The sequence below is a fragment of the Pelobates fuscus genome, chromosome 10 (assembly GCF_036172605.1).
Source record: "Pelobates fuscus isolate aPelFus1 chromosome 10, aPelFus1.pri, whole genome shotgun sequence".
In the NCBI taxonomy this organism is placed as follows: domain Eukaryota; kingdom Metazoa; phylum Chordata; class Amphibia; order Anura; family Pelobatidae; genus Pelobates; species Pelobates fuscus.
The window spans coordinates 45,281,756-45,858,471 of record NC_086326.1 but is presented as its reverse complement, the minus strand read 5'-3'; the positions used below and the strand labels follow the sequence as shown (position 1 = coordinate 45,858,471).

Genomic DNA, 576,716 nt, shown 5'->3' with positions numbered 1-576,716 from the left:
AATCCCCTGGTTGTAGATTTCTTTATTGATGAGAACCCCCAAAATATCTCTCCAGCATTTTTCTTCACATCAGGGTTAGGCAACATTCGGCAGTCCTGATGTTCTGAACTACCACATCTCCCATGATGCTTGTACAGCCATAATGCTAGCAAACCATCAGGGGAGATGTAGTTCACAACATCTGGAGTGCCAAAGGTTGCCTACCCCAACTTTACATTTTAATGAGCTAACCAAACCAGGAAGTAAAAAGACCAGTTGTCTGACTGACAGCCAGGGGGTAGAAACAAGTTCACTCGTTACACAGAAAGCAAGTCTGCTGTAAGTTTAGGGGTCCGGAGTGTACCTTTAAGAAAGAAAAAATATCAATTAACTCTGTATCTGCTGGAAGATCACTGCTGTCAAGAAGCCTTTTTCATATTTGGATGACAAAAATATTACGACCAACTTCATAAAGTGAGCTACAAAGCTGCAATACTTGACAGCCAGGCAGCATTGGATAGTCTGTAAGGGCCAGTTCAAGATAATAAAGTCCAACTCTTTTTAAAAAGAAAAAAAGAAAAAGTAACCAACTTCATCTGACTTTATTCAGCCTGACTTTCCTTTAAAAATTGGTTTCGATGTCAGTGTTGTGTGGATAGAGACTAATATTGTCGGGGTGTGCAATACTTTATATACAAACAGCATTCACAGCATTGTCTATAGCAAACTTCTAAATTGTTACTGTTCATGGACAATTACCTCGACACATCTTGAGGTGGGCTCAAGTGTTGACATGTTTTTAAGTTTGAATAAAATAGCCCTTTCATTACATGTTTAGTGCATGAGGAGGTGTTCTGGCGTAAAGTAAACCGGTCATTTATCATAGGTTTTATAGGAACGTGTTAAGTGAATACTCTTACCTTTTCCAGCACCCCTAATTAATCATAATTTGTATTTTGTGTCTGCAGCACCCATTCCTGGCTCCCACCTTCTCCGTGCCCCCTTCATGCATTTGATCCTGTTTGGGGAAATAAATATGCACTGCAGTTGGCCAGTGGCTATGACACAAGTATGCACTGTAGTTACTGTAGTATTGATTGCCAGTGGAGAAGGATCAGTCGAGGTGAGATTTGTGTGTATGGTGAGATAAGGTAAGTACACCTCTTTTTAAAAAATTCATTTAGGAGGGTGGGGGAGAGTTAATTGAACCACCTATGAAAGCACTCTAGTATTTGTATTGTTATTGCTAGAGTGTTACTTTAAATGGTTTGACTGTAGTGATGTACCGAACTGTCCGCCGGCGGACAGTTCCCGGCGAAATTAGCTTGTTCACGTTCGCCGCGGCGGGCGGACACATGCGCAGTTCGATCCGCCCCCTATTCGTCATCATTGGGCAAACTTTGACCCTGTGCCTCTCGGTCAGCAGACACATTACAGCCAATCAGCAGCACTCCCTCCCTTCCACACCCTCCAACCTCCCTCCCAGCATCCATTTTCGATTCATTCGGAAGATGCATGCTTAGTGAGAGGAGGGAAAGTTTAGCTGCTGCTGATTACATAGGGAAATTGATAGCTAGGCTAGGGTATTCAGTGTCCACTACAATCCTGAAGGACTCATCTGATCTCTGCTGTAAGGACAGCACCCCAAAAAGCCCTTTTTAGGGCTAGAACATCAGGCTGCTTTTTTTTTATTTTTTTTTCCTGTGTAATGTAATTGCAGGTGCCTGCCTGCCAGCCTGTGTGTCAGGCTCACAGCATATACTGTGCCCACTTGCCCAGTGCCACCACTCATATCTGTTTTAACAATCGGTTAAGCTTTACATTTGAAATAAATATTTTTTTTTCACTGTAATAGAAGAGCAGTTGCCTGCCTGCCAGCTTCTGTGTGAGGTTGGATGCCTTGCCCATTTGCACAGTCAGTGCCACCACTCATATCTGTTTTAACAATCGGTTAAGCTTTAGATTTAAAATAAATAATTTTTTTTCACTGTAATAGAAGAGCAGTTAGTTGTCTGCAAGCATCTGGGTGTCAGTCCTACTTCAGCGTGTGCCCTGCACAACCCTGCCAGCGTGCTTTGACAGTTGCCAATCATATCTGCTGTCTCTTTAGCGTGCTTTTACAAAGAAAAAAGGTTTCCAGTGTAAGCTAATAGCAGCCAGTCAGTGTCCTTCAAGCGGCTCTGTCAGGCCTTCCATCAGCGTGTGCCCTGCACAACCCTGCCAGCGTGCTTTGACAGTTGCCAATCATATCTGGTGTCTCTTTAGCGGGCTTTTACAAAGAAAAAAGGTTTCCAGTGTAAGCTAATAGCAGCCAGTCAGTGTCCTTCAAGCGGCTCTGTCAGGCCTTCCATCAGCGTGTGCCCTGCACAACCCTGCCAGCGTGCTTTGACAGTTGCCAATCATATCTGCTGTCTCTTTAGCGTGCTTTTACAAAGAAAAAAGGTTTCCAGTGTAAGCTAATAGCAGCCAGTCAGTGTCCTTCAAGCGGCTCTGTCAGGCCTTCCTTCAGCGTGTGCCCTGCACAACCCTGCCAGCGTACTTTGACAGTTGCCAATCATATCTGGTGTCTCTATAGCGTGCTTTTACAAAGAAAAAAGGTTTCCAGTGTAAGCTAATAGCAGCCAGTCAGTGTCCTTCAAGCGGCTCTGTCAGGCCTTCCTTCAGCGTGTGCCCTGCACAACCCTGCCAGCGTGCTTTGACAGTTGCCACTCATATCTGGTGTCTCTATAGCGTGCTTTTAAAACCAAAACTTTGTTTCCACTGTAATAGAAGAGCAGTTGCCTGCCTGCCAGCTTCTGTGTGAGTTTCACAGTGGATACTGTGCCCTCTTGCCCAGTGCCACCACTCATATCTGTTTTTACAATAGCTTAAGCTTTAGATTTAAAATAAATAATTTTTTTCACTGTAATAGAAGAGCAGTTAGTTGTCTGCAAGCGTCTGGGTGTCAGGCCTACTTCAGCGTGTGCTCTGCAGACCTGTGCCAGTGTGCTTTGACAGTTGCCACTCATATCTTGTGTCTCTATAGCGTGCTTTTACAACCAAAATTTGTTTTTCACTGTTATAGATTGAATAGCAGTTACTTGTCTTCAAGCGGGTGTCTCAGGCCTACTTCAGCGTGTGCTCTGCAGCACTGTTCCAGTGCACATTGCCAATCATATCTGGTGTCTCTATAGCGTGCTTTTAAAAACAAAATTTGTTTTTCACTGTTATAGATTGAATAGCAGTTACTTGTCTTCAAGCGGGTGTCTCAGGCCTACTTCAGCGTGTGCTCTGCAGACCTGTGCCAGTGTGCTTTGACAGTTGCCACTCATATCTTGTGTCTCTATAGCGTGTCTCTTGCCTTTCTTTTAACCAATTCGTTCCTTCCATATGGTTTCAAAAGATCTCTGGCATCATTACTTTCAACGCAAATAACGTCATCATAGTTAGTCTCCTCATTATTCACCGGGAAGAGAGTGTTTGCACTGACTACCCACAGCATGCTCTTGCCATTGCCTACTCCACCTTCAACGACAGGGTGCAAGTCCCAAGGAGAAGGATCATTCACTTTATTATCTGTCTTTATTTCACAAGTAGTGCCTGGAACATCCTCATGGGTCACAAGATGTAAATCTGGACTAATGTCAACCCCAGGGTCTGGAAAATCTAAAGAGTCCTGTATTGTTATTTGTCGTCACTACCTTCCCGCGTCTGGAAGATTTCTTGCACAGGGCGCCCAAAGGCCTAAGGCTGGCCCTGTGCATGGGTCAGTGGCTCTGCACCAGACTTCCCTCCAATTGATCAAAGTTAAAGGATTTCAAGTGGACTGATTACAATCACAGGGCCTCTAAAGAGTCCTGTATTGTTATTTGTCGTCACTACCTTCCCGCGTCGGGAAGATTTCTTGCACAGGGCGCCCAAAGGCCTAAGGCTGGCCCTGCGCATGGGTCAGTGGCTCTGCACCAGACTTCCCTCCAATTGATCAAAGTTAAAGGATTTCAAGTGGACTGATTACAATCACAGGGCCTCTAAAGAGTACTGTATTGTTATTTGTCATCACTACCTTCCCGCGTCGGGAAGATTTCTTGCACAGGGCGCCCAAAGGCCTAAGGCTGGCCCTGTGCATGGGTCAGTGGCTCTGCACCAGACTTCCCTCCAATTGATCAAAGTTAAAGGATTTCAAGTGGACTGATTACAATCACAGGGCCTCTAAAGAGTCCTGTATTGTTATTTGTCGTCACTACCTTCCCGCGTCGGGAGTGGGTCATTTGCGCCCCTGCTGCCTTCCTTGCATGTGGTAGCTGTTTGTCAGGGATTTGTCAATCCATATCTGCCAAGTGACCCTATGTAGGAGGAACAGTCTCTATTCTGCTCTGTGTCAGTGTGTATCAGGGATCATTAGGACAGGTGTCAATCCATATCTGCCAAGTGACCCTATGTAGGAGGAACAGTCTCTATTCTGCTCTGTGTCAGTGTGTATCAGGGATCATTAGGACAGGTGTCAATCCATATCTGCCAAGTGACCCTATGTAGGAGGAACAGCCCCTATTCTGCTCTGTGTCAGTGTGTATCAGGGATCATTAGGACAGGTGTCAATCCATATCTGCCAAGTGACCCTATGTAGGAGGAACAGTCCCTATTCTGCTCTGTGTCAGTGTGTATCAGGGATCATAAGGACAGGTGTCAATCCATATCTGCCAAGTGACCCTATGTAGGGGGGACAGTCTCTATTCTGCTCTGTGTCAGTGTGTATCAGGGCTGGGCTTTGAGGACAGGTGTCAATGTTAGGTGATGTCTGCCCTTTATGGATTAAAAGCAGACTCTGCATCAACTGTGCAATTTTCCATGGGAGTTTTGCCATGGATCCCCATCTGGCATGCCACAGTCCAGGTGTTAGTCCCCTTGAAACAACTTTTCCATCACTATTGTGGCCAGAAAGAGTCCCTGTTGTTTTTAAAATTCGCCTGCCCATTGAAGTCAATGGCGGTTCTCGCGGTTCGCCGGTTCGCGAACATTTGCGGAAGTTCGCGTTCGCCGTTCGCGAACCGAAAATTCCGGGTTCGCGACAACACTATTTGACTGCTTACTCTAGATTCTAGAATGATGCCAGCCCACTCCTCGTACCATAACCACTACATCAATCCGTTGTAGGTTTGGTGCTTGGGTGGTTTCTTTCAGGTGCTTTCTGGTTTATAAAATGCTCTCCCATGCCTAGTTAGATAAAATTATCATATTTAAAAATATAGATATGAAGTTTTTTTGATATATTTTAATTAATTTTATGCAGCAGCAAATATGACTGTTTCCCATACTCAGTGGTCTTATTTATGTCATGAAACTGCTTTTAGATCTGAGTCAAGGCATGGATACTGTTCTTATCCAGACTCCAAATCTAAATCCTTTTGACCTTCACATACAGAGACATCAAATCCAACACACTTAATAATTGCTATCATTAGAAAACTAATTAGAATGATCTAGTTCAAATTGGAAAAAAAAATTACAACGTATTCCTTTGAGTTTGCTACTCTACTTTGTAAGAGAACATATTGCATTGAAATAGCACTATACACAGGACAATTAGAGGAAAGCGGTCATTAGTGAGATATCCCTACAACAGTTTAACATTTTTGTTTTTAGAATTTTAAGAAGTTATTTCAAAGTGTATCATAGTTTTCATATATGGCAGTGTCTGACTATTGTATAGATCTGTTGCTTATGCGATGTCTATGAAGGAGTGAGGAGTTAGGTTAGGACCTTAGCAGCACTCAACTTGCAGGGCAAACATCTACCCCCAAAGACCGAGACTCAGGCTTCTCATGGCTGCTTTGCCAGACCCTGCATATTGGACAAGTGCAAATGGACATGATCCATAGATTTAATGGAATTAGGACTTAAAGGAAGTGTATGGGAACCATAAAATCATTATTGAAATGGCTTGTTATGGTGCCCAATGGTCCTTGGCGCTTTTTTATACAAAGGTGTTTAACCATTCACGTACAGGATAACACCAAAGGTTGCTCAGGGTCTCCCTGTCCCCAACAGCCTCCGGTTTCTCCATTTCAGTTTGAGAAAGCATGGAGTGCCACCGAGCATGGGCACCTCTGATTGACTTAGAGCAGTCAACTGAATTGGAGAAACTGAATGATGCTGGGGGGGGGGGGGGGGCAAGTGGGGGGGAGGAAGGGTGCCAGAGAGCAACCTTTTGGGTTAAACCGTTTGTTTGTTTATTTAGATGAAGTTGTTATGGTGCCCCAACTGTTCCTTTAACCAACCTTTGGGGTTAGTCAGCGGGTTCTGAAAATGCTATGGAGTGTGAAGTGGAATTATTCATGCCATTTGTAATGAGAAATATGTGCATAATTTAGGCTGAGAGTTATTTGCTAGATTCCAAATTGCAGGAAGTTGAAATCTAAATGTGACTATAGCTAAGTTGAAGAAATGTTTTCTAGAACAGCTATTGTTCTGAACTTTTCCAAAGTGATTTTTTTTCTCTACAATTCGAAAATTGGTGAATAACCCTGTGTATGAAAGTATTTGCTTTGTGCGTCACTAAGCACACTCTTGATACATGCTTCAGCACTGCTATAAAAAGTAATATCTATTTAAGGGATATTTTCAGCCTGGGAAGCAAACTCGGAGTAAACAGAAAGGCTAACTTGCTATTTTAAAAGTTAACATTGCTAAACTGTAATCTAAGGGACAAGGAAAGTCGCTCCTGGAGTTCTGAGACAAATGAATGCAAATATAAGCAGGGTTATGTACTAAAGTGAGAACTGTCAAGGCTTCAAAATTATTCCAAGTGCATTTGAAATTTAAGTCCAAAATAGTCAAACTGGAAATTTGTTTCTAAGTCATCCATGTATCCGTTTTAGCTACTTTGGCCTTGAATTTGAAGTTTACTTTGAATTACAGAAAATCCTCACTTTATTGTAAAACCCTGTCAGTATTCAAGCCAAGATCAGATAAGTAGAGTCATCTCAGGTGTTGCAGGAGGGATCCAGCAAGATACTAACACCCAAAATAGTTATATAATAAAATGTATAGGGAAATTAAAAAAAATAGCTCACTTAAAGATCGTTGATCTAAGAAAAATAACAAAAAAAAAAAAATTTAGTGGATATATCCTCAAAGAAAATGTACATGTAATTTACTTTGCATATTTTCTTTGGATGTATAGCTATTAAACTGTTTTAATTTTCAACAATTCCAGGATCCAGCTGGTTTTCCCATGAGGTCACCTGTTTATGGATGGCTGAGTTTTGTCAATAAAGGTAAGGTAGCTGATTGTTGAGGAATGGATTGGAGTGATGTATTGACATGGATGAAAGAGAATAATTTTAAGATAGGAAAGATATGATGGGAGTGATGGGTTACAGTAAACAGGAGCAGAAGATTTCTTTCTGTCACTAGCCTAAACTACCGTGTTTCCCCGAAAATAGGACCTACCCCGAAAATAAGCCCTAGCCGAATTTTCGGGGTGGGCTGCAATATAAGCCCTACCCCGAAAATAAGACCTAGGCATTTTACCTTTGGCGGGACTTCCTTCTTCTATGAGGAGGGGGAGGAGCGTTGCGGGCCGCGGCATCGCGCAGCGTGATGACGACGTGCGCAGCGCCGTCAGTCTGCCTTCACGGATCTTCAGCGGAAGGATCCATTCCGGGCGGTGAGGCACCCAGTGGTCGGACTCTTTGAACTGTGAGTAGATACCGGTATTTTATGCCTGGGACTTAATTAATTAAAGGGGGGGGGGGTGAATTAATTAAAGGGGGGGTGAATTAATTAAAGGGGGGTGAATTAATTAAAGAGAGGGTGGATTAATTAAAGGGGTGGTGGATTAATTAAAGGGGGGTGGATTAATTAGAGGGGGTGTGTGGATTAATTAGAGGGGGGTGTGGATTAATTAGAGGGGGGTGGATTAATTAGAGGGGGTGTGTGGATTAATTAGAGGGGGGTGTGGATTAATTAGAGGGGGGTGTGGATTAATTAGATGGGGTGGAATAATTAGAGGGGTGGATTAATTAAAGGGGGGTGGATTAATTAAAGGGAGGGTGGATTAATTAAAGGGAGGGTGGATTAATTAAAGGGGTGGTGGATTAATTAAAGGGGTGGTGGATTAATTAGAGGGGGTGTATTAATTAGAGGGAGGGTGAATTAATTAAAGGGGGGTGGATTAATTAAAGGGGGGTGGATTAATTAAAGGGGTGGTGGATTAATTAAAGGGGGTGGATTAATTAAAGGGAGGGTGGATTAATTAAAGGGGGGTGGATTAATTAAAGGGGTGGTGGATTAATTAGAGGGTGTGTGGATTAATTAAAGGGGGTGGATTAATTAAAGGGGGTGGATTAATTAGAGGGGGTGGATTTATTAAAGAGGGGGGTGGATTAATTAAAGGGGGGGTGCATTAATTAGAGGGGGCAGATTTATTAAAGGGGGGTGGATTAATTAAAGGGGGGGGTGGATTAATTAAAGGGGGGGTTCAATGTACATACCGGAACCGTAAATAAATAAGCCCTACCCTGAAAATAAGCCCTAGTGTGTTTTGTGTGACTAAAATTAATATAAGACCCGGTCTTATTTTCGGAGAAACACGGTATACCCCTAACGTACAGGGGAATTTAAAGGGTGGTGGCCCCAGGAGAGCCTCAAAGACAGGAACAGAGCTCCAGGCTCAGTCAGGGGCCCTAGAGGGTCATTTATGCCGCCTTGTGGTAATGCAAATATATGTGTGTGAGAGAGAATCCTGATTGCAAGCTTAAAGTCCTTAAAATGTATTAAATAAATATCCACTTATAGCACTTACATCACCAGGCAGTCAATTAGCCATTTCAGTGATCATTATACACTGTAACTGCACACAGCGCCACCATGGAACGGAAAGAAGGCGAAACGAGTTGCACAGCATCCTTAAAAAATTTAATTTAAAAAAAGGTGAAAAGTCCTAAAACACATTGCATAGTACCTGTATTAGATGGAGAGCCTCTATATATTGCACAGCAACAGTACAGGATGGAAAGAGTGTGAGACACATTGTAATGGGCCCCTAAAGACTGAAAGCATAGTGAAACAAATTGTACAACACTAGTATAGGACTGAAAGACCTAAACACATTGCACGACACCACTGAAGCTTGGAAAGGTGTAAATCGTATTGCACAGAATTTATTCAGGATAAAAACGCAAAATATATTGCCGAGAATAACTGCAGAATGGAAAGGCTGTAATACGTCACATCAATGCATGCTTGTAGTTCCCTGAAACACTTTCCTCAGCACCACTAACAGATCGAAGAGTTCTGAAACGCTTTGTACCACAAAGATACCTTCTTAAAGGTACATCACAAACACTTAAAGCACTTTTGCTTGCTAAAGTGCTTTATGTGTAAAAAGTGTGTCCTCTTTTTTTTTCATTAGGCAAAAAGTGCCGAGTTCAATATAAATTAACACTTTTGTAAATTAACCTTGTTACACCCCCCATGGCTGTTAATCAGGTAACTTGTCCTGTTACTGTTTGGTTAGCTCAGTTGAGCTAAACGGAAGTGCCAAGTAATTGCCCAGAGCGCCTGCTTTGCAAATACATTTCATTGAGCTGCATTAGAAAACCTGTGATTGGACACACACAGAAAGTCTGACCTGGGGAAAAGGGGAGGGCTGTGGAGTGTCCCTTTAAATCTATATGTATATTTAATTTGAAATTATTTTAGAATAAATCATTGTGGATATACCCTAGTTTTTATTGTGCAAGAGAATTGCCATAAAATATAGCTGCTGTACAATTATTTATAGTTCACACTGAATGTAGTATAAATGTTAGAGTTATCGCCATTCATTTTATATGTCCTAATATAGACATAGTACTGACTGGAATCCTAAAAGATTGTTCCAAACATGCAGTCATTTGGCAAACATTGTATTCTCATCAGAGATTTTGCCTCACACGAGCATCCTGAAGAAAGCTGACTACATCATTTTTCACAGCAGAGACATCTTCACAGCGGTCACATTTCATATTCTACTTTACATCACAACATGAAAATACTTTTGAAATTGATCGAAAGATCTTTTAATAAACCGGGAAAAGAGGAACAGTGAAGTTCTTCTCTTTATTTTACACTTAGAGATAATAATAATATGCGCGCAAAGAACATGTGTTATATATGGAATTCCACAGGGGAACACATTCGAATGATCCCCACAGTGTTGTACCGTTTGTAGATGAACATTTTGATTTCCCACACTCTCTTGGTGTAATAAGTTTTAGTATTTTTAAGTCTACTACTTCTTAACTAAAAAAAAAAAAAACATGCTGTGACATATTACATATTCATATCTCATGAATGGACACACATGGTGTCACATTACCTTGCTCATAACATTAAGTATTATCTTTGTACCAGAGCAGGACCACATTGGTTCACCAGACAGCCAGATATGTCCTGATGGGTTCCTTTAGTTTGGATCTAGCTGCAGTCAGTAAAACTTTTTTCTTTGTTAAAGGAACTCTATAGGGTCAGGAACACAAACATGTATCCCTGACCCTACAGTGTTACAACCACCATCTAGAACCCCCTGGTGCTCCTTTACCCCCCTAAATATAGTAAATTCTTACTTATATTAAAGTCTGCAGCTGCTGGCTCTGCCCCTGTCTGCCTCTGACCTGCCTCCTGTCTGCTGACATCATCAGAAGTAGTGGTCTAAGCCAATTACAATGCTTCCCCATATGATTGGCTGAGACTGTCAAGGAGGCAGATCAGCAATTGAAGCAATGCATCTCTATGAGGAAAGTTTAGTGTCTGCATGCAGAGGGTGGAGACACTGAGTGTCAGTGCTGCTCACTGTGCAGCACTGCCCCAGGAAGCGCCTCTAGCAGCCATCTGAGGAGTGTCCAGTGGAGGTATCCATAGGCTGTAATGTAAACACTGTATTTTTCTCTGAAAAGACAGTGTTTACTGCAAAAAGCCTGAAGGTAATGATTCTAGTCACCAGAACAAATTCAATAAGCTGTAGTTGTTCTGGTGACTATAGTGTCCCTTTATTAAAGGAAATTGATGTGGAGTGGAGTCACGCCTCCCACTAGTTATTCATCATTGTTACAAAATTATTAAAGACTTTTAAGGTGACCAGATGTCCTGTGTTCTTAGTTTAAGAACAGGAAATTTCTACAGAAATACAGATCACACTTTAAACATCCTCTTACACATTGTATGATAGACAAATGGCAATAGATTTGGCATCGATGGGTAAGCCAAAAGAAAAAGATAAATTACTCAAAGCAGGACTGCCCCTTCAACTTCCAGGGATTGACTGCTGTAGAACCTAGGGGTAGTCTACTTGAAGACTTTGTTTATCTGTCAGCAACATACCGTAATCACCAGAAGTAATGCTGCCATGGATGAAAGAAAAGTCTTTATTGACTCACCTAAACAAATAATATAAAGGGAATTTACTTATTGCATTTATAAATGGAACATACCCCAATCTAGCAATAGCTTCATAGGATCATTTGACACCATGGCAGGGCATATTGTGCAGCCTATAATCCATCTGCTTAATCTTCATTCTTATTTAAAGTTTCAAACATATCTCTGTGGGGTGTCTGTAGTAAACCACAGCAAAGACTATATCCAGCGCTTCCATCACAATAGTTTTTTTTCTGTGATGCATATACAGCTTTTGTATCAGTGGTGTAATTAAGGTATGGAAGGCATGGCACATGTCCTGGGAGTCACTTGAAGGGGGAGCCACTGAGCAGTGCTGGGCAGGCAGTTTGTTTTATACTTTTAGCCGTGTCATGCGTGATTGATAGGTCTACTTTGGTGGGGGGGGGGGGGGGGGGGAGGGGAGTTTAACCCCTTAAGGACACATGACGTGTGTGACATGTCATGATTCCCTTTTATTCCCGAAGTTTGGTCCTTAAGGGGTTAAGCCAGCAGCATATAGGTTTGCACCTCCAGCAGGTGCAGACCACAGTAATGGCTCATTTGCAGTCCGGACCTCTGTAGTAAGTCAGAGCGCAGCCCCGGATGTTCGAAGTTGCATTCTGCATCCGTTAGTAGTGCAAATATCAAGCTCCCCTGCTGGACCATCAAACTCTGGACCCCTGCTAGACTACCAGGTAGAGTATGACACCCTGTTGGACCACCAGGAATCATAGCTCCTCATCTTTGAGGAAAGCCACGCAGGAGGGGCTATGCAGAACACAACCACACACATTACATAGCCACCACACATCCATCACATACAGCCAGCACACACACATTACATACAGCTTTCTCACTCCACAAACACATCACATAATGCCGCACATACAAAGTCCAACCGCAACTGTCACAAAGTCCAAACCAACACGCAGAGTCTAGTTAGCAGTAATAAGTTAGAACTGGAATAAAAATATTACCAGGTCTTAGAGTGGCTGGACTTAACATAATAAATAGAGAAAATAAAGTCAAATACAAGTTTAGGTCTGGGTAACAGAGAGACAGCAAAATTGAAAAGAAGCCAAAGACAGGTATACAGTAAATCAATCAGACAGGTAAACAGGATAGTAAAAGGTTACAGAGAAACTCAGGGTCAAGAACAAAGCCAAGGTCAAAACCAGAAATATCACAATGTTATAAGGAACACACTAAAGGGTACTGAGAACAGAAACTACAATAGGGCACAGCAAATAGGGTCAAATAAGCTTAATCCGTTGTGGGGAGACTGCTTGCAGCCCAGACAGTCTACCCGCGGCGGACTAGGACCCCTGGGGCCATGTGATCGCTCAACAATAGGTGTCCATGTGTCTGCCTGCAGGGGGACTGCCTGTGCTGACAAGCAGTCTACCTGCTAGTGTAAAATAATTAAAAAAATAAAAGTTAATGTTAATAAAAAAATAATTATATATGTGTATATATATATATATATATATATATATATATAATATATGACTATATATCATATATATAATGTCATACTAAGTGTATTTTTATATTACTATGTACATATATTAATATAAAAATACACTTATAATTAAATTACACACGTATATATATATATAATATATAATAACTATATATATTGTATATAAATATTATTATAAAATACAAATAATAAGTAATTTAAATTAAATAAAAACGTAAAAATAATAATAAAAAAATATATATCTATATGAAATTTTATTCTAACTGTATTTTGATAGTAATATATATATATTTATATCAAAATACACTTAGAATGAAATTGTATATATATCTATGTATATATAAATATATAAAATAATACAAAATATATATGTGTCCATATACAAAATTACATAAATAATTATATAAATATACACGTAGACTTCAAATATATAAATATGCATATATATTTAAATTCTACGTGCGTATTTATGTAATATTTTTACATAATTAAGTAATTTTATTGATTGCAATTTGAGGGACCTGCCTGCCAACCCAGGCCAAAAGTCCAGAGAATTAAATTTTCTAGCACTATATTTTACCCTGTGACTTTCTATGACACCCTAAAACCTGTACATGGGGGGTACTGTTTTACTTGGGAGACTTCGCTGAACACAAATATTAGTGATTCAAAACAGTAAAACATATCACATCGATTATATTGTCAGTGAAAGTGACTTTTTTTTGCATTTTTCACACACAAACAGCACTTTTACTGATTATATAATTGTTGTGATACGTTTTCCTGTTTTGAAACACTAATATTTGTGTTCAGCAGAGTCTCCCGAGTATAACAGTACCCCCCATGTACAGGTTTTATAGCGTTTTTGAAAGTTACAGGGTCAAATATATGGGTCAAATATTTTTACATTGAAAAAGGCCAGGTTGGTTACGTTGCTTTTAAGAGCGTATGGTAGCCCAGGAATGAGAATTACCCCCATGATGGCATACCATTTGCAAAAGAAGACAACCCAAAGTATTGCAAATGGGGTATGTCCAGTCTTTTTTAGTAGCCACTTAGACACAAACACTGGCCAAAATTAGCGTTCAATTTAGTTTTTATTACTTTTTTCACACACAAACAAATATGCTAACTTTGGCCAGTGTTTTCGACTAAGTGGCTACTAAAAAAGACTGGACATACCCCATATTGAATACCCTGGGCTGTCTACTTTAAAAAAAATATGTACATGTGGGGTGTTATTCAGAGATTTATGACAGATAATAGTGTTACAATGTCACTATTGATCAATTTTAAAAATGTTTTGAAACCGCAATATCCTACTTGTACCTATAGCCCTATAACTTGCAAAAAAAAAGCAAAAAAGCACATAAACACTGGGTATTTTTAAACTCAGGACAACATTTTTAATCTATTTAGCATTTTTTTTATTCGCTTTTGTAGATGAGTAAAAGATTTTTCAAGGAAAAGTCAAAAAATCTGTATGTTTTTCAATTTTTCATCATATTTTTTTATTTTTTTGTAATTAAATTACATGAGATTATATAAATAATGGTATGTAAAGAAAGCCCCCTTTGTCCCGAAAGAAACAATATATAATTTGTATGGGAACAGTAAATGAGAGAGCGGAAAATTACAGCTAAACACAAACACCACAAAAGTGTAAAAAGAGGCCTGGTCGCAAATGTACAACATCGCAAAAACAGTCCAGTCCTTAAGGGGTTAAATACTATATGGTGCTTTGTGATTGCTCCACATTTTGTGATTTGGGGTTGCACGTCATGCCTGTGATCCCAAAATGTATGTGAATGGGGGTGCTGGATTGACGTGGACCAATTAGAACCAGAAGTGATGTGATGCCCCCATTGCCCCATTAAGAACATGCTCGGGCTGAAAGCAGTGTTCAAAATTTTCAGAGTTTCCATCACTACACAACACATGCAAGCAGTCTGTTTTAGTAATTACTAGTGTTGAAGAGTATTGATTTGTATGTAACCTTTTGGGTAGTCTGCTCAAAATCTTTCTCTCTGGCTGCAGGGCCGTCTTTAAGGAGGGGCAAAAGGGGCAGCTGCCCTGGGCCCAGTTACTCCTGGGGGCCCTAAGGCAGCTGCCCCATGGGCCCCCTGCAGCACCTGAGGTAATCAGGGGCCACAGCCCTTTAATACTGTTCTGGACCTGGCCCCTGTAATATGGGGGTGGCTGAATACATACTCACAGCTAGCCCCCTCACACACTGCCCTGTGATCCCTTTTCTTCTCCTTGGCATGCTGGGAGGAAGTAAGGTCAGATCCTCCCAGTAAGAACAGATCACTTCCTCCTCAGTGCCGCTGGGGAGGGGGCACACACCACATGGAGGACGCAAGCATTGTGGGGGAGAGGGACTGAGAAAGCTGATGGCAGGCTCCCATCAGCCTGGGCCAGCAAGCTCCCACTGGACCCCAGGGAAGCCACCTTTCTGTACCCAAAAGGTAAGGAGACAGGAGGGTGGCTAAATATTTTTAGGTTTTTTTGTTATGCTAATTTATGACACAGGGAATAAGTACATGTTAAAAATCCTAGAAGAACCTGGCAGTTCCCCATTAAATATAAATGTAAAAAGTATTTATTTTAACATATTATTGCATCAAGTGTTATCAAAGGCTGTACACCATTTTCAAATGTCACTTTTGCCAAATTCTGGACCAGGGTATGTAAGAACAGAGTTGAGACATTATATTGGCCAAGGTTGCTGGGAGTTGCTGTCCAAGAGCTGCTAGAAGGCAGAGATTAAAATATGTAAATGTACACATATATGTGTGTGTATCTGGCTGTGTTTATGTCCTTGTGCGTATCTGGCTGTGTTTGTGTCAGTGTGTGTATCTGGCTGTGTTTGTCTGTGTGTCAGTGTTTCTGTGTGTATGTATACCTGTGTATGTGTACTTGTGTGTCAGTGTGTATGTGTTCCTGTGTGTGTGTTTGTGTGTATGTATGTGTCGGTGTGTGTAAGTGTGCATCTGAGTGTGTGGTAATGCATACATCCCAGCATTTTAATGCCAACACAAATACACTCCTATATTCCATCTCTAGCACTGTACACATATCACCCCTGCATTTATACCTTTATGTATGTGTGTATCTGAGTGTGTGTGTATCTCTGTGTGTGGATGTGTCAGTGTGTGTGTGTATCAAAGTGCTTGTATCTGTTTGTCAAAGGGTGTGTATCTGAGTGTGTGTGTGTGTGTATGTATGTGCCAGTATGTGTCAAGGTGTGAGCATGTGTCAGTGTGCTTATGTGTGTATCTGCGTGTTAATGTGTATGTGTATATATGTTATAGAAATCACACAACATGCAAACAGACCCCTGCAAACACAAACATTACATACAAGCACACCAGTTTGCTGAAACACCAATACTACACACAAATGTACATATGCATTTAAAACACAATACTACATCCAAACACCCCCTGCATTCAAACGCAAACACTACACACAAGTACACCACTGCATTCCAATGGTAACAGTACATACAAATACACCCCTACATGCACACATACACTCTATACAATAACATGCTGACATTCAATTGCACAAACACTGCTCAAAAATACAACCCTGCAAGGATGGTAGATCCCCAGCTGGCATAGCATCGCAGGAGTTGTATGACAGATGGGGATCTATCTTTTCTTTACTCTTGTGCTACAGGGCAGGCCTGAATATTTTTTTTGCACCAAGGCACTCTCTACATTAGTTTCGCCTCTAGGTTGGGGTGGAGGGAGTGATTGCATGCACAGGGGCTCAAGCAAATGCTTGCCCAGGGTCCAATCAATATTAAAGACGGCCCTGATGTACACATATATGTGTGTGTATCTGGCTGTGTTTATGTCCTTGTGCGTATCTGGCTGTGTTTGTGTCAGTGTGTGTATCTGGCTGTGTTTATCTGTGTGTCAGTGTTTCTGTGTGTATGTATACCTGTGTATGTGTACTTGTGTGTCAGTGTGTATGTGTTCCTGTGTGTGTGTTTGTGTGTATGTATGTGTCGGTGTGTGTAAGTGTGCATCTGAGTGTGTGGTAATGCATACATCCCAGCATTTTAATGCCAACACAAATACACTCCTATATTCCATCTCTAGCACTGTACACATATCACCCCTGCATTTATACCTTTATGTATGTGTGTATCTGAGTGTGTGTGTATCTCTGTGTGTGGATGTGTCAGTGTGTGTGTGTATCAAAGTGCTTGTATCTGTTTGTCAAAGGGTGTGTATCTGAGTGTGTGTGTGTGTGTATGTATGTGCCAGTATGTGTCAAGGTGTGAGCATGTGTCAGTGTGCTTATGTGTGTATCTGCGTGTTAATGTGTATGTGTATATATGTTATAGAAATCACACAACATGCAAACAGACCCCTGCAAACACAAACATTACATACAAGCACACCAGTTTGCTGAAACACCAATACTACACACAAATGTACATATGCATTTAAAACACAACACTACATCCAAACACCCCCTGCATTCAAACGCAAACACTACACACAAGTACACCACTGCATTCCAAAGGTAACAGTACATACAAATACACCCCTACATGCACACATACACTCTATACAATAACATGCTGACATTCAATTGCACAAACACTGCTCAAAAATACAACCCTGCAAGGATGGTAGATCCCCAGCTGGCATAGCATCGCAGGAGTTGTATGACAGATGGGGATCTATCTTTTCTTTACTCTTGTGCTACAGGGCAGGCCTGAATATTTTTTTTGCACCAAGGCACTCTCTACATTAGTTTCGCCTCTAGGTTGGGGTGGAGGGAGTGATTGCATGCACAGGGGCTCAAGCAAATGCTTGCCCAGGGTCCAATCAATATTAAAGACGGCCCTGTCTGGCTGTACTCATCTCGAAGGTAACACTCTAACTCTTTATTACAAGACATCCCAAAGAAGTGTAATAACATGTTTTCTGATCACCTTCGGATCAGAGAACCAACCTTAATGGCTATGAGATACTGGCAGGTTCATTTACTATATGATAATTGCCTGGAATTTGAAGTTCGAATTTAAGATCAAAATTCAGAAAAATCATTGACTTGAACAATTTTTCTTATTAAGTTATTTTGGAATTCACTTTAAATTCTCTGAAAGTCTCACTGTAGTAAATTATCCATTAAAAGAGCCTGTTTTGAACTAGCCACAAGGCGCATGAATCCGTCACCATCACCTCCCAACTCACAAGCCCTAATTCCACCCATAGAAGAGACTGGGTGCCCTAGATCCCAACTGATTAAAAACTGAGTAGGTTCAGCTAGGTGATATATGTCTAACTGTACTGTCTATACAACATACCTGCTATTTACAAAATGGTTGTACTATTTGCCAATACTCGCAAAAAAAAAAGAATAAAAAAAAAAAGAGCCTGTTTTGTTTATTCCTTGATACTCTCTTACAGCTTATGCTCACCATGCTACAAAAAAGGTAAGAAATTCCAAGCTCTTTAAGGAATATTGGTTGAATAAGAATATTAATTTGAAAATCTTTCATTTGCTTAAACCTAAAAATTAGCTGAAAATGTTAATAAGCAGATACACCTAAACCTTCTTCTATCCTATTCACTTACCATAGAATTGACTAAATTGATCCCGAGCAGCCACTATGCACATTCATACTTACACTACAGTACAATTTAATGGGAAATTGGGCAATCATAAAGCCTTTGAATCATAATATCTGACTTCATTAAGAGCTTGTCTTTTCATGATACAGTCCCTTTAACCATGCCTTACATAAAGCAGCATTATAAAATATATATACTTTCTGCAGTGATTACGAAATATATTAGTATGCATTAGAAGATGGTAATTCAGTGTAATAATATATACAGCATATGCTTAAGGCAAAAACATTTTAAGGCACAGCATGTTGCATTAGTGTTCTCCCTTTGGGATATGTTCTAGAACAGCAGAGCTGTATATATATATATATATATATATATATATATATATATATAAAACCCAACTAGATAGATTGTAAATGGTTAGTTTCTGTACAGCTATGCATGATTATACGTTCTGAATGTACATTCTGTTTCTATTCAGATCTTCATTAATACACTGCTGCTCTTCCCCATTAACCATCTTCGAACATCTTCGAACATGACTGTTTAAATTCACCAGAAGGGACAGATCTCTGACATATACTTAGCTAAACACTCACCGTGGGCCCCCAGCTCCCTATACTTGCAGAGGGGGCCCAGCAGACTGCAAGTGTACTTACAAGCTCTTCCCTCTCTGTAACTCCCGCGAACGCGGCGTGTTACCATGGTAACCCATGGCAACGCTCTGACGGCCGCGGGTCTCGCGGGAGTTACAGAGAGGGTAGAGCTTGTAAGTACACTTGCAGTCCGCTGGGCCCCCTCTCCAAGTATAGGGAGCTGGGGGCCCACGGCTTCACCTGCACTGCACATATATATAGCGATCATTGCTATATATATGTGCAGAGAGTAATTGTGGGGCCCTGGACTGCCAAAGCATTCCGGGCCCCCCAGGACCGCCGGGCCCATGACAACCGTTATGGTTGTCACCCCCTGATGGCTGCTTTGGCAAAGAAGATCGTGCAGGGCTGGACTGAATGACAGCTTAAGTTAGGGGAAGAGAGGCTTGGGGGAACCTTCCTGTAGTGTAGTGTAGTGTATTAACTGGGGGAGGGAAGGCAGTGTATTAGAGTGGTGGGAGGTTTGTGTATTAGGAGGGAGATGAGGCAGTGTATTCAATCGGGGGGAGGGAGGCGAGCAGTGAATTAGAGTTGGGGAGCAGTGTGTTAAATTTAGGTAAAGAGGAGGGGCAGTGTATTAGAGTGGTGGGAGGGGCAGTATATTAAATTGGGGGAGGGAGGTGGGGCAATATATTAGAGTGAGGGTAGGTGTATTAAATTGGGAAGAAGGAGGGGTGCAGTGTATTAGAGTGAAGGGGTAGTATATTAAATTGGGGTAAGGAGGGGGCAGAGTATTAGAGTGAAGGGGTAGTATATTAAATTGGGGTAAGGAGGGGCAGAGTATTAGAGTGGAGGGAGTTGGCAGTGTATTAAATTGGGGGGAGGGAGGGAGCAGTGTATTAGAGTGGTTGGAGGAAGGGGGCTGTGTATTAGAGTTGTGGGAGTGGGGGCAGTGTATTAAAATGGGGACAGGGCCACATGAGGCTGCGTGTTAAATTGGGGGGGCATAGTAAGTAAGTTGAAGTGAAACGTTTGAGTAAATTGTATATATGTACCCAGAATTACATATTGTTTGCATGAGAATGATACAAGTAATTTTAGTTTGTGTTGGTCTCTCTTATTTCTTTTTCTTTTTATTGCGTCACACGTGAACTTAAACCTTGTTTATTTGGGCCGTGCTAGCCTTTGAGTTTGACATGCTTGGTCATTATCCCCTCTAACACAGCTGCACAGACCCACACCTAATCCCTTAGCCCTTCTCTTATCTCAGAATTGGGTCAAGCAATACAAACACCAACTTAGCTATCAGAACTCATGCCTAGGCTACTCAACAGTGTCACCCACCATAACTTGGTTAATGTACAACTCATTGCAATCTGTATCTTGTGTATCTCTTATGTATATTTTATTTACAGTTCCAAATACATGAAAAGTGTAAATGTTTTCCTTTTACAATTGAAATCAAGACATGAAGAATTATGTGGAAAAAAACAATATGTTGCTGCTAATACAATTTTATAACAAGACACAGAGGATCATATTGCATATCCCTTTCTTTACTGTCCACCAATAGCAGCAAAGAATACAAAACAGAATGAAAAATAATGAACATACAGTAACATAGGCCCATCCCTGCTCAGGTTCCAGAATAATAGGCAGCACTTCCCTTCCATTTCCCTCTTTCTTTGCTGCTCCAATACAAAGATAAGTACATGTCGCATTTTTCTCTGATTACTCATTGATTCTTTGCTATTGATATTATTTATTATTATTAATTGTTATTTATTATTTGGTTTTACACTGTATTGTTTTATCTGTTGATTTATTGTTCATTACTTGTTATTTACTATTAGAGATTTTTTTCTCTGTTTATATTGTTTTTGCTATGCTTGTTTTATGCTACACATATGTATGTTACATGTGAGCCCGGGGTCCAGACCTCCCTTGTGGTTTTTAGTGATTGTACTCCTCTCACTTGACTTTGCCTTTGTATTTTTTCTTATCTCCTTTCAGTTTCTTATCTCCGTTTCTTCTACCTCTCCCTGTCCTTTTGGTGCCCTTTTGCGCCCATTTTCTCCATTCTGTTCAGCTGTTTTTTTGTGAATGAACCAAGCCCGTTCAGCTAAATTCTTCACGAACACATGCCGTTCGTTAGTTTTACCGGCACTTAGCATCTTTCACCTGTTTGCCGCGTTCGACTAATTCGACTATACGAACGGTTCACTCGTTCGTCTGTTTTTTTTTTCCATATATTCGTCTATCTATTCACACAAATTAGTTTCTTTTACAGAACGTTCGGTTCTTTAACTTGACGAATTCACAGAATTTTGCTGTGAATCTCGCAATATTATCGGCGGCCATTTTCTGACTTCCTGTCTCCCTTCCTACCTCGTGTGTACGTGTGCCACTGGTCTTGGCCCTGGTGAGATCTCTCTTATACCTGTTGCTTTCAGTTTGGGTGACTAACCCATACTACTCTGCTAACTTTAATACTAGGGATTAGGTCCTGTTTTTTGCCATTATGCCTAAACCCAGGCTGCCTTCCAGCTCCCCACCCTCTGGGGAGATTGATGCCCCATTTACTCTGGGAGAGACCCCTGTCACCTCAGACACTCCACCCACTCTGGTAGACAGGCCCATCCATCCTGAAGGGGCGCAATTTTTAGCGCTACAGCGCTCGTTGACAGATGCCATAATGGCAGCCATGTGGTCCATGTCATCTATCCTCTCCCATACTATATCCCAAGCCCTATTCCCTCGGACGCGCAGTTTCGGGTTCCACGCCGCCGCTGTCGCGTCCTGCTGTCGACCCCTCGGGAGGGGCACCCAGAAAGGCTACCCATAAGCCCAAACACCCCTCTCCCTCTGCCTCCAGAACTTCTATGACTGGCGCACCTACGGTCGCCCCAAAAAGCATGTCTCATCCACACAAAAAATTATTACGCGCAGTAAGTTTCAAAACACTTTATAGGTTGTAAAGAACTGAAAATTGTCATTTGTTGTGTTTGCAGCATATTTACTGAAATCAAAAGCTATTTCAATCAAACTTATAACAACATTTTAACTTTTTAAACATTTTAACAGGTCACGTTACATTTTAACATAGGACCCATTATTTGATAACAGCTTCACAAGTCTTGCATCCATTGAACTTGTGAGTTTTTTGACAGTTTCTGCTTGAATTTGTTTGCAAGATGTCAGAATAGCCTCCCGGAGCTGCTGTTTGGATGTAAACTGCCTCCCACCCTCATAGATCTTTTGCTTGAGGATGCTCCAAAGGTTCTCAATGGAGGATGGAGGCCAAACCATGACTTTCTCTCCTTTTCTCCCCATAGCAGCCATTGATGCAGAGGTATTCTTTGCACCATGACATGGTGCATTGTCATGCATGAAGATGATTTTATTACGGAAAGCATAGTTCTTCCTTCTGTACCAGGGAAGAAAGTGGTCAGTCAGAAACTCCACATACTTTGCAGAAGTCATCTTTACACCTTCGGGGACCCTAAAGGGGCCGACCAGCTCTCTTCCCATGATTCCATCCCAAAACATGACTCCAGCACCGCCTTGCTGACGTTGCAGCCATTTTGGAACAGGGTGGTCGTCCGCCAACCATCCACTACTCAATCCATCTGGACCATCCAGGGTTGCACGGCACTCATCAGAGAACAGGACTGTTTGAAAATGAGTCTTCATGTATTTTTCTGCCCAATGCAGCCATTTCTGCTTGTGAGCATAGGTTAGTGGTGCTTGAATAGAAGGTGTATGCACAGTTGCAAGACTCTGGAGGACTCTACACCTTGATGTCCGTGGGACTCCAGAGGCACCAGCAGCTTCAAATATCTGTTTGCTGCAATGTAATGGTATTTTAGCAGCTGCTCTCTTGATCCGATGCATGGATCTGGGAGAAATCTTCCTCAATGTGCCTTTATCTGCACGAACCCGTCTGTGCTCTGAATCAGCCACAAATCTCTTAATAGTGTGATGATCACGCTTAAGTTTTCCTGAAATATCTAATGTTTTCATACCTCGTCCAAGGCATTGAACTAGTTCACTCTTTTCGGCAGCAGAGAGATCTTTTTTTTCCCCCTATATTGCATGAAAATGGTGCTCTGCTTAATAATGTAGAACACCCTCCTTTAGTAGTTTTTCCTTAAATTGGGCTCACCTGGCAATCTAATTATCACAGGTGACCGAGATTGTTTTCAGTGATAAAAAGGGCCCTGAGACACAATGCCATCCATGAGTTAAACTGAAATACAAAATATTTAATCTTTGTGACACTTAAATAGAATTTGCATAATAATTTGGAACAGGGTGTAGATGCCGCAGATCTGGGCTTTGACCTCCTTCCCTCTGCTCAGGCAGAGACGTCCGGAGGTGATTTAAGGGACTAGGCACCCCGCGGCTGCGGGGTCCGCCCTCATGCATCCGTTGAGCCGGATGACCTACACCATCCGAGGTCGGCAGAGTGGCTCCCGGCTGACCATGTTGCTAAGTACCTAGAAAATTGGGTACGGCGCCCTCTTTGCAAAGTTGCACATAACAAATTGAGGGCAGAGTGTCCCAGGCCTGTGGTGGCAAATAAAGTGTGGTAGACCTGAGGTAGACCCCAAAATGATTCAGTTCCTCACTAAACTGGGCTGGAACCCCTGTAAAGGGCTAGACTCGGCCCTGAAGCAACAACATATCCCCATAAGTTTGTATTTTTGGGCAATCAAAGTGAATTGGAAGTGAATTTCAAATTTAGACAACAAAGGTCAAATAGCAAAAAAATCCACACAGTCAGTTATTTTTTTTTTGTAGATTTTTCATATAATTCTATTTCATTGTAAATTTGGTTTGAATTCCTGACAATCCACTATAAAATTTGAATTATTTACACCGTTCTCTCTCTCTTCTCAACCAGCATGCTTTTTATATACATTTATCGTATGATCTGTGCATATAAACTCACTTTGCCCTACCATCTATACATTCTAATTATGGATAACTGAATTTAGACTTCAGTAAGTGGACAACAAGACATAATACTCCACATATGTATCCTGCAAATCTGAAACAAACGTCATGGATAATGTTGAAGATTTTATTTAATATTACTTTATGTGTTATTTAAAATTATCTGGGATAACTTCCTATCTGTTGTTAAATTTGGTGTCTCTTGTTAAACTCCCATAATGCTCTGCTGCAAAATGGTAAAGGATGGTCATTTATCCAAATGACTCCCAGAACTGAGTATTAACATTTTTACTTTCATGTATTTTGCATTATATACTCTAGGAATGATTACCAGTCTGTAGAGAAATTAATTTCACTGCTACAAGCCATTGGTCACTGATTTAATGTCTGCAAGGGAAATGTTCTCGAAACTGTCTGCTCACACCCGCCGTTCAAACAATAAAGGAAAGTTCAATCGGTCATATCATTCCTACAGTGGGGAACTACCATTTCACTCTTAGCACTACAGTAATATTCTAGAACTGTATTAAAAATGTGTGTTAGCACTTTTTAAATACTTTTATTTTAGCGATATTAGTAATGTCTTCAGGGTTCTTACAAATATCTATAAACAAGATATTTGACCATTTGTATTGATCTATTTTGTCACCCTTGCTGTATGTGAGAAACATTAAATTTTTGCTTGTATACTAACAGTTCAGACACTGTGTAAAATACAACAAGATAAAGGAAAATATATTATGTCTAAAGCTTTTCATTCCACAAAAATGTTTATAAGTGAGAACAAATAAATAGAAAATTTAATTGTGTAAATTTACATAATTTAAATTCTTAATTTAATATGAAAAGCAGATTGCTTTTTATACAAACTTGAAAATTAAAATTAGGATAATTTAGCACATACATATATAGTAAAAGTGCTATTTTATTACATATTTATGTGGTAGTCCATTGCTTCAAATAAGTGTTGTGTTAATATTTTTGTAATCAAAAAGGGCTCAGTAGTGAAGGGGTTAAAGACGTGGACATAGCCTACACTCGTTCTAAGAAACACCTCAGGATTTATAGACTAATAAAAATTGACTTTTTACATGCAATATTTATAGTGTGTTATGGTTTGTATTTATGTTTTCCATAATAAATTGACAGGTGTCAGGAATATGGAGTTATAGTAGTTAAACATATTTTATGTTTAAGTTAGCCAAACTTTTGACACTACTGAATTTCACATCTTGTACATTTTATATCTTCAAGGCGATGAGAAAAGAATTTGTGTAGGCGGGGGCTGCTTTTTTTTTTCTTTCTTTATCTCCTGTACTGAAAAAAACCAAAAAAACATTTTGTTTCCTCTGCACAGACCTGCCTTTCTGTCATTTTTAATATGTGCATTCTTGTGTGCATTTTGTTTAAACCTCTTTTCCTTATTTGTGTTCCAGTTTTATAATCTACAGCAGCAAACCAACCTTTGATATGGACAGAAATGTGAAGCTTTTACTATATTTGTCTGAATGAATTTGAAAACTTGGGAACGAGGGTCAAAGTTTACATATTTGTACACACTGCAGTTGATGCATCATTTTTTCCATTAGACGGAAGGAGGAGTCTCTTTTTTTTTTTTTTTAACTCTTGAAAAAAAATACTTCCTTACTGAAACAGTCTGATACGATCATCTGTTTTACAAGTCAGTGTCAAAATAGTGTCTTTACAAAACCAGAAATACTGTATAGTAAAAATATAGACGTGATGAAAGGTTTGTCTTCAAAGGAACATATCAGTGTCTTACAAGATCTACAGATTTATTTACTAAAGTTAGAATTCAAGGTGAATCCAAAGTGAAATTCACATTTAAGGCCAGAGTAGTTATATATTATAGTAGACCCACCACCTAAAATTATCTCTTGATCAACAAATTATGTGAATATATTGTACGCATCTGAAGCACAATTAAACCTCACTGAACTCATTCTATATAGTTTGACAGTACCTATCATTGGTATAGGCTGACATAAATAAATTAACTTTTAGGCTCAGTGCGCATTTTACTAATCTGTGTTTCTAGTAACTACATTTTTATTTGCCTCCTAACATTCTGGGAAGGGTTAAAGTAATCCTGAAAATAACTATCGTTATTTCTGGACTATAGGTTCATTTTGTAGCGGTACTTACCTTATCCGGGGGCCGGCCGAGGTCCTCTGTTCCCGGCGCGCGCGGTCCTGCACGCGCATGCGGCTCGCCTGTAGTTCAGAAGAAGGCGGGCACTGACCATGAGACGCAGTCACGTGCCCCGCCTAGCTCTAAGAGCGCGCCGCACGTATCGGGCGCGCTCTTAAAGGGACAGTGGGAGCCGAAAAGTAAAACGGTCTCCCATTGGCCCCTGTCATTCCACATTCCCTATTCACTCACGTTTTGGGGGCGTGAATATGACAGGGGCCAATCAAATTGAATACTAGGGTATTTAGACTTACCTCTCCCTTAACTCCCTGCCCTATCGTGGTTTCTGATTCAGTTGCCTTTAGCGCTTGTATCATTCATTTGTGTTTTTGTCATGCTTGACCTTGGCTTTGTATTTGACTCAGTTTTTTTCCTTATCCCTGTTTTGTCTTGTTTGCCGGCTTACTCATTCCTGTGTACCAGACCTTGGCTAGTTCTTGTTTTCGCTGTCTCTCTGTTCCATTGACCTCGGCTCGTTCCTGACGCTTTCACTTCTCTGTTCTACGTCGAGTCCGGCCATTCTAAGGTCCGGTAAGACGCATCTGCTTTATCTTGTCTATTGTTGGACTAAATCTTGCGTGTTGGGGTACACTACCGTGACACATTTTTGGCAGTGTGATCACACTCCATTCCCCTTTGCTCAAGAAAAGCTATGTTAAGTAAAGATAACTCGCCTCATTTCCAGCACAGAGAGTCCTCTGCTGCATCCTCTAGCTCTGCCTCCGTCACTTGCGATGTCGTCCAATCCAATGATTCTTATAGAAAAGCAATGGATTTGTGAACATGTGTGTCAGAAAGCTGCGCTGCTACAATTAAAGGGAAACTCCAGTGCCAGGAAAACAATCAGTTTTCCTGGCACTGCAGGTCCCCTCTTCGTCCCACCACCCATCCCCGGTAGCTGAAGGGGGGTGAAAACCCCTTCAGGTCACTTACCTGAGACCCCGCCGATGTCCCTCGGTGGTGGTTTCTGCTCGCCGCCGCTCCTACCAGTGATTACGTCAGCCAGTGGGCGAGACTGATCCGCGCACGCGCATTAGAGCTCTCCGTAGGAAAGCATTGAAAATGCTTTTCAATGCTTTCCTATTGGGAAATGAGCGATGCTGGAGGTCCTCACACAGCGTGAGGACGTCCAGCAACGCTCTAGCACAGTTTTCCAGTATAATCCAGGAAGTGCCCTCTAGTGGCTGTGGAGGTGGAGTTAACCCTGCAAGGTAATTATTGCAGTTTATAAAAAAACTGCAATAATTACACTTGCAGGGTTAAGAGTAGTGGCAGTTGGCACCCAGACCACTCCAAGAAGTAGAAGTGGTCTGGGTGCCTACAGTGTCCCTTTAAATGCTGTTACCAGCAGTATTTGATTTCAGGACCAAGCTGCACTCAGTTCTGGAGAAGAAAGCTCATCTAATGGCTGTCAGGAAGACAAAAATTGCAATGTTTAGCATTGCAGGAGTAAAAAAGACAGGACCACGACACCCAGACCACTTCATTCAGATAACGTGGTCTGAGTGACTTTAGTGTTTTTTTAAAATCTCTAAATGCCAAATTTGCTTACACATGCAAGATATGTAATATGTCTTCAGTTTCAACTCAAAAAGGACCGCATAGGGTATAGAGAGGAAAGATGACACTAAACAAAATATCCACTGCCAAACGCATTTTGTGGCTGATTTTTATTTATTGCTTCTGTGCTCCTCCTTGTAGCTGTGCTATAACTAGCATTCAATAAAGTGAAATTATTTTACTGTTTTACTGCATCCAGTAGATATTTTGTTAGGAAGCATCTTTACCCTCTGAAAAAGTCTGATATTTTTGATCTACAGAGTGGGGGTCTTCTCAATCCTAGGCATAACTGGTCCAATTCTGGGTAGGATTAAAATTACACTTGACTTGGCTCAATATTGTCTCTGTCCCTCTTTTCATTCCACTTATTGTGTAGCATTCAGTGGGAGGAAAGGGACTGGAGACATGTATTAAGATGTTTTAGCTTCATGGAACACAACTTCTGTTATAGTACAAATGCCTTATCCATGCATGGCGCTACTCTAGCAGGGACCTAATAATTCAGAAAATTACCGAGTTTTTCTAAACCCTCGACCTCTGCAAACACTGACAAACAACAGAGCAATAAAGAGATATCAGTGTGACAGAGGTACAGGTTTCTTGCCCCTTCTATTAGACCCAATGAATACAGGTGTACATATCTGCCAAGCTTAGTAGACATCTGGAATCAGTCAAAGGATAAAATGATTATAGTTATAGCACTATTTGTATGCAGGCGATTGTTGGGATTATGAGACAGTACAAGTATACACTAGTGGTCGATGGCTTGGTGCCAAGACTACACCCTTCCTATAAGTGGGTTTAGGCCAACCAAAGTATTATTTAATCTCTGGTTTAGCAAAGGTGAACTAATCATAAGGACATCCTCAAGTCACCTACTGGTTTTGCAGCCTTCACCAACGCACTGCAATATTTACACATACTGCTTATACTTCTCTTATATACAAATAGCTGGTTATTATAGGACTGTGGGAATGGAGCACCTTATGCTGTATTGCATTGTGAACAATGATTTTGTGCTTCATTTAACACTGGACTTCTCTCTGAAATCAGCCTGGGAATTGTGGTCCTCAGTATTGTAACGTGCATACAATATAAGCACATTAATGTTTTTTGCATTTTTCTATTTTTTTTTTCTTCTTTCTTATTTTTTTTTATTTTGTGCTTTTTTGTTTTTCATGCTTTCTACGGTGAATACACATAGTGTGTATCATACTACAATTAAGGAACTGTGTACCGGCTGTTACTAATAACTGTTGATGTAAGAATTATTTTGCAAACACTCAGTTGGGTTCTTCAGAAGTCTTACAAATATTTAATATATCGAGTGAATAGTATCTATCAGTCTTTTTTGAATATTTCTTTGGGATATTTTTGTTTAACTTTTCTCTGTTTGATGACTTTTGTTTATTTTACTTTGGGAGGAAATCAGTCAGAGAGGATGGCACCAGCTAATGGCTTCAATAGAATAAATAATAGTGTGATTGTATATTACTTGATGTATTGTATGGGAATTTGATTTAGTGGTGTATTATTACTGCTAGTGATCTTGACTTTCAAACTGTATTGTTCTTTGTGCCTGACAAAAAATAAAATTTTTTATACTTAATAAATATTTTTGCATAGTATTAGGTAAGAACAGTATCCATATTTTGGTGTAGGGACCTTCAAATACATCTTGAAGAACTATGCTGTCTACAAATATGACCACAGGAGTTCCTGTAGTTGTGCCATCCTCAAATACTTAGTACGGCATATATCCACATGTCATATATCTTTTTTTGTATTCACAACTATCTTGATTTCTACGGGACAGCCCTGATTTGTGGATCCTGTCCCACTTTTCTGACTTTGTTCCATTGTGTACAATTTTTGGGGACAGTCCCCGAAAAATGTAGCTTTTGATGCTCTTGGGCTGCACTCAAGAAAATAGGACTCTGCAATGAGCACTGATATAGTGCTCTCTCCATGGCCCATCTTCAGTCGGCTGGCATTCTTTATTGGCATGTATTCACTCCAGGCTGACCTCCCAGTAATTCGGGTAGATCCACACACTTTAATCCTCCTTTTCAATTCCCTATTTACTCTGTTCCCACAAGCTCCTTCTTATTGGGATACCAAGGTGGTGGTGGAAATGGGGGGGAGTGGTATGTTTTAACTTTCTGGAGGTTGATAAGCAAAACAGATATTGCACTCAGACTGTAAAACCTCAGGGGTTCCCAACCCAGTCCTTAAGTACCACCTACAAGTCCAGGATTTACAGATTACCCTGTTGTCACACAACTAGGTAATCCCTAAATCCTGAACTGTTAGGGGAAACTTGACGACTGGGTTGGGAACCCCTGCTCTAGACCATAATCTTGATTGAGCAGGATCCTCATCAACCTATTGTTCCTGTAACATTTTGTAATTTTCTCATTTATGGTTAAATCTCCCCGTTTCATAATATTGTAAAGGGCTGTGGAATATGTTGGCACTATATAATAATATATATAATTATATAATAATAATAATAATTAGACACACTGAATCTGAGGCTGGAATAACCAATATTATGGAGGACAAGCTTGCTTTAAAATAAGTAACTTTTTATGCACATGCTTATACAGTTAACCCTATATTTACCAGCTCTCTTTGCAGATTTAAACTGGCACAATCTGATATTGTAGTGTTATTTACATTTGTAGATCTCCCCAGGAAATGACAAGTGCCTTGGAGCTTGTAAAATAACAGCTGCTTCTGGTGTAGATCATTTTCTTTAAATAGCTACAAACGATGGGGCCCAGTATGCCGTTTGCTATTTTAAGCATTTGAAAAGAAAAAATTTACTCTGCACAATATGAGAAAAAAAATGAAGAAGGATACAACATTGAATGGAGAAGAAACAAAACTTATGAAATGTGAGTGCCATATTTAAAGTAATGAAATACGTAGCAGGGTTAATCACTGAAGTGTGAATTTCAGGAATTAAAATTTCTTTTTTTTTTTTTTTTAATTCTTTCTTTTATTGAGGCATATGTGAAGGGGTACAAAAGAAAGAGAGGGAAATGCAATAACAGTTTACAGTTGGGGGTAGGTACATTTGATACCGGAGAAACTGACGGAAGCCAAGCACAGAGAGATGGACACAGGTTTCTTCAGGAAGGAAGAGATTCTTTATTGGATCACCGATCGGGACTCAGAGGGACTAGCGTCACCAAAATACAGCAAAGTCTGAGTACTGAATACATAGAGTACATTCCTTATATAGCACTGTAGCTCCTCCCACAATTAACTACACCCACACATACCCTTAACCTATTTAATAAATAGAGTCTAAACTCATCCATCCGGTCTAACCACGTGGCTCATCTGATACAAAGGAGAGGGACGCGTAATTCCAGTTCTTACATTCCTGCACCTGGTCAGTACAGTGATAACAGTATCTTAGCTACGTGTAATTAACTAACTGATACTACAAACACATATACATACATATGCCTTGTGGCAATCTTAGCCTGCTAAACTTGTATTTTACTGGAATTACATCACATTCCCCCCTTTGATGCCTCTGATATTTCACAATTACTTGAGGCATCACTTAACCTTGGTTTGCATATACCTCAGGTTACCATGAACCAGACCAGACTTATCTTATGATGTGAATCTTTTAACACTCATCTTCCTGCATTGGTTCTCCTTGATCTAGAGCCTTATACTTATATATCGCCATTATCTGTGCAGCAGCCTTCCTCTCTGCTATACTTCCTATCAGGCTTTGCACAGACCTAACTACTAAGGGTATAAGACACGGTAGGAGTAGACACAACAGTAAAATCAGTAGGACTCCACCTACCACTGCCTTAAGCCCTCCAAACCACTCATACCAGCTACCAAACCAACTACTTGGATTGTACCCTTTCCATACCTGAGTAGGCACATGCACTAGTTTAACCATATGGCTAGTAAGCTCAGCTATTGCTTGCCCTTCGTCATCTATTTGAAGACAGCAATTGCTCAGGTTAAACTTCCCACATACACCTCCCTCTACTGCCAAAAGGTAATCCAAGGCTAATCTATTTTGGTACACTGCTGTCCTCATCCTGGTATTATGCTTCGCTAGAAGATTGAGTGCTTGTGAGGTCTCATTAGTAATAATCTCAACCACCGCCTGTAATCTTATAATACGGTTGAGCATATAAATTGGGGTTCTATAACCAAAGGTACCATCTTCTGCCCACGTGGCTGGCCCATAATAATCTATGATACGCTGGGGAGGCCATTCATTATCTTCCCAGGTGCCTATCTCTAAGGGTCCCCTTTTCTTCCTATGATTCACATCATACACTTTAACACCTAAAGTCTCACCTGTTTCAATCGGTAACAAGAAGAAGGATGGTTTGAGCATACCCAACACACATGCCCCTTCCCAGTCCTGTGGCAACTCCGAATAGGCTTTCTTACCACAGATCCAGTACAAATTTGCTGGGGCTCTCCAGGTAGATGTGATGGATAAATCAAACCACACATCCTTTAAACTGGCATATCTAGCAAACGGGTTAGATGGTTCTGAGACATTTGAAGCCGACCACCAAGTTGTATTTTTAGTATCATCATCATAAGCTTTTTGCCCTAGACAAGTTAATTCTCCTACAGAAGTATTATACATTATTCCTTTCCTTGCTATGCAAACATAACCTATGATGGAGGTCTTTAATCTCCACTCAGATTTACCTCTAACACTCAAATGATAATCGGCTTGTGTAGATATTAGTTGGTCAACTGCCTCAGAACCGGACATTACCTCCTTTGCTTCCCAAGGCCATTGGTCTCCCATGTTAGTACCTCCACACACATAGCAGTTGGTAACATTAAGACTACCGGCAATACTTTCAGCTAGGTCAATGAACAGGTTTTTAGCGTTATGGGGGATCTTATTATCTATACTCATCTCTTCATAAAAGGAATGGTATACTTGATGAGTCTGGGAGGATACCGTATCAGTCTCTATTCCTATAAACAATAATGTCCCAGGATCTAAACCCGTCCCGTATATCTGAAACCCAAATAAATTTCCATACTTATCTAGGAACTTGTCGGGGTTATTAATAAGTATATGGACTGGGTTGCATTCCATAGACTTACAATAAGGGCTAGTCGGCAACTTAGTCACTATCATGTCTTTATCTACTGTCTGTTCCCAAGTCGCCCACCCCACACAAGACCAATATGGACAAAAGTTATAGTCTTTATTTGGGCATCTAGGACTCACATATTTATTTTTACTACTGGGACAAATATATTTATCATTAGACCCATACGTCCTCTCCCATCTAAGATCCCCACATACATTCCACGGTTTTCTACCACTTGATATCGCCTTACATGCATCAAATAGCAGAACACCCGAAGAATGTACGGATTCTAACACCGTCTTATTAATTAGGGTCCCCTGAGGATCTCCATTCCTGAGAGTCAACCAAATTGTACGAGGTTGATACTCTGGACTGAAGCACTTAGGTTCTCCTACTCCTAAATGGCACACACTATAGTCTATATTTAGGTATCTACATCTTGATACCTCTCCTTTACATTCGTATTGTGAATGCCAAATTAGGGTTTGGGAAATATGGTTACCTGTTCTCGTAGTCTTAATGCATACCTCACAGCTAGGAGTGTCGGTACCTCTACCTTCCTGAATATAAAAACACATATAAATAAACACAATCAAAAGCACATCTTTCGCCGTCATCCTCAGTCTTCGTCCGTGCGATGGAACCTCAGCTTCCAGGATGTGAGGGCTGCAGGGAATGGAGTTCTGCTCGTCTTCACAGGTGTCCCTTCGAGACTTTCCTGGCTTATACACTATGTGTTGGTAAGCGGACAGGCTTTATTATGGCCTTCTCACTCACACCTGTAACAATAAAATTTGTAATCCACAATAATTCCTCGTTACTCCGACTGAGTAGTGCGTTTCAACCGGATCTTGCAGGGATTCTCTGGATCTGCTGTAATTTGCCAAGAATCGACTGCTGCTGGTTTAACCCTGGAGTGATGTATCCACGGAGTTACTTCGGCTACTTTTATCGCTGTAGGGGTAGACAAAAGAACAACATAAGGACCTCTCCACTTGGGCCCTAACGGTACATTATTCCACTCTTTAATCCACACTTGGTCTCCTGGATGATAACTATGAACAGGGGGATAAATATTCACAGGTAATCTATCTTGTACCCATTTCTGTACCTCCTCCATAGTCTTACCCAACTCTACAACCTGCTGCCGGGTAATTCCTTCTCCCAACTGACTCAAGTCCCCCCTTAAGTTACCAAGTACGGGAGGTGGTCGCCCATACATGATTTCAAAAGGAGAGAGGCCCATCCTTCTGGTAGGGGTACTGCGGATTCGCAATAAAGCTATGGGTAAGAGAACGTTCCACTTAAGTTGGGTTTCCTGACACATTTTAGCCAACTGGTTCTTTATAGTTCTATTCATTCTCTCTACCTTACCAGAACTCTGGGGTCTATATGCAGTATGAAGCCTCCACTTTATACCAAGCATATGAGTCAGTTGTTGTAGGCACTGATGAACAAAAGCTGGACCATTGTCCGATCCTATAGAACAGGGTAGTCCATATCGGGGTATTATTTCTCGTAGCAGGAATCTTACAACTTCTCCTGCTTTCTCTGTACGAGTAGGACATGCTTCTACCCAGCCTGAATAGGTGCACACAATTACCAACAGGTAACGATGTCCACCCGATTTAGGCATTACTGTAAAGTCTATTTGTAGATCGGACATGGGGAGTCCCCCCATAAACTGGACTCCTGGTGGCTTTACTGGTCCTTGTCTTGCATTATTCTTAGCACACGTTACACATCTGCGTACAATGGCCTGAGTCAAGTTGGACAATCTTGGTATGTAGAAATGTTTCCTGAGAGATTCTTCAGTACTGTCTCTCCCAGAATGTGTCCCGTTGTGATAATTTTGGACAATTTCTACCGCTAGTGATGCTGGTATGACTATTCTTCCATCTTCTAGCTGATACCACTTGTTCTCCAAATACTTTCCCGGTTCAGTCTTTAACCACTCCTCTTCTTGAGCTGTATAAACTGGAGTCCATTGGGACAGTGGAGTTGGTATAAGAGCAGCTATATGCCCCACATACTCCTGTCTTCCTGATTCAGCAGCACGCTTAGCTGCACTATCTGCCATCCGATTTCCCTTGGTTACATCACCATCTCCTCTCAGATGCGCTCGACAATGTATGATACCGACTTCTTTCGGCTCCCACACTGCTTCCAATAGTTGTAGGATTTCAGCTGCGTACTTGATTTCTTTGCCTTCTGAATTCAGTAGTCCTCTTTCTTTATACAAAGCTCCGTGGGCATGAGTGGTTAAAAACGCATACTTAGAGTCCGTATAGATATTTACTCTTAAACCTTCAGCCAATTGTAACGCTCGTGTTAGTGCTATTAATTCTGCCTTTTGTGCTGATGTTCCTTTCGCCAGTGGCCGAGCTTCTATCACCTTGTCTATTGTTGTCACTGCATATCCTGCATAGCGGATCCCTTCTTTCACATAACTACTGCCGTCGGTGTAATATTGAACATCGGGGTTCTGGATGGGAAAATCACGAAGATCTGGTCTACTTGAAAATACTTCATCCATTACTTCCAAACAATCATGTTGACTTTCAGTAGGTTGCGGCAAAAGGGTAGCTGGATTTAAGGTGTTTACAGTCTCTAAATGCACTCTTGGGTTTTCACACAACATTGCTTGATACTTGGTCATACGGCTGTTACTAAACCAATGATTTCCTTTGTAATCCAACAACGTCTGTACTGCATGTGGGACTCGTACATAAAGTTCTTGACCCAGAGTGAGTTTATCGGCTTCAGCTACTAGCAGGGCGGCTGCAGCTACGGCTCTTAGACAAGGTGGAAGTCCGCTGGCCACTGCATCCAGTTGCTTAGACATGTAGGCAACAGGTCTTTGCCATGATCCCAAGTACTGTGTCAATACTCCCACAGCCATTCTTCTTTGCTCGTGTACATATAAGTAGAATGGTCGTGTGTGATCAGGTAGACCTAATGCTGGGGCACTCATCAAAGCCTTCTTCACATCTTCAAATGCCGTTTGCTGTTCTTGGGTCCATAAGAAGGGGTCGTGCTCTGTACCTTTGATGGCTGCGTACAGAGGTTTTGCCAGTATCGCATAGCTGGGAATCCATATCCTACAGAAGCCTGCTGCCCCCAAGAATTCTCGCACTTGTCTTCTATTCTTGGGTATTGGTATTTGGCAGACAGCTTCTTTTCTCTCTGGCCCCATAATCCTTTGACCTTCAGAGATATGGAATCCCAGATACTTGACAGTTGGCAAACACAACTGAGCCTTCTTCCTGGACACCTTGTATCCTGCCTTCCAGAGAATATGTAGTAGATCGTGCGTTGCTTGCTGACATTTTTCTTTTGTAACTGCTGCTATCAACAAGTCATCTACATATTGTAACAATACACATTCTCCTGGGATAGACTCGAAATCCAGTAGATCTTGACTTAGAGCTGAACCAAATAGGGTAGGTGAATTTTTAAACCCTTGGGGCAGTCTTGTCCAAGTCATTTGGCGTTTTGAGCCCGTTACAGCGTTCTCCCATTGGAAAGCGAAAATACATTGGCTTTCTGCGGCAATTCGGAGGCAAAAGAAGGCATCTTTGAGATCTAAGACTGTGAAGTAAGTAGCCCCGCCCGGAATTAAAGCAAGCAGGTTATATGGATTGGGTACAACTGGATGTATGCTAACAACCGCATCATTGACTGCTCTTAAGTCCTGTACAGGTCGATACTCATCTGTACCGGGCTTTTGAACAGGCAGCAATGGGGTGTTCCAGGGGGAAGTACAGAATTTTAGGATACCATACCGTATGAACTTATCCAGATAGGATTGGATGTTCTTCTTAGCCTTCTGCGGAATGTGATATTGTCTTAGGCTCACTGGATAAACCCCATGTTTCAGTTCAATTTTTATTGGTGGAATATTGCGGGCCAGTCCTGGTGGGTTGTTCTCTGCCCAAACTCCTGGTATGTTAAACAATGTCTCATCACTCCTAGGGTTTTGGCTAGTCAACACTGTATAAAGTCGCCACTCTTCTTCCTTTGGTACGGATAAAGTCATAATACCTGAAGGTCCATTAAACTTTAAGGATGTTGTTCCATTTGGTAGGAACGTAATCTGCGCTTGTAATTTTGATAGCATATCACGTCCCAGCAATTGGACTGGACATTCAGGCATATAAAGGAATTGGTGTTTTACTACGTGGCCTCCCAATGTACAGAGTCGACTTTTAAGAACCGGTTTTTCAGCACTTCTTCCAGTTGCTCCTATCACAGTAATAGTCCTTCCAGATGGAGGAGCAACTAGATTAGTCACCACTGAATGTTCAGCACCAGTGTCGATCATGAACGCACTCCTTTTCCCCCCTATTGATACATCGACCATAGGCTCCGCTCGACCAAGGGGGATGGAGCCCGGTCGGTATCAATAGTCCTCCATGACAGTGTCAGCCAATCCTACAAAGTCCCTACCTTCTCTATCGCGGGACCTTTGCGATGCTGGAATATACCTGTCTTCCCTAACACTTCCTCTGTTCCCATTACTCCCTCTATAACCATTACTCCCTCCGGGGCCTCCTCTACCTCTCGCTCTACCTCTAAAGTTTCCGTAGCCTGCCCTGGGTTGGTCTCTCTCGTACTGCTCTCTTTGCGGACATTCGTTCCTCCAATGCCCTTCTTCCTTGCAATACGCGCATTGATCCCTACTCAAAGGCTCCCTACTCCATCTATTATTGCCTCTATCTGGGCCCCGTTTATCTACGCCTGCGATCGCTACCGCTAGCATATCAGCCTTTTTACGCATCTTGCGCTCTTCCTCTTTCTTACTTTCTGTATCCCTGTTCATATAGACCTTATTTGCTACCTCCATTAGTTGGGTGATGGACATACCTGCAAACCCTTCTAACTTTTGTAGCTTGCGCTTAATATCTCCGTATGCTTGGCTGACAAAGGCGGAGTTAACCATTCGGGAATTGTCTGCGTCTTCCGGATTAAAGGGGGCATACAAGCGGTATGCCTCCAATAATCGGTCATAAAAGACACTGGGCGCTTCATCGCTTTTCTGGATCACCTCAACTGTCTTCGACATGTTAATGGCTTTCTTTCCTCCGGCTTTCATGCCAGCAATTATAGCGTCTCTATAGGCTCTGAGTTGAACCATATCAGCACCATTTACGTTCCAATCGGGATCGGTGTTGGGATAGTGTGTCGCGGCCCATGCTGCTGGATTGGCTTGGTTCAAAGCACGGGCTCTATCCTCTAATGCTTTAATGGCTGCTTGATTTATTCTTGTCCTTTCCTCATTGTTAAATAAAGTCATTAGTAACTGCTGGCAATCAGCCCATGTCGGATTATGCGTCTGTACTATTGAGGTGAACAGATCAGTCATAGCTTGTGGTTTCTCAGTATACGAGGAATTATGGGTCTTCCAGTTTAAAAGATCGGTTGTGGTAAATGGGACATATACGAAGACTGGGTCAGCGTGTGCCATTTGACCTGCGGCATCGATATAAGCTGACCCGGGATTCAGACGAAGAGGCATCTGATAGTGCTTTAATTGTTGGGCACCAGTCAACTGTCGGGTTTGGATGGGGCTACGTAGAGAGGCGTCAGTCATGGGTTCCGGTCGGGGAGAGATAGGGTATGGGGATGTGGGAGGTCGGTTTTGGGAAAAGGTCGTAAATAAAACACTTCGAGCCGAGCTAGATGAAGCTTGACCGGAAGTCTGAAGTGGCGCCAAATCAGGATATTCGTTTCTAATGGGGGTGGATTCTGGTTCCGGAAGGGGAGATTTAGTACGAGGGGGGGTGGATCCTGTACTGGAGGAGGAAGCGGAAGTGGATGAGGGTAATGAGGGGAGGGGTGCAGGACTTCCTGCGTTTGCGTCACTTCTTCTTAACGGAAAGTAAGGGGGCGGCAAAGGGATCTCGGACTCAGGGGGCGTGTCCAAAATGGGCCTAACACCAGTCCTAGTGGACGAGCAAGTCCTAGCTACCATGAGGCGACACTGCTCCTCGTGGCATGTCTGGAGCCATTTTGGCGAGTCATTTACGGCCTGTCTCCAACAGTCAATATAAGGAAACTGGCCGTAAAGTTCAGGCCTACCCGATACAGCCACGTGTAAGCGCTGTACCAGAGTTGGATCCAAACTGCCACGTGGCGGCCATGCCGCAACCAAAGTAGGACACTCCCTAGTACACAAAGTGACCAAACGTACAGGAGACATCTTTACCCCAAAATCACAAACTTTGAATCCCTTTTTAAAATTCTTAACCATACATCCTAAGGGATCCGGAATCGTTGACTGCGACGCACCCATACTTAACAATGGAACGTCGTCGACAACGAATACTATACACGCGTACTATTCAACAGTCACACCCGTTTCCTCTGGCAACAGCACCACGTGGTACGGTTACCAAGTGAAACGTACACAATAACAATAAACACTCAGGGAATTCCCGTACACACACAGCTGTTACACCAGTCACTATATAATCAATATTATGCCCTTTGGCGTAACTATACAGTCACCCACGCTATAATTCTCTATACACGAATTACCCGTCTATAACACACCCCAGTAACATCGTCTTTTACAAATAGCGGTTACAGTACGGTTAGCATAGGTCAAAGCACAAGTTAAGGTCACAATACAATTATTAGTGGTTATGGTGTTAAACATGCAATGGACGACAATGATTAGTACTTATTATATAATGTCAGTAAATATACAGGGTTATGGTACCGTGCACTATAATACAGCAACACACTATTAACACTCTCGCTAGACGGCTGAGCTCGCGCTATCTAACAAGATATACACTTTACTAAAACAATCGTTAACACATTTACAATTCCCAACTAAACTATTGGCCAGTACCTTGAATGGACTACCTAAAACTATATACACCCGTTTTGGTTAGCCACACTGCCCAATCACCACATATATAGCGAGCTAGAGAACCGAATTTACACAGGCGCCTCTTAGTCGCACTATCAAAAGTCTAGTGGGTTCCAAATTTACACGCCTTCCCACTTAGCCCAGATAGGATGAGAACTAGCGAACCGAATTTACACAGGCGCCGCTTAGTCTCCCGGTCCCTCCGACCTAGCGAACGTAATATACACCCTAGAACGCTAGTCTAGACAAGACACCGGTGTCCGGCTAGGGCTATTTACACCAGGACCCCGCCTGACTAACCAAATCAAACGGTCTGACTAAAGAGCGTTCGATCGAGCGGTGCGCCTTCGCTCCTTCCCTCCGACAGAGGGGGCAGATACACAGATTCAAAACCCCTTTGGGCCTACCGCACAATCGGTATACCCCTAGTGGGTCCTGCCGTCTAAAACAGCAGTTGTCTTACCTCCTCGTTCCTGAACCTGAGTTCACACTCATCGACGGGGACACCCCAGCACTTCTCACGTAGAGGCCGATGATCTCCTGGACAACAGACCAGTGGCGCCGAGACGAAGGGAGGTCCACGCAGAAGTTCAGGGGTGCAGCCGTAGAGAACGTGGGCAAAGATAGACCGTCTCACGCCTCTGCCTCTCAGCTACCGTTGAACGATGAGCTTCCCGGCCAATGCACCAAATGATACCGGAGAAACTGACGGAAGCCAAGCACAGAGAGATGGACACAGGTTTCTTCAGGAAGGAAGAGATTCTTTATTGGATCACCGATCGGGACTCAGAGGGACTAGCGTCACCAAAATACAGCAAAGTCTGAGTACTGAATACATAGAGTACATTCCTTATATAGCACTGTAGCTCCTCCCACAATTAACTACACCCACACATACCCTTAACCTATTTAATAAATAGAGTCTAAACTCATCCATCCGGTCTAACCACGTGGCTCATCTGATACAAAGGAGAGGGACGCGTAATTCCAGTTCTTACATTCCTGCACCTGGTCAGTACAGTGATAACAGTATCTTAGCTACGTGTAATTAACTAACTGATACTACAAACACATATACATACATATGCCTTGTGGCAATCTTAGCCTGCTAAACTTGTATTTTACTGGAATTACATCACACATTCAGCTTTAAGAGATTACATTTTCCTGAGAAGTGATGCCTCTTTTTTTTTTTTCATGTCATATAACAAAAACTTGACATAACCATATGCAATGCCTGTCTAGCTAAACTATGAAAAGAGAATCATTAGGCTATGCAATATTTTAGTCACGTATTAGGTAGATAAATTGTCAGGCTGTAGTTTCAAGGTGAGGGCAAGCTAGGTAACTATCTGATTATACTTCAGTAGCAAAAACACAGTTATGTGCAGTCAGTCGATTGTGTAGGTATTAGGTTAGACTGACTTGGAGTTGCAAAGGGTGTATAGGCTATAAGTAATAGTGAAGCATGAGTAGGTCAGGTACAATAGGCATATTATTAATACAATTGCTGAGTGTGAGTTAAATGTCGAGGGACATATTAGCCTTGACATAGCCGTGCTTAGTAATGTATTAATCTGTGTGACAGATGGTACTATGCCTGGCTTTGAGTCTCAGTCCTTTTGGGGGGTCAGCCGATGCCTTGTTGGGGCTGTGTATGTGCCTCATGTGGTGGTCGGTGCAGCTGGTGCGGTCTCCTCGGTGTGAAGGCGCTGACATCCCCTGGGCCATGTGGAGTTGCTGAAGGCACTGAGTGTAGCTCCAGCCAAGCTGTGTGTCGGGTAAGGTTCGCCTGTCTTGGGCTGGGGTAGCATTGTATGTACCTTCCTGAGGCAGTCACCTCCCCTGATTCAGCTCCCCTCCGCTTCACTTGCCTTGTCTGGGGAGGTCTTGTGCTCAGCTTCGGTTTCCCCCTCCGTGTCACTGCTTTGCATGGGGGGTGAAAGTACTTGACCCTCCACCTCCGTCCAGCTTCTGATTTTTTGGGCCTTGTAACTCGACTCTGCCCCCTCCGATTCGGGTTAGTGTCACCCTTGTGAGAGATCTGTCGTTGGGGTTGCGCTGCTGTTTGTCTCCGTCTGGCCTCCTGTGAGGTGCGCTGTGGTGAAGCCTGGGGTGGGTCTTCAGACTCTGAGGCTCTCATGCGGGCTTCCAGGGAGTCCCAGAAATTAGCGAAGATGCTGTTCAGCCTCATCTCCGTTTCCCGCCATGCGTCGGAGGTGTGAGAGGCATCCACCATATTAAAGACCGCTGGGTCGGTTGGTTTCGGGCTCCACGGAGCCGGTACTGGCCCATCGCTTTGCCAGGGAGTCGGCTGGGGGTAGACTGGGATAACCCCCACCGGTCCAGAGGGGGGGGAACGAGGGCATGCAGACAGATTCCCGGCGTGGCATTGCAGCTGGGGAGCGGCCGTCTCCCCTGCGCCCGCCATGCTTGTAGGCCCAATTGTGAGTTGTGCTCGGTTCGTCGCTGGAGAGGTATCTTTCTCTTCCCCTCGGTGTCTGCTCTCGAGTGGTAGCATTAAATTCACGATTAAGTGCCTGTGGGTCTGTGAAATTAGCGTGAAGTGCCGAGTTTAGCAGGAGCTGCTGTGGTGAGCGTCCTCACAGCTCTGCGGTCAGGCCCCGCCCCCCCAGGAATTCAAATTTCAAGTGAAAAACCACAATTGCAGATTTAGAAAAGGTTTCCAATTTAACACCTTAATGTAAAATTAACAATGAATTCCTGACAATTCGCATTGTAGTAAATCATGTTGGTAACATATTTATAAAAATATCCATAAAATATCTTTTAACTTTTAAATTCTGCTATCCTATTAGCAGTGCTGACCACTAATTAAGAAATAATTAACCTAATAAATAATCATTTAGAAACATTGCGTCCAGAAACACCAAGAGGAGCGTATAATAAGACAGTGGACGCTCCGAAACCCACACATACAAAGTTTTTGTTGCAATTAATGAAAAAAAAAACAACAACAAAAACATAAAATCAATTGGTATGGTAAGAAGGGCTTCTGATTATTCAGTTTTATAATAGAAACAATGTGTGTGTGTCATGATTAGTTTAGTTTAGTTAATTTCCCCCTTCCTTCCTCTTTATTAATGGCAAGAGATACTGCTCATAGGGTAGAAGAACAGAAGAACGGGCAGCACTCCAGGATACACGTGGTAACTGTTACTTTTGTTATATAAATTTCTCTGCCAGAAGCCACTGGTCAATGATATAATCTGTCCAAGTTTGATAAAAATGTAAGCTCACCTCCTGCTTCCAAACAGTAATGGAAGTTACAAAGGGGCATATCATTCCTAAGGTCAGGTAGGGAAGGAGAGAATCTACTACCATTTTACTGTTAGCATTACATTAGTATTCCAGAGAGTGATGAAGATTGTTGTAGCAGTTGTTTTTTTTTTGTTTTTTTTTTTTAGTTTTTCACCCAGATTGTACTTCGTTTAATGTTTCCATCGGTCCTAAAAAAGATACAATTACATAATACACATACAACAAATGACATGTTACTAATAAAACATTTTTTTTCTTAGGTGTGCTTTTAATCTACAAGTTTTACTTCTCTAGCTAACATAAAACAGGTTTTCAGTTGGTTGGTATTTTCTTTTAAAAATAAACCAAGGCCTGTGATCCCCTCCCACCCAAAAAAAATATATATAAAACAAAAAAAATAAAAATAGTTACATAATTTTTTTCTTACAAAAAAAAACACAAAAAACAACAAATTAAAAAAAAAATCTTAATGGCTTTTCTGTGATTTAAGAACAATTTGGTGTTTATTATATGAAATTGAATTACCACAGCCTGTATATTTTAAATTTTATGAATTCTAAATTTGTTTAAGGGACCTTGTGGCAATTCATGCCAATATGAAAAGGGCAAAGGGCTGTTTTGACGGTATTTAGATTTAAATAAAAAATTATTCCTATTTCTTGCCTATTATTGGAAGGCTTCAGCTAGTTGCATCCATAATTGGACATCTTTACACTCAAGTGCAGACTGTATTAAAAGAAGATATTCACTACGTAGAATATGGCCTCAATCTTACAGCAGCCATGTCTAACTATTGGATTGTGTAAAATTAAAAAACTCTGCTATGGTGTATTATCCCCCAAATGGGTTACATCATATACCATATCACAGAGGCACAAAACCCCAATTAATAAGATAATACAGGTCATGCCAGACCCTCAACATGCATAGCATCATGGGTGGTATGTTGAGAGTACATTAACAGGTGAAGATACCAATGTTTATACGGCAGACATCTTTGGTGGATGTTTGGGACTATATTCTAGAGTGACTGAAAATAACAAATTGGACGGTTCTTCTTTAAAAGACATCAATTAAAAGGCAGACTGAAAGCCCCGGATTTCTGTACAATATAAAAGTAATGTAATATATGCAAGTTAACATGCATTTATAACACAGAATAGCCATCTAAAAGGCGCGGATAAGAAAACAAAAATAAAACAAACATTGAAGAAGACACCCCAAAAAGAAACATAAAATAAAACTAAGTTATCTTGTCCCTAAACGGTTTACAAATAAAACAAACACACACAAAACCCTACATGTGATGAATAAGTTTGCGCACGTTCAGCACAACTAAAAGTGCAATATTATAAATAATGAAACGTTGCAGGTATTTTTGGCATTCCATTTGCTTTTGTTGTAACAGTTTTTTTTTTTTTTTTATAATTCTTTATTTTTGTAGTGCGGGTGTGTACAGAGTTACTTCAAGCGCCACAACAGCGTGTATCAACGTATAACAACATATATAAGAGTTTAACTGTGGCATGCATAATCGCACAATTTTTCTTTTTTGTTTTAATACAATCGCTAGGTTTATCAAGCTAAGAAGTTGCACATACTTTCGATAAATAACAAGCCAGTAACTTATAATTAGTGGTGTATGTAGCATGTATAAACACAAGATACAGCATGGTTTAAAGAATAAATGAGAAGCGTTATTTGCTGGGCGATATAGTTAAAAACATATGCAAGGTGTGTGCATAGTATTGTCATCGCTTAGTATTGGTAGTTTGCCCGGTAAGGTGAAGTAACAAGCTTATGTTAGTGTCATGTATACCCTGTGTGCATAAGATATTGGCTATTTCAGTCAAATCTGGCTACTAGTGATCCGAACGTGATCTAGTCTGGGAGGTATAACTAACTTGCATACATCCAGTTTGGTAACTCAGATAACCAGCTAGGTATGGAGGTATGAGTAATTATTGACACATTAGGTTGACTTGCTAAGAAACTATGGCGGGCTAATAATCCACTGGGTCATGCAGTTAACATCTCCTCCTCCTCGCTAGCATGGAGAGGTGGCCTAAACAGTGAGTTGTAGAGTACAACATTAAAGTATAAGGGAAAAACATCAAATAAAAAAAAAAAAAGAAACCACAGAAAAAACTATAACATTTGCAAATAGCCGTGTGGGGCTTCTATAGGGTCTAGAGTCCCGGTCAGCCTACTCCCGCAAGAGGTATATCACAGTCCCACTCTGGTGCCTCTGCGAGTTCTTGTCTTGGTCGCGGCTTTTGTGCAGGGGGTGCCCCATGATGTGGTTGTGGGACGTCGCTGGGCTTACCCGGCACTGCCGCCACTTTGGGCCCTGTGCCTCGCCTTCTCGTTTCGGTTGGTCGCGTGGAGGTGTATTGCCGGTCACTCACCAACGCTGCCGCAAGGCAGTTTTTGTCGCTGTCAGCTCTGCTAGGTCCTTCGTGTCGGGTTGCGCCTTGCGGTGCGACCGGTGCTGGAACCGCTTGTTGATAGGCAGGTCTGGGACTCCTGCGGCATTTTGTATCCGAGGTTGCTCTGGGGATTTGAGGTAGGTGTCTGCCTAGGCGGCGCCGGATTGCCGGACGTATCCATGCCGCCAGTCCTCTTAGCGCCACGTGTAGGGACCGTCCTCTAATGTGGAGCTTGGTCTGCATATGAGTGCAGAGACGGTCGAGGAATTCCCCGATCTGTTCAGGTGGCTTGGTGAGGGTGCAGTTTGGCGCCGATCGTGCCGGAGCCGCCATCTTGGCTGGACCCCTGAGGCCCTGTTTCGTATGCGAGTTGTGTGTTCTCATAGTTTCAGTTTGCCTGGGTCAGGTAAATAAGGACCGTGCCAGTCGCTTGATGTAGCCGGGATATCCCACACCGGCCAGAGGGGGGGAAACGGGGTCTTGAGGACTGTAGCGTTGTCCCGCTGGTCTGCTGGCGCTGAGGTCGGCCGCCTCTCTCGCGCTTGCATGCGTTGGTAGGCCGCAATTTTCAGCCTGCTCCAGGTCGCCTCTCCAAGTGTATCGGCCCGGTAATTTGAATCGCGGGGATCACCCCACTACTCCACTGCTGTGTGTTAGAGGATTCAGGATGATAATTTTAGTGAATTATAGTTAAATGATGCTTATTTGCCGGTTTTCCTCTCGGAGCTCTGGTTCAGTGCGACCAGCGTTGTAGCAGATTTAAATACTTTTATTGTAGAAATATTTGCTGTAACTATAGTTACTTTGTGGAACTATGTTCAAATGCAGATAGTCTTTTCATTTTCTATTGCCATTTGTACTATGCTGTACTGCTAGTAAGGCCTCCTTACAAATACCTGTAAGCACAGTAAGTATTTGACCATTTTTATTCATCTATTTTTGCCACACCTTCAGTACGTAAGAAAAATGCACTTTTGCTTTTAAACTAACATTTCAGACTGTGTGAATTATTGCAAAATCAAGGACAAATATATTTAAATCTGTTCATTTCCCAATTATTTGTATAAAGACTGGACAAATATGTGAACAATAAAAATTGTGTAAATTTACATAATTAATTTTTTTGTTGGCAACACAATCTATACAACAAATGGCTGTGTTATGACCAGAGCCAGATCTTTGATTAAGCAGAGCATGCACCTATCTATAGACACCTGTCACATAGGGGGTGACTTTTTTCAGTACCTACAATGTGCATTTTTTAAGCTTAAGCAGGTTGGTAAGTACCCAGAGCCTTGGCCAGTGTCCTCTTTTGTCCAATCAGACTCTTATGTTTGGTAGCAGAGTTGCAGGAACAGTTATAAAGGTTATAAAATTCAGAGCCTTCCCATCTCCTCCAGTGTGGGTCTGGACAGGAAGTGAAGTGATCACTTACCATCTGCCCACTAAAAACTCCAAATTTCCCAGATCTCAATCTATGTTGCAACAACAAATCTGATCCATGGAGGCCCCACCTCGCAACGTGCAGGACTTAAAGGATCTGCTGTTAATGTCTTGGTGACAGATGCCACAGCACATGTTCAGAGGTCTTGTGGAGTCCATGCCTTGACACATCAAAACTGTTGGTAACACAAAGGGAACCTACATGATATTAGGCAGGTAGTTTTATTGTTGTGGCTGATGAGTATAATATTTACTATCACAAAGTACACACAAAGGAGTTTAATAGCAATACTGTTTGGAAAAAAAAATGCAATTAATAATTCAATATATTGAAAAGTGGTCAATACATAGCATGGTAATAAATGTGAATTGCCAACAGGGATGCCTAAAACGGCCATGTGGGACAACTGTGGTAATGAATCGGTAGTAATGAATATGTTTACCACGGTCAGTATCCGCATTCCACTCAGAAGCATACATTTGCTGCTTGAGATGTCTTTCATTAAGAGTATAACGGTATGGAACATTTGGTGTGCAGGCAGGTTGGAGATCATACAAAGTCTGGCACCAAGATGTTCCTGAACTACAACTCCCATGATTCTCTGGCCATCTATTACATTCAAAGAATTCTGTGAGTTGTACACTTGGGTGGGGACTGAGGTTGAGATCTGTAATTAATAGTAAATTGTCTTCCAGTAATAACGAATATTTATCTCATTCAAGTTTGGAAAACACCTTCTTCCTCTGATCATACTGTAAAATGTTAAAACAAGGCATGTAGACTTCATTGGACTAATGGATAGCACAGATCTGTATAATGTCTTCTTGAGAAAGTGGGATGCCTCTCGCACTAACAAACAGTTTTCATGTACTCGCAGATCATAATTCAAACAGTTAAGTTCTATGGTTGGCAACTGCAATTTCGTTTTCACATGAGAAATGTGCTTATTATTTCTGATTGGACTCAGTGATTACAATTCCAACTGAAGTATTTCAAAGTTGTGGGTTTAATTCCCAGCATTGTCATATTAACCTATCATTTTTCCAAGGTTGATACAATGAGTTCCGTTAAGGTCCCAATTAAGGGAATAACATTGAGATCTCAAAGTGTACTTGGAAAGTAGTATAAATTACATTTACCATTTCTGGTTAAACAAATTGATCCTAGGAGTTCCTAGAAAGTATGCACACACACACACACAACCTAAAAAATGTATAAACTAATAAATACATAGGCAACATTGATGTATTTAGAACATGGTTCCCAAACCAGTCCTTACCCAGCAACTGTTCTGAGTTTATGTATGTACTGTTGCTGTGTGATGGGGGCTGGTTAGGAAACCAATGGCTCAGAACAAGGACTGAAATTCCCCAATAGACCAGGCTCAAATTATTTACCCAAAGCCACAACTGATTGACAAAACTGTCAAAATTGTAGCAAAGTAAAATCTGAATGGGAAAATATAGTCTGAACTAGCTGGAAAAAAAATCCAACTTAGCTATAGTCACAACTTATTTTTTATTCCATTTTGGCGTTCCTATTTTAATTCACTACAATTCAGAGTTCAGAGAATACATTCATGATCTTTTGCCTTTTAAGGTATCCCCCTTTTACAGTACTTAAGCATTTAGAGGTTCATTCACCAAACACCGAATTAAAGTGAACTGAAATTTTTTTCCCCAAATTTAGGCTGAAATAGCCAAGCTATGCCTACAGCCAGACTACATAATTTTTCAGCACTCAGCACTACTTACCTACCCCTGGGTACCTGCGTTGCTGCTTTGCTATGGCATCTGCCACACTTCGCAACTCCTTTGTCCAGTCTGCTCCACCTCTGTACTCCCGTTTGACGCGATGGCTGTCACCAAGTGGACTCTGCACCAGCGAGCAGAGAAGCAGGGAGAGACAGTGGGCAGGGTGGTGTAGGCAGTCCAGGGACAATGATGCAAACCAAGATGACACTGTGTCCATGAACCATTTATATAGACCAACAGTGCTCCACCTACAGGGGGAGGTTGTTGCTCATGTGATTCTGTCAACCTATTTAATTATGTTTTTCTCAACAATGAGCTAGATGACGTCATAGAAATTGGATTTTAATACTGCTTAGTAAATCTTGGCAATGAGCTATTTATGTTTTACTATATTGTGGAGCTGGATATTCTCCAGTCACTCAGGTAGAGAAAAATAGCTGCTCTTCCTGGATCACTTTTGTTATGACTTTGAATATGTTCTTCCATAAAAATAGACAATAATAGACATTAATCTCAAGTTTCATGTAATTGTATGTAGGGCGGATAAAAAAGCTATTTCTGGAAGCAGTTACGTCTCGCTGCTGTAATTATATTGAGGACTTGAAACCGTTAGCTTGATGTCTGAATTTCAAAAGTATAAAAGACTAAACACTAACCATATGGTATAGAATTGTATGTGTGTTAGGTTTGCGTCTAGATTTATGGATTTCTGACATGTTGGGAAAAAAAAAAATCACACATGCAACAAAAATTACAAAGAATGCACTTCTGATACTTATTTTCCATATTTTCACTCAGTTTGGACGATGTGTTATATGATTTATAAGCACTTAGCATCAGAACTTTTATTATGTTTTATCATCATTGCTACATTCATTCCGTACAGAGCATATAATGCGTAAAACTGTACAAATGTGTCATACAGTGGGGACAGTTAACCTCTGCCATGCCAAATACATGTCCAAAGGGTGCATTATAATCACAGATGATCATTAAAACATGTTCAGCATTGCAGCAATGCTTTCTTATAGGGTTTTGCTTGACACTGGACATCCTCACTGGACATCCTCATGCAGAGCATGAGCAGTGACCAAAGTATTGAATGATCTAATCGCTGCTAAATCTTGAGGTCACTATTCTATCCTAATTCTCCTTGAGCTTTCTGCTGCTTTTGACACTGTTGATCATCAATATTTTCTTCTCATCTTCCGTAATCTCAGTCTACATGATACTGCTCTCTCCTGGTGCTCCTCTTACCTTTCCCAGAACCCTGATGCAGCTTATAAGGATCCCAGGTACTAGGAGCTTGGAATTAAGCAGACCTCCCAGGAGCTCAAACCTACCTATCCCCCCCCCCCCCTAATACACAAGTATGTCGTATCTAGATCCCTATGCTCTGCCGAAGACTTACGTCTATCCTCTGTCCGTACTCCCACCTCTGATGTTCGCCTTCAAGACTTCTCTAGGGCTGAACCGTTCCAGTGAAACTCCCTTCCCTTCTCCGTTAGACTTTCACCCAGCCTTCATTCCTTAAAAAAATCATTGAAAATGCACTTCTTCAGGAGAACGTATCAATTAAACCATTACCAGCTTTCCCTCCCAGCACCCCGATTCCTCTCCTGCAACTGTCAAAAAAAAAAAACACTAAGTCATCAGTAAATACTATCCTAGCAACCTACTCCTCTACCCTAACCATACCTTTTGTGTCAATATACCCCACTCCCTCTAGCATTTAAGCTCATTGAGTGTCCAACTTGTCTGGTTACAATTACGTGTCTTTTAGTCCATTCATTGTACAGCGCTATGGAATTTGTAGGTGCTTTTTTAAATAATAATAATAATAATAGATGACATCCAATTCAGTTTAATTTAACCCATAATGTTACTCCTATCTCTTACTACCATGACTTTGACATTTTTCTTTGTAACAAGTATACTGTCTTAATTATGTAAAGATAATAGACAGGAGGTGATCAGTGCTTAAGTGTCAGGGATGACGGTACAGAAACCAGAACCCCTGAGTGCCTGATGATAAGTGGGGGTCTTCAGCGTGGAAGGTACAGGGTAACCACACACCCTCTGGTGTTGAGCACCAGCGTTTGCGCGGCCACATACCAGAACCCTGATGCAGCTTATAGGGATCCCAGGAACTAGGAGCTTGGAATTAAGCAGACCTCCCAGGAGCTGAATAGGGAGGCTCTGCAGCAGGAGTGTATCCAGTACAGAAACAAGGCAAGACTAGAACAGGCACCAAACATGAACACAAGACAGAACTAGTAGAACCCAGAACCAGAGAAGGATAGGAAGCTAAACACAGAACATGTACACAAGACATGAGGGAAACATGAACATAACATGGGCAAGACTGGACAGGACTGTACATGGACTGGGTATACAAACTAAAACAAGACAAGATATAATAGGCAAAACAAGAGGAGACATAACTAAGCACTATATATGAAAAGTATGGGGATTTAGTTACATCATATGATCATTGCATAAGCCTGCCACGACGCCAATGTACCCCATATTTGGCAGGTCCTACACTTCCTAATGTTCGCTAAAAGAACCATACTAAACCACAATAGCACTTGGCTGCAAGAAAGGGCAGAGACTTGAAACACTGCTGCAGGTCCAGACTGAAACAAAAGGAAAATGGAAAACAAACGGGTGTGGCAACATAAAAAAAACATAAATTAATCCAGGAGACTGGGAATTACAGGGACGGAATAATGAAATGAACCCAGAAAACCCAGCATAAGGAAAACCAGACATGGAATAGAAAACCAGAAAAATCAAGAAAAACTAGGCAAGGATTGTAAAAAGAGTACTGGATACCAGAAGCCATCACCAGACTGATCCGCAGAACAAGGCATGATGTGACATTAAGATTATATATACATAAGATATAGATGATGTTCTTGGTATATGAATCTATAGGTACAAAGCAAGAAACAGATTAGTGCACACTCACACTTTTTAGAGCTATCTCAGCTCTATTGTGTTCACTTTTGCCTATTTGTACTCCCTTCACAAACATATACTGTACTGCACCATAATCTGTTTCCTGCTTTGTACTTATAGATTCATATACTAAGAATATCATCTGTATCATACGTATAATCTTAAGCGCTGAGCACCTCCTGCCTGTGATCTTTACTATCTACTTCAAATGGGTGGAGAGAATCCTTTGTTGGTGATTTTCTGCTAATTATAGATATCAAGCACTTATACTCACCACTTTTTCCATATCCTGTCTTAATTATGTGTTTTAAAGAGTCAGGCTAATCACTTAACAACCTTGTATCATTGCAAAGTTTATATTACAGAGAGTGCAATGCAATGGCACTGGGGCTCACCAGAGTTTAGAGGCTTACTCTTGATCGTCCATCATGGGAGGGAGAGCAGTGAGGGCTTTACTAGAGGAGAACTGAGATGAGAGCACAACCAGGTTTCTTTGTACTACCAGGCAAAGTTTTGCTGTGCTTTGTATACTTGGGCCCTGTCCCTTCCCACTGGAGAATTTATACTGCCTTCCTCATGGGCTGATGGAAAAAGCCTGCTCTAAGTATGGACAGAGCCCTCCGCATGGTGGCTGAGTGAGTCAGTCTTTCTGTCAGAAAAAAAGAGAAGGGCGAATAGGGCTTGATGCCTGATTGACAAGGGTGCTAAAGGCAATTTGCAACCTTAATTTATCAAATTAATTTCATATGTCTGAAAAATTTCAAACATGTGGTGTGTCTGTGAACAGCATGAGGTGTTTGTGAAATGCATGGCATGTGTCTGTAAACTTCATGGAGATTGTCAGTGTATGTCATGGAGGGTGTCTGTGTACTTCATGCAAAATATGAACCTGGTTGTGTCTAAACCGATAGCCGCCGAAATATGTCACTAACTGTTTACCTCTTAGGGGAACATTTCTAATTTGTGCTATAAAAATTCCTGTACATATAATGCTGCAAAAACAGAGTAACTCTTAAAATAAAAGGCAACATGATTATGGACAAACTCACTATAGTCATCTAAAACACATCATGCACATTATACAAGGTGTGGGGTGCATTACATGATAGTAGGGAGCAGGCTAGAGCGATATATAGATCACTGCTTATGTTTTAATTGACGCTGACTTCAACCTCATTTTTTGCCTTTTACTATTCTGCATTTGCTCACTGTTTTGTCCTGCGTAATTCAAGAAATGTTTGGTCTATGTGAAATAAATCTTAATGACCGACTTAATTAAAGATTTACATAAAAAAAATAAAATGTTTAAAAATCAAGCACTTCGACACTGCCTATGCGATGGGTAGAAGTGCCGGTGGATATACTAATCATCCCATTAAAAATCTACATGTAGAAGACCAGACCCCACAGACCTAAATGAGAGGTCCCTGATTGGTGGAGCCTCTTCCTGGTCTGGGAGGGATTTTATGAAGCTGCATGTGACTTCCTTCTGCTGTAGAAATTGAGATTCGTTCGAGTTAGACATTTTTTTTTTTACTGTTTTGAACATTTAACTTCTTTTTTTTTTTTTTATAAGGGATAATTTTTTTACCACTGTTTCTCTTTACTCTTGCGTTTGTCCTTTTACTCCTCTGACTCTGCAGAGTCCAAAAGATGTAATAGATAACTTGTCATTAAAACAAATTTGTCTAATCCACTCTTTAAAATGACGTATTCTAACCTAAGCCAACCCTTCTCTGATGACTATTCAAGTAATTATATAATTGCTGCTGATTTTCCATATTACCACTTATTTCACTAATTATATTCTGTCCAAATCGTAATCCCTTTGTAATCCTTTACCTTGCAACCAATATATCATCATATTCAAACAGCGTGTGTTTCACCAGTATTTACCCTCCTAACTAATCTGCGATCTCTTGTGCAGCTTTTCCTTCCTAACTGCTCAAGCAACTTATATATGACCTTATCATTGCTCGTGTTTCTTCAGATTCACCACTTGACCCATTACACAGCTACTTTTGATCTAAAAGCATAAAGTACTTACTCCTCTGACCATTAAATACTTATATTTGGGTTAAAGTGCTACTACTCTCTCGTCTCTCCCTTGATTTCTACATTAAAGATGACTTTCAAATACTTTTTTTCAAATAATTTCAGTGGCAGAAACTCAAATGTAAGATTTTACACTTAAAAATAAGTCTCAATTTCTGCAGGATTTTGCAAACATATCATTTGCAAATCTTGCTAATTAGAGGACTCTTTTTTTTCCACCAATTACCAGAATCATGTTTCCTTTGTGACACAACGTTGGAGCTGCATCAGGGATCATATATGGCAGACCCAACAAGGCTTTTTTCATTCTGGACTTCTCCTCTATGGGACAATTAATGAGTACAACCAGATCGGTGTTTTTGTAGACAAATATCACTTTTTGGGGCATCAGGAAACTTGCAGAATGTTATTTATTAATATTATATTTCAGGGCAGTAGTTCTGAGATGTTGCACATCAACACAAAGAAGTGATATTTGTTCAAATAAACACAACAGATCTCACAATATTTTTTCCCATAGTATCTCATATTGTCATATTAGATTGTCTTCTTGATCAAATTTTTTTTACAAAAAAACTAATGAATGGACAAATCATATGACTGATGATTATCAATACTTGATGCATTCAATTAAGATATCAATTCAGTATTGTTTTTTTTCCAATTTGACAATTTTTATTTTTCACTTTCAAAGCAAACTTGGGATACAGAAGGAAGAAAAGGGGGGGGGGGAGGAAACATCTCAGATCTTGGTTTACATGTCTTCCAGTTTTACATAATACGTTACAACATGCAAGGGTACATAGTTACACTTTTTTATAACTTCACAAGGCCTAGCTTTTCACTTTTTTTTTTTTTTTTTTGTATTTGCCTCGCTCCCTTGCTCCCTTATTGAGCCCTGCGCATACGCCTATCTGTTAACCAGCCCTGTCTATGGACTCCCTCATGTATCCTCCTTGTACTAGCTGAAGATTCACTCTTGTTCTAGATTGACGTTTCCAGGGGAGGGGGGGGGGGGAAGGTAGTAATATGCCCGCTCTCCCTACCGGTTGCTTACTGTTCTTTCCTTATTTGTGTAACCTCTCTTCGCCACCTTGATTCGTCTAGTCTGACACTTGCCTGATCTCATTCTTCCCCACTGGGTCCAGTTCCCTGGATTCCCCTTAGTCTCGTGGGGTCTCATACTCCTGGCCTGATAAATTCCTCGAGTCAGGCTGGTTCTATATATTTGTTAGTCTCTGTCCCTAATCTCCCATTACGCTTTTATACCTTCCCACCTGGTGTTAGCATCCTCAAACTTTCCTGCGTTACCCTGATTTCTCCTGGCCGTGAGTTCATATTGGAGGTTGGTGGAAATTTGTCTGGTTAGGGCCAGTTTTGACGGGGCCGTTTCTGTCTTCCATTCTCTGGCTATGAGCGTCAGTGTCGCTATTAGCGTGTGGAAGACCAGAATTGCATCGTCTCCCCTGACTTTGTCTATGTTCATGAATAGTAAACACATTTCTGGTGTGATCCTGAAGTTGCCCTCTATTATTAAGCTTAGTATGTCTTCTACCATCTCCCAATAAGGTCGGAGTACCCCACAAGACCACCATATATGGTACATAGTACCGTCTGCCTCACCGCACCTCCAGCACTTGGTTGATGTTCCCGGATATATTCTCGCCAGTCTCACTGGTACCATGTACCACCTGTAATATATCTTACGCATTAGCTCTAGGTGTGACGTGCATGTAGTCTTTCCCTTATGGGCCATGGTCGCGCGTTCCCACTGGGTTGCATCAAAATGCTTCCCAATGTCCGCCTGCCAGGCATCACTGAATCTGTCCCTCCCCTACATTAAGGAGTGTATAGCATAGGGAGATCAAGCCCTTTCTCTGCTTTGATTTCAAACAGGTCCTCTCAAACTCTGTGAGTGTAGTCTCCCCCTCTCTTGTGGACGTTTGGGTCCCTAGCATGGATTTTATCTGGAGGTATGGGAATATCAATTTAGGGACCAAATTGAATTTTCCCTGGATGGTAGGGAATGGTAGTATCTTTTGTACTTCTAATATATCTCTTACATGCGTGCAGCCTCTGTTAGTCCACTCTCTATGGTCAAATGTGTTATTAGCTACTTGTAGGCATGATAAGGGCGTTGCCGGTGACCACGGTGACATAGATAGCAGTGATTTGTGTGTTTTGTCCCATGTCGTCACCAGTGTTTTCGTGGTTGGTAAGATGTTAGGTTGGTTGGGTCGCAGCGGTTTGGGTACCCACAACAGTCTGCGGAGGTCTGTCCCCTGGAGCCAGTGGTCTTCTATCTCCAGCCATTGTGGAGTGTGTGATGTGGATTGTATCCCTAACACTGGGGCCAGTAATGTCGCCTGGTAATAGAGTTTGATGTTCGGTAGAGCTAGACCCCCTTGGTGAATGGGTCGATACAGGTATTTAGCAGCTATTCTCACTCTTTTGTGCGCCCACACGAATTTGGTGAGCATCGACTGTGTTTTGTTTAGGAATGAGGTTGGTAGGTCTATTTGCAGTGTTCGAAATAAGTATTGTAGTTTAGGGAGGATGGACATTTTAAATGCTGCCATCCGGCCCAGCCAGGAGAGATATTTACCTCCCCATAAGGACAGACTGGCCTCCACCTCTTTTTGTAGGGCTTCATAATTGGCCTTGAATAGTCCACCTATTGTCTTTGTTAACTTAATTCCCAGGAAGGAGACGCAGTCCACCCTCCAGTCCATCACAAACTTCTCCCGCAACACCTGTAATACGTCGTGAGGTATCCCAATTCCCATGGCCTGGGTTTTAGTCACGTTCAATTTGTAATATGAGCTGTCCCCGTATTCCTTTATTGCCATCAGTAGGTGCGGCATTGAGATCAGTGGTTGCGTCAGGGTCAGGAGCACGTCGTCAGCAAAGAGATTTGCTTTGTATTCCCTGTCCCCAATGCGTACCCCGTGTATGGAGTCATGTTGCCTAATCCTTGATGCCAGCGGCTCTAGGGCCAGAACGTACAGCAACGGGGACAGGGGACATCCCTGTCTCGTGCCATTGGAGATACTTAATGGGTTCGATAGGAATCCCGCGTTAAGTACCTGGGCTGTCGGGGCACTGTACAGCGCTTTGACCGCTGCTCTAAATTCTCCCGGTATTCCAAATTTTGTCATGACTGCCTCTAGGAATTTCCAGTGCAAGCGGTCGAATGCCTTTTCGGCGTCTAGGGAGATGACCACCCCACCCTCTTTATGTATTCTGGGTAAGCTATGCAGTATATTCAGCACTTTGCGCGTGTTATCCGCTCCCTGTCTCCCTGCCACAAACCCCACTTGATCCGAGTGGATCAAGTGTGGGAGAAGAGTGCCTAGTCTCAGCGCGAATAGCTTGGCGAAAATTTTCGCGTCTGTGTTGAGCAGGGATATAGGTCTAAAATTTTGCGGGATGGTGGGTGGCTTCCCTGGCTTCTGTAACGTTATGATGTGGGCCAGTAGCGTATCCTGTGGTAGCTTTTGCGCGGCTGTCGCCTCCGTGAATGTGTGCACCAGGTGTGGCGTCAGTATATGGTGGAATTGTTTGTAGTAGGTGTTATCTAGCCCGTCCGGGCCTGGGGCTTTGCCTTTCGGCAGTTTTCTTATTATGGTGTGGATTTCTTCCTCGGTGATGGGTCTAATGAGATCAGTCGCCTGTTGGGTCGTGAGTTTTGGGAGGTCCATTGTGTCTAGGTACTCATTTATGTGTTCCGTCGTGGGCTGAAATGTGGTATCATGTTTACGTATGTTGTATAAGTCGGCATAGTAGTCGGCAAATTCATTGCATATGTCTGTAGGTATCATTTTCTTCTCTCCCGTACGGGAGACAAGAAAAGCAATTTTTTGGTTTGCCCTACGTTCTTGCAGTCTCCTAGCTAGCAGTCTGCCGGCCTTGTTCCCTTGCGTGTACAGATTCATTTTCAGCCTCTGGAGCATATAGCCTGTCTGTTCTATTGCCTTTTGGTGTAGCTGGTTTGTAATGGTGGCGATTTGTACTTTGAGCTCCGCAGAGGGGGAGATTTGATTCTGTGTGTTTAATTGGTACAGTTCTCTCTTCCAATGTGTGATCTGGGCTGAGGATGTCCTGCGTAAGTATGACGCCCTCCTAATAAAGATTCCCCTGACTACGGATTTGTGTGCCGCCCATAATGTGCTCTGGGATATGTCTGGGGTAGCATTCTCCGTAAAATAATTAGTCAACGCTGTCTCTACCTCTTTCCTAAATGTCGGGTCAGTCAGTAAGGAGGCATTCAGCCTCCACGGGCTGCGGTGCTTATAGTCAAATTGATCCTTTACTGATAGCGTGACTGGTGCGTGGTCTGACCAGGTAATCTGTCCAATGTCACAGTCCGTGATTTGGTTAATTCCCTGTCCATGAATGAGAAATCCGTCTATCCTCGAGTACGTGTTATGTACTCGGGAGAAGTGTGTATACGCCCGTTCCGAGGTGTGGTACAGTCGCCAGGTATCATAGTAGTGGTGCAGTGAGAGGAGTTTCTGTAGCTTTTTACACTGTCTGTGGAGTATTTTATACCTTGGACTGTGTCGTGAGGTGTTAGTGTCTAATTTCGGGTCCCAAACGTGATTGAAGTCTCCACAGATAATTGACACCCCTTCTTGTATCGAGTCTAGCTTCTGTAGTATGTGTCGTAGGAACGTGCCTTGTAATGTGTTAGGGGAGTATAAATTGGTGATTGTATAGGTCGTATTGTTAATGACGCATTTCAGTATTATATACCTCCCATTGGTGTCCACCTCTGCGGAGAGCATGGTAAATGCTACCTGCTTAGAGATCAGTATAGACGTCCCTTTGGATTTTGTGGGGGACGTTGCGTGGTATTGGTGCGGGAAGTCAGAAATTGTCGGTGGGATGTAATTGTCCGTCCTGTAATGAGTCTCTTGGAGACAGATAACGTCCGCATCTGTGCTCCTGAGTTCTCTATACAGCTGGTGTCTCTTAACCGGTAGGTTTAACCCTCTTACATTTAGAGAAAATATTTTCATGGGGGTTTATACCCAGTGGATTTGGTAAGGGTCGTAGTGGATGTTAAGAACCAGTGTGGGGGGTTCGCTCGTCCCAGCAGCTTCAAGTCGAGCGACCTTCCCCTAGTTGAGGGCAGTATTTGGGCATATCTCCCTCTCTGGGTTAGACCGGGGTGGGGTGGGGGACACAATGATAACCGGGAAAACATATAATACAAATACAAGTACAAATACAAGATACTCTGGTGTGCCATTTTCGGCTTAGGTACTCCTGGTACCTGTGGGGGCAGAAGTGTTCACTTCCTCCCTGTGGGGTGCCGTCTCCACGTCTACCCACTATTTAGTTTGTCAAGTGTTCTGTTTGGTTTGGCGCATAGCCGGGCAGTAGTGCCCTTTGTAGGGTGTAAGTAGGAATTGCATAATACATGTATAGTCGAAGTTGGTGTTAAATATATAGGGGGGTATGTGTATTTTTTTTTTTTTTTTTTTTTTTTTTTTTTTTCATTTTTTTTTTTTTTTTTTTTTGCGTGTTTTAAAATGCCCTTAGAGGCCTACCTTGTAACTCTGTGGCATAACCTTTAACAATGCTACTTAACAATTAACAATTATTCGATTATACGATACCCTCGGCAGATTCCATGGTCTAATTGTCAGGACCAGTCTCTTAAGATACCCTTATGATCTCTCGCAGATCTGTTGTAGTCGCCACATTGCTTTTTATGTCAGTCTCTTGGACTTTCTCCAGTCCTTGGAGGCATTGTGCTGTCGCTGTGGGCTTCGTTGTCGATTTGGTTCGGATAATCCCCATCTTTGTAGTTGTAGGGCTCCTTCTTCTGGCGTGGTGATAGCTGACACTTTTCCTCCTCTGGACACCAATAGTTTCACCGGGTATCCCCAGCGGTATGGCAACTTGTGGAGCCGGAGCTGTTCTGTGATTTCTTTAAATTCTCTCCTTCTTCTCAGCGTGAATGTTGATATGTCCGCAAACACCAACAGCCCACTGTACGGGTCTGGAAGCGACTTCTTTGCGCGGCTTGCCTGTAGTACTATGTCTTTCACGTGGTAGTAGTGCATTCTGATGAGAATATCTCGAGGGGTGTCTTGGGGTAGAAAGCTGGGCTTGGCAGTTCGATGGTACCTGTCCATGAGCAGCAGGTCTATTGGCACGTCTGGCGCCAGCGTTTTCAGCAGGCTTGTCAAGTAGGCCGCAAGGTCTGTGGGTCCCACTTCCTCACTCACCCCACGAATCCGCAGGTTATTGCGGCGTGCTCTGTCCTCAATGTCTGCTAGTTTAGTCTCATATTGCAGCATTCTATTGTGCAGCCCTGCCATCTCCTCCTCCATTCCCCTATGTGCCTCATTCAGCTCTGCCACTTTAAGTTCAGTCCCAGCAGTTCTCACCTCCAGTTCTTTTAAGTCCTTGTGTAGTTCCCCAATTGCGGATTTGAAGCTGTTTTCCAGCCTTGCAGACATCTGTTCCAGCATTGCCCGCATCATCTCTTGTGTGAGAGGGGCATCCGCCTCCATTACAGCATGCTGCTGTTCTCCAGCCTCCTCGGCGCCATCTTGGGCTTCCCCCTGCAGCGTGGCCTGTCTCCCTTGGTGTGTACGGGAGGTAAAGAAGGTACTCCGGTCGGCTTTTTCCGCCTTGCCCTTCCCCTTAGCTTGTGACATGATCGTTGGGGTATATGGGGCCCCGTTTTTCAGTGGCTATTTGCCAAATTTCTCCTTTGTGGGTGCCGTCGGAGCGGAGCGCTCAGCACATGCGTCCGCTCAGTACCGCCGCCAGGCCACGCCCCCCAATTCAGTATTGTTAATGGCATACTCCAAGTACCATAACCACAACAGCCCACTGTAGTGCTTATAGTGGCAGAAATGCCCTGGTGCAGTCCCAGAATAAGTAGACAAACTATTTGTGAATGGTTTGATAACTTACTTAGGGTTTGGTCACAGTCTCTTCCCGAGCAGTTACCTTCTATGTCATAAGCCCTGCTATACAAGACCAACTCATTGAGTGAGTGTGTCAGGTCAGCTAATGTGCTAAGCACTGCACCTGCGATCCTTGCTCAATGCCAGGGGCTTCCCGCAACAGAAGACTAGCTGATCGGTAGACCCCCGTTAATTTGAAAAACTATTTGCAAACAGTTCAACTATATACCCTGGCAGGACGCTAGGTCACTACAGTTCCAAATTATAGTAATACTAATGACTTTTAAAATGAAGATGTTACCATTGATTTATTCTCATTGAAAATCCAGGTGTATCTTGAACTCTCACCAGGAGTTATCAAGCAGGATAGCTCTTATTATTAATTCAACCACAGCAATGATCTCTATGGAATCTCCAGAATTATTTAGTTTTTTCCTCTCGCAGCTCATGGATTCTACATACTGCCACATGGCGCTTTTCATGTACCTACTGGCATGTGGTACATATAGATGTCTGAGGAAATATGGGCAAGTGGTAAACCCTAGCAAGCAAGGAAATTATGTCAGAACACTTGATTATGATTTTACAAACATGGGACTCGTAGTATCCTGGCAGGCTTGCACCATAACCACTTCAATACATGGTGTTTCTAGTGTCATGTTAAAATTGAGCAGTTTATATTACAGACTTTTGCAAACGGCGTGGTTTTCTAAACTGATTAAGTATTAGATTGCACAGAAAAATACTTTTACAGAGAACAATATTGTTGCCTCATTAGTTTTAAAGTTTAACACCGCCACCACATACTGTTTCATGTTACGTTACTTTTTTAACATTGTCTGGTTCTCCTGCATATATATCTTAAAGATCTACAGCCCATCTCAAGAAAAAGTTCAACAAAGTTTGCTCCAGAGAGTGTAGTGTGTCATAAATCTTGTTGGTTTCTTATTTGTAAGTAATGTTCAGGAATTTTCATAAATATCAGACCATAAGTCTGAGGCTCCAGCTGGCTTCTTGGCTTTTAAGCACAGCATTACATCAGTATTCTCCCTGGGCCTCCTAAATTTGTCTACGGCTTCAAAGCCACCTTTCTGTTTTATGAGGAGACTGGGGTTCCAGAGCAGGTGCTGTATTGTTTAACGTTTCATTTTCTGAGAGAGTAAACATTGGGTATATCTCTGGCATTCCAATAAGTGTATAGAACATTTTATATTTTAACCTGTTCATGCTGAAACTTATATCCAAGAGGACATCATTACAAGATATTATAGATCTAAAAAAAAAAAAAAACCACACGTTCTGCTGACTATGTTTTGATTAAAACATATTTGCTAATTAAAGAGAACATAATATACAGTGACTGGATATAATAATATAAAATGTAAAATATGCATATATATTACTGTAGTGATGCAGGAGCTCTATACAATTAAATTATTTATAAAGCGCCATATTACACAGGGCTGTACAATAGAGAGACATACAGAACAGTAGGTGGAAAGTGCCCTGCCCAAATGAGCTTAACATCTAAAGCAGGGGTGTCCAAAAGGTAGCTCTCGAGATTACAAATTGTTGTATAACTACCACTTCCATGATGCTTTGCCTTTATTTAGAATGACAAAGCATCATGGGAGTTGTAGTTCTACAACAGGTTGCCATTTTAAAACATCTGGGGATCTACCTTTGGGCACCACTGATCTAAAGGGATGAGAGAGAAACACACAAAGGGAAGTAATGAAAACAAGTGATCTGTATGCAGCTGAGGATGGGAAATGTCTGAGATGAGGGAGCACGGTAGATGGAAGACAACAGAGGGGGGTAATAAGGGATAAGGTGTGTTAAGCGGTGAGCTGATTTTAAGGGAGTATTTGATTGAATGCAGAAATGGGAAGAGTCGGATATTCCGCAGGAGGGTCTTCCATTAGAAGGGAGCAGATCTGGAAAAGTCCTGCAGGTGAGAGTCTAGGGTAAAGTGCGAGAACATGACAGTAACAGGTTTTCGACAGAGTGAAGAGGCCAGACTGGAGAAAATCTACTAATGAGGGGGTTTGTGTAAGTAGAGTAGCAGTTATGAAGAGCTTTGTAAGTAAGCACAAGAACTTTGATTCAAATCTTAAATGAAACAGGAAGCCCGTGTAGAGACTGACAGAGCTGTGATGTGCAAGAGTTGCTGGATGTAAAGTAGATGAGTCTGGCAGAAGCGTTCATTATGGACTGTAAAGGGGACATCGGGGCACCGTTCAGTCCAACAAGCAGAGGATTACAATAATCAAGGCAGGAAACAACGACAGCATCTAGAATCTGCTTCTGAATGTTCATAAGAAGATGTAGCTTTGGTTGCTCTGCATAGCATTTATACATTTTACAGTTTTTGGCATAATTAAGCAAAAGTATTTTTTCATACCCGAAACAAATTGAATAATTGTGTCATTCTGCATGTTAACTCTTCTCTTCTGTTCTTTCTCCTCCATTCTAAAACACTTCCTTCTTGCTGATTACTTAATGTTCCCTTTCTGATCATCTCATCCTGCAGTACACTGTGCAATAACACAATTATTGTAGATGCTATCAGAAAGCACATACAGAGTACAGACTGTAATGCAAAAGGCAAAACGCATCATCAGGATGAACGAATAAACAAAGGCCGCATGGAAGAATATTGTTCGGTGCGTATTCGTTCTTTCGTTCAGTCAGGTTCCCATTCGGAATACGGACAAATATGCAAAAGCTGATTTTTGTCCAAAAACAAATTAGTCCAAAAACAAATCATTACAAAAACAAATGCCCAAGTATACAAAGCACAGCAAAACTTTCTGGATGTTGTAGTTTATTTAACAACATTTAAAATTTTACTTTCTTAAGTTTATTTTAATAAGTAAACATAAGTCACAAAAAACACCCTGCTTTGAGAACTGAGGCTGCACACAGAGAACTCGTCAGTCCTTCCAACTACAACTTAACCATTGCAGCACTAACTTAATCATGTCCAATACATTAGACTTTATAGACCATAATGAGACCCCGCTAAGTTATTTCATGGAGTTGGCAAAACTAAAGTCTTATTATATATAATGTAATGTATGAGGATTTGCACAAAAAGAAAAAACTAAATATCTGTTTTATTATTTTGGAGGTTTTTATTTGCATATTTTAACTCATCTATTATATTTTTATCTATCTATTAAAAAAAGACTGAGTTAATATGTGTTGATTCGCTAAATAAGAAGTTGATAACAATGTTGCAAACTGTAAGCCTGCACAACTAATTTGGAAAAAAATTGTCTTTCAGAATCTTCCAACTAGGCGAATTAGCCTAAAATTAGCAAAACCATTGGGTAACTCACAGTTCCATGAATAGCTCAATCTTTTTCTTCAAGTTCATAATGAGTGAGAAATGAACAGTGAGGAAATTAACAGAATGAAACAAATAGGATATGTGCTTCACTGTGAACAGAAATGTGAGTACGGTAATTTTAGGATAATTATTTTAATAAGGTTTTGCCAATTAATTTTCAAGCATTATATATACTTATCTCCAGCAGCGTATAGACTGCACGTAAAGTATATAAAAACATGTATCACATTAATATTACTGCAGCTTATTGCGATATTTTGCTCTACTGTTGATTACATAACTGTGCATAATATGAAAATGTAGGCCACGACAGCTGCTAAAATTTGAGGAATATCACATTTAATAGATAGATGTAAACATTTACTTTAATGGAATTGAAAAGCTAATATATCACATGGGATTTATTCACCAAACACCCAATTCCGAGGTTGCTCTAATCATTATCCTGTGAACTCCCCATACAAATGCTTGGAATTCTGGGATTTGTAGACTACAACCTGTTGCTTAAAGCACCTCTCTCTTGGGTTTCTATTTTTATGGTCCCCCTCCCAGTGTCTTTTTTTGGCACCCGATCCCCAAAAAATAATGATCTTGATTATTTGTTCCTACTTTGCTTATTAGTCTCCGGGGAGGAAAATGTGAATTGTACTACATATAATAACATTCTAGAGGATTCATTGCTTCCAATTTTATGGCAACAGTTTTCTCAAGGCCATTTCCTGTTTCAGTATGACAATTCTCAGAGAGGCCTTGATTTAATAAGCTTTCCAAATTATTCAATTCTGTTGAAAGAGTTTCCAAGTGATTTATCTATAGATGTCACCATTAACCCCTTAAGGACCAAACTTCTGGAATAAAAGGGAATCATGACATGTCACACATGTCATTTGTCCTTAAGGGGTTAAAGTCTATGGGAAATTTTGTAGATGAATCCAACAGTATTTAATCATTTAGAAAATATATTAAATTGAGGCCAAAGTGAGGACCATGCAGAAAGGTTTTTGAACACTTTTAGTGTGATTTGGAATGCCAAATCTAATTTGCCTAACCTCAAAGACTATATGTGTTGAGTTCAGGGCCGGCGCTACCATAAGGCGGCACAAGCCGCCGCCTTAGGGCGCACGGACCCGAGGGGCGCAAAAATGTCCAAGTGACCGGCGGGAGCACGGAGAACTCCGCTCCCGCCGGTCAATTTCTGCAGCAATCTGCTCAGCTGGCTGGGAAACGTGCAGCCACTGAGGGAGGGGGGCGGAGCACCGAGGAGCGACCGCGGCGAATCTCGTCCTGACCTACAGGCTGCTGGGATATGTGACATCATATCCCGGCGGCCAACTGCTGTGGAGAGAGGAGGAACGCTACAACAGTGCAGCGGGACCTCTGTTTGGCAACTATAAGAAACAGTAAGTCTGTGTGTGTGTATGTGTTAGAGCCAGTGTGTGTGTGTAAGAGTTAGTGTGTGTGTGTATGTGTGTGTAAGAGTTAGTGTGTGTGTGTGTATGTGTGTGTAAGAGTTAGTGTGTAAGAGTTAGTGTGTGTGTGTGTATGTGTGTGTAAGAGTTAGTGTGTGTGTGTGTATGTGTGTGTGTATGTGTAAGAGTTAGTGTGTGTGTGTGTGTGTGTGTATGTGTAAGAGTTAGTGTGTGTGTGTGTGTGTGTATGTGTAAGAGTTAGTGTGTGTGTGTGTATGTGTAAGAGTTAGTGTGTGTGTGTGTATGTGTAAGAGTTAGTGTGTGTGTGTGTATGTGTAAGAGTTAGAGTGTGTGTGTGTGTATGTGTAAGAGTTAGTGTGTGTGTGTTAGTGTGTGTGTCTAAGAGTTAGTGTGTGTGTGTTAGTGTGTGTGTCTAAGAGTTAGTGTGTGTGTTAGAGCCAGTGTGTGTGTGTGTGTGTGTGTAAGAGTTAGTGTGTGTGTAAGAGACTGTGTGTGTGTTACAGCCAGTGAGTGTGTATTAGCAGTGTGTGTAAGAGACTGTTTGTTTGTTTGTGTGTGTCTGTTAGAGCCAGTGAGTGTGTATTAGCAGTGCAAGTGCTGTGTGTGTGTATAAGCAGTGTGTGTGTGTGTGTGTGTGTGAGCAGTATGTGTGTAATGGTCAGTGTGTGTGTGTGTGTGTGTGTGTGTGTGTGTGTATGAGCAAGTGAGTGTGTGACGCAAGGGGGTAAAGAAAAGTGGGATGAAGACACAAAACACATAAAAAAGAATGCCAAACAGGGGATACAATATACAAAAAGGGAAAACAAGAGAAAAAGGTGGTAAGATGCACAAAGGAGGCAAAGGAATGGGTAAGAGGGGCAAAAGTGGGAATATTAGACAGACAGGTGAAGATAAATTTTGGGGGCAGCAAAATTTGTCTTCGCCTGTGTAGACAGAAGTCCTTGCACCGGCCCTGGTTGAGTTAAAACAAGTTCCTGCACCCATGCAGTAATTAACTAGTATACAGTACAGGAAGCAGCAATTAACTAGTATACAGTACAGGAAGCAGCAATTAACTAGTATACAGTACAGGAAGAATGGAAACTGTCAGACAAATATCAGAAGGGGTCCAACTGCATATCAATTATTCTGGAATTAAATATTTGACAATCATTTGTCTGCATACTTTTGTCTTTACCATATATCCTAGCTCAAAGTGATATAACTTCATGTAACACAGCCGACTCTTCAAATGTCTAAAATAAACAATGGATTGGTGAATATTTCACATGGAGTAGCACAACATGAGCTGACATTATTTCACACTAAAAAAAATAAACTAGCGGAATAATGAATATACCTGATTTTGTAAGATTTTAAACATTCATATTTCTGAACAGCAGTGATTCTCGCCTTTCTCTCGGCGGGCAGAAGAATGACGAATGTACTTGTCCTATTATTTATTTATATGTTGTTATTTTGAGCATGCGGTGAAATTTGAAGATAAAACTGAATAATACATTTTCTAGGAAAATATAATCTAAATGCTGGTCAAACACCCTCTAATCCACCAGAATACTGGAGTAATGCCTTGAGGAACGTAGGCACTTGTCCAGGGCCCTCCTTAAAAGATATAAGATAAAATACCCAAGGGAGCAGTAAATAGGGGGATATTTAGGGTAAAAGAAAGCGGCACAATAACTATACTCAAACATGCTATTAAAGAGGGGGCCTAATTTTAGCAGAACGCCCAAGGAGCCACACATTCCATCTAAAATCCCTGAGGATACCACCACAATAGCTGAAACACCTTGATCCTTGTGACTCGTGGACAATCACAAAAAAACAACTCGCAACCACTATCCTTACTCTGAAAACGGAGTTCTTTGCTACTTCAGCATATTCAGATAGCCATTAGTGATGTCCCGAACAGTTCGATGGCGAATAGTTCCTGGCGAACATAGCTTGTTCGCCACGGACGGCGAACATATGCGATGTTCGGACGGCCCCCTATTCGTCATCATTGAGTAAACTTTGACCCTGTACCTCACAGTCAGCAGACACATTCCAGCCAATCAGCAGCAGACCCTCCCTCCAGGCCCTCCCACCTCCTAGACAGCATACAATTTAGATTACCGTATATACTCGAGTATAAGCCGAGTTTTTCAGCCCATTTTTTGGGCTGAAAAACCCCAACTCGGCTTATACTCGAGTCAAGGTCTGTATTATGGCAATTTGCATTGCCATAATACAGACTGGGGGGAGAGGGGGGCTGGCAGAGCTGTAACTTACCTGTCCTGCAGCTCCTGTCAGCTCTCTCCTCCTCTGTGCCGTCCGGTCAGCACCTCGGTCAGCTCCCAGTGTAAATCTCGCGAGAGCCGCGGCTCTCGCGAGATTTACACTGGGAGCTGACAGAAGAGCAGAACGGACGGCGCAGAGGAGGAGAGAGCTGACAGGAGCTGCAGAACAGGTAAGTACAGCTCTGCCAGCCCTCCTCTCCCCCCCACTGAACTGCCACTGGACCACCAGGGAAGGAGAGCCCCCCTCCCTGCCATATATCAAGCAGGGAGGGGGGACGAAAAAAAAAATAATATAAATAAAATACGAAATAATAATACAAAATTAATAATAATAAAAAAAATTACTAATAACAAAAAAAAGGGGGATAAGGACCACTATGGGAGGGGGGGGGGGGTATAAGGACCACTATGGGAGGGGGGGGGGGGTATAAGGACCACTATGGGAGGGGGGGGGTATAAGGACCGCTATGGGAGGGAGGGGGGGTATAAGGACCACTATGGGAGGGAGGGGGGGGATAAGGACCACTATGGGAGGGAGGGGGGGGATAAGGACCACTATGGGAGGGAGGGGGGGGGATAAGGACCACTATGGGAGGGAGGGGGGGATAAGGACCACTATGGGAGGGAGGGGGTGGGATAAGGACCACTATGGGAGGGAGGGGGTGGGATAAGGAATACTATGGGAGGGAGGGGGGGGATAAGGACCACTATTGGAGGGAGGGGGGGTATAAGGACCACTATGGGAGGGAGGGAGTGGGATAAGGACCACTATGGGAGGGAGGGGGGGTATAAGGACCACTATGGGAGGGAGGGGGGGTATATGGACCACTATGGGAGGGATGGGGGGGGATAAGGAACACTATGGGAGGGAGAAGGGGGATAAGGACCACTATGAGAGGGAGGGGGTGGGATAAGGACCACTATGGGAGGGGAGGGGGAAGTAAGGACCACTAGGGGAGGGGAGGGTAAGGACCACTAGGGGAGGGGTGAGTCAGGACCACTGGGGGGGGGTGAAGGAACACGGGGGTGGGGAGGTAAGGACCACTGAGGGAGGAGGAGGGGAAGTCAGGACATATGGGGGGGGAGGGGGCGGCAAAATTTTTTTTGCCTACGGCGGCAAATATCCTTGCACCGGCCCTGCACACACTGCATTCACACACTGCATTCATACACACACACACTGCATTCATGCACACACACACTGCATTCATGCACACACACACTGCACTCATACACACACGCTGCACTCATACACACACGCTGCACTCATACACACACGCTGCACTCATACACTCACACTGCATTCATACACACACACATACGCACACACTGCATTCATTATACACACACTGTAAATAAATATTCAATTAATATATTTTTTTTAGGATCTAATTTTATTTAGAAATGTACCAGTAGCTGCTGCATTTCCCACCCTAGTCTTATACTCGAGTCAATAAATTTTCCCAGTTTTTTGGGATAAAATTAGGGGCCTCGGCTTATATTCGGGTCGGCTTATACTCGAGTATATACGGTAATTCTGAAGCTGCATTCATTTTTTTTTGTGTGTGTTTATTATACATTATCCTCCATAGACAGTAACCTGTGTTTATTATACATTATCCCTCTCATAGCCAGTAACCTGTGTTTATTATACATTATCCCCCACAGCCCGTAACCTGCGTTTATTATACATTATCCTCCCATAGCCAGTAACCTGTGTTTATTATACATTATCCCCCATAGCCAGTAACCTGTGTTTATTATACATTATCCTCCCATAGCCAGTAACTTGTGTTTATTATACATTATCCCCCCATAGCCAGTAACCTGTGCTTATTATACATTATCCCCCCATAGCCAGTAACCTGTGTTTATTATACATTATCCCTCCCATAGCCAGTAACCTGTGTTTATTATACATTATCCCTCCCATAGCCAGTAACCTGTTTATTATACATTATCTCCCCACAACCAGTAACCTGTGTTTATTATACATTATCCCCCCACAACCAGTAACCTGTGTTTATTATACATTATCCCCCATAGCCAGTAACCTGTGTTTATTATACATTATCCCCCCACAACCAGTAACCTGTGTTTATTATACATTATCCCCCATAGCCAGTAACCTGTGTTTATTATACATTATCCCCCCATAGCCAGTAACCTGTGTTTATTATACATTATCCCTCCCATAGCCAGTAACCTGTGTTTATTATACATTATCCCTCCCATAGCCAGTAACCTGTGTTTATTATACATTATCCCCCCATAGCCAGTAACCTGTGTTTATTATACATTATCCCCCACAACTAGTAACCTGTGTTTATTATACATTATCCCCCTATAGCCAGTAATCTGTGCTTATTATACATTATCCCCCATAGCCAGTAACCTGTGTTTATTATACATTATCCCCCACAACTAGTAACCTGTGTTTATTATACATTATCCCCCCATAGCCAGTAACCTGTGCTTATTATACATTATCCCCCATAGCCAGTAACCTGTGTTTATTATACATTATCCTCCCATAGCCAGTAACCTGTGTTTATTATACATTATCCTCCCATAGCCAGTAACCTGTGTTTATTATACATTATCCCCCATAGCCATTAACCTGTGCTTATTATACATTAACTCCCCCATAGCCAGTAACCTGTGTTTATTATACATTATCTCCCAACAACCAGTAACCTGTGTTTATTATACATTATCCCCCCACAACCAGTAACCTGTGTTTATTATACATTATCCCCCCATAGCCAGTAACCTGTGTTTATTATACATTATCCCCCCATAGCCAGTAACCTGTGTTTATTATACATTATCCCTCCCATAGCCAGTAACCTGTGTTTATTATACATTATCCCCCCCATAGCCAGTAACCTGTGTTTATTATACATTATCTCCCCACAACCAGTAACCTGTGTTTATTATACATTATCCCCCCACAACCAGTAACCTGTGTTTATTATACATTATCCCCCATAGCCAGTAACCTGTGTTTATTATACATTATCCCCCCATAGCCAGTAACCTGTGTTTATTATACATTATCCCTCCCATAGCCAGTAACCTGTGTTTATTATACATTATCCCTCCCATAGCAGTAACCTGTGTTTATTATATATTATCCCTCCCATAGCCAGTAACCTGTGTTTATTATACATTCTCCCCCATAGCCAGTAACCTGTGTTTATTATACATTATCCCCCACAACTAGTAACCTGTGTTTATTATACATTATCCCCCCATAGCCAGTAACCTGTGCTTATTATACATTATCCCCCATTGCCAGTAACCTGTGTTTATGATACATTATCCTCCCAAAGCCACTAACCTGTGTTTATTATACATTATCCCCCCATAGCCAGTAACCTGTGTTTATTATACATTATCCCCCCATAGCCAGTAACCTGTGTTTATTATACATTACACCCCATAGCCAGTAACCTGTGTTTATTATACATTATCCCCCATAGCCAGTAACCTGTGTTTATTATACATTATCATCCCATAGCCAGTAACCTGTGCTTATTATACATTATCCTCCCATAGCCAGTAACCTGTGTTTATTATACATTATCCTCCCATAGCCAGTAACCTGTGTTTATTATACATTATCCCCCCCCATAGCCAGTAACCTGTGTTTATTATACATTATCCTCCCATAGCCAGTAACCTGTGCTTATTATACATTATCCCTCCCATAGCCAGTAACCTGTGTTTATTATACATTCTCCCCCATAGCCAGTAACCTGTGTTTATTATACATTATCCCCCACAACTAGTAACCTGTGTTTATTATACATTATCCCCCCATAGCCAGTAACCTGTGCTTATTATACATTATCCCCCATTGCCAGTAACCTGTGTTTATGATACATTATCCTCCCAAAGCCACTAACCTGTGTTTATTATACATTATCCCCCCATAGCCAGTAACCTGTGTTTATTATACATTACACCCCATAGCCAGTAACCTGTGTTTATTATACATTACACCCCATAGCCAGTAACCTGTGTTTATTATACATTATCCCCCATAGCCAGTAACCTGTGTTTATTATACATTATCATCCCATAGCCAGTAACCTGTGCTTATTATACATTATCCTCCCATAGCCAGTAACCTGTGTTTATTATACATTATCCTCCCATAGCCAGTAACCTGTGTTTATTATACATTATCCTCCCATAGCCAGTAACCTGTGCTTATTATACATTATCCCTCCCATAGCCAGTAACCTGTGTTTATTATACATTATCCCCCCCCCATAGCCAGTAACCTGTGTTTATTATACATTATCCTCCCATAGCCAGTAACCTGTGCTTATTATACATTATCTTCCCATAGCCAGTAACCTGTGTTTATTATACAGTATCCCCCATAGTCATTTATCGTTGGACCTAGGCAGCATGAAGTCTTAGGCCGGCCCAGAGAGTGAGTGAGTGAGTGAATAATATAATATATATGTTCAGAAACATATTAGTAATATATGTAAATCGGGTTCATGCAAAGAGGGTGAAAAGGTATTAAAGAAAAACACACTTATTGCATCAAATTTACAAGCCAAACTTTTAAAAGCTTTCCTCATTATATCGGTATATATCGGTTGTAGACCGAGGATTTCCATCTGCCCAATCTTTTAATAATATGCACTGGAGTGTCAGTGTTGAAGGAGACCGAAGCTGCCCTTATTCTAAATGAAAGACCCGAGACATGGATACAACCCAATCTTAGGAGTAGTGTTCTGAGGTAGAAGATGAATTTAGCCGTAGTCAGAGGGATCAGTGAGAGTAGTGGTGAAACGTGTGTGGCATGACTGAGTGTGGGTAAGTAAGAGTCAAGTATTTTAACTGGGCACTAGTTCTAGGTGGGATAAAGTGGTATAGCGGATGGATGAGTAGTTTGGTTTGTTTTAGAGGTTTGTAGAGAAAGTATATAGTGATCATGATTTTTAGCAATATTCAAAATTTTTAAGGTGGTCTCAAACAAACATAAAATGCTATATAAAATTTGTGGGAATATCGAATAGTCGTGTACAGTAAATCAGAGAGGGCTCAGAATATCGAACCATCGATCGGTAACCTGGATGAAGTAGGGGGTCTATCTGTTTTATTAAATACGCGGTAATATGCTTTTAATGGGATAGGACATTAGGAAAGGTGTGTGATTGGGATAAGTGGTTGTGGCTGTATTTACCTTATCCTGGGACCGACCTGGCTCCTAAGCTTGAGCCGCACGTGGCTGGATCACTCCTGCTTCCACACGAGCCGCATGCGGCTTGATCTCCTCTTCTGACTTAGCCGCGTGCACTGACCGCAGTGATCGGTTACGTGGCCCACCTGGCACTAGGAGCACGGCTCGAGTCACGAGCTCGCTCTTATAGGGGCAGTGGGAGCCAAAAGTTGATTCAGGCTCCCATTGGCCCACGTCATTCCAGCACCCCCACACACGAACGTTTTGGGGGCGTAGGCATGACGTGGGCCAATCGCTGGTGTAACAGTAGTGTACATTAAAAAAAACTAGAAATTTGACTGTGAAATAATAGCAGTCAGTTTCCTTCACACGTGTGCGTTTCAGGGCCTGCCAGGGCACAGTGTCACATCAGTGCAACTCAAATCTGGTGTAACAGTAGTGTTCATTTAAAAAAAAAAAATACAGGGGGCTTGTTGTCACCTTTCGGGGACCCTTGGTGTTGTACGTGGCTGGGTGGAGGAAGAGACCTTCAATGACATCAGTGAGGACAAGGAACAGGACATGGCTAGCTTGGTATCCAACCTTGTGCAAATGGGGAGTTTGCGGTTGTGCAAATGGACTGTTTGCGGTTGTTTGCGGTGCGTTAAACGGGGAGTTTGGTCTGTCACTGTGAAGCGGGCGTAACCCTTCCACTACCTGATCGATACAACATCATACCTGATGTTTTAAAGCACGTTATTCCAAACAATTTAGGAATGTTAGGTGATTTATACCCTTTATGGATTAAAACCAGACTCTGCATCAACTATGTAATTTTCCATGGGAGTTTTGCCATGGATCCCCCTCCGGCATGCCACAGTCCAGGTGTTAGTCCCCTTGAAACAACTTTTCCATCACTATTGTGGCCAGAAAGAGTCCCTGTGGGTTTTAAAATTTGCCTGACTATTGAAGTCTATGGCGGTTCGCCCGGTTCGTCCGTTCGCGAACATTTGCGGTAGTTCTCGTTCGCCGTTTGCGAACGGAAAATTTTATGTTCGCGACATAACTCATAGCCATATATTATAGTGAGATGAGAGCTTATTTGGGGGGTTCATATTGGTAAAATCCATATTTAATGTTACCTTTCCTAGTACTTAGCACAAACCATTGAAAGACTTAATGATATCTAGAAATGTGTATGCATCAACCTAACATTACTTGCCCAGTCTATTTAATTAAAATAGCATTGAAACAGTAGAAACAGATTAAGATTGAGACAAATTGTATATACAAATTAATATCTTAACTATAATAAGCAATCTAAACTAAACATATACCGTATATACTCGAGTATAAGCCGACCCGAATATAAGCCGAGGCCCCTAATTTTATCCCAAAAAACTGGGAAAACTTATTGACTCGAGTATAAGACTAGGGTGGGAAATGCAGCAGCTACTGGTAAATTTCTAAATAAAATTAGATCCTAAAAAAAATATATTAATTGAATATTTATTTACAGTGTGTGTATAATGAATGCAGTGTGTGCGTATGTGTGTGTGTATGAGTGCAGCGTGTGTGTATGAGTGCAGCGTGTGTGTATGAGTGCAGCGTGTGTGTGCATGAATGCAGCGTGTGTGTGCATGAATGCAGCGTGTGTGTGTATGAATGCAGTGTGTGAATGCAGTGTGTGCAGGGCCGGTGCAAGGATATTTGCCGCCGTAGGCAAAAAAAAATTTGCCGCCCCCTCCCCCCCCATATGTCCTGACTTCCCCTCCTCCTCCCTTAGTGGTCCTTACCTCCCCACCCCCGTGTTCCTTCACCCCCCCCCAGTGGTCCTGACTCACCCCTCCCCTAGTGGTCCTTACCCTCCCCTCCCCTAGTGGTCCTTACTTCCCCCTCCCTCCCATAGTGGTCCTTATCCCACCCCTCCCTCCCATAGTGGTCCTTATCCCCCCCTCCCTCCAATAGTGGTCCTTATCCCCCCCCTCCCTCCAATAGTGGTCCTTATCCCCCCCCCCTCCCTCCCATAGTGGTCCTTATCCCCCCCTCCCTCCCATAGTGGTCCTTATACCCCCCTCCCTCCCATAGTGGTCCTTATACCCCCCTCCCTCCCATAGTGGTCCTTATACCCCCCCTCCCTCCCATAGCGGTCCTTATACCCCCCTCCCTCCCATAGTGGTCCTTATCCCCCTTCTCCCTCCCATAGTGTTCCTTATCCCCCCCCCATCCCTCCCATAGTGGTCCATATACCCCCCCTCCCTCCCATAGTGGTCCTTATACCCCCCCTTCCCTCCCATAGTGGTCCTTATCCCACCCCTCCCTCCCATAGTGGTCCTTATCCCCCCCCTCCCTCCAATAGTGGTCCTTATCCCCCCCTCCCTCCCATAGTGGTCCTTATCCCCCCCTCCCTTCAATAGTGGTCCTTATCCCCCCCCTCCCTCCCATAGTGGTCCTTATCCCCCCTCCCTCCCATAGTTGTCCTTATCCCCCCTCCCTCCCATAGTGGTCCTTATACCCCCCTCCCTCCCATAGTGGTCCTTATCCCCCCCTCCCTTCAATAGTGGTCCTTATACCCCCCTCCCTCCCATAGTGGTCCTTATCCCCCTTCTCCCTCCCATAGTGTTCCTTATCCCCCCCCCATCCCTCCCATAGTGGTCCATATACCCCCCCTCCCTCCCATAGTGGTCCTTATACCCCCCCTTCCCTCCCATAGTGGTCCTTATCCCACCCCTCCCTCCCATAGTGGTCCTTATCCCCCCCCTCCCTCCAATAGTGGTCCTTATCCCCCCCCTCCCTCCCATAGTGGTCCTTATCCCCCCCTCCCTTCAATAGTGGTCCTTATCCCCCCCCTCCCTCCCATAGTGGTCCTTATCCCCCCTCCCTCCCATAGTTGTCCTTATCCCCCCTCCCTCCCATAGTGGTCCTTATACCCCCCTCCCTCCCATAGTGGTCCTTATCCCCCCCTCCCTTCAATAGTGGTCCTTATACCCCCCTCCCTCCAATAGTGGTCCTTATCCCCCCTCCCTCCCATAGTGGTCCTTATACCCCTTTTTTTTTTGTATTATTAATTTTTTATTAGTATTATTATTTTTTTATTATTTCTTTTTATTTATATATATTTTTTTTCGTACCCCCTCCCTGCTTGATATATGGCAGGGAGGGGGGCTCTCCTTCCCTGGTGGTCCAGTGGCAGTTCAGTGGGGGGGGAGAGGGGGGCTGGCAGAGCTGTAACTTACCTGTTCTGCAGCTCCTGTCAGCTCTCTCCTCCTCTGCGCCGTCCGTTCTGCTCTTCTGTCAGCTTACACTGGAAGTCTCGCGAGAGCCGCGGCTCTCGCGAGACTTCCAGTGTGAGCTGACAGAAGAGCAGAACGGACGGCGCAGAGGAGGAGAGAGCTGACAGGAGCTGCAGAACAGGTAAGTTACAGCTCTGCCAGCCCCCCTCTCCCCCAGTCTGTATTATGGCAATGCAAATTGCCATAATACAGACCTTGACTCGAGTATAAGCCGAGTTGGGGTTTTTCAGCCCAAAAAATGGGCTGAAAAACTCGGCTTATACTCGAGTATATACGGTACTTCAAATTGGCCAGCCATTACTGCATGGCCACTAGACACTTCGAAAAATTTGGAAGTAGCCTTTTTTATCTGTGTCTATAAAGTACCATTGGGCTTTTAGAAGATATGTATAAAAAAGTGTCATTGCTGTTAATAGAGGCCTTGATTTAATAAGCTTTCCAAATGATTCAATACTGTTAGAAATACTTTCCTAATTATTTATCTAAAAAATGTCCGGTAGACTTAAATGGCGATTATGTAGATAATTCATTTGGAACGTTTTTCTTTCTTCTTTTTTTTTTTTATTACTTTTTATTATTTTCAAATAACATGGGGATACAGAAGGAAAAAAGTGAAGGGGAATCAAATAAACATACATTTGTAATAGTACAATTCATAAATAAAAACAAACAAACAAACAATAAATTAAAGTTCCCTTACTATTTTAGTACATTCAACCACTGAGTCACTCATTGGTTTAAAGTTAGTCGTTATGTCCTTCTTGTAGGACTATTTAGATAAAGGAATATATTGACGGATTGTGGAACGTTTTTCTAACAGTATTGAATCATTTGGAAAGCTTATTAAAATTGAGGCCCACATGCTTTATGTCTAGGATTGAGAATTTCCAATTGACAAACATTATAACTAGCATATAAGTATAAAATTCACATTCAGTTCTAACTGGGAGAAGTGTATGCGAATACAAACAGTACACTATCACATCATGGTCCAATTAAAGAAACACTAGAAACATACGAAGCAATTCAGCTTGTTTAAGGGGTGTAGAGTGTGCCCGCTTTTTATAATTTCGTAAAAGTGCTGATTTTAGACTATTTACCTGTTTCGATAGAAGTCAGCACTTTTATAAATGGATTTTGTTACACCTCCCAGGGTATAAATCAGACAGTCAGAAAATGTTATGGTAGTTTAGCTTCATGGAGCTGAAGTCAAAGGCAGGCACTTGCACATACAGCTCATTGAGAAGCCTGATTGGACAGCTGCAGACATGTGAAGCCTCTGATTGGTCATTCTTCAGCACACAAGAAAATGTGTGCTCGGCAAGAAAAAGGGGAGGGGTTACAGTAGCTCCAGATACTAGATGTGCAGCAATTGCAAGCTAATATTCCATATACCCCTAGGAAAACCACAAAGAAAAACATGAAAAATGATTACATGCCTGATTTAATTTAAGGTATATTTATTAAATTGTTATTTATTAATATTAGATTTGGATTGTATGTTTATCTGCTCCACACAACTGACGTGTTATTCAGGATAAGTGAATCGCAACATGCATTTTAATGAAGAATCTGACATTATTAAATATGGAAGTAAACAGTTTGCCATCACAACAATAAATCTCACAATGAGATCATGTAAGATTTATAGCCAGACAACCAAACTGCAGGATGTGTGCCAATTTCATTGAAGCAGATATATTGCCACTTTGACTCTTTCAGTATACGTTTATGCAATTCAGTTGTCAACTGCACGCAGTTCAGTATTTAGTAGATAACTATCAAAAAAAATTATAATATTCCAGCAAACATCCCCCCAGTGTTCTAATTTTGTATCTAACTCTCACAGCCATTATGACCTAGTACAGCTAGTCCTGATTGTTCACATTATGACTATAGTATCCTGATGTATCTCAAATTGACTTAATACTCTGGGGCTCCCACGAATAATTAGCCCAACTACACAGCTTGTAAAAGAAAAGAAAAAGAAAATTTATGAGCAAGTCAAACTCTCTCTGTCTCTTTCACTCTTTGTCTGTCTGTCTCTCTCTCTCATATATATATATTTTAATATTAAGATTTGCTTTGCTTCTATTTTTGTATTATTCACCTGTTTCTGTCACGTAATGAACTAGTAAAAGCTGCAGAAAATGAATAACGTATAAGTATTAGTGGGAAGTGCTGATGTTGTATAACCTCTGAGCTGTGTTATATTCACGATATGCTTTGTGCTATAACCCACACAGTGTTCTTTAAATAACCCCCTACATCTGTCATGCATTACCAGCTGACTGCCCTGCATTGTTGAGCAAGTGTGCTAACTTTTCAATCAATAAAGATAATTGAAACACTGTCAAGACTTCGGTCCTTCCTGGGTCAGATGATCAGTCAGACAGTGTTTAGATTATTTTCATGCAATAGCACCGTATGGAGAGAATATATAACAATAGAAAAAATATCCCACTAGGTGCTATCACTTACGGGTACCAAAATAAACACAAATACTACCAAAAAGAGAATGCACACTAGGACCATGAAGAAAGTTATGCAAATATTTAATAAACCAACAATTTAAATATGCATATAGCAAAGAATACAGAGTGACAATATATAGGCATTAAAAATAAAACAGTAACAATTTACCAAAGTTCTCACAAGCCTAACCTGGCCGGAACACGAGTCCCCAATACCCCCAACGTTTTGTCACCAACTGGATGCCTAAACACCATTGTTAAAGGCAGCCAGTTGGTGCCGAAACGTTGGGGTATTGGGTACTCGTGTTCTGGCCAGGTTAGGCTTGTGAGAACTTTGGTAAATTGTTACTGTTTTATTTCTGATGCCTGTATATTGTCACTCTGTATTCTTTGCTATATGCATATTTAACCAATTGTTGGTTCACTAAATATTTGCATAACTTTCTTCATGGTCCTAGTGTGCATTCTCTTTTTGGTAGTATTTAGATTATTCTCATGCTCATACTATCTTTATTCTCTTCATAAGTAAGAAGTATTCTAAGCTGAATAATACCGTAAATTAATGTTACTTCCAATACATTAGCCAACATTTACAAATAACTGTTTTCGAGGTCTTCATCAGTTGGCCGACGAAGATAGTGTAGCGGTACTTACCCTTTCCAGGGGCCGGCCGGGGTCCTCTGTTCGAGCCGCGCACGGTCCTGCTGCAGCACGAGCCGCACGCGGCTCATCCGAAGGCAGGAACAGGAAGGCGGTGTCACGTCTACATTAATTGATAAGGAACACAACTGCAGATTTCTTAGGACTTCGGTATTTTATTAGGACACTTAGAAGGTACTGAGACTTCAGTTCCAGAATTACAGGTACTGTATCTTTAAATAATAAACGGTTGCATTCAGTTTGCAGTGAGTAGGTTCTGAATCAAATAGAGTCTGTTATATTAGTTAACAGGTTAAATGGAAAGCAGTTATAAGAGATTGTTCAATTCGAAGTTATCAGTAGCAAGACAGGTGCGGCTGAACTTGAATATTAATATGAATTGAGGAACGCTGTAACTGGATTGTTTGATAACTTGATAGCAGACTTTGGTAAAAGAAATAAAGGCTTAAGAGATGGTAACTCTTAACACAGAGGCTATATGTTACTTAGCTTCCAGAAGTAGGAAAACAGGTTCCCAAGCTCTCCTCCGAGGAGTTTGTTTCCTGAGAGAGGTTGAAGAGAGTTCAGGCACTAGTCGAGGACGAGGAGAGATGAAGGGGATGTGAATAGTCTTCCAGTCCGGTCCGGTAACATATGGTGCTCGCAGAGAAGTCTTGAGCCGGTTAGTAAGTGCGGTACGCATTTCAATAATCCAGCGTCTATCAGCTGGTGCGGTCGCATTAAGTAGGAAGACCGCGTCAAAAGGGGGTGTGGCTAAGCTTCGTTAAACCCGGAAGTACGAGGAGATACCGGGAGGGTTTAAGGCATGACAGTACCCTCTCTGTAATGAGCAACCTCAGGGTGCTATTTTAACATGGTTTAGAAGGGTAGCGTTTGTGAAAAGCGGAAATTAATTTGTCAGCATGGATCCCAGAGGAGTTTTCCCAAGTATCTTCATCAATTCCATATCCCTTCCATCTAATGAGGTATTGCAAAGAGCCACGATGAATCCTTGAATCCAGAATTTTCTGAATCTCGTATTCTTCTTCATGCTGGACTAAAACAGGATCAGGAGAAGTAGTTACATCTCTACGGAAAGGGTCAGGATGATGAGGTTTAAGCAAGGACACATGAAAAACAGGATGGAGTTTCAAAGTAGGTGGAAGCTTCAATTTAACAACATTACGGTTGATAATCGATATTATTGGAAAAGGACCAAGAAAAAGGGAACTTAACTTCTTAGATGGTCGGTTTGTAGAAATGTTTTTTGAGGAAAGCCAGACAAGATCACCAATCTCATAGGTGGGAGGAGGTTGTCTTTTAGTATCAAAAAACTTCTTTTGATTGGATGAGGCCAATTCCAGATTTTCATGTAATTTTTCAAATAGGGAGGACATGTGAGAGATTTGATTCGAAACGGAGGGGTTAGACGAAGGAATTGTCTGAGCAGGAAACGAGGAGGGATGAAATCCATAGTTGGAGAAAAATTGAGTCATTTTGCTACTAGTATGATAGGAGTTGTTGTATGCGAATTCTGCCATGGGCAACCATGTTATCCAATCATCTTGTAAGTGAGAACAATAACATTGTAGATATTGCTCTAAGCATTGGTTGACTCTTTCAGTTTGTCCATCAGTTTGGGGATGATATGCGGATGACAGTTTACGTTGGATATGAAGAGAAGCACATAATGCGTTCCAGAATTTGGAGGTAAACTGAGTCCCTCGGTCTGAAATGATTTCGTCAGGCAGTCCATGAAGTTTTACAATATTGTCAAGAAATAATTTTGAGAGTTCAGAGGATGAGGGTAACTTCTTTAAAGGGATATAATGGGACATTTTCGTGAAGCGGTCCACTACCACTAAAATGGTGGTATGATGTTGAGAAGGGGGAAGTTCCACCAAGAAGTCCATAGAAATGGATTGCCAAGGCCTTTCAGGAATCGGTAGGTTCAATAATTGACCAAATGGTTGATGATGTTCATGTTTGGATCTTTGGCAGGTTGAACAAGTTTTAACATATGATTCAATGGTTTTGTCTTGGCGAGGCCACCAATAGTATCTCTTGGACAATTCAAGGGTCTTTTTTATACCTGGATGACCTGCCAGAGGGGAATCATGAATAAATTTGAGTATTTTATTTCTGAAAGCGGGAGGTACGTAAATTCGGTCCTTGAAATAGTAGAGACCGTCTTTCTTTGATAGTTTAACTGATGTAGGAAGTTCAAGGGCATCTTCACTGAGGTCTTTTATGTCGTCTAGAAGGGAAGATAAGATCCCAACGACTGTATGAGGAGGAGGTTCCAATTCAGTGTCTGTATGGATTCTGGAAAGGGCATCTGCCTTTTTATTCCTAGACCCAGGTCTGAAAACAATTTGAAAATTGAACCGGGAAAAAAAAAGATTCCATCGTACTTGTCTGGCAGAAAGAGTCTTGTTAGAGTGAAGATATTCAAGATTTTTATGGTCAGTGTAAACAATTAGGGGTTCTGTGCACCCTCAAGAAGGTGTCTCCAAGTTTCTAGGGCTGCTTTGATACTTAATAATTCTTTTTCTCCTATAGGATAATTTTTTTCGGCAGGAGATAATGAACGTGAGAAGAAAGCGACTGGATGAAGAGGTTCTTGAGGAGTTTTATGTTAAGAGAGGACAACTCCAATTGCAGTTTCCGAAGCATCCGTTTCAAGGACATAAAGACATGTGGAGTTTGGAAGTTGAAGAACAGGAGCTGTTGTAAACCTTCTTTTTAATTCATCGAAGGCATCTTGAGCTTTCTCGTTCCAATTGAAAGGATGTTTTTTACTGTTAAGTTGATTGAGTGGATGAGCTACCTCCGAGTAGTTTTTAATAAATTTTCTGTAGAAGTTGGCGAACCCCAGAAACCGTTGCAATTCCTTTACTGTAGAGGGAACGGGCCAATTGAGGATACAATCGATTTTAGAATTATCCATGCTTATTGAATGAGGGGAAATAACGTAACCTAGAAAGGTTATTTCATTGACGTTAAAGAGACATTTTTCTGGTTTAGCAAATAATTTGTGAGTTCTGAGTCTGGATAATACCCATCTTACGTGTTTTCTGTGTTCCTCGGGAGTGTTGGAGTATATGAGAATGTCATCTAAATAAATGATAACACAGACGTCCAAAAGATCTCTAAAGATGTAATTTATAAAATGTTGAAAGGTTGCAGGGGCGTTGCAGAGGCCAAAAGGCATCACCAGATACTCGTAGAGGCCGTATCTTGTTCGGAAACCAGTTTTCCATTCATCGTTAGCCTTTATTCTGATGAGGTTATATGCCCCGCGAAGGTCAAGCTTAGTGTAGATGGTAGCAGTTTTTAATTGTTCAATCAGTTCATTGATCAGGGGAAGAGGGTAACGATTTTTAACTGTAATTTTGTTTAAAGCTCTGTAATCTATGATGGGACGTATAGTGCGGGCCTTATTTCTCACAAAAAATATACTTGAGGCAGCAGGTGAGCTGGAGGGTCTAATGAACCCCTTCCGGAGGTTTTCATTCAGGTATTCTTTGAGAATTTGTAATTCAGAATCAGAGAGAGGGTAGATGTGCCCGAAAGGTATGGGGGCACCAGGTATGAGATCTATAGGACAGTCGTAGGAACGATGAGGTGGGAGCGTTTCAGCTTCCTTTTTACTGAAGACATCCGAGAAGTCCGAATAACAAGAGTGTATAGCTGGTTCTTTAGTGGTCTGAATGATTGGAATATGTTGTAAGCATGTTTCCTTACAATAATCGGAGTTAAAGGTGAGAGAAAAGGGAGACCAAGAGATTTGAGGGTTGTGGTTCCTTAACCAGTTGATCCCTATTATAACAGGATAAAGAGGTGATGGTATAACATCAAATATAAGATTTTCAGTATGAGTATGATTGGTGGTTACTTTTAGAGGGATGGTTTCATGAAGTTTCGGCCCCGAGGAGATGAGGGAGCCGTCGATCACTCTAACAGGAACAGAAGTGCTTTTACGAACACATGGAATTTTATTCTTTGTTACAAAGGCTGAATCGATGAACACCCCATTTGCTCCGGAATCGATGATGGCCTCGGTCATAATTCTTTCTTTGTCCCACTGTAGTATGAGAATTATAGGGGAGAACTGAGTAGTTGTTATAGAGGGGAGTGCATTTTGGATGGAAGAAGCATGGGCCTGCCTACCGCCCTTTGTCCGTTTCAACAAGGGGCAATCAGGGACCAAGTGATCTTGAGAGGCACAATACATGCAGAGGTTTAATATACGTCTTCGGTTTTTCTCTTCAGGAGTGAGAGGACTTCTTATTACCCCTATTTCCATAGGTTCGGTTGGTAAGGATGGTTTTTCAGAAGTTTTCAAAGGACTGAATGATTTGTTCCCTAATGAACTTGAGAGAGCTTTTTCGGCCTTTCTTTCTCTAAGTCTTCTGTCAATGCTGATTGATAGTTGAATCAGAGCGTTCAAAGTAGTAGGGAGTTCGGTTCTGGATAGTTCATCCTTTACAGCTTCAGATAAGCCAATTCGAAACTGGTTGCGCAATGTGATGTCATTCCATTGCGTTTCAATTGCCCATCTTTTAAATTCAGCAATGTAATCTTCAATGGGTCTATGTTTTTGCTGTAATGTTCTAATTGTTAAATCAGCTGTAGATTGTTTGTTAGGATCTTCATAGAGAAGAGACATGGCTTCAAACAATTCATCCAGTGAGTCTAAAAAGGAATGGGCCCAGGACATAGGTTCACCTCTCAGAAAGGAGATAACTGAACAAACCTTAGATCTTTCTGTGGGATAAGATCTGGGTTTTAAAGCAATCAATAATTTGCAGGCATTAAGGAACTCCCTATATTTGGAACGATCACCAGAGAACTTTTCGGAGTTACATACAGCAGGATCGCTAGCTGAGTGCAGAACAGTATGAGGAGTATGTGTTTGTAAGTCTCTGACATAAGTGAGAATTCTTTCATTTGTAACCTGCAGGTCTTGCACACCTTGGGTGAGTGTATCGACTCTTTGATTCAGCATATTTATTTTAGAATCGAAATCTGCTGGATCCATTACAAAGGCTGGATTATTCTGTCACGTCTACATTAATTGATAAGGAACACAACTGCAGATTTCTTAGGACTTCGGTATTTTATTAGGACACTTAGAAGGTACTGAGACTTCAGTTCCAGAATTACAGGTACTGTATCTTTAAATAATAAACGGTTGCATTCAGTTTGCAGTGAGTAGGTTCTGAATCAAATAGAGTCTGTTATATTAGTTAACAGGTTAAATGGAAAGCAGTTATAAGAGATTGTTCAATTCGAAGTTATCAGTAGCAAGACAGGTGCGGCTGAACTTGAATATTAATATGAATTGAGGAACGCTGTAACTGGATTGTTTGATAACTTGATAGCAGACTTTGGTAAAAGAAATAAAGGCTTAAGAGATGGTAACTCTTAACACAGAGGCTATATGTTACTTAGCTTCCAGAAGTAGGAAAACAGGTTCCCAAGCTCTCCTCCGAGGAGTTTGTTTCCTGAGAGAGGTTGAAGAGAGTTCAGGCACTAGTCGAGGACGAGGAGAGATGAAGGGGATGTGAATAGTCTTCCAGTCCGGTCCGGTAACATATGGTGCTCGCAGAGAAGTCTTGAGCCGGTTAGTAAGTGCGGTACGCATTTCAATAATCCAGCGTCTATCAGCTGGTGCGGTCGCATTAAGTAGGAAGACCGCGTCAAAAGGGGGTGTGGCTAAGCTCCGTTAAACCCGGAAGTACGAGGAGATACCGGGAGGGTTTAAGGCATGACAGGCGGGCAGTGACCGCGAGAAGTGGTCACGTGTCCCGCCTGACTCTAAGAGCGCGCCACGGGTCTCGGGCGCGCTCTTAAAGGGACAGTGGGAGCCTAAATTGGAAAAGGCCTCCCATTGGTCCCTGTCATGCCACACTCCCCATACACTTACCTATTGGGGGCATGGAGATGACAGGGACCAATCCAAATAGTTGTTTAGGTATTTATACTCACCTTTTTCCCTTGGTTCCTTGCCCTATCGTGGTTTCTGTTTCAGTTCCCTTTAGCACTTGTTGTATTCAGTTGTGTTCTTTCGTACTTGACCTTGGCTTTGTTTTCTGACTACGTTATCTCTTTATCCTTATCTGTTCTGTTTGCCGGCTTGCTGTTTTCTGTGTACCAGACCCCGGCTAGTCCTAGTTTACGCTGTCTCTTTGTACCCTTGACCTCGGATCGCTCCTGACTCTGTACTTCTCCTATATACGTCGAGTCCGGCCACTCTAAGGTCCGGTAGACGTATCTCCCCTCTGTGTTGTCTTCTGTTTAGCTGAATCCTGCGTGTTGGGGTATATTTTCGTTACAGATAGACACTTAATTCGGAGCTCCGTCCGACCAACAGGCTTCCCATCACTAATCCTGCAGGCACACAGCTGATGCACATGGGAAAGCAGCATACCCTCATCGCGGGCTAAGCTAATCCCCAGGAGGCATCCCATCTGTCAGTTACCCTATCCCTGCGGCAATACCTGCAAACCCTGCAGGAGCATGTACTGTAAATCAAACCACTGGAGGCCTACCACGCTGCAGAGACCTTCATCGGAAGTTCACCCTCATTGGGCCAAAACCTGGACTCCACTGCAGAGACCATGGATTGGGTGGCCCTGATCAAACTCTTATTAACTAATGCAGACCTGAAGGAGATGACTGCATACCCAAAAGGCCTCGATCTAATATAACAAATGTATACCTACATTCTTTGTTATATTTTAGCTTTCTTCTTTTGTTTTCTATGAAAGTATTCCTAGAAGACTCACTGGAATCTCAAATAAAATATCATCATTCTAATCTCACAATATATCCTTTGTGAGATTAGAATGATAATATTGTATCCAATATCTGGCATTTCTTTTATAACACCTTCAGACACAAATCTCCAAAATAAGATCTGCTACGTAATACTTAAACACTACTAAAGGCTTATTCCCCAAAATGGCAGTTGAGTGGTTTTTACAAGTTTCATGCATTGGAAACTGTACCTAATAGAACACTCAAAGCATATAGCGTATCTTCCAATTGTCCTTATCTCTATTTGGGCCCAAATCCCTCTGTGTCTCTTTTCTATGCTAATGTCTCTGTTTTCCAAGAGCTAAATATTGTTGGCGTGTCTGAGTGTATAGCACAGCTCCACAGCACCATACTCACAGTAATGTGTCTTTAAACCTCAATAAATGTGTTTAGAAATCAGCCTGTTCATATAAGATGCATTGTTCATGTTCTACAGTACATTTTAGTAGTAGGAATTGCTTTTAATAAGTAATCTAAAATTTTGCATAACAGCCCTGCCCGTGGCCACACCCCTAAAATGAAAATGTCCCTCTTCGTCCATTTGAAATGTTGGGAGGTGTGCGTATAATGACTTGCTTTTTTCTATTATTTTGATACTTATTTTATACTCCTTTGTATAACTTGTTATTTTGTATAAAAAAAATAAAAAGATGATAAAGTCAAAAAGCAAAACCAAATTGCAAAAATGAAGTCTAACTTACCTAAACTATGATTATGGGGGAGCTGGAGAGTTTTTCCAAATCAGCTATTTTTGTCTACATGGATTGTAAATTTAATTTTCAATTCTTCAGAATTCAATCTTTATAGCATAAACCCCTGCTTAGTGTACAAAATGGATGCTGTATTCTGTAAATCCAGAATAATAAAGAAATCTGTTTTCATCTATTGGTGGTCCGCTGCAGTCTCTGAAATAGTAATTATCCAAACAGAGTTGAAGACCACAATGTTTGACATTTCTCCTTTTAGTTTATTTTTCTTTGCATTTTGAATATAACTGCGAGCTTCTCTATAAATAACCGTTCAGTTTGAGACGTGCAGTCTAGTCTCTCATCTGCTCCAGGAAATACAGGATGAAGCACAGGGCTGCGGGAGAGGTTACCAATTTAAAAATAAACAAATAATGACATTACCCAAACAACTTGCCATAATTCTTGATAAAAGTGAAATATTTCACTAAACAAGCTCAGAATAACTCAACAAAAACATCTTTGCCAACGATTTAAAATCTGTTTCTAAATTATTAGTGATCAAATTATAAGGGCTTATTTACTAAACCCACAACTGTAGTGGACTGAAAACTGAATTGGAACACTTAAGCAACAATAGAAAATTTGGAAATCTGAATCTGAATTAACTTTGAAGCCAGGCAATTCACAGAATGAAATTAATTTTTATGAACTTAATAAAAATCTTTGCAATCCTAACATGTTCTCTTATTGTTATCGTACACACAATTTTCTACATACTTGTGTCACAACTCAACACTGTTTGCAATCTACATATTTATATATTTTTAAAGTTTCCCTTGCCCAATCTGGACGAAAACATTTTATGACCCATTTTAATAAATTCTATTGTCACAACAGTAGCTATTATATTCCCTTACACTCCAGCAGTTACAATGTAACAGCTAAGATGACATATATATTATTTATATGTCTATTTCATTTATTTATAGTGTAGTACACCACCGAGAAATACACACAGATTTATCTTGCTTTGCAACGTGACCTAGAAATGTTTTTTCCCATTAACAATGCAACATTGAACATATTATTATATTTTATATATTATACACATAGCTGAGACAGATTGAATTATATTTTTGTATTTCAATTCATTTACTGTTTTGCTTTAAAAAGGGACAACTCAAGATACATAATTTTTTTTTACTAGGCTATACTATGCAAGGAAGAATGACTCTTGTATCTATTTATAATTTGCTCCCTTCTGGGTATGCACAGTCGCAAGCGTACAGTTATAGTCTCAAAACTGATCAAGTTCAACATGTCCCCAAAGAAATCTATGGAAGTTATGCATGCATACGTTCACACAGAATTATTCTTGGAAATTTAAAGGAACACTATGCAGTAGTGTCAGGAATACAAACACTATAGTCCAGTAGTGGTTGTTTAAGTGACCACCGGCCCTCCAATCTTATTGATATTAAGATTACTGACCTTTTCTCTCTCGCCACGCCAATCTGACCTTTTCTCTCTCGCCACGCCAATCTCACCACAGCCGGGCAGCCTCCATGGCTGATATCACCAGTCTTGATGATGTCAGCCAATCCGATTCTTTCCCACAGGGAGGCTATTGCACATGTGCGTCAAAATTTTGTGCTGTGCCAATCAACATATTCTCGTATAGATGCAGTGACTTCATGCAGTGCTAAGGCTGCAGGGACATGCTATAGGCACCAGTAGCACTACATTAGGTTGTAGTGGTCCTGGTGACTCTAGTGTCCCTTTAAAGGGTTACCCCAACCACCATGACCAATTCTGCTTTCAGAATTGGTTATGGTGGAAGTGTTTCTGCTTGAAATGCTGCACATACAGAAAAATCACCTTCTGACTTGGGTGGCCCAGAACTATGTGAGTTCTGTGCAGAAGTTGTGTTTGTCATCAGCGGGCACTGCAAGGGGAAGCTTCAAAGTTCCCTCTCTCTCCCACTCCCTCCCATGCCTCCAAACCTCCCTCTCCTAAAAACATTGTTTTTTGTAAAAAAAAAAAAAGTATGTATATTAAATTGAAGCCTTACCTTTCCTCTCCAGCTCAGAGCACGCATATACACTCTGAACCTAGAAAAAACTGTCCAATAAATGTTACTCATAAAGAATTGTTTGATTAGACCTTGGATGATGCGGCGTGATGTGAGGGGGATGATGGGGGCAAGGAAATGAGTGAGGAGTAACTTACCCAGAGCTGGATTCAAAGTACTAAGTATAAAGATTACTACTATTATTATTATTATTATTATTATTATTAATAAAAAAATTAACTATTAGTATTAAACAAAGGGATGAAGGGTGGTTAATAGTACCCAACAGAGCATAATAAAGTTTAAACATTATATGGACAAAAGGGTTATAGTGACCCCTGTAAAATATTTCAGACCCTTCATTGCAATGGAAATCACTGGAGGAAAATAAAATGAGAGAAAATAGACTTTTTAAATAAATGCATATTCTATACTTATGTAATGGATCGTTAGTGTGGTACAATAATTGATCACAGCTTTTCTTATAACCTTCCTTTTTTTTAATATTTCAAAATAATGTCAAGAAGATTAATGGTGTAAATTATTTCAGCCAGGGCCTCTAATGTTAATTATTGCTAAAAGGATTCTAATGAGGACACAGGAAGGACCTAACACTGCTACCAAGCAATTAATAACGCTTTTGAAATTGGTGATATTCCTGAGTTCTATTATTGTGAATAAAAGCTAAATTTCCTGTACAGGGCAGTAACCTATCCACACAAGACACTTGAGCTTCCTTTGCTGAAATCACAAAATGATGGATAAAACACCCAAGATATGACTTTAGCTAAGATTGAGATTTATATTTCCAAATCAGCTATTTGCCTATCTATCTGTTTGACCAGCTTCTGTCTGTCCATCTGTCTGCGTTTGTGTAACTCCACCTCCAGTAGCTTCTATTGGCCAGCCCTGAACAAGAGTTTATTTATTGGCTGACAGTGTTGAGCTTACACCCTCAGCCAGTAAATAAATCGCAGGATCAGCATCCAGCTTCTCCAGTAAAGTAATGACGGCCCAGCCACTCAAGGTAAATCCAGTGAGCAGATTTATTGAAGCAGATAAAAAGCAAAGTTTCGGCCCACAACAGGGCCTTTGTCAAGCAGTCTGCTGCAGTCTGGCATAAACAGGATGCAGCTAAGCTGTAATTCCGTGAGCCTCAGCAGCCAGATGGACTCAGGTAAGTGGCAAATCATTGTAAAATGCTTTGCCAACTTACCAAAGAACAGCCCCAAGATTGGCCTGACTTCATAATCCGGGCTACAGTGGCTATGATACTTTAAATTATAATTTTGTTCCATTGTAATATCCTATAAATCCAACAAACTGCAATCATATACCAAACTAAGCTTCTATGAAATAGGAAGTTAAACCGCGCAATTTGAGGCTATTTGTAGCTCAAAATAGATTTTTTTTCTTGCGATTGTGTCTGTACTAAAAGTAACATCTTTCCACTGATACTCATAACTACATTTCCAAGAAACAGCAAAGATGCAATTTTCAACCACGACACAGCTCACAATACTCGGTAAAAATGATTACAAAAAAATAAAATATAAACTTTTGCTGCCTTTAGGATATGAGCGAATTGCCTGTGGTGTTTTCCACTTATATTGAATTTTTTTCTGTGGCTAGTACTGAATTAAGTTTTATGTAGCCCAGGTTTCGTAAGTACTGTTTTGTATTAGGACAGAAGTAACGTGAAGCAAAGGTATGAATATATTTAAAAGTGTGTAAATCACTTTATAATAAGTCTAGAAAAACACTTTTGTGTTTGCAGTAGATCACAGTTTCGAAGACACTGAGGGTTATTTTACTAAATGTTAAATTGACATGAATTCAAAGTGAATTATGTTAGGCTAAAATAGGAAACTAAAAACAAAGCTGACTTGGAGAATTATTTTTCCAGCATAGTACATAGCACTCTTTGTGTGCACCAGATGTTGTCAGACAGGATGAACACTTTCCTTGTGTTAGTTTGGAACCATCCATGCCTTCACCCTTAAAACTGAAGCATGCTTTAACGCACTCCATCCATCTGTTGAATAAGGGGAGAGTTTGGGGATTCTATACCGGTTTCACGTTTAGGACCAAATCCACACATACAGGGCACTCATTGTTTCTGAGTGTGCCATACAGATTGGTCAGCAAAACAGACATAAATTGTTTGCTGCCATAATATTTCGTTATTGGACACTTTAAGTGCCTCGGATTACCTCAACAACCATGACCATCGTGAGTTTCTTTAAAGGGACACTATAGGCATCGAGACCACTTCAGCTCATTGAAGTGGTCTGGGTGCAGTGTCACGGACCCCTTAACCCTACAAAAATAATTATTGCAGTTTTTAATAAACCTTAGTTAACCTTGTTTTCCTGACACTCTACTATCCTTAGGTCCCCCCCACCCTCAGGGTCCCACTCCCTGTGGGCTGAAGGGGTTAAAACCCCTGCAGCCACTTACCTTAATCCAGTGCCGGACTGCCTCGGCGCTGGTGACCTCCCCTCCCCCACCGACGTCAGCTCCCGAGTGTAGCGGAATGCGCATGCACGGCAAGAGCCGCGCGCACATTCAAACAGTCCATAGGAAAGCATTTCTCAATTTTCATATCCAGCGTTGCAGAAGCGCCTCTAGCAGCTGTCAGGAAGACAGCCACTAGAGGTTGGATTAACCCTGCAATGTAAACATAGCAGTTTCTCTGAAACTGCTATGTTTACATCTGAAGAGTTAAAACTTGGGGGACCTGGTACCCAGATCACTTCAGACAGCCAGTAGAGGGACTTCAGGGTCAGGACATGTATCAGGAAATCCAGCATCACCCAAAACCCCATAGGAAAACATTATACAATGCTTTTCTATGGGGGATGTCCTAATGCGAGTGCGGTCTTTGACATCGGCTGACATTGGCACTGGAATCATGTAAGTGGCAGAAGGGGTTTTAAACTTTTTTGAAAGTTACATTGTTTTCCACCAGATCTTTAAATGATCATGTCAGTTTTTCTTTTTCTTCTTTTTTTTTTTTTTTACAGTATCTGTTTTTTATTATTATTTTTTTCAGCAGACATTAAGTTCGACAGTGGGGTACAGAAAGAAAAAGGGGAAATAATAAGAGAAATACCACACACAGGTAGGGGGGAGAAACATGCTCAAACAATACAGTGTCCACATCATGGAGATCACATTACATTACATGGATGAGTATGGCAGCCACAAGCATGGTTCACGGTATACATTAACTTTCATGAGTCAACAGTTAGTTTCCTTTTCCAATCTCAGTTGGTATCACATTATAACAGTTAGCTCATGTACTTTGCACCCTGCGTGAGGGCCTTGCTCCGCTCCTTTAAGAGCCTTTAGCACTTGTAAGTCACTTTAGTATATACCGTCCATAGTGGTGTGCAGTATATGGTTGTCGCTGTGGCAAAGCATTTATTGGGAGATTGTGGTTATGTCCTGTAGTGTGTCGTATTCGGGAGTCTAACCTACGCTCGTGTGTCAGCTGCTCCGAGCGTATTGTAACCAGCGAGTCTGATCCCTTTGTGTGAGCTGCGTGACTAAATAGTCGTCTCCTGGGGGGAGGAGGTACCATGTCAGTTTTTCAAGGAAACAGTTTGGGGCAAGCTATAATCCATAGATGTTGTCGTATCGATAAAAAGTTTTAGACTTAAAGACTGAACCACGTGATTTGCTTTGAACACAATCACAATCCAAAAATCTGGCAAACCATTTATGATAGTAATGTCAAAGTTTAAAATCATAATAGACTGAAAATTGGGCTTTATTTCAGGTAGCGTGAATAACGAGATCTTGAGATCAAAACTCGAAGGGAAAGTTAACAACCAAAATGGATCCATCTTGGAAAGATCTGACGAGCCTGTTTGATACCTTTTAACGTGCCATGGTGATGACAATAGATGTTTCTTTAACCTGTTGTGTTCCAAACTGAATTTAATATGCGTGTATGTTTCATTAAGCAAGTTCAAATCATGCACTTTGGTGGATAGCATATACAGAACAGTTGCAATGATTGTTGACTACATTGGCGAATATGTATTTTGCCACTTTTGCCTCTCCTTACAGTCTTCCCCTCCCCATTGACTAATTCCCTGCCCAATGGCTAATGATTTCTAGCTACAAAGGCAAAGATATCTGCTATGTGAATTGTTAATTTAATTGAAACATGCACTTTACTTATATAAAGAATAATCGTATGTTTTAGATCTAGCTATTTCTTTAAAGGATCACTATAGTGTCAGGAAAACAAACTTGTTTTCCTGACACGATATCATCCTTAGGAACTCCCCACCCTCAGGGCCCCCTCCCTTGGAGCTTAAAACCCCTTCAGCCACTTACCTTTATCCAGCGCCGGGCTCCCTCGGCACTGGTGACCTCTCCTCCCCCACCGACATCAGCTCCCGCACGCATTCAAACAGTCCATAGGAAAGCATTTCTCAATGCTTTCCTGAGGATGTTCTGCACGCTGGATGCGATTTTCCCATGAAGAAGAAGACAGGAAGACAGTCACTAGAGGCTGGATTAACCCTGCAATGTAAACATAGAAGTTACATATAATGGTTAAAACCTGGGGGACCTGGCACCCAGACCACTTCATTGAGCTGAAGTGGTCTGGGTGACTATAGTGTCCCTTTAAACTAAAGTTGTTTTGGTGACTATAGTGTCCCTTTAATTCTGTTCCTCTTACATTTACTCATAAGCTATGGATGTAATGTTATGGATAGGGGTCCACCCATATGTTAAAGTGACACTATAGTCACCTAGACCCCTTCAGCTCAATGAAGTGGTCTGGGTGCCAGGTCCATCAGGTTTTAACCCTTCAGATGCAAAGAGAAACTGCTATGTTTACATTTGGGGTTAATCCAGCCTCTAGTGGCTGTCTTCCGGACATGCTTTCCTATGGACACTTTGAATGTGCGTGCGGCACTTGCCGCGCATGCACATTCGGCTCCACTGACGTCGGGCGGGGGAGCTGACGTTGGCGGGGGAGGAGAGGCACCAGCGCCGAGGGAGCCCAGCGCTGGTATAAGGTAAGCTGCTGAAGGGGTTCTAACCCCTTCAGCACCACGGGAGGGGGACCCTGAGGGTGGGGGCACCCTCAGGGCACTATAGTTTCAGGAAAACCGCTTTGTTTTCCTGACACTATAGTGATCCTTTAACCTTTAACTGACGTGCAGGCGCACTCATAATATTATTAACCCCTTCTCACCTGCAGTGTGCGCGAGGAGCAGAACATTACTTGGTAACTCGGGTAAATGGGTGATCTGGAAACATATTTATCCCTATCCCCACCACAGGAGTGGCAGGACAGCCACAAGTGTATAATTTGTACCTCCTAAGATTGGGAGATTCACAGGTAGGAATCTCTGAGTGAAGCAACAATGGTTGTGTCATTGATACACCATTATTATTATTATTTTAATATTTCTATAGCGCCATCAGATTCCGTAGCGCTGTAAAGTGGGGTTGTATCATCATTGCTGATGGAATGGGGTGAGCTATCAAGATGATGTACATGAACACCAAGCTGACATGCTACAGTGTTGGTCAGACTCCTTCTAAGATGACCAAGCACAAAGTGTGTTTGATGTGTTCTTGTATGGACAGAAATATACCTTATATTGATTTTGCCCAGCACAAGCTCATTTAATGGCACTTGTGGATTTTCACTGTGGGTGTCCTCAGAAGCAATAAAGTTTAAACATTGGATGACTATTTGCAGGAAGTGTTTAGGAAGGCTGTGTAAGTCACATGCAGGAAGATGTGCCTAGGACTGCATAAACAAAGTGATGTAACTCCTAAATGGCAGAGAATTGAGCAGTAAAACTGCAGGGGCATGATCTATACACCAAAACTGCTTCATCCCATTGTACAGCACTACAGAATCTGATGGTGCTATATAAATAATAAAATACTAAAAAAAAAAATAATAATAATTAGGCTAAAGTTGTTTTGGTGACTATTGTGTCCCTTTAAAATGTATTTTAAGCTACTGTTTATGTGGGTAATATCTAGAGTCCCTGACTCTAACTATGCCACAGAGGTAAGTGACTTTGTATGTAATTTATATTGGGTTTTTTGTTTTTTTTAGCACAGAATCACAGATTCATTCCAAACTAGATGACCACTTTCAGTGCAATTCCCTGAACTGTTTTATTGAAAACCAAGGGGTTTTATTTACTAAAATCAAAATGTAGTGAGTGGAAATCCAAACATGAAAATATAGGCTAAAATAGCAGAGCTGTGACTATAGCTAAGTAGGACATATTTTAGTGTCAATGTTATATATATTTTGACATTAGAATTTTCAAGTCACTAGAATTTGAGGGGCTTTAGTTAAAATCTAAAATCACTATTTTTGGTAAAATTGTTAATTTACTTTTCATTTTACTATAATTCTGTGTTTAGCAAGTAAACCCCCATTGTAAATGGCATAAAAACAATTATGGGTTACATTTTGGAATTTCTACAAAATTATGCAATTGCAATACTAGAAAGGTGCCCCCCCGCCAATATATTATCATTATTAATATTCACTGGAGAGGGGGAGGGGGAGGGCATTGTAGCAGCCATTCATTTGATGGCCCTCCTCTCCAGCAGCTAGCTGAGGAGGGAGGGATGGCCGCTTTAAGAGAGGCGGTGCTGGTGTTGTACTGTTCCGTCACAGAGGCAGGTCCTCCCCTCCTCCTGCCCCCGGTGCCTGTGGCCGGGTCTGTGCCGCTGCAGGAGGAGCTGAGCGAGCAGGACACTGAGTGTGCGGAGGATCCGGGCCGTGCTGCCCCCCCCCCAGCCCCCTCCCGAATCACGCCTCTGATCCTGTGTGCCCTCCTCCCCCCTCCCTCATCCTCCTGGACAGGGAAACTTGCTCAGCTCCAGGATTATCCACAAGGCAGAGGGAACTTTCCCAGGGCTGACAGGACATGGCTGCATCTGCTCCGGAGAGCCAGGGGATCTAACATAACTGCATTGGGGAGACCCCTGTACCAGTTCCTCTATGACCCATCATTAACCTTAGGGGGCTCCTGATCCCCCCATGCCCTTATTTTAACAGTCTGATATTTTATTCTGTGTGAGCTGGGACCTGAGCTCGTACTGATCCTCTAACATTTTATTTTATACAAAGATTCTATATCTCTCTGCATTCTGTCCATTGGAACGTTATGGCGATGAAAGTGAGTGCCCCTGGCACAGGAATCCTGCTGGTGACAGCCAATGTGGGGACCCTGTTTGATGATGTGAGTACACACATGGAACTCTAGACTGATACTTTGTATTGATGCTCTCTCACTGGCTGGGCTCATGATAGGAAGTACACACACACTGCCCCCTCTCGCAGGTTGTTAACACACTGTGTGTTTCTGTGGATGGTAGATCTGTGCATTCACACTGTATTTTGCAGGGATATCTGTGCCCAGCTGGGGGGCTTTTTGGGTGCAGGTGTTAAACAACAAAGTGGAGTGTGAGTAGATGTCAGACTCCTGCAGTAGTGGAGAGGGAGTTGCTAGAAATATGTAAAACATTTTAAATTTTACTTCAAATTATGTCCTTTTTGTTCTCTCTGGCCAGTGGTGTTCAGGCCCCGGGGTGTCTGTTTCTCAGGATGTCTGTTTCTCTCTCTCCTTTTTACTATTGCTTTCCTCTATTTTAGCTCTCTGCCTTTCTGATAACTGCCCTGCCCCCTCTCCCAACAGCAATTGCATTTACATGTTCCCTTTTCTCAGAAAAGTGGGGTTTAAACACATCTGTGACCCTTTCCCAGATTCTTTGATTCATGTTCTCTGTGACAAAAAACTTTCCAAGTCCTCTTCCATTCTCTCTCTCTCCCTCCTTCCATTTATCAGGTACCAAGATCCTGTTACCCGCACTTTGTAAAAAAAAAGTGTTGTGTTTTCCAGATAATTGGTTTTAATAGACTTGTACCTTCGCTAGCCCACTAGTGCTGTTTGCCTCTACAGAGATGTACAGTGATCTACAAATCTGTAGTCATTCTGTAACAGGATTCAAGTTGTAGGTCGAGATATTTTGAGAAATTATTGATAATACCATCTAGATGGTGTTCTTAACTCCCTTATTCCGTGGTCCCTTTTTGGCAATCTGGTAAACTTTTTTTTTTTTTTTAATCTCTTATTATTTATTTATTTATAAAATATTTTACCAGGAAAGATACATTGAGATTTCTCTCATTTTCAAGTATGTCCTGGGTTATTGGTTGTGGGTCTAACAACTACCTTCTTTTTGATGTAGGGATAAGTGTAAACAAGTATCCACAGCTTTATTGATAATATGGTATGAATATTTTTTTTAAGTTATTCGCTACGCATTGTACAGCGCTGTGGAATTTGTTGGCTTTTATAATTATAATATATATAATATAAGTGTGAATTGCCAGGAATTCAAAGTGAATTTAAACTTGTAGGCTAAAATCATCAAACTGAAAATATATAGTTGGAATAGAGAATGTTTGTTTATAAATCGTTCTCCACTACCTAAAATTTATTTTAAATTCTTTGAATTTGCCAATTAACACTTTTTAGTGAATATTGGTGTGTGTTTTTGTGATGAACCAACAAATACTCTGTCGCACGTTTCCTATATTCATAACTAAAGGAAATGCTAGATTTCAGATTAAAAGTTAGGACAGGCCCATTTTATTACCATTGTTTTTTTTTTATTTTTTTATTATCTATGCTTTTCTATTGAGACAAAAAACAGTGTCGATTAAACTTTCACCATTGTGTTCTGTTCTAGAAAGCAAAACTGGGTGTCAGTGTTCATGATAAAATGGGATACAGTGTTAGGGATTTAAAAAACAAGTACCAAAAATGTACACACACTTTCAAAGCTATACTGCATTTACATCAGAAATGTACGCTCGGAGTTTTGAGTTCCTTTATGGTTCTGGGTAAAGGTAATTTCTGGTACAAAGTTCTAAACTAGAGCAGTTGCCGTGGCAATTTGTCTCGTTATGGAGACAGGCAATTTTCCTACTTTTTGTTGTAACATGTGATAAAACTACTAAATGCAGTAGAACTGTAGGTGGTTGGCTGGGAAACAAAAATGCATTTTAATTTTTATTTTTTTTTTGGATTTAGAAATGGAGTTTGTAACAGTTCAAAAATATATGTTCCAACATGTTTAATGTCAAGTCTAACTTATGAGCTATTGTTTTAATGTTTCTTTATCCTTTCAAGGCATTGGGTGAACGTTTCTGGCATACAGGCATTTGAGGATAACATTTGAACATGGGTAGCACGTGCGTAACCACAGCGCTGTTGGTGGCATTTTGTGACTGCCAAGTTGTTGCATACGTTCAAATCCATACAAAGCTTTAATTAACTTGTCTTGGTCTTGTCTATTAAAACACGTCCATTACTCCAACTGATATGACTTGAGTAAGACAGGGGGTGGTTGACAGTGCTGCTTCCATTTTAGTAGTGAGTTGGGGTGCAACTAAAATTAATTTAGAACCAGAACAATGTATCTTATGTACTCTGACTGATCTCAAAGCCCATTTATTGTAGTTTAAATGCATTATTGCTAGGGAGCTCTGTTAAACACTCAGACACATCAGAAAAGAGGAACAGATACAGAGGTTTATGGGCCCAAAATAGGGACTGTCCCTCCTGAACAGGGACACTTGGGAGATGTCATATCATACATCTGTGATGTAGCTCCTAGCTAGTTAGTTAAACCATATATAATAACAAAATGACTAGCCACAGAATTCCAGGATGACTATTAAGCCTATGCAAGTTTCTTTTATACCCATTTACACTAGTTACAATGTACAGCATATCGGTGCTGAAATCCTTACTGTAACTTCTAAGAATGAGCTCCACATTGGAGCTTTTATTAGCCGTGCCGGTTATTCTCAGCTTTCCACAGAAGTGTTAGTTATCTGCCATTGTAAATAGTACTTTTATAGTTACCACTGAGAGTACTGTGTGCTCAAGTGAACATATGGCCAGTTTACTGTTGATATTTTTCGGCAGACGTATTTGGTGATCATTTGTTCTTATTAAGTGTTCTTGCATAGCAAGACCACTTAATGTTATCTCACATATATATTATTATTCTTATTATAGCCAAATTTACCACCCTAACTCCTCCCACAGTTTTTACACTACATAGACAAAAATATACCAAAACGTGCGGATTGTTCCCGATTGGTATGCTATTACTTTGTGGAACGTTTCGCCGAATGGTTCACGGAATATCGTCGTTCTTGTGGCGAAATTGGTCCCATAGGAATGAATGGCAAAATGTTCAAAGCTAGAGTGGGAGCTGGCAAAAGCTGAAAAATCAGGACATGATTTCTAAACTGCCACCACTCCCTCATTTTCAAGCCCACCTACACAGATCTTATATCAAAACGTTCAGCTATCCCTGCTGCCACTAGAAATGTCCACGGCTAAGCCATAGTCCTGATAGTTTTCACGATATGACCATTTGTTTGCAACTCATGCTGTCCATTGACATTCATTGAAACTCCACTCCAGACAGCTTAAATTTGAAGGGCAATTTCTAAACTGCGACTGTGCCTTCATTGTTAAGATTTCAGAGACATACTACATACAAGACTATGTCTCGGTCTTGTGATTCTAACAATATAAAGCTCTTCGCTGTAGGATGTATAGTTTTTAAAATACGACCGTTTGAAGATGGCAACCGCAAAAATACTCTGACCTGTGCCAGGCTGCAGCAGCAAGTGATGTCATAGACAGGTCCTTTTGTACACCTGCTAATGGTTTTATAAATGTATGTTTTAATGTAACTATGAAGCACTTTGGGCAACAACGTTCTATATAAATAAATAATAACAGTTACTCCGCCCACTCCAGTTGTAGACTACTGTTGGAGGCAAGAACACATCACACAATTTCCCCAGAAATTGTAGCTTTTCTAGTATCAAATATGTAATTATTATACACTTATTTTTGCACTGTTTAAAAATACTAATAAAATATAATATGGGGCTTTGCATGTATTAATCTTCTCAATTGGTATAATAATTGATGTTTGGTGTAATTTGTCTTCTAGTATAAATGTTATATTTTATTGTTATGTTCGCCCTAGTGGACGTTGATATTTTGTTGAGGTACAGAAACCCCTCCCCCCTCCCCCCCCTCTTTTTTTTTTTGAAGATTGCTCTACTTATTGGACTTTGCCCATAGATTTTATATTAGAAATTATTTCCCATAATCCTTTTTGGAGGGCTGCTTAATCAGTGAAGATTAAGCTGCCCTCTGTTGCAAGATAGTGAAGAAGGAATGTGAATGGCATGCAGAGGCAAAAATGGAAACATATGAGCAGATGGTCCTTCCTAGTGAAGTGTGGGTCAATGTATTTTAACGGTTTGTGTGTTTTTTTCATAAGTCTGTTTTAACAGTAGTTATATAGAGCAAAATTTAGATTTATTTATTTATTTATTTTTGGCTATACTATTTTGATTATCCTAATCTCTTTACCCATAGTCGGACCCACAGTGCAGCACATAATTTAGTTAGAATAGCATATCAGACTTGTTCAGTTATTCGCAAAAGTGTCATTTAACCCTTGGGTTAAATATTCCGAAACAGAGGTCAATAGGGTAACCTCTTCTAAGAGTCTACAGTAAATTGGTAGATTTTAAAGCAAAGCTCGAGCATTTAATGAGCAGTATTAGTGAGTGCATATTTTAGGATTTATTACATAATCTAACTTAAACCAATAATGGCTATTGGTCCATAATGACTGAGACACACAATGAGTGATTATGTACCTCGTATGCAGTTTATTGCGTGACTTGATATATGCAAGTTGTCGGGTGACATATATATGTAGTTGTAACAAAAATGGATGACAACTAATGCTATTACTATTTTAATTTTGTACATTTTGATTTTATTTAAAAGTTTTTTGTTTTTTATTTTGGCATCAATATTCTCTGGAGTGTGTGTGTGGTGTGGTGTGGTGTGTTTTTTTTTTTTTTTTTTGCTACATTTTCATGTATTAAACCTAAAATGTAATTGGGAACTAGATATAGTAGCTTGTTTGTTTTTATTTTTTAGTTGTAAACTTGCATAGCCGTATTTTAACACAACTTCTTTTGAAGAAGATGAAATGTTTGCATAGATTTTATAAGCTTTGCCTGCAAGTTGGAGCATTCAAGTTTTAATGGCGTAGTAATGGTTTGTATCAGGGCATCTAGTTTGATTAGTTTATAACTTGAGGCCTTGAACCCATCCTTTCAATCAATAATGGATTAATGATGTCATGGAGCTGTCCAGTGCCACAACATATGAGTAACTAGGCGGGGATAACGGATTTTATAGAGTATACTGCAAGCTTTATATTCTGTACGTTTACATTAAAGGGACACTCCAGGCACCCAGACCACTTCTGCTCATTGGAGTGGTCTGGGTGCCAACTCCCACTACCCTTAACCCTGCAAGTGTAATTATTGCAGTTTTTCATAAACTGCAATAATTACCTTGCAGGGTTAACTCCACCTCTAGTGGCTGTCTGCTAGACAGCCACTAGAGGTCACTTCCTGGTCCATAGCACAGGAAACCTGTGCTAGAGCGTCGCTGGACGTCCTCACGCTGTGTGAGGACCTCCAGCGTTGCTCAAAACCCCATAGGAAAGCATTGAAATTATTTTTCAATGCTTTCCTATGGGGAGACGTAATGCGCATGCGTGGCATTGCCACGCATGCGCATTAGGTCTCATCGGCCGGTGGGCGGGATCAGTCTCGCCCACCGGCCGACGCAATTGACAGGAGGAGCGTCGCGGAGGAGGAGACAGCGGCGAGGGACATCACCGCTGCCTCAGGTAAGTGACTAAAGGGGTTTTCACCCCTTCAGTAAACGGGGATTGGGGGGTGGGAAGGAGAGGGACCCTCCAGTGACAGGAAAACAGATCGTTTTCCTGGCACTGGAGTTTCCCTTTAATAGAATATCTTTTGACAGTTTTTCCATTGACTTACACTTGTTACTAATACCCCCGCCTTCTTTCAAATGTTAATAATTACAAGCTCTTTTAGTTTTCAAAAAGTTATTGCCACCTCTCTGGGCCGTGTCGTTTTTAATGCTTCAATATTTAAAGCATTGGTTAGTCTCACAATCTGGTGCCATTGCCTATGGTAAAGACTGCTGTGCTTTCCTTGAATTTATTCCCTACCCATCTTCAGAGGCTGCCTGGTTGAATCCATCCAGTGTCCATACCTCTGTGGCAGGTGTGAGCGAGTGACTTCTCTGGAAGCTCATAATGGAGTTCTGGTGAAGCAAATTGAAACATGGAGGCAGATTGACCATCATGAAAGACGTCTGCTGCTCACGGAACAGAGTTTAGTGGGGGGCTCTAGTGGAGTGGAAGGAGATAAGACCAGGGCCGACCCTGGGGGAGGAGGGTAGGTGCAGACCGCCCAGGTACTCAGTAGACAGGCCGGGTGTGCCATGCTAGGCTCTGCCCTGCAGGTAGATCCCATCCCTCTGCCTGGCACTGGCTGTGCAGGGGTAGTGCATAACAAGAGGGGGCAGTGTCTACATGCAGGGGTGGATCCTAGCACTGCACACCCTGCTTATCTACTGTGCAGTTGGACGGTCTGCACCCACCAGGATCGACCATGTATAAGACAACTGAGGAATAGGCATGTAGCTAGGCTGGGAAGAGGAAAGGTTAGGCTAGTCCTGATTTTCTGCATCCTTGTTTGAGTGAAAATGTTGGGAGCATCAGCTCTGGAGTAGCTGTAGTGGAAGAAGCTCTTTCTTCTTGATTGGGACTAAAAATTGAAGAAAGGTTAGACAGGTTGTGGTGGAAGGGGACTCTATACTTTTAAGAGAGTAGACAGTGGTAATTTGCCACTCTGACTGTCTATTGGGCAATTAGCTGTCGTGTCTGGCATGTTGCTGACTGTGGTAGTAGATTATTGGGAGGGGCGCCTGGGGATGACCTGGCTGTCATGGTCCCTATTGGTACCAATGACAAAATCAAAGGAAAGTGCTGGGTCCTTAAGAATGAGTTCAGGAAATTAGGAAGTAAATTGAATAAAAGCACCTCCAAAATAGTATTTTCAGAGCTATTACCTGCGTTGCACGAAGTAGAAATAAAGTGGGAGATTAGGGGGTCAATGTGTGGCTAAAGTCAGTGTAGGAAGGAGGGTTTGGGCTTTTTAATGCACTGGACTGATATTGTTCAATCTTTATAGCCGTGATGGAATGCACCTAAATGGAAGAAGGTCTGCTGTGCTGGTGACAGGGTGACTTCAAGGTTGGAGTAGATTTGAAACTAGTGGGAGGGGACAGGGAGGAAACACAGAAATCCACAAAATGTAGATATGACCAGAAGATGGGCTTTAGGTCACTACCAAAAGGGGGTGGAGATGGGAGGAATGGCAAGATCAGAACAGAGAAGGTATCTAATAGTAATAAAAAAAAAAAGTACAAGAGACTCATGATATGAAATGTATACTTGCTAAGGCAAAGAGCCTTAATCTCAAAATAAGGGAGCTAGAGGCAATAGCATACACTAAACAATACAACATAATAGGAATAACGGAAACATGGTGGGGTGAGACATGATTGGGCTGTTAACTTACCGTATTTATTCGAGTATAACGCGCAAAATTTTGTACCGATTTTTTTTTTTTTTTTTTTTTTTTGTAAATCTTTATTTTTCGGTGCAGTATTAGGGGTACAAACATAGTACAGTGTGCCACAACAGCGTATACAAGTAATTTCACAGTTTCCATAGCATTCTACTGTTGGGGTCTAGTTGTCTTGTGCACCTTTTTCTAATATATCCGTCTGTGTGGTTATATCGAGTTTGCCGTCTCTACCAGTGATGGATTCGTGTTCTATGTCAGTCGCGCTTCAGGTTGGCGCCTGAGTGGTGTTATATCCCTGGTAGAGGGAGAGCTCTATAAGGCCACCCGTCTCTCTATGAGTGGTGTTGTGTGCGCTTAGATTCTACTGTGGGAGAGTGTCGGGTGGTGTGGGCCGTGATAGTCTGTGTCTTGCTAGGGTACAGTCAGGGTTGACTGTTTGGTGTTGGTGGTCTGCCCCTTTTATGTCAGTCTAGTGATATTATGTGTGATACGTCTTCGTGTAACCTACCCTTTGTCCCCAGGGTAGTGGGGGGGGGGGGGGTGTAAGCGTCCTGGTGCTGGCCGCCCGTCTTATTACTGCTAGGTGTCTGGCCCGTCTATGTGAGGCACCGTCTGGGGTTAGTCGGCTTAACATTTCTCTGCACGTTTAACTAGAAAAATCTTTAGTGTTAATGAGGGAGAAGAAAAACAAACAAACAAAGAAAAAAGCATAACGAAAAAACACAATTATACGTTTTCCACCGCTGTCGGCAGAGGATGAGAGCAAAAATGTCCTGCCAGGCATTACACTGAGGTAACGTTTTTACGGCAAGTATCGTCCCGGTGTAGGTATCTAGTCCGGTCTTCGGGCTCAGGTGGAAGATTGGAGGCCTCTGTGCCTGAGAGTGCACGGTGGGTCCCTTGATTGGCTGCGCTCTGTGGTGGGAGGCCCAGTGCTGTGAGTAAGGCTGGGATGTCCGCTGGGTCTGTGGCTTTGAATGAGTTCTCCTCCTTGGTAATCCACAGGGACCTTGGTGTTGCCCATCTGTAAGTGAGGCCTGCTGTCTGTAGGATCTTCGTCAGGGGCTGCATAGATTTCCTCCACAGCAATGTGGCTCTGCATAGATCTTGGAAGAATGATATATGGCTATTTTCAAATTTGTAAGGAGTTTGTCCCTTCAATGCTGTTAACAGGGTGATCTTGTCAGTCATTGTTTGACATCGGAGTATTATGTCGCGTGGTGCTGCAGCTGGAGCTTGTGGTGGTTTTGCTATTCGGTATACCCCGTCAAAGGTAAAGCGTTTGGCTTGTGTTGCTGTCAGGAGGGAGGCAGCCAGTCGCCGCACGTAGTGCAGTAGTTCTTCCAGGGGGATGGATTCTGGTACTCCCCGTATTTTAATGTTTTTTCGTCTTCCCCTGTCGTCTAGTATGTTCATCTGCTTGTTTGGGTCGTTTGTATAAGTTGGACCTGGTCTGTCAGAGCCTTTAGGTCGTTTTTGAGGTCAAATATTTCCCTTTCATTATCATGGGTGCGCGCCTTAACGGCCTGTACCTCGGTAGTGAGTACCCCTAAGTCCGCTTCCCACATGCTCCTGAGGTTGCGCTGTAGGCTAGTGAGCATCTCCTGAATGTCCTGCTTGGAGGCCGGGGTTAGTACCTCTTGTGTGAGTTGCTGTTCGCCTTCAGACCGTGTTGGGCTCTGTCGTGAGGCCCGACCGCCTGATCCCGTGGGTGAGGGGTCTGGCAAGGGTGAGTGTTCCCGGGAGCTTGCCGCCATGACTGTTGCCGGGTTTTGCAGCATCTGGCTGATGTCGCGCTGGGTCCCGCGGTTGCCCGCCGGCGTTTTGTTGGATCTCCTACCCATCTCTGCAACTGGGTAGGGTTCAGGCTGGGCTAGCAGCAGTGCTGCCGTGTCCGTGTCGCTCCACTGTGTGAGGCCGCCTAAAGTAACTAGAGGCTGGCTGCTCACGTGGTAGGCCTTGGTGCTGCGGTTGCGGTATTTCCTGCTTTGGGGCTGAAAAAAAGGCATCAGCCGCTTCGGGTTTGTGAGCTGATGGCGATGCAGGCGTTGGTTTGTTCGTGTGAGGTAGGATGCCGCTGATATTTGGTCGATGATTTTGTCGCTGGTCGGAGCTGCTGAAAATGGCGACCGCTCCGTTGCGCTGCTAGGCTCCGCCCCTTGTACCGATTTTTAATCTAAAATTAGGGGTGCGCGTTATACTCGAATTAGAGTGGGTGCTCCGATAATACCTCCCAGGACCGCCGGGCTCATTACAAGCCCGGCGGTCCTGGGGTGGCGGGCAGCAAGCGTTTACTCACCTCCCTGCAGCTCTTCCAGCTCCCCAGTGTAAATCTCGCGAGACCCGCGGCCAGCTCTGACGGCAGTGGCGTACATACCGGGGTCGCAGGGGTCGCGGCTGCGACCGGGCCCGGCCCACCAGGGGGCCCGGCCGCCCTGCGACCCGGTATGTATGTCACTGGGCCAGCCTCTTGTCCTGGGGGGCCCAGGAGCCGGCCACCTCCGGGCCCCCCGAGGCTGGCCCTGCTGTCATCCGGCTGGCCGGTACTGCGGACGCGCGAGAGAGCACTGTCTCCTAGGTGCTTCCTCTTCAGCTCCCTCGCGCATCGCACTGATACCGGAGCCGGAAGATGACGTCATCTTCCGGCTCCGGCATCAGTATGCGGCGCGCGAGGGAGCTGAAGAGGAAGCACTCAGGAGACAGTGCTCCCTCGCGCGCCCGCCAGCCTGCCTGCCCACCGGGTGACCGGCCCCCCAGGAGCCCAGCAGCACCACTGGACCCCAGGGAATCCCCTCAGCTCTCCCACAGGTAAGGAGGCTGGGGGGATTTAAACAAAAAATGTGTTTGTGAGTGTTAGTGTTAGTGAGTATGTGTTAGAGTGTGAGTGTGTGTGTTTGTGAGTGTGTGTGTGTTTGTGAGTGTGAGTGTATGTTAGTGTTAGTGAGTGTGTGTTAGTGTGTGTTTGTGAGTGTGAGTGTATGTTAGTGTTAGTGAGTATGTGTTAGAGTTAGTGAGTGTGTGTTAGGGTGTGAGTGTGAGTGTATGTTAGTGTTAGTGAGTGTGTGTGTATGTTTGTGAGTGTGTGTTTGTGAGTGTGTGTTTGTGAGTGTGTGTTTGTGAGTGTGAGTGTATGTTAGTGAGTGTATGTTAGTGAGTGTATGTTAGTGAGTGTATGTTAGTGAGTGTATGTTAGTGAGTGTATGTTAGTGAGTGTATGTTAGTGAGTGTATGTTAGTGAGTGTATGTTAGTGAGTGTATGTTAGTGAGTGTATGTTAGTGAGTGTATGTTAGTGAGTGTATGTTAGTGAGTGTATGTTAGTGAGTGTATGTTAGTGAGTGTATGTTAGTGAGTGTATGTTAGTGAGTGTATGTTAGTGAGTGTATGTTAGTGAGTGTATGTTAGTGAGTGTATGTGAGTGAGTGTATGTGAGTGAGTGTATGTGAGTGAGTGTATGTGAGTGAGTGTATGTGAGTGAGTGTATGTGAGTGAGTGTATGTGAGTGAGTGTATGTGAGTGTGAGTGTGTGTTAGTGTGAGTGTGTGTTAGTGTGAGTGTGTGTTAGTGTGAGTGTGTGTTAGTGTGAGTGAGTGTTAGTGTGAGTGAGTGTTAGTGTGAGTGAGTGTTAGTGTGTGTGAGTGTGTGTTAGTGTGTGTGAGTGTGTGTTAGTGTGTGTGAGTGTGTGTGAGTGTGTGTGAGTGTGTGTGAGTGTGTGTGAGTGAGTGTGTGCTAGTGTGTGTTTGTGAGTGTATGCTAGTGTGTGTTTGTGAGTGTATGCTAGTGTGTGTGAGTGTATGTTAGTGTGTGTGTGTTAGTCTTAGAGTGTGTGTGTGAGTGTATGTTAGTGTGTGTGTGTGTGTGTTAGAGTGTGTGTTAGTGTGTGTGTCTGTTACTGAGTATGTTTGTGTGCATCTGTTAGTGAGTGTGTATGTATGTCTGTCCCTGAGTGTGTGTCTGTCAGTAAATGTGTGCGTCTGTTCATGAGAGTGTGTGTGTCTTAAGCACTTACTTACCTTTCTCCAGCGCCGGACTCCCTTGGCGCTGGGAATCTCTCCGCCTCTCAGCTCCGAATACGCATGCGTGGCAAGAGCCACGCGCGCATTCAAACCGCCCATAGGAAAGCATTATTCAATGCTTTCCTATGGACGTTCAGCGTCTTCTCACTGTGATTTTCACAGTGAGAATCGCAGAAAATCCTCTAGCGGCTGTCAATGAGACAGCCACTAGAGGCTGGATTAACCCTCAGTGAAACATAGCCGTTTCTCTGAAACGGCTATGTTTTCAGCTGCAGGGTTAAAACTAGAGACCTGGCACCCAGACCACTTCATTGAGCTGATGTGATCTGGGTGTCTGTAGTGGTCCTTAAAGTGTATGTGTTTATGCATGCACTGGCATACATACCGCGGTCACACAGGTCGCAGCCCTGCGACCCGGTGCCCGCCGCCATGTGTTGCGGGCCCCTGCCCGCGCAGCGTAAGCGCGCGCGGGGGGGCCCACGGATCAGTTTTCGCACCGGGGCCCCATGGGTTGTGTGTACGCCACTGTCTGACGGCCGCGGGTCTCGCGAGATTTACACTGGGGAGCTGGAGGAGCTGCAGGGAGGTGAGTAAACGCTTGCTGCCCGGCGGTCCTGGTAAGTATTATCGGAGCGTATTAAATGGTTTATTTTCCTTGCATTCAGGCTTTTTCTATGATCCCTTTTTTAAGCAGGCATATTGCTTATAGCAGTGTTAAGCATCTCTATTTCTTCGAATAATATTGTAGATAATGTTGTACAGGAAAATACTGGGAATGTAAAAACAAGTAGGTGACTTAGGTTTAACTGGGACAAAAATAGTATTTATTTATTTCTAATTTCTATAGTATTTTTATTATTTAGGACCTCTCCACAAAGTTTTTACTTCAAACAGCCCAATACATATAAAATGATCAGCTCTCCAAAAGATTAATTGACTAAGCACCCCCTCCCTCTTCTGCTGGGCTAATATTTATTCGCGTATAACGAGCAACCCTAACTTTAGATTAAAAATCGGTACAAAATTTTATACCGATTTTTTTATTTATTTATTTATTTTTATTATTTTTTTTTAATCGAAAATTAGGGGTGCGCGTTATACACGTGTGCGCGTTATACTCGAATAAATACGGTAAATGGTTTTACATTATTTAGGAAGTATAGGAAAAAAATTTAGGAGAGGCATGGTGTGTGTGTGTGTGTGTGTGTGTGTTTATATATACATTTTATTTTTCAACCATAGGTTACAGACAAATATATATATATTTTTTTTTTGTGTGAAAAAAACAGAGGATAAGTGGAATACCTTAAAACAACTACTATAAATGTACACTTCTCAGTATGTACCCTTGAGTAATAAATCTAAAAGAAACAAATTGAAACTAATGTGACTTAGTGGGAAGGTAAACCAAGAAATTTAACATAAGAAAAGGGCATATTAAATCTGACAAATCTATCAGAGGCATCCTATATATGATATAAGAAATACACTAATGCGTGCAAAAAGGCTTAACTAGAAAATGAGAAAGTAATGGCCAAAGATTACAAAACCAACCCCCAATTTAAAAAATTAAAATAAAATGTAAGTGCATAAATACAATTTTAACCCCTTAAGGACACATGACGTGTGTGACACGTCATGATTCCCTTTTATTCCAGAAGTTTGGTCCTTAAGGGGTTAAACAAGTTGACGTGTGTCCCATGAATCCCTCATTTCTATTTAGCAAAAGAGGTTGTTAAATGCAAATTGTTTTTCTTCACACCATGGAGTCTCCATTTCCATAAAATATTTTGGAGCAAATTAGCAAAAGCAATTGTTAATAGAAAGCTAATACAGTCTCCTTGAAACAGCGGATCATGGGGAAACAAAGTACCAATTTCTTGAAGTTTACCAGGGAATCTTAGAGTGTTAAATGCATTGCAGCAAAACCAGAAAATATGACCGGGCCAAAACGATAGTCCGAGATTGCTGTATCGTATCTCTCATGCAGAAGGGCCTGCTGGCATTTCAGTTTTGGACTGCTCCTTATGGGTGAGATTAGTCTGATATGCAAATGGTATAGGTTCTCTTTGTAATGGCTCAAGTGAGCAAAAACATTTAAGATCCGAGCGGAGACCAAACGAAGGGCAAGATACTGAGTTTCTCTAAACTAAAGACTGTTCTCATATTCTCTGGTTTTATTGCAATGTTGGAGTGTAGTTTGATAAGCTGATACAACTGCTCTTCCCTCAGTCATGGCTGCTTGTTCTCACATTACTTGATATAATTCTCTAAGTGTAAAGGGATGCAATGAATGGGCTATCTGCATGATGTACCTGAGAGATCATAATCTCTTTGCACACTGTAGGCTATATTCAAGGCTAGGCTAAGGAGGGGAAAAAAATAAAAAACTTTTTTATTTTTTTTTTTCATTTTTTCATTTTATTTTTATTGCAGGTTCACTCTTTGTGTTATATTGTGACTTTTTTTTCAAACCCAAATGTCTCTGTGCATCCTGCCACTGCCAAAAGAGCCATAAGTTTGAATTAATGGGTAGGGTGGGTGGATGAGGTGGTTTATTTATCGGCGTATAACACGCACTTTTTCTCCCTGAAAATAGGGGGAAAATGATGTGTGCGTGTTATACGCCGATACACCATATTTACTTACCTGTCTTGAAGCGTGTGCCGGCTTCACAGCGCGCACTGCGGTACTGGAACTTCAATTTCAGGTTCCGGTTTCCGGCGGGACTGAAAGGAAGTGTGCACACTTCCTTTCAGTCCCGCCGGAAACCGGAACCTGAAATTGAAGTTCCAGTACCGCGGTGCGCGCTGTGAAGCCGGCCCACGCTTCAAGACAGGTAAGTAAATATGGGACAAGGGGAGGGAAAGTGCACTAGGGGACACCATGGGAGGGGGTGGAGAATACTATGGGAGGGGGTGGAGAATACTATGGGATGAGGGGGAGTGGAGAATACTATGGGATGAGGGGGAGTGGAGAATACTATGGGATGAGGGGGAGTGGAGAATACTATGGGATGAGGGGGAGTGGAGAATACTATGGGATGAGGGGGAGTGGAGAATACTATGGGATGAGGGGGAGTGGAGAATACTATGGGATGAGGGGGAGTGGAGAATACTATGGGATGAGGGGGAGTGGAGAATACTATGGGATGAGGGGGAGTGGAGAATACTATGGGATGAGGGGGAGTGGAGAATACTATGGGATGAGGGGGAGTGGAGAATACTATGGGATGAGGGGGAGTGGAGAATACTATGGGATGAGGGGGAGTGGAGAATACTATGGGATGAGGGGGAGTGGAGAATACTATGGGATGAGGGGGAGTGGAGAATACTATGGGATGAGGGGGAGTGGAGAATACTATGGGATGAGGGGGAGTGGAGAATACTATGGGATGAGGGGGAGTGGAGAATACTATGGGATGAGGGGGAGTGGAGAATACTATGGGATGAGGGGGAGTGGAGAATACTATGGGATGAGGGGGGGTGGAGAATACTATGGGAGGGGGTGGAGAATACTATGGAAAGGGGGGGGGGGGAATTTCCTGGAATTTCCTTCTTAAAATGAGGTGCGCGTTATACGCCGATAAATAAGTTTCTTCCCCTCTCTCTCTCTGCCGGGCCATTGGATGGGAAATTTATTTTGTTTTTTTCTTGTGATTTATGCTTGGAGGAAATAGAGTAGGGAGTTTCAGCCACATTTTCCATTTTATTTTGTTCAGTAATGCCTTAAAGCAAAATAACTGTAAGAGCCATGCAGTTACCCTGAGTGTATGTCTTATTTATGTATTCCTTCTGGAGTAAGACTCGTTGGGAAGCCAATATTTGATAAAGAGATTAAGTATCGTACAGGTATTGGGATGGTTCCTAAAACTTGGCGTACCCTGTATAATGAAAGCTCATTGAAGTAGTCTGGGTGCAGTTTCCCAGGTCCCTTAACTTTGTAAAGGCAATTATTGTAGTTTTTTTTTTTTTTTTAATAAACTGCAATAATTTCCTTTTTGAGGGCTGCCTCCACCTCTAGCTGCTGTCTACCAGACAGCCACTAGAAGGACTTCCGGGTCGTTGGGCGAATTTCGGTCGCCTAACTGGCCCTGGACGTCCACACGCTATGCATGAGGGTATCCAGCATCCCCCAAAACCTTGAATGCTCTCATATGGGGAAAGTCCTCATGCGAGGGCGGCCATTGCTGCGCATGGCAATAGGTCTCCCCGCCAGCTGTTTTTCCCAAAGTGCATTGAAATATTGCAGTCTTATTACATACTTGTAACCTCCCTCTCTTATAAAGAGTTTAGAGAGCTTAATTGATTATGCTTGACATATAACTGTGCTCAGACGGAGCCTGTCTAATCATCTGCTCATATTCTTTACTGCTGTAGAAGTGTCTCTAGGGTGTCAATACCGTGTAAATGTGTTTATTTTGTTACCTGAATAGTTTTATTACACTCACAATCTACTCAGTTTAAATAATATTGTATTTTTGGCTAAAATGATGTATCCTTCCAAATTGTAATCTTTGGGCAACACAATTTTTGTTCAGGATTCTCTGTACCTATGTTGCTGGGTTGGTGTGTGTTTGTTTGTTTGTTGATGGTGCTGATGTTTGTTGTGTGTGTTTTTGTTTTTGGTTTTTTTTTGGGGGGGGGGGGGGGGGTTTCTAGTCGTGTATTTGAATGGATGTGCCTTTTTTCCCTCCTATCTATTTCTATCTATTTCTTCTAATTTGATCCACACATGCCTCCCTATTTTATGAGTGAATTGCCCCTTAACTTTTTGATAAAACTGCCTTGAAGACTTTCCAATCCAACAACCCCTGACCACATTTTGCTTTTGTCATTGTGTTCAGTTAATGTTGAACTAAAATTGTTCTCATATTTGTATATATTACAAAATACTTTCGTAAGAGTGCAGTTTCTATTTATTCTTCCTAAGAAGTCTCTCTATCTTCCTTGTTCCTTCCAGTGTAGATTATATTGCAGGAACGTTATAACTGCCAATGCTTGTTTTCCGTTGGCATAGGGGCAGCTTCGGCGTAATTTATTACACATATTGATACACCCAGTGGATTCATTGGAAAGTACGACTCGAAAGAACATGCTAATATTTAATGACCGCTTATTAATGTCTATGAATAAATTTGCACTTCTACGTATTCTAAAATGTTGTGTCCTTGAATGAATGATTGATTGTCTTTCTGTTTGTATTCTAGGACATGATTATAGTTTTTATTTCGATACTCCGTTTATAGTCTATAAATTTGCAACTCTCTGAACACTGTTGTTTTGAGATCAACAGAATCTCATGCCTCCCAAATGTCCTTATTAAATAGGCACAGTCCCTATTTTGGACCCAAACCAATCTTTCCCACAAATTCTATATTGTTTGTGTGTTTAACAGAGCTGCAGAGAAATACTCCACTCTACCGTGTCTTTAACCCCTTAAGGACACATGACATGTGTGACAAGTCATGATTGCCTTTTATTCCAGAAGTTTGGTCCTTAAGGGGTTAAACTGCAATACATGTGTTTAGAGCAGGGAAGTCCAAAAAGGTAGATCCACAGATGTTTTCATACTACAACTTCCTAGATGCTTTGTCATTCTAAAGGCACGCAAAGCATCATGGGAGTTGTAGTTCTGCAACATCTGTTGATCTACCTTTTTGGCTCCCCTGGTTTAGAGATCAACCTCTGTTCTTGTAATAAATTATTTTTATTAGTAAGTCACCTAAAATGTTTAGATCAATCACACCCCTAAAGTTAAAGTCTCCTCCCTCTTTGGCCATTTGAAATGTTTGGAGGTATGGAATCTTCTACCTCATTTTTATAGATAAGCTGCAAGCACAGTTTATTCTGGTTTTACAATGCTAATGAGGTTTTAAGAAATGTATTCTCTTTTTCACTTAGCTGCCATCTATTTTGTATTTTTGTTCGTAGTCTGTAGTGGCTATTCCCAGTCCCTATGTCCTGCAGCTTCAGCATTTTGATCTGGTAGAAATCTGACTTAAAGCGGCACTGTCACACTGAACTTACCTTTCCCCTTTTTTTTCTGTTTCCTTTTCTCTCCCTCTCTCAGAATCTGTTCTTCTTCTTTTCTTCCTATCTGATCTAGTTTTCTTTAAAACACAAGACAAAATAGGGACTACTTTGTCTTATGTACTTTTCCTACGCCTGACATTCTCTGACAGAAGGAGGAGCTTAAGTTAGCTCTATTTCCTGGGTCAAAAGTTTTTCCACAATACTCACCCTGCTCCCTGACACAGGCAATGGAGCAGACGTAAGCTCCTCCTTGTGTCAGGCTTGGAAAAATACAGACACAGTCCCTATTTTGTCTTGTGTTTTAAATAAAACTAGATCAGATAGGAAGAAAAGTACAGATTCTGAGTGAGGAAGAGAAGAAAAATTAAGTTTGGCATGTTAGTGCCACTTTAAGTTCGATTTCTACCAGATCAAAATGCTGCAGGACTCAGAGACTCGGTGTAGCCACTACGGACTACCAACAAAATAGATGGCAGGTAAGTGAAAAGGAGAATAATCTCATCATACCTCATACTATTGTTTTAAATCACATGGTCATTAAAATGTCAATATTGCTATATATTCTGTTTAGTTTTAACAATCCTAATTTGGGATTTTTGCATATATACAATTAAGCCATTTGGATGGAGAGCTGTGGATTTGTATTTATTCATTTTAGTGTTTTGTAAGTGCATAGCAAATTTAATATTCTGTAAGGTTTTAAAATGACTTCATAATATTCCTACAGTCTCCTAGTGGAATGCTGAAATTTTGCGGCTCCTAAAAGAAAAGGCACTGGGGAATGTATACCACTTTAAATGATCCCTTTTTGCTTGACAACGCTTGGAGAGTTGCATTCCCCCCCCCCCCCCCCTTCGCATCAAACAATGGTATATCAAACTACCACCCCTGCTGCATCTGTAGTACAGCTGTGTGAGAACATTGGTCTAAAAGGCTTTTGTGAAGTTCTGTGACGCGGATGCTGTTGATTCAACATATCTGTAAATCGGGGTGGCCAACCACAGCCCATAGTTTGAACGAAGACTCCCATGATGCTTAACCTGCACGGCCACAGTCTTCTAATAGATTATGGTTCATGGAAATGTTGCTGAGCAATTGATGAAGTGTTGCTAATTATACATTTTATGTGTGAAACAAAAGACTTGTTCACCCTAATGACATTTTAAATAAATTGAATAGTACATTTTTGAATCTATCGACTGATCGCTCATCCTACGCTATTAGGATGTGTATCTATTGTTCCATTGTCACCCAGTGTAGCCATCCTTACCAATTATATCGCCTTTTCACAGTTCTAATGTTGGATAGATGAAAGGTACACGGAAGGTTTATCTGCCGAGTACAACTTACTGTATGAGGGCAAGATAGTGCAAACTGCTCTGTATGCAGATATTTAGTAGTGCATTGTATCTATCACACATTGTCTCTAATGTGAAATTCAGGCAGCATGACAAAAAGTTAAATAACTTGTGTAGCAAGAGCTTTTCCCCCCAAAAATAAAGAAATCTGATTTTATTTTTTAACTAGATTTTCAAATGCCTCTTTCCCAAATGAACAGTTAAAGTTCTCTTCCAAGACAGACTTATTTCCATATGTTAATGAATTTGTTTATTTTTTTTCTTTCTTGTGAGAATGCTTCAGCCATTTTCAGCTTGTACTATTTTAGATCCAATAATTTAATGGATTGTTCAGCGGTTGTGGCTGCGGCTGGGAGTCATGGATTGGAAAAACGTCTAAGGCTCAGAAGAGGGGGAGGGGTTATTTACCCTGCCAGCTGTCAGGTGGTTGCTATGGCAATGGCATCTGGAAACACTGCTAATTTTTTTTCCTTGGGGGCGGGAGGGGGGGCACATGTTTATGGACCATTATTTTCCCTTCAATAGTTAACCTAACTGATATCACTTAATTACAACAAATGTTCTATATCTAATTTACTTAATTTAAATCACTGATTTAGTGCTAAATTCTATAATGACAGATAAAAAGATCTGACTAGCAGATTGCATTTTAACAGAGATGTCAATCCGCAAACTGCTATTTAACAAAAGGGATAGGTACCTAGACCATTTAGTATAATTGGAGGGGTTTTGATCATAGTCATAGTCTTTTTACTAAAAAGCCGTTTTAGTCGTATTTTAGTCATCTGACGTCATTGTTTTAGTTGACTAAATCTCCAGTGGATTTTGGTCAACGCAAGTTAAATCTAATGGGTTTAGGTATATTTACCCCTTCCACAGCCCCTTTGTGCAGTGTTCATTTTGGCGCCAAATTTCAATTTAGTTTTAGTCCTAGTCTTTTGACTAAAATGCCATTTTAGTTTTACTCGTATTTTAGTCAGCTTAGTTGTTTTAGTTGACAAAATGAACACTGGTTTCAAGGAGTTTAACTCCGTGAAATGATGCTGGACGTCCTCATACAAAGCGTTGTGCAAAAACCCCATAGGAAATCATTGATTCAGTGCTTTCCTATAGGGAAGGCCTAAGTGTGCATGGCGCTTGCTGCGCATTGGTTACCCCCTCACGAGGAAGTCTGAGGAGACAGAGCCAGCACTGAGAGACTTCGGAACTAGAATCGAGTAAGTGTTTTGATATAGAGTTCCATTAAAGACTTAAATTAAGCATTTATAATCCGATTCTGTCCATTATTGGAAAAGTTTATAATCCTTATATCTGATTATGTAAAAATATGCATAAAACTTGCTTCGCTGCTGACCTTAATCTAAAACTCTGAATGTACTGGATTTTTATTATTTTTTTTAACACACTGACGGAGTTTGATTTTGTGGTTAGAGGTAAATTCCCCCCTGGCACCGCCCTTGGTATTACATAATAATTTCCCCATAATTTCAATGAGTATTGCAGTTCATTTATTTGGGGTGAGCTTATCTATTATCCTAGAACTCATCTTAAGGAACCCGAGTTAAAATGTATGTTTTCAGTTGCAGGATTCTGGTGGCTGTTGTTTTAGAAAATATGAATTCATGGTGTAGTGCAGGGTGATGCAGCCTTTGACACTCCAGATGCTGTGAACTGTGTCACCCTGAAGCTTTGCCAGCACTATAGCTGTGAGAGTATTATGGGAGATATACTCCAGAAAATGTGGAGCGCCAAAGTTGCCTGCCCCTCGTGTAATGAATACATGAGGCAGCCATCATGTTGTGTTTGTAAGGAGTGTGCACATTTCACATGCTAATTCAGTATGGTTTGCACTGGGGACCATTGATTGGTTGATTTTTTTTTTTTTTTATAGATTTTTTTTTTTTCCCAGCCACTTCCTTGTGGTTGCCAAGTTATAGGACAACGTCTGTGGGGGGAGGGAGGGGGGGAATATCAACTTGTGTAGTGAATTTTTAGCTTTTGTACGTTAAATGAAACAAAAGAGGTTAATGAAGCGGTTTGAGAATCTAATGTTGGCTTAAGTCCAGGGAGGCATAGGTTACTTGGGGCATCGTCAAAATAAACCGCCCTACCCTTAATAAATATTCAATTTTCATAGTACTAACAGCATAGATTACATTTTTTTTTTTTTTTATCATGCCTTCTCTTTAAAAACGATACATTTTAAAACCAGCATCTAGTCCCAGGAAATTGTACGTCATCTTACTAAGGGAGTTTGCAGACGATAATTGATTAGAACGCAAACTTTTCTTGTTTGGCTTTCTTATTTATTTACATTTCCCATACCCTATTGCAAGTTTAAAGAATAAACAATCGCTTCATTTAAGAAGCCAAATAAAATAACGCATGCTGAAGGCTCCATTGAAAACTCACAGATGTATTCAGAACAATCAATTCAAAACTGAAATTTTGTATCTGATTATTATGATCATAAATTATATAATAATTACTGGGCAACTTAAAAAAAAAAAAAAAAAAACGACAAACAAAATAAGCCATTTACTGCCTTGTAATCCAGGACAGACAGACTACTAACTCCTGCTACGAAGACCTCCTCACTTATATTCAAATGTTTCTTGAGGGCACATGGTGTATGTACACAATTCTAATGATTCTCCAGCACAATGAGAGCATTGAACCCTATTCTTGTCATTGAGAAGAATCGGTTGCACACAGAACATTCGGCAACAGTATTCTTTACACGGTGATGTAAAAATGTTTCAGTTATTAATCTATTTTGCCAGAGGCCTCTGATAGTTGTTAGTCTGACAACCACTAGAGGTGTGGAAATTGCAGAATGTAAACTGTACAGATAATCCGCTATGGCACCGTTTCCAATTGCAAGGCTAAAGGGGCAGCATCAGTGATGCCTAAACTTTCCCTTTAAGTTAGTTGTTCGTGTCTGAAAGAGGCTAACGCCTGTAGCACTGCACTGATCTTAACTGTGTTTAAAATAAATGTCAAAAATGGTTAACATTTTAAATGGTACTTAGGAATTTTTGAGCAGTTTTGGAATTGACTAAAGGTTGGCAAAAGGGGTTTCTTGTAGGATAATTTGGAAATTCTAAAACGTATCTGTACCTTTTTTTTAATTTTTTTTTTTTATTTCTGAATGCCATTTCCCACATCACACAGGGATATCTTGTACATTAATGTGATACACGGATTGTATTTGCTAGGTTGATTTATAGCAGGATTGCCTAAAAGGTGCATGCCTTTAGAATGGCAAAGCATCATGGAAGCTGTAGTTTTTAAAACATCTGGGAATCTACCTTTTGGGCACCCCTGATTTATAGCCTGGAAACAGAGTGAGAATGCTCTAGGTAGGGTAAGGATATCAAAGTAAAGTCCTCTAAAAAAAATAAAAAATAGTATTTTTATTTTTCCCCCAACTCGTGGCTTACTCTATCTGCGGATATTGAGAGTTGGAGTACAGCAACAGCTTTTGGAGATTACCTAGTTGTACAATATGGTCATTGTGACAATATAGAACTTATGTTATTAAAAGTATATATTCCTAAGCATGAACTCTGTTTGCAAATGTCATATTCCTGTCTATCATTGACCTGTAATGAGATTTTGTTTTCATGCATGTTTTGCATTTTCTTTTTGTGATGTAGCTTTGAATGAGTTGAAATTTTTATTTTGTGGTTTGTAATATGTATGAAACAGAGGGGAAAATGCTGACCAGTTTATATCAAAGGCCTTTAGATAAATAACATCGCAGTAGATTTCCGATACAGAAAAAATTTACAGTGTTCATAAAACTAACCACTCAGATTTGTGCCTTAGAAATGCTTCTGGGTGTAATCAGTGCATGTATTTACATTTGCAGGAAGAGAAAAGGGCAAAGCCTTAAAGCCAGGGGATGCTGTACAAATTGTGTTTATGTTTATTGTGCATTGAGGGTCCCTGTCTCCTTGCACTCATGTGCTTATAAATTATATGATTTGTGATGTTTTTATTTATTTTTATTTTTTATTATTAATTTTTCTATTTTTATGCAAAGACTATTTGTATCACGTGCACACACTGCACAGTTGCAGCTCCCCTCATTGGCTCTGAAAGAGAACCCTAGCTTTGGCTATGCTTGTACTGTTGTCTGCTCAGTTGAGGTCTGGGTACTCTGCGAAGTCCCTTTCTCAAATCTGTGACCAGAACTGAAAATAAATGGATAATACTGGTGCAATTCTTGGATCAGTTTATAGAGCTGTCAACTGGAATAAAAAGAACAATTACTGGCCTCCTGAACTACATATCCATTAAACCATTGTTGAACAAAGCAATACAAACTGTGGCTAAGATGAGACCAGATTTGTGGCACTTCTTCCCTGCCTGGACAATGCCACAAACAGGGCCGGACTGGCCCACCGGGATACCGGGAATTTTCACGGTGGGCCGCAGGACCTGGGGCCGGCAGGAAGCCCTAATGTTTTATTTAAATACCGTAATTTTTCCCTCGGACTGTAACAGCTTCTGTCAGTCCGAGGGAATTCAGGAGGCAGGTGCTGGGGGCTGGTGCCAGACGCAGGGAGCACTGAGTCTCCCTTCCCAGCACCTTTCTTAGCACTTACCGGCCCAGCATGGTACCTCCGCCCCCACGTTGTAGCTCCGCCCCCGCATGGAAGCCCCGCCTCCTGCACACAAGCAGTGGACCTTGCTGCAGGAACAGGCATAAGAGTGTGGCCTCCCAGAGAATACTCCAGTGCCAGGTAAGGATTAAATACTGTGAGTGTGTCTGTCTGTAGTGAGTGTTGGTAGTAAGTGTGTGTGTAGTGAGTGTCAGTAAGCCGAGGGAGGGGGGTATTAATGGAGTGAAGGGGGGGTATTAATGGAGTGAAGGGGGGGTATTAATGGAGTGAAGGGGGGGTATTAATGGAGTGAAGGGGGGGTATTAATGGTGTGAGGGGGGGTATTAATGGTGTGAGGGGGGGGTATTAATGGTGTGAGGGGGGGTATTAATGGTGTGAGGGGGGGTATTAATGGTGTGAGGGGGGTATTAATGGTGTGAGGGGGGGTATTAATGGTGTGAAGGGGGGTATTAATGGAGTAAGGGGGGTAGTATTAATGGTGTGAAGGGGGGGTATTGATGGTGTAAGGGGGGTAGTATTAATGGTGTGAAGGGGGGTATTGATGGTGTGAAGGGGGGTATTGATGGAGTGAAGGGGGGTATTGATGGAGTGAAGGGGGGTATTGATGGAGTGAAGGGGGGGTATTGATGGAGTGAAGGGGGGTATTGATGGAGTGAAGGGGGGGTATTGATGGAGTGAAGGGGGGGTATTGATGGAGTGAAGGGGGGGTATTGATGGAGTGAAGGGGGGGGTATTGATGGAGTGAAGGGGGGGTATTGATGGAGTGAAGGGGGGTATTGATGGAGTGAAGGGGGGGTATTGATGGAGTGAAGGGGGGGTATTGATGGAGTGAAGGGGGGGTATTGATGGAGTGAAGGGGGGGTATTGATGGAGTGAAGGGGGGTATTGATGGAGTGAAGGGGGGTATTGTTGGAGTGAAGGGGGGGTATTGATGGAGTGAAGGGGGGGTATTGATGGAGTGAAGGGGGGGTATTGATGGAGTGAAGGGGGGGTATTGATGGAGTGAAGGGGGGGTATTGATGGAGTGAAGGGGGGGTATTGATGGAGTGAAGGGGGGGTATTGATGGAGTGAAGGGGGGGTATTGATGGAGTGAAGGGGGGGTATTGATGGAGTGAAGGGGGGGTATTGATGGAGTGAAGGGGGGGTATTGATGGAGTGAAGGGGGGGTATTGATGGTGTGAGGGGGGGGGTATTGATGGTGTGAGGGGGGGGTATTGATGGTGTGAGGGGGGGGGTATTGATGGTGTGAGGGGGGGGGTATTGATGGTGTGAGGGGGGGTATTGATGGTGTGAGGGGGGGTATTGATGGTGTGAGGGGGGGTATTGATGGTGTGAGGGGGGGTATTGATGGAGCGAAGGGGGGTATTACTGGTGTGAGGGGGTATTGATGGAGTGAAGAGGGGTATTGGTGGAGTGAGGGGGGGTGATAATGTTGGGAGGTAGGGAGGGGGTGCTGGTAAGGAATTAAATAGCTTTTTATAGCTCCCTGGTGGTCTGGTGGCCATAATATCCGGTCTGCAGCTCCACAGACCTGCAGACCATGTATCTTGCGAGATCCAGTCAGAGCGTTGCCATGGTAACCCACGGCAACGCTCTGATTGGCCAGGTCTCGTGAGGCACATGGTCTGCAGCTCTGCACATTGTGGAGTTGCAGACCTGTGTCTGCGATTGGCGCTCTCTGGCCATGCAGACTGGAGGGGCTCACAACCAGCGGCATACAGAGCAAGCCACCGGGGCCACTGCTGGTGTCGGGTCCTCGGTCACTGACCGAGGACCTAACACAGTCTGCCCTAAGGTGATTTAGGTGGCTGCGAGGCCCCAGGCAGCGCAAGGCCTTAGGCAGCTGCCTAAATCGCCTAGAGAGCCGCCTCTGACCACAGTCTAGCACCCGGTATTAAAACAGTGATTATATTAAAGCAGGAGTGCAAGGCAAGATTGAACGGTGTGTGTGTGTATATATATATATATATATATATATATATATTTACACACACATACAGTGGCGTACACACAACCCATGGGTCCCCGGTTCAAAACTGATCCATGGGGCCCCCCTCTAACTCCCTCCCCCGACAGGCGCACACACACACACACATACACATACAGAGACACACACAAAGACAGACCGATACATACAGACACATACATATAAACAGACAGGCACACATACATACAAACAGACAGGCACACACTTACACAAGATACATACATAAAAACAGACACACACACACACACACACATGAAAAACAGACACACACACACACAGACAGACACACACACATACATACAGACAGGCACCCATACATAAATACAGACAGACACATACATACATACATACATACATACATACATACATACATACATACATACATACATACATACACACATAATATTTAAGTCACCCTCCTGTTTCCTACCTTTTAAGTGCAGGAGGGTGACTTTCCCTGGGTTCCTACTCTGACTCCCTCTGCTTCCTCCCGTGCGGGCTCTCAGTGATAGCTGGGATGAGTGACGGGGAGTCACTTCCTCCCAGCTTGTGATCTCAAAACGATGCAGCGCTGACCGGGCCCCCTGAAAATCCATACCCATCATAAGTTGCCCATCGGATGGCCCATGCTATAAGGGCCACTCGATGGGCACCTTAAAATGCGGCCGCGGCGGTTTGCCGCGCGGGCTGGGGCCGCAAATGATGATGGCGGGCACCTGGTAGCGGGGGTCTGCAGAGCGGCCTGGCCCCCTGGAGTGACAGGCCCGGTCACAGCTGCGACCCCTGCGACCGCTATATGTACGCCAGTGTACACATACACATTACGTGGCACAAGAACTTATGGGGCTGGCATACATTTTTTTTTCAGGGCTGCTTTGAATTCCAGTCCGGCCCTGGCCACAAATAGCGTATGAATGACAATAAACTGAAATTGATATTATACCTCTGCCTTAGCAATGTGGCGACAAGGAGGACGCAGACTGTGTACCTCGGGGACCCCTGATTTTGGTCAATCTACTCATATTTCCCAAGAAAAAGAGAGCGGTGTCTGCAGCCTAAGGGCACCATAATAACTCCATCAGCATGTAGCTGTTATGGTCATCTTTAAATGCATTTGCTTTACAATACATTTATACACTTATGTTTTCATCAGCACATTAAAACTTATTATAATTATTTTTAAATTACTTATTTTTTCCTTTACTTTACAGAAAGCATATAACATGTTGGGTACTAAGGCTTACAACTCTCATTAAGCTCAACCTGACTCTGCTCACGTGAACATGTATTAGTTTGATCGTCTTTTTAAAGGAGTATAGACAACATTTAAGGAGAACTGTAACATCAACACTATTTGTTAATGCAATGGTTCTTAAATCAAGTTTTGGAAGGAAATAGATTCTTTGTTTAAATGATGTATATGTAAAAATGAGAAACTCATTCCTACATTTAATATATGACCAGATCCTACAGCAATATACATACATCTAGGGTCAGACAGTATTTGATAGCGGACAGTCCGTCTAATTTATGGGGGGGACCTAATAACTCTATAGTGCCAGGAAAATGAGTTTGTTTTACTGGCACTGTAGGATCCCTTTAAGTATATTTGAGAAAATTTGGACTGCTTAATATTGTTTTGGAGTGAGAATGTGTTCTCAAACACAAACTATTGACAAGCCACCCCTAATATTTATTTTTATTTTTTATCTTTTTCCATCCTGTTGCTCTCCAAATAGCACCGTTGGTAAATATTATGATGATCTATTCATAATGTGTTATATAAATAACAAATTTCATACAAACATCTGCCTTCCCGAACCGGACAGCTATGGCTATGATGTTGCCATTTCCATGTGGACACTGACATTTTAAAATAAAATGCAGTGGTGCTGCAATAGTGTCAGATAAAATAAATGCTGTAGTTTGCTCTTGGGTGGTCACAGTATTTCATTCTGGAGCAGGCGTGATCAGCTATAGGACATATTTAATTTTTATTTATTTATTTTTTCATTTTTTTATTTCCTTCTCTTGTTGAGCAGTACAGTGCTAAAGGAGTTAAAATCTAAATTGCACATTGCATCCAGAGGCACACTTCAAACTGACCTATATAGTGTATTTTTTATTATTGGCCCTTTTAAGATCTCTGCTGTGCATAGGTACATAGGAGGCAGATCTAGCATTGCTTGAGATTTTAAATCTCGAATAGTCACGTTTTGTGACTAATACAAATTACACATATTATTATAATGGTAGTCTGTTCAGAGTGTTTTTAATCTTGAATTTGCATGCCTCTTGTCATTATTACTATCTAATTGCTAGCAACGTTTCAGAACATATTGTGACCGTAATGTCATCAGCGACCTCCTTTCATGCAAACTGAGTAAATGCCAGAGATGACAACCTACTAACTGAATGACACTTCACGCCTCCCAAGTTAAAGGAACACTATAGGGTCAGGAACACATAGTGTTTAACCCACCATTTAGGTGGCTTGCTCCCTTAAAAGCAATTAAATCTCACCTTATTTCTAGCCCCGCATGGGTCCACCGATGCTAGCTACGCCCCCATGGTGAAAGCATTGGATTGCCTGAAATCACCAAGGGGGCGGTGCCAAACGCCATATTGGCCCATCAGCATCTCCTCATATAGATGCATTAAATCGGTGCATCTCTATGAGAAAAATTTTGCGTCCCCATGTCGAGCATGGAGATGCTGAACGGCAGAGCTGCGTACTGTGCAGCACCGAGCCAGGAAGCACCTTTAGTGGCCACTTGGAGGTGTGCTTAGGGGCAATGTAAACACTGCCTTTTCTCCGAAAAGGCAGTGTTTGCATAAAAATTCCTAAAGGCAATGATTATACTCACCAGAACAACTACATTAAGCTGTAGTTGTTCTGGTGACTACGGTGTCCCTTTAGTAACTTGCAGAGAAACTTAAAGGAATTGTGAAAAATTAAAATGATTTTTAATGTGAATTTTTCAAAATGGCAATGTACCTAAATAGATGTTTGGTTAGCTGAGGGAAAAATAGTTTAGTGCTAAGCTTGACAAATCTGCAGCCTCAGGTCACCACTGTGATCCAAACTTTGGACCTGCTGCTTAGACGCTGTGAAATATCACCCTGTCATTGGCTGGTTAAAGGACCATTATAGTGCCAGGAAAACATACTCTTTTTCCTGGCACTAGAGTGCCCTGAGGGTGCCCCCACCCTCAGGGTCCCCCTCCCGCCCGGCTCTGGAAAGGGGAAAAGGGGTAAAACTTACCCTTTTCCAGCGCTGGGCGGGGAGCTCTCTGCCTCCGATCCTCCTCCGTTCCGCCCCGTCGGCTGAATGCGCACGCTCGGCAAGAGCTGCGCGCGCATTCAGCCGGTCGCATAGGAAAGCATTTACAATGCTTTCCTATGGACGCTTGCGTGCTCTCACTGTGATTTTCACAGTGAGAATCACGCAAGCGCCTCTAGCGGCTGTCAATGAAACAGCCACTAGAGGCTTTGGGGGAAGGCTTAACCCATGTATAAACATAGCAGTTTCTCTGAAACTATGTTTATAAAAAAAAAAATGGGTTAACCCTAGCTGGACCTGGCACCCAGACCACTTCATTAAGCTGAAGTGGTCTGGGTGCCTAGAGTGGTCCTTTAAGGAGATATTAAAGGGACACTATAGGCACCCAGGCCACTTCATTAAAGTGGTCTAGGTACAGTGTGCCTATTGCACTTAGTGCTGCAATTTCTAGAGAAACTGTAATGTTTACATTGCAACACTAAGTCTCCCTTTTAGTGGCTGTCTACAAGACAGCCACTGGAGGTGCTTCCTGGATGTTAACGGACTTTTGGTACGGTAACCGATGCTGGATGCCCACCGTCTACTTTTCCCCCATATGGAGCATTTATTCAGTGATTTCCTACAGGGAGGGCCTAATGCCTGAGCAGCACTTACTGCGCATTAGTGCCACCACATCAGTAACATTGGAGGAGGCAGAGCTGCGACCTAGCACTGAGGGATATCGGGGCACATGGGAGGGAGGGGGAGGCAGTGGGAGCTGTAGTGCCAGGAATACAGCTATGTATTCCTGACCCTATAATATCCCTTTAAGATCTCTTTATTCCCTCTTCGGGACGGAAGAACCTATATAGATCCATAGTCGGGTATACTGTAGCACGTGGAATACAATTTGTATTTCTAACACTGCAGTGTTCACTTTTCATCATTAGATGGATGTTTGTGCACTATTTTCTGCTTTTATCTATATGTATCTTACAGGATCTGCTGCTTTAACAAACAGATTATGTTTTAGAATTTTTTCAATAGATTTTTTTTTTTCTTTCATAGATGGTAACGATATCCCTACAATTATTATTCCCTGTAATGAACTGGCAATAGTGCATGGTTCACCTCCTATGCAGTTTGGATATAGCATGCATGTCCCTGTGCTGCACTATATGCTAATCTATTGACACGCCTTGTTCCATTTTAGATCTAAATTCTATCTCTTTAACTGTCCGTCAGTAGTCACTAGAGAGCCATGGGGGTAGCTGTAAAAAAACTTGACTAATACGCAAATCTCGTTCGCTTAGGATCTAAAACCCAATGAAGCAGAAAGCACTACTTCAATATAATTCAAAGAAGGGTTTTACTTTTAATGTATTAATGCTTTTTTAAATGGCATGTAAAGTACCCATTCTTAACATCATGGAAGGATTATAACAAAAGAAATCTGTTCAGTTTAGCTGCAAGTACTGAGCAAAAGGAATATTTACATCTGCAATTTGTAGATTACATCATGGCAGCCGAAACAAAAGAAATGGTTCTCTACCTTTTCCATGTGCAGACTTTTAACTTGCGTAGCTACTCTACATATTGCGTGTGTGGTCTTGTTGGTATAGAATATAAAAATACAATCTCAAAATTCAAAGTTTCCAAGTACAAAAACCACAAAAAATGTTTGTGGAGCGTCAAAAATATGTACCAGAAACTTTAAATAATTGGATGGCTGTTGATTATTGTTATAAGGACTCTGCAGGCACCAACACTACTTTAATGCATTTGACAGATTTTGATCTCATTGATATGCCGTAATTAGTTTTGCCTGCTCAAATCTATATAGTTTTTGCATAAAATATATGCTGCACCATAAACCTGCTTCTTTAACTACAACCCCTTATTCCAGAAAAATACCTCCTTACTTGAAAAAATAGTACCGTGTATATAAGACGATCTCGTGTATAAGACGAGTGCAGTTTTTTGACCAACAATTGTGAAATATGCTATGACTCGTGGATAAGTCGATGGTACGACTTTCGATTGGAATTGTTCCCCTTCTGTTCGTCTCCCGAACACAGGCAGCGGTACATGGTCGTCAACGGCATGGATCTCCTGAGTCTGCTACGCAAGATGGTGAACCCCGCTGAAACTTGTACCCCTGCCCGTTCGACTTCCCGACCAGCTAGGAGAATGGCGTTTGGAAGTCGAACGACGTTCAGGAGTCAACATTGCCCCGCATTCAATGTACAAAACTCTTATCGAAACTAGCACTGACCCGTGGATAAGTTGACTCTGCGTTTTAAGGACTAAAATTTCTCCACTTATACACGAGTATAAACGGTAATAAAAATTGTAGTTCAGCTTTAAAGGGACGCTATAGTCACCAAAACAACTTTAGCTTAATGAAGCAGTTTTGGTGTATAGATCATGCTACTGCAGTTACTCTGCTCAATTCTCTGCATTTAAAAGTTAAATCACTTTTGTTTATACAGCCCTAGTCAAACCTCCCGGCATGTGACTTGCACAGCCTTCCTAAACACTTGCTGTAAAAAATTATCTAATGTTTATACATCCTTTATTACACATTCTGTTCGATTTTAGAAAGTATATCCTGCTATGTTAATAGCTTGCTAGACCCTGTATGTAATTAAAGTTAAATTTACAGAGTAGGGGATAAAAACTATTAAAGTAAGTTAACACCTGATTGAAAATGAAATTTTTTTTTTCATGGAGGCTTTATCAGTCACAGCCAGGGGAGGTGTGAATAGGGCTGCAAAAACAGAAACAAAACGTATTTAACTCTAAAACGGCAGAAAACTAATCTGATATATTAAAATGGCAAAATAGTGTCCCTTCAAACAACACTGTCTGAAAAAAGTGGATGTAATTCGATGAGTAGGATGCAGATCCCTAGTTGATGCAGATCCTGCAGCTGATATAATGAATGGTAATTCTGCAACAGTTCAGAATCTACCTTTTGGCCACCCCTGTATCTCAGTGATTAGTCCACCAGAGCTGTTACCCTGCTAACGGGTGGGCTTTGTGCCTCGGTCCTTTATGTGATAAACATTCCCACTTCGGAGATTGTTAGCAGTATTCCTTCAAGGTAGAGAGACAGTCATAGGACAGTACTGCAAATGTATATGAATAAATCTTACATTGTACCACTGTAAACTGTCTGCTTAGGTTAGCATTTAGCACTGTAGGCTAAGGTAATGCAGAGTTCAGCAGCGGTCTGAAGATTGGGAGCTGCCAAACGCTATCAATGTCTGGCTCCTTCTACATGGTAATTCTACTTTGTGTTTTTCACTACATTTTTGTACCCTACTCACTATCTAGTTTCCTGTTTGGTGTGAAATGGAAAGGCAAGTGTGTTTAGAGCTTTTTAGTTTGTATATGTGTATTTTTTTTTTTCTTCATTTTTGTTTTTTTTATTCTTAATAAAAATTAATAAAATAATTTTAAAGGGGCACTATAATCCCCAGAACAACTACAACCTAATCTATTTGTTCTGGTGTGTACTGCCTGTCCCTGCAGACCTTTGGATCAACTGCAAAAAAACAAATGTGAGGAAGGCTGGACTTGATGGACACATGTCTTTTCAGCCTATGTAACTTTTTAATGTAAACACTGGCTTTTCAGAGAAAAGGTAGTGTTTACATTGGTGCCTAGTAACACCTCTAGTGGCACCTCTCCATGGATGCACTGAATGTTCCTCATAGTTATGATCTCTGAGGATATGCTGATCGGTGCAGGCCAGCATTTTGCAGCGCATGCACAATACCCTCCCAATGCTTTCCTATGGTAAAGAATCTGATTGGCTGAGATCTCAGCCAAAGAGAGGGACCATGTGCTGGGCAAGCGAAAAGGAGACCTATGTGGTGCTGGGAAAAAAGTGAGTAAAATCACATTTTACTTCCCTGACAGGGGAGGGATCGGAAACCTAAACAACGCTTTCACAGCTATAGTGATGAGGAATACATGTTTGTATTCTTGTCACTGTAGTGTTACTTAAAGGGACACTCCAGGCACCCAGACCACTTCAGCTCATTGGAGTGGTCTGGGTGCCAACTCCCACTACCCTTAACCCTGCAAGTGTAATTATTGCAGTTTTTTTAAAACTGCAATATTTACCTTGCAGGGTTAAGTCCTCCCCTAGTGGCTGTCTATTAGACAGCCACTAGAGGACACTTCCTGCTTCATAGCACAGGTTTTCTGTGCTAGAGCGTCGCTGGACGTCCTCACGCTGTGTGAGGACCTCCAGCGTCGCTCTATTCCCCATAGGGAAGCATTGAAATTCATTTTCAATGCTTTCCTATGGGGTGCGCTAATGCGCATGCGCGGCATTGCATGAATTGTAACGTTACATACAGTTGGGCATACAGGGGGAAGTGTTAAATCAGTGTGACGTGCCTACTGCGGTACTTCTTAAAATGTGAGCTACAGGTTTATAATTCCACGTAATAGCTGCCCTTAGATTGTAACAGCAGGAAATAAATTATAGGCTTCAGCAGCTGGATTGGCAAATGTCCCTTTACCCTGGTCACAATAGATTGTATGGATTGGTGGGTGAATTAATGCCAGTGTTTCTGTAACTGTGGCAGCACATGCCAGCAGCTATATCCCTCTTGCTGCCAGCTCTCTCTGGATTTTGACTTTCAGACTCGTGTCAAGGCTCAGGAGAGAAGGCATTTCTCTCCATCACAAAATGACAGAATAAGGGAGAGGGACCTGGCTGCTGATCAAGCAGGTAGCATACTGGAGAAGCTACTCTGATTCTACGAGAATTTAAGTCTGATTAGCAAATTACCCTGACATTTCCTACAATTAACTGACACATAATCATCTGAAAGATACCGTGCAACCTTTTTGGACTGAGTTTTTAGATTGTGATTGGGTGTTTCTCGGGACGGCATTACCTGCGGCCCACTGGTCACCTTGAGGCGGGGTAGGCAGCTGATTCCTCACTTTGTGGTGATCCTACTATTCTCTGCCTCCCCCCCCCCCTTTCCTCTGGGTTGGTAGGGGCTAATCTGGTCTACATTGCTAAATGCAGTGTCTGTCTCACGGGTTCCGATACATTTCATTGGAATCTCTAGTCTGCACAATACTTACCTGACAGATCCAAGATGGCTGATTCTCCGGTTCCTACTATGATTATCAAGAAGTTAGATGTTATTTGTTCAGCTTTTTGGCAGCGAATAGCAGCTAGAGAATACCTACTATGACACGGAACGCAACACCTCTATGACCCTGCTCACCTATTCAGATACTGGAGAAGATCACACGGTTCCCATTGACTACAAGATTGGTGAAAGTAAGCGCTAGTCTAGAGGGGACGACTTTCTTCAGGCAACAGGCACGAAGAGGATATCTCCCCCCAAATGGCTCCCACTCCATGATGGTCCAGAAAAGCCGGCGGAAATGCAGTGAAACCTCAATGGACAGACTGCATGTGACTCTGTATATGGGACCGTTTTTGATGCCAGGAGCACTCCGACTGGGAGGCAAGGGGCCAATGCCTGTGATTAGGCCTTGAGGCTGACTGTTGCTTTTTTGAGACGCTTGGAAGCACTGGGCCAATTGACTGGGAGGCTGGAAGTGCTTACCAACTCTCATTAAAATACCTATTGACAAAGAGTCTGATAGTCTCTCTGGACATTCTCAATAATGCCTCTTGCATGTGTTGTGCTTTATTTCCATTATAATTTTTATTCTCTACGAGTTTATTTTTTTCTTATATTACACCTGTGCAAATACAAGCTTATGTAATAACTAGTCCGCAATTTATCCTCATGGCTAATTGACAAAGGTTAGAATGGTCTTGCTTTCTTTTTCTATTTTTTGTTGCAAAATGAGGGATTACTTCTCTGTATGCATACATACTGCTCATAATTGCTCTGACATCTTGAGTATTTTCTAATTTGTCTGTCGAGCATTTACCTCTATAAAAAGAGATTGTGGGAGACCAAAGCTAAATGGTATTCTGTCTATCAGGCTGACGGCATCCCTTAGGGTCTTCTTTTAAAACTTGCCAGGAGGAAATCAACAAAGTGAAAAGAGCAATGTGCAGAACAGATGCATGTTGCTGCTGTCCGTCAATGTATACATGACATAAAAGGATTTTCCTGTCGTATGATATGGAATGATCTATTTTCATTTGTCACATTTTTAATAAAGGATTTGCTTTGATACTCGACTCCTTCCCCACCCCCCAACAATTATGTTTATTGTATTCCAAAAACTATTATACTAAACTAAACCAGCGTATTAAATAGCTGTGTAACATGCATCATTTAAATGTGAAAACCAAAATCCTGTATCTAAACACATGACATAACAACCGATTTAGGTAACCAGACTCCTCCCACCACTCTTCGGTTATAGAATTGGCAGACCTTTAGTGACTTTTTTTTTGCACCATGGGCCTCAGCTTTCAGAGACCCTGCATTGTGAATATACGTGGTCTTCTGCTTCATGACTGAGATTCTGCTATTCCTAAATGCTTCCACTTTCCAATAAATACCACTTACAGCTGACCATGGAATATGTAACAGGTATGACATTTAATTAACTGACTTACAGCAAAGGTGGCATCCTATCACAGTACCACGCTTGAATTCACTGAACTCTTCAGAACGATCCATTTGTGTCACAAATGTTTGTATATGCAGACTGCATGGCTAGGAGCTTGATTTTATACACCTCTGGCAATTGTCTGATTGAAACACCGGAATTCAAAAATTACGAGGTTTGTCCTAATACTTTTGTTCAGCGCTGCTTTGTGGGTGTTGCTGGCCGTCCTCCACTCAGTGTCTCCCTTTACACACTAGTCACTGCTAGAGGTGCCGGCAAGGGAGTTTCCATAGCAACCAGAGCACATGTGCCGTGGTTGCTATGGGTGGAGAGCATAGAGATGTGTAAAAGTTGTTTGAGGCATGACAGGTGCCCTTTAAATTTAGGCCCCCCTCTTTAGAAACATAAATTTAAAAGAGTACTCTACACATATTGAGTAGTTGAGCTTATTGAAGTGCATTTTGTTTGAGGATATGCTCCTTTTAATGTCAGTGTATTAGATTGCTGATTTCTATTTGAAGCCTGCACTTTTTAATTAATTGCAGAAACCCCTGCCTGGCTATCAGACAGACAAGGAGGTTATCTTTCCAGTTCTGTTTGTTTCAAATTGTTTCAGGCTTCTCTCCTAAGTCACAGTGAGCCTGTGCACACACACCCATCCACAGGACTCATTTTACTTCTGCATCCCTGGCATGCCTGCCCCCACTCCCCCTGGTTTGCTGCACGCTCAAGCTTGCAACTCAAAATCAAACCTCAACTTGAAGCCTCTGGTCACTTCAATGGTACAGATGCCTGGGGAAAGAAGTTAGGGCCTGCAAAGGGTGGAGACAAGATCTACAGCTTTAGCAAGCTGTTTTCATTTTTTGGGGAGTGGCAGGAGGGGGGGTTACCAAGTAGTGTTTTTGTTTTGTTCTTTTGGAAGTGGAGTGTACCTTTAAGAAAACATTGGACAGCAGCAACTCTTATTCAGTCCAGTGGATCTTATAGAGAAGCATTGGGAATCAACAGAGGATTTGTGGCAATCTGCACGCTATTCGGCCGGTAGAATACTTTTCATACAGAAGCCTTATCAGCATCGTCATGCTAGATGTAATGATATAATGACATTAAAGTACCAGAGGTCTTACTAAGGAAATGCTTCTAGTGGCTGTCTTTGTCTTGACCACTAAAGGGTGTATCTTAATGACCACTAAAGGATGTAAACATTGTCATTTACCAAACGGCAACGTTTCAATTTGTCAGAATTCAGAGGTTCCTGGCACGAGAACTGCTACATTAAGTTGTAATGTGTTTGGTCGTTAGTGTCCCTTTAACGCTGGGCACCTGTGGTTTAAGATACTTTCTTAAGCCTTTTAATGTTTGTATTCTAGCACCTTGCTTCTTATTTATTAAAATCTAAGCTTGTTTGGACTTTGAACACACTTCACACAGACATACTTCATTTTAATGTACTGTGAACTATTGTGTAGTAATTCAGCTATTCCCAAGACACACAAAGCCACCTTTTCATCTTTGTATTTCTGTTAACACTCTTGTATGAAAAGCCTATTTCTAGATAAATGTACTGAATGTAGGTCAACAAACAGAGGCCAGGGTTTGACAGACTTAACCACTGAAGTGCTAGAGAGGTTAACAAAGCATTATGTGAATTGTAGATCTGTGTATCGGAGGGCAAGATTCACATTAGACTAGAGGGACTTCTGGGTGTTTAGGTGACTTTTGGTCACGCCGCTATGCATGAGGACCTAAAGCATTACCCAAAACCCCATAGGAAAGCATTATACAATGCTTTCCTATGGGGGAAGTACTACTGTGAGCGCGGCTGATGTCGGTGGGGGAGTAGCAAAAGCGGAGGCTGAATCCCTCAGCACATGAGTCGGGTAAGTGACAGAAGGCATTTTTTAACCTCTTCTGAACCATGGGGATGGGCACAAGGGAGGGGAGCACTGTAGAGCTCTAGAGCTAGAAAAACTTTTTGTTTTCCTGGCACTATTGTTTCCCTTTAAGGGGTCTTAAACATGGCCACTGCCACAGAGTTTGGATTTGTCAAGTGATGCACTGATTAATGGACTATGGATCAGGAAATAACACACAGTCTGGACTAGAAGTCCTATTTTAACTTCAATAATGATGCAGACTGCTTTCATTTTAATCGGCATGAAAATACACCTGGATTCTTAAAGGGGAAACTGCTCTATTGGTAAAAATTATCCTATAACAAATGAATAACTACACAGAATTCATATCAAATAGACTTTTGTTTCTTCTTTCAATCTGAATACAGTTTAAAATAATGTTTCACATTCGGTAAAGTAGATGACACTAGACCAGGGGTAGTCAACCTTTTAATACCTACCGCCCATTTTTGTATCTTTGTTGATGGTAACATTTCCTTACCGCCAACCTGTGCCATAGTAAGTAATTTTAAAGTGCAAGTGCATTTTTGTTTTGTTTTTTTAGATAGGAGGGTCTTAAATGTATCTATTTCCCCCCCCTTTTTTCTATGTGTGTTTGTGAAGTGGTGTGTGTGTGTGTGTAAGGGGGCATTGTGTGTGTGTGTGTGTGTGTGTGAAGGGGCTTTGTGTGTGAAGGGTGCTGTGTGTGCAAGGGGGCAGTCTCTGTGTGTGTGTGTGAATGGGTGTAGTGTGTGTGTGTGTGTGTAGGTGGGTGAGATGTGAAAATCTAGCTTAATGTCCCTGGTGGTCCAGTGGTGGCATGTTCACTTTAGCCTGCAGCTCCTCTGGCTTCTGGCTGACTCTTCTGTCCTCCTCCGAGCACAATACTGTATCGTTACCACAGTAATGCGCGGCCATGCTCAGACCAGCCTGCTCGCGGGAGGAACACAGAGCCACCCAGGCCCTTCCCTCTTTGCTGGAACTAACTATCGGCAGGCCGAGATCTTTGATCTCCTCACCAGCCCGAGACGGCTAACAGCAAGGCTGACTCTGCATGGGCCCGGCAGGGGAGATGAAAGGATCTTCCCTGCCGACCTTGGTCCATGGCCATCGAGGCCCACTGGGCATTTTCTGCAGGACCCACCACCGCCCACCTGAAATCCCAAACCGCCCACTAGTGGGCAGTAGGGACCAGATACACTATCCATGCACTAGACCATTAGGTTTAAGCCTTCTTCAGGAAGAATTCCATAGGACAGACAATCCTGAAAATAGATATGGGAAGTATTTTCAGATCAGTAAATGCAATAATGCTAGCACGGACTTGCAAATGATGATGATGAATTATTTACACAGCCCTCCTCAAACACTTCATGTTAGATTATCAGTTAGCGTGAACTGTAAAGACCTCTTGGCTCCTGCCTGTGGTTTCTAAAGAGGCAATTACAGCGAAGCCTCTGAATGATCATTTAAAGAAAAGCAAATATAGACTTTTTTTTTTCTCCATTATAATTTTAAATGGGGTCTGTCAACTTGATACAAAAAGTATAATTCTGTAAATTTCCTGTAGATTGGTATACGCACAATAATATCTTGTGAAAGAGTGTTTGTTAATGAAATTATATGGCGACAATGTTTTATAAACTCATGGAACATAATAGCGTAAGCAGAAATTGATTGTGTTTTGTCAATGACGCCTGTGGAGCTTTATATAGCGCCTGGAGAGTGAAAGAAGAATTTAGTAATTAATCAGATGTATTCAAAGGAATTCGATAGTTGGCATAAAACATTTTTATGAAAAGCAGAGACAATTTATTATTCATGATGTGCCGGCAAATGTTATAGTACAATACAAGGCGTAAAAAAAAAAAAATGTGCAAGCAAGTTCCTTTTTCTCTCATTACTGATTCTGGCAATGATAGAGATGTTTTATAAGTCAGAGTCCAAGAGTGGCTGAGGGCTGTAGTGGTTGGGTACAGATATGAGTTCTAAGATCATACACTTTAATTGATATTAGAACTATTATTTTGTAATGATTGATCAGCTGGGCAGCATTATTTAATGAAGACTATATAAAGGTAATCAAAACATGCGCTAAACTAGTAATGGCGAGCTGCAGTAATTAAGGTGGGAAAAATTGGCTTATGAAGAGGGAAAGTGGTTGTTTCATATGTTGACGACCAATACAAACTATGTTAGGATGTAAGTGGTAGAGTTAGAAGACTGGCTATATTATTCTAGCAGACCGCTACTAGGGGCACTTCCGGGTGGTTAGGTGACTATTGGTTGCCTAACTCATGATTGTTATGTACAAAGTTTTGATTACTAATAATAAAACTTTTATGGTAACTTCAAAAGGATTTTTATGGAGCAAGAAGGCACTCTAGATCCCTTTGTCCCTGCCGTACTAACTCCCTCCCCCTCCTTCCCTCATACGTGACAGATAAGGTCCTAATTAGCCTTGTATGTTCCTGTATGGTGTGTGGTTGGAGTAACCCTTTAACTTGGTAAGTGTCTGCATAAACCTAAGCATGCTGAAGTAGTTTTGGTGAAAGGAGCAGATCTGGCACATGTTCAACATGAATTACTGCCAGTTCTCAGATATTCCGGTTTTCAGTGATATCACGGGGGGTGCGGACCACACCCGGGTAACACCTTCCGGAGAGTGACACCACCAGGGAGAAACTTACTCTACTTATGTAATCCTTTCATTGTGTCACACGCGGGCGCAGTGGCAGCCACAGCTCAGCAGACCCCATGAGGATCCAGCACATCACGTCAGGGAGGACAGGCACCATGACAGGCAACCCTGCGGAGGAGGTAAAAGCAGAATGTGGCATGCACATCGTGTAGCATACTGCGAAGTGTGCGTAGCTACATTCTGGTGGTCTTTTCTTCCTCATGAGTGGTGCTAGCCACCTCCTTCCTGCCTCACCCTTTCTCTTTCCTTATGTGCCCAAGAGTGAGGAGTCATTATGAGAAAAATGCTACTGGCTGCTGCACATTGTTACAGTAGGTTTGTAGCATTATTATTAAAGTGCACACTTTTTAAACATTTTATTAATACTTTCCTCTGGGACTGGCGTTAACTTCAGTGTGTGTGTTTCTGTCTGTATCTCTGTCTCTATATGAGTGTGTGCATTTGTTTGTGTTTGTATTACTGTATGTGTTCTTTACATCTGTTTATGTGAGTGCATGAATGTTTGTTTATATGACTCTTTGAAGGATTTGTTCTGAAAATCAAAAATCTGTTTTGTCACTGAAAATTACATGTATTTAAAAAAAATTATAATTGGTGTGCAAAATAAGTCACAGATTAAAAAAAACAAAACAAATGACTCTACTCAATTAACTTTTTTTTTTAAAAATTCAGAACACACAGCCCCCACACACAATCACACTCTTCCTTCACACGCACAGCCACCATACACGTTCACATTCAGCCAACCACACATTTATCACACCCATCAACCCCCAAAGCCGAACACACACCTCTCGAAATACCACAGTTAAAACACAGAGGAGGTCCGTAATACATTAATGTACTCAGCACATCGGGTGACTCCAACCCTAGTGACACCACTTCTGGGTTAAAATGTTTTAACACATGGTAGAAAGATCCTTGTGGACTCTGGGCAACTTTTTTGTCGAAAGTAAGTTGTTTGATGCCCAGAGTGGTCCTTTTTAAGATCTCCTGAATAGAGTCCCCTGTCAACACTAATTACTATGATCACACATTTCTGAGTTCAAGAACCAAATCCGTTTAGAATATGGAGTATGTTGAAAACTGTGCCCCAAGAACTACGTGTCCATAATGCACAAGAAACCCTGAGCTTTTCCAACTATTCAAACATTGTAAGAAATGCCTGTACAAACCACATAACAATGCTACTTTTGAATGCAATTTTATTTATTTATAATAATAATAATAAAAAAACAAAACAAAACTATGCTCAAAGTCATTTGAAATTCTGAGGTCTCTCCAAGTGCATTCAGGAGAAATAGCCCTTTAAGGTTCATTTACAAAATGCTGCCCTATGAATTCCTGAGCGCACTACCGCGCATGCGCGCGGTGTGCGCGGCCGGGAGCTGAGCTGACTCTCAGCTCGCTGTCTTTGCCCGCCCCCTCCCCTCTGCTGACAGGCAGGAGAGAGAAGGTGCGCACACAGTACCTTCTCTCATACATCTGACATGTACATGGCCTTTTTAGGGCCAAGCATGATAGGAAGTCCCTCTGGTGGCCGCCTGAGTGATGGCCACTGGAGGTATTCCTATCAATCAATGTAAACACTGTATTTTCTCTGAAAATACAGTGTTTACATTAAATTGCCTGCAGGGAGCTATAGATCTCACCTGAACAACTACATTAAGCTGTAGTTGTTCAGGTGACTATAGTGTCCCTTTTAACCAGTTTGAACTCCATTAAATTGAGATCTGGTGGGGAAATGTCAAACTGGGAGAGGGAGACCCAAAGCTTGTTTAGATTGCATTCTAGTCTCTAAACATCTAGATTTTCAAAATATTCAGATTAGCAGATTAAAAAGGTGCCAACGTATCTTGCTGCTGTGTACTAATGGCAGATACAACATGCAAGTAGTTGGCGATATTCCTACTTTTAAACATTATGAGGAAGGGGAGAGTTTTGAGCCAGCTTACTTACTGTACAATGGAAGGGCATGTACGAACCAGATTAAATTTACGTAGGAAAATCACAGTAATGATAGATACCTTTTTTTTTTTTCCTATGTGTTAATTAATAATAAAAATAAAGATCCAAATTAAAAAAATTGGCAAGTAGAATTTTTAAAGGAACACTCTACATATTTCTAACGTTTGTATATTTAGCTACATTGTTGCATCCCCCCTCCCCCCGATAATGGGGGGGAAACCCCCCCCAAAAAACACTATATATATATATATATATATATATATATATATATATATAATATTTTTTTTTTCATGTATTATTGTGATTGGCGGGGGGGGGGGAATAGTAATCAGTTTACCTAAACAGGTTAGGCAGTATTTACGTTTTATGTATATTATGCCCATAAATTCTGAAGTGGCAGCGTCGAGCTCACTTTCTCTACATAGTAATATAGCCTGGGGTATATAATCGTTAAAGTTATTTTATTTAAGAGGACATTTTACTAATAGTTTAAATGATGGAAACACGAGGCAAAATAATGCTGTATAGATAAAGTAGCTGCCCTAAGGGTATTTTTTCTATTTATTTTAGATCAATAATTATATGCTCCTCTTAATCGCTTACTTTGGATTTTGAACTGGAGATATTACATTTTAATTTGTATTTATCAAACTGGATTGAGTTGAGAAAAAACATCTACAGTTTAGCTATTGTAAATCTTGATTGGACATATCTTGTTCAATTCCTGGTTAAGTGAAGAGTCCACTGTGCCCTCGTTATGACCACATTCTATTAGTGCTTAAAATATGTGGCGTATAGGAGGTTTATTTCAGAAAATAAAGGAAGTAATGCGAAATAGGGATCTTGGGAATGTGGCTACTGTGCCTTTAACTCCCATGTTATTATTAACTTAGAACTGATAGCTACACTGTAGCAATATACGCCCAACTTAAAGGTCACTTTATAAGATGTATACTGAATATTGACCTTGCCTCCCTGTGTTCATCTCTCCTATCAAATACTGTCATACAGAGACTTTGTTTACTAGGTGCACTTTGTTCTTCTCTGCAAAGAGCACTTTATAACTAAGTCACAATTCTAAATGTTGCTCTGTGTGTGTTTTTAAAGTAACATCAAGGATAGTCTGTTCAACACTGCCAAGTGTTGATGGGGGAGCGGGGTAGTTATGGTGCTTGAACTGTACTTTTTTTTTTTTTGTATGAAAGCATAAATACAATGAATCTGATTTTGGGGCATTCTCCTCATCCTGCTCTCTAGTAATCAGTGCAAAGTAAGGGTTTTCACCTACTCTGCACAATGTCAAGTAATTTTAAAATGTCCATATAGATTCCATTGGCCTCTGTACAGTTTTATATAAAATAGTAGCTTTTACAATGACAAGTTACAGAAAGTGTAAGTCTAGCCAGTGTTTAAAAACAAAATGGAATCCTTAGCAGTGAGAAGTATTTTCATATACCTGTTGTTTCAGAAGTAACCACTGGTGGTGCTGTATTTGAGGCAACAAGCAATGGTTACATTCCTCTTTTGTCTGAATATTTTTGTTCCTTAAGTATTTTTGTGTATACAGTATAAACCAAATGGTATGAGAACATTAAACATTTGAAATAAATGTTTGTAGAACGTTTTAAGAGAGACTTACCATATAATTTTCAACATTTTGGTCCTGCTTCTATTTTTAAGTTTCTTGTTTAGAATTCTTTTTTTTTCAGGGAGGTTCATAGTGGTGCTGCAACATTAGACTATTTAAAATTGTCTTACCAAACGTGGACTATAACGGAATTCCAACCAAGCCAGTTACCCTTTGAACTATTGTCGTAAACTATTGATGTGTTATAAGTAAAATAAATATTTTATTGTTATCCAAAGCGCCAAAAAAATATTTATCTACAAAACTATGGAGACTTCCCAAAAACCATTTGACGTTTAAAAGTGGTTTGTTGTTGTGCCTAAAACGTGTTCTGATATTTTTTGTTTATTAAACGTGGTTTCTCTTGCAAACTGCCTGCAAGCTATTTCTGTTTTTTTGTTTTGTTTTTTTTAAAGTATGAACATGTGTATATCCTATCTATCTATCTATCTATCTATCTATCTATCTATCTATCTATCTATCTATCTATCTATCTATCTATCTATCTATCTATCTATCTATCTATCTATCTATCTATCTATCTATCTATCTATCTATCTATCTATCTATCTATCTATCTATCTATCTATCTATCTATCTATCTATCTCTTATTATTATTTGTTGTTTATCTATCTTTTTTATATTTCCATTATCCTGTAGTATAAACTGCATAGCTTGCAGCCAAACGTTGTTAAAGGGTTACTATAGTCACCATAACAACTACAGCTTCTTAAAGTTGTTCTGGGGAGTATAGTGAGTCTCTGCAGGCTTTGTAATGTGGGGCCAGAATGAAGGATCCCCGCGCGGCACTGGAAAAGGTGAATAAATCACCTTTCTAACCTTGGACAAGGGGGGCTGACCAACTAAATAGTGGTTTTAGAACTATTGTGTCAGGAATACATAAAAACATTTTCCTATTGAATTCGGATGCTTTTTGAGATTTCTTTTTTCCCGATAGAACCCTAGATATTGACAACTTATCAAGTTTTGCCAGACAATTGTTTATTACACCGCAATGTGCAAGGGTAACTGTAATCATATGCAACGTGTTGCATTAAAATAAGTTGTGGAAACAGGCAATGTCCCTTTAGTCAGCATTTGATATATCATGTTAAGATTTTTAGGCACAAACTAGAGTGACTGCTTACCAACTGAAAGAGTGGGATAGAAAAAAAACACTCACTCAAAAGTGAATGGGATTCAGTCTCACTCTAGAAGATAAATCTAAAGTAAACGTAACAAAGAAAATGGTAATAACCTTTTATTAAACTAAAATTAAGCAAACAGAAAAAATAATAACTATCCCTTACGTAGATAGTGAGTGGTATACTAAAGTGCCTGAATTATAAAAGCAGCTCAACACAAAAAGTGGAATACCCTAATCCACAGTAAGGTGCAAAATACAAAAAGAGAGGTATAAACAATATACCAACGAGTGGAGCGCTATAATAAAAATAAATAATGTGGGGGTATACTCACCCCTCCAATACAGTGACAAAATATATCCAAATGTACATACAAAATAAAACAGCAAAAAAAGAAAATATAGTGCAGATGGTTTACAGAAATTAAAATGAATAATAGTAGCAATTGGCTTAAACCACTCACGTGGATTGGAGCCTATAAACTATTGGCTCCGTAAATAGCTCCTTTTTGCTTTTAAGGCAGCAACACACCCCTTTGTCCCAAACGATGTTCTCCCGGGGATATAGAGCAAACAGAGAGAAAGAAACCACATAGGTAGGATTGTACGGAGAATAAATATAATGTGATAAGGTGGTAATGGTTATGCTCACCTTAAACAGAGCCTTAAATTCCTGGCTCTGAGGTTTGTTGGCAGTATGCCAATTTAACTGGGATAGCATTCCCCACAAGAAATTCCTGGAGGCTAGAAAGGACTTTATGGACTAATATAAATCAATATAAAAAGTAACGATTTATTGTAAAAATAAAAGATAAGAACAATGCTAGAATTTTCAAAAGCATATAAACAAAATGAAAAAAGTCCAAGTGTAAAAGTCCAAAATCTAGCTAAACGCGTTTCACTCTTGTATGAGCTTCCTCAATAGCTGTAAAGTAGCCTCAGGAATCTTCTGCTTTATAAGTGTTCAAAAATTCATATGGATCCTCCCTTTGGGGTCACTAGATGTGTAATTATCCAATCATAAGATCAGAATTTTTAATATGGTTCATATGTTCTAATCACCTGTAGAAAAAAAAGCTCACATTGGCTGAATTGCCTGTCCATCAAATGAAGAGCTTGATTAGCTTGGTGGTTGGATGGGGCTATCATAAAAGGCACCCAATCAGGGCAGTGGTTGGCGGAAGTGACGTTTTAGAAAGAAACATCCGCCACTTCCGCCCTCCATCGCCGCCCAGAACAACCTAATTGATTAGAATCAGCGATCTGGGATATCACTATTTGAGGGGAAATACCATAGGCTTCAACTTAGCTTAGTGGGACAGCTTCTTAGAGTTGTTCCCATATAAGGGTCTGGGAGCCGGCCAGGGGGAGTGGGCTCCAGTGACGTCACAGAACGTCGTGCGCCACCTAGGAGGTCCCCATAAAATTAAGCAAAGAAAATATATATAATAGGTATAAAGCTTACCCTGGATAGAAACACCATATAAAGTTGTGTTAGTGAAAATCACATAAAGGTGAGGAATTAAAAACCTGGGGATATGTTCCTTAATCTCATAGAAAATGAGATATATATATATATATATATATATATATATATATATATATATATATATATATATATATATATATATATATATATATATTGTATGTGCACATACATATAAAGTCCGCTAAAATAAATAGTAGTAAGGCCTCTAAAGAGGACCAAGTAAGACTATAGAGTGTCTGTTTTACATCTTGTTGCTTTGGCAAGGCCTTCATATAGTTGGTATTTCAATTGTTCCTTTTTTTTTTTGGAACTTCTGACATAACATCAGTTTCCATTTATACAGAACCGATGGGTTGTGTCTTCTACTATTGTGCCATTGAAGCATTTAGGAACGACGGCACTACTTAATTCAGAATGTTCATGTCTAGTGAACAAGCCTGTCGACACATTTCATGTTTTACTTGGGGCAAATCGGCAAATATCTTGTGGGGACTAGCACTGGAGAAATGTCCTACAAGTAAAACATGCAACTGATCATTTCATTGAATCCTAGATTTATGGGATGAGTAAATTAACTTGTGCCTAATGATGTCTGTCCTGTCTGTGCGTCTAGTAAACAAACGTAAATCTGAACCAGATATTAGCAATGGCTTTCAAATGTGGCTAAAACTCTGTTTCAAATGTGGCATTTGCCCTACTTGTCCTGACGGAGGCCTGTTTATTATATTTTTGTGACGTTTATACCACGTGATTAGATATTTTACTACTTTTGCAAAGGCAACTGACCCCCAGAATCTTCATGTGACCGCGTTATTGAAGTCCCAAGTGAAAGCCTGGCAATTCAATTTTGTCAACATTTTAGGAAAAAATATTAAATTAAAGAAATTCTCAGTCTGCAATTTTCCAGCTCCGATACTTTGCCCTCATATGAATTGTGAGTTAGGGAATAACCCTGTCGGCTACACAATGGCAGCAAACTTTGCTGAAAAATCGGTTAGTGCAAATGGGCTAAAAAGCCCCTGCTCTGGAAAAATGGGGTTAATTACTAAATAACCTTTTGATCATTTAAGATGTATTTTTCATTCTTCAATCTGTTGGGCTGTTTTAAAGATTTCCAGTTCAGGCTGTGCTGCTTTAATCTTTAATTCTGCTAAGAAGCTTATTGCTGCTTGATAATTCGGCAGACGCTTGGCAATGCTCCAGTGAATGATGTGAGAGTGTTTTAATCTGTTCCCATGTAAAGGTTTTTCAGAATTTTGTATATTCCTCTCCCATATAAACAAACATCCAAGAATAGACTTTTTGAGTCTGGAAAAGCAGCAGCTCCATTAGGAAAGTAACCGTATGTACATGACAATCTGCAAGTGCAGCCTGGGAACATGTGCATAACCCCCATCTAACGTCATTTAAGGAAAAGCAATCTATGGATAGAACGTTGGAATGAAGCATATGGAATGCATGCATTTTTATTTTTTTTATTTCTTTGCTTCCCCTTCATGGTCAACTCATTCTCATTATTATTTTATTGGTCCCTATTAATTTATATTAATATATTATACTAATTATACTTTATTTTTAATATTCACAAAAAAATTGGGGGGGGGGGGGGGGGAAATCAAAATTCTGGAATAAAAGTGCAATTATCTTCTAAATATCAGTCAAGGAACAGGTTCTAAGGTTACTATGCAAAACCTCAAAACAAATACCGGTATACAGCACAAACCCAAGATATGTAATTTTCAAGGAAAAGTGATCTGGAGCTGATATTTAGGATTATAAAGTAGTCCATACATACTAGCAAAAATTGCAGTCAATACAATTAATCACTCTAAATGACTAAAATAATAAAATGATTCCTGTGGATAAAGTAACCAGGACATGTATCCCAATCAAGTCCTTTAACCAAAACAAATATCCATAAATATATGTAGAATACGATGAACTCCGAGGCGCAGTCCTATCGGTCAGTAATTGTAGCAGGTTGTCATGTTATCAATAAAATGCTGTAGCAAATTATAGACAGTGTTGCTATCCGTGCTGGAGTACAATATTCTGCAGTGGATAGTAAAACAGGCTGGGAATATTGTATATGAGGACATCTAATCGGTCCAGTGTAAGGAATTCCGATGATCCAAGGTATATAAAAGGAAGATCAATAGTACACTCAATCAAATTAACTTTTTCCATCCGATTAAAACAAATAAATACAGGATCTTAAAAATGAAGTCACCCTTCATGAAATGTAGCTCCTATAAATTCATCCATCTTTACTTTTTCTCCGTTAATCCCTGAAAGCAGTACACAGCTAACCGCTCTTAGCCAATGACTGATTGATTCAATGTATCTTTATAAGGAGATGCTGATAGGCGCATACGCAATATCCTCCCAGTGCTTTCTTATCGGATGATCTCCGCCATCGAGGCAGGGCCATCTGAGGTGAGACCAGCTCTACGATGGAGAAAAGGGAATTTAAAACACCTTTTCAGCTCAGTCGGAGCGGTGTTGAGGAACTAAGCTGTCATATCAGGATTATACTGTCTGGAATACATATTTTTCTTTTAACCTCTGTATGTATGTGCCGCATTTGAAAGTGGAAATCTACATATAAACTCCTGTCAGCATGACTATTTTAAATCATTGAAGTGGTCACAGTGCATGGAGCAATCCTTTAAGGTTTTCAGACAAATGCATTGTTGGTTGATGGTGGTCATTGAATGGTCACTCACAGGCAGGTTTCAAGCATTACACTAAAAATGTGTTTTCACCTGCCTACGTATCATATTAGACATTTGGATGGGAAGATTGGGAGTTAAGGGCAGGATGTGTCGAAACTAGCAATTTCACTTTAAAAGGATTTCCACTTACAAAGAGCGCAAGTAGCAGGCTATGTGACAGCTTGTGATTTGTGGATAATGGCTGGTGACAAAATGTTTTAAAAGAAAAAAAGCTAAAATCCGGTGATTTATCAGGATTATGAGTCCGTATTAATGCAAACACAATCTCTTTACGTGAATATCAGATGTAAGTAGCTTGCTGTAGCTATGGACATACCCTGACGCATGCAGCCTGATGTCTTTGTATCTGTTGGCGGATTGCAGTTTGTGAACAGTTTTCCAGTAAATCTCAGAAAGTCAAAGGTGTTTCTCTAGATGGGTAGTATGACAGGGGTGTGCTGATCAACCCTCAGTGCTTTAAATATTTTTTAATTCTTCCAGTTACAATTATAATTCTCTGTCCACCATGGGTTGAGACTTACTAAATGGTGATTTGACAATTGTCTTGAGCAAAATTAGACCATATAACAAAACTGGGTTATCTGCATAGCTACATCACGTTTCACTGCAACTCACTGATTGGTGATTAAATGCTTTTGATGGAATTGTAGAGATTAGTTCAACTGATTTGCATGTAAGTCAAGATACATTTTGGTGTCACAAAAACCTATTTACATACTATGAAAGATTTATCTGGGACTCTAGGTAATGGAGTATGGCAAGATAATCTGAGAAATGTTTGTGCCGTAGCGGAATATCTAAGCCGCAACAAATCTTTTCGTTTTAAAAATGAAAGCTTATAACTGCTTTTTTTAATAGTAATTCAAATTTTATGTGGTGTTAACCCCTGACACTGAAGTGTACTAAAACCAAGTCTCTCGTGTCCTTTCCAAGTACACCTCAAATAAATGCGAGGGGGGGAGGGGAGGGGTGTACATATTTATCATCCTACTAATTTTTGTTTTGCACATTTTAACATTTGTATCCAATTTCAAACAATGCAAGAAAGTTCCCTTTAACTTTATTAAAGGGACACTATAGCATTAGGAATACAAACTTGTGTATAGTGCCCCTGTACCTAGTCATATACAGCTCCCGTCCCTTTTCCATTAAAATTAATAAAATAATGCTTTTACTTATTTTAAATTTAATGTCTATATTACAGAACTGGAGACCTTCTCCAAGTCAACTGTGTGTTAAGTTTAGCTCCTCTGACCGTAAATTTTAAATTCACATTGAATTTACTTTGAATTCTCAGTTTAGTAAATAACCCTGTAAGTAATTACCATGGTCTTTCTGCCCATACTGTTTATTTCAGAATATTATGTCCTGGTCTGCACTTGCTTTCATGGTAACAGAGAACATGAGACATAGCCGTGACCTTTCTCCACTATCAGTGTGTTCTATAACCCAATACAAATCTGAAGCAGAATAGTCTCATCAACCCCTCCCCCCCCCATTTCTTTTTATTTTATGTAGAATTGCTACTCTATTTTTCCAATTATTTTGAGGAACTCTTTCTCTTTCATTTAGCAGAAGCAGTGTTTGGGAGATTACAATGAATGCCTGGACAGTACTACTAAAAGCACTGTATACATTTGGCTGCATCCACTCTTGGTTTAATTAACAATAAAAATTGAATAAATACGTTTAAAATAATAAAAAAAAATCTGTATAAACTACAGAAGAAATTAGATTCGCTTGGTACCGAGGGTGCCTGTTTATTCCTTTTTTTTTTTTCTTTAAATAATAGGGGTAGGTGAATCCTGGATGTTTCAGTTGACTATTATGCTGTGCTATATTGTGCGGGATCGCTGCAAAAGTTGTAAAGTTCTGTGGGTTTGTTTTTTAGAGGTGAGTAAGTTGTTATTCACCAATACTTGAACTGAAGTCAATACCGTCCATCAGCCAAAATTTCCAAAGCTAAAATAGATGAAACCCCTTCTTAGCCCTATAGTTCGGCTTATATTTGTTTTTGGTGTTTCTCAACAGTTAGAATTATATATGAACAGGAGCTCTTCCTTCAGTAAATATGAAAATGTTGCTCTGCACTTTAAAAGTGAATGCTTTGCATGCAATGTACACAATATATTTTCCAGAGACCGAGCAGATGTATGCAGAATGAAGGCCTTGATTTAATTCATTTGTATCTGCATCGTCAGATATTCCAATCTCATAGAAGAAGAAAACCACATTTTAAAATTATGTATCTATTGAAGTCACCATTAAAGTCTATGGCAATTTTGTAGATTAAGTTTTTTTTTTTTGTAACAAACTAAATTAAGGCCTAAATTGGTTTCACTTCGTTAATTTGTAATTTTTGAAAAACAAGTCTCTCTAAATAACTAGTATAATTTGGAAATTGAAGCATGATAAGGTAAATTAGATTTACCATTCAGACATGCTATGTTTAGTAGGTCTGGATAGTAGAGGGAGGGATTGTGGTCAAAGCTGTGCAATGGCTGCACCAGTGATGGATGTGGTGTCACTAGCGACATGTCTACTGGTAAAGGGGATGTATCATCCAGGCTGCTTTAACTTTTTTTTTTTTTTATCCGTTTATTTATATGTGTTTGCATATTCATCAAAAGCGAAATATGCTTTAACTTCAGATATATGGGCTACCTTATGGGGTTGCCAGTCACATCTGCCCACATGCTGAATTTCTGGTGTGTTGGCTGAAATGTCTTGTTTTATCCCAAATGCAGTTGAGCACTTAAGTCTTGCACTCAGGAGGATTGGTGGAAAGCTCCAGAAGTCTACTGTGTGTGGTAGACCCACTCTAGTGGGTGATTGGGAATACTGTTTGCATGTTAATGTCACAAGAACAACAATGGTATGACATGAGTGCTATTTATTTCTTCCCCCTCCTATTTTCCCCACATCATTATTTGTAAACTTGGGACTATAGGGCATCCCCGGAGGCTTTGCAGTTTGAGTGATTTTTAATTTAATGTTCGGCTGAAAAAGAGCAGAGCACTACCTCTATACGGTATCATGCCTCATTATTATTATTAATTATTATTATTTATTTATTAAAATATATATATATATATATATATATATAAATTTACATAGATGCATTGGTTTTACTAAAATATTGTTCTAAAATTCAAACCATTTTTATTGTCATATTACCCAAATTAAATTTTGAATTGGGAGACAGTTTAAACTCCATTATACATTTCCCTCCAGATATTTGTGTGAGTTAGATATAATTGATTCTGCTTTGACGCCCCCCACCACCCTCAGTCTCCCATAAACTTATAGCCACATACCTCAAGTGAATTAGATGGTACCGGCATTGTTTAATTTTGCCCACCACTATCATTTCTACTTACCGCTAATTTAAGGTGAAACCTAGATATCCATACAATTAAATATTAATTATGGTAGTAGGCAAATTTGTTTGTAAGCAATTTATCATAGAAGTGCCTTTGTTTTAACCCCTTAAGGACACATGACATGTCTGACACGTCATGATTCCATTTTATTCCAGAAGTTTGGTCCTTAAGGGGTTAAACTAATAAGCTTATTTTGATCATTCTATTTACTTCTATTGTGTTTGTGCAATTCGGTCTTTGGCAAATTCGGTTGACATTCTGATAAAACTTCAGGCTGATCTTAATCTATAGCAGGTTATAAAATGTGAAAATTGAAACATAAAGCCACTTCTTCCAACAATCCGTAACAATCAGACTGACAATAATTATCCTTATTTATTTACTTCCTTTTCTCTTGAAGTGGATTTGAAACTTATATGCAAGAGAGCCTTCTCAGCCAAGCATATGTTTGTGTTCTATAAGCAGACATATGTTTATTGAATTTGGTGTTATTACTAACCTTCTCTGTGCTTTCAAAGGTCACTACTTATTAAGTTTAATCTCCATCTTCCTTTTTCCTCCTTGTAAGTTATTCTGTGGTCTGACGTACCTCTCTAACAGTCTGCCAGAATAATACTAACTAATGTTTTGCATTGGCATTCGGAAAGCTATACCAGACCCACTATTTCTTAAAAATCCTGTGATCTGTAAAAGATATAGTAGAATACACCAATTAAATGAAGTGAGTGTTTGAGTCTCAGAGAAGGTCACGGAGACCGGTAGATGATCTGATATAACAGGATCTTGTATCTCGCTCTGTCTTACTTGAAGAAATAACGATGTAGGAAACATCATACATGCTTTATTAGTAACGACATTTTGTCAATAAGGACAAAAGATACAACAAAGCTAGTCAAAAATTATAGTTATTATCAGCCTCTTTCTCTTTCAATATACCAAACAAAATACAAATGGGGTTTCAGCTTATCCTAGATAAGAAAGTGAATGCAAATAATTGTGATGTCTTGTAATATCAAAATATATTGCACACTTCCTGGTTGCCCTCACAAAATGTTTATAGTGCCTCAAAGCCTCTCAGAGGTCTGCCCGGTAGGCTAGTAGGATGCCTCCTTTCATGCAAGGTTGCTGTAGGAATACTAAAATTTTTATTTCAATCCATTAAATGGCTGCAGTAGGTCCTACGCGTTTCGTCCAACAATACGGGACTTCCTCAGGGACCGCCAACCATAAAAACCGTAAACGCTCAAGTGTGAAAGATCAAAATGCATTCAGATTTTTGGCACTTGTAAGCTTTTATTGTTGCTGGTCCCTGAGGAAGTCCAGTATTGTTGGACAGAATGCGTAGGACCTACTGCAGCCTTTTTATTAATTGGAATAAGCGTTTTAATATCTCCACCCTGGTGTCCTTGATTTTTTTTTTTTGTGTGTATATAATTTCTTTTTATTTTTTTTACATTACTCTTACCTCATACACCCTCAATCTCTAATATCTCTCTGTCTCTTTCAGAAGAGCGAGTATACAGAGCAATAGCCTATCGCCAGGGCAACATAACGTCTGCTTTCTGCCCTGGGATCAATAGTTGATACAAGAAGTCAGTTTGTTGCTGACTCTGATTAGAGGTGGAGAGTGAGGGTATTGGATTGGAACCTCACAAAGATGAAATTTGTATATGCGTTGAATGTCATGGCTACTAATTAGTCCTGAAATTCAGTGTCTGTAATTCTGTTATGTGGGAAAACAACTCGAAGTGTGATCAAACATGATATGTCAATTTAAAATTGTTAAAAGGTGTATGTGTGTGTGTGTGTGTATGTATATGTATATGTATATGTGTATATATATATATATAATACACAATACACAAGATCCAGCGCACTCTCTCTAGGAGAGTGCGCTGGATCTTGTGCATTGTTTATTGTATAATATGGCCCCCAGCAGCACCCCATTTAAGCATGTTCAGGTGAGTGCAACCATCCCCCATGTTTCATTTATTTATATATATATATATATATATATATATATATTTACACATACAAAAAGTCCTGCACTCCAGCCTGTAACGAATAAGTTGTACTTTGCCCAGTGCTCAGCCACACTGTAGTATAAAACTCCAAATCCAGGCAGCACTCAAGGGTATTAAAAAATGAATAAATAAATAAATAGGTATTCAAAAAATTACACAGAAAAAACAAATCATGACAACGTTTCAGTTCCCATAGGAACTTTCATCAAGACATGCTCAATTATTTTTGAATAACCTGCAGTGCTGGCTGGATTTGGAATTTTATACTACAGTCTTATCCCGAAAACTATGCACTAGGGCTTATTTTTGGGGGATGTCTTATTTTAGGGGAAAAAAGGGTAGCAAGCATGTGCTAGAAAGCAGGTCTACGTTTGGGGAAATCTTCTGAACATAAACCAGGACTTATTTTCTCGGTAGGGCTTGTATTACAAGCATCTCCCGAAAATAAACTAGGGCTTATTTTTAGAGGATGTCTTATTTTTGAGGAAACTGGATACTATAGTGATCTCTTATGACATTGTCATTTGGCTACATTCATCTTGTTATTGTAATACACATTGTCTAGGCCAGGCATAGGCAACCTTCGGCACTGCAGATGTTTTGGACTACAACTCCCATGATACTTTGCCATCATTATGGGTGTAAGAGCTTTGTGGGAGATGTAGTCCACAACATCTGGAGTGCCAAAGGTTGCCTACCCCTGGTCTAGGCTATCTTTTATGTAATCTCTCCGTATGCAGTTTGTTCAGTGCTCACGGGGGAGGGCCTTGGCGCGGCAGCACTGCTTATAACTAACGCTCCCCCATCAGGCAAGATACATGGGTAAGTAGTATTATTTTGTTGTGATATGGGACCAGTCACTAATTTCCAAGTTGTCAAATAAAAAATCTCAGACGCTTAATGTGATACGTAAAAGGAACACTATAGAGTAAGGAACACAAACCTGTATTCCTGACGCTGCAGGGCAAAACCCACCATTAAGGTGCATGAAAAACCTTATTTCCAGCCCTGTGTGGTCTGCCGCACTGTCCCCGCCACATTGGTGACATCAGAATTGCTGATTTAGAAAACTCTTTTTGCCAATCCAAAGCATTGGATTGCCTAAAATCGGCAAGGGGGCAGATGCATCTCTATGAGAGAAATTCAGAGCCCCCATGGGGACACTGATCGGCAGAGCTGCCTACTGTGCAGCCCTGAGCCAGGAAGCACCTCCAGTGGCCACTTGGAGGTGTCCCTAGGGGCAATGTAAACACTGCCTTTTCTCTGAAAAGGCAGTGTTTGCATGAAAATGCCATGAAAATGCCTGAAGGCAATGATTATACTCTCCACAAGCTGTAGTTGTTCTGATGACTATAGTGTCCCTTTAAGCAGCTTTAATGGATACCGCAACGTTTCAACCTGTACCCAGGTCTTTGTCAAAGACCTGGGTACTGGTCAAAATGTTGCGGTAACGTATCACAGTGAGTGCCTGAGATTTTTTTCCTTGACACATGTTCTATGGGGTATGCTGACCCATACTCTGCTAGCATCCTGTGTTAATTATGATTTAGCGCAGCCCTCTTTTCTCTTTTGGTACCAATTTCCAAGGTGTGACAAGTTTGCGTTCTTGTAATGGTTGAATGAAAACTGTCGGCTTTTCACAAAACAGCAATGCAGACAGCAATTTCACAAACAGCAATGCAGCTGGACTCCTAATTTAGAACTACAAAGAAGATGGTTATAATTTCTCTTCCAGCTATATAGATGTATCTTCTGTTAGTCTGCAAGGGTTACGCCTCCATTTGCCACCAGGAATGATAGGGTAGAGTTCATGGGAGAGGGGGCTTCATTTTATCGTGAGGAGTGATATTTAATTTATGGTAAAAAGCATGCGTGAAAAATGATGGAAAAAAAATCATAGGGGCAGGGAGCATGGAGTCAATGATTGCTTAGAAAAACAAAGCACGCTTAGCTATCCTCTACTTTCTTTAAAGTTGTCCTATCACATGTTTGCATGGTGGTGCCAGGGTTGAGGGGCACCACCATTTACCTGTTGCTCCTGCCAGATGATGCTGAATCACTGATGTACTATTGCACAGGTGTCGGGATACAAAACTGTGGTTTGTGGAAGATCCTTTAAGACCATGGGATCTTTCATAGACTTTCTTCAAATTACAAATGTATTTGTTTTTCATGTCACAAAAAATTGCATTTTGTTTACATCAGATGTTGTGAAAGATGGCTGGGTAGCCCTGTAATCTGTAGAATTCATAAGAAGGTGTATTAGATTAAGCAATTGGGTAATAAACAATTCTGCAGTTGGGCAGTAAAGCAGAATATGCATTATACAAATTGCATGGCAACCCTTTTCATGCGTTTTCATAAATATGAGAAACCTATGTGCCCCTGTAAACATGGTGGATCTGGTTACCCTGTGTTTGGGCCTCTTCAAAATATACGCTTGTGCATGGGACAAAGTAGTCCCTACATTTTTATATTGTTGAATTAAATTCCACTGCCATCTAGGTTTTCCATTAACAGTAAATCTTTATAAAATCTTTAGTGACCGTGCTGCTATAAAACAAAACAAAAAAAATCATACCATGAGTACCATGCCCAGCAGAATACGGAGTGTTTTTATTTTTTTGTTTTGTTTTTTTGTTTGAAGAGATTTAACTTTGTAGCAGTGATTATGCTTTGTGTAAACAATGGATATTAGAAAAATAATTCTCATGTAGAAAGATGTAATGCTTGGTCTTTTTGAGAATGTACTGGCGGTACAGTGCTTGTGTTGAACAGCCTCTATATCAAACTTCAATCATTTAAAAAGAGATGCCTTGGATGCGGATATCCCTTCGGATGAATGCGAACAGCCGAAACGCGTTAAGTGTTTTACTAGATTGGACTCTTTTATTTGGGACTTTTACTTACCTGTGTTTTTATCCTGTTATTGGAAGAATAAAAGTGTTTTTACCTCTGAAAATTCTGCGTCTTGGAGGATTTAATACTTAAAGGAGAAAAGAAGTTCCCAGGAAAGGTCCAGCTTTACGTATTCAAGGTATCAAGTTTGAGCCAGCTAACAAGTGGCTCTGTCTATGTGAGTGTATTGGACACCTCTTTTAAATATTATATCAGGCTATACTACTCTATGTTTTGTCTATCTTGATTTTTTACAGATCATTGAACTACAGAGTGGGTAGTATTTCCTCATTTTGTGTGCTCTCACCTATTTGGTTTTGTTTTATTATTCACTTGTTTGTGGTTAGTGTGGCCCACAAAGGTGATAGTAGCACCTACATTTATTTAGGGATTTATTCAATCAATTTGTTATTGTATTTTATTCTATATCAGTGGTACCAATCCTTTTTGGACCAAAGCACGCTTCAGCGAGAAAACACTTAAAGAAAGACTCCACTATCCAAATGGGTAGAAAATAAATCACTATCTAGTAGATATATCCTTAATGAATACAAGCATGATTTTTTGTTTTTTTTCATGCATGTATTCATTGGGGGTATATATTAAGAGTTTGCAAATGCTGCATCTCTTATAAACTGCAGCCTTAGAAAGCTCTCCTCCTTTTCCCTGGAAATGACCTTCAGTCTCTTCAAAAGTAACCAATTCTAGGCTGATCATTAGGAAGCCTCTGAGTTGGTACCCACAAGCATGCACGCTGACTCCAGTGTGCACGCATGTCTGATCCGATGTCTGTGAAGGACGAGGCAGGCCCGCTCAAGTAGAGTGTGCCTGTGACTTCTATTAGCTCAGGGAGCTAATGGAAGGAGGCAACAAACTTTCCTGGCTGACGGCCAAGGGAATGTTCCCTAGTTAATTTATAAAAGTACCCTTTTCTCCTAGAAATCGGCACTTTTTTATCAACTGGAATTAAACTAGTTCCTGTTGTTTGAACACTATATACGCAATTGAAGTCGAACTAGAGCGGTATGCAATGTACGTCTAGCTGAATTGACTTACAGGTATTAATAATTACCACATGGATATCACAACTTTAATGCTGACACTTATTAAAAGAAATGCGCAAAGTCTTCACTTAACCAATTGCAACCCTAAAATCCGTCTGGTTTGGGCAAATTTGAGATGGCTTGTGGCACACCAATATGATGTATCACACTGGTTGAAAACCACTGCTTTTTATCATTCACAGAGCAAAACAATGTCAATGACCACGGTGAGAGAGATGCCAACTACAGTACAAGAAAATGGAGTGTCATAGATGCATTAACAGGCCTCTCCGTTCCGCTTTCGGTGGGTTAGTCAAGATTTTCAGGGTCCTGTCCAGGGCCGGACTAGGAATGCAAAGCAGCAAAAAATTTATGCCAGTCCTATAAGTCATTGTGCCATGGTAGTGTTTGAATGTATATGTATGTATGTATGTGTGTGTGTGTGTGTGTATATATATATCTATCTCTCTATCTCTCTATTATATATCTATTATATACACAAACACTACCATGGCACAATTACTTATAGGGCTGGCATACATTTTTTCCCATAGAATGAGGGGGGGGGAAAAAAGGGATAAAAAACAATATATATATATATATTTTTTTTTTCATAAACACATATACCGTATAAGCCGACCCGAATATAAGCCGAGGCCCCTAATTTTACCCCAATAAACTGGGAAAACTTATTGACTCGAGTATAAGACTAGGGTGGGAAATGCAGCAGCTACTGGTAAATTTCTAAATAAAATTAGATCCTAAAAAAATTATATTAATTGAATATGTATTTACAGTGTGTGTGTATATAATGAATGCAGTGTGTGTGTGTGTGTGATGCAGAGCCTTGGTGGGGGGGTGGGCATTTTTATTATTTTTTAATTATTATTTTAAATTAATATTTTAATATTTTTTATTGTTGGTTTTATTTTATTTTTAAATATTATTTTATTATTATTTATATATTTTTTTTTTTTTCGTCCCCCCCCCCCCTCCCTGCTTGATACATGGCAGTGAGGGGGGCTTTCACTCCCTGGTGGTCCAGTGGCATTGGCAGTTCAGTGGAGGGGGCTGGCAGAGTGCATTGACTTACCTCTCCTGCAGCTTTTGTCAGCTCCCTTCTCCTCCGCGCCGGTCGGTCAGCTCCCTCTGCAAGTCCCAGTGTAAGTCTCGCGGCCGCGCTATGACCCTGCGGCTCTCGCAAGACTTACACTGGGAGCTGACAGGTGAGCGGACCGGTCCGGCGCGGAGGAGAAGGGAGCTGACAGGAGCTGCATGAGAGGTCAGTAACAGCTTCCTGCCAGCCCCCCTCCTACACAGCCCCCAGTAAATTGCCATAATACAGACATTGAATCGAGTATAAGTTGAGTTGGAAAATGTGCTGAAAAACTCGACTTATACTCAAGTATATACGGTATATATTTTCTGTGTTTATGAATTAGAATTACTCAATCTGGGGTAGCAAGACGTGGCCATATTTTGAATGTTTTATATAGATATATATATGTTTTATGTAGATATATATATATATATATATATATATATATATAAATAAAAGGTGAGAATCAGGAGCACTCGCTTGGATTTTTCAACAGTGAATAAAGTGTTTAATCACAACTTCAGCATCAACGTTTCGACCCTTCAGGGTCTTTATCAAGATCTTGATAAAGACCCTGAAGGGTCGAAACGTTGATGCTGAAGTTGTGATTAAACACTTTATTCACTGTTGAAAAATCCAAGCGAGTGCTCCTGATTCTCACCTTTTATCTATTGGCCTGGAGGCACCCTGGTAATATACATTGTATATACTTTCTTTTGGGGTTGAGTGCCAGAGTCTGGTATATATATATATATATATATATATATATATATATATATATATCTATATATCTATATCTATAATCTCCAAAAAGATATATATAACGTTAGATGTGCATTAGACAGAATTTTTTTTTCCAATAAGGGAGGAGTGCCAAGCTATCTTGTTTTTGAGATAGAAATATATGTATATGCTTTATTTTTGGCATGTACCTTTTTTAATTAAAAATATTAGTAATTCAAAAAAAAAAAAGTGAAAAAATGTAATTATACAGTAAGCATACTCACATGCAGGCACAGACAATCTCATTGACACAAGCACACATGTTCACTGGTACACAGTATCACAGACAGGCAATATCACTGACACACACAAGATCATTGACAAATACAGACAAGCTTACAGGTATACACAAACTTAGTACAGACAAACTCTCTGACACACACACAAGCTTACTATAGACAAGCTCACTGACACTCACATACATGCTCACTAACACACACATGCTCACTGCAGACATGCACATTGACACTCACATACATGCTCACTGACACACGCATGCATGCTTACTACAGACATGCTCACTGACACACACACACACACACACACAATATCACTCTCACTCACTAGCTGCAGTGTATTTGAAGCCTACCTGGCATTGCAGGCTGCTCCTGTGGAAGTCCTGGAAGGTGAAGATTCCATTTCCTTTCCTCTTCCTGCCCTGAGGTCAGCAGCTTGAGATTGGGGGCAGGGCTTGTGATTGGGGCGGAGCTTGAGTGCCAGAAAGCTCCCTCACTGGTTGCTCCCTCCGGCTGCCGCATTGGCCGCACCGGCCCCAAGCTCCTCCCTCCATAATTCCATCGGACTCTCACAGTATGAGGGGAAAATTACCAAATGGTATTAGTAATCGGTATTAGGACACTCTCCCTGGCCCCAAGTGTTGCGGCCCAACGGGAAATTTCCCGGTATCCTGGTGGTCCAGTCCGGCCCTGCCTGTCCCTCTCTAAAAGTGTCCCTGGGTAGCACATCCTGAGCCCATCATTAGATATGCTGTCTCTGCTAAATTCATGCAGAGAGCACTTCAGCAGTACTCCCTGCATAGACCTGAAGGCCGTGAGCTAGACAGACAGACAGGCTGTCAGTGTGAGTGGGTCTGCTCCTATTTCTTTTCAAGTCTGATGATCAGAGGCTCTAACAAAAAATGAAAATAGTGTCTACTTCAGGTAAAATGGCATTTTGCTGCACTTTTGTTTGACAATTGTATTGACCAAGATATGGTTGCATTAAGACTTGCAACCATATCGTTGCATTAAGACTTGGAAAAATTCCTCCAATTTACCTTCTTGATCCCGTAGTGTATTACTTACAACATTGAAAAGCTCTGTGGCTATTTCCATAGGGATCCACATTTCTAAGACCATGCAGAGATTTCACATTTTTGCAGAGTTCCCCTTGAAATGATAAATATGTAAGCAAGATAATTTAAGGGACACTCTAAGCACCAAATAAAATCACGACTCTGCTCTTGCCACCCTTGGCATCACCATTTTTGTATTTTCATACATTCACCCCACAGGACAGCTGACTTAAGCAGGGTCTTCAAAGTATATTTGAACATGCATAATGTATTTACCTTGAAGTATGTTCTAATATACTAGTGACTATGGCAGGTTTCAGCTGCAAAAGCAGGAAGGAATTCTCACCTGGCCTTATTTAGCTTTTAAATGAACACTCTGGGATCCAGCATATTGTAAATGCATTGGATGCATGATATATTTTTCTCCTCATTAAAAAATGTCAGTGACTAGTTATGAACTGGGTATATGTTGTGATTTCAGCTCACACTGATTGCTTTTTTACGAAGGGGAGCACGTACTCTGTCCTTCTAATGAGGAAGTTGCTTTTGAAAAGAGAGGAATGGCTAAGGTTATGGTTTATGCTACAAAAATCTTTAAATATATTTATTTTTTATTGAATTTTTTACGTTTGCCCCAAAAAAATATTTAAAAAAAAAATACAATAAGGAGGAATAAGTTTCCTAGTTTAACAGTATAGCAGTATAGCATAAGAATTAGGCAGCCAAACACAAGTCATGTGAGTAGGACATTTTGGTGAAAATTGAGCAAAGGCCATTCACAGAGTGGATAAAGTGATTGGGATTGATAGACTGATAGGGATTTTTGTAATCATGTCCTGATTGTAAAATCTACAATAAAATGTGGCCCATCTACGTTTTGAACAACCGGTTGCATTTCTTTCATTGTTTAATGTCAAAATATTGCCCAATAAATCTACAGGAACAATGAAATTCTTCTTCAGAGTTACTGAATGCAAACAAAGGATCATAAACTAAGCCTGCAAATTGAAATGGTGGTGGAATGATCTATACATGCTGACCAACCTATAAAGTTGTCACAAACTTTGTCAGCACTCTTTTTATTAAATCCGCAACTGAGCTATTAATCTTTTTGGATTCTTCCCTTTTTATGCACATCTAGTTTTGACATTCTGTTTGAGTAGGGATTTGTTAAAGGGAAACTCCAGTGCCAGGAAAACAATCCGTTTTCCTGGCACTGCAGGTCCCCTCTCCCTCCCATCCCAGGTTGCTGAAGGGGTGAAAACCCTTTCAGGTCACTTACCTGAGACCCCGCCGCCGCTCCTCCCAGTGATTACGTCGCCTGGTGGGCGAGACTGATCCCGCCCACCGGCCGGGGAGACCTAATGCGCATGCGTGGCAATGCGATTAGAGCTCCCCATAGGAAAGCATTGAAAATGCTTTTCAGTGCTTTCCTATGGGGAATTGAGCGACGCTGGAGGTCCTCACACAGCGTGAGGACGTCCAGCGACGCTCTAGTACAGGTTTTCTGTGCTATAGAGCAGGAAGTGGAGTTAACCCTGCAAGGTAATTATTGCACTTTATAAAAAAACTGCAATAATTACACTTGCAGGGTTAAGGGTACTGGGAGTTGGCACCCAGACCACTCCAATGGGCAGAAGTGGTCTGGGTGCCTGGAGTGTCCCTTTAAACTGTGCTTACGGGATTTCTTTTTAGACCTGACTGTGTTCCATCTTATAACTGTTCTTTCCATCACAAATGATCTCTCAGTCCTTGTTTTTATTTTTTATTTTTCATTTCTTTTATTTTGTACAGTTAAATGTAATATATTATCGCTGTTTTACCTTACACTACTTAAAGGGTAAACTCTCTAAGCATATTGGTAACAGCCCCTGGATGTTGGGATAAGGTAACATCCCCAGGACGTACTTGAAAATCAAACAAATCTGAATGTACCTTTCCTGGTTAAATACGTTGTTGTTGTTATTATTATATTAACTTCTTCAGCTTATTGTATTGTTATGGCACAAGGAGCATTAGGGCTCAGTCCAAATCTCTGCAGCAACAGAAAGTGCAGGCCTTGGATGTTCGCGGACCCTCAGCATTTGTCAAACCACTTCATAATAAACTGAAAATTGGTATATACTATACTGTTATGCAGAGTAGAATGTCCCTTTAAATTGTTGCAGGCCATCCCTAATCTGAAATAGATGTGTTGTATTACCTGCAGACTTCTGTAATCACTGACTTGCAAAAAAAAATATTGTCCATCTCTCAACTTAAACCTTTTGAGTGTTAGAATGGGAGTACCAAGCACTTTATTCTCTCCATACCACTCTGAAAGATAGTAATTCTAAAGTGAATCTGTCATTAATGTTGGATAATGACCATGTCTGCTTAGTATTTTCTATAAAATGTTACATGTACAATTGTCTTATACTTGCCAGTAGTTTCAGATCAGATTGGGACAAGTCTCCCATCTCCTCTGTTTTTTCTTTATGTACACTAGAGGAGTGCCTTCCTTGAAAGTGCATCAAAACACTACAGCACTCAACACCATTTATCAGTAGAGCCATGAATACTTAGGTCTGCTCTTGTTGCAATGTGTGCATTTGGCCTATAAAATTGTAATTCTATGTCAAGCATAGATGTCTATACTGTGTTAATGTTTATATCTTCTGTAGTGTTGTACATTGAATGTGCATTTTAATCTCTCATTATATGCAATGCGATCACATATTATGCATTTCTGTGCAACACTGGGCACGGGAATAATTGCACGCTCCATAACCATGTGTGCCTCCCAGGACATTCATAAAGTCTTAATATATTTGCTAGAAAAAGGATTAGCGCATTTCTACTAAAATGTCATCACTGGTAACATGCTTTTTAAGAACGGGATCCTCTACGTAACTTGACCACTATAGGGTATGTAGTGGCTATAGTGCTTGAATGCTATGGGTGAGTTTCCTACAGTTTGCCAAAAAAAAAAAAATAACTTTGTGGCTGCCTAAACCCACAGTTGGTGTCTTCATAATGGAGAAACTTCAAATCCTCCAACTATTTGCACATTGTGAACGATTTGATCTAAATTTTGAAAATCTGGTTTTCAATTCAACGCCAATTAATATGGATCATTTATATAGGTAACAAGAAATAAACCTTGTTAATTACAAACCCATCTTAATGATCAATGTGTGTAGATTGTTAGACAGTTTGGTGCATGTCCAGATTTTGTATGTATGGTTTGACATTGATTGGTAAAGGTCAGTTGCATCGGTGAGTCACTAATTACGTTATGTTCCAGTTAAATGCCATTGATCTGTTTTTGTTTTCCATGCATCACTTGTGTTCCTTTCTCATTGATGCAAAGATTAGCCCTGACTTATGGCCATTGTGCTAAGGAAGAGTTAGAGAGATCACCAAATCAGCTCTTTGGAAATCAATATTAAGAGGCCCACCCCCCTTTATCTTTCTACATTGTTTGTCAACTTTTCATAAAGCAAACAAATTAAGCATCTCTAATATTTAGCACTGAGTTTACCAACCGTAGTGATTGAATGCATGTCTCAAAGTCTGTGAGCACAAATGGCAATATTGTACATTTTTGTTGTTGTTTTCTTCTTGGCATAGAGCCCTGTAGACTACTGCCAAAGCCATAATAACCAAGAAAAATATGGCTTTTGAGAATAGAGCAGTTAAGATGTGTGCGCCGTTATAACTTAATTTTTTGTCCTCCAAACTATGGCTATAATCAAAGAGGAGAGAGCTTTTATTTGTTTGTTTTTTATTAAATATTACATAGTTGATTTCTTTAAATAACCTTCATTGTGTTAGACTTGCTTTATAATAACAAATTATGAACGGCAGCGCTGGGATGTAGCTCTTGAATTTTTTTTCATGTACATTTGCTGCTTAGATCAGGGATGAGCAGAGAATGTTGCAAGCCAACAGCTCCCACAATGCTTTGCCAGCCTTTGCTTTTAATAGCTCAACCAATTCCTACATGATATCTACATAGGTGGATGAAATCCCTGAGAAATTCAAAATATCTTCAAATGTGGCGGGCACTGTATATGGACGTGACTGTGGAGGTTCCCTATAGACCTGTTTGTAACTGATGGGCCCAAAATAACTTGCCCTGTAATGTGAAAATGAGCACATGTATATGTGTGTAAATACATTTTGCTTGTGGTGATAAAAGTACTAAAATGTGATCCCTTATCTTTGGAAGTTCCAAATACTGCATTAGTCAAGCTCAAGTTATATTCTGAATCCCCCACAGAAAGTTCCCAGTACACTAGTGGGTCCTTAAACTATGCAACAATGTGCCAGCTTTATGATATAACATTACCTTCATATTCGCCTACATACACATAGTGTACCCACCTGAGTTAGTCCCCTGCTAGTAGTCTGGAAATATTGCAATATAATTGAGTTGTCTATTTTGCATGATATTGTGTATTGTTCAGCAAGCGTCACATGCTAGGTTTCTGTAGGGAATTGTTGTGTTCTCATATTCGGGTTATACTGTTTTGTTTACCCTTTTTCCTATTTCCACACATTTTTATTTAGAGTAAGATATGCCTTTAAAAATAAGCTATTTTAGGGCTAGTTATTGCTTTTTGTGCAAAACACTCTGATCCTATTAAATGATCTAATTTATTTCAAGCTAGCCACAGTCCATCAAATATTACTACTGGGAAATGCTTTAGGATTTTCTAATTACAAATCCCTCCAAAGAACAGCTTGCAGTGATGTGGGGGAAATTACATTTGGGCTTTTCTTAAATAATCTAAGCTGGACCTAGACTGTCAAGCAGTATCTTTAATAGTATTAAATTACCGGTAATACACAGATGAAATATTTTAAGGAATTGGTTGGCCTAGTTTGAAGTCTAATTCTAATAGTCTAGTTTGGGCCTAAAACATACAATTCTCATACTGTTATTTTTGATACAACTCTGTGAGGTTTCTCCTGTTTTAATTTAAACCTCATCGGATTCTTGTAGGAACACTCCAATCACCTAGGTTCGCAAAAGTGTACCCAACAGTTTGTTCTTTAGTTTTCTCTTTTAGGGACCCAAATTGTAAAATTAGCAAAATGACCCATTCTTAATTTCAAATTACATATATTATGCACATACCTGAATTGAGCAGAACTTAATTATACTATTTCTTACATCAAAGTGATGTCTATTTCATTGGTGAAAGCAAAGCCTCAAACGTAAACTCGTATTATGGCCAGTTGCCTTGGCCTGGACGGTGCTTGTTATTGCCATTTAGTGATCACATTTTGTCTGACCCACTAAAGAGCTTCTGTGATTGAATGTTAACATAATATGATGTCATTATGCTTTCCACATGACGTGGTGCTGCTTTACATCACTTCTGCTTAGTTGTCTGTTTGCACACCTGGGTCCGCCTCCCTTTCCCCAACCTACAATCGATAAGCACATGTTGGTTGATTGAGTGTGATTAAAAAAAATTGAAAAAAATTCTCACCCCTCCTGGGTGGTATGTTTATTCCTCATTCTCGGGTCCTCTACTAGAGGCCTGGGAGTTTGAGGGTTCTGCTCAGTATCTTAGCTGTTCCTAGAACTGCACTCTTCTGGACAGCGATCTCAGATGTCCCACCTAGAATCTGTTGAAGCCACTACCCCAACTTGGGAGTCACAGCCCTGAGTGCTCCTATCACAACTGGGACTACTACTGCCTTCACTTTCCACATCCTTTCTAGTTCTTCTTTCAGTCCTTGGTATTTCTCCTCCTTCTCATGTTCCTTCTTCCTGATGTTCTAGTCACTGGGTATTGCCACAGCCACCACGACTGCAGTCTTCCGTTCCTTGTCTAGCACCACAGTGTCTTGGTTGGCCAGCACTTGCTTGTCTGTCTGGATCTTGAAGTCCCACATGATTTTAGCTCTGTCATTCTCAACTACCCTTTGTGCTATCTCCAATCTGGATTTAGGCAGGTCCAATCCATATTCTGTGCAGATGTTCCGGTAAACAATCCCAACAACTTGGTCATGTCTCTCCTTGTATGCACCTTGGATCTTGCCTGGTGTGGTAGACTCCAGCTTCTATTGATCTGGTTCTGAGTGCCTGTTCCTGTGCTGCTAGGATTAGTGCCTCAGTGCGGTCTTTCAGTCCTGCCTTTTCCAACCACTTTTCCAACCACTGGTAGGATTTTGTCATGTGAGCCCAAATCCACTATCTACCAGTGGTACACCCCACGGAGAGGTTTGTCTTGCCAAGGAACCTCCTCTTTTTCTGCGTCCTCTATCTGTTGGAGTCTCAGGCATTCCCTTAGCAGTTCATCTTTGGGAGCCATCTTTGTGATGTACTTGTGGATGCTCTGTGTTTCATCCAGGACCGTGGCCTTGACACTCATCCGGCCCTGACCTCCTTCCTTCTGGCAGTGTACAGTCTCTGGGTGCTGGATTTCTGATGGAATCCTCCATTCCTGGACAAGAACCTAGACCTGCTTGAGATAGATATAGATCTCACTGTATTTTCAGGCTCTATAAAGGCTCAATGCGTGAGCCGAAACTAATAGCCTTAATAAGACTGCCTTTTGGCTAAACTAATTTGTTAAATAGGAAAGACAGCCTAGGCACACAGTGTTGTAGTGATTGTAGCAAATAAACGCAGCCAGAAGTCACTTACGGCAGAGTGCTATCTGCACCATAAATATTTTAATGACACAAAGGTGTTATGGTGCTTAGACACTATAAGTTGTAGAGCATGTAAATGCATGCATTTTTCTGTGTCTGAAATAATGCACAATGTTTACAGTAATATGCTATCCACACATTCTAGTCTGCTAGATCTATCATGACTGGTTACACTGTATTCTCTCCATAGCCCTAGATAAATAGTACGACACTTTACCTGCAGGGTGTAACATTTTTGTTCCACTTGTAAGTACCTGCCAACAATGGTATATTCATACAGATTTTTGTGATGGCATGTTTCCATTGTATGTTGCCAGAGGCTGTTTTGTAGCTTCTGAATACTGCTACTGCAGTATTTACAGGTAAACACAGAAACTTGATTTTTTTTTTTCCTTGTCTGTTATTGAGAGGTTAATTGCCTTTACAAAATCTAAATTTTGCCAGCCACCGCTATATTCCGCTGGGTTAAAGAGTTATTACAACCATCATGAACACTACAAGCCACTATAGGGCTTATTATGCCTGGTCTACCATGTGTTATACGATATTATGGCAAACTGTTTTGCAATGGTTTGCCCTCTTACCTGGGTCATACCAGGTAGTTGCCGTGTCTTCTCGGCCGGTCGGCTAATTACATCCAAGTTCTGCAGACCTTCTGAAGCTACATACCGATCCTGCCACTCACTCATTGCATTTTGCTACAGTCCTATTTTATTCAACCTCAACCTCTTGGCCAAGTTTACCTCTGAGTCAGTCATTTGACCCCAATTTTATATATTTTAAATAAAATAAATAAATAAAAAAAATTCATATTAATTTAAGCGCACTTTTGAGTCATGATTTTAATGTGGGTTCTGGAACAGTGGAATAAACAAAATCTAAAGTAATCTGAAAAATGCTTGCTGTACAAAGAAAGCAAGATAACTCATTTTTGCTTTTTCATTCAGAAAGCAATTGCAGGGATGGCTGTAAGATAGAACATATAGTTGCTTGTTAAGCTGCAATTCGCTTGTTGCCATAAGGTTTAAAAAGCATAATGGGAGTTGTAGTTCAACAAAAACACAAGGAATCTACTGCTTTTTTTTTTTTCAGCTAGCTAGCTTTTTTTACATTTATTTTTGTCCTCCTTTCTGTGTTTATATTCTTCTATTGCAAGGTTGCTGTCATTTTTCTCTTTGAATATACTGTAAGGAATAAGACTATCTTGGGAAAAACAAAATGTCAGCTACGTTCCTGTGTGTTTGTAGTTCCCATCGGAAAGCCAGACTCATTCCTTTGATGTCCTTTAATTTGCAGCTGGTCTGACAGCAGGTGACAGACTTTTAGCAACACCTCAGTTCTCTGTGGTTCAGAGCGCGTGTTGGAGTGGCATTTATACTCCATGTCCCCAGAAGGTCAGTGCTATCTCAGACGTCAGTGTCCCACTGCCCTGGTGTTTATGTTAAATGGAAGGAGACATTGGGGAGGGGGGATAAGGAAATTCTAGCAGTTTTTATCAATTTAGTGATCAGACTAGAGACAATTCCGTAAGATTGTACACAAGGAGTGAGCTTCAGAAAATGTTTAACAAGTTAAAAGTATATAATTAATGTTTAACTTTGCGTGCAATGAAGATTATAAAATATGCTAGAAATATCCAAATCACGATGTCAAATGCACATCTAGTTAAATATATCCTTTGTCTATCACGTCTCCCTAGGGTTTAGATATGTCAGATGCCATTGTCAGGAATGGCGGCATCTGTTGTAGTGCTTGGAGCTATAACTTGAGGGAGGGAGTGAGGGGCTTTATTGGGTGACTGCACCTAATATACATTCCATCTGCTCTGTATTTGATGTACCCTAGGCTCTGTACTATTTTATACAACATGTTGGATTCTAAACCTTCATAAAGTACTGATTGTAACATGCGTGCATCATCATATGAAGCAAGTGTCCATTCCCAATGTCCTTGTATGAGAAGGACTGTCCTTCTTTAGGACCTAAATGTCTCTTCACATTCAATAAGTTCAGGTTGTTTGTGTATGAGTGTATTGCAGAACTTCACAGAAATGTGACGTGAACAACAGCAGATATGTTTAGAAATTGGGTAAACAAAATCTGTAAATGTATACATTTACTAGTTACTTGTTTTAGCAGTCATTGAAAACTTTCTGAAGTAAGTCTCAAGCCACCCCTCCCCTCCCCAAATGCAAGTGCTTATTTGAAATAGTTTCTAGATATGCATGATACTTATAGGGCAACGAACAAAACCTGCAACGTCGTTTTCTTGTATTGATGTGAATTTTATTTCACCACCCATCCAAAGTAGACCTGGCAACATTTAACCTTTTTAAATCATATGTAGGTACTACAGACTGAAGCTGTGACAAATCAGCCAGGGTCAATCTAGTTACAAGTCACTGGTTAGTTTATGGCATGTGTTTTTACCTTTCTGTACCAAAGCAACCTGAAGTGATTATGTTGCCAGCACAATTACAAACAGTTCGACGCTTGCCTATTTCGGTCCTTTAAGTCTGCATTAACATAAACATTATTGAGTGTGTGCAACTTGCAACAGTATTCATTGCTGAGAAATTTTGCTTACTAATGTGTCGGCACCAAGGGACTGTTGGCACAATGCAAGGTTACTTGCTTTCCCCTTTGTTTTAAAGGGTTACTCCAACCACCATGACCACTTCAGTGATTTGAAGTACTGTATATACTAGAGTATAGTCGAGTTTTTCAGCACATTTTTTATGCTGAAAAAGCCCCACTCGAATTATACCTGAGTCAAGGTCTGTATTATGGCAACTTACATTGCCATAATACAGACCAGGACCGCCGACTCATTACCTGTTGGGGACTGGCAGCGAGCTGTTACTTACCTTTGTAGCAGCTCCGGTCAGCTCCCTGTCAACTCCGTGCAGCTCCCCCTGTCGGCTCCCAGTGTAAGTCTCGCGAGACCCGCGGCCGTCAGAGCGTTGCCACGGTTTACCGGAGCTGCTACAAAGTTAAGTAACAGCTGGCTCCCGGCCCCCCCTGCACAGCCCATCCACTAGACCACCAGGGATTAAGATAGCCCCCCTTTCTGGCCAGGCAACAAGCAGGGAGGTGGGACGAAATAAAGTATTCAATAATAAAATAATAATAAAAAAAAAAAATTACATTAAAATTAAAATATTCAAATTATTTTTTTTTTTTTACAAATTTATAAAAATGCCCCCCCCCCACCCAGTTCACTCACACACACACACACACACACTGCATTCACACAGACAGAGTGTGTGTGTGTATATAATGCAGAGTGTGTGTTTGTATGAGTGTGTGTGTATATAATTATAAAAATCACAGAATTTTATAGCCCCAAGTTTTACCCTCGACTTATCCACGAGGCATAGCATATTTCACAATTGTTGGTCACAAAACTGCACTCGACTTATACACAAGATCTACTTATACACTGTTGTAGTTTGATAGGGGGTTCCACATACTAGTCTGCCTCTGTTGGTAAAGAAGTGGATGCTTAACACTGAAGCTGGTGTTCATTATACCATGTCAGCTACTCTTTTACTCCATCTATAAAGGGAGTTTCATAGGTTGTTATAATAAGGAATATTTTTGAAATGCTTTGATAGGATAATATTGGCGTCAAACAAACGTGGCGTCCTTAGCTGTACAAGGCAAGATGTTCCTGGCAATTTTGACATGTGTTTATTTAAAAGAGAGGATGAATGTTATCGTTGAACTGGATATATTTCTGGTGCTTGTAAAGAAACTGCAGCCCCTGGCCAGCGTACATTAATAACACATGCTGTTTATGTACAGAATAAAACAAAGGCTTGAAATTATGAAGGAAGTTTTATGAGCTTATATTTATGTTTAAAATATATATATATATATATATATATATATATTTGTATATCTTGTGAATGTTCTGCATTTTTAAAGTTCTAATGGAAAGTTATGTTTAAATGGGCATTCCATGCTAAAACTGACCCATTCTTTTATAACACGGTAAAAAAAAACAAATGCACTTAAATATATGCAAAAACAATTATTCAGAATTCTACACGATTAATAAAGCTCCAGTTGTATGTTCTTTCTTTTGATTCAAATCCCTACAGGTTAAATCGTCAGCCTAGATCTTTGTCCTCTCCAGGTAGTATCTCAGCCAATCAGGAGTCTCTTAGTCTGTAGTATTGAGTTTGAACTGTTGGATGTGTTTTTTAAATCCTAGTATGTGCAAATAGGGCAGTAAGTTTAAAATCATTGGCAGAGATTAGGTATTTGACAGTCTGTAGTCTTATACATGTGATGACTCACTCACTATAAAGCTGTCAAACTGCTGGTTTACACTGTGTAAAAAAAGAAACCGATTAATTCTGGACAGCCTCAGTTCTGTTCTCGGGTACATGAAAGAAGGTAGTATTTCATTGGGCTGGGTTTAGGCTGAATAGACAGTGTTAAATTGCTGAATGCAACCATCGGGGCAGGTTCATAGATGTTACAGTAATGTAATATAAGGCCTACCTTATATTTAGAAGCTTTTCCCCCAAAAGGGCACTAAATTAATTGACAACAAAACCCTGGCTTCAGCTCTAGCTATTGTTTTATTAGATATAATTGTATTGTGGACTTTTTTCCATTTTCTTTTCCTAGCTCTATAAAAAAAAAATAAAAAAAAAAAATATATATATCCCTCCTGATTTTCCTGTTTACATGCCGACACAATATTTAATATTTGCTTGTTTTAGTCTTTACTGTAATTTCAAATGTAACCAAAACAAATGGTTACATTTTTACCCAGCTTTTTAAAACTAATGAATGATGACATTCCCCTTTTTTTTGTTTCTACCCTCCAGTGTTTTGCTTGTTATTTCTGTCCTATATCTGCTACGATAACGTTTTGGCAGCAATGTTTTAAAAACGATGCTTCTTGCAACATCTCTATAGCGTATATATAATTTTTTTATTTTTTTAAAAAAAAATTTCATTTTCTTTTCTTAAATGTACATTACAGTTTTCAAGGCGTATTCCGTAAAACTTGGCAGCAGAACAGTTCTCACATTGAGCCTTGTTAGGATATTTTTGCTGTGGGTGTGTATGGTAAATGTCAACTGCTTGGCCTCTTCCAGAGTTATTTAAATTGGTCAGAGATCAAGTTTGATGTTTAACTTTAAAAATTGCGTTCATTTCATGCGTAGAAACTGAAATCTCATACGTACAGTTTTAGTGGATTTAATCAGAGTTTATTCTATTTTTCTGACCTTTTGTCTCGTGCCTGGCTCCAATACATGAGTTCAATAATTAATTTATTTCCCCCCCCCCCCCCCTTCATATTTTCTGCTCTATTTTAGTTGTTGTTTTGGAGGAGAGCGCGTGGCCTACATATCTAAGATCTTGTATTACACAGTCCATTGCGTTAGAGTATTTACTTTTTTTTCAAACCAAGTGGTTTTGAATAAGCCAGTTTGCTTGCTTAAGCTGTCCATCCATCTATTTTTTTTAATTTATTTTTTTTGTAGAGGAACGTTTTAGGTGGCCCTCTTTTTTTTTTTTTATTTGAAGTGCATATAGATAAAGCAGTTACAAATGCGTTCGTCATGCCCCAAGAGCATATATTCACGCTTTAACAATTAACGATTTACCAAGACATGGCATGACAGCATAATGCACAATTTTATAGTATGCTATAGAGACCATTTTTGAATACACGTGTTGTAAATAATGAGATGAACATGCAAGAAACGTTGTAATATGCAAGTTAGTTAGCATTAGTTAAAATAAAATAAAATCTACACATTTTAGTCTTCCTGTAGGGCAGGGTGTCTTTAAGTCAAATCGTCTAAGCCTGGAAGAACAGTAGGCAACTTCTTGTAAGAAAAAGTACAGTATGTATACAGAGGCTTAGCTAGTTATTGGCGAATTGTGTGAGTGATTTTCATGGGGTGAAATTAGACTTAGTGACCATTCCGGTCAGTGATTCCTGTGGGGTGAAAATAAACACTTTGGTGGTATGCGTTAGCAATACAGGTGGAGTCATTATCGGCCCATTGATAGGGCTTGTTAGCGTCTCTTGTGGGTTAAAGCTCAACAGAACAAAAAGGGGAAAAAACAACATGGGGGTTTGGTAACTGGAGAGCTTGTGTTGTCCCAGTTAGTCCTCTGTGACCTTCTGTGGTCTTGTGGAACTCCGGAGCCATGGTGAGAATGTGGGTCGTGTGGGCAAGAGAGTCTCTTTATGGGGGGTCCTCCCGCCCCTTCGGGTGTGCGTCTCCTGTAGTTCTGTTTCCGCGCTTCGTATTGGGATTCACCGTGTTCTGGACCCCTGTTGTGGGCTGCTCCGGGGGGGTCGATGCTTGTATATTGAGTCTGTTTAGAAACTCTGTATGGTCTTCAGTGACCGACAGGGTGTGTATTGCATCCCCCTGCGATACCACCAGTGTTCCTGACTGCCCCCAGCGGTATTTGACGCCGTGGTCTCGGAGGGCCCGGGTGATTGGCGCGAACTTGCGCCATTCGAGAAGGACTGTGAAAGGTAGGTCATCGTAAATCAAGATCCTATTGTTGGCGATCACCAGGTTTGGGTTTTGTCTAGATCACGCCATGACAGCTGTTTTCACTGCAATGTCTCTTGAGACCACTATGATGTCGCGGGGTGTGTCCGCGGGTGCTGTCGGGGCTTTCCTGACCCTGAAGGCCGACACTAGTGGTGGCCGTTCGCCTTCTGTCAGGACTCCCAGTGCTTGCAGGACTTCAGTGGCAAACTCGAGCAGGGCTTCTTGGCCTATTGTTTCCGGGGCCCCTCGGATTCTGACATTTTTCCGTCGGTGGCGCGTTTCTAGGGAGGTCACCGTGCGCGTAAGGTGTTGCACTTGGTGGTTGAGGGCAGTGACCCGGGAGTCTGTGTCATCAATCTTTTTCCCCCTCTCTTCTCCTCGGGCCTCGATTGCACCCATGCGGCGGTTCAGGCCTCCTATTTCCTCTTGGACCCCTGCGAGGTCCGCTTTCCACACCGCTCTCAGGTCCCTCAGGAGATTCTTTATGTCCCCCTTAGTGGATGGGGACTGGTCGGAGTCTGCTCTCTGGTGCACTCCGCTGTGGGTCCGGTGTGTTTGAGCTGCCTCATCCTCCCATGAAAGCTCTGAGTCACTCGAGCCGCGTTGCTCCGCAGGTGCCATGTCTGATCGGGCTTGTTGTGGCGGCCTACAGAAGGACAGCCTAATGTCAGTGTGTTTCTGACCCTTCGTTTGGGCCGTTTTTCGATGTTTTCTGCCCATCTCTCTCTGAGGGGTGTTCAGAGTGTCTAGGAGGTAAATATTTGAGCCCTGTTGCGGTATTAAAAGTCAAATTTTAAGTCTCTGGAGCGGGAGCTCTGCAAGTATGCGACCGCTCAGTAGCTCAGCTAGCCACGCCCCTTCAGGCGGCCCCCTTTTTAACTCTTTCCCCTATTCTTCAGCTCAGGGAATGATGGAAGTTTGGCTGATAACCTGCTCCTCTGTTCAATGTTAATACTCTGTTTCCTTAATCCCACATCCTCTGCTCATAGGTGAAGGACGGAAGGAGGGCCCGTTTGCAATAATACTGCATTCACTTTATCCTTCCTTTTTAATAATTTATTGCACTCTTCTGTAACTGAAGGAGGGAAAGAATATAAATAACAAAGATTTGGAAGAAATAATTCAGATAAAAATTTCCATGCGCAATTCTAGAATAGTTTATAAATTGTTTTGGCAGATTCCAGAAATGAAGGCCTTTTTACCCATAAACATTAGCATTTTCATTATTTCCTGCACCAAAAGTTTTATTTGGTTTAATGTTTTACTTTTACGTGAATCTAATTTGAAAAACGACCATTTGCCATTGTTGTCCCAAATGTTATAAATCTGAATGTAGCAGATATACCCATTGATGTAAGACTTGCCTACATTCTTGTAAGTAGGCTGGCTCAATCGGACTGATACATTAAAATATATATAAATCTCCTTCATGTATAAATGTGTCTGTGAGCCAATGAAACTAAGACTTGCATGATACCATGCCTACTTGCATGGTTTTGACACACTGAGTAGTGTGTTGTCGTGAGAAGAGACCCACGTGTATGTGTTTTCTAGTGCTGATCACAGACCATTTACAATAATTTGTTACTTGTATCCATCCAACATTAATACTCATCCTCCATAATTTAACTGTCCTTCTACGCAGACCCAGGCTATGCTTTCATTGGATATGGAATACTTCTCGACTGAGACAAAAACACAGAGTGTATAATTTAATGGTTTCTGCTAGAATAGAGAAAAGTGTTTAATATGACCACCTCCTGTCCGTTGTCCGCACTCGTACGGCCAACTCGCGCTTGCAGGACTCACGGGCGGCTCCCTTCCTATGGAATAGCCTGCCTACCGCCATCAGACTCTCCCCTAGTCTTGCATCTTTTAAGAAGTGCCTTAAAACCCATCTCTTTAGGAAAGCTTATGGCCTCCAAGACTAACCCTTACCTCACATACCTGTCTCTTGCCCTCTCCTAAAGGGCAGCCCACCTTATTTGATTGTAAATTCCTGTCCTAATGTGTTTTACACCCCACCTCCTATAGAATGTAAGCTCGTTTGAGCAGGGTCCTCTTCAACCTATTGTTCCTGTAAGTTTATTTGTAATTGTCCTATTTATAGTTAAATCCCCCTCTCATAATATTGTAAAGCGCTACGGAATCTGTTGGCGCTATATAAATGGCAATAATAAATAAATAAAATAAATAAATATGTGAAATGTTAAACAAAAATGGCATTTGTATACGTGCCTATGTTCTAGGTTGGATACCTCGCAGCGTCTATTCATTTTTTCAACCCGCTGAGATCAATAAATTGAGTACCATCCAGTAAATTAATAAAATGGGTTCCACTAGAGAGATTTTAGTGGGAAATAGAAAACATTCACACTTTAAAACTATTTCTTGTGGTTTTGAGTACTTACTTTATGAAGACCTTGGTATAAAAATTATTCTGTCCGAAATGTTGACTAACTTCAACAATGACTTATAGAAAACGGTACATGCAGTGATAACACCACAAATAAATCAGTAAATGAATAAAAAAGAAGAGTAGCAGCTACACACCCACTCTAGCGACTTGATGAGTTATATACTCAGAAATGGAAAATAGGGTGTGTGCGCTTAAGATTATAAAACTAGATAAATAGTATAAAAATTGTCAAAAATAATTTATTAATTAAGTAAAAAATAAATCAGCAAAGGACTAATTCCGATCACCACTGTTATACCTTAACCGGACAATTAAATACAAAAATCTCATAAAACAGAATAACAAAAAAATAAATAAATAAAAAAAGGCAAAAAATGTATCCACAAACTAACTGCACTGAATGGCCAAAAAGATGGAATAACCTCAATATAAAGAATATATATATAGAGGTCTGATCACTAAATGAAGGTAGGGTGGATACAAATAATATACCAATAAACACAATAATAATAATAAATAGGAAAAAAAATAAATAATATATATCTGTCCTCGGTGTGGGCCCCCACCTGAGGTAGATATAACCAGAAGATGAATAAATGAGATATATAAAAATAAAAGACAAGTGACAAGAAACAATAATACTGAGTGAAATAATATAAAATGAAAAAAACCAGTAATTGTCCAGAAGTCCTCCCTGGGTGGGCAGAATAAAGGTGATGTTGGGCGGATCAAAGAGCAACCAGATGAACCCTCGTTATGGGAACTCCAACTCTCTCACACTGCGGTCGGGATCTTCAAAAAAGACCACAGTGGAGGTGAAGCCGTGAAGATGGACAAAGTAGGTGCAGAGTGGTACAGCAACCGCCCAGACAGCAACCAGCAGATAGAAACCGCGGTCGGTATTTTCAAAAAAGACCGCGGTATTCAGCCAAAGATGAAGACAGGACGTCAAACCCAGGGGAAGTGGAAAGAAAGGAACAGCCAGCAGCCCACAGATCAACGCGTTTCGTCCCAAACTGTGGGACTTTATCAAGATCAGTACTTGTGCCTAGATCACCACCCAGGGTTTAAATACCTGCTCAAGATAAAGCCAGCAGGTGAACCCCGGAGTGGATAATTATCAGTAATCAAGCTACATCAGTGAAACCTGTTAAACATAGAACAGGTGCTAATGATACATAGACTAAACTGACAGTTTAACACACAGGTAAACAGTTTAACAAATTAGTTCCACACAATCTGATTTAACATTAGCATATAAACAAAAATTTTTAGCGAATTATTTCCACACAATCTGATTTAATATTAACATATAAAGCTCCATTAGAACTATACACATAATATAAAATAAATTTATAATAAATTCTATTAGACAGCAAAAATCTAGGTCAGGGGAAAAAAACCTCTCCATACAAAGAGAATGCAGTGCAGATGCCCCCTATATTATTGTTACATCTCAATAATATAGCTATATAATTTTCCTCAATGAACCAACTAGATATAGAAAAGTGACCTCAAACTAAAAAAGTTCTATCTCCTCGTTTAGGCCATTGGGTGTGAGGGAGTCTAACCTAAAAATCCATAAGGACTCAGCCCTGATCAGGTGTCTTTTCCTAATAGCAAAATCCCTAGTGGGAGGTATAAACTCTATTCCCATCACTTTAATAGATGCCGGGTCACTATTATGAAACAACTCAAAATGTCGAGCAACCGAAGATCTCCTATCTTTGTTCAATATAGCCAGTCTATGCTCTCTAAATCTAGATTTCAGGGGTCTGGTGGTCTGTCCCACATAATGCTGATTAGAGAGATTTTAGTGGGAAATAGAAAACATTCACACTTTAAAACTATTTCTTGTGGTTTTGAGTACTTACTTTATGAAGACCTTGGTATAAAAATTATTCTGTCCGAAATGTTGACTAACTTCAACAATGACGGCTAACATTGACATTGCGGATAACCTTTCCCGTGATGCCTAGGGTCCCTAGTATTTGGTTATATTTAATTGGGAATGGATTCTATAAAGTTTATTTAATGCCAAGATTAGAAGTCATTGGCCTATTGATAACTAGCAGTAAAAACTGATTTTTTGGGGGGTTCTCTGGGTGCTATGACTTATGGTTCTTGAACATTACATAGTTACATAGTTACATAGCTGAAAAGAGACTTGCGTCCATCAAGTTTAGCCTTCCTGTCACGTTCACAGTAAATGATGTGGAACACAACTGCAGATTTCTTAGGACTTTGATCTTTTATTAAGACACTTAGATGGAACTGAGACTTCAGTTCCAGAATTACTGTTACTCTTGCTTTAAATAATATACGGTTTGTTTCATTTAGCATTGACAAGGTTCAGAATTCATTAGAGTCCGTTATTCTTGTTAACAGTTCAAATTATAAGAGATTATATACATTGGAATTATCAGTAGCAAGACTGGTGCAGCAAAACTTAAATAGTACTTGTTTTGAGGGATGCTGTAGCAGGATTGCTGGACAACTTGATAGCAGACTTTAGTATGAAGAAATAAGATTATCTGTAGCAAGACAGGTACAGCTGAACTTGAATAACACTTGATTTGAGGAAAGCTGTAGCAGGCTTGCTGGACAACTTGATAGCAGACTTTAGTATGAAGAAATAAGATTATCTGTAGCAAGACAGGTACAGCTGAACTTGAATAATACTTGATTTGAGGAAAGCTGTAGCAGGCTTGCTGGAGAACTTGAAAGCAGACTTTAGTAAGTTGAAATAAAGCTTTCGCATTGTTAGCTCTTAACTCAGAGACTGTAAGTTACTTAACTTTTAGAAGTAGAGGGATTGTGTCCCCAGCTCTCCTCTGAGGCGGTTGCTTCAGTGAATGGTTGTAGAGAGAGCAGGCACCTGTCGGTGATGAGGAGAGATCTTGGGGACTTGAATATTCCTCCAGTCCGGTCCAGTAGCGAGTGGTCGTCTCAGCGAGGTATCTGAGCCGGTGAATTTAGTGCGGTACGCGTTTCAATAATCCAGCGTCTATCAGCTGGTGCGGTCGCATTACATAGCAGACCGCGGCAATGGGGGTGTGGCTAAGCTCCGTCAAACCCGGAAGCATGAGGAGACATCGGGAGGCTTAAGGCCTGACACTTCCTCACATATGTTTTTTGCTGTTGATCCAAAAGAAGGCAAAAAACCCCAGTTTGAAGCACTTCCAATTTTGCAACAAGCTAGGAAAAAAATTCCTTCTTGACCCCAGAATGGCAGTCAGATTTATCCTTGGATCAAGCAGTTATTACCCTACATTGAAAGATTATATCCTTGAATATTCTGTTTTTGCAAGTATGCATCTAGTAGCTGTTTGAACATCTGTATGGACTCTGATAAAACCACTTCTTCAGGCAGAGAATTCCACATCCTGATTGTTCTTACAGTAAAAAAACCTTTCCTTTGCTTTAGACGAAATCTTCTTTCTTCTAGTCTAAACGCATGACCTCGTGTCCTATGTATAGTCCGGTTTGTGAATAGATTTTGGTTTGTATTGGCCCCGAATATATTTGTATAATGTTATCATATCCTCTCTCAGGCGACCTTTTTTTAAACTAAATAGGTTTAAATTTGTTAGCCTTTCTTCATAGCTGATATGTTCCATTCCTTTTATTAATTTTGTAGCCCGCCTCTGCACTTTTTCTAGTGCCATAATATCCTTCTTTAGAACAGGTGCCCAAAATTGCACAGCATATTCAATGTGTGGTCTTACCAGTGATTTATAAAGAGGCAAAATGATATTCTCGTCCCTTGAATGAATGCCCTTTTTCATGCATGACAATACCCTACTGGCCTTGACCACTGCTGATTGACATTGCACATTGTTGCATAGTTTGTTGTCTATAACAATTCCCAAGTCCTTTTCGTGTGTTGTTATCCCTAATTCGCTTCCATTAAGGGTATACGTTGCTTGTGTATTCTTTACGCCGAAGTGCATAACTTTGCATTTTTCAACATTAAATTCCATCTGCCATTTGAGTGCCCAGTCCTCCAGTCTATCTAAATCCCTCTGCAGCAAAGTAATATCTTGCTCACATTGTATTATTTTACAAAGTTTTGTGTCATCTGCAAACACTGAAACATGACTTTCAATGCTGTCTTCAAGATCATTTATAAACATGTTAAATAGAAGAGGTCCCAGAACAGACCCCTGAGGGACACCACTTGCCACCTCTGTCCAGCTTGAAAATTTACCATTAACGACAACTCTTTGTACTCTGTTTTTAAGCCAATGTTCTACCCAAGAACAAGCATTTTCATCTAGACCGATTTCCTTGAGTTTGAACACTAATCTTCTGTGTGGAACTGTATCAAATACCCTGGCAAAATCCAAATAGATCACATCCACTGCAACACCCCGATCTATACTTCTACTTACTTCTTCGTAGAATGCAATCAAGTTAGTTTGACACGACCTGTGCTTCATAAAACCGTGCTGATTTTTGCTGATAACCATGTTCTTCTCAAGGAATTCTTGAAGATTATCCCTTAAAGGGACACTATAGTCACCTGAACAACTTTAGCTTAATGAAGCAGTTTTGGTGTATAGAACATGCCCCTGCAGCCTCACTGCTCAATCCTCTGCCATTTAGGAGTTAAATCCATTTGTTTATGAACCCTAGTCACACCTCCCTGCATGTGACTTGCACAGCCTTCCATAAACACTTCCTGTAAAGAGAGCCCTATTTAGGCTTTCTTTATTGCAAGTTCTGTTTAATTAAGCTTTTTTTATCCCCTGCTATGTTAATAGCTTGCTAGACCCTGCAAGAGCCTCCTGTATGTGATTAAAGTTCAATTTATAGATTGAGATATAATTATTCAAGGTAAATTACATCTGTTTGAAACTGATACCAGTTTTTTTTCATGCAGGCTCTGTCAATCTGTCAGGGTACCTGTGGTCTCTACCTCCGAAAGAGGTAGAGACTTAGCCGTTCCTCCATCCAGACGGTCTGATGGCTTCCTTCCTCGCGGTCTATCCGGTCATGTTAAGCCGGCCGCGAGGGAGTGACTGCCTTTTACAGCATCACGACCGGAAGTCGACGGCAGGACGCTACCCGGAACGACCTGTCAGTCAATTGCTGCAGGACCAATCAGGACGCCTCGGAGGCGTGGTTACTTTCCTGAACAGGGTATTTAATGGAGCATCTTTCTTTAGCTCATTGCCCTGTCGTGGTCCTAGCTTGTTCTAGTCACTCAGTGCTTGTATTCTGCTTATTCTTTTTGGTTTTGACCCGGCTCGTTTATCCTACTCTGCTTACCTCTGTACCCTTGATTCGGCTTGTCTCTCGCTCACCTGTCTTCTGTTACCCTCGACCTCGGCTTGTCTTTGACTATTCTCTACAGTACTACTTACGTTAGTCCGGCCATTCTAAGGTCCGGTATACGTATCTGGCTACTGTTTGTACGCTGCGTGTTGGATCCCTGTCCCGATCCTGACATTACGACAGGGCCAATGGATCCTGCAAGTACAAACAGTCAGCTTGCTTCTCCTGATCCTAGGTTTGAAGCCATGGATCACAGAATGGATCAGATGGCGCTTGCGCTACAGGCACTTTTATCTCGTGCTAATAACCCACCAGAGGAGATACATAATACCCCTATTTCTCCTGTCAGTTCAGGTCTAGAGGTAGCCACAGTGGGTGCTTCTTCTCGCATTACCCCCCCAGTACAGTATGGTGGGGCTCCTGAGAAGTGTCGTGGTTTTTTAAATCAAATTAGTATCCACTTTGAATTGCAACCTCGCTCCTATCCTACAGATAGGGCAAAAGTAGGATTTATTATCACCCTACTCATTGAGAAAGCTCTGAGATGGGCCAACCCACTATGGGAGAACGATAATCCATTAGTTTATAACTATAACGCATTTGTAGCTGCTTTTCGAAGAACATTTGACCCTCCAGGTAGAAAGGTTAATGCAGCCAGATTACTGTTGCGCCTGAGACAGGAGAACCGAACACTTGTGGATTATGCACCAGAGTTCAGGTCTCTGGCGTCAGAAGTAAAGTGGAATGAGCAGGTATATATGGATGTATTTTTGAATGGCCTATCTGATGTAATCCTTGATGAGGTTGCTACTAGAGAACTCCCTGAGAATTTAGAAGACTTAATTTCGTTCATCTCTCGTATAGATGAACGTTTAAGAGAGAGACAGAACACTCGAGAGAGGAATCGGAGACCTTCTTTTATGTTAGTCCCCGCTTTTCCAAGTCCTGACTCCACAGTATCTTTGCTTCCTGAACCTATGCAGATAGGGTATACCCGCCTCTCTGAGGAGGAAAGACAGTACAGGAGAAGAGAGGGTTTGTGTATGTATTGTGGAGCCAAAGGTCATTTACTCTCGAACTGTTCTAACCGTCCGGGAAACGCTCGCACCTAAGTCTCTCTAGAGGACAGGCCTTGGGTGTTTCTATTTTGTCCTCTACTCCTAATTATAAAGATCACAGGCTTCTGCTACCAGTTTCCTTAACTTGGGAGAAGGAAGTAGTCAGGGCTATGGCTTTGATAGATTCCGGTGCTGCTGAGAATTTTATAGACCGAGCCTTTGCTATTAAAAACAATTTCCCATCCCAGCTAAGGGAGACACCCTTGGCCGTTGAGGCCATAGATGGTAGACCACTACTAGATCCTGTTATCTTTCGTGAGACCGTACCCATTAATTTAAATGTTGGTATCCTACAGGTGGAGAAGTTATCTCTTTTGCTCATTTCCTCCCCTTCCGTTCCCATAGTTCTGGGGTACCCATGGTTGAAGAAACATAACCCTATTATCGATTGGGAGTTAGGAGAGATACTCTCGTGGGGCCAGGGCTGCCAGGAAAGGTGTTTAGGCAAGGTTTCTCCATTAGCTAACATTAACATACCGGAGAATCCTACTCAGTCCACAGAAGGACAGATACCAGACCTTTACCTAGACTTAAAGGCAGTATTTGACAAGAAGAATGCCGATTCTTTACTGCCCCACAGGTCATTTGATTGTAAAATTAAGCTTCTACCCGGGACTATGCCTCCGAGGGGTCATGTATATCCTTTGTCTGTTCAGGAAAACTCGGTTCTAGAGGAGTATATTCCGGAGAATTTAGAAAAGGGATTCATTAGGAGGTCTTCTTCTCCGGCCGGGGCTGGGTTCTTTTTCATTAAGAAAAAGGATGGCACGCTGAGACCTTGTATCGATTACCGAGGCTTGAATAAAATAACTGTCAGAAATGCCTATCCCATTCCACTGATTACAGAGTTATTTGATCGTCTTAAGGGCTCCAAAATCTTCACTAAGTTAGATCTCCGAGGGGCATACAACTTGGTGAGAATCCAGCATGGTCATGAGTGGATGACTGCATTCAATACCCGGTATGGTCACTACGAATACACGGTGATGCCATTTGGACTTTGCAATGCTCCTGCAGTATTTCAATATTTGATTAATGAGGTACTTAGGGAGTTTCAACATGATTGTGTTATTGTTTACCTGGACGACATACTAATACACTCTAAGGAGATTGAAACTCACCATAGACAGGTCAGAAAGGTATTACACAAACTTCTGCAACATGGTCTATACTGCAAATTGGAGAAGTGCAGGTTTGATCAGTCTCAGACAGACTTTCTTGGGTATGTGATTTCTGGGGAAGGTTTTAAAATGGATCCTGAAAAGCTCCAATCCATTTTAGACTGGCCTTTGCCCAAAGGACTCAAGGCTATTCAAAGGTTTATTGGTTTTTCCAACTACTATAGGCGCTTCATTAAGGGATACTCCTCTATCATTGCGCCTATTACCAATATGACCAAACAAGGGGCCGTTACTAAGATCTGGTCTAAGGAAGCTCTCGTTGCTTTCAAGACTCTCAAGGAACTTTTTGCCTCGGCTCCCATTCTAGTCCATCCTGATACGACTCTGCCTTTCTTGCTCGAGGTCGATGCCTCTGAGACAGGTGTTGGGGCTGTTCTGTCTCAAAGGTTAGGGGTGGATAAACCATTACACCCTTGTGGTTTCTTCTCTAAAACATTATCTGGGCCTGAGAGCAGATATGACATCGGGGAGAGGGAACTCTTAGCGGTCATTAAGGCTTTAAAGGAGTGGAGACATTTATTGGAAGGGACACTACACCCTGTTACTATTTTAACGGATCATAAGAACTTGTCTTATATTGGGGAGGCTAAGCGCTTATCCGCCAGACAGGCTCGCTGGTCATTGTTTCTCACTCACTTTAATTATGTACTCACTTATGCCTCGTTTCCACTGAGCGGATCGGTTCGGGTTGGTACAGTTTGGAAGGTTTAGAATGGACCAGCCCATTCTGGTGAGCGTTTCCACTGCAAGTCAGACCTTCAGGGCCATGCAGGGTTTAGAAAAAATGCTCTTCCTGTCCACCAATCAATGGATTGTATAGTAGTTCCGCCCTAACCGAACCGTTCCATTTTCTATGGCCTACATCTGAAGCAGGACCCTGAATGGTGCGGTACGGTTCGCTTGTATGGACTACTTTCATAATGGAAACACCCAAAATAGCGAACCGTACCGAACTGAACCGAACCGATCCGCTCAGTGGAAACGAGGCATTATAGACCTGGTTCTAAGAACTCCAAGGCTGATGCTCTGTCTCGTCAATATGAACCATCCACTATAACTGAACCAGTCCTGTCCTCCATAGTTCCTAAGGGGAATATCATCGCAAACCCGAATCTCAGGATTCACTCTCCATTGCTTTCCGAGATCATGAAGTTTCAGCATTTGGCACCTAAACAGACTCCTGGGGATCGACACTTCGTTCCTGCCGCTCTCCAACTGGAGGTGCTACGCTGTCTCCATAACAGCAAAGTGGCTGGGCATCCTGGCATCCGCAAGACATATGCCCTGGTCTCTAAAGATTTTTGGTGGCCTGACTTACGTAAAGATATTAAAGAATTCATCGGGGCATGTGAGGTTTGTACCAAGACCAAGCTACCTCATTCGCTTCCATGCGGATTTCTGCACCCTTTAGAAGTTCCTGAGAAGCCTTGGTCCTGCCTGGCTATGGACTTCATTGTTGATTTGCCTATCTCTAAAAAGCAGACTGTCATCCTCACTGTGGTGGACAGATTTACTAAAATGGCTCACTTCATTCCCTTACCTAAACTACCATCTTCGCCCGAATTAGCGGAGATATTCGCTAAGGAGATTTTCCGTTTGCATGGGATACCTTCCCAAATTGTCTCTTGACAGAGGCTCCCAATTTGTTTCCCGCTTTTGGAAATCTTTCTGCTCCCAACTAGGCATCAAATTGAATTTCTCCTCTGCTTATCATCCTCAGTCCAATGGAGCTGCTGAACGCACTAACCAAAAAGTTGAACAATATTTACGTTGTTTCGTTTCGGAACACCAGGACGATTGGGTCGGTTTGATTCCTTGGGCGGAGTTTGCACATAACAATCTCATTTGTGATTCTACGCATTCTAGCCCTTTTTTCTTGAATTATGGCTTTCATCCCTCCATCCTTCCTTCGGAGTCTTCTTCTCAAGGGGTACCGTCGGTGGATGTTCATGTGGCCAATTTAAGGAAGTTGTGGGATCAAACTCGACAAATCCTGCTGCACAATTCTATGCTGGTTAAAAAACATGCTGACAAACGTAGAAGGGCAGCACCGGTGTTTGTTCCAGGCGATAGAGTATGGTTAAGTACCAGAAACATTCGGTTAAAAGTGCCGTCCATGAAGTTTGCTCCTCGATATATTGGACCTTACAGGGTTCTCTCTCAAATTAACCCAGTTGCGTATCGTTTAGCGTTGCCTAATGCCTTACGCATCCCTAATTCATTTCATGTTTCTTTACTAAAGCCTCTAATATGTAACAGGTTCTCCTCCGCAATCGCCCCTCCTCGCTCAGTTCAGGTGGAGGGTCAGGAGGAGTATGAGGTCAATTCCATCGTTGATTCTCGAATCTCCCGAGGGAGATTGCAATATCTGGTCGATTGGAAAGGTTATGGTCCTGAGGAGAGAAGTTGGGTACCTCAGGAGGAGGTGCATGCTCCCCGTCTCCGCAGGGCGTTTCACTCTCGCTTCCCTTCTCGCCCTGGTACCTTCCGCCCGGTGGGCGTATCTGAGAGGGGGGTACTGTCAGGGTACCTGTGGTCTCTACCTCCGAAAGAGGTAGAGACTTAGCCGTTCCTCCATCCAGACGGTCTGATGGCTTCCTTCCTCGCAGTCTATCCGGTCATGTTAAGCCGGCCGCGAGGGAGTGACTGCCTTTTACAGCATCACGACCGGAAGTCGACGGCAGGACGCTACCCGGAACGACCTGTCAGTCAATTGCTGCAGGACCAATCAGGACGCCTCGGAGGCGTGGTTACTTTCCTGAACAGGGTATTTAATGGAGCATCTTTCTTTAGCTCATTGCCCTGTCGTGGTTCTAGCTTGTTCTAGTCACTCAGTGCTTGTATTCTGCTTATTCTTTTTGGTTTTGACCCGGCTCGTTTATCCTACTCTGCTTACCTCTGTACCCTTGATTCGGCTTGTCTCTCGCTCACCTGTCTTCTGTTACCCTCGACCTCGGCTTGTCTTTGACTATTCTCTACAGTACTACTTACGTTAGTCCGGCCATTCTAAGGTCCGGTATACGTATCTGGCTACTGTTTGTACGCTGCGTGTTGGATCCCTGTCCCGATCCTGACACAATCATAGCCAGGGGAGGTGTGGCTAGGGCTGCATAAACAGAAACAAAGTGATTTAACTCCTAAATGACAGTGAATTGAGCAGTGAAATTGCAGGGGAATGATCTATACACTAAAACTGCTTTATTTAGCTAAAGTAATTAAGTGACTATAGTGTTCCTTTAATAACCTTTCAAATATTTTACCAGCCACAGAAGTTAAGCTCACAGGTCTATAATTTTCAGGCAAGGATTTTGAACCCTTTTTGAATATAGGAACCACATCTGCCTTCCTCCAATCCTCCGGAACACTTCCTGAAAGAAAAGAATCTTGAAAGATTAAAAACAGAGGTTCACTTATTTCTACACTTAGTTCCTTAAGTACACGTGGATGGATACCGTCAGGCCCTGGAGCTTTGTTTATATTAACTTCCTTTAGTTGCTGCAGCACCTTGTCTTGAGATAACCAATTACAATTATTCTGCAAGTTTTTAGTAGCAATCATTTGCACATCTATTGCCATGGGTTCTTCCTTAATATATACAGAGGAGAAATTGTTATTTAAAATTCCTGCCCTTTCCTGGTCTTCATTGACTAACACCCCCGTTTCAGTTTTTAGTGTACCTACACTTTCATTTTTGGGTTTTTTAGAATTTATGTACTTAAAAAATGCTTTGGGGTTGGTTTTGCTCTCTTTAGCAATCATTTTTTCATTTTGAAGTTCAGCAAGTCTAATTGCCTTTTTGCACGCATTATTTGCTTCCTTATATCTTTTATAAGATGCATCTGATTTGTCCGATTTAAATACTTTAAATGCCCTTTTCTTATTTTTAATCTCTTGTTTTACTTTTCTACTAAGCCACATTGGTTTTAATTTGTTTCTTTTATATTTATTTCCCAATGGTACATACTGAGAAATGTACCTTTCTAATATTTGTTGGAAGATGATCCATTTATCCTCAGTGTTCTTTTCACTAAAGAGTTTATGCCAGTCAATATATTGTAAAGCTTCCCTTAACTTATTGAAATTGGCCTTTTAAAAATGATATGTTTTGGTATACCCCATGTGCTTTTGTTTTTTTGAGTTTATTTCAAAGGACACTATATTGTGATAACTATTTCCCAAGTGCTCACCTACTTGAATGTTGGTCAAAAAATCAACACTGTTTGTTAAAACCAGGTCCAGACAAGCGTCCATTCTAGTTGGTGCTTGTACTAGTTGTGACATGAAGGTGTCATTTAACAAGTTTAAAAACCTAATTCCCTTTGCTGAGCTACTACTCCCTCTGTCCCAATTTATGTCCGGGTAATTAAAATCTCCAATAATTAAAGTGTTACCCAGATTTGCAGCTTTCTCAATTTGCTCAAACAGCTGTTGTTCCTCGTCAATATTAACATTAGGTGGTTTATAACATATCCCAACCAATAGTTGGTTTCCCTTCTTTTCCCCCAAGCAGATATTTACCCATAAAGCTTCCATATTTTCCTCATCGCATTCCATTTGCTTAAGATTGGTAAAATGGTTTCCATGGATCTCAGTAATTGTATATCTTTGAATCTCTAGTGTAGTCTATAGAGTAACTGAAGTGCAGATGAGACATTACTTAACATTCCTCCATTGCCTTGTTATTAGTCACTATAGATGGGCCCCAATGTAAGGTATTGTGTGAACTTCTCTAAAAAGTGGGGGAGAAGAATGTTCTCTGTACTCGGAAATAACATTTATAGCTTATTAAGTTGAGATACATGGTATTTCTAATAATCTTTCCTACAGTGTATTATAAAGATGTCAAGATTATGACAATGGAGAGCTAAACCAGAAAATAAATTAACATGAACAGAAAGGTGAACCAGCAAATAAATGAATGTGACCAGGGCCTTTTTCAGCCCTGGATAAAATTCCTAAAATATTTTTTTTCTTTTGCATTCAATGTAAAACATGGATGCATAAAAGTTTCCCGAGAAATACTGGTGATGTCACAACTTATTTAACAAGTCGATGATATTACCCACCACATGATTCCATTCAAATCCCCTGTGAAGTATTGGTGACATTACTGCTTGTTATCAGACAAGTCTGTGACATCACAAAGCATGTTAAGTAGTCCAAGGTGGTGTGGTGCTGTCTTTTTATGAAAGCAAAGCATTTCAGCAGTGGTGGTGAGTTGACCTCATTTATATTCTCTATTAGTGGCTGGTTTAAGCATTTACCAGATCTTTAGCCTTTTTCTATATGATAGACCATGTACCATGTATTCTGCAATGTCTCATACCCGTTAATTTTTCTTTGAAGCATTTTTCATGTATTATGAATTTTTGCTTTTTCGTGTATTTATGAAGAAAAGTTTACAATTTTAAATCTCTTTAGTTTGGGAAAAACAATGCCTCAGAGTGGATATGATGGCATTATTCACATATATTCAGGGCCAATGCAAACCATTGTCTATAAACAGTACTGCACATAAGACATGAGGTCACACATTTAGACTTTAAGAATGGAAATTTAGTCTAAGGCAAAGGAAACAGTAAAAACTACAAGGATGTGGAATTCTCTGCTTAAAGAGGTGTTTTTATCAGAGTCTATACAGATGTTTAAATGGCACTCTATCAAATGAAAAACACAATATTCAGGGATATCAGTTTTCATTAGGGTGGTAATAGCTTCTTAATCCAAGAAGATATCTGACTGCCATCTTGGGGTCCAGCAGCATTTTCCCCCTAGTTTGTTGCAAAATTGAAGCACTTCAGACTGGGTTTTATTGCCTTATTTTGCATCAACAGCAAAAACAAATGTGAGAAAGGCTGAACTTGATGAATGCATGTCTCTTTTCAGCTATGTAACTGTGAATCAATGTGTGTTAAATGTATCATTGAAGGTTGTTGGCCAATGGGGAATGGTGCTTATTAATCCACCTAAAGTTCACTCATTTAGCGAGAATGTAATACAGTGCGTGCTTGGATCTATAGTATGAAGATGTATTGCACAGGAAGACTGTCCTATAGTGTGCTATCTTCTCCACGATTTTCCCATTATTTCAGCACTTGCAGTTTAGTATGCTCTGACCTTCTGTGATTCATTTTGTTTTAGAAATGCAACATTTACTTGGCTTTTTTCCTTACTTGGTATAAGCTTTTTTTAGGGATTTGTGCGCACAACTTTCCCTACGTTTTAACTGCAGTACAATCCAAACAGTTTGTAGAAGGGGCTGGTATTGTTATTAAGCCTAAATATAGATATTCTACTACTTGAAAGAATTCTTGGACAAAGCTCCCAAGATGCTTATAGTACAGCTGCTTCCCCGGTCTGTTTCAGCAGTTGTTTCCACAGCCAGCCCAAGATAATGGGTCTGCAGGAAAATGTCAATGTTCAGATGTGGTTATCTTAATTCCCTTACATTTGATTGCAATGCCCTTATCCTATTAGCACAACAATTGGAAGAAGAAGAAAAAAAAAACATGATGGAAGGAAGGAAAATTCATGGCAACTTTAATAAAAAAAATACCTTTTATGCAAGTGGCATATTGCCACTAAAATTGGTTGACACAATGTTCCAAACTAAATGTCTTTGCAATTGCAAGACAGAGATGTCTGAATTCGAAAGGTGGATGTCTGTGGTTTAAAGTGCGACTTAGTCTATAAAGTTTTGAAGGAGTTGGGTTATCTGAAATGTATGGGGAAATAAAAGTAACTGTATTTTAAGGTGGCTTTCAGGGAGATTTTTTGATCTGAGTTGGTTTTGACTCACCTTGATTCGTTCTTCAGTGAATACAAACTTAGTAGCCCTTTTCAATTTTAGTCTATTACTAAATATACACAACTGGAAATCAGACCAGATTACCTGCATAAGTGGTTATTCAGCACAAATGCCTACATTCCTGCCTATTCTATTTGTGATATATATATATATTGATAATATTATTTTTTTTAAGTCTTAGACAGCTAACCTGACTCCTATTTAAATGACACTTCAATTCTTTACAATAAAGATTTTCTTTGATACAAATGTGAAGTCTCACAAGGAGAATCATTGTTTTATCTGCTCATGTGCTAAGATAGCACATTGCAGGTGTAGGGTTAAAAATTGCAACACCCGATGAAACACAGCCAGCCAATTGTATGTTACTCAACCAGAGCGTTACGACTGAGCAATGCACCTGGGGTGTCACCCATTACCTAGCTGTGAGCTAATAAGTCAGAGTATTAAGAGTTTTTGCATTACCTTCTTTCAAAACTCTGACTGTGCCAAATTGTTTTTTACTATATTGGTGGTATGGTTTAAAAGGGAAAAAAATAAATAATAATAATAATAATACTACAAAATAAATAAATATATATATACACACACTATGTATGATGTTAAGGGTTACTTCAGGCATCATACCCACTACTGCCTCGGTTTGACCTCTTCTCTGGTCCTACCTGGCGCCGAGAGTCATCTCTTGCTAGCTGTGATGGTATCTGACTAATGCAGAGCTGGTAAAGCCAGATGCCAATCCTGCTGCCATTCATTGGCTCAGCGCATCAGCCAATGAATGCAACTCTGTGCATAGAAATATGCACAAAATTGACATTGGCTAGCCTGGAGCTCTCTTTCTGGTCTGGCGAGGGACGTCCTAATGACACTGCTGCACACAAAGTTACGTCTTCGGCAGCAGAGGGGTTATATTCCATATCTGCATAGTTTCATAACAAAATGTTGAACTTACAGACTCCATGCACCATAATCACTTCAAATCTCAGAAATGGTAATGGTGCTTGGAGTAACTCTTTTAAATGTACAAAACCACACAGTGTGCCTACATCTTGGGTTTTCTTTCATTCACTGTTTAAAAAACAAAAAAACAAAAAAAAACTACTTTTTGTTCATGCTAAACAGCATAAACACTTCTCAACAACTTACAGTGGCCAGAAGAGAACAAGGCAATACGTGCTACCACTGAACTGGATTGTGATATCTGTTGCTACTTCTTTAATGCATATTTAAAAGAAAACAGAGTATCACATGGAATGCAAGTTAACAGCATAGGAACATAAGGTTCCTCCAACAGGTAGAAGAACTCGTGCACTCAATCAGAGCAACTATAATTCAAGCAGCACTGCCAATATATCAATTTAGACCGGTACTAATCTATTGCTGGCTCTTATGACATTTATCCACTATCTAGGTCTTCCTTCCTCTGGCACTCTGCTGTTAGTTCCAGTATTACTTTATATATTAAATAGTGAGTTATTAATAAATGTCATGATTATTAAAATAATCTCATATATATTTGTATACCAGTCATTTTCCCCACTTAGTGTTACATTCAAAGAACATACCAAGTGTTAAACTATCCTTTCAGATAAAATCCACTTCTGACATTTTGAAAACCTGCGTCTCAAACTTTGCTTTATACCACAAGTATGATTAAGAAGATAAAACGACCTACCCACCTTTTTATTTATAACTGCGTCAGAGTAAGCTTTAAGACTTGTGTTAGAACACTAGTTTATTCTATTGCCTGATGTTTAAAAAATAAATAAAATAATAATAATAATAATAATTAACATTTAATGTAAAAATTTACATTTTCCAAATATAATATTGTTGGCAAATGTATCTATGAGTTAAATGATTAAATGCTGTAAATATTTGCTAATTATGCTCATTGTTTGTTTTTATTTTGGGGAGGTGTGTGTGTGGGTTTTTTTTTTTTTTTTTTCTAGATGCTCTTATATTTTCTTTACTTTTTCTATCTTTTTTTTTATTTACATGTTTTTGCTAGTTAATAGGAAAAAGTATGTAAACTGAAACAAACCTTCTAAATTTTTCTTGTAAAACTTCCTTTCATATGTTTGGCCTCGGTTACTTTGTGTAATATGAATAATTGCTCATTGTTCTGGCGGGCATTGTTTGACATTCATGCCAGTAAATTAACTGAATTATTAATATGTGTACCCATTCCAGGTTGGTTCTGAAAACACTGTTTGTGAGCAATATACTAATTTAGTGACCCTTTTCAGTCTCAAATCATTTATCATAGCAAGTTAATAGTGTGAACATACAATCCAAAACTAGCAATATACTTTTAATGAAACAGCACTCTATAGTAGCTAGCTAGTACAATTTAAAATGCACCAGTATTACAGAAATGTTATGCTAACTCTTGCAAAAAAAGAAAATATTTAAATTTTTCACCCTTCTCACTGTGAATTATTTTTTATTTTTTTTAACAATAGTTTTAAAATGCGGCCTATCATTTAGAGTATTTTATAGGAGTAAAACCTTTCAAGCACTGCATGTGTAGATGATTTAACAAAATGTAAAGGTGTGCTTACTTTCCTGAACCTATCCCTCGCTGGCGCTGCCATCTTGGTCGCGCTGCTGCTGCTCCTCAGCTCTTGATGCATGCGCGAAGGTAGTCCCTACTTTGTCTCTGTATTTCTCTAGACTGGGTTGGAATTTCAGTGATATTCACATTGAATATTTCAGAAAGATTACAAATAGAACTGGGGAGCTTTTCCATCATGGCCATTTTCTGTCTGCAATTCAGCTTTACCACATACCTTAATACATATCCATGAACAGCATAAAGTCAGTGCTGGAATTGAATTTATTTTTAACAAAGCCAAACCCTTGTCGGCATTCGTAAATTTATTGAGATGGTGTTTCCTTTAACCTCACGGATATGAATAAGTCCAAATGTGATCTAGGCTTTGTGAATTTCCTCATACATCTCCCGCTATGTGGAAAATAAATAATAACTCAAACATTGTATATGAATTTTCCACTAATAAACCTATTGTAATTCTATTTATAGCTCCGCTGCTTGCCAGAGGCATTTTTCTGCTCAATGTCTACTCTCTGTTTATATAGAAGCCTTGTTGGAAGAATAGGACTGGCTGTCTTTCTAATGAAGGGAAATTGCTTTTTTAAGGATAAGAGTCATGCAAGAGACAGGATTTCCTGAGGATACCACTTGCAGATTCCGTCCCTTACATTGAACTTGATGGCATGCAAGCCACTCTACAGTGGACAAAATTCTTCGACCTAAAACAGGCATTTTATTCTATCTTTTCTATTATTCTTTCTCACTGTGCTCTCCTTACAAAGGTTCAGATTGTTTTGCAACTATAGTTTAACTGTTATGTCACGCTGTTCTTTCATTAAGGATTATTTTTTAATTTGCTAAATAGCAACAGTGTACAACTTTATTTTTATTTAAACTCCCGAAAAAAAAAGCAATCTGAAAATAATTTGGTTAAAATTAACATATAATTATTTTTAAACCTACTCAAATTGCTCGATTGCAGGGTTATCAAGTAAAGTGAAAAATGTCTGAGGTTCAAAGCGAATTTCAAATTTAAGGCCAATATCTAAAAGTTATATCCAGAGAGCTCATTTCAGCCATAAACTTTTGCATTATCTTGGCAGATGATGATGACACATACTAACAATGTGACAGCACAACTAGTAGACATGAATACCTTCTGCTCCTGCACAGGAAGAATAATTACAATGTGTGTGCATGTTTGTTGGATTATTTTATTTATTTATTTTTCTTGTATGACTTTTGATGTGTCTGTGTTCTGATGAGTTATTGGTTTTCGGTTCAGACCACAGCTGCCACTCAGAAGTGATGTGACCCCGACATTTTAATAATAATAATTTTGTACCATTTACAACCTTCGACTAACAGCTGTATCATGACTTATATCAGTCAGTACGGTAGCAGAATTAAAAAAAAATATGTAAAAAAATGTTAAACTTGCGGAGGCAGCCAACACCCAATGATGTTCATCTACAAAATCAGATGCAGCTCTGCTCACTGAGAAACAGATGGAAGTTATTGTGCAAAAATGATTATGATTATTTTTGCCATTTATATAGCGCCAAATAATTCCGCAGCGCTTTACAATATTATGAAGGGGGTGGGAGGAAGGGTGAACTTACAATAAATTATAAAATTACACAGGAACAATAGTTAGATGAGGGCCCTGCTCAAACGAGCTTACAGTATACTCTAGAGCAGGGATAGGCAACCTTCGGCACTCCAGATGTTGTGGACTACATCCCCCATTATGCTCTTACAACCATAATGCTGGCAAAGCATCATGGGAGGTGTAGTCCAAAACATCTGCAGTGCCGAAGGTTGCCTATACCTGCTCTAGAGGATGAATCGATTTCTACTAATATGGGAAAATACCTAAATCACTGTGTACATTTAATATATTATTCATACATATAGATAATTCACTCATTAAGTAAATGTTATTTTGTTTGTGGCAATCTGATGAAAGCTTAATTTCTGTGAGTGCTATATTCAGGCTGGATTATTGCATGCAAAGTCATTTTGGATCCACTTAGTCAATGTGTTTTTTGTGGGTTTGTTTTTTCAAACCGTAAAAAAAATCTGTAATCTTGATGTAAGCAGGTAATGGGGAAATGGGTTTTAGGCCAAAGTATTCGGTATTAGGCATTAAAGTATTGGGAACACACAAATCTGAAGACTGAAAATCAAATGGACTATGTGTGTCTTGAGATCTCTGAGATAGTATTCATTTTGCCAGGCCTCTAATGGGCACACTTAGCTGGTCATTATTTGGTATGATGCAGAGAAGTTCATTTTCTGCATTAGCAACATTAATATATCCCATATTTGAACAGCATCCATTTGTCATATTTTCTATTTAAAAGTATCCGTAATATGCAGTTTTATCAAATGTATACTAAAGCAGAAATGTACCAGTTATTCAATTTTTCGGACCAATTTTCCAGTATAGTGAACACCATTTTCATACAATGTAATTTGTCAGCAACTATCAGCTTCTATGTGACCGCAATATCAATTCTATTTCAATAAGATCAAAAGTGTGGAGTCTAACTATTTAAACTTTCTGCTAGCCTGCAAATAGCGAATCGTTGCTTATTAATAAACTCCTATATGGCCTTGCTGTTTTGAACATTACTTGGATTGCTCAATCGCTTTAGGCTCTCTGCAGTTAAAGGACCACTCTAGTGCCAGGAAAGCATACTCGTTTTCCTGGCACTAGAGTGCCCTGAGGGTGCCCCCACCCTCAGGGACCCCCTCCCGCCCGGCTCTGGAAAGCGGAAAAGGGTTAAATCTTACCTTTTTCCAGCGCTGGTCGGAGAGCTCTCCTCCTGCTCTCCTCCTCCGATCCGCCTCTTCTCCTCCCCGTCGGCTGAATGCGCACGCGCGGCAAGAGCTGCGCGCGCATTCAGCCGGTCACATAGGAAAGCATTCATAATGCTTTCCTATGGACGCTTGCGTGCTCTCACTGTGATTTTCACAGTGAGAATCACGCAAGCGCCTCTAGCGGCTGTCAGTGAGACAGCCACTAGAGGACATAGGGGGAAGGCTTAACCCATTCATAAACATAGCAGTTTCTCTGAAACTGCTATGTTTATGAAAAAATGGGTTAACCCTAGAAGGACCTGGCACCCAGACCACCTCATTAAGCTGAAGTGGTCTGGGTGCCTAGAGTGGTCCTTTAAGATTAGATGTTTTTTGTTGTTTGTAGAAAATGCAAATATATCTTCTAATTTATCTATTTTTTAATGTCTCTTCTCTCTCCTTATTTCATATCAAAGAACTTTAGTGGGCATCCCCCATAACCAGACAGCCTGTTAGGTTTTTGCCATGTAAGATATAAGAACCACCTGGTATTATATTTATATTCTCTTTGGAACCTCTTATTGGAGCTTTTAGAATCCTGATCCTATGTCAGAATGATGTGTTGCTGTGATGATGTGTTGTGTGTGTTTTTATATATATATATATATATATATATATATATATATATATATATATATATATATATATATAAAAATATTGGAAACCGTAGCTGTCTCTTTATTGCTCCTTTCCAATTGGTTTTGCAAATGTACAGACGGAAACCCTCACCAAGTCACTTAAAGGATTATTAAATATATATAATACGTAATGATCCAGGTCATTAAAAAGCTTTGTCTAACATATATCACGTGTCGGACGGTAGGGAAGCATGTTTTGTGTGTATTAAAACTTGAGTGGGTCAATGATTACAGTATTACTAACTCTGCATAGTAGAAAATTTGGTCATGCCAACGAGACAACTTGATGTCTTCTGATGTCGTAAAAGAACTAATATAAATGTTATTGAAAGGAACACACTTTAATTGGTCCCCTCAAGATATCGCTTATAATCAGGGCTTTTGTAAAATGCTGAAAAGCTTTATTTTTGAGACTTCACATGTGTGTTACCATGTTCATGGTTATGCCAAATAGCTTGAGGCATACAATTTATAGATTATTGATTATGGTGCAAATCTAAGCTTGCAGGTCTATAAATAGAGAAGTAGCTGGATATCATTTGGTTTAAATGTACAATGTATATGTATAATTTGTATAAATACAAATGCAATTAACTTTAGATGAGCTTGAGAAATAAGCAGAGCATACAGAGTAATCCTTAAAGGGAGGGGAGTTGTAGTGCGCATTGGGAGATGTGAATGGCAATGTGGGGGAGGTATGTCGTTTTTGCACTAGACTGTAAGCTCACATGCTCAATGCGGAATCTGCAACATCTGTACCAGCTGCTCTGGACTACATATCCTGCGGTGTGTTTTTTAGAGAAGCTCTTCATGCACCATAGCCACTGCAGGATGCTATAGTGTATATGGTGCCAGAAGACCATGTGGGGTTGGTAGTCAATCTATATGAGAGTGGTTTGACAAGTTACCTGGGGTAAGTTTGACGGCTTAACCCCTTAAGGACCAAACTTCTGGAATCAAAGGGAATCATGACATGTCACACATGTCATGTGTCCTTAAGGGGTTAAAGGACCACTATAGTGCCAGGAAAACAAACTTGTTTTCCTGGCACTATAGGGTCTCCAGGTCCCCCCTGCCCTTTGGGTTCCCCTCCCACCGGGCTCTAGGGTAAGGAAGGGGTTAAACACATACCTTTTCTCCACCACTGGGCTCCCTCGGCGGTGGGGACTCTCCGCCTCCTTTACCCGTCATCGACTGAATGCGCATGCGCGGCATGAGCCGCACGCGCATTCAGCCAGTCCACAGGAAAGCATTCTCAATGCTTTCCTATGAATGCTGGCGTCTTCTCACTGCGAAAATCACAGTGAGAAGCGCGGAAGTGCCTCTAGCGGCTGTCAATGAGACAACCACTAGAGGCTGTATTTACAGTAGAAAGGGTTAATACTAGATGGACCTGGCACCCAGACCACTTCATTAAGCCTTTAACTTGGGATTGATGCCAGGGCATTCCCGACACCATAACCACTACAGAAAATAATAGTGATTATGAAGCTTGCAAGTGCTCATTTAATATCATTCTGGTTGTAGTGGAATTTGTAATCCACAGTGGAAGGAGTGCTGGAGGTTGTCTGTCTCATGCACTATACCATAATATTATCACCATGTTCAGTTGGGCTGACATAGAAACATAGAATGTGACGGCAGATAAGAACCATTCGGCCCATCTAGTCTGCCCAATTTTTCGAAATACTTTTAATTAGTTCCTGGCCTTATCTTAAAAGGACACTATAGTCACCAGAACAACAACAGCTTATTGAATTTGTCCTGGTGAGTAGAGTCTTTTCAGAGAAAATGCAGTGTTTACATTACAGCCTAGTGATAACTTCACTGGCCACTCCTCACATAGCTGTTAGATATCCTTCCTGGGTCATGGCTGCCCTAAAATGCATCCAAACATTCAGTATCTCCTCCTTCTGCATGCAGACACTGAACTTTCCTCATAGAGTTGAATTGAATCAATTAATCTCTGAGGAGATGCTGATTGGCCAGGGCTGTGTTTAAATTGTGCTGGGTCTGCCCATGATCTGCCTCTTTGTCAGTCCCAGCCAATTCTATGGGGAAGCACTGTAATTGGATTAGGCTACCACTTCTGATGATATCAGCAGGCAATGGGTAGGTCAAAAGGAAACCGGGACAAAGTAAGCCACTCCAGACTTGAATACAAGTAAGATTTTACTATATTTATGGAGGCACGAGGGGACCAGGGTGGCTAGATGGTGGTATTAACCTTATAGGGTCAGGAATACATGTTTGTGTTCCTCACCCTATAGTGCTCCTTTAAGTCTAGGATAGCCTTATGCCTATCCCACGCATGCTTAAACTCCCTCACTGTGTTAACCTCTCTACCACTTCAGCTGGAAGGCTATTCCATGCATCCACTACCCTCTAATGACATGTGTTAGCTGTCAAACACTCTGCATTCTCTGTATTCAACGTGCTTTCCTTTCTCTGAAACATTTTATAGGTTGTCAGTTAATTTGTGGATGGCCTATAACTCCTGATTAGCAAGCTCGTATAATTAAAGGATTACTTATCATCTACAAGGAAGTAAATGACAGAAAATTAGTGCTGTAATCTTACACCACATCACTCATTTACAAAGCAGATTGCTCTTGTCTTCCAATCCTGTATACACGTTTATTGCAGTGCCACGAATTGATTAGAAAGAAATAAGGGAAGGGGGAAAAAAAAGATTGTGCTTGTCTCATGCTGCACAGCGTTTCTGATTACTACCCTTTCAAATCTACATTTTGGTTGTTATGTATGTGAGTAAATCATTAAAGTCTGGATTTTATCATAGTATTAGATGAGTAAAAGTTGTTCTTCACATTCTTCTTGTGCATTACATGGTTTCCTTATATCTAGACTAACCTGTATCAGTCACGACATCCATGATTTGGAACCCCTGCCCCAATAACCTCAGATTTGTTTGTTTTTGTTTTTTTGCTTTTTGTGAAGTGCCTCCAAAAGGTGTATCTCATAACTGCAGTGAATTCCTACGCATGCAAGAAATATCACTTCTGCAGCAATCTGTGAACAAAAGTGTGTACAGGATGACCGTGTCCTGAAAGTAGCCGTGTATGGCTGCGATCAGTTTATTCAACCGCAGTTCCACTCTTTAGATCCGAGGAGTGTCACCGTAACACACTTTTTCCCATACATGAAATACATCTTACTCTTACCTCTCGTATCACTTTACCCCACTTCCTCTAGAATGTAAACTCCTCTGAGCACTGCCCTCAACCCCCTCTGTTCCTGTGCGTCCAGCTCGTTTTGTTAAAAATAAATGTCTGGTAGTCCAACTATTGTACAGCACTGTGGAATTTGTTGTAGCTTTAGAAATAATATATTACTAATATGTGTGATATGCACAGGACTGAATAAACTCCTTTTATAAAGCTAAGTAATGAACCAAATCACAAGTTTTAGCTGCTATGTATGTGAACTACAGGGAGTGCAGAATTATTAGGCAGGTTGTATTTTTGAGGATTAATTTTATTATTGAACAACAACCATGTTCTCAATGAACCCAAAAAACTCATTAATATCAAAGCTGAATATTTTTGGAAGTAGTTTTTAGTTTGTTTTTTGTTTTAGCTATTTTAGGGGGATATCTGTGTGTGCAGGTGACTATTACTGTGCATAATTATTAGGCAACTTAACAAAAAACAAATATATACCCATTTCAATTATTTATTTTTACCAGTGAAACCAATATAACATCTCAACATTCACAAATATACATTTCTGACATTCAAAAACAAAACAAAAACAAATCAGTGACCAATATAGCCACCTTTCTTTGCAAGGACACTCAAAAGCCTGCCATCCATGGATTCTGTCAGTGTTTTGATCTGTTCACCATCAACATTGCGTGCAGAAGCAACCACAGCCTCCCAGACACTGTTCAGAGAGGTGTACTGTTTTCCCTCCTTGTAAATCTCACATTTGATGATGGACCACAGGTTCTCAATGGGGTTCAGATCAGGTGAACAAGGAGGCCATGTCATTAGATTTTCTTCTTTTATACCCTTTCTTGCCAGCCACGCTGTGGAGTACTTGGACGCGTGTGATGGAGCATTGTCCTGCATGAAAATCATGTTTTTCTTGAAGGATGAAGACTTCTTCCTGTACCACTGCTTGAAGAAGGTGTCTTCCAGAAACTGGCAGTAGGACTGGGAGTTAAGCTTGACTCCATCCTCAACCCGAAAAGGCCCCACAAGCTCATCTTTGATGATACCAGCCCAAACCAGTACTCCACCTCCACTTTGCTGGCGTCTGAGTCGGCCTGGAGCTCTCTGCCCTTTACCAATCCAGCCACGGGCCCATCCATCTGGCCCATCAAGACTCAATCTCATTTCATCAGTCCATAAAACCTTAGAAAAATCAGTCTTGACGTTTCAGCTTGTGTGTCTTGTTCAGTGGTGGTCGTCTTTCAGCCTTTCTTACCTTGGCCATGTCTCTGAGTATTGCACACCTTGTGCTTTTGGGCACTCCAGTGATGTTGCAGCTCTGAAATATGGCCAAACTGGTGGCAAGTGGCATCTTGGCAGCTGCACGCTTGACTTTTCTCAGTTCATGGGCAGTTATTTTGCGCCTTGGTTTTTCCACACGCTTCTTGCGACCCTGTTGACTATTTTGAATGAAACGCTTGATTGTTCGATGATCACGCTTCAGAAGCTTTGCAATTTTAAGAGTGCTGCATCCCTCTGCAAGATATCTCACTATTTTTTACTTTTCTGAGCCTGTCAAGTCCTTCTTTTGACTCATTTTGCCAAAGGAAAGGAAGTTGCCTAATAATTATGCACACCTGATATAGGGTGTTGATGTCATTAGACCACACCCCTTCTCATTACAGAGATGCACATCACCTAATATGCTTAATTGGTAGTAGGCTTTCGAGCCTATACAGCTTGGAGTAAGACAACATGCGTAAAGAGGATGATGTGGTCAAAATACTCATTTGCCTAATAATTCTGCACTCCCTGTACAGTTGTGGGCAGGTTATTGACTATTTCAATGCATGGAGGATTAATTTTGTCTACAAGCTTTTTTTTTTTTTAAAGTGGTTATGGTGTCAGCAGTGCCCGGACAACCTTTCCCCAGTATAAGTAGCTATACCATTTAAGTATGTCTCTGAGGAAGTAGGGCTACCCCCTACGAAACGAAACGGCTACAGCCAGCCAGGGTATTGCTGTAAGAACACATACATCACCTCGGATCCCAGGCGTCCTATCGACATCATCTGGCGAGCAGTGCTGATCCCCCGAAGTGAGGCTCGAGGTGAAACGCACTGTGGTACGCACGCCGTCCTCACCGGCGATCAGAATTTTGATGATAGGATCACGAATAACATCTATATCTGTGCCTGGGAAAAAGGTTGTTTTGCATTTTTTACCCTCAATTGACTGGTACTTATATGGTGGACTTACTTTTAACTATATTTTTAATTATTTTGGAATAAATTGATTTTTTACACTCTCATTTGGTTTTTAGCGATATTTGTATTGCTTATAGCAACCAGTTCACTGTACTGGTTTTGCTTGATTACAGATATATGGTATTCATTTGATGTTAGCCAATATAATTTAAGAATATTTAAGCATTTGTATGCTTTCTGGCTACTGCATCTTTTATTCTTATGAAAGTATAACATCTGGCAAGAGGTATATTTGCCCTGGGGTATTTATTTTCTGGGGTTAAGGATACCTATGCCATACAGATTTGTTATTACTATTTATTAACATTTACGTGTATTTTATATCCATTGGAACATCATTAATTTTACACAAATGTATTTTATTAGAAAGCTCCTGGATATCTGTCGTTACTTTTATAGTACACACACTCTATGTATACCATTTAAGTTTGACAACTAATCTGGGTTCCTTCAATGCAGTCCAAATGACCTGCATGGAGCCTCCGTTAGGCCATTTATCTGTACCATATGAAATATTTGTGAATTGGCTTTTTTAGGGGTTCATTCCAGCAATATTTCTGTGACTTTAAAAATGGTGCTAATTGTCTTCATTTAACATAGGCACTGAATGTCTAACACTGTAGATAGTGACAATTAGAGTTACAATTTGACTGAAGCATTTTTAAGCTCTAGGCACCCTGTTATTGCACTATTGCATGTAGGCTCTTCTACCAAGCCATAATGTAACATCTGCTCTGTGTTTGTTTTATATTTCATTTTGTGAAACCTAAGTGTTTGCTGACCTCATCTGTCAAGGAAATACATCTGGTATTGCAAGTAAGAAGATATATCCATAACTTATATTAAAAGATACATTTACACAGCAAAACGATTAGATTATTTCTTTTCAGATTAAACATTTCCGAAGTTTGGATTAAAAAATAAATATGTGTAATCTGAAAAACACAGACTGTAAATCCATCTCAATAGTGTATTTGTGCTAGAAATGAACTGAAAAATGTATTCTCAGATATAGTTATCTATACATATTAACACTTTGTCCACTGAGTGAATACAGATAGTGTAAAAAAAAAAAGTCATGTTGTGTAAGAGAAATGTTCATCATTCAATAGGTTACATCACAGTCTGGTCAACATTAATTTAATTTTATCCAATCATAAATAGGAAATGTGATTTCTTTGTATGTATGCTGTATCTTCATTATAATTAAAAGGGACAAATGGAGATTGACATCCCTGGGGAATTGCTCCACATTCTGTAATGAAGAGCATTTGCATAGCATTGCAATCACAATATTGTGTTTAATAGATTAGTTTAAATGCCTCTTACACAAAGACAATGGGGAAATTCTAGGAACCGGCTCTATTAACTGAAGGAAATCAATTTCTTTGTTGCAGAAAATGGCTTACTCATGTTTAGGCATTTAGCATTATCCGTTACTTCCCAGATAGTTAACTCTTCGGGGTAGGTAAGGGAATTCTATGTAACTTTCAGTCTCTCAAATGGTTAATTTCAAATTCCAAAACTTTTTACTTTTATTTAACTTTTCATTTGAAAGCAAGTGTATAAAATGTGTTATGGAAGTTGGTTAAAAGTATCAAATAAAATGATCTAGTGCTATTGTAAAATCATCTGCATGTAGTTTGTTTGTTTTTGTTTTTAATTTTGTTTTCATCTTTTGTATGTTTGTTTCTTTTTGTTTTTCTTAGTGAAGATGTAAAACTGAAACCCAACTAGTAAAATTTATACTAAAATTGCTGATTTGGACATACTCTCCAACTCCGCTATAGTTACAGTTTGGCTATTTTAAATTCTGCAATTTGGGATATTATTTTAGTTATTTTTTGGCATCAACTGAATAAGCCTCAGAAAAAGTCACAAGTAAAATAATATACAATAATATATAATACATGTACCGGTTTATTGTATTTATTTTTGGGGGGTCTTGAGAACTTTTCCTGCAGTATTCATAGAGCACACCATTTATATCTACAAAATGTGCTACAGTGAAAATAAAGTACCTTGAAACTCAATATAAAACTTTTAAGATGCTTTTTGAAAGTTAATTTACACCCGAATTTACTTTCTAATGTCCCTGTATCTTCCTGGGGGTGACACGATATTCAGGAAAGAGTGGGTACTTTTGAATATTTATTATTCTAACTAAAATAATCTGTTGTTTTTTTTTTTGTTTTTTTTTTAGAAGATTGTGGGGGATGAAGGGTACCAAACTATAAATATTCCACTGTTTGTTTGTTTTTTCTGAGATGGGCACCTTTTAAACCATTAAACTAGAATATTTAATAAAGTGGAAATGTACCATTAACTTCTTGTCCATACCAAGTAGAAACAAAAAGTGAAAAATAACCCACCCTGCAACTAATAAACACGACAAATATAAACTGAATATGTGTTTAACCACATGTTTAAGGTGTTTATTCCTATAGACATTACATAAACATGCTTTGGATGTTATTCTGCTACATATTACTGACCGTAAAAAGTGTTTGATCGGCGAACCCACCAGGCTGGACTTGTTACTATACTTTTATATACATTTGCTAAAAATGTCTTCAGACTTCAGTTACTTGGTTGCTACATACAGAATCTCTGGTAACGTCCGTTTCAACAACTCCGTACCTATAAATGCACTAAAATCGCTTGGCAAGATCTTGTATGAGATAATTGCAAAAATGATTTACTATAGTACATGGGGAATTGGATATATTGGCTAAAATATTGTATACAATTAGAGAATTTATTCACATGCTTTCGAGAGGGCAATTAAATATTAGGCATGGCTAGTAGTGTAGGAGTTGAGATTACAAGCATAGCATATTCTATTAAAAACTAAAAGAATCACGGTAATCCTATTTACCTAGCTTCTTATTAACTATATGAAGATTTTATGTGCAGTTTTACGGCCTTTTTACCCATTTTATTATTGTTTATTTTATCCCATAAATGGCTAGATGTTCCTTTACATGCAGTTTTTGTTACTTAGTATTATTGTAACCACTTAGTTGGTTTGAATGTTTTCTTCCTCTCCCCTAAATAGAAAAAAGTTACTTCCTATTTGGTCCTCAGTTCTGTACACTCTATATACTGTGTGCACTGGGTGTCAGTAAAGTCACCTGGGTGTGCTATCTCATTTTAATGTTAAGCATATCTATCACACAGGACAGTGTGGCTTGCAAATAATTACACGTTTATGCAGAAACAGAATAGTGAAACACTTTATACAAAGATTTACTCCTAATACTATAGTGTCCCTCTGCCCCATGCGTCCCCCAGTCCTTCCCCCGACCAGTTAAAGGGTTAAAAAAACAACAACTTTTAACTTAACCTTATGACAGCGTCGAGGTCCCACTGCTCTGGATCTGCTTCTCTATTACCGTCACTGCAATCCAGGAACCTAATCCGCACGCACATTAGGCCTTCCCCTTAGGAAATCATTGAGTCAGTGCTTTCCTATGGTATTTTTTTGCTCTGTGTCTTCATGCAAAGCGCAAGGATGTTCATTGTTGTTTCACGGTGTCAAACTATGTGAAACTGCAGGAAGCGCCTCTAGTGGATGTCTGGTAGACTGCCATTAGAGACACTCTTAACATTTCAATTTAAACATTGCAGTTTCTCTAAAAGGAACAGGGACAATGTACCCAGACACTTCAATTAGATGCAGCACCAACATATTCCACTGTGCAACTGGGAAAAAGACAGTACAATAAAAAACGACCAATACAAAAAGTAAAGAGGGCCCTGCCCGTGCACGGAAATGTAGACACTATCAGTACATTCAGGTCTACAACATAAAAAGGTAGACTTGTAGACAAATTACTTTTCTCAAAGAAACACTAGCATCTGTGGGTATCTGGCATAGGTTTGGCTGGTATTTCAATTGTTTCCAGAACTCAGGACCAGATTAACATAGGGGTGAATGGAGCTCCAGCTCCATTCCCACGTTGTGAAATCGGTCCAAGCAGACCATCACTATGGTTCAGAGATATGCACTCTTCTGCATGCTGTCTGCACCAGGAGGGAAGAGCTCCCAGCTGATGTCACCCTGACCTGGCAGAGTCTGACAATCTGGAGAAATGCAACCTCTATGGGTCTGTGTTTGGGAGGGAAGGGGGAAGGGATAGGGGGTGAAACCAAACAGTGTTTGGATTTGTAAAGGCTTATCCGTGTGTTTCCTGATCTTTTTTCTGGGTTTGTAACGTTGTTTTTAATTTGTATACCTCTGCATTTTGTAATCTGTGCCTTTGTGTGTTTTGCTGTTTGTGTAGCCATGCTTTGCTTGTATCTTTCTGCATGTTTTGATCTATCTTTATGCTGTTCTATGTGTTTGACTGCTATATGCCAGTCACCCCCTGTGCCCCAGAAGCTCTCTGCACTGAGCTAGGTCCATCGGTGCAGGGAGGTGCTCATTAGCTGGGAGCACTCTGCTGACACTTTCGGCCAATTAGCCAGCCCTGCACAACAGTGGTTAGCTTAGTTGAGCTAACAATCTCCATGCAAGAGCTTCTAACACCACGGGAGAAGACACCAAGTGCAATCCAACTAAATTTTCAAACAATTCTCACCAGTTTGTCAACAGGCAATCCTGGCACTTTTACAGGCCACTGCAGGTTTTATAATACTTGGAGTGTTCCTTTAAAAAGTTAAACTCCGTACTGGTACTTGGTGTTCCTGATTTAATGTCAGCTATTCTTTGTTATAATTTGTTATATTTACGCGTTGGGCTTTCAGTTTACGCAATGTCAGATTAGCAGCTTGGAAAATATCATTGCTGCCAAATTAACACCGACTTAATCTGATGCTGGATGAATGAATGACGATTCGTCACATCCGTTCTGTTTACCCAGACAAATTTTGAGACAAATAACGAGAATATGAAATGTCCTCATTCTAGTATCACAAGCAGCGGAGGTGTGCTTTGGGTGCCAGGAATATGATTTTTTTTTTTTTTTGTTTTGTTTTTTTTGTTTTGTTAAACAACTTGACCAAGGTTAGACAAAAGTTGTGGGACTGAACCCATAGCTTCCTAGTACAGGCACTATAACCGGTAGTGTGGTTATGGCCTCGGATTAATCTTTTATATGATTGATTGCAGTTATTTTTCTACATGTAAGCTGTAGATATTGGCACACACACAGGGCTGGTTCTTGAAAGTAAAATCTGTGGGTCCATAGATTTTGTGTACCGGTATTTATTTGTATTTATACACATTGTTTATAAATAAATGATATTCTGCATTTCTAACAAACTGCTGGTGTTTGAAACCATTGTGATATCTGATGAGTGGGAGGGGGACCATTTCTGCATTTTATTGCCACACAGAGGGTTAAAGGTGAGCACATCTTGCCGTTTCCTTCGTGTTCTGTGACTTGCATTTCAATGCTGTTTGAAAATAGAAGCAGAACTGCAGTCTTGGAAACCAATATGCCACACACAGGAATTGAAAGATCACATACAGTATTCTGTTGGTTATGCGCACGGAAACACAGTGTCTGTCACTCCAAATGCACTGTGATGACTGCCATGATGCATATACAGAGAGACAATGTATATTTCTATGTACGGAGCTGCAGAATGATTGTTTAGTTTATAGCTAACATATGGCTGTGATATCACTAATAAGCCTCATAGAAAGTTACATTTAGGGTGGGTATATTGTGTTTACGATAGGCACAGGAAAATAAACTTTTAGTTAAATGAGCAACATCTATGTATGAGGCAGGTATAAACATATATTAAAGGAACACTATAGGCACCCAGACCACTTCAGCTCAATGAAGTGGTCGGGTGCTAGCTACCTCTAGTTTTAACCCTGCAGCTGAAAACATAGCAGTTTCAGAGAAACTGCTATGTTTCACTGAGGGTTAATCCAGCCTCTAGTGGCTGTCTCATTGACAGCCGCTAGAGGCGCTTCCGCGATTCTCACTGTAAAAATCAGTGAGAAGACGCTGGACGTCCTTAGGAAAGCAAGGAGTAATGCTTTCATATTGGCTGTTTGAATGCGCGAGCGGCTCTTGCCGCGCATGCGCATTCGATGCTGATGTCGGCAGAGGGAGAGTTCCCCAGCACAGAGGTAGCCCGATGCTGGAGAAAGGTATGTGGCTGAAGGGGTTCAAACCCCTTCAGCCCAGCAGGAGGTGGGCAATGATGGTGGGGGGGACCTAATGACCCTTTAGTGCCAGGAAAACATTTTTTTTTTTTCCTGGCACTATAGTGCTCCTTTAAGACTTTAAAAATGGTCATCCCCAGAATTTTTACATATTGTCTTTATTTTTATCCCTATATTAAAAAATGTATTTGTGATTTGTGAAAAAATACACTTAAAAATACATTCCTCTGGCTCCCTTTCAATCATTGTTATAAGCTCTACACCTAGTAGTCCGCATAGAGAGAGCATACAGAGAGAGAAACATAAACCAATGTTTCTATTGCTTGTCTTCTTTTGAAATGTTTTATCTGGATTTCCTTTGTGTTCATTGGATTGTGATGTAATTTGATAAATCTTTTGTTTAAATCTAAATGAAAATGGAGGATCGTTTAAACACAAGGTATGGGTGGTTTTTCAATATTTTATCCAGTGGTGTGTATTCAAGAGATGCAAAGGTTCCCCATTAAATGACAGAGCTGTATTTTATTCATTGCAGAGGAATTATTTTGGGCATAGCTTTAATAATTAAAGGCTTGAAGCAAAGTTTATAAAAATGAAACCCCTCCCTCAAGCTACTTTAATTTGATTCTACCCACCTTTCGGAGTAAGACTCTATACAAATTTTGTGTAGATTTTCCTCTTCAAAGTTGTGTGTTTATAATTTTATTTATAGACCTTAAACCCTACGGGACACTTCTCAAAGGGATAGTTTAGGTATCTTAAGGCACCATAACAAATTCATCTAAATTAAGCTGCTATGGTGCCACGAGGCCCCCAGTGCATTCTTACATTCATGGGTTAAATAAGTTTCAAATGGTTTAACCCAGAAGTTGTCTCCAGTGCCGGTCCCTGCTATCCTCACCTGACGGTATCTGGCTATAGCAATTTCACTTACAGGAAGTGCGGTGTGCTGCCAGGCAGAGATGCTGTGTATTGGCTGAGAGTGGTCAACTCTCAAGGTACATTTCTTTCTAAGCCATTTTTTGAGATATCTTACAAATTATTGATAAAAAGATTTTAAAAAAAGCAAAATCCTTTAATCTCAGAGTAATATAGTGTTTACATTCTTTCGTTTCCCCTAATCGTCAGAAAATCATAATTCTATTGATTCAGTCAAGAGATTTGACAGCAGAGGTTCCAGGGGAGATCTGAAAAGCCCCAAAGTGTTGTGAGCTGCCTATTGCTTGTACATGTTTAACATACATGATTTGTTTCTTTACTAAAGTTATAAGTGTTTAATTTTAAATTTAAGACAAAAATAACTACATAAGTTCTGAGTTAGTTATGCTTTGGATACTTTTGCCTTAAATGTAAAATTCACTTTTAATTGTTGGCAATTTTCACTTCAGTGAATAACTTTAGCACCCAATATTTCCAGATGGAAGAGGTTTGGCAGGCATCGTTAACATACTCTACATCATGGGAGGTTGTATTTAACATTATTTTGATGCATGGGGAATTGCGTGCAAATGATGTGTACTACATTATTATCCGTAGGTTGCCAGTGGAACAGCATAAAATGCTATACAATCATGCACTCACACTTTTGGGAGCTTTCTTCTGGTGTCCCTAGAAATCAGGAATGGAACTCCAAATATATGGTCCCACCACATTTGGGTCACCTAGGATATATGGTTTCACCTATTGATTGGACGTCATTTTACCTACATAAACATGAGGAGAGGGCTAATTAGACTAAACTGCAGATTTTAAAGAATTTTTATTTTGTGTAACTGTAGTGCAAGTATGTTCGTTGTGCTGTTAATGTGTGTCTGTTTGCAAGACCACAGCACAATGCATCAATACGGTACTTGTGTTTACTGCAGAAGATGTTTAAATTACAGTTGTTTAGCTTTTCTTCACAAAATATTTATACAGTCAAGAACCCTTATTCAGACTCTTTGCAGATATTTCTTTGTTTATTTTTTAAATAAACAACCCAAAAAAGGTGCTTAGGCAGCCCTTTGAAAACACTGACTTGATGTTGAGAAATATTCTTTATCCAGAGGTGAAGTTGCAGAGAACTCATCCATATTTCTTATCCACATTGTATTAATAGTCAAAGCAAGAAACCAACCCTGGAAATATAGTAAGTGAGCATTCTTTGTAGGATGTGTAGATTAGTATTTCTTCTCTATTTGGTTTTTCTTGTGTTGTTTGGTTAGCTAGTAGTGGGAATGATGGTTACCCTGCCTACTCAGGTGACTAAAGGGGATTCTTCCTGAGACTACCTTTAAGATAAAGGTGGGTACCATGTATTCAGAAGACTACAGTGAGTGGTATGCATCATTAATTTGGAATATTTTTTTTTTGTCTTGCCCTTCCAAGTAGCAAATATTTGACCCAGACTGCCTTCAGTTCTTAGATTCCAAAAAATAAATAAAAATAAAAGTATATTAATAAATAGTGATGTCCCAAACGGTTCGCTGGTGAATAGTTCCTGGCGAACATAGCTTGTTCACGTTCGCCACGGATGGCGACCATATGCGATGTTCGGTCCTCCCCCTATTCGTCATCATTGAGTAAACTTTGACCCTGTACCTCACAGTCAGCAGACACATTCCAGCCAATCAGCAGCAGACCCTCCCTCCCAGACCCTTCCACCTCCTAGACAGCATACAATTTAGATTTTTTTTTTTTTGTGTGTTTGTGTTTTATACATTATCCTCCATAGCCAGTAACCTGTGTTTATTATACTTTATCCTCCCATAGCCAGTAACCTGTGTTTATTATACATTATCCTCCCCATAGCCAGTAACCTGTGTTTATTATACATTATCCTCCCATAGCCAGTAACCTGTGTTTATTATACATTATCCCCCCATAGCCAGTAACCTGTGTTTATTATACATTATCCCCCCATAGCCAGTAACCTGTGTTTATTATACATTATCCCCCCATAGCCAGTAACCTGTGTTTATTATACATTATCCTCCCATAGCCAGTAACCTGTGTTTATTATACATTATCCTCCCATAGCCAGTAACCTGTGTTTATTATACATTATCATCCCCCCCCCCCCCCCCATAGCCAGTAACCTGTGTTTATTATAAATTATCCCCCATAGTCATTTATCGTTGGACCTAGGCAGCATGATGTCTTAGGCCGGCCCAGAGAGTGAGTGAGTGAATAATATAAAATATATGTTCAGAAACATATTAGTAATATATGCAAAGAGGGTGAAAAGGTATTAAAGAAAAACACACTTATTGCATCAAATTTACAAAGCCAAACTTTTAAAAGCTTTCCTCATTTCTTTCTCGGGATGAGGAATATATCGGTTGTAGACTGAGGATTTCCATCTGCCCAATCTTTTAATAATATGCACTGGAGTGTCAGTGTTGAAGGAGACCGAAGCTGCCCCTATTCTAAATGAAAGACACGAGACATGGATACAACCCAATCTTAGGAGTAGTGTTCTGATGTAGAAGATGAATTTAGCCGTAGTCAGAGGGATTCAGTGAGAGTAGTGGTGAAATGTGTGTGGCATGACTGAGTGTGGGTAAGTAAGAGTCAAGTATTTTAACTGGGCACTAGTTCTAGGTGGGATAAAGTGGTATAGCGGATGGATGAGTAGTTTGGTTCGTTTTAGAGGTTTGTAGAGAAAGTATATAGTGATCATGATTTTTAGCGATATCCAATATTTTTAAGGTGGTCTCAAACAAACATAAAATGCTATATAAAATTTGTGGGAATATCGAATAGTCGTGTACAGTAAATCAGAGAGGGCTCAGAATATTGAACCATCGATCGGTAACCTGGATGAAGTAGGGGGGGTCTATCTGTTTTATTAAATACGCGGTAATATGCTTTTAATGGGATAGGACGTTATGAAAGGTGTGTGATTGGGATAAGTGGTTGTGGCTGTATTTACCTTATCCTGGGACCGACCTGGCTCCTAAGCTTGAGCCGCGCTTGGCTGGATCACTCCTTCCTCCACACGAGCCGCATGCGGCTTGATCTCCTCTTCTGAGTTAGCCGCGTGCACTGACCGCAGTGATCGGTCACGTGGCCCGCCTGGCACTAGGAGTACGGCTCGAATCACAAGCTTGCTCTTAAAGGGGCAGTGGGAGCCAAAAGTTGATTCAGGCTCCCATTGGCCCACGTCATTCCAGCACCCCCACACACGAATGTTTTGTGGGCACAATAGCTTGTATTTTAAAAAAAAAAAAAAAAAAAACATTTTTGACTGTAATATAACAGCAGTCAGTTTCCTTCACACGTGTGCGTTTCAGGGCCTGCCAGGGTACAGTGTCACACCAGTGCAACTCATATCTGGTGTAACGGTAGTGTACATTTAAAAAAAAAAAAAAAAATACAGGGGGCTTGTTGTCACCTTTCGGGGACCCTTGGTGTTGTACGTGGCTGGGTGGAGGAAGAGACCTTCAATGACATCAGTGAGGACAAGGAACGGGACATGGCTAGCTTGGTATCCAACCTTGTGCAAATGGGGAGTTTGCGGTTGTGCAAATGGACTGTTTGCGGTTGTTTGTGGTGCGTTAAACGGGGAGTTTGGTCTGTCACTGTGAAGCGGGCGTACCCCTTACACTACCTGATCGATACAACATCATACCTGATGTTTTAAAGCACGTTATTCCAAACAATTTAGGAATGTTAGGTGATTTATGCCCTTTATGGATTAAAACCAGACTCTGCATCAACTATGTAATTTTCCATGGGAGTTTTGCCATGGATCCCCCTCCGGCATGCCACAGTCCAGGTGTTAGTCCCCTTGAAACAACTTTTCCATCACTATTGTGGCCAGAAAGAGTCCCTGTGGGTTTTAAAATTCGCCTGCCTATTGAAGTCTATGGCGGTTCGCCCGTTCGCAAACATTTGCGGAAGTTTGTGTTCGCCGTTCGCGAACGGAAAATTTTATGTTCGCGACATCACTATTAATAAATTAAAGGATTATCATTAAAGATGGGTGGGTGTGCACTGGGAGCGTCACTCCTAGAAGTTGCTCAGTAAGCCTCGAGTTGCACAAACACCTTTCAGCCTCCCAATTGGTAAACACCAGACTGAATGGTCCCTCCAATACAAGTTATGTCATAGTGGCAGCTCTGGTATCAGGGTTATTCACTAAGCTGTGAATTGTCTTGAATTCCTATTTTAGGCCACATTCACCAAGTCAAATGTGTTTCCCTTTTGAAGTTTTTTAGCCTAAAATTAGCCATTTCAGAAAATGCAGTTTTAATTTGTATCCTTTTGTGTGTTCCTGATAAATGGCAGGCTAATGTTTCTGCTTGAATGTGATTATTCTAAGGATACGTTAAATTATCCGTATTGCTGTATACTGTCATTATGGAATAAATTAAATGTCTTCTTTGTAGAAACCTTTGTGCCTTAAGACTTGGAATCCGTCTTTCCAGATAGAATACGGTTAGCACAGCATCTAATGTGCAGGTCGCGTGCCAGACCTTCTCCTCCCGCATTACTGAGCATTCCGTGACATTTTATTTCAGACCTGTCGGCATCCTATGATTAATTCAGTGTATTAGTAAATGAAAATTAGCTGAGGATTTGTGCATGGGGCTAATCCACAAACTATTAACTGCCTGGAAAAAAACTCTGGATTGTAATATGTGATCAAATGTGCCTTCTTGTGCTCTCCTCAACAGTTTAGGAAAACCTTGAGATAATGGCTGCAGGATTTACCTTGAGATAAAGGCTGCAGGATTTTAGTTACCGCTTCACAACCATGCATTATCACGTCAAGCAAAATAACAGCTAAGCCCCAGAAACTGCTAAATTAAGAAAGCCTTTTTGGCCCAAAAGATTGCATTTACAATATGTTTTATTTAAACCTAGTACAAGAGCAATTACTGTCTTGTTGTACATTTTAGCCATTATATAGATTTAGGCATATAGATATCTCGACATACATGGATATAACGTTTATGGTTTATGACCCTATCCCCTCCTTCACAAATATTGCACAAGAAATATCTCCATATTTTCTGAAAGGGAAGTAATTGTCAGAATGCCATGTCAACATTATTAATTACAAGAATAAAGCATTTGTTTATTGTATTTTATCCCACAATGTCTCTATTATTCAAGAGTGTTTCCTACACGTGTGGATTAATGAGCTTGCTGCCTTATGGATTTTTCCAGTATCTGCCAGTAAGGTGTGATGTTACGCCTTGTTGTATGTTACTTCTGTCTTTCCTACTTATTATATTTAGTTGATACATATTATCTGTTCTCTTTCCTTAACTTTGGCTAATTCTAAAGGAACACTGCAGGCACAAACCACTTGCTGTAGAATTGGTAGCATATGTTTCTTTTCTAATTTGCTTAGAGCTATTTACTTTTTATCTTAGGATCTACTCATTCATATATAATTTTGGGTTCACTTAATTTATACACTCATATTGAGATGTCATCACGTGACATTGTGACATGCTTGATAAGTAACTATTTCTGCACCTTAAATACCCCTGGATGGGACATTACTCTTTATTTATCCTTGATAAAGGTAACAGTCGGTTACAGATCTATTGGAGGACCAGTCTCAACACCTTGCTTGCATTTGACCATTGAAATTGTGCGTAGATCATAGTTACATAGCTGAAAAGACACAGGCCTTTCTCACATCTGTTTATTGATCCAAAAACATCAATTGTGTGCTTTAATTTATTCTTATGTGTTGTTGTGTATTTTCTACAGCTTGTATGGTTCCACATTGTCATTCTCTGAAGTTCTGCCTGTGCATAACACTCAGAATGACAGGCGGATGCGTATTAGGGACTTTAACTTGTGGCTTGGTGAATGGTGTCGGGAGCAAGGATTTGGCTTTATTGCTCATGGTAGCTCTGTTTGGAATGGAAATAAACTGTACAAAAAAGATGGTTTGCATCTTTCTCAAAAGGGAACAAATGTTCTCAGTGAGCAGTTCAGAGGTTTTGCTAGGATGTATTTAAACTAGGAGGGGGGGGCAAAAGGGTGATAAAACATCAATCCAATTGTCCCCCAAAACAAGGACAGAAGGTGCCTGTAGCAAGTGTGTTAAAAAATGATAAGCTTAGAGTCATGTCTACAAATGCTCGCAGTTTAGGGAATAAGATCCATGAACTTGTGGCAATAATGGCAACTGATAGTGTAGATTTAGTCGCTGTTACTGAGACATGGTATAATGAGAAAAATGACTGGGACATAGCAATACCAGGGTACTCTTTATATAGAAAAGACAGGGAAGGCAAGAAAGGGGGAGGGGTGGCCCTGTATGTAAAGAATAGCATAAAATCTAGCCTAATAAAGGTTAGTGAGGCGAACATAGAGTCAGTTTGGGTTACGTTAGAATTTGGTAATCACACAGTAACTCGTGTAGGTGTGATTTATAGGCCCCCAGGACAAATTGAAGAGTTAGATAATCTACTAGTTGAAGAAATAGCTAAAATGACAATGAAGGGGGAAGTTATCATCATGGGTGACTTTAATCTTCCTGATATAAATTGGAAAACAAAAATAGCTACTTGTGCCAGGAGCACACATATTCTAAACTCCCTACTGGGATTGTCTCTAAAACAAGTCGTTGAGGAGCCAACTCGTAAAGAGGCCATACTAGATTTAGTGTTAACAAATGGAGATTTGGTATCAGATATTACTGTAGGTGAAAGTTTAGGATCCAGTGATCATCAGTCAGTGTGGTTTAATATAAGAACAGTGACTGAGTCACACCACACAAAAACAAAAGTTTTAGACTTTAGAAAAACAGACTTTTCCAAAATTAGAATATGTGTAAAGGAGTCATTATCAGACTGGAGCAATTTAAATGGAGTCCAAAAGAAATGGGATTATCTAAAAGTTGCACTACTGAAGGCAACAGAAAATTGCATTAGGCTTGTCAGTAAAAGCAAAAAATTCAAGAAACCACTGTGGTACTCCACAGATGTAGCCAAAATAGTAAAAAACAAAAAGTTAGCATTTAGTAATTATAAAAAAACCCAGAGTGAGGAAGACAGAATGACCTATAAGATTAGGCAGAAAGAGGCTAAGCAAGTTATAAGAGCTTCCAAATCACACACAGAAGAGAAAATAGCACAGTCAGTAAAAAAGGGGGACAAAACCTTTTTTAGATACATAAATGAGAAAAGAAAAGTAAAACAAGGATTAGTTAGATTAAAAACAAAAGAAGGAAGGTATGTAGATGAGGATAAAGGTCTAGCTGACTGCCTCAATGAATATTTTTGTTCGGTATTTACAGATGAAAATGAAGGAAAGGGACCTCAGTTAAGAAAAAGGATAAATGAGTCATTTATTACACGTGAGTTTACAGAGGAAGAGGTTCTATTTCAACTGTCAAAAGTAAAGACAAATAAGTCAATGGGACCTGATGAAATACACCCAAAGCTATTAAAAGAGCTTAGTGGTGTACTAGCAAAACCATTAACAGATTTATTTAACCAATCATTGATAACAGGAGTAGTCCCAGAAGATTGGAAGTTAGCGAATGTTGTGCCCATTCACAAGAAAGGTAATAGGGAGGAGTCGGGCAACTATAGGCCAGTAAGCCTAACTTCAGTAGTGGGGAAAGTGATGGAAACCATGTTAAAGGATAGGATTGTTGAACATCAAAAAACACATGGATTTCAAGATCAGAGACAACATGGGTTTACTTCAGGGAGATCATGCCAAACTAATCTTATTGATTTTTTTGATTGGGTAACTAAAATTATAGATCAGGGTGGTGCAGTAGACATTGCTTACCTTGATTTCAGTAAGGCTTTTGACACTGTTGCACATAGAAGGCTTATCAACAAACTACAATCTTTGAGTTTGGATTCCAATATTGTTGAATGGGTAAGGCAGTGGCTGAGTGACAGGCAACAGAGGGTTGTAGTCAATGGAGTATATTCGAAGCTTGGGCTTGTCACCAGTGGGGTACCTCAGGGATCTGTACTTGGACCCATTCTCTTTAATATTTTTATTAGTGATATTGCAGAAGGTCTTGATGGTAAGGTGTGTCTTTTTGCGGATGATACTAAGATATGTAACAGGGTTGATGTTCCAGGAGGGATAAGCCAAATGGAAAATGATTTAGGTAGACTAGAAAAATGGTCAGAGTTGTGGCAACTGACATTTAATGTGGATAAGTGCAAGATAATGCATCTTGGACGTAAAAACCCAAGGGCAGAGTACAGAATATTTGATAGAGTCCTAACCTCAACATCTGAGGAAAGGGATTTAGGGGTGATTATTTCTGATGACTTAAAGGTAGGCAGACAATGTAATAGAGCAGCAGGAAATGCTAGCAGAATGCTTGGTTGTATAGGGAGAGGTATTAGCAGTAGAAAGAGGGAAGTGCTCATGCCATTGTACAGAACACTGGTGAGACCTCACTTGGAGTACTGTACACAGTACTGGAGACCCTATCTTCAGAAGGATATTGATACCTTAGAGAGAGTTCAAAGAAGGGCTACTAAACTGGTTCATGGATTGCAGGATAAAACTTACCAGGAAAGGTTAAAGGATCTTAACATGTATAGCATGGAGGAAAGACGAGACAGGGGGGATATGATAGAAACATTTAAATACATAAAGGGAATCAACACAGTAAAGGAGGAGACTATATTTAAAAGAAGAAAAACTACCACAAGAGGACATAGTCTTAAATTAGAGGGACAAAGGTTTAAAAATAATATCAGGAAGTATTACTTTACTGAGAGGGTAGTGGATGCATGGAATAGCCTTCCAGCTGAAGTGGTAGAGGTTAACACAGTAAAGGAGTTTAAGCATGCGTGGGATAGGCATAAGGCTATCCTAACTATAAGATAAGGCCAGGGACTAATGAAAGTATTTAGAAAACTGGGCAGACTAGATGGGCCGAATGGTTCTTATCTGCCGTCACATTCTATGTTTCTATGTTTCTATTATGTGTTCTTAGCTTGCACCCCTTGCAGGATACGCTGTGTTTTCCAGCATCTTTGGTGTGTTGCATGCTTCCGTTGTATCAACTTTTTTTTGTTTCCATGTAATATGGCTTGCTCTCCTATTGGTGTGGTGTTTTCAGAAAAAAAATATTAGTAATACCATAGCACTCAACTCCCCTTGAACTAGAATGTCTGTTTAATAATAGGTGACCACTATTTTATTTTAACCGATCAAGCAGATACATCATGAATTCTAGGCTTTGCTTATTTGAACTCTGCTTTTCTGAATAAGAAATGTCACTTAATTTAGGAGCTTTCCTCTGCCTGGGAATCCTCAGCGACCTCATACATATTATGCTGAACAGTGATTTAGTTTTTTCCGTCTTTGTAGCAGGAAAGAAACTCCTTGCACTGCTACCAGAGGCACAGCAGTAATTCATGGTTTGGTTTCTTAATTCCCTACACTTTAATCTGCCCAGAAGGCTACAAGAACAATGTTGCAGAGTTTATGAGCCAGTTATCCCCTTAGCTGCCGAGGGCTGACACATTTCGCAATTCTTATTTTACTACTGTTCTCCAGCAAGAGGATGTTGGGGTTAATATAAAAGAATAGAAAAAAACACGTTAATGGTTTAATTTGGAACTGGCAGGTCAGTGTGACTTTTTTTTGGCAAACTTAATTATGAATACGAATTACCTGAAGTGTACAATGCTCTCATTTAAGAATCAAATGTTAGGAATCAACATTACACACAGTAGGTTACTCGAAGACAAATGGAGCCAAGAATTATGTGAGTTGTTGCGTAACAGCATGTTGTCCACTTTCTTAAAGGACCACTATAGTGCCAGGAAAACATACTCGTTTTCCTGGCACTATAGTGCCCTGAGGGTGCCCCCACCCTCAGGGACCCCCTCCCGCCGGGCTGGATGGAGAGGAAGGGGTTAAACTTACCTCTTTCTCCAGCGCCGGGCGGGGAGCTCTCCGCCTCCTCTACTTCTCTTCGTCAGAATGCGCATGCGCGGCAAGAGCCGCGCGCGCATTCAGCCAGTCTCATAGGAAAGCATTTACAATGATGTCTTCTCATTGTGATTTTCACAGTGAGAAGTTCGCAAGCGCCTCTAGCGGCTGTCAATGAGGCAGCCACTAGAGGCTGGATTAACCCTAAAGTAAACATAGCAGTTTCTCTGAAACTGCTATGTTTATATATAAAAAAAAAAGGGGTTAACCCTAGCTGGACCAGGCACCCAGACCACTTCATTAAGCTGAAGTGGTCTGGGTGCCTATAGTGGTCCTTTAACACCCCTGTTCTAGATACAATATAACTGAACGCATTTCAACCATTAGGCTTTATCTAATGTAGCAAGTTCACTTTAAAACTTGTCTCCATTGTTGCAAACTATCTGTGGGCAGTGCAGCTATCTGCAGGTGACTTTGTGTAATAATTCATCTTGTTTTATGAATATCCAGATTAGCTTCGTGTTTTTAGAATGTTATTAGATTTTCCTATTGTCCAAACTACTTTTATTTCTTCTTTGTAATTTCTATTGTCTCATAATTATACAAATTTGATGGAAACAGAAGTGCCATGGGTTACCCTTTATACTTTCTTACACCAACCTTTTTTGTGATTTGTCGTGGAAACCAAGTAGTGGTTGGAAGTAGTGACCCCTGTTTGTATAATCTACTATGGTTAGTATATTGATGACATGTAAGTAACACTTCTATGTTATTAATGTATGTTTTGTCCAACCTGGATGACAGGATAGATTAAATTGACACTGAAAATGTGAACTTGTTCTTCATTGTCAATGTGGCCAATATTGGTGGTCCCTCAGTGTTGGACAGATGGCCAGTTATCAAAGTGTGGTACAGGGGACTATAGGCAAAATAACCACTACAGTGAGAGAGAGAAGGTACTGATAAAACCTGCATCCATTTATAAAGGGTGGAGTAACAGCACAGAACTGAAGCAAACGGTTCCTGTAAAGGTGGTCTATGGTTTGTGCGCCTGTTTGGTTCCCGAACAGGATAAAAGGGCATGAACCAAGCCAGGTAAACAGTCTTTTACAGGTTTGCCTGCAGGGCCCATAGTCCTACATGTAAAGAAATTAAGAATATGTGGGGAAATGTCTGTGACATTGTTTTCTTATCGGTAACTTTATTATTTGGAAAATTATTATTTTTTAAAAGCCCAACCAAAATGTTAATTTTTATAATAACTCCTTCACACTGGCACTTATGTATACTCGACTGCCAGGCTATACAACCATACTCAGCAATCGTGTATAAATGATTAGCAAATTATGCCATATCTACAGTCACTGCTCACAAAGCAGCGGCATAGGGAGCTGCGACAATGCAAGCCTCTGAAGATGAATACATAGATTACATCTCTGTATCCAAAGCTTCAAGCTCAACACTTCAATATAGGTACTGCTCCTTATGCACACACAAGGCAACCCCTAATTTTTTTTTCATGGTGTTGGTGGGGGTGGGGCCTCGTGTTTGAGTTTCGCCTAAGGCTTCGCAAAGTCTAGAGCCGCCCCTGGTGCTAGGAAAACAGATTTGTATTCCTAGCACTATAGTATTTATTTAATACCTTGTCCATAGGGACAGTGTGGTTTTTATGGACCCTAGGTGTCCAGGATAATCCAAATGTACCTGTATTTAATCATTCATGTAGTAGAATCATGCCTTTTCTGAATTGTACTCAGCTTCAATATGAAAATGTTAACCCGCACTGAAATAGCTGCTTTCAAATTACCCAAGGAAAAAAGTTGCCAATCATTACTTTATTTCTGTGAAGCCACTTCACTGAGCATAACATCTAATGGCAGCTTTGATCACAAATTGTTTCTGCACCTTTTATATATACTTTGCTAAAATGACTGCTATGAGGGACTTAAAGGGACACTATAGCTCAATGGAGTTGTCTGGGTGCAATGTCCCACCAGTACTGAATCCCATGATCTCACTACAGTCACTGTACAGTAGTCCTGTTAGATGGCGAATGCCTATTATACATAACAGTAGGCTGGGCTTACACTGCCTGGGGAACAATTTATCTATCCAATATCTTGGTAAAAATTTAACTGTTCATCCAGGGGACATCTGCCTGGGTTGTGGTAACCTGAATATCCAGTATACCTTTTCCAGCTATAGAATCTGTCTCTCAGTCAGCGAGCAACAGGTTCTTAGTAAAGATTCAATACAGACAGGCAACGCCTTGGGACTACTGTTTCTGAGACACCTCTAGTCTGACATACATTGCCAAAAAAGAGTTCAACTTTTTAATTTTATGTATCGTATATTTACCTTGTAAACCAACAGAACCAGCAGGAACGTTCCATTACTTTCTGTAGCTATAGCTTAATTTTTAGACCTGTGCTCCTCCTTTCTGTTAGAGACCTATTTATACATACCTTCTGTTACCTTTTAACAACCCAGCATTCAAGGACCATCCTTAACAAAATCCATCCCAAGAGACACAAACTGAGAAAAACCTCATCTTCTGTTTGATATTCAATGCGGCAAGGCAGAATAACTATACATGCTGTGTTTAAAAGACACGTAGAATTTAAAGAATCTAAATATCCCAGCGGAGACGATATTCTTCAGATGACTTCATGTTGTTTCTTTAGTAATTCATGCTTGTACTGCTGCTGTATATAGTGACAGTGGCAGCTCAGAGACAAAAGAATAATCTACAAAATGAAATTTCAAGTCTACGTCTTGGCCCCAGGCTCGTAAATATGCGCTGTGCTCCACATATATAGAATTTTCAGGAGTATTATTCTTAGAAATTTTTTTTTTTTGTTTTTAAATCTAGACTCTTCACTGAGGATATTTACAATGGCAGGGCATACATAGACTGTAAAACTTTGTACATAGCCATGCACACACTGAGAAACCAAGGTGGGACAAAGGGGCAATTTGTCTTATAGTTTATATGTGATTCTTGTGAAAGGTGTCTAGAGGGTGTAAAGGAATACTAGAGGGACAGAATTTGGCAATATGAGAATGATGAAACAAAAAGAGGGATATAGTAGGAATTTGAAGGCATAATGTGGGGGAGTTGCTACAAGAAGCACAAATGGAGGAATTTACAGTATTGTACCTGTGAGAGCCAGCTACGGGTGTCCCGAAAACTATCTGAAAGTGCCCCTCCAAAGACCAGGCTTTTTTAAAGCTTTTTTATTTTTTTTTATTTTTTTATGTCAACCCCTGCTTTAAGCATTGAGAAAGGAAGGAAGTTGTACACTTAAAAAAACATTCTTGATTATTCCAGGGCTCGACAAATCCCGGGCGCCAGGTCACCATTGTGACTAGAAATTTTGCCCTAGCGCCTGGGATTTAAAGCCCTTTAGCTAAAGGCAGGATAGGGGAACAATGGAGCCGGCTGGTTGCCCTGAGGAGCGTGGACAGCCGGCTCAGGGAGCGTGCGGACGGCCTGGCGAGCTTCACTGTGGTTGGCTGGACCAGCGTGTGAGGAAGCAGTGATCTTGCGTCATTCCGGCTCCCGGCATCACTACAGAGAGCAGAGTGGAGCCGCTTGAAGATCACTTCTCCCTCACACGCAGGATGAGCGAGCAGCCCCACGGGACCCCAGGGAAAGTCCACTCAGCTCTCCCAAATGTAGGGAGGCTGGGTGGATTCTAATTAAAAAGGAAAATGTGTGTGTTTGTCTCTCTCTCTCTCTCTCTCTCTCTCTCTCTCTGTCAGTATGTGTGTCTCTCCCTCTGTCAGCATGTGTGTGTGTCTCTGTCCTATAGGAAAGCATTGGGAGGATATTGCACATGTTTTCTATATGTAACATTCAGCACCTCCATGCAGAGCGTGGAGACGCTGAACAAAGGTGCTGCGCAGCACTGACACAGGACTCTCTAGTGGTGTCTAAGGGACTGTCAATAGAGGTGTTACTCTTCAGTAATGTAAGCACTGCCTTTTCTTTACATTGGAAAGGCTACAGGGACAGGCTACAGGCACCATAACAACAACATGTGACTATAGTTCATCTTTCTTTTCTTTTAAGAATTGTATATTTCTCGTAAATTAAACTTCGCTAGTTGTAAAAAGAAAAAACTGGCTCCTAACTTTTTTTTAGCTGGCTCCTAGATTCCAAACAATTATGTAAAGCCCGGGATTATTCAATAACTTGATTTGAAAACAATTTGGCAGATTTATTGAATCGGTAAAATGTGGATGCCTAGAAACTGGGAGAAAACTGAAGTGCTTTGATGATGCATACTACTAAATTATAGATCACATACATATTTAATTAAATATAGATAAATAATGGAATAATAATGCACCTATAGTTTAAGCAATCTAGAGTTATGGTCTTAACATGGGAATTCCAAGGTAGCTTGGTTTATCCGCACAGTGATATGGTGAAATGTAAGCAAATCAGGCTTTAAAGCGGCACTGTCATGCCGAATCCCGTTTTTTTTTTAACCCCCCTCCCGCCTCCACTACATCCAATCGACCCCCTAGTCACCCCCAAATGCCCCTAAGCCCCCCACATTACCTCTTTTTAATTCTTTATCTTCTGCCCCGATCTTTATTCAGGGCGCCGCCATCTTTGTGTGGGTAGGTGAAGTCCCTGTGGGACACGTCATCTACCCACACTAGACAGACTGTGAGATTCCCGCACATGCCCAGTGAAACACCTGGACATGCGAACGGGAATTTCACCTATTCATTCATTCATCAGACAGACGAATGAATGAATAGAAAAAATCAGACGAACAAACTAACACTGTGTATCAGTGTTAGTTTGTTCGTTCAGTTTATTACAAGGAGGGAGCTACCGGCGTGCAGCTCCCTCCTTGTAATATGTAAAGACAGAAGCGGCAGGGAGCAGTGCTCCTCGCCACTTCCTAAGCCCCCCATGTCCCCCCTCACTCTATGGGGGTCAATATGACCCCCATAATAGGACAAGGGAGATTAAAATCTCCCCAATGCCCCTACTCGCTATACCGCGAGTAGGGGCATGTCCACTAAACAGTGAGCAGCCTGTGGCTGCTCACTGTAAAAAAAAAAAAAAAATGGTAATAAGGGGGGGACCTACTGTCCCCCCCCCCCGGCCCCCACCCCTGCGCGGTGGGTGGGGGCCCTAACAATAAGGGGGGGGGGACCTTCTGTCCTCCCCCCCGGCCCCCACCCCTGAGCGGTGGGTGGGGGCCCTAATAAAAACAATAAGGGGGGGGGACCTATTGTCCTCCCCCCTGGCCCCCACCCCTGCGCGGTGGGTGGGGGCCCTAATAAAACAATAAGGGGGGGGGACCTATTGTCCTCCCCCCCTGGCCCCCACCCCTGCGCGGTGGGTGGGGGCCCTAATAAAACAATAAGGGGGGGGACCTACTGTCCCCCCCCCTGGCCCCCACCCCTGCGCGGTGGGTGGGGGCCCTAATAAAAACAATAAGGGGGGGGGACCTATTGTCCTCCCCCCCTGGCCCCCACCCCTGAGCGGTGGGTGGGGGCCCTAATAAAACAATAAGGGGGGGGGACCTACTGTCCTCCCCCCCGGCCCCCACCCCTGCGCGGTGGGTGGGGGCCCTAACAATAAGGGGGGGGGACCTTCTGTCCTCCCCCCCGGCCCCCACCCCTGAGCGGTGGGTGGGGGCCCTAATAAAAACAATAAGGGGGGGGACCTATTGTCCTCCCCCCCTGGCCCCCACCCCTGCTTGGTGGGTTGGGGCCCTAATAAAACAATAAGGGGGGGGGACCTATTGTCCTCCCCCCCTGGCCCCCACCCCTGAGCGGTGGGTGGGGGCCCTAATAAAACAATAAGGGGGGGGGACCTACTGTCCTCCCCCCCTGGCCCCCACCCCTGCGCGGTGGGTGGGGGCCCTAATAAAACAATAAGGGGGGGGGACCTACTGTCCTCCCCCCCTGGCCCCCACCCTTGCGCGGTGGGTGGGGGCCCTAAATGGACCCCCCCCCCCCATCAAGGTGACTAGGGGTCCCAAGCCCCTAGTCACCCCCCACCCAAAACATTCTATCCCCTACCTACCCCCCTCACCCTAAAAATAGTGAGGGGGGAATAAAATAACTAACCTGTAAAAAAAAAACAAAAAAACTTACCATTTGACGTCTTCTTTTTTCTAAATTCTTCTTACTTCAGCCCCCCAAAAGGCCAAATAAAAATCCATAAACCCGTCGCACTTTAAAAAAAAAAAAAAAAAAAAAAACCGAGCGCAAACAAAAATTAATCCATCTTCACCCATGGAGGGCACGCCGCGTACTGAGCTCCGCAGGGCGGGTCAAGGCTTATAAAGCCTTGCCCCGCCCTGCAATTAGGCTTAGAACACAATGATTGGTTGGTTTAAACCAATCAGAGTGCTCTGTGTCATTTTACACAGCGTGGGAAAATTCAAAAGAACTTTCCCACGCTGTGTAAAATGACAGATCACTGTGATTGGATGGTTTTCAAGCCATCCAATCACAGTGCTCTGTGTCATTTTACAAGCGTGGGAAAATTCCAAAGAACTTTCCCACGCTTGTAAAATGACACAGAGCACTGTGATTGGATGGTTTGAAATCCATCCAATCACAGTGCTCTGTGTCATTTTACAAGCGTGGGAAAGTTCTTTGGAATTTTCCCACGCTTGTAAAATGACACAGAGCACTGTGATTGGCTTAAACCAACCAATCATTGTGTTCTAAGCCTAATTGCAGGGCGGGGCAAGGCTTTATAAGCCTTGACCCGCCCTGCGGAGCTCAGTACACGGCGTGCCCTCCATGGGTGAAGATGGATTAATTTTTGTTTGCGCTCGGTTTTTTTTGTTTTTTTTTTAAAAGTGCGACGGGTTTATGGATTTTTATTTGGCCTTTTGGGGGGCTGAAGTAAGAAGAATTTAGAAAAAAGAAGACGTCAAATGGTAAGTTTAATTTTTTTTTTTTTTACAGGTTAGTTATTTTATTCCCCCCTCACTATTTTTAGGGTGAGGGGGGTAGGTAGGGGATAGAATGTTTTGGGTGGGGGGTGACTAGGGGCTTGGGACCCCTAGTCACCTTGATGGGGGGGGGGTTCATTTAGGGCCCCCACCCACCGCGCAGGGGTGGGGGCTAGGGGGGGAGGACAGTAGGTCCCCCCCCCTTATTGTTTTATTAGGGCCCCCACCCACCGCTCAGGGGTGGGGGCCGGGGGGGAGGACAGTAGGTCCCCCCCCCCTTATTGTTTTTATTAGGGCCCCCACCCACCGCGCAGGGGTGGGGGCCAGGGGGGGAGGACAATAGGTCCCCCCCCCTTATTGTTTTTATTAGGGCCCCCACCCACCGCTCAGGGGTGGGGGCCGGGGGGGAGGACAATAGGTCCCCCCCCTTATTGTTTTATTAGGGCCCCCACCCACCGCTCAGGGGTGGGGGCCGGGGGGGGGGGACAGTAGGTCCCCCCCCCTTATTGTTTTATTAGGGCCCCCACCCACCGCTCAGGGGTGGGGGCCGGGGGGGAGGACAGTAGGTCCCCCCCCCTTATTGTTTTATTAGGGCCCCCACCCACCGCTCAGGGGTGGGGGCCGGGGGGGGAGGACAGTAGGTCCCCCCCCCCTTATTGTTTTATTAAGGCCCCCACCCACCGCGCAGGGGTGGGGGCCGGGGGGGAGGACAGTAGGTCCCCCCCCCTTATTGTTTTATTAGGGCCCCCACCCACCGCGCAGGGGTGGGGGCCGGGGGGGGGGCAGTAGGTCCCCCCCCCCTTATTGTTTTATTAGGGCCCCCACCCACCGCGCAGGGGTGGGGGCCGGGGGGGGGGCAGTAGGTCCCCCCCCCCAATCTTTAACCCCGCGCAGGGGAGGGGGGGTGTTTATTGTTTTTTGTTTTTTACAGTGAGCAGCCACAGGCTGCTCACTGCTTACTAGACATGCCCCTACTCGCGGTATAGCGAGTAGGGGCATATTATTTACTAATACTAAGTAATCTTTACTTAGTATTAGTAAAGTTGGCTGAAAGACCAATTCAGGTCTTTCAGCCTTTTAGTAGATAGCTCCCTGATACCGTGGGAATTAGGGAGTTATCTACTAAGCGGCTGCAAGATGCAGCCGCGGCAATGAATAGGATCGGAGTTTCATTCATTAGAATGAAATTCCGATACAAACAAAGTACCGAATTGCATCCTAACACCAATGGAGAATTCTGTTAGGATGCAATTCGGCAGTTTTGCCGGCGTTCTGTCTAAGTGACAGGACGTTTGGCAATACTGACAGGAAGCATTGTGGGAACAGGGAGGAAAGCTAGGGATCATGGGAAAATTGCTCTGACCAGCGGAAATGAAGCACACTTTGCTCCTCCGCTGGTCAGAGCTGGTCAAGCGGAGGAATCCCATAAGACAAAGAGTCCCTACTTTGTCTTATGGTTTTAAAGAAAACTAAAGGAGACAGGAAGAAAAGAATAACAGATCCCGAGAGAGGGGGAGAAGAGGAAGAGATTGAGGAAAGGTAAGTTCGGCATGACAGTGCCGCTTTAATAAGACTGACCTTTGAGCAAGTAGTTGTATTCATGTAAGAGTCTACATTCATCTAACAGTGTCTATACATTTGTTGCACTTATCAAAAAAACAAGTGAGCATCCAAAGTCAAGCACCGTAGAGGCACTCTCTGGACCCCTAAAGCACTTTAGCTTGCTGAAATACTTTGTGTGCCCTCTGGTTACACACCTTGGCATTCAAGCCCACAACTGGCCCTGTTACTTCCTGGTTTGTTTAGCTCAGAGGAGTTAAACTCAAGAGGCAGCAATTACTCAGAGCACCTGCCTTGCAAATACTTCTCAATGAGCTGCATTGGGAAGTCTGTGATTGGACAGCCACAGAAAGTCTGGGCAGAGAAAGATTGGGAGGGCTTACAAAGGCAACAAGCTGCAAGCTGTTTTTAGATATAGCCCCAATAAATAAAGGCATAATGAAATGCATGCTTGTTCCCATTTGAGGTGTATCTACTAAACAGTGCTTTTTATTTTTTTTGTTTTTGCCCTTTGAGCAAGCTTGTGAGCACAGGGTATGGGTGGGTGTTTAGTTATGTGTGGATTTATATTGTATGTATGTTTAGTATTTACAAGCGCTTTATACATACAAACATATGACGTGTCAAAATGTCATAAGGATGGTATTCTTGGTTCATTTTACTCTTACTAAATAACAATACAATTCTTACTTACATTTTTATTTTGCTTTTGTTGTTTCAGACAGAAAACTTACAGAAGAACTGGCTCCGGGAGTTTTACCAGGTAAGCCCGTTTCCATAGACTGCAAAGTTTAATGAAAATAAAAAAAGTAAACAAATTGTGTGTTATTGTTAAAATTGTATATCTCAACCTAGAATGTGTAAGTGCAAACATGTTAAATGGGCATTATTTATCACATCTAGACACTTAATGCAGTTTATACTGGAAATTATCTACACAATTTAACTAAAGCTGATGCTGGCAAAGCATTGAGGAACATGTAGTATAATACCTGAGAATTTTCCTTTGGTCACCCGTGCCCTAATTTCTATCTAGTACTACTTGAAATACAAAATAAAATATTCCCACCACCAGTATAATTTTTCATTACCGGTACTTAACTTTATCATGTCAGGTGGGTGTTCGTGGCAGCTTCCCCAGGGGGCTTTGCCTCTGCCCCCCCAAAAACACTACTAAATAAAATGATATAAATATTTTTGAAATACAGCTATATACCTATAAGACAAATATAATGGTACAATAGTACAGTGTCATTTAATAGACTTTATGTACAATTGATGAATGGGAATGGGTTAGAAGTAAAAAACTATATTGAATGTTTGTTTGTGTACGGTGAAGTATTAAGACATCTCTCTTCTAAAAGTGGCCTACTTCAATCCATAAAACCAGTCCCAATTACAATACATCATCCACAGAATTTTTACAGTTGGTACTTTGCAGTCAGGCAAGTAATGGGCTCAGATTTGTGGATTTTTAAGCCTTTTTTCTTCATCACATCTTAGTTGCCAGGAAAGCTCTAGTAAGGCAATAATTTGATTAAAAAGACTTACTGGAAAGGTTGCACTCCATGACGGAGTCATATTGAAAGTCACCAAACGCTGTAAGTAATGCCATTCTACTGTCATAATTTGTTCTTTTAATTGGCATGTTGGCAATAGCTGTAAATTGTTGTTCTACCCCTCAGCATAGGTGAAACAACAAAACTAGCTAGAAAGAGAATCCACATCACTTAGCTCAAATTCATTGAAACAAATACTCTTCAGCAATAGGTTGTGTTAATATATAAATCATATTCATAGCTTTATAGGAGGCAGTCTCTCTTAAGGATAGTACAATAGTTAAGATTATTGCTTTTTAAGAGAATTGTTGTTAATGTTAATAAAATGTAGAGTTTGCTTATGGTTTGTAATTATATTTTTTTGTCCCAAGGCTATAATTAATTTAGCATTAATCCTGGTATTATGCTATTAGTTTATGTAATCTTGCTTGTTTGTTCGACTATAAACGGGTGCATTCTGTCTTTTTCTTCAGTTTACTTAAGACGTACACGTTCACCCCCTGGCCACACATTTTTTTTTAATGATATTTCTTCATTAATTATTTTGAATATTTTTTATCCATGAAGGATCTCTTTGTCTAAAAAGAACTATTTCACTTTTGCAATGTCGTGCAGCAGAGATCCGAAATGAATGCTAAAATGCCCAAAAAGTACTGGAAAATAATTTGAACAAGTTACACTTTTATCGTAAATAGGGCAAACCACAAATAAACCACAGACCGCATCTCTTTCCATCTTAACTAAAGAGTTCTGTTTTTCTTTTCTTTTTTTTTTTTGACAGTTGTGCCACTGTTATTAATATAAGCGAGTAACTGCAATGGCCGGATTATTCTGCAGAAACCGGAACAAATTTGGAGAGTGGCAGTTTCTTGACCCCCTTTTTAATGCTCTCTCAGTTCTAGGTGTTTGATCTAAATAAGATGCTAATAGAATGATAAAGATTTTACGATATTTCAGACTGTACCCATGTGTGTACTTCCCTCAAGCTGCTTGTATAGTATGTTGTTTGCTGTCCTTAAGTGAGGTTTGATGTTGTTCCTCCTTTTGAATCATCAAATAATTTGCCTCTACACAGCTGTTTTATTTGATAAGTTTACCCAGATGGCTCAACTATTGCTAATGAAAGGCGTCTCCTAAAACCACACAGAGGATATAATGTTTCTGAAGAAAACTACCCATTGTGAAGTAGGTGTGTTATTATTTAATGATTCTTACTAAAAAAAAAAGGACTATTTGAGTCTATAGTTTTCAGCCTAGTTGTGAAATGACAGCAACTTGCTATTTAGTGGAAATACATATTAGTCAGCGTGCTTAGTCAGTGGCTTTTCAGACCTTTTGTTAAAGCATTTAGACTTTTGTTTAATGAACCCCCAACTATCATGAATCTAGGAGAGAAATCTGGATTCAGTGTAATTATTCTTTCCTAGGGATGGGGTATAATCAACTCTCCTTAAGGATTCCCTCTCCTTCATTGATGCACTTCTGAATGCCCTGTGGAGTATGTACCAATCATCTCTTCTTTGTGATGTAATATCTGCAAAAACAAAGACAAACTGTCCTGTTTTAGCCAATCCTAGTCCTCATTCTGAGCTCTGAGAACGAGTTACCAAAATAGTAAAAGAGGCACTCCTGTGGAGGACCATTATCAAAGGATATCTGTATAATATACATGGAAGAGTGGCAAACTAATCCAGTACAATCACATGTCGTAGCTAAAGGCCAATTTCTTGTAAAATATAATTTACTGAAATCTGAGAATAAACTTCATGGTGTCCTTACAAAGAAATCAAGCAATGTCTGCTATCACAGACCTCGTAGGAACCAGCACTTCTCATATTATTTTTGCGTTAAGTGCGATCTTAGTCACAGAAGTTTTAGAGCAATTTAATTTGAAGGAATTTCAGTATTTCCTCTTTTACATTCCCAATAACTATTTTACTTGAAATGTATTACAAATAGATTTGTGGTGTGTTTTTTTTCTAAATTACCGTGGCTTCTCATTTTTTGTTTTCTAAAAAGATTGTGATGAGACCTTTTTCACTAAATAGGTCATATACTGACCTTATACCTTACTATATTTTTCCTTCAGTGCTCTAGATAAAAGTCAAACATAGACATACTTTATCTTAATGATTGGCTCTTCTGGGGTTAATGATATCATGGAACCTCCTGAATCCTTAATTTGGGCTCTTCTAACTCTTGCCATTCTCTTCTTTCAGTCCTGTGTATCAGAACAGAGTTAGTACCAGCATCCATAAGCAAGCTTCTCCATTTGAGAATGTACTAGACTCCTGGGGTTAGCAGCATAATTTATATTTTATACAGTCCTGTTGTTTGTTTTTGGAAGGGGGCGGAAGTTTATTTTCATTTCATTGTACTGTACAATGTATTTCTTCTTTACTCAATTTTTCCAGTTGAAAATTTGAACTCTGAACATAATTGTGGGACATAAGTACCAAGCGTGCCCGGTGTGCTACATCCTTGCTGGTATTGCTGATACTTAAGTGTCACTTGGAACCAGAGTTTCTTTCATGTCAGATGGGGTTAATCTCGTGTCCATTTTGCTGATTAGATGTTTCCAGTATGCAGATTAAGCCTTGGCTTGGGGGCCTTGTGCCCAATGATATATAATGTGATGTCACAGTTATTTTTATAGCACCGGTAAAAGACCATGTCCCTGAAGGGGTTATTAAGATCATGGAAAGCACAGACTACTGTTTAAACTCTTTAACCCTTGCCAGGCATATCCCCCAAATTGTTTTGGTAATACACAGCTGTTGAGCTCAATGGGCTAATAAAATTGCTAAAAGCCCAGAAAACAGATTTTATAAAGCTGTGAACCCGGGCTCTGCAAAAAAAAAAAAAAGGTGAAAGGGTTAAGTATGTTTAGGTAGCATTATATTCATGTACATAAGATTAATATAACGTCTCTTAACCATTATCCCATGAAACCCCGTTACAGACAGCTCTGCGTGAAGTGAAATGTGCCAACATCCGTTTGTGCTGTGTTGACTGATCGTTTTAATAGGCAGATGGTAAACAAGGGTGTTCAGTTGGGAAAACTTTGTAGATATTTTCATCAACGTCATTTAATATTATTCATAATGGACAGCTGTCCTCACACATATGTGAATTGCACTGTCTCAAAAAAATAAATAAAAAAAAAACAGAAAAAGAAACACAACAATTAGAAACCACTTTAGATGTTTATTGCGAACTGTGTCTACATTAACAGAAAAGAAAATACAAATACCGTTGGCGTTTTAGAACACAAATTTTTCATACTAATGTAGAAGACTGTTTCCTTACACTTCCTACTATGATTCATCTTGATGTTTTGGCACATCATCAAGTAAATCTATACTGTCGTGGGAGGCATATGGGATCTCTCAATGCTTCCTTTGAGAGTTCACACAGCTGCTGCACTCAAGTCAAGACAATGATTGGCTGACCGGTCTAAGCTGCTTCCTGGTCTAGTGTGTAAGCTTATTTGAGCAGGGTCCTCTACAACCTTTTGTTCCTGTAGGTTTTTGTAATTGCCTCATTTATTGTTAATTCTCCCCATTTTATAATATTGTACAGTGCTACGGAATATGTTGGCGCTATATAAATGCAAATAATAATAATAGTGAGAAATTACTGTTGCTGCGGCAAAACTTGAGTATTTGCTGAAGGAAGTATAGGAGCTTCAAAGGCTGGCATCTATATTATTGTTATTCGTTTGTTTTCTTTTTTATGCATTCTCCTAATAATGCAATTAAATGGGGGGAGGGACAGAAGCTGTCACGGTATAAAAGAGGAATGTTGCGGGATAGAAAGGATAAAAAAAAAAAAAAAGACAAGGATGACATTATTAGAAACATACATACGTAGTTATCTGGAAGATTACTTCCTAATTGAAATGAGCGTGGGATGTCATAAAAGGAAGATTACACAGCTACTACAGTTTCTGTGCTAGCAGCTACTTTACTCGTGTACAAATGTTTTTTGTTGTAAAGAAAAAATGTTTTTAGCTACATACATATCTATTTAGATGTATGGATTCTAAATACTTAGCATGTCTGCGTGTGTATGTGTGCATATTTTTGTATGTGTAATATATATTGCAACCCTTTATTTTTTTGGTGAGACAGTCCTGATTTCTGGGTCCTGTCAATTCTGCTTCAATTCGTTTAGTCCCCAGGTGGCATAGTGCGAGCGCATCATTAGGCGGGCCCTCACTGTGCAGTGGGCAATAGGACCCTGTAGGGAGCTTCTCAGCAGCCCGTTATGGGTGTTGTCCCTGGTGATGCCCCCTCAGTACACTACTCCATCCCATGCCTAATCTTCCCCTCTCGATTGTTGGGAGGTATTGGGAGGTAACAACACCACCTCTCATTTTCTGTTCACCCTAAAATAGTTGTCATTTATTTTGGTTAATATCAAACGGTGCTGCTGAATATGTTGGCACTAAATTAATATTTATTATATACACAATGTCCCAAAAGAACACTAAAGCATTGGGTGTACAAACCTGTATTCCTAATACTTTAGTATTCCTGTTCCTAGTTATATAGGTCTACCTCGTGTGTGCCATAAAAATAATAAAATGACTAGCAGCGGCCCTAAAATATACCAAAACTGGCAAAGCACCGGGACCACGTGGCTTTTCTACTGGATATTATAGGAAATTCGCCGGAAGGCTCCTGCCGTGGCTCACAAAAGCCCTAAACGCCGTGGCAGATGGTGGAAGCTTTGAACCGGAATCCCTATTCGCGACCATAACCGTACTACTCAAACCAGGAAAGGACCCAACGAACTGCGGCAGCTATCGACCAATATCCCTCCTGAACGACGACACAAAATTATTCACGAAGAAACTCACGACTAGGCTGCAGCCTCTCCTCCCGTCCCTGATCCATATGGACCAGACTGGCTTCATACCCGTATGCGAGGCGAGGGATAGCACTCTGCGACTCTTTTCCATCCAGCATCAAGCGAGGAAAATGGGGGAGTGCCTTCTGCTGCTATCAACCGATGCAAAGAAGGCGTTTGACCGAGTCGATTGGCAGTATATGATGACCACGTTGAGGGAGATGGGATTGGGACAAAAGCTCTTAACATGGATATCCGCCATATACAGCAAACCGAGGGCAGCGGTGAAGGTCAACGGGGCTCAGACAGCCGACTTTGAGATTAGAAGCAGAACGCGACAGGGGTGTCCACTCTCACCACTGTTGTTCGCTCTGTCTCTAGAACCACTCCTGCAGGCGATTCGCCTGAATCCAGACATTCAGGGATATGAAGGACAGGGAGCGACCCATAAAGTTGCGGCTTATGCAGATGATTTGCTTTTTTTCATCAAACAACCCCGACTAACTCTACCAAACCTTCTCGCGGAGTTTGAACGCTTTGGTGCAATGTCCGGGTTCAAGCTCAACCTGACTAAATGTGAGGTACTGAACCTAACGATGCCCACTGACGAATATATGGCACTGGAATCACAATTAGAGTTCCGATGGTGTTACGGCATGAAATACCTAGACATATGGGTGCCCACGGACCCCAGACAACTGTACGAGCATAACTCCCAACCTCTACTACAAACGATAACAGCAGACTCAGCTAGATGGGCTCTCTCTCCCATAACTTGACATGGGCGCATAGCGGTGCTCAAAATGAATGTGCTCCCTAGAGTCCTATACCTCCTGCAGACCATACCCCTCACACCACCAGCAACATTTTTCTCCTCCCTGAAAACAGCAGTCATACGCTACACATGGCAAGGCGAAAGATCCCGACTAAGGCACGACATACTCTGCCTCCCCACACCCAATGGGGGACTGGCACTGCTGGACTTTAAAAAATACCACCAAGCCACGGTGCTACAGCGCATTCTTGACTGGCATTCGGAACCCCCACACAAGCAATGGGTAGCATTGGATAAAGCAACTAATGAAAAGACATTAGAACCGATGGTCTGGGGGGGATGGGTGGGACAGGGACCAAGAGACTGAGAGGTGGGCGAGAGACACAAATGTTACACGGATGGAAATCGCTAAGGGAACAGTCGCACATCTCGCCAACACCCAGCCCCCTTCTCCCGGTGATGCACAATAGCAAAATAGGCAGAGGACTGCCAGCTTGGGCGTGGAGCTTCCTGGGTGATGGAGACTATATTCACATACGCAGGGCCTTAAGGAATGGCAGATTACGGGATCTGGATTCGCTTTTGGAGGGTAGACCACGGAGCGCGCTTACTACTCTTCGGTATAGGCAACTGAAACAATACTATACTACACTCACACATAAAGAACGATTGCATAGGGAGATAATGTGGTTCGAAGAGCTCTGTGAACAGGGCTCTGGGCTGGATCATGCAGTATCAGCGCTATACCAACATATAGTTATGAATGACCGAACAGACACGAACACATTCCGAAGGCAGTGGGAGGAATCACTCGGTAGAACATTCACAACACCACAATGGGACAAAGCGCTCCTGTGGCAACACAAGAGCTCAATGAACACTCACTACCAGGAGGTTAATTATAAATTGATATCTTGATAAAAAGATGGAGGTTCCGACGAAGAAGGAGTGGATCAGGCGAGTGAAGGACATTCAGGGTGCAGAAGCGCTCAATGCCTCACTGACGGGTAGGGAAACCAAACATGTGGAAGCATGGCTACCGTGGTTTACATATGTTTCCCGATACTTACGGAATAGGGGGAACTGCGAGGGTGGGGGCGATGCGTTGGCCCCGGCCCCCTCTTCGCATTGACCATATACCGTCCCCTCCTAACCCTGCCTTTCCTCCTCAGCTTCTTATCTTCTTCTCCTCCCTTCCATACTTGCCCCCCCTCCCTTCACACTCATACCCTGACTAGGAAGGATTGAGGAAAACCTGACACAACGAAGGGAAGCTTACCTCTCACCAAACACGCATCACATCATATATCTGATGCGACACATATACAACCCACCCATCAGAACCCTCACACCACCAGAGGACACATAACATACACACACATAACACACCAACTGTAGAACACAGAAGGGAAGATACCTACAAGCCCTGACACACCACCTTTAACCACTCTCGATGCCACTTACACAACTCTTAAAACAACCACAATAGCTGCTTCCCCATGAGACCGAATAAAAGGGAACACGCACCGAAACAGAACATAACACATTAACGGGGACGACAAAACGCTAAGCATAAGCAGCACAGGCTCTGAGCCTAAAGCATAACCAACGAATTGAGAAGGATCACAAATTGAGAATGATCACGAGACTCGGAGATGGATGCTCTGTACCCCTTGCAGGTACGGAGTGAGAGGCTCCGTACCCTCCATGGAAAAGGCTCTGTTACTAAGCCAAAAGACTCAAGGAACCAACTCAAAGCTCTGATCCTCACACCACTCAAGAACCTTAAAATGATGCAGATAGTATTTTCATATTGATGATATGAAGGAGACCTGCGTGTCCAAAAATGCAAACCTTCGTGCCATATGTATCGACTGTAAGAAAAACTTCTCAATAAAAACAGATTTACAAAAAAAATAAAAATTAAATGAAGTGTTACTTTTTTCCCGCACAGAGACTCCCTCAACACTGCTTACCTCTTCTCCTACGAAATCATGGAGGGAGGACGGCCTCCTCACTGATAATCCAATACAATGCTTTTCTTCAGGCAGTGTAGCAGTAGCACCTCCAATGGCTGTCAATGTAACAGCCACTGGAGGTGTCTTTTAAGGAACACTATAGTGTCAGGAATATAAACGTGTATTCCTGATACTATACTCTTGAAGTAACTTTGTGAAAAGTTTATTGAAGTCACCTTTTCTCCCACACCGTGCCAGTCTTGCCGTGTCTGGCTCTGTCTCCATAACTGAGATAATCAATCTTGATGATCTCAGCCAATCCAATGCTTTACCATAGGAAAAGAATTGGAAGGCTATTGCACATGCATTGCAAAATGCTGCACTGGGCCTATCAGCATTTCCTCATAGAGATGCATTGAATCAACAATGAATCAATGCACCTTTACGGGGAAGGTTCATAGTCTCCAAGCAAAGCGTGGAGACGCTGAATGCCAGTGCTGCGCACTGTGCAGCACTTGACTAGAAAGCACCTCTAGTGGTCGTCTAAGTGACTGCTCCAGCAATGTAAATGCTGCCTTTTCTCTAACAAAGGCAGCGTTGACATTGAAAAGCCTGTAGGGACAGGATACAGATACCAGAACCACTACATAAAGCTTAAATCTTCAAGGTAAGCATTGCTGTTTCTGGAAAACGGCAATGTTTTAACATGAATGGTTAAATTGACAGGACCACTGCACCCAGGCCACTTCATTGAGGTTAAGTGACAATCCTTTAAAGAACTTACGCCTAAATTACTAATCTTGATAACGCGCTTTAACATCTGAAAACAATCCCAAGTGTTGAAACTGTGTCTGTAAAAGTGACATGTTTAAACTATGCACAAAGCGCTTTAGTATAGTAGGAATATGGCTGACTCATTCTCTTCTACTTATGCAGTGCTTCCCCCAGTGTTAGTTTAAGGAGCCCCAAATCTTTTATATGGTTTTTATACTTTATTTTCCAGACTGTTTCTTGGCTGCCAGTTTAAAAGTATATGTGCGTGGGCTGAGCAGTACATTGCAAATATTTTACATTTTAATATTTCATGGATGTGTATAGTTATCTTCTGGTAGCGAAAGGGTTAGCGATACACCCTGTCTCAAAACGTAAAATATGCGGTTATTTTTTTTCTTCTCGACTGTTAAACCAGGAGCCAGTTCTGCTTGCAACATCATGGAAACTCGTGGCATCCTGTGTATTGAACAGTATTATTTAGGAAGTGCTTTAAACACATAATGTTTGTAAATGGTCAAAACGTAATTTAATGACTCTGCTTCTAATATTATATAACAGAGACTCATTGTATTTGTAGTGAAGTAAGAATCATACAGTAATTATAGTACAAATCAGTGTCATCTAGATTTCAACCAAAATTACATTGCTAATACAGTGTGCGATTACCACTGTAGCAATAAGGGATAATCTTCACTTTGTGTTCAAAATATTGGAAAGGGTTGAAAACAAAACTTAGGCATCGTACCAGTGGAATTCTCGAACCATTACTTTTTGGATGCCCATTTTAATCTACTTAGTGGGACACTATAGGCACCAGACCACTTCAGCTCATTGAAGCAGCTTTTGTGTATAAATCTTGGTTCACAATTCACTGCCATTTAGGAGTTAGATCACTTTTGTTTCTTTTATGCAGCCCTAGCCACACCTCCCCTGGCTGTGACGGACACCGACTGCATGAAAAAAAATGGGTTTTATTTTCAATCAGATCTAACTTACTTTAACCCCTTAAGGACCAAACTTCTGGAATAAAAGGGAATCATGACTTGTCACACATGTCATGTGTCCTTAAGGGGTTAAAAGTTTTTATCTCCTGCTCTGTAAACTGAACTTCAATTACATACATGTGACTTCTGCAGGATATAATAAGCTATTAACAGAGCAGGAGGTAAGAAATTCTAAATTAAAAATAATTTGTAATAAAGGAAGTATAAACAATAAGTGACTCTTTACAGGAAGTGTTTAGGAAGGTTGTGTAAGTCACATTCAGAGAGGTGTGACTAGGGCTGTATAAACAATGTGATTTAACTTGTAAATGGCAGAGAATTACGGTAAGCAGTTATAATGCAGGTGCGTGTTCTATACACCAAAACTACTTCATTAAGCAAAAGTTGTTTTGGGGACTATAGTGTCCCTTTGAGACTCTCAATCCATTGCTTGTTTCTTTTACATAGAAACATAGAATGTGACGGCAGATAAGAACCATTCGGCCCATCTAGTCTGCCCAATTTTCTAAATACTTTCATTAGTCTCTGGCCTTATGCCTATCCCACGCATGCTTAAACTCCTTTACTGTGTTAACCTCTACCACTTCAGCTGGAAGGCTATTCCATGCATCCACTACCCTCTCAGTAAAGTAATACTTACTGATATTATTTTTAAACCTTTGTCCCTCTAATTTAAGACACTGTCCTCTTGTTGTGGTAGTTGTTCTTCTTTTAAATATAGTCTCTTCCTTTACTGTGTTGATTCCCTTTATGTATTTAAATGTTTCTATCATATCCCCCCTGTCTCGTCTTTCCTCCAAGCTATACATGTTAAGATCCTTTAACCTTTCCTGGTAAGTTTTATCCTGCAATCCATGAACCAGTTTAGTAGCCCTTCTCTGAACTCTCTCTAAGGCAGTGATGGCGAACCTATGGCACGCGTGCCACAGGTGGCACGCCGGGCCCTCTCTGTGGGCACGCGGCCATAGGGTTGCCATCACTGCAGAGTAGGCACCTGCCTGCCCAAAACGGCAGGTGCGTACTCTGCTTCCGTGTCGGGAGGACCAGAAGCAGGGGGGAGGGAACGAGGAAGCAGCTCTCCTGTCCTCCCTCGAGCTGTGTGGAGCGTTGCCGCGCGTTACCATGGCAACGCTCCACAGAGCATCGCGCGGGAGGACAGGAGAGCTGCAGGACCTGTCCTGCATACCACCACCGGCCCACCAGGGATGGTTGTGTTCCCCCCCCCCCCTCCCCTTCACCAAAGGTAACAAGAAGGGAAGGGGGGATACTGATTATAAATATAAATATTTAATATGTTAAAAAAAATATAATGCATCTGCAACTCCTCACCCCTACCCCCAGCACCCCTACCCCCTACACACAGCACCCCTATCCACAGCACCCCTATCCACAGCACCCCTATCCACAGCACCCCTACCCACAGCACCCCTACCCCTCCTACACACAGCACCCCTACCCCTCCTACACACAGCACCCCTACCCCTCCTACACACAGCACCCCTACCCCTCCTACACACAGCACCCCTACCCCTCCTACACACAGCACCCCTACCCCTCCTACACACAGCACCCCTACCCCTCCTACACACAGCACCCCTACCCCTCCTACACACAGCACCCCTACCCCTCCTACACACAGCACCCCTACCCCCCCTACACACAGCACCCCTATCCCCCTACACACAGCACCCCTACCCCCTACACACAGCACCCCTACCCCCTACACACAGCACCCCTATCCCCTACACACAGCACCCCTACCCACAGCACCCCTACCCCTCCTACACACAGCACCCCTACCCCGCCCACACACAGCACCCCTACCCCGCCCACACACAGCACCCAACCCTGCCCACACACAGCACCCCTACCCCCCCAAACACACACAGCACCCCTACCACCCCCCCAAACACACACAGCACCCCTACCACCCCCCCAAACACACACAGCACCCCTACCCCCCCAAACACACGCAGCACCCCTACCCCCCCCAAACACACACAGCACCCCTACCCCCCAAACACACACAGCACCCTTTCCCCCCACACACACAGCACCCTTTCCCCCCACACACACAGCACCCTTTCCCCCCACACACACAGCACCCTTTCCCCCCACACACACAGCACCCTTTCCCCCCACACACACAGCACCCTTTCCCCCCACACACACAGCACCCTTTCCCCCACACACACAGCACCCTTTCCCCCCACACACACAGCACCCTTTCCCCCCCCACACACAGCACCCTTTCCCCCCACACACAGCACCCTTTCCCCCCACACACAGCACCCTTTCTCCCCCACACACACAGCACCCTTCCCCCCCCACACACACAGCATTACACACACACATACACTGCACCCCTCAATTCAGTATATGTGTGTGTGTGTGTTCAGCAGTCTTTATGTATTCAGCAGTGTGTGTGTGTGTATTCAGCAGTGTGTGTGTGTGTATTCAGCAGTGTGTGTGTGTGTGTATTCAGCAGTGTGTGTGTGTGTATTCAGCAGACTGCGTGCGTGTATTCAGCAGACTGTGTACTCAGCAGTGTGCGTGTATTTAGCGGACTGTGTGTGTATTTAGCAGTCTGTCTGTGTCTCGGTGTGTGTATGTATTGCATTTGTTGGAGATACTAATAAATATAAGCTTAATTTATATCATTATTTAAAATTTGTATAATTTAACTCTGTTGTGTTCTTCTTTTAAAACAAAAGTTGTTAACTGTACGAGTAGTTTTTTCTAAACGTAAACCTCAGTATTCAGGTTTAATTGCCATGTTGGCACTTTGAAGGAAAAAAAGTTGGCATGTATTGCGGTTTGGGCACTCGGGCTCAAAAAGGTTCGCCATCACTGCTCTAAGGTATCAATATCTTTCTGAAGATACGGTCTCCAGTACTGCGTACAATACTCCAAGTGAGGTCTCACCAGTGTTCTGTACAATGTCATGAGCACTTCCCTCTTTCTACTGCTAATACCTCTCCCTATACAACCAAGAAGTCTCCTAGCATTTCCTGCTGCTCTATTACATTGTCTAAGAAATACAAAAATAAGTGGAGCACTAAAATACCTGTACAATTGTAGATACGGTGTGTATAGATAATACTGTATTATAGCCTGTAAACAACAGACAACCACATCATAGTGCAGACAAATATGTAACACAGGAAAAATAGAGAACAATGCGCATATAAAATGTACACTCACAAATATAGAGCCACAAGGTCACCTGGCTCTAGTGATAAACGCCTTGACTTCAACTTCCAAATAGGAGATAAAGATGCAAATGGGTCAGTTTTCCATAAATCAGGAAGAATTTTATTGAACAAAATAAACTCAAATAAATCTTGACAAATAAAAAACAAAGATTCAAATGCATCAAAATAATATATGTAAAATAGTCTATAAATAAACATATATTATTTTGATTCATTTGAATCTTTGTTTTTTATTTGTCAAGATTTATTTGAGTTTATTTTGTTCAATAAAATTCTTCCTGATTTATGGAAAACTGACCCATTTGCATCTTTATCTCCTATTTGGAAGTTGAAGACAACAGGAGGATACAAGAAGAGGGCAGTGGATCCCCTTTAAAGATCCCAAGGCGTTTATCACTAGAGCCAGGTGACCCTGTGGCTCTATATTTGTGAGTGTACATTTTATATGCGCATTGTTCTCTATTTTTCCTGTGTTACATATTTGTCTGCACTATGATGTGGTTGTCTGTTGTTTACAGGCTATAATACAGTATTATCTATACACACCGTATCTACAATTGTACAGGTATTTTAGTGCTCCACTTATTTTTGTATTTCTTTGTTTGTGATTTGTGAAGGTTAAGGGAATCCTTCACTTAAGTGTAGAGCCTAATTTTACCTTTCTGGTGGAGTGTGCACTTGTTTTGTTTATATATACTATTACATTGTCTGCCTACCTTTAAGTCATCAGAAATAATCATCCCTAAATCCCTTTCCTCAGATGTTGAGGTTATGACTCTATCAAATATTCTGTACTCTGCCCTTGGGTTTTTACGTCCAAGATGCATTATCTTGCACTTATCCACATTAAATGTCAGTTGCCACAACTCTGACCATTTTTCTAGTTTACCTAAATCATTAGCCATTTGGCTTATCCCTCCTGGAACATCAACCCTGTTACATATCTTAGTATCATCAGCAAAAAGACATACCTTACCATCAAGACCTTCTGCAATATCACTAATAAAAATATTAAAGAGAATGGGTCCAAGTACAGATCCCTGAGGTACCCCATTGGTGACAAGCCCATGCTTCGAATATACTCCATTGACTACAACCCTCTGTTGCCTGTCACTCAGCCACTGCCTCGCCCATTCAACAATATTGGAATCCAAACTTAAAGATTGCAGTTTGATATCCTTCTATGTGCAACAGTGTCAAAAGCCTTACTGAAATCTAGGTAAGCAATGTCTACTGCACCACCCTGATCTATAATTTTAGTTACCCAATCAAAAAAATTAATAAGATTAGTTTGGCATGATCTCCCTGAAGTAAACCCATGTTGTCTCTGATCTTGAAATCCATGTGTTTTTAGATGTTCAACAATCCTATCCTTTGAATGGTTTCCATCACTTTCCCCACTACTGAAGTAAGGCTTACTGGCCTATAGTTGCCCGACTCCTCCCTATTACCTTTCTTGTGAATGGGCACAACATTCGCCAACTTCCAATCTTCTGGGACTACTCCTGTTATCAATGATTGGTTAAATAAATCTGTTAATGGTTTTGCTAGTACACCACTAAGCTCTTTTAATAGCTTTGGGTGTATTCCATCTGGTCCCATTGACTTATTTGTCTTTACTTTTGACAGTTGAAATAGAACCTCTTCCTCTGTAAACTCACGTGTAATAACTCATTTATCCTTTTTCTTAACTGAGGTACCTTTCCTTCATTTTCATCTGTAAATACCGAACAAAAATATTCATTGAGGCAGTCAGCTAGACCTTTATCCTCATCTACATACCTTCCTTCTTTTGTTTTTAATCTAACTAATCCTCGTTTTACTTTTCTTTTCTCATTTATGTATCTAAAAAAGGTTTTGTCCCCCTTTTTTACTGACTGTGCTATTTTCTCTTCTGTGTGTGATTTAGAAGCTCTTATAACTTGCTTAGCCTCTTTCTGCCTAATTTTATAGATTAGGTATGGGCAACCTTCGGCACTCCAGATGTTTTGGACTACACCTCCCATGATGCTTTACCAGCATTATGGGTGTAAGAGCATTATGGGGGATGTAGTCCACAACATCTGGACTGCCGAAGGTTGCCTATCCCTGTTATAGATCATTCTGTCTTCCTCACTCTGGTTTTTTTTTATAATTACTAAATGCTAACTTTTTGTTTTTTACTATTTTGGCCACATTTGCGGAGTACCACAGTGGTTTCTTGAATTTTTTGCTTTTACTGACAAGCCTAATGCAATTTTCTGTTGCCTTCAGTAGTGCAACTTTTAAATAATCCCTTTGCTCTTGAACGCCATTTAAATTGCTCCAGTCTGATAATGACTCCTTTACACATATTCTAATTTTAGAAAAGTCTGTTTTTCTAAAGTCTAAAACTTTTGTTTTTGTGTGGTGTGACTCAGTCACTGTTCTTATATGAAACCACACTGATTGATGATCACTGGATACTAAACTTTCACCTATATAAATCACTGGTAAGACCACACATTGAATATGCTGTGCAATTTTGGGCACCTGTTCTAAAGAAGGATATTATGGCACTAGAAAAAGTGCAGAGGCGGGCTACAAAATTAATAAAAGGAATGGAACATATCAGCTATGAAGAAAGGTTAACAAATTAAAACCTATTTAGTTTAGAAAAACGTCGCTTGAGAGGGGATATGATAACATTATACAAATATATTCGAGGCCAATACAAACCATTGTGTGGCAATCTATTCACAAACCGGACTTTACATAGGACACGAGGTCATGCGTTTAGACTAGAAGGAAGAAGATTTCGTCTAAGGCAAAGGAAAGGTTTTTTTACTGTAAGAACAATCAGCCTGAAGAAGTGGTTTTATCAGATGTTCAAACACTACTAGATGCATACTTGCAAAAACAGAATATTCAAGGATATAATCTTTCAATGTAGGGTAATAACTGCTTGATCCAAGGATAAATCTGCCTGCCATTCTGGGGTCAAGAAGGAATTTTTTTCCTAGCATGTTGCAAAATTGGAAGTGCTTCAAACTGTTTTTTTGCCTTCTTTTGGATCAACAGCAAAAAACATATGTGAGGAAGGCTGGACTTGATGGACGCAAGTCTCTTTTCAGCTATGTAACTATGTAACTATGTAACCTACAGTAATATCGGATACCAAATCTCCATTTGTTAACACTAAATCTAGTATGGCCTCTTTATGAGTTGACTCCTCAACGACTTGTTTTAGAGACAATCCCAGTAGGGAGTTTAGAATATGTGTGCAGCTATTTTTTTTTTTTTTTTCAATTCACATCAGGAAGATTAAAGTCACCCATGATGATAACTTGCCCCTGCATTGTCATTTTAGCTATTTCCTCAACTAGTAGATTATCTAACTCTTCAATTTGTCCTTGGGGCCTATAAATCACACCTACACGAATTACTGTGTGATTACCAAATTGTAACGTAACCCAAACAGACTCTATATTCACCTCACTAACTTTTATTAGGCTAGATTTTATGCTATCCTTCACTTACAGGGCCACCCCCCCCCCCCCCTTTCCTGCCTTCCCTGTCTTTTCTATATAAAGAGTACCCTGGTATTGCTATGTCCCAATCATTTTTCTCATTATACCATGTCTCAGTAACAGCGACTAAATCTACACTATCAGTTGCCATTATTGCCACAAGTTCACAAGCTTATTCCCAAAACTGCGAGCATTTGTAGACATGACTCTAAGCTTATCATTTTTTAACACACTTGCTACAGGCACCTTCTGTCCTTGTTTTGGGGGACAATTGGATTGATGTTTTATCACCCTTTTGCCCCCCTCCTAGTTTAAATACATCCTAGCAAAACCTCTGAACTGCTCACTGAGAACATTTGTTCCCTTTTGAGAAAGATGCAAAGCATCTTTTTTGTACAGTTTATTTCCATTCCAAACAGAGCTACCATGAGAAATAAAGCCAAATCCTTGCTCCCGACACCATTCACCAAGCCACAAGTTAAAGTCCCTAATACGCATCCGCCTGTCGTTCTGAGTGTTATGCACAGGCAGAACTTCAGAGAGTGACAGTGTGGAAGCAACCTGCCGTATGTCATTGACAAAAACACTAAAAACTTTTTTGTCTTTATAGACGCACATCCATCCCATTCCCATACAAAGTTAGGTCTTAAACAGAAGACCTTTTGTATATTTCAATGGTAGGACTAACTTCAGCATTGCTATATTTATTAAAACATAAATAAATCTGTAGAACAGTATACATTCTTTGAGATGAAAGTGTATTGTGGATCAGGTATTTAGCTAAATACAGACATAATTGTTCTATGCCTGTTCACACAATTCCATCATTGCCGGTTTTAAACTCTGAATGAACATAATGTCAGAATATTGTATGGATAGAGTTTCACTGTTTGTTATTTTTACTTGTCGGAGGCTTGTTACTGTCCAAGGGCATGTTCTCAATATGTCTTATATCTTTCTTATAAACGCATCCTGCCGTTGGGAGAAGCTGAAGGAAATCCATCCTTTTTTTTGTGATTGTGCGGGGTGCCGCATGCTCTGTTTATATGCTGTTCTGTTTATTGATTGGTAGCCTTCGTGCTAGATCGATCTCTGTCTATTCTCTATGGTAATAGAGCAAAGTTTGTGTCCTGAATAATGAACAGGGGATTCATTTGTCATCTTGAAAAATGTGCAGTCAATTTATTTCAGGGCATTTTATATATCACTGTGTGTGGGTCTCTCTCTCTGTCTCTGTCTCTCTCTGTCTCTCATGGGCACAAGTGGTCTGGGTGCCTGGAGTGTATTTTTATGTCACGTAGCCCCGCAAGGATTTTTGGCTACACAGGTGAACATGCATTTTCCCACTCCCATTTTCCAAATGCATATTCACCTGTATTTCCCCCGCAAGGATTTTTTTTTTTTTGAATTTTTTATTTTTGTTGTGCATAAGCAATTAACATCCGCTTATGAGGTACCCCAAAGGCAATCCTCTAGCGTTTCATATACAGGTTCTACATTGGGTTACATGAGAGACATGCACATTTTTATCATTTAAGTCACGAGTATCTGCGCAATTTTAACTCCTAACAGGTTAATAGTCACAGGCTTAACAGTGTTTCACAAGAGTAATAAAGCATAGTGGGGTATGCAGCTTGAGAGTGGGGTCGCGTGTGATGACAGACTGGCACCGTCCGTGTAAGCCCAAGGTAAGTCCCGTTTTGTCCCTCAGGATGGGGGCTGACAGGGTAGAGTAGGAACTCAGCTCCAGCAGCGTTTGCAGCGTGTGTAGTTTTGCGGCTCCCCGCTTTGCGGCTGTGGCTTGAGAGGGTGACGAGCTGTGCCTTCCACTGATTCCCTGGTCGGGTGAGTGGCTTGTGTGGCGTACTGGACTAGTGATTTCGCTCTCATGTATGTGGGGGTAACTATGTGGCTTGCCGGTATGGGTCTCCGCCCAGATGCCCCAAGCTCGCTTGTGTGCTGTGTGTTGCTCCCACTCACGTGCCATGCTGAGAGGCTGCAGCTTTCCCTTTGTCCTGGGTCCGGTGCGGTCTCTGTGCCTGTGTTCAGACGGCTGTTGTGGCTCAATATCACAGGAGCCGTTATGCAGGTGCTCTGAGCCGCCGCCATCTTGGGATTGGGCCTCGCGTGTCCAGCGCCCTGAAGTCTGTTTGCAGGTCGGCTTGAGTGCGCCCCAGTGTGGACCGGGATGACCCCCCCGGCCCAGAGGGGGGGGGAACAGGAGCCGGCCGGCATTCTACATTCCAGCGTGGGGCAGTATAGTAGGGAGACAGGGCAGCGGCCGTCCACCCCGCTCCCCCTAGAGTAGGCCGCGGCCTCCGAAGTCCCGTGCTTCCCGTGGGGGATCCGAAACTCCCGATCTCGGGGTCCGCTACCCTCCCCACCACTGTGTGAGTAGTCCCCTGCTGTTTGCTCGTTTGGATGGTTGCCTGATATGGCTCAGAGGTCTGATTTCTCGGGAGCCCATCCGCCATGCGACCGGTCAGCATGGCGGTCCGGCCCCGCCCCCCCCCCCCCCGCAAGGATTTTTGGCTGCAAGGTGAACATGCATTTTCCCACTCCCCTTTTCCAAATGCCTTTCCTGTATGTTTCTGCACACCCATGTGGGACATGTCATGATTCCCTTTTATTCCAGAAGTTTGGTCCTTAAGGGGTTAATGTATTACCCCCTTCAGTGCATCCTATCCCCCATTTTCCCCTTGTGTGTGTCTTACAACCTCTGTTTTGTGTCTTACTCCTCTCTAGCCCATTTTTGTTTCTCTTACTTCCCCAAGACCCTTTGTGTCTCTTACTCCAGTCTTTTTGTGTGACTATTTCGCTCTCCAGCCCCTTTTGTGTGTCTATTACATCCCCCTGCCTCTTTGTGTGTGTCTTTCTCCCTTTACCCAGCTCCGTTTGTTTTTCTCTCCCCCATTCCCATCCCTTTGTGGTTTGTTACCCTGTCTCACATCCTGGAGTGCTAAATTACCAATTACCTCCATGTAGCATGGCCGCATGGACCGCGGTAGAGGATCTTCTTTATCCTCTACCCGGTCTCACGGGAAGCCATTTGTTGTTCTCAGTAAGGGGTTTCTTGTCAGACAGAGTAGAGGATACCAAAGCTCCTCTACGGCAGTCTACTTGGCCACACTTCATGGTAGTGAATGAGGGGAGCACTGTTCTTTGTGCTCCCCTCCAGTCACTCACCTGAACCTTGTGCCCCCCCCCCCCCCCCCCCCGGTGCGCCATAACTACAGCTTGCTTTGTTCCTTGTTTAGGAGCCATAGGGGTTATATTGCTTGAAGTGTTTCTTTAAGACTCCTTTTGGGAGTTTGGAGTAGGTAATCCTGCTTCTAATGCATCTTGGTGGCTTAAAATGGTTACAACAGCTGTATTTAGTGAGTGTTAGCAGATGTTTTGAGGACGTACTGAACTGCTAGTTTTTTTTGGCTTGGACATCTTTGAAAATGCAAGAACACCTAACGTCTTCTTTCCAAATTCTACATATTTGTCCTGTTCTGTGTTAACACTGCTTATTTTTGTTATAGCCTAGCCTAGCTTTCAGTAAACAGTCTAGTAAAATGTGGATTATGTCATTTTGTCAGTGTTACAAATAGTTACTGGAGGCGTTGGTCCCTTGGCCAGTAGTTTGATCCATTGCCGTAAAAGGTTTTGAGCAATGACATCTGAGTTTAAATTAGTTTTTGTTTCCAAATGGCTGGTGATTTGTCAGGAAGCTTACAATGCCATTTTAGCTCTCTGGTGTAATTTTAAATGCTTCCCAAAATAATATGGCATCAAATATGCTTTATTGTTCCAGTGCATCCTCAAACAATAATTAGCTGTAGGAAAAAAAATATGGAGCATGTTAATTTTAGAAAGTGGTGAGAACGCCTTAACAATCAGACCACTTTTTATCAGACCACTTTTTTATGGTTGTATGATCCGGTATGTCATCATAACAATGTATATACTGTTATGTGCCATTTTTTTCTATTTACTAATGCAGTATGAGTGTATATGGTTTATATTTTCTAAAAGAAATCTGAAGACAAATTCTCCAGTTCCACTCTAGTCACAGCTTGATACACACCGATCAGCCACAACATTAAAAACACCTTATAGTTTAAATAAATCTATTCGGTAAATAAGCCTATACAGCTAGATGGGCAACAGAATAAAAATAAACTTAAGAAGATTGAAAATAACTTTATTAAAGGTATATGAACAAATAGACATTTGGAAATATCTGCGTATACACGAAAAAGGTGAATAAAATGTTGACTGACAAACGTGAGTGGTAAATGTAGGTGGCTGTAGGCTAAATGAAAAAGGCAAAACCCAGAAACCAGCAGAAGTCTTAAAAAACAAATTATTAGATAACAAGGTTAAAGCCCTAAATGGTTTACCCTCCTAGCCACTCACTGAACTAAAGAAGGGGAAAAGCGATGGAGAACAAAAAACACAGATATAGGTTTCCAGCTAATACAAAGGTGAGCTATATTCAGTTTGAGTGTGAAATAATCCCATTACTCTTAAGGGTATACAGAGGAAAAGACCCCAAAAAGTGCCTATATCATGCGGCCCACAATGAATATCTTTGTGGCCCAGCAAAGCTATTCATTGCTTCGGTCACCTGGAAGTGGGCGGAGATTAAATAAAGCAGACGGAGATTAATTGAAGCAGGTGGAGGCGGTCCACCAGCGAATGGAGGCGGGCAGAGGCGATCCAGGAGAGAATAGAGGCAAGCTGAGGCGATCCAGGAGAGAATAGAGGCAAGCTGAGGCGATCCAGGAGAGAATAGAGGCAGGCTGAGGCGGTCCAGGAGAGAATGGAGGCGGGCGGAGGCGATCCAGGAGAGAATAGAGGCAAGGTGAGGTGGTCCAGGAGAGAATGGAGGCAAGCTGAGACGGTCCAGGAGAGAGTGGAGGCGCGCAGAGGTGCGCAACGTCACGTCCTGATGTGACATCTACAGGCTCCGCCTTCAAGGAATTTTGACTGTCACACATAGATGCAGGACACCAGATAAACAAGGTGAGTAAAGTCTGAGTTTGGATGCTAATCTTGTGTTGTTTTTTTTTTTTTTAAACAGGGTATTACGTTTTGTACAGGGGGGTTGGGGTTTTGTAAAGGGGGGGGGGATTGGGGGTGCTAGGGTTTTGTAGAAATTGGATGGGTGGGCAGCAGATTGTAAATGTGCCGGAGGGAGGGGGGGGGGGGGGGGTTTATCAGTCACCACCACCACTTTCAAGCCCAACAGCCCAATAAGGCTCCATACAGGCTCGATTAGACGCCGTTAGAGTATTTAATGAAGATTGAAAGGGACCAATAAATAAATATGCTTTAATTATTAAATAAGATATATATGGAACATGGGGGGCGGTGGTTGCACTCACCTGAACATGCTTAAATGGGGTGCTGCTGGGGGCCATATTATACAATACACAAGATCCAGCGCACTCTCCTATCTACTAAACAGCAACTTCAATGTTGACAGATTTTATTAGTTTTTAAAAGGTGTTGTTTAAAAACACCTTATCTAGGCAAAAAATAATGGGGATTTAGTTACATTATATGATCATACATTGCATAAGCCTGCCACAACGTCAATGTACCCCATATTTGGCAGGTCCTACTCTCACAGTTTAATGTCTGCTCTTATGAGATTAACCCACTTACTTGGGGAACAAATTCCATCTGAGGCTCTCTGCAGTACAAGACTAAATAGGGACCTGAGATGATGAGGCACCTGTGACAGGGAGGGGTGCAAAATCAAGGAGTTGGCTAGACTCCCAAATATATATATATGGAACATGGGGGGGTGGTTGCACTCACCTGAACATGCTTATATGGGGTGCTGCTGGGGGCCATATTATACAATAAACAATACACAAGATCCAGCGCACTCTCCTATCTACTAAACAGCAACTTCAATGTTGACAGATTTTATTAGTTTTTAAAAGGTTTTGTTTAAAAACACCTTATCTAGGCAAAAAATTATGGGTATTTAGTTACATTATATGATCATACATTGCATAAGCCTGCCACAACGTCAATGTACCCCATATTTGGCAGGTCCTATATATATTGGGGATGTTGGGGGTCGGCAGTCATGAAACAACAATGTTGTTCTATGAAAATGTAAGGGTTTTTTTTTTTGTAGGGCCCACATAACCTTAAACCTTGTTTATTTGGGCCATGTTAGCCTTTGAGTTTGACATGCTTGGTCTATATGATTACTTCAGTGCACCTACATACCAGAGAGAGACAGGGGGAAAAAAAAAAACGAAAAATGTCTAAAGCATCTGCTATAGGGCTTTGCCTTCTTTCATTTAGCCCCGGCAACCTCCATTTACCACTCACGTTTGTCAGTCAACACTTTATTCATCTTTTTTTGTGTATATGCAGATATTCCAAAATGTCTACTTATTTATATACCTTTCTAATAGTTATTTTCAATTTCTGCAGTGTGTCGTCCCCCCCCCCCCCCCCCCCCCCGAAGTCACATGGGCCATGCGCGGCCCAACCATAGACTTCTCAGAGAGAAGCTTGTGATTGGACCAGTTGTTGGCTTGGAGAGGGGGAGGGTTTAAATATACCGTAAGCTGCTGGCAATCGAGTCCCTAAAATAGAAAATCTTCCTCTGTCCTGCGGATAAGGGGGGAGATGCACAATTCAGTTACTTGAAGTGCCAGGACAGTCTATAATTAGGCTCATCGTTAATAGCACAATAGCTAACATCTGGTTGCTCTTAGTATCTTAAGTTACCTTATAATTGCCCGTTTCCCGCAATAGTAAATAAATGGAGTTCTTACAGCAGTACCTTTATAATAATCCCTTGCTTGTATAACAATGACTTCAGCATAATCAACCCCCGAAGTGATCAAATCCTTATAAACAGAAGCTAAAACTAGTCATTAAGAATTGATTGAATGGATCTCAATTTTACTGCATTTGGCTGCTGCTTGGGGTGAACTAGTTAAGGAAATCCAGTAATTACGCTCAACAGTTAGACATTTTACATAAAAGGCCATGAGTTTTTCTATGGGCCATTGCTGAAAGCCATATCGAAACTAACAATTGAGCATAATTCTGCTTTTTGTTTAAGTAACCATGTTTAAAAGTATTCTTTTGTATAAGCAGCCATTGTTCGCATTGTCTGAGAGACTTGACATCTTTTTCCAGTCAATGTTATTGTACATGGCTAGAAAATAACATCTGTATGCTGGCTTAAACTACTTTTCTGTGACTGTTCACTAATAAATCAATTAAAGAATTCTACATTTCAGATTGATTCATAGCCGAATGCAAAAGTTTAGAACTAATATTATTCGTTGTACGTTTAATAAAAAACTAATTTTAACGGAAGAAACGAGTACCAAGAAAGGTCCAAATCAGCCCAGAGGTTAAACCACAGCAATAGTTGGGCGCCGTTATCAAGCTCCTTCATGTGCTGAAACGTTGCTGCTTTTATCCAGCACTTATAAATTTGCTTTGCTGGTTTGATCCTGTGTGCTTGCTAATTTCTTCTTTAGTATAACTGTGAAGTTGGCTGCTAAGACTGTGGAGCCCAGGCATATCCAGTGCACATGTTTAGCATGTCTCCAATAAAAAAAATAAAAAAAAATTGAATATTGTTTTTCAACTATAAAAACCTTTTTCAATTTCGTTGGGAGAGAAAATGGAATATTGATATTTGTTGTCACTTGTTTGGGAAAAGATGAGACTTTGGGGGGAGAGAGAATCTAATGGTGAAATCTTGTTTATTAGATATATGTAAGAATGCTGACAATCCATATATGCTGTTGCTTCTTTTAGTGTGTGTGTGTGTGTGTGTGTGTGTTTTATTTATTTTTAAGGATGAGCAGATGAGCCTTATTACACTTCCTTCAATGGCAATATTTATCCAATGCTATATTTTGGTTCCTAAAGCATTCACCCTGCAGGAACTAGGTTTTGGGGTTTGTATGGGTTTGGGGTTTTCCCCCTCCTTAATACATTGTAACATTTATTTTATTGTCTTAAACTTCGTATCAATATAATAATTAGTTTTCAGGTGGGCTATTTCAATCTAAAAAATTCAAATTCACATCACAATGCTATCAAAAGCATAGTAACAGATGTGTTCCATTTTGAAAATTATAGCTTATATCTGTCACTGTCGGTAGAGTTCCAAACTACAGCCTTGTCAGTGAGTGAGACTGTTGTGCATGTAGACACGTTTCACTTTGCTTTCTGTTCAGTCTTAACTCTTCACGTGTAGTAGGCAATGTAGATTTGGTTTTCATTTCTTTTTTAACTGGACTTTATATATTTTTGTATAAACCTGTCCATTATAAATAGATATTTCTCTTCATGCAAATCTTGCCCAGTTATGTTGAAAATAAGTTGTGGGTGGTCTGTTTGAGAGCCAAGGTATTGGGCCTAAGTGTGCACATGAGACCTCCGTTATTCTGTGTCATTACTGATGTCAAACAAATGCCATCCAGACAAATTGTATTTGCTGCACTTTATAACATGGCCTGTTTCAAGATTCGCTAATACCTAGTCCTCTCTGAAGTGTTTTATACTTGATGTACTTGAAGCAGAGTATTTATTTCCCTTCTGGAATTAGTCTTGTGGATCTGTTTGACACTGCATGAAGCATGAATACATGCTGGCTGTCATATTCTTTCAAAAAAATAGTTAATTCTAGGTACAGTTCCAGCAATCAGCATAATATAGAGTATTTAGATGACGACCGTAAAAGAGCTATAAAAGCATCAATTGAAAATAATCAATTGAGATTTACAAGCAGAGCGACATTACACATATAGAGTGAAATACTTAAATAACACCTGCCATGTTTCTACTTTTGTATTGAAATGTAAGTAGGTCAGTCCAATGAACAACCTGAAGGGTTACAAAAGGTAAATGGTAAACTTCCAGAAACTAAAACAAAAACAATAAACTGTTTAGGTAACCAAAAACAGAAAAATACCAAATTTTGGATGTAAACAAAGGCTTTTTTCATGGAACACGTATCGTGTTAAAGGACCACTATAGTGCCAGGAAAACATACGCGTTTTCCTGGCACTATAGTGCCCTGAGGGTGCCCCCACCCTCAGGGCCCCCTCCCGCCGGGCTCTAGGGGGTGGAAGGGGTTAAACTTACCTCTTTCTCCAGTGCCGGGCGGGGAACTCTCCTCCTCCTCTCCTCCTCCATAGCGACGTCATCGGCTGAATGCGCATTCAGCCTGTCCATAGGAAAGCATTCTCAATGCTTTCCTATGAACGCTGGCGTCTTCTCACTGTGATTTTCACAGTGAGAAGCGCGGAAGCCCTCTAGCGGCTGTCAATGAGACAGCCACTAGAGGCTGGATTAACCTTATTATAAACATAGCAGCTTCTCTGAAACTACTATGTTTATAGAAAAAAGGGTTAATCCTAGCTGGACCTGGCACCCAGACCACTTCATTAAGCTGAAGTGGTCTGGGTGCCTATAGTGGTCCTTTAACAACTTACAGCTGTTCTGAAGCAATAGAAATAGATGAAGCTGTACAGGTGTCCCAGCTTTTGTTCATTTCTTACAAACCTTCCGTATAGAAGCAATGTTGGAACATATACGTTGTTACTACACCCTCTTAAGCATTTTTTTTGGACAGGATTGTTGTGCATGATGTAATTTATTGCAAAATAATGCCAGTGTATAAAGTTTTACACTATGAAAAGGCACTTTAGAACGCAATGCTGAATGGCAGAGTTTTCACTTGCAGGAATTTATACTATGAAACGCTGCATATAAGTAGTTTAAGCCCTCCTCTGCTGGATGTGTAATTCCACCCCGGCAGCATTAGAGGGTAGTCATTAGCCAGACGAGAACTAGAGTTTCGGACAGGCTAATGTTAATTCTGTGCTTATTTCTATGCATAGAATTACATTCATTGTCTGAGAGTGGCTATATATTATATTCTCAGCCAATCAATGGCCAGTGCATTCAGGTTCTGTCTTCTGCAGCTCAGTAGAAGCTGGATATCATCACTGACCATAGGACCCTTGGAACCCAACGGAGACTCAGGAGAGAGGTCAGATGGTCTGAGGCTCTTTTGCTGTATCTAAAAGTGGCGATTTGCAGAGAGTGCATAGCACCCTGAGACAAAAAGAAAACCTAATTTTTTTAGTGCCATGCAATACCATCTGGTATTTGCATAGTTAGTCATGGATGGGTTCATCCTACAGCAATATAATGATCCAAAACAAATCTTGAGGCTATGTCAGAAACATCTTGGAAGACAATTACAAGATGGTAGGCTTTGTCTCCATCATCAAGCTGATTTGAGGTGAACTTGACAAAAAGGTGAAAGCAAAGCAGCCTACAAGAACTACTCAGAAATTAGTTGTACTTTCAGTCCAATTATTACAATTTAATATAATAAACACAAAACAAAAAAGGGGGCAGCACTTGCGGGTCCTAACACAATATTGATTGAATGCATCACATCAATATAACAAATCAACTTTTTGAACGTGTGTGTATTATATTTACACCTACACGCACGCACACAATCTAACAAATAGTAAATGTGCAGATATGTAACATTACTTATTATTTATGTTAAAGGGCAGATTTATGTCCAACACAGGAATCCCTCACAATGGTCAAAGCTTACAACATCACTTAAAACATTATAAACCCATGTACAGTCCTTGGATCTCACCTTCACTCTATTCAAAAATCTAATTATTTACATGGGTATCTTTGTTTTCTGTGTTTCTTCAGCCTGCTTTAGCTACATCAATAATAACAGCATAATAACCCATTGGAGCATGCAATGGGTTGCAGCTAGGTGACATCTGCCTTCGCTAAAATATAAATGCATGGCTTATATTTAAAATGAAATAACTGCTTGAATAAATTTTTTTTTAAAAAACAAAACATTAAAACATAGATCCTGCTGGCACTTCAGCTGTTTCTTGGTCCATATCCCCGAACCGTTGCTCATAGTGGGTCTTCTGAGAATGATTATTGTGTCAAGTCGTGGACCTACATGGATGACACATTACATTTTGTTCCAACTTTCAATTTCAAGTACTGCAATATTTTTTCCTATCGTAGTTCTTCTCGGACTGTCTTAACATGGCTTACTACCTATGCCTTGTTCCTTCCCAAACGTTTCCTTCTATGTGCATGCTGTGCTGGTGATGAAAAATAATATATAAAAAAAAAATACTAACAAGAACAACACCACTACTTTATTACTTTTAACTGGGAGGCCATAAATCTTGTTTTCTGTAAAAGTAAAGCATTTGGGGGAAATTAAGTTTAATTATCATTCAAATAATATAGAAAGGAAGAGCAGTTGAAAGCAAGTAATTGCACTGTTCATCTGAACAATTTATACTCTGCCAAACGGCATCTTTTCCAAAATATGTAATTACCGTGCAATTTAATTTCTATATATAAAACGTCTTAAATACAGTTTTGGAATAAATGTGGATATTTTTGTCCTGTATTTTTATTTATTTTTTTCATCTCTGGTTTTGAATCACAGCTGTGTCTGTTTAATTCACCCCTGGTAGCTCTGTGTTTGCACAAACTATTCTTGGGCTGGTTGACCTAATGTCAAGCAGAAAGAAAGAGTGGAAACACTAACTTAAAAAAAGACAAAAAATATTATTTAAAATGCCACCATGAAATAATGTGGTGGAAAAAGAAATTAGCGTTATTTAGTCGAAGACAATTTGGTTTATACAGTATTTGTTTTTCTCTCAATTACTTGTTTGCTTGTGACTGTTGTATATTTTCTCTTGGCAAAAACAAACAAACCACTAACTCTCATCCTATAGCTATTTCCTATGCAAACATAGCTTGGCCACTAGTTTAGAGATCTCTCCAATGTTACCCCGTGCCACCATGCAAAATGGACTAAAGACCACCCATAAAAGCACAGAGAATCCTGACCCGGGGGCTACATGGCTGTATCCGGGGGCTACATGGCTGTATCCGGGGGCTACATGGCTGTACCCAGGGGGCTACATGGCTAACTGCAATAATTTAAAAGTATGCTGATGTCCTAGATTTGTATTTCTTTTATTTATTTTTTAGCACGTCTTTGTTGACTGAGTTATTGAGAGAGTAAATAAAAAAATCAATGTAACACTGTAAGAATTTTTCTCAGTATTATACGGTTTACAACAGGAAAATGCAGACCTTGTTTTTTTTTTTGTTTTTTTTTAAACTGCATAAAAGAGACAGAAACTGTTTGTAGTGAAGACCGTAGTTATATAGAGCTTGACAAATCGCAGGAGTCACAATTCTTCGGATTTATATATTGGACTTGACTTGACTAGGGAATTTCAAATTTGAAGCCAAATTTAAATAAATAAACTCAAACACATTTGTAGCTTGTCTCATTATTTTATATTATTTTTCTTGAGGTTTTAGTGGGGTTACAGAGGTTGTATACTAAATAATTCACATTTGCATTCAAATTTGTGCAGACAAAACAAAAAAAAAAGAGACAGGAGGGTGAGGGGATACAATAAAACTGTTCACTTCAAGGTGGGTGAACCTTACCTCCTCTAACCCCTCTCCAAGGTAACTACGTTCAAATACCAACGTGTATACCCACTCGCTTAAAGGCATGGGGCACAGAGTATTTAATTTTTATTGTTAATAGGAACTAAAACATAAAACATAAATAAATGAACATGCAAATATTGTGATTTCTGAAGTTGCTTCCCATTTTATGGTTATTGAAAATGTTGACATACATACGCAAATATTAGTGAAACACCAATTAAATATTTATACAAATATTACTGACCCAGTAGTGTTGGGGAAAATCTTAAGAGTGGCTGCTTTTGAGATGTGTCTTAGTATGATATAGGATACACTATATCCAGAATGGAACCTTTAGTCAGATGCGTATAGCAACTGTTTTAAAATGTAAAAAGTGTTGCTACCTGTGTAATGTGTAAATAGACCAGTGAAAACTATGTATGAATGATGTCTAGTAGCTGACAGCTCTGTGACCATCAACCGCTACAATATCTAACTGTACTTAGTTGTGATCAAAACACTTGTCTTGTCCACTTGTCTGAGATCATTGCCAGATGTGAAACAGAGCTCTTTAACTCTCTATGGGCAAGGTTTCAAACAGGCTTCAAGCACCAGGCTGACTTCAAATCAGTGAAGTGGCCATGGTGCCTGGAGTTACCTTTTAATAAGGATAAACAGCATTTCTCCATTCAAAGTGTTGCATTTTCAGTATTGACATCAACTAGTTATATATAGGCTTACAGATCGGATTGCTCACCTCTTAAACTACTGGCTTGCATCTGGTCTTATAGCTATAGTACAGATTATTGCCTTTAATATGATGAAGACTAGTGTCTCCACTAGTGGCAGTGTCGTCCCTCCCCCCCTCCCCTCTCGAAAAATGAGTGTTTCAGAAGATAGAGATATACTGGAACAAAGTATTGACTACTTTGACTGTATATTTCCTACACCTGGCACTTCTAGACCCTGAGGGAGGGAAGTTACCAGTGGCGTAGTTACTGCGGTCGCAGGAGTCGCCGCTGCAACCGGGCCCGTCAGGCCATGTGTTGCGGCCCCAGACGCGCGGTATAATTACTGCTGTTAGGGCCACCTGATGGAAATGAATATCATCAACAGAGTGGGCCCGGTAACAGCACGGCCAGGCCCCCTCTGATGATGTCAGATGCTGGGAGAAAGTGACTGCCCTGGTCACTCGGGAGAGGCAGTCTGAGTAGGAACTCTGTCTCCCATCAACCTGAGCCACTGGACCCCAGGGAAGTCACCCTCCTGCACCTAAAAGGTAGGTGACTAAAATATTTTGCGTGTGTGTGTCTACGTATGTGTGTCTGTGTGCAGTGGCGTACACGCAATCCATGGGTCCCCGGTGCAAAACTGATCCATGGTGCCCCCCCAACCCCATGGATCAGTTTTTCACCGGGGCCCCATGGATTATGTGTACACCACTGGAAGCTACCATTGTCAATCCCCCACCAGTGATGGTTGCAGAGAATTGGCTTTATCTATGGTAAGTCTCTTGGGATCCTCCATAGACTTCAATGCCGAACTCTTGCGCATGCTCAAGATTTCGGCAGTGACATTGGCTTCATGCTGTAGCTGAAGAGGACCTGCCGGGAGAAGGTGGCGCTGCCTGAGAGGGACAGGTTCGGGTAAGTAGAGCTCACCTTTGCCTGCCCCCCCCTCCCCCTACCCCATCTCCCGGCCATCAGACCCTCAGCAGCGATGTCACCATCAGGGGTCCTTGCAAAGTCCCTAGACAGTGACGGTGCTACTTTAAATTGTAAATCATTCTTCAGATGATAAGGTGATTGCATAAATTTAGGCATTAATTTTTAAGATGTTTACCGCAAAACCAAATCTGTTCCATGAATGTCTAATGCTTTTCTGCAGCCGGCGTTAAAGGTCTTGAGAGTAATTTTGAGTCATTTCTGAGCTCAGTGTGTAACCTAAGAAAGGTTTCCGGTCTCAGATCAGTTATTGCAATTTCTCCATGCCTCATTAGTATTGAATTCCATCTAAAATGATGCTTAAGATTGTTTACCTTGCAATTACCGAAAAACTTGTAAACCCCAGCCGAAATAATAACTATAATATTAGTGTATTGAAGTGTTTTCCAGGAAACAGCCTTTGATAATACAGTTCTAAAATGTATTTGTGGCTCAGGAATGTTGAGTGACTTGTTTAGATTTCAGGAGAATAGCTCAGCAATTTCTACTTTGTTTTATGGCTGTCAAAGAAATATGATTTATGCCAGGCTTCCCCAAACTACGGCCCTCCAGATGTTGCTGAACTACAACTCTTCTATTAATTAAATAGGCTGAGAGTCATGGGAGTTGTAGTTCAGCAACATCTGGAGGGCCGGAGTTTGGGGAAGCCTGATTTATGCTTTATACTTCTGGGCATTTATTCATTAAAAATCACTGGATTGCGTTGCATTTAAAGCTGATATACATAATTAGTCAAGATTAAAATTTATCAAAGTTGGAACATTTCCAACTGTGTTATGGTGTAACTTTTTTGTAATTCATGGAAACAAATTCGCAAATATCAGTGTTGCGAAAATCTCCAAATAAAAATATTTTCTTATCTAAACTTACCACATGAGAAATTCTTTGGTCAGATAAATGGTTCTTTTGACCAGAGAGGACTAAATTGTGGTTGCCTCCAATGGTAAATGCATGGAAAAAGTATTCACTTGTGTATATATTAAGACAAAAATAATACAAAATGAGTCTTTACTATGTGTAATTTTTTATAACTTTAATTTTCAATAATTGTAAAAATATATATATTTTTTTCCTCGCCAATACCTTAATGAATTACAGAGGTAATGTTTTTTTTGCTTTTTGTTGAAGCCACGTCAAACTAAATCTTATGGAAATATAATAATGCATGAATGTAAACCGCTCGAGTTCAGGTTCTCTCATCGCAAACTATGAACGTGCCTGTGCAAACTGTGACTGCTTATTTATGTAATGCATGTGCAGTTGAACACTGACAAGAAAATATAACGGTAATCAGACGAGTCTTTAGTTTCTGCCTAGGGCATCACACATTAGAGTGGACTTCTAGCATCAGAGATGTTTGGAAACTGGTGCAGCTGACCCTACCTTTAAAAAAAAAAAAAAAAAAACTTACAAATTAAAAGTAAATGTACCTTTAATGTAGCAACAAGATAGACTTCACTTGACAGCTGCTCTGCTTTTACAAAGTTACATAGCTGAAAAGAGACGTTTGTTTTTGCTGTTGATCCAAAAGAAGGCAAAAAAAACCCAGTTTGAAGCAATTTTGCAACAAACTAGGAAAAAAAATCCTTCTTGACCCCAGAATGGCAGGCAGATTAATCATTGGATCAAGCAGCTATTACCCTATATTGAAAAACTATATCCTTGAATATTCTGTTTTTGCAAGTATGCATCTTGTTGCTGTTTGAACATCTGTATGGACTCTGATAAAATCACTTCTTCAGGCAGAGAATTCCACATCCTTATTGTTCTTACAGTAAAAAAAACCTTTCCTTTGTCTTAGACGAAATCTTCTTTCTTCCAGTCTAAACGCATGATCTCGTGTCCTATGTAAAGTCTGGTTTGTGAATAGATTTCCACACAATGGTTTGTATTGGCCCCGAATATATTTGTATAATGTTATCATATCCCCTCTCAGGCGACGTTTTTCTAAACTAAATAGGTTTAAATTTGTTAACCTTTCTTCATAGCTGATATGTTCCATTCCTTTTATCAATTTTGTAGCCCGCCTCTGCACTTTTTCTAGTACCATAATATCCTTCTCTAGAACAGGTGCCCAAAATCGCACAGCATATTCAATATTTATAAAGAGGCAAAATGATATTCTCATCCCGAGAATGAATGCCCTGTTTTATGCATGACAATACCTTACTGGCCTTAGCCACTGCTGATTGACATTGCACATTGTTGTATAGTTTTTTGTCTATAACAATTCCCAAATTCTTTTCGTGTGTTGTTATCCCGAATTCGCTTCCATTAAGGGTATACATTGCTAGTGCATTCTTTGCGCCAAAGTGCATAACTTTGCATTTTTCAACATTAAATTTCATCTGCCATTTGAGTGCCCAGTCCCCCAGTCTATCTAAATCCCTCTGCAACAAAGTAATATCTTTTGATCAGATCATCATGCTTGATGATCTTGGTCCTATCCAGTAGGGAAGATTTTTGGACCTACAGTTAGCCTTGTTCTGCTAACCTGATAACTCTTATAGAGAAGCATTGAACACTATACTTCTCCATCAGAAGCTTTAACAGCATTTACAAACATCATGCTGTGTGTTATGACTACAAACGGGAATAGCCTTTAATTTATTTTTTTTCTTTATTAGAAATTGTACATTGACCTTATGTTAAGATAGTCATTTTGGTGTTTAATGTCCCTTTTTAAACATTAAAAAAAAAAAAAAAAAAAAAAATAGATATAAAGATAAATTATGAAAATACGATCTTCCTTACAACCAATTCTATTTTCTTAAATGTTATGGTATTTTGCTATGTTTTATGCATAAAGGGGGGATATAAATTTTGTATTGTATCACCCCTCCCCCAAATTAAAAGTGTACCTGTCATTGGTACCTTATCTATGCTATATTGAAAGAATAGAAATACATCATCTATGCATCTATTGTCCTAGTACATATTCCAGTTGTTTAAAAATATGATCCATCAATACCTATTCATTTCTTCACTACCACTTTTTTTTAATTTATTTTTTTTGCTTTATTTGGATCACAAAGTGACATTTAAAGTCACACTTACCTTTATTTATACTCCAGATATTGTTAACCAGCTTGTACAGGGAGGAGTGTTTCTGTCAAAAACTAATTTCACATATTTAATGTCTGCAATTGGCCTGAAAATAGCAGCCTCTCCCCTTTCTCCCAAACCGTAAAGAAAGCTTAAAATATCATGCCATTCCTGCAATCAGGTGCAGTGGTGGATTGAATGAGTTTTCCAGTATTCTTTTATGACTCCTAGTATTACATTACCATTACAGAGATTGCTATAAATATATGATTTCACTGTATGTGGATGTCATGCTCAAATATAGATTTTATTTTTTTACATTAAGCGGGATATCTGACCATTTTTATTTATTTTTATCACACCTAATGTAAGTGAGAAAAACGAAATTCTTTTGTTTTTACACACATTTTTTAGATCCTTTATGAAATATTGCAAGTTAAAGGATATTGCATGTTGTCTAAAGCTTTTCACTTTCCATTTTATTGTTATAAAGGTTGAATGAAAAATATATTTTTAATAACTAGTGTAAGTTTGCATGATTGAAATGTTTATTGTTGTGTGAAACAAAACAGTTTTTTTGTTTGTGTTTTTTTGTTTTTGTTATCACACATATATGCTCCATGTCATGCCAAAGCATGAGTTGGCATTTGATATATGTTAGGAGTTGTTTTTGTACATGTTGGGATTACATTTATTGTAGGCTTTGATCTAACAACACCAGGCCTAAGCCATACAACTACTAGATAACCATCACCAGAGCTGGACATAGGGCATCGTAAAAGGTATTGGTGCATATGTTCTGACTTTGGGTTATTCCAAGGACAACATAATTTAAGAAAATATGGAGTGGGCAATAAACTGTCAGGCCAAACCCCACACAGGGGTCTGGCTACTTAGACACACCTAATTTTAGATATATAATGAGGATGTTGGACTATCCAGGGGAGTGTTTTCTTTTTTCAACAACTACTTAGAGACCTGTAACATCTGAATCTCCCATAAGAATTATATATAGAAGGGGTAAATATATGTAAGGATTTCTTGTGTTTTATCCTACATTATTTTATAAACTGTTTTGCAATTTGTTATCTGTGTTTCTGTATGTCGGGTATTTCTGTATTTTTGTACACAGCACTGTGAATCTTTTTTGTCAGTTTAAATGTTTACTCAATCAGCTTGTGTCTTTGTTCTCTATGAGCTCACTCTTCTGAGGAAAGCTCAGGTAAACGTGTTACTAAAAAGGATTAATTATGGGGGGCAGGGCCTGACCGCCGACGGGATCAGACGTGCCTGTCTGAGCTCCCGCTTCAGGGCCTGTAAATCGGAGCCAAAATCTGAGCCAAAAGCAACCATAATCCCTTACTGGTACCCACGGTGACCTCCAGCTGCTGGGGCATAAGGAGGTACCCCTCTCGACCCTGACTGGCACCCAAAGTAACTCGACGGGGCCCGAAGTGCACTGGAGCTTGAGCCGGGAAGGGACTGCCGCTCTCCCGGTTCTCCGGCCGGCGTCTCGCTCACCGCCCCCCCCCCCCCTTTTGGACCGGGGGGGTTATCCCGGTCTCCATGGGCTGCTACTGCTGTGCTGATCTGGGCCCGACACCCACCCTGCCGCAGAAAAGCTCACCGGGCAGTGCCCCTCAAAATGGCCGCCGCATGTCAGCCATGTGCGCAACGCGCCAGCACAAACAAGCAGAACGCGGGAGAGACTATCCAACACCAACCGACCATCATGACAGCCTGCCCCAGGAATCGGCCGGCTGACAATAAAGTGCAGACTCCGGAACAACCCATCATAAACCAGCAGAGAACTAAGGGGACAATCCATTTAACACAGACTCACTGCTGCACTGCTCAGATTGCATCTCACCTGAAAGAGGTACCTGGCATAAAAGCCATCGGCACGGAGAAGCAGTCACTATAGCCAGACCCAGCATACCCGGACATCTTATTACCCCCCTATCAGAGGAGCCCTGTACCTCATTTGTGAGGGCACATTATTTCATCCTCCGGGAGCAGAACTTCTCCTTTGCCCGTGGCAATGACAAGCCACCGGAACACTGCACCCTGCGGACACTTAATAGCTCCAGCTGGATCCCAAGCCGAGACATCAGATGAACGGGGACAGGCAATTAAGCGCAACCAGAGGGCCTACCCCACTTAGACCTCAGATACATATCTGCACACACAGACCCACTGACGCACCACAACACAGAAGAGACACACACCAAGCACACACAGGCACTCACGCGATAACACATCGCTGCACCTGAACTGATCGCACCTCACTGTATGACACCCAGGTGCTGTTTATAATTCGACACCCTGCCGACTGAGGCTGCGATATCACGCACGACACAGGCTGATACCCATGGCCCCTTAAATCCCGGGACCAAACATTAGCCAACCTATATTTACACAGAGAGGCATTATAGCCCCAAATATAACACAGACACCAAGCGTAACGCAAGTAACACAAGTGGAGCGAAATGTAAACTCACGGTTTTACCTATTGTATGCTATGGCTAGTTAGACCTACTGACACTGTACAAAATGCATGTCTCTCTCTCTAGCATAGTAAAACATAGTTAAGCATAATTATATTAATGTCGAGATACTAAAGCGATGACACTCATTATTTTCAATCATAAGCTACTGTACCTAAGTGATGAAGTGACCCACTATGAGTAACCTTTATAAAAAATGTGCAAGTTATATCGATGTCCTGAAAGTGATTATATGCTTTGTAAACTCTCTGGCTTGTTACCTGCTTTTGGGGCGGAACAACCATGTATGTAACACTACGCACAGTAAAAATAAAGAATTAAAAAAAAAAAAAAAGGATTAATTATATATGTCTGATCAGTAAAGTAAGGTTGTGATCCTATAATTCTACTGTGTGTGGGGACACCCGGATATAGAGTCTTGTGGTGGCAGTAAAGTGTGTACTAGGGTTTTAGTGTTGAAGGGATTGCAGGGGTTAATTTAGTGGTTGCTGGGACTAGCAGCAGGTAAACAGGGGTCTGGTGTCATTAACCCTTTCACTTTCATACTCTCCCCACTGTCTCGGCTGGGCCAATAGCCCACATTTGTGACACTTTAAAGTGCACCTCATATTTCAAAGTAATGTTATACTGAGATTTTTTTCAAACAGTTGCTTGGTAGTGAAGGAGTTAATCCGTAAAAATAAGGGGCTGTACGGTATGGCAAAGGAATATGTAGTTGCTGTGTTTAATTCCTTCAGCCAGTGTGTGCGCATGCAGGGCCAATCAAATTGGAGAGGGTGTTATAAAGGCAACAGCATGGTAGCAATGCTGGAAACAAGGTAAGTAACTGCTTGAAGCTGAAATACAAATGGAATATATAGTTTATGTCTATAATAAATTACATATTCATTGCTTAGTTAATGTGAAAATGGCACAGCAGGTACTCTTTAATTCTAACACTATAATACATATTTTCATTCAAATCATTTTCAAGGATTTAATTTTTCATAGTTACTGAGGGACACTGAACTTTTTATATATATATGTACTATTTTATTTTTTTTCTTAAACATGTTTTGGCAAGAGCATGACCATAATTTATTATGAGATTTATTTATAAACTGTTCTGTAATTATATCTGAGAGCTCGTGCAGCCTCTGGGCTGGGATCCTGGCAGTTTGCATTGGCACCTTTTTATTTCTCCATCCAGGCCTCCAAAGATACTTAAGAAACAATATAATAAGTATTATGCAATAATGTGGGGGTAAACGAAAGGATTGTATAAAATAAAATGAATCTGCGTGGAGGTAGCTGAAGTGGAAACTGAACCCGTAATCTAAACAAAAGAGATGAGTTTGTTGTGTTTATTTGAATGCATTTTGTTAAAGCAATCCTCTATACCCAAGCAATGTTCTATAGCATGTGAAAGCTTGATGGGATGCCTCTTTTCGTCCAGGTGAATTTTGTCTTCAGATGTTCTATAAAGCCAGACTTAAAAATGTTTAACTATTTATTTAGAGTCAACCCTCCCCTACTTGTAACATTAATTTGTGTTCACGACAAAGGTGCCTACAGTGTAGAGAAGATTTGATCACACTGCCATTATTATTATTATTATTTATTATTTTAAGACCATTCTAATATTAAATTACTAAACACCCAAATCAGGCGATCTTTATTCTTGGATGACAAAAGTACAAAAACACGCTCATAGATATTGCTTCCTAGTGTTACCCATCAGTGACTGTGTATTTCTGTATTGGTGGAATATAAACATGAGTAGATGTTAATTAGTTTATGCTTACACTGATAGATGGACGAAGGTGGGAATTGTTAGCAATTCAAAGTGAGTGTCAAATGTTCGGTCACAGCGGCTATACTGAAGAAAAAAAAAATCACCAAGTCGTTTCTTTTCTGTTTTGGCCTTAATTAATTTTGAATTCTTCACAGTTCACATTTTTGATCATTAACCTTGGACAAATCCAATAATAATACAAGGTAAAAGGGAATTCACAGTTAAAGGGACACCATAGGCACCCAGGCCACTTCATGTCATTGATGTGATCTGGTGGCAGTGTCCCTGTCCCATGAACCCTGCAAGTAAATGAGAAAACAAAAACGTTCCGTTTTAGAGAAACTGCAGTGTTTTCATTGCGGTGTTAAGATTGCCTCTAGGGGTTGTCTACCACTCGGCAGAGGGGGGCAGAGGAAGACTATAGTGTTAGGAATATAGCTTTGTATTCCTAGCACTATAGTGTTCTTTAAATTTTACCTGATTGAAAGGCAGGTATTGTGTTGATGGCAGGTTTTATCAGGAATTCAAGCAGAACGCTTAGAGGAACTCCAAGCACCAAAACCATAACAAAACGTTGTTGTGGTTATGAAGCCAGGAGTGCCCTGGTGCCCCCCATTGTAATTAGTCAAACTGTTTTGGAATGTTTTAAAGTCCACCACGCACCACTCCGCAGCCAAGATAAATGAAACCTTATCCTCCTTGTGTTGTGATCCCCAAAGTTGACTTTATTTAGGTTTATTTCAGAGCCAGATTTGGCACATTATGATGAAAGGGCCAGTTTGGACACCATAACAACTTCACATAACTTTATATAAATTAAGTTGTTGTGGTGCCAGGAGGTCCCTGGTGCTGGCTCACCTTTAGGTGCTAATCTGTTCACAAGCAGTCAGCTGATGCTCACAGTCAGTAGCTCCCCATTCATGAAAAGGTGAAGTTGTAATGGTGCCTGAGTGTTCCTTATGGCGAGTATAATAAATGCTTTGTCTAGCTCTGTGATTATGTTTTTGTTTTCGTTTGTGTATGTAGTTTTTTTCAGTCTACCTGCTGTTAAGCTGAACATTGATTTGTTTTGTTTTATTTTACCAGTACATGTTGCTAAGTTGGTTTGAGCTGAATAAACTGCTATGCTAACAATCTCAAACACAATGTCATTAATCCTTTTTGATCAGTGTTTGTTTTACATTCCTCAGAATACTCTTTGCAATTATCTTTTGTGCGATTTATACAAATCTTCTTTTATATCTTTTAAATTGTAAGCTCCTTTGAGCAGGGCCCTCTTGTTTATATGAGTAATATTTTTCTGTTTAATTGAATTGTATGTTTTGTCTCCCTATTGTGAAACACTGTAGAAAATATTTTTACTTTGATTATAAAGGTTAATACCACATTGCAAAGACGGTTTAATACTATGCATCTCTCTCAGTAAACAAACTGACAAAAACGTTAAGATACTACAATACAAATTGTGATGGCAGTTTCCCTGAAGGCAATCTTGGCTTTTGTAATTTCCACTTTAATGATACTTTTTGGCAGGTGAGCTAAATGTTTCGTATACTAAAGTTACTTAAACATTTCCTTTTTTGTTAATTTGATTACTGGCTCAGTCAATATCTTTTTGTGTGATTCCTTTGTTCCCTAAATAGACAGCCAGTAATTTGGATAAATTAAATATTCCTTACTCGAATCCTAATCCATCCTATTTTTTTTATTTGTTTTTTAAATGATGATGAACATAACAAAAAAAGTGTAGAAAATAAATATTAATATAATATTTTGAATGCCTTTTTTTGTCCTGGTAATTGCTGACCCTAACAAATAAACAAAAGAAAGGGAAACAAACTGAAAACTGTTACCGTTTTTGGCCCATACATGACTGCTTTATCTTTAATGTCCAGCTCTCATATGATCAAACAATGCTGATAATATCTGCTAAGATCACTAAAGGGTTCAGTCATGTATTTTCTCTCTACTGAGAAAGGCCCACAGTAAATCTAGGAGACCTTTAAAGCAGGCATCTCAAAACTGGTCACCAAAAGATAGTTCTGAAGTTCTTTGTCCCCCCAACTCTAGTTAAGTGTTCTTGCATAGCAAGACCACTTACTGTTACCTCACATATATATTATTATTCTTATTATAGCCAAATTTACCACCCTAACTCCTCCCACAGTTTTTACACTACATAGACAGTAATATACCGAAACATGCGGATTGTTCCCGATTGGTGTGCTATTACTTTGTGGAACGTTTCGCCGAATGGCTCACGGAATATCGTCGTTCTTGTGGCCAAATTGGTCCCATAGGAATGAATGGCAAAATTTTCAAAACTAGAGTGGGAGCTGGCAAAAGCGGAAAAATCAGGACATGATTTCTAAACTGCCACCTCATTTTCAAGTCCACCTACACAAATCTTATATCAAAACGTTCAGCTATCCCTGCTGCCACTAAACATGTCCACGGCTAAGCCATAGTCCTGATAGTTTTCACGATATGACCATTTGTTTGCAACTCAAGCCGTCCATTGACATTCATTGAAACTCCACTCTAGCCACCTAAAATTTCAAGGGCAATATCTAAACTGTGCCTGTGCCTTCATTTTTTTATATTTCAGGGACATACTATCCATCAAAATGTAGGTCTGGGTCTTGTGATTCTCACAATATAAAGCTCTTCGCTGTTTGAAGATGGCAACCACCAAAATACTCTGACCTGTGCCAGGCTGCAGCAGCATGTGATGTCATAGACAGGGCCTTTTGTACACCTGCTAATGTTTTTATAAATGTATGTTTTAATGTAACTGTGAAGCAGTTTGGGCAACAACGTTACAATTAAATGTGCTATATAAACTGGTGGAGGCAAGAACACTTCACACAATTTCCCCAGAAATTGTAGCTTTTCTAGTGTTTCTGCTGCCATTGAGTATTGCTCTGGTGAGCGATTCTTGCACTTAAAAATAACATTCTGTTCTGACATAATGCTATCATGGAGGGCAGGCCAGTCTTTTAGGATAGGGGCAGGTGGTAGGAGGAATTACAGCGGATAACCGAGAAGGTAAGTATTAAAGGACCACTATAGGCACCCAGACAACTTCAGCTTAATGAAGTGGTCTGGGTGCCTGGTCCATCTAGGGTTAACCCTTTTTTCTATAAACATAGCAGTTTCAGAGAAACTGCTATGTTTATAATAGGGTTAATCCAGCCTCTAGTGGTGCTCAGTATGATATCCCTGGCTGGGTGGGAGCATTCCACTTGCTTAGTATGATATTCCTGGCTGGATGGTAGCATTTATTGTGCGCAGTATGATATCCCTGGCTGGATGGGAGCTTTCCATATGCTCAGTATGATATCCCTGGCTGGATGTGAGCATTTCATGTGCTCAGTATGATATCCCTGGCTGGATGGGAGCATTCCATGTGTTCAGTATAATATACCTGGCTGGATGGGAGCATTCCTAGTGATATCCCTGGCTGGCATTCCATGTGCTCAGTATGATTTCCCTGGCTAGATGTGAGCATTCCATGTGCTTAGTATGATATCCCTGGCTAACCCCTCCATCCACCTGCCCCCCCCCCTTCTCCAACTACCCCTCCCTAATCCTCCCCCTTTTCCAACTGCCCCTCCCTAATCCTGCCCCCTAGCCCCCATAAAACAATTAATATATCTTTTTATACTTTCAGTTCTGAAGACACCAGCAGTGCTCTGGGCTCAGGGCTGAAAGTATGTGAGGCGCCGCTCTGCAGTTCTAGGAGCTCATCCTAGCGTTGCCGTGACTCCGCCTCCGCGTGACCTCATGGAACGCACGTACACAGAGGGCAGGGAAGGTTGAGAGGAGGAGCGAGAAAGTCCTTCCCTATGCGGCAATGCCACTCGCGTAGGGAATGATCAGATCGGGACTTGGGAGGCAATATTTTTAGCATATTGTGGGCCGGGGCAACTGCCCCTTTTGCCCTGCGTAAAAGACGGCCCTGACTGGGAGGGATTTTTCCACTACTTGTCCCCCCCGCATGATTTCCTGGGGGGGATGCGTCCCCTCCATCCAACCCAATTCATATGCCCGTGTGTACACCCAATGAAAAAATACAGCAATAAATGCATGACTGTTTTTGTTCAGGGTACATCTACTAAATTATGAAGAATTAAAGTACACGTTTTTCACTTGAGCATTCCTTTAAAGCAGTGGTTCCAAAACAGATTTATGTATGTCCTTCTTCTATACCAATGGAGATACTTACAAAACCTGGGCTGTTGCAGGGTCATGAGGACTAATTTGGGAAACACTGCTTTTAAGTAATACTGTGGTCATGTGGTAACTGCTATTTGCTGAATGTGCATTTTCTATTATACAGAGCTGTGATCACATCCTCCAATCACAGAGCAAGATATAGTGTAACAATGGTTATAACAATCACTGCTTTGTATGACAGAGTGCGGACTAAAATGATTCACCGATACCCTTACAAATAACAGGTAAGAGATTGGTAGCCAATAGTAAGCCGTGCAATGCAGGGACCAGAGGTAAAACAGGAAGTGCTGGGAGTGGAGCCTTCTTCATAGATACAGTTACCACACAAAATGTGAAAATATTACTACTACTTGACTTCTCTTTTGTTATGTAACAAAGCTTACCTAGCAAGAAAACACGGTTGTTTTGTTTTTTTTTTGCTTTTTTTTTTTTTTTTAACAAATTTTTATTGAGAAAGTATATACCGGTAGTATAAAAGGAAAACAAGAAATACACGTATCAAATCTTGGTATCTCAACATCTTAGCAATATTCACATAATTTACTTAAAGGGACACTGTAGGCACCAAAACCGCTTTAGCTTAATGAAGCAGTTTTGGTGTATAGATTATGCCCCTGCAGTCTCACTGACAAATTCACTGCCATTATCTCCTGCTCTGTTAATAGCTCTATAGACCTTGCAGGAGGAAGGGAGGGAGGGAGGGAGAGAGAGAGAGTTCAATTAACCCCTTCCCGCCGTTACGACGTGCTATGCCGTCACGGATTAAGTGGGCTTTAAAGCCGTTGTGACGGCATAGCACGCCGTAACGGCTTTAAGCCCTGGAGCGCCCGGGTTACTTACCTTCCCGGTGCTCCGCTTCGGGAGGACTGCCTCACAGCCCAGGCAGCCCTCCCACGCCAAATCAGGCCCCCGGGGGCCATGTGATCGCTCTCAAAGAGCGATCACATGGCCCCCTATAGCTGGCTGTGGATCTGCCAGCAGGGGGACTGTCTAAAATATTAGACAGTCCCCCTGCTGGTGGGAAGTATAAAAAAAATATATTAAACATGTTTAAAAATAAATCAAATGTATTTATATATGTATAATATATGTATATATATTATATATATAATATATATGTATATTATATATATTTAACGTCATACATAGTGTATTTTAATACTAATATAAGTACATATATTAGTATTAAAATACACTTAGAATGACGTTACATATATATAATATACATATATTATATATATATATAATAGATATATACACATATATTATATATATAAATGCGTATAATTACAATAATAAATAAATAAATAATAAAATTAATAAATAAAATATTCAAACAAAATTTAATATAAATTATATATACATATGTAATTTCATTCTAACTGTATTTTGTTATTAATATATATATATATTGGTAACAAAATACACTTAGAATGACATTCTATATATATCTATCTATATATAAAATCCAAATAACCGCAAATATATATATATATATATATATATATAGATAAATACATATAATTACATAAAATATTACATTAGTATACACGTAGAATTTAAATACCTATAAATGCATATGTATTAAAATTCTATGTGTATATTTAAGTAATCTTTTAACATAATTAGGTGATTTGATTAATTAAAATTTGATTGACATGCCTGACAACACAGGGAGAAAGTGCAGAGAATTTAATTCGCAAGCACTATATTTGATCCTGTAACTATCCAAAACAACATAAAACCTGTACATGGGGGGTACTGTTTTACTCGGGAGACTTCGCTGAACTCAAATATTAGTGTTTCAAATTGGTAAATTGTATTACAACGATGATATTTTAAGTAAAAGTGAAGTTTTTTGCATTTTTTTACAAACGAACGGCACTTTTATGGACTATATTATTGTTGTAATATGTTTTACTGTTTTAAAACACTAATATTTGTGTTTAGTGAAGTCTCCCGAGAATAACAGTACCCCCCATGTACAGGTTTCATGGTGTTTTGGAAAGTTAGAGAGTCACATATAAGGCTTGCATTTCATTTTTTTTACATTGAAATTTGCCAGATTGGTTATGTTGCCTTTGAGAGCGTATGGTAGCCCAGGAATAAGAATTACCCCCATGATGGCATACCATTTGCAAAAGTAGACAACCCAAGGTATTGCAAGTGGGGTATGTCCAGTCTTTCTTAGTAGCCACTTAGTCACAAACACAAACTTCACAAAACAAACAGTCACAAAAACTTTCAATACCTTTGGTTGTCTACTTTTTAAAATGGTATGCCATTATGGGAGTAATTCTCATTGCTGGGCTACCACACCGTCTCAAAGGTAACATTGCCAATCTGGCAAATTTCTATTTGAAAATGGAACATTCTATATTTGACCCTGTAACTTTCCAAAACACCATACAACCTGTTAATGGGGGATACTGTTGTACTCGTGAGACATCGCTGATTACAAATATGTGCATTTTTGTATTAACAGTATTATGGCATTCACAGCTAAAATGTCAGACGGAAATACAAATTGTAAAAAAAAATCTTATTTTCTCACATTTTTTTTAAATTTTATTCATAATGAATTATGTTCCATATATGAATAGTTAATGGTAAATTAAAGCCCTGTTTCTCCTGAACAAAATGATATATAATAAGTGTGGGTGCATATAATTTGAAAGAGGGGAACTACGGTTGAACAGACATGTAGCGCAAATTCTAGTTTTTGTTTACGTTTTGTTTTGATCAGAACGTGCACTATTGACTGCGTCCTGAAGGGGTTAATAGAACAGGACATAAAAAATTCTAAACCAAGTGATCATCTTAATGAAAATGAAACCATTTATTTCATGTAGGCTGTGTGAATCACAACTAGGGGCGGTGTGGTTATGGCCGCATAAACTGAAACTAAAGTGATTTAACTCCTAAATGGCAGATAATTGAGCAGTGAGACTGCAGAGGCATGATTTATACACCAAAACGGCTTTATTAAACTCAAGTTGTTTGGGGGATGAACGTGTGCCTTTAACTAGATATTTAGAGTTTACATTACATTACATTTCTGTCATCTTATGTTTTTTGTCGTTTTTTTTGTTGATAAAATAGCATAGTTGTAATTTATATATCTGTTTACAGACACTCCTCACTTACCGACCGGGTTCTGTTCCTACGACAATGGTCGTAAAACGAATTGGTCGGTAAGTGAGGAATTAAGGGAAATGTCCCTGAACATAGACGAACGCAACAGAGCTGGGAATCCCTCTAATCTAATTGAGACCAAAAGAAAATTAGCCTCTAATATGAAAAAGGAAATACGCTGGTAGCAGAGAAAAAGAGGGGGTAACCCCTAAACTGTGAGCAAGAAATTGAAAAAATAAAGGAAAACAAAGAAAAAGTCTACCGACAATGTATTCCTTAATTTAAAAGTATTTTAAAACGTAACTTTTAATCAATATCAAGAGTAAAATATATGCAAAAATAACAAAATAATAATAAATAAAAACAAAATGGAAGATACAGTCCTCTCTATTCAAGGCAAATAGACAACCGGAATATAGTACAAGGAACCTAGAGGTGATCAAAGTACAATACTTTCCTATTTGTTAGCAGCTTATAGAGTATGGAGAAAAGAGGAATAATGTCCCAAAAAGTCTATCTCCTTTAAAGAGTCTAATGTGCCTTCGAGGGCACCCCTTAAGAAATCCTACTCTATTATCCCGCCTCCCGCTGCAGCTCCTATAGTCAGGGATTCAATCTGTAACCAAAATGATACAAAGTAACTCGAGGACTGTGCGACCATGTTTAAAGGAAGCTACCATCCCGCATTGACATCTACCTATAAACAGATTGGTAATACATGTTCACACCAAGTTTGTGTTGTCAGCTATCTCTAGTTAAATTAATAGTAGATGTTAACACCAAAAGTTTAACAAGGGAGCTTCCTGAGTTAAACTTTTTAAGGGATTCCCTGCTTTGGTGCGCATGTCTGTGTTCAGGGACATTTCCCCGAACATAGACCAACGCACAAGAGCAGGGAATCTCTCTAATCTATGCTCGGGGAAATATTCCCGAACATAGAAAAACTGAGCAGAATTTCTATCTAATTATTTACAGTTCACTTAATAACCCTGAGCGAGATTGTGGTTCGGTGGCAATCGATTTTTTTAGTTACAGGTGACTATCAAATATCAATGTGAAAACTGAAATATTCAACAAGTAGGTTTTTCCAGCCAAGATATTTTGGCCTAACTTTTTAACCCCTTAAGGACCAAACTTCTGGAATAAAAGGGAATCATGACATGTCACACATGTCATGTGTCCTTAAGGGGTTAAGTACATTGTTAAACCAAAGACACACCTCTTCACCCCAGCCATTACTAATAATTCCTAACCTCATCCCAATAAAAACAGTAAAATAACAGGGTTATTCAGTAAAGTGAGAATTCAAAGTTAATTCCAAATTTATAGTGGGGGAAGTCAGGTGGGGGGCGATAGATGATGCCCCATAGTATTCAAACTCCAGGTCAGTTGAGCAAATATGACTGCGAGGATTAGCAGTACTTAACTCTAACAGACCTTCCTAGGACAGACTCTCTTTAACACATTACTCCACAATTAGTGTAATTAGGTGGAAAGCAAGCTAGCTAAATGGATTAAATTATACCTTCCCTGCAGGTATGATTAACCTGTAAACTATTTATATAGAGAGAAAGTTCTCTTGTGTTTTCACGGTCAATTAAATGTTAAAGGATAAAAACCTGATGTAGCAAATTCTTCAAAATATTAGTTATAAAAATAAACTTCACACAGTCTATAGAATGTTTATTAAAATGAATTAGACTTAAAAGGTAAATATAGTTTTTTCCCCACAACATATAAAAATATAGAAAAAAATGCAGTTTTAATAAATGTTGGAAATATTTTGTATTTATTTTTTTATATATTTTTTTCTGCTCTGCAAGTTTCCCTGTTAAGCTACATCAATGCATATAGTAAATGCAGAGTAAGCTAGTGGTTTATATACTGAACTGTGAGCTAAGGCACATTGAAAACTGAATTTGTTACATTTATTGTTGCATCTTCTTTATTACATTTACATCTTCACCTTTGTTCATGTGTTTTTATGCTATATTGTTTTACTTGTACCTTGTCATATCTTAAAATTTATTAAAAGTATCACAAAAATTCACTGTTAAGTAAAGAACCAAGAAAAAAAGTACACCCAAACTAGCCCAGCTAGTATCTTGTTTAAAGGTTATGTTTATTCATTTAGGTTGCTTTCAGTGATTGCACAACGTCATGCCTTTTTTGATGAGTTTTAAATTAACAACTTTTCCGAGATTATTGAATAAATCTGTTTAAACTGGTACCAGCATGTCTCTTCCAGCATATATAGACCCACAGTGTCTAATCACAGCATTGGAAATATGTGTGAATTACATATTGTATTGTCATAGAAACATAAAATGTGACAGCAGATGAGAACTGTTTGGCCCATCTAGTCTGCACAATTTTCTTAAGGCCAGAGACTAAGAGTATTATCTTAAAGCTAGGATAGCCTTATGCCTATCCCACGCATGCTTAAACTCCCACCTGTTATGGGAATGCTCAACTGACCTCTAGGCATCATAAGCATCTGCAGTGCGTATAGTGTCCCAAAAATTATCCAAATATAACCAAAAATTATTTTTAAACAGAAACATTACTATTTTTATTTTTTCGTTCAAATGTCCCATTCGAATTCACTGAAGCATTGCTCTGCAGCCTGCCTCAATTAGAAATGTCCCTAAACCATAGAGGTTCCTGTTTACCTGTGTCTAAGCGTGTATAAAGTAGTGCGGCAGTGCTCGCCTTCATGTAGTCTCTCTCATTCCGTGTACCTGTTATATTAACCTTTGCAAAAGCCACAGATTTATCTGACTGGCAAAACGTTGTCACAAAGAGTGACATTTCTTTTCAGTCGCTGTATGACTGTCTACTGTATGTGGCTGCTTAATACGTAATTAATAATAGTAACAATGTGCACACTGTAATTGTCATGTTTTTGTTTTCAGACTGTGCACTCCCAAAAGCCGCAGTTCCTGTCTTTGCACTGTCAGGAGGTTGGTGGGAAGAATTATGAAGCTTCCATGTCTCATGTTGACAAATTTGTCAAGTAAGTACTCTGTCTATCACTGTCTGAAGCTCACACCGACTCTCATGGCTATTTAATAAAGTGAGAATTGTTGTAGATTCAAAATTAAGTTTACATATTAAGCCAAAATAGCCAAATTATTTTTCATTTAATCTACTTTGGCCTAAAATTTTGCATTTGCACTTGACTGAATTCTCAATTCACCACAAACCCGTTGTTTGGTATAAATATTTTTGCCGCCATTCTCCGTTACCTGTTTAGCCAGGCATATTTGTCTATAGACATATTTAATAATTGTAGATTATGCTAGCTAGTGTACCTATAATCTTAATTTTATAAATGACAGGAGGCGAATATTTGCTTAAGTCTCTCTTTACTAGAACTACACAGCAGCAAAAAACAGAGAGTTAACCCCTTAAGGACACATGACATGTGTGACATGTCATGATTCCCTTTTATTCCAGAAGTTTGGTCTTTAAGGGGTTAAACAACCAATCAGAAAATAGTAAGGAGACCATATAACTCCTTTCCCAACATTCCATTTCCTCTTTTGAGCTGCGACAACAAACACAGTCAGGAAAAACATAACACAATATTACAATAACGGTCCATCTTGACAGAAATAGCGGTTCACGTAGAAACTCTTCAACCGAAACGAAGACCTGAACTTGACCTCATTTTGAGAACTTTACACTGAAACAAGAGAAACAGAGTCGAAAAATGCGATTAGCCAATGAAATGTACGTATAAAGTCATGTAGCCACCCAACACAATTTTGTAGGAAACAAACCACCAAGTCTATCGGCCCGCCCGAGGAATTGAAAATACCGAAATAAATAATCACTAGAGAAAACTGACCAGTTGTATAATTCTTTATTCAAATTCAACATACAAGGACAAAAGGAAAAACAAGGGTCGGGAAACAAAAGGGGGGGAAATATTCGCCTCCTGTCATTAATAAAATTAAAATTATAGGTACACTAAAGCTAGCATAATCTACAATTTTATAACATGACAGGAGGCTTCATATTTGCTGTTTCAACGCTCATTCAGAAGAGCCAACGATGCATGTTCCGCCGGTCTGAAATAGAATATCCGGAAGGTGTCCTCTCAAGACCAGTCTGCTCAACGTAGAATATCGGATAGGGAAGCTCCCACTATCAGTGCACCTGATGCTGCCGCACCCCTAACCGAGTGAGCACCGAATGAGGACTCCACGCCGGCCAACGATGGTAGCCATCGGATCCAGCGAGCCAGGGTAACGGTCGAAACCGGTTTGTGTGGGCGTACGTAGGAACCCGTGCCAACAACCCGTGCCAAGACCCTGAGGGGGATCATATCCTGGCATAGAATTCGTCGAATCTCTTTCCAAATAGCCGTGATCTTCGTCTGAGGGAGCCGTAGGACTCACTGAATCGCATCTATCTCGAAACCCAGAAATTGAACCACTTGTGTTGGCGTCAGGGCCGACTTCTCCTGGTTGACCACAAACCCCAGGGATTCGAAGGAGGAGATCGCGAAGGCCGTCTGAGATTTCATCCTGGAGGCGTCCTCGCAGAAAAGAAGCAAATCATCCAGGTATATCAGGCATCGAATGCCTCTGGAGCGCAGGCATGCGGTCACCGGTTTCAATAGCTTGGTGAAACACCACGGAGCCGAGCTGAGGCCGAATGGGAGGCAGGTGAATTGACATGGCCTCCCTTTCCAAACGAATCGTAGAAATAGACGATAGTCGGGCGCCACCGGAACGGACAGGTATGCGTCCTTTAGGTCCAGTCGAGTGAACCAATCCCCTTGATGTAAGAGGTCCCGTAGGAGATGGATGCCTTCCATCTTGAAGTGGCGATAAGAAACAAATGTGTTCAGACTTCTCAGGTTTATAACCGGGCGGAATTCTCCTGTCTTTTTCTTGACTAAAAAATTGAGCTGAAGAAACCTCCTTCGTCCGGAGCCCACTGAACTGCCCCTTTGTCGAAGAGGGCCTGTTGCTGCTGTGTAGTTCTAGTAAAGAGAGATGTAAGCAAATATGAAGCCTCCTGGCATGTTATAAAATCCAGTTTATAGGATGTCTTTGGTTGCATTGAGATCATACACCAAGATTTGTTTGTGCCGGCAGCACTTTCCACAAGTCAGTAGACACATTAGATTGCAGCGTATAATAGGTTAAATCATTTTGTAGTTTTTTTCTTTGAGGTTTGTTCAGCAAAGGCTATATGGGTCCCAGAAAGTGCTGTTTTAAATGTAATCATTTTATCTCCTTTGGATACTTTTGTACTGTATTGATGTGACTTGTGTAACAGCACCCTCTACTGGATGTATTCTATAACACCACAAAATGTTTACTACTGAAAAACTTGTATTACTTTTGTTTTCTATATCTATTAAAATCAAATGTGTTTCTTTGTCCTTTTCCATTGAAAGTGTGAAAATTAGCTGGTCCCATAAATTTGTGATTCAATCTACATAGGCATTGTAAGTCTTTCTACTGAAATGACAAATGCAAGCAAAATGTACAAATGCTTCAGGCCAGGTACTTGTTAAATAGGGACGTTACCATGGTAAACATAAAATCACTCATGTGATTGGATGTTTTAAATGGATTGGGGGCTTATTTGTTTAATGGTGGTAAATTGACACATATAATACAAGGTTTCGGCAATTAAAGCAAGTTTAAAAAATGTCCTACCTTTGATATTTTAAATTTGAGAAAGTTACACATCAATCTGATGCTGCTATTAAAGTGTTACACATCATTCTATTCCGCCATTGTTCACCACCCAATGTGATTGTCTTTTATTTATTATTCAAAATCCAATACCTGAATTGGATATCTATTGTTCAAAAAAATATGTATAAAAAAAAACAAAAGGTAAAAGTGATAAAGTTTAGGGTGACTTGTATTATGTGCCCTCCCGTGCTAAAGTCTCCACTACTGGCTAAAGTGCGGTGGAGGAGTCTAGCAGTTTGTTCTGTGCATACGTGTATGGGGGAGAGAGGGGTTTAAAGACCCAGTGCACTACACACGGCTTGTAATGGTCAGGAAATGTGAATGCAGACTGTGTTTGTATAATCCATATAGCTTCAGCCAAAGATTGGATGGACAAAGAGTGTGGTTTTTGTTTTGTTTTTGTTTTTGGATAGGGAGGTTACGTATTGCTATTAAAATGTATGTTTGTGATTAAATTACTACTTATACAAAGGTCATAACTGACTATAGCTTATGGGTAGGTTGAGTTTTTCAGATATAATTCAAACTCCTTACCATTTACACCTTCGTCCCCCTTGTTTGTTTCATGATGGTGGTCGGTCGACCAAGGTATCAGGTGTGAGACCCCCAGTTACTGAGGTGACCCTAATACTCTTGCAGCTAGACAACCCTTTTGTCCGTTAAGTAAAAATTAATTCCTGTAGAGTAGAAATTCACGGCTGGTGATTGTGCTATGGATCCTTTAGCTTGCTGTGGCAAGTAACTTTTAAGACTGTCTAGAAGCGTAAGACTTGACATTTTGAGCCCGTCTTTTATTACTTTTTGCCAACCCACCATTTTGCTATTAAAGGTGGGTAACATAATTTTACTGTTCTGCGGAATACCTTGGTATATTACCTCTCATTCATTGATCTCCGGTATATTAATCTACGTATAATGTGCCACTAGCCAAATGTGATATCTTCATGTTGCTATACCATCATCACATTTTAAAATCTCAATCCTTTATATAATGTGCCACTAGCCAAATGTAACCTCTTCATGTTGCGATTCCATCATCACATTTTAAAATCTCCCCGTTGATTCTTTCATGACCTGGCAGCTGCTTTATTTGGTTTATAATGCGTATTGTTTCTGTGTATTGGCTGAGAAAACATTATTAAAGAAGAATTAAAAAGAAAAAAACAAGTTTCAAATTCTGCTTGGAGTGTCACTTAAAGGAGCACTATAGGGTCAGGAACACAAACGTGTATTCCTGACCCTATAGTGTTAAAACCACTATCTAGCCCCCTTGGCCCCCTTTGCCTCCCTAAAAATAGTAAAATCTTACTTGTATTCAAGTCTGAAGCTGCTGCCTCTGCCTGTGAACTTCCTCTGACATCTGAATCGGTGGCCTGATCCAAGCACAATGCTTCCCCATAGGATTGGCTGAGACTGACAAGGAGGCAGATCAGGGGCAGAGCCAGCACAATTCAAACACAGCCCTGGCCAATTAGCATCTCCTCGTAGAGATGAATTGAATTGAATCCATGAGGAAAGTTCAGTGTCTGCATGCAGAGGGAGGAGATACTGAATGTTTGGATGCATTTTAGGCAGCCATGACCTAGGAAGGATCTCTAACAGCCATCTGAGGAGTGGCCAGTGACGTTATCACTAGGCTGTAATGTAAACACTGCATTTTCTCTGAAAAGACAGTGTTTACAGCAAAAAGCCTGAAGGTAATGATTCTACTCACCAGAACAAATTCAATAAGCTGTAGTTGTTCTGGTGACTATAGTGTCCCTTTAAATGCTGTTTCTGCATTGAAATAGTTGCATGTGAAGATTTTCATATAGCACTGCAATTTGGAAGTGTAAGAGAAATATTGTGTTCTGTACCACGTACCAAAAATCATGCACATTAGACCTGAAATTAATTTAAAATTTCTAATAAATATCCAATTCCATACTTGCGTACAAACACTGTGTATGATGCTACAAGCCTTTCTTAAAGAAATCCAAATATGAACGCATATTTTTTACACATGTACCTATTTTGGAATAATAATTTTTTATTCATAAACCTACTATTTTACATCTCAACTGCCATAAAAGGCACACACAGGGATTTTTATATGCATTGACATGCTTTCCCATCATCCCCTGTTTAATCAACTACAGACACTCCTCACTTACCGATCGGGTTCTGTTCTTACGACTCGGTCATAAAACTAATTGGTTGGTAAGTGAGAATGCGCTACAGAGCTACAGAGCATGCGCACCAGTGCAGGTCTAGGTTCGGGGAAATTTCGCTGAACATAGACAAGCGCAGAAGAGCAGGGAATCCTTCTAATCTATGTTTGGGGAATGTTGCCCGAACAAAGATTAGATGGATTCCCTGCTCTTCTGCGCTTGTCTATGTTTAGGGAAATTTACCCGAACGTAGACATGCACCAGAGCAGGGAATCCCGTTAATCTATGTTCGGGGAGAATTCTCCGAACATAGAAAAACGCAATCTAATCTGTGTTTGGGGAAAATTCCCCAAAAATAGACCAGCTCTCTAAAGTGGGGAATCCCTTGAATCCTCAGGCTAAAGAGATGGTCGTAAGTGAGAGCCGTCGTAAAACAGGTAGGTCGCAAAGTGAGGACCACCTGTATAGGTCTTCGTAATCTGCTTTAAATAAACAGTATTGCATTCATAATTGCATGTTCGAATAAATGAATCACTAAATTAACTATTTAATATTTAGAGTGGAAAAAGAAATGCACAACAAAACAGGAAAGGCGGCCTATAGAAGTAAATATTAAAACATAACCTTTATTATTATTTTTTTATGATTACAAAATCAGGGAATAATGAAGGTACCAACGTAATCAGTAACACCCTAATTGAATGTGTTTTTATAAAGGTTTGCTTTGAACAATGTGAAAAAAAAAGATAAGCATTAAACAAAACTACACTGAGCCAAAAAGTTAACATTTTGAAGTCTTGCAATCCATTCAATGCTTTTGTGACTCTCTTCAAAGTAAAGCATGTAAATTAATAGATGATATCCGGTAGTTACGTTATGTAAAGGAAGGCACAATCTAAATGTATATGTCGTAAAACAATAAAATTAATGAATATTCAGAAATCAATCAGTCAGTGTTTATATTGTAACCAGATAATTTTGGATGTAGACAGTCTGTAACCGTATCTGCGACAAATGTAGCAAAACAGTCTGATCTTATTGCATTTAGAGATTCATGGAATATTATTATGGCATGATTGCTTAGTGTTATCTAGGTTCCCAGTAACACTGAACGCACAATGCAACAACAATAGTGTCTTCAGATAAAGAAAAATATCAACACAGACCACAAACCATTGGCCTGGTGATAACCGCTTCCCCACTTGTTCAGAGAAAGTAGCTGAATGGTGATTCCACTCAATCAAATCATTCTAGAAACTATAGTGCTCACTGTCTGTAACCTTTATTTCACACAATGAATATCTCAAATCAGGTGATGCAGCTGCTATCTACAGCTCCTACATACCTATGTCCAAACTATCCTGGACATACCAACTGTGTGAAGAAAAAGTGATTAGAAAGATAGAGGGTTCGCCAAAACTCTGGCATTCCAATTAACTTCATTCTGAATCCCGAATAGTTCTTCCTTACGCGTTTCATGAAGATGCTTTACTTCATCAGAGGCTCCTAATGCAACAATTGATATACCCTCCTAGATATCCTTATTCATTTAGGGCAATATTGTACATTCATAAAAAAAGGCATTTTTAATGAGTAATGTTACATTTCATATACCATTAAAAATCTGTGCACATTTAATAATTGTGAGTTGCAGTCCCCCAGAAAAAAGAAACTGCTTGTACCCTATTTACATATAGTTACATAGTTACATAGCTGAAAAGAGACTTGCGTCCATCAAGTTCAACCTTCCTCACATATGTTGTTGCTGTTGATCCAAAAGAAGGCAAAAAAACCTCATCTGAAGCGCTTCCAATTTTTCCACAATCCAGGAAAAAATTCCTTCTTGACCCCAAAATAGCAGTCAGATGTCTCCTTGGATTAAGCAGCTATTACCCCACTAATTAGAAATTATATCCCTGTATGTTATGTTTCTGTAAGTATTTATCCAATTGCAGTTTAAACATCTGTAGTGACTCTGACAAAACCACCTCTTCAGGCAGAGAATTCCATGTCCTTATTGCTCTTACTGTAAAAAAAAACATTTTCTTTGCCTTAGATGAAATCTGTTATAGATTATTATTATTTTATTATTTATAAAGCATTATCAGATTCCATAGCACTGTACAATGGGTGGACTAACAGACATGTAATTGAAACCAGACAACTGGACATACAGGAACAGAGAGGTGGAGGGCCCTGCTCAATGAGCTTACATTCTAGAGGGAGTGGGGTATAGTGACACAAAGGGTAAAAGTAGGGGTACGAAGTAGGTTGTTAGAAAAGTATTCACTGAGGGCTTAGTAGTTAATTTTTGACAGTTGCAGGAGAGGAGTCTTGGAGCGTCGGGGATAAAAACCTGCTCACAGTTTAATTGATATCTTTTCTTGAAGAAGTGAGTTTTCAATGATTTTTTGAATGAGTGGAGACTGGGTGAAATTCTTACGGAGAAGGGAAGGGAGTTCCACAGAAGAGGTGCGGCCCTGGAAAAGTCTTGGAGGCGAGTGTCGAGGTGGGAGTATGGACAGAGGATAAAAAGGTCTTTGGCAGAACGTAGGGGCCTTGACGGGACATACTTGTGTATTAGGGATGATAGGTAGGTTGGAACAGCATTATGTAGGAACTTGTAAGCAGCACCAGAATTTTAAATTGAGCCATATGTGGCGGAACCAACCTCGCCACTGTGCACTGGAGAAGACTGCTTGCCAGCCTCTTGCCCTGTGATTATGGTCCTTGGGAGGTTTGGCCCTTGAAATAGCAGATTTGGGTATAATAGATTTTTGTTGTTCTGCTGCTGGCCCTTTAACTCCCAGAGAAAGGTTTTGTATTTTTAAATTGGCACTTCGAATGCCGTCGAAGTGGCCGCCATTCGAAAAACAAATACGTGGCGGCGGCGGCCATCTTGGTTCATTCCATGCGGTCAGCGGTATGTGTAGCCAAATTCATGGAACTGAAATCGGCTACACAGTTCCGCGAACACCGCTGAGCCTTACCTTCTCCCACGGTGATTTTGCAGCCGCTCATTCGAATGGGACGTAGTCATTTTTTCAGCCTGAAATAGACCGACCGCACAGCCCAAATCTATGGAACTGTTTTGGGCATGAAAATGTGCTTGTGGTCGGTCCTAAAGGACTTCCATATAACTTTTTAACCCCTAAACCGATTGTCTTGATTTTTGAGTATGTGTTTATCTCTCGCATGCTGATTATGAAAATGTATGTTTATGTGTATGTTTTTTATGTATGTTTGTGACATGTATATTTTAGAAGTTATCCATATTGTGTAAAAACTGTATTCCTCTGCCTGTGATAATGAGATTACCAATTGTGTTCAGTAATCATATCACAGGCAGAGGGGAGGATTTTGTGTGGGAGTGTCTGTGTGTATTGTACGGATTGATTGGTTGTTCTGTAATACCCTATGGGCTGTACTGTGGTTGTGGATTGGGAATAAAAGAGACTGTATGTGCCAGGACAGTCAGATTCTGCTTAACCCTCAAAACGAAGTGTTGTCTCGTAATTGGGGGAATTGGATTGTATGCTGACTGCCAGGAGTGTAACCCTTTTGCATGGTTTTCCTGTTCAGATATTTCCAGGGTTCATGTGTTTTCAGGTCGGGAGATTGGTGCTTACAGTAACTGCTTGTCTATCTGGAAGGGGATTATCGCCTAAACGGTTTTTAACCTCTGGTGAGCAAAACGGTCCATTACACCCTATATCTAACTGGAAGAAAAAGGGACTGACATAGCTGAGAGGCATGGGAGGTGAGAGCAGACAGGAAAATGAGCCTTGCCGCCGCATTCATTATAGATTGCAATGGTGCATTTTGGCAACACGTAAGACCACTGAGAAGAGTATTGCAGTAGTCCAGGCGAGAGAGAACAAGAGCATGGACCAGCACCTTAGCCGCATCCGGGGTTAAATAGGGTTGGATGCGCGCTATTTTTTTAAGATGGAAGCTACAGAATTTGGTGATTGATTAGACATGAGGGGTGAAGGAGAGGTTGGAGTCAAAAAGAGCACCCAGGCAGCGAGCCTGCGAGGTAGAGGTGATGGTAGCGCCGTTGACTTGGAGGGAGACAGACACAGGAGAAGTAACACTTGAGGGAGGAAAGACCAGAAGTTCTGTTTTGGACAGGTTGAGTTTAAGGAAGTGAGCATGGGCGTAGGAACCCCAAAAAATCTGGGGGGGATAGCATTTTTACTCGCCGGGTATATTCTTATTCCGTAAACTAGGAGTTGTTTATCCCATTGTACAGCGCTACAGAATTTGCAGTCGCTATATAAATGATTAAATAATAACATTAAAGGGTCACTACAAGGAAGGGGTTTTACTTACCCGGATACAGCGCCGGGATCCTCCTGATTAGAACCACCCCTACCCTTCCCATGAATATTAGAACCACCCCTACCCCTTCCATGCACAAAAGAACCCCACCTACCCCTTCCACGCATATTAACCCCCTACCCCTTCCATGCACAAAAGAACCCCACCTACCCCTTCCACGCATATTAACCCCCTACCCCTTCCATGCATATTAGTACCCCCCTAACCACTTCCATGCATATTAGTACCCCCTAACCCCTTCCATGCATATTAGAACCCACCCTACCTCTTCCATTCATATTAGTACTCCCCTAACCGCTTCCAATAATTTTTCTACCTCCCCCTCCTCCCATCCATATTAGTAGCCCCCTAAACCCTTCCAATTATTTTTCTACCTACCCCTCTCCCCCTATCCTTATTAGTAGCCCCCCTAACCCTTTCCAATTATTTTTCTGCCATGTTAACTAACGCCAGTGCTGGAGTGCCGCCGTGTTTACATTAAAAGGCCTGCAGGGACAGGCTATAGACACCAGAACCACTACATTAAGCTGCAGTGCTTCTGGGGACTATAGGGTTTCTTTAATGTGAGGTAAATTAGAGATTAGTGCCACGAATAATATGCTATATTGCCTACTTACAACCAGATGAGGATGATGATGGGCTCTAGCTGCAGTCTGGCTCCACTGGTCTGGTGTAGAGCAGGCTCTCTGGAGGCTGTTTGTAACTGGCCCCAAAAATCAATGTTCTGTGAGAACGGGAAGCAGCTCCATTTTTTGGGGGCCTTTTACACAGCTCAAGGTCTGGGTCTCAGGGTCCACCTTCAGGTTCCACCAATGAGTTTGTTCACAGGGGGTGGAGTGTGTAGGGGATGTCCTGATATGTGTGTAAGTAATGCATTGTGTGAATCTGTGTTTGTATGTGTAAGGGCTGCAAGGTGTGATTCTGTGTATGTACGGGATGCAGTGTGTGCGTCTGTAAGGGGTGCATTGAGTGTGTGTAAGGAATGCATTGTGTGTTTCTGTGTGTGTAAGGATTGCATGATTGTGTGATTGTGTGTGTGTGTGCACGGGGTGCATTGTGTGTTCTGTGTGTGTAAGGGTGGCATGATTGTGTGATGGATGTCACTCTTTCTCCCCCCCTCCCTCCCTCCTTCTCCCCCCTCCCTCCCTCCTTCTCCCCCCTCCCTCCCTCGTCCCTCCCTCCTTCTCCCCCTCCCTCCCTCGTCCCTCCCTCCTTCTCCCCCCTCCCTCCCTCCTTCTCCCCTCCTCCCTCCCTCCTTCTCCCCCCTCCCTCCCCCCTCCCTCCCTCCCCCCTCCCTCCCTCCTTCTCCCCCCTCCCTCCCTCCTTCTCCCCCCCTCCTTCTCCCCCTCCCTCCCTCCCTCCTTCTCCCCCTCCCCCTGTTTCTTTCTCCCCCCTCCCTGTTTTTCTCCCCCCTCCCTCCCTGTTTCTTTACCCCCCTGTTTCTTTATACCCCCTCCCTGTTTCTTTATCCCCCCTCCCTCCCTGTTTCTTTATCCCCCCTCCCTCCCTGTTTCTTTATCCCCCCCTCCCTCCCTGTTCCTTTACCCCCTCCCTCCCTGTTCCTTTATCCCCCCTCCCTCCCTGTTTCTTTATCCCCCCCTCCCTCCCTGTTTCTTTATCCCCCCCTCCCTCCCTGTTTCTTTATCCCCCCTCCCTCCCTGTTTCTTTATCCCCCCTCCCTCCCTGTTTCTTTATCCCACCCCCTCCCTCCCTGTTTCTTTATCCCCCCTCCCTCCCTGTTTCTTTATCCCACCCCCTCCCTCCCTGTTTCTTTATCCCCCCCTCCCTCCCTGTTTCTTTATCCCACCCCCTCCCTCCCTGTTTCTTTATCCCCCCTCCCCTCTCTGTTTCTTTATCCCCCCTCCCTCCATGTTTATTTATCCCCCCCTCCCTCCATGTTTCTTTATCCCCCCTCCCTCCATGTTTCTTTATCCCCCCTCCCTCCCTCTTTCTTTATCCCCCCTCTCTCTTTCTTTATCCCCCCTCCCTCTTTCTTTATCCCCCCTCCCTGTTTCTTTATCCCCCCCTCCCTCCATGTTTCTTTTTTCCCCCTCCCTCCATGTTTCTTTATCCCCCCTCCCTCCCTCTTTCTTTATCCCCCCTCCCTCCCTCCCTCCCTCTTTCTTTATCCCCCCCTCCCTCTTTCTTTATCCCCCCCCCTCCCTCCCTGTTTCTTTCTTCCCCCTCCCCTACCTGTGTTGTAGCGTGGCCGAGCTCTGTACTGTCCGCGGGTACAGGGAGCTTTTGTTTCCTGTACCCGGCGGACTAACAGGAAGTGCACACTCAGTGTTCACTTCCTTTTAGTCCGGCCGGGTACAGGAGACAGATGCTCCCTGTACCGGCGGACTATACAGGGCTCGGCTACGCTACATTGAGGGAGTGACAGGAGGGAGCGCTGAGCGCTTCCCTCCTGTCAGCCCCTCTCCTCTGGCTGCGCCCGGGCGGTGCGCCCTCATGGACGCACCAGCCCGGGCAGAGCTGCAGCCGCCTGGGGCTCTCTGCAGAGCGCTCGGGCGGCTGCAGCAAAAGGGGGGCCGGCGGAGCTGGGGGGGGATTTCCCCATTACCTGTCCCCCCCGCATGATTTGCTGGGGGGGATGCGTCCCCCCCATCCCCCCTGGTTCCTACGCCCATGGAAGTGAGCAGCCATCCATTTGGAAATTGAAGAGAGGCAGTCCGAGACACAAGTCCAGATGGGTGGAGAGAGATCAGGAGAGGACAGGTAGATTTGCCTGTCATCCACATAGAAATGATAATGGAAGCCAAAGGAGCTGATGAGTTTACCAGTGTAGCTAGAGAACAGTAGGGGACCAAGGACAGAACCATGGGGGACGCTGACAGAATGGTTGGGGGGGGGGGGAGAGGCAGAGTCAGAGAAAGAAACACTGAAAGAGCGCTGGGAGAGGTAGGAGGAGCACTAGGAGAGAGCAGTATCCCGTAGACCAAAATTACGGAGAATATGGAGAAGCTGTTGATGATCTGAGCTATGTCCTGGATTGCAGTAGGGAGCATTTAAAACTCAGACTTGCATAAGGCACTGCTTCAGCTGGAGATGATCTGAGCTATGTCCTGGATTGCAATAGGGAGCTTTTAAAACTCAGACTTGCATAAGGCACTGCTTGAAACATAGCTTCATGGACACATGGGGAGATGAGGAAATGAGACACATGAAAGTGCTAGGGGGGAGAGAATGAGACACATGATGGGACTGGGGGTGAGGGAATGAGATACATGATTGGGCTCGGGGTGAGGGAATGAGACACATGGAAGGGGCTGGGGGGAGGGAATGAGACACATGTGGGGGCTAGGGGAGAGGGAAGGAGACATGTGGGGGCTAGGGGAGAGGGAATGAGACATGGAGGGGCCGGGGGAGAGGGAATAAGACACATGGAGGGGGTAGGGGAGAGGCAATAAGACACATGTGGGGGATAGGGGAGAGGGAATGAGACACATGGAGGGGCTGGGGGAGAGTGAATGAGACACATGGAGGGGCTGGGGGAGAGTGAATGAGACACATGGAGGGGATGGGGTGAGGGAATGAGACACATGGTAGAGCTGGGGGATGAGTGAGACACATAGGCACACTGGGTGGAGAGAATAAAACACATGGAAGGGTTGCGGGTGAGAGATTGTGGAGACACGTTGAGGGGCTAGGGGGAGAGATTGTGGAGACACATGAAGGGCCTGGGGGGAGCATGAGCATCATGGGGGGATGAGACACATGGAGGGGCTGCTGGGGTGCATGAGACATGGGGAGATGAGGCACATGGGGGGAGCATAAGACACATAGAGGGGTTAGGGGATAACAAGCACATGAGGGATGAGAAACATTGGAGGGCTGGTGGAGAATGAGATACATGGAGGGGCTGGAGGGAAATGAGACACAATAGGGAATAGAAACATGTGGGGGCTGAGGGAAGAGAAAGAGACACATAGAGTGGCTGGGGAAGGATGAGACAAAAGGGGGGATTGGGGAAAGGATGAGACACATGGAGGGACTAGAGGGGGAATGAGACACAAGGAGAGATTGTTGGGCACCGGTGCAAAAATTGTCATGCCCCCCTATGTGTCTCATTTTCCACTTCAGCCCCTCCATGTGTCTCATTCCCCTCTCAGCTCCTCCCTTCCCTTCTGTACCTGCTCATCATCCCCATTCCCTTCTGTACCTGTAGCGTGGCTAAACAGATCGCAGTAGCTGGTCTGACAGGAAGTGCTTGTGGCTCTCAGTGAGCACTTCCTGTCAGACTGCGGTCCACTCAGTCACACTACAAACAATGATTGAAAGGAGGGGGAGCACTGTGCAACTCTGCGACGGTGACCCCCCAGGCCAGTGCGACAGTGCACTGGCCCTGAAGTTATGTGGACCACCACGAAATTTCCAGGTATCCCGGTGGGCCAGTCCGATCCTTTGCATCAGCAGGAGTCGATAGGGCAGCCGGGCTGCTGGAAGTGAAAGGCCTGGTCATAGCTGCGACCACTGGTGTACATACCATGGTCGCAGCTGCGACCGGGCCTGTCACTCCAGGGGGCCCGGCCACCCTGCGACCCGCTACTCGCCATTATCTTTTGCGGCCCCTGCCCGCGCGACAAACCGCCGGGGCTGCCGTCCAAGGGGTCCATCGGGTGGCCCATGCTGTCAGGGCCACCCGATGGATATGGATTGTAAGGGGGCCCGGTCAGCGCTGGGCGCTTTAACAGCGCGACCGGGCCCCCTGTGATTACATCACACCGAGCTAGGAGGAAGTGACCGCACGTCACTCCTCCCAGCTAACACTGAGAGCCGCACCAGGGAGTCAGAGTGGGAACTCTGACTCCCATCCACCTGAGCCACCACTGGACCCCAGTCACCCTCCTGCACCTAAAAGGTAAGAAACAGGAGGGTGACTTAAATATTGTGTGTGTGTGTATGTATGTCTGTCTGTGTGTGTCTGCCTGTATGTATGTATGTGTGTCTGTCTGTATGTGTGTCTGTCTGTGTATGTATGTATGTGTGTCTGCCTGTATGTATGTATGTATGTGTGTCGTGTGTGTGTATATGAGTGTCTGTGTGTCTACATATGTATGTGTCTGTCTGTGTGCCTGTCTGTGTGTGTCTGTATGTATATATGTGTGCCTGTCTGTTTGTATGTATGTATGTGTGTGTGTCAGTGTGTGTTTGTCTACGTTTGTATGTATGTATGTGTGTGTGTCAGGGGAGGGGGGAGAATAGGGGAGGGGAGCCCATGGATCAGTTTCGCACCGGGGCCCCATGGATTGTGTGTACGCCACTGGCTGCGACCATGATAGTTCCGCCACTGTTACTTGTTCCATAGCTGTAGAATAGGCATCATTACCTTGCCAGCCCGTCCTGACTGACCTGCAACTCAGAACAATCTCCCCACAGCAATGTAGAGGAAAGAACAAAGTGGGGCGTTCATTCCTTAAATGACGGCTGTCCCCTGCTCCCCTCCTGTGGTAGATGCAGACAGGACAACAGCGTAGGTAGGGAACCTTTCCCAGCTTCTTGCCGCATGTGAGAAGATCTAGGCCGTAGGCTCTTCCCAGATCAAAGAAATAAAAGATCATTAGACATCTTAGGAGGTGACGATGCATCATATGCCATCTTGCCATTATATTTTTCTGCACTCACTTCCTGCTCCTGTGAACACGTGGAGCTGCAGCCATTCCCAAAAAAGCAGAACACAGTCTACTAAATGTATCCAGAAAATCCAGTCACCTGTGGAAACATTGTAACAAGCTCGAAACCACAGTGTTTACATTAAAATCCCTGCAGGCACAGGCTGTAGACACCAGAACAGCTACATTAAACTATAGTTGTTCTGGTAACTATAATATCCATTTAATTAGTAAACCTCCGCCACTACATTCTGCTCTATCCACAACACATTGATGGAGATTGAAAATAGCAGAAAATAAACAATCAGTGTTCAATTCATCCGTATTCATATTTGCATGATTTATTAGTAAAAATGTTTACTTTTTCCATAGAATTGCTATCAATGCAGTATTGCACACATAGGAGGAAGATCCACATTGAATAAAGGTTTACCTAGGGCAGCACAGTTACAAGGATAGGGCCTCTCTCTACATTGAACACCCTGCCTGCTAATAGCGAGGAGAATTTAAAACATTAACAGGATGTTGATAAAAAGGCATTTAAACACTAACAATGAAGTTACATTTGAAGTAAATGGTTGAGTTTTAATGGGTGGTGGGTCCCATGCTTATTTTTTTAGGACTTGTTGCCTGTGTTACGTTGGCAAAGCATGTGTGAACATATGAGTATGGGGAATTGGGGGCAAGTCACAAAAAATCCATCTGATGACATCCCTAAAACATAGGATTTCATCCTGCACTAGCTCTCATTCTGAATCTTTTGAAATTTTGTTTTTCTCTCTCAGAGATCTTCTTTCAAGTGATGCTATGAAGGAGTACAACAGAGCACGAGTTTACCTGGATGAAAACTACAAATCCCAGGAAAACTTTACGGTAGGTACATCGTTAATCCCCTCGATTCGAATTTACTAACGCCTGTACATTTAGAAATGTAGGGCGCTTTACAGCTGTTAGAAAACGTTTAAAGCAGTTTAATGGTTTGTAAGAACTTTTACGAACATGTCTGCGTTGAAATGACCTGATATATTCAAAGCACTCTAAGTATACAAATACTTTTGGGGATGATAAAGGCCGACTGCTATTCTCAAATAAATGTGTTGCCCAAGAGGCTAAATCTGGCAAACATCGTGGTTTGACTCTAGATTGGCAAAACTTAATTTGATCAGAAGTGAGCAAGTACGTGTAAAAAAAAAATTTGCTAATACTTTTACAGTGTGTAAAGTAAAGAAATGAATTGTAGTGTTGCTTATAAGGTTTGGAGAATAATCTCAGAATACTTCTACTAAACTAGGCTTTGAAAACAGACTTTATCCTTTGCTCACTGTATTTACATAGTCTTAGTCAGGCTTTTGGCCTTTCGTTGGATAGACTGATCTGTATTTAGAAGCTAAAACTACTGCAAGTCTTAGACTTGCAAGTAAAAGAAACCATTTCATTCCAGTAAGGATGATTACCATCCATAAATTTTATCGCGGGTCCTTCTAGCTGCACATTTGGGCCTCTGTCTTTAATTTTTATTTTATTAGCTCTTGGCAGGCTTCCATTAATAATAATAGTATTTTTTGTTCCCATGCTCTACAAATGAAATCCATAATTTACGAGTGATATTTGTTATGCTCCAAATTAGATCTGTATCATCAAGAAGAGCCTCAGTTTTCCCATTTCTTTGATGGACAATTCAGGGATTTGCACTTCTTTGCTTATTACCTTAAATATATATTTAAACTAGAAGGACATTTTAAAAAGTAATGCAAACTGCTTTAGTTTTGGGTACTTTATTTTAATGTGTCAACCCATTTTTCATGGTTGGAATGGTGATAATTCACTTCTCATCGTTTGATTGTAAACTATTGCACGGAGTTTGTTAACATCAAATATTCTTGTTTTCTTTTGGGTTTTTTTCTGTAAGTGAATTAATGATGGGAAAAATACAATTCCGATGGTATTCCATGAAAATTTGTGTTTGTTTTGGTAATAAATAAGAATAGATCTTTTTTTTTTTTAACTTTTTGGAATTTGTTATTTTTACCAAGTGTTGTTGACTGTACACGTTGACTTAATCTCAATCTATTTACCATTATTTACCATTATTTTTGAGGTTCAGCAAACAACAAATGATAAACACACGGAAAAAAACGCAGACAACAGTATTATGTCAATAGTGGGGCTCAGTTCTAAGGAAACCGCTGATCCCATTAAAACAATGCAAAATGTATGTAGAATTGTCAAAAGGCCTCAGCTGTCAATCTCGCCAATTGACTTAAGTCCTTAAGTAATTATTACTCATTCGATTTGTGAAATAGCTATCTCGTCTTTCACCATGAAAATTTCTCAAAGAAACCTACTCTGTTCATAGTACTGCATTATAAATTATTGTTGTCCAAATCTGTATAAAATTCGCTTAATTATGAATCCATAAAAAATACAAAAATAATGGGAATTGCTCCTCAGAGTGACAAACAACACCTCAGCTCCTCACTTAATTATGAAACTTCTTTTCCTATGAAGATTAAATGGACCACATGTACAAGACAGTCACTTAGTCTGTATTTGCATCCATTAAAGGAACACTATGATATAGATTCCTTGTGGCTGTTTAGGCCTGCGGGAGAAAAAATAAGTTTTTTTTTTTTTTTTAAATTCTTTATTTTATTTGTGCAAATAAGTAACAGGCAGGTTTGTTCTGCCACAACAGCTGAGGCAAACCAGATGATACATAGAAAGGTATAACACTATGGCATGAAGGGCATTGCACATTTTTAGGGTTAACTGAACAAGATAGACATATAATACAGCTTGACAGCGTAATCTGCACGGTCGTTGCTTGGATCCGTTAGTGATTATACATGTATGGCTGACAGCGTTAAATTACACAGCTTTGCTATCGACTTTGTTGTCGTCTCTTAAAGTAAGTGAAGGCACTATATGTGATATTGTGTTACTATAGAGCTTAATACAATTTTTAACAATTTTTAACAATTAACAATTAACATTATATTTGCACCATAAGTGTAGCTGTCAACATGGCAACTCTCAGGTTTAAATGTCGCTAGACAAGCCACCTATATATAAAAGGTGTGATGAGACATCCTTGTGATAATCTGCGATCTTTGCATTAAATAACAAATTGTTATATCATTAAAGAAAGAACAAAGAAAAAAAAAAAAAAACGGTATGGTAGCAGGCTGATTAAGCATTATGTTAATTTCAATTTGAATTACAGGCTAGGCAGAGCATGTTTGGATTATCTATTGAGCGAGTGATACTAGGCTATACAAATCCTAGGCATTTAAATAGAATTACAGTGCTAAACCAAATAATAAGATGATTGTCGCTTGTGTACCGCTGGGTTTTCTGCTGCCTGGGTTAGAGTCCCTGTCAGACTTAGCTGAGTTGGCAGCCAGCTCATGTAGTCTGAATATCAGCTGATACCTTGGCAGGGTACCCAACTTCCACATGTGTACTGCCCATAGGCTAACATGGTGATTTAGCAAGAACTAAAGAGTTGAGATAGAGTCCTGAATACTAGCAGTGACCAGGTAATAGTGGCAGAGCGGTGGCCTACTAGATATTATTGTGATCACTTCCTAAGTTACGTAGCGTCTTGTTTACATTGCACAGTTTAAGCTACCTACTATTTTCTGACTTTGTTCCTTTTAAGTAATTAAGCAATAGGGTACCCCAGTGGTTATCGCTTGAGTTTATGTTAGGTGTGTGAGAGATAACGAGCTTTAAAGGTAACTATCAGACCAGTTAGGCTAGGAATTACGTTGGATGAGATCATAGAAGGTCTGAAAAGGGGTACGGTTTGTTCTGCGCGGTGCTCAAAACGATAGTTAGGTAACTACATTATAAACCCATATACATATATACATAACTTTAACAGAGATAGATAACATAGTGAGGCTTCCCTACCGTTTACGAGTGTAGGCTAGTCAGTCGCACATTTCAAACATTGTGTTATCACTTTAGTTGCGTTGTGCTATTCAATGTGGGTGGTTAGGGAACCATAGCTTGCAGGTCCACCAGCTGTCGTGTAAGATCTGTCGTGGGTCGATCGGGGATAAGCGCTGTGCCAAACATTGTGGTGTGTGAGGGGGGACCGTACCTGTCGTAGCTGACGGCACCCTGGGGCTGGTGTGTGCGCTCTGTCCTCCCTTGGTCAGTACCCAATTGGTGGCCTGGTGTGAATGTGTGTGTGGTTAGGTGTGGCGTGATGTGTGGCAGTGTGTATTTTTGTGTTCCCCGTCAGCTCCTGGATTGGTGCTCGTCAGTGTCTGGTCGTTTGTGAGGTGGGTGTGCGTGGGTGAGTTATTGCTGTATTGCTGGACCTCGTTGGTAGGTGTTAGGGAGGTAGTAAAGCCGTTATACGGCCCGTCATCTGAAAACGGGTCTGGGAGGGTCAGGGCCCCGTAGTGCCCTAAGGGGGGGGGGGGGGAGGCATTCTGTTAAACAGACATATACATTACAAGTCCAAGGAGAAATCGGTGTTTCTCATAGGTGTCCCAGGGTTGTCTGCTGGGGTGTCATCCATGCGGTTTCTGAGGAGAATATAGTCCACGGTGAGTCACGAGTGTTAGGTAGTGACAGCAGCATAAGACACAGGGGTTGAGCCTCTCGGGATAAACGGGTTGATTTTCGTCAGATCCCAATTATGGTCCGATGTGGTCAGGTGAGGAAGTCCTTCTTGGGCGAGGGAGTCCTGTGGGATGCCCAGAGTCCGCAGAAGGTCCGGTGCATCCTGGATGTCGTGGATCAGGTGGAAGTCCTTTCCTCGTTGTACGCTGAGAGTCCTGGGATTCCGCCAGTTGTAGCTGATTCCATTTTGGCGGAGCAGGGAGGTGAGTGGCCGAAGCGACCTGCGCCAGGCCAAGGTGCCGTTAGACAGATCGGCAAAGAAGGTTAGTCCCCTGTTGTCGAACTGTAGTGGGGTTTTGCCCCGTAGGGCCGTGAGGATCACAGATTTATCTCTCCCAGTGCGAAACGTGACTATGGTGTCTTTTGTGGCTGAAGACGGTGCCCTGGGGGGTTTAGGGATCCGAAATATGTCCGCAGGGGTGATGGCTTCGGGCTGTCCATGCGGCAATATGGCTGCTATCATGCGCCGAATAACGTGCGGTAGTTCGGACTCCGATATTTCGTCCGGTAGCCCTCTAACTTTCAAGTTTTGCCTTCTTCTGGTGTCCTCCTGTGCCGCGAATCGGCGTTCATAGAGCCGGTTCTGCCCTTGTAAGTCCTGTACTGCCTTTTGTAAGGATGACAGGTCCTGCTGGTGGCTCTGTGAGGAAGTTTCCAGCGTGTTGATGCGGCCTGTCAGGCCCTGTATTTCTCCCCTGAGGGCATGTACATCAGCCAGTATATTCTTTTGAAGATCAGCCAGTAGGGCTTTCATCACCCCTGTGGTCACCAATTCAGTGTCGGTAGTCGTCCCTTGGGGTCTGGCCCGTTGTGGCATGACTGGAGCTGGTAGGTAGTCGTCCTCTGCGTCTCCGGATAGATCATCAGAAAAATCAGAGCAGCCGCCATGAAGGGCCGCCATATTGGGTTCTGTCGGGCCTCGTGCTTGCCTCCACATATCTCCGATCGTCAGCCCAGAGGTAGGTTTTGCCGGCCCCGGCTTTTTATTTTTCTTTCCCATATTGCTCTTGGGGGTTCCAGCAATCTTTTGGGGGGTTAGTGGGTAATTCTTAATTAGTTTAGGCAGTTTTCCGTCGTGTTGTATCAGGAGCTCTAGTTATCTGCGACCGCTCTCCTCGGCAGTTCGGCTCCGCCCCCCAAAAATAAGTTGTTTTAGTTACCTAAATAAGTTGTTTTACAATATTGTGTATGTGTGTGTGTGTATATATATATAATTTTGTAACATGCCCAAAACACCTACTTTTCCTGCAGCGGTTGCTGCTGTGATGGGATCTCTGTGCTCTTTCTGCACAGATCTCTTGCACGCCAGTAGTGATGCCAATATCAGAAATGCACTGCAGGGCATGCAAGGGAGCTGTGCAGGAGGAGCACAGTATGTAAAGGGCTCCCTACGTACTTCGCCACCCAGCAGCCCGACTTTCAACTGCAACTGGCCCAAATTACTAGCTGTTCCGGATTTCAAACACCCTTCCCCTACAGTGTCTTTTTTTTTCTCTTTAATTCTTTATTTCAAAGACGACCTTTACACAATGCATCGTCATCCCATGTAACAGAGTATTATAGAGTGTCCTTTTAAAGAATGTGTAATCATTATTCACAGCAATTTTGACAAAAGAAGACAAAAGTACCATTTTGTTGTTGTACTTTGCAAAGATTTTACCCTATCTACATTTAAAAGAGTTAAATAAAAAAAAAATTATCTTAAATAAAATGGAACTCTAAGCACCCTAGAATTGTAGTGGTTATGTTGTCAGCATGTCGTTAGTGCTATCCACTGGCTTCATGTCAGACTGTGACGCAGTGTCTCCTTTGGTGTATCGCTCTTGTGTGTATATTGTATAAGTTCCACATTAGCCATATCGGTTATGTCTATATTTGGATGACACTCATTGGCTGAGCATGTCAGCCTATGCTCTCATCCAATCAGTGCCCTCCACATTTCAACGTAATTGATATTGCCAACGTTGACTATAGCTTCCTGTCTCTCTAACAAGCAGGCTGTAATGGCCATAGTGCTTACATTGCCCCATTAAGTAAGCGGTATGTGTGGCAAAAAGCCAGTAACTCAGAATCTCACAGTTTGTATAAAACAGCAATATACAGGATTACTTTATCACTCTTTTCCATTTGCACTGGATTTTGTGGTCTGTTCGCTTAAACAATTTGTCCTTGACGCATTGCATTTATCTCTGTTGTATTTATCCAATGGTTTACACCAATGTTTCCCCTCCTTTAGTGTATATAACTGTAATATTTTGGGATAAGTTTGAATAGTTTTTCAACACATGGCCTGGTCTTGCTATTAATTCCCTACAATGATTTGCTGCTGTACTAACATTATGCAGGTCAAACACATTTACATGTGCTGAGCTTTTAAAGACATCTACTGCCCTGCTTAATGTTCCAAAAATTATCATTTTATAGTTTTCTGACACATTAACATTGATCTTACATGATCTGGGCCCATTGTCATTTTTCTTTTCTTTCAATATGTTCGATGTCATTCTTTGAAAAAAACTATGGGGCACATCAATTGAAGCAATTGTTTTACTCCGTTGGCATTTGCTCCAAGCTGGGCAGTTGGCCTGGGGCCCCACCAGCATAGAGGCCCTGTAGCTGTGCATAGTAGTGACTCACTATGGGGATATAACTACCGTGTGTACCCCACGCCTAACCTGGAAGCGGCCCTGAGAGCAGGTACCATGCCTGCTTTAAATGCCCCTAGTATGTGAAGAACAAGGGAGGGCTGCTTGGGAGTTGTAGTTCTACAACATCTGGGGATCTACCTGTTGGGCAGCCCTGTATTAAACAGTCTGATTATGAAATATAAGCTTACATTTATCAATAATTTACATTTTTATTTCTGTGAGTGGTGTGTAGGCAGGACCCCCAGTGCCATGCCTTCCCCAGGGGCCTGTAATGCTGGTAAGACTGCCCTGCAGACACTATAACCACTTCAGTGTGATGAAGCCGTAACGGTGCTCTGTTTTCTTTTAAATTTATATTAGAAATTTAACAGTTTACATCTTAATCCAGTTCAGATTATGCCGATTTCCACGTGCAAAGGACAGAGTTTATAACAATGATTGACAGATGGAGGTGCCCAGTTACTGGATAAATAGATGTTGATTTCTTAATTTCATTTTACTTTTCACACCTCACAAATATTTACGTATAGGTCTAAATATCATAGGATATGACTGCGCCCCTTTTAAGAGGGATTTTTCTTTTTGATTATTCAGTAATAATAATAACACTTTTTAGGCAAGCAGGAATTATGTGATCGTATAGAATTAAGTCACATTTCATGTCATTAAATAGGGAAATATTCATAACATTCTAAAAAGAATACTCTTTCAGTTTTTTTTTAGGCAGTGTCCCTTTTAATAATTGCACTGCTGTACAATCTGCATGTTCTTCGCCTTTCAGAACAGAAGAATGATCCATCACTTGCTACTATGGTTTCCAGTGCCGAGTCTATAAACTTTTATTGCCAATCAATTATTGATAATAATTCCTGTTTTACAGCTGTAAGCGTGTTCCTGATAATAAGCTTATTATCACAGGGTCTACCCAGGAGAAAGAGAGACATTTTGCTGTATTATATGCCAGAGCCAGTAAAAGGTTAGGGATATTTACACGTTACGTTTCCATCCAGAAAGATTAGACCATAAAACTATTAGGCTAATGCCTAATATTCATTTAGAAACACATTAATATAACAATACAACAGTTCTTTGTAATTTCTCAATCAAAATCTTTTTTTTTTGTTTTAACTGGACATAATAAAGTATTACTCTGTATTCTTTATTATCCAGCATGTCTTTAAACTATAGCAGGAGCAGAATTTAAGATTGGTCTTTCTATGTTAAATTGGTGTTTCCGAGCTGCAGGTCACTAGGAAGGGTTTGGGGGCTCACGCAGGTTTGCATCCCCCGGGACCTCAGTTTAAATGCTAGTATCAATGCTTTACAATAACACATAATAAATATAAATATAAAAAAAATCTTCCAGACATTGAAATTCAAATACACCCCATAGACTTGTTTTACTTTTAAGCTCAGTGTCAGGACTCAGGATCCCAAAGCCACTCCCCACAGTAATTTAAATTTTGCATTCCCAAGCACAATGCAGTCTCCTTCCTATGGGAAAACATTGTGATTGGCTGAGATATTCACTTTTGATGTTGTCAGCCAAGGAGGCAGATCAGGGGCAGAGCCAGTACCAGCAGATTGGAATAAAAGTAAGATTTTACTATATTTAGGAGTGCAAGGTAGGGCCAGGGGGCTAGATAGTGTTTTTAACACTATAGGGTCAGGAATATGTGTTTGTGTACTTGACCCTATAGAGTTCCTTTAAGTCCAAGCTTATCTGGGTTCTTTAAAATAAATAAAAATAAATACCACCTCAGAATGCTCATGTGTGTAACAGGAGTTGCATGTACAGTTTGTGGATTGAGCTAGATCCTGATGTGGAGAAGGCCAGGGCCAGACTACATGTTGTTTCCACTTGTTGGATTTTTAACACAATCCCTAGGTGTTCCACAAAGTGAGCTTGGGTACCTGTTGTTTGGACTAGGCATATCAATTCTGTAGTTTACGTTAAATCTTTAAAATTGTAGTATTCACATTTGATGTTACACTCTCCACCCTCCCACCTGGACTATCTTATGAGAGAGAAAGGTGAAGTTAGTTTTTACTAAATTAATGATATCTGAGTAATATTTTTAGTTGAGTCCGGTTTTGTTAATTGGCCAATAATTGAAAAAGGAAATTAAATTGGATTTATCGCACATATAAATCCTGTCGTGGATATTAATTGTAGAAAATATCAGAACGTTCCCAGAATTGAATTAAACCAGCTGATGATTCTAAGCTTCTATTAGTTGTAGCAATTAGTTTAGTTATGTTTAACAAAGAAGAAATTTGATTTACAGAGGCGTGATTTAATTGCTTTTTGAGAATAGTTAACCTTTCAAAAGCATGGGGAGCAACATGTCTCTCCCATTTTTGGCATGCAAAATGTTAAATAGTCATGGCTGGGTCTTTGATTAATCAGTAGGTTAGCTGTATTTACTGGGGTAATCCATGAAACTGCTCTACTCAACAGAGATCAAATGCTGAAAACACGTATGAAGTCAAAAAAGGATGTTTAAATTACTTTTAAAATAATCTATATAGAATTATTAATCTATTTTTAACATTAAAAAATTTAAAATGTAAAATTATTTTTATAATATTGTGATAAATATTCTTTCAAATGTGATTGTGTAATGGTGAATGCAAGATTAAAAAACAAACAAAAAAAAAACCTACTTGCATACCACAAGGGGGAGCCAAAACATTAGAGTTTGCATTGTTTGGTTTTTGTTTTGTTATTTGTTTTTTAGTTTCACCAGACAAATACAAGCAAATACAAGAGTACGTTTTTTTTTTTTTTTATATATATTTACCCCTGCCGCTGAAAGACACCATGTTTATCTTTTATTTTTACCAAGCTTAGAATAGCCCTACATAAAATAGTTTAGATTGTAAGCTCTTTTGTGCAGGGCCCTCTTCACCTCTTGTTTCTGTCTGCATTACCTTGTATGTCAGTACTTGTTTTATTTTTTTAACTACTTGCCTGCTGGGTTCTTCAAATGATCAATTCACTTGCAAAAAAGCAAGTGAATGATGATTTGCGAATATACATTGTACAGTTGTAGGGAAGACCAGAGAGACTGTCCATTATCAAACACTGTCTGACTTAAGGTGTATGTATATGACTGAATGACCCTGTCTTATACTAAAGGTAGGGTTGAGGTTTTCTCATTTTTTTTAATTTATTTTTTTACACATACTTTATTTAACAAAGAATCTATTTTTATTTTTTTATTCATTTTTTTAAACCTGATGAAATGATTATATTAACTACGTATTGAGATGACACTTGTCTTTTAAGCAAGGTTCCATTTATTGTTTCACATATAGATTACCCACAATTCATACATCAAAAGAATTCAAGCAAACCACATGCATCATGGACAGGGGAGAACAAAATGGCTGCTTCAGGATATTGCGACGCAGCGCAAATAATAAAGGATAATATATATATATATAGGCAAGCGGCATGGATCGAATATAATATTAATATACAAGGAGCATAAGGAAAGAAAAATTGAAAGGGAAAACATTGACAGTGCTGCTTTAAAGAAACACTCCAAGCAGCAGCTTCCTGTATTGGTTTTGATGCCAAGAGTGCCATTGTATCACCCTTTTAGTAGTTAAACCTTTTATAATTGTTTGACTTTTTACAAAAAAATTCATCACCTCTTATCTAACACCAGTGGAGATAAGTGAAAAGAAAAAAAAATGCTAACAATCCTCTTATTTGATGTAGAAACCTCAAGATTCCGCCCAATTTTCTGCATTCATTGAGCATCCCTAGCTTGGAGATAAGCCTGTTAGTCCAGAAATCTTGTGAGTGTATTTTAAAGACCTATTTACTCATTTATGGTTACAGTAGTATGTATTTACATTTTTCCCCCTGTAGATTCCCTTTTCTGTATTTAATTTGACGTCTCACCTGGGGTCCTACAGGCTCCACTCTGACAGCTCTCCAGCATTAGTAGTGGAGGCGGTTGCAACCCCTGGTGGACACAAGGTACGAAGTATTTAAAAACTGTTACACTGGGGAGAGTTCCAGGTCACTCCTGGCACCATAACCACTACAGTGAGCTGCAGTGGTTTTGGTGCTTGGAGTGTTCCTTTAAGTGCCTTTTAGTCTGACAGCCACTAGAGTCATGATCTCTGAGAAAAGTAACCAATTTCAGAGAAACAGGATAACATCAATGCATCAAAACCAATACAAGATGTAGTGGTTTTGGTGCTTAGTGTCCCTTAACATAATGTCAGAACTTTCAGTACAAGTAGTGCATAATCCTGTTTAAGGCCTATGTTGTTTATTTTTTCTCCTGATCTGTATGGGCATTGTATTAAGCCTTCTTCATACCATACCACATGTCCCTTGTGGAAGAAAACAATGCTATCAGGGGAGAATAGAATTCTGCAGCACGGTGGCCTGGTTACAGTTTATACTTCATTATTTACAGGTGTGATGGGAAGAAGTTGATATTTGTGGAGTCCGTTACAGCTTTTTGCAGCATCACTTTGTATAATACTTTGCAGGTCAGCTGCCAACTTTGGCAGTAAAAGAGAAGGAACTTATTTTAAGAACTTGGTACAGAGCCAACCACATTCTAAAGAAATGTACAGGATAATCGCTTAGACCAGTGTCTTCTCTCCTTACAAATATAAAGTCATAGGGATTGAATATTGAATGCATACTTTGTTTTACTTTTTTCTTTTATTTAAGTAGTTGTGTTACAATTTTCTGGGCTAGGAACATTCCTTTTTTAAAGCCGAGAATATGAGAACTCTGAGAATGGACAAAAGCTTAGTGGGACTCTATAGCTTATCCTTCGATAAATCCCCGCTTCAGTCTCAAAATAGTTGTTGCTCATTTGTGCCATTAGAGAGCGAACCAGTTCCAAAGCATATCAGACTGATCCCACCCATAAGGGCAGTCCAGAACTGAAATACCAGCAAGTTCTCTCTGCACGAGAGATACAGCAACCCCGGATGATCGTTTCGGCCTTATCATTGAAGTGTAGCTGATACCCCTCTAGGCACACTGAGCATGGGGTCCATGTCTGGATTACCCTTTTAACTTAGGGAGAGCCAAGTTAGTGCAACAACGAAAAACAACGAATATCAGAACATTTATTTCCCAGGCCTGATCCTGTACAACTGAAGGCAGTAAGACACACATATCTCCTATCCATGTTTGCCGCGTTTATCGCGATGCCTGAATAACTCTGGGAATTTTAAACTTTAGGCAGTGCCTTAAGAGAAGTTTCCACTTCCCCGTACTTGGCAATCTTAACCTTAAGAGCATGATTACTGGTAGATAATTATATCCAAGAACAATTGGAACAAAATTATTGGTTTGGGACAGCTAGCTGCCAATTTTAAATTATTTGAATGCACTAACATAGGGCTTGTTTCTAAAATTGTCAGCAACTTTTAACATTCTCAACTATCATCCATTTTAATGCTGCAAAATGTTAAGTTTCACTAATTGGCAACTGCCAAAATGTTTAATATCTCCCATAAACATTTATAGGAGTCGCTAAATGCTAATTAACACCTGTCCATGTAGCACTATTCATGCTAGATAGTATAACTTACCACTTGCTGCTATACACACCTGCCTTATCTAGGCGTGAATATAAAAACTTCAAGTATTACTTGTTAAAGAGTGTGTTTTTAACTACAAGTAGGCACTAAACTTAATATTTGTGTTTGTTTGTATATGAGCACTTAAGCTTGCAGTCTAAAGAAAGCCAGATAGGGATCTACAGACTGAACACGGCTACATTCTGCTTTACATTTCACCACAATTTATGCTTTATTAAATTAACCTATACAGTGTTTTGTTTATAGCAACAACCCTGGTTGTATATCTGAAGATTCTGTGTAAGGTACTGATGTGTTGCTTTTCATGTTGAGTTTCCTCTTTAGAGACAAGAATTTATGTAAAGCAAAACACATTTAATTTCATTTTTATCGTCCGTGTAAAGCTATACAGGTTGTTGATGTTTTTTTTTTATTGTCTTATTTTTAAATAAGTAAAGACCTAGCCATGTAGATTAGTTGGTGTAAAACTATAAATGGACACATGGTGGCAGTATATTTCAACAGTATTCACAAGTGTTCATAAACTGACATAAGAAACCAGTGATATTATATTCACACCTTTCTACAATAGACAAATAGGGATATCTTGAAATCAATGTTCTCATGACCCAAGTCCACTCTTTTATGCCCTAAAAGGTTTATTCACTATAACATGACGTGTACTAAATTAAAAACCAAATTGCAAATTCTAGGCTAAAATTGTCATGCTGAGACCGGAGTTACGCTGGCAAATTATTATAAATCGTCTATCTTTGATTCATTTTACAATTCTTACATTTGGTACAGTTTGGGGTTTAATGCATAAACCTTTAACTTTCATGTTGGAAATGTTGAATAGTGAGATAGGACCGAGAACATGAGTAAAAGAAAGGTGGAGTTTTATAGCAAAAGTATCAAAATAATAGTCTTTAAGATCTTAAGTCATGGTAGCTGCCATAAACTATGAGTGGAGCAGCTTTGATTTTAGAAAATAATGCCTGAACCTCTATTGCTACAACTACATTGATACTGGGGGCAAAGCAGAGTCATATCAGTGACTGCAGGCACTGAATGTATGGACAGACGTCCATACACTCAGGAACCCAATTGGCATTGGAGACCAGGTAAGGGAGTCACAAGTTGACCATGACAAGTTTTGGAATTTAGAAGAAGGTATTTCATTAGGATCAGTCTATTTTGTAAAGGATTACTCATAGAAATCAAATCACAACAGCTCATTCTTGTGTACTTTCACATTAGTAGTTCTGGTTAGCCCAGTGCTCTCGCCCATGCTACTTAGATATGCAAAATTGACATCCAATAGTCCCTTTCAATATTACATTTTGCATTGTGATTTGTGCAGGCGAATGTAGTAAGTTATGTACTTCCATAGTATATATTGCTCTTCCCCCTACCCCCAGAAAAAAATAAAAATAAATAACATATGCACTATGACCTTATTTGTAAGTGCTAGCTATAAACAGGCACACTACATAGGTAATATCTTTATAGAAGAAATAAAATTATTCCTATAAATTTGCCAGTTATTTAGCAAGCACAGTGTACAGACGAATATCATTACCTAGACGTGCCGCAACGTGATACATGAATCACTGGTACAATTTCATTTAGGGTCGTTTTTGTACTTCTAAAATCAGTGAAGCAAATCCAGCCCAGGGATATTAAGTACTGATCAGCTTTCCAGTTAGAAACTCTCACTGTTTGTTCTTTTTTAACATTTTTCTCTGAATCACGTGACTCTAATCTAAATATTAAATCATTTTAAGTTCATCCCCCCAAAATGTAATCATTTGAAAAGCATAGCATATACAAAAATATTAAATCTAGGCCTATATTGTGCTCCTGAAATGTCGTATAGCAACTTTAGAAACACAAGCATTAATCAAAATTATCTTTTTATTTATTTTTCCAATCACGAAAAACTATTTTTCTTTACTGTCCCTTCAAGCGCCACAGTTGTGTTTAAAGCTTAAAAAGTGAGACATGCATTGCACCTCCAGAATTACAAGCAATTATAGATAACCAATAGCAAAAAAATAAAATAATAATTTACCAATTGACAGCCTCACCACCGATGTATTAAAGTTGGAGTGTATGCAAACAAGTCTGTCGTCATAGTGAATTTACTTATTGCCCACCTTGTCCTGTGAACCGATTTTAAAATGTAGGTACAACTTACTCACTCCGTATTATGCACAGTGAAAGTTGATGATGTCACAATGGCGATATGCTAATGTACCTATGACATCATAATCTAGTCTAGATTGTGTTTATGTATACACTGCACATATGTGGAACAATTTATTCTCTCTCCTTTTTAATTGACCCAGTGTCTCTGACTAGCTTAGGTTATTACAAACTAATCCAAATTATTGTACATTTTTTTCAATGCCTGACATAGTGTGTGCTCAAGGTAAGATAACCATAATATCTGATAAATGCAACATGTGTGATGATTGGTTCCTTCCCCTTGACTAACTTGTGACTTTATAATGTAAGGTAGCATGAATTAATTGTAAATACTGTACTTTAAACTGAAAAATACAATTTACCTATAGTTTGGGGTTCATTGAAGCCATTGTTCATGAATTGGCCTCGCAACACAGAGCTAGGAAGCTGTGCCTAAATTCTGACATTAATTGCTGGAGATTTAATGAAATACACTTTAGAGAACCACCTAATGTGTTGGCCTAACGGATTTTAATTGGATCATAAATAAGTGCTCCGTGACTTGATGTAGCATATATCTGAATACTGTTTGCTGATAAGAGATAATGACTTTATTGATGTTTGGGAATAATTCTGCTATGTATTTTTGTCGGAACAGTAACCCTTTCTGTGCTAGAACTGGCGTCAAGATATTGCAAAAATGCCAGTCTGTTCTTATTCGATAGTTCTTTTTTTTTTTTTTTATCATTTGTAATCCATTATTATTTGTTATTGTATGTGTTCATATTATAGAAGTATATTTGTATATACATGGGGGTGTGTTGGGTGGGGGGAGTGTTTGTGAATATGTGTGTATATATAAATTAACTATACACATATAACACATATACAGTGCAGGTGATAAATAGAACTGAGTATTTCTTTGGCACTCAGGGTTACAAAGTGCTCCATATATTAGTTATATGGTTATTATGGGGTGTAAATTTCTGTTTAATGATCTGTTACAAAAGCAGATTTATGCCAGAATGTATTCGTAAATTATTTTACATCTCAGATTTTATTAGTTCTTTACTTGGCTAGAGTTGATCCAGTTAGATCGGTGTTGACCTTGCATACTACGGTAGCGATTTTAAGAAAAGTGACTACCCTTACCAACTCACAGACTGCTTCACACGGGATTACCTATAGCTATAAAAGGACAAAACGTGAGCGTTGTATTACATTCCACTGATTTTTATCATGGCAATGGATTAGTGCTAAATATAACTGAGAAAGCACTTCACTTTGTTTTAAAGGACTGCCCAAGAGACTATTGATCAGTGTACTCTAACTGCTCAGAAATAATGTGTCTAATTTAAATGGCCACATGGAAAGGTATAGAATAAGCATTACTTATCCCTTGAAAGGCTTAGAACATCGATAGGAGGACATAACGTTAATGACATTTCTATACTTCAGCTTCAGAAATGGCTAAATGAGGGAGAAATTACAAATTTATTTTCCTATAATTTTAGCAGTTGTCTTGTTTTACTGCAGTAGTGAAGCTTGACGTATTAAAGGACTCTTTGTGATAATTTGACTAAGAGTGTAAAACAAACTCTGTGATCTATAAATAAGAGGGGCTTGGAGTCTTTCTGACTGTTGTATTTGATTATCAACGAGGAATAAACTTGAGCTCTATGAGTTATACAAAGCGTAGCCCACCTGTTGTAGTGTATATCTTTAATATTTCATTTACTTCATTATTATGAACTCAACAATATATGAAAGCAATAAAATACGATGCTGCCAACATGTCTTGTGTTCATATCCAAATGCAGGCCCTGTTGGTTTTCCGTCCACACATTTCTCATAAACCATTTAAATAATATTTTCAGATGTTGTTTAGGTGTATCATCTATATTACTACCTATGGTCAACTATGTCTCCATACCTCCTAACTGTCTAAGATCCTGGGTGATCATCCTGATCATACGGGTTAATCCCAAGTCATGTCCCATTTTGGAACACTAAAAAAAACAACGAATTAAATGAGTAAATTATCACTTTAGAGCTACATGCATGTGTGGATATTTACTACTCTGTATATGTATTGATCTCCTAGAACCATCAAGGTGCATGTGGTTCTATTTCAATAGGACTCCTTTTGCAGTCATACACTTCTGAAATACGTCTACTCAGTTGAAAACTTCCAGTGTAGCTCATCAAATTCACTTTGAAATCCAAAGTTTGAGGATACAATCCAAAATAATGTTTGTTTGTTTTTAACAAAAATGAAGGGGACACTCACTGAGCACAAGTAAATAGTAGTCCAAAAAAAGGTTAGGAATTAGGACCAACACTCCTTCGTATAAAATCAGATATCATTGGTGCTTACGATAAAATGGTCAGGTTTTCCAAAACCGCTTGAGAAAGGCCTCTCTGTGAGATTAAAATGTCTGGGGGGTTTTAAGCACCACTACGAGAACACTGATTTTAATTGGACCGTTTTTAACCTGTACTTAAGGAAAGTTTAAGAACAAAGTATGCCATTTTATTATGTTATTAGTGCGAACTGCAATCTTAGTGAAGGATTCTGGTAAATAATTGTTTAATTTCATAGGAAATATATGACCCATTGAAATGACTAAGCCAGCCATATGTATTCAAGGTTAATCCTTCTTAAATTGTACACTTGTAGTATGCTAACATAGATAATACCACGCTCTCAGGATGTGTATTTATCTTTTGTAGTAAGGAAATAAGGTAATTTTAACACTGAGGCTCGTGCTGCAATGCTTTTGAGTGAAATTAAACAACAGGAATGGAATCCATCATCCAACTTTTTGCATGTTGAGGTTATTTACTGTTGTCTACAATCTGCATTGAATACAATTTCAATACATTTTATTTTACACCACCTGATTTATTTTTCGTCAAAGTAGCCATAAACTGTCAGATCAATCACTGCATGAATAGACGCCTCTAGCATAAAGTTCATACGGCTTGCACGGCATGGAGTGTTTACACAATATCTCATAGAGTATGCAGCATTACATTATACACACTATTACAGAACATTTACTATAGGGCTTTAGATATTTACATAATGAACTAATTCAGTATTGACAAATTAGTGTCACCAGGATGCAATACTCCCCCAGCCTTCTGGAAAACCTGGGTATTCTATTGTAGTTTAACAAATATTTGTAACATTTCAGAGCCATTCCGACATAATTTTAATTTAATAGCTGATCTGATTTTACATACACACCTGTGTTAATACACCCATGGCTAGAACAGATATTTCCGTAGAGAGCTGTAATAGTGTGTATTCTAATAGGGAAAGTTTCCCAAGGTGTTATTCTGTTGGGAGGTATGTCTGTATAAAATACTCCAAAAAAAAAAAATAAAAAATCTGGGAGCTAGCAATATAATGTGGAGCAAAGCCTTCACAGCTTCTGATTAAAAATACAAATACAATATATATATGTGTATATATATATATATATATATATATATATATATATATATATATATATATATATATATATATATATATATATATATATATATATATATATATATATGGCACCAAAGGATTTATTTAAAGGACCACTATAGGCACCCAGACCACTTCAGCTCAATGAAGTGGTCTGGGTGCCAGGTCCCTCTAGGGTTAACCCTGCCTGCTGTAAACATAGCAGTTTCAGAGAAACTGCTATGTTTATAATAGGGTTAATCCAGCCTCTAATGGCTGTCTCATTGACAGCCGCTAGAGGCGCTTCCGCGCTTCTCACTGTGATTTTCACAGTGAGAAGATGCCAGCGTCCATAGGAAAGCATTGAGAATGCTTTCCTATGGATTGAATGAATGCGCGCGGCTCTTGCCGCGCATGCGCATTCAACCGATGACGTCCAAAGGAGGAGGAGAGTCCCCAGCGCCAAGGGTGAGTGTTTAGGGGAGTATGGTGTGGTTGGTTAGGAAATATTTTATTTGAGAAAAAGGCTAACTGGCATGGGGCAAACATACAGGTGGACTGACCAGAACGATTGTCTTTTTCAGATTTTGGCACACTTTAGCAATTCTGTTTTTGTTTATGCCAAAGACAATGTAATGTATATTTTTCTCTTCCGCTTGCATTATTTCATTCATACTGCGCTGAAGGGAGGAAAGCCATATTATGGTGTAAATGTATTTTATCGCTCCGTGTGATTGCACAAAGCAACTCACAATAATAATGTTTTATATTTGTCATGAACTGGGCTGATACAAAATCGTGTTTATCTGAACGGTGGGTGCAGTCCAATCGTTGATATAGGATGTCTGAGCAGGAAGAAGCTGTAGTCTATCACTTTTCATTTTCTTTTCTTTCTTTCTATTTTTTTTTTTTTTTTTTTTTTTTGATATGGGAAAGGCAGTCCAGACTTAAACCATTTAAATGAAGTGGATGTCAGGGCAGTAATACACTGAAGTCGTAATTCTTCTTCCCTTGCCCTCAACCACACACATAAAAAAAAAAAAAGAAAACGATCAATGAAGCCGCCATTGGAAATGAGTGATGGTTACGGGTTCTGGAGCCCTGGTTTCGGCTTTTGAATAATTTTCTTGGAAATTTATGGAAAATTAATTACAGTTTACAGATGTTCCTCGGTTGGCCTTAAAAAAAAAAAAAAAAAGAAAAAGAAAAAGAAATGGATGCATGTATGATGAAGGACATAATCTGCTTTATGAAACTGATGAATCCATTCCACTTCTCCTCCCCCCTACTTTCTCTGTTCTGTCTCTTTCTCTCCTTTTTGTAAGCTTGGGTGAAAAGACATGCTTGATAAAGTGAAAGAAGTAAGATTGGTTTTCTAAGGGCACAGGGATTTTCATGCTAAGCTAAATCATAACTGTCTTGATTTCATGGCTGTATAATACTATGCCGCACCGAGGCACCTGGACTCTCCTATCACCCCCCCTTTCACGTCCCCCATCTCCCCACCATATGCTCACACCACCTTCACTGCCACCTTAAACCCCCTCCACCACAGATTATGATGTGCAGCCATCAGCTGCAAGGGTCCACCGTGAAGGTGAAACTGTCGTATCGATCTTTTTAGCACTAAAATATGAGCCACTTTACTCCTCTCCTCTATGCTGTGATGTGAAAAATAATAACTTGGATCCAAATTAAAAATATTGATCCTTGGAAGGTGTTGAAAGTAAATAAACACCTTCAGAAATATTCAGGTCAGCCAAGAAATGGCGTTCGGCAATAAATGTGTCGGCATGTCAGAATTCAGGGTTCGTGATCTGTTTTTTTTCTTTGAATTGATTTCTCATTATTTACTTCCTTAAAAAAGTCTTAAGAATCGTCATTTACTTTTAAATCCCTGTGTTTTGGTCAAATTATTTGTTTTGGTCACACTAGCTCCTCCTAATCCACCGGCTTATTGATTAACCAGCTTTTATTTAGGGCTCTCATCATCATTTTTTATTCATCCAGCTTAGACTTTATTTCACTGTAATGGATGAGCTGACTTTAGGCTATCAAACGGCCAAAACAGTTGTCACATGTTGATTTTTATTGCCCCCTTGCTGGCAGTAAAGGGATGAGGAAGCTGGCACTTTAACCCAGTAGTAGAATAGGCTAGATACAGTTTAAATTGTTTCCATTTAAATTACAGCATTGCATAGACCCAGGAAAAAAATTATACAATACACAGAAATACATAGATATAGAAATATAGTAAGCCAAATAGGGACCTGAAAAGCCTGTGTCTGATTTTGGCACCATTTTATTGTTTGCCCTAAGCCCCCTGTAATATTGAGGGAGAAATAATAACACTTCCAGTTTTGTGATTTGTGACAATGTTAAAATAATTATAGAAACATAGACATAGAAACAGAATGTGACGGCAGATAAGAACCATTCGGCCCATCTGGTCTGCCCAGTTTTCATAATACTTTCATTAGTCCCTGGCCTTATCTTATAGCTAGGATAGCCTTATGCCTATCCCACGCATGCTTAAACTCCCTCAATAGCTGGAAGGCTATTCCATGCATCCACTACCCTCTCAGTAAAGTAATACTTCCGGATATTATTTTTAAACCTTTGCCCCTCTAATTTAAGACTGTGTCCTTATGCTGTGGTAGTTTTTCTCCTTTTAAATATAGTCTCCTCCTTTACTGTGTTGAGTCCCTTTATGTATTTATATGTTTCTATCATGTCCCCCCTGTCTCGTCTTTCCTCCAAGCTATACATGTTAAGATCCTTTAACCTTTCCTGGTAAGTTTTACCCTGTAATCCATGAACCAGTTTAGTGTGGAGCATTGTTACCAGTGCATGGATTTAATGCAATGAGTGTGGGGTTAATGCTGCAGGTTTAGGGTTAGTGCGGTAGGTGCAGGGTTAATACAGCAGGTGTGGAGTTTATAAAATACTCAATGAATTGAAAGATATACTGTTCTAAATTATTCCTAGAACATGCTACGGTTTAGGCTATGGTTTTGCCTGCATACAAAAGTACCTAAATAGACGCAGCCTACCCTAAAACATAGCTCTTACCCCCCATATCCACTTATCCTCCCCGTTTGTTATAAATCAGGGTTTATGCCCATTTGTCCTGGTAGGTTGTGCCTTTTGGACAATGTTGCATTAAAACCTCCCATGTTTTTCTCATATGTATACATGTATGTTATTCTCACATGTATTATTGAATGCATGCTTGCGTGCACGCTCATAGAGAAACATTGGACACACATTCAATGTCTGGCGTCTTTCTTTTATGTATGTCAGTGTCGTGTTCAATTATACCAAAAAGGTGTGATACTATGTACTGTAACCTGGTCATTTCAGTTCTCTATTTCCAACCTGGTTATTTGATCATGTTGTTTTGGTTACCGTTTGCTATGCATTACAAATCTTTTTTTTTTTTTTTTTCACCTTGTACATAGGAAATACCTATTCATATAGCACAAGGTTATGTACCAATTACAAGATAAAACTCAAACTTTGAGAAATGATTCTGTAATTTAAAGAAAATACACATGCAGAGAGCTAAGAGAGCTAAATTGTTCTTAGTGCAAACATTAAAAGTTATCAAGAGCCAACACAGTCTGTAGGTGAGGAGTTATTTAATAGAAGTTATTGGTCATTTATGGTGACTGAGCGGTTTATAATTATAGTAATTAGAGAAATATCATTTAGGATTGGTTTTATGATTACATGCAATCATTTGCGTAAGTATGTTGTGGCCAAAGTCCAACAATTTGCCATTATTGTTGTTGCCTTGTATCTAATTAGCCAGACATGTTGCTCTTATTGTGATTTAACATAGTATCAAGGAGACAATTAAATACAAACTAGTCTGCATAGTATATAGTTGCATAATTCTATCAGACTCTGATAAACAACTGAGAATGGTCAATTAATGTTAGTCTGTTAGAAGAAGAATTCAATAAAGAAGCAGTCCGTTATTACCAACAAGTACTAATCAACGTTTCGGTACCAAAAGAAGCCTTTTTCAAGCCATCATCAACACAGACTGCAACAGTTTAAGTAGCAAATACAGATAGTCACTGTTAAAGTGCTGTGTGCAAATCAGAAATGTGTGCAAAAGCAATAAGGTGTTAAAAAATGAAAAAAGTTAAGATATGAATAAAAAGCAATTTAACCCCTTAAGGACACATGACATGTCTGACATGTCATGATTCCCTTTTATTCCAGAAGTTTGGTCCTTAAGGGGTTAAACGGTCTTTACTTAAAAAAAATACATAAAATACCTGGAAAAGAAAAGAAAGAGACGTAGAGAATAATTTACTCTCCGACTGGTGATATCAGCGCGCATAGTGAAACCTAATGACCGCAATATAAATAAAACTCTTAATTCTTCTCTATTTATCATTATCACTAAATTGGGAAGTGCAAAGAGTTGACATAGGAATTAAAATTTGTAAAACAAAATAACTAAGTTGGGAATTTTTCCCTTTCAGATATATTTACCTAAATGTGCAATTCACTGTAATTGTTGCTGTGGTGAATAAACACCAGTGGGTCAATATTAAATATTAGCTTAAAAAGCTATGTATTCTGCCATAATCCTCTTTTAACTTTTTGTGTTGCTTTACGGTGTTTTGGCTAACATTTCCACCCTCACAGGGTTAATCGCTGCCTCTCTACAGCTGTGTCTTCATGACAGATGAGTCTTTGGAAGCGTCTCAGTGCTGCTTCCTGAAGCTTTACAATACCATATTTAATATGTTTGTTTTAATTAAATTGATGTGTGCTGAAGTGAATCAAGGTATCCAAATGCTTAATTTACCGATTTACCTGTTGTTAACGCCTCAAGTGCCAGATGTTCTGCTCCACATATGGGCTACTTGGAACAGAATTAAACAATGAGCAAGATTAATGCCACCTTCAGGTACTACGGGTTGAATTTAAAAGCAACTTGTTATTGGATTTGTATTTGGCTTCTAAAGCTATGTTGTGAAAGTAAATGTAGCACATATGAGCGCCTCCGTTCTTTGTTTTAAAGGGACACTATAGTAACCCAGACCACTTCAGCTTAATGAAGTGGTCTGGGTGCCAGGTCCCTCAGGTTTTAACCCTTCACATGTAAACATAGCAGTTACAGAGAAACTGCTATGTTTACATTTGGGGTTAATCCAGCCTCTAGTGGCTGTCTTCCGGAGAGCTACTAGAGGCGCATCTGCGATGCTGGATGCAAATTTCGCATCCATCGCGCAGAGCATCCATAGGAAAGCATTGAGAAATGCTTTCCTATAGACACTTTGAATCCGCGCGCAGCACTTGCCGCGCATGCACATTCGGCTCCAGTGACGTCGGAGTGGGAGGAGAGGTCACCAGCGCCAAGGGAGCCCTGCGCTGGATTAAAGTGAGTAACTGAAGTGGTTTTAACCCCTTCAGTGACACGGGAGGGGGACCCTGAGGGTGGGGGCACCCTCATGGCCCTATAGTGTCAGGAAAACCACTTTGTTTTCCTGTCACTATAGTGATCATTTAAGCAGGATTTTCTTTGCAAAGGCTTTCAATATGGATTTGTTTAAAATCTTATATATGAAGGAAATTAATGAAATGGAGAAGAGTGTTCATAAGAATTTATAATCAAAAAGTAAGTTAGGTAATGGTTCATATTTTGATTTAAATCAGACTTTTAAGAACTTGCTCAAAGTAGAAAATAGCTTCAGATTAATGCAAGTGTGGCAACTCGGCCTCATCTTATTGTTATAGTTGCGTTATGTTAAACCCTTATTGTTATCATTTTATTATGTGAAGCATACTCTCAGAAAGAGGGACTTGTGTTCTTTGACAAGTGTGCTGGGTGGTTGCCTGAGCAGGTTCTAACTGTCCCAGCTGTCGTTCTCTCTGTAAACATGCTCAAAGAGTGTGTTGAGTGTCCGGAACTGTGGCTGCCATCTGTAACCCTCCTAAAGGAGATTGTGAAGATAAGCCGCTTCTCATTCTAGCAGACACTCATAGAACTATCTGTCTTGATCAGGGGAAAATCAACCCCAAGTTAGACCCTATTGCTAGACAGCAGGTACAATAAAATGTGGGACTTAGGGCAGGTATGGATTCCCCCCCAACATGGTAAAACTTCAAAAACATAATCGCATCCTCCAACAAAGGGTATTGGGTACCAGAAGTAGTACAACCCCATATGGAGGCCAAGATTGCAGCCGTGCTTGGACAGGGTGTCATTCCTAAAGTCCATGGGCATCTCGTGTAGTCTTAGTGCAGAAAAAGGATGGGACGATCCATTGTGTAGAGTAAGGAAGGCTCAATGACCTAACCATCAAGAATGCTTACCCTATGTCCCATGTAGATGACCTCTTAGATGGACTGCTGGATCTCACTTTGTGACCATCCTGGACCTTAGTAAGGGCTATTACTATGGATATTAGTAAGGGCTTATTCCCAGATGCCCAAGAAAAATCTGCGTTTATCACCCTTTTGGCTTGTACCTTTTTACAGTCATGCATTTTGGGATGAATAATGCTGTGGTGACAGTCCAGATGCTGGTGGATCACCTGTTTGTGGGAGCACAAAACTATGCTTGCACTTACCATGATGACATAGATATCTACAGTCGCATCTGGGATGAACATCTGCATCATCTGGGTGATGTGCTAGACTGGATTCAGGCCGCTGGGTTGACCATTCAAGCTGGAAAATGTCAGGTAGGAATGGCTGAATTGCAGTTCTTAGGTAGAAAGTAGGCAACTATGACCAGAGCCTGCAAAGGTGGCTGTTATTATTAACTGGCATGTTCCCCAGACTAAGGAATAAGTGCTTGCAGTTTATGGGAACATAGACAATGTGTCCCGTTTACAGCTCCCTGGTCAATACTCTAACTCTAACCAAGAAGCATTACCCTGTTCTGTGATGAGGGCGCCAGAGTGCAAGCAGGCAGTTCATGCCCTTAATCCCTTAAGGACAGAAGTTTGGTCCTTAAGGGGTTAAACAGGCTTTGGCCAACAGTCCCATACTGACTGCTCCAGAGTGTAATTGAAGGTTAATTTTACAACCTGATGCTTCCATGTTTGGCATTGGGTCTGTACTTGGCCAAATAGACTCTAGAAGTGAAGGACATCTAGTCGCTTACCTGAGCAGCAAACTACTGGACCAGTAGGACAGATATGCAGCCATAGAAAAAAAATATCTGGCTCTTGTATGGGACATCAAAAAGTTCCAACCCTCTCTATAACGCAAAGAAGAAAGAATCACAGGCACTCCGAATTCAAGCCGCAGGCAGTTTTATTGCAACAAAATGCAACGCAACGTTTCGTCCGTAAAGGTCTTTTTCAACCCTCTCTATAGACTTTACAGTTGTCACAGATCACAAACTCCTGTTCTGGTTCAACCGTATCTCCAGGGACCATGGCCGCCTATTACGGTGAGGCATATCCTTGCAGCCTTATAATTTTAAAATACAGAGAGGGACATGCTTATGGAAATGCTGATGGTCCTTCAACACAAGAAATGTTTAGAAATGTTATACATTCAGACAGAATTGTTGTTTCTGGTCAAGACCACTATAATCTGCCATCTATTTGCGGGGGGAAGAAGTGTGACAACTCAAACTCCACTTATTGTTATGGTTGTATTGTTATGTGAAACACTTACTATTATTATTTTATCTCTCTGAGATGCATAGTCCGAGAGAGTGGCTTGTGTTCTTTGACAGGTGTGCTGGGTGGTTTAATGAGCAGGACATGTTCATGTGTCAAGGTTCTAACTGTTCCAACTGTTGTTATCTCTCTGAAGGTGCTGCACTGTGTCTCTTTGTCAGCTGACTAATAAAATCCAAATAAATTGGAAAGTTGTAATACAAAAACAGTGCTTTAGGCTTTGTTATTGGGAAAATGTAATCTAATATCTGGAAGCAGTGTATTTCAGGTCCAGCCAGTTGACCGGTATAATTCCATTTCTGACGGCCACTGTATCAGTCTTCCCTACATTTAAAAAAAGGAATGATCACATTAGCAAAAGCAAGCTACACCAGTAGGTGGTTAAGAAGATTTGTAATTAGGAGTGATTTATAATTCCATTTATGAAAACACACACAATGTATTGTGTGTTTGCATGTGCATATATCTGTGTATGGTAAAGTTCTCTGAATATATTGACCAACTTTCCAAAATGGATGGCCATCTATTTAATTCAAATAATTCTGGGAGTTGTAGGCCATCAGCATTTAGGGGGCCATAGTTTGAGATGCCTGGTTTACATCAAGCATAGCTCATAATGACACACAATTTTATAATCTAAAGCATTTACCAACAATCCACGTCTCTTCCCAACACTCCATTTCCCATAGTTCTCTACTAGATCATCTTCTCTTACCGTCCAGGGCTATCAGGTTTAACTTCCACACAGGTAAAGGTGGCATAACTAGAGTACAAGACTAAAATGTGAATGTTGATATGAGCAGTGTATTTGGCAATTGTCCCCATCATATGCCGATGAGTTTGAAAGACTGAAAGCACTGTTTCTCTCCACAGATTCTCTGTATAATTTTTTGGGGGGGATGCTGAAGTAAAATGGTAGCATCTGAGATTGCCAGCTGCCACTCGTGCATTATTCCCACAAAGCTCAGGCACACAGGACCTTAGATTAGTCGTCCATGTGCTGCACGTCATCTGTCAAATGGTGAATAATGCAATACTGGTTGAAAACACAATCCTCCCATTGAAACATGGCGGTAAACTTCACATCATAAATTTATTTGGAGATTTATTCTTCATGTGCAGGCAAATACAAAACATAGATATGCACCAATACAAGAAACTTGGCAGGAAAAGGTTCCGAAAAATATTTGACCCATGCTACTGTAAATGTCCGTTTTATTGTTACAACATGTAATTACATATATATTGCTTTCATCTTTAATTTTTCTAGAATCATATTTCCATTGCCCTTTTGAAGCCCAGTAAATAAAGGCAAACATGATATCCATTTGTGCCAAGGCTTTTTATAGTGTAAGGTGTTAATTTAAACATCTTACTGATTTGTAGCTGGACTGTTTTTCTTTTTCTGTTTTGTTAAGCTGCTATTCAGTAATAAAAACCTCATTAGGCTTTTTTGTGTCTCTTCTAATGATCGCTGTATGTTTTCTATATACCTGCCAATTCAGCAGTCTTGTTTCTATAAATAGTCTCAAACCCATATCCCTGCGGACGGTCTTCCAGTTGAGCTCTTCTCCGTGCAACCAGGATTTGTTCTTCAAAATTAGTGTCAGAATAGATTATTAAAAAGCCTGCTTTATATATAATGTAAAAGCATTTGTAAATTTAATTATTGCTCTTTCTGTTATGCATTGTTAATATGGCATGTTAATGGACATCAGGCCATATGGAGCCGAGAGCTAATTGTTTTTCGGTGTACAATAGCCCTATTCATCATGTGCATGTTGGCCTGCATTTGCTTAACAAAGCTTATTAATTATCATTGAGTCTGATGCTTCAGCAGTCAACGGTTCATCATTGAAATGTACCTTGATTGATAGAATTTGTTCTTTATCTGCAAATACATCAATCTTCCGACTGCTAGAGAAATTGTTCTATCAAGTGTTATTTTATATATTTGCAATAAATTAAATTGCTACCATATTAAATAATATCTCCTTGGTAACAGATTGCCATGGAAAAAAGTCCATTCAGAATACGTTATATTTTTATGAATTTATTGTGCTATGTGGTTGGTTACTGAAAGATAACTTTTATTTTCTTTTACTTTAATGGATACATGGCTTCTACAATTTTCTACATTTCTAGTACTTTTGCACTAGATAAAGGAGTTTGTTGATCTACTAGTTCTGCTACTTTCTCTGTGATAATGCACAACAGGTTGTTTGTTTTTGTAGATTTTACACCGCCTAAAGCAAAATCATCCAATTGATATGTTATATTTGCATTGTGGAACTAACTCTCACATGATTTGTGATAGTTGCACCTATAACTACTGCAAACGTTCATGTTGGCCAACTGGTTCTCTAAAACAATGGATCTCTACCTATTTTGGCAGAAACCCATATCATGCACATAGCTTAGTGACCCATTTCCTAATGTTAAAGTTATTTCATGGACTGTTTGTTATTTTGTTCTATTTTTTTATAGAGGGCATTCAGAGAGTATTCCGACCCCTTAATTTTTTCTTGTTGCACTATTATGCTACAATTGTTTAAACATTTGTTTTCAAATCAATTTAAGTTCAAAACCCCATAATGACAAATCAAAAAACTGATTTTTGAACATTGCTAATATATTAAACAGAAAAAATACTGATATCCCATTGACCTGAGTATTCAGACTCTTAACTCACTACTTTGGCAATGATTACAACCTCAAGGGATTGTGCATCAAACTTTGCACTACTAGAATTAAGTCGTTTTTGCAATTCATCTCTTCAGATCCTCTCAAGCTCTGTCAGTTTTTTATGGAGGAACTGTTGGTGGACAGCCATTTTTAAGTCTGTCTAGAGATGTTCAATTGGGCTGAAGTCCGGGCTCTGGCTGGGCCATTCAAGAACATTCACAAAGTTGTCACTAAGCCACTTTTGTATTGTCTTGGCTGTGTACTTGGAGTCATTATCCTGTTGGAAGGTAAACCTTTGTCTCATTCTGAGGTCCTGAACATTCTGGTCTAGGCTTTCTTTATAGATATCTCTGTATATTGCTGTTTTCCTTCAACCATGACCAGTTTCCCAGTCCCTGCTGTGAAAAACACCTCCAAAGCATGATGCTACCACCACCATTTTTTTTGCCATTGGGATGGTATTGCAAAGGTGATGAGTAGTGAATGATTTCATCTAGACTTGACTATTTGAATTGAGGCCAAACAGTTCAACTTTCATTTCATCAGAACAGAAAATCTTGTTTCACACAATCAGAGAATCATTTAAGTGCTTTTTTGCAATGTTTTGCAATTTCAAAACCGTCTTTCATATGTCTTGCAGTTAGGAGAGGCTTCCTTCTGACCAGTCTGCCATAAGGGCCAGATTTGTGGAGTGTTGTGGTAATGGTTGTCCACAAATATTTCTTAACTCCTCACATACCGTATATTTCGCTCTTTAAGATGCACTTTTTTCCTCCTCAAAAGTGAGGGGAAATCTTCCCCCCTGGTCCCCCTTAGGTCTCCTACCTTTATTGTAGCGTGGCCGAGTGCAGCAGTGCGCACAGCGGTACAGGAACTTCTGTTTCCTGTACCCAGACGGATTGAAAGGAAGTGCAAACTGAGAGAACAGAATCTCCTGTATCGCAGTGCGCCCTGCTCCGCTCGGCCATGCTAAAATAAAGGTAGGAGACCTACCGGAGAGAGAGGGGCACTAAAGGACAGGTGGAAGGGTGGTAAGGAGCACTATGGAACAGGGGAGGGGGGGAGTGGGTGATAAGGAACACTATGGGACGGGGGTGGGGAGTGGGTGGTAAGGGACACTATGGGACAGGGGAGGGGAGTGGGTGATAAGGAACACTATGGGACAGGGGAGGAGGGGAAAGAACACTATGGGACAGGGGAGGGGAGTGGGTGGTAAGGAACACTATGGGACGGGGGAGTGGGTGGTAAGGAACACTATGGGATGGGGGTGGGGAGTGGGTGATAAGGAACACTATGGGATGGGGGTGGGGAGTGGGTGATAAGGAACACTATGGGATGGGGGTGGGGAGTGGGTGGTAAGGAACACTATGGGACGGGGGTGGGGAGTGGGTGGTAAGGAACACTATGGGATGGGGGTGGGGAGTGGGTGATAAGGAACACTATGGGATGGGGGTGGGGAGTGGGTGGTAAGGAACACTATGGGACGGGGGTGGGGAGTGGGTGGTAAGGAACACTATGGGACGGGGGTGGGGAGTGGGTGGTAAGTAACACTATGGGACGGGGGTGGGGAGTGGGTGGTAAGGGACACTATGGGACAGGGGAGGGGAGTGGGTGATAAGGAACACTATGGGACAGGGGAGGAGGGGAAAGAACACTATGGGACAGGGGAGGGAGTAGAACACTATGGGACAGGGGAGGGGGGTAGAACACTATGGGACAGGGGAGGGGAGTGGGTGGTAAGGTGGTTGTATTGTTATGTGAAACACTTACTGTTATTATTTTATCTCTCTGAGATGCATAGTCCGAGAGAGTGGCTTGTGTTCTTTGACAGGTGTGCTGGGTGGTTTCATGAGCAGGACACAGGGCCGGCGCTACCTGTAAGGCGACCTAGGCTGCCGCCTTGGGCGCAGCTTAGCAGGGGGCGCCGGATCCCTGCTCCCGAAATCACCGGTGCGGCTCCTCATCGGATTTGAGTGACCGGCAGGAGGGAAGCGAAGAGCGCTCCCTCCTGCCGGTCTCTCAATGTAGCGTGGCCGGGCGGCGCGGAACGCGGGGCAGGAACCTCTGTTTCCTGTACCCGGCCGCCGGCGGGCTGACGGGAAGTGCTCACTCAGTGACATTGGCAGGAGGAACAAAATAGGAGGGTAAGAACCACTGGAGGGGGGAAGGATAAGGACCACTGGGAGAGGGGAGGAGGGGAGGGGAAGGGGGATAAGGACCACTGGGGGAGGGGATGGGGGGGAATAAGGACCACTTGGGGAGGGGAGGGGATGGGGGGGAATAAGGACCACTTGGGGAGGGGAGGGGATGGGGGGGAATAAGGACCACTGGGGAGGGGAGGGGATGGGGGATTAGGACCACTGGGGGAGGGGAGGGGATGGGGGGGATTAGGACCACTGGGGGAGGGGAGGGGATGGGGGATAAGGACCACTGGGGGAGGGGAGGGGATGGGGGGAATAAGGACCACTGGGGGGGGGGAAATAAGGACCACTGGGGTTGAGGAATAAGGACCACTGGGGGTGGGGGGAGGATAGGGACCACTGGGGGTGGAGGGAGGATAGGGACCACTGGGGGTGGAGGGAGGATAGGGACCACTGGGGGTGGAGGGAGGATAGGGACCACTGGGGGAGGGGGGAGGATAAGGACCACTGGGGTGGGGGGAGGATAAGGACCACTGGGGGTGGGGGGGAATAAGGACCACTGGGGGTGGGGGGAGGATAAGGACCACTGGGGGTGGGGGGAGGATAAGGACCACTGGGGGTGGGGGGAGGATAAGGACCACTGGGGGTGGGGGGAGGATAAGGACCACTGGGGGTGGGGGGAGGATAAGGACCACTGGGGGTGGGGGGGAGGATAAGGACCACTGGGGGTGGGGGGGGAATAAGGACCACTGGTGGTGGGGGGGAGGATAAGGACCACTGGGGGTGGGGGGAGGGGAGGGGAAGGGGGATAAGGACCACTGGGGGAGGGGATGGGGGGGAATAAGGACCACTTGGGGAGGGGAGGGGATGGGGGGGAATAAGGACCACTGGGGAGGGGAGGGGATGGGGGGATTAGGACCACTGGGGGAGGGGAGGGGATGGGGGGGATTAGGACCACTGGGGGAGGGGAGGGGATGGGGGGATAAGGACCACTGGGGGAGGGGAGGGGATGGGGGGAATAAGGACCACTGGGGGGGGAAATAAGGACCACTGGGGTTGAGGAATAAGGACCACTGGGGGTGGGGGGAGGATAGGGACCACTGGGGGTGGAGGGAGGATAGGGACCACTGGGGGTGGAGGGAGGATAGGGACCACTGGGGGAGGGGGGAGGATAAGGACCACTGGGGGTGGGGGGAGGATAAGGACCACTGGGGTGGGGGGAGGATAAGGACCACTGGGGTGGGGGGAGGATAAGGACCACTGGGGGTGGGGGGGAATAAGGACCACTGGGGGTGGGGGGAGGATAAGGACCACTGGGGGTGGGGGGGAATAAGGACCACTGGGGTGGGGGGGAGGATAAGGACCACTGGGGGTGGGGGGGGGGAATAAGGACCACTGGTGGTGGGGGGGAGGATAAGGACCACTGGGGGTGGGGGGGAGGATAAGGACCACTGGGGGTGGGGGGGAGGATAAGGACCACTGGGGGTGGGGGGGAGGATAAGGACCACTGGGGGTGGGGGGAGGATAAGGACCACTGGGGGTGGGGGGAGGATAAGGACCACTGGGGGTGGGGGGGAGGATAAGGACCACTGGGGGGAGGATAAGGACCACTGGGGGTGGGGGGAGGATAAGGACCACTGGGGGGAGGATAAGGACCACTGGGGGGAGGGGGGGGGAGGATAAGGACCACTGGGGGGAGGGGGGGAGGATAAGGACCACTGGGGGGAGGGGGGGAGGATAAGGACCACTGGGGGGAGGGGGACCACTGGGAGAGGGGGGGAGGACCACAGAGGGAGGGGGACCACTGGTTGGAGGAGGGGGGGGGGGATAAGGATCACTGGGGGGGGGATAAGGATCACTGGGGGGGGGGAAATGGACCACTGTAGGGGGATAAGGACCACTGGAGGAGGGGGAAATAAGGACCACAGAGGGAGGAGTAAGGACCACTGGGGGAGGGGGGGTAAGGACCACTGGAGGAGATGGGGGGGAAGTCCACTAATAAGGGGTTTGGCAGAGGGAGCCACACAAACAAACACTCATTCTCTTACACACTGAAACAAAATGCATCTCTTACACACTCAGTGCACCTCTTACAGACACACACTGCATTCAATTACATACACAGAAACACACCTTGCATCCCTTACACACACACACACACACACAGAAACATACAATGCATCCACTATACACACACTACATCCCTTACACAAATTGGTATCCCTATACACATTACATCCTCTACAATAACACATCCCCTACACACATACACCCCACTCCCTGTGAGAGAACTCATGGGTGGGCCATGTAGGTGGATTTATGGGTGGGCATTGTAGGCATACTCACGGTCAAGCACTGGGGGCCCAGACCTTGAGCTGTGTAAGGGGCCCCAAAAAATAGAGCTGCTTCATGTTTGTTAATTGTTGTGAGCACTGTTACAAACAGTCTCCAGAGAGCCTCTTCTACACCAGACCTGTGGAGCCAGACTGAGCCCATCATCAGCCTCTTGCCCTTATCTGGTGGTAAGTAGTCAATCCAATATATTATTAGTGGCACTAATCTCTAATTTACCTCACATTAAATGGATACTATAGTCACCAGAAGCACTACAGCTTAATGTAGTGGTTCTGGTGTCTGTAGCCCGTGCCTGTAGGCTTTTTAATGTAAACAAACTGTCTTTTCAGATAAAAGACACTTTGTGCAGACTGGCGTTGGCCCATATGGCAGAGCATATGGGCGGGGCATTGTGATGTCACATGGTGGGCAGGACATATGGGGGGCGGCAAATAGTTTCTTGCCTAGGGCGGCAAAAATCCTTGCACCAGCCCTGGCAGGACATGTTCATGTACCAAGGTTCTAACTGTTCCAACTATTGTTATCTCTCCGAAGTTGCTGCGCTGTGTCTCTTTGTCAGCTGACTAATAAAATCCAAATAAATTGGAAAGTTTGTAATACAAAAACAGTGGTTTAGGCTCCGTTATTGGGAAAATGTAATCTAATATCTGGAAGCAGTGTATTTAAGGTCCTGCCAGTTGACTGTTATAATTCCATTTCTGACGGCCACTGTATCAGTCTTCCCTACATTTTTAAAAAGGAATGATCACATTAGCAAAAGCAAGCTACACCAGTAGGTGGTTAAGAAGATTTGTAATTATGAGTGATTTGTAATTCCATTTATGAAAACACACACAATGTATGTTTGCATGTGCATATATCTGTGTATGGTAAAATTCTCTGAATATATTGACCAACTTTCCAAAATGGATGGCCATCTTTTTATTTCAAAGAATTCTGGGAGTTGTAGGCCATCAACATTTAGGAACAGGGGAGGGGAGTGGGTGGTAAGGAACACTATGGGACAGGGGAGGGGAGTGGGTGGTAAGGAACACTTATTTTTTTTTTCTTGTTTTCCTACTCTAAAAACTAGGTGCGTCTTATAGAGCGGAAAAATACAGTAATCTCTGGCGCACACCCAGAGTACCCAACTCTTACCAAGGCCCTTCTCCCACAATTCCTTAGTTTGGTTGGCCAGCCAGCACACAGGCTACTGTGCTCTTGGGAACCTTTAAGGCAGCCACATTTTTGGTGGCCTTCCGCAGATCTGTACCTCAACGCAGTCCTGTCTCTGAGCTCTGCTGGCAGTTTCTTTGACCTCATGGCTTGGTTTTTGTTCTAATCTGCGTTTTTTCATTTCTGAGACCTTATATAGACAGGTGTGTGCCTTTCCAAATCATGTTCACCAATTAAATTTTCTACAGGTGGACTCAACTCAAAGATTATCTAAAGCAGGGGTCAGCAACCTATGGCACATGTGCCATACACGGCACAAAAGGCAGCCAGAGCCAAGTACTGGATCTTCAGATATCTGCTAGTGTAACTCAAGCGATGATTGCTGGTGGTGAGGGATCAACCTTCCGATAACGTCCTCCCAGCACTTGCTTTCATATAAGGGCCTAATGCAAAATAGCCTCTCCCATCAAAGAACGTTGGAGGAGGCGGATTGCCAAGGGACGTGGATGCTGGGATTAGGTAAGTACATAAAGGATTTTTCCCCCCTTACTGTCCGGGGGGACGCGAGGGAGGTGGGAGGCAGAAGGATCTATAGGGAATACAGGTTTGTATTCCTAACACTATAGTATCCCTTTAAAGAGTTAAAAAAGAGCAGTGTCGGGGGGCGGGGCCTGACTGTCATGGAGGGTAGACGTGCCTTGCTAGAGCTCCTCGTTAATCCTGGCTATTAAGGCATTTACTGACCACAAACAGCTCCAAAATAAGACAACAAAGAGATTTACTGACCCTCAGTCCTCACGGGAAACCGGTGAAGCGGCCCATGAGCGGACAACAGAACGACAGTCAAGCCCGTGAGAGCATGCGGCCTAGCACACGCCGGGCGGGAGAGACGGCCGATCTCCCAGCCTGGAGATGCCTGGTACCAGTCTGCTGCAAGCGGGCACCCCGCAACCCCCCCCCTTGGACCGGCGGGGGTGATCCCGGTCCACCTATGGGGAACCTCCCTGGCGTGGCGGCAACAACTGGGAAGTTAGCCGGAGAACCGGGAGGCCCACCAAAAATGGCGGAGACCACGCAGACCTCACACAGCCATGAGGTGAAACACGACTACGTGTCCAACCTGGACCGAATATTCAATAACTTCTGGCTACAACTCGAGCAAAAACTGCTACAGAGTGCCCCAACACTCCTAGACAGCCACTCACCTCGACAGCTGCCACCCGATCCACAGCACCAGCTTGCAGCCCCTACGGGGAACAGAGCCGTGAAATGGCGGCGGAGGGACAAGCACCTCTCACCCCCACACATGGCGGCAAAGCGGAGGAAACCACTGCAACCAAACACGGCACACAGACGGCTCCAAGCACGCAAGCGATGGGAGGCAAAGCACAGCGTGAAAAAAACCATCTCACCAACTCATCCCCGCTTCCCTGGGCGACGTTCTGGAGGAAGGCGAGTCAATGCTCATAAGCCGCTCTCTGGGATGGTACACTCCTGGCAACCACAGCCACAAGCACGAAGAACACCCAGAGGCAGTGGACGGATTAAGGAACTCAGCTACTTGTCTAACGGCGGGAGGCAGAAGCATGCAGGCATCCGTGGCAGGCGACGACCTCACACACTGAAAAGAGGACTCAAGTTCCCTACTGATAGCAGCCTGCCAATAACGGGCATCGGCTAAGCAGACCTAGGCACAGGTCCATCCATGGCAAAGTCTATCTTAGCTGTGAAAGGCAAGAATTATGATCGCTCACTCCTACTCCTACTTTGTACGAACTAAGGTGGTAGCCATCTTCTGGACATCACTTAATTATTCTTAGCAGCCCACATTATTTTTATAATTTTGGTTTCCACCCATTTAATTGCAGTAATTGTTTATCCTAGGGCTTAGCTTGCATGTCTTTCCATATTAGCTAAAGTACACAACCATCTAACATCATGTCAAGTATGCCTCTTATGTCAAAGCCATGATCATTGCGCTCAATCTAATATTGCTCTCCAAAACTGCGATGCCATGCTCTAACAGATCACTAAGTGCGAAGTTAAGTAGTCTGTTCCCTATGACATCTGTTTAAAATACAACTGTATATGATATATGCCTGCTGTGGCAATGTAACCAGATTGGATCGTGCAGGGCCCTTCCTCGGGTGGAACACCACTGAGGTCATACTAGTCTCTCTTACTGGCACCCTCCCCACTGCTGTAGAGCTATCCCGGCGGTGATAGTCAAGACGGTGCAACCATTAATACTCTGCTAGCCTCCCAAGCGCCTACACCGACTATAGCGCCCAGCAGCTCCCATGCCAGGGAATTACCTACTGTTTAGCCTGTTACCTTACTTTGAATTATTATATTTGTATACACCAGTGTCAATCCAAACAAGATGTTTCACACAATCTAACTGTTCTCTTGTTAAGTGACATTACATGTCTCAGCCTGTTTCTTGTTTAAAAAAAAAAAATGTGCAGTACTATCATATGCCTCAAAAGTCTTACGCTTCTTGAAATGCCTGTGTTTATTGTCGTGGCATAGCAAGCCTGTCTGTTAAACTTTTGCACAATAAAAATAAAGAATTGAAAAAAAAAAAAAAAAGAGCAGTGTCTATATGCATGTGTACACATGTCACTTTGGTCATATTGGACAATCTTAAAGGGACACTGTAGGCCAGTGGCGGATCCAGAAGCTAATCTCGGGAGGGGCACTGGCAGATCATTTTAAGAAACAATCCAGGCACAATAACCACTACAGCTCTCTGTAGTGGTTTTGGTGCCAGGATTTGCTGTGGTGCCCTCCCAGAGTAAGTAGTCAAACCGTTTAAAAAAAAACTTTGATAACTTACCCAGGGTCTGCTGGGATAGTGGCTGTAGTGTGTGTGTGTGTGTGTGTGTGTGTGTGTGTGTGAGTGGTGCAGTGTATGTGAGGGTCACAGTATGTGTATGGAGGGGTAGTGCGTGTGTGAGAGGGGTGCAGTGTATGTATGGGGTAGCAATTTGTTTATTGGGAGCAGTGTGTTTGTGTGTGAGTGGTGCTGTGTGTGTGTATGTATGGGGGGCTGTGTTTGTATTGGGGCAGTGTGTGTATTGGGGCAGTGTGTGTAAGGGGAGGGCTGTGTGTGTAAGGGGAGGGCTGTGTGTGTAAGGGGAGGGCTGTGTGTGTAAGGGGGGGCTGTGTGTGTAAGGAGGGCTGTGTGTGTAAGGAGGGCTGTGTATGTGAGGGGGGGGCTGTGTATGTGAGGGGGGACTGTGTATGTGAGGGGGGGCTGTGTATGTGAGGGGGGGCTGTGTATGTAAGGGGGGGCTGTGTATGTGAGGGGGGGCTGTGTATGTAAGGGGGGGCTGTGTATGTGAGGGGGGGGCTGTGTATGTAAGGGGGGGCTGTGTATGTAAGGGGGGACTGTGTATGTGAGGGGGGCTGTGTGTGGTGCAGTGTGTGAGGTGATAGGGGGGCAGATTAAAGATATAATTTTTTTTATTATTAAATAATAACTAACAAATTATAGCTAATGTCCCCCCTCCCTTCTTACCTTTTCTGAGGGAGGGGGAGACATTGCTCTCTTCCAGTCCCTGGTGGTTCTAGTGGAGAGAGTGAACTCTAACCTGCAGCTCAGGTTAGAGTTCACTCTCGCGAGAACGGAGCGTTGCCATGGTAACGCTCCGTGCTCGCGAGAGGAGAACCCGGCGGAGCTGCAGAGAAGAGCTCCCCCCGGGTTCTCTCTACCTCGCCCTCCCCTGCCGGCCGCCCAGCAATGTGCCTGTGGGCCGGGGAGGAAGATCACTGATCTCCCCTCCGGTCCGTGATGGCAATCAGCAGGGCTGATGCTTGGATAGCACCAGCCCTGCATGGGCCGGCAGGGGAGAGCCTCGGGCAGCAATATTTTCTCGGGGGGCAATTGCCCCGTTGCCCCCCCCCTCTGGATCCGCCAATGCTGTAGGCACCCAAACCACTTTAGCTCATTGAAGTGGTCTGGGTACTGTGTCCCTTTTGCACCTCGTGCTGCAATGTTTACATTGCAGCACTAATCTGCCCTCAGTGACTGTCTACCAGACAGCCACTGGGGGCACTTCTGGAATAGTAATGTTCTTTACTCACGCTCTGCATGAGGACCTCCAGTGTCAGATTTTTCCCCATAGGAAAGTATTGATTCAATGCTTTCCTATGGGGAGGTCTAATGCGCGCGCAGCATTTGCCGCACATGCGCATTAGACCCCGCTTGACGCGGACGTTGGAGGGGGCGGGGCTTTGACCCAGCATCGAGGGACATTGGCGCTGGGGTAAGGTAAGTAACCCTTTATTAACTGGGGAGGGAGACACGAGGGAGGGGGAGGCAGAGAGGTCGGTAGTGCCAGAAATACAGCTTTGTATTCCTGGCACTACAGTATCCCTTTAAGCACCTTTTTGATGATAAAACTTGACATTTGGAACTACCATCTAAATAAACAGCATAATGGTTTTAGTGTTGTATTTTATTTTTGTTTTTTGGTGGGGTGGAGGCATTATACAACATTTTTAATATGATTATAATGAACATTTATGGATAGACAAACCCTGCACTGGCCGTTCTCCATCAAACTAAACACCCAGGAGAAGCAACAGAGCTCTGGACGGATTGCCTCTCCTTCGTACTGGGACTTGTAATCAAAAATTACATGTCACTGGCATTTAACTCACATGCAGTTATGTAATAATTTAGAGAAATTAAGAACCTCACATGCCTCGTGGGGTTCCATAAATACAGTCTACATGCTATAGACTTAAAAACTAGAACTCTAGCCCATTTTTTTTATTCCAGCAGATGCACACCAAAGTCTGTTTTCCATTGGATATTAAGCCAGCTTTTATTTCATACCCAGTCTGTCACGGTGCTTTACACCCGTTAATTCAGTAGTTTTATTTTATAATTACCCATTAAATTTGTTGTAAATCAATTTATATATCCACTAATTGTAGAGATGTATTGCTTTATCCAGCTACATAGGCATATGGTATTTACTAATGCATTCAGTGTTTTCTTCATTAATTTCTGTATAAAAAGCAAGCCGCGCTTGAGGGCTACCTAGTAATAATCTTTTACATTTAAATCAGCATAGGATGTCTTCAACGGTTTTGCAATGCATACATTTGTGAGCAAAGGTTTTTATTATTAATATGTTGTCATGTTAAAGAAAGCATAAATTGTAACGGTTTTCTCTTTATTGACCAGATACTTATTTGACAAAAGATGGCTATTTTTTAGCCAGGTATTTTTTCTGTATATTGGTAACCCTTGCCCATGTTTAACCTACTGTTTAAAACTCCATCATCTGAACAAAATATTTGTACCGATAAGCAGTGCCAAATCACTTTGAATCCCTTTGGTTCCACTAAATTGAGAACTTTCCTCAATTTGGCTCCATGTAACTTTCATCAGCCGAATCAGCGATGGATGAGGTGGGCTTTAGGGTTTTTTTTTTACGTTTGTCAAAGAAACAAAAACCAGAGACTGCACCTACTTTCACCATAACCTCTGCTAAACACTCTCGAGTTTTTGGTGCTTGCTGTGTCATTTTAAGTGAACTTCCTAGATTGATGAGATTTCACTAAAAAAAAGGTGCACAGATTGTAACTGCTGCCAACGCAAGCGTTTCAAATGTAAGTATGGTTTGCTTGTTTTATTTTTTGTTACTTTGGATTTATTGTTTGTTTATTTTTTGTTTGTTTTTATTCTTTATTTTGACCATTCCACATGTGGTACAACATTGATATTGAGAATGATCATCAAAATGCAGGTAACACGGTGTAATATCACATCATCAACATAGGAAACCATGTAGAATGGATTTTTTGTATTAAAATAAAACACGATTATGAACACATAATGGCTTTCTATAAATGACCACACGAGTTGGAGGTGATACATTATTCTCACTCACTAAACTCAGAGTCCCCTCCACACACAAATGCCATCCACCACACACAACACTCGACCAATACACACAGGCACACTCCGCATACAGCTCTCAAACTCATCCACACACAACAGTCAGTCTCTTCCCCCACATAGCAGAGAACAGGGTCTAGGAGGGGACCCCAATCTGACATCCTGCCTACATCCCAGGGCAACCTTAATCCAGCTCTGATACTGTGTCATTACATCCCTGAACTAAGGCTCCACCTCCATGGAAACCGGTAGCCATATGGCTTTCATGGATGCCTGCTGCTCGCTCTGCATCCTTTCTGATATGCCCTAAAAGTAAAGTAATGTAGGACAGATCAGAGAGGATGCTGGGTATGAACAAAGCAAGCAAGCATCGCTTTGCTGCAGTATCTGCATCCAGATTGGAGTCAGATGCACGGTACTTATTGTATTGTGTTTCTATTATATTTGCAGAGGCATATATTTTCTTGCCATTTGGCTAGCATAGCATAGAGAAAATGATTTTCAGAGTACAAGATTCAGACGGCGAATACTGCAGAGCCTGGGATAAACATTCCTTGTAAATCAAATCTTTAAAAAAAAAAAAAAGTGCCACCATAAGGCTATAGCCAAATATGTTTTTTATTTTTTTTTATTTTCATTAATTACATCTTAACTGATCCTCTAACAATTACAATTATTTAAAGGATTTTCTTTAAAAAATAAAAAGTATGAGAGGGTCAGTGCAAATCTTGTAATTAAATTACTACTGTATCTTGTTTTATTTTTTTGTTTTGTCTTTAAAAAAATAAAAAATAAAAATAATAATAATAATTCTCCTATGGCCAGTGTTTGCAAGTCTCCACCCAATTTTCATCCTATATCCCAATAATTGAATTTGGAACTGAAATCAAATTTATCAAATTGTGTTATCCTCTCTTGAAATTGGATAGCTATGCTCACAGTAGAAGCTAGAAGTTAATCTGCTTTGCTAAAGCCTCAAGTGGCACAGCGGCAACAGGATTGAGGAGAGTCAAACATATCCCTGTCACCCAAGACACGATGTAATTTCTCCTCAATCTCTTGTGCAAATAATGACATTTGAATCGAGCATTAAGAGGCTTAATTACTTTAAAATTGTCATTTTAATTTACACTGATATAGTATTGATCATACAAGCAGAGATTAAGCTGTTCACTGGAGCACATGATAGGGAATTAAACATTTAAGGGTCCTCATGGGGATGAGAGGGCCGTCCACTGAGTGCCTGAAGAAGGATGATATTTCTCCATAATGAACTGGCTGCATGCAGGGACATGAATCGTTGGCCTTCTGGAAAAAAAGGGAAATAATGGGGTTTGGGAAGCATTTGCAGGTTATTCATTCGCTGCCATGCACCAATTCTCCAGTGATTCATCCACCGCACCAACATTTATTTATCTAGTAAATTCAGAAGCATTGACTTTTTTTTTTTTTCTCTCGCTAAATATATTTAACAAAACACTAAGTGGATTTTTTTTCAATTTTTTTGAACGTGTAACTTTTCATAAATACCAGTTAATGTTTTTTATTTCTGGAAAATATGAAAAAATATGAAGCAAACTTTCCGATGATCACAGACGGCTCAAGGCATTAATATTACTTATGGTTTTGTTAACAGTTCAGAGCCCTGCTTTTAGGTGTCGTCACGTAATGCTCTAATATTCTTGCCATTCTGCTGTACTGTGCTATTGCATTCCGATGGAAACCTTTGAATTCTCTCGTTATTGCAAATCTTATTTTCTGCTTTTTTTTTATGAAGCGTCTAACTCAGCTGTTTGCGAACCTTAGCATGCCAGATATTTCTGAGCTATTAATACAAAGATACTCAGACAACTTTAAAGGGGACACTGTAACAGCTTCATCTCATTGAAGTGTTTATTGTATCTCTAGTGCCCTTGCGTTATCCTTCCATTCAGCATTAAACAGTTTTTATGATTTTAATGGTAAACGAGAGTCCCCAGCAGTCTATCCTCGATGTGCTGCTTGGGTTAATGAGGATGCATTAGCCTGAGCTGCAGTGGGCGGCTGTGATTGGCTGAGACTTTCAGCTTACTGCTTTCAGACTGACAGTGTCATTGCAGGTATGGCTACAAGGAAGTGTAAAATCTTTGCTTTAGCCACACCTCCACTGGGGGCGGGGCTATGAAATCCTTATTTAGTGCTAAACTGCTTGAAAAATGGTTTAACACTGAATGTAGGGGCAGTGCAAGAAGACGCCAAGCACTAGAACGATTTAATCGCATTGATTATAGATTATAGTGCCTACAGTGTCCCTTTAAGCCTGGCTGACTATCATAAAAAAATGTAATTAAAAAACATTTGGTGTGTGTGAAAGTTTGCCATCACTGTTGACAGTGAGAGAGCAGAGAGTGATGAAACGTTATTGAAAATAACTATTTTAAAGGATTCCTTTTTTTTTTTTTTTTTTTTTTATGAATAATTAGAGGAGATACTTATGAAACAATCTATTTCCGAGCTCTGCTTAAAGCAAGTTGCTCAATGCTGCTTACTTAATAAATCCTAATGATCAATGCAGAAATGTGGACCTTTTCCCTTATTTACCCCCTGGACAGCCCTGGTGCCAAACTTCTTTTAACCAGTGTAATATTATTGTGAACTTATTTAATTGACAAATAGGTTATGAGTCATGTTCATATCAAAGGTTCCCATTATGATATTTTTATTTTGGACGCTGGTTTATGAGATTCTTATATATTTCACATAGAAAGTTTCAGAAACTGACGTTCCAGGAGTCTATGTACAATTTAGTAATTTTTTGAATTCTTTATTTTTGTGTGCGTGTTATACATAGTTGTGTCGGACGCCACAACAGCGTATCTGAAAACATACTTACAGTAAACAGTGGCATGAAATCTAGCACATTTTTGTTTTTTTTATATAATTCTAACAGTCATCCGATAGGCTAAACATTGAAATAAAATGAGAAAGTTAACGCTTAATAGAGCTATAGTAGGTAGTTATCACTGTTGGTCGTAGTCTGAATTTGCCTGGCTAGTGTGCCAACCATGTAGTCATTATAGGTAAATTGGTTGAGTTATGTAGGGGCGTGTCAGTATGCATTGGAAACTGCAATGAGGCACATTATCTTACCATGTGCCATGCAAAGTTTGGAGTTCTAGCTTTTCTTGTACCAGGCAATTACAGTGCGGCCTAGAGAGTATTGTGAATAGAGTGTGGGACTTTGTATAGGCTTGTGCTGAGGCAAATGTAGGTAAAGTCTATACGTTAGGTAGGCTAAATGAGCTAGTGGTGCCATGCTATGCCGGATATGCAGGCTGGTGCAGTTTATGTGGGGATGTTAAGGATAGCCTGGTTTTAAGTGGCACCATGGTAGATTAGAGGCTTGTTAGTCTGCTATCCCTCTGGGTGCCTCCGGGTGTGCGCTATTAGAGAGAGGTCCACTAAAACTGTGTGTGACCCTTTGTACAGATTAAGGTCTAGAGCAGGCGGTGTGTTAATCTGTCAGTTGCCGTTAGACCTAGTGGACTGTGGGGTTATAGGCTGCAAGTGTATCTCCGGCCTAGTCGGTCAGTAATTTATACCAATGAGCATATGTATTAAACAGTAAAATAAAACAAACATAACTTAAACTTATGTCACATGCAGGGTTATACGGAGTGTGGTGCACTGCAATTGGTTGGAAAGCATATTTACGAGTTTTTACAGGAGAATGAACAATTATATGCCGGGTAAGTCCTGGTGCTTCCAGTGTGCTCCCCGGGTAAGACGGTTGTTAGTTACCCTGCCAGTAGAATGGTAAGAGAGGCAGAGACGAAAATTTTACAGAGTCTCAGAAACAATGACATGGAGCGGCCAGGGTAGATCGACAAGTTCGGCTCTGTGTTCTCAGGTGTTAGGGGTTAGGTAACATGGATTACTATGCTGCGGTGGGTTGTCCTGCCGCTTCCAGCCGGTGTCCGTATTGTGTGCCAGTCTCGGGCGTGCATGCGAATGGGGGAGTAAAACTTTGTTGAACTCGGGTTTCGTTAATGGAGGGTGAGAGGTGTCATCTTGAGATCCATAGTCCCAAACATCTCAAGTCGGCAGGGTGGTCGGTGTCGGTCCCAGAGGTGCTCTCGGGGTGAACTCCCGCACGGTAGCCGGGTTGATCTTGGACAGTTCCGATCTCTTCGCGGGTGCCGGTTGAAGTATACCCGCAGATTGCAGGAGTGCTTCCAGTTCGTGGTAGCTCTGTGCTTTATGCTGGGTCCCGTTAATAGTGAGTAGTACTGCTCGCGGGGTCCCCCAGCGGTAGGGCAGCTCCTTGGTGCGGAGTTGTTGCAGCAACGGTTGTAAAGATTTCCGCCAAGTGAGCGTATTCCTGGTGATGTCCTGAAAAAAGGTAAGTTTGCTGCCCTCAAACGTTACGGGAGTTTTGCCCCTCAGTGTGGTCTGAAGAGCAGCTTTATCCGATATGCTCTGGAAGCGAATGATAAGGTCCGCAGATGCGGCTGCTGGAGCCCGGGTCGGCCTTGGTAGTCGGAATATCCCGTCAAGCCTCAGGGACTTCGCCTGTTTTGGCGGGAGTAGGGTACTCAGGAGGCGTCTGGTGTAGTGGGGTAGTTCAGTGAGGCTCACTGAGTCTGGAATCCCCCTTATCTTCATGTTGTGGCGTCTCCTTTGGTCCTCCATTGCGTCCATGCGGTCTGCTGTGGCCTGTTGTTGCCTCGCTAGGTCAGCCACTTGATGCTCTACCGCCGTGAGCCTGGAGTCCTGGGTGCTCGCACAGGCCTCTAGTTGGGTGATCTTCGACTGGGCCCCTTCTATGGCTGCTTTAAAATAGGCCATGTCTGCGGACAGGTCTCTGCGCAATTCGCCTAGCATTTCTCTAAGCTGGCTTGCAGTGACCGGGTCTCCGGGTGAGTTAGTCGCCGTGTTTTTTGGTGCCGGTCTGAGGGACGCCCCCTCCATCAGATCTGTGTCAAAGTCCTCCGAGGAGTACGAGGCGAAGTCGTCCTCCAGCGCCATCTTGGACCATGCGGCCTGTTGCGTGTTCCGCAGCATTTCGGCAATATCCCGTCCGGGAGGGCTTTTATCCGCCTTTGGCTTCTTGGACTTTCTGCCCATGTTCTGCCTTACTTCGTATTTTTAGATTTTTAGATTGATTCTCTTGTGGATTGCACTATAAATGGTTCTATTTAGGCGATGTGGAGCTGGAGCTCGCTAAGATGCGACCGCTTCGTTGCGCTGCTGGCTCCGCCCCCCCAATTTAGTAATTTTCTCAAATTTAAAATGGAATTTTATTTTTATAGTCCCACCATATAATAATTCAAAGCCAAGAGCGTGTTAATCCTATACATGGTGAATATGTATTGTGCTAACATTGTGTGTGTGTGTGTGTGTGTATGTGTATATGTATGTTAATCCTATACATGGTGTGTTTGTGTGTGTGTATATATATATAGATCCTGACGAAAGTCCTGACACAGGACTGAAACGTTGAAGTTTTTATGGCAGTTGCCGAATAAAATTTACTTATTTTCTACATTGAAAGAAGTCCTTGGAGTGCTTTTCCTACCTTTGATCTTTATAAAATTTGCTGACAAGCACCGGGCTATACCTACATCTTTACAGGAGTGCAAGCATTGGACAATATTATATATATATATATATATATATATATATATATATATATATATATATATATATATATATATATATTTATTTATTTATTTACTGTGTGTGTATATAATATGTATGTGTATATATATATATATATATATATATATATATATATATATATATATATATATATAGTTAGTTAATACAATGTTAAACAAAAATCTGCACACCAGTCAAGCCACAAGACTTGCTTTTCCCACAGAAATATGAATGTGTGTGTGTGTATATATATATATATATATATATATATATATATATATATATATATACACACCCTTCAGAGGCCAGATCTTTGATGGTTTTGTTAATTTTTAGAAACACCTTTGTCACCTTCCTGATGTTTAGACCATTGCACTCCGGCTGATATTTACCCAGCAGGTTTTCCTTCTATTCCCCTGTGGAGTCTGAGCCTCATTCTACATGACCGTCAACATTTAATCTTTCAATGTATGCATTCGCTGGAGCTGTGGTTTTTGTCCTGGAAGGTCCCCATCATGTTGACTATCTATTTGACTTGAAGGGTTTCTGATCTTTCTACTGTGTCTTTTTCCTCCCCTTTCCTGATTGTACATCATTATCAGGCCATGCTCTTTGTACCTTTTTGCTAAAATTATTTTTCACTTCCTCTATAATTTAGGAAATAATTGTTCTTTATTTTTCTCTAAAGCAAGCCAATAACAAGAAGAGGGTTCTCCACACTTTGAATGTGCTAAATGCGCTCAGATATTCTGCGGAGTCTACTAAGTTTTTCAGAAGTGTGATTCTCTGTTTGTTCATTTTGTTGAAAAAAGAATGAAACAATAGACTTATGCTGTTACTTTGGCCTTCTCGCTTAACTTTGTAATTTCTCAGGCTTATTCCGTATTAAGTAAAACCAGAGGGAGAATTCAGCGCTAATGGTTTACTGATACAGTTCAAGAGGCAGCTCAATCACCAAATCCTGGGTCTCTCTCGTCCGGAAGGGGAAAATGGAGAGACAGAGGGGTGGTGTAGCGCCATATTTGTCCTTGAAAATATGTTGGATGACAGAGAATTAACTAATAGTGCAGTATGTAAAATACAATTGGAAAAGGATGATAATAAAATTTATTCACTCACACTTTTTGGGAGCTTAGGTACAGCTCCTACTTTTGCGCTTGGGCGGAATGATACCTGCCCAGGAATATGATGTGGTCACAGGTCTGCAAATAATCCTTATTTCAGTTGATTTCCTGGTCGACATATAAAAGGGACAAATTGAAAAGGATATAGTGAAGTATGTCAGACCAAAGTGGAAATGTGCACTCACATATTTTGGAGCTAGACAGTCGGCTCCCCAAATAGAGCGTGGAGTGGTATAATCCCCACTCTTGGATATAAACAGTGGTGGTGTTTCTCTGTATGTAAATATAGAAAAGAAGAAGACCACAATAGTGTATAACTGAGATTGGAGTGAAAATATTAAATAGATAAAAGGCATGCTCACATGTAGTGGATCAAAGTAAGATTTGCTCAATCCAAAAGGCGTAGGTGGTTTAGTGTCCCCACCAAGGATCTAGGTGTTCGTGAATCCAGCAACAATCAATATGGTCTGATTATATAAAAAAACATTTTTAAAAAAGTACTTTTTATGTATAAAAACAAATGGATGTAACAATAAAAAAATAATAAAATAAATTACCATAAAATAGTATAAAATAAACTTATAAAATACACCTAACGCGTTTCACCAACAAACTGGCTTTTTCAAAAATGTGTCAATTCCTCATTGATTAAGCAATTCTACTTGAGCTGTGGCTACCTTCTTGGTGCTTTGTCATGACGCTTCCATGGAGCACATCTGTAGTGTAGTGACCACATGTTCCTCCTTCCACACCTTTGCCTTAATTTACCATTTTGATGTTTTTGCAGATATTTTCTACATACAGTCATTTTTTATGTGGATCATGTCCATTCTTCTTGGATCTACCTTTTGCCAAAAATAATGTATTCTCATGGGCTGTGACCACATTAAAATGAAAACATTTAATTTTCTGTGGGAAAAGCAGGATTCTTGACGATTTCTTGAACTGGTTCTACTTCTCTAGCTCGGGGAAGGAATATTTCAGAAGTAATGGATTATCATGGTTCGTGACCACACAGATAAAAATGTTTTTATTGGTAAACATAAATTTAGTTTTGTCAAAGCAGAAACTGATGTTTTTTCCCCCCATCCCACTCAAATGTCGTAGAGAGCATGTGTTGCCTATGTTTTCACAGAACATAAATGTTTCTCTTACACATTTGTGGGAGCAAATCCTTGTGACCCCACTATTAAATATTGGCTATATGTTTTGTTTACATCTGGAAACCCATAAGCTACAATCTGCTGGACACTCTTTCTTCAACTCTGCTACTGGAAAAAGAAATGGAATTGTATTAAAATAGTGAGAAATGTTCTTGACCCTAAAGGGCAGCCTTTAACAAATTGCTCTGAATTCAGAATGCTCTCCTTTTAAAGAAAATATCATATTTCTTCCAGATGTCAAGTCAGCCTCGACATCATTCTAGTGATGTGATCTGTATTAATGCGTATGCGGAATAATTTTATAAATGGGATGTTAAAATTTCTGTAGGTTAACATATAAAAGACCAGATAATGCATAAGGCCAGACTTTTTAACCTTTTTTTATTTAAATTTCTGCCTGCTAGGCTCAGAGGTTAGGTCCCAGAAAGTGTTTGAATCATTGAACCTTAATACTGCATTTATCATTGGACAGTAGACTGAAATAAATTATCCTTATAAAGTCAATAAGCCTATTTGATTCAGACAGCAGTTCAGTCTGAAAATTTGGATGGATGGTGTTGAAGAAACTGACAGTTTTTTTTGTGTGTGTGTGTGTGTGTGTGTATGCTGTTTAGTATTATATTTTAAATGCATGTGGGTTTACATTGTATTCTTCGTTCATTATACAAATCTGAGGCTGATATAAAGCCTATAGATGGAGTTTCCTTAATTGTAAATATGACATATCATTTAATAGACTATTTAAACCAGACTTGAATTATGAGTATGCAGGAGAAATCCAAATAGTGTAGTCCCATTTAGCTGGGAGATATTGGGAAATGAAAAATTGCATCAAATTAAGACCTATTATACTTAATAGAACTAAATCTTTAACTAGTTACCAATGAATTGCACACTGATCAATGCAAGTATTGAAACTTGCTGAATATGTGATTAGGTTTACAGTATGAGTGTATAAATGTAGATTGATCATAGGTATATTCTAGCCAATAGTTTCTAAATCAGTGTTTGATAATCAATATCCTTTATCAAATCATGTCAATAAGTTACTAATTGCCCAGCTACTGAATGCTTTAACATTTCATATTTTAGCAAAACTTCCCCTTTTACCAATTTCTCTATATTTGCTTTACCAATAACTATGGTGGTCCAGTTGCAGCATATTCAGATATGAAATATATTTGCATTCATATTCCAAGATCATAAAAACATCCTCGGCATTATTTTTTAATATGACCCACCCCTTTAATATTCTATAAGTCTCCTTTTCTGAAATTAACAGGTTATTTCTGGAAGAACTTCAATTAAAGGATGCTCGTCCAACCTCCTCTAACTTTCCTATAACAGCTGTAAGCAATATTTTCTGTATCTAGTTATTACATTAAAAAATATACTCCATTTGAAATGACTTGCAGCTGCTAAACTTGCACGAGGAAGCTGTAGCAACAGTCAGCACCTCTTACAATAGCTCCACCAATTAAAATCTCCCCATTCTGTTCCAAGTGTCTGGTCTTATCCCATAAACTTCTTTCCAGAATAGATTTAGGGGAGATATAGTTCAGACTCGAACCTTTCAGATAAAATTAGTTGAACTGATAATTAAGGTGATAGCCACTATACCACAGTCTTTTTTAAGCCTCGTTTTTGTTTTGTAAATTGGGCTGTGCGTAGCTCATGCCAGGACTGCCAGACAGAGAAGGGTAGCCGGAGCTTGGGCTTCCTTGGAGCATGATAGAGAGGAAGGGACTATAGAAAGTGTCCACAAAAAGTTGGATCGAAAAAAGGGAAATATAAATTACAGGATATCCAAGAGAAAATGGGCAGGTTCATAGCCACAATGATAATGGCAAATTGCTGCAGTTATAAGCAGTAAAACTATTCTTATCAGGTAAGCCATCTCATATAACCACATCTAACCATGAGCACCTACAAAGAACACAGACAATTTGATACAGGGAACCATAAACATTCTAACAAAGGAAAAGAAAAAAAAAATGTTTGGGCCAAATGCAGCCCTCAGATCTTCATGCAACAAATCAGGCTTCTACACTGTAGAGTAACTCACATGTTTTCTGGAACCAAGTCAAATATGTTGATTATCGCCAGGCTACTCGGTTTATATTACAGATTTTTATTTTGGTGTTCGCATCTAACGTTAAAAGCGGTAGATTGTATTCACTAAAAACAGTCTGGACAATGCTTTACCGTTACATCAAAATGGTGGACCCTTCACTGAGTCATCATTTTTCCAAACTGAAGCAGTATTCAGTCATATTCTTCTTGACAGTTTAACATGTGCCATGGTCATTTGTTAAGAATCACTGCCAGGTGCTTTTTAGACAGAAAAGATCATCAGCAATAGCAGTCTATTAATGTCGGGTAAGAGAAAATTGTCTGAGGTTTGAAGCTGTTAATTCACTCTGTGGGCGATGGCTTTCATTCCACAGACTGGTGTCATACAGAGACAGCTACTTCAATCACCGCTCATATAAAGAGATTGCCCCTCCATGTTACCTTTGCACTTTAACCTCAGTGTTTTTTTTTTTAACTTCAATTTTTTAGAGCAGTTTGTCACCATTTTCTAATTTGTCACCGGTAATGCATTATGGGGCATATGTAGAGCTGAAAAAGATGCTTTTTCACATGTGTATTGCTCAATTTCTTAAATTTGTCACACTCTCTTACCTTAACTGTTCTACTGCTGGTTTAGCTGTGCTTGTGAGCTTAGATATATGCATTGGTTACGTTGTGTGTATGTTCTTATGTTGAGTAATGTCAAACCCAAGTTGATGACGTACAAGTATACAATTCTAGACTAAGTTCTTTCGAATCGGTCTCCCTTCACCTCTTGTTTACAGACTTTTCCCGTTACATGTTGTTTTATATGCCTGTTGCAAGATTGCAGAACAGATTGATACTATATAAATAATGATAATCATAATCAGGACTCAACATTTGCATTCTTCACTAGCCATTGCCGAGTGAAAATTAAGTCCTGGCGAGCAACCTCTCGGTGTGTAGTGACATTTCACTTTTAGGCTTGGCTAGTAATGTAGAAATTTTGATCCTGGATCAATATAATAATAATTTTATTTTCACATATTGAAATGGAATCTGGTTAGTGGATATGTTTAATAAAAACAGTCTGAAATATGAAGTCAAAAAAGCTTATGTTTCAATATTTCCTTTTCCAATTCTTTTTTATCTTTACTTTGCAAATGCTTTTTGAAAAAAAATCCCAAAATATTTGATTTCCTGTGGTTTGTAGGTCGCCTTAAGCAAATACTTTAAACGCATATTTGAAATGAGATCTATGCGGAAGTCAGTGGGGACCCATCTCAGGATGACTAATCTAACAACTCCTGAGAAATCATTGAGACTACTCACTTTGAGTTGAAACAACAAATGGGAGTTGTGAGAAAATAGCAAAATTCTATAGTGGGCAGGAACATTTGAGCTTTAATTATGTGTCATGGTTGCATTAATTTGATTAATCATAAATATGCTGATTTTATATATTCAGAGTTAAAGGACCACTCTAGGCACCCAGACCACTTCAGCTTAATGAAGTGGTCTGGGTGCCAGGTCCAGCTAGGGTTAACCCATTTTTTTTTATAAACATAGCAGTTTCAGAGAAACTGCTATGTTTATTAATGGGTTAAGCCTTCCCCCAAATCCTCTAGTGGCTGTCTCATTGATAGCCGCTAGAGGCGCTTGCGTGATTCTCACTGTGAAAATCACAGTGAGAGCACGCAAGCGTCCATAGGAAATGCTTTCCTATGCGACCGGCTGAATGCGCGCGCAGCTCTTGCCGCGCGTGCGCATTCAGCCGACGGGGCGGAACGGAGGAGGATCGGAGGCAGAGATCTCCCCGCTCAGCACTGGAAAAAGGTAAGTTTTACCCCTTTTCCCCTTTCCAGAGCCGGGCGGGATGGGGGACCCTGAGGGTGGGGGCACCCTCAGGGCACTCTAGTGCCAGGAAAACGAGTATGTTTTCCTGGCACTAGAGTGGTCCTTTAAATACACTATATAGCACTAGACATACATAAGCTATGAAACCTTTGGAAATTGAAGGTCTTTGCTTTCAACATCAACACACCCACCATGACGACCTAGAATGCTGTTAAATCACTGGATTGGTGAAGCGTGGTGATTAACGCACTTCGCCATGAAGACATGTAAAAATCAAAGGTCTTTGCTTTCGGTGTCTTCACACCCAGCATAATGACCTTGAATGCTCTCAGTGCTAATGTACCTGATTGGAGTGTGGGAAGACTATGCAAAGCTTTTTTTTTTTTGTCTTGTAGTACTGGTGTTTCCAAAATTGTAGTCATATTGTGACATTTTACCTACGCATTTCATAAGAACGAGTCCGTTATACCATGATAGCATGTTGATCTGCAACATCAAAATATCATTGAGATATCTAACTTGGCTATAATGCAGATAACAAAGACACAAGATGAAGAAAAAAATTGAAAAAAATCTAGCTGAGCGCAAATGTTTGTAAGATGTAATTAGTGTAATTTAAAAATCATTTATTGGATTTTTATATGCACTGAAAACTCATAATGCTAAGAGCTTGCTCATAAGTGGACTGTATGTGTGTTGGCTGTATCCAAAAAATGCATTCTGTTTTAATTATATTAGATCATCTACATTATGCATCCCCCATTGTAATCTGTGTGAATTCAGTTATGGTATTGAAAGGATAATGATGTTAAAAGATCAAAAGGCTGAGGATTTTATTAATGGCAGAAACTTCCCATGTGATTTAATTAATGAGAAAATGTATGGATTACCTTTGTTTTGCATAACCTTCTAGATATACAAAGTGGTATAATGCAATAAAGCTAATTTTATAATTGGATGCAAGCTGGAAATTGAAATTTTATTTTGCTGTGCTAAAAGGTTTAATATAAGTGGCATTATTCTTTCTGAATTGTAATTCTGTAAAGTTAACCGTGAAATATGCATATTTTGAAAGGCAGGTTTGGCATTATTTGTAGCGCAAAGGCACTTCATAAAATTAAGTTGTTTTTGGTACTTACCTAAGATTATAAATCACAATAATCTGTAACCAGTAGTTTGCATCACTTTAGCATTTTCATTTTGCTTGCTTTGCCCTGAGACCGTTTTGATATATTACATTAAGCATTATACATTTGATTATTTGAAGCCTGCTCGCAATATATTTGACTTGTCCAATTGTAGAAAAATGATACTTCTCTCATTGTATATTGTTTCCTACATGGCATGGCCAAAAAAGAAGTCAATGCTAAATTTAAAAAAAATAAAAATAAACCTTAGTAACATGTAGATGTGAGAGGGGGGGACCGATAACGTGATGTGACGTCTGGATTCCACTGGTCTCAAAGTGCTATAATCTTCCAGTTTTAAGTTGATGTACTTTGATATTATTTCAGAGGAACCTTGTAGTGTATGTTAACAAAATACTGGAGATTCAGTGTTAACATGGGAAGTTTGTAATGTGACTACAAAGATAATGCAATGTCAGGAACGTGTCCATATTTTATGATGGAAATTGTTTAATGACCATTTAGTATATGCAGAAAATAAATCGTGTTCACTTTCTTTATTTCTCATTACAAACTATAGTGTTCTATAACTAATTAAATGGAATGCAATGGGGGATTGCAATACAGCACTAGAGTTAATATATGCTCCAGACATCTAAGGGGGGGGGGGGGAGAATGCTATGGGACAGAGGAGGAGAGGGGGGGGGAGAATGCTATGGGACAGAGGAGGGGGGAGGACACAAGGGGGGAGATGAACACTGGGACACACACTAAGGTACAGGGGAGGGGAAGGATAATGAACACTGGGGTAGTGAGGGACCACTAAAAGAGAGGGGAGAGGAACACTAAGATGAGGGGGTGGGGTGGGGAATGGGGGGCACTAAGGGACTGGGAGAGAAGGAGACACAGAGGCCGGGGGGAGTAAGAAACACAAAGGGTGGTTAGTAAGAAATGCACAAAGGAGGTGTAAGACACACAATTGGGGACAAAATAAGATAAGACACTAAAGGGGGTAAGACATTTTAAAAAGGGGATAAGAAACAAAAGGCGCGTTAAGAGGCACACAGGTGAAGATTCTTTTGGTGGGAGGGAGAAGGCTCCAAAATCCTCTTCGCCTGTGTACCAAAAATCCTTGCACTAGCCCTAGTATCATGATCATGGGCGCCCAAGGCTCACAGGTGAACTTGCGGATCAATATACCTCACACAACTTTAGATAACTCCAAATAGCAGCTGCAAACACTACCAGTAATGAGCACAATCCACCTTCTTAACCCCTAACACTCAGTCCTCCTTCTTACTTCTGCTCATTCTCCTTTCCTCTAATTACCTACCCATCAGAGCAATGCTCTATACTCTCCTCCTCTCCTTCTCTCTTATCTCCCTCAGAATCAAAATATCTAATTCCACCCACCTCCCTCAACACACTCACATTTACATCAATCCCTCTTTGCTACACTCCCCCCTTCTCTCATCTCAAGCCCTGCACTCATTTCTCTATTCTCTCTCTCCTGCTCTAACCCAATCTCACCCTAGTCGCCGCCCATATAAAACCCATTCACACCTCCTGTCACTATCTCTCCTCCTACTTCTGGCAGCTGGTGACATCTCTCCCAACCCAGGGCCCCACACCTCATCTGCTCACACCAAAATAAATAGAAACCATGCAAACCTCCTCCAAATACCCTGCAGCTTATCCAACTCTACCAAAATTCAGTGTGCACTCTGGAACGCTCGCTCCATTTGCACTAACATCAAATCTACAGCTATACATGACCTCATCATCTCTAACTCGCTCACAATACTGGCACTCACTGAGACCTGGCTGTCCCCATCCGATACCGCTACTCCTGCTTCTTTATGTTTCGGTGGTCTACAGTTCTCCCATACTCCTAGACTCGACTGTAAAGGAGGTGGTGTAGGCATCCTTCTCTCCCCTCAATGCACCTTTCAACCTATCCTCCCTGTCCCTGCCCTATCCTTTACTTCCTTTGAAGTTCACACTGTACGCCTTTTTAAGCCCACTCCTTTAAGAATTGCCATCATCTATCGCCCCCCCGGTCACCCTAAACTATTTATAGAACACTTTTCCTCCTGGTTACCCCATTTTCTTTCCTCTAGCACTCCCTCTCTCATACTTGGGGACTTCAATATCCCTATCAACAAGCTCAACTGCCCTGATGCCTCCCGTCTGCTCTCTGTAACCTCCTCCTTTGGACTCACACAGATTTCCTCCTCCGCAACTCACACCGCAGGAAACACTCTTGACCTCATCTTCACCAATCTCTGTACCACCTCTGATCTCTCCACTGATCCATTTCCTTTGTCTGACCACCATCTGCTAACATTTAACATCTGCATACCTCATACCAAAATCTCTACACCTTCAACTCTCCAACCTCGCAGAAACCTCAACTCCCTCGATCTCCAGCACTTCTCCACCACACTCCAAACACTCCTTTTACCCATCTCAAATCTCAACTGCCCTAACTCTGCAACCTCACTCTACAACTCCACTCTCTCCTCTCAACTTGACATCTTGGCACCTCCTACAGTTAAACGCAGCAAGCGCCCCCAACTACAACCCTGGCACACTAAGCTGACCCGTTACCTCCAAAAATGTTCCAGAACTGCTGAACGCTGCTGGAGAAAGTCTCACTCTGCATCTGACTTTGTCCACTATAAATTTATGCTGCGCTCCTACAGCATGGCTCTTTCCTCTGCAAAAGTAAACTACTTCAAAACCCTCATAAGCACACTGTCCCATCAACCCAAACACCTGTTTCACACTTTTGATGCTCTTCTTCGCCCTGTGACTACCCCTCCTTCCACCACCTTGTCCGCCACAAACTTTGCATCTCATTTCACTGAGAAGATCTCTACAATCAGGAAAGAGATCTCTAATCTCTCTCCTTCCCCTATCATTATATCACCCAACCCCACTCCCCCTGCCACCCTATGCACATTTGCACCTGCTACAGCACAAGAGGTTTCTGCACTGCTCCTGTCCTCTCGCCCCACCACCTGCTCTCTCGATCCTATTCCCTCGCATCTCATCCGCACTTTGTCTCCCTTTCTTGCTCTTCCTCTCGCTAGCATTTTCAATCTCTCCCTTTCCTCTGGCACATTTCCCTCACCCTTCAAACATGCAACCGTAACCCCGATTCTGAAAAAGCCCAACCTTGATCCCAACTCCCCATCCAACTACCGCCCTATCTCACTACTCCCATTTGCCTCCAAGATCCTCGAGAGAGTTGTGTACGCCAGATTGACAGACTTTCTCGAATCCAACTCTCTGCTTGACCCCCTTCAGTCTGGATTCCGCGCTGGTCACTCTGTCGAAACTGCTGTGACCAAAGTATCCAACGACTTAATTGCTGCTAAATCTCACGGCCACTACTCTATCCTAATCCTCCTTGATCTTTCTGCCGCATTTGACACTGTTGATCATCAACAGCTTCTTCACATTCTTCGTAACTTTGGTCTACGGGATACTGCTCTCTCCTGGTGCTCCTCCTACCTCTCCCAGCGCTCTTTCAGTGTTTATTTCTCTGGTTCTGCCTCTTCTCACCAACCCCTCTCTGTCGGCGTCCCCCAAGGATCTGTCCTCGGCCCCCTAATGTTCTCCATCTATACTGCCTCCCTTGGTAAACTCATCAGCTCCTTTGGTTTCCAATATCATTTATATGCAGATGATACGCAAATCTACCTGTCCTCCCCTGATCTCTCTCCGCCCACCTTGACTCGTGTTTCTGACTGCCTCTCTGCTATTTCCAACTGGATGGCTGCTCACTTCCTTAAACTCAACCTGTCCAAAACAGAACTTCTAGTTTTTCCTCCCTCAAGTGCTGCTACTCCTGTTGTCTCCATCCAAGTCAACGGCGCTACTATCACCTCTACCTCGCAGGCTCGCTGCCTAGGGGTTCTTTTCGATTCTGACCTCTCTTTTATTCCCCATGTCCAATCGATAGTCAAATCCTGTCGCTTCCAACTCAAGAACATAGCGCGCATCCGCCCATATCTAACGCCAGACGCGGCTAAGATATTGGTTCATGCTGTTGTTCTCTCTCGCCTCGACTACTGCAATCCCCTTCTGACCGGTCTTACATGTTCCCAGCTTGCACCGCTGCAATCTGTAATGAATGCGGCTGCGAGGCTTATTTTCCTGTCCGGTCGCACCTCCCACGCCTCCACGCTCTGTCAGTCCCTGCATTGGCTTCCAGTTAGATATAGGGCCCAATTCAAAATTCTGGCGCTTGCTTACAAATCCCTACATAATGCTGCTCCAACATACCTATCCTCCCTCATACACAAGTATGTCCCGTCAAGACCCCTGCGCTCATCCCAAGACCTACGCCTATCCTCTGCCCGGATCCCCACCTCTGACGCTCGCCTTCAAGACTTCTCTAGGGCTGCACCTATTCTGTGGAACTCCCTTCCCTCCTCAATCAGACTTTCACCCAGCCTCCACTCCTTCAAAAAATCTTTGAAAACTCACTTCTTCGTTAAAGCGTATCAATTAAACTGTCAGCAGGCTTCTCATCCCCCACCCCATGACTCCTTTCCTGCAACTGTCAAAAATGACCTACCAAGCACTCAATAAACCCTTCTCTAACAAACTATTTAATTCCCCTACTTTAACCCGTTTGTGTCACTATACCCCACTTCCTCTAGCATGTAAGCTCATTGAGCAGGGCCCTCAACCCCCTCTGTTCCTGTACGTCCAGTGGTCTGATTATGTGTCTGTTAGTCCACCCATTGTACAGCGCTACGGAATTTGTTGGCGCTATATAAATAATAAAATAATAATAAAATAATAATAATAATCAAAGTCTAGGCCCATCTGGCACGATCACTCAGAAGAGCTATAGTAGCTCAAATTACAAATGAAACATTTAATGATGGCCATGATGGAAAGGTTTCAGAACACACAGTACATCACAGCTTGATGCGTAACCGCAGACCTATCACAATGCCCATGATAGACCCTGCCTACCACGGAAAGCGCCTTCAATGGGCATGAGCATCAGTACTGGACCATGGAGCAATAGAAGAAGGTTTCTTGGTCTGATGAATCACGTTTCTTTTAGATCAGATGGCTGGAAAATCTTTGGTCCTGACATTCATGTGGATGTTACTTTGACACGTACCACGTACACCACTGCATGGCAGTGGAATCTTTCAGCAGGAAAATACTCCCTGCCACACTGCAAAAATTCAGAAATGGATTGATGAAAATAGCAAAAAAGTTCAAGCTTTTGCTTTGGCCTCGAAATTCCCCACATTGCAATTCGATTGAGCATCTGTGGAATGTTTTGGAACAACAAATCCAATCCAGGGAGGGCCTACCTTAAATGATCTGCTGCTAATGTCTTGGTGCCAAATACCACTGGACACGTTAAGAGGTCTTGTGGAGTCCATGCCTTGACACATCAATGTTGTTTTGGCAGCCCAAGAGGAACATCCATAATATTAGGAAGGTGGTCTTAACGTTCCTCTCACAAGCCTCTGATTTGTGTTGTGTATGATATTTACCACTTACTTGTCCTTTTCAGATTTTAGTATGAAAACGATTTAATTACCACCATAGAATTTGTTTATTTTTCATCCATTCTTCTACTGACCAGAATAACTAATAGATGCTGATATTGATGGTATCAGAATTGACAGCACTACAGATGTTGGCCATGGTATCCATCAACATAACCAATCTTTGTGGAGTTCTGTACAGTAAAACCATCATGGGTTTTTATTCTTTAAAAAATTCTGCTATTTTTCAGTTATAAGTGTAATATTCTGAGAGTCTTGAATGTTTAGTGGTGAGTCAGCCTCGTTGTTCATCTTTGTTCATGCTCCTGCAAATAGCAATTAGGACAGAGATGTGTGTCTTGCTCAAATTTAAACAAGGCAAGCCCATGACATTAACCTAATACAATTAAATATATCTACAGTATGCATTGCATCTTCAAATTAACACCACACATATAAGGAGACATTACCCCCTAAATTGGTCATGTCACCTGTGGTCCATCGTAGTGTTACATAAGATACAAGATACACTGTTACAATAATTAGGGACTATTCTATGTGATTGTCCATGAGAAAAAAAAGGAAAGCTTAATCGTTAGCCAGCCTTTGTCCTGTTTTAGTGAAATTCTGTCTTCTGCTACTACACTATCTCTTTTGTTATTGTAATTCACTAATTTTACAGGTTTATTAATCTATTGGAATTTATTATAGCAAATACGAGCTATTATTAAGTTGCTATTGTAAAAATAATACATTTAGCCTCCCTGTCAGGCTGGCTTGTCTTTTGCATTGGCAGACATAAAAAACATTTATTTTGTCTCCTAATTAGAAGGGCCGCAATTAGAAACTTTGACAGAGTTCAGCTCTTCAATGTATTGTCTGCCAGGTTCCATAGAGCAAGCTTTATAAAATTCTCTTTAATTCAGGACCAGAATATTATTAACTTTGTAAGTGGATGAATACAATGGACAAGCAATTTAATTAACTTCTAACATTGGATGTTGGACGGGAGACAAAATGAAATTATGCACATATTTCTCATAGAGGCAGTCAACCTTGAAAGGGACTTGATTGTGGTGGGTCAGACAGGGGGACAACTTTGTCCAATTATTTCATGTTTAGACCAGGCATATGAAATTTAAAATATGGTACTTTGTAAATCAATCATCTCTCATTTTTTAGGCAGTTACAGAGGTTTGCAGACATGGAACAACCGAATCTGAATGTGACATGCTAAATATCTTTTACTATATGACACATAACTGACCTGGAAGCGACTGAATTAAACTAAGCCGTAAAATTTTTTTTTTTTATTATTATATTTTTTTGGTTGTGCATAGGTGGTACAGGTTTGCAAGCCAGAACAAGCCAATTAATCAGCATAATAAAACAGTATTTTGGTATTGGGTATCATAGCTCTTGTTTTTTTTTTTTTAAGATGATGTAGTATAAGCCAAGCAAATCGCAGTTACATATAGCAAGGCAACCTCGCTGGTAATACTGTGTAGTAGAGGCTTATTGCCTAAAATTAGAAACATGTTATTAAATATAGAAATAGTGTTATAGAATAATACCACTGATGCCTGCCCATAATGAAAATAAAGCATAGAAAATATAAACTTAAGACATTTGATCCAAGTGAGCCTAGAGGAAGTGTGGTGCCTGGAATCTAATGCTAGTAGAGTGTTCAGCCTATGCCTGCCAAACAGCACTGCTTATCTAGAGGGTATTTGGTGTACCAGGCTGTTGCGGTCACCGGCCCGCCGAGTCTTATGGCCGTGCCCGACCGGCAAGACCGCGCCGACAACACGAGCTTACCTGCTCGTCGGCGAGCCGGGAACCGCTCCCCCAGGTCTTCCGGGCATCACACCCAAATCCAACATGGCGCCGACCGCGTGGTCGCGTCTATGGCTAGCCCCGCCCCCGAGAGTTATACCAACGTGTGCGTGACGTCACAACTTCAACGCACACGCACGTTTTGGGGTCAGAGGTCGCCCTCTGACCAATCACAGCATAGAGAGGGATATTTAAACCCCTAACTCACCCCAGTACTTTGCCCTGTCGTGGTTTCCGTTTCCTGGTTTCCTGAGAGTGCTATTTTCGTGTTTCTGATTTCCTGGTATCCTGATCTTGGCTTTTTCCCTGGTTATTCTGATTTCTGGTTTCCCTGACTTGGCTTGTTTAAACGGTATTGAGTATTTTCTGGCTTCCTTGACCTCGGCTTTCCCTTTGACCATTCTCTGTCTCTAGCGTATTAGTCCGGCCTTTCTAAGGTCCGGTTTACGCTCTGTCCTTTCATTTCCCTTTCCTTTTATATGTATATGGTTACATAGTTTCTGCGTGCTGGACCACACTAGTAGTCGTGACACAGGCCCTCAGAGTGTTTCCCCACGAGCCCCTGGCTCTGACACAGTCCAGCACATGTTCCTTACAGATCTGGCCAAAATCGATGGCCCGGACGGAGTCACAGGATCTGCACACAGATTGTCAACTTCCACGCTCAGCTGTTGCCTTACGAATATGTGAGCTGTGTCTAGGGATTCGTCCACTGATGTACTAAGGCCTAGGTGAATGTTGGCTTGTCTCTGGGCCACTTCTCTTCAATCGAGGCCCTCTCCTCTTCTTTCTCCTCCTCCTTGCTTTTGGCGCTGCGGCAGTGTGGGCCATGAAGTGAAACTTCCTTGTTATATTGTTTCCATCAGGGTCCTAAGCACTGGACTCATACTTCCATGCAAAATGTTGTCAGATGCTACCTACTCCCACACACAACAAACTCTTCTTGTGGCCGTATTGCTGTGGCTCAAAGTGACCATGACAAATGCAAAAAAATGTTTTGGCAAATGTGTAAGGTAGTTCTGTCACAGCCTGATAGACATAAACATTGAGGCCATATCAACCGAATCTCTCGATGCCTCTGTGTGTAATTGTAACCCTTACATGCATTCCTTTATGTCTTTGGTTTTTCAGGTATTTCGCTTGGCTGTCTGTGACTACCCTTTTTTGGGGGAGCTTATTTGACTTTGGATTGTGCCCCTGGGTGCATCTTGTTTCCTGATTTAGGCTTGTTCTCCAACAGCACTTATGCGTTAAGCTCAGTCACTCCAAGGCCTAGTAACATAGTGTCCTGAAATGTTTTTTTTTTCTTCTTGAAATTTCCTTTACCAAAAGGTTTTCTGAGCCCCTCTATTGTTTTTCATAGGGATTATGATGTCCAGAGAGATGATTGTTCTTTCTAGACCAAAGGTAGTCCCCTCAAATAATATTAACCTGGAGACTATTGTTCCCACCATTTGTTCTTCACCTGCAAACCAGGAGAAATTGCTGCATTATATACCCGTATGTCTCACTCAATTCCAACTCTCTCCTTGACCCTCTTCAATCTGGCTTCCGCCCTCTCCACTCTACTGAGACTGCTCTTATTAAAGTTACTAACGACCTAATCACCGCTAAATCCAAAGGCCACTACTCCATACAAATTCTTCTTGACCTCTCTGCTGCCTTTGACACCATTGCTCATGCTCTCCTTCTTAAAACTCTTCAATTACTGGGTCTCTTTGACTCTGTCCTCTCATGGTTTTCCTCTTATCTCTCCCAACGCTCATTCAGTGTATTTTCTAATAACACCTCCTCCCCTCATCCTGTCTCGGTTGGAGTTCCCCAAGGGTCTGTCCTTGGTCCCCTTCTATTTTCTCTTTATACTGCCTCTTTTGGCAAACATATTACCTCATTTGGATTCCACTACCACCTGTATGCTGATGACACCCAGATATATCTCTACTCCCCAGACCTCTCCCCTGCCATCCTGCAACGTGTCACTGCTTGCCTTTCTTCCAGCTCTGACTGGATGTCCTCCCGCTTTCTGAAACTTAATCTCTCTAAAACTGAGCTCCTTGTCTTTCCTCCTCCTAATACTGATCCTCCTCTTTCACTCTCCCTTCAAGTTAGTGGTATCCACATCAGTCCATCCTTGCAAGCACGCTGTCTTGGCGTCATACTTGATTCTGGCCTCACCTTTGAGCCTCACATCCAGTATGTTGCCAAATCCTGTAGATTCCATCTTAAAAACATAGCCCGCATCTGCCCCTTTCTTACGCAAGATGCTATTAAGGAGCTTGTCCATGCTCTTGGAATTTCCTGCATGGATTATTGTAACCCTCTCCTAATTGGTCTTCCCAAAAGCCGTATGGCCCCGCTAGTCTGTAATGAATGCTGTCGCCAAACTGATTTTTCTCTCCAGTTGGTCCTCTCACACCTCACCCCTCTGTCAGGCCTTACATTGGCTTCCTGTATCCTATAGGAGTCAATTCAAAGTACTAACCCATACCTATAAAGCATTGAACAATTCTAGCCCCCTTATATCTCTTTACAGTTCCATATGTATGCCCCTTCTCGGTCTTTCCACTCTGCCCATGACCTTCTCCTGTCTGCTGCTCGCACCCATACGGCCAACTCACGCTTGCAGGACTTCTCGCGGGCGGCTCCCTTCCTATGTAAAGGGCAGCACTCTACCCTCTCCTCCAGCTCTTCTTCACTCACACCTTATTTAATTGCTATTACCTGTCCTATTGTGTTTTAAACCCCACCTTGTATAGACTGTAAGCTCGTTTGAGCAGGGTCCTCTTCAGCCTATAATTCCTGTAAGTTTTCTTGTAATTGTCCTATGTAGAGTTAAATTCCCCTCCTATAATATTGTCAAGAGCTACAAAATCTGTTGGCGCTATATAAATGGCGATAATAATAATATAGAGGTTGTTCATGTCCTTAAGAATTATATTGAAACCACTCAGCACTATGGGAAATGTTCTTGCTTGTTTCCTCATTTTTCTGCATCTCATTTGAGTCAAAAAGTTAAATTTGTCAATCTTGCCATGACACACAGGTGACTTTTGCCCTGGGTAACGAGCCTCCCCCCAGACAGGGTCACCTATCATTCCACTAAGGCGAAGACTATCTTGTGGGCCCTTCATCACAAGTCTACAAGGTAACCACTTGAGTCTTCTTTGATACCTTGTCTGTAAATAGCTACCAAAAGCAATTTCTATAAATTGTCTATGGCAAATGGTGGCTACTAATTAGTGACTGGTTTCCACCTTAGCGATTGGTTACCAACCACTTGCAGATTAGTCACTTGGTAAAGCAAACACACACCATGTAATTTTTCACCATAGCAACCACACCTTGCCAGGAAAAAAGACATACAGCAAACTTATACTTAGCCCTGTGATTGGCATTTACAAGAGGTAGTTACAGTTTATATACAGTGTATTTGTAACTATAGTTTTGTGCTATGGCAGATACATATCTATGTATCTTTTGAGGTTCAATTCTGCTATGTGAATAGGTTTTTTTAAGGGGACACTATAGCCACTAAATAAACTTTAACTTAAAGGGACTCTCCAGTGCCAGGAAAACATATCCTGCTGTTTAAAAGGGGTTAAAACCCCTTCAGTGACTTACCTGAATCCAGCACGATGTCCCTCGGCGCTGGGTCAGGCTCCGCCAACGCTCCTACCCCGCCGACGTCAGCTGGGCGGGGGAAACCTAATGCGCATGCGCGACAATGGTTGTGCGCGCGCATTAGACCTCCCCATAGGAAAGCCTTATTCAATTATTTTTTATGGGGATTTCGGCGATGCTGGCGGTCCTCATGCATAGCGTGAGGACATCCAGCATTGTTTAAAACACTTTCATGTTCTAAGAGCACAAAGTCCCTCTAGTGGCTGTCTGATAGACAGTCACTAGAGGAGGACTTAACCCTGCAAGGTAATTATTGCAGTTTATAAGAAATGCAATATATACACTTGCAGGGTTAAGGGTGGTGGGAGTTGGCCCCCAGACCACTCCAATGGGCAGAAGTGGCCTGGATGTCTGGAGTGTCATCAGTTTTAGTGTATAGATTATGCCCCTGCAGTCTCATGCTCAGTTCTCTGCCATTTAACCCCTTAACACCGCAGCCAAATGTACAAGTTGTGAACGAAACAAAACGTAAACAAAACCTGGCATTTGCGCTATATGTCTGTCCAACCGTAATTCACCTCTTTCATATTAAATGCACCCCCCCTTATTATATATCATTTTATTCAGGGGAAACAGGGCTTTCATTTAATATCAAATATTTAGCTATGAAACATAATTTAATATGAAAAAAATGGGAGAAAATAAGATTTTTTTTTATTTTTTTCGTTCTTCATGACATTTTAACTGTCAATGTCATAATACTGTTTGCTTTTACTGCAATAAAATACACATATTTGTATTCAGCAAAGTCTCACGTGTAAAACAGTACCCCCTATGTACAGGTTTTATGGTGTTTTGGGAAGTTACAGGGTCAAATATAGCGTGTTACATTTGAAATTGAAATTCGCCAGATTGGTTACGTTGCCTTTGAGACTGTATAGTAGCCCAGGAAATAAATTTACACCCATAATGGCATACCATTTGCAATAGTAGACGACCCAAGGTATTGCAAATAAGCGATGTCCAGTCTTTTTTAGTAGCCATTTGGTCACAAACACTGGCCAAAGTTAGCGTTTGTATTTGTTTGTGTGTGAAAAATGCAAAAACGCCAATTTTGGCCAGTGTTTGTGACTAAGTGGCTACTAAAAAATACTGGACATACCCCATTTGCAATACCTTTGGTTGTCTACTATTGCAAATGGTATGCCATCATAGGGGTAATTTTCATTCTTGGGCTACCATAGGGTCATAAAGGCAACGTAAGCAATCTGGCGAATTTTAATGTGAAAAAAATTAAACACAAGCCTTATATTTGACGCTGTAATTTTTGAAAACACCATAAAACCTGTACATGAGGGGTACTGTTGTACTCAGGAGACTTCGCTGAACACAAATATTTGTGTTTCAAAACAGTAAAAAGTATTGCAGCAATAATATCGTCCCTGTAAGTGCTGTTTGTGCGTGAAAAATGCAAAAAACTTCACTTTTACTGGCGATATCATGGTTGTAATACATTTTACTGTTTTGAAACACTAATATTTGTGTTCAGCGAAGTCTCCCGAGTAAAACAGTACCCCCCATGTACAGGTTTTATGGTGTCTTGGAAAGTTATAGGGTTAAATATAGTGCTAGCAAATTAAATTCCCTATACTTTCGGCATGGGTGGTCAGGCAGGTCCCGCTAATTGTAATTAATTAGGATACCTAATTATGTAAAATTATTACATAAATATATGTGTAGAATTAATATATGTATATATATACATATGTGTATATATACGTATATATATATATATTTTTTTTTTAATATTTTTATTTATATATAGGTATATATATAGTGATATATACGTATATATTTATGTATATAGATATATATATTATTTCGTTATAAGTGTATTTTGATATAAATATATATATATTAATATCAGAATACAGTTAGAACGAAATAAAACACATCTATATATTTTTTTATATTTTATTTTTAATTATTTTTTTTATTTAATTTTTTTACGTATTTACATATTAATTTTTTTTATATTATTTATAAATATATATATAACAATAATTATATATATATTTAATCAGTATCAGTCTACGTGTAATTTGATATTAATATATATATATAATTATATATATATTAATATTAAAATACACCTAGACGGTGTATGTGTATGTGTGTATATGTGTATATATATACTTAGATCATATATATATAATATATATATATGATCTAAGTATATAATTTATTTATTTTAACACTGTTTTAAAACATTTTTATTTGATTTTCAGCCAGCAGGGGGACCAACTGTCATTACAGTTGGTCCCCCTGCTGGCAATGCAGCAGGCAGCTATACCGGCCATGTGATTGTGAGGTCCTCGCAAGGACCTCACTCTCACATGGCCGGGAGGGCTCCTGGAGGGCGGACGTGCCGCGGGGGGCTCCCTGGGAGTCCCCCGAACCGCGATCGCCGGCGTGGGACCGCCAGCGACCGGGTAAGTTACTAAAAAACGGAGGGCGTACTATTACGTCCGGCGGCGTTTAGAGCCGCTTTTAAAAGGACGTAATAGTACGCCCTCCGGACTTAAGGGGTTAAGAGTTAAATCTCTTTTGTTTCTGTTTGTGTAGCCCTAGCCACACCTCCCCTGTCTGTGACTCACACAGCCTCCATGAAAAAATGGTTTCATTTTCAATCACATGTTAACTTTGTTTAAAAGATTTTATCTTCTGGAAATTAAACTTTAATCACACACAGGAGGCGCCTGCAGGGTCTTGCATGCTATTAACAGAGCAGGAGATAAGAAATTCTAAATTAAACAGAATGTGCATTAAATTAAGTGTAAACATTAGATCTCTCTTAACAGGAAGTGTTTAGGAAGCCTGTGCAAGTCACATGCAAGGAAGTATGACTAGAGCTACATAAATAAAGTGATTTAAATCTTAAATGGCAGAAAATTGAGCAATGAGACTGCAGGGGGATGATCTTAACACCAAAACGACTTCATTAAGCTAAATTTGATTTTGTGCCTATGGTGTCCCTTTAAATGACGTGCTTTATTTATGTGGAAAATTATTTTATGTTTTAAATCATGTCTGTCATTTTCTTTAATTTTATTGTTGTAAAAAATCCTGTAGGATCTAGCTGTCAACTTTTTTTTGCAGCAGACAAGAGTGCTGCTATTACGTTTTGAGGGTTATTGGCAGTTATTAGACAGTAGTGACCGGGTCAGAAACTGGTTTCTTATTAGTGTTTAGCTGCTCCCATAGAGTGTATAATGAGAGTAGTGTCTATTTAGCAACTTGCTTTAAGTAGACACATTCAGTAACTCCTTGTTGCTTCTGGGGAAATTTGTCAGCTGGTAAATTGCCGCTACTTCTAATAGTTGCAACAGATATTTTAGCGAATATCTGCTAAAATAAACAGTAAAAAGTACAATTGATATTCCTTGCATACATTTCCCAACATTTCTCAGTTTGATGTTTTTGTGCTCATTAATGCTGCTTTTAGCAGTAAGATGCTCCCAGAAGTTGTTCCAATTTAGTCGCTGTCACTAGCTACTCTACATTTTAAGTTTGCCTCGTGTCCTGCTGTGCTTGGTTGTAAGATCACGTCCTGATTCATGCGCTCTCACCATCTAAGGAAGAAAAATAAATGATATCTTACCTGATAAATGAATTTCCTTCGATATGGGAAGAGCCCACAAGGCCCAGCCATTTATTGGATGTCTGTGTCTTTAGCTTGTGCTTCAATCGCTCTGCCTGTTTCGTTATTTGATAAAGCTTTCCCTCCTCTGCTTTTCTATTCCTTGAAATTAAGTTTATCTTTGAAGGGTTAAAGAGGGATCAGTTATCCATGAGGAAATATATATCACACACAGGAGGCGCTATATATATATATATATATATATATATATATATATATATATATATGTTTGTTGTTTTTATTGTGTGTATTTATCTGTGTTGTCTTGTATTATATGTTTTGTTTTTCATTAATATCACATTACTACCGCTGACATGAGAATCAACTCAACTGGCAATTAACCACAATTTTTTTTTTTTTTTTTTTTAATTCTTTATTTTTGTAGTGCATGGAAGTATAACAAGCGGGCTTGTCATGCCCCAACAGCATTGACAAGTATATAGACAGACATACGGTAACAATTGGTCAGCATGAGGAAATATCAGCACAAATTTTTTTTTTTTTTTCATAAACATCAGGAGCATTTCAATCTAAGCGGTTTGTGTATACTACGTTTGGTGGTAGAGGCTTGTCTATAGTTGCGGAGTAGAAGATTGTGATCTACGTGAAAATGGGTGCTTACTACGGGCGAGGTAGTTTAGGGAGTGCGAGAAACCTCGTTTCGTATGATGACTTTTGCAAAATATTCTAGTAAAAGGGGTATCAAGATAATAGGAGAGTAAATGAATTAAACAGGCTTATGTCATAGCAAGTTTAAGGAAACAATAAACTATGGTGATCGATAGGGCAGGATGATATATCTACAATATGTGAGCATAATGTGTCATGGGTGTCGGTAGCCTGGACCCAATGCAGCTCCATTGGGAGGTAGTAGTTAAGCCTAATACAGTCCCAACATTAGTGTAAACATGTAATAACAATTATATAGACAGGTTCGTACAATTGGTCAGCACGTGAAGAGCGCAAACAGGAACATACGATTTTGTGGTGGTCCGTTGACACATGCAGTTGGGTATGGTTAGAGGTATGGAGTGCGCAGGACCTTTCACTATACATGCAGCATACCTTTCTGGATTGTGTCGAGGGGCATAGGTGTGAGTATAATGATGGTGTCAACCCGGTGTGATATGGGGGCATGAGCCTTGTTCGTAAGCCATGGGTAGTGCTCTCATGTGTGTTAAGTGTTGATAGGTTGTGTGGCTTGTATGGTATAGTGTTTGGTAGTGTGCGCTACATCGGCTGTAGCATGAATGAGGTTGACTGACCCACTGGCTCCTCATGGCTAGTTTCCGCGGTGCTGTCTGGAAAGGGTGTTAGTACTGTGGATGCTGAGAGGGTGAGACCTGGTGGTGTGGTAGCGTGCCTTACAGTGCCCCGTTATGTGTGGTGTGGGGAGTCTCGTTGGGGGTGATCTGAACTTGGTAGGCAACATCAACATTAAAAGGAAAACGAAAAAAGAAAAAAAAAAGACGCAACAGAGTCTATTTACGTAAGGTCCAGGGAGATTCTAGAACGGCAACCGGAATCACTGCTCCGGCGGAGAGGTAAGTTCAGGCCCGTCTCAGCGTGCTATCTGGTGCCTCTCAGGTAGTGACAGCTGCCTGTTCGTCTTGTCTCGTACCCCGCGGGATAAAGGGTCGAGTTGTTGCCGGGTTCCAGACGTGAGGCAGGGTTGCCGCTGTGGTCGGTCGCACTGTGTCCAGGGCATTCGTCGGTAGTCCCAGTGTGGGTAGCAGGTCGGCTGCCTCCTTGAGATCGCTGACAGAGAGTGTGACAGTCCCGTGCATTACTTCCAGCGTGCGTTGCAGTCGCCATCGGTAGCTGAGGCCGTGTGATCGGAGTAACGCCGTGAAGGGCTTAAGTGACCTTCTCCATGCCATTGTGCTCCCAGACAGGTCAGTATAAAACGTCAGTTGCATACCTTCGAAGGGGTACGGTGAGTTGTTGCGGACCGCGTTCAGGAGGGCAGTTTTGTCCTGGTTACTGTGGAACTTTATCAAGACATCCCTCGGGGCTGACTGTGGTGCCGTCGCTGGTTTTCGGAGTCGGAAAGGCTCTTCCACTCCCACCTGTTTTGCCTGCTTATGGGGTAGTAGACCTGTGAGGAGTCGACGTAGGAGGTGTGGCAGCTCCCTCTCCGGGATCTCCTCCGAGATGCCCCTTAGCTTGATGTTCAGTGTGCGCCTCCGGTCCTCTAACTCAGCAAGCTTTTTGTCCATTCTGCTTTGTTGGGATTGTAGGTCCTGTATAGCTGTGTGGAGGCGGGTAGTATGTTGGGCCTGGGTCTGGGCGTTATTCTCTATGGCTCCCATGCGGGTCGTGAGGCCTTGTATGTCCCCTCGGAGCTGGGCCATGTCGGCCTGGATCGTGTGTTGGAGCTCCGCTAATAGGCCCTTCATGATTGCGGTCGTCACCGGTGCCGAGTCTATATGAGAGGGCACGGGTTTGCCGGTTTTCTGTCCAGGCATTTGATCGCCAGGCGTTCCCAGTAGGAAGTCTTCGGAGAGCTCAGAGTCGTCAGAAAGGTCGGCCATATTGGGTTCTGTTTCTCTCCGGGCCTGGCGCCATAAGTCGCCGATGTTCATGCCCATGTTCGGTTTGTCGGCCCTAGGCTTTTTGGTCTTTCTCCCCATTTCGTGAGGGAGCGTTGTGGGCTGAATTTGCTTGGTTTTGGGGTGTGAAAAACCCTTTAACCACAATTTTTTTAATTATATTTTTTATGTATTTTGTCAGAAATATTAGATGACCTCTTTCTGTAAAAGACACCATACCCTCAATAGTTTACAAAAATGCCTATTCTGAATTCTATTCTTTATCTGCATGACATGGCTGCCACATTGTTGAGCATCTATGAACCAATGGTAGTCCATTCTGTAACCCCCCCTCCACCCCCCTGGCATATGTTAAGATATATTTATTTTTACAATTTGTATCATAAGTATTTGGCATTTCTAAAGAGCAAATGTCACAACTCTTAAAGTGACAGTTTCTCTATCTCCCTGGGGTGAAGTGTCCAGCAGAGGTAAATATAAAACACACTTCTGCAGCTCTTTCATTATCATGTGCACTGCGTAATCCGCTTGGAAAATGCCATACCAGCTCATGGGTGCTTGGGTGTAATTTCTGTAATGCTGACAATTTATGGTCCAAAGTGGGCATCTGCGAATATGCATGTCTCAGTGTTTTAAGTTTGTCTTAAAGGGTTATTTCAAGCACATGAACACTTATCTTAAGTGAAGTGGTTATGGTGCCTGGGGACTGTGTGTGCACCTTTACCTATGGAATGTTGGGTATATAGAGATTAGCCCCTAATGCTTCGGATATTGTTACAAGGTGTACATACACACAGTCATTCATACATCTGTAAGGCTTAAACTCACTCAGCTTTTACAGCCACAAGCTATTTATTCATTTATAGCACTTTGTTGCTCTGATAGTGTTGAAAAAGCTTTTCATTTTTAACAACTAAATGAATTGTAAAGATAAGATTAACCCCTCCCAGGTCCCTGAATTCCATACCAGGTGCAATTGTGAATGTGACATTTTATCATTTTTCTCCTTAGATTTTATGTTCCTTTTTATAACAAAACCATGCCTTTCCCAAAATTGAGCTCTCCTCTCCCTGTAACATGAACTAGTTTGGTTCGTTATCTGAAAAGTGAATAATAATTGAAAAGGTCAGGGTTAACTCAGATTTGCCTCTCAATCCAAGTTGTAAATGTCAGTATGTCAAGACAATACAAGCCTGCAGCAAGTGGCCCAACAGCAATTTAATGATATGTGCTTTTCCTGATAAGTCTAATTCAGGAAATGATAAGTTGCCAGTCATCTAATTTATTTGCAAATACAAAGTGATCAAATATTTTCTAATGACAGTTGATTTGTGTGCGAGGCCAGTTTCTCCACCTTTAATGAATAATAGGCATTTGGTCTTAGTTCAGTTACATTTGATTAAGTGAGTTATGAACACAGTAAACAAATATATACTTTTGCATCGCTAATTATTTTTAGCTCCCTGAGTCATTTGCAGCCAGATTGTGCAAAAAAAAAGTGCACAATTCAGAAACAGCCCAATTTAGACAACAAGTGCAGTGAATATGTATGATTTTTTTTTTTTTTTTTTACCTGATGCTTTAAAACTTGGGTAATTCAATCCAAGGTGCCTGTTCTCTACTTGTTTAACGCACTATCACTTATTTTTTTAAATTTAGTTTTCAAAATAATTGTATATATTTATATTCAATGTGGATATAAAAAGTCAAAATCCGTGTAAAAAAAAAAAAAAAAAAGTCAGGAGTCCAAATAAATATCAGGGGCTCGTGATTCGACTTAAAAAGGCTTACAACCGAGTTTCAAAGAAGGGAATAACCCTTAAAATAAGTACAAATATGAAAAGAAGGAATCCCTTGAATTGAAGGGGTCCTGAATTGAAGCTCTGTCAATACAGAGTGGGAAGGAGTCCCTACCTTTATTAGTTCTATGGACAGACGTTACAACAGTAACCAGAACTATGGGGAAAAGAGAAAAGGAAAAGAAAGGTGGGAGTAGTGCTGGGGTATAGATTACCGATTTGGGTGCCAGTTGGTTAGTTGGGGACAAGTTGTCCAAAATAAACTGAGGTATGGTTAAGGGGGAGTCTCAGTGGGAGTATAGACAGATTCATGGACGCCTGTTAAGAGTCGTGTATCCCTACCTACCCATTTACCTATTTTAATAATATCTACCTTTACCCTGTGTTTGTGGGTCTGTGATACATTGGAGTGCAGTGTGGAGGCTTGGTTTATTTTGGACAACTTGTCCCCATCTAGCCAACCGGCACCCATAGAAACATAGAAACATAGAATGTGACGGCAGATAAGAACCATTCGGCCTATCTAGTCTTCCCAATTTTCTAAATACTTTCATTAGTCCCTGGCCTTATCTTATAGTAAGGATAGACTTATGCCTATCCCACGCATGCTTAAACTCCTTTACTGTGTTAACCTCTACCACTTCTGCTGGAAGGCTATTCCATGCATCCACTACCCTCTCAGTAAAGTAATACTTCCTGATATTATTTTTAAACCTTCGTCCCTCTAATTTAAGACTATGTCCTCTTGTTGTGGTAGTTTTTCTTCTTTTAAATATAGTCTCCTCCTTTACTGTGTTGATTCCCTTTATGTATTTAAATGTTTCTATCATATCCCCCCTGTCTCGTCTTTCCTCCAAGCTATAATCTTTCCTCCACCCAAATTGGTAATCTATACCCCAGCACTACCGCCACCTTTCTTTTCCTTTTCTCTTTTTCCCATAGTCCTAGTTACTGGTGTAACGTCTGTCCCTAGAACTAATAAAGGTAGGGACCCCTTCCCCCTCTGTATTGGCGGAGCTTCAATTCTGGAACCCTTAAATGAAAGGGATTCCTTCTTTTCATATATTCAATGTGGCATTCTTGTTTGCCATAGAGCCAAGATTATGGTCATCTTCTCCTCTGATGAGTCCCATCTTGCCTCCCAATCCACCAATATGCACTGCTCCTTTCTTTTAAATGTCACCATGTCACTCCCCCAGTCTGCCAGTGTCCCAAATCGCGTTCTCCCCTGTATTCTCATTTATCCAGTCTCTTTACTCCAGCCTGACATTTTTACTGCACGTCTCTCCCTGTCAATTACCTTAAGCTAACCCAGACTTATTATGGCAGCATTCACCCTAGTGGAAGGGAATTTATTTTTTTAAATGTTATATATGTTTTTAATTTCCACAAGTAATTGTAATGGGTGAAGAAATATGCCACTAATATAAAGAGTTTGTACATACAGACTTTTGCAGCACTTCCTATATATGCCATTTGCTCAGATTACAATGGTTCACTTGGGATCATTTGCTCTGTGGCATCGATTTAGAATGTGCCGTGCGAGCTTATTGGTACCGGGTGTTCATTCCGAAGTACCGTACTATAGGAAAGTATGCACCTTCACAGCACCAGTGCTATGGCACTATGAACTTTTAATTAAATTTGTATTATCTAGTCTGGTTGTGCCAAGACAGCCTGGCATATGATATAAAAAAAAATATATATATATAATTTTTTTTTATTATAAAACAAAAAACATAACTCGGAGCGAACATTTAGGATTCGAGTTAATTCCAACTGATGCGTCTTATCGGCTTCCGATAAACTTTTTATCTCTTCGGAACAATTTTATTTGCACCCATAAATATAATTTAGAATATTTTATCTATATTGAAAATATAGGATTTTGCGATACAGTTCCATTTAATGGTCGCATAGCAATGATTTTCATTATTATTTATGTGAACTACTCAAGGAGTGAATGGGAACAAAATGTCGAAAGCAAATATAATTTAACAATATGATACCCATTTACTTAAACTATTTAAATAAACACTGTTAATATTATATTAACCTATTGTTTTCATTTTGTAAATAGGATATATGAAATAACTAAATATGTAACTTTCTATGGATGACTGTACATGTAAAATTATTATATATTTTTAATTATTATTTTTACCCCATTTTATTTTATCTTCTTAAATTATTTTATTTTCATTATACTATTAATACTTTTATAGACTTATTGTTCTTAATATTATGTATTGCCTATTTGTTTATTATTATTATTATACTGTATCCATATTTATTTGAAAAACTCAGTAAAAATATTTGAAAGAACTGCTCAATTAAAGCATACTTTTAATTATTTTTGCTCTAGGATAATGACAAATAACAGTTCTACTTTAACATTTAGAACAAAAATGTTATCACTTTGTAAATTCCCATCATTTCCCTTTAAATGAACAACTGACAGACTGATCAGTAATTAACTTTTTCAATAGTTTAAATGGAACTATGGAGTAGCCCAACCTACAAACCCCTACAGCCTCTGCTGGACAGAGAATTATGGGATAAGGGAAAACCCCTCAGACCTCTGTGAAGTTCAGCATGGTTATTACCAAAGTGTAAGTTCAAAATGAATTTAAAATCCAGGGCCAGAGTAGCCAAACTAAAAACCATTTCAAACTTGTTAAATTTGAAATTAATTTTGAGTTCACTTTATGTTCTCACTTAAGTGAATAACCCTGTTGGTTTTTTCCCAGTTGTAGCACATGCTGCACTTGTGGTAAGGTTAAAGTTAAAGGAACACAAACATGTATTCCTAACACTATAGTGTCCGTAACTGTTTAGGTGTTTGCCCCCCTTCCCCCTCCCCAACCCTGAATATTGAATATTATTTCTGATATTTTCTTTTGGGGGGGCACATTTGGTGCTTGTTAAAAAAACAAAACAAAACTCTAATAAACAAGTAAATTTCAGATTAAAACCCGTTTGTTAGTTATATGGCTATTTCTGTCTCGCGTGATGGGTGACGCACTCTAAACAAGATCATCTTTCTTACAAACAACTGAAGCAGCATGGGTCCCCAGCAGGGTTCACGTTAGTGGTAAATCATAATTGACAGATTTTGGTTTGATTTGCTGACACCAGGGAACTTCACAAACCATAACCAATACAGCAGACTGTAGTGGTTATGGTGCTTGGAGTGTTCCACTAAGATAGAGAAAACCATGTATTAAGGTTATTGAGGTTTTTATTATTGCAAACTAGTGAGCTGAAAGCTTATATGGCTGATCCATACACCTAAATTAAATAGGTTGTCTACCCATCCTATGATTTTTTTTTTTTTTTGGAGTTGGGTATAGTAATTGCTACGTACATTATATGTATTCGGAATGTGAAAAAAAAAAATATATATATATATATATATATATATCCAACGATAAAGTGGAGCACTCAGAAGGTCTTTTAACAATAGTGCATTTATTGGTACAAAAAAAGTTTTACATCGACATGTAAATCCTGTGATTCGACGTTTCGACCCCTCAGGGTCTTTTTCAAGAAGGTTCTTGAAAAAGACCCTGAGGGGTCGAAACGTCGAATCACAGGATTTACATGTCGATGTAAAACTTTTTTTGTACCAATAAATTCACTATTGTTAAAAGACCTTCTGAGTGCTCCACTTTATCGTTGGATATATATTGAGGACGTCGGATGCACCAAAGGCATGATATATCGTAACACTATTCAGGGGTGAGTGCCTAAATTATTATTTTGTTTATATATATATATATATATATATATATATATATATATATATACAACCATTATGAGAATTGTTGATTGTCATTGGGACATTATTATGAGATGTAAATCTCTCTTAAATCTTTTTCTGCCTCTCTTTCTCCAAGTAAGCAGTGACGTATAGACTTCATTTCTCCTAATGGGAAATGAATGTGCGTTTTTGACAGTCTGCTTTATAAATATGTAGAATATTTTTTTCATTGTTTTTCGTAAAACAGACACGTAATCAATAATAGACGTGACAAAAATACTGTTGACATACACTTCGGTTAAAGGGACTGGTAAGAGATAAGGCTTCCTGTCAGCACAACACCAATCTGATTAATATTCTAACCATGGTACATCCATTAACAAATGGATTCATTGAACTGTATTGATATAGCAGGTTAAACATTTAAAAACTTTGGTTGAACTTTAACTTTCAATATTCATTCTAGCTAATTATGGATTTTATGACTGCATGAATTACTGTTTCTGTGTCATTATGGGCAATCTGTTTGACATATATTTATTTTAATATTCAGAATATCATATTAGTTTGATCTTGATTCCCGAGTTAATGCATTGCATGTTTGCTCTTTGCCGAAGTAAATTTGACGAGCTTGTCTGAGTAGTTTTATGTTGATATTGCATTGTATTATTTTAAGCATGTTGTCGATACCACTTGGAGCTAACAGCTGTGGAATTGTCAAGCCATTTTTATTATGTAACCCTTAGATAATCAACAGGCTGTGTTTGGGGCATTTGGAAGAAGTTGTTAGAGATAAAAAATATTTCTAGGTAAAAACATAGACTGGCACCTTTAATGTGGATGAATATATTCAACAGGGACCAACACTATTTACGTCATTTGCATGGAGACCCAATTCTGCAATTGTAATATTAGCAGGAGGGAACCCACTTTTAATTTTTAAATTATAAATATTTGTTATTTAATAGAAAAACACTCTCATTAAACTATTTCCATTTTTAGTGGGGTCACCAGAGCACTAGAAAAAGCAATGATACCACAAGAAGCATCTTGTGATTAAAAAAAAAAAAAAAAAATTAAACAGTCTTTGAAGGACTCCTGCCAGTGCAGCTGCATCTAGTGTTGTTGGGCTGTGACATGGCACATGCCAGCTTTGCCATTTCTGGTTCTGCCCAGGTAATCTGCTCACTCTTCACATACAACATTCACAATTACCCGCATGAGGGAATTAAAATGTGAACTAGACACAATCATCTGGACAACCAACAAGTTGAATGTGAGTCTTATTTAAAAGGACAATGCCAATCAAACTGGTACTGTTGAAATTCTTATATGGTCCAGTGTACATATTTTCCAATTGCTACATCAGTGGTTTTGTGGCAGTACCACATTACCCTTTAGCTGCTAGGGGGTCTTCTCTCTTGTTTTAGCTGCTAGAGGTCTTCTCTCTTGTTTTAGTTGCTAGAGGTCTACTCTCCTGTTTTAGCTACTAGAGGTCTTCTCTCCTGCTTTAGCTGCTAGAGGTCTTTTCTCTGGTTCTTTAGAGCAACACTCCAAGCACCACAACCTGCTGCATGGAATTCTGTATAGTCCACTTTATGGCACTCTTTCAGGGTAAATATTCTAACCTTTTGTTATCAGTTTGGAAAAGTACCTGGCATCCGTTGTGCCCTGGTTGCCACCTTCCCTGCTGCCAGAGAGCTCTGTACTGCGCTAAGCATAGGGGTTCAGGGAGGTGCTCACTGGCTGATGCTCTCAGCCAATAAGCCCGCTCCACACAGCAGAGCCTAGCTCAGTTTGGGTTACATGTATAAGCAGTTTTGTAATGCAATGTTGTATGTATTTATTTTCTATATTGCTTGTTTAGGACAATTATATTGTAACAATCAATTTGTAACATTTTGTAACACATAAACTTACTAGATGCCATTGTTTTCTAAGTAAACCAAAAATTGAGCAATAGTTAAAATGAACACTATAGTCACCTAGATCACTTCATCTCAATTACATGGTCTGGGTGCAGTGGTCATTTGTTTTAAGCTTGCAATTTTTTTTTTAGAAACTGCGATGTTTACATTATGGATTTAAATCCACCTCTAGTGGCTGTCTTCCTGACAGAGGCTGCAGCGGTCGAGTCCTGGCACTGGAAATTAGGGGAGTAATATTTATTTTACTTAATTTTTACACCGCAAAGGGAAGTGGACAGAAGGAAACTATAGACTCAAAATAACAATTGTTATGTTTAGTACTATAGGTTCCATTTAAAAAAAAAAATAATAATAATAATTTTGTTAACCCGATTTGATCAATAAAACTACACATCTCAACGGGCTTTGAAAAGGCTGAGCATTTTGTGCAAATGAAGTCTGTCTTCTGGTTTGTCAATCCAATTTATGTTTTAACCTGTATTTAAAAAGGACAAGTAAAATCAACATTTTTGCACAATGTTCTGAAATACTTTTCTTATGTGACAGTTCCTCTTTAATATGTTTGGTGATAAAAGGACTAGCGATTAAGTCAGATAAACACCCTTACAGCTCAGCTTAACTCTCAGACGCCCATACATATTAAGTGAGGTAGAAATTGTGCTACCTTTGTTCTTGAAATTTGTATGCATCACCTTGAATGGTCAACTAACACGTTTCATATTCAGCTTCCCTAGTTTGGAGACTGGAAAAGGGGACTTAAGAAAAAAAAATACAGGGAAAAAAAAAACTGAAGCAGGCAGCCTGGGTCACAAGGAAGTGTGCTCATCAATTAAATGTGTGACAGTATTTTCTCTTGGATGAACTAATATGTCAAGGAGATGGGCAGCACCTCATGTTTGCGCTTTTGACAAATCAGCAAATGTTTAATCTGTAGATGTGCAGCTTGCCATAAATAATGCAGCAATCTCTGAAGCAAAACAGTTTGCTGCCAGCAGGGCATCTGTCACTCCAATGGTAAAAAGACAAAACAAACATAATTATTTGTGATCTATAATGACTCACATTTTCATTCTGATTTGTTTGACGTCATTACTTTGGAGTCTTCTAATGTAGTTTGCATAAATCCATCCTATGGCAACATTATATTGTTTAGTATCTGTGTATTACTGTGCACAACAAACCGTACATGTGAGTGTAATGGCAATCATAACCTTATTGGATCATTTGCATACAATGCATCCATTGATAAGGCAAGTGCACGCATTTATGAATAGGACTGACCCAAGGTTCCTTGCTATGCCAGGCACTGTGCAGACTATGGATTGTTTGACTTTAAAGGGACACTGTAGTGGCCAAAATCACTTTAGCTTAATTAAGCAGTTTTTGTGTAAAGATCATGTCTCTGACTACTCACTACTTAATTCTCTGCCATTTCCGAGTTAAATCACTTTTGTTTCTGTTTATGCAGCCCTAGCCACACCTCCCCTTCCTGTAACTGACACAGCCTGCATTAAAACCAAAATGGATTCATTTTAAATCAGATGTAACTTATTTTAAAAGTTTTAATCTCCTGCTCTTTAACCCCTTAGTGACTGCGGACATATCAGGTACGTCCGACAAAAAACTGTTGTTAACAACCTCGGACATAACCTGATACGTCCGTGGCAAATTTGAGAGCTGGAAGTTATTGCTTCCAGCTGCTCTAACGATATTGCAGCGATGCCTTGATGTCAGGGCATCCTGCAAGACCTCTCGTGACTGCCGGGCCGTCAGGTGATCGCTTCAGAGGACATCGAGGGTGTTCCTCTCCATCTGGGGGACTGTCTGGGCTGTCAGACAGTCCCCCCTTGGCAAATTAGGACTCGCGGGCCATGTGATCCCTCTGAAAAAGTGGTCATATGGCCGCAATAGGCGTCCGTACTGCTGCCTGCAGGGCCTGATGGTAAAAAAAAGTAAAAAATCATCATGTTTTAGGTTGGTGAGAGGCCATTCTCATCTTTGTAAAGAGAAATCCCTTTCGTTTGCATTGTTTAATTTTTGTAATTTTTTTTTTAATTCTTTATTTTGTTGTGCATTGGTTAAACAAGATACATTTATGCCAGCAATGCCACAACAGCAAATGCCAGAGTTTTCATAAGCATAAATAAACAATCATATGGCATGGATAGACTGTGCACATTTTTTATATTATATGAGAGTAGACAAGGTTAACCAGGCTTATCTACTGGTTATGTTATATAACAGTGTAGCAGACGCTTAATGGGTGTTAAATTAAGTGCTTATTCTGACTAGACCATCATTTCACTTAGCTTAGTTATTAGGTAGCTTGATAACAAGATTATGTGAGAACATCTGATAAGAAAGATTATTCTGTAAGCTTTTCCACCCCCCTGCTGCCCCCATGCCTGCAAGATGACAGTCAGTGTCCGTGTACCGTGTGACCCCTCAAGGAGGGATGGCAGCCTGATATTCTCTGTAGTGATTTTATGCCAGGTGAGTGTCCAAGTGGTAGACCCCCTGTAATGAACTTGGGTCTCCTCCAGTTAACCGTCGCGTGCAGGATACGGATCGTAGTAGACGTGGTAATCCCATGTTTTATCTCCGCCGCCGCAGGCAGTCAGCTCAATTTTTTCCGCCCATTACGCTTCGGTTTGGGAGGTACGGCAGATGAGACCAGCACGTTGGTTCAGTGTCCCTTGCTGTGGGTTGTAGGCTGAAGCATGCTGGGGCAGTGATTTGTGTTTGCCGACCCCTGCTCTAATGTTGGCGTGGTGTGTCTTTGGCTGCTCTGCCATTTTTATCTTGTCCCAGGACCGGGCTTCGTTCTCTTTGTATGGTCGTAGCAGGTAACCGCCAATTCCTGTTTGGTTCCTGTTTGGTTCGCGTTTTGGTTCCCTCTAACATAAGTGGTTTTGCACGCGGTCTCCGCCATCTTGTGCATGCGCACACTGTTACCGTGCCCACAAATCTCCACTTACAGGAGCGCTAATGGAAGTGTGCAAGGGAAGCTGACTCACTAGGAGGGCCTCCCCTTCTTTGATAGGCTTTCTTTAGTGCCATAATATCTCATGAAAAGGCAAAATGATAATATAGTCCCACCTCAGGTGTAACTCCAGACACAATCACTAATTTCTTTTATTCTTTCTTTCCAGGCCCTAGGAAGCTTCTACTTTCTTCACGAGTCTTTAAAGAACGTGTGCCAGTATGACTTCAAAGGTAAGTCTACCTGTTGGTCAGTGATTAGAAAATACAAAAAATAACTGTGGGTTAACTCTAAAAATATCAGCTGAGGGTTGTATTTAAAGGGACCGTATAGTCTCTAGAACACCTACAGATAAATGTAGTGGTTCTTGTATCTATAGTCTGTCCCTGCAGGCTGAGCGCTGTAAGCAATGCCTTTTCAGAGAAAAGTCAGCGTTTACATTGCTGCCTAAGAACACCTCTAGTGGCAGCCTCTCAGACAGCCACTAGAGGTGCTTCATTTTTCAGTGCTGCACAGTCCTACTATTGGCACAGCTCTGAGTTTGAGTTTTGCCACTCATGCATGGCAGCCTCCCAATGCTTTCCTATGGAAAAGCATTAGATTGGCTGAGATTATCAAGATTGGTCTTCTCAACCATGGAGGTGGAGCAATTCAAGGCCAGCCACAGCGAGCTTGGGGAAAAAAGTTAAGTGAACAAGCCTTTCCTAAGCGATCCTAGGGGGGCCAGGGATCTAAATAGCTATGTTAAACACTATGTCAGGAATACATGTTTGTGCTCGGACAGATAAAGAGGAAGACCGATAATGTGGGGGCCTGTGAGAGACAAAAGGGAAGAGAAATTAGATGGACAGATAGAGGGCTGAGAAAAGTAGACATTGGTGGAGTGCATGTAAAAAGGTAGAATGAAAAACAGATCATGATAAAGGGAGAAAAAAAGACAAGATGACAGAAAAAGGAAGAAAGTGCATCACGATAATGGGGCAAAATATTGAATGGCACAGAGGAAGACTGTGATATAGAGTGAGAGAGACATAATATTGGGGGCGACAACTGAAATAACACGACAGAGATAACATTGAAGAACAAGGAGAGACCAGGTTAACCCCTTAAGGACACATGACATGTGTGACATGTCATGATTCCCTTTTATTCCAGAAGTTTGGTCCTTAAGGGGTTAAAGGGTCACTATAGGCATCAACACAACTTTAGCTTAATGAAGCAGTTTTGGTGTATAGAACATGCCTCTGCAGCCTCACTGCTCAATTATCTGCCATTTAGGCATGATTTAAACATCAAAACTCCCTCATTAAGCTTAATTTGTTTTGGTGACTATGATCTTGGGGGAAAAACTTTGGGACAGAACATGGAATGAGATAGAACAAAACGGTACCAGACTCAGGGAAAAGATGGAAAAACATACAAAAACATGTTTCATGTTATATTGGGTCTTTCCTTTATAATATTTCATACTGTTTGACAAATGATTGGCAAAAGGGTTTTTGCCTTAGTTTGTCAGAGAGAATGACAGTTTTTTTGTGTTTAAAAATAATCTGTATTGGTTATTTTCCAAATCAGTTCCATTAACTTTATTGATGGCTTATTCATCCCCCAGTATATCCCATCGCACATGGTCGTGCCAGACCCTATTAATAGGCCTGTTGCATCACATTAATTTGAAACGTCATTGTGTGGCCATAATGGTGAAATTAACTAATTGGCTCAATTTATTCGGTTTCATTAATTTTCTTAGCAGCAGAAAGCCAAATTATCTCTATGCTTGTAATTGGGGGTATAGGGTCTCAATACTGTAAAATAGTTGAGCGGCATTTATGTGGATACAGCAATTGCACATTAGATCAGCATGGCTCATTATTAATCTATAACAAAGCAGCCAGTACAATAGATGGCTATCCAATACAAATTCTAAAGGCAAGGTGATAAAAATGGACATAGAGTAATAGCACAAAACAGTATGTGAAAATATGTGATCCAACTCCCATGATGCATTACAAGCCTAAAAAGGGGTTGTTAGCTAGACTTATCACCCCACAGCCTTTCCCATGATGCACAGCAGGCATTAAAGCTGACTGATCATCATAGGAATTGTAGTTCAGAAGCATCTAATTTGCATTTTTTATCTTTCATTGCTATAGACTATCTACAACAGCAGGTGTGATATATACAGGCACGTGATTTATCACCTGTGTTCAGTCATATATGATATTAAAACATTAAACTGGTACAGTACTAATACACTATTAACTTCTTGTTGTAGTTACGGGAAATGGTATTAGGCAATAATACACTAAAATGATGTAGATCTATTTTAAAGGATCACTATAGTGTCAGGAAAACAAAGCGGTTTTCCTGACAGTATAGTGCCCTGAGGGTGCCCCCACCCTCAGGGTCCCCCTCCCGTGGCGCTGAAGGGGTTAAAACCCCATTCAGCAGCTTGCCTTAATCCAGCGCCGGGCTCCCTCAGCGCTGGTGACCTCTGCTCCCCCGCCGCCATCAGCTCCCCCGTTCGATGTCAGCGGTGGCGAATGCGCGCGCGGCAAGCATTTCTCAATGCTTTCCTATGGACGCTCTGCGCGATGGAGGCAAAATGTGCCTCCAGCGTTGCAGATGCGCCTCTAGTGGCTCTCCGGGAGACAGCCACTAGAGGCTGGCTTAACCCCAAATGTAAACATAGCAGTTTCTCTGAAACTGCTATGTTTGCATATGAAGGGTTAAAACCTGTGGGACATGGCACCCAGACCACTTCATTGAGCTGAAGTGGTCTGGGTGACTATAGTGTCCCTTTAATGACTGGTCAGCCGGCTCTCAAAGGCCCTTTATTACACTTTACATAATTTAATGGGCTCACAATATAAAATGTGGATTGTTCTTAATCATGGCGATAGTGAAGAAGATTGGTGGAGACAGCTTTAACGTATCTTAAAATAAATAACAATAAATTATCTTTAATTAAACATCGATGATTTTACATTTTGTTACTTGTACTCAATGTAAGTGAATCTTTTTGTTGTATAAAGTTTGACTTTGAAACAATATGGCCATTTTAAAGAGACGAAATAGGCCAGGCTTGACCCCCAGTTGTAACCCATTAAAGTCATTAAATTTAAAGTTGCTACATTTATAAAAATAACGGTTAACACCAGGTGGACAAGGAAATGGTCAGCCAATCAGATTGTGTCCATAACATTCTATGGCACTATTCAAAGTGCTGAATTAATTGCATAAATCCCTGAACAACACAGCATTATTTATGGACAAAACACTTCTGGAGGTTCCGGGTCAGTTGTCCGCTTGTAACTCGAGCAGGCAAAAATAATGCTAATTATTCAGGATACATGTTTTAAAACGTACAGTATCGCTCTATTATCCCTCACCCCCTGTAACATTGTCAACATGTTTATGTTAAGTATGAAGGAATAAACCATGTTTTTGTAATTGCACATGAGCTGATTGAGATGCAATATTTACGGTTTTTGCTGAATTCTTCCTTAAGTACTTTTGTTTCAGGCAGGAAAACAACTTGCATTTGTCTACCAGAGAGTGGTGTCACTAGGGTATAATAAATCCCTACCTGATAATATATGACAATACCCTGTGAACAACTGTTATATTTTTTTTCTAGATTACATCTATCTGGGTTCAGTGTTTCACATTTCTGCTTAATTTAGTTATAAGGCTACACAACTGAATATAATTGGATTTTTCACAACAACCAATTTAAATAATTACTAATTTACAACTATTTTAATTTGTTTCTTATTATAGCAAAAAAGTACAGAAAAGTCACTGGCAAAGAGATCTATTCAGACACACTAGAAAGTACCCCAATGTTAGAAAAAGAAAAGTTCCCACAGGAGTTTTTCCCAGAGGTAAGTGATTTAAAAAACAAAACAAAAAAACATTTGGAAGTGACAACATACAAACACACCATATAAATCCATTAAAAAATGTGATGTCTAAATCATAGACCAAGAAGTAAGCTTAGGAGAAAGAAGCCGAAATTAAGCCAGTTAAACATCCATCATAAACTGATACCATGTCATTAAAAGGGAGACCTATCTCTACAGGAAGGGTAGTTACAGCAATTGCTGTAAGTTACAGGATAAAATCAGGTGTCATAGTTACTCATTGCACTTTTTTCTTCCTTCCAGCCATAAACCTTTTTGAACTATACAATATGTGTTATCCCAATGTATTTGTTCTGATTTTCATCCAGAAGTTATTTAACTATATAAATGTTTTACCATTATAATATGCATGACTATATAGACTTTGCCAACAATTTTATGGGGTCTGTCATACAGTTTTCATCAAAGGTAGATCATTTTTTAGACTATGGGCAGCATTCTCATGTATGAGTAGGGCGAGTGACATTTAAGGACAACTAAAGTCACCTAGACCACTTCATCTCAATGAATTATGTAGGAACTGCAATGTGACTGACAGTGTAAAACTCGGTCACATGACACGAAAGCTCATATGAAACGCTACTATAGCGTTCGGAACACAGATTTGCATTCCTAACACTATAAAATCCCTTTAAGCTATATCCCTCTTTAATGTACATCCCCACCCACTTTTGACAGACCCTGTCATTGTTGAAGGAAGTAACACAAGCACTGTGTACTTGATATTCATTGTTTCCAGGTATCAAGACATACTTTACATTCAGGATCCAGTTTAAAAATACCTGGTAATCACACAGATCCTCTGATCAAGAGACACATTTTGTCACGTTGTCTCCAGGTAAACATATATTTTTAAATGAAAGATTGACATGAATAATGCAGTGTCCTTTTAACTTCAATTCCACATTTATAGAGTAAAACAAATGCTCCGTTGGGTTATATCATCCCTGAAAAGTTGATACTAGTTGGTTGGGAATTGATAAATATTTGGAAGGTGATTTTCAGATTCAGGTTCTCATGCCTTAGTTTGAATCTGCTGCAGTTTCACTTAATAAAGTTTAATGATTTCGGCTGGAACATTCACAGAAATTGTTTGTAAACCTCAGAGAGTGTTCTGTACGACTCTACAGCTCCGTATAGCCAGCCAGACCTCTTTGTATAAATTGGATGTCAGCTTTTTGCCTGTTGTGTAGACAGTTTTCTTTTGCAATACCTCACTGGGGACAGATGAAGGAAAAACTATTTCCGTACCACCTTCACATGACTGAACAATCCAAGTAAGGAGAATTTTTTTTCCCTACCCCAGTAGAGTGCTGTAAACCTCCCAAGGAGCACTGTGAAACAGAAGGTAAAAGAAAAACACCAAACAACATAACACAAAAACATGCACAACACAAAGTTTGTCATTTGTTTTTCTGCTTGATTTAATATAGAGATTTTTGAACAACTCATTTAAAATTACTTTTAAAACTATAAAGGTAACGGGGATACAGAGAAATGCTGTAATTTTGTAATTAATAATGGCATAGATTAAGTTCCATATTTCTAATATTGTAGCAAAACAAAGATGTACCTTTTTTAAGCTATTTGTTCCTCTTGATATTTAAAGAATATTTTAGGACAGTTTATTGTAGTGGTTGAAATTATGCAGTTTTTCAATGTAGTCCATTTTATTATTATTATTATTCATTTTTTTTTTTTTGCAAAACTGTCTTTGAGTGGAACATTAATTAACTTCTAAAGCATAGCCTCTCTAATGCCAACCTAGGTAATGCAGACATTGTACTTCTTATATAAATCCTAAGGGCAAATCTGAATGTCTGTGAGTGCTTTACTAAGCTTCCCCAGTACTCACGGCCCTCAATTACTATTGAAATATTGACTTATGCGTACGGAATAGTGAATCTCTCACTTAATCTTGGTGCATAAGGACTGTCCCTTCTAAATAGGGACACTTGGGACATATGCTGTAGCATTAGAAGGAACTAGTTTGGGTTCTAGGAGACCCATGGTTTTTATTAATCAACTTTAAAGGATCACTATAGTGTCAGGAAAACAAACTCGTTTTCCTGACACTATATAACCCTTAGGTTCCCCATTTCGCTGGGCTGAAGGGGTTAAAACCCCTTCAGTTACTTACTTGTGACCTCTCCTCCCCCTCCAACGTCAGCTCGTGAGTGGAGTGAAGCGGAATGCGCATGAGTGGCCAGAGCTGCGCGCGCATTAAAAACACCCATAGGAAAGCATTTCTCAACGCTTTTCTATGGACGTTCTGCACGCTGAATGAGATTTTCACATTCAGCGTAGCAGAAGCGCCTCTAGCGGCTGTCAGGAAGACAGCCACTAGAGGCTGGATTACCCTGCAATGTAAACATAGCAGTTTCTCTGTAACTGCTATGTTTACATCTGAAGGTTTAAAACCTGGGGGACCTGGCACCCAGACCACTTCATTGAGCTGAAGTGGCCAGGGTAACTATAGTAGTCCTTTAAAATGGCGTAACAAAACTAGGTTTGTCCCAATAAATTTCTTTTAAATTCATCCAATTAACATTTTACAGCATTTAGACCTATTTATAACACATCGTGCATTGTTCTATGTTAACAATCACAGGAAAGGATAGGTAATAATGTGACTAATCTATTAAATTAAGTTAATTGATCATGATTTTATATTTGTGATGTTACCTATGACATGGTATATGAGTTGTAAATCACAAACAAAGGATGGAATACTGAAAGACAATGCAGATGTTGCAGTGCAAGGGGAAGATGTTTTTTTTTCCCTTCTATTTATTTATTTTGTGCAGCGTTACAATCACATAAAGCACTATTTATGTTTATATAGATTATATATAGTGAAGCGATGCTAGATAATATACACGAAATAAGGTATCTGTACATTTTTTCTAAAATAATAATACTCTGCATCAATCACACTTTAATTGTGACAATGTTGCAGATGCCATACATCTGAAATCTGAAACATGATCCACCAGGTATACATTAACAACATTTACTGGGTTATAGAAAGTAAAAGAAATAATAAAAGGGTAACAGAAGGATAATTCAACATACAGAGCAATGCTAATGTTTTTAGCATGTTATCTGAGTATGGCACCAACAAGACACCTCAGAAGCATTTGCAGCTTCAGGCCAGGAGATCAGCCGCTTCTACATTCCCTAGGACATTTGAGTGGGAGCTCAAATTGATGGAAGAGATCCCCACAGTGAGCAAGGTCATGTACGTTGTCGCTGCATTGCAAAGTTAGGGCAAACAACTGCAATATAACTCACATAATAGAGAGTTAGTTAGGAGCTCTCCCAAAACACGACTACCTAATATGGCAGTCAGACACCACAGTTGCTTTTTTTATCCTAATACGTATTCTCGTGGATACCAAATATTGTCTTTCCTGATGCTGCAACTCGTTCTGTACACTTTGACCCTGCATTCCCTTAAAGGATCAGTATAGGGTCGGGAACCATCCCTTGGCCCCTCCATAAATATAGCAACAGCCTACTGTATTCAAGTCAGAAGCTGTCGATCTGCATGCTGTTTGCCTAAAAAAAAAAAACAAGCAGTCTGCTGACATCATTAGAAGTGGTGGCCTGATCCAATCACAATGCTTCTCCATAGGATTGGCTGAGACTGACAAAGAGGCAGATCAGGGGCAGAGCCAGCACAATTCAAACACAGACCTAGCCAATCATCATCTCATCATAGAGATGAATTGAATCAATTAATCTCTATGAGGAAAGTTCAGTGTCTGCATGCAGAGGGAGGAGATACTGGATGTTTGGATGCATTTTAGGCAGCCATGACCCAGGAAGGATCTCTAACAGCTATCTGAGGAGTGGCCAGTGAAGTTATCACTAGGCTGTAATGTAAACACTGCATTTTCTCTGAAAAGGTAATGATTCTACTCACCAGAACAAATTCAATAAGCTGTAGTTGTTCTGGTGACTATAGTGTCCCTTTAACATTCCACAGTTTATAGACAGGGCCAGATTAAGTAAGGAATAATTGACGACAGGCCGTTGAATTATTAGAAAAATAATGCACACCCGAGGTTGGTATAGCGGTCTCAACGCGAAGCAGAGTGGCCGTTACACCTCGGGTGTGCATTATTTTTTCTAATAATTCAACGGCCTGCAGTCAATTATTCCTCTTATACTACAGTTACCACACTTCATTGTTCAGATTATGTATTTCAAGACATTTGTCAAGATTTTGTCATTAAAACGCTCTTGTATGTAGGACTTATTTCTTACCCATCAATTCCCATGCCTTCGTTGCTAATTCCAAAACGTCATTTAAGAGTTACGGAGATTTGAGCCACTGATAGCAGACTAATGCAGTTATTAGTGAGACAGAGAGAGGTTGCAATAATGAGACAGAAAAGCACGTGTCCAAAACCTATATTTTCCGTTACTACAGTTGACTACGCAAAGTGATATGAACTGTAATGCGGTCAAGACCTGTCTGGAACTACTTTAGCCGTGCGTCTCCCTGAAAATAATGCACACCTTAGAACGTTCGTCAACCAATCAGATTCAAGCATTCAGCGGCCCTGTAGTATAACATGAACTAATGGAGCTGAAGCTCCATGCCCATATTTCTCGAAGAGTCCCATTGATTGCTGGGAGACCCCAGGGAACTGTCCCAGAAAGTGTAGAGCAACAGCTCAGGGTACTGAAACAGTCTTATAAGCATAGTCCATCCTAAGTTGCCGAGCCTGCTTGTTTGGCAGGCAGCCTGGTGTTCAAGCCAGACTGATCTTTCAATGCTTTGGGCAGACCTACCTGCTTTTCTGTTGGGTGGGCTCCTTTGGGGGTACTAGTATCAGGATTTGCACCATTGGCCCACCTCCTTTTACACCACCCACCAGCTTCCCGCTTCACAGGACGCCAATGTTGGGGGTATGGATCTAATTGAGAGATGAAAGCAAGAGATTAGCATAGGGTATGTGTATTTGTATAAATGCATCCTGCACATTTCCCTCTCACACCACCTCCACTAGATACAAGACACTTAGAGATATTACTGTGTTACTGTTTTCTGTCGATAAGATTCTGTAATTAGGCCCGTCATTTTTAGCACCAGGCCCAATAGGCTCTTAATCTGGCACCTTTTTAAAAGGACACTCCAGAGCCATAAAGCACTTTATTTGTGAAGAGTGTGTGCTTTTTTACCCCCTTCATTTTCAAAAAGTGAAGATTTCAGTAGAAATTTACACTTTTCTAAATGAACCTTGTTACTCCCCCAGGCTGTCAATTTGAAATCATGTTATGTCCTGGTTGTTTCTCAGTGAAGCTAAACTCAAGGGGCAGACAATTGACAACACCTGCCTTTCAAATACTTCTTATTAAGTTGCAATAGTAAGACTTTGATTGGACAGCCACAGAAAGTCTGGGCGGGGTTAGAAGGGGAGGGCTTGCAAAGACTTCAGACAAGATATCTGCAGCTTTTACAAGCAGTTTTTAGATATTCCCCCTTTTTCCCTCTCCCCCACCCCCCAAAATATAATTGAATGTGTGCTTGTTTTCATTGAGGGTATGTTTACTAAACAGTGATCTTATTTATTTTGTATTTAGGCAGTAGAGTGTCCATTTAAATGTGCATTTTGTAGACTTTAAAAAAAAAAAAAAAAAAAAAAACTTTTTCAGACCTGAACCATTCACCAAAATGTAATTAGAGGGACTGGACATGTTCCTTCTTCTGATTTAGATTCTCTATTTTAGATTTGTGATAAAAGGGCATGCAGATAAATGGCTTAAGAAATAATGAATTTCAAAACATTCAGGCAAAGTTAACTGCTAGATCTGTAGCACTGCATTAGTTATGTGCTCTCAATTGCAGCTCAAAAACCATCGAAAAGAGAGCGGCTTCACAAGTACTGTGATGGACAAATTGATATTACTTATCAGGGGCCAACAAATTTTTCTGCGCTTTGTATTGCAGTTACTGGTCTGATCACTGCAAATTCATCAGTCTATGTTGCATTGATCACTGTTTGTCTCAAATTTCCAAAAACTAAACCCTTACACTACGTGTATTTTTCACACATTTAATTTGTAGCCCGAAAACAAAATGACAACCCATTGCTCAATTGATTTACTGTTGTTGTCTACCGAGATAAGCATATATCATTATTGAGATTGAGAGGCATTTATTATCTTACTTTGTTCCAGCATCTGCGTTTCCTGGGATTTGGTACAAGGCCCTGTCAGTTAACTAGCAATTATACTGTACCACACTGTCTCTCGGCCCCTCTCGTAAATAACAAGTGATTTCTAATGAATTGAAAGTATATGCAAACAACCCTTATAAGCCAGAGAGTGATTTCTCCTCCATTTTTATTGCCACCGTTTAACGATTATCAAAAAGTAATTACGGTGATTGAGATTTAATGTTATTCAAAATAATTGCGACTCACTACATATAAAATGAACAAAACTTTCTCTGTTAATTTATGGGGAGTCTTGGCAAGATACAAGCCAGAAAAAGATGCCATTGGGAGCAGCACTTCAGATAATGTTAGGCCATTTAAAAAAAAAAAAAAAATGCAGCAGATAGATATGTGTAGTCTATCAGGGTTGAGTCATATTTTTTTTCCTCGGCTATAGTGAGAAATTGGTTGTTGTCATAGATCACAGATACTGTACAAAGCTCTTATGAAAGATGAATTAATTTCACTAATGCTTTAATGCAAACCTTTCATGGGTAAGGCTGTACAGTGATAACCTTACCGCAATCTCGCCTTTCTCAATAGTGATTTATGTTGTCTTTTAGTTGATGAAACTGCCTGTGTTTGAGATCTGCTTGCTGCCTTAAGAAATCATATTATTGAAAAATCCTGAGAGACTCCCGTGTTACAAGCTGGAAGATACAGAATCTATATTTTTCTACATTGAATGTTATTGTTATTGGTATGCAATGCACATGGTATATTGCTTGCTTCCTCTGCACTGAGTGAAAATATTAAATAAGTAAGATGGTCATTGCTGTCACAAGCTTAGATGATGTATTCCAGATTGTCTTTGGATCTGTTGGCTAGTAGAAACTGTTAGATTATAGGTAATAGCAACATTGTATTTTCTAGCAACCGCTATAGATATTGTTTTACAGTTTTTGTTTTTATTAACGCCCAGTTTTTACATTTCGGAATTTGCATTGGCACAGCTTGGCATCTGATACAGATATAAAATATGCCATGATTCACTATGTGGGTTATCTTTGGAAGATGACAATGCTGCTGCTCATCTAGAAGTACAACAGTGGTATGTTGTTTTTTCCCAGCACACCTCACCCCTCTTATCACTTCAGGAGCTTTTAACGGGATGAATAATACAGAAACTGTCACTTGCAAAAAGGTGACCATTGTTGAGACATACAGTTCCACTTTTGAACAATTTATGCAGTGTACCACCATGATGGATGTGTAGCCATTTTATTTTTATCATTCTCCCCAAGTGAAGCTGGCTAGGTGTTATTTGCAGACTATAAACCGCTTGTGTTGGTTGTACCGAATGTTTTGTATATCCTTGTGTTCAATGGGTTGCCAAACTCGGTGACCTCTAAAGCTGCTCCAATGTCCCTTTAGGTGGCTTATGATTAGTCTGCTTCTCAATGTTCTTCTTGCATCACATTTTTGTCTGGTCTAGAAAGCGGTATTAGTAACTGTATCCGGTAATGGCTGTGTAGAAAAGCTAACTAGTTACAGTATCGGAAGAAAGCCCAATCTGTCCTTTACAAAAATGATTATAATATATATGGATGCACTAATTGGGAAAACTGGAACGTACAGTGTGAAACATACATTCATATAGCTGAAGAGCCTAAAAAAGGTTCAGTAACGAACACACAGAATCTCAGAAAAACTTCAGTCACTAAGGGTTCTGTCCAACTTTTAGACGTTTATAAAGACTTGACATCTTGATAAAAATGGAATTGAAATTTTGATCACTTGTTAACCACTGCATGTAGACAAAACAGCAGCATTTGATACTGAACTGAAAAGGTTTGAGTGTTCGTATGTGATATTTTATATCTTGATCCATCTCATACTTATTGGAGTGCAATATGTGTGTACACACACTCACGGCACATTTTCTTGGCATTATGTGAAAATGTGGCACTATGCTGTTGCTTTCCTTGTAGAGCATAGAAGATGCATGTAGGCTTTCTAGTTTTTGAAAATGATCATTTTTTTTTTTTTTTTTTTCAAAGTTCGTAATTCTGGCTTGACTGTAACTTTATGCAGACACTTCCCGTTGCCCATATCATTTTGTATCATAGTTAAGGTAAAGATTTTAAATTGTAAAACATAATTTTCCCTGTGTGTCTCGTTCTACTAAGCACTTCAACATTTCACATCTTGCGCCAAAAAAATGAAACTTAAAATCAGACCTGTAAATGAGACCTGTGATTTGGCACCTGGGAACTACACTGGTCCCCTAGCATATAACTGTGGTTTCTGAGAGAGATATTACTAGTTACATTTTAAGAATATTAAAGCACAACAAGGGCTATGTATCAAATGCCACAAAAATGAATCCTGAACATTATTACCTGGTTTTGCTATATGTGGCAGAGAAGCAGGGTTCCTTAATATCTTGAGGAAAAATTGATTCTTTATTATATCCTGCTACAGGGAAAAATGCCCCCTCACTATTTGTAATACTACAACTCCCATGATGTTTTACTAGCCTAAAGGTTGGCCACCCTCGGTGTAATCAAATAACGATCCTTGCTTTTGCCATGTAACCATAATACAAATTGCTGTCCGGTTCAGTAATAGTCACATTTGAGATGGACTGAGGATTATTTGTTTTTGTTTTTTCCAAGATAAGTGCAGTATCTAACAAAAATGTGTACTTGTCAACTACAAATTATTTGGATAGTACAATAGCACAGATTTTGAACCTGCCTCTAGGGCTACTTGACTATTGTGCAAACACAGTGTTTGAGTGCTGTGAGCCCTAGGTAGGACCCATATCAATACTACCCTTAATTCACTGAATGGTGGCAGAGTGAGCAAAAAACAGTATTAATATTGTAAAAGACCGTACTAAGATTGTAAGATTATGAATTTTTGCGGTTATATAGATTTTATAAACCATGCAAATGTTTGTCCCAAGATATTCGCTGCAGATAAGGATTTCTTTTATTGTTGAGGTATGAGGAACACCTGGCCAAAACACAATGTGTAAGAGAATGCAGTCGAAAAAAAACCTAATTTACCTTGCCCTCTGCTTAGTCTCTGCTCAGGTACCAAACAAATTTTAGTTAGTTTATGACAGTACAGAGGGAACCCTTCCTGTTTGCCTATTTGACTTGTTCCACACACAGTACAGTCTAGAACCAGAATACCGGGCACATAATGTAATGTAATGTAATTATTGCTTTTTCTCAAAAACTGCAATATTTTTCATCATACTGTTAAGGTGAGAGTGTCACGGCACCCAGATCAATTCAATTAGATAAAATGATCTGGGTGTCTATAGTGTCCCTTTAAGGGTAAAAACCTGGAGAGAAGACATATGTTCATAATATGTTCCTCGATAATTTGCAGAAGGACAGAAGTAATACTCATCATGTGATGCCAATTGTAGTTAGTTTGGTTCTTTCACTGGTTAAAGGTGATATTTATATCCACCCATAACTATGAGCCTGTGTATTTTTGGGGGGCCAGTTCTTAATTTTAAAGCTGATGTTGATCACTCTGTGGATCACTTTGGAAGTCAGCCCTTCACACCTCCTTTTTATTTGAAAATATACTTCTTGGTATATTTATGAAAGAACCTGGTACGGACTATGTTCTAGAACAAGAACCTTTCTTCTCTTCATCTTTACACTAGAGATGTTAACATTTGTTAATTGTTAACATGAATAAGTGTGAAATGAACATAGAGAAATCTATATAAGAACTGATTATCTTTTTTCCTATGCGATTGACCTACTGCACAGTAGAAACCCTACCCATGCTGATAACAAATCGAGTTAACATTCTTTATTTAACATTTAACTTTATTTTTAACAAATTGAATACCCGACATTCCCTCTAATGCCAGTAATATTAAGATTAAGAGTGTAGAGTTCATCATTTTACCCTGATTCAGTTGCAATTGTAGCTTGCCTGGGAAAATAATTTCTGATGACTGAAATAATAGGAACATTTTGTTTTCCCTTTGAGGAACTGTGTTTACTTATTTGTTTAAATAAGGATAGCATTTTAGGGGTATGAAGAAGAAAAACATTTAAGAAGATCCTATAAAACACTATTGTTTGGATCTAATCTCATAATACTATGCTGTTTGTTTTTTCTACAAAAAGTGTCATGTAGGCAGTGTTTCTCGTGTTTTTCCTATTTGCTTCAGCAAAACAGCCTTTTTGTTTAAGGATAAAAAATCCTTCAAATGGCAAATGCATATTTTTTTTCTTCTTCTTCTTAGTAATATTACTGATGTGATGTGTATTATTTCATGAATGCAATCAATGATGAAATAATCAGGAATAAAAAATGTTAAAAATGCACAAGATGGATAAAAAATAGCATAAAGATCAATTATTTTGGAGCATTAAAGTAAAGGCAGACAGATTGAATTTGTCACCAAGGTATAAAGGTGGCGTAACCAGTGCTGTATCTATCATGAGACTATCAAGACATTTGCCGGGGGTGGCAAAAAACACTGCCCCCATATGCCCACTCGGAAGCGAGTGTGACCGGGACCAACCTGGCGTCATTAATTGGCGCGCGCGCGTTTGTGAGTGAGCGTGTCAGCGTTTCTGTCAGTGAATGTGTGTGTGTCAAATCAGTGGGAGTGTGTGTGTGAAAACAGTGAGTGTGTTAGTCATTGAGTATATGTGTATCTGAGAGTGTGTGTCATTAAGTGGGTGTGTCTGGCTTTCAGTGATGTGTGTGTGTGTGTTTGTGTCAAATCTCTGAGTGTGTCAGTGAATGTGTGAATGTCAATGAGTATATGTGTATCTGAGAATGTGTCTGCCATTAATTGGGTGTGTCCGTGTGTGGCTGTCAGTGAAAGTGTGTGTTGGTTAAACAGTGTGAGATCCAATGAGTGTGTATGGGTCAGTGAGAGTGTGTGTGCTTAAAAAGATGAGGTAGGAAGAGGTGGAGTTCTAAGAGAAAAAGGTGCAGTTTAAAATGAATGGGTGTGGTTTACAGTGGATGGGTGGCTCTTAAACATGAAGAGGTGTGGCCTTGGCAGGAAAGGATAGGAAAGCAATTGCAACCGTTCTTATACTAGCCCTCATTATTTCATGCTACCTCTGATCTGTCCTCATATGCCAAACCATGACATCATGTTCTAGTATTAATGTATATTCTGTTCACCTTTAAAGCACATGTTTCCTCCTTTAACATGTTCAAACCCCAGTGAGATGCTCCTGAATTGTCTCCATATTTACACATTCAAGGATTTCCACACATCTTGAAAAATAAATTAATGGCCAGGTACCATAGCCAATGGAATTAAAATCGATGCAAACTCTTGCATCACAGCTGAAAAACATAATTGGTTTGAATGACCCAACCAATTACAGTTGGGATTGCATCTCTAAAGTATTAGTAAAAATGCTCTCTGTGTATGTAATGCCATTTCCCCTCTATAGAGTCTTGTGTATTTTGGGGATGGTATGGCCTACTTTTGTGTTGCATTTGTTTTAATTATTTTCTACTTTGAGCAAGTTTTTTTTTTTTTTTTTATGGATATCTATATTAAGTGGCTGAAGATGAGAATATGTGGGTTTCTTTTTATGTGTTACGTTAGTTAATTATTTTTGGGATTTAAAAACAAAAAAATGCAAAACCTCAGACACACTTAGCCAATCTTCTTTACCAGCATTGATTTTACTGTGATGTTTTTCTGCTATTGAATGTTGATATATATGCACTTCAAAATAAAGAATTAAAAAATAATACAAAAAAAAGAATATATGTATATAGTCTTGCACATTTGTAAACACTGCTTTTTGTGAGTGGGCATTTATTATGAGGTCAGCACATGATGTCACTGTTCCCAATATAGAAATGATATAGAATGTTTTTAGACTAGACTGACAAGCCTTTTGCTTTTAATTGGACACAGGCCACGTATCCTCAAATTAAAATATTGTCTTTGAAATGTACTCTATTTTACATGATTACAATGTCAGCTAAATATATTATTACATTGTGCTTTTGTCACTTGGTTTTGCTAAATTATGTTAATTGACCCACTTGTATTGCAAGTTGTTCATTCGGATGTTCATTCTGCATCGCCGTTCACAAACTTCTTAAAACATAATACTGAACTCCTCTGCAAGCCTTTCAAGATTTGTATATTTTTTATAACTGCAGGGGTGTTGACTGTAGGTCAAATATGATATGATGAAGAAATAATGAAGTGACAGATAGTTAGGACTGCCTCTTATCTCTAAATACATGGTAGTTAACATTGAATAATTTGATTTGGAATATGATAACTAATAGCAGATTTAGTTTCTCTGGGAGACTGCTTATGTATCTCGTGAGATGCTTAGAATCTATAAAAGAGTCATGTGTTTTTTGGAGCAAAGTGGGATTTAAAGAAAAAAAATAAACTTAACTGCTGATGAATTGAAAAGTTGATTTCTTAACAAAATAAATCTTTCCCGTGGAGGTTTACAAAACTATTTGTTAATGTATTTTTTTTAACAGATATTTCTTTCATCGACCCTAGTTTTGCAGGTGGGAGATATTGACACATTCGGGGAGATTAATGACAGTGTTGTAAACTGTTGTAAAAGTGAGACAAAGTTGTAAAAATGAAGCAATCCGTTTGCATTGCTTTTCTGATCACTATTCTTTGATACATTTTACGTTCATTCAAATTTACTGCAGTCATCAGATTATCACAAGGTTCTTCTGTTTTTGAGGCACATGGTCAATGGCACCTATGTTTCTTGCATTTGTCTGGTGCCCCCTATTGATATATACATAACATCACGAAGACAAAGCTTTATATATATTCATATTATAGCACATATCAAATCACAATTTCTCCTTTCCAATGACATCCAGGTTCTTACCTACACTAAAACTACTTCTTCTTTGTGTTTTATTTTCCAGAGTAAATCATCTAGAAAAGGTTTTATTCGAACGCGATGGTGTATAACTGACTGGTACGTTTCATTTATAATTTTTTTAAAATATATTATTCAGTAGCTAAGAAGAGCTAAATAAATTGTATCATAAAATAAATATATTTATACTACATTATTATGACATGGATATTGCAAGGTCCTCATTTATACTTATTCTTGTATAAAGGGTTTTTGTATGTGATTTTTATCGCCTTGCACATCTTTTCCAACTCCTGTAATGGCCATAGAGTGACACTTTTTGTATTAAGAATGGGGCGAATTGTGTATAGCTCGCACCTCATACGAGAGACATTTGGAAGGTTCTTATTTGGCAGAACTGTGCTATTTTCCTGTCTTAGAGACTCTGAAGTCAAATATAAGCTCCTTCACTATATGTATTAACTGATCAGCCACAACGTTAAAACAACCTGCCTAGTATCGTGTCCCCGTTGTGCTTCCAAAACAGCTCTGATGTGTTGAGGTATTGCCTCCACCTGACCTCTGTCCTGTGGTGTCTGGCACCAAGACATTATCAGCTGATCGTTCAAGTCCTGCAAGTTGGAAGGTAGAGCCTCGATGTATCGGATTTGTTGTTCCAGCACATTCCACGATGCTCAATTGGATTGAGATCTGGGAACTTTGGAGGCCAAGGCAATACCATGAACTTTGTCATGCTCATCAAACCATTCCTGAACAATTTTTGCAGTGTGGCAGGGTCTATTACTCTAATGAAATAGGCCAATGTCATCAGGGTACACCATTGCCATGAAGAGGTGTACCTGGTCTTCAACAATCTATACGTGGTACGTGCTAAAGTGACATCCACATGAATGGCCGACCCAAAGTTTCCTTGCAGAACATTTCCCAGAGCATAACACTGCCTCAGCCGACCTGCCTCCTTCCTATAGTGCATCCTGCTGCCATCTCATCCCCAGGTAAACAGCAAACATACCCACTATCCACCTGATTTAAAAGAGATTGTGATTGATCAGACCAAACACCTTTTTTCCATTGCTCCGTGATTTAGTTCTGACACTCACGTCTCCATTAAAGGTGCTTTTAGTGGTGGACAGTGGTCCAAATGGGCACTCAGACCAGTCTGCAGCTATGCAGTCCAATACGCAGCAAACTACTATGTAGTCTTTGTTCTGACACCTTTCTATCATGGCCAGCATTCAGTTTTTCAACAATTTGAGCTGCACTAGCTCTTCTGTGTGATCAGACCCGATGGGCAAGCCTTTGCTGCCCACGAGCATTAATGAGCCTTGGGTGCCCATGCCCCTTATGCCATTTCACCAGTTGTCCTTCCTTGCCCCACTTTTGGTAGGTACTAACCATTGCATACCGGGCAAGACGTGCCATTTTAGAGATTTTCTGACCCACTTGTCTAGCCATCACTATTTGGCCCTTGTCAAAGTCACTCTAATATTCCTGTTTGACCTTTTATCCTGCTTCCAACACATGAAATTCAAGAACTGACTGTTCACTTGCTGTCCTATACATCCAACCCCTTGACAGGTGCCATTGTAACGATATAATCAATGTTATTCACTTCACCTGTCAGTGGTTTTAATTCCGCTACAGAATTTGTTGGCGCTATATAAATAATAAAATAATAATAATAATAATAATATATCTGTAATTTTGCTCTGAGTGTGTTTATTAATTTGTTATAGAGGTGATAGAGCTCTGAGAGTTCTGGTACTATCTAATAAATCATTTGTGCTGGTCTGCCATGCTAACCCTTGTGAGAGTGAATGTGGGTTCAAGAATTGATCATCAGCCAGTATTCTAAAATCAGAATGTCATGGCCATAACAGTCTTCCTTTCCCTCTTGTCCTACAGTGCCTTCGACTTGGTAAACATTCATCTTTTTCATGATGCTTCCAATTTAGTTGCTTGGGAATCCAGCCCATCTACCTACTCAGGAATACGGCAGAAGGCTCTTAGTTATGTATTAAATAGGTATGTATAATGACCTGTATGTAGCCGTATGTGTTTGTTTAGTGCTGATGGCTCTTAGTTCTTCTTTCTTCTTTCTGAATAAAAATAGCTTAAATAGTAACATGCACATTTATGTAGGAGTGTTTACCTCTGACTTGAATATGATTTGTTTCTTCCAACCAGGGGCGGGCTGGGAAGGGGGGCAGGGAGGCAATTGCCCCCCCAGGCCGCCCTAAACCCAGGGCTGCCCACACCCAGCAAAAAAAGGAAAAATCTGAATCCCCTGCTTCTGGCTGAGGAGTCAGATTTTTCAACTTACCTCACTCTTCCTGCAGTCAGTGGAGTCGGCCGGCCTCTCCTGATGATGTCAGGAGGAGGGGGCGTGACTTCCACTGCTCTTCTCACAGGACCGCTGGGGAGTCTGGGAGAAGAGCAGAGGAAGTCACGGCCCCATCTCCTGACATCATCAGGAGAGGCCGACTTCACTGGCTGCTGCTGTTTGCTGCTCCTGTTGGCTGGTGTCTACCCCTCCCTGGCCTAAGGTAAGACTCAGGGAAGGGGGAAATACACTTTAGTGTTTTTTTTTTTATTCCCCTCCTCAGCCCTGTCCCCTTAGTCAGCCCCTGCCCCCTCCTCAGCCCCTGTCACCCTTTCTTCAGCCCCTGTCACCCTTCTTCAGCCCCTGTCACCCTTCCTCAGCCCAGTCCCCTTAGTCAGCCCCTGCCCCCCCTCCTCAGCCCCTGTCCACTTAGTCAGCATTTGCCCCCTCCTCAGCCCCCGTCCCCTCCTCAGCCCCCGTCCCCTCCTCAGCCCCTGTCACCCTTCCTCAGCCCAGTCCCCTTAGTCAGCCCCTGTCCTCCCTCCTCAGCCCTGTCCCCTTAGTCAGCCCCTGCCCCTTCCTCAGCCCCTGTCCCCTCCTCAGCCCCTGACACCCTTTCTTCAGCCCCTGTCACCCTTCCTCAGCCCCTGTCACCCTTCTTCAGCCCTGTCCCCTTAGTCAGCCCCTGTCCCCCCTCCTCAGCCCCTGTCCCCTTAGTCAGCCCCTGTCCCCCCTCCTCAGCCCTGTCCCCTTAGTCAGCCCCTGCCCCCTCCTCAGCCCCTGTCCCCTCCTCAGCCCCTGCCCCCCTCCTCAGCCCCTGTCCCCCCTCTTCAGCCCCTGTCCCCCTCTTCAGCCCCTGTCCCCTTAGTCAGCCCCTGTCCCCACCTCAGCCTTAGTCAGCCCCTGTCCCCACCTCAGCCCGTCCCCACCTCAGCCTTAGTCAGCCCCTGTCCCCACCTCAGCCCCTGTCCCCACCTCAGCCTTAGTCAGCCCCTGTCCCCACCTCAGCCCCTGTCCCCACCTCAGCCCCTGTCCCCACCTCCCCTTCGTCAGCCCCTGTCCCCTTAGTCAGCTCCTACCTCAGCCCCTGTCCCCTACCTCAGCCCCTGTCTCCCCTCCTCAGCCCCTGTCCCCTTGGTCAGCCCATGTCCCACCCTTTCCCTGCTCCTTTCCCCCCTCTCAGCTCCTGCCCCCTTCCTCAGCCCCATGCCCCCCACCACAGCCCCATAACATCCCCACTACAGCTCCTCTCCCCCAATTGCAACCCATATTACCCACACCACAGCCCCTTTTCCAAATTGTAGCCATCAACTTGCTTCAGTCCCTATCCCCCCGTACATTTCCTAAACCCCCAATTACAGCTTATACCCTCCACTACCACCCCCTGTCCCCCACAACAGCCCTGGCCCCTTACTCAGCCCCTGTCCACTGGTTTTAAAAGTGTAATGTTTGGGTGTGTGTGTATGAGTATGTCTGTGTGTGTCAGTATGTCTGTGTCAGTCAGTATGTCAGTGTGTGTGTGCGACAGTATGTGCCTGTCATTGATTGTCTGTTTAGGTGACTGCTCGCTCCCCCCACCACCCCCACCCCCCTCCCAACCCCACACACACACTTTCAATCACATGGGAAAGGTGTTTTTACTCTCCTCTTGGTGCAATGGGCCACTTGACTGGATTTGCCCCCCCAGGCCTAAGGCTGCCAGCCCTCCCCTGCTTCCAACCAATGTACAACCCAGAGGTTAGAATTCACTAAATAAAGCCCTTATCTACTGACTTTGTGAGAACCTTTAAGCATTTCTTAGAATTTCGGTCTACTCAACAAATCCTTATTTATTTATTTATTTATTTATTTTGTCAATCTTTCTTTTATTATGGCATACGCGTTATGGGGTACAAAAGAGAAAGCGGAGGCATTGTGGGGTAACATGAGTTAATGATAACAAGATGGTGTGCAATGCACCTCAAAGACAGATCGCCATAGTTTTTTTTTTTTGCAAAATCGTCATGTAAACATACAAGCGTGGTTGTTAAAATAACAGGACATGTAACAAGTTATACGCAGACAAATGCACATTTTCAAATGGTATATCCTTCTGTGTATGCTGTAGTACAGCTTGCGTTACAAGTATTTGCTTGCTTACTAAGATGAACTAAACTATGTGCTGGAGATGATATGAACATAAAGGAACATAACTTAAACCTATGTTACATGCAGGGTTATACGTAGTGTAGTGTAGTGTACTGCAATCGGTCGAGGAGTATATTTACGAGTCGTTGCAGGAGAAGGAACAAATTAAATAAAAATTAATGTAAGCAGCTAGTTGCTCGTGCGATGAGTGGTAGTGAGAGACATATATGGCCACGACAGTGTTTGCAGGTAGTTTGCTGGACACTGCAAGTCTTAGCGGTCCGTACATCACATATTTTCCAAGGAATTAAAATGAAATTAACAGATTGACATAAACAAAAATTTTAAAATTATGCAGGCTGCTGGGTCTAATGAGCATGGGACAGTGTTAGGGTTACTGGCGCTGAAGAATGTGGTCGGTGGGATAGGCAGGTTATGCTCTGTGTCCCATGCTTGCCTAAACGGTGAGGATTAGTCGTATAGCAAAGAAGAGTTACGGGAAGAGAGAAACTGAAACCAAAGATGCAATGCTCTGCATTGCGTACATCGGCTTGTGTGGCCTTTATGCTAACAAGCTCTAAAAGCTTGATTTTCGCAGTAGTTGTTACGTCTAGGAGAATCTCCCGAAAACATAGCGGGAGTTTTGCTGAGTATTCGTTTCTGCTAGTTATTGTATCGGATAGGTCGAGCTTAATACAGAGATCGGCTAGTGTTCGAGCTTACGCCCTAAACTACACTCGATTCACATTGTGCTAACCGTATGAAATAATAACAGTAATGAAGCTGTGATAAACACTGCCATTAAACAAGTAATATAACGTTATTCGTAGTTAGCGGCCTAGGCAACAATGCAAAAAATACATGTTAGGGGCATAGGCAACTGTCCTTAACAATGGTGTTCCTGTTTGGGACAGTAAAGCTGAATAGCTCATAGCAGTTCAGTGGTGTACTGTCACAGTGTGGGATATTTTGTAATATGCCAGTCCAGATGGCGTATGCTCCAAGGCCCGGTGGTCCCGGTGTAACATGCACGAGGTGAGTGCGACTGGGCCAAGTCTCTGAGTGTCCCAAAGTCTCTATGCATAGGCCTCTGGAGTGGAGCTCTGGGGTACAAACGGAGCGCTCCGATCTGGATCCCAAGTGTGGGTGCGTTCAGGGGAGCAGGTGTTGGCATTGCCCGTTGTGGTTGACTCCTTCGGTGTTAGCAGATCTTGGGGTAGGTTTAGTAGCCGGAGAAAGGCCGGGGCGTCCCGTATGTCTTGGATGCTGTGTGTGGTCGACCCTCTTGTGACCGATAGATTCCTGGGAGGTCGCCACCGATAGTCCAATTTGTGGGCCCGGAGGAGTAAGGTGAGGGGTCTGAGCGTTCGGCGCCACGCCAAGGTGCTGCTGGATAGTTCCGGGTACAGGGAGATTTCCATGTTCTCAAACCTGAGGGGGGTCTTGCCTCTGAAGGCTGCGAGGATCATCGCTTTGTGTCCGCTGTTACGGAGGTTCAAGATGACATCCCTCGTAGCAGTGTTTGGTACATTTGAGGGTTTGGGGATTCGGAAGACCCCCACTGGGGTGATCGTCTCATGCCGCCCCTGCGGCAGGGTTGTGAGTAGTATGCGGTCGACTAGTTTTGGCAGTTCGGCGTCGGCGATGGCCTCTGGAATTCCCCTGATTTTAAATTAGAGACGCGCCTGGCGTCCTCCAGGGCCGCGAGGCGTTGTTCGTACTGCCGGTTTTGGTGCTCCAGGTCTTGCACCGTGTGGTGTAGCGCGGAGATTTCCTGGGCTTGGGCTAGCGATGAGCCTTCTAGCGTGGTGATGCGGCCTGTCAGGCCTTGCAGGTCCGCGCGAAGCGCTGATACCTCCTCGCGGAAGCTGTTTTTCAGGTCCGCCATCATTCCTTTCATAATCGCCACGGTGAGCTGTTCTGGTTCTGCCCTTTTACTCAGGCGTTTAGTCTGCCGCGGTGGGTCGGGAGGTGGCAGGTATCCCCCTTCTTCCTCCTCGGATACTTCCTCGGAGAAGTCCGAGCACCCTCCGTGTTGGGCCGCCATGTTGGCCTCTGTGGCTCCTCGTGCGTGCATCCACATTTCCCCGATCGTTAGTCCCAGGGAGAGCTTGTGTGGTACCGGTCTTTTCCTCTTTTTCCCCATTAGGTTACTTGGCGCGTGCTAGTGAATTAGTGGGATAATGGGGTAATTACAGGCGTTTTTCGTTGTTTGGGGCTCGGAGCTCCGTTTACATGCATCTGGTTTCTTCAGCGTTCAAACCGGAAATCTCCTATTTATTTTTTTTATTCACCCATTTCCCATATAGCCACCTTAATTACAAGATTATTCTCTCTCACTACAGAACACATTAGTTAAATAACCAGTGTTGTTCACTGGTTAGGTGTTTTTCCTATACCCGCCATTTTATTTTTCTTATATTCACCAAATATTGCTTATTGTCTGTCTTCCATTATTTTATTTTGCTATTTAATTTTGATGTGTCCCTCCCCCCAACCCACCTCCATGTGTATAAAAAAAAGTGTTTTTTGTTTTTTATATGTGCACCTTTTCTTTTCGACCATTTTTTCACTGTCCGAATGGCGGGTTTTCTGTAACAGATAATCCTCTTTTACAATTTTCTTTTTTGTTTAAGGAATAAAAAATAAATAATGAGAATATATATATATTTTTTTTACACCCCCCCCCCCCCCTAGTAATATTAATTATATTTATTATTTGCTGAATTAATACATGATAAAATCATCAGAGAAAAAAACCCCACAAATTCCAGAGGAGTAAAAAGTGTTGGAAAGATATATAATTTTGGTGCATTACAGAAAAGTCACCAATGTTTATAGAGTGTTGTAATACTTTCATGCATAGGAAAATAGCACACAAATTCTGCACAAACGTAAAGGAGAATATGACACTGTGTATGTGTGTATATATATATATATATATATATATATATATATATAACTCCCATTTTATATGTTTTCCAAGTTCATTACATATCCTGATTCATATACATGTTTCTGCTCAGCCACCCCAGTGCAAATGTAAAATTCTCTCCCTACTCTTGATACTTCCAGCAGGGGTCACTAGTTAGTCCGGCATCTCCTGCTGCCTCTTTATGTCAGGTCCTTTGCTAGAGAAGTATAAGCATAGACTTAAAACGTTCACACTTTATCAGAAACCTGCCTTTGTGTTTGATGGTAAGCTCTGCGGGAGACCATTAATTATGAAGGATTTCTGGGGGTTATGCTGACCACTCTTAAGTGATCTGTGAGAAGATGGATTGCAGATTAATTATATTTTCCACGTATCCTCCCATACCCTGTGTGTAAAAGTTTAATGAATACAATCGCAGTTTGCCACAAACTCTTGCATCTAAATGATTGTCATACGATTGTAATGATTCTGCTTTTTCTAGAAAGGGTTATTGTCGTTTACATTTGGTAGATGACAACAAAAGACAATAATGTTTAAACTGTTTTTTGATTTTAAATTTGATATTTAAAAGCCTATCTAGTGAAGTTTAAATATATATTTAAGCTTTTGTCCATTTCATATATTTATTATTCCTATTGTGTTTTTATGTTAGCTCATTTAAGCAGGGTCCTCGTCAACCTATTGGTCATGTAACATTTTGTAATTGTATCATTTATTGTTACATTTTCCCCTTTTTCTAATATTGTAAAGCTCTGTGGAATAAGTTGTGGCACTATATAAATGCCAAAAATAATAATTGATTTTTTTTTTTTTTTAAAGTGTCTATGCAGTTCCTCCCTACTGTCCTTCAAATTTGTAATCTTTACTGCTTTGTAGTAATCTTTACTTCTCCATAGGTAAAAAAAAAACTAATGAAAATTGATAGCAAAAAAACGTTGTCTATGCATTAGCTTGGAATTTGGCTAGAACACTGTGTTGGGGTAATTTCAGTGTCAATAAAATGGCAGGTGCACTTTAATGGCACTTTAACCTTCCTGCTCACACTTTGTGCCCGTCATGTTTGCTACTGTAAATGTAACCAGTGTAAACGTAGGGAAGCATGTTGAATTCCAATGCATTGTTTGCTGCTTGCTTCATTAAACTAATTTTTGTCTCCAGACCCCCCACGATGGCAGCGATGCGGGAATGAGACTGTAGTATTAGTGTTAACTTTGGGTCAGAGATGTTGTGATGGATATCATTAAAATGTGACTCTGCCAGAAAAAAAAAACATTCCTTGGCTCCCAAAAGTCCAGGCAGGGAAAGCACTGCATTCTAGGTGTCTCTACCACTTGTGGAATGACATTCACACGAATTGCTTATTTTCAGCAGGCAGCCAGCCGCAGATCCGGACCTCCATAGTGAAATGATGGGCTGAGCAACACAAAAGAGTAGTTCTGTAAAAGCAGTGAATAATGACTAACCCTTTTCATCAGCACTGCTAACCTTTTGGCAGCCACCGGCAAACTCTATTCTGATCGGCTGATTGGGGAGGACAATACACTGAAGCTCACTTTGAATGAATGCTGCCACCAACAGTGCCCCTATTCAGGTTTTTGGGAACCATCTTTCACCATTGTCTAACACCACTCCTCCAGACAGTAGAAAAGGGGAAAGTGAGAACATATATTGGGGGGTGCTTCTTTTCTTGCTTGTAATCTCCTCTTAAAGCTGCATATATCTGCATTTCCAGCTGAGCAACAGGAGCCATACAGTGGCAGATAAACACTGAAGAGAGGTTTCAAGTCAGGCCTTTAAATCCCCTTAACTGCATGGCCTAATGGAGATTTAGTGCCCCTGAAAACAGAAGCTGATAAGTCTTTTCCTCCAAAGCCTTTAAACTGCTAAAGAGCATTTAACAGTGAGGAGCTTCAAAATCAGAGAACAATGGTGAAAAGCAAAACGTTTAATGAACGAAAGGTTTTTTTTGGTGAAAGACTTTTCACCGCTGACCGAAGTCTGTTTTAGTTCTATCCCTGACGTCTGATTGGTACATGTCTGTCTTGCAGGGAAGGATAAGTCCAGGCTCAGACGATTGATATCCAATCGGGTAACTTCTCAAATTGTTTTAGAATGCTGTAAAGACATCTCTGAATATCTGCATATGGCTCTCCCTAAAAGGGTGACAAATGATGAAATGACACTTGTAATATATACCTTGGAAATACCAGGGCTATTGCTTTTTAAACATTTGTGTTTCTCATTGGATCCTGAATGGATTAATGAGCACTGGGGACCATAGATTTATTGGTGAATGCCAGTAGCCTTTGAATAAAATGATAATAATCCAGATTTGCAAACCTCACACGTCCCTTCTTCATTCATGCTATGTAGACCATTAACCCAAGAAGAATAATCAGAAGAATAAAGAAGAACTTTTATCTTCCACTTACTTGAAAGCAAAATGTGTATCTGAGGGGGGCCTTTTCTAGTCACATTGAATCTTTGAGTTGCATAAAGTGTTTTATTGTAGGAAAGAAAAGTTAAAATACCCTCCTAAACATGACCTTAAAAGGTTGTGATATTCTCATGTAGATTTTATTATGATATTAAAGGGACTCTCCAGTGCCAGGAAAACAACCCGTTTTCCTGGCACTGCAGGTCCCCTCTCCCTCCCACCTCCCATCCCCAGTTGCTGAAGGGGTCAAAACCCCTTCAGTGACTTACCAGAGGCAGCGACGATGTCCCTCGCCGCTGCTTCTTGGTCCACCCACGCTCCTCCTCGTCCCCACGTCAGCCGGCCAGGGAGACTGATCCCGCCCACCGGCGGGGGAGACCTAATGCGCATGCACGGCAATGCCGCGCACGCGCATTAGACCTCCCCATAGGAAAGCATTGAAAATGATTTCAATGCTTTCCTATGGGGATTTTAGCGACGCTGGAGGTCCTCCCATAGCGTGAGGACGTCCAGCGACGCTATAGCACAAAATCTCTGCTATAATCCCAGGAGAGCCCTCTAGTGGCTGTCTAGTAGACAGCCACTAGAGGAGGAGTTAACCCTGCAAGGTAATTATTGCAGTTTATAAAAACTGCAATAATTACAGTTGCAGGGTTAAGGGAAGTGGGAGTTGGCACCCAGACCACTCTAATAAGCAGAAGTGATCTGGGTGCCTGGAGTGTCCCTTTAAGGGGCGCAGTGGTTGCAATTTGGTGCAAACCTTGGAAGTGGTACTCTTTTCTTTTTTCTTTTTTTTTTTTTTATATGAATATAATACAAAGTGCCAGCATAATTTTGCTCCAACCGTGTGACGTACCTTTCTCCTAGTTTTTTCAATTGGAAGCTAGTAATAGGCTGAAATCTTAGCTGACACTCTTAGCCCAAGCCAAGGCTTCTTCACTGAGGCCTACGACTTCGCCGGAATAAGAGGGGAGTCCACGGGAGTGGGATTAAGTTGTTATGGTGCCTAGAGTGTTCCTTTAATTTGTTTAAATCATACTTGATCACACCTTGTTAACTCCATGGAATTAGATCATACTCGGCCAACATTGGAATGGCAAACACACTAGTCTTGGGTACCCCTGGAATTCTGACAGAACTGACTAGATCAAGTCTGCTGAACCCATTTTAAAACATGATACTTTTACATATTTCTGCATATACTATTCCTTTTTGTTATTTTTAAACCCAGGGATAAAGATCCACTAATCAAAGTCACTTTTGACCGTACCCAATTTTCCAGAATGCTATTGTGGTAATTTCTAAATTAAACACATTGTGCAATAAGAAAAGTTTAAAAAGTCAGCTCTTTTTCTGGAAGTGTGTAGGGAAACCGTATGAGTCGTAGCCAGGGGAAATGTGGTTAGGGTTACTCAAACAAAATGATTAAACTTCTAAATGGCAAGCAATTGTGCAGTGAGACTCGGTAGGCGTATGATCTATACAGTAACCACTACATTAAGATAAAAGTTGTTTTGGTCCTTAGCGTGTCCCTGTAAATATATCCAAATACTTCAAACAGTTACTATTTGAATGCGCGAGCAGCTCTTGACGCACATGCGCATTCGGGTTTGACGTCGGCAGGGGGTGGAAAGTTTCCCAGCACGGAGAGAGCCCGGCGCTGGAGAAAGGTAAGTGGCTAAAGGGGTTTTAACCCATTCAGCCCAGTGGGAAGGGGGCCCTGAGGGTGGGGGGGGACCTAATGACCCTATAGTGCCAGGAAAATGAGGAGCACAGCAGCTGAGTGGTTGTGAGATTTGGCGCTCACAGTATACAATTACATCCATAAATGAGGCTGTCAGTTAGAATTTGTCTATCTAATCTATTTTCCTATCTAATAAATCTATCTAATCCATCTGTTTAAGACTATATGATTCTCTCTTCCCAGTTCCTCTCCTAGTTTATCAATAAGGGGCTACATTAATGGCAGCGGCTACAATTAGTCTCGACACTGCTTTGTGATGGGGGGTCCCACATTCAACAGTGTCAGGGGTGCGGTGTGAGATGATTTGCATTTTGACATAATTAAAAACAAATAGATACTGTGTGTCTATGTATAAATATAATGTGTGTGTGTGTGTATATAGTGTACGTACTCATTCATTTGCTCGTCTCTAAAATTGTATGTTGTCAGAATTAATTTTAAAGAGGTGTGATTTTTGTCTGGTATTTACTTTATTTAATAAGGTTAAGTAGATTCAGAATGTCAAAACATTATTATTCCTGGGGGACAAAAAAAAGTTATCCCTCCCATGTTTGGTTAAACCCTTTGTTCGTCCCTCCCTACAAGTGTCCGGTGTCTTTATTTATTTGGCGTATCTTATTGCCAGTTTAAAAGCGTTTGCACTCACTAAACAGAACCTCGTGTAACTGTCCAATCGAGTTAAACTTCCCTTTTGTGATACTAGAACCTTACAGCTTCATATGCAACTGCTCTGTGTATATGATGTAGCATTTACTCCAGGGTATTAGCAAAAAGTTGTCCATCCAAATGCTCACGCTATTGAAATTTTCTGACTTTGTCCACTGAAATCCGGAGCGTGAAATTAGATTTTGTTTTAAGAATGTGACAGCGTCCTTTCTGTTTTCCTTTTGAAATGTTGCTTGCTTTAATTCGACAGAGAAACATTTTTACATTACATTTGTGAAAACTCTGGCTTAAAGCAGCCTTTTAAGGCCTTCATTATTTTCTCACAAATGTAGTCCATTGTCGCACAACTGAAGTTAATTTGATCAACATTGGGACATTTAACTTTTATGTCCAGTCAAAAGCCCTGTTTCATGCTCATTTTGGGCATTGAAAAGGAATGATTGCCTTCAAAATAATGTTCCGATTAACAATTCGGAGCAATTAGTTTCCCAGGGAGAGGAGATGTGATGCACAGGCTCCACACAACTATTCTTTGTCATTTTATGGACACTCATTAGTCATCTGTCAGTTTGTCTCAAAGACTCCTCCAATCTAAATGTTTTTCTTTGGGCTTTTCCCAGAACTTACTGTTGAATGGGACATCAGCGAAGCCACTTAGTTTCTAGGCAAAAGTGGGTTTCATGCCAAAGAACTGGGTCATTAACCCTACAAGTGCCTCTCACCTCCCCCCTCCCTGGATGTGCAGCACAGTTCAGAGAAAGGTTTTGCCCTTCACTTTGGCACTTAAAATGTTAAGGAAGTTGAAGGAGTGGCAAACAGCTCTCCATAATTTGAAGACTTTTATTGCTCAAATTAAACCATGTCCTCTATGTTTAATGTAGCTGTTTAAATCCAAAGTATCAGGTTGTTTGGTTGTACTGTGGTCAAAAATAAGTTATTTACAAAACTCTGAATTCTCTCAATTTAAAGCAGAATGGCAAAAAAATATGTAATAATAGCCAAGTTGTGAAAATAACTGACTTAGAAATTAAGACTTTATTAACCCCTTAAGGACACATGACGTGTCTGACACGTCATGATTCCCTTTTATTCCATAAGTTTGGTCCTTAAGGGGTTAAAGGAACACTATAGTCACCTTAATTACTTTAGCTAAATAAAGCAGTTTTAGTGTATATATCATTCCCCTGCAATTTCACTGCTCAATTCACTGTCATTTAGGAGTTAAATCACTTTGTTTCTGTTTATGCAGCCCTAGCCACACCTCCCCTGGCTCTGATTGACAGAGCCTGCATGAAAAAAAAAAACTGGTTTCACTTTCAAACGGATGTAATTTACCTTAAATAATTGTATCTCAATCTCTAAATTGAACTTTAATCATATACAGGAGGCTCTTGCAGGGTCTAGCACGCTATTAACATAGCAGGGGATAAGAAAATCTTAATTAAACAGAACTTGCAATAAAGAAAGCCTAAATAGCGCTCTCTTTACAGGAAGTGTTTATGGAAGGCTGTGCAAGTCACATGCAGGGAGGTGTGACTAGGGTTCATAAACAAACTCATAAACAAACTTTATAAACTTCATAAACAACTCCTAAATGGCAGAGGATTGAGCAGTGAGGCTGCAGGGGCATGTTCTATACACCAAAACTGCTTCATTAAGCTAAAGTTGTTCAGGGGACTATAGTGTCCCTTTAAAGTTCATAGTTTAATAAATAACCCTGTATGTGTGTCACCTCCAAGTAAAATATCAGGTTTTTGAAAACTGCATTAAAAAATATATATATATATTTCTACATGACCTCTTTTGTAATAATATGGATAGTGACACTTTTTCGTTACTCTTTTGCCTTTCTCAACACTAAATGTGTTGTGTGCATTTTGCCTTCTCTATATACTGTAACTCTGCTCTTCCTATGTCTTGGCATTTTTGTTTTTTTTTGTCATTATACATTCATCAGTGTAATGCTGCTGTGGTGAGGTTTTGTTTTTTGTATATTTTCTTTCCTTGTTTTGCTTATTGCATCTTATTTAATCTTTTTCTTGGCTGTATGTCTGTAGAATCGATGTGCCGCATTTTTTCACATGATCTCTGTACCTGTTACTGCTCTTCTGTTTACCATCATTTTTTACTTATTTTGTATTCAGTAAATCATTTCCCCTTGCTAGTCATGGTGGCACTGACTTAACAGGGCTTATATTAATTATATCCTCCCTCCTTAGATATGCAGTGTCTTTCTATCAATCCATTCTTCCATCCATCCGTCCCACAAATCAGCTCCTGTTCCTGTAGTTGTCAAGTGGCAGGGCATTCTAGAGCAGCATAATCTGTTCTCCTAACTTTTCCTTCTTCTGTGCTCACTTCAACGATTCATTGGGATCTATCATACTGGTGATAAGAGATTGTGGAGAGACTCCATATATTAAAACTAGCCTATCTATCGCTACTGTGCTAATGCAGACTCTTCAGAATTTAGTTCAGTCACATCCTCACCATCATCTCTTGTCACAAACAAGATCACTCAGATTTTATAAGTCAAGGATCAATGTTTCCCAACAATTCTCAACATTTACTACTTATGTCTTGAAAACTGAGAATATGTTTTTAACTTCTGATTTACTTGTGACTTTGGATTAACGGTTGAAGCTATGTTAAATGTGTGAGGAAAATTGGGTAGTTTCACTGTATGAAGATCTAGAAGAAATGCTTATATTGGTGTCAGGGCCGGCCCAAGTCATTGTGCTGCCTGGGGCCAAGGATGAAATGCTACCTTGCACACATCCAGGAGATGCAGTGTGTATAGTGAATGTTTTGTATATATGTGTATAGTGGATACAGTGTGTGTGTGTAGTGGATGTGTTGATGCAGTGTAGTGGATGTTGTGTAGTGGGTGCAGTGTCTGTGTTTGTGTAGTTGATGCAGTGTAGCGTGTGCAGTGTCTGTGTTTGTGTAGTTGATGCAGTGTAGTGAATGCAGGTAGTGTGTGGTGGATGCAGTGTCTGTGTTTAGTGCATGTAGTGTGTGTAGTAAATGCATTCAGTGTGTGTAGTAAATGCATTCTGTGTGTGTAGTAAATGCATTCTCTGTGTGTAGTGCATGTAGTGTTTGCAGTGTCTCTAGTTGTGCAGTGTTTGTGTGTAGTGTATGCAGTGTCTGTGTCTGTGTGTGTGTGTGTGTGCAGTGGGGCTGTGAGGGTTGATCATTTTTTTTGTTTTTGTTTTTAAAGTATGGTTTAGAGTATTTCCCCCTCCCCTGCCTTTTACCTGTGGTCAGGGAGGGGGACACTGGTTTCCATGGTGGTCCAGTGGCACATTTTGTCCTGTGGAGAGGGGATGTGAATCTGCAGGAGGAAGAACAGATCACTGGGCCCCCTCTCCACAGAACAAGGCAGCGTGGGCCCAGAATTGCAGTAATCGCTATATATATGCATAGGCGGCCCAGGCCACACAGCAGGCACTTTAAAAGTGCCGCCTGGAGCCATCGCTACACTGCTGCCAATGGACGGACTGGCCCTGATTGGTGTGTCTTGCGATATAATTTATCTGGAATCTCCTAGCATCTAAACAGAATGTAATGAAGGTTTCAAACCAGCTTTCTTTGTAGAAAATTAATACTTTAGGCGATTATAGGAATCTTTTACTGTCAGATCAATTATTCATGTCTGATCAACACAACGGGAACTGGCTGCTAGATACGCTTGTTTAACATTAAACTATTAAAAATGGTTTAACAATGAATGTAAGGACACTTAAATCACTCTATCCATTCCCATAAGATGGAGTGGTTATAGTGCCTACAGTGTCTCATTAAAGGAACAAAAATCACTTCACCATTATTTTGTTAAACCAGCAAACATTTTTAACCCCTTAGTGACAAGACTGTTTTTCAATTTTCTTACCGTAAAGGACCAGGGCTGTTTTAACATTTCTGCGGTGTTTTTGTTTAGCTGTCATTTTCCTTTTACTCGTTTACATTACCCACACATATTATATACAGTTTTTTCTCGCCATTAACTGGTCTTTCTGAAGATACCATTATTTTCATCATATCATATAATTTAGTAGAATTTTTTTTTAGAAAATATGATGAAAAAATAAAAACACACCTTTTCTAACTTAGACCCCCAAAATCTGCTACGCATCTACAACCGCCAAAAACCACCCGTGCCAAATAGTTTCTAAGTTTAGAAATACCCAATTTTAACATGTTCTTAGCTTTATTTTTGAAAGTTATAGGGCTATAAGTACAAGTTGGACATTGCTAATTTTAAAATGTAGCAATAGGGACATTGTAACACTGTTATCTGTAAAATCTCTGAATCACACCTCACATGTACATATTTTTTTAAAGTAGACAACCCAAGGTATTCAATATGGGGTATGTTCAGTCTTCCCAGGGCCCTGAAGACTGATTTTGGGCTGCCATGCTCTCTGTGAGACTCCATGAGTCTGACCCCAAGATCGTCCCTCACCAGTGCCGGCCTTTCGTGGGTGTGGAGTTTGGGGGGGTTTTCTGCATCCCTCTGTTTGACCACCCATGGTGGGCTCTGTGGCACATCGCCGGGCAGAGTCTCTGGTTCCAGAGATCTCAAGCGAGCCTTTAACTTCTCCCAAAAGGAGCTAAAGATTCTGTCTAATCGGAGCTCCATTTCAAGCCTTTCACTGCATGGGTCGGTGGTTTGGGAGGCATCCACCATTTTGTAAGCCTCTTTGATAATAGGCTCGGGACTCTGTAGTAGTGTCGCGGTTTCACCGCTTTGCAGGGGGATCGTGTAGGGGTAGACCGGGATAACCCCCGCCAGTCCAGAAGGGGGGTGGGGGAGAAACGAGGACCCAGCTTCAGATTCCTGGCTTTTTGCGGCAGCAGGAGAGCGGCTGTCTCTCCCACGCCAGCCATGCTTGTAGGTCTCACAAGAGTTTTGATATTGAAATTTCGCTTGGGTGGTGTCATCGTGATCACCTCGGTGTCTCCTCTCCGCTCTGTGGCCTTTTATGTGTCGGGTAATTGCCATTTTGTTAGCGAAAATCTGCTTTATCTGCCCCATATAGCAGGAGGTACTGAGGCTAGCGTCCTCTCAGCTCTGTGGTCAAGCCCTGCCCCCTACTAGCTTAGCACTTTTAATGACCATTAGGCGAGCAGCGTTAAGTACGACATTTATTGTCTTCTGTCATGTTTTTTGTTGTTGTTTTTTTAATTAACAATGAAATGCTATCTATTTTTAACGAGCATTACCAACTTTTAGCAGGTGCCATTGAGAATACAGTCAATGTCATCATTCAAATATTTTGTCTTTTATCATGTGTGGAATTAAATAACCCTGCTGACCATTGGGTAAAGTGCGAGTCTTTATTGCAGCTAACAACGATTAAGCCATAAGTTGTATTTGAAAGAGTGAAGATAGACAAGGATGAAATTAGAATAGTGTAGGTTGTTAAACCAGTTGAATGGACTCTGCTCAAGTATTTTGGATAAAACATTTAGAAGAGTTAAGATGGCATGTGAAGGTGGATCAGAGTTATTTATGTATTTATTTTATAGATTGATTTTGTTAAAGAACATTAAATATTTGTCAGTGGTGAAATGGGTAAAAAAAAGTTTCAAAAAGGAGGACATGATATTCAAGAACAAACTGATTTAGTTCTAAGTTGTTGTTGTTTGCCAACATCCTTGTTTTTGGGCATAGACTGCGTGCCATATGTGTATGATTTGGAATTGAAATGCAGTATGGTTTGAATTTCGGTAGCAATTGTTCCAATCCGGAATTGCCATTTCACAGATAACATTTATTGTTTTAAGCAGAAGGTATAGAACAGAGCTTAAGATAGTCTCTCTGTGTGTATCATTGCTGTTTAAATGACTTACAGATCCTTGTGCACAAGTGCCTTCAAGTTAAATGTATTGGAAAACGAAAATCTGAGTATAAATCTCAGCCACGCAACTTTCTGTTTGTTTTCTTTGTAATATAAATGAAAGAAAATCCATAAATGCTAATGGAACTAGATATAATTTTATTAGATTAGAAGAAAATGAAAATAAATTACTCTTGTGGTTTTATTTATATCCTCTAAATGTACCTATTTATAATGAGTATGTCAAAGGAGGACTTTGAATTGCAAAGTATGCAATGTTCCTTAGCTGAAACTCATTGGCTTTGCATGCCTTTTAATTTTTATTTCTGAAATTTGCTTTAAATAAATATATATATATATATATATATATATATATATATATATACACATAAATATAATACATACACACACATACACTGTGTGTATATATAGATAATTTAACTTATAAGATAATGGAATATGTTCCTTATATTTTGATGAATCCCACTCTATAATCCTAGCTGACATCTTGTTCCTTTTAAGGATTTGAAAGATTAATGACAACGTAAATTATTGTAAACTATGGTAGCCAGCAATATTTTATATTGTTATGATGTGTGTACACTAGCAGAAAGTCAATATGTGTACCAAATTAGGACAAAGATGACACCATGGACAAATATTTGTTTTGAAGCCCTATTTATGTTTTTCTATAATTGCCTTTTCCATTATCTTGTTCCGGTCCTACACCTCGGGGCTTATTATGTCATGTTAGCTCTGTGTCATTAGAGAGGGCAACAACTAACTACCTGAAATTAGTGCTCTTGACAATCCGCTAGAGACTATAGTCTAGTATATATAATCCTTGCTGGTCTCACCGATTCTGGTCTGGATGCCCCGGTGCAGTCTCAACTGTATAATATATTTCTTCATATAGAGAGCACTCAAGGGACTTTAACAAATCTTAATAAACATCCTGGTGGTAGGACTGAAATTACAAAATTAGATACACCCTAGTTAGGGTCAAGGGCAAGAACCTGAGGAGGCCCTGCAAAAGTCAATCACAGCAAATTTATGCAGCGTCAAAGGCAGGCGGAGGTCAGTGGCTGGAAGAGTTCAGAGAAGGTCAAAGGCTCCCCAATGTCAGTGGCTGACAGTTTTCCTGCAAAGTAAAGGCGGTCAAAAGTTGACAGGTGAGGGCTTATCCAAAAACAAGCAGAAATTGGCTGAACAACTTGCTAGCTCTAAATCTGCAAACAATATCCATGTCTTGTCTTCCATATCAAACTCGTTTTTTGCGTGCCCTGCTCAGCACTTCGCCTGACAGTGAAGCTTTTTTTTTGGGCTTGAGGGACATGACATGTCAAAACATGAACATGCTCTGCATTTGGAATGTAGACTTACAATATGAAAACAGCTTCATTCTTATCTCTAACAAAGACAGACTGACATGTGTATACTAAGCAATAGAAAGAGCGATAGCACCTGTATGAACTTGGATCTTCTAAAGCAGGGGTGGGGAACCTTCGGTCCTCCAGATGTTGTAGACTACATCTCCCTTGACCCTGTGCTAGCAGTATGGCTGTAAGAGCATTATGAGAGAGGTAGTCCAAAACATCTGGAGGGCCGAAGGTTCCCTACCCCTGTTCTAAAGCAACAAATTGTGGTAGAGGAGTCTGGATTGATGAACGCATGGGAGAGCACAAGTTGAGCATTAAAAAAGGAAGAAAAATAAAACTTTACTATTTAAAAATTATATAAAGAGAATATTTGAAATTATTAAATATGTCTAAAAGCACATGTAACTTAAATAACCGCTGTAACAGAGGTCATGTGGGACAAGAGATCTACATGAGACAATATAACTCTACGGGTCACAATGAAGTACTAAATACCGCTCACTATAAATGTAGGTATTGCAAACTAATACCCTGTAATACATTAATTAGAAATATTTCGGAAATTGTTCAACTTGAAGAAATTATATATTGTTAAATGTGAAAACCAGACTTACCCCTTCACATCCTATTGGGTGGCACATATTGTGTATTTGACTTGTGTATTTAAAGGACAACTGTCACCTCAACACTATATTTTAATCTAATGATTATTTCATTAAGTTTCAAAAGGAAATTGATTCTTTGTTAAATAAAGTATATGTAAAATAACAAATAGAAAAACTCATCCCTACCCTTAGTATATGACCGGATCTTTCAGCCATATACCTTAGACTTGGGTGCTGCCAAAATTTTTGTTTTGTCCAAATACATACGAACGAAAAATTATTTTGTTTCCACCCAACGAATTTCATCCATTTGTACCCAGTGGCAGCGTGTGGGAGCTCTTTTAATAAAGGGGAGATGGAGCTATTTCTCTCTCAGCCCACACCACTAGGTCCCCTTCTGTTTATTTTAACAGTCCCACTAGTGATGCACTAGGGGAACACTATGTCCTTCCCTTTATTAGGTGCCCCACCATGGGAAGACGAGTTCCCTCTTTATTGGAGGGTTAGCGACTGGGCAGCATTAGCTAGTCTTTTTATTATTTGCTGCTTGGTGTTTAGTAGACATGTTCTTCAACTTGAGGCATGGGGGATACATGCTGAAGGGAGCATTTACCATCCCTTATTCAGTGAGGTGGCATGGTGGACTTATTAAATATATTACGAGGAGGGAGCCTCGTGCCACTATCTGCTTCCTTGTAATAAACTAAAAAGAACAAACAAAGAACAAATTACATTGACTAAATTTCGTCCAATAATCAGTTAGTTCTTTCTTTCATTCATTGTATTAGAAGATTTGCCGGTCTCTATGATTTTCCCTGCATCACTTCGTGCACAGTGCAGTGACATCATCAAACACTGTCTGACTCAAGGTGTATGTATATGGCGGAAGGGTCCTGTCATATACTAAAGATAGGCAGGCATTTTTCGCATTTTTTTTTTTTTTTTTTTTTTTTTTACATACACTTCCTGTTAACAAAGAATCATTTTCCTTTCAAAACTTGATGAAAGGGTCATTATTTAAAAAATAGTGTGAGAGTTGTCCTTTAAACTAATAAAATGTTTGCATTTACTGTACCTCCTGTTGTGTTAATTAATTTTAATGCATATAAGTGTTAGCAGGTGAGAGAATGGAAATTGCTTGCAGATAATCATGGTTTAGAATACTAATTGGCATCCTTCGTTCTTTGAGAAAGCAGATATTGCAAACATTAGAGGAAAAAAAATCTGTTTCTCTGGGAGTCTTGTTCCACATGATAAGAACAGTGTAGGAATTGTTGTTAGTTACTGTTACTAAGGTCACATTCCCACTTTTTCCAATGACTAGAGACAAGAAACTGTAACAATATGAGGCTAATAGCACTCAGTACTAGGATTCTTAGCCTCCGTTTAATATTTTTGGGTAAACCTATCAACGTGTTTAATGTTTTTGGATAAACCTTAACATAAAAATAAATCTTTAAGAATTTTAAAATATTTTTAAATGTTTATTGTATATAAAAAGAGGCTAGTAAATCAAAAATATTTTTTTAACTATTAAATCAATTTAAAAATGTATAAAAAATATGTTAAACATTTTGAAAAGCTTATACAATAATATTAAATTGAGGCCTTTGTTTCATTGTAGCTTGGCAATCCAGTTCTAAATACCTTGGCATACTTTTGTATCATTAATATGGGAACATCACCTATTGTTTAGTGGTTGAGTACATATCTCCCAAGAGTGCATAGTGGGCTAGCCTTCCTGATCGGTTGCTGTTGTGCCCTGATGCAGTCAGGATGGTTGTGAAGCCAGTTTGAGTGCATAGGAACAAAAGGTTCTAAAATTAATGATGCTATTGAGGTACATTTCAGGCAGGCTGATGGCTCCAGAACTGGTGCTTTTTTAATTTTATTTTTATTTAAAATTACAATAAATAATATCCAAATATTTTTATGGCTGCAAACACTCCAGCCTTGAAGATATCAGCTGTTGTTGCTCCTGTGTGATGCTGTGTATTTTCATGCACCTCATGCAATCCAAATAATATAAATGTCTTCTCACCAGGGCTCTGACCCATACCATTACTTTTGATTCTTATGTAGCACGTACTCATGAAGTGCTCACCTTGCTTTCTTTCCTTAACACAAGTTTTGACCCATCTGTTGAAACTTTTGATAGAACAGGTTATGATTGATTTGTTAAATCAGTCAGTTGTTAATTTGTATTAATGCAAAACTCTTACAGCCAGGATTCATTTGCAGTAATGCGCTCAGCTGAGAAATGCTAACAGAAGAGTAATGGGCTTTTTTCTTCTTGCTAACAAATGGTCTTGAAAAATCTCAGCATTCATCAAACAGCAATATAAAGAGGAGATGTGATTGCTCAGCAAATATTTTCTGTTTGTTTGTCATGTTAACCCTCTGTGTACTAGGTAACAGCTTCTTGATCTAGTATTCTCTTCTCATGTGGATTAAATAATTTAACGTTTACTTAGTATAAGGCGTTACGTTGTCCTTTTGACCCTTTATTCACAATGGTGGGAGCACATTTCAGGGGTCGTTGGGTGCCCAAAACAAGTGATTTATATTTCGTATTGCACAAAGCCAACTTACTTTTAATTATTTTATTTGAACTGTTCTCCCAGTGTTGCTCACCTCTGCAATGAACGTAATCACCTGGGGAGAGAAGTGACTGATTTTCTTATTTAGTGCAAAAGTTTTAATATGGGTACCAGCAATTTCAACAGCGCAGAGCTAACAGAAGGTACCAGTTACTGTGACAGAATAAGTATGGCATACATAAATGAGAGTTGATGACATCTCTGCTCAAGTGAATTTGCAATCAAGGGGGAATTGCTAAACTGCAAACCACACTTTAAAGTACCACTTTAGTGCCAGGAAAACAAACTCGTTTTCCTGGCACTTTAGTGCCCTGAGGGTGCCCCCACCCTCAGGGTCCCACTCCCGCCAGGCTGAAGGGGGTTAAACACTTACCTTTCTCCAGCGCCAGGCTCCCTCGGCGCTGGGGACTCTCCTCTCTCTTCTGACGTCACCGGCTGAATGCGCATGCGCCGCAAGAGCCGCGCGCGCATCCAGCCAGTCCATAGGAAAGCATTCTCAATGCTTTCCTATGGATGCTGGCGTCTTCTCACTGTGATTTTCACAGTGAGAAGTGCGGAAGCGCCTCTCGCGGCTGTCAATGAGACAACCACTAGAGGCTGGATTAACCCTAAAGTAAACATAGCAGTTTCTCTGAAACTGCTATGTTTACAGCAGGCAGGGTTAATCCTAGATGGACCTGGCACCCAGACCACTTCATTAAAGGACCACTCTAGGCACCCAGACCACTTCAGCTTCATGAAGTGGTCTGGGTGCCAGGTCCCTCTAGGGTTAACCCATTTTTTTATAAACATAGCAGTTTCAGAGAAACTGCTATGTTTATAAATGGGTTAAGCCTTCCCCCAAATCCTCTAGTGGCTGTCTCATTGACAGCCACTAGAGGCGCTTGCGTGATTCTCACTGTGAAAATCACAGTGAGAGCACACAAGCGTCCATAGGAAAGCATTGTAAATGCTTTCCTATGCGACCGGCTGAATGCGCGCGCAGCTCTTGCCGCGCATGCGCATTCAGCCGACGGGGCGGAACGGAGGAGGATCGGAGGCAGAGAGCTCCCCGCCCAGCTCTGGAAAAAGGTAAGTTTTACCCCTTTTCCCCTTTCCAGAGCCGGGCGGGAGGGGACCTTGAGGGTGGGGGCACCCTCAGGGCACTATAGTGCCAGGAAAACGAGTATGTTTTCCTGGCACTATAGTGGTCCTTTAAGCTGAAGTGGTCTGGGTGCCTATAGTGGTCCTTTAAATGCTTTTAACACAAGTGTACTGCATGAAGTATCAGAGATCCTTCATCTCACAGAGACGTTCAGGGGCAGTTCCACTCAATCAAGGGCTTTTGGTGTAACTACTAAAAAAAGCCTGGTGTTCTTTTTACACCACTATCAATCTATATTTTTTTGGTGTGATTTTGGGTTTGCATGGGGCATGTTCTATAATCATCTGTTATTAAAGGCTATGATGATTGCCGGTGCCTCATACACTATGAGATAAATATATATGTAAACTGGGGGTAGGGAGCATTAATAAAATAGTTGAGTAATCAAAGTTGTCATTGGAGTTTTATTTATTTTAAAATGTCCAAACAAAATTTTATACAGTTTTTTTTTTGTATGAATATATATTTTTTTTACCTCTCACCAATTGAAGTGGTGAGAGCTGGGCTTGGGTTAGTGAACAGAACTTCCAGCTCTCACTGTTCTTTAGCGGAGGCAGGTAGTAGTGCCCGGGTGATCCCGGGATCAAGATGTCAAGTTGTTCTAAAACAGTTTGACTATGCTACGTACAATGAGGGGGCTACAGGCAGTGGTGTATCCTGGTTTTGTGCTGCCCTAGGCAGGACAAAACTCAGGCGCCCCCCACCCCCCACCCAACCCTTCCCCCGCCCCGCCTTCTAAATACACACACACACACACACTAATTGACAGATACGCATACATTAGCTAACAGACACACTCACTCTCACTAACAGACACACTCACTCTCACTAACAGACACACTCACACTCACTAACAGACATACACACACTCACACTAACAGACACACTCACACTCACTAACAGACACACTCACACTCACTAACAGACACACTCACACTCACTGACATACATACACACACTCACACTAACAGACACACTCACTAACACACACTCACACTCACACACTAACATACACACTCACACTCACTAACACATACATACACACACACTAACAGACACACTCACACTCACTGACATACATTCACACACTCACACACTAACAAACACACTCACTGACATACAAACACACACTCACACACACTAACAGACATACACACACTCCCACACACTAACAGACATACACACACACTCACTAACAGACACACACACTCTCACTAACAGACACACACACTCTCACTAACAGACACACTCACACTCACTAACAGACACACACTCTCACTAACAGACACACTCACACTCACTAACAGACATACACACACACACACTCACACTAACAGACACACTCACACTCACTAACAGACACACTCACACTCACTAACAGTCACACTCACTAACAGACACACTCACACTCACTGACATACAAACACACACTCACACACACTAACAGACATACACTCCCACACACTAACAGACATACACACACACACTAACAGACATACACACACACACTAACAGACATACACACACACACTAACAGACATACACACACACACTAACAGACACACTCTCACTCACTGACATACATACATACACACACACACACACACTAACACTCACACTCACTGACATACATACTCACTAACAGACATACACACACACACACACACACACACACACTAACAGACACACTCACTGACATACATACACACACTAACAGACAGACATACACACTCACATTAACATATATATATATTTTTTTTTATTTACCCCCCCCTCCCCCCGCCTCCTTACCTTTGGGAATGCTGTGGGGGTTCTCTATCTCCCTGGGGTCTAGTGGGGCTGCTGGGCTGTCTGCGAGGGAGCACTTCCTCTGAGCACTCTGCTCAGCTCCCTCGCGCGCCGCAGAGTGAGGCTGGGAGCCGGAATATGACGTCATCTTCCGGCTCCCAGCCTCACTCTGCGGCGCGCGAGGGAGCTGAGCAGAGCGCTCAGAGGAAATGCTCCCTCGCTAGCCGCCCTCCCGCCAGTGCCGCCCAGCAGCCTGCCTTGTCAGTTAGCCGCAAGGCTAACAAGGCATTTGTCCTGGGCATTTGGGGGCGGCTTTTTTTGCTGCCCCCTGGAAAATGCCGCCCAAGGCAAATGCCTTGTTTGCCTCGCGGCTAATACGCCCCTGGCTACAGGGCACCCCTGGCACCATAACCATCACACCACACTGCAGTGGTTAGGGTGCTTGGAGTGTCCTTTTAAATGTGGAAGGTGCATTGTAACTTTTGCAGTGATACAAAGCACTTATGGTCTTTACGTTGACTCTTTAACCCTTGAAATTTTTTTGTCATATGAACATTAAATGATTTTTCCATACCTTCTGTCTTTGAAGGATAGCTATTTATGACATGATGGGGTGTGTATCTGCACGGCATGCATTTTTATCATGAACTTAGAGCAAACCTGCACGTGCTGGATGCTCTGTGTCACTCCCTAAATACCCTGTGCTGTATTTACACATACACTGTTTACCGTACACCACTAAGAGAACACTGGCAATATCATACCTCCAAGTGTCCCTATTTAGGAGGGACAGTCCTGATTTTGGGCACAAGTCCCTCTGTCTCTGTTTTCTATCCTAAGTTTTCTATGAGCTCCATATTGTCTGTGTGCTCCACAGCAAAAATACTTGTAGTAATGTATCTTTAAACTATAATAAATGTTTTTAGAATAATAATAATAAGATACATTGTTCTTGTTATAAATTAGATCTCTGTTCGATAAATAGTTCTAAGGCTCATAATAGTCAAATAGTCTCATAAAATGTCTCAGAGCAAGCTGTCCCCTGGCTACACACTGCATTTGCACCCCTAAAATTTCCTCTTAACCATTTGAAATTTTGGGAGGTGCGCAATATCACCTAATACAATAGGGTACATGTCTCAAGTAGACAGTCCCTTACTGGTCTAGGTCACCTGGGGGTTGTATCATTATATTCCTGCTCTTCAGATCTTAACCTATTACTGTTAATTTATGAGTAATGCTATCACGGGTGGCTAACAAGATGATAAATTATAATGATGAGAGCAATAACCAACACAACAAAGAGCTCACAGTTCTTCTATGCTGACCAAAAAATTTGATTTTATTGCTGCAGTTTGTAATCTTTTCCATGGATTAAGTATATTAAATTGATGCATTTTTGTTTTCCTTTTCACCTAAATAGCTGCTGACAAGGACATTAATTTTACAGAATACAACCTTTTTTTTCTTTCAAATTGTACTATTGAAATTAAAAATGGGCTTTGCATCTTACGCTTACAAGTCTGGCAAAAGCTTAAAGTACCAAATTAATTACCTCCCTCCTGTGACAACACCTTTCATCCTCTTGTTTGCTGCTTCAACCTTTTTAAATGTTTTGGTATTATTAATAGTCTTAAGCTTTTACATCAAAATACGCTGTAGCAGAATATGAGAACGTTCTGCTCTTAAAGGCACATAGTCTTACTTTGATCCAATCAAATACGATATTACACATGTCTCGTTGTAATTCTTCTAATTGTATTTTCTATGCTTGTGGTATATATTGGTAGCAAACAACACTGACATAATACAGTTAACCCTCTTGTTGCATATTGTTCTAAATGAAAATGACAGTTTTCATAGGAACTTATTACACCTGTTGTCTTTGAGCCATAATATTTTTCGGTTAGTCAACTATAACAATACTTATCCTGTCCTCAAGCACATTGGGGACCTCTAAATGAGAACAATTCGAAGAGTGTTCTTAAAGACGCACAGGGGGCATCACATCACTTTCGGCTTGGTTCACATCAGTCTGGCATCCCCGTTCAGCATGTTTTAGGGTCGCAGGCATGATGTGGACCAATCAAATCACACACAACCGTATTTAAACTCTTTTGGCCCTATTTACTGTGCCCTACCGGGATTTCAATTGTCAGTACCCTTTAGTGCGTTCCTTGTTACATTGTGATATTTCTGGTGTTGACCTTGACTTTGTTCCTGAACCTGAGTTTTCCGTTAAACCTTTTACGACTTGTTTACCAGGTCTACTGATATACCATGTACCTAGCTCCGGCTAGTTCTCGTTTTCGCTGTGTCTCTGTTATCCTGACCTAGGCTTGTGCTTGACTATGTTTCCACTTTATTAAACGTTAAGGACCGATAATACGTCTGTTTCAGTCAAGTCTGTTACTGCTATCCTAGACTCTGCGAGATGGTGTTATTCCTTGTAACATCAATGAAGTTATCAAAAGAAAGTAATCATATGGGGTGTCAGAACTTCAGAAACATACTGTCTTGCTGCCCATTAAGCCAATTACTAAGTTCTCCTGTTTATGTAATTACAATGAGATCTATTCAATAAAATATGAAGTGGAACAAATTGAAAACACATTGACAAAATATAACAAACCTGCAGCTGTAGCAGAATTTAAAACAGTTTCATACAAGTATAAATTTTGCCTTACATTGAATTTCTTATAATTCTCACTTTAGTTAACAGCCCTATTGAACTTGTGTGCACAGTGATTTATCATCACAGCTGTTACGGATATACTCTCTATAAAAAATTTTTTAAATACAATGCAGTTACTCCCCCCCCCCCCCCCCCCCGATGTCCATCCCATGCCTATAGTTCATGTGTTTTTTTTAAACAAATTAGCATAACTTCCAAGTTCAGAAAGAAAATTTGCATTATATGGCTTTCATTTGCCTCTGTTTCTTTCTGTTTTATTTTCATCACTGATTTTGAGATTTTAACAATTGTGATATAATTCCAATATTGCCACATACAGTGAGCCTTTTCACATTACCAAATTGTATTTACAGCTTCATTACTATTACTTGGTTAAATTATAAGAAAACAAAACTATTAAATTAGTGTTAGATTGTTGGGTCTAAATAATCTTCACCTGTTTACTATTGACAGCTGTAGAATTCTGTAACTATAGTCTGGTATATATTCTATTTTATGTTTACAGTATATTTCTTTCATTAAGTCATTTAAACATTCTATCCTTCTCATTTCCACTAGGAGTCACTGTCAAACTTCCCTGAAGTAAATTGTGTTGTATATTGTGGTCATGAAACCGAAACCAATACTATATTTTGTGTCCATGTCTACATTCATCTTAATATATGTTTTGTGAATATTGTAAAATACCATTAAAATAAGGCTATAGTGCAGATTCTAAATTCATTTGTATATATGGTTTTATGTATTGTTTGTATCAGGTAGAGTCCAGTTGAAAAATAAATAACAAACCATTGTAAAACATTCTTAAGGATACTTTTTTGTTTGTTTTGTTTTGTTTTTTTTGCAAACTTCATATTTAGTCTTCGTGTTTTTGGTGCTGCAGAAAATAATGGCTCTACATAAATAAAGATGATTAAATTAAAATCCTTATATTTACCTTTCAAACTTATGGTTGGTTTAGATTGCATAAGAGAGGTGCAATAACTGAAAATACAAATGAATAGTTGTGTATTCCTAGTAAGACACACAGCCATCTTAAAATTGATTTGCAAACTGCTTGCATATTTATCCACATGAAAATCTACACTTCTTGCCCCTTCTGGTATCCTATAATTTAATTGGTCAACATACCTATTCAATTGAAATAGCTGCTCTTAAAGGGACACTATAGTCGCTAGAGTCAAAATATTAAGAAACTGTCTCTTAAAGGTACGCTCTAGACCCCTAAATCATTTTAGCTTGCTGAAGTGCTTTGTGTGTAAAATGTCCTTTTTTTTTCTTCATTATAGAAAAATACAGTTTTCAAAGAATTAAGCACTATTATATATAAACTTGGTTACAACCCCCATAGGTGTCAATCAGACAACCATTCCTGTTATTTCCTTGTTAGTTTATCTCAGTGGAGCTAAACTCAAGAGGCAGCAATTTCCCCAAGCACCTGCCTTGCAAAGACTTCTCATTGAGCTGCATTGGGAAGTCTGTGATTGGACAGCCACAGAAAGTCTGAACTGGATTGCAGAGACATAGGGTGTGCAAAGACTCCAGATCTGTGGCTTTTGCAAGCTGTTTTTTCGAGAGACACTTAATTAAAGTGGCGCTGTCCCCCCTCCTACTAACCTGAAAAGTATTTCATAAAGATAGAATCTTTGACATACTCATTTTGACAGTGTTGGAATTTCACTAAATTTCCAACCCATTCAAGAGATATATTTATCCTCCGCCTGACTTTCTTAGTCTTAGGGTGGAGTGTACGTGTCTATCCAGAATTCCAGCACCAGTGATGGCTGTGTCTATGGAGGATCCCGCAGTGTTGTACAAGAGCGCATGCGAGGGACAGGTTCAACTGTCCTACCCCTTCCCCCCACCTCCTGGCATATTTGGCAAAGTCCCCAGACGGTGACAGTGCCATTTTAATGTTTTCCTTTCGAGTTATATCTACTAAACAGAGAGGGTTTTTTTGTTCTGTTTTGGTTGTTTTTTTGGAGTGTCCCTTTAACAGTGGGATTATACCAGCTTGCTATATTGGTCGTGGTGCTTATAGTTCCCTTTTAAAAAGGATGTGGTTGCAAACGAACATTATCAATGACTTGTTTGTGCCTTTGTTGAAATGTATCCCTGCATCATACACATGAAGTCCATTACTATGCTTCTAAATTGGCCATAGAGGAACCAATCTAGATTCAAATGCAGATCGATGGTATGCTATCACAGTGTAGAATTGCAAACTAAACATGATCACTGATGCTTATACTGTTCCTAGACCTGAAGCTCTCATTGATTACTAAATTAGCAGATACCTGTGGCTAATCAGTGACATGTTTGTTTAGTGTTTGGTACAAATTAATGATCAGAAAGAATCAAAGTCACTTATCAATAACTTCGGCGTGATCACTACAAGCAAAACGGATGCCGCTCTTTAGTTGGTCTTAGCAGATTATGTTGATTAATGCCGGATTCGTTTTTGTGCTCGAATACCCAGAATAAGAACCCCTGGAATGGACAGCAGGAGTCATTGTACCTAAAATCATACAGTTTTCCCCTGGAAATGTTAATAAAAGTAAAATGTAACATCTAGGGGAGGTACAAATCACTTATTCTGGTTTTAGGCCATACATGTCTTTGTCCTTTAACCTTCAAGTGACCTTTAGATCACAATAACCCAGAGTAGAGAAAGTTCTCTTTGTTATTAATGTGGACAGTAGGGTGTCCCACTGTCTCTTTGCACCTAGCTGCTATGCAAAGTTCTCAATTGTTTTAAACTGTTCATGATTGCCCATATACCTCACTGATCTGACAGTATGCAAAAAAACTCATTCTGTGTCAAAGAACTTTTTCAGGATTCATATTTAAATTAGTGACTTAAATATTGCAGTGAGAACAAAGGCTAATTTTCTTGGCTTTTAATTAGTTGTTACTGTATCCGGTCCAATAGATACTTTTACAGTCAATCTGTATCTCTTTTTAAATTGGACAGTTACATTAATTAGTACAGAATAAAAATGGTTTTATCACTTTTTAGAAAACGAAGATTGCAATAGTGCAATTATTTTACGAACTTTGCACACAAAGGTCAGCATAACATTTATCTTCATCACCTATTGCTAATTTTGAGTATTTTTAGATATTTACATTTGTTTTATGAGGGAAAATTATGGGAGGGGAGGATTAATTCAATAAATGTATTTCTAGGTATGGAAATTAAAATATCTCTACTTAAATGAACACTTTTGGCACCATAACCACTTTATCTTATTCAAGTGTTTGTAATGCCAGGACTCTGTCCCAGCATCCTTACATTGACAGGTTTTTCAAATTAACGAAAAGGGGTTTGAAACTAGATCTTAGAGCTCCACATTAAAGCCCTGTCAATCAAAGTTCCGGACTCACGCCTCTCAGTACACATATACCGTGCAAATATGCATGGATTTGCACCTTTGCTGACTCAGAACGAGTACTTACATGAAAAAAGACTACTCCTATCTATTTAATGATTGGTTCTGGGTCATTTATGGCCACATGCAGCACAGATCTCAGAGGTTTGGCAATCTTTGGAATTGTAAAAGCGCCTGCAAATCCCTCCTTGTCAGTGCTGATATATCAGCTTGTTGGTACATGAGCCAGAAAGTGTAATTTATGCCTCACTGATTGACAGGGCTTCTAGGCGGAGCTACAAGCTCGGCTTTTAAACCTTATTTTCACAACTATGTCAAACATATGGCTGCAGGGATGGTACCCTGGCACCATAACCACTTCATTAAGCTGACATTGTCATGGTGCCTAGTTTGTAACTTTAATGTAGTATAGTTGTAGGCTCTGTCTGTCAGTAAAGGTGTTGTATACCCCTTTATCTTAATGTGACAACAGTCTACTTAATGTACAATGGTTTTTCTTTTATCTCGAATATTTTTGGGTTGTTACATTTTTGCAATTACTATGTGGCAATGATGGCTAATAGAATTCACAGCATGCCGTGTATCTTCACTCATGAATTTCCCTGAATGAAACTATGTACAGCATAGCTACATGTTCCCATAAAATAACTGCAGCAACACACAGATTGGTTGGAAATCACAGCTACTTTCTGATCCCTAAAGTAGCAACTATGAAGGGAATTCTGATGTAGTTATCTCCGTTTTGTTTTGACTTTTTTGACACATTATTTTGATTGCATGATCATCATACTAATTACAAAAAAAAAAAATCAACTCTGGCCTTTAAACAATGACAATAGAGGAACTTTATCCATCAACATATTAATGTAGCCTTTTGTATCCATATTAACCTAGGTTAGGGCTTAAAGGAAATCCAGATATAAAGTCACGAGAGCTAGAAAACTCAGGCATACCTATTGGCCTCTTATTGGGCTTGTCAGTAGAGGATGGATGGTATTTTCCTTGTTTGGCTTATTAGAATATGTCTGGATGAGTTTTCTCTTGGTGTATGCTAATCCAGTTGCAAATACCTTGCTTTCTGTGCTCATTACATTTAATCTGCCATTACTAAATGTACATGAACATTCTGTAAATTCGTGGGATGTGCATGTTTATGTAGAATTTATTCTGTTGGGATGTATTACGTTTTTTTTTTTTTTATGGGGGTGGTGGGAGAGTATGCAGCAGTGTCAGGGCAGGATGAATTGGCCAGTGGAAGCATGTTTATAGACTGTGTGAAGAATTTTGTCTTTGTGTGTGAATGTTGGTGACACTGTTGTGGTTTGCTTGAATGAACTGCAATGACGCGACTAATAAGCTATCCCGCTGAGAGCCACAGTGGGCTTTCATGGACCTCCCACCTCAGCCCATTCAGCTCCGACTCAGTGTGGCTAATTTTTCCCATTCCTTCAATTCTTTAGGCCTCCTTACAAACCATAAAGTCAACTTTCACACCGAATGCTAGATAAGTGCTTTAGGAAATAATCGTGTAAACAGAATGTTACCTTCTGACCTGCAGCTGATACCTTGCCTTTGGACAAAACCCTCTGGGCTATTGCATTAGCTATGGCTATTAAAAGAATAATGCAGCTGATCCTCCTTACAAAGTGCCCTGAGAAATGGTTTAGCCAAATCAGTGTGCCCCTTGTCACATTGAATCATGCTCAGCAGCCTCCCACTTTAAATCGCTGCTATTTATCTGCCTTTTTTTTCTCAACTCCTTGCTTTTGTACAGAATTCAATTCTGCTGAAAGATTCTAGCCAACTCTCCTTCAGTCAGGGTCTTCATAATGTGGATTTCTGTGATAGTTAGGCGAATAAATTATTTGCAACAGTAATTTTATTTCCACCATTAGCTAGCGAATTAAACTATTCTTATTTTTGTAAAACCGTATAATTTGTGTTATCAGATATACGGTAATCAGCACTTGGTAGTTCCCTACACAATAGTTTTATCATGCTTGGGAAACAAATAACAAAAAAAAAACACGAAACAAAATACATTTCTATTTTATTTTAATAACTTCATATTTAAAAAGGTATGAGAATGGTTTATATTGTCAAACTCTCTCTCTCTCTCTCTCTCTCTATATATATATATATATATATATATATATATATATATATATATAGGTGAACAGAGTATTTTTAAAATCAGGCCATCATGTTTAACCAGGAGACCAAATAATAACAATGGACGTTTTAGTCATCGGAGGTAGCCATTTCAGATGGAAACAAGGCAGCTGCCACTCACAAGTGTAACTCTTACAATTTCTGGGCATAAATATCCCAGTTTTGCTCACGATGAGGCCCCAAACCTGCTTTGAGGCGAACCATGCAATTATTGCTTTTATGACCAGGAATGACTGTGGAAGTTTAAAACCTGACCCGTCTACAGAAATAATACCAGCTGAAAAGCTGTTAATTTCATTTAAATGCCAACTGTAAAATCTGTTCAAACATGGTGGTCACGCATTCGATTCCCAGCATGATCTGCGCAGTATTCCATAGTCTATATAATGAGTGGCATTAATGGGTCACTCCAACACTATCATACCTTGACAACCAGTGCTTCTGTTTTGTTGCAAAGAGCTCCCTTGTTGCTGCCTCTCTTAAAAAAAATATTCCTTAAAGTGGCCGAAATGTGCACACACACAAAAAAAAAATCTAAATCAGGGGTGCCCAAAAGGTAGATCCCCAGGTGTTTTAATACTACAGCTTCCAGGATGCTCTCTCATTGTAAAGGCATGCAAAGCATTGTGGGACTTGTAGTTCTACAACATCAGGGGATCTACCTTTTGAGCCCCCCTGATCAGGGCCGGCCTTAGGGGTGTGCGAGCTGTGCGGCCGCACAGGGCGCCATGGCAACAGGGGCGCCGGGCGGCCGACACAGCTCGCAGTCGCTCTGTCACTGGCCGGCCCGAGATTGTGAGAACTGAGCCGCGCCCGCGGTCAGTTTCCGGAGCGTGGAGGAGGAGCTGGGGGCGCAGATGCACAGGCGCAGGGTCCAAGTGCTGCGCCTTCACAAAGAGCCGCGGAAGGATCCGCTCAATGTGTGAGGGCGGCGCGGCGGCCGGTGCTCTGCAGACAGGGAGAGGGGGGGAGCAGGCGAGCAGCAGCCTTCAAAGTAAGTACCGCTGTTCTTATTTATTTATTTCTTATTTATTTATTTTTATTAAATGGGGGCAGGGTCTAATTAAGGGGGGCAGGGGTCTAGGTAAGGGTGACCCTGGGTATAATTAAGGGGGCAGGGGACTGGATATGGGTGACCCTGGATCTAATTAAGGGGGGCAGGGGACTAGGAAAGGGTGACCCTGCGTCTAATTAAGGGGGGCATGGGACTGGGACTGGATATGGGTGACCCTGGGTCTAATTAAGGGGGGCAGGGGACTGGGACTGGATATGGGTCACCCTGGGTCTAATTAAGGGGGGCAGGGGACTAGGTAAGGGTGACCCTGGGTCTAATTAAGGGGGGCATGGGACTGGGACTGGATATGGGTGACCCTGGGTCTAATTAAGGGGGGCAGGGGACTGGGAATGGATATGGGTGACCCTGGGTCTAATTAAGGGGGGCAGGGGACTAGGTAAGTGTGACCCTGGGTCTAATTAAGGGGGGCATGGGACTGGGACTGGCTATGGGTGACACTGGGTCTAAATAAGGGGGGGCAGGGGACTGGGACTGGCTATGGGTGACACTGGGTCTAATTAAGGGGGGCAGGGGAATGGGACTGGCTATGGGTAACACTGGGTCTAATTAAGGGGGGCAGGGGACTGCGACTGGCTATGGGTGACAATGGGTCTAATTAAGGGGGGCAGGGGACTGGGACTGGCTATGGGTGACACTGGGTCTAATTAAGGGGGGCAGGGGACTGGGACTGGCTATGGGTGACACTGGGTCTAATTAAGGGGGGCAGGGGACTGGGACTGGCTATGGGTGACACTGGGTCTAATTAAGGGGGGCAGGGGAATGGGACTGGCTATGGGTAACAATGGGTCTAATTAAGGGGGGCAGGGGACTGCGACTTGCTATGGGTAACACTGGGTCTAATTAAGGGGGGCAGGGGACTGGGACTGGCTATGGGTGACACTGGGTCTAATTAAGGGGGGCAGGGGACTGGGACTGGATATGGGTGACCCTGGGTCTAATTAAGGGGGGCAGGGGACTAGGTAAGGGTGGGGGTGGCGGGGCGCCACAAAATTAGCTCGCACAGGGCGCCTGAACACCTAAGGCCGGCCCTGCCCCTGATCTAGTAGATCATCCACCTCCTATTCCATCACATGTTCTTGTATATTTCATCCCAACTAGCTTGTAGAGGCACACATTTTATATAAGTAAGTACATCCGCATCACTTTTCTTATAGACCTATTTATGTGATTGCATCGTTGTACATGTATATTTAATTTCTTTGTGCACGTAGGGAATGTAGTTCGCTATACGTGACACTTGCCCTTTCTACGTGTTCTATCAGCTCAGACATGTTTTGTTTTTTTTGCCTTGTTTGTATTTTCTAAAATGGGATTAAAGCTCTCAATACCCTCAGCCATCAGCTGGCTGGAGTTGGTGAGTTGTGTGCCATGCTATACCATACAAACCTATATTGTCCAGTTTTTCACATTTTGAGGAAAACAAATGCCTTCTCTTGGTGAGATCCATTGGTTTGGCACGTCTAAATGAAATGGATCATTGCATTTTGTTTACTTTAAACTCTCTTAGGCACCATGCCTTACATTTCCATTAGAAAATTTGCCTGTTGCAGCTGACCTCATGATATATGAGGATATTTTTATACACCACTAACATTGTTACTAGTTAACCTTCTGTTCACCCTTTGTGGAATGAATCATTCTACCCGAATACTTATTGTTATGATGCATTTGTTGTACGGTTCACCAATGGATGTCTTCACAGAGAGAACTTATGACTTCTTCATGTAATAACATTTATAAAATCTTTAGCTGCGGCAATAAAGCTGCAGAATCGGGGAAGCCATTTTAATTTATCATGGCTGTTTGTATTTATTTTACTTCTAACTGGCCCATCTTTCCCAGCCCTAATCTTTAAAATCTGACTTTTGTATGTTTCTACTTTAGATAGTTCTTTTAATCGTTTTTCCGGCTTGGCACAGTATCTGTAGACAGAACAGCAATAAACGATTTTCAGAGAGACCTTAAGTCACGGTAACAAACAGTGGGAACGTTTTAAATATTTTATTATTGTAAATACGAAAAAGTAAATAAAGAAATTTAGAAAAAAATGGAGATGTGAGCTTTATAATAAATTGGTTAAAATTAATACTTTTATTGCCATCTCATAGATGCTTATAGGGAACAGTGTCACTAATATATATTGTTTAATTTTACACTTGGAAACCCCTGTAGGGAAAATACAACACAATAGTAAATCTTTAGTAAGGAAGGTAAAAATTGTCTTTTTTAAATCTTTTTTTTTTTTTTTTTTAACCTCCCTGGTGGTCTGATTATGTCAGCATTTTTTAATGTTAAAGCGGTACATTGTTTTTACAATGTATTGTGTATTTTTTTTTTTTTTTTTTTACACCAGGGGCTCGTAGGGACAAGGTAATTGATTATACAGTGTAATCCCGAGCGTGGCTCGGGGCTACCGCTTTTGGGACTGAAAATTAACCCCAAGCCATACTCGGGATTACCGCCAGGGAGGTTAAATTTTTTATCTATTCGCAGCTCTCTAACATGAGAGGTCGTACAGGCAAATAACAAAAAAGATTTAAGCATCCATTAGTGTCAACAGGTAGTCTTGCAGTGCATCTCAAAATTACATAGCCCAGGAGCTGAGGGTTTTATTATTTTATATTGCTAGGGATCGATTCGGGTATAAATCCTCGCATCTTTGCCGTGAACGGTCTAGCTGGGTACTAGTGATGTTGCTTGGCAGTTGCAATAGGGACATGCTGTGGTGTTAGTGATCATGGGATATGCTAGGCCAAGTAGTACAAAATCGGAGTGTAACTGGTTTGAACAATTCTAAGGGCGACTCCAACATCAACATTGTGGTGGGTATTGGTGTAGAAAAACAACAATCTATAGAGGTCTTGTAGAAAAAAAAGGGAAAAATAAAATGTAACAGACTTCGGACCGCTAGCGATATGAGTTCCCATTAGTAGGGAGGTTGGTGGAGGAAGGAGAGTTCCCTGGTTCAAGTGGTGAAAGCTGTGTATGCAGCAGGCCTTGCATTCTTTAGTACAAACGGTGTGACCGTCACTGGGTCCCAGTGGTGTCCCGCTGGAGCTGGTTCTGACTGGCCAGGATTTAGTAGGGAGTCTGCGGGCAAGTTGAGTGTTCACATCAGTGCTTTAGCTCCCCGCAAGTAAGAGATGGAGTGTACGGTGTCGTCTTTCAAGATTTGCAGTGCTCGTGGTGAGCGCCAGTGATATCTGATGTCTTGCTGTTTGAGCAGCGCCATAAAAGGCTGTAGTGTCGCCCGACAGGTCTGAATAGAAGGACAAAGTTGAGAGGAGTAGTTCCCTTGAGAGCAGCCTGGACAGCCACTTTGTCTGCTGAGTTGTGGTACCGCACCACGAGGTCTCTGGGAGCCGATGCTGGCACCTTAACGGGCTTCAGTACCCTGAAGACTGTATCAATCTATGGTGACATTTCTTTTTTCTTTTTTGTTATTCTTTATTTATGCATTGACAGACATTCAGTGCGACATCAATGTTGACTTACGCAGAAGCCGTATCACCAACTTTTGCTTTGATTGGGTTACAGAAAGGAAGGTTAGGTTGTCTATGGTGACATTTCTGGCTTGTTAATTAATCTGCGCATTAGGTGCGGGGATGTCCTCTAGGACCCCTCTGATCTTCAGATTGTTGCGACGTCGGTGGTCCTCAATCATTGCAAAGCGCTGCTCGTGTTTGGCTTGCTGCATTTTCAATACCTTTATCTCAGACTGAAGCTTTGTTACGGATTGTGTATTTTTGTTCGAGGAGGCCTTCACCACCCCTATGTGACCGACCAGGTCTGTGAAGTCGGCGTAAAGTTGGGCCACATCTGCCTGTATTATTTTCTGTAAGTTCCCCAGCATGACTTTGAGTGCTGCAGTGGTCACTGGACCTGCATCTCCGGTCGTGGGAGCAGTCTGTGGTAAGTTTGGAGGGAGCTCTCCTATAGTGCTCTCATTCAGGGTGTAGTCCTCCATGGAGTTTGAGTAATCCTCGAGGTCGGCAGCCATTTTTGGCCCGTAGGCCACATGAACCTGGTGGAAAAGATCGCCGACAGAGACCCCCGGCTTGGGTTTATCTGGTTTCTGCTTTTTTTGTTTTTCGCCCCATTGTAGGTAAGTGTCTGGGGGTTATTTTTCTTTGCATCAGGATCGTAACATTTTGTTGTATTTGCTATTATAGCGACGGAGCTCGTCCAGGCACTGCCCCCTCATTTTTTCAAATCTTATCCATACCCAGCAGAGTTTACAGTCTATATATGTGTCTTTCGGAAGTGTGATGGACCTGGCAGGAATGTCACAATGTTACCCCAGGTCATTTTGTTTGTGTCCTGCACCTGATGTGTTCTGTCCATGTCTAAATGGTGGTAGCTAGCGGATAACTTACTATCACCTTTTCACAACCAAACTCCCATGTCAGTGTGAATGCATAAACACATCAAGTGGCACATCCCACTATTAAAGCAGCTCTTCCCAGGTTCCTAAATAGAACCAGAATATTGGTAGTTATTACATTTATGTATTTTACACCCTAATGTGGAAGTCCAGGGAAGCCATGTATTACACACACCAAGTGATCCTAGATCTTTGTGATCTAAAAAAGGGGATCTTTGTACATCATGGAGCTTGGAGATGTATGTGTGAATTGCAGTATATTTCACAAATGGAAACTGAAGCTGCGAGTTACGGTTGCATTGTTTGTGATGATCTTTTATATACATAGCCAAAGCAAAACGGCTATGATACAGTCATGGAAGACGAAACAAGGTCATATTTTAATTGTGTGAGGAAGCTCCAAATCGACCAAATACCTGCAATAATTATGTACATGATGCAGCAGTCATTTCGGTTTTCCAGTTTTCAATAGGAATTAGAAGGACGAGAAAGGAGTCATTTAAAACCAAACCCTACATAATCACAGTGTCTGTGTAATTTATATGTATGAAATACTTTGTTTTATTCTAAATTGCATTGATCACTAGATCAGTTAACAGAAATTCCCCAAATAGCTCATGGTTACACCTATCTACCACGTTAATAAAGAGTCCCTCCTTGTCTACGTTAAAAGACCACGGAAGTATTCGTGAAACAAATGACGTGGTTTAAGTGCAGTGGACCTGTCCTTTTAACCTTTTAAGGTAAAACATTGCCATTTTGCAAAAAAGGCCAAAGTTTACCATGAACAGTGAAACACCCCATTAATGACTGTCATACTGTCCGCTACACTGACCAAGTAAAATTCAGTCACATGACGCAGGAGATCATAGGAAAGCATAGGACTTAATACTTTCTTATGTGAAGCATATGATACACTTGCGCATCAGATCACCATTGAGGAACATTAAGTTGAAACCTCTGACATTGCAGAAGTTGGAGAGGTGAGCAGCACCCAAGGGTGTTTTGGTGCTGGAAAAGGTGAACAAAATATTGATTTTATTATTTTTATTGGGGGGGGGAAAGGGGCCTTTATATATATATATATGGACACAGATTTGTATTCCTAACTCTACAGTGTTCCTTTAAATGCCCTTGTAAAATGACACCATTAATGTGATGTGTTATGGAACTAAGTTCATATGAAAAGGCGAACTGAACTGTCTAATTGTTTTCACAATGTTGTAATCTATGATTTGATATTGATACCCCAGAATAGAGCAGTACCTGCATGGGACATTCTTTACTATATATGGGCACTGGATGATTGTCCATGAACTAACTGCGTTCAGAATAGGTATTTGAAATCAATATCGTAAACCGTATACTTTTATGCTCCCATTACAACATTATGGCTAAATGGGAATTACAGCTACATTAGTTTGAAAATAGTTTTTACAAAAATTGGTTCTTAATATTTCTCAATTTAGAACTTCTAAAATGTTTTGTAATATAAAACTAAATTCCTCCTGGCATTTCTATTTCTCGACAGATTTTACCTGTTGTAATTCCTTAGGGGCAAAGTATGACACTCATAAACGAGGTGAAACATATCATTTTTATGAAATCCTTAAATGTGTAAGAGTAATGTAATTGAGGTTTAATTAACTGATTTCTTTTGTGTCTGGCCCAGTTTCTTTTGACTCCATCATTACGGACGTGTGATATCCATTTAGTTAACAAGCCGTAAGTGGTTCTTCTTTTGGCAAGAAGTGTCAATTTAAAAAAAAATGACTTTGGGGAAAAATTAGCTACACATACCTTCCTCGAAAAATCAATTTATTTAAAAAGCCATTCCTCACGCCTTTCTGCCACTTCAGAAACATTCATTATTTTTATGTTAGCTGTAAATGACCTTGAGCAATGCCAAAAATTGAAATGAATTACTGAAATTGGCAAAGTCTTCTGTAATATATACATTTTTTTTTCTTCATTTAAACTTAATGTCTTGTAAATTGTGGTGGTAATCTCACCGAGGGGTTTCATCGTACCTGTGGGGGTTTGGGTCTGTCCGGGTGGGCCCGCTTGATTTCTTTAGCAGGGTGAATTGTGAAACTTGGCTAGGGTAGGGAGAATATATGTAAAACTATTGTGTTGTTGTTTTGTTTTTGCCTGAATTCCAAGGAATAAGTCTCTGCATTACTTATGCTTTTTTACGGAAAGCTTTATTCCTGCAGGAGTAGTGTAGATTACTATTATTTGTGAATGCTTTCACAAGGAACAGTTCTGCTATAGGGGTCTTTGCTTTCCATAGCCTCTACTCCCATTTGCCTCAGAGTTTGGGTAAATAGTGATGAACCAGCCAGTCTTGTTGGCTACAGGAAGGGGCTCATGTAATTTTGTGAATTCCAGGTAAGTTAGCAAACGTTTTTTGTTTATTTACATAGGTGTGTTGGGTGTAGTGGTTATGGTGTTTGGAGGCTTCCTTTAAAGGGACACTATAGGCACCGAGACCATTTTATCTAATTTACGTTACAGGACTAAGACTGCCTTTAGTGGCTGTCACTCAGACAGCCAGTAGAGGCGCTTGTCGGAGTTTCGCTCCATGAAACGATGCTGGACGTCCCCTCGCTCTGCATGAGGACATCCAATGACAGAGAAAACCCGTCAGGCCTTATGCGCTTGGGGCACTCGCTGCACATGCGCACTGTATGCGCTTGGGGCACTCACTGCACACTCACTGCACTCACTGCACGGATGATGGCGGAGGGACCTCAGCGCTGAACCCGGTACAACGCATGAAGGGGTGGCAGAGGAGGCTGTTGACTACGTTAGTGTTAGGAATACATCTTTGTATTCCTAACACTATAGTGTTCCTTTAAATGTAATATTTCAATAAAAAAAAACAAATCTGAACATAAAACTGACTTTTTCCAACTAAATTTTTTTCCTCACAAACCAGACCCCATACAATTTCCTAGGACAGGAGTAGACAACCCTCGGCACTTCAGATGTTGTTGACTGCATTTCCCCTGATGCTTTGTCAGCATTATTGTACCAAAAAGAAGCAAAGATTAAAATGACATCTTCATAAAATATTAAAGTAAAGTCTGTTTTTAGTATGCTGATGTATAGAAAGTCTTTAAATCCTGTGCTGTTGTAATTGCTGAAGTTTGTAACTGGCCAATGTTTGTTTATATTATGTTTGTTTCATTTCATCATTTCAATTCCCTTTACAGATTCCTAGTGATTAACATAGAGCTTATTCCTGTTTACGAACTATCCAAATCCTTCGATATAAACATGTATATATTCAAAGTGCAATGCGTAATCTTTTGAAATGTTTCACAAATAATGAAAATGCGACTTTAAAACATTCACTAGAAGCTCAAACTTGTTGATTTTAAATTATTTTGTAGTATTGTATATTGAAATATACAGCCGAATGGAGCTCATGTTAATTTGTTGTATCTTTTCAGTATTACAGACCATCGGTATGAAAAAGTTCCGTACTTTGTTTTTGGAGATTTTAACTTTCGACTGGATTTAAAATCCGTGGTAGAGGTAGGAATAAAAAATGATATATACATTTAATTTCTCTTTTTGTTGTAAAAAATAATAAATAAAATGGCAAACAAACTCTGAATGCACTTCGTAATACATGGGACAATGTGTTAGTAAAATGACATGCACATTATTAATGCCTTACGTTGAAGTTATAACTGTACTTGAAGGGGAAAAAATCCATTTCTATCTGGAGTCCCAAATTCCCTGACCAATTATATTTCATATTTCTCTATTTTATTAGGAAACCATGATCAATGAATTTATTTTACACGCGTGTTGTTTGCTGTAAAAGCAAATATGACATATGAACGTGATCTATTCCAGTGATAATATTTTGCTATATTTCCTGTGATGTTAAGTCTGCCTTAAAGTGCACATGTCCTACTTTAAATGTGTCATTTTAAAGAACATGCATTTCATCTATATAACTTGTGCCAGCAATATTGTATAGCTTGAAGGAAAGACGACACAGGGGGAATATGGTAGAAACCTTTAAATACATAAAGGGAATCAACACAGTAAAGGAAGAGACTATATTTAAAAGAAGAAAAACTACCACAACAAGAGGACACAGTCTTAAATTAGAGGGGCAGAAGTTTAAAAATAATAATACCAGGAAGTGTTACCTTACTGAGAGGGTAGTGGATGCATGGAATAGCCTTCCAACTGAAGTGGTACAGATTAACACAGTGAGGGAGTTTAAGCATGCGTGGGATAGGCATAAGGCTATCCTAACTATAAGATAAGGCCAGGGACTAATGAAAGTATTTAGAAAATTGGGCAGTCTAGATGGGCTGAATGGTTGTTATCTGCCGTCACATTCTATGTTTCTATGTCCTATACTGTAGTCATGACCGTTACGGCAAGGTAGGAAAGGGGGAGTAGCGTTTATATAGGAACGCTAACTCCTCCCACAAATACAGGCCTTTGGCCTTTAAACTTATGATCTGCAGGAGAGAAATCCATAAACTAATCTCTCTGGGGTTATTCCTTTCCTATGATATGATAACATTTCTTCATCACGTGAATTCTACATTTTACAGGGCAGCACTTTTCATATGCTGCCCATCAGCATGTAGTATTTATATGTCCTGGAAAGAAAACATGGGGAATGTAGCAACCTAAGATTGATTCACACGCTTTGGTGAGCAGCCCCATGCTTGTAAAGCTTATTATCAGAGTATGTTACCACTATAACATCAGCTTCTTGTGTTAGCCCTGGAGGTACAGACAATAAACTGCTTCTGAATTGAGTCCATTCACTTCTTATTGCCTTGACAAACACTGACCACTTTAAAGCTCACATTGTAGTTTATCTTAGCTGCTCCAGGTGCAGGAATTCACTGGGTCCTGAGGCTGTACAGAAGCACCATAAAAGAAATGGGTCTTTGTTGTTTAGTTGCCCTTAACATCTAATCAATTGCTCTCCAATCAGTGTCTATTCTGTTTCACATAGATAGTGCACATGCAGAATTGGGTTGATCATTCCTCTAATCGCCACTGCAACAGCTGTGTTTGTTCTGTAGATACATAGCGCCTTACCTTGTTTATATCTGTTTTTGGTAACGTCGGCATTATTATAATTTCTTACACAGAATAACACTTCTTCATTAGACGCCAGCATGCAAAGTCATTCATACCAGTTATTTTGATTTATTTGTGCAACTCCTCCATTTCCATAGGGCGTCGTTACAGGTGTCAGTCAGTATCCAGATTACCAAATTAAGCCCCGCTATTTCCTTATCAGCACAGCCATCCAAAGCTGTCAGATCATTCCAATCATCTGATTTTAGTAATTATAGACATGTATGTGCCAGACATCCATTGTTGTTGGAGCATGCCATTTCTATGGATTTATCACTATGGAAGATTCACATTTGAGATTTTTAGTATATATTTTACTTGATTTATTTTTGCCTAAGTTGTAAAAAAATAAAGTTTAAACATTTTGAAAAGGGGTTTTAAAATGACACCTCCCTTTTGAAATACTTTAAAGTCATACTTCCTGTGAAGTCATTTTTCTTTGTAATATAACTGCGTAATATCCCAAATTATATTAATGTTTTTTATAGATATAATAAATACGCAGTAATGCATTCAAAAGAGGTGAATAAATATGCTTGTATCTCCCTTATAAGAATGCGGCCTACTTTGTACTGTCAGACGGTAGCCTTTTAAATTCTAGTAAAATGGGCAATACATTGCTCTGCTATCTGATCCCCATTATTCTGGCTATTAAATGGTTAACAGAGAAACTAAGTGTCAAGAAGAACATTTTTTTTTTTTTTTGGAAGTCACTGTATCAATGGCGATCTGTCAATCAGGGAGCAGAAACAGCTTATGATGCATTGGTGGCTTCCTGCTGTGGACCACACAGGCTTTTGCATTCACAGAACTCAGTCCCTGGAATTCAAGTGATTCTTTGTTTTCCTAGGAAAAACCCGACCAAATAATTTTTATAAATATATATTTTTAAAAATGTATTTATACGTATTTGCGTTCTGTTTGTTTCAAGTTCTGTTGACTTCAGGACACCTTGTAAAAGTTAGCCATGTTGGTGAAGTTACATTTATTTAAGGAGGTTTAAATGGGAAGGTCATGACCCCTATCTGTAAATGTGTAAGGCTTCCTATACATTGCTGTCTGGTGCTAGCTGTCATTTAGGTCTCTTTACACGAAGGGACGCTCTTTGCCTAAGAGTTTGTTAGAGCAGATGTTTTCTGATTGATTGATATGCCTGGTATGAATGAAGAACTGGACCCCCCAGGGAAGGGGTACTGATTTAATATCCTATTTTCATCTCTATTGTACTGTATTTACTAAAGATCCAAGCCAAAGAATTTCAAGTAAGCGTGGTATATAAAGTTATTTTCCTGCCAGCCAGCAGGCTTTATAGAGCCCTTCATGTTAACTTATTAGGCGATCTGAAATCATTGAAAATTAGTCAAGACTACCCCTGGCACTCAACATGCATTTGAACTACAGTTCCCATGATTCCCAGTCAGCCTGTTTTAGCAACCGTTTCAGATGCCAAATTTACCATTACAGCTTGCTACAGAGTTCATGTATCTATTGAAAGCTAACCTTATTATCTATAGGAAAATGGTTATCATTTGTATCATTACCGGTAATTAAAATACAAGAATGCTTGGATTGCAGCTTCGAAGTGAAATATCTTGTAAGCCATTATTATTATTATTATTATTATCTGCTAACTTTCCTTTGTTCTGTGAATGCAGTCATCTTTAGGTCTTCTTTAGTCAGAAGTACAATATATTACACCCAAAACTATGTAGGTAACGAATCACAGGTATTATGCCATCATGCCATCTCATCATGACATCATGCTTTGTGATGCACAGGCCATCTGAAAAATACACTCGGAGATAGTCAGCATTCAAAGTGAGCATAGTCTTAGGAGATTGGTGGAACGTCTGCCTAAAGAGACCATATAGAGCATTGAAAAGATGATCTGTTATGAATTAATCAGTATTAAATAATACACAACAAGTCTATATGACTTATTATTAATTTCACAAATATAAAAATAATTATCTGTTTTCTTTTAATTCGTCAATGAGGCAGTTTTCTTGCTTTGTTCTGCGTCAATCCAAGCAATAAGTAAGATGCTGTATATGCAATATTGAGAACGTGCATCGGCTTTGTGAAGTGCCATCCACAATTTTGTTGTTGCACTATGTAGGTTGTATAATCCCAGTGTTTGACATCTGTGTGACTCGGCATCTTAGAATGCTTGTCATGTGTGACCCGGCATTTTAGAATGTTTGCCAGTGAGTATGATGTCACCTGTAATCTCTTGGAAAGTACTTTTTGCATGTTTGATTGTATCCCTCCAGCCTTTATTCAGGTTAACATTAAATTAATTAGTTAGTTAAATGTTGGTTGTTAGTAATGGGTGAAATACTTTGATGCAATTATTACTGGTGGCTGTGGATGTTATATACTCACACACCAACAATATGGAACTCACAGAAAAGAGGAACAGAGGGATTTGAGCGCCCAATGGTGACTGTCCCTCCAAAATAGGGACACTTAGGTGGTATGTGTACAGTTAGTGTCTGAACCTAGCTTAGGTTGTCTTCTCTGTCAAAATGATGTTTTATGTGATTTCTCACTGGTGGAACAGCTAAGTTAGTTAATGCACCACCTGCTGAACCTGTCTAAACCTCAGGACGTGTAAGATTAATTTTTACAAAGCGATCTTGTCCTTTCTTCCTTCCAAAGATGAGGCAGTTAGTATATTTAGATCTAGGTTATAGCATACATATTGCTAACTCTAAGGGATGTATGACATATGTCTGTGTCAGATGCCTTATTAACCCCTTAAGGACCAAACTTCTGGAATAAAAGGGAATCATGACATGTCACACATGTCATGTGTCCTTAAGGGGTTAATAATCACATGTGGCATACGGTAGTTAATATTACCCCTATGTAAATGCAGGAATTTGCCAAGAAATGCTTATGGTTGTTTTTTTAAATGTTTTATTCTACTTTAAATATGGCTTATATGGCTTTATTGTGTCAAATACATTGTGTAATTTCTTTTTTATTTTATTTCTTTTTTTTATTCTACATAATTGTAGTCAGTCTACATAAGGCACTTCCCTCTGTTAATATTATGAGATGACTTCATGATGTCCATAGCCGGCTCACTTAGCCTTTTATATTATTTAGTACCTCTGTTTGTGTCCCATTCTGTGCTTGTGTTTGCCTTCTAATTTATTCATAGGCCAAGGATTTTAATCACAACCTTTTGCCAGGTTTAGTGCTGATTACCCTTTCCTTCAACGGTGCTCGTGACATATCTGATTCCTGTATGATGCTGCCACGCTTTCCTGGCAAGATTCATTGGAGGTTAATTAAATCCATCTTCAAAACAACGAGGGGGCCAATGAGCCGTATCCTTGTTGCAATAGTAAATTAAATGATGCAATTGTTTCTACCTCTATCATCTGAGAGGGAAGAAGGCAGGGAGGGTTGAGTAAATGAATTGTTTTAAGGCTGCATGCTTCAAGCCCCAGGAGGGAGCAGAACCATGTGCTCATAAACCTGCTTTTAATTTGTGACTACAGCTAAAGATTACACTTATCAGCAGGCAGAGGTCTCAAGAGGCAGATTGATGTGAAAGATGACACTCTTAAAGAATTAAGAATGTGTTCATTGCCTCTCGGAATCTGCAACTATCTTCCTTTTCAGATGCAAATGAATACAAACACTGTTACAGTGTGATACACAAAAGGAATGATGCTCTGATCACATATTTTGCGCTGTGCTGGCCATAATTAAAACATACACAAATTAAATGCAATTATGCGACGTGTATGTTTTCTTTTTGATTGGGGGGGTTAAACAGTTCAGAGCGTCATTAAACTAATTAATAATACAGTCACTCAGCTAGGCAATGCTGTTGTGATTGTTCAAAGTGTATGTTTCATTTCTCGTGCGTTGGCAGCTGCAAGACTCAGCTGGCACGGGATGACAAAAGGCAATGACAGCAGTACCAGCATCTACTATCCCTACTCAATGGAAACCATAGTCTGGATATGCCACACCTGCCATTCATCACCTATCTGGCAGTGATTGTGATAGATTACTTTTCAGAAGCCTCCCTCTTCTTTTACCCTACTTTCCTCCACTGCTGACTGGTCTTTATATACAGTTCCCGACAGGCGCTTGTCTGTGGCTATTATTTATCTCTTTTGATTTGAGTTGCATTGCTTAAGATCATTTGGAGGTTAACGGTAAAATATTAGCTCAGATATCTGTGCCAAATTAAACAGCGTACGGCAAAAAGCTTTCTAAAAACAGATCTGGCTGCTTTATAGATTGTTAGCTCATGTTGCAAATAATAATTCCCTACACCAGTGCATTTCACACTTTAGGTGCTCATGCACCTGCTAACCTATATCTGACGCATTTGGTGCCTTGAGGGGTTGCAAATTTTTTTTTATGGTATACATGTTTGTAGAGCAGTTCTAGACCAAAGTTCTAAAAAGAGAACGTACCACAGTAACATTTAAGTGATTTCTGCAGCAAATGCAGCTCATTTAGAACTTTGTTCCAGAATCACACTTTATACATAATCCCTTGTGTGTTTTGCAGTCACAGGATGCAAACTAAATTCTGTATCCAATTAATACCATAATGAACACTGAGTAATTTATTGACCAGAGGAAAAAACTAAAGCAAACAGAGTGGAATCTGTTTATGTTTAGCAGTATAGATTTTTCTCTCCTTGACTGCCAATATAATACCCCTCATCACAGCCATTACAGCCCCCAGTAGCTGCATGTGATGTTTTATTGCACAACTGAGCCAGATTTTAGTTTTTTAAACCCGGGTTAAGTTCTCAGTTTGCATGTAAATCTTAATATGTTTTAATACCTTTACTGAAGGGGTGGTCATGGCAGTTTATCCATGTATCATACATTTTTACTGTTGTAAAGCTCCCACAGGACAAAAATCCTTTTTCCTACACTGGGTTTACAGCATTCAAGCTCACACTGTTTATGTGTGAGTGTTGCATAAGTCCACATAACTGTAATGTACGTGAATAATTTGATATTCAGTCTGTGCTTGAGAATACACCTATCAGCACCATAACAACTTAATTGCAGCTCACAAAATGCTTGAGAAACGTACATGTTTTTCCCATTCGTTAATGGTTTAACCCCTAAAGGTAAACTGGTTCCAGGGACCTCCTGGCACCATTACAACTTCATTTCAGTGAATATATTTTGGTGCCCAGAGTCTTCCTTTAAAACCAACAGAACCAATACTGCTCAATGTTGACGTTCTGTGCAGCCAATTCTCATGTTGACATTTTGCAGAAGTTTTATATATCCACCAAATGAAATGCAGAGCCATTGTTATTCTATTTATATATTTATATTTTCTTAATACATTGTCTCCATGAAAAAACGATCAGTTAGCTTTAGATGTCCCTTTAAACCTTTCTTACATACTTGTCCCTGCGTATCCAGAGAGATTGACATTTTAAACCTAAATATGCTTAGGAGGTCCAGTTGAAACATAATTTTGCGCTGTGGACAATGCACATTTAAATTTGAGATTTTTTTTCACATTTGAGGCAATTACAAAACAATATTTAATGTTAGGATTCACTTTCTTGTGGTGACAGGTTTAAGAGTGTCAATAATACTTAAGTGACCATATGCTGATCCTGTTTTCAATGTGGCTCTTGGAGTTAAAAGGATTAATAGTTTAGGGCAGGATATCAGTATCTGCATAAGACCTTAAGCACTTTCACAGTAAACTGAAGCAGAGAGAGCTTGGAAGTGGTTAGTTGTTAAATCATATTCGCTACTTGTATAGGACTTCATTGATAGCATGATAAGAACACTAAAATCTAACATTGTTCCCTCCATGGGATGCAGTTTTTATTCAGTCCTGAAGGGGGAACTGTTCCTTCCGATTGTGATATAATATACTACATTTTTAATATATGTTTAAATTAAACTGATTACCACGTAACAAATGTATAACACAAGTTCTAGTTTCTATTTCATATTTATTTCAATAGTGCAATTTCCAAAAAAAGTGATATCTTTTAAAAAGACTGACCCAGTATAAATCTTACACTTTGTATTTGACTCTATATTATACAAGTATGTACGTAATGTTTTTTTACAGTTTAAAATAAACAGTATAGCAATCTCTATTATGTAACTGCCTATAAGTACATGCATGTTAAGTATTAATATAGTAAATTATGCATCTGGTTTGTCATATTGTAGATTAAATTATGAAAAATATGTATAAATCTCTACTCCTGTCAGTCAGTTCTTGATATAGGGGATTATGCCATCTGCATTATTTTTCAACAATTGAAAGACAAGAGAAAGCAGGAGAACCCTCCTTTAGGTGGTTCTCCTGCTTTTTTTCACAGCAACTACAGCACCTTGTTGTAGGTTCTGTGTATATTACTCTCATAAGCGTATCTTCTACTTCACATGAAGAATATAGGAATGTAGCGATAGGCATCACTGTAAGCAATTAACCAAGTATGTTGGTGTCATGAGAGTGTGGTGCACTGCTTGAGTAAGCGTTCCCAAACATGGCCAGAAGTGTAGAAAGGTAGCAGCAAGAGTAGCAGAGACATGGCGAGTGGGTGCTACATTGGCTTTACACCCATGAAGCCCTAGTGGACTGTAGAATACCCATCCACAGTTGGGGACAGTTGAATGGGCCACCCCCTTTCTTGTCTTGTTTTATTGTGCAATGATCTTACTACTGCAGGGGATGCATCTTTTTGCTTTACAGACACACCTCACTTACAAATTGGTTGGTAAGTGAGGGTGCACAAGAGAGCAGGTCTACGTTCGGGGGAATTCCCGAACATACATTAGCTCAATAGCGCAGGGAATCATTCAAATCTATGTTTAGGAAAAATTCCCCCTACATATACCAACTCCCTAAAGTGGGGAATCCCTTGAATCACCACGCTAGACAGCTGGTCGTAAGTGTGAGCCGTCGTAAAACAGGTAGGTCGTAAAGTGAGGCCCACCTGTATTATTCAATTTTAAACATGATTTCCCTGGAGTTTGCTGTATACAACTCTCTCTCTTCTTGAGCCACTCCTTTGTTCCCTTGGCTGTGTGTTTTGAGTCATTGTCTTGCTGGAATACCCATCCACGACCCATTTTCAGTGCCCTGGCTGAGGGGAAGGAGGTTCTTACCCAAGATTTAACGGTACATAACACAGCCCACGTCCCTTTGATGCAGTGCAGTTGTCCTGTCCCCTTAGCAGAAAAACACCCCCAAAGCATAATGTTTCCACCTCCATGTTTGACGGTGGGGATGGTGTTCTTGGGGTCATAGGCAGCATTCCTCCTCTTCCAAACACGGTGAGTTGAACTGATGCCAAAGAGTTTGATTTTGGTCTCATCTGACCACAAGACTTTCACCCAGTTCTCCTCTTAATCATTCAGATGTTCATTGGCAATTTTCAAACGGGCCTGTACATGTGCTTACTTGAGCAGGGGGACCTTGCGGGCGCTGCAGGATTTCAGTCCTTCATGGCGTAGTGTGGACCAATTGTCTTCTTGGTGACTATGGTCCCAGCTGCCTTGAGATCATTAACAAGATCCTCCCGTGTAGTTCTGGGCTGATTCTTCACCGTTCTCATGATCATTGAAACTCCACGAGGTGAGATCTTGCATGGAGCACCAGACCGAGGGAAACTGACCGCACCCACTGTTGTCACCTTCTCACCAAGCTGCTTGGCGATGGTCTTGTAGCCCATTCCAGCCTTGTGTAGGTCTACAATCTTGTTCCTGACATCCTTGGACAGCTCTTTGGTATTGGCTATGATGGAGAGTTTGGAATCTGATTGATTGATTGCTTCTGTGGACATATGTCTTTTATACAGGTAACAAGCTGAGATTAGGAGCACTCCCTTTAACCCCTTAAGGACACATGACTTGTTACCTGTATAAAAGACACCTGGGAGCTAGAAATTTTGCTGATTGATAGGGGATCAAATACTTATTTCACTCATTGACATGCAAATCAATTTATAACTTTTTTTGGCATGCGTTTTTCTGGATTTTGTTTTGTTTTGTTTTTTTGTTATCCTGTCTCTCACTGTTAAAATACACCTATTGTTAAAAATATAGACTGATCAATTCTTTGTCAGTGGGCAAATGTTCAAAATCAGCAGGGGATCAAATATTTTTTTTCCCTCACTGCATATATATAAGCGTGATCACATATCCATTATTGAATGAATATCTCTTTAAGCAATTACATGTATAATTTATCTCTATTTTTTGCGTAAGGGTACATTATGGGTTCACAGTAAGGGTAAAATTAAAATCAAGTTGCTTTTTTTTTTTTTTTTTTTTTTTTAACAATTAAGCAAACAAAAAAAATGATCTTGGCAATGTTCTATGTATTTCCCTAAAATAAAATGTATGATTTTGATGCTTTTCAATATGGAGTCTGCTGATCATGTGGCTGTTTGAGGGGTTAATGAACACTAATCACATATACTTCCTACCAACAGACATTTTACAACTGTATTATTTGGAGCTAGAAAAGATTTGTCTTCGATATTGACAACAACATCTCCTTATAATAGCGCCTTTTCATTTACTGAATGACAATGTGCTGTAGGCTTACAGGCACAACTGATTCTTTGTGTATCTTAATACTGCTTGTACACAGTGATGTCAGTCAATTTTTGACCTCTACAGTCTGGTATTATTTTCAGCACAGTAATAGATTTCTCCCAGCGGTCACAGGCGTGCTAATGGAATCTTTCAAAGTGGTCATGTTCCCTTAATGTTGCTTTTGACTGTCAGATTACTGAGTAAAACAAATTTATTAAAGAAGGGGGGGGAAGCTGTTTTACATTTTCCAACATTTTAAATGTGTATTAAAAATAAATAAGAAAGCAGGATTTTCTTTGCATCTGATACATTAACATGAAAAATGGCCTGCTTAAAGTGAAGTGATGGAGCCTTTGTATTTAACTGGCTAAAGCTTAGCTCTTGTTGTTGAAGTCAAGTGTCCTCATTCCTTTAGACCAAACATCATCTTAAATTCTAACCAGTTTCGTCTGAAGCTGAACTACAAAATGTTCTCGATTATTGTTCTATGCGAGCACATGGTAGCATGAATACTCTGTGGACTGTTGCATACGAACAGACTTCAGCAGTAGGAAAGACTACTTACAAAGCTTCATGGACCACTAGTGGGACCTTATTTAGATTGCAATATCCAGAGTTTAATAGTTTCACAGAACTTTGTGAGGCACTGAATAAGGGAGAGTACCAGTATCATGAAGTCCATTTTTAACATGCAATTTTTTATTATAATTATTTATTTTTGTCATCTTAGTTCAATAAGAGAATAATTTTCGTAGTTTGTACTCTACAATTAACTGATTTTCTTTGGTGTCTCATTTCATGGAGGCAACACCAAATGGGATGAAGGGATATAGTTACCAAATCATGCCTTTACAAAAATACTGTGAATGTACCCTTTTAGAGCTGCGCTATAATTGTAGCTCCAAGGCATTACACAGTCTTATGAAATATATTGGCCCTTTCGAATAATAGTAATAATTAGCTTGGAGGGCGAGCTTGACTATCACACGTTTTCGTGGGTTCACCTCTCATTAGAATAATTTAATATTATTGTCAATATAAAAAACACACTATTAAACAGAGGCCATCATTCTGAATACAGAGGTCTCTACAGTTTCCAGTTTCACATATTGGTGGAGGGGTGGGGGAGGGGAAAAAAATTCTGGAATGTAGAGAAGCCTCGGGCTCACATGATTCCACCAGTGGCGGCTGGTGAAGTTTTAAGATGTCGGGGCACCAGACTCCTCCCACTGAAGTCTACTCCTCCCTATACAGCACAGAGGTCATCATACAATACATAGAGCTGTCCATAATACAAAGATGCTCATGCAATTAGAAAGCTAGGCACAACATAAAGATATTTATAAATACATTGAGCTGAGTACAATACAGAGATAACTACCATACTACAAACAGAGTTGAGAAAAATACAGATAAATAAAACACAGAGCTTGGCACAATAAGGAGAAGGGTTACATAGAGCCACAATTCAGAGATCCCTACACAGTACATGTCTGTAAAATACTTTAGCTTTCTATTAAATATTGTTGCTGTTATGAAACATTTGAGCTACTCCATTTGTTCTCAGCACACAGTGTGCACATATGGTAAAGCCATCAAGATACTGATAGACTCCAACCATTTCAGTTACTCCTGACTCACTAGTAGCTCTCAGTGCACGGTGTACACAGGGTTTTAAAGCAGCAGGATACTGATAGCCTCCTTGTTACCGTTTGCAGCTGGTAATAAAGTTTATCTGCAGTGGTAATAAGGAGCCAATAAGTAGCTGACATTGATAACAGAATCAACAATCGTTGCAGATTAAACAGATTGAAATCCAAATCTGACCGGTCCTCAGAGTCACAGCCCCAGTCCTGCAGTTTGAATCTGTACGACTTTTCAACTAGCCACAGCATAAGTGTCTCGGGTCTTTGCTGTAGAATGACTAAGAACTTGAAAAAAGATACTGGGTATATGCAGTAGAAGTTATTAAAACTTGTAGTGACAGGCAGCACCGTTCTTTGTGTCAGAAATGTTCCACTCCCCTTGTCACCCCAGGGATTCCCTGGCGTTCTATAAATTAATTATATATTTGAGTAATTTCCCTTGTTTAATCAGCTGTCAGGCAGTCACTAGGGCTTTTAGGGGAGAGAAAAGGATAATGTTATACACTTACGTTTTGGCAGCAGCTGCTCCTGCTGTGCTCTCTCTCTACTGCTTCCAGGATGGCATCTTGCTTCACTCTCCTGTGGGAACAGTAACCGCACCCCCTGGCGCTATCAGCCAATGATGGCCCCTGAATATAGAGGCCAATTGTATGCCTACACTCATGGGCAGATGGTTCTGCTGCCCAAATGGCAACTCAATGGACTATTCCTGAATTTCCTTCTTAAAGTAAACTAGGCATGTTCAAAACCTGCTGAAATAGGGCAGATTTCAGACCAGCCCCAATTGTTTACATGCCTTGATGTTCTCAAGTTACCTACTCTAAACAGCTAGCAATGAGAGGCAAAAGGCCTTGGAGACTTAAAGGGACACTCTAGGCACCCAGATCACGCCTGCCCATTGGAGTGGTCTGGGTGCCAACTCCCACTACTCCTAACCCTGCAAGTGTAATTATTGCAGTTTTCTATAAACTGCAATAATTACCTTGCAGGGTTAACTCCACCTCTAGTGGCTGTCTACTAGACAGCCACTAGAGGTCACTTCCTCCTTCATAGCACAGGAAACCTGTGCTAGAGCGTCGCTGGACGTCCTCACGCTGTGTGAGGACCTCCAGCATCGCTCATTTCCCCATAGGAAAGCATTGAAATTATTTTTCAATGCTTTCCTATGGGGAGACGTAATGCGCATGCGCAGCATTGCCGTGCATGCGCATTAGGTCTCCTCGGCCGGTGGGCAGGATCAGTCTCGCCCACCGGCCGACACAATACAGAGGAGGAGCGGCGCGGAGGAGGAGACAGCGGCGAGGCACATCGCCGCTGCCTCGGGTAAGTGACTGAAGGGGTTTTGGGGTGGGAGGGAGAGGGACCCTCCAGTGCCAGGAAAACGGATCGTTTTTCTGGCACTGGAGTTTCCCTTTAAAACCTATTGCAGAATTAGAGGTTGCCATATTTTTCAATATTTTTTGGCTTACCTTCCCCTCCAGAAAAATAATCATAGTGTTTCTAAATTTATGCAAATAATTTCCCCCCCCACATAAAAACTGGTGGTGCGCTGACAAATGTAAGCATTGCCATTTCTCAAGAAACAGAAATATTTACATTTGTCAGTTTGTATGTCTCTAGTAGCCACTAGATGCACTACATGTAAAAACTGTGAAAATGAATGCAGTTAGGTATCCCTGTGGGAAAGCATTGTAATGCTATTGCACAGCACATGCATAGTACGACCCTCACTGCTTCTTTATGGAGAAGCATTTGATTGGCCAAGATCACCTGTCAAGATACTCTCACATAATTTGGAGGATCATTTGGGGAACAGCTAAAGCTCTTCAAACCAAGCATTCAGAATATGTTAATTCCTTTAATTTATATGTTCCCCTCAGTCTTCCCTAAACATCATAAAGCATTGATAGCCTTTGTGCTTTTAATAGTCACCATTCACATTGCTTAACTCTGGAAAAACTCCAAAATCTCCAATTGCACATCATTAAAGGACCACTATAGTGCCCCCACCCTCAGGGACCCCCTGCCGCCGGGCTCTGGGGAGAGGAAAGGAGTTAAAACTTGCCTTTCTCCAGCGCCGGGCGGGGAGCTCTTCTCTTCCAATCCTCCTCCTCTCCTCCCATTCGGCATTATCAATGCTTTCCTATGGACGCTTGCGTGCTCTCACTGTGATTTTCACAGTGAGATTCACGCAAGCGCCTCTAGCGGCTGTCAGTGAGACAGCCACTAGAGGATTTGAGGGCTGGATTAACCCATTTATAAACATAGCAGTATCTCTGAAACTGCTTTGTTTATAAAAAAAAATGGGTGAACCCTAGCTAGACCTGGCACCCAGACCACTTCATTAAGCTGAAGTGGTCTGGGTGCCTAGAGTGGTCCTTTAACATATAGCAATAATGAAAAGATGGCTATTATGAGAAGATTCCCACCATAAACACTTTACTGAAGCATAGGACTTCTGGTACACTTACATGGGATCTTTCCTAGCTTCCTTACCCGAACAGGGACAATAGCGGTGCTATCTCCGCCAACCTAAATCCTGGACATGTAACTGCTAGCTGTGTTACTGATTCTTTAATGTCTGTATGTATTAACACTATTCAATGTATAACCTACACTAGATGTACACAGAAAACAAGTAAAAAGTAGGCGCTCGTAATATGATAGTCTCCAATGGATGTTATATACCTTTAAATGAAGCTGCACCACAAAATAAGTCTATAACCTACACTAGCCTACACTATGTATAATATGTCTAGATGTGTAAATGTTCCTATTTTCTCTTTTGCATCCCATCCCTAACTTTTATTTGAAAAGAAAATAAACATTAGAAAAAAAAATGCATAAAATAAATCACCTCCTAGATCAGGGATTGGGAACTGTAACGGCACCCCCAGGCATAAAAGGTTTAAACCGCAGTTTAGGAGATCTTCCCCTTCCAGAGATACAGGCACAGCTACTACAGAACACCAAACTCCCGAACTGGATACAAAATAGCACTCCAACTCCCGAACTGGAACCTCACTAATAGCTGCTAGCAGACAAACAGGAAAAGCAGACAATCAGCTTACACTCCTGGCAATCAGTCTCTAGCATACAGTAAATCCCCCCAAGAACGAGACAAGGCTCCGTGTTGAGGGTAAAAAAAAAACAACCTAGTGGAACGTTTTGCATACCAGCCAAACTAAATATGATATGACTTTGGACCACAGTCCGGGTTTTTTTTTTAATGTAAGCACATGTCTGTCTGTCTGTCTATCATTTTTATTTTATTTATTTAGTTATTTTTCAAAGGAAGGAATAGGTTCCCCTTTCTGTGTGTTAAAACCAAATTGTATATTTTGTTGTTAGATTAAAATATTACCTTTTATATTTAAACTGCAAGATGCACAATATCCTCTTTTTAACTGTGACCCGATACAAGCCATCTATTTGCTTGGGACAAGTATAAAGTTTTTACCTTTTAAAAGATTTAACATTTGTAGCAGGTTTTGTTAGACAACAACAAAATTAGAGTACTTAATATATGAAAAACTGTAAAAAAAAAAAATTCTATTAAAAAAATATGTGCATGGTACAAATAGTATAACTACAATCAATATTTGCTAAAATCAGAAATTGATTATTACCCATATCCAGGTCGTCTTTACTCATGAAGTCATTTTTTCGCACTACCATTGCAATCCTCTGGTAAGATATGTTTTATACAAGCACGCAGTTACCTACCACCTGGTCCTCGGAAATACAGCCCTATTTGCTAATAAATTTCTAGTAGTCATTACATTTTTAGAAACCAGTATCAGTTTACATTGAATAGGTAGATCTTCTGGAGGTATTTTACGCCAGTATCAGGTTGCATGAAATAGATAGATTCTCAGGAGGATTTTACTCTGGGGTCAGGTTGTATTGAATAGGTAGATCTATGGACCACACTCTCAGCTTTCAGATTAGGCCCCTATTGTTTCACAATCCTTTTTAATTTTTTTATGAGGACACGAGTGTAAAAGTGCAACGCAAGAGTGTTGGTTTTCGAGGTCATTACTACTCATGCTCCTGTTGATCTCTGCGCATGGAGAGCTGTGATTGGCTGACAAAAGCTGCTTGTTGGCACAGCATGCATGCTGATAGAACACCTTCTGTCTTACCTCCACTGATGCTTCAAAGTTATGTGCTTGTATTCTTTTTTTTTTTTTTTTTTTTTTTAGTTTAGTTATTGCAAAAAGAAATAGGTTCTTTAGCTTTCTGCATCAGGACCCTGCCTTATCTGTCCCTCCTCCCCATTCTAAAGTACTTCCCATTCTAAAGTATCTTCTTATTTGTATACATGATGCCACTGCTTCCATTCCCTCCCTTTCAACCTGCTGTGTCTCTACAATAAGACAGGTGTCCAAATAATCAGGAAGCACAGCAAAGATTTTGGTCAGTTGTAGCTCAAATAACAGCTTTTATGTGTAAAGCAGAAGACTGAAATACAGAGGCGTTAGCAAGGGCAGGCTGACCTGGGTGGGACCCTTAAAAGCCCCGGGTCAAGGTTTTGGAATTTATTACTGTTGACCCCGAGTTCCCTGATCTGTGCCTGGCCAGAACTAAGGAATAAATGCCAAAATACCTAATAATATGGGGGGAGGACCTCCCCTGGGACCAGACCATGGGACATGGCTCCTGTGAGCTCTGGCTGTTCAGACCGCACTGAATGCTGGAGCTCACAAGAGAAACCTGCACTGCCTGCATGCGGTGGAGGTGCAGGCCAGATACACTGGAACACCAGGAAAATATATCCAAAGGCTGGAGGACTATGGGAATAACTATGTGTGTGCCACCTAACCTCCCTAATTAGTCTTTAGATCACCTAACTACCCTAGTCCCTCTCCAGTCTACCACCTAGTCTCCCACCTACACACTCTAAGCCCTCTCTAGTCTACCAACTAGTCTCCCACCTACACTCTCTAATCCCTCTCCAGACTACCATCTAAACTCCTTAATCCATCTCCCCCCGCCCTCTTTCAAACATGTGCATGCAATATTATTTTCCAGTGTGTAACAAATTGTGTGTGTGTGTGTGTGTGTGTATAGGTGTCTGTATTTGTGATTTTGTATAATAGTTTGTTCTTAGTTTGTGTGTATATAGGTACAGGTGTGCATTTGTATGTGTTATTGTGTATATGTGTAACATTGTGTTCATGTTTGTATTTGTATCATCTTTTGTGTATGTGTGTGAGACAGTAATAGCAGCGACATCATTGTGATCTAGTTGGTGCTTTACTTTAATAATGTCACAATACCTGTCCCTCGTAGCGCCGTGCTATCACTGAAATGATGTCCCTTCTGTGTTCTGATGCGTACACACTTGTGACATCATGGCCCTCTGTAACCAATCACATCCCAGTACAGGATATACATATTTCCTGGTTGTCCTTGTTTCCCAAGAGTGTGTTATATATTACTTATTATTTTGTTTTCTGACCTTGGCTTGTCTGACCAATCCATAATCTCTGTAACCCTGACCTTGGCTTGTTTCTCTTTGCTGTTTGTACCTCTGAAATCCCTGACCATAGCTTGGTAACATTTATTCTGTGTCTGCTTGCAGACTTTCTAATTATAATGTCAGTGCTAACCAAGGCACTATAAGGACTGGTACACATACTGTAGCGGAGCTCCCTGTACCCCGGCTGGGTACTTCCGCCCAGGATCGCTTCTTGGCTGAAGCCAGGGAAAACCTCAGCGCTTCTGCCCCAGTCGCCGTGGCTTGACTGGGGTCCCCTTGGACCAGGATAGGGGGCTAGCTCTATTCCCTCCCAGGGACTGGACAACACACAGTCCTGGGAGATCTAGTGGAACAAGGTACTGGAACAAGGTGCCGAGCAGTGTATATAGCTCTTTCACTCCCAGTAAGTATATGACACATAGTTCTGGGAGTACAACTGATTTTAATGAGCCATACTCAGCCTTTTTTGCACAGACCCCAGCAGGGGGTCTCCATTGTATATAGCACAAGCCCCTTCCAGGAATTTCTGGGCCTGTGAGATAATTGCGTTAAAGACCGGTAAGATAATTATCTCCCAGGAACAGAGAGCCCAACACAAAATATAGAAACATAAAAATGAGTTCCATAGTGGTCGTGGCTAATTACCACTGAGGACTATTCGTGGGTTTGCTTCACGCGAATGGCCACCTGGGAGCTAGCGTTCGGTTCCATTCGCAAGGGAAAGTGCCGAACCAGATGCACCCAGACAAAGCAGCTTATGGGGGCTGGGCAGGGTAACTCCCAAACAGTGTCCCAGACCTGGACCATAGTCCATGGGCAGGAGGGGGAGGCTTCCACACTCCTTCAGGAGTCCGTGGCAAACGTTCATGGGAAGGAGCATTTGTCACACATATCTTCCTTGCATATACCTAGGTTTGTGTGGTAGGTTCAGGCCAATACTGGCAAATATAGGTTTGGGGAGATTGGGCAGGCTTAAGGTAAAATGTAGGAAGGTTTTTCAAATATATTTTTGGGCTGAATCTCCTGATTTTTTTTTTTTTGCCACTTAGCATGCCCCTGCGAAATACAATTTCCACAAAACGTGCTCTGACTGTGCGGAAATGTATGGGATACAGTCAGCACTTGAGCCATAGAATGTTTTTGGAGAATCCCATGTCTTGATATTGCTAAACTACCAAATATTCATCTCAAATGCAGCAACTTCAAATGTATCTTTTATTGTTTTGGATTGGTTGTTTTTAAGTATTTAACACATCTGTGCAAAAACAGTCCCTGTTCCACTTTGCTATTGGGCGTGCAGTTGTTCTTGGGGGCATAATAGCTCCCTTTTCACTCTTCTTCTCTTATTCCATACCTCACAGTGTGCAATACAGAATAGAACTGAATGGAAATCTATACTTTTTGTTAGGATACAGTCCTCCCTTCCCCTGCTTAACTATCTGTGGAGTGTTATATTCCATCTGGAATTGAGAAGCTGATCACAATAACACAGTATCCAATCCCTTTGAGATATTATGCCAGGGGTTATCATTCATAATGACACGTTTTATGGAAGTTCTATTGGCTGGGCTTCTGTACCACAGTCATTGTGTATGAGATTGGTGCACTGATGGTTGGAATTGCTACAGGAAGCCAGAGCCATAAAGACTTAAAGGCGATGGGCCTCAACAAGGCATCCTTTTGTCCCTTTTTGGAAACCATCAGTCATTGTATAAATGCCTCAGTCATTGGAGATTTAAGTTGTCAATCATTCCATGTAATATCTAAGATTTATTTGACGATGTTTAGAACACACCTTGTTTAAATATCATGGTACTCGCCTAACCATGCAATTGCCACTGTCCAAAGCACGATGGGGTGGAATCTGGAACTCAGACTGTTTATTATTTTTTTTTTACTTTAAAAAGGAAGAAAAAGGGATCACTAAACATTTCCCCTATCAATGGCTCAACTCATAAAACTATTCCTTACTAGTGTATGGTGTTTGGGTCACCATTTGCAACGTCTGTGTCTTTTAAGGACCAGTTCTTTTAATTCTGCCCTGAAATGAGATCTAGAAAACATCTGTGTGCACTGGAATCAGCCTCCTATCCTGCCTCCCTGCACCCTTTGTTTTCTTAGTCTTTGTTAACCGATTTCATGCTATCAGAGGGGCTGCATGTTTTCCTGGTTGGAGTTGTCAGATGTATAATAGCTTTGTAACAGGGTCACATTTAGAGGGATGGGCATGGAAAATTGGTAAAATGTATCTTTAAGCCCACCCAGTGTATGGCTGGCTCAAAGCACATGCACTCAGACTGCAAAACCGAAAGCTACAAATCACGAAGGTGATATTTTCACATTAAGTTTATTGTGCCCATGATAGTAAACCCTGCTTAATGTGTCTTATAGACTTATCAATAGTTCATCAATATGTGTTTTTTTTTTACTCATGTTTGAAATTAGGGGGTACTATATATAATTCCCAAGTCCCTGCTTCCACCATTTTATATGACTTGGGGACTTTACCCTGACCAGGGTTCCATTCAGTTGACACAGATAAGGTCCGGCTTGGGTCAAATCCTGATAGAAGTCAAAAGACAACACCTAAAATAAAGGCACTGGGAATGAGTTAGCGGTTAACTAGTTGGACTAGTTCTGGGCGAGCAGGACTTGACTCTTGAGACCATCGGGCTATCTGTAGGGCTGTACTGGAATATAAAGCAGTAATGAAAACCTAGCATATGCTGTGATCAGTGATATGTATCCAGCTTTTAGATGTTGTTTTGGCACAGCTATCAGTGTGATGTCCATTGAAATCTCTTTGGCTTTTAATTCCAAATAAACAATAACAAGTTTGACTGCCACATCCCAACCTAAAAGTACCTGGAGTTATATTAGCATATATATAAGTTAATACTTTTTGATATAGAGAAACATGGAATCTGTAAACATCATCACTCATAATTAACATCCAAACACCTATACAGTAGTTACACAGAACACTTAAGAATATTTGAATGTAAAGTGAGGTTCTAAGCATAACATTCAGAAGCCATCCAGCAAGTATCTATTATAGCAAAAGACAATATTGCATAATGAGCTGTATTGAAATTCTCTTTAAGATTTAAGATGGTAATGCTGGTTTCTAATATCATTTTTTTTTTGTAATGGATTGATTCGAACTGTGAAATTATAAATGATTAATAGACAAGCAAGATAAACGCTGTGGGTATTCTAGTAAACTCACCACCAGGGCCGGACTGGGACAAAAATTTGTATCAGACACTTAAAGACAGAGCAGCCCACTAGGAGGGGCGGGGCCAGACAGGGGGCATGTTTTGTCATCACCATTGAAAAGCACGCCCCCGTCCTACCCCGCCAAATGAGTATGTTAGTGTGATGCTCCTCCAGAGCATCCAGTGCTCTTGGGTGAAGTAATTGTCCTGTTTTGGCAGGCGTTGTGCAATGTAATAATGTGCTGCCTTTGCTGGTGTCCTCAATAGTGGGATACCAGAGAAAAAAAGTGGAACAGGGCTGTCAAAGTGTGTTGTACATGTGTGGAGATGTTCTCTGGTGCTGTATGTGTTTGAAGGCTGCTTTTGAGATTGCATGTGTATACGTTAGACTATTTGTGTTGTTTTGTGTGTGTAAAGGGGTCTGTTTGTGGTGTACTATGTGTGGCTAGTGTTTAGTGTATGTGTATATGTGAGTTTTGGGGGGTGCAGTGTGTGTAGTGTGTTTGTGTAAGTGTGGCTGGTGTAGTGTGCATATAGGGATATAGAGTGTGTGTAGTGCATTAGTGCAGGGGCTGTAGTGTGCATATATATGGGTAGAAAGTGTGTTTGTGCAGGTGCTGTAGTGTGTGTGTGTGTATATAGGGGTATAGAGTGTATGTAGTGTGTAAGTGCAGGGGCAGTAGTGTGTATATATGGATATAAAGTGTGTGAAGTGTTTGTGTGGTAGTACATGGTCTGTAGTGTGTGTATATGGGTTTAGAGTGTGTATAGTGTGTTAGTACAGGGGCTGTAGTGTGTGTGTATATGGGTTTAGAGTGTGTATAGTGGGTTTGTGTGTAAGTATGAGAGGATGTGTGGATATAGTTAGGAGAGAGGCTTAAATAATTAATTTAATTTAATTTAATTATTATTTTTTTAATTCTCCCCCTTCCCCTGATTACCTTTCAGGGGGAGAGGGAGCAGATCCCTGGTGGTTATGTTGCAAGGAAATCCCTGATGGACCCCGCAGGGTACAGACCACGTCTCTGTCTATCGCAAGCACCGTTGTTGTTTTTTGAGTGTTGCCGCGGGTTACAATGGCAACACACTGATAATAATGGCGCTCGCGAGAAGACAGTCTGCTTATCCTGCCGTTTTGTTCACTGTGCAGTCTTGCTTCCACTGGCCCCTGAGGGGACAGAACTCCCTCTTAGGGCCGGTGCTGCCCTGCATGGGCCAGAAGGGGAGATCCCTCGATCTCTCCTGCAGGCTTTGGCCCATGGCTATCGCGGCTCACCAGGCATTTGCACGGTGTGCCCAATGGCCAGTCTGGGCCTGCTCACCACCAAAATTAGAAATGTGCCAGGTAAGAAGAATTAAGGGTTTTTGTCACAAACAGTCAGGGCCCAAAATGCAAGGTTACAGGAGGCAATGAACAAGGATGATCAGTAGAGAAAATGGACAGAAATCCATTTACAGCTCCATAGGATAGCCAGGTAAAGTGAAAGAAAATGCTATAAACATCAAAATATTGTAAACATTAAAGAAATAAATTAATAGACAACGTCACGGACTCCACAAATATTCTAAAACAATAAAAGCTAGTTAGGCCAAATAAATCCCAAAGCTGGCTGGATCAAAAGTCCAGTTAATAAACCGCAATGCAGTGTTTGACAACAAAGTAACGTAAAAGGGCCTTAAAAATCTCAGCACCATATGTTGGCATTTTCAACGTATGCCAAGCAGGTGCATTGACTGGTGCCGATTTCCGGGTCCCAGACACATTTTCCTAAATTACATGGTTGAATTTACCTTTTATTAAACTTTTGTCATCTAATTTGTACTTGGGAAAGGAAGGTTATTTATCTAATTTCGGAACATGGCAGTCTTTTCCTAAATAGAGGACAGTGGAGGCAGAACGCCTACTCTCTGCCAAGCAGATATACTGAAGATACATTAAATTCTATTCAGTATCATATTATAGGATTACTGCATTACGCTGTTCATCAAATCAGTCAGAATCACAAGGTGACATCACAAACTATTATCCACTCAGCCGCACTAGAAATTAAATATGTCCACATTTACTGACTCTCAAACAAGCTGTACTGTAAAATGACTTTTCCAACTTCCTTTTTTACACAAACTGAATGTTAAGAAAGTGTAATATAGTACCTGCTATTGTCCTTATTTACTGGGTAATAGCACTGCTAGTTATTAATAGTTCCTTATCTGCATCCATGATCAATATTTATATTAGCTCTGTTTTTCTTCTGCAGTCTTCCCCAAAAATCATCTGGTTTTAAAGTATTGTAGAAAGAATAGCTTTATATCTCATAGCCCTTCGTGTTGAATACTCTCTCTGTAAGTGCATTTTAACAGGGCCTTCTTTACCTCTTGTGTCTGTCAACATAATTTTTTTTGTGTGAATTAATTGGTTAAATATAGCCCCATTGTATTACTATTATTTATATAGCGTTAGCAAACTCCGTAGTGCTGTACAATGGGTGGACTAACAGACACGTAATTGTATGATTGTAAAGTCTGCAGAAAAAGTTTTTGTTTCTTACTTGTTGCTCGCTAGGTCTAAATTAACTGCAAACTGTCGCACAAACGCAACATAAAGGAGGTTTTCTTGCTGCTGAGTGCGTTCCCACTGAACTTCTAATTGGTGCTTGAGCATTGAAAGTGTGCTGTAGGCAGTCCTAACTGTGTACAACTGAACACTTGTATGGGCTTACCAGAACATCTAACCTCTTTACTGGGGAGCGGAAAGGTGCTTGTAATTTATTACACAACTGGCCACTTTTTTGCCCACTAAAGAGGTTTGGTGCTCTGATGAGACGGTACTTATTAACAGCTGATTGTTGAATTCAAATTGCCATCAGTCAAGTGACACATACAGGGAAGTTAAAATAAATCCTAGTAGCGCTATCAGGATGCAAAGATCATGGTTTTCCATAGTCTATAATATATACAATACTCTAAGCACCACAACAACTCAATCTCATTTAATTAGTTAGGATGCAAAGAGTCTAAGTGATTATTGGGCTTCTAGCCTATCATTGCCCTCCAAAGTTGTACAGGGTAATGCAGACGTTCACGTCCACTTTAGCCTGACCTCAGTTGAGGCAGCTGTTGCAATGAGAGCTCCATTTTTTGTCAAAGCCAATTGACACGAATCGAGTACAGAGCGTCTTTGCACTGTGATCATAACTATGAGCTGTAGTGTATATGGTGCTTGGTGTCCATTTAAATGTAGTACTTATTTGGAAAAAGACAAAACAAAGCACAAAGCTAGATTTGCTGAGAATACTAGCAAATGTATACCCTGCCTGGAATCTGATTAAAACTATGCTGCTCTTATCTCTTCGAATTTTCAGAAAATATCTCATCTCCGCACTTGTTACCAATTCTGCCTTGATTTAATACTAAATATCTGTTTTGTTAGAGCAGTTTATAATATAGAAATTAAATTATTTAGCTTTTGCCCGATTCCAAGTTCATCCTGAGAGCTGAATTTTATTTCACAACTGAATTATACTTATTTTATTTACCTTGAATGGAATAAAGTTGATCTCGCTGGGAATCAAAACTAACTAACATATTTCTTTAGTAAAGTGTTGTTCTAAATAATTGCACTCTCATGTCCGATATTTATCGACTTGTTAACACGTGCCAATGAATAATTAACAGTGGTGATGTGATCACGATTCACACTATTCTGATACTTTTCAAGAACCACGTTTACCAATATTTGATAAGTGAAAAAGGGCCCCCCTATCTTAAATTAAACACTGACATTTTGGCAATTCTAATCTTGCTAAAGAAGAGTTAGCAACACTTTAACTGAACCATCAGACAGTTAACAAACACAGCACCAAAAAGGGCTTTATAAAAGAACTCTTGATAAATGCTAGATTATTTACCATTGCTGGATTTTAATGTACCCCGCAATGTTTCTTGAGATGTGGCTATAAAACGATAAAGAATTTACTTTCTTGAGAGTATTTATTGGAAGGGTAGGGGGGAGGCTTTCTGTATGTTAAACAGTCGTGTGGACATCTGGCATGATTGGTTTTAATCTGCTGATTTTAAAAAAGTCAGGATTAAATCTTGCCTTTTACACCTCTTTGTACTGCAGTCAGGAAAGTGACAGAGCTGTGCTGAAACAATGTCCTTACTTATTCCACCCAGTATAGCATGTGGCCAATCACTATTTTCACAACTGCTTCTCTAGAAAGACAATGTAGCATCTGGTGGGCTTTCCTGTGTCCAAGATATTGTTTTTTGGGTTTTGTTTTTTTGTTTTGTCATGAATTTCCCTTGGCCAGTCTGCTTAGCTTTCCCTGGGTGCTACTTTTAAGACCGGGTTTGCCGCAGCCAGAATCAAAAGGTCAGGAGGCCAAAGTGATGAATTTTTATGTTCCTGTTTCTTGTGTTTCTGCTCAGTCACAATTTTTTGCGCGCTGTGCTGCTTCTGAAAAGACACCACTGTGAGCAATTTGTCCTCCTGGTTTTGGGATAATGGGGAGGCAAATGAGTTAAAGTAGCCTGTATGACCAAACAGAGGGACACACAAATGTTCTCCTGTCACATTCACTCCAGGAGGTTCGAGGAGATTTGTGGGCTATTGGCATTCGATCAAATGACAAATGTATTTAGCAGCACTTAAAGATATAGCACGATGAACCACTCTGCTGCTGCAAGTGGTGTGTTTCAGAGATGTCTCCAGATGTCAATTGAGAAAATTATTATTTAAAACAATAAAGTGATAGTTAAATGTAAACGGCTCATTATAAACTCAATGAAGGCTTTTCTACAAACACACGTAATCCTTGTGTGTGGTTCAAACACTGTATTTTTCTAATTGATTTCACTTGTTTTACGGTTCACAGGAAAAGTTATATAGGCAAATATAAGTCTTTAATTCATTTGGATCAAAATTTAAAATGATCACAATCTGTTTGAAAAACGTTTCAAATGATTTGTCTACAAAAATGTGCAGGTGGAGCATTTCAATTGGAAACGATGCACTTACAGAAACTTAACCCCGCAGCTGTCTGAGGTGTAATTACACCACAAGCAGCATCATTAACGAGACAAGAACCTTAGCTGGCTCATGTCAATTCTATGCAAGATTGACTTCTGGTGCAAGTACACATAGCATGCTGACACCAGACAGCCAATGGCAGCACACACACCACCCGTGCCGCCCTTGTCCTTCACTCAGTCATTCTCCCTGACCTCCTTCCCCCTCTGACGTGGAGGAGTGGCGTTAGCCAAGGAGCATTAGGCTATGGGGAAAATGTGTACTCCGCGGAGCAAAAAATAATTTTTTATTTATTTTTGAGAGGGAAGCTACCTCAGAAAGAGTTTGAAAACACATTTTTTGGTTCAAGTAATCCTTTACGAATGAGTGCACATTAAGTACTGTATCAAATACTCAAGTATTGAAAGAAATAGTTTACTTTAAAGAAATTAAGAAGAGGACCGTTTTTTTTAAGCAATGTGTGCATATAATATGGAGTAAAAGTTTGTAAAAGGAGGAGAGGGGACATGCATGTACAATTTACTGGGGTGGAAAAATAGAAAGTAAATGAATACGTGTAGAAAGACACCAAACATATCCTTGAGCTGTGCTTGTAATGATCAAGAGACCAGAACAGATGCAAAAGCAAATAATTTAAAATGGTGAAAAAGTACACATGTAAGTAATTAATTAATGAAAATAAACATTTCCAGTATATATGTGTTGGGAAAGGTGGTTCATCCAGTTGCTGCTGTATAACACCCTGAATACCTCGTAGTAATCACACTGTAACACTGACCAGAATATCCATCCACTGGGTTCTAGACTTGGTCCCATAAGCAGGGATGAAAGTGAAGGAAAACTGGAGGAAAGGTCTGAAGTCCTCATGAACAAGAATATGAAGGTCAAATCCATTTGCTTTTGTTGTCTAAGTTACCTACTTCTGGATGGTACGTACTGCCATGTGCAATACTGTAGGTCCTTGTCTTTGTGGTTTTCTTGTTTCATACAGAGTTAGCCTTCCAAATTTCTTTTTGTAGTGTTCATAGGTTAGCACCGAGGCAATATTTTTATATCAAACAGAGCCTTCAGTTGCCTTCTAGAGGTGTGGAAGGTATCTTTGGCATCCAGAGATACTTTATGTATCCTTATTTAATATTCCATTGGGGTATTCTAAGGTAGTTATTGTTCTTTATGCATCATAGTCAGAAAAAGACTGGTTGCATTTTGCCAGGAGGGCAACTGCAAATAAATAGCCCAGTTTGAGGCCAAATCAGCAAATTCCAATTTTATATTATATGTTTTATAGTAAAACTCAAGAACTTGAATACAATAACAATAAAAGAACACAGTTACATAATATAGTTTAGTATTGTTCTGTGAGGCAGCAATCCACAGTGCTCTCTATACTAGCATCCATCTGATACCATCACGCACACGGCACACCATACTGGCGCAAAACAGCCAATGAGAGCATTCATCCCCATCCTTACCACCACCGTTCTCCCCTCAGTCTCTGCTCCCTAACCTCCCTCTCCCTCCTGCGAGGGCTAGTGACACCAGCAAAGAAGTATCAGCCTTCATGGAGAGCATGGGCTTGCTGATGGAGCAGAGGTAAGTTTTAGTGTTTATTTTCTTCATTTTCTTTTTTTTTTTTAAGTTTGGGGGATGAACCACCTTAAAAAGGGTAACTCGGACCAAAACCAGTGTCGTATGAATGCTTATTGTTTACTGCAGCATAAAATGACTAATCTTATGAGAATCTAGTGTTTTCCTTTTGTCAGATTTTATGAGTTTGCCATCCATACTGATTGTCCAATCAGAGAATCAATATACAAAAGAAATTATTTTTTTTTAACATGCAATTCTAGTGATCTCAAGCAGAGCCTATTTGGATTGCTACAAGTAAAGGGGACGAGTAGTCGGCCTTGTCCCCTTTAATATTTAGGAAGATAGTTACCGGTATTTATTGTCACTAATATTTGTACAGCCTGTACAGATACAGAAATCTTTTAATGTATCTATATTTGACATTGCTGTTTGCTAATTAAAATGTGATCATTACTGCATAAAAATAGAGTAAATAAACAGTTATTTTAAACCATTGTAGTTATGGTACTGAAGATTTCTTTTTGGCATTAATTACTTTATTTTTATTTTTTTCTGATTTCACGTTTTCACGTACAGACATTAGCCATGTACAAATGAATGCTAATCGATACTTTAACTGAAAAATGTACAAAAATGTAATATAATGACTGCTCTGAATTTAACTTTACTAAATTGTCCAGTCTGTTACTAGGGTTCTGTTTTTTTTTTTTAAATGAGCTTACAATACAAGGTATCTTATTGCACTTGTTCCAACTAGGTAAGCTCATTCTTTTTCTACCTGGACTATATCATTTAATCATTAATACGATAATTTAATAAGTTATCAGTATTCAGTAACAATGACAGTCCGGTTTGAATAAAATATCTATGCATATAAAATGTTTTTAAAAAAATATGATTCATATTTTGTAAGTCTCTTACACTACAATAAATGATTCACCTTTCTTTCATTGTACAGTTTAATTGTTATTATCATTATTAAGAGCCTGGTATGTTTCACGGTTCTGTACATCGGCACTGGCTGACGGTTCAATGTGAAACACTATACACAGATAGATCAATATCTTATTCAAATAGCTTCCAGTTTACTGTTTTGGCTAAGAGAGATGCAATGATTTTCCAAGCAGTAGGTCTCTATTAGGCTAACAAAGAGGTTAATGAGATATGACAAGACGATTACAGAGTTGTTTGCTGTAATCTTAGCCTACACTGCATAAGAACATGGAGAAATTCATTTTCTGCCGGTCACGGTAGATCATTTGTTTTGGCAAAGCTATTCGACTGATACTAATGGGTTTGCAAAGTGTCATGTACCACTGCTCATATGTCACTGGGACTTGCCTCAACCTTAAAGGGTTATTTGACATCTGTACTTGCAATTTTACATTTGTAATAGCGTTTGAAAAGGCTCTTTGCAATGTGACACTCCAGATGCACACCTCTTTCTGCCATTGGAATATCCAACAATCAAGTTGAATAACCGTTACCCAGTCCTCTAAAATCTATTTGATGTTGCACTGTTATGTCTTTTGTTAAAAAAAAATAAAAATGATTGCAGAGTCAGATTGGGAACACAAAATAATTTAACATAGATGGGAATAGATTGCATGCAATTCATTTGACTTTTTAAAGCATCCTTCTTGCATAGAGAGAAAAAAAATGCTTTAAAATAGATTTTTAACTATGTTTATGTTAATGTGATTCCATCACTTTAATAACGAATGTATCTTCATAAAACTTTGCAAAGATTGCCCATTACCTACTTGAAATGATTCATTGGAGTTAATATGGATGAAAACATGCAACACTCCAATAAGCATATCTAAGTTTATTTTCCTCCACCTCTAGCCCCCATTAGTAATAAATATATCACCATTCCTTCTTTTTATTCGTTGTCATCTTAATTCTACTATTCCCCTATCATTCTTTAATAAATGCCTTAGATGAGTTCAAAAGCTAGAACAATTTGTTTGAGAAAATATTGTTTGCATGGCCTGGTGAATAGTATGATGTGCTATATACATTCTTCATATCTCTGTCTGGAAATTCAAAATTCATTGTTTATAAATAAATAACTGAACAAATAAAGATTGAGAAAGAAGACGGTCTATTACCTAACAAAAATATATATATATATATTTTAAATGAACTACTTTTGAAGGCTGAACAGCCAATATAACTCTCCTTCTAATGAGGGGGGGGGGGGGTCATGTAGTTTCACCCACTCACCATCAGCACTGTCCACAATCTAAGGAAACCCATGCAATTTCAGTTTCCTATTGCCCTGCGTCCTTCTGGGTAGTGCAGACAACTTTTTTTGTTTACCAAAACTAATAATCCTTAGAAAATGTAACTTCTTCAGACAAAATTTTAGTGTATTAATATCTGTCACAAGTATCCATTATTAGAGCCTATTTCTTGCAAGGACATGGTTAGCCCACTACTATACTAGTAATTTTCACTGCAGTTTTTCCCTGTATTGTTTTAATTATGTCAGACTGCCTAGATCAATGTAACCCTTAAAAGGGACACTATAGGCATCAAAACAGCTTTAGTTTAATGAAGCAGTTTGTGTGTATGGATCATGCCCCTGTAGTCTCACATCTCAATCCTCTGCAACGTTCGAGTTAAATCACTTTTGTTTCTTTTTATTCAACCCTAGCCACACCTCCCCTGGCTGTGACTCACACAGTCTGCATTAAAAAAATGGTTTCAGTTTTATTCAGATATTAACTTGCTTAAGAAGTTTTTATCTACTGTTCTGTAAATTAAACTTTAATCATGCACAGTTGGCTCCTGCAGGATCTAGAACAGGCATTGGCAACCTTTGGCACTCCAGAAGTTTGGACTACACCTCCCATGATGCTTTGCCAGCATTATGGATGGAAGAGTATTATGGGGGATGTAGTCCACAACATCTGGAGTGCCAAAGGTTGCCTACCCCTGATCTAGAAGAATGTGCAATAAAGGGTATTTAAACATTAAATCTCTCTTTACAGGAAGTTTTTAGGAAGGCTGTGCAAGTCACATGCAGGGAGGTATGTCTAGAGCTGTATAAACAGAGATTTAACTCCTAAATGGCAGCAAATTTAGCACTGAGACTGCAGGGGCATAATCTATACACCAAAATAGCTTCATTAGACTAAAGTTGTTTTGGTGCCTATAATGTCCCTTTAACCCCTTAAGGACCAAACTTCTGGAATAAAAGGGAATCATGATGTGTCACACACGTCATGTGTCCTTAAGAGGTTAAACATATTTTACTCCTATATAACTTTATTGGGGGTATAATCTACTGCAGCTGTTCTCGTCGAGATCTACCGCTGCTTACATTTACAGCTGTAAGTTTCAGCACATGGAAGTTCCTAATAGTGTTCAGTGGTCTTACACTTGTAGCAGAGCTATCTGGAAGTATAATGACAAACCTGTTGTAGAAGAGACATGTGCTGCTACAAAGTACAAGTCGAACACCAGGATCTGATGTTGGAAGCAAGCTGCTGTAAAGATTATAGGAAATCATTTTTTTTATTTGGTGGGATTCATTAGGTTTTTATAAAGAATTATGACTGAGTGCTTATAGTTCATTCAGATTACTGTGAGGTGTGTTGAGGATTAATATGTTTGGGATAGTAAGAAAGTGACTATAAATAGAATGGCAGGGATTGGAAATGTTGGATTAATTAAAAGGGAGAATGATATTTGTAGAGAATTGCATAGCATGGCTGTGAAAGAGATTAGTAATTCAACTGAATAGAGATATGATCACACGGAATGAATTTAGTAGGCATGTGCATGGGAAAAAATTTCGGTTCAGTTCGGCATTCCGAAATTCGGGATTTTTGCAATTCGGGACTTCGGCACTTCGGAAATTCGGCAACTTTGGAACTTCGGCACTTCAGCACTTCGGAACTTCAACACTAAGGAAATTCGGCAACTTCGACACTTCGGAACTATTTCGGGACTTTGGCACCTCGGGACTTCTCTTGCAGCTGCTTGGTAGATAACTCCCTAATTCCCACGGTATCAGGGAGTTATCTACCAAAAGGCTGAAAGACCTAAATTGGTCTTTCAGCCAAATTTACTAATACTAAGTAAAAATTACTTAGTATTAGTACATTTTGCCCCTACTCGCTATACCGCGAGTAGGGGCATGTCTAGTAAACAGTGAGCAGCCTGTGACCGCCTATTCGGACCGAAACGAATTGCACATGTCTAGAATTTAGGATTAATATTAATTTGTGTATTCGTAAATTAGTATAGTGTGAGATTTCAGAAGATAAATAAAGCTGGTGTTGATGTGGGACTTTAAGAGATTAGGGGCATAACCAAATTAATCATAAGGCAAGATAAGGCTGCTGCCTATGGCCCATGGAATAGACAAAGTCCTGGGTGCCTTGAAGATGCATGTCCAAGGTTGGCCCTTATTTAACAACTGTAAACTAAGCTTGATGTGGAGGGGGCAAACCGGTAACCTGCCTAAAGCATGAAGGATATTATTGAGTATTAGTAAAGCTGTTTTAGGTAGAACAGGGACTGGATTGAGGAGATCAATTTTCCAGTCTAGTATATTCTGATGAGATCATCTGTAATGTTTTAATCTTTCTTTATTTCTATTCTAGTCTATTTTGTAAGCTCCCTGTACAATAAGTGTGCTGTACCAAGCAATAGTTGTTTTCTACTTTGTAAATGAATATGTACACTGTAAGAAAATATAAAATACTACTATATTGTTCACAAAGTCTACCTAATTCTGTTAATTATTGTTTAATATTTGGAGCTTAGTGCTTATTTTAATTACAAAAAAAGAAATAAAGAAAAAAAAAAGATTCTCTGACCTGCTAGTGGTAGTGAAAACAGACAGAACGTGTATTTCTGGATATTTCTTCCAAGTGTAGAGCTTGTACATTAGATCTTTCCTTTGAACAGAAAATCTTTTCACTAGACTGTAAGATCTTCTCAATTGTGTGCTGCTTAATTTAAAGAGTGGCGTATGAGTCTGTGATCTCATTACAGGGTTCTTTGATCTGATTTGGGTTTTTAAGTTCTCAAGTGTTTCTTCTTCAAGACCTCTTCCTTTCTATTGCATCCTAGCTACTGCTAATTCCTTGACTTACTTGCATTATCCTTCTTACCAACAGAGGCTCTTCATGTGGCCATACCTTCTGGTGTATTGTTTATCTACGTGTTTAGGTGATATAGTCTTCAGATTTAACATGATGCCTGGCTTGTAATGTTGCAGCAAACTAAATAATTTGTTGATGTAATTTATTAAAATAAAACATTCAATTATCAAATTACCTGTACATTGCTATATTGTGAGATTACAAGATAAAGTTGGGTAAATATTTACATATTTGGGGTGGAAATATATATATATATATATATATATATATTATTATTTATTTTTAATCTTTCAGTTGTAACTTATGCAGAGATCATAGAGCAGGCATAGACAACCTTTGGCACTCCAGATGTTTTGGACTACACCTCCCATGATGCTTTGCCAGCATTATGGTGGATGTAGTCAGGGCCGGTGCTTGGATTTTTAGGTACATAAAAATTGTTGCATTGCCTAGCGGAGCAGATCCCCTAAAGGAGCTTCAGTTTTCTGTACCTGGCCCGGACTGACAGGGAGTGCTCTCTCTGTGAGCACCTCCTGTCAGTCTGGCCAGGTACAGGAAACAGAAGCTCCTCTACCGCGCTCCGCTCCGCTACACTCTGTACACACTGACAGTCACATACTCAATGACAAACACACAGATGTCACTGACAGACACAGACTCATTGACACTCATTGACAGACACACTGATAGTCACACACAGACTCAATGACAAACATACTCTCACTGATTTGACAGACACACTCATCATACACTGACAAACACACTCATCATACACTGACAGACACACACAGACGCACTTACTCACACACACATGCTGTCACTCACAGACGCACACACTCTGTCACTCACAGACGCACACACTCTGTCACTCACAGACGCACACACTCTGTCACTCACAGACGCGCACACTCTGTCACTCACAGACGCGCACACTGTCACTCACAGACACACTCTGTCACTCACAGACGCACACGCTGTCACTCACAGACGCACACGCTGTCACTCACAGACGCACACGCTGTCACTCACAGACGCGCACACTGTCACAGACACACGCTGTCACTCACAGACGCACACGCTGTCACTCACAGACGCACACGCTGTCACTCACAGACGCACACGCTGTCACTCACAGACGCACACGCTGTCACTCACAGACGCACACGCTGTCACTCACAGACGCACACGCTGTCACTCACAGACGCACACGCTGTCACTCACAGACGCACACGCTGTCACTCACAGACGCACACGCTGTCACTCACAGACGCACACGCTGTCACTCACAGACGCACACCCTGTCACTCACAGACGCAAACCCTGTCACTCACAGACACACACACTGTCACTCACAGACACAGACACTCACACACAGACACATCACATACATTCACTAATTATTTTAGAAATAGACCTTTTCCACCCAGCCTCCCTACCTGGAGAGCTGGTGTGGATGATAACCATTCCCTGGGGTCCAGTGGGGCTGCTGGGCGGCATGCGGCAGTGCGGAGATCAGACGCGGCGAGGGAGCTTTAATCTCACCGCTCTGCTCCCTCGCGCGCTGTCTGCTGATGCCGCGGGAGCCGGAATATGACATCATATTCCGGCTCCCGCGGCATCAGCAGACAGCGAGGGAGCAGAGCGGTAAGATTATAGAGCTCCCTCGCCGCATCTGATTACAGCACTGCCGCCCGCCGCGCCGGGGGCCGAGATGGTGGCCTGGCAGGAGGGAGAGCTTCCCTCCTGCTGGTCACTGAAATCTTGCGCCCCCAGAGCCCATGCGCCCTAAGGCGGCCGCCTGTGCCGCCTTATGAACGCGCCGGCCCTGGATGTAGTCCACAACATCTGGAGTGCCGAAGGTTGCCTATCCATGTCATAGAGTATCAGAACAACAATGGTAAAGTGCTAATTCACACATTAACCACAGGGTGCTTATCCAAAATAAGGTTGGCACAACCTCCATACAGTAGTCCAATAAAAAAAAAAATATCTGGGCACTCAGGGGTTACTTTAAAGGCAAATTTTATGGAGTGTTGTGTAACTAACAAAGTAGCAACGTTTTGACCACTATCTGAGGTGTTTCTCAAGCTTGGTAAAGCCAGCAAATAGGGGTCAAAACGTTGCTGATTTTGAGTTACAGTTAAACCTGCATTTTAAGTAACCCCATAGAGCTCGGATTATTCTTTTAGTTGGATTACGTGGAGACCATGAAAATTGTTTTGCAAAGGAATGAGGGATCATGAGAGATCTGCTCATATTACAATAGTACTAAGGGTTGATCCTAAACAACCTCCTAAACCCCAAAGGTACGTGCACGAGGTACATCTTCGTGATCCACGTAATAAGTGTAACCAAGCACATAGCAAAGCTTTCTCTGTATGTATGCATTTTAAATTGATAGATATATGACCTGAACAAAAATTAGAACAATGAGAAAGACAAAAGACCAGGTCACTATGTTTTTTCCTGTCAGGTGGACATTGATTATTGTGTCGATAAGCAATAAATTAGGATATTGTGTTTACAAAACCTCTGAACCTCAACGTGGTGAATGTGAGGCCCCCTATTTACACAAAATTCTTGTGTGTACATACATGTGAACCAACCACAGTGACAATGAATACCCAATTCACATAAATCATGAACTCATCAGTTGTAAATGAGGTGTTTACGTAGACTTCTTCACTGGAGGCTGTGGCCAAGTTGGAAATCAAACTGGACAGTATTATTACGGTATAAATAAACCTTCAGAATAATAGCTTTTAAGGTAGGAAAGTTTCAAAAATATTATTAGGGCTTCAAGGCTGTAAATTTTACCTCTTGTGCTGTCAGTGATTGATTTACAATGTTGCACGCTACGGTTTATATGAGAGTAACGACTGTGGCCAAGGAGTCTGACAACACACATGCGACTAGAAGTCTGGTCATGGATGGATTTATTACAGAGACACAACAATCTTCTTTAGACAGCCCAGATTTTAATCTGCCATAATCGAGGTAAATATCCCATTATTACACTGCAAATCTACCACTTACAAAGCAGCCACATCAAGGGGTCAATCCATTGTTTCAAATGTGCTGAGAATATAATGTGGATGTATAACTATAAAAAATCCTGTAACCATTCTCCTAGATTGACTGCATAGCATATGTCACTTTAAATCTTTATAACAGAGTTTTAATTTATTTGTTTCTTTGCTGAAGTCTCTCGGACTGTAGAAGACACATAGCTATAAACCCAGATAGGATCCATAAATTGAACTTTCTGAAAATATTATTAAGAAATTAGTTGTTGCAATTTGACTATATTTATTTTATGGTCGTTGATATGATTTACGCTCCACGCAGATTATGATTGGTTGAAAATAAAGTGCGGCCAATCAGATTACACTGTTGGTTTCAATTCGTCAGCATATTGCTGAAAGGCAATATAAACAACTTAAATGTGTGTGCATATATATAAACTGTGCCCAACATAATTCTATGAATTCACCTAATAAACATACTCAACTCCTATATGGGATATTGTATTAAAACTTTGACTTATACTAGAGAAAAGCTTAGTAAAGCATGAGAAAATCATAATAAAGCATGTATTTAGAAAGAACCTTCTTAAAAGCCATATTTATTTAGCCCAGTTCATCTACTGTCCACATCTGCTAAGGATACAGAAAATGTGGTAAGGGATAGACAAATAGGTTGATATAGAAAAAAAAACAAAAACCTTGCCACCCTGATTGAGTTATAGTTGCCTGAATAACTGTATGCTTGTTTTTTTTTTTTGTTTTTTTTTTAAATTCTGTATTTAGTCGTGCGCAAATATAACATTTGTGCCTCATCTGCCACAACAGCAGTGTGAGGTTGTAAACATTTATACATTTGTGTGACAAGGATACTTGTATGTTAAAGCATTAATAGATTGTATTGGCAGCGTTGCACGTTTTTTTGTGTGACTGTAGCGTTGGATAGGACATATCAAAGATTGAGTAGGTGTCTCTCAGGGTGAGTCGGGTATGTCTGTGCTCATGGTAGGTAGTGAGACTTCTGGTCGTGGGCCTGAGGCTAGGTTCGGTAGTAGGGTGAATTAGCCTTGCTATGTGATCGCTGGTTCAGGTCACCGTTCTCAATGGTCTATGTGTTGGTTGATTGTGCCCCTAACCAAGGGGGCTGCGGGGGGAGGGGAGGGGTTGTAGTCTCGCGATTGGTTGTCGGTTCAGTGGGTACTGTCTGTGGCGCAACCGAGCGCCCTTATGGGGGTTCCCATTTAGTGTGGGGGGGGGGGGTGTATGCGGTGTACCTTGTCGTCCCAGTTGGGGATCTGACCTGTTCTGTGGTGCGCAGCAGGTGTAAATTATAACATTCAGGGTATTAACAAGCAAACAATACAATACAAAGTGAAACAGTCACTTCTTTTATCTGGATGCCACTGAGAGTCAGCCGTCCGGTTCCTCCCGTCTCTCCGGTGTTTGGATGTCTGCGGTTGTCAGTCCTAGTGGTTCAAGGAAGGATGAGGCTTCTGCCATCGAGGATAATGTGTGGGTGGTCCCATTATGAGTGGTTAGTAGCGTGCCCGGTGCTCCCCATCTGTATGTTATGCTGGCTGCTCGTAGTTGTTGGGTTACTGGGTGAAACGATCGGCGCCACTGAAGGGTGGCTCTGGTTAGATCCTGATAAAAAGTAAGGCTAGAGTCCTCGAATGTTAGTGGGGTTTTGCCCCGCAGTGCTGTCATTATTTGTCCTTTTTCCGAGGAGGACGTGCATCTTATTATGACATCTCTTGCGGATTGTGATGAAGCCCTTGGGGGGCCTGCGACTCTATATATGCCGTCTATTACCAGTTTTCGGGCCGTCGCTGGGGGTAGGATAGTCGCCAGTAATCTTCTCGTGTAGTGCGGCAGCTCCTCATCTGTGACATTGGTGGGGATGCCCCTGACTTTGATGTTGTTGCGTCTGTGGCTGTTTTCTAGGGCATTCATATGTAGTGCCATGTTATGGTGGGATTTCTGGAGTTTATGTACCAGATCTTGGACATTTGTTAGGTTAGTTGAGACCTCAGCTATGTCATTCTCGGTGACCTGTACTCTGTCCTTTGTACTTTGTAGGTCTGCCTTGATTCCCGCTAGTTCTTGTGTTAAAATCTTGTGAAAGTCGTGTAACAGGATTTGCAGGTCATGCTTTGTTGCTGGTGGCGATCCCTCTGGGGGTGCTGGTGTTAGTATATGGAGGCTGTGTCCCCCCACTGGTTTGGCCGGGCTTGTCTGGGTAGGGAGCGGTTGGAGTACCTTTGAGGCCTGTTGGGGTCCAGTAGGCCGCTGGAGCGGGAACCCGGTATCTCTCCCTTCCGTCTGGATTCCGGCTGGGGAGGGCTGGCTTTCCTCTGAGGCCTGTTTGGGCCTAGAAGGCCGTTGGAGCATGGCCCCGATGTCTCTCCCTTCCCACTGGGTTCCGGCTTTCTGGGACCGTCGCCCCATGGCAGGCATATGGGTCCCTGGGTCGGTAGAGGGTCCAGCAGCAGTGTTATTTAGGAGGCCCTGGTAAGCTCCGTCAAAGAGTGCCTCCAGGTCGGGCAGTGTATGCGCAGAGTAGGCCCCGTTTCGGCGCTTCCGTTTCGGGAGTGACTTTGCGGCAAAGATGGGCATCTATCGATGCAGAGTGCGGACCCGGTTCGGGATATATGTTTATGGTGGTGGGGTTTGCAGCGATCGTCAGGATTAAGGCGAGATTTGATTTTCAAGATCGGAGCTGCCAGAAATGGCGTCCGGTCAGCTCGGTAGTTGGCTCCACCCCCCCTGGTTTTGTTTTTTTAAGTACAGAAAACTGTAGGGAGGGGGGAGAATGATATAACAATCTGGAACCTTGGTAAGACTCTTGTTCTTTTTTTTTTTTTTTTTTTTTTTTATTATAAAAGTCATACTGTACAAGAGTGAATTGATTTCTTTTCAATATCAGTACTTCTGGGTGCCTGCTCTCTATATGTATATTCACAAGGTCATTACAGCTGCACATATTCCACACATTTTTATCTTTATGTCCTAAAAAACATATTTAAAATCTATTTTGGTTTATACAACATCCAACTGTTAGTATTTAAGGAACAACAACGCATTTTACGTAAAGAACAAAGAACAAAAACAGCCGTTTTTATTTTCCTTTTTTTTTTAAATAAAGATATTTGCATTTTTGGCAAACAATAGACGCAAGAAAACAATCTTGGTAGTTTTTGTCGTTTTTTTTTTTTTCAATCCATGGAAGGTTAAGGCGCATGTTCTGAAAGATGTTATGCTTGGGTGAATTCGACTGGTGCATTTTAGCAAAACAATGTCCCTCGATTATACTAGGTTTTATTCCATATACAATCACTTGGATTTTCACGTCATGTGTGTATGGGCATTGAAAATAGGAAGGTATGTGGTTTTCTTTCTTGGGTCAGTTTACAAATGTGGATCACTTAGTATTATTCTTTTATAGCTGGGTAAGGGCCAGCAGATAAAGCAAGTAAGGGAAAAAATACCTCCTCAAGCAGATGCTTTCAAGGGACAGAAATCATGAATTTCTTGAATTGCCACCACTCTGGGGGTGACTACAATGACTGTTTGACAGTGACAGTACCTCTCCCTTGTCTTTTCCAAGCCCTTCTTTGGCCCATTCACTTTGAAAAGCTGCTTAAGCACACTTAAGCGCATTAGCATTTGGATGCTGGGGGAGCGTATTGACCCTCATTTGGAAAGTTTAAATGAGTGAAAGATGGAGCGATTTGTTAGGGCTTTAGAAAGCGTCCGGTTTACCTCTCTGGTTTGTTCTGAAGCTTGTTCTAATCTGGTGTGCTGTTTAAAGGCGACCAGACTGATTTGTGACATATGAGTCCAAAGGGCTCCTTTTGGATTTGACTCGATTAGCTAATCTGTGCTTTGAATTTCAATGCCTGGTATCAGAGGGGATTGCTCTTTGGGGGGGAGAAAAAAAAAAAACAACGAAAAACTCTTTTTTGGATTTCTGCTTTCTGCTATGAGAAACGCATTCAGACAAACATAGCGAAATACTAGAATGATCACCACAAAATTCTATAATTTGCAAATGGCTGCAGTTTTAACAAAAACAAAAACATATTCTAGTGGTAACAAAAATCTGCAGAACCTAGTAATCCAATGAAAAAAAAATACCCATTAAAGCTATGCAAGCTTAACTGTAGCTGGATCTGGCCAACTTAAATTGTTTAGTTGTATATTCGCTTTTGTTCATGTTGTGTTGGTGGTTTGGTATTTTGATAAACACAAGTGATTCTTTTTATTTTATACAAAGGTATATAAGAAAGTTTCTATATTTTATGTAAGAATAATTCTGAATTGGTAAAAACACTGCTCTTAATTAATAAATGAAGTTTGTATTTTGTAAAATTTTCTTTTCAAGATTACCTGCATTCATTTTACTTTTACTTGCTTTGCTCTACTTTTTTTAGGCTTTACTTCAGAAACCGATATTGCACTACTGATCAGAAATATTGTGACATTTCCATATCTGTCTATATTTAACAAAATAGTAAACCTTTCACTTTAAGAAGTACTCACTAAAGTGAGAATTCAAAGTGGATTTCAAATTTAAGTTCAAAATAACAGAACTGTAAAAATTCTCTAAGCCAGCTATGATTTCAGTTTTGCTACCCTGTCGCTTTAAATTTTAAAGAGTAAACTATTGACATTATTTTGCTTTGGCAAATGGTTAACTTGCAGATTCCCATCCCTTGTAAATGCTAAACATACCCCATACAGTAGAATGAGGCAGCAGGTAGGAGCCAAAAATATTAAGAGATACTAAAATTTAGCTCAATGGACCAAATAAGTGACCATACAACACTTAAAGGGACACTATAGTCACCAGAACAACTACAGCTTAATGCCGTTCTGGTCAGTATAGCCTGTCCCTGCAGGCATTTTACCGTAAACACTATGTTTCTGAGAAAGATAGTGACCCCTCCAGTGGCAGTCACTTAGGTGGCCACTAGAGGTGCTTCCTGAGACAGTGCTGCACATAGGAAAGCAGGCTGTCACTTCCTCCCAGCTTCAAGCAGGGAGACAGCGTTGGAAGGAGAGCAGGCAGCCGCAGCATGAAAGGAGAGGAGCACAAAGAGCTGCTCCAGACCCCTCACTCACACCAGCAGCAGGACCAGAACTCCAAGCCACCCTAGACACATATGAATGTGTTGTGTGTATGTATGTATGAGTGTGTGTGTGTGTATGTATGAGTGTGTGTGTCAGGGTGTGCGTGTGTGTGTGTATCAGGGTGTGTGTATGTGTGTGTCGGTGTGCATGTGTGTGTGTCAGGGTGTGTATACATGTCGGTGTGCTTCTGTGTCTGTGTGTGTCTGTGTGTATGGATGTGTGTCATTGTGTGTGTTTTTATGTCAGTGTGTATCTGTACAATGGTGTTTGCATGTATCAATGTTTGTGTGTTTATGTCGGTTCTGGTGTAGTGAATGTTTAGGGAAATGTAGAAAACTGGTTAACTGCTGTTAATCTCATTTATAGCAACCCTTAGAGTAGTATGAATTGTTACTTTTGCAAAGGTTTTTGGGGTTCAAATATGAGCTGACACAAGTAGCTTTTTAACCTATGTTTACACCCGGAGTGTCATTGATTAAGGATAGTGCTGTGAACGAAACACCATTAACAAAAAAAAAAACTGATTGTAAATCTTCCAGCTGTACTAAAATTAAAACATTTTCCTCCCAAGTCTTCTAGTAAATATTCTTTACCCATAACGTGTCTAACAATTTAAATCCTTAATTCCATTTAGGTAATTAAACTAACCCTATAAACGTCCGATCTTACCTGTCTTCTTTATCTTACCTATAGTCTCCGAGCATCATAACTACTATAATAAGGTGTAATGGTTATGGTGCTTGTTGCGTTCCTTTAATTTACTTTTAAGGTATTGGATTCTTGCATTCTTGCTGACCCTTGTTCGTTTAATCAAGATCACAGAAGAAGCTTTTGACCCACCTGTGTGTTCCATCAGGTGTGTAATTACATCCTGACCTTTTAACAACCAGTTGAATTGATGATGCCAGGAACTAGATTTAACTCGATCATTTGTCAGTAAAATGCCCATTGATAATATCACCAGGAGTTCATCTATTATTTCTTATTTCTTTAAATCATATCTCATATTAAAAACATCCTTTGGCTGCTAAATAAAATGCTCATAAAACTTAATGTGAAACTAAAATAATAGACTAAATACCTGCTGAGAAGAACTCAAGCAAGTGCAGAGGGCCATTGTGCTGGATGAAAGAAGCAGACAGTTTAATATTAAAATAAGGGGTATCCCAGAATCCGTCCCACCGGACAAACCACCTCACTACTTACAACGCCTCAAAGCCTCCCTTCTCCCAACCACTACAGCAAAGAAAATACTGTTTGATGGTTGTTATAGGATCAATAAATCGCCAAAGGCCCCTGTATCAGGTACACGTGACGTCATGGTCTGTTGCCAACAGACCGCCTCATGTCAGCACTGCAGGGAAAAATGCCTTATCCCTTTGAAACATCAAGTCTCACTTTCTTTCAAGACCTGCACAGGTCCATCCTGCAATGAAGAAGAACTCTGGACCTGGTCACTACCGAGCTTAGAAATGCAGGGATGTCATACAGATGGACTGCCTCTCGCTCACTCACTGTTGTCAAGGATGGTACCTTGTATAAGATATCCTTGCCATCTGAGGCCACCAGCTTTCTACAGGCTCTCCGCCTTGGCACTGAGACACCAAAACTCTCTGTCTCTCCTGCCGTGCACAGATGGGATGCAGGAAGAATTACCCCATTCGCCCCAAGAGGAAAAAGAGACACGATTACGGGAGAGACACAACTTGACTTATCAGCTTTTCATTCTTACTCATTGTATTTTACATATAGTTACTCTTTCTTTTCATGATGCCTTATTGTTGCTTTGCAGTAAAGTTACTGCTTGGACTTCTACTAATATAGTGCAAGTTTATGAGTGCAGAGTGCTGTGATGTATGACCTACCCACCTAGACCCCCTAGGTTTAGCGTTATACCTAGAAACTGAGTCACCTATCCCGTAATAACGGAACTATTACCTTTACGCAACAGTTGACTATCTATTGTACGGACCATGTACTTATCCACAGCGTAACTCAGTATGAACCGCAATTCAGAATAGGTACTCAATACCCCACTAATAATATATAGTGTGGGGTTGTTGTTTTTTGCATAGCTTCTAACACCCCAGAGCATCTCCATTCTTTCTTCTTATTCTACATTCATATCTTGGTTAGATGCTCCTTTGGTTATCTAGAATTTTATTTTATATTTTAAAAATAGGTCAGTACAATCATTATGTGACTATCTGCACATCGATCTCTTGCATCCTGCCTCTGTTTCACTCCTCTGTCTCTTCAGAAAAGGCCTGAGACCGTGATCTTTCTGTATTGTATTACTCTATACATAATGTGTTGTTGTCATGATTTTTACTCGCTGTGACTACTATATATGTGACTGAATAAAAATTGATTGACCAAAAAAATAAAATAAAGACCTCTTATCTATGTAGCTTAGAAAACACATAGAGTAGCCTATTACTGGCGTACTTGGGATACTGCAGTCACCGACACAACTTAAAGTAATTTTACAGCCTACTGCCTAAATAAGATACTGTATATTTTTGCATGATCAGTTCTATATTTTGCAAATGCAAACAAAAGAGCTGGTATTTTTCTCCACACTAAGCCTGTCCCCTTTACGCAAATTTCATTGTTATCAGTGTACATATGGACACTAACTGAAGTGGACTGCAAGACGCCCCCTTCATCTGTCAACTGGGCACACAGCCAACTAAGATAAGACCTGGCAACACCATCTCATCACTAGACTGCTCAGACACAGGGAGCAAATACTGTGCACCAGGTCCTACACGTATCTGCTTGCTCTTGAATCAGTCTTCCACCTCCTGCTGTTAGGTCTGCCTGTGTATCTTACTTCCCACACGTCTGAATTTAAGAGAAATTCTGGTAATTCCACAATCAGATACAGTTTTGTTTTGATCAGAATTTGACTTTAAGGTAGATTCTACAAATAGTACCCATAGCAAAGTGAAATCCAGCTCTTAAATTACATGAGATGAGATTGTGAAGATGTGGTCAGAGATGGATGCAGCTACTGGTATAGACCGGGATTATATGAGTTATGTCAGTGCTTAAGTAATGAATGTTATAGAAAATCGTTACTTTACGATAGTTGCATCTGACCATCTTCCAAAATTGAATAATTGACTAGCAGCCGTGGAGCTGCTAGTCTGAAGACAAGAGCTGTAAAAAAAAAAAAAAAAAAAAAGAAAAATTTAACTTTCAAAATTACGGATATATTTTTCAACTTTCCAAAAGTTTTGAAATAGGCTTAATTCTTGAATTGAACCTCATCCTAATCTTGTAATGAACACAATTAAACACATCAAGCTCATGGTGTTACATGATACATTAATAGTTCCACTTTTGTTTTCTAAACTCTGCCCTTGGACGGTTAATTTAGTCCACTCACTAAACCTCGTTGGGCATGCTATTCTGACTCATAAGATTATATTACAACTATCTGGTGAGACCTGCTTGGGGTACTTGGGTACGTTTGATATTCTATAGAATATTACTCCTGTGTAGATTCAACTTAGCTTGGCTAACTGAAGTGCCATATTGATTATACAAAACAATCTAAATTATGTCAGGTGTAACTCAATGCTGGAAAAATTATAATTATGAGGAAAACATACTGCCTGACAAAATTACATGCTTCCATCACTACTGAAATTATATTAATTTAAATAACATAATATCAAAACAATATATAAAATAGAAGCATGGATTATAGCTGCTTCATAACAACCGTAACGTTTCCTGTGTAATTAAAATAACTAAAGGTTCTAAATCTAGTCAATGAAGTGCATATGATCACCCTAAATGACACCGAATTTAGTAAAATAAAATACAAGACATTTTATAAATGCTTCTTCTACATCATTTGGTTTTCATGCCTGAAAATAGTGATTTTTGTATCCGTTCAGTTAATCCTTTTGTATTGCAGAATGTTTTGTTTAAATATGATCTACTTTGCTTTCAATGTGTATGTAAAACTGTCTTCTTTTGCTGAGAAATGATAAGGAAAATGGTGATGCTCAGTTCTAGCGCTCAAGTAGCGTTTGTACTTTAAAATGTGAATAATTTATATCATGTCACTAAGCGTCCTATAAGTAAGCCTTTTCTTTTGTACAAAATATTTTGCATGGTTTGCCTTAATCTATTTTAGTAGTATGGAATTAAGGAAATTTAGCTTTCCATTTACCTCTCCAGTTGTGTCTGGGACATGTTTTTTTTTTTTTGCTTGGACTCAAGTGGAATTTGTATTGTCTTATATCCTAAATCCATATAAAATTGTATTTCTTTGTTTTTTGTTTTGTTTATACAGACACTTTGTGCAAAAACAACAATGCGAACTGTACATGCAACAGACACGAATGCAGTAGACAAGTTGATATTTTGTGAATCCGAGAATGATCGCAAGGTATGTAAAATATGGGGACGTATAACATACTCTGTAACTTAAGTAGGCTCCCGTTGTCTGAGCTGTTAAAATAAGTACATGTTCATGGTGTTCATATTTACAATGAATATGCAAATGCGTAATTAATATCACTTTAGTAAACTGACCTAAAATTAAGCAGATATTTGTTGATTGTGCCACACCATAATAAAGATTAAAGAGATGGGGAGAATGGGGAGTTGAAAAGGGTACCTTGAAATGTCAAGTTGAAAGGGACACTATAGACACCCAGACCACTTCATGACATTGAAGTGGTCTGGGTGCCATGTCCCAGTCCCACTTAGTCCTGCAATGTAAAACATTGCAATTTTTGAGAAGCTGCAATAATTACATTGCAGGACTAAGGCTGCCTCTAGTGGCTGTCAATCAGACAGCCACTAGAGGCACTTCCTGCCTGGTAACTGACTTTAGGTCGCTTAACTCCCATTGGACGTCCTCCCGCTCTGCATGTGGACACCCAGCTTCCGTAAAATCCCCATAGGAAGGCATTGATGCAATGCTTTCCTATGAGGAGGGCCTAATGCGTTGGCTGGGCTCACCGTGCTTGCCCTTCCCCCTGTTGTATGACATCGGAGGAGGCGGTGCGTCGACCCAGCACCGAGGGGGATCAGCACTGGAGTTGGATGAATACATAATGGGTTTTATAACTCGTGCTTTTTGCATATGTCATGGTGCAAGAAGGTCCACTATCCCAACCATTAACCCTGCACACAGTTGCCTTTTAACTTCAACAAATTGCAAACCATAAACTTGCATATTTAGCATCCGATAATTCGGTGATAAAGTGGGGTGATCACAGCTTAAAGCGCTGTTCATAAAACTGTGAAGGGAGCTGGAACCAAGCTGATAGCAGGCCCTGGGTCGTAGCTGTCAGCTTAGGCATCAATTCTTGTCATCCTTCGGAGCAGTGTTTTATGGGACAAGTTCGGATTCCACCTAACAGGATGGGAACCTCCCACATTTACTGAGAATATTTTGTAGATGCTGTAAAGATTTTTCACAAATATCTGTATAAAAAATTTAAATAAAAAAGTGTTTACTTGCAGCCTGGTTTGTTCCTTTAATCTTCGTAAAACTCCCTGGGATTTAGTTTGATTGTTGATGATGCTCCTATCTCTTCCATTCTGTATTACCCTGCTACACTTTGTGTTCCCCGTAGCAGTATTTTGGCATGCACTATAAATTTGCAATTTTTCTATTAGCCTCAGTATCTTGCATTGTATTAACATTTCATTAGACTGCATTTCAATTAAAAGTGTGGCAGGGTGTGTAATTAACAAGCTGTACAAGTTAGTAGTGCTGAGAGTATAATTAATAAATACCAAACACTTTAGTAAAAATATAGAAAAGAATTACTCGTAGAAGAATTTGCATGATTAGCCCTGACCTTTATGATAATAGCAGCAAGAGCTGATTATAATGTATTTAGGATGAAGTATACACATATTAGAGGACAGTTCAAGGTAAGGATGTTACGTGGCTTTTCCCTAACTTGCCTCTAAAGTAAAAGAACCCCTACCATTAAAAGCGGCACTGTCATGGTCGAATCCAGTTTTTTTTTTAACCCCCCTCCTGACTCCACTACATCTAATTGTCCCCCTAGTTGCCCCCAAATGCCCCTAAGCCCCCCATATTACTTATTTTTTAATCTTAATTTCGTGCCCGGACTTAGGTCCTGGGCGCCATCATCTTTGTGTGGGCATTAAACACTGGGGCATTCGCTATAAGAGTGCTCTGACAGGTAAATAGTGAGCCTTACAGGTAAGCAATCAGGTAAGGTTCACTATTTACCTATCAGAGTACTCTTATTGGTTGGCTTAAACCTACCAATCAGAGCTCTCTGAGTCAAATTGCAGGGCGTGGTAAGGCTTTCTAAGCTTTTCCCCACTCTGCGGAGCTCAGTCTGCACAGTGCCCTCGCTGGGTGAAGATGGATTATTTTTTTAGCGTCTGGATTTTTTTTTTTCGGTAACTATGTAATATATATATATTTTTTTTTTGTGCTCTGGTTTTTTATTTTATTTTACAAGTTTGATGGGTATTATGGGTTTTTATTTGGCCTGAAAAAAGTAAAAAAAAGAAGACATCAAATGGTAAGTATTTTTTTTATGTATTTACAGGTATTTGGGTTTATTGTCTCCCCCTCACTATTTTTAGGGTGGGGGGGGGTAGGTAGGGCTTTATTTAATTTTTGGGTGGTTAGGAGTTGACTAGGGGCTTGATGACCCCTAGTCACCCCGGGGGGGGGATATTTTTACATTTAGCTCCCACCTGTCGCTCATGGGTGTCAATAGGTCCCCCCCATTGTCTTTTAGGGCCCCCACCCCCTGCTCATGGGTGGGGGCCGGGAGACAGGACAATAGGGCCCACACCCGCCACTCATGGGTGGGGGCTGGGGGAAGGACAGTAGGTCCCCCGCCCATTGTCCTTTAGGGCCCCCATCTGCCACTCATGGGTGGGGGCCAAGGGGAACCCTATGTCCCCCGTTGCGGGACACGGGCTGCTCACTGTTTAGTAGACATGCCCCTTCTCCCGGCATAGCGAGTAGGGGCAGATTTACTATACTAAGTAATTGTTACTTAGTATTAGTAAAGTTGGCTGAAAGACCAATCTTGGACTTTCAGCATTTTATTAGATAGCTCCCTAATACCGTGGGAATTAGGGATCTATCCTATAGAATGTAAGCTCGTTTGAGCAGGGCCCTCTTCAACCTATCGTTCCTGTAAGTTGTCTTCTAAATGTCCTATTTATAGTTAAATCCCCCCTCTCATAATATTGTAAAGCGCTACGGAATCTGTTGGCGCTATATAAATGGCAATAATAATAATACTAAGCACATATCGCATCGGTAATTCATTAAAATTGAAATGAAATTGAAATTTCGAACCGACCTAAAAGTATCGAATGTCGTCTTAACATGAATGAACAAACTGTTCTCATTCTGTTAGGACGAAATTCGGTAGTTTCGCCGGCGTTCTGTCTAAATGACAGGACATTCGGGAATAGTGAAAGCAGGCATCGCAAGATCACAGACGAAAATTGTGAGTATTGTGGGAAAATGTCTCTAACCCACAGAAAGTGGGTCAGAGTGGGTAAGGTGTAGGAAAAATACATAAGACAAAGTAGTTCCTACTTTGTCTTATGTTTTTAAAAATATGAGATTAGACAGGGAGAAATGAAGAACAGGTCCTGAGAGAGGGAGAGAAGAGGAAGCGATTAGGGAATGGTTAGTTCGGCATGACAGTTTTGCTTTAAACTGAACATTTATAAAAGTTGTAATGTGGCTTATATTAAAGGATCACTATAGGGTCAGAAAATACATGTTTGTGTAGTGTTAACACCACCATCTAGCCCCCCTGGGCTCCTCATGCTTCCATAAATATAGTCAAAATCTTACTGTATTCAAGCCTGAAGCTGTAAATCTGCATGCTGTTAGAAAAACAAGCAGTCTGACATGTGGTAGCCTGATCCAATCACAGTGCTACCCCGTAGGATTGTCTGAGACTGACAAAGAGGCAGATCAGGGGCAGAGCCAGCATGATTCAAACACAGCCCTGGCCAATCAGCATCTCCTCATAGAGATGAATTAAATCAATGAATCTCTATGAGGAAAGTTCAGTGTCTGCATGCAGAGGGAGGAGATACTGAATCACAGGATGCTGTGCACAGTGCTGCCCTGTGCTCTGCTGACAGCAGATCTGAGTGGATGGAGGCATATTATGCCTCCATCAACTCAGAAGTCCCCCTAGTTCACTTTGAGTAACTGCAACTGGAGGTGTTCCTAGCTTTCAATGTAAACATTATTTTCTCAGAAAATACAGTGTTTACATGAGAAAGGCTGCAGGGAGCTATAGTTCTCACCTGAACAACCTCATTAAGCTGAAGTTGTTCAGGTGACTATAGTGTCCCTTTAAAAATGTGCCTCTTTATTCCATTATTTGCACATATACATACCTTACTGCACTCCTGCGTTTTGTTTTTTGTTTTTTTTTGAGAGGGGGGCTCATATATATGTTGATTCCACTGTGTAAAAAAAAGAGGTGCACAAATGTGCCTTTTCTTTACAAAAAAAAATAATAATTGGGGGGGAGGGTGTTCTGTGACAAGTAAAAAGTTTCCAAGATCTTCCGTTTAGTTTAAGGAATTTGGAAAAAAAAAATACTTTGAATTGCCTTTAAATTAATACATAAGAAAATGGGGAATGCATACAAAACTGGTGTAGATGTAGAAAACATTTTTGAATGACCGATTTTTGTTTATTTTTTTTACATTTTCCATTCTTCCTTAGGTCGTGCTACAAATAGAAAAGAAGTTATTTGATTATTTTAATCAAGAAGTTTTTAGAGATAACAATGGCACTGCGGTAAGTCTGAGAATGTAAATATACAAATTCATGTTTAAATATAAGTTACAACGAACCACATGAGAATAAGCAACATTTTGCACACCTGTAATGTAATCATTTAGAATTGGCAAATACATAGAGCTTTGTTTTAGCTCCACAAGCAGGTCCTTAAAGCAGATCAATCATTCCCTCACACAGAGTTTAAGCATGCATGGGATAGCAATAAGGCTATCCTAGATATAAGATCAGGCCAGGGACTAATGAAAGTATTTCGAAAATTGGGCAGACTAGATGGGCCGAGTGGTTCTTATCTGCCGTCACATTCTATGTTTCTATGTTTTTTCGTTTTAAAGTTTGCATGTTCCAAAACTCCCTTCCCCGCCAGTTGGCCGGGGAGGGTGGGGCGGGGTAGGGAGTTGCGGCGTTGGAGAGGGGTTGGAAATTATGCTCTTTTAAAAGTTATACATAGTGAAAAGTATGTATAACTTATCCATATGCATAACTTGGAGGTTGACAAAGCTCCATAGACTTTGTCATTGGCTATACTCCTTCCAGCGTTGTCACACTCTGTGTTGACTCTCATGCGATCATGAACGTCAGCACAAGTCCATTGGAGGCCTTGGGCGTGCACGTCATTTGACATGAACTCCCAAAGAAGGGCAGAGCGTGACATTCCCGGTGTTGCCATCTTTGGAACACAAAGATTACAGCACTATCAGAGAAGCCCAATTGGGACTGGAAATTGTTGTTTTGGTTAGGGGGTGGCTATAGGGAAGCTAAGGGCAGGACAGATCTGCTTTAATGACACAATTGTTATGATGACAAACTGGCATTGGCAATTAACTTGTTAAAGTAGTTACTCTGTTTTGAGTTGCTACAGATCTGCCTATCATTTTATTCTTCTATCTTATCATAACCTCACTACAGAGCCTGTTTTGTGTATAAAGTTTAAAATAATAATTATAAGAATAAATTGTCCATCATGGAATTGCACTTAATATCACAAAATAGCAAAGCTGCTGTCTATTCATAAAAACACCACACACACGAATTCCTTGAAAAATCTGCAAGTGTTTTTTAGAATTATCCGACTAAATATATGTCCTCTCTACTGTGTGCGTATGTATGTATGTTTATTTATATATATATATATATATATATATATATATATATATATATCAATAAAAATGTATTTATTTTTAGCTCATTAAGAGATGTGTGCTTTGATTTTGTTTTAATGCAATTTAATAGGTGGAACAAGGTCATTTGAGTTAAAAATGCTGTAAATCACAGAATGCCAATACGCTTTCGCTTGGCAAATGATAGCGATCCGTCTGTATTGAGTCATAAAAAACATGCATCCAACGCAGTACATTTAGAATCCAGCTGCCATTCTGTCCGGACCAACAGAAGCGCGGAATCTTTTAAGATCAGCCACAGAGACGAAAGATAAATGATATAATGAGCCTGAAGAGATAATCTAATCTTCATGGTCTAGTTAAATACGCAGCACCATGATCACTAAAAACAAACTACCTATCTTAAAGGATAAATGTCCCCGCGCCGAATTCAACCCAAAAAAATCCATTGCATCCTTCATCAACCTGCGGTCTTGTACCAGCCTGACAGAAATTTAATTCGAGCTGGCTCCTGAAAATAATTATTGTATTTTAAGAGTAGTAATCATTGGCTAGGACATGATTGAATGTGTCCATGGCTATTGACTTTTTCTATGATTTATTGCTTTGTTTAGTCGATATTCCCATCGAAATTGTATAATTAATTATAAGTGGGGCTGTCAGGTCTGCAGGATGGAGTGCCCTGATGAGTATTTGGGAAGATTAAATTTTCCTTTGCTGTACTGAAGCAAGGCTTGGGAATTTTCACAAGTCATTGGTTGTTGGATAAAGATGTGTATTTTTTTTTTGTCTGTGTTTAGCAACTGCTTCAGCTCAAGATGCATTGATTTTCTAGCTGATTTTTATTTTTTTTACTTCCCTTCGCCTATCCATGCACTGTCTCTTCACTAATAGTGGAATTTGTGCAGATGTGACAAGATCTGACAAATATTTATTATCAGCTACCTACTTTATCATTGTCCGTGGAGGGCTTTTTGGCCTTTTCTTATTTTTTTTTTCTTTGTAATTTAAGAGATAGATGTTCAAGATACATAAAATGGTTATCATGCTTATGAAAAATCTATAATAGATCAAAATTTTTCTAAGAAGCAGGAATGCAATTTTCATTCGAAAAAGATTCAGATGTGTACTTTGTTATCTCCAGAAGCACTGTGCATGAAGAGGCAATAGGATGATGTCTGTTTGATGGCACTTTTTTCCCTGAGTCAAGTGTAAATATAATCCCCCAAAGTCGTTAATATTAGTGATCCAGGTGTAATACTTTTCTCAAATTTCTCAAATGAGATTTTCATTGATCACCTTGCTTCTTTTGATAACGGTAAGGTAATAGTGCCACTTATTTTTTTTTTTTTTTCTTTATTTTTTTTTTCGCATACTGAAGAAATGCAAGCAGCCCATAGTTTCTGGTAAATAAGAAATCAAAAAGAACATTTTACTGTATGAGCTGCAATATTACATGGTATAAATCAAACTACAGAATATACTGTCTAATTCAGGGGCTTACCTAGAGCATTTGGCACCTGGAGTGGACCCCATCCCCTAAAATTGTAAAAAAAAAAAAAAAACACCCACAATTTTTTTTCAATGTTTTCAAGAATATTTATTGCACATTGCACAAAAATTGTACACCCCCCCACATAAAATACCTGCACCCACTTCACAAAGTTCATACAGCCCCTACACATACAAATTCTGTACCCCTGATACACATTAAATTCATACACCAATCCTACACATAAAAACCCTGTACCCCCTACACACAAACACCCTGCACCCCATCACATAAAGTTCATACACCCCCTACACATATAAACCCTGCACCCACTTCACAAAGTTCATACACCCCCTACACATAAACATTCTGCACCCCTCCTACACATCAAATTCATACACCCCTTCACATAAAAACCCTGCACCCACTTCACAAAGTTCATACACCCCCTACACATAAACATTTTGCTCCCCTTCTACACATCGAATTTATACACCCCTTCACATAAAAACCCTGCACCCACTTCACAAAGTTCATACACCCCCTACACATAAACATTTTGCTCCCCTTATACACATCGAATTCATACACCCTTTCACATAAAAACCCTGCACCACCTTAACATAAAGTGCATACCCCCTCTTAATTAAAAATAAAACCCTGCACCCGCTTAGCATAAAGTGCATACCGCCCCTCTTTTTTAATTAAGGGGGGGTGGTATGCACTTTGTTAAGGGGGTGCATGTTTTTGTTTTAATTATTAAACCCCCTGAACACCCGGCCCCTTCACATAAAATTATCTACTCACATTTGATGATGCCTCTGCACTGACCTGCTCTGCTCCAACCACTGGTGCCTCATGTCCTGGAGATCCGTGAAGGCAGACAGACAGCAGCGGCGCACGTCAGCGTCATGTTTCTACGATGCATAGTACTTAGTCAAACTACTTGATGAGCACTCTTTTTAGTTGCTTCTCCTTTAGTCTAGCAGATACAATCTTTCCTGTACTTTCTGTAGCACAGGGTGCTATCCCTGACTGAAAACACAAGAGATGCCCTGTCTGCCTAACAGTTGCATCATTCCTTAGTTAGACAGACAGGCCGGCCATCTTGTTGTGGTGTTTTCATCATAGTTCAGTCTAAAAGGGAAGTAGGACCTCCAGCTTTCTGATGATGAAGATCAGGTTATCGATGTTAAAAGGTTACTCCCGTATAAAAAAAAAACAGCGTTTTCATTAATGTCCAGGTTTGGTTAGCATAACACTTGCTATGCTGGTCAAACCACTCACCCTCCCCTATTAAAAGAAAAAAAGGAAAGAAAGTTAAACTTTACCTCAATCCAGCCACCAGGCTAAGTTCACCCTGCTGCCCAATCCTCTATCCCTATCACTGCATGGGGAGGATGTGGGCAGCAGAGGGAGAGGGGGGCATGCTACCATTGGTTGTTTGGCATCAGCATGCAGTGCATGCAATGCAAGTTAGTCAGACGCTAAATTTGCATGGCCAACTCAACTCTTGTAATGACACAATGATGCGGCCAGAGGTGAAGTTACACCTCCAGCATTCAGAGAGGTGCATGTAGAAACCCTTTAAGTTCTAGTAGTAGGACTGTCAGAAATGTAAATAAACATACAGTTACACAGAGGCGTGCAGTTTGAAAGCCGGACACCTGTCTCATAGCCAATCAGGTACATGGTGACAAAATCAGTACATCATTCAGTCAACATCAGTGGTCAGCAGGATACTTTCTCTTACTGTTGTTAAGGGAGAACTTTCCCAGGATAATTAATATTATTAATGTTATGTTTACTTATCCCCGCATTTAACAAATATGCATAAATGAGATCTGAAAATAAAATGAAATGTGGAAATCCAAACCGCTCTATCCTGGTGAGTGCATCTATCAGTCTGCAAATAGAAAGCACAGAAAGAATTCTTAAACAAGAAAATCTGCAGTTCTTCATCTATCACATGGGTGCCTCCATTTTAGCTTCCAGTCAATCATTGTTTTAATATCTATTTAGTCTTTGCACTTGGCAGTGAGCCAATAGCGGAACTACCGCCAGTGCAGCCAATGCAGCTGCACCGGAGCCTGCATTGCTCAGGTGGCCTATGCACTTAGGGCCATGAGATGGCAAGGTGTTTTCAGGGGCCCAGTCGTGTGCTACAGCCCTTTACCAGTGGGACGGGGCCCCTGTAATCTTGACAGAACTAGGAGGACGTGAAAGCTGGTCAACAGCTTTAGCCAGCCGAATGGACCCCAGGGAAGTTACTCTCCTGCACCCAAAAAGTAGGAAATAGGAGGGAGGGCTTAAAATGTGTACATTTTGCATGTATGTTTGTATATTCGTCTGTGTATTTATCTGTGTGTCTGTATGTGCCTGTTCGTATCTATATAAGTGTCCGTGTTTGTATCTGTATGAGCGTCATTGTGCGTGTCTGTGTATCTGCATGTGTGTCGTTGTGCATGTCTGTGTATCTGTATGTGTATTAGTGTGTCTGTGTGTCTGCATGTGCCTGTACTTGTGTGTCTGTTCATCTACATGTGTGTCTGTGTATCGGTGTTTGTGGCAGTGTATGTGTATATGTATATGTGCAAATATCTCAGAATTGTATACATTTTTGCTAAATCTTTCATATACATTTTAAAAGAAAACAAAGCATCACCATGAAAACGGTACGTAATACAAGTTATAGTTGATTTTCAATGTTTTAGTCAATGATATGAATTCCAAGAAATGACAGTCACCCTTAGATGTGTATTTGCAGCACCTCACTTGTTATTTTTAACCGAGCTACTAACTAATCCTGATAAAAATCACACAAGTCATTTACAAATAGCAAAGTGGTGTGTGTTATGTCATATGAATTTCTCATAGATACAGCGGCGTTTGTCAGCTCATGTATGTAATGGGAAAATTAATATGGACACTTTTGAAGATAACAATTATTGGATAGATATAATCTGATAAAAAATACAAGTTCCCAGACATTAGCATTGACTGTTTATTAATAATTAATAATAATTAATAATTGCCATATTAATAAAGTGAGCTGCATGGAATTTGAAATAGATGAAAATAATTTTTGAATCCAGTTATGGGACTAACATGCCCAGAGGAATGAGAGAGACTTGGGGAATGAGGCATAAAGGGAGCGGAAATGGACACGGTGTCTAAAATGGTCATGCAGGACTTGGATAGGTCTGAAAGATGATGTAGAAGTGATAACAGGCAGAAAATATAGTCCGAATCAGCAGTAGAATGTTGAATAGGCACAGAGATCATGGTGTGTTGTGCAAGAGCAAAAAATGAAGCACAGAGGAAGGTGGCAGAAACTAAAATGGGCTGATATTAATGGCACAGACGCAGCTGGGTTAAAATGAACACGGGATCATCAAAAGCTACCAATAGGGCTGGGGCATAGAACAAAGTACAAAGCCCCAGTATATCTAAGTCTACATACCTCCCCATCCACTTGATGGGTACATGCATTCACAGAATTTACTAAGGGGTCTGTCCATCTGTGGTCTGTCAGACTTGTTTGTCTTGTTTTTTTTTGTTTGTTTTTTTATGCAGTTTAAAAAAAAAAAATTATGTTTTTAATAGGTTCATAACTCTGTCACAAGTACAATCTTAATGTATGTTTGCCAGTGTTGTATGTGACATTTGTCATCTGCAGTATTTGCAAGACTGCCAGTGCACATAAAATGACTTGCCGAGGTTAATATTGAGTTGTATATACTAATTATCTCTGTAAAGCAACTGTGCCATTTTTATTTATGCTGACAGGTATCTCTACTGTACATTAAACAACATTGCTTGCAAGACATTGCAAAGGGTCAATTGAAGAACTGTCAGGGGGCAATTAGAAGCTTAGTTTGCTTGTCATGTTCTGTGGCAATAGACTGATGGCGTTGCTCCGATCTATTTTTGTCAGATGTAGCGTAGCATACTTTATTGGTTTATCCGTTGCGTCAAATGAAACCTGATTTACTTATAAACCATGTTGCACAGTTGAAGTAAAACACAGATTCATATAGCAAGGAAAATAAATTAAAGTAAACGGCAGCTGTCAGTCATGTACATAATGACCAGTTTAAATGTCTGCCGTATCTGTGTCATTGCTTTTTATCTCTACTGTAAAATACGTCATAAATAGGATTCACCAAGTTGTCCATTAAACGGACATAGACAGGAAAATGTTTTCATTTTGAGATGTAACTAGTGTTTTACAGTTTCTTTTTGATGCCTAGGTACATTCAACACTGTAGCATTCACCAATATTCTATTTTTGAAATGTGACCTGAAAGAAACATTACACATAACATTAAACATAAAAAACATTATAAGCAGTTTTCAGAAACAGAAGCACAACATACAAACATACAGTATATAAATTTACCACCCATACATTGCAGTAAAACACAACTCTTACAGGATTATCATTTAACCCCTTAAGGATCACGCTGTCCCTGGCCATTATTAGTCTGGTCCCTGAAGATCTTATCCCAATGTGGAATGGCTTACTCATTTAGCATCTGCATATCCGTCAAGCATTGCTGTCACTGAATGACTGGGACATTTCATTTTAGAAAAGGATCTTTCAGTACCAGATTGTTGTCTTAAAGCATATCTCCCAGAGTTTCTAATGGACAAAAAGGGTCTCATTAATTTTAGGTGTGTGAGTTTGGGTGTGATCTGGTGCAGGGCTGTTATGAGAAATTGTAGATCATTTACAAATAACAATTTATCTTATAGAACAATAACAATGTATCTTATTAACCCAGACTGATTTTGAAACATGTTTATTGTAGTTTAACCCCTTAAGGACACGACATGTGTGACATGTCATGATTCCCTTTTATTCCAGAAGTTTGGTCCTTAAGGGGTTAAAGACACATTACTGTGGGTATTATTGCTGTGGAGCTCTGTTAAACACCCTGATGCTCCAACAATATGGAGTTTCTAGAAGAGTAACATTAGGATAAAAAAGAGAGAGAGAGAGAGACATTTGGACTCAAAAATAGGGATTGTCTCTCATAAAACAGGACACTTGGGAGGTATGCTAAAGTTGTACTGTTACTTTAGAGATTTTCGTAAATGTAAAATCTATTTGGAAAATTAACATATAGTGTTTTAAAATTGAAATAAGCATAGCAGAGGGCTAGACTTCAATCAGCCATCACTCACAACTATGGCATGTGTGGGAGACTACTAAGGTTCACTAGTCCATAATTAACAAAGTTTCCTCTCAACATTGGGAGGGTATACGATTGTGATGGGGGGAAGGGATGGCATGCCCTGGTGGTGCATAGTCGGTGATGCAACTTATATCACAGGTGAAACCTGCTATTTATCACAGGTGACGCCTATAATGTAGTCCTAATAACTGCAAAAAAAAAAAAAGGAAGCGCGTGTACCTGGTGATGGCGGGTCAGGACCCTAAAATCGAGATTGTCCCACAGACAGGAGGCCTGTGAGAGTGTTGAGATTATGGAGACCTTTAGTTGATTATTTTCCCCCCTCTTCCAGGATCTGCATTGCACACAGACATTTCACCTGCAGTAATACCCCCCCCCCCCCCTTTTTTTTTTTAACTTTTTTTACAGTGCTGCTTTAACAGATTAAAGTATTCTTGCAGCCAAAGTGGCGGAATTGCAGAAATCAGAACCCCTGCTAAAATAGGATTCAATCCATTTCAGTCACCTTGATTAGATGCTATTGGGCAAAATATTATGCACAAGATCAACGAACCATAACCCGGTCCTTTCATATTTAATTTTAGGTTCAGGGAATGGTGAAATTATTTTTCATTCACTATATTAAACCTAATAAATGTATTTATATATAAAAAAAAAGCAACAATATTATATTACAATCAAATCATTTATCCTAAGCTGTTGCAACAGTTACTACTTCATCAAAAGAGTCCGTAAAGTGCAGTTCATTGAATAACTGTTATTTCGGCACCAAATTATTTTAATTAGCAGGCAGATTTTGGTTGCTACAGCTGGCACATAGCCTATTGCGACAGCAGCATACACGTGTAATCATAATTACATTTCTATTTTATGGGCAGTAGAAATCTTGATTTAGTAAGAGATGATTTCCCGGTTGCCCTCTTAGACTTTATAATACTCAGTAACCTAAACCTTGGTCTTTGCCAATTGTTTTAGTAATTCAGGTTGAGAGAGAGTGTGTGCGTGTGTGTGTGTGTGTTAGTTAAGGGTTGAAGATTCTATAGAAATAAAATTTTTAACTACTACCATTCATTTTGTAAGAAAAGGGATGCTCCAAATGCAAAAAGAAAACCATGCCTCCGTTATAATCATTGGTATCTCAGTATGTCCTATACCCCTTGGTTTATGAGACATGTAGTTAATTTCTTGACAAAAGATCAATTCTTCTGATAAAACTGTCTTTTATGACATTCCACCAAATGCCTGATGTCATCTGCACACGAGTGAGCATTTAATTTACATAGAATATTGTATGTGCATCTTGTGACAGTGCTGCATTAAGAAATTAAAGTATTATTGCAGCAAAAGTGACACTGTTTCAAAAATCAGAATTAATGCAAAAATATGCTATTTACATAACAGAAAGATTCCACAAAATAACTGATAACATTTTAAACAAGTTAACATTCAAAGCAGCACTGTCACTTTGCAGATTTTGTTTTTGTTTTTAATTCACCTTTTTTTGCAATATCGTTTCTATTGTATATTTTCAAAAATAAAATAGAAGACAATAGCGATGTAAAACATGAGATGAACACAATATATAACATGAGGAGTACAAAGTATCTAAGAAAGAAAGAAAATAAAAAATGTTAACATTAATAAATGTGAAGAAATGTAAGCAACAGGGTGTCCAGTTGAACTGTTTGAGTACTCCTGGTCCAATGTAAGTTCACGATAACAAAAGAATGGGGGGGGGGGGGGGAGAGGGAGCACCCATCCTCCTCCCTCAAATAGCAAGAAGGGTTAATTCACTTTAGGGACTACTTTTCTTAAGCAAAGCTTAAAGTGAACCTGGAAAAATTAACTTGCCTGCAATCGCTCCCAAAAACATTGATTCATATCATGTACAAAGATACTTTGTGTATTCAATGAAAAATACAAAGATTTACTCTCTTTTCCTCCGTTCCAGCACCACTTCGTGGGTGCTACTCTTGGTGTACACCCACCACCTGGCCTTCCTCAGCTCCGCCTGCGCTCCTCTCGCAATCTTCTTTGATGTGGCCTGCTTGGCAAACATCGTCCGTGACGTCTGCACTCTGGCTTCATTGCCAGCATCGAAACAGATTGACGTCACGTTACTCCATTCCAATACTCCCTGCTAGAAGTACCAGATAGGAGTTTCCATAACAATCACAGCACCTTTTGTGGGAGATCTTTTCTGCTCTCCCTTGGCACGCCGAGGCATTGGCTGACAGCTGGAAGAAAAAACTATTTTTAAATAGTTTTTTTTTTTTTCCTAATCTATACATTTGCTAGCACAACTACTAGCACAATGTACAGATGGAATCTTACGCTCAATCTAATGAGCACAAGTTCTTTGGGGTATGACAGGTGCTCTTTAAACAAAGTTCCATTTCAGTTTCTAGAATAACTTACCCACAATCCATCAGCAAAAGAATCCCACAGAACAGTAAACTGCAAATATCATGGACCGATGAGAACAAAATGGCAGCGCCCAAGCATTAAGATAAGATTCCACCGGGAGCATTAAGAAGAAAAGATAAATATAAGTAAAGGCAAGTGTCGGGGCAGGGGTTATTCATTCAGATACAGGGGACATAAAGAAAGGAGTGAAGTTGAAACGCTCACATTAATATATATATGGCATACTATTTTGCATTTTCTGCATCTTCTGCATCTCACAAGTTAAAAAAGCATAACTCCTAACTGAAAAGGGGGCTGGTCAATGGCAAGATTCAGCCCCCTCATGTTTTCCTTTATATCCATTGGTTTTCTAGTTATCTTATCTTTATTCCACTAATTATGTAGGTCACTTCCTTATATAGTTACACAGGCTGACAAGAGACATTTGACCATATAGTTCAGCCTTCCTCTCATTTGTTTTTTGCTGTTGATCCAAAAGATGGCAAAAAAAACCCAAAAAACTGTTTGAAGCAATGCCAATTTTGCAGCAAACCTAGGAAAAAAATCCCCCCTTGACCCCAGAATGGAAGTCAGATTTATCCTTGGATTAAGAAGCTATTACTCTACAGTTGAAAAATTATGCCGTAAAATATTCTGTTTTTGCAAGTATGCATCTAGTTGCTGTTAAAACATCTGTATAGACTCTGATAAAATCACTTCTTCAGGCAGAGAATTCCATATCCTTATTATTCTTATGGTAAAACATCTTTTCTTTCCTTTGCCTTAGACGAAATCATCTTTCTTCCAGTCTAAACGCATGACCTCGTGTCCTATGTATAATCCTGTTTGTGAATAGATTTCCACACAATGGTTTGTATTGGCCCCGGATATACAGGGAGTGCAAAATTATTAGGCAAGTTGTATTTTTGAGGATTAATTTTATTATTGAACAACAACCATGTTCTCAATGAACCCAAAAAACTCATTAATATCAAAGCTGAATATTTTTGGAAGTACCGTATATACTCGAGTATAAGCCGAGTTTTTCAGCACATTTTTTGTGCTGAAAAACCCCAACTCGGCTTATACTCGAGTCAGAGTCTGTATTATGGCAATTTGCATTGCCATAATACAGACTGGGGGGAGAGGGGGGCTGGCAGAGCTGTACTTACCTTTCCTGCAGCTCCTGTCAGCTCTCTCCTCCTCCGCGCCGTCCGTTCAGCACCTCTGTCAGCTCCCAGTGTAAGTCTCGCGAGAGCCGCGGAGCTGCAGGACAGGTAAGTACAGCTCTGCCAGCCCCCCTCTCCCCCCCACTGAACTACCAATCCCACTGGACCACCAGGGAAGGAGGCAGTGTGTGTGCGCAGTGTGTGTGTGCGCAGTGTGTGTGTGCGCAGTGTGTGTGAGTGCAGTGTGTGTGAGTGCAGTGTGTGTGGGCATTTTGATATATTATTAATTATTTTATTAATTATTATTTTTTATTTTTTAATATTATTATATTTTTTATTATTATTATTGATTATTTAATTGAATTATTATTATTATTTTTGTTAATTATATTTTTTTTCTTCCCCCCTCCCTGCTATAGCAGGGAGGGGGGAAGAAAAAAAATATAATTAACAAAAATAATAATAATAATTCAATTAAATAATCAATAATAATAATAAAAAATATAATAATATTAAAAAATAAAAAATAATAATTAATAAAATAATTAATAATATATCAAAATGCCCACACACACTGCACTCACACACACTGCACTCACACACACTGCGCACACACACACTGCGCACACACACACTGCGCACACACACTGCACTCATACACACACTGCACTCATACACACACTGCACTCATACACACACTGCACTCATACACACACTGCACTCATACACACACTGCACTCATACACACACTGCACTCATACACACACTGCACTCATACATACACGCACTGCACTCATACACACACACTGCATTCATTATATACACACACTGGAAATAAATATTCAATTAATATATACGCACACACACTGCACTCATACACACACACACACACTGCACTCATACACACGCACTGCACTCACACGCACTGCACTCACACGCACTGCACTCACACGCACTGCACTCACACGCACTGCACTCACACGCACTGCACTCACGCACACTGCACTCGCACACTGCACTCGCACACACTGCACTCATACGCACACACTGCACTCATACGCACACACTGCACTCATACGCACACACTGCACTCATACGCACACACTGTAAATAAATATTCAATTAATATAATTTTTTTAGGATCTAATTTTATTTAGAAAATTACCAGTAGCTGCTGCATTTCCCACCCTAGTCTTATACTCGAGTCAATAAGTTTTCCCAGTTTTTTGGGGTAAAATTAGGGGCCTCGGCTTATATTCGGGTCGGCTTATACTCGAGTATATACGGTAGTTTTTAGTTTGTTTTTAGTTATAGCTATTTTAGGGGGATATCTGTGTGTGCATAATTATTAGGCAACTTAACAAAAAACAAATATATACCCATTTCAATTATTTATTTTTACCAGTGAAACCAATATAACATCTCAACATTCACAAATATACATTTCTGACATTCAAAAACATAACAAAAACAAATCAGTGACCAATATAGCCACCTTTCTTTGCAAGGACACTCAAAAGCCTGCCATCCATGGATTCTGTCAGTGTTTTGATCTGTTCACCATCAACATTGCGTGCAGCAGCAACCACAGCCTCCCAGACACTGTTCAGAGAGGTGTACTGTTTTCCCTCCATGTAAATCTCACATTTGATGATGAACCACAGGTTCTCAATGGGGTTCAGATCAGGTGAACAAGGAGGCCATGTCATTAGATTTTCTTCTATTATACCCTTTCTTGCCAGCCACGCTGTGGAGTACTTGGACGCGTGTGATGGAGCATTGTCCTGCATGAAAATCATGATTTTCTTGAAGGATGCAGACTTCTTCCTGTACCACTGCTTGAAGAAGGTGTCTTCCAGAAACTGGCAGTAGGACTGGGAGTTGAGCTTGACTCCATCCTCAACCCGAAAAGGCCCCACAAGCTCATCTTTGATGATACCAGCCCAAACCAGTACTCCACCTCCACCTTGCTGGCGTCTGAGTCGGACTGGAGCTGTCTGCCCTTTACCAATCCAGCCACGGGCCCATCCATCTGGCCCATCAAGACTCACTCTCATTTCATCAGTCCATAAAACCTTAGAAAAATCAGTCTTGAGATATTTCTTGGCCCAGTCTTGACGTTTCAGCTTGTGTGTCTTGTTCAGTGGTGGTCGTCTTTCAGCCTTTCTTACCTTGGCCATGTCTCTGAGTATTGCACACCTTGTGCTTTTGGGCACTCCAGTGATGTTGCAGCTCTGAAATATGGCCAAACTGGTGGCAAGTGGCATCTTGGCAGCTGCACGCTTGACTTTTCTCAGTTCATGGGCAGTTATTTTGCGCCTTGGTTTCTCCACACGCTTCTTGCGACCCTGTTGACTATTTTGAATGAAACGCTTGATTGTTCGATGATCACGCTTCAGAAGCTTTGCAATTTTAAGAGTGCTGCATCCCTCTGCAAGATATCTCACTATTTTTGACTTTTCTGAGCCTGTCAAGTCCTTCTTTTGACCCATTTTGCCAAAGGTAAGGAAGTTGCCTAATAATGATGCACACCTGATATAGGGTGTTGATGTCATTAGACCACACCCCTTCTCATTACAGAGATGCACATCACCTAATATGCTTAATTGGTAGTAGGCTTTCAAGCCTATACAGCTTGGAGTAAGACAACATGCATAAAGAGGATGATGTGGTCAAAATACTCATTTGCCTAATAATTCTGCACTCCCTGTATTTGTATAATGTTATCACATCCCCTCTGAGGCGACGTTTTTCTAAACCAAAGAGTTTTACATTTGTTAACCTTTCTTTATAGCTGATATATTCCATTCCTTTTTTTTAATTTTGTAGCCCTTTTTCTAGTGCCATAATATCCTTCTCCAGAGCAGGTGCCCAAAATTGCACAGCATATTCAAGATGTGGTCTTACCAATGATTTATAAAGCCGCAAAATGATATTCTCATCCTGAGAATGAATGCCCTTTTTCATGCATGACAATACCTTACTGGCCTTGGTCACTGCTGATTGACATTGCACATTGTTGCATAGTTTGTTGTCCATAACAATTCCCAAATCCATCTCGCGTGTTGTTATCCCTAATTTGCTTCCATTTAGGGTATACGTTGCTTGTGCATTCTGTACGCCAAAGTGCATAACTTTGTACATTAAATTTGAAGTGCTGAAGTCTTTAAATGCCTGGGTCTATTATTGTCATTAGTTGCAACATCTACAAACTAAATTATTTATGTCTGTTCATCTCAATCCCCTGTACCATCAGACCCGTCATTATACAGGTCTCTTGATAAATAGGTTTTTGGCCTGTTTTTGTTTCCCTTCAGCTCCACTGGGTTAAAGCAGAACTTCTACTGCCTGGAGGTTTGCATAATTTGCAAAGACCTCCGACGGTGATGGCACTTCTGGGTGTCCTCTGGCCGTGGGGTGCAATGGTCCTTTTCAGCTCCTTGCAGCTGAAGCATGCCCATGTACAAGACTGAGGTCTATGGAGGATTCCAGGATAGAGCAGGTTGCTCGATAGAGAAAGGTGACAAAGGTGGCTCTGCCTTTTGTGAACCATAAAGGTTGTCACGGGCCCGGCCGCCCTGCGGGGTCCGGCCGCTCGGGCCCCACGTGGGTGGTCACACACACATACTGACACACACATACACTGCCCCCCTAACACACACACTGCACCCCTGACATACACTGCTGCCCTCACACACACACTGCACCCCTCACACGTTGCACCACTCACACACACCACTGCTCCTATGCCCTATGACAGCCCCATTTCCCAGCAGACCTCAGGTAAGTTGTCAAACTGTTCTTAAACGGTTTGACTACTTACTCTGGGAGGGGGTCCCGGCACTATTGGCACCATAACCACTACACTGAGCTGTAGTGGTTATTGTGTCTGCATTATTTAGTTAAATAATCTACAAGTGCCCCTCCTGAGATCAGGCTCTGGATCCGCCACTGACCCAGTGGGCATATTTGGAGGCGGGCCCCAAAGGGGCCCAGAACCTGAGCTGAGTTAGGGGCCCCAAAATTTCTGGTGGCGGCCCTGTGAGTTATGACTTAGAGATGCAGCTTTCATTGTTCCTTTGTAATTATATCCTGTGTAATGAGTTAGAACTGAATTATATAATGTAACATTACATACACTGATCAGTCACAACATTAAAACCACTGACCGGTAAAGTGAATAACATGAATTATATTGTTATAATGGCGGGGGATATATTAGGCAGCAAGTGAACGGTCAGTTCTTGAATTTTATGTGTTGGAAGCAGGAAAAATGGGCAAGCAAAGAGATCTTTGACAAGGTCCAAATAGTGATGGCTATACGACTGGGTCAGAGCATCTCCATAAGTCTTGTGGGGTGTTCCCAGTATGCAGTGGTTGGGATCTACCAAAAGTGATGCAAAGAAGGACAACCGGTGAACTGGCGTCGGAGTCATGGGTACCCAAGGCTCAGTGATGCACATGGGGAGTAACGACTAGCCAGTTTAGTCCGATCAAACAGAAGAGATACTGTAGCTCAAATTGCTGATAAACTTAAAGGAACACTATAGTCACCTAAATTACTTTAGCTAAATAAAGCAGTTTTAGTGTATAGATCATTCCCCTGCAATTTCACTGCTCAATTCACTGTCATTTAGGAGTTAAATCACTTTGTTTCTGTTTGCAGCCCTAGCCACACCTCCCCTGGCTATGATTGACAGAGCCTGCATGAAAAAAAAAACTGGTTTCACTTTCAAACAGATGTAATTTACCTTAAATAATTGTATCTCAATCTCAAAATTTAACCTTAATCACATACAGGAGGCTCTTGCAGGGTCTAGCAAGCTATTAACATAGCAAGGGATAAGAAAATTATGTATTGGATCCCGTCGTCCCTAATCAACAAACTGTTGGGTTAGGGACCGGTGTATGAGGTCAGGGCGGTGGTACCAGTTCCACCTAAAGTGTGGGCTTGAACCCTTGTAATAACGTATAATTTGCAGAGAAATATGTAGATTGGATAGTTCCCCTTTAAACAAAGATAAGGGGAAACTCCCAATCCGACTGGTATTTAAAAAAGAACACTAGTTGTACAGAATATATACCTTGGGTAAGTACCAAAAAGAAGTAAAAAAGGTATTTTATAGGGAAAGCATAGTGACACTGGATAAATATGTATCCTAGCCTAAACAGTGATACACTGTAACTTTATTGAAAAAAACTGTAGAGAGGATACAATTTAACCGTGTCCAAGAGATGCTTGGAGCCCTTGGAAAAACCTCCCCTTTTTGAAGAAGAAAAATCTCAGTATCCGAGTGACAATAAAGGCATTTAAATGCAAGGATATAGAGATAAATTACTGTTGAGTAATCCACAGAAAGGAGAGGAAAACAATTAGATACCTTAAATACATATAGAAGTTAGATAGATGGGGTAGTGGGGACAGTATAGCATAGTCTAGAAAGAGGTGCCCAAACTGACCGTTGGTAGAGAGTCTGGGGTTACTTATAGTAAGGATAAGGGATGGTAGGATGGGATATAGACAGTGGTATCCACAGTTGAGTAGAGGAAGGAAAGCCCTTAATAGTCGCCACTGTTCTAAACTCCTGTCCACTCCCCCCCAACACCTTCATGGGTGTTCTATTCCTTATAGATAATAAAGGTTGCCTAACACAGCTGAGGATGGATAGGATAGAGTAGATGTGGTGGTATGAACAATTCGATAAGGGATTGAAAATTCCCAATAATCACCACTATACTAAACTCCTATAAACTCCCCCCAACACCTTCGTGGGTGTTCTATCCTTGTTAGGTCGCTATGCTCTGTCCCCTTAAAGTACCATTATCCAACTAGTCCAGCTGCCTCTCCCATCCTCATCTGAAAGATTAAAAAATAATAAACCTATATATACATTATCTAAATCTGTATACACTCATCTAGCTACTAGAGATTATAGAAGATATCTGTCTCTAGCAACTCAAGCTAATAAAATAACCAATGAGTCCATTCTTTCAAAATACAAATATAATGCAAGACATTTCTTTCTAATTATTGAGACATAAACAATTGGGTAGCTTATGCCATTACTATTCTAGCGATCGGCAAATATGTCCTTAAGTAGGAGTTTATCTCCATATATCCCCATATAAATTCATCTAACATAAATAGCCAAGTAATTACTAATATATTTATGTTTAATATGGAGCTCTTACAATTTTTCCCGAGATCGCTGCTAATTTGGACACTGAGGTAAACAAACCAGTTGCCAATCATTCTGACACAGCGGCTGATACTCCGCCTACAGTTAATCCCACGTGGTCGCAAGGTGACACGTCACTAATGACGATACTGACGCGGTGGCTTATGCTCCGCCCACAAGTAAGTCCACGTGGCCGCACGGCGACATGTCACTGATGACGAAACCCTTCTTCATCATGTCTGATTGGCTAGCCTACATTTAAATACCGGGGGGGTTCGGGCGGCAATTTCTTACCCCTGACGAAGGAGTCTTGTACTCCGAAACGCGCGTCGGGTTTATGTTGTGGATTCCACTCACTCACGGAGCACATTAAGATGCACGAGGGAATCCTTTTTTTGACACTTATTCACTTATTTTTTTCGTTAAATTAATGTTTGCTGGTTGCTCTTTAGAAGCTGGACTAGTTGGATAATGGTACTTTAAGGGGACAGAGCATAGCGACCTAACAAGGATAGAACACCCACGAAGGTGTTGGGGGGAGTTTATAGGAGTTTAGTATAGTGGTGATTATTGGGAATTTTCAATCCCTTATCGAATTGTTCATACCACCACATCTACTCTATCCTATCCATCCTCAGCTGTGTTAGGCAACCTTTATTATCTATAAGGAATAGAACACCCATGAAGGTGTTGGGGGGGAGTGGACAGGAGTTTAGAACAGTGGCGACTATTAGGGGCTTTCCTTCCTCTACTCAACTGTGGATACCACTGTCTATATCCCATCCTACCATCCCTTATCCTTACTATAAGTAACCCCAGACTCTCTACCAACGGTCAGTTTGGGCACCTCTTTCTAGACTATGCTATACTGTCCCCACTACCCCATCTATCTAACTTCTATATGTATTTAAGGTATCTAATTGTTTTCCTCTCCTTTCTGTGGATTACTCAACAGTAATTTATCTCTATATCCTTGCATTTAAATGCCTTTATTGTCACTCGGATACTGAGATTTTTCTTCTTCAAAAAGGGGAGGTTTTTCCAAGGGCTCCAAGCATCTCTTGGACACGGTTAAATTGTATCCTCTCTACAGTTTTTTTCAATAAAGTTACAGTGTATCACTGTTTAGGCTAGGATACATATTTATCCAGTGTCACTATGCTTTCCCTATAAAATACCTTTTTTACTTCTTTTTGGTACTTACCCAAGGTATATATTCTGTACAACTAGTGTTCTTTTTTAAATACCAGTCGGATTGGGAGTTTCCCCTTATCTTTGTTTAAAGGGGAACTATCCAATCTACATATTTCTCTGCAAATTATAAGAAAATTAAACAGAACTTGAAATAAAGAAAGCCTAAATAGGCTCTCTTTACAGGAAGTGTTTATGGAAGGTTGAGCAAGTCACATGCTGGGAGGTGTGTAAATGGCAGAGGATTGAGCAGTGAGGCTGCAGGGGCATGTTCTATACAACAAAACTGCTTCATTAAGCTAAAGTTGTTCAGGTGACTATAGTGTCCCTTTAATGCTGGCGTCAGAACACACAGTACATTGCAGTTTGCCTCTGTTTATGTGGCTGCCTAGCTGCAGACTGGTCAGAGTGCCCATGATAATCCCTGTCTATGACCATCAGAACTGGACTATGGAGCAATGGAAGAAGGTTTCCTGGTCTGATAATTAGCATTTTCTTTTAGATCAAGGTGGATAGCCAGGTACATATACGTAATTTCCCTGGGGAAGAGATGGCAGCAGGATGCACATGAGAAGAAGGCAAACTGGCAGGGGTGGTGTTATGCTCTGGGTAATGTTCTGCTAGGAAACGGTGGGTCCTTGCATTCATGTGGATTTTACTTTGACACATACCACCTACCTAGAGATTGTTGCATGCCATGTACACCCCTTCTTGGTAATTGTGTTTCCTGATGACAGTGAATCATGATCTCCGGTGGTCCAGTGGGAGATGTTGCAGATAGCTCCTTCTGACGGGCACCAGGAAATGTATCATGCGTTGCCATAGTAACCAGCAGCAACACTCTAATGCATGATGGCCATTGGGGGAGATCAAGTAGAGCTGAGAAGAGGAATGTGGGCTAGCCAGTGAGGGAGATCTTTGATTTTTCCACCAGTTGTGCTACCTCTAGGTTATTGCCACGGTGGCCTTCTTGCAAATCCAGTGCAATGATCAAGGTTTTGCCTTGGCTTCCACATTTCCCAGATCTCAATCAAGCATCTGTGCAATGTCCTGGGACAACTCCCACCTTGCAACTTGCAGGACTTAGAGGATCTTCTACTAATGTCTTGGTGCCAGATTCCACAAGACACATTTAGAGGCCTTGTGAAGTCCATGCCTCGATGCATCAGAACTGTTTTGGCAGCACAAGGGGGCATACACAAAATGTTGTGTCTGATGAGTGTACTTGTTTGATACAATCCTGCTAAAATTGTAAAAAAAAAAGCCAAGAGGCAGTGGTTCATAGATTATGGACCGCCAATATATATCATCGTTTTTCTACTGGTGATCTGCTGGCTTCATCAAACTTTCAACAGTTCTTGTGCAGGCCGTACCTTGCCTTAAAACTGCCCTCCATACCACATCTATACTACCATCTACTGTGATACAACTCCTTCTTATTATTTCATACAGCAATAGAGGTGAGTAGAACTCATTGATTTACAGATACAGTTGTCATAAACAGCAGTCCTTTTGCATATTTATTGTGGCATGCAATGCCATTTTCTTCCATGCCAGATCATTTCTTTCGAAAAATGATAGTTTCATGGAAATTCACTGGTCTTGCATGAGGCAATATGTGAAACCCTAACCTGATATCCTTATGATTTTTGCTGTGATAACTGCATTTTCTTTAAAATGAAAGTATGAGAATTTGGTTGGGTTACATAGTTACATAGTTAGATAGCTGAAAAGAGACTTGCGTCCATCAAGTTCAGCCTTCCTCACACCTGTTTTTTGCTGTTGATCCAAAAAAAAAAAACAAAAAAAAAAACCCCAGTTTGAAGCACAATTTTGCAACAAGCTAGGACCAAAAATTCCTTCTTGACCCCAGAATGGCAGTCAGATTTATCCTTGAATCAAGCAGTTATTACCCTACATTGAAAGATTATATCCTTGAATATTCTGTCTTTGCAAGTATGCATCTAGTAGCTGTTTGAACATCTGTATGGACTCTGATAAAACCACTTCTTCAGGCAGAGAATTCCACATCCTGATTGTTCTTACAGTAAAAAAACCTTTCCTTTGCCTTAGACGAAATCTTCTTTCTTCCAGTCTAAACGCATGGCCTCGTGTCCTATGTAAAGTCCGGTTAGTGAATAGATTTCCACACAATGGTTTGTATTGGCCCCGAATATATTTGTATAATGTTATCATATCCCCTCTCAGGCGACGTTTTTCTAAACTAAATAGGTTTAAATTTGTTAACCTTTCTTCATAGCTGATATGTTCCATTCCTTTTATTAATTTTGTAGCCCGCCTCTGCACTTTTTCTAGTGCCATGATATCCTTCTTTAGAACAGGTGCCCAAAATTGCACAGCATATTCAATATGTGGTCTTACCAGTGATTTATAGAGAGGCAAAATGATATTCTCGTCCCGAGAATGAATGCCCTTTTTCATGCATGACAATACCTTACTGGCCTTGGCCACTGCTGATTGACATTGCACATTGTTGCATAGTTTGTTGTCTATAACAATTCCCAAGTCCTTTTCGTGTGTTGTTATCCCTAATTCACTTCCATTAAGGGTATACGTTGCTTGTGTATTCTTTACGCCGAAGTGCATAACTTTGCATTTTTCAACATTAAATTTCATCTGCCATTTGAGTGCCCAGTCCTCCAGTCTATCTAAATCCTGGTTGATTTAGTGCAGGTTGGTTAATTAAAGGAAATTGCCCACATATGCAGAATGACAGAACAAGGACAAGTGGTTTATCACTCTGTACGTAAGCAATATTTTTTGAGAAAATAGAACTGAAGGCAAATGTAAGATATGGAACTAAGCAGACAGTCAAAATAAGAAATAGTATGTACCATTTTTTTCAGTTGGTGCCTATCAGCCTATCACCAGTAACCTGACAAACCCTTTCACATAGTACGGTGCTGAGCGTAACAAAAGCTGTGATGATGAAGAGTCGGGTGCCAGAGTCCCAAAGTTTGGTGGTATTACTACCTGAAGATAAGATGGTGGCCAGGTACTCCTGATCCCATACTCTAAAGGCTGTTACTCTGACAGCTACTAGAGCAGCTTCCTGTTTGCGGTTCTGTAAGCTTTGCAGGACTGAATTTGATGTCTCCATACAGAACTGAGGAGATGCTGGTTGGTGCAGCATAGCAATAGCTGTGCATGCGCATTATCCTCCCAGCTGTAGGGTGTGGATTTTTTTTCTTTAATCCAAATAGCTCATACATCGTTCAAACATTAAAAGTACATGTTTATATTCCTAACTTTAGAGTGTTCCTTTAAATAACCTTATGTTGTTGTGAGTGTGAATTAATGTATTGGACATAGGGGATTTTACGTGTTTTATGCGATAGTAGATAATCCTGGTAAATAAGCTCTTTGTTACACTGATTACTCACACTTGGCAGTCACAAAATCAGCCTTAACCTGTATATGTTTTAGAGCTCATTCTTAGTACATAGGTAATGTTCCACTATAATAATCTTTTAAGACACATCCTGTGTTAGTAAGTAACAGACTTATTTCTCATATCCTGTATTGGTGTCTAACGTAGATGTGACTTTCGTGCCCTGGCAACATTTACATACGTATAGTGGCTGTTATCCGGAAAAATAACATACATTTTTCTACATATAAAACAAATTTTAAATTCATTTTAGATTTTTTTTGTCATTCCTTTGTGTCCCAAAGAGCCTTCTAACATGTCTATATATTAGATAACCGTTATGATCATTTAAATTGAAAACCGGTGCATGCAATTAGTGCATTATTGTTTGGTTTTAAAACTTTTTTAATTTATGTATTTTAATTTTTTTATATATATATTTATTTTTTAGTCATCTCTTCTTTTTGTCTGGTCCAAAACTTCATTTCCCTTCCACAGCTGTGAATTCTCTAGTGAATGCTGTAGATGGATTTGACAAATGCGGCTAATATCACCTTCTGATCTAACAATGCTCTGACTTTGGTCTGCAGGTCTTGATGAATAATTGCTGTTGTTCTACTCCAATTACTGAATTAAGTTGCCCTGTTATAAAGGGTTCATACTACAGTGATTTCAGACGAAGCAGCTCATGGCCATGTCCCAGCGGACAATGACCTTTTGCAGGGTATCGTTCTACTTCTAGATAAAACGAGCTAAATTGTTTTCTATTGACTGAGGTTTCTTCCTTTATCTGTTAAATGTATAGCACAAACCACAGCAGGAAAATCTACACCACAATCACCTTCAAACGTTTTATGCATGAACGTCTTAATTGAGACTAATTGGCTTCAAAGTTTGGGTCTTCAAATAAATATTGTTACAGTCACAATAACACAAAAGAGAATAAAAAAACTAAAAAAGTGAAAAATATATTTTGAACGTTTGTTTTTAGACTTAGAAGGGTAAAACAGTAGCAAATGTGTTCTAATCAGTTTTTGATATGAGCCTGTGAAGATGCACTCAGTTTCTTTAACCCCTTAAGGACCAAACTTCTGGAATAAAAGGGGATCATTACATGTCACACATGTCATATGTCCTTAAGGGGTTAAAGGGATTCTATAGGCACCATAACAACGTTTGCTCATAGAATCATAGAAGCCATTTTGGTGAATAGATCATGTTCCTGCAATCTAACTGCTCAATTCTCTGACATTTATGAATTAAATCACTTTGTTTAACCCCTTAAGGACCAAACTTCTGGAATAAAAGGGAATCATGACATGGCAGACATGTCATGTGTCCTTAAGGGGTTAAACAGCCCTAGTTAAATCACCTGCAGGTGACTTGCACAGTTTTCCTTAAAACTTCCTGTAAAGAGAGATCTAATGATTAAACATCCTTTATAGCAAACTATGTTTACTTCAGAATTGCTTATCTCCTAGTCTGTTAATAGCCTTCTAGACCCTGCTGTAACCTCCTGTTGTGTAAAGTTGATTTTACAGAGCAGGAGATAAAAACTTAGAAAGTAAGTTAACATCTGATTAAAAATGAAACCTTTATTTCATGCAGGCTGCGTGAGTCATAACCAGTGGAGCCGTGTCTAGGGCTGCGTGGACAGAAACAGACGTCATTTCATTCCTAAATGGCAGAGAATTGAGTAGTGAGACTGCAGAGGCATGATCAATACACCCAAACTGCTTCATTAAAGAGACACTATAGGTACCCAGACCATTTCATGTCATTGAAGTAGTCTGGGTGCAGTGTCCCTGTCCCACTTAGTCCTGCAATGTAAATTTTCATTAATTTGTGCCCCAAAGAGCCTGCCAACATGCCTATATATTATTATTTTTTTGAGAAACTGCAATAATTACATTGCAGGACTAAGACGGCCTCTAGTAGTAAATCAGACAGCCACTAGAGGTACTTCCTGGTGGCTATCCGCCTTTGGTCACCCCAACTGAAGATGGACATCTTTAAACTTAGCTTACCCACCACCAAGGGAGATCAGCTCTGGTATCGGGGGAGTAAACAGAGGTTTTTTTTAGCCCTTTACATGTCGGGGTGGGGGGGCGTGAGTGGGTGGGGGAGTGCCAGAGGGAACTATAGTGTAAGGGATATAACCTGTATTCCTTACACTATAGAATTCCTTTGAGCTAAAGGTGGTTTGTTGTCTACAGTGTCCTTTTAATTTTCAATGGCTCAACTTTTTCACCCACATGGCCAATTAACATATTACTTATAAAAATACCTGGAAGATGAAATTGAAGATGTGTTTAATACAAGACTACTAGTGTAAACAAATTTCAATGCCATTGTTGTGACACTTGTATTATGGTGCTTATTCTTTAACCCCTTAAGGACACATGACATGCCTGACACGTCATGATTCCCTTTGATTCCAGAAGTTTGGTCCTTAAGGGGTTAAACAATGGGATTTACCTGCTGAACTAGGAATCTTGAATATACTCAATCTGACCGTGAGTGCAGATTATACAAGTTAACCAGTTGTTGAAACCCACTCTGCATTACCTTATTAGATCTCATTTAACTAGTGGGAATGTAGCTCACCGTAAACATGCTAGACATCAAAACAACAAAGTTAAACTGCTCAAGGTAGCTTTCATTGGTTTCTCCATTGTCCTCCTGTAGATCTAGTTTGTAAGGTTACAACTCTTGATTAGAAGCGTCAGTTATTCTTTGGGTGGTGCTTTTTTGCCACCTTTCCTCGTTTGATATTTTGGTTTGGATGCTGGTCACCAGTGGCTATGCTGTATATTAGTAAGTGAATTTACAAACATCTATGAGAGTAGATTCACACTGAAGAATAAACATCTGTGTCCTGGTGCTACAAATTAATTCTTTATGGTGATAGTGTTCCGCACACACTGGTATGGCTATCACCCACCTGTGATTTATCAATGTGTGTGTTCTTGTTGATCCCAAATGAAGTTAAGCAGTCCTACTGTATTATAGTGATTATTAAGCCATTTATAAAGTACCACCTAGGGGCTTTGAAAGAGGTGTGATTGCATGTGTCAATACAACTTTGTCCACTGGTTTGAGAAGCACTACTGTAGTCTATCCATTGCTGTGGTTCTCCTAGTGGACTTTGCAGGGATAAGCTACATACTGTGGTCTATGAGCCTCAAGACTGTTAGCCAGCTGAGATGATAGGTTACAGTCATTGTCGTCACAGTCCTCGTCTGGATTGACAACAGTTGCCTACCAATGAGACAGAAACACACACACCAGCACAATAGGGTTTATTCCAAGGGTTGATGGCAACAGCATGGTAGCCAACGTAATCATCCATGCAGGTGGTTTAGTTATCTGCTTTTCACACAGATAATTAATGTGTACAAGTAGCTGCTAATTGCACATCTCAGAAATGATTTATGAGGTAGTGAGAGGCAAAAGGGGACAAAATCTAATTTGATTCGGAACCTCTGCCTCTCGTACAATGGTATCAGCGCAGCTGTGAGATGGAACATGATTAATGAATGGCAGGTAAACACATGGCCATCATTGAGAGCTCAGTTCTGCTGACATGGTTCTATGGATAGGAAATGGGACTAGCCGGGAAACATAGCTAATAAAACTGAAGATTATGAGTCTTTTTTTTCTTTTTTCTTTTTTTTCTTACTAATTCACATCAGCCTTAAGTGAGTCTCTAAACTGCAGATAAGATCATTTATGTCAATTATAGTGACAGGATTAGCAAAAGCGATTATCTTGAACTTTTTTTATGAGCTGATTGTTTCCTAAAGAACAAGTGAAGAGCAGATACAAGTTTGCGTAATCAATGACCGCACTTTGTTTTTGTTTTGTATTTTTTTTATTCATGATATCGGAGTTTGTCACATTGTCCACTATTGCAGTTATCAACACAAGTTATCACTAAATGCAACCAAATGCCATAGCCACTACCAAGTGTATGTCACTATGCAATGAGAGGTAGGTATAATCGGTATAATGCTTCTTTTTTCTGCTAGGTAACTTTTCCGTATATCCTGCAAATATTACTGCGTGCGTTTTTTGTTTCTAACATTTTGGTGTTAGTTAGTGAGCTATTCTAAATTGCCTGTATATGAACTAAACCTAAAATATAATTTAATCATTACGTTTATCTTTAAAGGGCAACTAGAAATTTATTAAAGCTGCTCTGTCACATGGCAGTTTTAATAAATTCCTTATTAAAAAAAACATGGATTTTTATTCTGTTAGACAAACAATTTTGTTTTTTTTAAGTAGTGGCTGTTTTTTGTTTTTTTTTCCTTCATACTGCTTCAACAAAGCCAGGAAGACTTGTGCCTTTCTGGTGGTTAATACTTCTCATTGCCCTTCGGCAATCAGTCATGCCTGCTGATCACAATCATTTTATCATAATGCGAGACAGATAGCTATGTACAGGTACTTCGCGCACACATAGAGCTTTGTGGAAAATGCTACTGATGTCCTATGTTTTTGCTGATGTCATATATATTGAAGTCTGCTATATGCATTTATCTGAAAACACAATAGCCATGCAACTCCTGACAAAGTCTGTATGGCAAAAATAGGGCACCCAACACAATGTCTGGGTAATTTTTTTTTACTACTTCCCAGATGGAATGCCCATAAAATATGTACAGAAATCATTATTGCAGTGGGCCATCATTAAACTTCTAGTACAGTCATACTGTCAGATCATTGCTCTGTTTTACAACTTTGCCCCAAATAAATTAAGATTTTGTTTACTTTTTAAGTAAGTCTGTTTTAATTTTACTGTCCCATTAATTTCCATGTCCTTTTCAGCTTTTAGAATTTGACAAGGAGTTGTCAGTCTTTAAGGACAGATTATATGAACTGGACATCACCTTTCCACCCAGGTAAGAACAATATGTTTTTGAATATTGATATTTGCATCACTTATAACTCATCTGCTTGAATGAAATTCAGTTTTTGTATGTTTTTAGACATTTTACCTACATTAAAAAAAGAAAGAATGGGCCATGATATTTTCTAGGTGAGAATGCAGTGAACAACAGCATGTTTTGTCAATAAAAGCAGGAATACTAGTGGGATTGTGCTCTACAGAATGCATTGGATAGCATTCATGTTGATGCAGCTGTGCATGTTAACCACAACTGTGAAAGAGTCCAAGAATGCTTGGAGTGTGCATAACGCTACTTTTAAGAACAAACAAGGCAATTTGGTTCTTGTGCTGGCTACTGTGGCCAACGATGGGCAATAGCAGTAAAACTTAAAACTGTTCTATCCTGAGCCTTACATGCAGGCTTTTCTGGCACCACTAGAGGTTTCCTACATGTATTTATCATTATGACATATCTTAAAAGGACCCTCTAAGCACCCACAGCACTACAGTGTAATATACTGGTTTTGGTGCAAAGATGTTTTTCCCTGCAGTCCCTCAGGTGTAAATATTGTCCTTTCTTTGAAAAGGCAGTGTTTACGTTTGTCAGTGAGGGAATCTGTACGGGCAGAATCTTTGCAGGACCAACTTTTGGCTCTACACTCTTTCATGATGCCCAGCAGTCCCTTTAGAGATTTATTGGAATAAAACAAAGATATCGGGATGCTGATTGGTGCAGCACAGTAGGTCCCCATTGATCTCTATGGTGAAGCATTGCATTGGCTGAGAACACCAATAATGATGACCCTGACCAGGGATGGAGTGGATGCCGCAGCAGGACCAGAGCACCAGGGGAAAGAAGGTGAGTAAACCTCATTATTTTTCACTAATAGAGTTCAACAGTGATTAATTACCTGGAGAAGCACACAGGGCTTATTTTACTTGATGTCTCAACCTAACATGCAGGACCAGAGCACCAATTGACGATTTAATTATTGCTATTACATTCATTATCTATTAGTGCACCATCATTACAAAAAAACTAAAACTTTCTTACAACTCTGCTTTTTGGGAACCTGTGACCATGCTGGGACAAAAATATGTTTTTCTCCATCACTGGGTGTTAATTTAAGTTTAACTTTTTTGGTGGTTCACCAAAGTAAAGTTTTTTTACTTTTTTGTTGGTTCACCACATTAGTAATGTCCTACTAGGATTCAGGTGGAGTTAGGTAATCATGGTAATAGTGGGAGTCACCACAACCTCCACAAAGGTTAGAAGGTATACAGCTGTATCTCAAGCTATGAGAGAGCTTGACTGCAGTGTAGGGTACACTGGTTCTTCATGCTTTGTATATGTATTGATATGCATGTTGCTATAAGCATGCTGCTCGCTCTCTTATTAATGCAGTTCCTTCATAACATCACCAGAAACATTATCAACATATTTGTGAATCCATGCCATTCGCCTATTAAGATAACTTGTATACAAGTTTCAGTGGCTTTGTAATGTCTCTTTAAAGTAAGAGATCCGAACAGTTTGCTTGTAAATGCATCATGATCACTTTCCACCAAAAGTCCCAGGGAACTAAAAGCAATGAAGCGTTCGTTCTAGTTACCATAATCTGGCTATTTCTCACCAGCCAGCTGAGATTCTGATTATACTAGTCCCTCGGGAGGTCAGCACTCTGCTTGTCGAGGTTACACCAGCTCTAAATTGTTCTTATTGATTGATTATGATAACAGTGGAGCTCAAGTGTGTAAATCTTGTTTCGGTCATACGTTATGTACACTGGCCGGTGATGTTGAGGGGTGCCTAAATGAGGGGTGATTGTAAAATATTATTTTACAGTAGGAATCTGTACTTAGGGGCCATATATACAGAAATGGTCCCATGTGAATTGTAGGTAATTGCTGTTTTTATTATTCCATTAACCTTCACTTGATGTGTGCTCCCAGGTCATTAAACCATTTTTTAATCCTTAACACTTGTAAGTATTTCATTTTGCTGGATAGGAATCGGTAGAGGGCTGCTATATGTATTTTCTTTAAGTCAAGACAAAGTATAGTAATCAAAGTTCTTATTAAAAATAATCACCACAAACATTCTGTTTCTATAAAAAAAAGCAAGACGATAAGCTAGGTTTCCATCCACGAACCCAATAGGCCAGAGTTTTAGAATTCCAATCTCCACAGCCCTGTAGAATAACTATTTCATCAACTATGTTGAATTTCAATTCAAACAATAGGAGCCTCCAATAAATACTAATAAAATGATCACCCCTGGGGACTCAAGCTCTGATAGCCGATTTATATATGTTAAATATACTCTGTTAAATCTTGTTAACTTTAATATCTATGGAGTAATGCTCCCAAGCACACCAGCTCAGTAACTATCTAATATTTCATTTTTGATCATCAAACAAGTCTCTGCACATTAGGATCACATCCTTGCGAAATGGGGAGATAAGAAGAGTGGAGATTTTAATAGTCTGGAATTGATGTTAGAAAGTCCGTTACACTGAGCACATAGGCTGACAAAAAGATTGAAAATTGCAATAGCACCAGGAGTTTTTTTCCACAGTTAAGACTAACAGCTGATCTTGCGTTGATCTGCATGAGCGCTGAGAGGACATATGTAATCTACGTTGCTTAGCAGAGGTAACCGTTCTGTACGGAAATGTCACTTTGAAAGATTAGCCCATACAGACTTTCAATTAGAGAACAGTCTAAATTGAATAAGCATACATGACCAAATAGATTGATGCATTAGTCAAAGATAAAAAGCAATTAGTTATGTTCTAATGAATGGATTAACCCCACAAATGCCAAAGACATGTGAAGGCAATTGTGAAGTGATGCTTTACTCAACCCTTTGGCACTTAAAACAAATTAAATCCTCCTCCATGAGCAATGAGGTTCTATGCTGGTAGGCAATGTTAATGGTAGATTCATATAATATCTGACATTATTTACCAACATTTTAAAAGATAGGATCTCTACACCTGCCTGCTGTATAATTAAAGGAACACTATAATGTCAGGAACTCAAACATTTATTCCTGACAATATAATGTTTAACTATTCAGGTCCCCGGGCCCCCTCTGATCACAGTATAAAGGTGTTTGAACTTACCTTTTTTTTTACCCAAGCCGCTCTGGTCTTTCTGTGGCTGGCCACACCTCCATGGCTGAGCCACAATCTTGATGATCTCAGCCAATTCAATGGCTTCCCATTGGAAAGCATTGGGAGGCTATTGCACATGCGCAGTAACACGCCGTGCAGTGCCAATTAGCATCTGTACGAGGAGCGTTCAACATCTCCATGCAGAGAGGGGAGACCCTGAACCTGCCACTACAGGTGTTACTAACCAGCACTTTTCTCTAAAAAGGCAGTGTTTATATGCTATAGACCAGAACCACTACATGAATCTGTAGTGGACCTGGTGACTATAGGGTTCCTTTTAAACAGAATCAAATGAAGTGCTTTAGGTAATTTAGGGTTTAAAACAAGTATAAATAAAAGCAAAGTCAAATCTTGGTGCTCCCAAATGAAATCACAAATATGCTGCTGTTTACCATTTGCACACCACCTACTTAAATGGCACTGCAAGAGCCAATAATTCACATACAATTCACACTTGGTAAACTATGTTATTGCTATTCCATCTAGTAAATAGATGAAACTAGAAACATAAACAATATACAGGTGAGCTATAGGCCTTAATAACAAAAACATTAAAAAGCAATAAAAAAATATCTACTTGCATTCTTGCAACAAGTTCACCAAGCTAGATACAGTCCACAGGATCTCCCCTGTTAACACCAGCCATTGCCACGATATCTCATGGTGTTTATCAGACTAACTAGAGGCCAAGGCCACCTATGCCTATACCTGTTTTACCTATAGTGAAATTTTGCATGGGAGTCGACTGATCGGTTGGCTTTCTTAGGGAATGAATTCAGCACATGCATAAACAAAGCCTCTGATGTTTGAACATCCTTCATCCTTGAACATCCTTCATTCATGCCGTAGGGCATGGATTTTTATTTTTATTTATTTTTTCAATTCAGTGCAGATTTATTTTGAGCATATTGTGCAATTATTTTATCTTCTTTAGTTTCTGACAATTGTGGCTGAATAGGAGGGGGTTTGTTTTGGGACCATGTTTTCATGGTTGAAGAAATAATGCTTCTTGTGGGAGTTAAATAGTGTAATTTTAAAGGGGTGCAGGTGGCTGGCTGCTTGGGGACCCCTAACCATGTTATTGGGATCCAGAGCCAAAAAGATTGGTAGAGCTTACTTAGCAGGTCCTGATGGTATTAACAGAGCCACCTTCTGGGTGTGAGTTTTTACCAATTATGATTACCTATATTGACATCACTCAGAATGTGGTGGAAGATCAAAGGGACGTTAACCTTGACCCTTTACTTAATTTCACCTCCCCTAACTCCCGAACATGGGATGAAAGAAGAAGTGAGGCCATTCGCTGTGGACCACTTTTTTCTTTTCTTTTTTTATAGCAAGTATTTGATGGAGACAATTAGCTCACTCATATAACTTCCTGGAGTCTCACAAACCCCATTATGTGTTATTTTAAAATCCTTTATTTCCCTTGACACGCCACAGAATTGAGCAGTGATCCAGGCCACGGAGGGGGTTAACACTGCAATGAAGCTGTGAACACTGGTAAATTCACATTGCTTACTCAAGGAGTCATCAGTCAGGTCAAGCCTGGCTGGTCTGATCACTGCTCACCCTTGTGATGAATTTTGCCTTCCCATGTTAGTTGTGGCCCTGGAGCCAGGGAGGCACGACACCAACGTGATGGAGTGCTGGCATGTGGCCAGAGGGCTTTAAACCTCTTGTTTACTGGGCAATGCGCAAAGAGCTAGATTGGCTGCAAAATAGAATGGATGTAGGGCAGCATGGCTTATACTTGTGTTTACAAATCAGTCTCTATAATGATGCATGCCAATAGAAAATGCATAGAATAGTCACAATACTTAAAATGTAGCTTACATTTGGAGGGACTCCAGGAATTATATGCAAGATTAGAATTTAATATAGCAGAACAAGTATGCATGCAAATTATTCTGGCAGGTTCACTGGTATCCCTACACATTTAAGCATTGAACGATATAAGTTATGGAGATATTATAAGATATCGATCTATAAAAAGCTATTGCATTCTGTGAGATTTGAAAATGCTGTTTAGTGAATGAGTGAGTGCAGTGGCTATTGTATGTTTTATTGTTATGTATAATATTGTGTGTGAGTGAAATTATATATAGGTATTTAAAATACAGTAATTGTGCATTGGTATGACTACACAATCATTGTGTTCTGGTGATAATATAGTTGGGTTTTATTTTTATTTTTTATGTGTCTTAAGTAGATATAGTAGTTAAAGACGAATGAAAAGGAGGGCATCACTTCACCCTTTAACTTACAGCTTATATACGTATTGTTTTGCTGCACATGGTTAGGATGCATCTGTACTGTAGGCATACTGCACAGGACCTCTTTTACAGTGAAATGACACATTTCCTGGGTAGCCTAGTCACAGCAGGAATGAAGAAGAAATATCTACACTCGCTTTAATGTTGATTCAGTAAAGTAAAAGCCTGGGCAGTAGTTGAAATATTGTCTGCTGTCTGAGCCCAGACAGACATCGAGAGGGAAGAATGAGTGACACACTCCTGTCTCTTCACGCTGTAGTGTTTAATAGTGGACTGAAGCCTGTAAGCAAGGTAACACACATCTGCTAAACTCCGCATGAGACAACAAGTGATTGAGCCTCTGTGGGAAACCTCTTTAAACACATTACCCTCACAAGCTGAGAAAATAATTATTCCAGACTGTCTACACTGGTTCTTATATCTAGAAATAAAAGGCACTGCTGCTTATTTAAAGGTACAGTGACACTTAATGGAGGTGATGTATATAAATCATGTTCTGCTTTGTCTAATTTTTGGTACACATAGATATGTCTGAACTGACTTTTTGCAAGAGAACAAAAATGGACACATTTCTCACATTGAAAAAAGTGATGTGAAAAGGGACTCAAAATTCTTAAATAAGATCACTTCACTGTTTTAGCTTTGTTGGTCCACTTGTTTTTATTTCTAGGTGAGAAACCTATAAAAAAAACCAAAAAAAAACCAACTGCTTGAACATATATAAAATATGTTCTCTCCAGTGTATATATATTTTTTTATTTATATTTAAATAAACACTTTACCTTTAGTGTGAGACACACTCTTCATTCAGACGTACACATTTATTCAACATCAAGGACTTTTTTTTAAAAAATATGGACTTAGAAACGACCTAAACTACATTTCCAAAAGTGTGTAAAGAAAGTATGGCATAGTGCATACACACAGAAAATTGTAAGCATACAATCCTTCCCTGCTATTTAAATCTTGTAGCTTATGTTCAAAATATGAGGTATTTTAAATAGGTGAATTTAAATCCTATTATGTTCAAACCTTGGTCATTCCAGGCTCTAGTAACACCATTATTAAATAATACTTGTCCTGCTGTGCCACTAAACAATGAAACTGGCAAATTCACCCATACCCAATCTGACTGGTATTTTCCATAAACAAATTTTGTCAGTACAATGTCCCATGCCACAGAGCACATGGCATAGATGCCACCTTCCCAAAAAGTTAAGTTATCATTGTTTTCTTTTAATCACCACTCAGTCATTTATATATGTATGTTATTTTCTGTTTTTGCTTTGGGTTTTTTAAGTGGAACGTTCTTGGAGCAACAACAAGCCCCTCAAACGATAGATTAGTACTGTTGAAGAACTTGGCATGTAAAAAAAAATCATCTGTCCTCCGTTGCAACCCTCACTGATTTCTGGACTGACTCTGGAAGCACTGTTTGTTTATTGATTCATTAAATGGTTTTCCATAACTGAGCAGCTGCACACAAACCTAAAATCAACATGGACAATCGTGGAAATATGTTGCCTGGAGAGATCAGCGACATATCACCGTTGGCAGTTGATGAATGACTCTGAGTGTATCAATGCCAACTGAAGTTTGCGTGCCTTTCTGCTTCGTGCCAATGGTAAGGTTTAGTGAAAGAAGAATCATGGATTTAGGTAGTTTTTTGTGCTTCATACTAAGCCTTATTTCTTGTGAAGGGACATCTTGACAGTGACACTACAGCACACAATGAAATGCTAGATGTCTTTGTGCTTCCTTGTCTCTGTAGTTTTTGTTTGGGCAGTATCCTTTTCTGTTTCACCATTACAGTGTCCCTTGCAAAATGAAATCTCCATGAAAAAATGGTTTCTTAAGATAGGTGTGGAAGAACTTGGCTAACCTGCTCGGAACCATGACCTCAACCCAATAGAATGCCTGTCTGACAAAATGGTATGAATGCTGGCTGAAAGTCAAGTGTGAGTGCCAATATCAGTGTTCTAATGTCCTCATGCTGAGTGTAGGGAAAGTCCCCCCAGTACTATCAGATGGATAGACATGTCACAATACGGAAGAAACAATTTCTTTTTAACGTGTAAGATTTAGAAATGTTTTGGAAAGTAGATATTCTGGCATAAACATGGACCCAAGGAGAATTTTATATTTTTTTAAATAAATAATGAACATTTACTGAATTTTTAATCATAAAGGGCACATTTTTATTCCTCAAACAAGCAGTTCATATTTTTTACCATTAATATTTTACTTAAAAACAAACACTAACATTTTTTTAATTTTACTAAATTTGGACATGGAAAATAATTTAGTCTTCGAGTAGATGTCTAGGCATCCATGTTTAAAGGATCACTATAGTGTCAGGAAAACAAACTCCTTAAAATCCTTTCAGCTACTTACTTTAATCCAGCGCGCCCCCCCCCCCCCCCCCCCCACCGACATCAGCGAGTGGAGCGGAATGGGCATGCGTGGCAAGAGCCGCACGCGCATTCAAACAGTCCATAGGAAAGCAGTGGTCTGGGTGACTGTAGTGTCCCTTTAAATATGTATAACTTCTTTTTTATATTATTCAGTAGCCAGTAAGTGCAGACATGATTATTCACATTTTGGCTAGATGCTGCCATTCAGATTTGTGTGTTAACAATCCGATCTATACAATTTGTATCCATAATAACCAACACAACAAGGCGTAGAAATGAAGAGTCAATAAAAATAAAACTTTTACTGAAATCGGTAGGTGTACATTTGAACAAATAAATAGTTTTAATGGGCCGAGGAGTGCCTTGTGTTATTAAACAGTTAAGGATGTATATATCGCAAGTGTTCTCAGATGCATACAATAAGTTAAATTGTAAATCCATGTAATGTATGCACTACGAAGTATTAAGAAAAGGCACCATAATTACTACTGCAATCTAATCAAATTCGTCATATTGTCCTGGTGTGCACATCCTTGCTCTTACAATAATGGTCATGTCTGTACCAGTTTTGCTTATGTTAAATGTAATGCCTCAATAAAAACTATTATTGACATAAGTATTGAGAAAAGGCAGGAAAAAAACAGAATAAAGAGCATGTGATGCTCATATAAAGATGAAATTGTAGCCAAAAGCATAATTGAGGAATTATATTGTTATGTGTACAAATCTAAAGTGTGCAAATGCAACTAACAAATTTAAATAAAATTAAACCAGAGAAACATTTATTAGCCTGGACATGTAAGGTGGGCTGTTGTAAAATGATGGCAAGATCCAGTTTAGAGTGGTTTAATACGTTGCTGACGTCTACCGTGATGGAGATGTATGGCTTATGGTAGAATAAAACAGATCTAAATGTTATCCTGATTCCATGCATGGGGGAGGTGCACGTTGTTTGGATCCCAAAATACATCAACATTTAGTGATTGCCCCCACCAGAACGGTCTGGGTGTCCGCACCACCAATGGCCTCAATATCATCCAAAAAGTTCTGCTTTATTCAAAATTTCAATTAAAACTTCAACTTCTGATACAGCAGAAGAAGACTATAGAATGGATGCCTTTTGTGATTTAATAAGCGCTGTTGCTTAAAATGTGTATAAAATAAATGAACTAATTCTTTGCATTCTCTTAGTCCCAAGAAGCACGGTTTCAATCACACAGCTCAGCCGTCCTTGGGATTGTAGTGACATGTTTTCCGTGGAAATCACAATCTATGTCTGAATTTGGACACAGAGAATAATGCACAATTTACTTTGAAGTTCTGTTTCCATTAGAAACTCTCTTTACATTGCATTGAAACTGTAGTGTAATGCGTAACAGCAATGTAAAAAAAACTACCTGCAAGTCAATGAAAATGAGAGTATAATCAAAGTATTTATCGAGGAGATGCACATTTTGCTTTTTGATAGTTTTGAAGTGCATTCTTGGGTCTTGATGTTTGCTCATTAAATGTTGCTCATTAACTGATACTGTTATTAATGTTAGCAGACTTTTATGCTCTAGCAGCATTTTCAAGCAACACGCCAACTTTAAAAACATATAAGCAGGGGGGCGTGGCCTGGACGTCGACCGGGATGGAAGCTTAAGCTGAACGCTCCGCTCCACCGGTCCCTGAAAAGCCCTACTAAATAGCTTTTTTTTTTTAGCACCCATGGGACGACGTAACCATAAGGGTGAACCCCCCAGGGGTTCCCAATTGAGCCAGTCACAACGTCCGATGGACGAATTCCTGCACAATACCGCAGACGCGCGTGGCGAGGCCTCAGGCTCCAAGATGGCGCCCACCTCCTCTAAACCCGGAGCTTCCTCTGCCTCAACTCTGGATGGCATCGGGGAAGAACTCCGCACCATTGCAGCCTCCATGGCCACGAAGGCCGACCTCCTGGTGCTCACCACTACCATCCAGGATGCGCTGCGGGCCGAAATGGCTGGAATCCGGGCGGAGGTGACTGCACAAGGGCACCGGGTACAAGAGCTGGAACACTCCCACGAGGCCCATAATGCCAGACTGGCATCCACTGACATGGCGCTAGCCAGGCAAGGTGACCTACTCCTGCAACTCCGTAGATCTGTCGAGGACCTCGACAACCGCGGACGCCGCTGTAACATACGGTGTGCGGCATACCTGAGGCAGAAGGTGAGGAGGATGTCGAACACTCCCTAACAGCCCTTTTCCGCCTGATCCTACCTGGCGATGCCCCGATGGAAATTCGATACGACAGGGTCCACAGGGCGTTAAGACCCCGCTCCATAGAGGATGGCCCTCGGGATATCATATGTTGCCTCCATTCATTCTCCGTGAAGAATGCCATTATGAAAGCTGCTAGAAGCCGACCCACATGGGACTACCGAGGGGCACAAGTATCATTATTTAATGATTTGTCACCGGTCACGTTGGAGGCCAGGAGGGCCCTGAGGCCTGTCACTTTGCTCCTTCAGGAACACAACGTCCCATACAAATGGGGCTTCCCGTTCGCCCTGTCTGCTCGACACCAGAATGGATTGGTGTCGCTCCGCTGGCCGGACGAGGTCCCCAGATTTTTAGATGATTTGGGCCTACCACCCGTGCAGGTGCCCGACTGGATTCTGGGACCACTGGACGCAGGCCCGAGGCCACAACGTGCACCCCGTCGACGGAGGGGTAGGTCTCCACCAGGACCCCCATGACTGGATAACCAGAAGTAGTGCCCGCCACCCCACGGGTGCCGACCCGCTGGAGTGATACTGCCCTACCTAGCCTTGGGGGACCCCCTGGATGTTGCAGGGTACTGTTCATCCCTCTGGACCTAATGTCCTCACCATACTGCATACGCTTTCCTCGATTCCCCACAGCTACCGGAAGGGGGTTGAAAGATAGCCACACGGATATTGGAGAGACCACATAGCTACCTGTACTCTCCTCTCCGCAACTTCTAGTGCACCCACGGAACCGACATGCCCGCAGTGGTAATATACCTATATGGGAGAGGTACTCGGACTCACCCTCCTTCCTTGCACAGCCTCCTATATCACATCTGGACCGCTTGACCAGTCTTTGGAATCACTGACCCTACCTCAAGTTCCACTGTAAGGGGATTCCGGTCAGCTCCTTGGGTGGTGGAGTTACGGGGGGCAAGGGATCTGAACGTTCGTCCACAGTTGACCCCCTTTTCTCCCTCAACCCACGACAAAGCCAGTTGCTGTAGTTCTTAAATGACACCCACGGCCCTGGCCTACCTATTACGCTGGGACATTAGATTCCGACCCTCTCTCCATCTTGATAAGTATCATGCCTTACCGTATTACCATGTGAATGTCTGCTTTGATTGATATACTTACCATCCTGTGCCTACACTGATGTTATGTTGTGGGGTATGCTTGGTTCAGGTACTGTGCCATACGGGGGAGCACTGACGGTAATGAGGGTGAAGGGAGGTTGGTTGGGTACCCTGACTGAAGCGGGGGACGGCTGTATACGAGGGGGACCGGTAGGAATCCCCCCAAAATGCTTAACTTGGGGGGAAACATTTTTTTTAAAAATAAATAAATAAAAATAATAAAAAATAAAAAAAAAATAGATTTTTCGAGTCAGATGTTAGGTCGCTACCACTGAAGTTGCGGAGTATTCCTCCTGACCCGAGAGATATATAGGTCAACGGTTGTGACTCACCCATACCCGGAGCGAGACGTAGTGAGCTGATATGGGGACCGAGGGATGACAGCCGACCCCACCGGTTAGGCTCTGTCAGACCGCATGTGCTTCTCAGACCCTGGCAGGTGGTTGGGGGTAATGAATATTTTATGGGGCCTACCCTGGGGATGGGGAATGGGGCGGACATGACGGCGGGCACACACGGGAAGTTGGCGATATTCGTTATTGCTGGTTATTTTCATTCATGTTTAGACTTTACGACTGGCTTATTGTTTGTTTGTAAACACTCTGTTTGCTTTTATGCTAGCTTATACCTCCCATGCACCTACACACTTGGGCCGAGACCTAGCTGGAACGGGACAACTCAATATCTACCTTACATACGATATCTACACTGCATCTACCCTGGTTTTGACTACGACCACTACCCCACACTTCCACTTGTGTGAGACTCTCAGCGGAGCCACAGGTTTGCTAACTCAACGGTCAGGTCATCGGGGTGACACCTGGCCACTCCCGCTAGGACACAAGTGACCCTCCTTTTGAGGAGAATCCGGGGTCATCACCTCTCTTCACCCCGAGAGGGACGACACCCGAAGGGGTGACCCACGCGGCTCACCCTTATTTTAAATCTTAAACACTGAATACAGTCACACTACCGGCCTCATACCCCTACCTTGCCCACGCACACATATACACACTACACCACACACACATCTCTGCCCGGGGCTGCGGTACACGTTCAAACTTTGTACGAAGAACGAGGGACGATACCCAACCGACCACTTGACCGTAGCTGCTTCTGGCGGGACTCCTATGTACCTTACGTGGAATTGCGTGACGCTCACGAGGGACTACACCTCGTAGTGGGTCGTTAATACGCCTAGCTTGCGCGGTCGATTCGGCTTGTGGCGCCGCACGGCTCCTCCCTCCGCTGACCCGCACGCCTGACCACGAGGGAATCCATGGCGTATAACCGCACTCCCCTGTCCGTCATAACCCTCAACTGCAGAGGCTTAAATATTCCGGAACGCCGCTCGCATCTACTGAGAACCTTGCACCGCAAGCACATATCGATAGCGATGCTCCAGGAGACACATTTTAGAGCTGATGCAGCCCCCAAACTCCGGAACTCTCACTATCCTATAAGTTACTGCAATGACCACCCGACCGCCCGACGAGCGGGAGTGGCGATCCTGATCGCCGCGAACTTAGGCTTCCGGGAGCTGGACAAACTGGCGGATAACCAGGGCCGCTTCCTCTTCCTAAAAGCAGTGATTCCAGACAGAATCTATACTCTCGCGACCTTATACGTCCCCAACTCGAAACAAGCGCAATTCCTGCGAGGGACACTAAACTAACTTTGCGGATTCTCTGAAGGAGCTCTGATAGTGGGGGGGGATTTTAATGCCCCACTGGACCCTTTACTGGACTCCTCCACCGGCCACAGCTGCATCTCACAAGCTCACATCAGATCTATCTGCAAAGCGTTGGGGGAGCTGTCCCTGGTAGACTGCTGGAGGACACTTCATCCCGTTGACAGGGATTACACACACTATTCGGCACTGCACAACCGTTACTCTCGGATAGATTATGTATTTATCAAACAAGCCGGGCTGTCCCGCCTGCGGTCGGCGACTGTCAAACCCGCCACGTGGTCAGATCACGGTCCGGTCCGGATTGAGCTGGAATCCCCATTGTTTAAACCAGCCACTTGGTCATGGCGCCTTAACGAATCCTTGCTCCAAGACCCTGCGGTGAAAGAGTAGATTTCCCAAGCACTGACGACATACTTTACGGAGAATGGGCCGGAAGTGATGTCGCCAGTGTCGGTGTGGGAAGCACACAAGAGTGTCATACGCGGCGTTCTTATCAGTCTCGCAACCCGCAAGAGGAAAGAAGCGACCAGCGCAATGTCGGATATATACTACACCATTAAACGCCTGGAATTCCAACACAAACGATCTCAGCTCACAGAGACATATGGAGAATTAATGGAAGCTAGACGTACTCTGAAAACTCTCCTCACGAAGCGATATCATCGCTCGCTCCAACGATCGAAGAATTTTTTCTATGCACATGCGAACAAAGGCGGGAAATTCCTCGCCCGCCTCTTGAGAGGTGACACACCACGCACACAAGTACGAAAACTGCGCTTAACTTCGGGCAGAGTGTCTCCATATCCAGAAGACATAGCGGACATTCCGGGCGTACTATGACTCCCTCTATAACCTTCATCAACCAGGCAATCAGGCGCCAGGCGGGGAGTTGTTACCTCACGTACAAACGTACCTCCAGGATAACAAACGGGCACAGGTGGATCCAAACGCCGCATCCTTACTTGACGAACCACTTACAACGGAAGATCTCACCGTGCCCTTAGAAACCACTAAAACTGGGCGCGCTCCAGGACCTGATGGATTCCCCACGGGATACTATAAACAGTTCACCACAACGCTGTTACCATGGCTGACCAGATCGGTTAATGAAGTTTCGGAAGGAGGTCACTTCGGTGTGACGGCGACTATAACTGTCTTGCTCAAGCCGGGGAAAGATCTGGCTGTAGCTACCGCCCGATCTCTCTGCTAAATGTGGACACTAAGCTACTTACAAAGGTGTTGGCGACTAGACTCCAATGGATCCTACCGAGCCTTGTCCATGTGGACCAGACGGGGTTTATCCCAGGCCGGGAAGCTCGGGATAGCACCCTGCGCTTATTCTCAATACAACACCACGCGCGGAAACACCAGAGACACCTACTGCTGTTATCCACAGATGCAGAGAAAGCCTTTGACTGGGTCAACTGGTCGTACATGTTTCAAACATTCCGGTATATGGGCTTTGGGCAAAGAATCATGGCATGGATCACCGCCCTGTACAGCACACCGAGAGCGGTGGTGTGAGTTAACGGAGCACTTACCACTAGCTTTGGGATTGCGAATGGGACCCGACTGGTGTCCCCTATCGCCGCTCCTGTTTGCACTATCACTGGAACCGCTCTTACAGGCAATACGGGATAATCGGAACATCCACGGATACACATGGCAGGGTACTGAACATAAGGCAGCCGCGTACACGGATGACCTCCTGTTCTTCGTCTCCCAGCCTCGGATCACTTTGCCTTGTATACTATCAGAGATAGAAAGGTTTGGCCGCCTATCGGGGTTCCGGCTCAACTTAGCGAAATGTGAGGCCCTGAACATCACCATACCCGCGGTGGAGTATGTTGCCCTCAGCCCGCTCTTTCCGTTTCGCTGGTGTACAGAGGCAATGAAGTACCTCGGCATCTGGATCACCACGGACCCCCAGGAAGTATACCGGCGTAATTTCGAGACGCTATTGAGAAACATCGAAGTGGACCTGACGAGGTGGTCCTACCCTCACATTACCTGGCATGCCCATATAGCGGTCCTGAAAATGAACATTAGTTACCAAAAAGAACGCGCTAAATTAATCTGTAAATATAAAGAAACAAATAATGGTGCAGACCATCTGGTAATAATAATATGGGGAAAAGGTGTTGTATGTAAAAAACTCACATGTCCCAGAGCCCTATCACCCCTGGCTCTGGGTTTGAAATGCTCCTTGGGAGAGGGGATATTCCCACACTGCAGGGTAGTCAGGAGGATATGTCCACTGATGATTCTGTTGTGCTGTATATAAAAGGAAAGAAGGGCAGGACCTCCAATTGAATAGTATCACAATTCGTTTTATTGTATAAAATAGGTTAAAAACCCTTACTTTGGATGTGGTGGGTATAAACTCGCAGAGTCACCCACATAAAAGCATAAAACACATGTACTCGAAAAAAACGCTTCCTGGTTGTAGTCCGGTCACGTGATCGCTTCCGGGTCCGCCCTCCAATGACGTCCGTGTGACGCGTTTCGCCCGCCTCCACAGGCTTCTTCCGACAACGTCATGGGGTTCCAGTCTTCCTTTTAAGTCCATAGTGCCGCCCTTCTCTCGCCTCATTGGCGGGGGGGCGTGGTGTCGCACGATCTTTTTTCTCAATCATTCAATTACACACTAATAAACTTCATAGACTTAACCCCTTCCAGCACCCACACTAAAACGGTTATATTCAGTGCCACATATTAAAAACAGAATCATCCAAGTGATATTAATCACAATTATTTCTAATGCATATATAGACCATATCTAAGTTATTCCACATAATGATTTATCAAAGAGACATCTTCTTACTTCATTAAATTAAGTTTTTAGGTATACACAATGGACATTATACGAGGGTAATTAATAAAAATTACAAATTCTATAAAAATTATATAAAGAAGATCAATTCTAGACAGCAGGAAAAGCCTTAACTTTTCCCATATCCCTTAAAATAGACAGTGCAAATATATATTTTATACTCATTTCTAAAGTATGCAATTATTATACTAAATACAGACTGGCATTATTACAGAGTGCCTGCTGATTGAAAAAGAGAGGTTGGAAAAAAACAGACATTATAATTTATTCACAAAAAATGACAGATTTCAAATTCTCCATTTAAACCCCTAGGGAACAGCGATTTCAATTTAAACACCCACCTCATTTCTTGTTTTGACAATTTATTGTCCAGATTTTCACCCCTCCAATTTCTACTAACTCTTTCTATCCCAATAAATTGCAATTTGGTAACATCTCCCTGATGTTTGTGAATAAAATGGGAGGATAGGGGGTGCTCCTTAAAACCTCTTTTTATGTTACGCACATGCTCCTCAATACGAATATGCACTTGCCGGGTAGTTTTACCGACATAGTGCATATTGCACGGGCATGTGAGGACATAAATGCAGTTAGTAGTGTGACAAGTTATCAATTGTTTCACACTATATACTTGTTGTGTATTGCCCCCTATCAGTTCTTTTTTGACACACTTAGTGGCTCCCGTGGTTCTGCACGCCAAGCAGTATCCGCATTGGAAAAAATCCACATCTTTATTGAGGAAGTTCTTATTTGAATTTTCTTGTCTAAAGCTACTCTTTACCAGATGGTTCTTAATACTCGGTACTCCCCTGTAGATGATCCTTGGTTTTTTCGAAATTATCTTATCCAGCAGGGGGTCCTCCTTTAAGACAAACCAATATTTATTAATTATATTTTTTAAATCCTTATTCTTCCCTGAATAATCAAAAATTAGGGAAACTTCATTCTTGTTACTATTCTTTTTCTTTTTATTTTTAATCTTTTTACTTGATTTGTCTAGTAGCTTTTTCCTGTCTACTTTCCCCACTTCCTTATGGGCCTTATCCAGTAGAGTCCTAGGGTAATTTTTAGCTGTGAATTGTTCTACTAACTTGTCAATCTGGCTCTCGCAAGTTTCTCCACTCGTGCAGTTTCTTTTTAACCTTAACATCTGCCCTTTGGGGATGTTGTCCAGCCACGGGCCATAATGGCAGCTGTCATAAAAAATGAAACTGTTAACGTCCACCTTCTTGAAGAAGGTTTCAGTACATATTTGATTGTTGGAAATAAAAATGCGTAAATCCAAAAAATTAACCTGATTATCACTGTGGTCCATAGTGAGCTGAATCCCCCATGAATTGGAATTTAAATGTGTCAAAAAGGCAGTAAGCTCTTCTGCAGAGCCCCTCCAGATCCAGAACAGATCGTCGATGTAACGGCGATAGGTGACCAGGTTCTGCACCCAGCCATGACCACCATATATAAAGGATTCCTCCCAATATGACATGAAAAGGTTTGCATAGCTGGGTGCGAACCTAGTCCCCATCGCCGTCCCAAGGATCTGTAGATAGAAAGAGTCTAGGAAATAAAAATAGTTATTAGTCAAGATGAGGTGGATGCCCTCCAAAATAAATGCCTGTTGATCCGAAGATAAATTTGAAGCCGACAGAAAAAATTGGACGGCCTCCATACCCTTGGAATGTGGAATAATCGAATAGAGTGATGATACATCCGCCGTTACGAGGATGTCACCATCCCTCCACTCGACTTCCTCCAATATTTGGAGAATTTGACTGGTGTCCCTTAAATAGGCTTTCGTTTCCTTCACTAGGGGCTGCAGACATAAGTCGATATACTCCGACAAGGGGGCTGACACCGAACCTATCCCAGAGATAATGGGCCTCCCTGGTGGTCTAGTTTCATGTTTATGGATTTTCGGTAGAAAATAGTATACAGGTATCTTGGGATAGGTGACAACCAAATAATCATATTCTGTTTTAGAAATCACTTCTATTGATAAACCCTTGTTCAAAAAGTCCATAAACATGTCTCTTTTCTCATAAGTGGGGTCACCTTTCAATTTCTTATACGTAATGCCGTCATTGAGTTGTCTCAATGATTCCTCTACATAGTATTCCCTATCCATAAGAACGATGCCACCCCCCTTGTCGGCCGGTTTGATAACCACGTCTGAAAATGAACATACTTCCTAGGGTCCTTTATTTATTTCAAACTATACCAACAGCCCTGCCGGCATTATTTTTCTCGACCCTGAAATCAGCGGTCATAAAATACGTCTGGAGGGGGGAACGATCTAGGCTGCGCCATGACATACTGTGCCTGCCGAGACACAGGGGAGGCTTAGCCTTACCAGATTTTCAAGAATACCACCAGGCGACAATCTTACAACGAATCTTGGAGTGACAAGAAATGGACATGGCGACCTTTCGATACATGCAATTGCGACATTATTACAATTCTATTCCACACCGGAAAAAATTGCGCAGAGACCTGACGTGGTATGAGGATTTCTGCTCTCGCGGCGCCTCCCTTGGGAAAACCATTTCACACCTCTACCAATACCTGCTGACTGGTCCTACTTCGGAGAACAACACTTTCCAACGTCGTTGGGAACGGGCCTTGGATACAACATTCACCCCTGCACAGTGGGACAAAGCATTGATATGGCAACACAAAAGCTCCTCTAGTTCCCACTATTAAGAGGTTAACTACAAGTTGCTCTCCATGTGGTATAGAACACCGGTACTGCTCCACAAAATTTTCCCCAATACATCACCAACGTGCTGGAGGTGCCAGGAAGAAAGAGGGACGCTTGTGCACATTTGGTGGGAATGCAAGCATATTGTCCCATATTGGGATCAGGTCAAATCCGACATCCAACTGATTTTGGGAGATGACATCACCTGGTCGGAAGAACTAATCTTACTACACGTCTCAACACAACCGTTATCCACATACAAAAAATCCATCCTGCGTCACTTGCTAAATGCTGCGAAATCGCTCGTGCCGGTATACTGGAAAAAAACAGACATCCCTACTCGGGAAGAATGGATCCACCGAGTCGAGGATATTAGAGCGACTGAAGCTATGCAGGCTGAACTGACGGACAGGGGACCAAAATGTGCGGAACTCTGGGCTCCATGGTTTGCCTTCCGCGCGCGGTGGTAGGGGGGGGTAGGGCGGGGGCGCGGGCCCTCCAACGTGCCTATGGCGTGTGTTGCGCCCCAGGGTGACCCACTGGAGGTGATGGATACGAGTTGTGCACCATGCATTTCCCCAGGACGTGTGGGAGGCTATGGGGACATTGTCAACTGAGACGAACGGGCAACCATATGGACACACATGAGGGACATACACGCAAGGGACTGGCTGACAAGACTGAGCAAGACCCCACTACATAGATACGAACGGGGAGATGGTCATGATACGCTCACGCAATACAAAACTATGACATGGACATCGTTATACCCATGTTCATGGAATCACAAGACAGGCAGTAATTACATTTCATCGGAAGCCGATAGCAGGGGGGGGGGCTCAGTACACGCTCACATGACCCTCCCTCGGACTTACTCCGATACAACATAATATGACAACAGTGGTTAAATATGACCCTGACAGACCCACATGACGAGGGTAAGCAAGGTAACCGCTAGCGCAGGCGGTGAACGTGTACGGCAGCTTTGGACTCACACCCCCCTCCCCACCCCCCTCCCTTGCACACACACTGCATCGTTCAACGTTACACACCTCCCAGAGCGCACCGCAACCCACACAATCCTCACTCCAACGGACCCGTATCGCACACCTATATACATTCCTAATATACACCATCTCTGGAACTCTGGTCCCTATTAACACTACACCTAATTGGGCTACTAGTGTGGATGTCGATCGGAATACCCGACTTAAGCGGGATCCACGCACCTGAACGTGACACTGCCGCGATTTATTACCTTAAACCAACGAACCTCGGTTGGGGGGGGTTACACTACATTAACCCACTCGTTAAGTCGATAGGGGTACTATTAACACGGGGCAGGCACTAGGTACGGGTATTGTCTACACCATAATTTAAGTTATAGCAGGATGCACGAACCTGTGCTCTCCTACCTCCCCCGTAGACTATTTCCTACCACTCTGACACCGTAGCCTGGCCCGAACATACAACTCTGTAAGGTTGCCACATATCTATGCACGCCACCCCACATCCCCACTCCCGCTGATGCAACTCATATAAAAGTACCGCATATACACCTACAACCTAAAGTACTCTACGGACTTCGCTATATCCGCGTTGTCCCGACTCTCACGGGTCCAGCCCGACTACACAAGTCCTCTACATTCACACACTACAACTACTTAATTGCAACAATAACGTGTCTATACATTGCCACTGGACATGAGCGAACATCGGAACTGTAACTGTCCTTCTCTTTGATTGTACCCTCAATGCAGATGTCAACTGTTCAGTCATTGTAATTTCACGTTCTTATGCTGATTGGGGCCTGCGCGCCCGAAATGCGATTTATTTACCTGAAAATAAACTTGATTGCCCCCCAAAAAAAACACATAAGCACATCCAATCCACCTATAGTATTCAGATGGCACATCGCTCCCTCAAATATCTAGGGACTCATTTAACGACTGACCCCTCTAAATTATGCAAAATGAATTATAGACCTTTATTAAAATCATTGATTAGAGATATGGAAAATTGAATGGATAAACCGATCTCATGGATCGGCCGTGTTCACTCCATAAAGATAAACATATCGCCGCGTATATTTTATTCCTGTTCCAGGTCCTCCCGATTAAGATTACAAAAACTAATTTGGCACCCCTACAAAAGGCTATAGGGTCGTTTATTAGGCAGAACAAGAGCACAGGGTATCCAGAAATGTCCTCAACCGCCCTAAAACGAGGGGCGGCCTGGGTCTACCACATCTTTACTACTATTATTTGGCTTGACAGCTTACTCGGATAGTGATGTGGCATGTAATGTACCGGTGGATGTTAGGAAATGAGTAGATTTGGATTCTTTAATGACGGGTGCAGACCTCCCCCCATAGGCGTGCGCACAGGGTGTGCCGGGTGTGCCTGGGCACACCCTAATCCCGCGGCACGCCTATGTATATTGAGACCGGCAGGGGAGATCTCAGGATCTCCCCTGTCGGCTCATGCAGAGCCGGCGCTATCCGAGCGCCGGCTCTGCTCTCAGCCTCCCTCCTCACTGACCCACATGCAGGGAGGGAGGCAGGAGAGGACCCGGCGGAGCTATTGCCGGCAGCTCTGCCGGGTTCCTCTCGCGAGATATGAGCGTTGCCGCGGCAACGCTCAAATCTCGCGAGAGTGAACTCTAGCCCCAGAGGGGCTAGAGTTCACTCTCCACTGGACCACCAGGGATGGAATCAGCAGCAACAAGGATCCCCCCTCCCTACAAAAGGTAAGAAGGGAGGGGGGATAGCAAGTAATGTACCCCCACCTCCACCCCCACAATCACCCACACACATACAGCACACACACATACAGCACCCACAGACATACACAGCACCCACACACATACAACACCCACAGACATACACAGCACCCACAGACATACAGCACCCACAGACATACACAGCACCCACAGACATACACAGCACCCACAGACATACACAGCACCCACAGACATACAGCACCCACAGACATACAGCACCCACAGACATACAGCACCCACAGACATACACAGCACCCACAGACATACACAGCACCCACAGACATACACAGCACCCACAGACATACACAGCACCCACAGACATACACAGCACCCACAGACATACAGCACCCACAGACATACAGCACCCACAGACATACAGCACCCACAGACATACAGCACCCACAGACATACACAGCACCCACAGACATACACAGCACCCACAGACATACACAGCACCCACAGACATACACAGCACCCACAGACATACAGCACCCACAGACATACACAGCACCCACAGACATACACAGCACCCACAGACATACACAGCACCCACAGACATACAGCACCCACAGACATACAGCACCCACACACATACACAGCACCCACACACATACACAGCACCCACACACATACACAGCACCCACAGACATACACAGCACCCACAGACATACAGCACCCACAGACATACAGCACCCACAGACATACAGCACCCACAGACATACAGCACCCACAGACATACACAGCACCCACACACATACAGCACCCACAGACATACACAGCACCAACACACATACAGCACCCACACACAGCACCCTCACACACACACAGCACACTAACAGCACCCTCACACACACAGCACACTAACAGTACCCTCACAAACACAAACAGGACCCTAACAAACACACACACAGCACACTACCAGTACCCTCACACACAGTACATTAACAGCACCCTCACAAGCGCACACACACACACACAAACAGCACCCTCACACACAGTACATTAACAGCACCCTCACAAGCGCGCACACACAAACACCCTCACCCACATAGCACACTACCAGCACCGTCACACACACATCACACTAACAGCACACACACACACACACACAGCAGTGTGTGTATGTGTGTATGTATGTGTATGTGTATATATATATATATATATATATATATATATACATATATATATGCGGCGTGTGCTTGTGCTTTAGGGTGCACACCCTAATGCAATAGGCTGCGCACGCCTATGCCTTCCCCAATACTACATATGGGTGCCTAGAGATAACAATTTGCCCGGCCATGCTCAATTCCCTCAGACTTTGGGATGCAACAGCTTATGAATTCGACTTGTCTTTTTCCCCGTCCCCAATCACTCCACTTCTAAGAAACCGGGTGTTCCTTCTGGGTATGTCAGCCCGAGATTTCAAAAATATAGAACGGGCAGGCCTTCAGAGATTTTGTCATTTATATAAAGGGGGACAGATGGTGTCCTTTGATACACTTAAGGCGCGCACTAGACTTACTGCGTCTGAATTTGTTTTAGATATTTACAAATCAGAGGCTTCGCAAAGCAGACATGCGTAAAAGAGTCTGCACACAGAAATTTAACCTTTTACGAGAGGCTGTGTCTGAATAAAAAACCCCAGAGAGGTCTCTTAACCTTATTATACGCTTATTTGTGCACGGAAACAAAGGAATGGGGACAGCTGACTTACATTTCACAGTGGGAGATGGACTTGGGGGAAGTTCTGGAGGGCTTCGACTGGCAAGATATCTGGGAAGCGGCTACTTCTTCCTCCATATGCATAACGTTGCAAGAGCAATGTTTAAGACTGTTTAGATGGTATGCTACCATGGTGAAACTCTATCGCATGAAACAGACTCCAACCGACTGGAGGGGTTGTGGCCTCAAAGGCACATTCCTACATATGTGGTGGGACTGCCCACAGATAAGACCACTCTAGTCCACAGTGGGAGACGTTTTAGAAAAACTTTTTAATAGCCGACCGGACCTAACCCCATGTGTGGGCCTCTTGAATAGGCCATTAGATGGGTGGACTCGAGCAGAGCAAACTTTGCTTCAGGTCACGTTGGCAACCAGACAGGCCATAGCCCAGATTTGGCTACAGCCTGCCATCCCTTCCATCTCTCAAGTCCTTGATAAAGTTAAGGACAATTGTCTGATGGATAAACTGACTGCGCAGGTGAGAAACACATTCCACAAGTTTTGTAGACTGAAGTAGAGAGCTGGTGGAGAGCGGTGGGGAACATAACAGAGGTGCCGGCTGGTATTGCATGGATTATAGACATACAGTTAAGTTGCTTAATTTGGCTGAAACGCAGCACAAGATGTCATGTACCATTACCTTCTCATTGTTGTACCATTTGAACATTGAACACAGGTAACCTGTATCACTTTGTTATTTCTTGGCCAAAAATAAAGAATTGAGAGGAAAGAAAAAAAAGCATATAAGACGTTGAGACTATTGCTCTTTTAATTATGCAGCAATCATCCCTATGTAACAACTTTGTTTACATTTGTGAGAACTTATTAGGCTCATTGTACCAACAAACCCAGCATGCTTAGCAACAAACGTGGCACGGAATAGCCCAGTACCACACAAAAGGATAATGCCACAAAATAAAAATTTAGCTTTTCTCATTACTGGGTTGTTCCCACGGCTTATCCTAACGCATGAAATGCAGAGTCACAATTGTAACTTCCACCACAACGGTCAAAAAGACCACAGAAAAAAAAAAATCTGTTTATACCCTGATATTTTCATGTTATTCTTTTTAATCTAAGGGGAACCATAGCAACACTATCCATCCTATGCAAAGCTCGAATGTGCACTGTGCCAGGGACAGCAAGGACTTCCTGTCCACCATGAACAAACAGCGTACTCCACACAAACTTGAATGCAGGGCCGGACTTCTTGCTAATGATTAGGGGGGGAAGCCGAAATAGGTGTGAAAAGGGGAATGAAGTAATAGGAGTTATCCAAGATACAGGTGGGCAATTGTTACCTTTATCACCTCGCTCCATTAATTATGATAATTACTCTTGTGGCTGTAATAGAGCAGAGATAGGAGCTGACTTTTCCACAGGTACGCACCCACATACAAGTTTACTTTCAGATAAGTGTGCGTACTGTGCAATCTGATGCATTAATCATTTCCTTAAAGTGACCTGTTCTTGTTTGTCATGGCATTAAACTGTCATGTAATTAACCAGGTGGACATATAAATGTCCATATAATAAGCACCTATTCACTTATTTAAATATTGAGGTATATATGAATTATATTGCGCACACCTTACAGAAAAAAAAAAGTAATGCAAAATGTAAAGGCATGTCCCTGACAGGCACGATTATTGCAGTATATAGTCTACTTATACCTCGTGTTGCCCCATATCGCAAATGATCTCTTTTTCATAAATGTATATGCAGAAATTACCAGATGTTTATTAATTTGTCATTGACGAACCAGTTGCCTTGTAATATCTTTAAAATAAAAAATGTTTCATTCCTTGGATCAGTAACTTGAATAAGACTTTGTTGTCAGTCGATGTTGAATCCAACCGCACCATTTTACAAAAAAAAAAGTTTCTTAGTTTCTCACCCTGCTCCTCTTCTGGAGGTCAGTGATTCAGACATCAAAACAGAGATCTCCTTCATTGTACGTTTACTTTGGAAGCTATGAGCTCTCCATGATAAGTTTGGCTCAGTGTCATATTAACCAGTAGAATTCATCCAATAACGCTTTGCAACTAAATATGCAGCATTAGGAGCTTCTGTAAGCTCTCCTGAGCTAATCCCTAAAGTGCAGGACCAGCTCAGTGGCTGAAAGTGTCAGCAGATTGCTCCACAATGAGCATCTCAGTGAAAAGAGCTTCTGATTGAATGGAGGCAGGGAGCAGTGGTGGAACTGGTGCAAATAGGGCCCGGGTGCAAGAAATGATTTTAGGCATATTCTGCAGCGATGTAAGCATGTTTATTTATGGAGTATTTGTGTATGAAATGAAGGGTTCTATTGGAGTATAGTGTTGGCATTTGAATGCAGTTGTGATCTTGTTGCTTAATGTTGCAGAAAATGTCATCTGAAGCCAGATTTAATGTAGGCCACTATTGGTGATTGATAAGTAGACATTCCTCTAGAAAGGTGTTTCCCAATTGGTGTTCAGCGGTTCTGTGAGAACACAAATGGGGTTCCGCTGTAATCTTGGCAAACAAAATGGCCGCCGTGATTTGGCCCAGTCGGGTGCCGCTGATAATTGAGGCGGGCGGTGAGGGAGTGCCATGATAACACATGTGTAGAAGGCTCTAAAATGTGTTTTGTGTTCCTACGCACTTAAGCAAGTCTCTAGTTTGAGTTAGTTTTCTAAAGTGTCATATAAAACCAGGACAATCATAGAATTTATCCACCCCAGTCCATACAGATCCAGGACAAGAGACATGTATATGGTAAAGCACTGTTATATTTTACAGATGGACAGAAACTACTGTTGATGCAAACCTGACAGTTCCACTGACAATAGTGAGAAAATTTTCAAGTAACATGGCAGTTCAGTTTTAATCTGACCACTTATTCAATCAACCAAAGTGAAGCTGGCATTGTGAAAACACACTGCCAAAGCTGGTCACTTTGACTGTTAGTAAATTGACCTCTTAATAGAAATGTATTGAAAGGTAGCTGGTGAGATGGAAACCGCAAGGACTGCTACCTGAAGGACTTCATTCAAACAATGTACTTGTCAGAGAGACCTCATATATGTCTCTCCCAGTAATGAGTAACCTTGGGCAGTCATGTAGTTGCGGAGTACATTACCCATAATGCAAAGCCAGTCAAATGACTGAGCAGCAAATGAAACAAAGCATGCATCACTGACCTACCACAGAACAGGGATTTATTTTACTTTATTTAAGGTTTAGTGTTTAAACCCAAGTACCAGTATAGATATATATTAAAAAAAAATATATATTTCTATTTTATTTTAATGCGTTTAAAGGTATAAACAAAGAGGGGTCGAACGTGTTCATGAGATGAGAAGAATAGAACATTGCATGAGACCAATAGTGGTTCTAAAAGCAGTTGTTCGCTAGAACCAGTAGAGGTTTGCGGTCGTACCGAGGGACAGTACGTCTTGATCTTGTTCTCTGGGAATGACCATTCCCTGCTCTCGGTCGACCCGCAGCCCCCTGGCAGAGGCTCCTTTATGGGCGAAGCCGTGACCCACCACAAACATGTGTTGTGTGTGTGTGTGTATGTGTCTTTGTATGTATGTGTGTCTTTGTATGTATGTGTGTTTTTGTATGTATGTGTCTTTGTATGTATGTGTGTCTGTGTGTGTCTGTATGTGTGTCTGTGTGTGCCTGTCTATGTATGTGTGTGTCGGTCTGTATGTGTATGTCTGTGTGTGTCGGTCTGTATGTATGTATGTGTCTGTCTGTATGTGTGTCTGTCTATGTGTGTATGTGTGTGTCGGGAGGGGAGGGGGAAAGAGGAGAGGGGGGGGCCAAGGATCAGTTTCGCACCGGGGCCCCATGGATTGTGTGTACGCCACTGACCCCAACATTTTCATGTGTCCAAAAGCTCTTATGACCTCATGTCAAAATAATGGACAAAGCAGTGACTGCCTTGATTCTTTACTCCAAACTTGCTAAGATGTTTCCTCTCACTGTTTAAATACTGACTGTTTAGGACACTGTCTGTGGTGGTATAGCCAATACCAACATCTGTATCTTGGGAGGACAATATGCTATTCAAGGACACCATGGACAAGAAAGATGTTCCTCAAATATTCCTTTAAGATCTCAAGTGCAGTTTTACAATACATATAAGAAGGGTATTTGACTATTTTTGTTGTTCCATTTTGGTCACATCAACTGTATGTGACATTTTTTTTTCTTTTATACCAATACAATACTATATACTCATATATACACTTACATACTATCTACAGACTCTTTGAGATGTTTTTTGTAAGAGAATGAGAAACTGTATTATGTCTAAAGTGTTTTATTCCCTAAATATTTATATAAAGGAGGGTCAATTAAATGAAAAATTAAAATTGTGTAAATTTACATAATTTAAATCTTATGTTGGGTTGAACTGTAATCTGTACACAAAGTTGCTGTTTTATGCTAAATGTATACGCTAGCTATCCTTTCCATGTTTCAAATATATGTTATGCTAATATGTTTTAAAACAAAATGTGTGTGGAAATAAGCAGTTAAATAGCATAAATTGATTCTTTGAGGATGTTTGTTTCTCAAGCAAGGAATGGTTTGACATGATATCTTTACTGCCATCAGTGACCACTTGGTTAACTCCAGTGCAAACAAGATATTCTATTACATGACAACTGTGTGTAGCAATTAAGACTTCGCTTATTAGTCTAAAAATCAATGTTATTTAAGCAGGCAGCTCACTGTGTATTGCATGCTAGGTTAAAATTTAGCTTCATTGTTATTATTTGTATAGTTTTATTTTCAATTTGTAAACATGGCGAGTAAATTCCATGTACTATTGATTGACAAGGCTTGTAGGCGTAGCTATGAGCTGCTTTTCAATGCAAAAATTGGTTTATCTCCATTTAATATTCTTAGAGGAGCTTTCCAAATGAGTTAATATTTTTGGATAAAACATTTTTACAAATGTTTTTAACATATTTAAATATAAAAAAAAATGTAAAACAAATATATCGAAATATTACAAAATTAAAAGTGTTTCCAAAAATATTAAATAATTTGGAAAGCTTATCCAAAAAAAATGAAATTGAGGCCTAATGGGTGCAGGGATTTTACCCTGGCACCATAAAATCCAGTGAACAGCTTATCCAGCAATATTTAATCGCAGCCTTGGTCCATAATCCATAAAAAAAACTGACTCCCTTATTGCATCACACTTTAAGTGAATCCATCCTCAGGACTGTTCTTGCCACCCAAAAATCACCAGGACATACACGAGCATTAAGAATGTTTAAAGCATGGACAGGCGGGTGACATTGACATAAAGCTCAGCTCTTCGCATGTATAGGATGGTCTCTTGATCTCATTTAATCTGCAAATAAATAAGTGCCATAATTGCCCTCATATAGTCAGATTTTACACTACCTGCCTGTCTTGTGCTAACTCTCAAAGTTGAACAATCAAAGTTGAACAAAGCTTAGGGTAGTACCTGCACACACTCGCCTAAATCTGCCCAGATCCAGCTCTGAGCCCTTTACTTACCTGCTGCAGCTCTGCATGTGCTTCCACAGGCAGAGTTAATTTGTGATATTTAAAAGGTTACTGCAAGCACCATGACCATTTAAGTGATTTGAAGTGGTCATGATGCCCAGAGACTGTATGTGCTGCATTTAACTCAACCTTCAACATTGTCATAGGGGTGTCATCAACTCCAAGCTAGTTAATGTCAATTCTGTGCAATGTTCGTTGCACAGAAGGACAGTCATTGGCTGAGAGTGGTCAGCTGATGCTCTCAGGCAATGCATGGTGACTGCTCGGACCACCAGGGAGCATCGGATCTTGACGGGGATCCAGGTAAAGGGGAAAATCATTGATAAACCATGTTCCCTATTACCGGGGAACTGGGCCACGGTACTCCAGGCATCATCACCTTTTCTCACACCTGCATAATTGCCTACTGTACTCAATGCATTCTAGAACTGTTATAAAGTTGTTTTCTAGGGCTGCTTTTTATTCCCAGTCTGAGTCCATCCTTGGGGAGGTGCGATCTACCTTGGAAGCATTCGCAAACAGAATGAATCACAGGGGTTTGGGAGGTAGGTGGGGATGGTAGAGAGTAGCTAAATATTGAATTAGGATCTCGCAGGGCAATTTAATATAGAAGGTATATCTATAATATATATGACATATATTCATTGCTTAAGCACATGTTGGAACTTTAAGTGACCCTGTTAAAATAAACTTATAGCATCACATGGTAGCCACACAAATAATTTATTCGGAACCCCAAATATATATATATTTTTTCTTTCTTATTTTAAATGTCGTTTTATTCTCAGGGTGCCTTGCATATCTATAGAAGGCTTGGGATTAAATTACACAAGTCTATTGACCTTTCTGCTGTGTGAAGTTATGGCTCAGGTTTTATTTACCCTCTGCGATGGGCTTGCTCAGTGTGACCTTCCTTTATGGCAAGCTTTGGCTGGGGTTGTTAGCTTGGTCTCCATGGTTTTCATGTAGCATTTGTAAGTAGCAGCTGTTTAACGCAGTATATGAAGGCTTGTGTTTGCTCTCTCTATTTAGAGTGTCAGCTGTGTCACTGAAAGGGGTAAATGAGATGTATGACGGTAAGGTGGTTAATAAAGCAAGAAAAATCAGTTTTGGTAAATAAGTTATTCTTTACATTTACTGTTTCCTTGTCCTTAACCCATAATGTACCTGTTTTGTTCTGCATTTTAACCTAGATTACACTAGACCAGAGTCTGTTTTCCACAACTCACGATTTAGTGAATGAATCCCTCAAATCATATACAATGGTGCAACATTGTATTACATAGATTCTTGGAGGCATGTCTATTATATCACATAGTTAAAGAGGAACATTCACTTCAAAGGATTTTTAAATATTATATTAGTTTATCCCCAATGTTTAACAAGTATGGTCTTGTTTACAACCGAGATGCTACTTTTTAGTAGCCAGCCATTACTCATTACATAGCCCTTTGCAAGTAGCAGCTGCCTTACGATTAGAAAATTTCACAAGTAGCGACAGGTAGTCACCGGCTGTAGGTACTGTAAGCAAGTAGCAGCTTACTGCTCCCATAATTTTTTGGTTTCCAAACATGCCACTACTCATTATAGGAACACCCCGGGAACTGTAACAACGTAGTTGAAATTAAGTTTATGGTCCCTGGAGGTCCTTGGCGCCAGCTCACTTTAAGTGGCTAAACTATTCTCAAAATGTTGAACCCCAAAGTCTGTGTTCCAGCACTGAATCTCCCTGCCTCTCTGTCCTACCGTATTCTCCATATCAAAAATGGAAAGGGTCTTGCAGAACCGGGCAGCGGCGCTGCTGATTGGTTGAGAGCGGTCAGCTGATGCTCTCAGCCAATCAGTGACACCCCATCCATAAAACTGACTTAAACAGAAACATAACTTTTTAAAGCCAGTTTTATGAATGGTGAGTCACTGACTGAGAGCGTCAGCTGACCACTCTCGGGCAGTCAGTGGCGCCTCTGCTCGATTCTGCAAGAGCATTCTGGTTTCCAAGTTCGAGAAAACGGAAGGACAGAGAAGCAAGGAGATTACTCGCTGGAAGACAGACTTTGGGGTTAAACCATTCTTGAACAGTTTAATCCCTTAAGGTGATCCAGCACCACAGACTTCCTGGCACCATGACAACTTAATTTTAATTAAGTTGTTTTGGTACCAAAACTGGTTCTTTAATGGCTGCCAGGGTCCAAATATGTAACAACAGCCTCTAGAATGAGCCAAAGAGGTTAACGGCTAAATCCCCCTCTACAACCTATTGAAACAAAAAATCAACTGCTACTGGACACACATGGTGAAGTGCGCATGATCTGGTGTATGTTTCTGTGCTTTATCAGCAAGCTCCTTATATGCACTGAGCACCTCCTTCTTGGCTCCCTGCCAATTAATGTTATAAATACTTTAAATTATTACTATTGTGCAGTAAATTGTAATTAAAACTATAACCTATGGATCTCTGATACTAATATGTTATGATACTACCTCTTGCTGTATTCTGTAGTGGTAGATCCTCTTAAATATTGGAATGCATTTCCTTTTACCAAATTGCACACTGCTGCACTGTTTAATATCTACGCTTTTATAAATACTTGTTAGGGCCCCTGCTAGCGATATCTTGGCTAGTTACTTGCATAGAGCAGCGGACCACTGCCATCATTTTTGATTTCTTTATGCTATAGTTAGGCCCAGCAAACCATGGGCCCTGAAGCAACCGTACTCTTGAGTCTTTTGTTAAAGCACCCATTGGACTGAAATAGGCAGAGAAAATGTTTTCTGAAACAGTGAGCCTTCTCCATCCCACTGTCCCAAATCCGTTATTTCTCTCATTTCTTTCTGCTAAACATATTCTTCTAAATATAATTTGTTGCAGCATGCCCAGTTCATTGTAATCAGTATGATGCTCCTCCAAAGCATTGTTTTGTCCGTAGCTGAACTCCATGCTGGTAATGTCTTTTCTATGCAACATTAGTTTGCATTGTTTTTTGTTGTGTTTATTTATTTCTATGTTAAACAATAGGGACAGAACACAGAGAGCTACTTTGTCTTCAAGGCTTGTTTGTCACATTGCTCATTCTGTTAAATGCATGATGAACACTGAATGTGTAATTATACTACACTATTTCTATATAAAGCTGCTTTTTAGCCGCTACATGTATGGAAAAAGGGGAGAGCTGTTGCATCACAAAAACATATAAGGCCTCTTTAATCGTTGATGAAGATACTATCATGAATTGCGGTTTAGTTTCAACACTATTTGCTAAAGAGAAGATTATGAAACTTGAAAATTTTAAATAATTTAAAAAAATCTTTGCAGAGGCTCTCCCACATGGACATTTATTAAGAATTCAGAAAAAGAGATTTCACCTTGCGCAGTATAAAGGATTTTTTGAATTTAGAGAACTATGTGGAAAGGGGTTTTGTTTATTTTTTTATAACTTTAAATGTAAAATACTTCAAGGAATTAAAAGTAATATATACTGACTTTGATATTCACTTCTTGAGACAAAGAGATTCCGATGTTCTTGTTAAGCAGAAACTTGATTCATTTCTTGAATCAAGAAACTTTTTTTAATGGAGACCCTGTTTAATTTTGGTCTATTGCCTTCTTATAATGAGCAGCAGCAACAGGGATGTTAAAGGATGAACATGATAGATGTGTCTTTTGTCAACTTAAATTATGTTACTGTTACATATAGAATACGCAGAGTATGAAAGCTCAACAAATTTGCCATTTAATATGCAAACATTTACTGTTTTGCTTTACTTGATTGATATTAAAATAATAAAACATACAGTGACAAATACAGAATATAATTTATTCAGTGGGATAGAGGGAATAAAAGCATTAAATAAAATGCCTTGAGAGCATTCAGGCAATTTGTAAAACAATGCCATTCCAAATGGAGGATTATTCACTAAACGGTAACTTCACAAAGCAACAGAAATAATAAGACCTATGTAGCTAATCTGGAGAAATACCACCGCAAGATACAATGTCAGTAAAAAATGGCATTTAGACTTTATAGTCTAACAGGCTTTCATTAAATGCTGCGTAGATGGGTAATCGTGAGTTCTGAGCAATGAAATTATAAGTTGCAAGAGGCGTTTCCTCTGATGCACAACAACCATTCAGGGAACTGACCTTACAGAAAGCAGGAATAATGTATGCCGGAGCAGCGTTTCTATGTGAACCACTGCAGGGACTTTACTAGGCAGGGAAACAGATGAAAATATGCTTCATCACTTCTTATTTATACTATCACTTTAATTTTGTCCCTATTGCCAATCATATACTCTTTGTTTTTTCACATTGCTCGGTATCTCTGATGGACGTAGGACATGTTCTGAAACAACGCAATTACGTTGATATTAACAAAAAAAGGAAAATAGCCATGTATGCTCGAAATTGTAATATGTTTATTTTCATTGTGTGTGATGGGATATACATTGACTGAAATTGTATATTCCAGTCTTAACAATAGGTCACTTGTGTTGACTCTATGCGTAGACTAGCATCAGGGACCAATACTCCCACTCCATGCACAATGAAGACCTTATCTAATATAAACATGACTGACATTGTCGTTGCTGTGTATTCCATGTAAGTAATATGGTGTGAGCGATACACTTTATCCAGAATATTAAATGTATATTCTATGAAAAACAAGACTGATTTATTAAAGTCCCATCAGTGGTTTCTGTGCAAAGAAACAATCATATCAATAACCAGCTTCAGGAGCTAAAGAAAATGTTTGATTTGGTTTTGTTTTATATTAATTTGTGATACAATAACAGTATAATGGTGCAATACAATCATCATGATTTGTTGGTTTTTATCTACTTTTTTTATTTTACTATTTTTTTTTTTAGATGTAAACATTAACAAGTTGCATTAACATACATTATGGTAAGAGGAACTAATAGGCTTCATATATATATATACCGTATATACTCGAGTATAAGCCGAGTTTTTCAGCACATTTTTTGTGCTGAAAAACCCCAACTCGGCTTATACTCGAGTCAGAGTCTGTATTATGGCAATTTGCATTGCCATAATACAGACTGGGGGGAGAGGGGTGCTGGCAGAGCTGTACTTACCTTTCCTGCAGCTCCTGTCAGCTCTCTCCTCCGCGCCGTCCGTTCAGCACCTCGGTCAGCTCCCAGTGTAAGTCTTGCGAGAGCCGCTGGGAGCTGACAGAGGGAGCTGCACAGACCGCGCGGAGGAGGAGGGAGCTGACAGGAGCTGCAGGAAAGGTAAGTACAGCTCTGCCAGCACCCCTCTCCCCCCCACTGAACTACCAATGACACTGGACCACCAGGGAAGGAGCCCCCCTCCCTGGCCAGCTAGCAAGCAGGGAGGGGGGCCGAAAAAAAAAAGATAATTAATATAATAATTATATATAATAATAATAATTAAATAATAAATAATAATAAAAAAAATAATAATATAAAAAAAAAAATAATAATTAATAATATATCAAATGCCCACCTGCACCAACACATACACAAACACACACTGCATCACACACTCACACTTCATTCATATACACACACTGCACTCACACACACTGCACTCACACACACTGCACTCACACACACTGCACTCACACACACTGCACTCATACACACACTGCACTCATACACACACACTGCACTCATACACACACACACTGCACTCATACACACACACACTGCACTCATACACACACACACTGCACTCATACACACACACTGCACTCATACACACACACTGCATTAATTATATACACACACTGGAAATAAATATTCAATTAATATATACGCACACACACTGCACTCATACACACACACACTGCACTCATACACACACACACTGCACTCATACACACACACACTGCATTAATTATATACACACACTGGAAATAAATATTCAATTAATATATACGCACACACACTGCACTCATACACACACACACTGCACTCACACTGCACTCATACACACACACACACACTGCACTCATACACACACTGCACTCACGCACTGCACTCATACACACTGCACTCATACACACACACACTGCACTCACGCACTGCACTCATACACGCACTGCACTCATACGCACACACTGCATTCATTATATACACACACTGTAAATAAATATTCAATTAATATAATTTTTTTAGGATCTAATTTTATTTAGAAATTTACCAGTAGCTGCTGCATTTCCCACTCTAGTCTTATACTCGAGTCAATACGTTTTCCCAGTTTTTTGGGGTAAAATTAGGGGCCTCGGCTTATATTCGGGTCGGCTTATACTCGAGTATATACGGTATATATATATATATATATATATATATATATATATAGCATTATCCAATAATTAGTATTTAAAGCTCAGTTAGTGGTGTTATTTTATAAAATGTTTAACATGAACAAGGGTGGCACAACCAGTGATACAGCTTCCCAGTTATGCAGGGCTGGATCAACATAGGTAAGATGTTATATTTGCATGGTCTAGGCCAGTGCTTCCCAATTATTTTTTCCCATGGAACCCTTTGACATAGTATACCAACATCGTGGAACCCCCGAAAGAAAATTTGCGCCGTAGCACAAACCTTTTTTTTTTTTTTTTAAATTCTTTATTTTTGTAGTGCACATAGATATTACAGGCAGGCATGAGGTGCCCCAAAAGCAGTCCTCAGGCATTTTCCTCGCGCAACATGCGGGACAAAAGATTAACAGGCACAGTTTTTTAACATTTTATGCAGCTTAAGTTAGGTTTTTAAAGATGTACTGTAAGAAGGCTTGTTCAGATGCTGAATAGCCGCAAGGGAAGAAGGCTCCTCAAGATGATCGCCTAATTCTCGAGAAAACTATCGATTCCGGGGTGCAAATGATTCCTGAACTCACCTAAGCTACTCTAGAGCACCTCGGGCGTCTGATGATACACTCCGGCAACTGAGGTTTGAGCCTGAATACCTGCGGCCTAGTGCGGTCTGTGCTGGGAGTGACGGCCGACCTCCTTAGTGGATTCCCACGAGCAGGGCTGAATCTGTAACCTGTCCCCCCCCTTTGGACCGGCGGGGGTCATCCCGGTCCGCACTGTGTATCGCACAACTCTGAGGACACCTTGTGTCTCTTGTTACACTAAAATGGCTGAGGACCTCCTGCCTAGGCCTATGCCGACACCGACCACGCAGAATCACAATAACGCTGTAGACACTTGCCTGCGGAGACTGGAGATCCACTTCCAAAACTTCTGGGCAAACCTAGAGGCTCGCATGGCATCGCCCCCACCAAGACACCAAGCTGAAGCTCAGGGGACTCAAATGCGACAGAAGGGCGGAATTCTGGCGGGCACTGCTCTACCACAAGCAGACGCTCTGCGCCCTACCTACCCTTTCAGGCCGCAAGCCGCCAGGGGTCACTCCCCAGCGCACCAACAACACAAGCAGAGAACTTGTAGACGGCGATTAAAGCCGGCAGCAACCCACCATTCTCCCAAGCAGGTTAACTACCCGGAATACCCAAGACTCCAAGCCAGCACACGGAGGCGTCGACCCTGCTGGAAAATCCAAGGGGATTTGCCTCAAACCTCCTGCAGAGGAATGGAAGCGGCACTACAGCGCCCACAAGCTTACCCACTGCACAACAGCACATCGCAACTGCTGCACTTACACCTCCGGCTGATACCCCAGACCTCCAGAATGGGCATAGGCTGACTGCTGTGAACTGCCACGGGGACTGGTACCACTCAGAAATTATACACAGCACAGTCCGACCGCACGTCTAGGGGTTAATACCTTAGAACTGTTTTTTCATTTATATTTTACTTATATTGTTTTTGGTTTGCGCCTTTCCTTTTACTACTAAAAGCTATGCATATCGCATAAACCAGACCCACTTACCTAGCACATACTCTTTCTGACTGTCACAGGTTAGTAAAGCTAGAGTTGTACATTTTGACCTGATCACATCCCATGCCTGGGGTGCTAATCCTGTGAATTTTCTAGTTACTTAAAAGTACTAGGTTAAAGATATTCCACTTGCATGCTAGCATATCCTATGAACACTTGTGGCAGCAATGACACTAGCAAATGTCCCGAAGCAGTGTTTTACTATATGATGTCTTAAGGCAGCACAACGATGGAGGCGCAGAACAGAGACATAAGGCTTTTACTGTTAATCTTAAAATGTTATAATCTGCCTGAAACACTCATGCACATGTCTCAAACCTTTACATACGTTAAAGCTATTATACAAGTTACTGCTAAGACACTACAGATAGACTCCACGTGTTACAAACCTGTTCCACTTAACTTGCATTACGTAAAATATTTCACTAGTACACCATGTCTCACTAATCTTTCTACCAGAACTACTCGAATATCGGACATAGCAGACAAGTTACATATGTGTTTATACAACTAAAATGTGAAATTCTCCTGTGCCACTGTCTACTCATAGCATAGACTGTACCAAGGGCATAACACGGTATAATCCACCGCAAAGCTAACAGTATAACACCAAGCTCTGTACTGCAATGCCTCAGCTTGACCGTTAGACTTAACGTGACTATGCAGCGACACATATCTGTGAATCAAACTACTACTTTAACTTGTATTTATAAGCGTGAGAAATTATCCTGTTTTATATAACTACTAAAAAGTGCAATGCTATTAATGCCATGTAACTAAGCGTGTTTGCAAACTTGAGTGCACCAGCTATTGTGGCAGTGCAAATTCACATGTTAACCTTATGCACGAACAAAAATAAAGAATTAAAAAAAAAAAAAAAAAAAGGCTTGTTCAATGCTTATTCTATAGATGTTACAGGTTATGCATGCATATTATGAGAGCTGTATTAACATATTGGTACAGTTTGGTTACAGTAAATGGTCAGGCTAGATTTCAGTTAGACGCTTTAATACTATTATTAGTCGATTAATACTATCATGCTTTGATACTATAGCGGTGTAGTTAAACAGGCTTTTGACTGACTAGGCTTTGACTATGCAATTGAATGTTGTGCTTTAACCTAGACATTTAGTAGCTGGAGGGCAAAGGCAATAAAACAGGGGGAGCATCAGCTTTCGAGATTGCCCTGCAGCTTTACCACCCCCAATTGGACTCCACGCCAGCAGAGTGACGATCCGTGGATGTACATTTAGAGACCTTTCATTGGTCATGAAGGAGGTTTAATTTTGGAGAGGTACAAAAGGTCTGGAGACTTATGTTTATTCTAGTCCCGTTAAGTGGCAAAGTAGCATGGCGGTTTGGCTCTTTAAGGTTGACCTGTGATCCAGTCGGGTGCCTGTCTTCGGCGGCAGACCAGTCGGCTGTTGATGCAGATCCTTCTGTTTCTGCCCCCCTGTGATGATCTGGGCGGTGTGGTAGGTAAGGCCAGTGCACTATGGTAGTGTCTCACTCCGTGCTTCATGGCTTTGGGCTCGATCGGTGTAGCGCATCTCCGCCATAGCCTGGCTTGTGGGGTCATGGCTTGTACTTGCTTGTGCCCTTGCAGCCCGCATCGGCAGTCCGCCCGTGTGGAGTCAGTAGAGGAGGGGGCGCCATTCGGCTTTTGATCGTGGGTGGCTTGTCGTGCCGTCTCCGCCATTTTAGAAGCGGCCTCTTTGCGCTGTGTCCGCTCTGCTGGCGCTTTGAGTGCCGTTGTTGCTGCGCTCTGATGGGCCGCGGGGTGGGGACCGGGATCACCCCCGCCGGTCCAGAGGGGGGGGGAACAGGACCGGATCCACCGAGCCTTGTGCTTCTGCCTTGCCGCTGGCGGGCAGGATAGCCGGGCAGCGGCCGTCCACCCCACTCACCGCCCGAGCGGTCCCCATGTGGATGACGGGGATCGCCCCTCCGAGGGACTTAAACTTCCCAGCAAGCCTCTCCCCGGGGCCAGGGTGGCTTCAGGCACTGGGTCACAGCTACCAGTCTTTGGATGAGTATGCAGGTAGTTTTAAAATTGCCAAAACTGGAGAGTATCTCAGGAGCTACTCCATTGTGCGTCCGTTCGGCATGGCGGCCCGGCCCCGCCCCCCAGCACAAACCTTTTAATAAGTGGCTTTTTTATTCTCATTTTAAAATATTTTGCTCATAAACTGTTTAGTCTTATGATACTCCTGAAGCTTTCACTTAAAAAAGGCAATGTCTTTATCTTTGTATTCTGGGTGGTTTTGCTCAAAATTACGACGTAATGTAGCAGGTGCTAACGATCTGTTTGGCAATATTTTCTTGCAAAGTAAGCATTGTGTTTGAGGTAATTTTTTATTTCTGACACTTGTGAATCCAAATTTTAATTAGCTGTCGTCATATTTTCTTTTCTTTGTTTGAGAAGAAGATTAGGTAGCATTTTTTTCTTTTCTTTTTTTTTCTTTGACTTGTCACTTGTCTCTGCTATTTGAGGAACAGTAGATTCAACTATTTTGGACTTTTTTTCTTGATTTCTTGTTGTATTGTCTTTCTCAGTTTATATAATTGTCGAACAATTAGAAGTAGTAATAACTTTTCCTCCTGATAGTTCCTTGTTTTAACAAGTTGTCCAAATTCATGGTTGTTGGTTGGTAAAAAACAAAACACTTCTCTAACCTGAAATACAGATCTCACTACGTGACTGCAATGGATGCTGTTTTTGATAATGCTCTTAGAAAGAACTTAAAGGAGCACTATAGGGTCAGGAACACAAACATGTATTCCTGACCCTATAGTGTTAAAACAACTATCTAGCCCCCTTGGCCCCCTTTACATCCCTGAATATAGTAAAATATTACTTGTATTCAAGTCTGAAGCTGCTGAATCTGCCTGTGAACTTCCTCTGACATGTGTGTGTGGGGGCAGTGTGTGTGGGGGGGGGCAGTGTATGTGTGTGGGGGCAGTATGTGTGTGTGTGTGGGGCAATGTGTGAATGTGTGGTGAGGAGGGCTTTTTGATAAAAAATAAAAATAAAGAATTTATCAAATTAAATACATGTATGTCCCCCCTCTCTTCTTACCTTTACCGGGAGGAGGGGGGACATTTCTCCATCCCTGGTGGTCCGTGGGGGTTCCCTGGTGGTCCCAGTGGTTAGAGTGAACTCTAGCCCGTATCTCCAGGGATAGAGTTCACTCTCGCGAGATTTGGAGCGTTCCTTGGTCACCGCGGCGACGCTCCGTGCTCGCGAGAGAAGGACCCGGAGGAGATGCAGGCTGAGCTCCCAGGTTCTCTCTCCCTTCCCTGCTGGCTTCCAGCACTGTGCTTGCGGACCGGGGAGGGAGATCACTGATATCCCCTCCGGTCTGTGAAGGCACATTGCAGGGCTGGCACTTGGACAATGCCAGCCCTGCATTAGCCGGCAGGGGAGATTCTCGGGGGGGGGGGGGGGGGGGAAGGGGCGGGGGGAGGGCAATTACTTGAAGCTGTAGATCTACATGCTGTTTGCCACAGAGAAAAACAAGCAGTCTGCTGACATCATCAGATTTGGTGGCCTGATCCAATCATAGTGCTTATCCATAGGATTGGCTGAGACTAACAAGGAGGCAGATCAGGGGCAGAGCCAGCATGATTCAAACACAGCCCTGGCCAATCAGCATCTCCTCATAGAGATGAATTGAATCAATGAATCTCTATGAGGAAAGTTCAGTGTCTGCATGCAGAGGGAGGAGATACTGAATGTTTGGATGCATTTTAGGCAGCCATGACCCAGGAAGGATCTCTTACAGCCATCTGAGGAGTGGTCAGTGAAGTTATCACTAGGCTGTAATGTAAACACTGCATTTTCTCTGAAAAGACAGTGTTTACAGCAAAATTCCTGAAGGTAATGATTCTACTCACCAGAACAAACTCACTAAGCTGTAGTTGTTCTGGTGACTATAGTGTCCCTTTAGTGTAAGAAGGATTTTGTATCAGTCTTGGAGGAAAAAGATTAGAACACTTTTAAACAGGTCTCACTACCTGACTGTAGAGGATACTATTTTTCTTTAATAAGGATTTTGCTCAATCTTTGAGTAAAGAGAAAACTTTACTACAGATTTCACCAAAGGCACTGTTCTGTTAACAGCTTTTAGAATTATTATTTTTGGGGGGTATATCACAGATTTCTACTGATAGTACACAGAAAAAATAAAAAAAATACATACTATATATATATATATATATATATATATATATATATATATATATATATATATATTTATATATATATATATATACATACACAATTATCTGTAGATAAGTAAAAAATAAATTCATATCATATGGATACTCTAATTTCCCTCTTGCACTTATTTGGTAGTTAGAAGAAATACCAGCTACTCCCATGAACACTATATGTCACTATGCAAGCAAGCCTCACTTCAACCAAAAGTCAAACCCCTGCTCTTGTGAGAACTATAGGGAACTACATGGAGCATTTATCAAAATAAATTAGATATTGCACTTAGATCAATATGCCAAGTCAGTGTAAGGCAGCCAATTACTTGATCCACAAATGCACTGACACCAAATGTCAAAGTTTAGTTGATAAGGTTAGGGGGAGGCGATAATAATAAGGAGAAATGTAGGTGGTAGATTGCAGAAAAGACATATCCCCAAAATATTCACTAGTCATATCTAATAATTTATTTAGAAATACAAATGTAAAAAAATCTGGATTAAACAATTGAACAATTCCTATACTTTGGAATTTATTCACTTAACAGTGAATTGTAGTGAGTTGAAAATTTAGGCTAAAATCTGCAAGTTCAGTGTTGGATTGTAGTGTGAGATGACCAGTCGATAATGCTAATGGTGTATGCTTCCTTTATAATGAGGGAGGTGAGATAAAAGATCATTCAGCCCTTTTGTGTGTGCTATTTATAGAGCCAACTATTTTCCTTTGTCCACTCTTGGTCTGTAAGTTTTTGGCTCATGTTGACAACAAAATATGGAAGTACAGAATCACACCGGTTGGCTTGTGTATAGTAACAATGCCGCTCTAGATAAGTAGAGATACGTTCTCTCATTATGGTGTACATTGTTACGTTTCAAAACAGCTGTAATGGAGGTCTGTGTAAGAGAGATACGCTAGTGGGGAGATGGAGGGAGGTGAGGAAATAAATAGAGCGACTCTGGGAAGATAGATGGCGTGACAAATGAAGAAAGAGACGGAGTGATATTGGAGAAAAGAAAGGGTTAGCTTAACACTAGGGGAGAGAGGAATGGGAGAATACTGAAGGAGAGAGGAGTAAAAGAATACATGGAGGAAAGAGGAGTAAAGGAATTCTGGGAGGAGAGAGGAATGAAGGAATACTGGGCTGGGTGGAATTCTTACCTTAAATGACACTGGGCGGGCTGACGCTGGGCGAGCTGACACGGGGCAGACATTCATAAGTGTGTACAAAACAACTCCGAATAAAGGTGCGCTGTGTCTTTAAGACCAAATTTCTAAAGTGCAACAAGTGCAAATTGTAATAAAGTGCAAAGTGATATAAAGTGCACTCAATGTGTTAAAAAAAAAAAAAAGAGAACTTATACATACATACATATATGTGTCCTCTCCAATGGCAGTAAACATATGAAAGGGAGAGACACAAAAAAGCAATAATAATGTAAATCTGTTTAAAAAACCAATTGATAGTATAATACAAAAGATTACACTCACAAAGATAGAGCAGAAAAAGCCTGCTCTAACTGTATCAGCTTCTTCAAATATTTCCTTAAGGAAAAGGACTGCACGGACGAATAATTTCCATTCACATATTTAATGCCCAACTCTGCACAGGTACTTCACCTTCCTCTGCATACAGTACACGATAAAATATAACAGGCCGTATATACTTTGGGGTGTCGCCAAGTCCCTCAGTTTTCAGCCGATACTGTCGCTGCTGTCTTGGGTCCAGACTTCTGGGAGGAGGAGTTTCCGGTAGTGCGTGATTTGCGTGATGACGCGTTTCGCCGTGTTCACGGCTTCATCAGGGAGGCTGGGTAGACCTCTTTAGTATTAAATGTGTGTGCATGGGATTTTTGTGTGTTTTATTCAGTGATTGGCTGTGTGTGTAAGGGGGGCAGAGATCTGTGGCCATGTTTGTGATTGTGTGTGTGCACGTTTGTGATTATGTGTGTGTCTGTGATTGTGTTTGTATGTATGTGATTGTGTGTATAGGTGTGTGATTTTATGTGTGTATGTATGTGATTTTGTGTGTGTGTGTATGTATGTGATTGTGTATATAGGTATGTGATTGTGGGTGTGTGTGTGGGTATATCTGTGTATGTGTGTGTGGGGGGCCTTCGATTGATTGTGTATGTATGTGATTGATTGTGTGTGTGGGTCTGTGATTTTGTGTGTGCGTGTATTTGTGATTGTGCGTATCGGTGTGTGATTGTATGTGTGTGTCGGTGATTAGGTGTGTATAGGTGTGTGTGTGTGTGTATCTGTGGTTATGTGTGCATACGTATACACATGTGTATGTGTTTAGCAGATAGCTCCCTAATTTAATATCCTTAAATATGCCAATCCCACACAAGGATAACAAATAAGGGAGTTATCTACTAAACAATTGAAATATCAAAATTAAGAAAAGGGCTTTTAAAGATATATTACTATACATTATCTATAATCTGTTATTTGTTTGATGCGTGCCCAAGACAATTCCTCTGCGCTCAATGCGGCCCAGGGAAGTCAAAAGGTTGGACACCCATGGTCTAGGCACTTTTTATGCCGACTTTTTTTAAAATTTTATTTTATTTTAAAAACGTATGCATGTTAAATATTACAATTAAGGAGACACTCCAGACCCCTAAAGCACATTAGCTTGCTGAAAAGCTTTATGTGTAGAGAGTGTCCTCTTTTTTTCATTTTGTAAAAAGTGCATATTTTAGCAGAACAAAGCACCCCTGACTTTCAAGCAGACAACAGGTCCTGTTACTTCCTGGTTTTGGTTAGCTCAGTGGAGCTAAACTGCAGGCACAGCAGTTGCCCAGGGCACCTGCTTTGCAAAAAGTTATCACTGAGCTGCATTGGGAAGTCTGTAATTGGACAGCCACTGAAAGTCTGGGTGGGGTTATAAGGGAAGGACTTGCAAAGGCAGCAGACGGTAACTGCAGGTTTTGCAAAAGGTTTTTAAATATACCCCAATAAAAAAATGGAAGTTTATCTACTAAACAGTGATTTTTATTTATTGTGTAATTGGGCAATTGAGTGTCCCTTTAATATACACTTCCCAGCAGGATTGGGAGGCAGGATATTTAAATCCTTATTTCCCATCTACACAATGTTACTGAATGTATACAGGTGCTAGAGGTGTATACATATTACATGTATGTGTATACATATTACACCACCTACAGTAACCTTTATAAGACACATTGCATTTAATATACAATGCGGATAGACATAGCAATAGCCTACTCAAGCAGAAAAAGTGTTTTTTTCTTTTATACTAAAATTATACAAATGTGTTCAATTCAGTATCTTACAAAGACCAAAAAAAAACACATTTGGTTTCTTGCCTTGTGAAAATAGAAGAACATTAAGAGGGACTATCTGTACGGAATGCTTTTCATAGACCTGAGACACTGTGCGGGCTTCTATTGCAGTGAAGTAGCAAATTGAATTCCCATAATGTGTTTTGAGAATGAGCCTGTGAGGTTTGATGAGGTGGAAAAGGTACAGCTTCCAAGGGTTTCTTGAATACAACTCAATACAGTGTACTTGGCTCCCTGCCACGGCTAATGTCTATTTAATATTGGCGTAGCTTGTAAACCCATTTGGAGGAATGCTGTTATATTATCACACCAAGCAGGGTGGTAAATAAGTTTCTGTTGAAGCGCCAGTGCATTTATTTTCATTAAAACCAAGAACATGTAAAATTGCATTTATATTAGAGTTAAAGTAAGAGGGGAAAAAAAGAGAAACCTTACCTGGATTTGCTCAGTCAGTAATTGCAAAATTATAGCAGAAGGAATCCTTGCATGCAAAACTCAAGATAGAAAACAGTGGAGGTTCTCATGCAATCAATTCTGCTTCCTTTGCAAATTTCACTTTTGGGACGACATGTACATCCACATCACCCTTATCCCTGAGAGCTGGCCAGGGCTTCAATGTGGCTGGACGTCTTTAAATGGGTACTATCACTTCTCTGGGAATTAAACCAATGATTAAAGCATTGAAAATCTCATACAAGGGTTCTCTTCTCTGAGTAATAGGGATGTTAAATAAGCACATAGTATACGGCATAGATAAGTAACTCTCCTCGCCTTCTCCAATGTCCCATATGATTTTTTATAATAAACTATAGCAATGAATATTGTCATAAATGAACTATGAAATCAGCTATGGGGATGGTTAAGAAGAGTAATAGTAATAATAATAATAAAAGTAATAATATTTGACATTATGGCGAGCAACTATTGTGTTTATATATCTGTTTTTGTCCAGTTTTTTATATTGTATTCCTACTGTATGTTACATGTTTTCTGGGGAAAAAAGAAAATCACATACAGTTTGTGTTAATCATTTGTCATGCTATTTTCTTTTAAATGTTTATTAAAGATTTGACAATTGACATCACAATCCGGCTCAATCCTGGCACAGCCAGGGCACAGTGCAATCGAGGGTGTGTTTCTCCTCTTCTCTCTTTGCTGGGCACAAAGGATGTGTTAGAAAATGATTTGGGCTATAAACTATACATGAGTAATATGGACTTATGCCTAGGTGATGGTTCCGCTTTTTAGTATTTTCTAATGTCTGCCTTGTTTTAAAGCAGATATTTAGCAATTGCTCAGATTATCTTTCAAAATTCATTTTTGCCCCAGTATTAAATTGGGGTTTTATAAAATTCCGAATTTAAAATATATACATATATAATTTGTGTAGTAATATAAACGTTTAATTCATGCAGAAAGGCATTGTAAATATGTAAAAGCATAATACAGTTTCCCATCCGTTGGATATTGAAGGGATACAGGTTAGCTTCGATTTGCATGCGATATTAGATGCACGTATGTCAAGGGCCGTAATAAATGGCTTCTCTGGAAACACAAGATAACTTTTTTTTTTTCTTTTTCTAAATCCACTACGGAGTAACTGATAATTTGTCAATAATGCTAAACCAGTACTTGCTTTTCTCAGGTCTTGTAACTCAATACTTAATCTAGTCTAATTGCATAGTAGATGGAACACGAATGCGAGCACATGATGTCTGAATGAATTTAAAAGTGTTGCACATGGGCATTGTTTAGTAAAGGCAATCATCCCTGCTCACTATGTTATTTTGCCAAGTAGTCTGTAAAAAATGTATTTATATGTATTTGTGTGTACGTATATATATATTTTATAACATAAATAATGTTTGCCAGGAAGGCTATATTGAGATTTATTTTTCAAGTATGTCCTGGACAGAACATACAAAACACGATGATATAATTATAATAGGAAAAATATACAATACAATTATATATACATGTTAAATTAACAATGAGTGCAGTTGACATATGATTGACGGTATATACAGTGCCCTCCACTAGAAGGCTGGGGAAGTTTGTCTTTATTGTTAATCCTATTGATCTTTTGTTAAAAAAAAATATATATATATATAGACAGAAATACTCTGCTCTCGTGGATATCAAACTATTGCAAACACAACACAGGTTTATCACCAAAACATCTTTATGAAATATGCACAATTGTATAAATACATTGATATTTAAAACATTTTAGTACGCCTGGGTGACAATGAACAGGGAATTTTTCAACCGTGACTTCATGTTTTACAGATGTATAAATATGAGGTAGCACATAGGCTGAATTCCCTTACTCATTCATCACAATAGGTAATACAAAGGAAAATATAGCTGTGATGTGTGGCAAAAGGTTGTTGAGCTTCACAAAATGGCAACTGGCTATAAGAAAATAGCAAAAGCATTGAAAATGCCCATTTCCACAATTAGGGCAATAATTAAGATGTTGATGTCAATTGGAAATGTTATAAATCAGCATGGAAGAGGACATGCGTCTATTTTGTCACAATACTCTGTGAAGTGAATGGTTCTAGTGGCCAACAAATCTCCAAAGATCACAGCTGGAGAATTGCAGAAGTTAGTTGCATGTTGGGATCAGAAAGGCCCTAAAACTACAATCCCACATAACCTACATCACCACAAGTTGTTTGTAAGGGTTTCAAGAAAAAAATCCTCTACTCTCATCCAAAAATAAAACAAATCCTCTTTAATTTGATCGACATTACTGGAACTTCAAATGGGATCAGGTTCTATGGTCAGGTGAAACCAAAATAGAGCTTTTTGGCAATAAACACAAGAGGTGGATTTGGCAGACACAGAAAGGTAGCCATATGGAAAAGTACCTCATGCCCACAGTTGAATATGGTGGTGGCTCTTTAATGTTTTGGGGATAGATTTCTGCCAGAGGACCTAAGAATGTTGTTGGAATACATGACACCATGGTCTCAATACCAGTTAGCTTACAATTGGCCATGGTTAGATCTTCCAGCAGGACAATAATCCAAAACACGCATCAATATCAACACAAATATGGTTTACTGACCACAAAATCAAAGTCCTGCCATGGTCATCCCAGTCCTCTGACTTGAACCCCATAGAAAACTGGTGAGGTGAACTGGAGAGGAGAGTCCACCAGCATTGACCTTGAAATTTGAAAGCTCTGGAGGGATTCTGTATGGTCTCAAATCCCTTGTCATGTATCCTTCAACCTTAGCAGGTATTATAGGAGAAGACTCATATTGGAACATATAAAACGTGACATCATAAGTACAGCATGACATCACTAAAGTGAAGTGTGGCTAATGGAACACTTCAGATGTCCTTAACAGCCAGTTAACCTATAAAATGTTAAAGAAACAATGCTTGTAAAACATGATGATGCTTTAGAGAGAATAAAAGGTCATCTTTAGGGGCGTGGTCTGACTGCCGACAGAGATGGCCGCCTAAAGCCGGAGCTCCGCACCAGAGGCTCGTAAACTAGCACTATAATCAGCACCAACCTGATCCAAACTCGCCCAGACTCAGCCCAGCGAACCCTAAGCTGCCAGCCCGCACCGATCGCGGATGTCCAGCCGCAAACCCGCCAAAAAGGGCCAAAAGGAAGCGCCATCAGTGGCGGAGATGTTCACGGCCCAGAGACCGTCGCCTCGTGGCACTGCCACCGACACGGGCCCCAGTGAAACACACCAGCCTGAAGCAGCCTCCACTGCCGCACTAACAGCCCCAGAGGCCTCTTCCCGCGCCATCCTTAAATCGCTGGCGGAGGTAAAAGGATATCTCGCAGCTGAAATTAGCCGCACAGCGGCGGAAGTGAAGGCAGAGATTGCCGCCATTGGGGCCCGAACAACCGAAACGGAGCGCAGAGTAGCCCAGATGGTCACTGCGCAGAACGACACCGCTAAGGCCACCAACACCCTCAAACAAAAAATTACTGACCTAGAGATCGAACTGGAGGATATATCTAACCGGTCAAGACGCAATAATCTACGTGTTAGAGGCCTACCAGAAGCTGTGAGGGACGAAGACCTGGAACAGGTACTACTACAAACTTTCCAACAGCACCTGCCTAACATACCGGATTATCTCTGGCTGATTGACAGAGCACATAGAGCCCTCAGGGCCAAAGGCCCGAAGTCCAGTCCGCCAAGGGACGTCATTGTAAGATGGCACTATTTCCAGACAAAGGAAGCCATACTTAAACAGAGCAGAACAAAACCGTTCCAGCATGAAGACGCCGAACTGCAACTGTACCAAGACATCGCGCCTGCAACCCTCCTCAGAAGGCGGGCATGGAAACCAGTCACAGATCTGCTGCGCCAGAAGGGAATCAGATTCGCCTGGGGGTACCCCTTCAAGATCATCGTCTTTCATGGGCCCTCACCATCCATACTGCTACCTTCAACAAATGTCCGAGACTTTCTAAAAGATCTGGATATACTGCTCCCAGAGGATCTACAACTCCCGGTGACGGGCACCACGGACCTGCCACCATTGCCAGCTAGCTGGGAAGATCGCGACTCCCAAGTGGACTGAGTGATCGGACTGTAGCAAACCAGTAATGTATTAACTGACTCTGGACTTGCATACGCATCATAGCAACCATTTTATTAAATGCAATTTAATCGCTCACGGTTAGAGCAAGTTAAAGGGGTTTTGAGGTCACATTTTGGCCTCGGGGGTTGAGGCTGAGGCAGGGGGTGTATGGGAGGGTGACAAGTGGGGTCCACTAACTAAAGAAACATGGGTGGGAGGGGGCGACCAACGGGGCCCCAGGCAATACGTTACCACACATTGTGATAGGCCATAACTGGGACAAGAAAGGGGGGTAAGAAGCAACAGGAGGGGGAAAAAAAAAAAAAAACCAATGATAATATTGAAAAACGCATAAAAAGACAAAAAATTGAAAAACAATAATAATAACTGAAATAAAAATAAACTGCATTTATGGGAGGGAGGGAAATGCAAGCTTACAGGGAAGAATGGGGCGGGAAGGCAGGACAGTGTCCAGTAACTACAATAGACCGCTGTCCGAAGAGCGGGAATTTCGGGTCAGGTGACCTGGTGCTCCCGCCTAAATCGGAGACCGGAATGTAAGGATAAGAGAAAGGAATGGACGTTACCAAACATTACAAGGGTGCCTCTTCCCCACCCCCATACTGCATGACCGCACTCTCCCGGAGGGCAGAAATCAGGATCCCTGTTAGCCGCAACTTAGCAGACAAAACATGGGTGGTGTACATAGCCAGAACCCGGGGGACTTCTGAACCCGCACAAGGCAGCACACTCCCTGACGCCACCCCTCCACCATAATACATAAGCGGTTTACTCCAAGCTTCGACTGAGGTATCCCCCCCCCAGACCAGAAAACCGAAATAAGGCGTAGTAACGCAGAGCGCAAAGGGCTTGCTCAGGCAAGGAATATACGAGTGGACGACCCATCCCCCCCCCCCCCCGAGATACTCAGCAGACACAGGTTGTTTATTCTTTGGCCGAGCCTCGGCAGGGTGCTTATCGGCTGAGTTTCCCCCCCGTTAGAGGAGATACCCTCAGCGCGGTGGATGCCCACCCCCTATAGCTCCTGGCGACTGGTAAGACCCGGATAAATTAAATTTAATTTATTGTTTCACTATATTACGCTCATTGTGAACTTGGTTGGTTCACACTGCATATTGTACTGTTTTAATTAATTATTCATTTGCTTCTTCGTAGGTTGTATTTTCACTACAACCTCCTCTTTCTACCTACCCTCTTCAATCTCTCCACCCTCCCCTTCCCCCCGTTCCGCACGCATACACAAGCGACTTAGAGGAGATTGGCACCTGAGGACGCATCAGCTGGGGTGGACGGCACCGGTTTCGACCTGAGCGCGAGATAGACTGACACCTCGCCATAGGTCAGGTAAGCGGACGCACCATATCCCACACACAGACATGGACCTAAAGATAACCTCACTGAACGTGAATGGGTTAAATATACCCAACAAACGAAGACTACTTCTTAGAGAAGTGCGACGACAGAGGGCAGACGTCACATTCGTACAAGAAACCCACATACCTAACGGCTCTCACATAGCCTTAACTGATCACGTATATACAAGGGCATTCGCATCCCGAGCCCCATGGAAGAAAAACGGAGTAGAGATACTCATCCATAAAAAATGCCCCATACAGATCACAAATATACAAACTGATACAGAGGGCCGGTACGTGGTCCTGTCAGGCACAATTCACTCCAACACATATCATTTAATTAACGTATATGCCCCGAACACTCCCACACCAGGGTTCTGGGCAGAACTCGAGACAAGGATCTCCACCCTCCCAAGGGGCATAGTGATACTAGGGGGGGACCTTAATGCGACACCCTGTCCAGCGATGGACCGGGGAGGCGGGCAACACCTCCCACGATCACAATACAGAGGGGGACAGGACAAACTCCTAAACAACTTCATACTCAACACGGGACTACTAGATCCCTGGCGTATCCACCACCCGAGTACACGTGATTACACGTTCTACTCCGCCTCCCATGCCACCTACTCGCGCATCGACCTATTTCTCACCAACAAATTGGGCATGCAGTGGGTCAAAAATTCTGCGATTAACCTAATCTCCTGGTCAGACCACGCAGATATTGAAATAACCCTTAAAACTGCGGGCGCACGCACACCATGGAAGTGGAGAATGAACCCCTCCCTTCTTAAGAACCTACAGGTCCAAGAGAGTGTTAGACGCGAACTAACACAATATTTCCAAACCAACGACACCCCGGACATATCGCCCACAACCCTATGGGCGGCCCATAAGCCCGTTATCAGAGGCCTTCTTATTAAGCTAGCTACACAACACAAGAAGCAGAAATACGATAAGCTTACGGACCTACTCAAGCAATTACGCAGAACAGAGCAGCAACATAAACAAAACGCTACACCCACAACATATAGAGATTTACAGGAACTAAGACGGATGATCAGAGAGCTGATGGTGGACGAGGTCAGCAATGACATGCGCCACACCAAAAGACTCTTCTACGAGAAGTCCAACAAAATGGACACCCTTCTCGCAAGAGCCCTACGACCTAGAGCACATAAAACCACGACAATCATCGTCAAAAACGCACAAGGAACGGTCCTTACCAACCCCAGTGAGGTGAACGATGAATTCACACAGTTCTATGCACAACTATACAACCACTCCCCCACCCTGACAGAGTCCAATACCGAGTACATGTCGGAGCTTCAGGCATTCCTAGCCAGGGCCCGACTCCCGAAACTTGCCACAGACCTGACAGAGCCCCTGGGAAACGCAATAGAAATGGACGAAGTAGTTGCGGCTGTCGCAGGGCTTAAGGGGAACAAAGCCCCAGGCCCTGATGGATTTGACGGCACATACTACAAGACATTCAAGGACGAATTAATGCCATACCTAACCAACATGTACAAATGCTGGACACAAGGCGACATGCCACACCAAGACCTCTCGACAGCAGACATCACCCTAATCCCCAAACCTGATAAGGATACCACCAGCATCACCAATTACCGGCCCATATCCCTAATAAATTTTGACCTCAAAGCTTACGCAAAACTACTAGCCAACCGGCTGAACCCGCTCCTCACAGCATGTATACACCCCGACCAAGTGGGCTTCGTCCCCACGCGACAGCTATATGAGAACACACGAAGAGCGGTGGACCTCATATGGAGGACGGGCGAGAAACAGACGCCTTCTCTGATCCTCTCTCTGGACGCGGAGAAGGCGTTTGATCGGGTCCTCTGGCCCTTTCTCTTCACATTACTGCGCGACATGCACCTACCAGACACATTTATCAACGCGATCCAGGCCCTATATGCGAACCCCAGAGCACAAACACTAGTACCAGGAACAACACAACGCCCCTTTGCCCTTAAAAACGGCACGCGACAGGGATGCCCCCTGTCCCCCCTCCTATTCATATTAGCATTGGAACCGCTCTTGCGGCTCATTAGGGAACACCCGGGGATCCGAGGAGTCAGGGTAGCGTCAGAGGAGTTTAAAGTTTCGGCCTACGCCGATGACATCATGCTGACCCTCACCAACCCGAAAGACTCAGTGCCAAACCTTCTTGATCTACTCGACGAATATAACCGCGTCTCAGGGTACAAGATAAATGTTGACAAATCGGTGGGCATGCCCATCGGACTCCCAGACTCAGACATCGCATGGCTGGCCAACACATACCCACTGAACATTAGCAGCCGCCCAATTAAATACCTAGGAGTGGCACTCCCCCCCGACCCTAAGGACCTGTATGCGGAAAACCATAAAAGACTGATAACCACACTGATCAAAGACATTACCAAATGGCATGAAAAACCCATCTCATGGATAGGCAGACTACACAGCGTCAAGATGAATATCTTGCCGCGCCTCCTGTTCCTCTTCCAAGCCCTACCGGTACGGGTCACTAAAGGAGACCTAAAACCAATTCAAACAGCAATAGACGACTTCATATGGGCAGGGAAGAGGCACAGGATAGCGAGACAAACCCTGTATACACCCAAAAGCAGGGGCGGTCTCGGGCTACCCCATCTCCACGCCTACTACCTATCCGCACAATTAGCGCAAATAATAGAGTGGCATTCGCCACCTGACACCCACCGATGGGTCGATCTAGAAACGATGATCATGAACACGGACCTACCGCAATATTGGATCTGGGTCCCCAAGCTGGACAGACCGGTTCTCTCTACGACCTGCCCAGCAATCCTGAACTCGATCAGGATCTGGGACGCCACGGCACACAAACACGCCTTAACTCACCCCATCTCACCCCTAACACCGTACCTACGCAATAACGCCTTTCCACCTGGCCTGACAGCTAGAGATTTTCAGGGAATAGAGAACACGGGCATCCAAAGATATCACCAGCTATACCAGGCAGGTACTCTCAGAACCTTCGAAAACCTCGCCACCTTGGCCCCATTAACCACAAAGGACCACTTCAGATATATTCAGCTCAGGGACTTTGCGGGTAAGACACAGGTGAGGGAGGCCGCCCATATCAGACCAACATTCTTTGAAAAATTGTGCATATCCGAAGGGCCACGTACCGGCCTAATCACCCTCCTCTACACCCAATTAAGCGCACCAACAGACAAGACATACACTCCCGCCTATGTCACACAATGGGAAACCGATCTACAACAAACACTAGAGGGGGGAGAGTGGCAAGATATCTGGGAAGCAGCAGCAAAAACATCCATCTGTGTACTCCATCAAGAACAATGCTACAAAACTCTTATGCGGTGGTACACCACACCGGTTAAACTGTACCGCATGGGTAAAACACCCATTGACACATGCTGGAGGGGGTGCGGGGAGAAGGGTACGTACCTACACATGTGGTGGACGTGTCCCAAGGCAATGACATACTGGGAAGGAATAGCCCGCCTTATGACAGAAGTACTACACAAAACACTGACCCCGGACCCATGGTCCTTCCTGATAGCCAGACCAGTTGACGGCCTGACCAACAAAGAACAAAGATTGTTCAACAAAATATCCCTGGCCGCAAGGCGAGCCTTGGCGCATACCTGGCTACAAACAGACATGCCACAAATAGGAAAAGTCATCCACAACATCAAAGAGGCACACCTTATGGATAAATTGACAGCACAAATAAGGGACACATATCCCCAATTCGTCAAAACATGGGAACCGTGGGAGGACTATACTGACAGCTGAGAATGACATAGACACAGTGACGAATTTTCAGGAACACACGTTTTGGAGATGGCCACCGGTGCCGGCCACCCCGATCTCATGGATGCCCATTCCGCATGAACGCAACCCTGTACTACCCCTCCCTCCCACCCTCTCCCCTCCCTCCCACCCTCTCCCCTCCCTTCTCTTCTCCTCCCACACTTCTCTACTTTTTCACCCCAACCCACTCTCGGGTCATATCATAAAATTGTTCATGTCATGATAGGGTGTATAAGACAAAGATACAAGGCCACAGGCCGCAAAGGTATAGAGTATATTGATACACAAAGATAAGGAAAGGTCTCCACGTGGATCGCAACTAGCATCTGAGCTGGAACAGAGGCCGAAGACATATCCTCGAGAGAGACCGATTGTCCTTACCTCACAAGACAAGGATAGTAAACTAATGTATATTGAAGGATGAACCCCCATTACTGTTCATAATTGAATTGGCTAGATCAGTCTTGTGTAACCTGGTATGGAATACCTCATTGATCATTGTATATTTGTACCACTGGCAAGTAATTTTTGTCTGTATAACCATACAAGCATATACCCTATAAGTATGTTATATCAAATAGACATGCATGAACTTATAAATAAAGATTTAAAAAAAAAAAAAAAAAAGGTCATCTTTATATTGTGTAATGACATTTTCAGCAAATGTGTGCGTAAAGATTGAATAGAGATTCTTGGGTTTATATACCACCAGTGCCAATATTAGTAGAGGGCACTGTAGATGCAGATGTTTTCAGGGACTTCACACTGGTGGCAGATTTGATATTCTCCAGCAGTTTATACCAAGTACATGGCGCTCTGTAGGAGAAAGCTGCTCACCCTATTTTATTTTTCAAGTTACGGGATGGAAATAAAGGTGCTAGAGGTAACAGATGGGTATATAACATCCCTATATTCAACTACTGGTTTTAACATTTGCTGCACAATCTGTTTATACCCTCATAGAGTATAAATCTATCCCTGCAAGTAGAAATTTACCTTTGGTGATTGTCATGGGCCTTCTGAGGTTGTTGTAGACCTGAACATAATTAACAAAATAACCCACAGCAAACGCTCACTAAAATCAAATAGAAGATTATTCAGCATTAGATCAATAGGAATGGCGAATCCTATGTCTATGGTCCCAGATGTCCGAAACGCACAGTTTTTTTGGCCCCTCCCCACCCCCCTCTGTTTGATCTTGTGCCGAATAAACTTCTATCTTAGTGAACACTTGCTATGGCGTAATTTTGTAATTTATGTTCAGATTTCCTCCGGGATTTAGAGTCTCCTATTTTGTATCTTCTATCATTGGGTACATGGAGTCTTTTTGTCTCCTCTCACCTTTGAAGTTTTATCATATTTTTTGCTCTTATTTTGCAGACAGCATATTTGTTTCTTGTATGCCTGGTTCCATGTATTTCCTTGTAGAAGACCTGTTTGGTAGCACTTAAAAATTTAAGCCCTGTGTATATGTCTTGTTTATGTATATATTAAAACATTCAAATCCTTTGGGTTAAGAATTGTCATCCTTTTACTCTTTTGTCATGATGTCCTTTCTATATAATTCAGCCAGAAATTCTAACCAAGTATTTGATCAATGTATCTGCTCAAGGGCATGGTTTTTTTCCCACTTTCTTGACATGTATTTACATTGACTGTTTTCTAGTTATCCATACAGTGAAGACAGCAGTCAGGGAAAGCAATACATGAATACACGATGTCCATCTTGGTGCGATCGAATTCTTATGTCACACACTGCTAAAGAACTTCTTTTGAAGGTAAGGATCCCCATGGGACACAATTTAGCCCTCTGTGATCTGTGCCAAGGACATCCAATGTACACTTTGTGTTACTGCATATATTTATTAACTACTAGTCCCATTATAATTCAGTTTATTATCTGTATTTAAACCATAAAATGTATGACATTTCTAGTAAATATCTTGTGTATTATTTTTTTTGACAATCTTTGTTTTATAAAGTTTTGAGTGTCCGCAATATCCAACCTCACAACATAGTTGGAAACATGTAAAATGACATACCCAAAGGAAATATAATAGTAAACATATCAAATATGAAATCAGATAATATTACAGTATGCTATTGGACATCAACTTTAACATTTTTGTGGATTTTTTTTTAAAATGCAACAAAGATTTCTATTGTTCATGTGATGTTAGAATCTGGGCAGAGTATGATCACATTTTTTTATTTATTTTCTTATTTTCACTGTTTAGATTATATTTTAGTCTAAGCTTCCATCTTTTCACTGATATCGCACTATATTACATTAATATTGTATTTAACCATGCCACATGTGCAAATATTTCCATCAAGTTTACTAGAAAGTAAATTGGAACATTGCAAATAATTTAAACCACAGGTCCCCAAATGCCAGATTCCTTGTTGTTTAGGAACTACAACTTGCATGTTGCTTCTAGAGGTTGGTAAGGCATCACTGGAGTTGCAAATCGAAAGGATCTACATTTCGGGCACCTTTGATTTATCACTATAAGCAAAGTGAGTCTTTTTCTTTAACAACACATTTTAGTGAATTGTAAGCCAAATGGCAAAAACTGCTGATTTAGATCAAACGTCTATTTCCACATTAGTCACAGCATGGCTATTTTACCTGACATTTTGCTAATTAATAATGAATTCACTACAGTTGAGTGAATAGAGAATTAGCCCCTGAAAGTCATTTTCCTTTTTTTTTTTTTTCCTTTTTTTTTTTTTTAATATAACTTAATAAACAGGACTATACAAAGGAGACACAGTCACACATTTAGACTGGAAGAAAGGAGATTTAGTCTAAGGCAAATTAAAGGCTTTTTTTATAGTAAGAACTATAAGGATGTGGAATTCTCTGCCTGAAGATGTGGTTTTATTAGCCTCTGTAAAGATGTCTAAACAGCAATTGGATAAATATTTGCAAAAACATAATGTTCAGGGATATAACTTTTAATTAGTGGGGTAATAGCTTCTTAATCCAAGGACAGATCTGACTGCCATTTTGGGGTCAAGAAGGATTTTTTGCCTAATTTGTTCCAAAACTGGAAGCACCCCAAACTGGGTTTTTGTTTTCTTTTGGATCAACAGCGAAAACAGATGTGAGAAAGGCTGAGCTAGATGGACGCATATCTCTTTTCAGCTATGTAACTATTTATATTTCCAATTACCACTTGTCTGACAGGTATAAATTAATCCCGTGGTGAGTGCTTTAGTTTGGCTAGTAGCATAAGACTCAAACGTTTAAGCCCTGATGTATCTATATACGCATATATATTTTCTTTTTTTCTTTTATTATTAATTGAAGATCTTTATTTAAAGATCACATTCTTTCACACATTTTACTATAAGTAGCTTTTAATCAGAGGCACTAATTGATGATTTTTCCTCCTTTTAATGCTGACTTTGCTTAGATTTTATTCCAAAGCTAAGATTGTATCTAATGTGCACTATGTTGTCTCTGCTCTGAAAACGGATGGGGTTCGCAAATTAGCACACAGCATGTCGCGCTGCACATACTAGGTATTACAGATTGTACAGACATGGGGCTGTAAACAGCTTTCATGCAACACCATCTATCATGCTATGCTCGGTTAGCTCGCCATCATGTTATTTTATGCTTGCTGAGCCCTAAAACACCAAAGGTTGCCCACTGCTTTCGAGTCAGGTTGACGACTGATAGCGTGCAGTAATGAATGCTCATCCAAGTGTGCACCATCCCTGCTTGTGCAGCGCTGTAATTTGTTTATCTGTCTAAAGATTATACACTTGGAAATCCACAATTTTATGCTGCCTTTGTAAATTATCAAGTCTCTTTTTGATGAATGCGTTTCCACTTGCATTGGAAGTGTCATTATGATCTTGAAATATTGAAAAGTGTTCATGCATACAATACAGAAGGTTATGTTTTTTTATGTCGTTTTGGCAGACAACCATAATATAAAGTATATCTGACCTTAAGCTTGCCTAATGTATTAAAATAATTTAGTTTTTAGTCCAAACGCTGATGTATATATTACACTTCTTGTTCATTCAAACCTGACTGATTACAAAGAGAAATCATTGCTGATATTTAATAATATTTGGCCTGTCATCTCTATATATACAAGTTGTCATTCTGGGAACTGTACATTTTCCTATGAAGAAGAATTACGTTTTTCTCTCCCACCCCCTATTGTCGTTAATCCCAAATGATGCAATTACGCCTCAATGGTTGAAAATAAAAAAATATTATTAATGTACTGACCTGTCAGCATTGGGCCACAACACAATGTGTGCATAGATCTGTACTACTGAGTTCTGACCTTGGAACCTGAGATACTAGGAAACTACATTTCCCATAATGTCATGCCAGACAGAAGTCTACAAGCTGGCTGTGCCAGTATATATATTTTTAATTGGTGCAGACTGATTACTACAACATAGTACAATTTGCCTTCTGTAATAGTTATAAGATTTGCGCTTAACATTTCAGATTGGATCGCAGCGTGGTATTGACACATTGTTGGATTCACGCCTATTCAGAAATACTTTTAAATTGCTAATTTACCGAAATAAAAGATTTGACACAAAAAACAAACTTTAAAATCCTGTTCAGATGGACCACTGTAAATTCTAGTGATTGCAGGATAAAAATTCAATCTGTTCATAAATATATATTTATTACATTTGCCCTGCCTGTGAAGTGCATCCCATAATAATGTTAATTATAAATAAGATTACAGTCTATAATTACATATAATTACAGTAAGTTACAGTCTATAACGAATGCGGCAGCGAGGCTAATCTTCCTGTCCACCCGCACCTCCTACGCCTCCCCCTTTATCAGTCCCTCCATTGGCTTCCCGTAAGATATAGGACTAAATTTAAGATCCTGACACTTGCTTACAAATCTAGGCCCCTACGCTCTGCCGGAGACCTGCGTCTAACCTTTGTTCGTACTCCTACCTCTCATGCTCGCCTTAAAGACTTCTCTAGGGCTGTACCATTCCTATGGAATGCCCTTCCCCTCTCTGTTAGACTCTCACCCAATCTCCACTCCTTCAAAAAATCATTGAAAACTTACTTTGCACCCTGATTCCTCTCCTGAGACGGTCATCAAAACAAAACACTAAGCCTTCAGTGAATATTATCCTCGCAACCTACATTTCTACCCTACCCTTACTTTTTAAGTCACTATACCCCACTGCCTCTAGCATGTAAGTACATTGAACAGGGCCCTCAATCCCTCTGTTCCTGTGTGTCCGACTTGTCTGGTTACAAATAAGTTTCTGCTAGTCCACCCATTCTACAGCGCTACGGAACTTGTTGGCGCTTTATAAATAATAGTAATAACTCAAGTGTGTAGTTCAAGTCTTATACATTTAACTTGTACAGAAGGCAGATATTACTATGTTGTAGTAATCAGTCTTCAAAGTGAGACTTGTATATCTTGAAAAAGTCCATTATGAACACTGAATCTTCTTCTCTGATATGCTGCTCAATACTTTTTTAAATGCCTTTGCACTTATAGGTAATGATGTGGGATTATTAAAAATCTTTATTGTACTTGTATTGAATTATTGCACTAACTCCATTTTAACTTCATACTGTGACAATCCTCCATTTTGTCCTCCTAACCTGACTTCTTCAATCCTCCATTTTGTCCTCATAACCTAACTTGTTCATTTTAAAACTACCTTACATGACAGAATTTCCCAGCACATCTAATACAATAGACAAAGACTGTATTTTCTATAAAGACATGATTAACACAGGAATTGCTGACTTTTCCTTAACTTGCAACATAGTATAATTTGAAGGCCATGAGAACACAGTAGTAATGAAATGTTCTATTCATAAGAGACCTTGCACCTGGCCACGAGACCTGAGATCACTGACCGTGTAAAATGACGTTCAAGACCCCCTTGTCCCCACCCGTGTCCAGAACAATCCCACCTCTTGGTGGGTGGGCACGGGACTAACCACTTAGTTTTTGAGCCAATTAGTAATATTGATAGGTGGACACTAATCCCGACACTTAACAATTAATCCAATTAATGATGTTTATTTGCTGATATTCTAATAATCAATGATGACGCAAAATGCCTCTTAAAAGGGCCTGCGCGCCCGCTTTTTAATCACTTGCCAATAAATTTTCTCGAAGTTATTTTAACCTGAACTCCGTGTGTCAGACTTAATTACTTCAGCGTATATACGCAATTCAATTTTACTAATTTGGACAGGAACAGATAGACATTTAAACATTTTGGTTTACTGCTAAAAAGTACCATAACAGGTAACACTTTGTGCAGCCTCTACTTTTAGACATACCTCATTGGGCTGCCGTGAGACGTGTACAGCTTAGCATCTTTCAAGGAATCTTAGTCAAATTGTATGTGTTAAACTGCCATGTATAAAATGTGTTTTCGTATCTACATCAAGAATAACCCAGAGGAGCCTAAAGAGGAGGATCTAGATATTCATTGGACTAGTATTTGCACTCTTATAATTGAGGTCAAATCGGTGCTCCCCCATAATATTCCTCCATAAAATTCTTATAAACTCTGTATTGCTCTTACTTCTGCCACCATTAAGTGTTTTTTTTTTTTTTTTGTCTGTCTTTTCTTTTTTTAATAGTCTGAAAATGATGAGCGAATAGTGTTGTATGACAGCATTGGGCCAAATATCTGCATGGGGGACCATAAGGTGAGGTAGAACTCATGTGTTGCTTTGTAAGATCTCTTATAACAACATTGCTTTCTCAACCAATTATGAAATTGAAATTGTGTATAGCTTGCAAATGAAATGTTTTCTGTAACAATGCAATGAGATCCTACATCAAACATATACAGCAGTATATAAGTAACTCAACATTGAAGGTCAAGGTCGTGAGTTTAGTGAAGCCTATAGAATGCTCCCCTGAGCCTATTATACCAGCATCCCTCAGATTTAGCAATGAACGTGAAATAATACTATAATATGACAATCCAAGTGTGCACATTTTTAACGTTCGGCTTTGCTGCCTGATACCACTGCAAAGTTTCTTATAGATGCATCCAACCTGCCTTATTACACTGGCTCCAAGAATGTGGGCAGATGCAAATCATCCTATTGTCTGTCTTGTTTTTAAATATTTTTTTTGTTTGGAGCTATAGTTTCTTTTCAAAAGTCCTATAATATATCTCTCTCTGCAGTGGTTATGTTTACCTTAAGTAGCTAATTTATATTTCTTTGAAAATATTTAAAAGGGAAGGTAAAAATGTTGCACTTCTAACTTTCTTATGATTCATTTATTCCTTGATATTTGCAGCTTTGACCTGATGGTAATATATTACATATACTGCAAATTATTGTGTTGTTTTTATTTTGGAGGATTTTGGCATAATCTTTATAGGTTCACATTTTCAAGTGGTAGCACCACAGAATGTCAGCTTGCATAAGACATAATGCTGCCATGGAGGCATCCCTATTAAAAGTAAAAACAATAATGCTTAGACTGACAGTTAAGCAAGGACTTCATTAAGTAAATAACTGGAGCCTCAAGTTAGTAGTTACTTATAGATTTCATGAAACGAGGCAAGAAAGAAACATTACTTTTAGTTTCTGCGTGCAAGACTAGAATTACGACAAATCAGATACACAATCTACCCCAAAATAAGGTTGCTTTTATCTTAGTACATTTTAGTTAGCTCTTTCCTACATGAAGTAGCTCTTACCGGTAGCACAGAAAATTCCCAATTAGAGGAGAAATGCTGCCTGTAATTGGGGATAACGTTTGTCCAGTGGCCATATTTGTACCAAATTCGGAAATCCAAGCTCAGGAGCCCATGGCTACATTTGATTGGCCAAGTATTTTTCAGCCAATCATCCTTCACTGTTAGATTCTTTATTTACATAATGATTCTGTTTGTTGCTGGTGGGAAGGGAACAAATTCCAGCTACATCTGTAATGACCTGCATGCTTGGTATTGTCTTATTTTGTAGTGATGTGGTAATAGGTTGTGTCATAGTGACATTTTTCTGATTTCAATGTAATTAAATCACTTCACTCTTCCTCTCTGTGCAGCCGGTCTTCCTGTCCTTCCGAATAGCCACTGGGGCAGGTAAAGCTAATGCTCAATCACACAAGTGTTGTGTCGTGCAGTGATGTAGTGGTAAATATCAAATTTCTTTCTTTTTTTCTTAAATTTTGTTACCGTAATTTTTTTTTTGTGTGTATATGTTTTGTCATTTACATATTAATTGTCCTACAGTTTCCTGTGCTTTCATTTTATGCTAATAGAAAATGAAACTCCTCTGTTCAACAGGGAAAAGATGCCAGCACATTGAAAAGATCTATCGGGAGACAACTTTGTGAGAGAGTCAGTGAGCAGCATTATCTGTTCATTTCACCGCTGGGCTCATGGACTCAACTTCTTATAGCGACATTTGTAAAAATAAGGATCGTCCACTATAGGCTTCAGTATCCCCACAAGTCTCACATACCTCACTTTTTTTTGTAGTCATTTAATTCCCAATGGAAATGTGGATATATATATATATGTGTGTTTCTATGTATAGATATATCTAGATATATCCATCTCTCTCAATGTATGCGTGTTAAAATATATATACATCTAAATATATATTTGTATGTATTATGTGTTTAAATGTGCATGTATATAGATATATCTATATAGATTCACATGTGTGTTTGTATGTGTATATGCATATGTATATATACATGTATATTTATACGCGCATGCATTTTTTGTTTTTATATTTTTTATTTGTTTTGTTGGGGTTTTTTCACCGTTGTGTTGCCAAAATATTAGCAGACTGTACATATCGAAAGACTTCTTTTTGTTTCCATGTAAAGTTACAGCACAAATGGGAGACTAATATCTGCATAGAGCATCTCGGCAGAATAACTGTGTGCGTATTTTCAGACATAGCTATGCCCTAGACTGATGTGGTCCTGGAGGGGGGGGGTGGGTTACCCCTTATGGGATGCAGGGAATTAGACCTCTGCAAAGCTGCCTCTACCACTGAATATGGAATATAAAGGAGCCGTCTTATCACTATACACTCTTTTGCAGCTTTTTTTTTTTTTTTATAGGTTTTTTTTAAGACTGAAACGCTAATGAAGCCATAAAGGCACAATGTCTGGTAATGCAAATGTGATGAAGCAGTGCCACTTGGTTATTCTTAAGAGTAGTCAAGACATCGATTGTTTTTAAGTGTATTGTTGACCAAGGCCTTGTGACCCTTATGTTAGAATAGATAGAGCTAGGGCTGTAGCCACTGAAGTGCAATAATCATGTTCATCTTTAACAACCTATTCAGATCAATAGCCATTATGAAGGGCTAATGGCTATCACACTTTAGCTAAAACCCCAGATTCTATCACCCCCGTTTCCTTTGTCAAAATATTTCCTGTTTCCCTCTTATTTACTACACTGCCATAAACATGGTTTTGAATCACACAGCAGCTGCTTTTGATATGTAATGTGTGCAATTGTATGTATGTGTATATATAAATATATGTAATAGGTAATAAATATATCTATATACACATACATATATAAATAGAAATCTATATATAGATATATACTTTTTAAAATAATTTATAAATCTTACCAAAACCTGTGCTAAGTATTCCTTCCAATATGGGGCTTGAGCCCCATATCAGTAACAAGCATTCAGGAGTAGCAGTTTTAGATAAATGTACATCAGCAACCAAAACTGATATAATCTTTGTGTTGTTATCCTCGATAAAGATATACCATAGTCAATAAAATCCGTATATCTTTGCAGTTTTCACTTTGTTACTCTTATAATAACTTATTTCTATGTGATATTAAGGACTGAATGTGAAGTTTATAGATAGGCTTGGGTGTATCTTTTAAGAATTTTGTAAAAATGTTTTTTGTCTGTCATTTTGTTACTGTTATCATGGTGCCAAGTAGTTTATATACACATTAATGAATTGGGAGGCATATCATAGACGTAGTCTGTTTCTGATACAAATACTTTCACATGGACTTCTACTTTTTAAAAGTTTTAGGAAGGAAAATCTTTCAGCTGTTTGCTATTAGTCATATCTGTTACCTAATACTGCGGATGTGACCCTACCCTAGAATACAACATTAAAAGGTGATTAGAGAGTCTGTTGATGAAACACAAATGTTTCTTTTATTGATTTCATTTAGAACACTACCGAGTTCATGGACTAAGCAATGGCATTAGATTGATGCTCGATTTTTTTGGTATAAATCACTACGTTCAGAATGATTATGTGTCCACTTACAGAATTTGTCTTCTGGGCAATACAATTTTGGTTTCAGCAGATTTTGCAGAAACAAAGAAAGATGCTCCGCCATGTTATTTTGCCATGTCTTTTGTGATCAAACCGTCATAATTGTGTTCATGTAAATAAAAGGTCCACTGATGGTTATGTCTTAATCACCTTTAGACAACCCGGGCTCTCTGGTTCCCTGACTTCAAGCAATAAACTGTTCATTGTGAAATTGACTTGTTTGGTTATTGATTCTGTTACTTTTTTGTACATAACATGTTCTTGGTTTGTTTCATATATTTGTATAATATTTGGATTTGATCTCTGTGAAAATTTTAAGACTGTTTTACGTTGGAGCGTTTACATCATTCTCGTAGGAGGGGTTGCCTAGTGGTCCACTTTTGAGAATAAATGTAATGTTTAGTATTTCAGCTAAAGGACTCTTTTGCACAAGTCTAAAAGCCTACACTGGCCAAGATCTGTTAATAAGGAAAGTGGCTAGCATCCTGAATTGCTTTGTTAGTGTTAGCTGTTTTGTACATTTTACTGTAAGTGTTAGTTGTAGTGTGCAGGCCTAGGGTCTCCGCTCTTTGGAATTTGGAAAAATGAAGTCGAACAATTTTTAGAGACTACAGTTTGACCCTGTTTGAGCTATATGTTAAAGGAACAATATAGGGTCAGGAACACACACATGTATTCCTGACCCTATAGTGCTAAACCCACCACTAAGGTGGCTTACCCCTCCCCCCCACCCATTGCCCCCTCTTAAAAGCATGAGAAACTCACCTTATTTCCAGCGCCGTGCGGGTCTGCCGGCACTTGCCCCACCCCTTTGGTGACATAATCAGAATTTCCGGGTTTTTTTCATTTGCAAGAGGGTGGGGCCAAATGCCGATTTGGCCAATGAGCACATCCTCATAGATATGCATTGAATCAATGCATCTCTATGAGGAAAATTCAGCGTCCTCATGCAGAGCGTGGGGACGCTGAATGGCAGGGCTGCTTACTATGCAGCGCTGAGCCAGGAAGCACCTCCAGTGGCCATCTGAGGTGTCTGAAAAGGCAGTGTTTGCATAAAAATGCCTGCATATAATTATTATAATTAAGCTGTAGTTGTTCTGGTGACTATAGTGTCCCTTTAATTACAGGGAACTTACCCTCGCCATTCCTAGAAAGCTAGCCAACATCTTGCTCCTCTGAATGAAAGTAAGATGATGGGCCAGAGCAGAAAATGTGTAACCAAAATAGGATAGGAAGTATTAAATGACACACTGCCCAGGGACCACCTGCCAGAGACACCAGATTCAAATTAGGAAATTGTATTTATTATTTATTTTCAAGAAATAGTAATATCTTTTTTTCCTCCTTCTATAATAATAATAATGACTTTGTGTGGAGTGTACTTGGCATTTAGTTTTTTTCATTTCTGAAAATACTTTAAATGCAGTGCACTGTAGTGGTTATAGTTCCAGCAGTGCTCCGTAGATGTTACAGTGCTTTAAGTGTACAAATTAAGTCTATGTGCTACTCCTTCCTGTATAATGTCGGAACTGAAATCATGTCTTTCTTTTCTCGACAGAAACTATAGTAGATATGCACAATATAGTTTAATAGGGCTTCTTTAGCCTTACAAATTGATGTCATAAGCATCACATAGCTCTGAGATACCGGAGTACTGTCTGTTACTTGTTTATTTCAGTAAAAACAATACGATGATCCACAAACGTCTACAGCTATTCTTGGCATGCAGTAAAATGTACACTCTAGGTGTCCAAATGCAGCCTTCCAGATTTGTTGGACCATATATGTCATCTCTGCCAGTCTAAATTCAAATAATTAACAGCAATAACTATTAGGGAAGGTATATGCACATAAAATAAAGCATCATTCTGGGGGCGGAGCTAACAGAGCAGCAGAGAGGACGCATTTTTCAGAGCTCCGTCTCTGACTATCAAAAACATAGCGATATATGGTGGAAACTGGGCCCAAAATAACCCACAATCAACCCAGGTGTGAGCAGAAAGACCATGGGCAGAAAATCTAAAAAGGCGAAAGCCGAAAAAAGCCTGCACGGGAGGGACATCAGAGAAATGCTCCAGACCACACAACAGTCCGCATGGTCCAAAATGGCGCTTCCCGACGATATGTCCTCATATTCCTCGGAGGATATCACCACAGACGTCCTGGAGGGAGCATCATACAGGCACCCATCGGATGGCAGAAACGCGCCCCTACCAACCGGGGACCCGGTCACGGCTGACCAGCTCAAGGTAATGCTGGCGGAACTCCGCAAAGATTTGGCGGCAGACATGGCTTACTATAGGAAGGCCATAGACTGGGCCACGATAAAAATTACACAGCTAGAGGCCCGCTCAAGCACCCAAGACACGAGGCTCCACAAAGTAGAACAGAAAATTAAAGAACTGGTCAATTGGCAAACTACGACCAACGACCGACTAGATGCCATGGAAGACCAAAGCCATTAGCTATAATCTAAAAATAAGGGGGATACCGGAGTCGGTAGCTCTTACAGACTTACCCCACTACATCAGGCGCCTCCTTGAAGTCCTACTCCCACCAAAACGAGTAAAAACCATGAAACTAGATGGCATGTTCCAGCTGCCGAAATCGCCCCGAGCACCGACAGCGGCGACTGCTGACCTCATACTGAGGTTTCAAACACTGGCCGACAAGACCTCTCTTCTGACCGCAATGCGGGGAAAAAAAACCTACTGTTCGAGGGAGCATCGCTCACAGTGTTCCCGGACCTGACCAGGAACACGATAACCTGGCGGAAAACACTGCAACCCCTTTTGCACCACCTTCGGTCCAGAGAAATTCCGTACAGATGGGGCACTCCTCGAGCCATACTGTTCACCCATAACGAGATCTTATACAAGGCACTAAATCAACAGGAGCTCGAAACTCACCTGCAAGCAACAGGCATCCTGCCAGCGGCACCGGCAATCAGACAGGGCCTGTCCCAGCTGAACCCGACCAGCATCCGAGAATTCATCCCACGGAACTCCTCCGGAACCTCTCCGGACGGATCGCCCACCTGAGGAGGCAGAGACCAGCCACTACAAGAGGAACTCTCCTCGCCATCCCATTCCACCAACCACGTAGACGAAACGGTCCACAAAGTCAGAGACTCACACTAATCGGACTCACTTAACCCTCTTTAGGCACGCACGTACAATAATGCAGCATTCTTTATTATTATTTTTCTTTTTTTTTTCCTATTAGTAAATGTATGCACTGCTTCCCTCTTACTACCTAGTTGCTTCACACTCGTGAGGACAGCCACTCTATGAGACAAGGTTGACCACACCAGAAGGCGCACAAACACAAAAGCTGTAGATATATACTACACATGCCCACACGACGAGGCGGATGCATACCATATAGAGGCACAACAAAGCCACATTAAAGCACGATACCCTGACACCCCTCCCCCCCCCCTTGGCGATACGGGGCAGACCACGCTGAAAGCAACCACACAGAATAAATGCAAGGGGTGCAGCACTCAAGGGCAGACACATAGACCGCAGGGCAACATTCTCCTCACTCCCTCACAGGGCACACAAGCCACTACAACAAAGGTTTTTTTTTCCTTTTCTATAGAGTTAAATGTATTATAAAAAGTGCAAGACTACAAAAAGCCACGTTGTTTCAAATGTTTATTATATCTGTGAGCAAAAGCTGTTGTGGCTTCGTTCGCAATGATGTTACTACTATGCACACAAAAATAAAGAATAAAAATAAATAAAAAAATAAAAAATAAATAAAGCATCATTCTATATAACAAGGTGGAATAAGTAGTAATGCTTCCTCTCTGAATATGTAGGAGTTTATCTCTTTTCTCAAGAGGTCAAAATATAGTACATTGAATTCATGTAATGATCTATTCCAAAACATTTTCCAAGTTCTAAATGGAGGCTTGCAAGGTACAGTAGCTATTCTGCTGTGCCGTTTGCATACGGGATACCAGGTTCGTGTGAGATTCTCGGTTCAATTCAAAGCACATTGCATTCTAGATGGAGTTGAACTATAGAGGAAATCTCTCTGATGGGCTTTTGGAGTGGGATCATACTGTTTCAAAGTTTCACTAAACTCCAATATCATTTAATCAATTATGTAGATAATGGATTTAAATGATAATTATGGCAAACTAGAAGTGCTAAAAGCGGGTTTGTCTGCTCTACTTTACACATTATCAAAATATTTGGTCTTATGAATTGGACTTTTTCCACTGCACTGAGAGGGACAATGAGCAAATAGAGGGATTGGAACCCATTACAGGTATCTTCAAAATCTAGACACTCAATGTTGTCCTATGTTACAGAACTGATTGCAAACAAAGGAGGGATCCACACTCTCATCACTTGTATTATTATTATTTTTTATTTATATAGTGCCAGCAAAATTCTGTACCGCTGTACAATTGTAGACTTCGGGGGACTGTACTTAGGACTGGCAAACCCCCATTCCATATAGTGAAGACAATGTAGTCCAGGCACTCAGGGTCTTTTTCAAACAGTTTTATTGGAGGAACACACAGCAAACACAGCAACGTTTCGATCCACACTCGGATCTTTGTCTCAATTGGAGGCCGATCGCCATTCTTCAGCTCCACATGCAGGACATATTCTGCAAGTCACCACCTACATAAGTCAATAAAGTTATAGGACTAATTCTAAGTCTATTTATTGCTAAATTTTCTCTGACCCATTAGTGGGACACATCATCTTCCCCTTTCAAGTGTTTTGGCACAGGGTGATGATGCTGTCCAATAGCTTTGGGGTTTTCCCTATTTATGCCTCCCTTTTCCTTGGAATCATTGTCCTGTCATGGTTTATATTGCTCTTATTACTGATCCGGTTTCATATAGATCATTCTGCTTCTCTGTATCCTTGACCCCAACCTGTATAATCATTTTATGAGTATTTCTGGAATCCTTGACTTTGGCTTACATTCAGTCACTGTATTATGCCTGGCCACTCTAAATTCTGGTATACACACCCCATTATCTCTTTTACTTCATTCTATCTACTGTTTCCCTATTCTCTGTGTGTAGTGATTACTCCATCCTAAAATTAACCTGGTACTAGCAGTCCCGAGTACGGATGGTTGTAACAGTGGTGAATTGCTCTATATAACACGCTAAACTGGGATTTGGAATAATTTCTGCTCCCTTGAGTAATCAAGAATGAATATAATAAATGAAGCCTATTTATTACATCATCAAATTCTAATTAGAGATCTTGCAGCTGTGTGCTTTTCATCTGCCTAGGATGATTAATGGAATGGGTTTTAATTAGGTGACATGCTAATCTTTCAAGTGAAATTCACCAATATATTTCAGCAGAAGACACAGGCAAAACATTTTGATAAAGTTTTTGATAATTAAATGTGACTGTATTTGTTGATGCCAGTAAACATCTCATGCTTGCGGGTGGATGCATTCTTGTATTAAAGAGGTTTATATCCTGAACCCATAAAAATGATCTCCCCTTCAAAAAAAAATGTAGAGATTAGTAAATTGCCCCAGTGTGTGCAAATTTTTTAGTTTTGCATTACTACAAAATAGTAACTATATCACCGATCGTACTCACCATGACTTTATAAAGAACATACTGCATCGCTTTATATACCCATATATCTTACTTACATGAGCTTCTGCTTTGGTTACATAACTAAAAAGAGACATGCACCTATCAAGTTCAGCCTTGATCACATTTGTTTTTGCTGTTGATCCAAAAGAAAGCAAAAAACCCAGTCTTAAGTGCTTCCAATTTTGCAACAAAGTAGGAAAAAAATACTTCTTGTGTGAACTATATAAAGGTTCTGTTTATGAATAAGGTGTTATGGTGTGGCGACTTATCCTTGTGCTACCACACAAGGCTTCACACTGTAGACAGAACTAAATTAGCATAGCAAGAAGCAGCAAGGGACCCTATAGCTGTCAATGCTGGCTACCATTAAGTAGTTCAAAAATGTACGGGTGCAGGAGGAAGACGGTGAGACTTTTTTTTGTCTTTGTCCAGCCCTGTTTTTGGCTATCTTGGACAAAAACAATGCAATTATCTAGTATGTATATCTCTGTTATTATTATTTATAAAGCGCAATCATTTTATACAAAGCTGTGTACTGGGTCCACAAGTTAATTGAACAACATATGTTTGGCTTTCAGGAACAAGAGAGAATGATAATCCTGCTTAAATGAGTTTAAAATCTAAAGGAAATGTGGTAAGCTTGTACAGAAGGTAATTGTAGAGTACGTTTTATTCAAAAGAATAATGAATTGTATGTGTATTCATGATAGCATAGTATATAAACATAGTGGTGGAATAGGGCCAGTGCGGTGCTGTGGGGCCCATCAGGTGGCCCATGTACTTAGGGCAAACCCAATGGGCATTGCTGAACAGGGGCTGGTCGGGCTCCGCAGGCCTTTAACAGCGCTACCTGGCCCGTGTAATATCAGCAGCAGATATATACAGAGAACAGCGCACAGGACCAAGAAGGGGGGGGAGAACAAGGAGTGACACAGTACAGCCAGCTCCACTCTCCAATCAGCCTCAGCCAGCAGGACCCATGATGTGTGTGTATCTCTGTATATATGTGTTAGTGTGTGTATCTATGTATATCTCATTGCGTGTGTATATATATATATATATATATATATATATATATCTGGATGTCAGTGTGTCTATATGTGTGTGTGTATAGCT

The 576,716-nt window shown here is 40.8% G+C and overlaps 1 protein-coding gene across 2 annotated transcripts; it reads left to right on the top strand.

The window, feature by feature from the left end:
* Positions 1–95,568: 95,568 nt before the first annotated feature.
* Positions 95,569–570,217, top strand: INPP5A (inositol polyphosphate-5-phosphatase A). Of its 2 annotated transcripts, none has more exons than XM_063433731.1 (16): positions 95,569–96,123; positions 225,146–225,187; positions 273,910–274,010; positions 289,612–289,699; positions 370,090–370,153; positions 373,704–373,807; positions 386,956–387,008; positions 388,815–388,934; positions 429,680–429,764; positions 474,487–474,582; positions 478,909–478,983; positions 505,967–506,040; positions 561,385–561,496; positions 566,346–566,414; positions 567,775–567,811; positions 568,016–570,217. In XM_063433731.1, exons 1-16 carry the CDS (start codon positions 96,049–96,051, stop codon positions 568,063–568,065), a joined length of 1,245 nt encoding a protein of 414 aa, XP_063289801.1. In that variant the 5' UTR covers positions 95,569–96,048; the 3' UTR covers positions 568,066–570,217. The 2 variants fall into 2 exon arrangements, with proteins under 2 accessions (XP_063289801.1, XP_063289802.1); XM_063433732.1 differs by having other exon boundaries at positions 95,570–96,123; positions 567,775–567,862.
* The last annotated feature ends 6,499 nt before the right edge of the window (positions 570,218–576,716 follow it).

Bases quoted from the DNA above. Each gene is read 5' to 3' on its own strand.
- INPP5A (XM_063433731.1), top strand. From the start codon at position 96,049: ATGGCGATGAAAGTGAGTGCCCCTGGCACAGGAATCCTGCTGGTGACA. The intron at 225,188-273,909 runs GTAAGCCCGTTT...TTTTGTTTTCAG, and splicing joins GGCTCCGGGAGTTTTACCAG to ACTGTGCACTCCCAAAAGCC. The intron at 370,154-373,703 runs GTAAGTCTACCT...TTCTTATTATAG, and splicing joins GTGCCAGTATGACTTCAAAG to CAAAAAAGTACAGAAAAGTC.